The sequence below is a fragment of the Lissotriton helveticus genome, chromosome 6 (assembly GCF_964261635.1).
Source record: "Lissotriton helveticus chromosome 6, aLisHel1.1, whole genome shotgun sequence".
Taxonomy (NCBI): domain Eukaryota; kingdom Metazoa; phylum Chordata; class Amphibia; order Caudata; family Salamandridae; genus Lissotriton; species Lissotriton helveticus.
Genome location: NC_136067.1, coordinates 166,367,504 through 166,944,219, shown reverse-complemented (window position 1 = coordinate 166,944,219; position 576,716 = coordinate 166,367,504). Strand labels below are relative to the sequence as shown.

At 45.2% G+C, this 576,716-nt stretch overlaps 1 protein-coding gene across 1 annotated transcript; it reads left to right on the top strand.

Moving 5' to 3' along the window:
* The first annotated feature begins 95,980 nt into the window (after positions 1 to 95,980).
* LOC144762390 (XK-related protein 6) lies at positions 95,981 to 575,167 on the top strand. Its single transcript, XM_078647564.1, has 4 exons — positions 95,981 to 96,094; positions 172,785 to 173,001; positions 510,468 to 510,664; positions 572,831 to 575,167. The coding sequence occupies exons 3-4, from the start codon at positions 510,481 to 510,483 to the stop codon at positions 573,793 to 573,795; spliced, it is 1,149 nt and encodes a 382-aa protein (XP_078503690.1). The 5' UTR covers positions 95,981 to 96,094; positions 172,785 to 173,001; positions 510,468 to 510,480; the 3' UTR covers positions 573,796 to 575,167.
* Positions 575,168 to 576,716: the final 1,549 nt, after the last annotated feature.

Genomic DNA, 576,716 nt, shown 5'->3' with positions numbered 1-576,716 from the left:
CCCCGTATTACAAGTTCCATCGGATATAATGGAATTGTAATTTGGCACACAGGATATGGGAAACATCCTTTACTCCGAATGAGTTACAACGCAGGCCATTACCCCGCATTTTTTACTTCGCAAAAACTTTTACAATGCAGGGCTTTACACCGCAAACCATTACAACGCTTTCCCCATTACAATGCCCAGGTGGAGTTAGAATAATAAATTGTGTTGAAATGGACAATGCGTTGTAATGGATTGCGTTGTAAAGCCCTGCGTTGTACAAGTTTTTGCAGAGTTAAAAACGCACAGTAATGTCACGCATTGTGAATGTGTGTGGAGTAAAGTGTCCTATTCACGGGATATGCGTCATGTTTGTGACAGAACCCTGTCCACCAAGATATAACCAGGCCCTAAGACTGGCCCTGTAAAGGTGTGGTAACACCACACGGTGTCTGTGATACCAGCTGGGGTATTACTGCGCTTTACTTCCAGGCCACTGTAAATGATGTCTATCCATTCTGAAAGGCTTTCTCTTGTTAATCAATGCTTGCTGCCCCTCTTAAGCAGTGACTTAAAGCTCTCCTCAGCCTCTGTGAGGAGTTGCAGTGCTCTGCAAAAACTCCGCTCATGAAAGCAATAGAGTTTTACATCCAGGCTCTGATGGATGAAAGGACATCATATTAGCATAATTTTCTGGAGACAGATGCGCTTCCCAAAAACAACACCTGAGCCAGGCTTCACATTTATTTTTAATTGCCTAATCTCTTTCTCACACTTGATATGGAAAAATAATTAAAAAACCAAATAATTCTGAAGTTGAAGAATACACTCAAAGACTTTCTAATCAAAATAATAAACTGACGCTATCCATTTTTAGTGCTGAAAATTGCGCAGAGCGAAGTTTGCATCTATTAAATAAAATACCACAAATTCGGTTGGCAGCTTGCTGGTCCTTTTTTATGTTGGCATGCATACCACGTGCACTTATGTTTGCCACGGTGAGCAGTTATGAACATCTGTCCAAGTATAGCTGCAAGCAGCAGAGCACTGAGCACAGTGGGAGCCCAGAGATACCATTGACTACGTACAAAAATCTAGGGCCTCTCATTGCGGAGATTCCGCCCGGTTGCGTATACTCCCTCATGACTGCAGGCCTCCGCACTCGGGGCGTAGGCCCTTTGTGACTCAGACCCCTAGTATATTTGAGTGTGGTAAGTCATAATCAGGGGTGGTGTTATTAATAGCGCAGCGGGTGGAGTGGCACTGGGGCCCAAGGTCTGAGGGGCCCATGGCACTCCAATTATATCAGTTTTTTTGTGCCAAACTAGAAGATGGCAAGCTCATTTTAATTTCTTGCGTCGGAGTCCCTGGCACCCTTTCTACGCCATTGGTCACAATGCTTTGAGTTAGGTCTTCAGATCCTTTCTGAATTGCTGGATAGTAGCAGTAGCTCTAATGTTGATGGGATGGTATTCCATATTCTGGCCTGTTCTCTGGCTTTTGACTATTTAGCAGTTTTATGGTAACATTTTGGCGTTGTCCTGGCTTCTTATGTGACACTGTCCTCCTCAGGTGTTTATCTTCTCAGCCAGGGAGGCAAGTGTGCAGTTTCAGGTATCCTTATAACTGATACAGCAAGCCTTGGAGGTACTGCAGGCTGGGAAGGGGAGCCTATTTAGGGCTGTCCGTGTGGGGATTGAGGTCAGACCTCTTCAGGCCTTTGCTGAGACACGCTGCAGCATGCATGGTGTTGTCAAAGAGATCAAAGAGCAAGGAATTGCTCAGTGCTCAGGGGCTTAACTTCAGGGGAGTTGTTTGGGATGTTACATCCCCCAATGAATGTATTATTTAATAAACAGTTGGGTACAAGAACATTTCGTCGGGTACGGTAAGTTGTCTGTCGGATTTCAACTGGGATTTTTACATACTTTGTTTTCAAGGTCTTAAAACATGGTTATTTTTCAAAATACTGTGTTTTAAGTACTCCTTCCCAATCAGCACTCCTTACCCCTTTCACTGGCCTTTAAGCCCCCCTTATGCAGTGCTTGTCATATAATGATTAACATGATATGCCAGTGTGATTGTCGGAAATTCTGAAGGTCACACCCCAGAGTCTTACTGACCAAGCCATGTCCTTGGGATTGCTATCATTGTTATAGCTCCCCCACTGCCTGGGAATACCCCAAAAGGTCTAGCTATGTTCTACACATACACATTTGCACCCTTAAAGCCCACACCAGAAGGAGAGGCTAGTTTCTGTAAATATGATAAAGAAGTATTATGTTGTTGAATGTTAGCCGCGCGGAGTTTAGGTACCAAAAAAAACGTTTGCACAGAACCCTGTAAATAGTGCAAAATAACAAAATGGCTCAGGTTTTGGGGTTGGGGTAAATGACAATAACATATAGGGAGCAACTCAAGCCATCTGCCCTGTATCGAGAAAAGAAACTGAAAAGTACAAAGTGCTAAGTCTAACACGGGTAAGATAAAATCCATATTGAAAATTTGGATAGGAGTCAGATACAGTTATGAGACAGCAGCATGCCTGGGGGGGGGCGGGATGAGTGTGGGAGTTTCTTAGGGTGTTGGGGGGGAGGGGAGAGGGAGCGGAAGCAGGGCAAAGGGTGGCATTCACATGAGGGATCCTGCTGGGTTGTTCATTATGCGGAGGTGCTCTGTGATGTTTACATAAGTGCAGGCACGGGGAGGGGAGGTGGAACGGCGGGAGGGTGCTCCTGTTGTCCAACAGATGGGAGAAATTGATACTGAGTGAGGAGGGCAGACCTCATGACACTGAGCGGGGGTGTGGGGGGGAAGAGAGGGGGGTTAACGCACTGGACCTTAATTGCACCGTTTGACCATCACCTGGGCCCTCTGGGCTGTTTTTCTATGTCGTCACCTTGAAAAACCAATAAAAAAACTGTTTACAAAAAAAAAGAGTCAGATACAGTTCTGGCCCTATGGAGACACATAGGGCTGAGTGCGCCACGACAGTCTTTGGCGAATCTGCCTTTGAATTGTGCAACCTAGCCCTATATGTTAGGAATGTATTTTTTCATAATATCTTTGGGAACTGTATCTACGACCCGAGGTAACATAATACTGGGGACACCCACAAAAAAAAAAAGTATGTTTCAACTATAAAAAAACATGCCATTTGAAGTACATTAACATGGGCCAGGTAGTCGAACAAAAGAGCTTTTGAAAATTCTGAATCCGGTTGGTGCCAGATTTTATGCCACAATATAATAGGGACCAGCCCAATAAGGCCCCCCAGGTAATTCGTCCCTACTTCAGTGTGACAAATTATGTTTGATGTGGTCCTTGGTACTGCCAGGAGCTAAAGCGGTCTTGAATTCTTTGAATTAGAGGAGAGCTGATATCTCCCCAAACACTGGCTCCTTACAGGGCCACTACAGAACATTTTGCCATATAAATGTAAATAAATTCCTTCACAGGTCAATGGTGGAGTAGTGATGCAAAACTAAGGACCGCACCGACAGCTCTCTGAAATTGCAAAGACCTATCACTGAGCTAATGAGACCACTTTAGCTCTTCATCAAAGGGGATGCCCAAATAATTAAAATTTGTAACTCTATATATCAATCGCGCGTGTTTTGATCTTGGTTTCCTAGGACCTGAGACCAAGGTGTACGACTTGGTCATATTTACCGTTAAGTTAAGCAGATTCATAAAAGAGGCAAACCCATCCAGTAAAAAAGTAGCCCCTTAGCTGCTCTTGCAATAAGAATGGCAAAGTCAAACAGCCCCAGAGTAAATGTCCAAAAGAGTTTAATAATCTGACATTACTCCATTGTTGGTACACATATTCTATTTTCATTTTTTATACCTGTAATATGGTACACTTTATATAGCACACGTTTGCCATTTACATTGCTCTAGGCGCTGTTGTGCTGTGTCATTTAGCTGTGTTTCCACTGCTGGCTGGGGATTCCCTACACAGAGCCCTCAAACGGGGAGGAGGATTCTGTGTCTTGCGACCTTCCGTAAGCTCAGCTGTGTAGGCAATGTGTTCTGTGTTTCCAGTTGTCTTTATCCAGCACTGATGTGACTGTCTTTCCACAGTAGTGTCTGTATTGAATGTCAGAGAGGATGTCTGTGTCTGACCGGTGTCTGTCAGTGTTTTAGCAACCTTGTTTCTCGACTCCTATGCCGGGGTCTCCTGTCCCAGCGCCTAAGTCTCAGTGTTGGTGTTCCTGACTGCCTCTCCCAGTGTCTATGTCTCTGGGTTCCTCTGTCCTGGTGTTAGCGTCTCTTTCTCAGTGTCGTTGTTGCCTTGTATTAGTGTTCCTGACTGCCTCTCCCAGTGTATGTGTCTATGAATCATTGTCCGGTTTCCCTGTCCTGGTGTGCCTCTGTCTCAGTGTCTATGTCACCTCTCTGTGTTGGCGTCCTGTCTGCCTTTCCCTGCGTCTGTGTCTCTGCGCCTCAGTCATTGCCTGTGTTTCCCTGTCCTGGTGTATCTCTGTCTGGTTCACCTTCTCTCTGTGTTGGTGTTCCTGTCTGCCTTTCCCTGCGTCTGTGTCTCTGCGCCTCAGTCATTGCCTGTGTTTCCCTGTCATGGTGTATCTCTGTCTGGTTCACCTTCTCTCTGTGTTGGTGTTCCTGTCTGCCTTTCCCTGCGTCTGTGTCTCTGCGCCTCAGTCATTTCCTGTGTTTCCCTGTCCTGGTGTATCTCTGTCTCAGTGCCTGTGTCACCTTCTCTCCGTGTTAGTGTTCCTGTCTGCCTTTCCCTGTGTCTGTGTCTCTGCGCCTCAGTCATTGCCTGTGTTTCCCTGTCCTGGTGTATCTCTGTCTCAGTGTCTGTGTCACCTTCTCTCTGTGTTGGTGTTCCTGTCTGCCTTTCCCTGCGTCTGTGTCTCTGCTCCTCAGTCATTGCCTGTGTTTCCCTCTCCTGGTGTGCCTCTGTCTCAGTGTCTGTGTCACCTTCTCTCTGTGTTGGCGTCCTGTCTGCCTTTCCCTGCGTCTGTGACTCTGCGCCTCAGTCATTGCCTGTGTTTCCCTGTCATGGTGTATCTCTGTCTCAGTGTCTGTGTCACCTTCTCTCTGTGTTGGTGTTCCTACCTGCCTTTCCCTGTGTCTCTGCTCCTCAGTCATTGCCTGTGTTTCCCTGTCCTGGTGTATCTCTGTCTCAGTGTCTGTGTCACCTTCTCTCTGTGTTAGTGTTCCTGTCTGCCTTTCCCTGCGCCTGTGTCTCTGCGCCTCAGTCATTGCCTGTTTCCCTGTCATGGTGTTTTTCTGTCTCAGTGTCTGTGTCACCTTCTCTCTGTGTTAGTGTTCCTGTCTGCCTTTCCCTGTGTCTCTGCGTCTCATTCATTGCTTGTGTTTCCCTGTCCTGGTGTGCCTCTGTCTCAGTGTCTGTGTCACCTTCTCTCTGTGTTAGTGTTCCTGTCTGCCTTTCCCTGTTCTGTGTCTCTCCTCCTCAGTCATTTCCTGTGTTTCTCTGTCCTGGTGTGCCTCTGTCTCAGTGTCTGTGTCACCTTCTCTCTGTGTTGGTGTTCCTACCTGCCTTTCCCTGTGTCTCTGCGCCTCAGTCATTGCCTGTGTTTCCCTGTCATGGTGTATCTCTGTCTCAGAGTCTGTGTCGCCTTCTCTCTGTGTTGGTGTTCCTACCTGCCTTTCCCTGTGTCTCTGCTCCTCAGTCATTGCCTGTGTTTCCCTGTCCTGGTGTATCTCTGTCAGTGTCTGTGCCACCTTCTCTCTGTGTTAGTGTTCCTGTCTGCCTTTCCCTGCGCCTGTGTCTCTGCGCCTCAGTCATTGCCTGTTTCCCTGTCATGGTGTTTTTCTGTCTCAGTGTCTGTGTCACCTTCTCTCTGTGTTAGTGTTCCTGTCTGCCTTTCCCTGTGTCTCTGCGTCTCATTCATTGCCTGTGTTTCCCTGTCCTGGTGTGCCTCTGTCTCAGTGTCTGTGTCACCTTCTCTCTGTGTTGATGTTCCTGTCTGCCTTTCCCTGCGTCTGTGTCTCTGCGCCTCAGTCATTGCCTGTGTTTCCCTGTCCTGGTGTGCCTCTGTCTCAGTGTCTGTGTCACCTTCTCTCTGTGTTAGTGTTCCTGTCTGCCTTTCCCTGCGTCTGTGTCTCTGCGCCTCAGTCATTGCCTGTGTTTCCCTGTCCTGGTGTATCTCTGTCTCAGTGTCTGTGTCGCCTTCTCTCTGTGTTGGTGTTCCTGTTTGCCTTTCCCTGCGTCCGTGTCTCTGCTCCTCAGTCATTTCCTGTGCTTCCCTGTCCTGGTATGTCTCTGTCTCAGTGTCTGTTTCACCTTCTCTCTGTGTTGGCGTCCTGTCTGCCTTTCCCTGCGTCTGTGTCTCTGCGCCTCAGTCATTGCCTGTGTTTCCCTGTCATGGTGTATCTCTGTCTCAGTGTCTGTGTCACCTTCTCTCTGTGTTAGTGTTCCTGTCTGCCTTTCCCTGCGTCTGTGTCTCTGCGCCTCAGTCATTGCCTGTGTTTCCCTGTCCTGGTGTGCCTCTGTCTCAGTGTCTATGTCACCTTCTCTCTGTGTTGGTGTTACTGTCTGCCTTTCCCTGTTCTGTGTCTCTCCTCCTCAGTCATTTCTTGTGTTTCTCTGTCCTGGTGTGCCTCTGTCTCAGTGTCTGTGTCAGCATCTCTCTGTGTTGGTGTTCCTGTCTGCCTTTCCCTGTTCTGTGTCTCTCCTCCTCAGTCATTTCCTGTGTTTCTCTGTCCTGGTGTGCCTCTGTCTCAGTGTCTATGTCACCTTCTCTCTGTGTTGGTGTTCCTGTCTGCATTTCCCTGCGTCTGTGTCTCTGCCCCTCAGTCATTGTCTGGTTTCCCTGTCCTTGTTTTAGCGTCCCTGTCTCATTGTATGTGTAACTTAGTGTCAGTGTTAGGGCTTGGCTATTATTTGCCACTGCATTAAGCATAGATTATTTTCAACTCAACCAACAGATGTCATATGCTTTCTAATAAGACTTTATTTTATGTGCTGCACGATAATGGGAATTTAAACCTAGGGTTAGGTGATGCTGAAAGAACCGAGAGAAGTGATAGAGCATAGAATTGCACTGTTTTACGTATTGCTACCAGTAGGTATTAAGGACTTTGAAAGGTATTCTCTGTATGGGTCTGGGTTAAATCTATGACCAGTACACAGGAGATGGTGTCAGCTTTACCAGTGCATGAGAGAGGGTTTAATGAGACTATATCTTCATCAGTGCAGTGGCGTAGCAAGGTCAGGTGGTACCCGGTGTGGAATATTTCTTGTCACCCCCGGCTTGACAAAATGGCAAAAATATGTGTTTTAAACACTTATTTTTGCCATTTTGTCACCCCCCTCAGCGATGACACCCGGGGTGGCCCGCACCCCCCTTCCGACGCCACTGCATCAGTGGGAACCAAAACATGCATTGGGAAACCTTCTCCTTTGGTTGGGATGCCCTCCTGCGTTGCCCTATAGATTGCTGTTGTCCTTAGGTTCTTACAAGGGTATCTGTTCCTTGTAGATGTAGCCTGAGCACACCATGGTCTCGTGGATGGGTTGCACCCTTAGTCCTCCTGCGTGTCCCTATACGTTGCTGTTGTCCCGTGGGTCTTACAAGGGTATCAGTTCCTTGTAGATGTAGCCTGAGCACACCATGGTCCTTTGGATGGGAAGCACCCCTAGTCCTCCTGCGTGTTCCTATATGTTACTGGTGTCCTGTTGGTCTTACAAGGGTATCCTTTCCTCGTAGATGTACCATCGGTGTGTTAAGGCCTGACAAGTGCAGGTCCTATTGTCCAGTAAGGCATAGGACACTGAAACAGAGCTGGTTAATGCACCCTTTGACGTCTTCCTACATAGGACGGGCCAGGAAGTGAGGGGGAGGCATAAAAAGGAGTAGTCCAGAGTAGATTAACACAGTGTGAGATAGTGTTACACAGCGTAAGTAGACAAAGAGCTGTATCAGTGAGAAGTAAAGAGTAGGGTCAATAAGCAGGTGTCCCGGTTTTCCTGAAGATCCATCGAGACTAAAGAGTATGTTTAACCCACATCTTCAGCCTGTGAAGTTTTTAGAGACTGGTACATACAGTTCGGGTCCACGTCCCCCAAGCAATGGCTCAGAGGCCTGAAAGTCCACAGTGGGGCCATAATTAAACCTAGTATGCACTCCCTTGTGAGAGAAGGCATTTGACTCAGAGTAGCATGTCCAACTGCCCTTTCTAGTCGATTCCTGCTCCTTGCTGTCCTTGAGTGCTTATTTTATATAGTAAATTCAATTCAATTCAATTAAGAGCAATGAACTTGGTCTCAATGCACACAAACCCTAGGTACATGGATCATTCAATCTAGCTACATCAGTAAGTACGTACCATGTCATTGCTTGTAATGTACTGTAAGGTGGATTTGTAGAGCGCTGCTTGTCACCTGTGAGGGTATCCAGGTGCTGAGTTGTCAACTTGTAGGCGTGTGGTGAGGTTGGCTTTGAGTAAAGACAGCCTTGATGATCTCACAAGAACAGTAATTGAAAAGGCAGGTGGAACTTAAGAAGTGAGGAGGAGGCCCTAATGTGTTGGGGGAGGTCGTTCCAGGAAGGATTTGGGGGCTTGATAGGAGAATGATTGATCTACCAGTCTGCTTTTGTGGATTCTGGGGGGGTGCGAGTGATGCTGAACAAAGTTGTTTAGTGGCTTGGTGGAACTGAAGCCGGGGATTGAGGTAAGCGGGTCCCATGTTGTGTAATGACTTGAATGCATGTGTGGGAAGTTTGAACTGGCAGGGTTTCTGGATGGGGAGCCAGAGATCTCTGAGGAGTAGTGTGGTGTGGGTTCGGCGCAGGAGGTCAAGGGTGAGTCTGGTGGCAGCATTTTGGATGGTTTGAAGCCTGTGAAGAAGATGGGTTGGGATGCTGGTGTAGAGCTGTACCCAGTCTGCTTGTGATTAGGGCCTGCATGGCGGTACGTCTGGTGTTCAGTGGGAGCAACTTCAAGATTCTATTTAGCATGCTTTAGATGTGGAAGCATGAGGAGGTGACAGCATTGCCCTGAAGCTTCATGATGAGGTTGGTGTCCAGGGCGATGCCTAGGTTCCTAGCTTAGTCAGTTGGGGGTGGGTCCAAGTTCGGGGAGCCACCAGGTGAAGTCCCAAGGTGAGCTCTTCTTGAAGATCAATACTGCACTTTGGTCTGTGTTGAGCTTGAGGCAGTTTTGTTTCATTCAACTGGCCACACTGGTCATGCATTGGTTGAAGTTTGCCTTGGTGGTGATGGTGTCCTCGAGGCTGTAAAAAATTGGCTGGGTGTCATCATGGTAGGAGATGATGTTGAATTCAAGGGATCTGATGATGTTAGCCAGAGGAGTCATGTAATATTGAAAAGTGTGGGTCTGAGTGATGATCCTTGTGGGACTCCGCAGATTAGATCCTAGGGTTTTGATGTGTACGGTGTGAACCTGACTAGTTGAATTCTTCTTGAGAGGAAGAAAGCTATCCATTTGAGAGCTGGTCCTTGTATTCCTGCTGTGTGTAGTATGGTTTTGAGTGTGTGGTGGGAGATTGTGTAGAAGGCAGTGTAGAGATCACGGAGGATGAGGGTGGTGGTCTGTCAAAGGTCTAAGATGGTGCATATGTCATCTCTGGCAGCTATGAGGACTGTTTTGGTGCTGTGGTTGTCAGAATCCTGATTGCGAGTCACTCAGGGGTTTGTGATGTTCTAGGTGGTCAGAAAGTTACTTGAACTATGTATATCATCCTGACTCTTTTTTGCACCACAAATAGCAGTCATTAACAAATATCATTTTATGGCATCAATGGCTTGTTGGTTTGTGATAGTCCCCCTGTACTATGCCCACTCTTTGTCTGGTTGTGATAAGTAGTAGTTTAGCATATGTTTCAGGAGTTAGATTGCATCTACCATTGTTCAACAATTTTTTAACAGGTTGGACTGGATCTTAAATCCATTTTCTTTTGGCAAGCCTAAGTAGTATAGCTATACGTTTTCTAATGGGTTTTCGCCCATCGGTCACATATTCAAGTAGTGCTATTATTGGAGAGATTGGCACAGACCAGTGTATTTCTTCGAAACCACATCCATCACCTCTTCCCAAAACCTGAAGCTACGTAGACGATGCCAGGCCAGACGAATGAGACCTGCCTGTGGACAGTGACAGCTGCTGTATTCATCTGTTGTCCTACTATCTTGTGCAGCTTAGCACAAGCCTGTTAAAGAGTCTGAAATTAAGTATCTTGTGTCTGTAGTTCGTGATATGATGGCTGCACAGCTATACATCCATATGGCATAATACCATCCCTCACCCAGATATGAAGTCCACCTCTAATAGGCAGGAATGGGCACATCGACCCTATCAATGGCCATTTCAGTTAGCTTAGATACCCATTCATTACTGTATTCCGAGTTTATGATCTTGGTTAATATGGCCAATTCTGGGGGTTAATTTGGTAATTTGGTATAATGGGCTTTGACTGTTTGCCTGAGTCTGAAGTACTTAAAGATGTCACGAGACTTGGTGTCGCCCTTCTCTTTGATTCGATCTAGGTCGATAGGGCAATGTATCTTGGTTTAAGTGTCCAGTTTTGGTTATGTTTTTAAAGCAGCATTTTTTAACGCAGTCTTGACAGTTATGGGTATGGCAGGGTTATCAAACACCGGTACTTCTGAAAAGTATATTTTTGGGGTCCCTACTTATTTTCCAAGCGCATACCCTGAATGTTGGTTGAGGCTACACTGTGAGACTGTTGGTTCAACTAATTTATCTGCAGTGTGCCTGTAGTTATCAGATATGTCTCTCCTAATATATGTGGCACCAGTGGTGGAGGTAAGTACTAATACATTTTATAATATGTTTGGGGTACGGCAAAAACCTTCCTTTTCGAAGGTAGCATCATCAATTCCAATCTTAATCAGGCTTGTTGATTAGCCCAGACTAATCCTCAAAGCCGTGTTACGGAGTCACATGGAACTAAATTACCACATAGAATTGTGCTTAACCTCATTCAGACTCGATAGGGTTTTCAAGCCTTTTTTTTCCCGGGTATGGTTGAGCCATACACAATTTTACCGTCCAGTAATTCCGGCAGGAAAAATCGCATTAGGCTTTGTATGTAGCAGCAATCCAGCCTAATTCCTTTTTTTCTTTCTTTTAACAAGTGAGCATTTAATGCACTCCTCCAGAAAAAGTCTTCCTCTTCCTTCCCCTACTCACTCACCTCACTCACTTACTCCACATCCGACGTACAAGCCTCTGCATACATTTACCACCTCATCAGAGCAGGCCATTCAATCAATCAGTATTTGAGGAGCACACTAATCACCCCGAGAGGTATCCCGGTGGTAAACGTATGAGTTGAAACCCCATGTAATTGGGAATTCTGTGTCGTTTTACAACTCTAATAAATTGGGTCCCCCAGGTAAATCCAAATGTTAGGGGTTTATTTGTAGTTGCACAGTACTGATGCCAATTTACCACACTGTAAGAGTAAAATTACATAGGATTTTACTTTTAACCCAGTACAGTACAACTTGTAATAAGGCCTTGAGTAGTGTTAATAGTGTACTGAAAAAGGATTATGACAGCTTAGAAAGTATTGTAATTTTAATTAAGGTTGAGCCAACAGCTATAGATAATAGAAGGTGGAGAGTGCATCGTTTATCCATTCCTGGCCTATAGTAACCTCTGATCACAGTCTTTTTTAATGCCTGGGTATCTTACTGAATCAATACACAATGCAGGGGGTAATCTAACTCTATTGGCTATATGCTTTGTGTTACTAGAAATATTGCAGACTTATTCCAGTTTGTTTATCCCCAGAAATACATTATTCTCCTATTACTATTATTATAGTAGGACTTCATCAACACCATCAGGCTTCTAGTGGTCTAAGCTTGACCTCTGCATGAGTGGTGCTCCCTTAGTCTGCATGCTAATGTAATGGTTCCATTGCAATTGAAAACAGCAGTTGTGTCATGAGAAATCCCTATCTCATTCCCCTGATCAAGGCATTTGGTCACATTGCACTGGTAGTAATGAGTAACTGCAATGAGTGCAGTGCCCCTGCTGTGAGTGCAATCCATCCGCTACTAGTGCGGAGGCCCTTTGTGCACCGGGCCCAATGTCTCTTGATGGGACGGAGAAAAGCGACAACCTTACTTCAGTGGCTGAAAAAATGGAGGGAGGAAGACTGCGTGTCTGCCAGCATTTCCAACCCTATTCCCGGGGTGACTGATGTGACTATCTGAAAACCATACCACTACACTCGCCGACCACCCACACAACCACTGCCAAGTTCAGGGTAGATTGAATGACGAGTTCAAATCAACGAACAGGCCCAGCCGCCATATTGTTTTCTGTTTGTTGAGAATCTTTTACAAGCATATGCCAGGATCCGAGGGGAAGTCATTTGTCAAGGCAGAGGTTCAACCATGCCACACTTTGAAAGTCATGTTATGTATTTATGAAAAGATTCCTTCACCAGCATCTCTAATTTCTGCAGTGAAAGGCCAATTGTTTCCACCAACACACGGGTCTGGTTTGTAAACAAACACTTAAGTGGGTGTTTAGAGACTGAAAAGCAGATGGCTGCTGCAGCTGTCTCTCCCACTTTCCCTCTTTCACAGTTTATCAGGCTTCCTTTTCACAATCTATTTGAATGAACGTTGATTCATCGAAGAGGCTACTCCAACAGCGTCCATCTGATTTCACCTTAGGTGCATACAAAATAAGCTTGATTCACAGAGCTTTCCAGTCGCAACTGACACACACACAACTTAATGTTTCTAGTGCACGCCTTTTACAAATCATTTTGTCAAGTGACTGACGGCCCCATGCATTAACCCGAGTTGCAAATGGAAGAGGATGCACAGACAAATTAATAGAGCGAGCTGAGCGATGGGTCTGGCTGGCTGTATGGGTCCTTGGATAAGTTGAGCTATGAAAGTGTTTGGCATGTATATTGTGCAACAAACATAATGTAAAAAAATAGACACAAGCTCTTCAAAATCCCAAAAAGTGCATCCCTTTAATATGCGGAAGCATTTTGCCTTAGTACTTTTGATTATATCACTGCATAGTCAGACATTTATTAAAAGTGATAGCTTCTAGAAACATTCATGACTCGTCCGTCCACCAACAACAATGCCATTAGTAAACTAAGTGGCAGTCTGTGGTCATGTAAACCACAGATGAAGCAACATTACAGTGTATTAAATCAAACATATTAGGTTTTTGCACAGGGCACATCAAAAACTCAATTATTTAAAAGTATATGTTGTGATAATAAAGAAAAAAGAAAGCTCTGTGGAGTAAACTGTCTAGGATCACACAATTTGGACAAGCAGAGAGGCCGGTAATGTTTCCAGGTTATCAGGTCTCATATTTTAACATTCAGTCACCAGATTGGTATTTCTCTCTCTCTCTCTCTCTCTCTCTCTCTCTCTCTCTCGCTTTCCCATTTATATTAACCGTCATGTTTTGCCTTTCATAATTGACTCACAATGAAAAAACCGGCAGAGAGATAGCAGACCTGACTCAGGGTCCCCAGTCCCAACCACTAAACCAAGAATGTATTTCTTGCCACTAACTGCCGAAGGACTCCACAAAAAAAACACACTTAACATACTTTGCTTGAAGCAAAACTAGAGGACCATTAATATATCTAGTAGGGGTACTCCTACTTCGAAACACTGCACTCAAACAGCGGCCTTCTCAACACCCATATAATAAGATGTACTCTTGTGTACACTTGTGGAATAGAAGCTATGCATTTGATGGGCTTTAAGAGAAATTGTCAGCAGCTAGGTAGGGGCGTATGTCTTAGTTTACCTCTTGTTATACCATAAAACTAAAGAAGTTTCATATATTTATGATCGTGCTGTGTATAGATCTATATATAAATGCTTATATTGTGTGTGTGTGTGTGTATATATATCTATACTACTATAATAAAGTAAGAACTTTCAGGCTTTGAGGCGGGTAAACTCGGGAACCACAGCGCCAATCTACACACCCGATACACCGTTGAAATCGTCAGGGTGCGTAGATGGTTATAGGCTATATAAATTTAAAAAATAAACGTTATTTACAATATTTATATTTTTAAAAAAGTAGTCCCTCCAAAGTAGCACTGGCCGCGATGTGCGCGCTCACGTCAGGAGCACGTGGAGGAGCGGCGTGTATCCCTGCAGTCTCGAACTGAGGAGTAAGTCTCGAACTGAGGAGTAAAACGTATTAGAAAGGAGAGGCAGACTGGAGGTATGTTTGAAGGGCTGGTGGCGGGCCAAAGGTGGACTGGAGTTAGACTGGAAGCGGGAGGTGACTGAAGGTGGGCTACAGGCTGCTGTGGGCAAGGCTATTCGCCAGTGAACGCTGTCGGACACGCAGAAGTAAGCGCACTTGAGGAGAAAGACGATTCCTCTCATCAGCATGGTAACGAAGCAGGTCACGCTGAGGGGAAATAAACGGGCGCAAACCAGCGGTCGGCTTTACTAAAGCTGGAAAGGTATTTGAAAGTAGGTGCTGGGCAGAAAGGAATAGACCTCCGGGGGACAATGTCGGGGCAGGCAGGGGTCGGGGCAGGCGGGGGACGGGGCGGCCGGGGGCCCGGGCTGCTTGGCAATGTCGGGGCAGGCGGGGGTCGGGGAAGCCTGATTGCTCCCGGACAAGGTCGGGATGGGCTGCTAGTGTGTATATATATATATATATATATATATATATATATGCGTGTATATATATATATATAATATATGTATATATCGCACACAAAACAGTTCACCTTTGTGAGAACGCCTGCACACTTGGAAGAGTTCTCCTTCTTTGTTGCGGACTGCAGGGAAGTCATGCTCACACCTTCGGTAAAAGCGCCATACGCATTTCGGGTAACCTTAGCCCTTGATCACTGGCAATGCAACAAAAGTCCCGGCAGCCACGGTTAATTACCTCTTGGACCCGCCCCAGTGGGCTTTCAAATGTAAAAATTAAATTAGATGAATGAGAATTTTTTCCTGTTGTCCAAAGCAGATTCGCAAACCAACACTCTAGGGCAGAAGAGTCAAGTTTGAGCAGAAGGGTCAAGTTTGGGAACACCATGACTCCCCAGATGCTCAAAAGGATCCCGCTGGCCACAAAATTAAAAAACTAATTATTACAGTGTTCACAAACCACTTGTTGGTTTTCACAAACACAAAAGGTGACCCCATGTGTGGTTTTGAACCCAGAGTCAGATTTTGTAAACCCAATGAGTTATGGAAAGCTCAGATTTGAGAACCCAGACCCAGACTCTGTAAGGTATACGCAAACGTTCAGTGCATTTTAGGGTTTAGCAAAGGCCCTGCACCAAATTACCGTCCGCAAAGGCTCTGCACAGTAGGCTTTGGGAGTACAGGATGATGGGTGCACAGCCTAGTAGCAGGCCAGCCCCTACGGGCAATGTCCACTGTGCACAGATCCTAAAGACCAGATGCAGCAAATGTTATATGTAGGGTCTGACTGTAGGCCAGATCCAGAGGCCAACCCCTGCTGCAAGTGGTTGTAGGCGGTGCACAGCGGAGGTTGGGTTCCCACAGAGGGTTTAATGCCCCTGGAGGGTAGGCTGCTGACCAAAGACCAGGCTCTGCGACATACCCCACAGTGCTGAGGCTAAGGCCATGGACACCCAGGTTTGCTTTAATATAAGATCAAGGTAATCTATCTTTTGAAAAAAACTAAAAAAGACTGAAAAAACTTTGTTCAAAGGAAGTTATGGTTTCTTCTACTCATAACACATTAGCATATGTTTAAAAAATAATTCCCTCAAAAACCCCAGTTAAACTCCTCCTGACAGTGGCTAGTTGTGGGCAGCTGAGAAAGCAATAACTTGCACCTCAGGCATGCCGCCTATAAACTGCACCACAAATGCAACGTTCATGATTTCACAATATTTAAACCATTAAGGATCAGGCTTTACAACACATTATTAAATAACAACACATAAACAAAGAAATCATACTGTATCAATTGTGATGTCATTGCTAGGTAATTTCCCTAGTGACGTCATCAATACCATATGTGATGTATGCTGTTATCTGTCATAATTTTCTTTTTACCAAAGTGTTTTCAGCACATATATATATGTACTCTATATCAAAAGCACCTTTGTAACAGTGTATATTCAGATGCCCTCTGTATCAATAGGAATGGACACTCATGTGCCCCTACCTGGCTGTTTAGGTATAGAGAAAATAAAGGGCAACTAACTATTGACTAAACGGATATCTTGTTCTTAGTACGCTGGATTAATGTACTCAATAGAGAATGTGAAGGCTGACTCCAACCTTCTTCTTCCCTGTGAACTTCCATCAAGGTAATCGCTTAGAAATCACTCTGATTACACAATGGTAATCCATCCAGTTACATAAAACTCAGGTGCTGGTCTTGGCATTCACTCTACTTCCCTTGTGATCTTGAACAAGGACAGCATTATGAGAAAACTACTCTTACGCACAACCATGCTGTTTCCAGCTTGATAAACAGTTACATAGTGACCCTTTAGATCCAGAGTGGTAGTAGTAGATAACTTAATGATACTATTTTATCAATCTCAGATGAGTGAAAAGGTACTTCAGGGTCTTATTTAAAATTTGTGAGCGGGATATGGTATCACAAACTGGGCAGATGTCTCCTGTCTACCATATTACAAGTTTATTTATTTGTAGAGTATTATATAGCGCTAACTAGACCCGGAGGTATCAGTGTGCTTTACATAGATGTGGACATAATACTTACATTAGTTACATATGAGTAGATCGAAATAAATAGGAAAGGATGGCATACACAACAACAACAAACAGTTGGCCGGTGATGGATAATATATCAAAGAAAAATAGTAATGACGCGTTTACAGGAGAACAAAAAACAAAAAAAAAACAAATGCAGGAAAAGGTGAACAAAAAGGGTGGTGGGGATAGGGAATTTAGCCTGTCGCTGGAATTACCTGCATACCTGCTACTAAAAATTGTTAATATCAGGAGTCCCTTTCAAGACATGTAGACAGATCCTTAAACCGATTGGGGTCACAGCATCGCAGCAGGGGCCGACCTCACTCTCCGACCTGGAGTGATCTGGCTGCGGAGAGAGCCAGTAGAAGGGGACAAAATGGCTGTCACGCACTAAACCATCCCTACCGATAAGATGTCGGCGAGGTTCACCGATGGGGGAGTATGCCTTGAGGCGCAAATCAGGCTGCCGGATAGAGACAAAGACAGGCTGCATGCGGCGATCCCACACACGATCACCACAGCCGAGATGGAGGACTCCAGTCCCAGTCCCCTAGATCTCCACCATCGAATGAAGGCTTGCAGATCCTATGGAGCCCAGCCACTAATCGGGGAGAAAGCCAAACTCTGGATGCTGGTCACATGGAGGGGCAGTCACGAGAGGGAGAGGATGGTACACTGGAATTCGTCGCTCTCTCTCACCACACCAGGGAATCACTTGGGGATACAAGGACGCAGCAGCTCAGAGTTCTCTAGCTGCCTAGATTGTGGGAAGCGTCTCGAGGGCCAAGGGAGCTGCCACAGGAAGCATAGAGAGAGGCAGTCGCAGCGGTAAGCAGAGTAACCGTGGCTCAGCCCGGAAGGTAGGTGACGGCTATGGACTACATCGGAGGGGTGATCCCAAGCCAATCTCCTCTTAGCTGCTCCCAGCAGCTCAACCGTGCATTCGGCCATATTGCTAGGTTTCCATTGGAGACCGTCTCTCCCGATATTGATTGCAGCTGTAGCTGACTTCATCTCAGTCGGCGACAGCAACGGAGCGGCACTGGAAGATTGTGGGGTCGCAGCCCTCCGATCCCCGGGGGTGGTGGAGGCTAAACGGGGGCCTTTCTCCAGGATATTTCACCATAAGGTGATCCCTAGCGAGGGAGCTCGCAGCCAAAGATCCTTACCCGTTAGCCATCTTGAGCTGAGTGCATTGCAGCCTATGGCAGTTGAAATACAGCAGATGGGATATTTTAACGAAAACTTTAAATAAGGCTCCCAGTCTGGTGGGACCTGAACCTGTATCCAGATCTTTGCAGCAGATGCATATGCTAACTCTGTTATTCATTCCATTATAACCACTTTGATGTAATGATTTTAATAGCTAGCTCTTGGAAGCGTGCATAGAAGGCCTACCTGGCCGGCTCAACCTTGGAGTAGCTGAGCGATAAGACAGTTTAAGCTGAGTATATGGAATGCATGGAAAGTGTTGTTAGGTAGAACTGTGCATTGGGCTCAGGGATGGCAAAACGTTCTAGTAAATGAGTGGGCTGTTGTAGCCGTGTCATTAAAGGTCACTAGGGTTTGGGATGAGGCGCCCGGTGCAGCGGCCGACTCATTAAACAAAAGACATTGGTTATGTAACTGACAAAGAGAGGGAGAGACAAGTTAGCTGTGTCAGTCTGAAGAGATGGTGGAAATAGCCATAGTAAATGTGACAAAAGCCCCATAAAGGTTTCAAGGTCAAGCTCAATGCACAGAGGGTTGAAAAAAGCTAGCAAAAGGAATGGAGTGCTTCAGATCCTAAGCCCGGATAAAGCTGGATCTGAAAATGAGTTTGTACTCAATGACTGAAGTGTGCAGTGAACACAGCATAAAGTTTCATTGCAATAGTAGCTCAAGAATTGGTTTTCCAGGCTGACCATGAAAAGGTGAAGACCTCACCTAGGTCACAATACACAGCCTGACCCGCGCTTTGTTGTTCCTTCTGTGTCACTCTGGTCTGTGTGCCCTACTCTGACATGCCTGTACATCTTGGAACTCCCAAGAACAGCTTATGAGTATGAGCAGAGGTCTTATGGCGATTCACCAGCACTGTCAGTGCTGCCCAGCACCACCTTGGGGTTGTACGGGTGCCCTCTCTACTCCATGAATCCACCAGAGATAAAGACTGGATACTTAACAAACCAACTGCTGGGCGCCGGGACACCTGATTGTCCCTGCAGCACCTTGCCATAAAAAGACAGAAGGTTCCTCAGTGCCAGAGGGTAGTGTGTAGCTACCGTGTCGCCCCCATATACAAGTGAGTTCCAATTGTGGGGAACCAAGACCGCCCATGACCGATGGCACTGTAGTGACCATGCTGCCCATCCCCTTGCATTACCTTTTGTAATTTACCAGGAACATTAAGAGTCATTGTTTGTGCACTGCAACAATCTCTAAAAATATATTTAACAAAATGCTGGGATGTGATAGTCACCCAGCACAACATGAGAGTATCTAAGCAAATTGTTCAAGCCAGAATGACTTTTGCAAGCCAAATGACAAAAATAGTGAAAATGACAAAAGCTTATAAAACAGAAGTCTGATATTCAAATAAGAATAGAGGTCTAAATGGTATGGAGCAGGGCAGCGCCCCCGGGGCTCGCAAATGGCTAGTATTTTACCCAAGTGGCTGGTATTTGTCAACACGAGTAAAAATAATTGGTAAAAATCAGCAGAATGCAGTAGTTCCACCCTTGGAAATGTGAATTTAAGATAGAAACAAGAAAAATAAATCACCTGGAAAGTGCCTTACGGCTGCCCGCGTACTCCTAAATAATTATTAAAGCAAACAGACGCCAAATTTGGCAATTAAAGTAAAATACGGGTGGTTCTGCAAAAGTTCTCATTCAACTAACTAACTACATGCTGCTTCCGGGCTCTCAAAAAATGAACAGCCAAGTCTTTTTCTCCTCTAAAGACGCTCTAGCTAGGTGCTTGTCTCAATCGTTCGGGCCCTTGAACTGGCACGTAAACATCAAGGTGGAGAGGCATGGCGTCCATACCCGCCTGTCATTGCGCATACCGACCTCAAGGGCGTCAGTCACAAAATGGATGACGCAGGCGTCGCCGTCCATGTTGTTGGCGGAGGCAGGTGAGGCGCGAGGCGTCTGATTCCAGGAATGATTCATGCTCAGCAGCTCTGCCGTTCTCCAGGAAAAGGAGTGACGAGGAAGCTTTGCCACCGGAGCCAGATCTGATCCTGCGCGCGCGTGGCGGAGCTGCTAATGACGGAGACGCCGAAGGCTCATAAAACGACGTGTGGGGATGAGGTGGGCGGCAGGCAGACACAGAGAATGGAAGCCATATGAAACACATGTCAATAAAATGCGTCATCGTTTAGAAATAGGTGCAGATGAAGGCGTACTGGTTTATAGAGTGAAAAGGGGGGATGTAACCCTAAATTGAGTATGGCGTGGACCCAACCTTCTCCATCATCTAGGGTTAAAGCTCCTAGCTTCAGTGGCACATATAAGAAGAAAGGTCAGTACTTGAGAAAAGATCCAGCAGGCACACACGGCCGTTTGGAATTCAATGTCCTGCCTGTAGTAGTAGTTTAATTTGTGCCGGTGGTTGCAGGTGTAGGGCATATGGGGGACCTGGGACTTATTTTTCTTCATCACACTTTGACCCAAAGCACAAAAGAGAAAAGCAGAAAAAAAAGTCTAAATAAAGAAGAGAAAGATGGAAAGACAGTTACAAAAGTGAAAAGGGGGAGTGATAAATATCCTGCAGGAAGTGAGATAACAAGACAGGAAGTGTAGATGGTGAAGAAAGAAGCAGGGGGTGGAATCAAGACCAGTCAGCTTTGGCATTCGGCGCCTCCTAGTCCTAAGAAAAACTTTGGGACCCATCACCCATTTTTTTCTGCTTATTAAGCCCTGTTTTTCAGACCTTAGAGAGCTACACATTTACTGGAAATGCTGTCACACAGACATGTTCTATGACCATAAGGAGACCCTAGAGAGCTACACATTTACTGGAAATGCAGTCACACAGACATGTAGGGGGGGGGGACTTAAGCCGTTTGATTCTAATGGGTGTTGCGTGCCTGATTCTAATAGATTAAGACGTATGTCAGATAACCCTGCTGAGTATGAGAACGGGTCACCATAACATTCTTAGGAAAAACGACTCAAATTTGACTAAAAATAATATATTAATGTAATCTTAAAACATAAGAGACAAAACAGTTAAAATCAAACACATTTAAGACATCTTTTCACTGATTTATCTGGACATTTTGAAGATAGAATATACCATCAGTAGGTGAACGTATTGGGTGGAGCTCTACTAGGTATCTGTGACGCCTTCGGACCATCTTTTCTCATGGGGAGGGGGGTTGTGTGTCGTCAGAATCGCATACATTATTCACAGTTCTTCTCTTTTCTGGCTGAAACGAGTAATCCCTGCACTGCTGCCCAGGGACCTGTTTACATTCTGATTAATAAGAGGGGTGGAAGGGAGGCTTTTTGCGATTGAACGACCATCTGGGTGGGGGAAGACACAGGCTGTCACATACAGCAAACATATATACTACTTGTCGTACAAGGGAACCACAGTTAGGATGCACGTCTATGTATTTTAGTGTGCAAACAGCTTGTGCACCAAAGAGGGCTGGGGACCATCAGAAGTGTTATTAAATTGTGCACTGCCAGCCCCATGCAGAACCTATCAGCATAGCGCGAGACCGAAACGATTGTAGAGTTCTTCCCATGAGCAGAAACATAAAAAATCAGGCAAAACTCAGCATCTCACATTTAGGGCCTATCAGAACACATGAGCTTCCTTCAGATGAAATCTTGATGTTGACTGGGGTCAGTGGTCGAAGTGGGGGAAAAAAAAGTAGGGGAACTGTGGGTGGAGAATCAGGGGGCGGGAATAACCGAAGATTGGATCAGTGGGCGAAGTCAGGGGTGTGGCTAGAAGTAGCAAAACATTCCAATTTTTAGTACGTTTAGCATTTCACTGACCAGTTACAGCTTATAACGTTATTTAATTCAAACAATGGATAAACATGTTTATTTTAGGTTTAATTCAAGAAAAAGCAAACACTCATAGAGAATGCAGGTTTACGTAAAGCGTGCAACATATGCAAATCAGTCTTGATCCTGCGCCCAATGGGAACAGTCCAGTCCAAACTGCCAGGCCAGGTCCTCCCTGGACTGGAAACAAGTATCCTAGGACCGGTTTCAGGCTTTCAGCCCTCATCAGCCAGGATAGCTTGATTCTAGTGGCATGGAGAGCACGGGACCCACGTCTGGACATACCCGTCCCACTCGGGATGACAAAAGCAAAAAGAACAAGATGGACAGAATACAGAACAATGTCATACATTCACCCCAGTACAGAGATCTGGACCTAAATCCATTGGTTTTTGCTCACCATGCCATTCCAGTTTGGACCCAGCCATATGCAAATCAGTCTTGATCTTGCACCCAATGGGACCAGTCCAGCCCAAACTGCCAGGTCATATGTATTCAAGTGTCCTTTCATTCGAGAAGTGAACACAAAGCAGTACCCACTGAACTATGCACATAAAATATTGCTCTTTGATATGCATGGTACATGTTCTTTGCAGCAGGCATATTACCCCTCTGCGCTACCTTAGATGAGTAAAACAGCCACTAGACAAAACACGCTCCCATCTCTCTCCAGCAGGTACATTAATCACCAAAGTTATCTTGGCACTTGTATTGTTGACCAAAACCTGCTGAATATACAAAGAACTTTGCTGTGTTTTTAAAACTCCTGCACTTGTACAAAACCAGTCCCCCCAAACTAAACTGACCCCTACCCTTCCAGTAGCCTTGGGAAACGCCTGATGCCCGGAACAGCCAGTCCGGCATAGTTACCTTTTTCAATGCAATACTGCAGATATGTACACTTATTAGATATAAATGTCATGGATCACTGTTAGTGTAAGATACAGATTCTTCCTGAATTTCCTTTTAATTGGGTTCCTGCCTGAATGACACACATGAGCATGTTTGGTACACAAAGGAAGGTATCTGGGTAGACCTCTGAGGTAAGCACATTAATGTTATTCATAAGGACCCTCACACAGGGCCACTTACCCTTTTGATCTTCCTGTACAATTCCTGCCTGTGCTTAACTATGCATAATCTTTTGGCAGTTGTTTTAAAGTTTTCACCTTTAACATAATCTTTCTAACAAGCAATATAATGTTTTTTTAACTTCTAGCCAATTTTGTAAATTTTTTAGGGCCATGCCGAACAGAACAGAATTAAAGGCAGAATGTATTCATGGCATCTGCAGTCCTGTGACTTTGAGTTGAAGATAAGTTGTATTGTGCAGAGATGGGTTTGGGTCCAGGCCGGGGAAACTCCCAGCCGAACCCTTGCTGAGGCAGAGGTTCCTGTGTTGTGCCAGAGGCTAAGCTCTCCTCTTGCTGGTTCAGAGACACGCTTGCCATAAGTGGATTGGAAGCAGCGTGACCCAGACGGTGCTTTGTCAAGGCAGAGGATCACCCAGCTCTTTAGAATAGGAGCCGTGTGTTCTGCCTCTTCATGGCCTTTCTCCTAGTCCCAGATTTGGCGGCACTGTCTAATCCCAAGTCTCTTGTGTTATTCAATGTGTTTCCAGTTTAGGGCGCACAGGTACTCAGTTCAGTGTAGTCAGTTTGTTAAAATAAACTAGTTTGTGTGCCTGTAGATAGAAGGGAAGGGGGAAGAGGTTGTGGGCACTCCAGACTAGGGTGGCCAACTGGCATGGGTGCAAATTCAGGATGGTGAGTGTAAGAGTTCAGGACAAGGGGTCAACATTCAGGACAAAAAATTTGGGGTTACAGGTATGCTTTGCAGACACATCAGTAGATGTCATGCAATAGTATATAAATAAATAGGCAAGGAACATAAGTACAAGTCACTTCTCCTGCCCTGTCACTTTCTCCTGCCCGGTCACTTCTCCTACCCTGTCACCGCTCCTTCCCTGTCATTTCCCCTGCCCCGCCACTGCTCCTGCCCGTTCACTGCTCCTGCTCGTTCACTGCTCCCGCCCGTTCACTGCTCCTGCCCGTTCACCTCTCCTTTCCTGTCGCCTCTCCTGTCCCGTCACCGCTCCTGACCCGTCACTTCTCCTGACCCGTCACTTCTCCTGACCCGTCACTTCTCCTGCCCGGTCACCTCCCCTGCCCAGTCACCTCTCCTGCCCAGTCGCCTCTCCTGCCCAGTCGCTGACTGATATCAATGCCTGGCTAGCAGAAGATAACATATGTTTTCGGAGAGCTGCTTTCATCTCAGACTCCCAATTCACCTATTCCAGAGGAGTTGTAGGGAATGAAATACGATTCTTCTTGCTGACTGAAGCCTCTCCTCTGGAGTAGTATGTTTAGTGAAAAAAATAAATCAGGATTTTCAGGAACTGGTCTGTGATGCCTGTACACCTCCCTATCTACCTGTGAGCAGAAACAGGGTTTTGACCAAGTGCCTATCAAAAACATCCCCATCATCATCTCCCTCTTGGGGCACAGAATGAGAGCCAAAAAAGATAATTAAGCCTCTGCTGTTGTGTCCGCCTTGGCACATACACTGGTTCAGAGTCAAGCTGTATGAAGAGCTCTTTTGAAATCTTAAATTGTGACATCGGCTGAATCGAACTGGAATCAGTACAGTGTTTGACATCAGAAATAGCACCAGATTCTCTCCCGATGCTGGCCACAAAGGCACCAGAGTCGTTCATGATAGCCCGGTGCAGGTCTTGGAGAAGGATTTGATGTTTTTAATAAAGTTAGTACGTGGCTCGACGTGGCTCCCAAAATGTCAGTTGCTGCTGAAGACAAATCTGCTGACAGAAACCCAACTGGAGGCTCCTGGTGTTCCTTGGGGTCTGAATGCATACCAAACAGAGGGTGCTAAAAATCTGCAGCATAGCCTTCTTTAAGGCATCAATTTGTTGCGGCATTATCGATAGCCCAGAAAACTCGGGGCGCATCGGAATCAGCTGGGGAATCGGCTACATGACCAATTCCTTAAGGTAGACTGACTTGACATTGTGGCGCCCATGTGCCTTCTCTTTGAACAGTGGTGTGGTAGGGTTGAGTCCTACTTCGTAGATTGTTTTTGCATTTGGACTTTACATTTTTGACTTTCCGAAGGTAACCTTCTAGCAGGAACAGCCTTGGGAGCAGCACTGAGTCCATGCCGATAACTTAAGAGTTAGACATATGTGAGGGCTGCCACTTATGTTCGGCAACGTACAGATAATTTTTTAGGTCGAGGCTAGACAGCGCATGCGCTGTTGCAAGATCTGGAGTAAGCAGTATACTGGCGTGGAATCCCGCCTACCGCTTGCTGTTGGCTAACTCCTCCGATGCTCTTCTTTCTTGGCTCTGAATAGGTTGGCTGTTCCAATACATCACTTCCGTTGTATCGGAAGCAGCACCGACCAACTACGGTTTTGTTACGCAGTACAGTGTCTAGGTCTTTCGTTTGGGACTATTTATTCTGTTTTGTGCTTGCAGGATTTTATCACAACAGCGCCAAGCGCTGCACCCGGTTTCATGTTATTTTCTTTTTTTTTATCCATCAACATGTCCCCCCCTTCATGGGCCGCCATGCACATATCTAAAAAATGCACGGGCGCTGCACTTTATAGTTTAGGGCTAGCGCAGCGCCTGCTTTCATCATTATTATCGTCTGCTTCGCGTTTTTTACTTTCACAGGTATACTCTGGTTTTCCTCATGCAAATGATAAATGCGTATTAGCAGAATATTTTTTTTGCCTGTATATGTGTACCTTGAGCGTTTTTGACGAATGCAAATCGACATTATACCCACATTTAGTATTTTATTGCCATGGTCATGATGTGAGGGCATGAGAATGCTCCTAGTGTAAAAGGGAAAGCATATTACTGCAAAGAGGCATCATTGTGCTGGGAATGTATAAACAACTGAGAATAAAGGAGCGATATGCTCATAATGAAAACCAGAAATTGTCTGTCCTTCCTTGCCAAACAACGTGCCTTTTTTCTCCCCATCAATACAAAGTTATTTTTGGGAAAATTAAGTTCATTCATGCTGCGTGAAAGGGGCATTTAAGGTTGAGCCGTGCCCACACACAAAAGGGAAGGCAGTAGTGGAGCCCTGAGAGCAGAAGGAGCAAAAGTTGGTCGATGTTCATTACTCATAGCTTGATGCTGGTGAAGAGGAAGGTGGGGGCAGAAGGAGCCCCACATCATTTTGAACCGCTGTATAATGTGCTACGCACACACACAAATGCACACAATCCACACACACACACACAAAGCACAACATAAACAACGAAAATACACCCACAATAAAAACAAGAATGTGCACACATATAAACACAACACACGCAATCACGTTACACAAAATAAAAACACACACACATACAAAGGCACACAGACACACCAAGCACACACAGCATCAGCATACACACCACAGCACATATACACACAGCAGAAATTCCCAATATTTGTTCTTGGCTATGAGTTGATTTATTCCCCTTTTCACTCTCAATCTCTTGCCTGCTTACAGAGGCACTGGAAAACAGCCCTTGTTTTGGTTCCAATCAGTTGAGTGTACATTGGTATATTTGTTGCACAACGAGCCATGGCCTGCACCCAGATACCAGAGACACCTCATGCAGATCTCACTGGCATATGCTAACGGCAGGCAGCGGGGCGGGCGCATTGTCCTTCCAAAGGGGATAATCAGCCTCAATCGGAATGACAATGGGCCTGCCCTCAGTCTGTGCGAGCTCAGGGAGGGGCTGCTGCAGCCTCTGGAGTTCAACAGAGAAGTGCAAGCAGCCCCTGGAAGCTGAAAAAAAAGTTATTGTTTTAAGTAGGACTATTCTTGCCGTCCCGGGATTCTTTTTTGAAAGTAAGAAGTAGGGGAACGGACTGAAATAACTTCGGTCCCCACCCACTTCTACCGCTGACTGGGGTGGACAGTCAGTTCTCTGGGATCAAGTAGCCCACACACTCGGCCATAAATTGACAATCCCTTTCCAGGTTGGGCAATGACATCACGTGAAGCCATCACTATGCGGCCTACATTGGTGACAGCTGATGACGCTTATGAAAACCAGCCGACCATGAAGTCAGGCGCCTAGGCTGGTGGAGGAATGGGAAGGCATTTTCTAAGAAAGCCTGTATTCCGAAGCCTCCATGGTGCACAGCTTTTTGTAGGACAAGGTTCACAATATTCTCTGCAAACCACCTTGATTCATGTCCCTCGGCTTGCGTTCACTGTTACAGACGCCATTGCTTTCTAGCTTGTGGCTAGTACAAGTTCTTTCCCTACATGTATATTTTTGCAACAGAAACCGATGTTCAGCAGCCAGCTAGCAGCTGCTATTAACACCAGTGGATCCTGGTGGGTGGTTGGTTCCTTTAGCCACCCTGTGGAGAAGGTTGGTGGACACATGCAGCCATGCTTTTCTTTACTTACTCTTCTCATGCCCCCTTCAGCGTCAGTGGCGCATTTGGGTTGGAGAGGTTGCCTCCCTGGGTTCCAATATTTATATCCCAAAATCCTTTGTTTTCTGGTGGCAGAGAAGCTCTGTGTTTAGTCAAAACCAGTTCTGTCATCTCTGGTGCCGCTTCCTGGCAGGAGATGGAGACAGCATTGTCCTTGGCAGACCAGGCCCACTCAGACACTCTTTATATTTTGGTAAAACAAGAAGGGACTCACCTCAGAAACTGGAATGATGTTGATGCTTGGTGGCCATCTTGGAGTGGAATCTGTATTGTGTGGCCATCGTAGAATGAAATCTCACTGAAGGAATGCCGGGTTGTAGCTTCCTGCTTACAGCTGTGCCCATTGCTGGTCGAGAATCAGAACACAAACAACCAGAGCTTGTTTGTCAAGACATTAAAGAGAATAATTCATGTGAATCACACATATGAGACATGATTTCAATGGTTATTCTGTTGCCCAAACAACCTATGCACATTATTGCTAAACAAAAATGTTCGTTATATTAGAAAGCCTATATTTAGAAATTGTGCTTGCATATATACTTCGAAGCTTTTATAGCATAAACAACAATATTAAAATCCTATTATCACCCTAATCAAGGGGCTGGGCAAAGGTCGCTAAGTCTTTTCCAAATCTCCCTGCACTTAACAGAGAATCCAAGGGATAATGCAGAATAGAGGCAGGGGTCCACATCCTGGTACTGAACAAATGATTATTTTCCTGCATAATCAGAATACATTCACCTTACAGGATGAAGTCAGACAGTGAGAAGTAAATTGGACTGTCCAAGAAGGTGCAGCATCATATGATTACCTATATTATTTCAGTTCTGGAAAGGCCAAGGCAGCCCTGACAGCCATTTTGCATAGTGGCTGGGGATAGTAAAACACAAACACATCAGAAGGCCATACAAAATAAAGATTTAGCAACAATGGGTAGCCAAATAAATATTAAACTTGTTAATTTCCACGAAAGTTGCACAAAGCATATGGATGTATGTTTTAAATAATAAGAAGTTACATTCATACAATGGCCAGTTTGTGTCATGTGCTTGCCTGTGGTCTGTCTACAAGAGCCGAAACAGTCACAGAAAGCTGGCGAGATACACAATTCTCTCCAGTTCACTTTAAAAGCAACAGTGTTGGACCAGAACCTGCATCTTGCATATATCACTTACAGTTAACTTAGCTTAGTTTAGTTATGTCACCCGTAGGATGTGCACATGAGTGAAGGTGTAATCGTTCAGCCAGAAGTGTTTAAAGGCTGAGGCAGGTGTAAAGGACTCCCCGATTTCAGTACAATTCAAAATGATACAGAAAACAGAAATGCATATGGAGCCCCTGTGCCTCTCTGCAGGTTCCACTCCTTTCCCCAGCTCCTCTTTAAAATAATGGTTCCATCTTAGGCTTCTCCAACGAGTAGCTCGTGATCTATTGTTAGCTCTCCTACTACACCTAAGTAGCTCGTCTCTGTACAGCCAGCCTACTAAATTAGAAGATTTTTCTTGGTTGAATTAATATTTGTATACCAAAAGTGAAAAGTGTGTATATGAAAGGCAACTGTGTTTTTACCAGTACTCCTAAGTTAGTGTTTTGAGAAAAACAGTTGACTTTCCAAAATATATTTAAAGCTGGTATTTGAGTGATACATTATGAAGGTTTTTAGGAAACTTATTACTCATATTATTACTTTGGTGCCAGAGGCATTACAGATATGGCTGTTCTGTATTACCCTCGTAAAAGCATTCCAAATTGATAGAGCTTTTTTTTACATTAGTGCCGGTAATCCTGCCTGATCACTGCAGGTAATCGTGCATGTTGTGGCTACTAATGTAATCTTCTCTGATGTGGTCACTAATACAACGCTAATATCACTAGTAGCTCGGAATGCTTTTCATTGAACATAAGTAGCTCTTATTACAGAAAAGGTTGGAGACCCCTTTCATAAATCGTTTTATCTCTATTCCTGCCTGCATCGCCAGGCTAAAGTCCACTCTCATCCTTAACTAGCATCTGTAGTCATTCTTTTGCAGACAGCCCTAACAAAGGGGCCCTTCTGCTCCCTCCTTAGAGCTTTCTTTCAGGCTTTCCTGTTTTTCAGCGGTCTTTTACGTGCACCGCCCTAGTAGCCCACTGTCTTCCTTTTCTCTATCGTCCCCCTTCTACAAGCTTTTATCATTGCCGCTCCCTCCCTGCTCCCAGAGAGAACTGCCGCCTCCCTGCATAGGTCTGTCCTTGTCTCCTTACTTTGCAAGCCTTGGCCTTCTTTCAGTTGTCTTCCCTTGCTAAGGCCTGCAGCCATGTATCCATGCATGCCTGGACTCCAGGCTTCTGTCCTCATCACCGTGGCTCTGCTAGCCTGTTTCACCACCCTGCCTTTTTGCCGGTTTCTGCCCTCCCATCTGTTTCTCTATATGGCATTGTATTGTATTTGTATTTATATATTGCTTTATAATCTAGACTAAAGGTGGAATTGCTTACATGAACAGGTAACACGTTATTCTGTAGTGTGTGCTTGGTTAGAAGGATGGAAGATTGGAGCCTGGTCTGTGTTTTTGCTGCTGTACATGATTAGCAAGGTGGTATTATTGAATTGTATGTCACTGTGCTTGAGAGTGTAGTGAAGTGAGAAGGAGTGAAGGATAGAGGGAAGAGAAGTGAAGAATAGAGTGTAATGAAGTGAAGAGGAGTGATGGATAGAATGTAGTGGAGTGAAGATGAGTGGAGGATAGAATGTAGTGAGGTGAAGAGGAGTGAAGGATAGAGTGTAGTGGAGTGAAGAATGGAGAGTAGTGGAGTGAAGGATAGAGTGTAGTGGAGTGAAGAAAAGTGAAGGATGAATGTAGTGGACTGAAGAGGAGTGAATGATAGAATGGAGTGTAGTGGAGTGAAGGATAGAGTGTAGTGGAGTGAATAGGGCTGAAGGATAGAGTCTAGTGGAGTGAAGGATAGAGTGTAATGAAGTGAAGAGGAGTGAAGGATAGAGTGCAGTGTAGTGAATAGGGCTTAATGATAGAGTCTGGCAGAGTGAAGGATAGAGTGTAGTGTAGTGGAGTGAAGAGAAGTGAAGGATGGAATGTAGTGGACTGAAGAGGAGTGAATGATAGAATGGAGTGAAGGATAGAGTGCAGTGTAGTGAATAGGACTTAATGATAGAGTCTGGCGGAGTGAAGGATAGAGTGTAGTGGAGTGAAGAGGAGTGAAGGATAAGAGTGTAATGAAGTGAAGAGGAGTGAAGGATAGAGTGCAGTGGATAGTGGAGTGAAGGCTAGAGTGTAGTGGAGTGAAGGATAGAGTGTAGTGGAGTGAAGAGGGCTGAAGGATAGAGTGTAGTGGAGTGAAGGATAGAGTGTAGTGGAGTGAAGAGGAGTGATGGATAGAATGTAATGGAGTGAAGGATGGGGAGTAGTGGAGTGAAGGATAGAGGGTAGTGGAGTGAAGAGAAGTGAAGGATAGAATGTAGTGGAGTGAAGAGGAGTGAAGGATAAGAGGGTAATGAAGTGAAGAGGAGTGAAGGATAGAATGTAGTGGAGTGAAGGATAGAGTGTACTGAAGTGAAGAGGAGTGATGGATAGAATGTAGTGGAGTGAAAAGAATTGAAGGATACGGTGTAGTCGAGTGAAGAGGAGTGAAGGATAGAGTGTAGTCGAGTGAAGAGGAGTGAAGGTTAGAGTGTGGTGGAGTGAAGGATAGAATGTAGTGGACTGAAGAGTAGTGAAGGATAGAGTGCAATGGTGTGAAGAGGAGTGAAGAATAGAATGAAGTTGAGTGAAGGCTAGAGGGCAGTGGAGTGAAAGAGAATAGTGGAGTGAAGATGAGTGAAGGATAGAATATAGTGGAGTGATGAGGAGTGAAGGATAGAATGTAAAGGTGCGAAGGATAGAATGTAGTGGAGTGAAGATGAGTGGAGGATAGAATGTAGTGGAGTGATGAGGAGTGAAGGATAGAATGTAGTGGAGTGAAGGATGGAATGTAGTGGAGTGAAGAGGAGTGAAGGATAGAATGTAATGGTGTGAAGAGGAGTGAAGGATAGAATGTAGTGGAGTGAAGATGAGTGGAGGATAGAATGTAGTGGAGTGATGAGGAGTGAAGGATAGAATGTAGTGGAGTGAAGAGGAATGAAGGATAGAATGTAATGGAGTGAAGAATAGAATACTCAAGCTTTCCCGTATTGCTGCACCTGATTGGAACTGCTTAGGTTGCAAGTACTACGTTTGTGGGACGTGTTTTGCGGTTGTATGTGGTAAACATAGGAGCTTGCTTTCCTTACTTCACTTTGCATACCATCCTTGCAAGAAAGATATGCTTTGGGTTCCTGGTTGAGGGTGCTTATGGGAGATCTGCCATCCAATCCCCACCTTGGTTGTGAGATTGGTTATGGTTCCTGGTTAGCTTAATCCTTCATCATCTGTTGTGGAACAGGCAGGTCTTTGCTGTTTTTCGAAAATCCAGGGCATCGGATGTTCCCTTTGTTTGTCAAGAGGGAATTCATCAACTTAGCCACTTGTAAAGAGGAGGAGGGTTTCACCAATACCGTCCTTCTTGTAGGACGGGAAGGTCAGCGCTGCAGGGACCTCAGTCTGTGGAGAAGGGCCCTGTTTGGTGAGCACCTTGTAGGATCCTGGCCTTTAATGGCCCCATGGACCACACAGAGTGCCTTAAAGGAGCAGGGCCCGCCCTTGGGAAACCAATGTAGGCCTTTGTCCCTGTCTCCTCTCCTTGTAGGTTCCCCGTCAGCAGATCGCTACCCTACTCCGCCAGACTTCTGCACGGCCCAGACCCATCTTCACTCCTCTAGAAGCCAAAGCTCTCTGCCCTTGTCCTCTGGGGTTAGTTCATTCATGCCCCAGATTAGGCGACCCATCTCCCCCTGTGTCCTGCTGCAGGGACTGTCTCTAAACTCTCCACCGCTTTGTAGGCTCATGTGCCCCACCCCGCTGCAGAAAATGTTATAGAAATGTTCAGAAAGCTATCCTCGGATCTTCTGACATTTACGTGCACTTTTCATTTGTGTGTCTGTTCATATCACTAAGCTGCTACCTGCCTAAGCTGACTAAAATGTCGGTTACAAATTGCGTGTGGGTGGCATTGCTGAAGAAAAGGTTAAAGCAGTGTGGTGTGGAGTGCAAAAAAACGATGGATTTAGGCCCAGATCTTTGTACTGGGGTGAATGTATGACATTGTTCTACATTCTGTCCATCAACTGTGTTCTTTGCAATTTTCACCCCGAGTGGGCTGGGTATGCTCAGACGTGAGTCCCAGGCTCTCCACACCACTGGAGTCAAGCTATCCAGGCTGATGAAGGCTGATAGCCAGAAACCGGTCCTTGGATGCTTGATTCCGGTCTGGGAAAGACATGGCTTGGTAGTTCGGACTGGACTGTTCCCATGAGGCACAGGGTAAGAGCTGGTTTGCATATAGGCAGTGTCTAACCCAGGGTGGTGTGGAGTGCAAAAAAACGATGGATTTAGGCCCAGATCATTGGACTGGGGTGAATTTATGACATTGTTCTACATTCTGTCCATCAACTGTGTTTTTTGCAATTTTCACCCGAGTGGGCTGGGTATGCTCAGACGTGAGTCCCAGGCTCTCCACACCACTGGAGTCAAGCTATCCAGGCTGATGAAGGCTGATAGCCAGAAACCGGTCCTTGGATGCTTGATTCCGTTCTGGGAGAGACATGGCTTGGTAGTTCGGACTGGACTGTTCCCATGAGGCACAGGGTCAGAGCTGATTTGCATATAGCCAGTGTCTAACCCAGGGTGGTGTGGAGTGCAAAAAAAGATGGATTTAGGCCCAGATCTTTGTACTGGGGTGAATGTATGACATTGTTCTACATTCTGTCCATCAACTGTGTTTTTTGCAATTTTCACCCCGAGTGGGCTGGGTATGCTCAGACGCGAGTCCCAGGCTCTCCACACCACTGGAGTCAAGCTATCCAGGCTGATGAAGGCTGATAGCCAGAAACCGGTCCTTGGATGCTTGATTCCGGTCTGGGAAAGACATGGCTTGGTAGTTCGGACTGGACTGTCCCCATGAGGCACAGGGTCAGAGCTGATTTGCATATAGCCAGTGTCTAACCCAGGGTGGTGTGGAGTGCAAAAAAACGATGGATTTAGGCCCAGATCTTTGTACTGGGGTGAATGTATGACATTGTTCTACATTCTGTCCATAGACTGTGTTTTTTGCAATTTTCACCCCGAGTGGGCTGGGTATGCTCAGACGTGAGTCCCAGGCTCTCCACACCACTGGAGTCAAGCTATCCAGGCTGAAGAAGGCTGATAGCCAGAAACCGGTCCTTGGATGCTTGATTCCGGTCTGGGAAAGACATGGCTTGGTAGTTCGGACTGGACTGTTCCCATGAGGCACAGGGTCAGAGCTGATTTGCATGTAGCCAGTGTCTAACCCAGGGTGGTGTGGAGTGCAAAAAAACGATGGATTTAGGCCCAGATCTTTGTACTGGGGTGAATGTATGACATTGTTCTACATTCTGTCCATCAACTGTGTTTTTTGCAATTTTCACCCCGAGTGGGCTGGGTATGCTCAGACGTGAGTCCCAGGCTCTCCACACCACTGGAGTCAAGCTATCCAGGCTGGTGAAGGCTGATAGCCAGAAACCGGTCCTTGGATGCTTGATTCCGGTCTGGGAAAGACATGGCTTGGTAGTTCGGACTGGACTGTTCCCATGAGGCACAGGGTCAGAGCTGATTTGCATATAGCCATTGTCTAACCCAGGGTGGTGTGGAGTGCAAAAAAACGATGGATTTAGGCCCAGATCTTTGTACTGGGGTGAATGTATAACATTGTTCTACATTCTGTCCATCAACTGTGTTTTTTGCAATGTTCATATCACTAAGCTGCTACCTGCCTAAGCTGACTAAAATGTCGGTTACAAATTGCGTGTGGGTGGTACTGCTGAAGAAAAGGTTAATCTATTAGCAACAAAGAGTTGGCTCTAATCAGTTAGGCTGAGCACTTATATCTGAACGACAAAAGAAAGTGCCTAAACTGATGCAATTAGTCATGTATGATTTAAACTAAAGGAAGAAGTTATATTTCCACCCTAGATTTTGCTAGTTAATAGCTTTTTATTTATTATTTTTTAAGACAAAATTTTTGAAAAAAAGTTAATACATATTATGTACAATAGGACACTACACCGTTAAACTAAACAATATTATAACACTATGGATATTCATTCATACTAATCAGACATATCACAGTCGTTCAAAATTTCATACATCCATTCATACACAATCTGGAAAAAGAAAGAAAAAGAGAAAGAAACAGAAGTTGCTCAATAAATCAAAACGTCAGATGTGATACATTAATGCATATCAACCTGGAACAAAGTACACTTGGAGTTCAATATACAATCAATTATACAATGAAAAAGTATTTTATGTCAATGTGTACACAACTAAAGTGCAGTATTTGTCAACACTTCAGTTATTCAAAAACAGAGCAACATTTGATACAAGGGCCTACGCGTTTCGAATCCCAAATGAAATCAACGGGGGATTCTCCTCAGGGCCAATGGAATATCTAGAAGGAATGAATAAAGCATGAAAAATTGGTTTCTAAGTAAAAAATCCTATAACACTAAGAGAGTGAGCCACCACCAACTCAAACAGCTTACCCCACTGGTCTACAAGGCGACTTGGAAGGTGGAGTGGAGCAGAAGTTTCTGCAGAGAAGAAGGGATATTTGTATAAGATGATCGAAAGCATCAGCCAGCATGTGTGTGCAAGAGAAAGAAAGCGCTGTACCTGTCTGAAGCAGCTGGTAGTCAGTGGACAGTCAGTAATCATAGATTGAATTTTGGCAGGCGCAGACGGACGCTCTCACTGGAAAGTAAATTGAGATAAAATGGGGGATGGTAATGGCAGCCTGTGGGGGCCTGCGGTCATGACGGTTTTATGCTACGGTCTTACCGGGCTAAGTATCCAAGTGGTCCGTTGCGGGTGTACAAATTCGGAAAAAGTCGGGGACACAAAGGACCTCGTCTAATTTAATGATGAATCCTGCAAAACCAACAAACCGAACGGGTCATTACTTGTCTACCCCATCAGAATAGGGGAGGTAAGCAGAAATAGTCATATTGCGTGCGCCTCACAGTTGCGGAGAGGATTACCTTAATTCAAGCGGGCGTCTGGCCCAGTGCAGAAACGGGAATTTCGGCCACGCAAGTTAACATCACAGGGGAAGTCAATCCTAAATGTAATAAAGCAAAAGTATGTTTTAGTCGTTGAGCGACACTTGGGGACGAGGCAAGTAAGCTGAAGAGCTTACTAACAGATCTTACCTACATCACAGATTGTGGCGCGCCGCAAAGGAAAGCCGACTTGTCGTACACGGCGTCTAGGCAGAACTAATCACCCGCGCATGCGCAGGCCGGCCGTTGTCGGTCTTATAAATGAACGAGCTAGCGGGGGGAATACTACTCGCCCGCATTTGCGCAAAAACACAATAGAGTGCAAGTTGCCTATGACAAACTTATTAGCACACAAAGCAGCATGATTGATAAATAAAACCCTTCGCAATCATGAAGGCACTAAGCCAGACGCCCGCTTGAATTAAGGTAATCCTCTCCGCAACTGTGAGGCGCACGCAGTATGACTATTTCTGCTTACCTCCCCTATTCTGATGGGGTAGACAAGTAATGACCCGTTTGGTTTGTTGGTTTTGCAGGATTCATCATTAAATTAGACGAGGTCCTTTGTGTCCCCGACTTTTTCCGAATTTGTACACCCGCAACGGACCACTTGGATACTTAGCCCGGTAAGACCGTAGCATAAAACCGTCATGACCGCAGGCCCCCACAGGCTGCCATTACCATCCCCCATTTTATCTCAATTTACTTTCCAGTGAGAGCGTCCGTCTGCGCCTGCCAAAATTCAATCTATGATTACTGACTGTCCACTGACTACCAGCTGCTTCAGACAGGTACAGCGCTTTCTTTCTCTTGCACACACATGCTGGCTGATGCTTTCGATCATCTTATACAAATATCCCTTCTTCTCTGCAGAAACTTCTGCTCCACTCCACCTTCCAAGTCGCCTTGTAGACCAGTGGGGTAAGCTGTTTGAGTTGGTGGTGGCTCACTCTCTTAGTGTTATAGGATTTTTTACTTAGAAACCAATTTTTCATGCTTTATTCATTCCTTCTAGATATTCCATTGGCCCTGAGGAGAATCCCTCGTTGATTTCATTTGGGATTCGAAACGCGTAGGCCCTTGTATCAAATGTTGCTCTGTTTTTGAATAACTCAAGTGTTGACAAATACTGCACTTTAGTTGTGTACACATTGACATAAAAAACTTTTTCATTGTATAATTGATTGTATATTGAACTCCAAGTGTACTTTGTTCCAGGTTGATATGCATTAATGTATCACATCTGAGTTTTGATTTATTGAGCAACTTCTGTTTCTTTCTCTTTTTCTTTCTTTTTCCAGATTGTGTATGAATGGATGTATGAAATTTTGAACGACTGTGATATGTCTGATTAGTATGAATGAATATCCATAGTGTTATAATATTGTTTAGTTTAACGGTGTAGTGTCCTATTGTACATAATATGTATTAACTTTTTTTCAAAAATTTTGTCTAAAAAAATAATAAATAAAAAGCTATTAACTAGCAAAATCTAGGGTGGAAATATAACTTCTTCCTTTAGTTTAAATCATACATGACTAATTGCATCAGTTTAGGCACTTTCTTTTGTTGTTCAGAAGAAAAGGTTAAAGCAGTGTAACAGCGCGTGTTTTACACGTGATCCCTCGCGCCTGCCTCGCGCACATAGACACTGGAGCCTGCAGGAGTCGTTCTCTCGGGTTCCCCTGACTTCCTGGCCCTGCATCCCTCTGGGACCACAGCCCAGGCTTTGATGGCTTTGCAAATCCCCCTCTTCATGCCTTTCACACACCACACAGACAGGAACACACCATGCACTCCACAGTATCATATTGTCATTCAGCATTCAGAGCGGTGCATTACTACATCCGGGGTCTTGTATTATTAATGACCCAAAATCAATCCTAAAACCTCGGTCCAGCCCACTTTCTCTCAAAAAGAAAAGAAAACCTTGATTGCAGTCTCATTTCATTCTATAGAAGTGGGTGGATATACGAACCCCACTTATGCCTTACATATGAAGGGTTGCAATGCCCACTGTGAATGGTATAGTATGGTATTCCATGCACCTGCCGCTGGTGGGCATCTTAGCGCCTGTGACTGACTGCGTATTGTAGACTACATGGGGTTGGAAAGGCTTGTAGGTGGGTGTAGTGCTATGTGTGAAGGATTGTGTGTAGTGCGTAAGGCCAGAGATCTTCCTGAATCGTGCCGCCACGGTTTTGTCACTGAAGCTAGGCGTTCCATTATCACAGAGGTGGATTGCTGTGGGAAGGGCACCCTTTAGGCATACCTACTTAGTCTCCAAGAGGTCACAATTTAGACTGTAGGGTTCTCTTTATCATGTGCTTTTATTAAAGAAAGAGGGCCTGGTTCACAAAGGTTTACTTACACTCTACAGTCTTAAAGACCTACTTGTAAAATAACTTTATGATTAGCAAACAATCATAAATGTACACAAAAAGATTTATTGATAAATGAGCATAACAATAAAGACACTCCTTACATGTCAAATTAAGAATTTAAAGTATAGCACACATAAAAGATACATCAAAACAACTCATAAGGATAATCACGAGTATAAATAACTAAAAATTCTAAAACAGAATGCAGCTTAATAATTCGTAAACAATAGCAGCTGGCAGTATTCATACAAAGAAACTTGTGAATATCTAATACTTCCTGGACCTATATGACAGAAGTGCCCAGGGGGAGCAATGGGCGTTTGAGCCTGCTTTGTGAGCCCCCGGGGCACTTTGGTATTACAGAACGGGCCGCGGAAGCTTGGGCGGCCCCTTCTGTAATATAGATAGCACACTTTGGTATTACAGAAGGGGCCGCAGAGACTTCGGCGGCCCCTTCTGTAATACAGATAGCATTAGTGCTGGTGCAACATGTGCACCAGCGCTATCTATGGAGGGCGTTCCCTCATTTGAATGGAGGCATGGCCCCATGCAAATGAGTGAATCTCTTTATCTCTGCGCCTGTGCTGTATTATGGGTGCAGGCTCACAGGTAAAGAAGCTGTTAGGAGGCGCACTGTCAGTGCGTCCCCTGATGGCAGTCTGCTGGAGGGGGTCCTATAGGCCCCCTCAGACATCCCCTTGCAGGCGGGTGCAGTCCCTCAGTGCACCTGCCTATAAGTGCATCTCTCTCCCTTCTTTAAAGTGCCGGCGGATGCCGCTTGCACTGTGAAACACGGAGCAGCTTTGAAGCAGCAGCTCCGTATTTCACTTGAATGCCCTGTCCCCAGGGCAGTGCAAGTTTGTGGCTGTCCTGAGGGCAGTGGATTCAACTTAATAGGGCGCACTTTCTATGTTTCCTCAGAGTGCACCTGTTTGAAGGCGTACCTGTTTGATATCTGATTCTCCAGTGTAGCAGTCTGCTGTAAATAACACAAATTGTGTTTCTTTTAACGTGGGGATCTTGGAGGTTTCTTGGTGTTGTAGTTGACGGCATGTAATGCTAGTTTTCGGTCAACAGTCTTTCAGCCTGATTCATCAACGGGCCGTTTTGCGAGCCCCTAATAGCGAATCATAGCGACTCGCTATTAAGGACTCGCAAAACGGTATTCATGTAGGAATTGCTAAATAAATAGCGATTCCTACACATTCCTTATTTGCGAGTAGCAAATTGCTAATCGCAAATAAGGAATAACTCCCCATTCATTCCTATGGGCCAAAAGGCCCATAGGAATGAATGGGGAGTATTCCTTATTTGCGATTAGCAATTAGCTAATCGCAAATAAGATAGCGATTTAAAGGGTGCCAGGGGTGTCCAAAGGACACCCTGTAGCACCCCTTAAATGCAAATTGAAACAGGTGTTGCGCACACACATGTCCAAAGGACATGTGTGTGTGCAACATGCAACTTAGAAAAATGCTTTTAAAAGCATTTTTCTACGTTTTTGCTATTTACCGAGAGGTCTGACCTCTCGGTAAATAGCGGCCCAAAATTGCATTTTCGCAATTTTCAACTGCTTCATGAATTGCATTTAAGGAATCTCAAATAGAGATTCCTTAAATGTAATTCCTCGCAATTTAGCGAATTAGCAATTACCGATTTTTGCATTTGGGATGATGAATCCCAAATGCAAAAATTGCGCTCGCAAAGGGCCAGATTCTCAGAATCTGGCCCTTTGCGAGCGCAATTCGGCTTGATGAATCAGGCTGTTTGTCTTTACCATCGGTTTGAGCTATAATGTGGCCTGCACAGCAGAAGCTTTATCTCACTTAACTCAACATAAATTAAGCCTACACTACTAGTTAGGAGTGAGCTCCTGTTCCTCCCATCCTGTGTTTACACCACTGCAGATCTCTGATGTAAGTAAGAGGTAAGAAGTATAGTGTTTACCAAATTCTAAACAATCAAAAACAAATTAGTGCTTCTATTTACATATTTGGTTATTCAAGCCAGGCTTTGACCACTTGACCCATTTTACATAATTAAGCGGGACATCTTCAAAATTGGCAGTTACTTTTAAAATGGATGCACATGTAACATTTTGCAGCACAAGTAATTTTAGTGTGTAACGATGCTTTGTTTTCAAGTTTTTTAAGCGACCTATAAACTTGAATTTAATAATAATAATGAGAACACATTTACATGGACTAGTCCCGAATGGAAGTTCGGAGAGTTCCCCTTCACATGGAGCTGGACGGCTCGTAGCACACTGCCCTTTCATGGGGCGACACCACAATTCCCCCCGGTTTGCCATCATAAGTTGTAAAAGTGATTTAGGCCTTACTCTTCTCCTGTCAAAACCAAGTTGCCGGTCCAGTGGTTGAGCCTTGTAATTTTTATTAAGCATAGCAGTATTTTTTTGGGTGGATCATATGGCATCGATTATTGACACTACCCTATCACACCTCATTCGGCTGTATAATTGTGAAAATACATTTCAAAATGAACCACTACCGCCCCCACTGTCCCTCCCACTCTGCTGCAGGATATGTGGCCCATTTAGTCCATACACACTTCCGGAAGCAGTCCCAGTTCCATTTCCACATCTGCTTTGCTTTTAGTGAGCTGACGTTAAAGGCCAGCAGGCCCGCTCTGGTAATTCTTCCAGCATGACTACTTTTAAAGCGACATTAGGGGGGAGGGGTAAATGGCTTCACAAATCCTCACCGTACAATCAGTGCTTTACATGAGCCTGTACTGTCCGATACTGAGTACCTGCACCTATTTAATTTGAAAGGGAGAGTACCTACACTTCTCAGCACAGCTGCAATACTTTTAATGGGAGAGTACCTGCACTTCTCAGCACTGCTGCAATACATTTAATGGGAGAGTACCGGCACTTCTCAGACCTGCTGCAATACATTTAATGGGCGAGTACTTGCACTTCTCTGCACTGCTGCAATACATTTAATGGGAGAGTACCGGCACTTCTAAGCACTGATGCAATACATTTAATGGGAGAGTACCTGCACTTCTCAGCACTGCTGCAATACACTTAATGGGAGAGTACCTGCATGTCGCAGAAGCAAACAGGTACTCCAAATATTGAGTACCTCCACTTCTATAATTCCATTTTAAGCACTGTGTACACTGTAGTGTTTCCTGTCACAACCCTTCTGCAGGTCCCCTTAATGCATTGATCTTTCCTCCATGACACTGCTGATGGATGCGCGGGTGTCATGGCCGCCTCTACTTGCAAGACATTGCTTTGCTGGAGCACGTGACTAGCTGGGGCGCGCATCCACTAGACCATAACCCTGCCCAGTGAAGCGGCAATTAACAGAATTAAAAATGAATTACTCAGACCTTTTTATGTTTTATGTGAAGGGCTTCAAATCTATTGGGCTATTTCTGGAGCACGTAGCATCTGCTGTACAACAGCTTTTTTCCTGTAGAAAAAAAACGCACAGTAAAATCTCACCAGTTTAGAGTCTTAAATCATTTGATTATGCTCTCTATAAATTCCTCCCATCTTTCTTTTTTGTTTACCACTGCACAGGCGTGGCCTTAGACTTCCTGTCTTGGCCATCGATGCCCGGCTGACAGCCGGATCCATTGCACTGGTCTGGCGCTCTGCCCAAACGCATTTGTTTGTTCCTTTCCATGAATGAAGCAGGAGCCTTGGCCGGCTGCCCGGCCGAAGCAGAGGCTCCAAGCTTTTTTTTTTTTATCAATGAAATCAACAGTTCGTCGGATCAGCGATGAGTCACAATGATATCCCATTACGGCCTGTTGGTGCGCTGCCGCTCACTGTAGAGGTCGACTTGATCATCACTGCTGTTGCAAAGCTGCCAAGTGTCCCAGGTTCATGCATGAGCCAGTGGCGGCTGGTGATATTTGAAAGTGGCGAGGTGTAAAAGTTAGGAGTGACTTTTATGTAGAGAGCAAGCTTAATGGAGAAACATGGGATGCAGGGTGGGTTCCCCTGTCGAGAAGAAATTGAAAAAAGATTGACAAATGTCACATTTGAAAGCAAATTAATTTAGTGAGAAAGCAAGGTTTATAAAGCAATGGGAACATATAATCTTTAAATATTAAACATGTTAAAAACGACCCCAAATCTTACTGCATTAATATGTTCAACAGTTACTTTAATGTGCAAATTGTACAGTGAGACAACTTTAAGCCCTTTAAAGTCTGTGCTTGCCAAATGCATTGCACTCTGTGAACAGTCATTTAACACCATATAACTATTATTGTCTAGATGGAGAATCAAAGGTCACTTTTAGGTGGTGGGAATTTGGGTGTTTGCACGTTGTTGAACTTAGTGACATTTTTTGTGAGTTCTATGTTGTCTAGGCTCAAAACAACTGACTTGACCCTTCGTTCCAGAGCCATTGGGAAGCAATGAGAAAGGGAAGCCATATCATAACATAACTGATGCATTGTAACATTCTGCCTGGCTTCGTTAGTTCCACTGACATGCTAGACAGCCAAGAAAACAGAAACCTGCTGCCAGAGGCCTGCAGTATTGGACTCATAACATCTTTTAATGTAAACTCTTTAAAACTGTTTTTGGTGTTATCTCTGCCACAAAAGGGTCTGTGACCTTCTGTGAGTTTTCTGTGGTCTATTATTATCACTTCCCTACATTTACAATAGGGAAATAAAAAAGAAATCTTTTTTCAAAGATATAGTATCGACTAAAAGTTGAGTTTAGCACTCTCACAATGTTTCTGAGCTCCAAACCTACTACTGCCTCCTGGTGAAATCCATGAGTGCTCAACTTAACCAAGTGGAGATCAGTTGTACATGAGGCTCTGGAAAACAGACATACGTGATAGTACCTTCCACAGACACTGCGCAGTAGCCACTGACTGCCACACACCCCAGTGAAAAAGCCACACATGGCTTCCAGGCGCCAGACAACCCCCCAGAATTGTGCAAAATACTCCAGGTGGAACCTGAAGAAATGAACGCATCTCTGACCGTGGGGGATCCAGAAGTGAACACCGCATGTCCAATGTATTTTTCAGTAGTACATACAATACATCATGGTTGACCATGTTGGACCATGCCCTTTTTGCAGGGTTATTCTCAAACCTTCTGCCTTCCTCCTGTATTTTTTCCTGAACTGTTATTGTTGGCTTTAGGAATCTGCACACTTTAGCACTGTTGTTCAGTGCTAAAGTGCATGTGCTCTCTCCTTTAAACGTGGCTCACACCTGTTTGGTAAATTTAATTTACTTGTAAGTCCCTTGTGCAGTGGTTTCCGACATACCCAGGGCATGTAAATTAAATGCAACTAGTGGGCCTGCAGAGCTGCTTGCGCCACCCACAGAAGTAGCCGTTCAAACCTGTCTCAGGCCTCTGCAACTGCAGGGCCTACGTGCATAGTTTACTGCCACAGTCACTTGGCATTTAAATTTACTTGCCAAGTCTGAAACTCCCCTTTTACTGCATATAGGTCACCCCTAAGGTAAATCCCAGGTAGCCCTATGGGCAGGGTGCTGTATAGGTAAAAGGTAGGACATGTGCCTTTATTGTGTGGCATGTCCTGGTAGCGGCAAACACCCTATTTTGTTTTCACTACAGCGAGTGCTGCTTCTCTCATAGGTTAGCATTGGGAATTCCCTTATTTGTCTGTAAGTGATCATTTCTGATCTGAAAGGAGCCGCATTGCCATGTTTGGTATGTGTGGAATAGTGTTGATAAATCCTGCTTATTGGTGTAGGTGGATGTTTTATTACTATGGGAGAAATGGCACTTTTAGAAAGGGGACATTTATATGTGCTTGTGACAGTTTGTGCTTTGCAGCCTGACTCCAATCCAAGTCTAGGGCTGAGTGGCATCTACGCTTAATGCATACTTTCCAGACAGCCATCACACAGGGAGGTTTGGGTGTAACAGGGTTGCATCTGCATACTGAATGGTCTTCCTGGGCTGGAAGAGAGGGTTGCAGGGTGCACATACATTGTCTGTGTCCTGACCTCACACAAAGGGCTTGTTAACCCCCGTGTGGGGCTGGGTTGAAAGGGGGTGTTGTGCACTTCTAAGTTTCTTTTGAAGTTACCTCCACATCAAAGATATTTTGGGGATAAGTGCAGGGGCTCTGACCCCATAGTTTTAGACTGCATGGGACTTGTAACCAGACGCTGCTGTCTCTACATGCTGCACATTGCCAGGGAACTGCTGTGCTATCAAGAGAAACCCAAATTGGGACTAACTGCTTTGCTGTGTTGTCCTGCTGGGCTGCAGGAGGGACTACCAGCTAGCATCTGCCCCGTTTGTGTTGGCCTGCTTCCCTGCCCTTTGGTGCTCCTCAATGCTCTCCAGGCGCTTGCCCTTCCCCTTTCATTGTGAGGGGTTTTCGGGGGTTCAGGAGGACTCTGTTTGGACTGTCTGACAAACGGCAGTGGGACTTGTGAGTCAAGCCTACCACAGCTGTTAGACCCCCTCAGCGCATGGTGATCGCTTTATTATCCAGATCATTTTCAGCACATGTGAGAGCTTTGTCTCCAGCACCTAAGGGACATTTTGTTTGACTCATATCTGACGTTTGTGGTGAGAGCGTCCTTGTTTGTTCCAAGACCAAGGGAATGTTCAGTGTGTGGTGAGTACTGTTGGAGGATGCTTGTGTTTGCACCCCACTCGGCGCAGGGTTCTCTTATACTGCCATGGTAAGGCTCTGAAGGCTCGCACTCTTCAGAGGTGCCCTCCAACTTGGCAACCTCATCTGGGTCACATCTTCACTGCTTGCGAGGTGGGCACCTCAACCCCCATCCGCGGCACAAACCAAAATCGGCCTGTCTTACGTCTGCAGCAGCGGTGTTGGTAAGGAACCAGGCGGGGCTGTGGGCCGGGCTGATCCTCCAGCTCCACGCTGCTGCTTCCCCCGCCTGGTGGGGCTCCTCGTCTTCCGGTGATGGTGTTCTAAGCAGGCGAACCAGTCCGCCTTGATACGGAAGGCGCGCTCGTGGGCAGCCGCCTTATACTACGTTGCAAGCAGGGGACCAAGAGAGGTCTTCCCACCAAAATCAGCATTGTGTGGAATCCCAACACCCCTTTGACATACCTGAGGACACTTATCTGCGTTAGATGCAACTCTGGGGGGAAACCTCGATATGGTCCTCGGTTTTGTTGATCTTTGCTATCAAAATTACTGTATTGTCACTAGTAGGCCACAGGTGTTCTTGCAGCCTACAGTTCATATCTGCATTTGTCCCCAGAAGGACTCCGCTTTTACTGCATGTACCGCATAACATGTCATAGAAGAGCAGGTGCACTTTCTCTATGTGTTGATGATGGTAATTAGTGAGCTGTGTAATACTGGTGAAACTCGATAATGGTATTTGGTGGTCCATGCATTTATTGTGATATATGATGCTTTATGGGTTTTTCACAGTACTTGCACTAATGTGGTGATTCATGTTCTCTCCCTAACCTAACTGCTGCATTTCATGCCCTGATGTTATGAGATGTGTTGCTTTTACCTTGCATTGTCGGGATAACAAGTATTATTTTAGGATGTACATTGTATGCGCAGTGAGGATGTTTTAATGACGTGCAACCTAGGAACCTTTCTCTTGTTGCACTCATTGTGATGTTATGACAGTTGGGAGGTTGGCAAAGTTCATCATTGGATTAACTTTTCCCCTATGCTCCTGAGGAAGGACCACCCCTGGGCAAGACTTTTTTTCCCAATGTCATTAGAGAGCTTTATATGAGCCCTAGATGACACTACACAAGGTCAGATTTTTTATTTTTAGGCACGAAGAGACTTTGGGCCTGTTGTACAAAGAAATTGAAATTGCATCAAATAACGATTTGCAATTTGCGATTTCCACTAACAATGGATCTGGTAGAAGTTGGTGCAGTTTGCACAGCGCCTTCTACCGAATGTATTGCTATTTTGTGAACCAACCTATGCATTGATAGGTTGAATCACAAAATACTGAGTTGTAGTCGGGCACAATTCCATCTACCTCATCAATATACATGAGGTAGGTCACAAATTGAGACCCACTACGATTGGATAGAGTCACAGGCATGGTGGCCTCTTGTTGTCAGCAGACCACTAAGTCTGTGACTACTTTTAAAATAAAGATTTTTTTAAAATGCAGGCCATTTTCCAAAAGGAAAACAGGATGCGTTTAACAAAGAAAATGAATACTTTTACAAAGACTTTTTAGGAGTAGGCGGTGAAATGGCCCCCGGACCACTGACTGCTCCTAAAATATGTTTTTGTCCACAATCACAAAGAGGAAGGGGTCCCTAAGGGATCCCTTTCTGTTTACCAATGGATACCACCAGTTTGGATTTGGTGGCAAAATATGATTTTTTTTTAGACTGGATTTTTATCTCAAAACATTAATACATCAGTTAAGGAATCAGTATGTGGAAGGGATGCTCTTGACACGCCCCTTCCAAATACCGATTCTATATTTTGTGTGGAACCCTAGTTGTGATTCGCTATTGTGTTACTGAATCGCAATTTGGGTTTTGTAAATTTAAAGACCATTTTGCAGTCACAAAGGCTCAAATTTGACCTTTGTGTCCATAAAATTACTTAGTACATCTGGCCCTCGGTGATTTGCCCAAAATCACAGCATGTTGAACCAACACCAGGGGTCGAACCTGGTTTCCCAGTTCCAAAGTTGGCAGCTCTGAGACTGAACTAATTAGTAGTGCATGGACCTAGGAAACATGGCATGATGTGCGTGCTGGAATTTCACCCATTTTGTACCAACCCAGGTTACAGAAACCGACAGCCGTTTTCTGACCCTAACCAGTATTTTCCCAGAAACCACGGCCTGATACTGTCTCACAAAATGGCCAGCTCACAAAACATATGTGCAGTGTTTGTGATGTCCAAAATATGTGCAAGAGGGCTCGATTTATTCCACAGATCTAGGAAGTTCACACTTTTTTTGAGTGAAAAACCACATTTGGTATTCTCAAAATGAGTTTTTGCATTAGTAATAATAATTATCCACTCATACTTTTTCAGATTTTCTTCAGGGACGGTAAGTAAATAACCAGCATATGTAATTATTAGAGGGTAATAACAAACTTCATCACGACCCATTGTCACTCTGTCTAGGGCAGAAGAAAGCTTGCTTTCAGGGTGAGAATGGAAAGGGAACAGCTGCAAAATTGGTGAAGGTTTATTGGACGAAAGTGCATTTCCACATAATGGAGAAAAACACAAAAGCAAGTTTTAATTAGCAATTGTCCTAATGTGAGATTTTTTTCCCATGAATTCTGTACCCTATGTGCATTCAACACTGTACATTTACATAAGCAGAAATTGCATTGTAAATGGGAAAACACAAAGTTTTCAATGAGAACTATTGGAAACCTGGGACCATTGCTTTTATGAAATCCCCAAAAAGTTATATTTACTCCAAATGTAGGAGCAAACATACAAGGGGTATATTTTTGTTTTTTATGAACCAAGTCTAAGAATCAAATTGGACTATTATGCAGAGGAAATGGTTATCTTGAAATTTAGCAATAGATTGGGTTGTCCTGGACTTTTTTTGAAGACCCAGGGCTAGGGTGGGTATTATGTGCTATCGCAGTTTCTTCAGCACCCAAAAAAATGACCACCCGATGAAGGTACAATGATGTATAACTTTTCATGCACGTTTAAACGACAGGCCCTGAATGTTACGCATTGCTACTCTGGTTCGGTGTTTGCATGCGGTAACTCCCATAAATCACCTTCACCATCCATGGAATTGGCAGGCTATTGGTCAAGGGTTTGCCAGTAGGGCAATCCAAACAGGCCACTCGTGAGTCAGAAGTTGCTGTTTTCCTGATCTACACAGCGGTGCTTTGCCTGCCTTATACTTGGAGCCTGTGAAGCAGTTTTATCTGCTAACTCGTCGTTGGAATCTTGTTAACTCAACTTGTGGCCGCAGAGGAGCGAGAGGCGCCGGCCCCGGGACTGCGAGGACCAGCATTCAACACCTCCCAGCTGGTCCTCTTCCCGCGTGAGCCGCGCCCCCTCCCAGTGCCACACCCCCAGCCAGCCTGTTAACTTCTCGCGGCCCCCGCTTCGCGGGTGCCGCTCGTGAGTCAGAAGTTGCTGTTTTCCTGATCTACACTGCGGTGCTTTGCCTGCCTTATACTTGGAGCCTGTGAAGCAGTTTTATCTGCTAACTCGTCGTTGGAATCTTGTTAACTCAACTTGTGGCCGCAGAGGAGAGAGAGGCGCCGGCCCCGGGACTGCGAGGACCAGCATTCAACACCTCCCAGCTGGTCCTCTTCCTGCGTGAGCCGCGCCCCCTCCCAGTGCCACACCCCAACAATTAGTCACATCAATACCATTTAAACAAGTCTAGTTACGCGCATCGCGGGACGCGCGCGGGTCGAAGCCCGGGGCGAAGCCCGGGCAAAGGGCGGGCCGTCTGTGGCCGTCCGGGGACGGACGAGGGCGGGACGGGCCATTCTATTTACATCTATTGCCTAAATCCCAAAACCATCGAGACTTCACAACAGTTCGATCCTCTCCGGAAATCAAATAATCTCAGAAATCTGCATAAAATCGTTACCTCCACTAACGCGAGGTGCGATATAGGAGCGCCAGGAATCTACCTCCTTTAACAGAAAATTGAAACCCTGACGAAACTAGATACTAAGAGATAATATCAATCCGAAAAAGTCCTGAAATGGGTTTTAAAAAATTGCGTTCACGTACAGTTTACATGAAAAGAATGGGTACTGAGAACGCAGTGCGGAACTCTTCAGATAAAGCGATAAAACAAGGTCGGTTAACTTACACTCCGGCAATTAGCACATATTTCTCTGCCCTTACAAATAAAGAGGAACCTGAAACACAAATCTCGGAAAAGGAAATTATTCTCAATTTATCAGTAACTACTGGGGCAGTAGAAAATACCTTAACGAAACTCCAAGCTCAACTAGAATCACCCCTCCTAGACTCTGTGTTAAGCAAAAAACTAATCGGCACTCCAAAAGTCCTTCAATCCTCGGATCAAGAGGCAATTCATCTTAAAACCTCAACTCCTGTAAAATGCTGCAAGAGTTTATCGTTACTAGAGGAATTATGCACTAATAAATCAAATCTAACGAACCAAAAGTCAGAGCTTAGGTTAAGCAACAGTCCTTTAAAACAATCGTTTTTTCAAGCTCTTTCACTTGACTCCTCATTGGACCCTTTCAACTTCAAAAATGATAATAACATTAATACAGTTACACCAATGTCAAAGGCCCTTTTTTCGCTCCAAGAAATTTTGGAATCTGTTTTATCCTTTCTGGGAAACATCTTAGAAAATTCTGACCAAACCCTGGACGTTCAAATAGGCATATTAAAACATCTAGTTGAAGAAAAAAGGAAAAAAGAATTACCCGAAACAGAGAAAAGTAATTCGAAACCAAAAATCAAACATGCGCAACAGACTTCTTCAAATAGAAACAACAACGATAAGGAGGAATTAAAACGGGATTTTGGTACTCAGACGTCGGAAATCCAAACAAAACAAAAACAAAAATCGGACAAACAAAACGATTCAGTAATATATTCTATAAAAAATGTATTCAAAGAAAAACATCAACAAAAAAATCAATATCCAATTTTCTCAAAAAGAGGTTTAATAGATAAACAAAATAATGACTGTATCAGATGACCAGAATACATGCACCAATAATACATCAAATAATGAAAATGGAGAAATAATTGTGAATAAAAAAACAGAAAATGATCAAAATGGAGGAAAAAGAAAGAGGAAAAAAACAATCAGAAGGATTCAAAAAAAGAATACTCGCAAACTAAAATTCCAAAAACTTACTATCACCCATAAATCACAAGAGAAACAATCTGATGATAACATAAAGTCTCAACCTTCTGAAAAACAGGAAACCGGAAACAGAAATCATGAAGAATTGGATCCAAGAGCACAAGAGTACCTTCCACTTAGATCATCAATACAAACATGCCAAAGAAACATAAAACCAAGTGAAGAAATTATCAGGTACAGACAAAAGGGCGAAGAGTTACAATCTAAAACTCTACAATTCGAGGAACTTTTTCCCACCGACTCAGCTCCACTTAATAGAGGAAGGATTATTAATCTTCTACAACACATAAGGCCCTTACAATCTCTGACCAGCAATGAACTTGACTTAGTGATCTTTCCCAAAAAAGATAATATTAAATTAGTGACGGTAACATTCTGGTCATCAGTTATACCAGGGATCATACTTAACGAAAAGGAGATATTACACAAACATGGATATGACGTAGTTGAAAAAGAGGACCCACTAGTAAATAAAAATCCAATACGGTATAATGACCAAATACGATCAATCTCCGACTCTCACGTCAAAAAATTCCATAGAAATGGAAACATTACAGAAGATCTAGGTATACTACATTCAGGAACAACCTGTTTTGGGAAAGATATCCTAAAAATTCAGGTGGATAATGGAGAAAGGGCAGTATGGTGCTACGATTCAAAAGAAAACGAATATAAGAATAGTATAAAATCTTGGTCCTGGGTCTCGGAGACCTTAAATAGCCACAAAGTCACGACCATTCTACGACAACCTGTTTAGCACTGGATTAAACATCATATCCTGGAATATCGCTGGCAGAACTATGAATAAAATGTCTGAAGTTTCGATCAACCAGCCTGATATCTTGTTTTTACAAGAAACCTGGGCGACTGACCCCTTTTTCGAAAAAGGCTACTACGTCTATAACATTCCAGCAATACCCGCCAAACGTGGTCACGCAAAAGGTGGATTGGCTATTCTATTGAGGGAAGAATATTCGTGGATGCAGGAAATAGTGGACACAAAACTAGACAATTTACAGTGCATTAAAATCTCCCTAAAAATACATAGTACAGTCGCCGAAAAGGCAATCTTGCTCTTCAACGTATATGCCCCTCCAGGCAAAAAACTAGACATCTTATTTCTTAATATCATGGAAAATATTACGAAAATAATAGAAGACCAACATTATCTGCCTTACTTAATAGTGGGAGATTTCAATGGGAAAATATCCAATTCCGAAATCAACAGGTGGACAAAATTATACATAGAAGAATCAATGGAACTTACGGTCCCAAATTTTCCTAAAGGAAAGGAATATCAACTGACAAAAGAGGCAAATTGTTATTATCATCACTGCCAAATCTAAATGGGGTAATACTGAATGGCAATATGGAAGGAGACATCCCGGCAAATTACACCAGGCGGGGTAAGGGGACACTCTCCATTATCGACTACATCATTAGTAGTATGGATCTACTGGAAACAAGTACAAATCTTAATATCCAGTTTACTCTTGAGAGTGATCATGCTCAACTACACCTAACCACAGACTGGATACCCAAATCTATTCCAGCCTGTCATATCATCTATCATAAAAGTACTATAATGATAAAAAGTGAACAGAGACGTATATTCTGGAACTCTTCGACGCTGGATAAAATCTCTGCATTAATTGATCACTCTCAATTCCTAGCAAAAAGATACTCGGACAACCCAATAGAAAATTTTGACCTTATCATCAAGGATATCAAAATTTTTATTTTAAACGTGATACAACAGGGAACAACAGGAAAAAACGAGAGGAAAAATAAAATCAAAAATAATACTCAGAATTCAGGTTTAAAGAAAAAGCTCAACAAACTTATTCGAGCTCAATACTTGAACTCCTCTCTATCAACAAAGAAGGAAATAAATCAACTAAAAAATCAAGTGAGACGTGAGAATCAAAGTCATAAAAAAGCAACGCAGGACCAAAATTGGGTCAATCTTCAAATAGCAGCTAAAAAATGCAATCAGCGCAAATATTGGTCTTTAATTGCAAAAATAACAGGAACAAAAAAGATAATTCAATCCATACCGGTCCCACCTAATGATTGGGAAACTTACTTGACAGATCTTTATAAAGCAAATCTTTTAAAACCTGATGAAAAGAACGAAGAATACAACGAAGAAAAAGCTAATCGACCAATAATCAAAACTACAGCAATTTCTGTTGAAATTAACATCCGAAAAGCAAGAAGCACAGGCGCCTCTGGCCCTGATCAGATCCCGATCAAGGTGTTGCAAGCAGACCCAAAGGAGTGGAGTCAGCTGCTATGTCCCCTATTTAACCATATTTTTAATATCGGCCAAGTACCTAAATCATGGCAGGGGAGCATCATTATCCCCATACATAAAAAGGGGAGCAGGACCCAAGCAGGAAACTACAGACAAATAGCTCTTATGGATGCGGCAGGAAAAATATTTGCAGCAGAAGTATTATATCGCTTGAAAGAATGGGCTTTTTCGTTGGGTCTGATACCAATGTTTCAAGCGGGCTTCAGACCGAAACACTCTGTTACAGATAACATTGCGATTATTCAGGCCACTCTAGATAAATACGTAACTCGAAAAACCCAGGTTGTATATGCAGCATTTATCGATTATTCTACGGCGTTCGACCGTGTTGATCGCCCAACACTATGGAAAAAACTAAGGAAGTTTGGAATTCAAGAACAACTGTTGCAAACCATAGTAAACCTTCACACTAATACTTGGTGTCAAGTCCAAATGGGGGGAGAAAAAGGCCTAACAAAAATAATTAAAACTGATAACGGACTGAAACAAGGGTGCCTTTTAGCCCCGATGCTATTCTCCCTATATCTAAGTGACTTGCCACATCACCTGCAACAGGGCACCAGCTTGCCTCCAAAAATCGCTAAACAAAACATACATGCATTGCTTTATGCCGATGACATAGTGCTGTTAGACTTAACACCTTTCGGACTACAAAGATCCTTGGATATTTTGCACATATACTCCAAAGAAAATTTCTTAATTCCAAATATAAATAAAACAAAAGTTGTAGCTTTCTCGGGGAGGAAACATAGCGCGAAATACAGTTGGAGGCTTGGAGGAGAAAAGATCGAAGAGGTTAACGAATATCCTTATCTTGGCAGGATCCTTTCGAAGAATCTAACAAATACAATCCAGATAAAAAAACTTCAAAGAAAATCCGAAATACATGCCATAGCCCTCTCAAAACTCTACAGTGCCACCGGCAACAGGCATTTTTCCTCAATGCTAAAAATGTACAGAGTAAAAATACCGCCTGTATTATCTTATGCAACAGAGTATATCCAAATAAAGCAATGGGGCTTTATGGACCGCAAAGAAGGAAAAATCTTAAGAAGGATCATGAAGGTCTCAGTCTCTGTACCTGTTCAAGCACTGAGACTAGAATTATCCATCACAAGCGCTTACGCTACAGCTGTGGCCAACGTAATTAGGTGGGCTTACAACCTATTGCACGCTAAAGAGGATACTCTAAGATCATTGCTGAAAAAAGAGACCTTTGGGCTTGAAGCAAAAAAACAAACCTTTCAAGAGAATATGATTACTGCATTCCAAATGGCAAAAATCAGTTCAGATATTCTGCTCACCTGGTCACCAGCGCAAATGAAACTTTTCCTAAAATGTTTCACTCCAAAACTGAGCTATGATCTGGACATCGAACATTGTAAAAAACTATCTACTTACAAACCCTTTGCAGACTCACTGGAATACAAACAAATCCAGCCATACACTGGGTTTACCTTAACGCATGGCGCAAGGAGGGTGATCACTATGCTTCGATTGGGCATCCTACCTGTATTAGCATTTACATCGAGATGGCTACCTGGAGGATCGCCTAAATGTACACTGTGCGAAGGGGGTGTTCAGAATGTTGAGCACTTATTATTTGTATGTCCTAATCTTAAAGTAACCATAGCTCGCGCAAGATACATAGACCCTATCTATCGTTCATGTAGAATAACAACGGTGAGAGAACTTTTGATATTGTGTATGAATTTGTATGCTATAATTTTTATAAATTTTTAAAATCTTTTTTACCTCTATATTAAAATACGATCCTGAAATTTGTAAATATTGAATGTGCAAAAATGTATAATTTGTGGTCCTCTGTCGAGTACCAATACAAATAAACTTTTTGACTTTGACTTTGGAAGGCCTGTTGAAGGGGTCTTGTGTTTAGCAACCTCTTACTTTTTGATGTATACTGGACTGCTATCCGCGTTACAGCTGATGCAGTAAGTTGTTACCCTCTAGAATGCAGTGAATGATTGTACTGTGTACCTTGAAGCTGCTGGCAGCTCGAGACAGAGGCTGCACCACTGAAGATCAGCAGTCATGGCTAGCTACAAGCCAAGAGGCAAGAGCTTGAAGAAGGTCAACTGCATTTAGATTCCAATTGACTACAAGGGAAACTTCTGCACTCTTGTGATAATTAATTTCCCAGAGCTAGTAAGCCGAATGGTGCAGGGATCAGAGAAATAATGAATATTTGAATAGTTGTGATAGGCTGGATTTCACTATTGATTTCATGTAGATTTTCCCAAGTAGGCCTATTGATCTGACCTCGAGCAGGAGGTGCAGTCTGGGGCTCCAGGCAGATAGTGGATTGCAGCACAAGCATAATCTAAGATCTCTGGGGACTTGGACTCCATTTTATATCCGAAACAGAAGGCGGCTGGGTTAAAAATACCCACTGTGACATGCTATCACGGCCGTCTGTCTGCTCTCAGATGTCAAATGGTGGTACGATGAGCTATATGGCTGGAAGTGGCTGTGAGAGAACACATTCATAAATAAATTCAGGACAAAGGGCAGGGATTTTCCACCTATGAGGTTGAGGATTTAATGTGTCCTTCAGTTGCTTACACCGTTGTAGCCTTTATTAATTGCTAGCACAATAAGAAGGTGCATTAGCGGTGTGGCGAAGAGTGCTGTAGAGTTAGCGTAATGCGCAAAATGGCATCCATACATCATTGAGCCATCTTCCAATAGATGTCGGATTTCGTGTTAAAATACATTGCTTCCGCAGAGGATGCTGTGTAGGCTTTGCTACCCTGTGAGGTGTAGATCACATTGACCATCAGGGGAACGGTGACAGTGGATTCACCAAGCTTCTTCCATCCTGGGCTGAAAGATAGTCATTGCGAACGCCAGTCAAGAACTTTAAACATCCTTATTTGTTTATGGATTCTTTGAAGACCACTTTTGCTATGTAATGTATAATTCATGATTTTGCCCTAGTAGGGCGTCACTGCACCCACGAGGACACCCCTTTGCCCTTTGGAGTTTCGTTCAGTGCTCAGTTTCCACTGGAAAAGACCCATCCATGCATTTTGCAAGTTCAACTGGTGCAGCAAAAACCAAGCCAGCAGCACATTAGTGACTTTTTTTACCTGACTGCACACAACAGTCAGATCCGCGTGAAATGTGCCAGGTGTCAGGAGTGCCAAGAGCAGAGTGCGCTCCCAGCATCAGCACGTTCCTGAAAGGCTTTGCAGCCCCCTCTGCAGAGAATACCTGATGAACCGGAAGAAATTACATCTGTTGGAAGTAAATTGAGCAGAACAAAGCATGCCTGTTATAGCTCTGGAAACCATGTAACTACTGTAATGACAGCCAGCCCACCCGTCTTATATCTCTGCTGTACGTCCATCATGTTATATAAACGTGTGTGTGTCTGTCTGTGTCAAAAGCAACAGCCGATGTACAGTGGGATATATATATATATATATATATATATATATCTATCTATATATATATATAGATATATATATATCTATATATCTATATACATATATAGATAGATATATATCTATATATATATAGATATATATCTATCTATATATGTATATAGATATATAGATATATATATATCTATATATATGTAGATAGACAGACAGAGAGACAGATAGATAGATCGACCAAGAGTCACATCGAAAGAGTGACATATTCAGACCATATTTTTATGATCACCGGTGACTTGGAGCTATCACAGGGAGGAAGATAGACCTGTGAGTCTGTGAGTTACAGTGATCCGAAGGAAGATAGCTAGAAAGACAGAACACCTGTGAATATAAAGAATGCCAGAGCCAAGCTCAAGCATGGTTTATAATTGGGTACTAATTTGAAATCCAATGGATTTAAGTGGCATCAGATGGAAAGTCCGGCTTCCGGAATCGCATCTCAGAAGATTCTTCAGGCAAGGGGTGACACAGTGCAGGTCATGGTTAACGGTGATGTCTTGGCGATTTTGTCTTGTGCCACAGTCGGTGCCAATAGTGTTTGGGCTTTGGTGGCTACGATCGAAGCTGGGAAGCTTCCAACCTCTGTACTGAATCCAGGGATCACAGCAGGAAAGTACCACTTGGTAGTCCTCAGAGTGAGTAGATTGCTGTTAACACATTTTACTGAAGATATATTTTGGCCTCTGTCCACATAAGCTCCCTACATGACAGGAGTTTGTGTTGCACAGTGTAAACTATTCATTTGCTTGCCATGTAGTGGAGCCCCTGAGTATGTGACCCTAGCAACACAACAGATGTAGCATTATCTCCTCTACGATACTTTTTAAGAAAGAAGTAAAAGCTATCCTCATGGCGAAATACACTTGAACTACTAGTGGGGATGTTATTGACAGACGCTGCATCATTCAGTTTCACTGACCTGTTTTGCATTTTTGTATGGCTCGTTTTATGACCTGCCTGAGTGCTTACGCTATCAATTATTTGGACTTGTATTTGTACTTGTATCATCACTAATGTATCTGGTGGTCTATGCTCCCACATGTACCTTCCCCACCCCAATATTATTTGCTCACACGTTGTTCCTTTCGTCTGTAAAGCGCTCTGATATCTGCAAAGATCTTGTTCGTGCTATATAAAACTTTCAAAATAAATAAATAAATTGACAGGGCCAGGTAGGCCCGGGAGATCTCTAGCTAAGGGATTTTGCAGGAAGGGTTTTTACTCTCTCTGCCAACCTGAAGTGAGTATACTGTATGTTTGAACTAATCTGACCATGTCTAAGAGGTATGTAGGAAGTGTGTGACTCGCTCCCCAAAACGAAAGAATGTATACGGTCTGTTTGAACCAATTACGTTCTGGAAATCTCTCTTGGAAATTATACTAATTCAATACTAACCCTTCTTTGGTTCTGTAGTAGCGTGCTACTCGCCAAAAAAGCGCTTTGACGCCTCGTCAGGGGTAGTAAGCGCTATATAAATGCAATTACAATACAATACAATAATAGGAAAATTATTGCAGAGCCTTCAGTCTGTAGTTGAAGCCCGGTCTTTGGGGCAGGAATCTGCTGAAATGTACCTAGTGAAAAGACGTGAGGCCTAAACGTCACTGGTTTGATTGTGGACAGAGATGACTCAGTCTTCCATCATTCTGACGTTGATAAAACAAGCAGAATTGTGTTGAATAACTGAAAAATCCAATATTGAAAGTGACAATTCAGTTTAATCAATATACTTCACCTCTTCTTCCTGTGACTGCCATTTGTTCAGTGGCGTAGCAACATCAGGTGGTACCCGGTGCGAACAATTTCTTGTCACCCCCGGCTTGACAAGTGTCATCACTGACGGGGGGGGGGGGCAAAAAGGCAAAAATATGTGTTTAAAACACATATTTCTGTCATTTTGTAAGCCCCCCCAGTGATGACACCCAGTGCGGCCCGCACCCACCGCACCCCCCTTCCTACGCCACTGCATTTGATGAAACTTCGCTTTAGGCTGATTCGCCTGCTGCAGACATATGGGTGCAAACTCATTTCACTGCTACAAGTTTGGCCAGTGCTGACAAAGACTGCTATTTCTTTGAACATGGATACAATGAGTACCATCCAGTACTATAATGGACATCCGTTGGTGAAATACACCAAGCTACATGTTAGTTGATGACCAGGAATTCATATTTCTAGCCTGCAGGTAACGCAAAGATATTTGCATGATGATCAACCCAACAAGCTCTTCTTTAAATTTCCTATGTGGCTTAAAGTAAATCATAACAGCTTTTGAAAAGCAAAGTATCCAGGTGCAGAAATTGATAGGCATTTTGCAAACTCTGAATTTGACACACACTTTGCAGTGGAAGAAACTGATCCCACCTCTAATCAAGCCCAGGACTGGTGCCTATCTAGCTGACAAGCTACCCTGCCCCGGGGCTCTCAGCGCACCTCCGGTGAGATCGAGCGCCATCAGACTGGAATAAAAAATTGCACTGTCCTTTATTTTATCTCTACACCCAGGATCTGGAATCACATCCTGGTATCCCTCAGTTCTGTTCCAACCATGCGCCACTTTAGGACGCTCCTCTTTATAAGGCGATACATCATGGCGCAGTCAGGTCCACTTTCAGAAACCAGCTTGACTGTATCATTGCCCTTACCTACGTAGCACTCCACTGCCTTTGGCTTGGTGTATGCTATAGAAATATTGCATCCATACATAAATCCTGCTTTTGTCAAGTCAACCGATAAGCAGGGGCGGCTCCCCGTAATGGCGGAGGAGCATCTCCTCACAGCCGTTGCCAGCAGACAATAAATTAAATGATGACAAAAATATCGTTTTATTTATGCTGTCTGAGCCCCACAATACAATAAGCATAGGGCGGGCCAGGCATGGCAGGGAGGAAGAGCAGTGTGCACTCATAAGTGCGCATGTGTGTTTGGCCCGCCGTCCTAGGCTGGCCAAACACATGCGCACGTGTTTCTTCAACCCTGGCTGTGTGGAGAAAAGCCACAGGCTCCAATTTACTGTCTGAGCGGCAAACGAGGACGGACAGACCAATCTTGGTGCTGCGCTCATGTGAGAGCAGCATCTGGTTCGGGTGTGTAGCCTGTGCCCTGAGGGCCCTTACTCTTCCGGCCGATGAGAGGATCCATGAGATCGGAGCAGCAGGTTAGTCTTTATTTTTTTTCTTATATTTTTTCTTCCCCCCCGCAAACCCGCTGCCCTCTCCACAAGCGGCCGCCCTACCACTTTAGGTAGGCGGCAGCCGCTACTGCAGAGAAGTTAAACCAAAATTTCAAATCATTTCATGAAGACCAAGAAGGCTCAGATTGTACCTACATCGATTATGGCCAGGCCTGCCTACTTTTTTACTCCTCGGTTACCTAGATGGATGCGTGCCTTACAAACTCATTCTGATGTGAATGCTCAGTGTGCAACATCACTCTTAATGTGTTATTGCTATTTCTTGGAAATTGATGAACCTCCATTGGAAGGAGCTCTTCAAATGCCACACAAGGACTATCGGCAACCGCTGGCCCTTAAAAGTTGGGTTCAGAAAAGCTTTGGTATAGTAGGCATCTGAAAGACAAAACAATAGATAGATCAAAAACATTTGTTCTACGCACAGATGATCCAAACATCCTTTTTGAGCCGAAGCTGCAAGTTAGGATGTGTCAGTCCAAGCCATGCACAATTTCATGCTGGATTGACTTTTCTGTACTCAGTTATAAGCCTGAAAGAATGTCAGCTAATAATAGAAGTGACATTTAAACCTACAGCTTGGCAGCAGCTCTGCCCGGGGCCAGAAACATTAACTCTCCAGATCTCTGAACATTTCGTCAGCCGAGGGTATTACTTGTAAGATCCAAGCACCAGGGAGACCTTTTCCACTGACTCTTCATTGGAAGCCATTGCGTGATTTCATGAAGTGAAAGGATAGGGCTTGATACACAAAGATTCTGATGTGACTTACGCTTGTAGTTCTCCTGATTTTCAGGAGCATTCCTGCCTTACTCCTGGAATGTCCATTATGGACCATACAGTAAGAGTTGAAGAAGGCTGAATAATTTGCTTTGGCATGTGGTAAATGTTTGGCCATCCTATCTGCAGTCATTGGCGATTGGTGTAGCAACATGCCACAGTGGCAAGCTATAAAGCCCAATGAAGGTTCCGCAGCATGGATTTTGTAGCATGTTTGTTGTACTGGAATGACACTCGGAAGTATTTACTCAGGGTCCCTTTTGTAAACATCTGTTCTCTGAAGGACGAATCTCTGCTCTCATCTTGCTTTGTTGGCTCTATTCCAAATCTGATGGCATGGCGGCTGACCATAGGTGTGATTTCCTGCTTATATGCAAGCAGCCAGCCAAACTAATAATACGCACAGCACTTTCAACGTGGTGAACTTTGGGTGCAGTTGGTCACCTGAAAAACGTCATTTTCACAGCATATAAGGTATGGTGATCATATTGCTCAGGCAAATGCTATGGATCGCCAGATTTACTGTTTATATAACTGGGTGGAAATCGCAATATACTATAGAAATCTCCAATATTAACCCTCTGAAGCTAAGAGAAAGAAACATTGATCTGCGAGTCATTGGCGCCCTGATGATGTTTCCTAATGGTTACAGAGTACTATCCTGGCTAACTTAGGAGTCAGGGCTGACACTTGAGCCATCCATAGCTTCCTACCCCAAGACATGACAGTCCTAAACCACTGTTATCATATACAATACTCTCCACTGCTGTGAAATCATCCACAAGCCCTGTAAAGGAGTTACGCCAATTGCAGTGAAGACCCAAAAGAAGATTAATTGTTTAAACAACCTATCCAAAATGATCCAGCGTGATAGGGGCAGAAATTTAATTTCAGACCATATCAATCTGATACTTGATCCATGGGCCACAGGAGAGGGCAATCTGATCCCTCAGTACTCATCCATGACCACAAGAGATATGAGCCTCAATCTCCAGTCTATGAACCACAATAGATAACTTATTCCCTGATTGCTGACCCATGGGCTACAGGGGATGGTCTGACCCCTGATCGCTCTTCCACGAACAACATGGGATAATGTAATGCCTCAACTCTGGAGCAGCAAAGATAACTTGATGCTTGATCCACTGACCACAGGAGATAATCTTATCTGTGATCCATGGACCATTGGAGATCATTTAATCTGTGACTAGCAGGAGGCAGTGGTGTCCGGTGCTCGGCACCGGCCCTTCATTATTGACACCGGCACTTACTTATCAGCACCGGCACTTATGAGAGCTGCCACACGGTGGCCCTGTTTGTGTAATTCGGGGATAGTCAGAACAACAGTTGTTAATTATTCAATATATGTTAAAAACAATTAATACCTGCACCAAAGTCCTTCTTATAGCTTTGGGGGCCTCGAACAGTCTGAATTGTAACACATGTAGCAGTGTGATGGTTAGTAGTTGTGTTGGTACTGTAATTTGCAGTGCAACCAGGGGCATTAGGTGATCCACGCTGGGGTGGCCTCTTGTCGAGATCCCTGACACTTACTTTTTTTTAATGAATGAAGCATTTACAGGAGGTAATTTGCTACTAACAGCAGTGTGTATTTCATATCTGTCTCCAAAAACATACGGAGCATCACTGTTGCAGCCCCATTGATCAAAACATTTTAACTGATGCAACCTACTCATCTGAGATGTTGATCTATCTATCTATCTAGCTATCTATTATCTATCTATCTAATCTGCTTAAATATATATTTACATATTGTATTTAATTTTCAAAGAAAGTAACATGGAAAGCAAAGCATTAGTGGTATAATACTGGATGGGAGCATAGCACAAGACGTGTATACAGCAATCAAAAATCTCAGATATGTCTTTAAATGATATCATTCTGTTACCTCTCATGGAGCACCCTCCAGCTCACATCTACAATGCATATCAGTGCCTAATATACAAGCGTGGTTAGATCTCACATGTCGTTTTCATGTCCGAGTTTACAACAATCACAGGTATCAGCATTCCTCTTTAGCCCGTCCTCCTTCTCTAAGGTTCATCCTCTGCTCCTGGAGTTAGGTAATTGTTAAAGGGTCCCCAAATACCTTTATGACGAGATTGAGTAGGCATCAGGTCCCTGTGTACATCAAGTTGCTCTTGGCAAAATGCAATATCACGTATCCAGCCTTCCTCCAGAGGAGGAGGTTGAGGAGGAGGAGGAGGAGGAGGACCCTGGCCCCAATATATAGCTACTCTGCACTTTGCTAACAGGAGCATCTGGGCGGTGAGTCTCACCGCAGCCAGGGTGTCTTTTACATATTCCAGCAAGGCAGTAAACAGTAGTAGGCGGTGTGTTGATAGAATGGCCGGGCAGGGGGGATGGGATGGGGGAGTTCGGGTGACGGGGGAACAGATGAGAGAAATAAAAAAATAAATATTTAAAAGCCACTTACCCGTCGCATTGCCCCCTCTCTTTTGCAGGCACAGGCTCCCCGAGTGCACTGCAGACAATCCTGACGCTCCTTTCAGTGCTGGCGATTTGTGCTCCAATTTAGACTGGGAGCCTGTGCCTGCTCTCTCCAACCCGGCAACGCAGCTCGGGTTGGAGAGAGCTTCAGTGCGCATGGCGGTTTGGCTGGCCTGAGATGGCTCATGGGAACTGAACAGCTGTGCAACCAGTCCTCCACCAGGCTATCATCACACTGGCCCCAACCCCAAGCCTCGGCTCCAAGAGAAAAATAAAACGATAAAAAACTCTTGTTTATTATCATTTTCTTTTTTGGGGCTGCTGGCAGGTGGAGCGACGCTCCTCCCCCATAGTGGAGGAGCCGCCTCTGGCAGTAAGTGATGTTCCTTGAACCTGGAAGCTAGATACTTAATCTATTATATCAAACATTGAAGCATAATATTCAGCACCTTCAGACGCAAACACGCCAAATGCAAGAAGTCTGCATCCTGGGCACTTCACCAAGCGCAACATGAGTTCTCTGTAAGGCCCTTCGTATTTAGCGAGGCTGGGGTGTGATACATTTTGAGGAGCAAATTAATGCGTACTACTCGTAACCGGTAGGTAGTTGACAGCGTGGTAGGATCTAAATCAGGCAACCACCTAGCACATGCCCTTTGGATGCATACAGGAGTCTTAATGGTGGTGTATAATCGGGTAATTATTTTTTATGGGAGGGTGAACCTTAAAACGCGCATAACATATGAAGCAATAGAGGTGTCATCTGCAATGTAGTGTGTATGGCTCTTAAAGTGGCATGGAGTCTGTATTATTGGAATAAGTCAAGTGGTGTGCATTAGGATCTGTTCTTAATGGACTGTAGAGAAATGAGTAGCTGTTAGGGTACAGATCTCCCAATCTGACTAACTGCATGAGGTCCACCTGAAGGCACACATTTTGATCGGATATAAGAAGCAATGCTGGATTGCCAGCAAGGGGCATCTTGTGTATAGATGCAGTCTAGATGCGCCTGTCGGTAGAGACAGTCCCAGGCGCAAGTCATATATCCAACTGTGTGGATCTCAGCCCTAGGATGATATATTAGGAAGCAGAGAACAGCATTTATGGGCAGGGGCGGGCTACATTATCTGCCTCAATTGCAGTATATGGCTGGAAAGGCGTACAGTGATGCATATATTGTACATATTGGGTCTGTGTGCACATATCCCACACTGCACAGATTGCAAAGTAAGCACCTCCTACATCACTCTAAGTTGTCTACTAGCCAAATTCAGCACAATTAGATTGGACCTGATGTTATACTTAGCTTGGGTGACTTCCCTGCTGCTCAGCTGGTGTGGGTCTTGGAATGCCCGATGTCATCATAGAATCTGGGGTGCCTGGCTGGTGTGTGGAGTGGCAGTTGATGGCAGGCGGCTGAGTGGCAGGGAGGCCACTCCTGGTGGGGTTATTGTAATCTTATCTCTTTTACTTGAAACTGCAACTTGGAACTAAGCTTTATTAAATCCAGCTAGTTTAATACCTGGCTCTAGGACTTATTTAATTACAACATTTTTGGCGACGTTTGGAGAACCTACAGTCTACTGGAAACAACCAATAGGAAAAGAATCTACAGCGTGCCAGAAAGGAACCTACAGAAGAGAAGTCTGTGATTATAGTACCCATACAAGAAGGAATGAGTTTGGGTTTGTGAATAAAAGAACCTACAGCGTAAAGAAAAGAGAAAGAATTAAGGAAACTACAAAAGAGAAGTGACTGTCTATGTAAAACCATTGTATTACATCGAAACTAGACAAGTAAGTTATAACACCTGATCCTTTTAAAGAATTGTCTCCATCGTGGTAGTTGTATATTAACAAACTGAGACAGGAAATTAGGAAGGATTACCATTATGGCAATGGCTATTCTACCTGCCATGGACAGTGGCATTTTGGCCCACACAGGCACATGCTCCTACCACACAACTGCCCTGCCATAGTTCCCATGCCAGAGTACATCAATGTTCCTGCTAATCTAAATGCCAAGGTATTTAACCGCGGCTAACGACCACCTCAATAAATATATTTTAAGTTGAATTCACTTGTGTCTGGGGTTAAGGGAAACATAACCGATTTCGACCAATTCATAGTAACACCAGTGAGGTAACTGAATTTGATGAACTCTTTAAGCATAGGCAGTACATTAGATTTTGGTCCCCTATAGACAGTGTGACGTCATCTGCTTACAATGACACCACCAGAGCCTAGCCGTATACCTGAGACCTCTATCGGAATGGTGCCGACATTATCTGGCCACAATCGGCTCCATAACAATTGCAAACAATGTGGGGGATAAGGGGTTCCCCTATAGTGTACCTCTGGCTATATGGAAAAGGGGAGGCTATAGCACCTTAACCTTGTACCCGCGAAGTTGGTTGTTTTTTAACAGTTGTATCCACTGAATGAGTTGTCTGCTGCAACCAAAATGTTCCAGTAACATGAATAGATGTTTCCATTACAATGAGTCAAACACTTTAGTGGCATCTAAAAAATTGTCCTCGGCTTTCAACTGTGGATTTAATGAGTGCAATAATGCAAAAATGGTGCGTTTAGAAACTGCTTACATTTTTCAGGTATTCATCTCCTTTATTTTTAAACCTCTCAGCTATACTACATTGCTGGGTTTTCTCACAAGTGCGTAATGTATTTTTCCTTATCCGAGTTGTAAAGCACTTTGAGTAATTGATTGAAAATATTATAGAGTGTGGAAACACATATGAAGGTGTCCTGGTGCTAAAGACAGCTGAAAGCTATGGAGAGGCAAATGAGCAGAGGTGGCCACTAACTTGCGAACAGCAAAGTCGTGAGGAGTTTCCTCAATGTCATTAACTGATCAGACGGACTTATAAGGGGAAGTAGCTGATACCAATACTGAGTAGCAAAACTGACAAAGCCCTCCTAGCGGATCATGCGATACTTAGGAATGCTAACAGGCGATTGTTGCTGAATCTCAGCTATCCTATCGAGGAGGAGAATAGGGAATACATTTGCATCTTAAATAGATGGGATGCAGGGGGTGGTAAGCTTCAAAAGTAATGCAGATGTCTGTCTTAAAATGATTCTCTTGAAGATGGGCAACCAGTGCAACAGTTTCAAACAAGCCAATGCACAGGCAGTAAGTGGCACCAACCTGGCAGGAAAATTCTGAATTGTTTGAGAAAATAAAGAAGTGAACTAAGAAGCAACGTACTTTGGTAATCCAGGTGACTCAATAATTATGAGTAGCAACATGAATCAAGAGGTAAAAATAATAATAATTGTCCATACAACTTTTAGCTGAAAGCAGCAGGAAGAAGGCAGCGCCGGAACACCCCTTTGGGGTCTGTTTTGGCCTAAGAAGATTGTTACCCTGGTTTTGTCCGTGTTTCAGGCAGTTCTACCTCATCCAGTCAACCACAGCAATCATATAATCATGGAAGGCAGTACTGTGGTTCTGCAGCTGGTCACCAAAAGAGACAAGAAGTGTGTGTGCCCTCAGCATACCGCATCAGTGAGAGACCAGCTGAAGTTTAAGGAGAGGACAAACCCAGGTTATAAAGGGCCAGGGGGAGGGAGAACCCTTAAGGAACACTAAGAGCAAAATCCTTGAATTCAGATTGATACAGAGAGGTAAACTGCTTAAGAGGGTTTTGTGAGGTAGGACTTAATCCAGCCCAAAGTAGCATTATAAAATTAATGTCAGCTTCTAAAAGATACTTAATAAGAATATCTTGGTACACCCTATCAAAAGCAACAGACAAATCTAATAACACCAGAGCTGAAGAATTGCCCCCGTTTGCCAGCATGCACAGACCATCAAGTCCTGATATCAGTATGATCTCAGTGCTATGAAAAGACCTGAAGCCAGATTGGGCAATTAGATTCCAAAAAAGAAGAAGGTTGTTTCTTCACAGCTCTTTCTAGAATCTTGATGGGGAATGTAACAGTGAGATCGGACGAAAATTGCTCCAAACTGTCAGATCAGCAGAAGGTTTCTTAAAAAGTGGCAGTACTAAAGCCTCCCTCCAAGGTTGAGGAACCAAAAAAGTGACTAGTGGACTCACCCTCTTAGCGCAGGTACGAGGCTGGGGAACCTGAAATGTGCTGGCCATATGGGAGCTGCTAAGTCTTAGTTTCATTGGTAGACAAGGATCAAGGGGGAATATAGATGAAATATTGACAATCCCTTAATAAAGTCCAGCGACAGAGGTTCATAAGCAGACAGGGACGGCATAATGCCTGAAAAAGTATGGAGTACCTCCAAGGGAGCCATCTTGAGACATGGAGCACATGACTCTAATGAATTGCAAATAGAAATGCTGTGAGCAGTAACAGTTGTGTCTCTCTAGACTAAAGCTGCAAATTATAAGTGGTCATTTCTGAGAATTCCAGGTGGGGACTCTTTTTTTCACAGATGGATTTAAACTTCGTGACAGTCTAGTCGACCAACCGCAGTAAAATTCAGTCTATGTTTCAGAATGCCAATAGCTTAAACTCACATAAATGCGAGACCTATTGCATTGGAAATACTTGTTATGTGTTTCTGTTCAAGGCTACCAGCCTCGAAATGGGGTGGATAGTCTGATTGTACTACTAAATATCGACATGCAAGAATATTGTGGACAAAATATCAAAGGGAATTATAATACAGGAAGTATAGATTTACTATTCCTAACTCTGCGTCTACTTTCCTTGAAGATATATATACATTGTCATGGTACATGTATGTGGAGTTATGTATACAAAATCTACACTTAATCACCTTTCGATATTTTGGCTTTGATATTTTGTCCTTGATATTTATATACCTCTATAATCTAGCTTCAATATTCAGGAGGCTTTCTGGATGGTGTGAGATACTTAGGCCCAGACTCTCCAAGGTTTAGCCTCCGGTTAGCATTACTTTTTTTTAACTCTAATCGGATGCTAAACCCACTTTGAGATTCATAAAGTCACGCAAATTGGTATTGAAATTGGTTTGTATGGTAAAGTAACGCAAAACAGCGTGAAGCGCTGCTTTGAATTACTTTGCGTTAAGAGGGTGTTACAGAGGTGGTACATGGGCGTTCCCATGCAACCCCACATGCTTTTTTACGCTAAACCTTATTCACTTACATTAGTGGAAAAGGTTTAGGACCAAAAAGTAACGCCGCTAAAAAGCAGGCCTTAAATGGAGAACTATTTATATTCCTCCATGCTTTTCTGACTTTGCATGCGTGCTGCACTGTGCAGCACCCATACAAAGTAGAAAATGCTTTTGGACATGTCTAATGCAAAAAAACTATTGATGGACAGAATGTTGAACAATGTCAAACATTCACCCCAGTACAGAGATCTGGGCCTAAATCCATCATTTTTTTGCTCCTCGTGCCATTCCAGTTTGAACCCAGCCTTATGCAAATCAGTCTTGGTCCTGTTCCCCATGGGAACAGTCCAGCCCTAACTGCCGGGCCAGGTTCTCCCTGGACTAAAAACAAGCATCCTAGGACCGGTTTTGGTGTTTCACCCCTCATCTGCCAGGCCAGCTTGACTCCAGTGGCATGTACAGCACGGGGCCCACACCTGGACATACCTGTCCCACCCGAAGTGACAAATGCAAAAAGAACAATTGATGGACAGAAAGTTGAACAATGTCGAACATTCACCCCAGTACAGAGATCTGGGTCTAACGCCATCGTTTGTTTGCTCCCCATGCCATTCCAGTTTAAACCAAGCCATATGCAAACCAGGATTGACCCTGTTCCCCATGGGAACAGTCCAGCCCGAACTGCCGGGCCAGGTTCTCCCTGGACAGGAAACAAGCATCCTAGGACCGATGTCTAGATAAAGTATTTTGTACAGGATGGTGGCATGCACCCTTGTGCTACGGTACTAAGGTATGTGCCTGGCGCATGGCTGCTGAAATCAGCACTGGCACTAGAGAAAGTGGAGGAGAGTGCAATTTCTCTGTGGATGTGGCACTCTCCTGCTCACTCCTTGTCAAGCAATGCAGCATTGCGTGACAGAGTTCAGAATCTCGGCCTTAGACTGATGGCCCATCTCCAGCGGGACATCCATCTGAGATTTCTACTGGCAGAGTCAGCAGCGATACCACTAAAGCATACATATTTGAGTGCCCAGCGGACCGTCACGTTGGCATGCAGGTAACTTCACGACATCTGTGGCGGAGTGCCACATTCACTAAACTGTAAATAACTCCATTGTCCAGCCAAAACATCTCCCCAGAGCATTCTAGTGCTTTATAGCTACATTTGCAGTATACAAATTCACTTACATGTATAAACAATGACATGAGACAAAAGTAAGTGAATATCTGCCCATTTGTTCTATTGATGCCTGTCTGTCTGCCTTTCTACCTAACTACCTGGTCTATTTATAAAGATCAACATGTATCAAAGAACCCTTCACGGCTCATTGGTTGGCGTTTTCTCTATGTATCAGCCTGCAACAGCAAACAGTGCGAAGTGTGCCCACTCTGTTGTAGCAGGAATGGGCATGAATCCAGATGTGTGTGGCAGGCAGCAGCACACAAGTATTCAGAAGCAGCCTCTTGCATTTATACTGCTGGGGGTGCCTGCTTGCAGCAGCACACCTGGCTGGAGCCGTTGTCCCAGGGAATGGGTTATAAACTGGGCACAATAAGAATAAGAGAGGCAAAGTGATGTAAAGACTGGCAGAGAGAGCATGTGTTTGCACATGCGACAGAAGCAATTCCACCAGTTTACCGACATGAGCAGAAGAGGATGAGCAATCATCTGCATTGAAAGAACAGATCAACAGTGTGCGGGTGGTCGTCTGTCATGCGACAACTAGCGACAGACAGCCAATGAAAACCTGGCAGCCTGCGCTGCATCTTCTGCCATGAATCTCCAGACTCTTGGCACAAGAGTCTAGCAGCGCGGCAATAGCACAAACATGGGCCAAGCAACGCTAGACACAACTCGGCTGATTCGACCAACGCTGTTACTCGCGCAAACCCAACCATCGACTCAACTACAAAGATCACTAGAAGACTGAAGGCACTAAAATTTATAATTAATTCCCATCTTTCCGGAAGAGAACCCAAGTAAGATTTGTATTGATTTGGTACTAAAAGCATCTCTGCTATAAATTCGGTACTTTGATCAACAGTGCAATCAATGGGACTGAAAAGAATGAATTAAGATATGAACAGAGATGGGGAATCCTCCATTTATTCTGCCCCCCCTTTGGGCGTTGGGGGGGCCTCTTCCGCCTTGCCCCACCCTTTCCCTGATCCCCTCTAGCCTTTTGCCCCTCCCCTCCACCAGTGGCCGGTGCTTATCCCCAGTTCAATAAATGTCCTTAACCCACCCTCTAATACCCCTACCCTTGCTTTTGCTGGTTTCCATCCGAGCTGGGACCTACACACCAACTGATGACCTAACAAAGGAGTACCCCCACAACTGCCCAGTGAGAGCCCTGCTCAATGTTAGCGTATTTTATGTTGTTATGGCAAGCCGAGGGGTATGACGAGTCATGGTATGGGTGGACTTGTTTTAGTCACTGTTTGCATTTCTGATAAAATGCAATAAAAAGCATTTAAAAAAAAAAATATATATATATATGAGTAGAGATGGTGGGAAATGGAAGTAAGGAGACGTAAATGTGAAATTGACAGCAGCCTACCCTACAAATTTACAGGAAGGAAAGGAACCAGCAGATATTTAATAATAATAATAATAATAATAAATGAGTTTCTAAAGCGCATGGTTATACTACACAGTATGTCCCCGCGCTGCAGCTAGTTACCCATCCCGGACAGATTGCGCAGGATGCAAAAGTCGTCCCTTACAGAGGCATTATTTTTGGACGAGTTTTTAGTCTTTTTCGGAAGATCCCCTCCGATGGTTCAGACTTGAGTGACTGCGGAAGGTCATTCCAGAGTTTGGCGGCCAGCCATCTGAAAGATCTTCCCCCCATCCGCGCTCTTTTGATTACTGGTAGTTCTACCCTTCCTGTTCCCACATATCTCAGAGCCCTGGTAGGTATGTAAGGGATCAGTAGATTGTGGAGGTAGCTCGGGCCCTCTCCCTGCAGGATACGGTGACTAATGCATAATGTTTTGAACACAATTCTCTCCCTAACCGGGAGCCAGTGTAGCGTTGCAAGAGCGTTCTAGGATGGAGCTCTTCTGGGGAGCCTTAGAACAAGGCGAGCTGCTGCATTTTGAATGCCCTGCAGTCTTTGAACACACCTCCTATTTGCCCCCAGGTACAGCGCATTCCCATAGTCCAGGAGCGATGTCACCAGATCATGGACCAGCGTTTTTCTGGCGGCTGCAGGGAGCACATATAGTGTCTTCCGGAGGACCTTCATTATTCCGAAAATGTTTCCAGCAACCACACTGGTGTGGTGGTCGAAGGAAAGTTTCGGGTCCAACCATATCCCCAAGTTCTTAACCTGTTCTTTGGGAATGGGGGTGGAGCCCAGGGACTGGGGCCACCACCTTGAGGTCCATATAGACGGCGTCCTGCCAACTATTAGCACCTCCGTCTTGTTTCCATTCAATTTAAGGCAATTGCTACCCATCCAGAACTCTAGCTCCTTAAGCAAGTGGAGAAATTGATGGCTGCCTTGTCATGGGCTTGGGATAGGGTTACCACTAATTGCGTGTCATCCGCATATGACACGACACTGATGTCATAATTTGCAATTAGGTCTGCTAAGGGGGACATATATAAATTAAAAAGGGTGGGACTAAGGATGGACCCCTGGGGTACTCCTTGTGTCAGCCTAATGCTTTTCGAGTAGAGCGGTCTCTGCAACACTTGGAGGCTCCGACCTTGTAAGAAGGATCTCATCCATTCTAAGGTCCATTTGCCCAGCCCTCCCTTTTAAGGTGTTGCAGGAGCAAAGAATGGTTGACAATATCGAAAGCGGCACTGAGGTCAAGTAGCACCAGCGCCACCGTCTTGCTGTCATCTGCATGCCTTCATATTGTTTCCGTGGATATCAACCGAGCTGACTCTGTTGAATATTAGGCCCGAAAGCCTGACTGAGTGGGATGTAGTAGGTTGTGCTTATTCATATATGAGGTTAGTTGTATGTTAACCACCTTCTCTGCGATTTTGGCAAAGTATGGAACGAGCGAGACTGGTCGGTAATTATCCAACTGGCTTGCCTTCACCCCTGTTTTTTTCTTAATTGGGATGACGACCGCCTCCTTCCATTGCCTAGGGACCGCCCCTGATTCATAGGACAGTTTCAGGAGGTGACCAATATAGGGAGCCAAGATTTCCATACTCTCTCTTAGGGGCTTAGGTTTCATAGGGTCTTTGGGTGAACCAGACTTGATACTTAAGGCAATGTTTTTAAGCTCCTCCAATGATGGGGGGACAAATCTAGAGAGGCTCAGGGCCTTCTCTGTGCTGGGTTCCTCATCTCCCACCCCCCCTCCGCTCCTTGCCTCTTCCGGGAAGGTGGAATACATTTTTGCTACCAGACATTTACAAACACAATGCAGATTAGTACATAAATTACAAAGACAATGGACAGCAGTACTGGTTCACTAAGACAACAGAGGCCTGTACTTGTTTACAGAGACATTAGATAACTTTACCTATTTTTAAATCACTAGTCCTACAGAACCTAGTTCACCCAGTTACAGAATAGTCCCTCCTTGATTTTAGTGCCCAATGTGAATTGCCTTTTGGAAAATACAACAAAGAAGGAAACAAAATGAGGGTCGGATTGGCAACGAAAATGGAAAAATATACAAATATGTCGCTCACATAAGTGGAACAAAAACATTTTTGGGTCATAAATGTAAATAGGTCTCCGATCGGACTAATATAACCGGTAAATGAACATACATAAACTTTATATATTTATAGAGACAATCGTCAATGCCGAAACAATTTACACCAGACCATATTCTCAGAGTAGAGAAAATTATAATACAGAGCTAATAGACACAAGTAAACATTAAGAGACCAGTACATTTTTACAGAGGCAATAACAATAAGGACCGTTAATAGTTACAGAGACAAAAAAGACATTTGTATATGCCAGACATTTTACGCACAATAGATGGGGTCTACAGACCCGAATTCATATGAATCGCAACAAAATAATTTTCGAATCAATCATGTGAAATAACATTTCTGAATTTGGGAGCCATTTTAAAATTTAAAACAAAATGAAGCTTAAAAAATCTACATGTTGATTATACAAGTCTATGCTAGACTTTTAGGAATTGTGTTTGGATCATCGAACTTAACTCCGGTGCTGAGGAGACTGGGGGAGACTTCTGCGAAACAAAGTTTTGTGTGCTAGTATAACATTGTGGCTGTGATACATGATGTACAAGTATTGAAAAAAGGACCGCCTGAATGGACTGCTGGGCATAGAGACACCATATAATGATTAAATAAAGAAAAGATGGATGACTTTGGACACTGACTATTGTGCGAGGTCTTATTGTGGGTCTTTTTTGTAATGTAAATAAACGTAATGTACATTTTTTCATTAAATATTTAGAGATCTTGAATTGTATATTATATTGACTTATAACTGACACACATAAACATTCATTCTATGATTCACTAGTGTATAAAAATACCAACTGGTACCAGTAGCCATGTAATGTTTGGACTTTTTTCCACATACTATCTACGTAGGTTCCAGTCAATGCAGGGCAATTGAGTAGTCCCGCTCATGCCCTATTTTTTATTCTGTCCTATTTAGCTATATTTTAAACAGGTATATATTTAAACAGAAAATGCAACGAACACTGACATGGCAATAGTCACCAGTACATATTTACAAATACATTTAACCAGTATATATTTGAATGAATAATGATATTTATAGAGCGCAAAGTTCACTCCGGGGAGCATCTTGGCGCTATCGGAACAGCATATGCAGTGCATAAGTACCAGTGCAGCAGGTACCAGTAACATTTACAAAGCCAATACATAAGTGCATTAAAGAGAGACTCATGTACCTAGGGATCTTCCCACAATGCACCGAATCTCATGGGTTTGAACAAAACCTGCTTTGAGAGGGTGATTGAGGTGGCTAATCGGATCACTGACATAATATAGAATGACAAAATATAGACTTACCAAAATATAGTCACCAAAATATAGAATGCCAAAATATCGAATTCCTATCTACAAACAGGTAAGTACAAAAATATCGAATCCAAAATATAGTCTGTAAAAAATAGTCAGTCGAAATATCGATTTTTTTTAAATGTCTTAAAAGTAATTTAAAATTAATGAAATAATAAATATAATTAACTAAAACATACCTAAAAATACTCAAATAACCTTAAAATTAAGATATAATTAATTTAAGTTATTAATAAAAAATGTACAATATTTTACCGTAGGATAGCAGGAGGGTAACATTTAATATTACCACTCCAGTGAGTGCAACAGTAGGGAAAGGGTTGGATAGCGTAGGGGTAAAAAATACTATTCCCACTCCAGTGAGTGCAACAGTAGGGGAAGCGTTGGATAGCGTAAGGGTAAAAATTACTATTCCCACTCCAGAGAGTGCAACAGTAGGGAAAGCGTTGGATAGCGGGAGGGTAAAAAATACTATTCCCACTCCAGTGAGTGCAACAGTAGGGAAAGCGTTGGATAGCGTAGGGGTAAAAAATACTATTCCCACTCCAGAGAGTGCAACAGTAGGGAAAGCGTTGGATAGCGTAGGGGTAAAAATGACTATTCCCACTCCAGAGAGTGCAACAGTAGGGAAAGTGTTGGATAGCGTAGGGGTAAAAAATACTATTCCCACTCCAGTGAGTGCAACAGTAGGGAAAGCGTTGGATAGCATAAGGGTAAAAATTACTATTCCCACTCCAGAGAGTCCAACAGTAGGGAAAGCGTTGGATAGCGGCAGGGTAAAAATTACTATTCCAACTCCAGAGCGTGCAACAGTAGGGAAAGCGTTGGATAGCGTAGGGGTAAAAATTACTATTCCCACTCCAGAGAGTGCAACAGTAGGGAAAGCGTTGGATATTGTAAGGGTAAAAATTACTATTTCCACTCCAGAGAGTACGACAGTAGGGAAAGCATTGGATAGCGTAGGGGTAAAAATTACTATTCCCACTCCTGAGAGTGCAACAGTAGGGAAAGCGTTGGATAGCGTAGGGGTAAAAAATACTATTCCCACTCCAGAGAGTGCAACAGTAGGGAAAGCGTTGGATAGCGGGAGTGTGAAAATTACTATTCCCACTCCAGATAGTGCAACAGTAGGGAAAGCTTTGGATAGCGTAGGGGTAAAAATTACTGAGAGTGCAACAGTAGGGAAAGCGTTGGATAGCGTAGGGGTAAAAAATACTATTCCCACTCCAGAGAGTGCAACAGTAGGGAAAGCGTTGGATAGCGGGAGGGTGAAAATTACTATTCCCACTCCAGTGAGTTTAACAGTAGGGAAAGTAATGATTTAATATATTATTAAAAATAAATTAAATATCAATACCAATAAAACATTAATTGAAATGAATAACCAATTTAATATTATGTAATAATTAATTAGAAATACAACTACATATTAGTTATTAAAAATTAATAACCTATTCATAATTATTTAACAACTAATTAATTTTCAATAACAAAAACTAATAATAATAAAAATTAATACCAATTAAAAATTAACAGTAAATTAATTATCAATACACAAAAAGTATTTTTAATATGTAATTAATTACAATGCCATTACTTCCTACCCTATTCCCCTATAAACCCACAGCCCACTACAGAAAATACATTAATACAATTATCATAATTATCAAATATTTAATTAATACAAAATAATTACCAATTAATAAAAATTAATTACCAATTAAAAAATAACAATAAATTCAAAATGAATACCAATAAATAAATAAAAATATTTAATTAATTACAATTAAATTACTTCCCACCCTATTCCCCTATAAACCCACAACCCGCTACAGAACTAGAAAGCAAAATGTAATTAAAAATTATTAATAATTGCTAAAAATTAATATTTAATTTAATATAATTAAATTACTTCCCACCCTATTCCCCTATAAACCCACAACCCGCTACAGAATTAAATTACGCAAAAATTAAATAACATAAAATTCATTACTTAAAATACATTAAACATACATTACAAAAATTAATATACACTTTTCACACATATACTAACATACAAAACACTTAAAAAAAATTGATATTATTAAAAAATCAATATATTTAATGCCTATATTGTATACTTCGATATTTTGACTTCTATATTTTGAAAATCGATATTACTTACCTTAAATTCGATATTTTTAACCACTATATTGTGTCCATTCGATATTTTTCCATTCTATATTTTTACTTCGATATTGTGTCCATTCTATATTTTGGAATCGATATTATGACTGTTTACCGGCTAATCAAGTGGTGTGGAAGCATCAGCGATGTGAAATAGGCTGCAGTGGGGTTGTCTGCCGCCCCATTTTCGACCATCTGACTGGAATCAAAATGAGGGATTTTGCGCTGGTGGCATGTGATCTGTTTCCTTTAGCCCAAGGATAAGATTATCAGCATAATGTTGTGCCTGTTGAAGCATCCTTCTTGTACTGATTATATGAATGCATTGTATCATACATAAAAAAAATCTTGCTAGGAGTTTATGGAACATTCTCCTGGTTTGCATGGTTGGCCTCTCTAGAAAGCAGTGCTTCTATATATCCAGAGATTCATGGGCTATGCATTTGGTGCACCAATAGCAGATGGAGTATTCCACGTAGTTGGTGGAGTCACACCTTCACAGATGGGTCGAATGGAACCTAGAGTTGAACGTGCCACCAGAACTGCTAATCGACATGTTTAAAATTGGTGGGGGGCACTGGAACAGAGGGCAGGCAAGTAGAGCCATTGGCGGGTTGGGGGGGGGGGGTCACTGATGCTAAGTGACTTCCTCCCTTTTTAAAGCAGAGCTATTTGAGGCTCATAAATTGTTGGGCGTTTGTGAGGCACTCCACTAGCATTTGACAATTAGCCACTCTATCATGTGTTCGTTCCAGATACATGCTACTTTTACTACGAAAACTCTTGCACCTACTATGTTATGTATAAGTGGGAATGGTGAGCCTATTTCTTGATTGTTTGATGTGATATATTGTCAGCAGTTTCCAGGTGGCACCTTGTGTGATATATGAGGATTTGCTATAATTACTGTTGTCTTGTTACTGGTTGAGGGGGGTGAAATCCTACTAAAGCACCAACCATAATCCTTGCCAGGGTGAAGCCACAAGCAAAACCCAAATTAACCTGTGCTCATCCCTCTCGGAGCTTGGCACAGAGCAGTCAGGTTTAATTTAGAGGCAAATTGTAAAGTATTTGTGTAACACTTCAAACAGTAATAATGTGAAAAGACAACACATTAACAATCCCACACCAAATTAGAAACATAGAGTACATTTTAATAAATAAAACTAGACAAAAAATGGCAAACATCCAATCAGTATAATTAAAGATAAGCAATTTTAAAGATGTCTGTAAAAATAGCATCATAAAGTACTGTGGTTATCTGGCCACACTGGATCAGTACAAAGTCACAAGTTCAGGCCAATTGTGATAGATCATGGGCCGTCTACAGGGACCCAGTTAGGGCCACCTAAATACTGGTTGCAGAGCGATGCGAAGGCCTGCATTGAGTTGCACTGGCTGGCGTTGAGAAACCATCGACGTGGAGCTTGCGATGTGAGATCCTGTACTAAGATGCATCACGCAGCAAAGTCAGTGACCATCTACACAAGCTTACGAAGCATGGTACTGTGTCAACATTGAGAAAGCACCTGGGTCCTGCGAAGACTTGCGTAGCGATGTGCTGACTCTGGGATGCGTTGCATTGTGCTTGTGAAGCCTCTGGGCCCTGCAAGGACTTGCTTCGAGATGCGGCACGCTGCTTCGAACTGAACCAGTTGTGGGTGCCTAAATGCGTCGCACTGGGTCATGCTTGCAGAGCCACCGAGGAAATGTGTTCTTCTGCGTTAAAGATGCGGATGCTGGACTGGTTCTCTGCATCAATAAGTGTTGCGCTGGATCAGGGTTGCGGAGCTGTCAAGGCGATACACAGTCCGGTGTTGAAGATGTATGGGGCAGAGAAGCCTGTTGTGTCCCAGTGGCTTGAGAACAGGAGGTCAGCCGACTGGCCCTTGGAGCGCTTAGGAGTCCTGGGTAGGCTGCTTTCACGCGGGCAACTCAAAACATAATAGTCCTGGTGCAGCAACATCAGTTCTTAGAATCCACAGGTCAAAAGTGATCTGAAGAATTGGGGTTTGAGGCCCAATATCTATACCACTTTGAAGTAGGAAAAGCTTCTAGAGGTTTCCATCCATCAGAAGTGCTTGGAATTTCTTACCTCTTCGCCCTGTGATTGTCTGGGGTCACAACAGATTAGTGTCAAACCCCATTTGTGAGTGTGCTCAGGCAAGGCCTTTGTGATGAGCAAGTGTAGTAGGTGACAGCTCCTTTTGTTAACTGAAGAGGTGTCCATCCTGCCAACTCCTAGCTTTGTCTCACTGTATGGGAGCAATACAAAAAGACCAATTGCCAACTACACCTAGTCATGTGACCCAGTATAAAGGCAGCAAACACCAAAAGGCAGGGACAGGAAAATGGCAAGTTTCTAAAAGTGGTAGAGTAAAGGTTCGAAAGTTGCGACACCAACTGCTGCACTGCTGAAATTAGGATGACTATCCTTCACATTTAAACCATTTTTAACCTTTAACCAGAGTAATCCATAGTATTCACCATCTTTTTAACGTATTAAATAATCCATGTTTTCCATTTTTATGACATCACTGCGGAGACAGATGAGTTGAACTGGAATGCTTTATTCCTACATTTTCAAATGCCATATGCTGTTTATCCAAATTTAAACATAGACATGGATTATTTAATACGTTAAAAAGATGGTGAATACTATGGATTACTCTGGTTAAAGATTACAAATGGTTTAAATGTGAAGGATAGTCATCCTAATTTCAGCAGTGCAGCAGTTGGTGTCGCAACTTTCGCACCTTTTTTCTACCATCTTTCGATATGCTGTGTTGGGACGATCACAGCACTGTTATGCACGCACCTATTTGGCAGTCTAAGCAAAAACTAACGATTTAAAAGGGAAGGAGGGCATCTGCCATCATAACTCAAGTTTCTAAAAGTGGCATTTTTAGAATTGTGAATAAAAATACGACATAACCATTAAAGAGGGCTTTTAATTACAATTCCATTGACACCAACCTCAATATTTTTACCTTCTTCCAATTGAAAGTTATAACATATTACATTTAATAAACCTAATATTATCCATGGGGTGTGGAGGCAGGCAATGCAGTAGTGAAAAACAAATTTAAGAGTATTTCACTACCAGGACAGGTAAAACTTAAAGGTACATGTCCAAAGTTTTAAATACTCTACACCCTGTCCTCTGGGCTGTTCAGTGCATGCCCTAGGGGTACATTATATGTATTAACAAGCATTTACAATGCAACGGTCTCGCCTTTGCAAAAGTTAGAGCTATTGGCATTGTAAATGACACATTTTTTATTTATGTGTTGGTTTTGAAAACAGATAAATAAATGGCATTGTCATTTACAATGCCAATAGCTTAATCTCTCGCAAATGCGAGCCCTATTGCATTTGCACCCACACACACACACACACACACAGAGCCACATACACAGAGCCACACGCACACACACACATAGATGTGGTGGATGTGGGGGTGGTGGATCTGGTGGATGTGGTGGCTGTGGTTGTGGTAGTGGATGTGATGGATGTGGTGGTGGATATGGTGGTGGATTTGATGGTGGTAGATGTGGTCGTGGTGGTGGATGTGGTGGTGGATGTGGTGGTGGTGGGTGTGGTGGATGTGGTGGTGATGGTGGATGTGGTGGTGGATGTGGTGGTGGATGTGGAGGTGGATGTGGAGGTGGATGTGGAGTGGAGGTGGAGTGGAGGTGGATGTGGAGGTGGATGTGGTGGTGGATGTGGTGGTGGTGGATGTGGTGGTGGTGGATGTGGTGGTGGTGGTGGATGTGGTGGGGTAGTTTGTAAGCTACAGCATATAATGTTACGAATCCAGAACATCTGAAACATACAGAAAAAATGCAAAGTAAAGGCTTTGGTGAGCGCGGGGAAGTGACCTCCATTGTTTTAGTCGTAGATGATGCATTTTTTTTCAATATGCCAGTATAAGGGTGCCACTGAGACACGGCATCGTGTATTCAACGGCTTTACCAAGTGATGCAAACCACTGTTGTAAAGTCCGAACGCTTCCAAATTTACATAGGATCATATGAGCCTAACGGGTAAAAAAAGGACAAGCTGCCTTCAACGCCCCTTAAAAGAAATAAAGCTAGTACTAGAACAAATAACGACTTAACGATGTTTCATGTTTCTCCGACCTAACAAACCGAAACTATGCTTTATTATACTGACATCACTTAGGCCAACAAACTCGACATGCGACGGCTCTCACTCTATGCTAAAATCCATCAAGTGTCTGTCCTATGCTTTTTCTGGTTACATGGAAATGCATGTATAAAGAGAGCACGTCACTTCCGTTCATATGGTGCATCCTTGGTACTTGGTGTTCGTCCGGTTTTGTTAGTGTCAGCCATGTGCTGACCAATTGAGTGCCTCACAAAGAGGGGGTGGGCTGTTCCAAGACTTAACCTTATATTAAAAATACGAAATGCATTGTGAGGTATTGTACAGCGTTTTGCAATCTGTTTATGAAATGCATTTTACATTTCAAAAGATATTTCTACGTCAAAAATAACATAAGGCCCAAAACAGTAAGGAACTTCAAGAGCAAAACAATGACTGCCATCAGCACCTACGGATAGTGTGAGTGGGCGACCCGACCATATAAACACCTGCCCGACAACACCGAGGGCGAACTGTGGGACTAGCTCTGGGGCAAGCTGAGGCTCTCTGAACATCTGTCTGCGTCTGGACGTCCGAGGGGGCTCTGAAACGTGGAAGTATGTTAATGAATCTCACCATCAGAGTGGACATGTAACACGTTTTAAATCCCGTCATGGGGGTAGAGGGGGTGAGAGACAGTGGTGTACACCGCATATCTGTTTTTGTTATTGTATAAAAGCAAGGGTTCCAAACCTTTCTTCAGTGAATTATGCAGCAGCTCCAGTTATGTCCTCTTAGCAATCATGGGACATATAAAAATGCATAAACAGGTGGTACATTTTCGTGACATAGTACAACACAGGTTCTGGTAAGTTATCGCAACCATACCCCTGCACTATAGTTCATTATCATGTCAGGTGCACCTATGGCATTATAGAAACATTACACTTTCAAAATCACTTTCAAAATACTTTATTCGGTTTTTGAGTATAAAAACCATAAAAGCAACAGTACCACAGTTAATAATGCACAGTTAAAACTAATAATGCACAGTTAAAACATAGTCTACAGACATAAGCTCAGATCATTATAAAAAGAGCATTCCACTTAAAAAGATATAAAATATGGACAAACAACCATTGGGGGACAGCTACGATTATATCTGGGTACAATTCTGTTTTTTTTAAAAGGGGCTTTAAAAAAACCTCCGTGGTGCATCATAGAGGGAACAAACAAATATAAAGTGCACCAGATCCTGCGGAGACATATTGTCGCAGCCGCAGGATGGTAACACTTGACCTCTATGAGAGCCCCTCGGAACAGCTAATAAAAGGTGGAAATAGTCCAACCGGAACCTTGTTAACAAGAACCGCTCGTGTCCTGTTATGGGCCATGATAAATAAGGCTCCAGTGATAGTGTGGTTTTGAGCATCACGTAGTTGCGGACGCTGGGTTTTACCATTTCCACCCCCTCTCGATTAAGTTTATTCATTAGAGTAAAAGTTTTTTTCACAAACTCCACGTCAATATTAACAATCGCCCCAGTGCGAAAAAAACAGCCTTTTAAATATTTTAGCCATGGAATGTTGAGCATGTGGTCCGGGACAAAGCTTCTTTTAGTAACAGGTGGTTTAGGACCAGCTCTTTATTTAGCCAGCACTTTAGCCAAAATACCAAGGGCCGTAGTGCTATGATGTCACCAATAAAGGGTATACCGGTTTCCTCATGAACTATTAAGTTAGAGGTTCCTTTTGGTACCCCCAAGAGCTGTTTTAGAAAGTTGTTCTCAACCACCCCAATGCCCTCTGCTGCCACATACCCCCAAAGTTCGCTACCATAACTTCCTAGTGCAACACTTTTTGCCTGATAAATCTTAAGTAATGCAGCGATTGGGTGCTTACCCATTTTCTTTGCAAAGTTAAATATAGCGGCGTTCGCCCGGGTTACCTCCCCTCTTTTCCTTTGCAGCAATGGTCCCCATTTTAACTGGTCGTCAAATAGGACTCCCAGATCTGCGCGGCCACACCTGCATAATATAAGATTTTGTGTTGTTAATGGCTAAATTGCGAGCGGCCATGAAACTACAGAAAGCATTCAGTAAAGACTGTAGGCCTCTGGCAGTTCTAGCCAGGAGGACGGCGTTGTCTGCATATAGCAGAACAGGCAGCCCCCTGCACCCAACATAGGGGAAGTCAACTCCGGTTTTGACCAAGCACTCGTCCAGCTCATTGATGTATAAGTTGAAAAGAAAGGGGGCCAGAATACAGCCCTGCCTAACACCCCTATGGACATTAAAATTCCTAGATACCCTAAGGTCCTGCGAGAATCGAACATTAGCCTTTGTATCCCTGTGCAGGTCCCTCAGAAAGTTAACCAAGGTGGCCTCCACCCCCATGGCGTCCATGGCCTCCCACAATTTCCCCCGGTTGACACAGTCAAACGCGGAGGAAAGGTCCATGAATGCCATGTAGATGGTGCCCCGTCGGGCTATGGTGTATTTCCCGAGGACCATATACAAGTTAAGGCATTGTGCCAGAGTGGAATGACCTGGCCGAAACCCATATTGGATTTTAGAGATGACCCTGTTTTCATCGGCCCAAGATGTTAGTCTATTCAATATTACTCCCCCCACGGCCTTAACCACAGAGTCAATGAGGGAAATCGGCCTATAACAGGTGGTATTACGGTCTCCCTTCTTAAACACTGGCACAATTGTTGAGGTTCCCCATGACCCTGGGCAGCCAGATGCTGCCGCTGCATTAAGTACAGCTGTGAGAACCGGTGTCCATAAAGACACTTTTGATTTAAAAAGATCCGGGAGCATGCCATCTGGTCCCGGCGCTTTATTACTTGTCAACCCTAAAATGCTCTTCTCAACCTCTTTCATAGTGAAGTGAAGGGAGATTACGACTTGCCCGCCGCCATATAATTCTGGCTGCGGTGTGTTACTCTTAAAAATGGAGCTGAAGTGTGACACCCAGTCATCTTCAGTAATATTAGTACCTTCATGTTCCCCGTCCCCATCGAACAATGGTCTGTTTATAATACCCCAAAATCTCTCACTATTGCATAATGTATTGGGATCTAAAAGTTCTTGCCAAATCTTGTCTTTTAGGTCAACTTTACGTTTTACCAGAGTCTTTTTATAAGTCAGACGTAGGGACCGAATCAATAGAGAGTCTCTAGGACTAATTTTCAATGCAGCCTTTAACTCTCTTGCTGCTTTTGTGCAAGAATGGTCAAACCATTTCGGACCCCTGGATGGTGGACCAGAAATAGGAACGGTTAACATAGGCCCTACTTTTGTGACAATCCCCTCAAAGGCTTGAAGGATGTCCTGGGGGAGGGATGCGGGGGACACACACGATGTTAGTTCGGGGGCACATGGTTTATGTATATTATCATAAAGTGAATCCGAGTTCACCTTTGACCATTTAAGTCAACGCCTTCCGTCCGTGGGTATCAGAGCGCCCAGGGTTATCATCTTTTCCCATAGGTTCAGTAGATTACCACCCAGGTGAACACAGATTGGATTATGGTCACTGTAAATGCTTCCTGAATTTTAAAGCCTGATATGATGGATTGAAGACCATTAGAAAACAAAATGTGATCTATAAAGGACCCCCCGGTATGGCCTTTAAATGTGGGGACGAGCTGGTTACTACAAACGTCCACCACAGACAGGGCAGAGACCAATGAATTTGAAACATTACACTGTTATGTAGTCTCGTCCCATTCCATTAAGGATAAATGTTTTATATATTGCCAATAACATTTTACAGGTCGATACTTTTACAATTGCTAATATACCTCTTAGTATGTGGCATAGGCTCTGTATAGTGTGCATGTGGACGTCATTGAATTATTAAATGACCCCAGGGATTGTGGTGGATCTTGGTACATTCCCTATTGGTATTTGGTTGACATTGTATATTACACCATGCAATAACCTATAACTTTTATATTTCGATGGTGTTTGGTGAGACTATATTACACCCTGCTCTACCCTATAACTTTTATATTACATTGGTATTTGGTGGGCATTACACATTACACCATGCTCTACCCTATAACTTTTATATTAAAAATGTCAGCTCAAAATATTAAAATAGTTATTATCACAAAATAGCCACATCGGCTGCACTTCTGGGAGACGTTCACAATCCCTTTGTGCTGCCACATGGTGTTTTTGTTATAACATCTAAACGTAAATTGATGTCTGTGCACGAGCCACGTCACTCGAGCAGCCTTCGGTCTCTGCTAAATAGAGTCGAACAGACTGCCCAAGTTGCTCACATTCACGTATTTCCAAAGTGAATGGCCCATGGCCTAAAATATGAGCAGTGCATCTTGAGATGCAGACATTAAAGGTGGGAAGAGAATGAGGGACTCCGGAGTGTGGATGTAAGGGCCATTCTGCATACCCTGCATCATTAGTATCCAAGCAGACAGTGTATCCAGACCGACGCAGCAGCGATAGGCTCGGTGGAAGCGTTTCCACCGATTCATTCTCGTGTCAAGGGGAGCAATTTACACCCAACTGCAGCTGATACACACTGACCCGAAAATATACTGAAAAGCAGCTTTGGTTCCTTTCAATGAAAATAAATGTTATTCCGAAGAAACATTCCTCGGTGAACCAACGCTGCTCTGTATTAACTGTCAGGCTGCAGAAAAGGGCTCAAGTGTACTTATTCTGCGAAGTCACCTATGTGTTTACATGACAACACTGGTCTGCCAGACATTCCTGTGACGGGAGCTCTTATCTAGCCTCGAGGCAGGGCACCTTATTTACAAACATCCCGAAAACCACTCCTTAAAGTCAGCTACTTCTATCGAAACGTGGTTCCCACTGGACACTGTAGCAGCAAGCGAGCTCCGCCATGACCACGTTTCTCCGAGGCGAGGCAGATATGCCTCGGAGAAACACACAGTCATTTTGGGATTCGGGGGCGTGTTTTGCGTTCTCTCCTCTTCCCATTGGCTGGAAGGTAAAATTCCAGCCAATGGGAAGAGGAGAGAAAGAAAAGAGAAAGAAACGAAAAAATACCCCCCCTGAATCCGGCTTGAACGGAGTGACGCCCCTCTCCTCCAATGGCTGGCCTCCGTTTAGGAAGCCAGCCAATGGAGAAGAGGGGCGGGTTCAAGCCCCTACATTCTAAACATAAGATCTCCCCTGCGAGACTGCGCAAGCGCAGCCTACGCAGGTCTTGACCTAAAAAGGAAGTTTGAGACTTGTAAAATGTTCACTCTGCCAGGTCAAAATGACAGTTTAAAACTGTGCACACAGGCAGCAATGGCAGGTCTGAGACATGTTTTAAAGGGCTACTTAAGTAAATGGCACAATCGGTGATGCGGACCAACGGGTAGAATTTAATTTACAGGTTCTGGGCACATGTGGTACCACTTTGCTAGGGACTTCCAAGTAAACTAAATATATCAATTGGGTGTAAGCCAGTTCTACCATGTTTAAAGGAGAAAGCACTTTAGCGCTGTGAAACCCCATTTCTGGGGCAGCTATGTTATGTTATGTTATGTTATGTTATAGTGGCTTTTGTTGAGCGCACGGCTACTCAAAAAGAGTGTCCCGGCGCTTTTAATTAACGAGGCTGCAGTAAAACTAACATAACACATTAAAAAAAGAGAATTACAGATACAAAATAACGAAACAAAACACAGGGGGCCTACTGGGAAAATAACCACGTTTTAAGGTCCTTTCTGAAGGCTAATAAACTAGAGGCTCCTCGAAGTGACAGGGGCAAAGAGTTCCACAGTTGGGGCGCCAGCAAACCAAAGGAGCGGCCTCCCAGGCGTGCTCGCTTCACTCGTGGAACGGTCGCCAGAAGTAAGGATTCTGACCTCAGGGAGCGCGCCGGTTGGTAAAAGGTGATTCTCCTCTGGAGATACTTAGCCCCCGTCACATGAAGCGCTTTATAAGTCAGAGTCAAGGTCTTAAAGGCGATCCGCTTACGGATTGGCAGCCAGTGCAAGGTCTGAAGCAGAGCCGTGGCACTGGCACGTCTATTCAATCCGTAGATTGCTCGCGCCGCAGCGTTCTGCACAACTTGCAGCCGCTGTAAAAGGTACTCTGGCAGGCCCAGGTATAGAACGTTAGAATAATCCAACCTGGAGCCTATCAGGGCCTGCACAGTCAGCCTCCTGTGCTCCTCCGAAAGTAGGGGAAGAAACCTCCGGAGCATCTTCAGGAGGCCGAAACACATACCCGACACTCCGAGGATCTGGGCCTTCATTGTCAACCCCGTGTCCATCTTCACACCCAAGTTCTTAACCAGTTGGGATGAACACAGAGGGGGGGACATGTTAATGGGCCACCAGGCCTGCCACTCTGGTTCCACATCGCACCCGAAGAAGAGTACCTCAGACTTATCGGGATTGCACTTGAGGCTGTGTAGATGGAACCATTGAAACACAGCCCCAAGGCAATCCCGGATACTCTCCCCCTCAAAGTCCTCTCCTCTCTTACAGGAGAAGAGGAGCTGGGTATCGTCGGCGTACGATACGATCCGGGCCCCAAACGACTCCGCTAATGCCGCCAAAGGGGTCATAAAGATATTAAAGAGGGTCGGGCTCAAAATAGAGCCCTGAGGGACCCCGACTCCCAAAGGCGGCATCACGGCGGAGTCTGGAGCGGCCCAGACCGTTTGCCGGCGGCCAGCTAGAAAAGAAGAAAACCAGCTGAACACCGTTCCCCGAAGTCCTATCTCATGGAGTCTTGCGAGAAGACCATCATGGGGAACGGTGTCAAAAGCCGCCGACAAGTCCAACATCACCAGCATGGCTTTGCCCCCTGAATCCAAGGTCCCCTTGATTGTTTCGGAGACCTCGAGGAGCGCAGTCTCCGTACTAAGACCCGGGCGAAATCCTGACTGGGTGGCATGCAGAATCTCATTCGACTCTAGAAAGTTGGAGAGCACCGTCTGCACGTGCTTCTCAACAACCTTCGTCAGAGCCGGCAGCAGAGAGATAGGCCGATAGTTGACAGGGGCCTTAGGGTCCAGGCCAGGCTTCTTAAGCAGCGGGATGACCATCGCCTGCTTCCAAGCCTGCGGAACCACTCCCTGGCTCAACGAGAGATTTAGCAGCGGATTAGCCAGAGGATTGATAACCTCAGCCAGTTTCGCCAGAATCTTAGCAGGGCAGGGATCCAGGGGCGAGCCGGACTTCAAGTTGCTCAAAAGTGCTAAGGAGACGGGCGCCGAAATAGGTGGAAATGCGCCCAGTGTGGGGCCCGGCATCGCCGGGGGCGATCGAATGGCCTTACTGACAGTCCGCTCCTCGGGGATGGTCACCGGGAAAGAGGCCTGTATCAGTTGGATCTTGCTGGTAAAAAAATCAGCAAGATCTGCAGCCCACGCGTCAGAGGACCTCTCCTCAGCAGTGTTTATCCGGGGCGATGTAAACTCCCTCACTATAGAGAAGATCTCCTTGCAGGAGTTGGAGGCAGCATCAATCCTTCCTGCCAGGTAGATTTTCTTACCTAGGCGGATGTCTCGGTGATACTCCTTGACCAAGTTCTTAAAGGCCACCTTTGCCTCCACGTCGTATTTTAGCCGCCAAGTTCTTTCAGCAACCTTGCACTGCTGCCGCTTAGCCGACAGTGCAGCGGTAAACCAAGGGGCGGAGACTCGTTTGGGAGTCAGACGGGGGACTAGTTCCGGGGCCAGGTCATTAAGCCTATCAACCAACCACACCTGCAAGGACTCCACATCCTTCGTCAGATCACCGGAGAGAGGACAGGGATGGTCCAGAGCTGCCTGGGCCAACATCTCAGGGGTCACTCGATGGTACGCCCTATGGGGTAGGCCATGTCGCTGTGGGACGGCAGCAGCCAATTTAGCGGTGCCTTTGATCAAAAATTTAACCAGCGAGTGGTCTGACCATAGAACCGGGACAATCTCTAACACCTCTAAAAGAGAGGTCGAGAAAACCTGATCAAGAGTGTGCCCCTTATTATGCGTCGGCTCATGTAAGTAGGGAAGCAAACCCAATGGAGCCGTAGCCTCAAAGATTTTAATGGCGGCCGCGTCCAAAGGATCGTCCATCCGGAAGTTAAAATCCCCGGCCACAATGCAGTGTTCTGCTTTCAGGGCCAGTCTCAGTAAGGCGGAATCTAGATCTTCAAAAAACATTCCGGGAGGGCCAGGCGGTCTATAAACTAATAGCCCCTTCACAGATTGGCGCGGAGCCAGAGAAATAGTAAAAGCAAGGGCCTCCGAGCCACGAATATCCTCCACCGGCAGGATCGAACATACAATGTCCTTCCTCACCACAAGTGCCACTCCACCGCCCCTTCCCCCAACTCTGTCCTTCCTGAATACATTGTAGTCGGGTGGGATTGCCATAGCGACATCTGGATTCGACGCATCTCCCCACCATGTCTCAGTAAGCATGAGACACAGTGGCTTAGCCGTGTCCAGAAGCTCAAAGATATCTTGAGCATGTCTGCAAGCCGATCTAGTATTTAGTAGCATGCAGAGATATCGTACACTGGCGCCGGTATTGCCAGGAGGCAGTGACAGAGTAGGCGAGGGACGCCAACCGCAACCAGGGCAGATAGACTTACCGCGGTGACGCCCAGGGAAGACAGTGCAGCAACCACCGGTGACAGGGAGGAAAGCACGAAGCTCCCCAGCAGTGTAGCGCCGCACAGAGGAACCTACTCGGCACATAACGCAAAACCGAGCCTGCCCCGCCGCCCCGAGCGCCTCCGGGTCGCTGACGGGCGCAGACGGGCAGGACTCTGGCTTGACTCAGGCGCCGACCAGGCGCTACCGCTGCGCGTCACCGCTGCGCGATTCCCGCGAGCATTAAGTAGGGTCCAGCTGAAGATGGAAGAAAGCGCTAGAGCGCTCCACCAGTGACCCACTCGCCACAAGCCCCCCCCAAGATGGCGGCCTCGCGCCAGAAACGCTGGCACACAGATGACAAATCCGCTCAAAGAGCGGTGCGGGGCACTCTTTATATGCAGGTATGTGGGCGCTGCTGGTGCAATTAAAAACGTACTAAAATAAGGAGGTAAAAAAAATAAAACAAAGAAAAACGATATTTTTTAAAATATGAGCGCTGCAGCCTACAATACAGCAGCGACGCGCGCGTGCTGTCTTCCTTGTCCGGGGCGAGCCTAGGAAGTGCTCACCTTAAGTAGGGTCCAGCTGAAGATGGAAGAAAGCGCTAGAGCGCTCCACCAGTGACCCACTCGCCACAAGCCCCCCCCAAGAGGGCGGCCTCGCGCCAGAAACGCTGGCACACAGATGACAAATCCGCTCAAAGAGCGGTGCGGGGCACTCTTTATATGCAGGTATGTGGGCGCTGCTGGTGCAATTAAAAACGTACTAAAATAAGGAGGTAAAAAAAATAAAACAAAGAAAAACGATATTTTTTAAAATATGAGCGCTGCAGCCTACAATACAGCAGCGAAGCGCGCGTGCTGTCTTCCTTGCCCGGGCTATGGATTTTATAAGTCTATATAACATTACTTTAGCACTAGTTAGCAGTGGTAAAGTGAACAGACTTCTAAAGGCCAACAGAAACTGGTTCAGGAAAGAGGGTGAAGGTAAAAAGTTTAGGGATGAACCTGCAGAGAGGGCCAAGTCCAATATGGGCCAGTCCCAAGAACTCTATACTGGTGTAACCCGGTTTCTTTTCCTGGCTCCCGTCAGGCAGTTCACCTATGCATTTGTGAGGTGCTGCATATTATACAGCTTTTAGTTTGCCATGTTCAAGCATAAAGCATGCAATAAATCAATAGAGCTGTACAAAATCTCAATTCCACAAATGAAATTGAGCAAATGTAGCAAATTTGTGAAGTTGCATGGTTTGTTGACTTCAAACAACTTTGCCTGGGTGAAGTTTCCTGTTAAAAAAGTTTTTCAAAAGAGTTTCCATACTAAAACTTTTTGGTAGGAGATTTTACTCCTAATATGGCAGACTTTGCAAACTTTTATAAAACACCACTTTTGTGGAAATTTCCCCTTCCATTCGTTTTATAAATGTTTGCTATGTTTTTTGATGTTCACCACTTCGTGAAGTTTTTGAAAAACACAACAGGTGGTGGCAAAGTTGATCAATTCTATTCACCTCTAGAAATTGAGTTTGGATGACACAATGCCAATTGCTGTTGCTACTTTCTGGAGGAAAGAAGACTTACAATCTACTTTAATCTTTTTAGTTGATTGAAACCTTGTTTCACCAGTGCACTTAACTGTATATTTAAAATTAAATTTGATTCAATGTCAGAGGATTTAGAATGTAAAATAGTACACTATCCTGCCTGCACTGAGTGAACTTGCTTCCGTGTGCCCAGTGCAGGCAGTGACAGTGTGCTATACTGCATTAAAAATGTGCTGTCCCCAGTGCTGGTTTGAACTTGCACCTGTATGGGAAGTGGCACAGGTTTTAAAGGTTAAGCAGCAGATTGAAATAACTAATCCATCTGTCAATGGACAGGGACCAGAAGCATGCTAAGGAGGCGCCAGGGATTTTTCACAAGAGGTTGGTAAATGTGAGGCTGCACCTGCCATCAGTTCAAGCCGAGTGGGGCCCGAGGCCCCAATACTCCACACCCAAGGCTCGCCCACACAGGCGAACTTACTGTATACCACTCTACAGCTAACACATAGTCAGTGCACCACCCGATGGCCTGTGTCTGTTATGCGATGTAGAGGCAAAGTGTCTGTCGTTACTGTAAAGCGGGCATCCTGTGGAATTAATATACCACCTTAGCACAGGCATGAAATGAACACTGACACAATCCATATTACAGACAGAGGCGTAACAATAGCGATGCGGGGGGCGAGCTCCATGACACCCCCTCTGGCACGGTGCACAGGCGGTGGGCCGAGAGCTCCTGACTAGATCTTTTGCATGAGAGGCCCCCTTTGTGTACTTTGCAGGGAGGGGACTCTCAATTGTCGTTAATCCACTGATTACAGAAGGTGCTGAACATGCATTTGTGGCCACTTCTGTAAAATCAAACTGATCCAAGAGTACAAAACCTAATGCACAAATGCCTGTTTCACCTCAGGGCCATTTCCATAATATGGGTCCAGGGAGGCACCCAGATTTTGTACTTGGCTCTGGGAGGATGACGCCTCATGTCTACTAGCAGTCTTTTTACTAGTCTCCTGCATTTCTGTTTTGCGTGGATAAGACCAAAGTTTATTGAGAATCATTTGTTTTCTTTTTAGTTAATTTTTTTATTACTTTTAAAATATAACAAAAAGAGAATAACATCCATGCTAATATTATAAAGAGAGAGCACAAACCTTTGAGGCGGGTAATCTCAGTAACCACAGCACCAATCACAACACCCAATACAGCGTTGGAAAGGGCAGTTGCAGCAGAAGGACATAGGCTATGCAGACGGCCACCATTTTTTTTTGCAGAGTTTTATATAGCGCTAACTTGACCCGAACAGAATCCGGTATCAGAGCGCTTTACACAGCACCAGTTACGTTACATGAGGACACACATTCATTTTTGTTAGGCACGGGGAGATTACGTGATTTGCCCAGAATCACAGGATGTTTGGCGTTGTTAAAAAGACTCGAACCCAGATCTCAAGGTCCGAGGTCGAGCGCCTTAGCCGTTAGGCCAATTCCTCTATACATTTAAAAGGTAAAAGAACCGTGCCAGCAAAGTAGTCCCTTGTGGGCGTGTCTGCGTTGTGCTGTGGGCATGGGCTGGGGGCGTGACTAATGCTGGGGGCGTGTGGTACGGCCATCACATCGTTGGCTGTGGGCGTGTGCTGGGGGCGTGACAAACGCTGGGGGTGTGACAAACACTGGGGGCGTGTGTCCGCCCTTCATGCCATGTGAGTCGTACATACAAGCGCCAATTACGTTGCTGCGCAGCATCAAGGGGCACGCTGGGGGCGTGTGTCCGGCCTTCATGCCATGTGAACGCAATTGCGCCGCATCAAGGGGCACGCTGTGGGGCGTGAGAAACGCTGGGGGCGTGTGCTACGTTCCGCCCTTCTTGCCATGTGGGTCTACATTAATCAGAAGATCGTCTGCTGTGGCCGTGTGCTGGGGCGTGACAAACGCGTTCACCTGGAGGCCTGGTAAGGAACGTTACTGCAGTTACTGAACTCTCTCATTCAACGAAATTACACGCGCCTGCTACCATCAACCAGGGCTCTAGCCGGGCTCAGGCAGCAGATCAGTACACTAATTACACGCGCCTGATAACATCAACCAGGGCTGCAGCTGGGCCCCAAGCGGGGGAACACGCGCCTGCTAACATCAAACAGGCCTGCATCTGGGCCTCAAGTGGGGGAACACGCAAATGAGCATGTCTGCGGGGACAATTACTGCAGCCTCTCCTACTCGCTGTCACTCAACTCTCTCATTAAACGGATTTACCCGCAGCTGATAACTCTCTCATTCAACGACATTACACGCGCCTGCTAACATCAACCAGGGCTGTAGCCGGGCTCAGGCGGCGGACCACTCCACCAATTACACGCGCCTGCTAACATCAACCAGGCTGCAGCTGGGTCTTATCCATCCCTATTCTAATGAAACAAAAAATGTTGTCTACCGCGAGATTTTAAAATAAATTGCCCTTGCCAAATACACACATTACACACATTCTATTTCATACCCGGATAACGTCGGGATGTGCTGCTAGTCCCTTAATTTTTTTTGTTTGAATATGTTTTATTGGTTTTACAATGTATAAGCACAACACATTCCAACGCATCAAGCAATAAGTGTAACAAACCATTCCCGTAAATCATTATATCAATCATAAACAATGTTGGTACATCTTGGAACATTGGCCGTATATTACAATTTATAAGGCGAGTAGAGAAAAAAGAATTGAGTTTAACTCAGCATTCCCAAACGGTGCTATATAATTGAGGGTGTGTCTCATCTTTACTGGCCAGTGGGTTCGTTACGGGAAGGAGCAATGTAATAGGTACGTGAGAAAAAAAAAGAGGTGGTATCATGTTCCCGGCGTCCTGGTTTGTGTGTGCATAGGAAATACGTGTTGCGATAGGCAGTTGAAAGTGAACCGCTACATATGCGAGCTGTGAGGGTGGCATGTGGCCTTTGGTCGTGTTGCAGCATGGCAGTATCCGGTGGACTTGCTATTCCCACCGCCTTCGCTGGGTCTTAAGTAAGTGGCACGCCATCCTGGGTGGTCTCGCCTGTATACGTTGTGTGCGAAGTAAGATTAAGGATAAGAGTAATATATTCAACATATTATGTTCCAAACAGTCAAACAAATGTGTCCTTTGGCAAAGCCGTTTTGACACCTAAAACTAAGCCAACCTGGGGGGTGGGAGGGGGTAAACTTTGTGGGTGTGCAAACGAAAGAAAGGCTAATCTAACTATATAGGGGAAAAAGACAGCCGAGGGGAGAAATGATTGAAATAAAAGCAGGAGAGTACCAATTAATAGAAAAGAAAAAGGGTTAAAATTGCAAGCAGTATGTTTGTGTATGTCCATGAGTGTGCATCTCAGGTGTCATGAAAGAGTCAGTACTGGGGTGAGGGTGCATGTGGAGGCCCATCACAGCCATGATCTGTTAATGCCAGGTCTCTTATGTTGTAAGGGAAAAAGGAGGGTGGGTGACCGTCGCTTCGCAGGGCAACAGTGTTGTCATGTGCCGTGGGTACAGTATATTATGTATTGGCGAGAAGAAACCCCATCACATATGTGTGTCGCTCTCCATCGTATCTGTCGCCCAGGTCCAATCCGAGGGGGTGGGGGGGAGAGGATCTAAGTGACCCCCTGATCGAGACACGCCTGATGGAAAGATCTCAGAGTGTCGTCCCAAAGTTGCGCTATGGGGAGTTTCCTGAGCCCTGCTGTCTCTTCTCTATGAAGGGTGATGCTTTCTGCCCTTGCCCAGTTGTCGAATGAGGCGCGCCAGTGCTTGATATGTGGGGATTCGCTATGTTTCCAGCGTTTAGTGAGGAGTCTTTTGGCTGTAATAAGCCCAAGGTCCCAGAATCTGGAAATGACTTTATTGTGCTGCTAGTTCCTTAATAAAGAGCTCAATATAGCCTTTATTTATTCAGAGTAGATTTTTCTCTTCTGTGTCGAATGTGCACAGGAATCCTCATAGTTGTGTCATGAATGTCCAAAGGATTGTATCAAATTTAGCTGTGGGATAAGGCTAGCTTGCATGGGCGGGGGGAGGTAGGCTTTACATGCCATTGTTGGTAGATTTGAAACCAAGTGATACTCAAAATACGGCCCGGGGACCACGTGCCGCCCTCCTGACCTTTGCAAGCGGCCTCCTGATAAACAGCAACACTGGGCTACTGTTCACTCGAATCAGCACTACCATTAAAAAAGATGTTAAATCTACAGGTAAGCCTTCATTTAAAGGATAATTGAAGATAAGGTATGTACCTAGGTTGTCTTGCACCACTTAACTTTAGCTTTACTTTAATTTTCAAAACCATCTTGCAGCAAAAGTGGAAAAATATGACAAGGTCTCTTAAAAAAATTCCAAAAGTTTATTTCATTAACACACAGAACCATTTCATCTAAGTATATCAGATTATATTGGTGCATTGATAAAGATGTTTTAAGTGAGAGTTTTCATGTATATTCATGTTTACATTTAGAAACATTAATTTCGCCCCCACCCCTCTGACATTGAAAACAATGCCAATAGTGAACTAAGACACAAGTCAGTTGTTATATGCACTTTTAGGATGGCCTAGGTTTGTATTATTCATGAGCAACATTATAGTTTATTAAATCAAATACTGGAGAAGATTTTGTACAACGCACATTCTGAAGTCATGCATTATACGTGATGGTAAAAGAAAAAGGAGGGAAAGTAAAATAAAACAATTGCATAGGATCACACAATTTGGAAAAGTGGGGAAACTGGGACTAAACCCAGGTTTTCAGGTTTCACATTGTGCAATTCAGCCACTAGATGTATATGCTTTGCTTCCTTTATACCCACGTTACTGTCCCCCACCCTACCCCTTGATAGCCACCCTGCTGGCATCTATGCAGCCCTTGGTAACATCGAAGACCAAACTTTGTGGCCATTTGGAAAATGTTTGGGAGTACCCATTGTTTTAACCTGTTCTCTGGGAGATAGGAAAGACTCATTGGAATACTATTTAATTACAGAGACGGTTCGCGATCTGTCTTTTCAGAAAATGCTCACAGATCTGCAGAATCGCGGAGTTTCTCTTAACTTATTGCCACTTGTACTATAGCAACACAGAAAGACGTGTTTGCAGCTCAGGGAAAAAATGACAGGACTTATCACACCATCTCATGATGGCATGGTTTTTTCTGCAGCCGTTTCTGTTAATTTTCAATTAAAATTACGTGTGCATATTGTAATTTCAATGGAAGTCCTCTAGTATTTAACGTGCCTGCCCGTCGAGTGCATGTTTACATTTGGGGCAGCTCCGGTGAAAACCCGGTCTTCGAGAAACAGGGTCAGAGCTTTTTAGAAAGTTCCAGCACCAATCGTCACTACTATGTATGCCTATATTATTGAATTCTACCCTTGGTGCATTAGGTTTGGGATGTGACCCACATACACCCCACTTTGGTGGACAACATCCACAGTTACCAAATTCTAAACTGACCCAGCACCCGAGAAAACTGTGTTCTTATGTGTATGACTAATATAGTACAGATAGTTTTGGACAATAAAAACGAATTTCACAAACAGAAGCGACTTCCCAAACAAAATTATTAATTGGTCAGATGTCTTGATTGTAGTCAAATGAAATCCTTTATTGTACCGCAGTTATCCTCCTTATTCTTTTAGAAACACCACACAATTACTTTGCCGCCAACGCGTTTCATCCCTCATGGGACTAGTTGAGTGCCTTTTCTTATGTTGTTGACAAATATGGCTCCAAGCCAATTTTAACAGCAACGACAGTGCACAAGGTGTGTTTAAAAAAACGATCCCCGTTTTTTGTAAGTATTCCGTAGTCTAGACAAGTTGATCCAAATGTTACAGTCGTCTACAAAAAGTCGAATAAATGCCTATAATCGTTCTTCACATAGGTAAAGTGTCACTAAATATATTCGCCCAGTCCTTGCAAAAATTCAACTCTCATGAGGGATGAAACGCATTGGCGGCACTCATACACATAAGAACACCATTTTCTCGGGTGCTGGCCTGGGTCAGTTTAGATTCCGGTGACAGCCCTGTGCCCGCTTTGGAAAGCCCTTGAATAGCGAGATATATATAACCAGGGCAAGGCAATACTCGGCGCTATAAGCATTAGAGTGGGCCACACGCCCAGCAGAGAGAGCGGTGGCACGCCGCCTCACAGGGGCGCTGGAGCTTGGTTCATTCCAGACGCGCTGGGTGTCCTGGTTTCACTCCGTGTCCTTGTTTGACTCCAGTCCTCGCTGCCGTTGCGCAGCCCCTTCAGACGAGGCCGGGACGTGTCCGCGCGCCCATCCTTCCCAAACGCGCCGTTAACTGAGAGCTTTTGGGGCTGCTGAAGTGTGGAAGGAATGAGCGAGGGAGAGAGTGCCTGTGGCAGTGCAGGGCTAGCGAACATTCACCGTGCGGCCTCTCGCCACCAGGAATTAATCTAAATCGTGAAGAAATGAAAAGGGCGCGCGAGCGCATCTCACCTGTCCCCCTCGCGCGCCTTCGCCTGCCCTCAGCGCGCGCTGGTCTCTTTCGTCCCTACTGCGTGCCTGTCTCTTCCATTCTCGCGCACCTCGCCGCTCACCAGTTTCTCCCCTAACGTTCCGCTGCGCGCGACCCTCATACCCCGCCGTCAACTGACGGGTCCTCTCCCAGGGCGCTGCCCCAGAAACCGCCTGTGGGAAGCGCTGACAAAAAAACAAGTGTCCTGTGACTCAGCAGCCGCCCGGACGGTTCAGGGTCGCGCTTTAAGTACTGCCTGTGACAGATGGCCTGCATGACACCATGTGCAGGGAGCTGAAGTTGCCTGGGTAGGACCTATTTTTAATTTCCCTTTCTATGAAAATATGGAGGGGGGCTTAAGGCACAGAACAGCTATAAAAATACCTAAACGGGACCCCCAGTAAGGTGGGCAATTCACTGATATTGTTAGACTTCACCATTATATTTAACATTGAAGCCAGGCTTTACAATTTTGCCTAAAACATACATGTCAATCCAGTACTTAATTTGTAAAAAAAAAAAAAAAAATGCGTGCCAGGCCCCCATTAGGAGACCAGCACAGTTTGCACCACCCATTGCCCCTGTCAGCCCAGCCATCCCATTACCTACAGAACTACTAATCATCACACCCCAAAGCAATACGAATGGCTCGGGGTGCGTGTATTAGTTGTTTTTAACATATATTGAATTAATATAACCACTGTTGTTTTGCTTATCTGTAAATCACACAAACCATGTGCGGCCATATGCAGCTGTCATAAGTGCTGTTGTTGACAATTAAGTGCTGGTGTTGAGCACCAGAAACCACTGGCACAAATTAAGCACTGAAATAGACCCGATTCTGGTGGAGTACTCTTACATTTTTGAAGCTCAAATTGCCTATATTTCAGGTGCCTCTCGCTATAATTGTCAGAGTGTTCAATATAAACATATGGGGAAAATGCATTCCCTGGATTTTTTTAATTTTAATTTTTACAACATTTTCCACTTCCCAGTTTGAGAATGTTACACACATGTAAATATGGTGGAAATAAACCCTGAATTATACACTTGGGCAGAACACACAACCCAGTGACATTTTCATAGGAAGGGTAGGCCATTGATCTTGCTATTAGAATCATTGTCACCCCAGTCCAGTTATAGATGACTAGTTGGAAACTTTGGAACCAGAAGACATGTTTTTGAAAAGTGATTAATCAATTTTACCACTCACTTTATGCTAAAATGGCTAAAATTGTGTCCCAAAATTGTCAGTCACCCTTTTAAAGTATGACTACAATTTTTATGTAAAAAAATTATGAACATTTATAGTCAGTCTACAACCTCTTAGTAAAATTGTACAAAAAAAAGGATTGGATAGTTAATTATACAGTACCAAAGTCAGGATCTAGGCACCAAAACGTAATATGGTGAAAAGGTAATAGCTTTTGTAATAAATAGTACTGCTTTACAATCTTGAGTCACCAACTTTATCAAACTCTTTGATCTTTGGGAAATCAGACTCTATATCACCCTGTCTGTCCCCTGATCTGTCATTATTTGAAAGAACTTTAATGGAAGAAAAACGACAACATCTTATTTCAAATAAAGGCTACAAGCATGGTTTTCATTCAGACATTCAGGATGGTTTAACTGTAAGTGTCAGTATTCCCTGTTAGCATCTCTAAAGGCAAATTTATCCTAGAAGCTGCATTCTGCAGGGCTTATGCTTTGCTGCAGATTCTCACGCCCAGCCACAACCAGGCACCTCTGCCACAGTTCATATAGGGCTCAAATAGCAAGATGTGGACACCCTCCCAGGCATCTTGAGGTGTCCGGTCTGGCAGCTCATATCCTCCCTAACAGCTTTCTTTGTGTCCTCTGACCAGCAATAAAGCAGGACATTTGGCATACTGCACAAGTTGAGTGCAGGAAACGAGATCACCCCAATTCTGGACAAACTAGCAAACAAGGGGAAGGCTGGCCATCTGATTCCTTAGCCCATGCATGAGTAGCTCCTCAATATTTTTCTTGGCCTTCTGAGACTTCATTCCATTTAATGGATAAACGGCTATACATTTCAGAATGCAAAGAAAACTAGCACTGGCACTGCCAATGGGTCTCACATTGGCTGACAGGGTTTTTGCTTTTTTCATGGTCATTTAGTTTTTGTCATGACTGAAAAACTTTATTGTTGGGAAAGATTATGGGCACTCGTCAATAAAAAAAAAATATTGGCTAAGAGGAAAAAATCTTTTTGGTCTAAAAAAGCACACTTTATCATAAAAGTCCCTGTCACTGTGTGTAGACATGCTCTCTGTGAAAGGACAGAATGCCATCACTCACAATGAAGTTAGCCAGTGACTGATCCCATGCTATATTCTTCGGTTGTTAGAAGAACAATGTGAATGACGGAATAACAGACAAATGGATGAAGAAGGCTGTTTGATAGCCCCTATAAATGAATATATTACACATGTAATTATATGGACTGGAAATATTACTCACATTGAACTTGGACACTTTAGAGGCCTTCAACAGCCAGTCCTGGCTTTTCAGCCATCTTCACTTTGCTATGGTTAGGGTTTCACATTTTCCCTTATATAGCATATATAATCCGGAATGGACAAGGGGACATTGAGTACGTCAGTGTGATGTCCCTCGCACAGCCCTGCCACTGTGAACATGAGCTGTAGAGAGGTGTCTGTGACTCATCACTGTTAGAATATAATTTATGGAGGAGATGTAGCACAGTACGTGTCCTGCACAAAAACATATATAAACACATAGCTCCCATTTCTCTCCATCCATCTGTGATAGCACCAGCCAGCCTTGATTTGAGAGCCAACATCGGTTTTCATGCTGGGTCTTATTTTACTTTTCACATCATAAGTGTGGTATAAGTTATTCCAACATGCTAAGCATACCACTCAACTCATGTCCCATAGTTAGGTTCCTCTTTACCTTCTAAAGTAGCAATATGCTACCTATAAACGTCTGTAATATCACCTACCCTTCAAACCTTTATCACCCTCCAAAAATGTTTATTCGCAATTTGAGTTCAATGTGCTCACCCTCTTGTTGTGTTAAGGGGTATTTCTTAGTGCGATAGGCTAAAAGACAGATCTGGTCAAAGGCTTTATCCAGGATAGGATAGCACACATAGGAATATTTTGGAACTTGTAAGAGGGAGTAATACAAAATAAATTAGGGTAATTTAATTTCGCTATTAACTTGCATTGAACTGGAGGTCGTTTTAAGCAGGAGAAAGGTAAACTAAAGCAATTTTGGCTAACAAATAGCCAATATCCTTCTTAAATATGCATGTAGGTGTATTTAACAGATCCACTGTGCATATGACAGATAGAGGTTGTTAGAAATGGGGTTTCTGGTTGGCTAGGGTATACACCTAAGCCAGGCAGAACCCACCACTCTAGTCAGGGTAAGAGAGATACACACCCAAGATAACCCCTGCTCACCCCTTTTGGTAGCTTGGCAGAGCAGTCAGGCTTATTCCAGAGGCAATGTGTAAAGCGTTTGCGCAACACACACACACCAATGACACACTAGGCACACCACATAAGAGACTGTACACAAGGGTATATCAAAAATATCCTTTGTATTATATAAACATAACACACATTAGACCATAAATGACTGCATAGCATGTAAAACACATTAGACCACATAACATAAATCGCTGCGCCAATAGGCGCTTGTCATAAAGATGCAGATAAGGTCATAAATCACTTGGTAGTAGATCCAAAGACATTTGACCACAATTACACAGATTACTTGTGCCACTAGGCACTTGTCATAAGAATGCAGATCATAAACCATCATCAGTTTGATAATAAGTCACTTTGCCAACTAGGCACTTCTCAGGACAATCACAGGTATGGCAATAACATACATGCTGCCCTTGCTATAAGTAAATATATAGGGCACTTAAGTGATCAGCTTCGAGGGGGCCTATCACGAGAAACAACACCCTCATTGTGCACTCCTTCGACGCTTTAGGCCCCTTAATTACTGCGTGTCCGGCGCCCTCCAGACACCTAGGTGCTCTCCTCCCCCTAGGCGCAACCAGCAGCCGAAGGAGAGAACACCAAATAGTGGGCAAATGCAGGGAGACCAGTCTTCACCCGCAATCCAGGATTCAAAGCAGCTGCCCTCACTGGATAATGTTTCAGGGGCAGAACACATCACTCCCCAGGCGCTGAGCTGTAAAATAAAAGCACTCTACCCGCGCTTGCTTCTTTTTGCGCAGATAAAGGCACGAGGACAGTCCTTAAGGTAAAGCACCAGGACATTTAAAATACATAAGGCATCAGGAAGACTTTGATGTCCCTGAGTCTTCCAACAACAGGAGGCAAGCACACACAAGCCCTTGGAGATTTCTTTCCCAAGCAAGATACCACAACAGGGCAAAAGGAGTCAGTCCTTTTCCTCCACCATAGACAGAAGCAGCGACTGCAGGCCAACCCCACACAGCACACAGCAAAGGGGCAGTAGTCTTCCTTCCAGCTCTTCAGCTCTTCTTCTTGGCAGGGTCCTCTTGTTCCTGGAAGTAATCTAAAGTCTTTGGCTTTTAGGTATAATACGTATACCCCAAAATGTCTTTGTTCTCTTTATGGCAAGGGTATCTACCCCTGTGCAAACCAGTTCTGCCCTCACTGGTGCAGCATGACACAAGCCCTTGGAGCCCTTGGTGCAGCATGACCACAGGGGGTGGAGACAACATTGTGCAAAAGGAGACATAGCCTATTCAGGTGTAAGTACAACTCCTCCCAGCACTCTAAATTCAGGCCAGGTTTATTCAGGCCTGCGATGAGCCACCCAGGCAAGGCAGGGCAGACCTCATACCCCCCCCCCATTACTGTCTAGAGTAAATGCACATCTCAGCTCTTGTCACTCACATACCAGACACTGAATACACAAACAACCAGAGGCACACCGAGTGGTGGAGTAAGAAAATGCCCACTTTCTAAAAGTGACATTTTCAAACACAGGATTTAAAAACAAACTTCACCAAAAGGTGCGTTAATAAATTCTGAGTTCAGAGAGTCTAAACTTAATTTTCCTATCTTGTCCCTATTGCAAGTTATAAATGTAAAAATGTTACTGTGCAACTCAGTTGATAAGCCAATGGGACAGATAGCATTTCAACAGTAAAAAATGAATAATACAGTATTTCACTTTCAGGCCATGTGACACACGCTAGTACATGTCCTACCTTTCGCAAACACTGCACCCTGCCCATGGGTGTACCGTGGTCCTACCTTAGGGGTGCCTTACAAGTAAGGAAAGGGAAGGTTTGGGCCTGGCAAATGGGTGCACTTGTCAGGACAACATGGCAGTACAGAACTGCACACACAGAATATACAGTGATAGGTCTGAGATACATTTACAAGACTACTCTTGTGGGTGGCACACCCAGTGCTGCTAGCCCACTAGCAGCATTTGATTTACAGGCCCTGGTACACACTGTGCACTTTACTAGGGACTTACCAGTAAATCAAATATGCCAATCATGGATAAACAATCATTGTCACAATTTATATAGAGAGCATATGCACTTTAGTACTGGCCTGCAGTGGTCAAGTGCCCAGAATCTTATAGTCAACAAAAACAGGATCAGAAAAATAGGAGGCAAAAGGCAAAAAGTTTGGGGATACACCTTTCAAAAGGGCCAGGTCTAACACAGGTCCATTTCTCATAGCTGTCATAATTGTAACTGTAGGAGAGTAGGGTCTGCTTTCCTATGCTCACCCCACTTTTTGCTTTTTGCTTCACTGGTTTTCGACTTTAATGTGGCTGTGGGCCTGCTAATCAGACCCCCAGCCCAACTGTTCTCTCTCTAAATTCATACCATGTACTTTAGGTACATCACCAATTGGGAAATGGGTCACTCTTGTGAGTCCCTGTACAGTGTACCATAGGTACCCAGGGCATAGTTGCACCCAAGGCCTACCAGGGGCTGCAGCATATCTTTTGCCACCCCTGGCTGGCCATCCAAACTGACACAACTGGCTGATCACTCAGCTGGGGCAAGTCGTGTAATCACCCCTTGCTTAGGCGTAGTATTCCCATACCTACCATTATATATAGACACATATGCACCTATAAGTCACTCCTATGGCAAGCCTTAACAATCCTTAAGGCAGAGTGCTTGGTTTTATCTGAGATGGTGCTCTAGCATGAGCTGAGCCTGTCTGCAGCTTACTCTTGAGTGCATTATAATCCTCGCGGTTAAATGCTAACTTTGGTTTGGCTTTATCAAAGCATGTTGTGTAAGGTGTCATACGCTTTGGAATACTACCCCCTTGCCAGTTTTGGCGACGGGAGTAGCATTCCACCCTTCTAGAGGGAGAAGACATGTTGTTCCTGTTAATCCCGGTTAAAGTTAACCAGAGCCTCAGCATCACAAAATGGATGCTGCTGCCACAGACACAAGTCTGACCTCCTGCTGCTGGGAGTCCTTCCAGCGAGGGAGGCTTGGACAATAGGTTTCCTGTCTTAGGAGGTGCTAGCACCACCCCAGACAGGCCATAGTGTATTGGGGCAGGGAGGGCTGAATGAAATGAGACACTGCCTGGGGCACACAAGGTGTCCCATGCATAGTCTTGTTCAAACCGGTGCTGGGGCACTCCAGCCCCAGCTCTGGCGTGAAACTGGACAAAGGGAAAGGGGTGTAAGCACCCCCTTCCCTGGTCCCACCCATAGGAGGGACCTAGCAGGTAATCCATCCCACCAGATTAGTATATAGGTAGGAGCTGAGTCTAGAGACTTTAGATTTATCCTGAACTGAAACTTGAAACGAAACTCTGGACCTTCAACGTTCTACTTGAAGATAGAAGACTGAAGAATCTCCCTTGTGGTCAAGGAGTGACCACCCTGTGCAAACAGGCACCATCCAGCGATCAGCGGTTTACTTTGTCGACGCTCCTGCCGGAGCCCGAGCACAGAGTCCGACGAGAGCCAGACTTCCAGACTTCTCTGACCCCGATCCACAGTCCCTGCAAAGCTGAGACCCGTGAAGGCGACGAGAGACGTGGGACCGGCCATCTTGAAAAGCCTGCTCATTGCTACTTATGCAGCTTCTGAGGCGCCCTCGAAGTTGTGCATTGGGGATTGAGAAGCTCCAGCCTCGCGCACCAACTGCACCGAAGATCAGCCCTCCACACTACACGAGTTCTGCGTGGGGCCCTTCTGCATTTTCCTGCTCGACGCGTCTGTCCGGTCACTTGTCCGTTGGCTAGTGGCCTCTGTGACGACGAACCTTTGAATCTACACCACCTGCCTGGTTGCTCCAGGTGGGCCCTTGCTTCCCTGCAAAGGAGAAGCCCCATAGACCTTGCTGGTCTAAACCTAAGCGAATATTCGATTCCTGCGTGGGCTGCATTTGCCAAGGCCTGTTGACTCCAATCCGGAAGCCGACACCGCCAACAGCGAGATCCTTTGTGGGACAGTCCGTATCCAGCTCCTGGTTGTCGTCGACGCCTCCTGGTCCACGTGGCTGCAGAGTCAAGTTTCACAACATCACCTGATTGCTTCGCGACATCGCCTGGTTGCTTCCTGGTCCCTTCCTGGTCACTGGCTAGTGACCCAGACTCTGTCCCCTCTGCTTTCAGGTACTCTTCATCCTCGATCCGCCCTTGGATTCACCCGGACACTTCTCTCCTGGTCGCCTGCAGCATCTTTCTTCAAGGCTCCATAGGAATCAGTGACGAAACCTGACACACTTTGACACCTATGCACCCGCTTCCAGTGGGTGAGGTAACGCAAGTACTTCGGTGCTCCTGTGGGTATTGACTATCCTAGTGTCCTAGTTTCAAGTAGCTTTTCCCTAGTCCATCCGGAAGTGTCCTAAAAGAACTAGTTTCCAATTCTTTCGTTCCCATTCTAACTCTATGGTAACTCGCGTGTGTGTAAAGACACTGCACACGCATCCCGTGGGCATCCTGCTTCCTAACTCTCGTTAGTACAGCGTAGCCCCAGCGATTCCCTAGGCCCTAGGCCTATCCTTTGTTCGTGACGTGGTTCTTATACAACTATTTTAGTATATGGTTTTACGTGCCCCTAGGGCCCTACTGTATTTTGTGCAACTTATTGTATGATAATTGAGTATCTTGTTATGTGCTTATGCCTCTGACCTCATAAAGAGTTCAGAGGGTTGTGTTAGTAATAAATACATATATATTTTGATATATAACCTGTGTGGTGTCCTTTCATTTGGTATTAAAGGGGTTACATATGGTAAAACAGCTGGCTTTACATGCCCTCTTGAGTTTAGCCTAAGACTGCTTTGTCCATGCGACCACTAGGATAGCTGGTCTATAAGGTTGACTTTACAACCATCACCATAAGGGTTGTTTGGACTGATACAGGGTGCCCACTAGAATAGTGGACATCACATATCAGGCCAACTTCTTACAGTAACCTCCTGATTGCAGCTTTTAATCCTGGTAGGCCTGACCATTTTTCTAAAGATAGTAAAGTGCATTCAGTTGAGTGAGGTACTAACTACTTATATATATGCATCAAAAGACTATACAGTTTTGTGGCAATTGACTCCAAAATAAATGTGTAATGACATACATTTCTCTATTGAAATTTGAAATAGTTTGGCTTTACTCCATCAAGAACATTGAAATACGCAACCTGAATTTTGAAAGTAATGTTACACATGTTAACATAAGAACTTGCAAAATGAAAAGTAAGAACTGATGGAATTAATATTGTATTGATAAATTGAAAAAGTATATGTAATTGTTCTTTAGTTTAAAAGGTGTTATGTTTTTCTTTTTATGACTTTCAACCAATTTGTAACATTTATTGTTACAGTGGTTCATGCAATTTTGGCAATATTAGTGTTTTCCCCGGCTGTTGTCAACCTGGTGGGTTGAGTCTAGCAGGACTGGTATTACCCAAAACCCGTTGATTTTCGCATTTCTTTACATTTTTTGTTCGTTTATTTCTTCGTTTACTCTTTGCAAGATACATGCTTATGTTAAACTACAACATTGACAACAAGTACACAGGCTGTCTAACATTATTAATTTTTTGCGTTTGAGTAATCCATTTTTGTATATAACAAATGCTGGGAAATGTTCGTATATCTTCATGGAAGTTTCTTAGTATCATTAATGTACAGACTTGATACATGTGAATAGAGTTATGAAACCATCGTATATGAAAAAGAATAGATGACAGTTGTGTTTCATTTTTCTTAACAGAGAAGTAATGCCCCTGATGAAGGGCAGTATTGCCCGAAATGCATTGGGCCAAATATAAGTTTGATTTACGAATTATGTGAAAAATTAAGGATCACAATCAGATAAATCGAATGTTCAAATAAAACTTTATTTTGAAAGTATTAAGTTTACAAAGGAAATTTTTCTATACAGTGTGCATCTGGGGACGTCATTCCCGACTGGAATGACGCTATCATAAGTATTACTCCACCCTCCAAGACTCAGAAGGAGGTACTCAGGTAGCACCTAACCACCCTCAGTACTGTTTCACCCTAACAAACAACTTCGAGTGCGAGAAGGTTCAGCTTTCATTTACAGTTTACGTTCAATGCCACATACTTGAATCTATGAGTGTGGGTAGAGGGCTGCAGGGTGAATAAACTCTCCATAATGTTTCTAGATTTAAAAAGAATGATGGCAACATTATGCAGCAGACGGGGACGTTTTTGTTGGAACAATTATAAATGCCACTTGAAAGTGGAAGCTCTGACTAGGGTAAGTTGGGCAGGAACATTACAAACATTTTCAATGCTCCAGGCAAAATAGCATTTCCTGGAAGAGACCTATACTAAAAAAGACACATTTGGGGGGCACCAGGCAGTAGCCTTACTTTCTTTTACAGAAGCATTAGCTTTGGAGCCAGGCAAACGTCGGTGTCTGTTCTATTTATTTCTTTTTTGTAGAGCTCAGATCTGGGAGAATTATGGTGCTAAGATCAGGCAGGAAGGAAAAGGACAAAGAAAGAAGCTTAATAGAAGCAATATGTTTTTAGTCTTTTGCGAAACCATGAGCGAGAGGAGGTTTGCTAAAGCTAAAGCTAAAGTGAAAGGTTATTCCACAATCGGAGGTCCCTGGCACTAAAATATCTACCTCCTGTATGAGTGCAACAATAGCTGCCAAAGGAGCAAGAAACCTGATCTACGCTTTCTCGTAGGGCCCTAGTGTAGTAATTAGGACAGATAGCAGTTTAGGACAATGCATGTAATGGGGTGACCCTGTAACCCTCAGAACCTGGGTGGGTAATAAACAAAGTAATAATGGTTCTGTCGGACAGAAATACACACTGATTTAGTATTTCAACGTTTCCTTTCTTAAGTCTCGTACCTAACCAGGATATCACATTTTACTTGTTGTTTTTAGTATTACTCTAGCACAAAGTTTTCGTGCCATATATGTTTTAAATGTTCGTTAGGGACAGTTATTGAAGTAATTTGTTTTCACATGTGAAAGTATTTGAGTAAAATTTGCTTTCATTTTTCTTTATGGTCAGTGTGTTTTGTTTGTGAATGTATTAGTACACCTGTCTTGATATCCTGGTTAGGTACGAGACTTAAGAAAGGAAACGTTGAAATACTAAATCAGTGTGTATTTCTGTCCGACAGAACCATTATTAGATAGCAGTTTAGGAGCATTACAATATTATGAGCCTTGAACTGAATCATTTTCTTGGACGGCAGTCAGTGAAGCATGTAACATGCATTTGATACATGGTCAATTTCAGCAGCCAGTCTCTCGAACAATTTTCTTGAATTTTCTGCAATTTTGTAATCTGGAGTAGACGTTGTTCTCATAGTCTAGACAAGAAAGAATACTGGTAATGATCAAGATAGCCAAGTTGTTCCATGGTACAAATGGAATAATCTTCCTCAGAGTTATCAAGAGCAACTCAGGATGTGCACATTTTCTGGATCTGGACATTGAGGGCAAGCTGTTTCTCGAATCAGAAGTCCAGATTTTTAATCTGGGCTGGGCCAGAAAATATGGCCAAAGTCGCTGGCCAGAGTGAGTTATTCCAGAATAAGGGGTTGTTTAAAACAACAAGGATTTGATCTTGTCCCTGTTTCACTTACAAAAGTTATCGCCATCCGGTTTTTGGACCTCAAGAAGGTAGTACTTAAGAAGTAACACTGAGTTAATTGGCCAAGTTGTCAAATTTAAGAAGTATTTGAGAGACATCAAGGTATGAGAGCAACTAAAAGGCAATGCTTCAGATTAGCTCCCGAAGGCCCTGGACACATGTATTTTAAAAAGGACAGGAGAAAAGGCAGACCTTGAAGAACACCAAAGTTTAGTGGCCACTTTTGGACCGAAAGTGGGGACGAGAGAGTGATTGAGTCCAGTCTGAGAGAGAATGAAAACCAATCAAGCTTGTGACTAGTGAGTGAATTTAATATGGCCATACTTTGTTTTATTAAGCCACACAGTAAAACCAAAATCCTTGATGTTGCTACCTGGCCAGCGCACTGTTGCAGTGATGGTTAGATCTTCATTTACATTCACTGTATTTTAGGGGGTTGTATTTGGTGAGGGCTGCATTCAGAAAGATGACAAGTGACTATCACAAGAAATACACTAATGAATATGAGTTGTCAACTTAGTTTTTCCTGAATAGGCAGCTTTTTCTTCTTGGGGGTCTCGGATAAGGTTTTGCTCAAATTATAGTTCATCCAGAATGCAGCAGCTAGACTTATTATATGCCAAAAGAAATGCAAGTATATTTCTGCCACTCTTCCCAGAAAGCATTGGCTTCCTGTTAACAAAAGAGTATGCCCAAGTCTCTTAATATTGCTTACAAGGCAATTTTTGGTTCTTCCCCCTCCATTTCTGGCATCTAACTTCAGCTGTCACATCCCATCATGTGCGCTCAGATCCTATTTTCTTGAAATTCTACGTACCATGGCCTGGCCCTGGTCTTGTTGCCTACACATCATGGGTTAACAGAGCACCCACCCCGAAGTTAGCATTTGCACTGTTCTAATCCCCGACAGCAGATAGTTGTACACGAGCTGTTTATCTACTTTTCTTTAAAAATTCATGTTCTCTAGCTGAAGGTGTCTGTGGTGCCATATATGACAAGCATGTCTTATGTCATATGTGACACTTTCAGGCGGCCCTGTCTTTTCAGCAAATTATTTCACATATAGTTTCACTTTGACATTTTAATTATCAGCACTAAAACGCCTGGCAGTATCAGTAGTAAACATGGTGGTTCATCATTTCAACACGTATGTATATGAAACAGAAACCTAAAGGCCGTAGTGCTATGCATCGAAAATTTACAGCAAAGGAGAAGGGAAAAAAGACCAAGGGGACGCTGGAGTTCATCAGCACTGAGCGCATCCTGTTTATGGATGAACCCATATTTCTACAAAATATCAAAAATGATCGTAACTGAAGTGTTTTATACACATTAACACACCAATGAAATCAATCAATCAATGTAAGTATGTATTTACTGTTTTTAACTTCACCTCTACTTACCTCGCCTTACCTTGCGCGGCAGTGGTTCCTATGCACAAGACAACTTCAGTGGCAGATGCCACATACAAAAGGCAGTGGGACGCAAGAGGGGGAGTGCGGGCGGGGGGTAGGGAAATAAAAAAGAAAAGAAAAATTACCTTAAGTTGACGGCCGCGTGCCGGGTGCTTCCTCTTCCATGTCGCAGCTGGCAATGGGAGTGAGTGCATCAGACTCCCTGTTCAGTCCCCGCGCTGGGGATTGGCCTGAGCAGGCTAGAAATACACCCTGCTCAGACCAGGGAGTCTGTGGCGTTTCTGCAGCCGAGCTGCATGGGGATTGGCCTGAGCAGTCTATAAAGACGGCCTGCTCAGACCAGGGATTCTGTGGGGTTTCTCCAGCCCGGCTTCTCAATGCAACCGGGTTGGAGTAGTGTGCATGTGTGTTTTGGTCGGCCTGAGACAGCTGACCAAACACACATGTGCACTTAGAGAGTGCACATTGCACTCTTCCTCCCCCTCCCATGCTGAGCCAGCTGCTTAAAAATAAAACGATAATCAAATATAGTTTTATTTTTTATATGCTGGCTCTGCCATTGGAGCGACGCTCCTCTGCCATTGCGGAGGAGCCGCCCCTGGACAGCTTAATAAAATGCCGAGGGTGTTAATTTGCTGAATGATGGTGGGCCTGGCCCAACATTTGATACACTTGGTATTCCGGGCCATGAGGGGGACTTGTAGGAAGAGGCTTTGAGCAATTGGCTGATTTTGGGGGTTATGGGGTGGGTGCAGTTGGCACTGTTAGGGGCATCGTAGTATCTAGGTGACGATAGTGGTTTCTTCAGTTGCTTCTTTTTCTGTCCTTTGATATTTCAACCTTGAAAGTAGAGATTTACGAAACGCCATCCAGAATTAGGTGAAACGCAATAGGACCATTGTAGCCATGTTCTCCTATGGACGATTGTGTTTTACCACACAAACTTAATTAAATGTTGAATAAACTCGTTCCATAGATTATTTTAAAGAGATTCATAAAGGAGGCCGATATAAGAAGGGAACTCGCTGGGGTCTGTTGTGAATGCAGTGTGCTAGCAGCCTTTCTCTCTATCTTTATGGTGTGGGCGAACAAGGTGTATCAGTTGTGACTTAAATTAGGTAGTTTGTCATTGATTGACCTTTGCACCCAGCCTTGGAGACCGTGAGCAGTTACCGTCCACGAGGAGTAAAGTAAGGTTAAACTAAGTCCTTGGAAATGCAATGAAAAGAATGGTAGAGACTTACCACACACAATGGCGTAAAATATGAGTTTGGGTGCACTGCTTGGATTGGTATGTTAGTGTGATTATGGTTTTTCTCTTAATTAAGCAGGGTTTAATTGGCTTATATGAAAACAAATACTTTTAAAGAAATGAAAATAAGAAATGTATCATAGTAAATTGAAATGGGCAGAATAAAAAATATATTTTGGCTGCTTCCTGAAGATTTTAAACTTTACCGGCTTATTGTCACTACAGTCAACTGTCAGCTTTTAATGAGTTTAAAGTACATTTTCCAGCTTGAGCATTTCTGCTCTACATTTCTTAAAGCCAAATATAAGCAAAAATGTCTAATATCAATGTTTTGATGTACACCAGGTGTGAGTGTTCGCCATCTCCAGCTATTTTAAGCACTAATCATTCTGTACATTACACTCATTGGGCCAGTGGAGTAACAATAGCCCGCAGCCCCCTTGGTGCGAAGGGGCCCGAGCTCCAGGTAGCTCCCTCCGGCACTGTGCACAGGCAGCGGGTCAGAGTACCTGGCTGGATACAGAGTGTGGGGAGGGGGGCCCTCTATGTACTTCACAGGGGGGGCTCAAGTTTTGTCACACCACTGCATTAGGCAAGTCGTAACCTTGTCAGCTTCCACTACAGCTTATAAAAACCTACTAGATAAGGGACACTCGTTGATTGATGGTGCTCGAGGGTCAAATCCAGTCGGGCATTCAGCATTTTTGTAATTAGGATTTCCATGGTCAGAAACCTTAGACTCGTCCGCTACCACCATGACAAGCTTCTCAGGTCTCTTGCTCTTTTACAAGACTTTGTCACTATTTTGGGCCCATTGAGATAAGGGTAGGCACCAACCAACAGATTCTATCCTTGCCAGCTGAGTGCCTGGTTCTCCTACTTTCAGATATGTTGTCTAGACAATTATTGTATTAGCTGAAAGCGAGAATATTCCTTTTTTCTTCAGCATGGCTTGTCAGGCTAATACCCCCCAGAAGCCACTTTGCTTTGCACATGATGGAGTTTGGTGTCTACAGGAAGGGATCCCACACTGAAGGAAAAAGCACCTGTCACAAAGGCTTCCAGAAGTCTAAATGGTGATGCCCAAGCTTGGGGTCGTATGAGAAGGCAAAGGAAATCCAGGAAGCCCAGAAGGGCTGCAGAAAAATACTGCAAGAGAGGAAAAGTAAAAACAGGACCTATTGTGAAACACACTACTGCGTTGCAATGCTTGTCTTACCACTGTGCCTTTTATAGAGAAAAGAATGGAACATGTTGACGCACAAACAGGAATTATGGACGCCATATTGGATTATGAAGAAACAGTAAGGATACTTCAGTCTGCCATCTCGGATCGGGAGGCTGGAAGCAACAAAGTGAATTCCATGCCTGGGATGGAGCAGAGCTATGAAACAATTTTCCCAAATTATGATTGTCCTACGGGGCCTGTATAGGTGCCGCCATGCTGCCTGGAGAATGCCATGACCACTGTGAGCAGGGAGGTAAGGGCAACCAGAGATCTTTGCCCTGCAGCAAGGAGAATGCCCCTCTCTGCACTGGAAGCAAGGAAGAACACCACACACCTGAAAAGTCCTGAAAATGATGAGGTGAAATGTACCACTTTAAAAAAAAAAAGGTCACGTACTTATGTTGTATACAATTAATTTAAACGGGAGAGTTGCATGTTTATAGTGCAAATTATTGTACATTAGTTTTTATTTAATTAAGAAAAGATCAACAGAAAGCACGATGTGATTTACATTTTTTGGAAACCTAACCATATGTTGCAGCTCACCGTGGAAATCGAAGTTTTAATGGAAGTTAACACTGTCAGTAACTATTGCACGCAAGATACACTATACCTCTGTGGACTTCATACGGATAAGCCGTTCTGAATTTATATTATCAGACGCATCCTTTGGACCCCTTAAAGAATGTATGACAAGAACATCTGGCATAATGATAATATATATTACATACGGATAACATGTAAATGATAGTAACAGTAGAAACATTGTTTCTGAAAGGAATGTAAAGTCAGCATGTACTAGCTTAATTAAAAATGTATTTGTAATATTGGCAAACTTCCGTAAAAAAAGGGGAGGGAAACTCCTACTGAAACCAATAGCAATCATTGAAATATTAATGAATAGTTTTAAACATAGCTAAGTCACATAGTTTAGCTAATACACATGATAACATAAGATAACACAAATTGCAAACGCTAGATAGTTTGCAAAAAAATAATTTATATTCGATGGTTAATGAAGCAAGAACCTGTCATGTGACACAGTATGTTATGGATACTCCACTCTGGAAATAAGGTACCTAGAAAGAGGGGCGGGGTGAAATATGATATCCTACCCTGGAGCACTTAAGCAGAAGAGCAGGACAGCCTACTATGGATCTGGTAAAAATTACAGGGCATTCGTTGAGATCACACTTAAGGAAGACCTCTTGAGCCCCTGGTGATGGATTAACATTTGATAAATTCCTCTGTTACAATATGTTGCAAGTTCTGTATTCAGCCCTCAGTATATAAAAAAAAATGAGACATGGTGAAGTATGACTTTTTTTTTTTAAACAAACTTTATTGCCTTTTAAATGTTGTACAGAAGGTCCGCTGAGCGCAGCACAACTAGTTACAAAGCATGATCATTTGAATGCATCACATTTCAGACCCTGCTTGGTCTAATAGCCACGAGTCCTGATTTTATCCGTCGCATGTTTTGTCTGGTGAGACACGGTGAAGTATGACTTGCTGTACACATTGGAATAGGAAGCTATGGACCACAACTGTCCCAGCAAACTGATCACCTGTATTGAATACCAATGTTCATACATGTCTTCTTCTTTCAGCGAGAACTCATCTCTGCTGCCTGCAACCTTCTCTCTGCTGCTCTCTCTGTGTACTCCTCCTCCTGTGTGTTGATCATCCTCTTCTCTATGGCCTACACTCTTCTGGCCAGATCTGCTATGTACTGACCAACCCTGGATATTGGAACACTGCAGACCACCTGCCTATTTACTGACCACCTACTGTATGACCTCCACTCTGTTGATCACTCCTGTGTGGCCAACCTGTCTACTGACAAGCAAATCCTCTCTGGTCTGCTGGTTGATAGCACTGCTCTTGTCTCCTCCCATGTTTCCTGTCTTGTCTTCTTTCTCATGACCACTGCCCCTATCTCTTCCTTGCTGACAGCTGTATCCCACTGTCTGGTCTCTTGTCAGCTGAGAACTGTCTCCTCTCTTCTATGTTGACCACTTCCTATTGTCGCTGATTATTGGCCTTCTGAAGTGTCTTCATCTTTGATTGAATTCCCCTCTATGGTTACCTCTTTGTTGACGGTTTACTAACAAAATTAGCTTTTTACTAAAATATTATGTCCTTAATATTGTTTACAAAAATATTGCCCATAATTGACTCCTCTCTTGTCCCATCTATGCTGAAAACGATCTCTGGTCTCCCTAACACTGACCACTGGCTCCTCTTTAGTTTGTCCTGTGCTAACCACTTGCCCATCTCTAGTCTCCCAGCGCTGACCACTCAAGTCTAATCTTGGCTGACTGCTGGTACTTGTCTCTTCTGTTTGTTACTAACCACTGACTCCTCCCTGGTTTCCTCTCTACTGACCGGTGCCTCTTTGCTTGATATTTGCCATGTCTGCGTGCTGCCCACTGTACATTGACTCCCACCTCATGTCTCCTGTGCTGTGTGGGACTAGGAGTGTCATTAGATTCAATAGCTCAATACTACGCATCATATCTGTTCCTAACATCACTTTACTAAATTCTAGATCTCAATAGCAATGCGTATTTTATTCCAGACAGCTTGATATCTGTCTCAGTCTTAAATAATGTAATAGAAATAATAAACCAATTAATGGATCATTAAATGCTTCCAGAACTGCTCTGCATTCAATGTTAATTTGTAAACCTTTTTCCCTCCTCTATCCCTCCGCTATCCTTCTCAATCCAAATAACTGATTAATATCCACCACTCAAATTACTTTCATATTTCACTATACTAATTCACCACTAATCCTTATGGGTTCCGGAGTAGCGTGCTACTCACCAAGAAAGTGCTTTAACACCCCATTAGGGGTAACAAGCGCCATATAAATGCAAACCTTTTTTCCCCTCTTCTATCCCTCCGCTATCCTTATCAATCCAAATAACTGACTAATGTCCACCATTCAAATTATTTTTATATTTCACTATACTAATTCAATACTAATCCTTCTTTGGTTCCGGAGTAGCGTGCTACTCACCAAAAAAGCGATTCAGCGCCTCGTCAGGGGTAGTAAGTGCTATATAAATGCAATTACAATACCATACAATTACAATGTTCACGCTGTTCAAGTTAGCTCAGATGGCTTCTGAAATTCTCATGTGGAGATATTGGAGCCTTAACAATTAATGGCCATCTTTTATAGGGAATACAAACACAGATGACATAATAGAATGAGAGATAGTTGCATAAACAGCCATGTCTTCCTTACTTATGGGAAGTGGATACGTTCCAGTTTTTGTGTAGGAATGGGTTTGAGTACCGATATTCATACTTTTCTGGTGTAGGCACTTTTTTCTGTTTGGCAAGAGCCAGGTCTTTACTTGCCTGCAATAATGCAATCAAGCATTCAATTTACAAGAATATGAAATTGTCATTGACGTATTCCTCAGAAGAGCACCATTAAAAAAAAATAATAGACAAACGCCATCAGCACTTATGTATCTTCAGGTTGACTCGTGTATAAGGTTTGCATCTAAGGAAACACACACAGAGAATCCCAGTCCTCGCGTGAGCCCAGTTAAAAAAAATCTTAAGTGTCTGCTTCTAAACAAATACGATCTTCTTACAAATCACAGTGGTTTGGGAGGCTCCAGTTTTTGGGACAATTTGACAGACTGTAGGCTGGTTTGAGCTAAAGTTTATTCTGATTACCAAGGCTGAGGTATTGGTTGGCATTTGGCAAGCTAAGCAAAGAGTGCGCGTTCCTGGCGTTGGCCATTTGTCTGGCCTTGCCATTGTACTGTGGGTAAGCCGATCCATAATGGAGTTGAGCCTAGCTTTCAGGCCACTATTCCCTTTGCCTTCATGCTGCAGTTTTTTAACAATAGATGCAGCTTCCTACTAAACAAAGGATTACTGGGAATTGTGTTCTACATAGGTATAAATAAAAGCTGAGGGGATGCCTTTCTGCTGTGTTCAGCCAACCTGCCCTCCGCATCTGGGTTTTCTTCATAGTCTGTCACCTGAGAGTAACCACTTTAATTTGTTTATCTATTTTATTGTCTGCAGTGGGTTGATTGGTTTATCCTGATATAGTTTGGCAAGTCAGGTGAAGCAAACAATATCAACATGAAACAAGCATTAGCAATGCCTGTGGGTCTCGTATGTGCAAGCTCTATTGGCCTAGTCAATGTTGTTTTTAGACACTGTATAACAGTGAGATGCTGGGCAACGTGGCTTAAAGTCAAGGAGAGATAGCGCTATCATGCAGCCAGCTTTGACCGCGTCATGGCACTTTTTTAAAGCAGTGTTGCACTGCAGCCCGTGCTGTGGTGCAATATGTTAAAAAAAAGCGTGAGGGGCACACAAGGGAGGTGGGAGGGAGTGAGCAGCAACAATGGACGGTGGGGGAGGGGAGGGAGCAACATGAGGTAGACCCTGGGGAGGAGAGCAGGAGCAGCAACAACAGGAGGGGGAACTGCAATAGGAGGGAGGTACAGGGGAGGGGTATGGAGCAGCAGTAATGGACTTTGCCTTCTCCATAACTCTCTCCTCCTGATGTCCAAGTCCTGTCACAGGCGTGTCCTAAATAGGCCTCAGCCTTCAATTACACGTGACATTTTAGGTCTGTGTTGACTGCACAGCTGTGTGATTCCCATTGTTATCAGTTCTTAAGATACACCTACGTCCTTTTGCTCCACCCAGAGGAATATTTCTCTAACACCATAAAGTGCTTGCTTTCCATTGATCGAGGGGCTATTTTATATCTTAAAAGTACACTAAATCACCACACAATAAAGACGTTTTCTCATAAATGCATTTTATACATTAGGCAACATTGTTGCTTTCTTTTTTTCAGTGCAATAGGCTTTTAACATATTTTAATCAAGGTTCAAAATACAAACCAGATCTTTTTGTTTTTCTGTGGCCTATTGATTTATGTGCTCGGTTGATTTAAGTGTTCCAAATATTAATTAGCTGTGCTGTTCTTAGCTATTTTAATAGGAAATCATACTAACCGTTTACTAGAAAGACTTCTTAAATGGTGTCAGGATGATTAAATATATGCTGCATATATTTCGTTAGTGGGATTTATTAAAGTGACAGATACCACAAAGCATTGTTCATTGTGGTGCCTGTATTATCATTTAACGTACTAAACTGGAACTCTTACAAGTATTATAGAGGAAACCCGTTTTTTAATTTTAAAGAGTCTCATTATATTTTAATATGATAATTGCTTAATTTACACTTCAAATCTTTTGATGGCTTGGTTTATATTTTGGTTCTCATGGCTAAGCCAGACACCCCCTGTCTCGGCCTAGCCTCGGCTGTTCTAGGAATTGTTTGGCTTGCCCAACTCAAATTTGACTGTGCCAGTAAGGTCACTTGCACACATCTCAGATAATGGTGAGAAGATGTTCCGCCATCAGTATACACTTGGAAGAGCATATAAACTCCAGGTAGAGCGTCAGTTACGAAAACACCTCCGCTTAGTGCCGGAATCCTCTGGAGCTCGGCGACTGCTAAATATAGCCAGCTGGGTGAACTCCTCAAGCCCAGAGCGGGAAGCAAGAAATCGGAAAAATGACTGCGTTCAAAGCTGATAAATTATGAGAGAGCCTGGTGCATCTTTAATGGGCCCTAATCCATAAATGTATATACAGCACTTCACTTCAAGGAGTTAAATAAATGTTTCTGTTTCATGAGTTATCAATGCCTGTCAGCTGTGCGCTGGCTGAGAAGAAGCAGGGCCACGGGTAGGGGATTTTACTTTTCGTCAAGCGGCGGAGGGAACGGAGGTGAGGGATTCCATTTACTTCCTAAGTTCTTTTGTGAAATATGATGGCTGGGATGAGGGCTTTCTTAAGGTGTTGTAGGCGAAAAGCTGTAAGTAAGTAAACCATAAAGCTATTGTAGTAAAGAGTGCTAATTATCAGCTTTGTAAGGGGCATGAGCAATATCTCTGGCCATAACACCATCTCTGGCCTTAACACCTATACGCCTACAACTCACGGAATACCTTAAGCGAGGGTGTTAAGAGATCCATAGATTTTGTTCTGAACTCGAAGTATGTGGAGTGATTCTGTGGATGGTCCACGTGTGTTTGCTTACTGTTGTGCCCTATCTGTTGTGATAGCCATGTTGATCTGTGCATCGACTGGTATCTATAGATTTTGTACGGGACTCGAAGTATGTTGAGGGGTTCTTTGAATGTTTCATATGTGTGTCTGATTACAGTTGTACATTGTGTCTGGTGTTGTAGGAGTGTTGCTCGCTGCAGGGAATGGTATGAATGTAGTCCCTCAGATGTGAAAAGGACCTACATAGTTTGAGTATTGCTACGGTGTGCCCTGTTTGTTTGCTTGCTGTTGTGCCCTGACGTTAGTATTTTATGGGTGTTGCCTTGTTCGTAAGTTCGGTAAGATGGCCTGAATGGATAGGATATTCTTTCAGTGTGCTCTATGTCTATTAGGGTGACGAACTGGAATTGGTGCAAATGCAGGACACAGAGTAAAATTTCAGGTCAAAAAGTCAAAATTCAAGACAAAAGTTACGTTTTACAGACACATCAGTACCATTGTGAGATGTAAATCGGTATGCATAGGATGTAGCTAATTGGGACCTGCAGTGCTGGTCTAGAGTGCAGTCCAGCTCTATGTGTCAGATCGCTTCAGGTATTCCATTTCTGTTCAGCTGGTGATGATTTTCAAGGGGGCTGGTACAGATCTGAGTAATGGATAAGACCCATGGCGGACAGGTCTTGTGTGAGGGTAAGAGCATTAAGCAGAAAATTTAGTTATTAACCAGCCTGCATGAGGTATAATTAGCTGAACACTGCTGAGCGTTATGGTATTATTGTGGATCAAAGTGGTTACATTTAAGTTTACTTTACTTTATAATGCCCTGGCTAGCCTTATATCAGCCCTCCATATTTTACCTGCATATTGGAAATAGTATACTGCTTGGGCTGTTTCCTTTCTGTGAGCTGTAAACTATAGATTCCTAACTGATGCACAGAAGAGTGTTACAGACTATGAACTGTATACACTGTTAAGGCATAATTGTAGGGCAGAAGGATGCACCGTCTTTTACATACAGAACATTTTCTATTGAATGGAAGCAAAATGCCAACATACAGTTTTAATGATAAAACTATATAGCACACAAATACTAATGTGTGGAAATTTGGTTTAGGCAAATATGTATCATTTGAACATCACCAAGTAAAGTGTCTTGATTGTTTTGATCCTATTAAAACTCTGTTTCCAGGACACTTCTGAATTACAAACAAGTGGCCCATTTGTGGTTTCCTAACTCTGATATGATTTGAAACATTTGCACAGTTCATGTACAGATATTTAAAAGTTGTGTGTTACAAACAAACTGACAGCTTACAGCCATTGTTTTCGCACCCCCAAGACAATCTGGGAACACATGGTGCATTCTACAACACATTTGTCATTAAATATCAATTTTATTAGCTTCTAAAGCATAGTAAATGATGACTTCACTGTGCACCAGGATACGACAATCTTTGATGCGGCTCTTCAATGATTAATGCAAGAAAGTATGCAGTTCCTAACACTTAAAGAGGGACAAGACAACAGGACTGGGTGGTCTTCAGTCCCAAAAGTTATAGGAGGAATGAGGAATTCCTCCTATTGGAATTAGGGCCCTCATACACCCGGCAGGGTGTAATGCTTCATCATAGGGTGTGCTCCTCGTCAGGATGGCGCTGCAATACCTGCCGTGCTCTTTATGAGGGTCTCTTTGCCGGAGATCTTTTATTCCAAAGTGCCGTTGGATTGAGGGGCCTAGCTGTGTAGATGGATGTGGTAAGTGAGTGCTCAAAGTGAGTATTAAAACGGGGTATGGAAGTTGTCCAGAGAATTATTTCAATCAGCGTGACTTCCAACCAGATTAAAAACAGGGTGGCGCACTACTGAAATAATGTTTTAGGGATGGCGCAACATCAGGTGGTTAACTCTTCAATGATTCCCTCACTATCACCAACAGTGCCTCTCTCTCACATTTATTTAATTTGTTTTATAGTGCCTCTCATACTAGTGTAGGGTGCCAAAGCACTTTCTACAGAGACAATGAATCAATGTGAATGCATAAATCAGTATACAGAAAGTGTTATATGAGGCAACAGGGACTACAAGCTGTAGGATGCACTTAACCCATACTGGTAGGCATTTTGGAAGAGTGCTTGGTCTGAAGAAGCTCAACTCAGGATTCAGAACATAACACAGTAGTTAGCGTTGACTTTATTGATAAGAATTTATTACTACCCAAACAAACCTTTTTTAGCAACATCAGGATAAAGGAAAACTCGGAAGAAAACATAACTTTGTAACCTGTACTATGCAACTTGCATGCAGCTCATAGCTCATTGTGCTAGATTAAGTATGTAACTTATGACCTGCACAGTAACAAAAGAATCTCAGTGACAAAAGCAGTAACCCACTGAGCTCAGCACATAAAATACTTTTCTTTGATATGCATGGTACACATTCTTTGCAGCAGGCATATTAACCCCCTATGCTACCTAAGATGATTCAAACAGCCACTAACAAAACTCCCATCTCTCTCCAGCAGGTGCATTAGTCACCAGTGCTATCGTGAAACTTTTATTGTTGCCTGAAAACGGCTGGATATTCAAGGAACTTTGCAGTGCCAGCCCCAGTAACAAAACCGCACACCACCCTTTCAGCCTCTCAGGGAAACTCCCAATGAGTGTACGGGCAGTCCGGTCTTGCTACCATCCTCCAATAGTGCCCCTCATCTACACATAGATCCTCTCTCATGTATATTTAATTTCATTTATAGTGCTACTCATCCGAAGTATGTACGACAGGGTGTCGGAGTGAGTTACATCACACACATATTATATAGAGACAATCTATACTACTATTATAAAGAGAGAACTGTGTCCTTTGAGCCAGGTAAACTTGGAAAGTTCACCACCAATTGTAACACCCAATACAGCGTTGGAAAGGGGAGGTCCAGTAGATGGACATAGGCTATATAAAAAAAAATATATACGTTATTTAAAAAATTGACAATAAAAAAAAGTAGTCCCTTCGAAGTAGCGCCGGCCATGTGCGCTAACCACATACGTGCTGACATCATCATCGGAGGACGGGAGGGCGAGGAGGAGCGGCGGACAACAGCGCGGGGAGGAGCGGAGAACTTAGCCACACTGGAGCGGCCTGAGGTACGTGAACTGCGGGGAGGAGCGGTGAAGTAAGGAGGACTGGAGCGGGATGACAGGTAAACTTTAGCGCTGCAGCGGGTCGTGTATACTGGCTTTGTTAGTTTGCAGCGCCGGATGCGTGGCCACAGTGTTAGGGAGCAGGGCGTGTGCGGATGATTAGGGGCACTGAAGGTGGCGGTGAGCTTGGGCTGAGGAGGTGGTTGGGGTCCTGGGTTGCGGCGACTGGGAGCAAGCCTGATTGCCCCCGGATAACATGGGAATGGAAGTGAGCCTGGGGTTAAGCAGAGTTAAGAATAAGTACCAGCGCCCAAAACTCTGCTTAAAAGTACAGGACCAGTGCTTACATGTCGGCGGGTGGAATACCAGCAAGCCTGATTGCCCCCGGACAACGTCGGGGCGGGCTGCTAGTAACTCATAAATGTGAAAGTCAATGTATAGGAAATGTCACTTGAGACAATGGGGGCTACAAGGTGTAAGAGAGTCAGATGTCATCCATACTGGTAGGTAGTGGCATAGCGTGGGTTGAGCCATAGGGGCGGTTGCCCTGGATGCAATATTTTTAGGGGTGCAAAATTTTAAAAGAAAAAACATTTGTGGTGGAAGAGACTCGAGTCACATCGGTGCTGTTGTCTGCAAGTGCAAGTTATGTTGTCTTGCTCACCTTTCCCCGCAGAAGGGCTGCATGGAGCCATACCTCATGCCTCTCTCGTGGCAGGTGGAGGGCTGCTTGCCCTGTTTCCCGGTGGCATGGGAGTAGCGTCACCAAGCAGTACAACAGTGGAACGTCTCTTGTGGTACCACGGGACTGTACAAGGAATTAATTTCTGTTTTTTGATAGGCAGAAGGAGCATTTCAATCCCGAGTTCCAGGGTTGCTGCCTGAAGTCCTGTGTCGGTTTGGGATGGCTGTTTGAGTCACCCAGGGGTGTGGCATCCATTCATTCTTTCATCCATCATTCAGTCTTTCACCATTCATTCTGTCCTTCCATCTGTCTGACCATCTGTATCCAAACCTATTTAACCATTCCCAAACCTATCCATCATCTATCCTTCCATCCATCATTTCACTCATCCATCTCTCCATCCACCCTTTCCCCATCCATCCTTTCACTCACCCATCCACTCATCCATCCAAACATTTATCCTTTTACCCATCCAGCCATCCTTTCACTTACTCATCCATCCATCGAGTCATGCAGTCACTCATCCGTCCATTCATTCACCATTTCACTCATCCATTAATCCTTTCTTCTAGCTCTTCACTCTCGCCTTTGCTCATCTATGCATTATTTTGCTCATCCATCCTTACATCCTTCTTTTCACTCATCCATACACCCATTTGCCAATCCATCCTGTCAATCATCCATCCATCCTCTCTTTCTCGCTCCATCCCCCTTTCACTTAGCCATCCCTTTACTCATCCATCCACCCATCCACCCACCCACTTATGAATGTATCCATTGACCCTATCACTCATTCATCCTTTCACTCATCCATCCTTTTTCTCATCCATCCACCCTTTCAATCATCCATCTATCCTTTTGCCCATCTACCCTCTCTTTCACTCACTCATTCATGCTTACATCCACTCCTTTACTCACCCGTTCATCCATTCACCCTTTCACTTATCAATTCATCAATCCTTCCGTCATTTCACTCATCCATTCACCCGCCCATCATCCACCCTTTTACTCATCCATCCTTTCACTCATCCATCCAAGCTTTTACCCATCCATTCACCCTTTTACCCATACATCAACCATTCCACACATACACCCACCCTTCCAGCCATAAATCTATTTATTTACCCTTTCTCTCATCCATCCTTCCACTCACTCATCCATCCATCCTTTCTCTCATTATCCATCCATTCACACTTTCACTCATCCATTCATCCTTTCACTAACCCATCCTGCCATTCACCCATTCTTTCACTTACTTACTCACCCACCTTTTCACATTATTTATGAGCTTATCCTTTGTCTGCAGAGTTGCAGACAGAAGAGGCCCATCAAGAACTCCACCCTCGCTGTAGTTCCTAAAGATAGGGGTGGAGTGGGGGAAGGTTCACTATCCCCCTGCACATAGGCAATCTGACGACGTGGAAGTCATGAGGGAAGAGTTGTGGCGCAGCAGCCAGGGCCCTGACTACGGCTTTCGGGGGCTAACGGTTCGATCCCCATTGCTGGCGGCAGATCAGCCCAGCACCATGTGACTATGGGCAATAGCTCACTTAATCTTCCCAACGGCCCCCAGTGCCTTGACACCCTCGAACAATTATTTGCACTTTACAAATTCTGGACATTTACATTTACACAAGTCATGCTTGATGCTCAGTGCCAGGACATTCGGTGACTGTGACATGGTGTTGTTTTCAGGGCTTTAAGTGGATTGAAAAAACTTGGGGGTCTCTCCAAAGGGCATGTCTGATGTAATTAAGGGCGTGGCTTAAAACACATAAGCTAAAAATCTGTGTTTAGCATAGTGTGCTGCCCTACTGGTATTCTGCTACTTCTGTTATTGCATCCAGATATATAATATGGGGAGAGGGTGTGGCCTAATGGCTAGCGCGGCCAACCTTGAAGCAGGGGGAACCGGGTTCGAGTCTCGTCAGGGGCGCTCAACATACTGTGATTCTGGGCAAATCACTTAATCTTCCTGAACCTAACAAAAAAATGAATGTGTCTATCTGTAACGAAACGGGTGCTCATATAAAGCGCTCTGATACCCGATACCTTCGGGTCAAGTTCGCGCTATATAAAACTAAAAAAAATAAAAAATACATTACACCTACAACAATCCAGGACTATTTGCTTTGTCATTGGTTGTTAGTTGCATGAAATAAAAAAGCAGCAACTATGGCTTTGTTGTATAGTATATTGAAAATGCTTCAGTTCCAAAATGATGAGACTGTGAAAGAACTATAACCCCTTCTTTTTAACTTCTTTCGCTGGCTTCTTTTCATGAACTGGATTTTGTACATTTCTCCCATATGGTGAGGTGCAACATTTTTTTATGTACTGTTAAAACAGAATACCCTGCCCTAGACCGAGGCAGGAGGAGGTCATCAAATGCCTTAACATCCCCGACTGGCCCACTGTCATTCTGTATGTGACAATCAGATGGCATACAGAATCATAATGGGCGGTGTGGGGCTGCTCTTGTGCTCAGAGGATGAGTGCGAGGCGGCCGCAATCATGGAAGTGACGCTTCTTGCAGGGGAACAGCGCTGCTTCCTGCAATACCCATTTATCGTGAAATTACTTGGTAAACATCCCGCAAGCCAGAATCACTCTGACTGTCCTTGGTTCTAATTTGCAGTTATTTACTGTGTCATCACTCTCCTTACTAGTCACCACCGAAGTTAGACACACCTAATATGATAACATAGCTAATACTGAGAAAAATCACCCTAGCCAACCGCCAAGACCACTAGGCCCACGAACAAGGGGCAGGATGAAAATTCTAATATTTTGGGTAATTAATTAATCTAAAATAACTCATTTAAATTAAGTTTATCGAAGTTTGGCAACAGTCCTACAGTCCTGGTGTGAAGTTAGGTGCGTCTATACTCATTGATTTATTGCTTTATATTACAATTAAAGTTATTAAAGTGAATTAATTCAAGAAAAGAAAATTGCTCCATATGTGTTGAAAGGGGGAAAGCTGAATCTGATTACAGCAGATCGGTTGCCTAAGCCACCCCCAAATTGAAATGTTTAAAGAAGGGCAAAAATAGATATTATCACAAAAGGCTGAATCAACGTGCCCAGAATGCGCTATTGAGAGTGGCAAAAAAATGAATACTCCTTAACGAAGCCGGACTTCAATAACAAATAGGCACAAAGGGTCAACATATTTGTCTAATGGTGTATCCTGCGTAGTTACCTTGGGTCCTACAAGTGAACAGTCTATCTGCACCTCAGTGTAAAATCAAATGGGGAGTCTGATGTTACCAAAACGCAACAAACATGTTGTGCACTGATGTCTCTGCAGCACTGCATCGTCAGCTGCTGATAAATCAAACGCATATATTGTTGCTGCATTTAGTGAAGCCCTTGAGAGTATTTGCCTATTGACGTGAGGCAAGTTAGATTTTGAAAGGGAGAAATGGTGTCTATGTTTTAACAGAGGCAGTAGTATCCTTCATTTCATTCCCACTACGCTCGTCTATCAACGTGTTGTTGAATTATGTGTTATGGGCATTGATTTTGTGCCTGTTCTGTACAACCAAGTGTTGTTATAACAATGTCTAAGGGAGATAAAATTACTGATAGTTTGCATATGATCAGGCCTTATGAAACAATGACACATCTCACTAGGGTATCAAAATTACCTGATGAAATTGTAAGCTTAGTGAGAACATTAATTGTATCTTTAATGGCAGGAATGCAACAAATTCTATAGAAAACCCTAAATAAAAGTTGACAAGTTATATATGGAGCCAGCCAGTTTGGCCTTTGTGGCAACTATCCTGCATTCCACCTTGTCATAAAACCCGTAGGTTGGCACATCTAATGAAGTATTTCCCATCATGACCACACCCTCCGATCACTCCAGAAACCTCGGAATCATCATTGGCAACAAGCTCACCATGAAATCACAGATCAAGGCTGTCTCCTCTCCCTGCTTCCTTACTCTGCGCATGCTACGGTAAGATCTTCAAGTGGCTACCCCTGCTCACAAGACACACTGTGACATAAGCCGTCATCACCAGCCAGCTGGAGTGCGGCAATGCTTTTTACATAGGAATTGCCACACACCTCCTACAGAGACTTCAGATCATACAGGATGCTGCAGCCAGACTCATCCTCAGCCTCCCCGATGAACCATATTCTACCCCACCTCAGGCAACTCCACTGGCTACCCATACAGAAAAGAGGCCAGTTTAAGCAGCTGTCCCACACACACAATGATCTACACAACCAAGGACCCACCTACATTAACCACCGCCTGAACTTTTACCAACCTCCGAGAAGACTACGCTCTGCCTCTCTATCACTTGCCCAAACTCCCTGCTTCTACCGAAACAGAAGTGGAGGAAGATCCTCCCACATCGCAGCAAAGACCTGGAATAGCTTCCCCTCGCAGCTCCGGACCATCACCTCACTTCCGGAACTTTGAAAGGCCCTCAAAATATGGCTATTCGAATGAGCCTACGTTACCTGTAAGCTCCTGAATACCCTATCAGGTGATTACTTATGGTTTTTAAATCCTGATTGATTGAGTTAGAACTTGCCATGGCTAGCATAGTTAATAGAATCTTCAACAGTGAATATATTACTATGGTCCTGATTCCAAGTTAGTCAGAGGAGTAGGTGCTAATTTAGGGCACCTGATAAAATATGACTTCCTGGGGTTTGCAATTTATTGGGTGCAATAGATAGCTCCTATTTTGATTTTTTTGCTAATAACATGTAGATTTTTGAGCTTACCACACCAACATCTGCATGTCACTGTAAATACCTTAATGCATTCCTCTGCTAAATCCGGGCAAATATAACATGACAAAATGTAACTAACTGTGAGAAATGTAATGCACTCACTAGGTACCAGATGTGATAAATACAGTGTAACTTGGAAGTATGGCCCCTGCGCAAAATCAATCAATCAATCAATCAATGAGATTTGTCTCAAGGCGCTGGGGGTGGGGGAGTCACTGCTGCTCGAACAGCCAGGTCTTGAGTTGTTTCCTGAATGAGAGGTGGTCCTGGGTCAGCCGTAGGTGGGTGGGGAGGGAGTTCCATGTATTGGCCGCCAGGTAGGAGAAGGATCTTCCTTCAGTGGTGGCTTTGCGAATACGTGGGACGGAGGCGAGGGCGAGGCTGGCGGATCGGAGCTGGCGGGTGGGTGTGTAGAATTTGAGGCGGCTGTTGAGGTATAGGGGGCCCGTGTCGTGGAGAGCCTTGTGTGCGTGGGTGAGGAGTCTGAACGTGATCCTCTTGCTGACGGGTAGCCAGTGCAGGTCTTTCAGATGGGCAGAGATGTGGCTGTGACGGGGGATGTCCAGAATGAGTCGTGCCGAGGCGTTCTGTATGCGCTGGAGTCTTTTCTGGAGTTTGGCTGTGGTTCCAGCGTAGAGGGTGTTCCCGTAGTCCAGACGGCTGGTGACGAGGGCCTGAGTGACCGTCTTCCTGGTTTCGGTGGGGTTCCACCGGAAGATCTTTCGGAGCATGCGCAGGGTGTTGAAGCAGGATGACGAGACGGCGTTGACTTGCTTGGTCCTCATAAGGGAGGAGTCCAGGATGAAGCCCAGGTTGCGTGCGTGGTCCGTTGGCTTGGGGGGTGGTGCCCAGGGCCAGGGGCCACCAGAGTCGTCCCAGGATGAGGACTTCCGTCTTGTCTGAGTTCAGTTTCAGACGGCTGAGCTTCATCCATTCCGCGACGTCTTTCATTCCTTCCTGGAGGCTGGTTCTGGCGGTGGGGGGGTCGTTGGTGAGGGAGAGGATCAGCTGGGTATTATCTGCGTAGGATATGATGTTGAGGTTCTGTTGGCGTGCAATGGCTGCGAGGGGGCTCATGGAGATGTTGAAGAGGGTGGGGCTGAGCGAGGATCCTTGCGGAACGCTGCAGGTGACTTCGGTGGCCACGGAGCGGAATGGGGGGAGGCGGACTCTCTGGGTTCTTCCGGCGAGGAACGAGATGATCCACTCCAAGGCTGATCCTTGGATACTGGTGTTGCTGAGGCGCTGTATCAGGGTGCGGTGGCATACGGTGTCGAAGGCTGCTGAGAGGTCCAAGAGGATGAGGGCGGCTGTTTACCCGTTGTCGAGCAGGGACCTGATGTCGTCGGTAGCTGCGATGAGTGCGGTCTCGGTGCTGTGGTTTGCTCGGAAGCCGGACTGCGAGGAGTCGAGGGATCCGTTTGTCTCGAGGAAGGCGGAGAGTTGTTTGTTGACGGTCTTCTCGATGACTTTGGCAGGAAAAGGGAGGAGCGAGATGGGGCGGAAGTTCTTGAGGTCCGTGGGGTCCGCAGTGGGTTTCTTCAGGAGAGCGCTCATCTAGGCATGTTGCCAGCTCTCCGGGAAGATGGCGGATGTGAAGGTGCTGTCAATGATGTCCCGGAGTTGGGGTGCGATGATGGAGTCGGCTTTGTTAAAGATGTGGTGTGGACAGGGGTCGGTTGGAGAGCCGGAGTGGATGGTGTTCATCATGCGGGTGGTGTCTTTGGTGCTGACCAAGGTCCAGGCGCAGAGGGTGGTGGTGGGGGTCGTTGGTTCGGTGGTTGGGTGCGTGGTCTGTGCGCCGAAGCTGTTGTGTATGTCGGCGATCTTGCGGTGAAAGAATGAGGCGAGTGAGTCGCAGAGGTCTTGCGAGGGTGTGATGTTGTTGTTGCTGGGGTTGGAGAGCTCTTTAACGATGCTGAAGAGTTCTTTGCTGTTGTGGGTGTTGCTGTCCAGTCGTTCTCTGAATGTTATCCTTTTGGTGGTGCGGATCAGCTGGTGGTGTTTGCGGGTGGCGTCCTTGAGGGCTGTCATGTTTTCTGTTGTCTGGTTGTGGCGACAGGTTTTCTCGAGGGTGCGGCAGTTTTTCTTGGAGTATTTGAGGTCGTTGGTGAACCTCGAGGCTTTCTTGCTGCAGGGTCTGCTGGGAGGGTTCTTCAATGGTGCGAGGTCGTCGGCGCAGTTGGTGAGCCACTGTGTGAGGTTGGAGGCTGCTTCGTTGGGGTCCGTCGTGTTGGCGGGGGGGTTCTGGCTGAGGGAGGTGTTGAGTTGGTCAGCAGTGATCTTGCTCCAGCTTCTGCGGGGAACCTGTTGCGGGTGGTGGTGGTGGGTCGTGGTTCTCCTGAAGGTGAAGTGGACGCAGCTGTGATCTGTCCAGTGTAGTGCGGTGGAGTGGCTGAAGGAGATGTGCTCGCTGGAGAAGACGGGGTCAAGCGTGTGGCCGGCGTAGTGGGTGGGGGTGTTCACCCGTTGCTTGAGTCCGAGGTTGGCGAGGTTGTCCAGCAGGGTGGTGGTGTTGCTGTCATTGTTGTTCTCCAGGTGGAAGTTGAGGTCCCCTAGGAGGATGTAGACAAAAAGAGTTTTTATCTAGGGTTCGGAAAATACGACCAACTTGGAATCAGGGCCTTAACGTATAATTTTTACATACCACCATGGCTAATTATTTGATGTGTTTGAGGAGGCTATGCAACTCATTACAATCCTCACAATATCTGTTGCATAGTTGCATAACAATGAAGACTTTCAATTCCAGAAGCATTATTCATGGCCACTTCAAGTTGCAATGGGTTTCAACTTTGAATATAGATGTAGTAAATAGTCAAGCACCGTGTGATATACTGAGGAAAATAAAGTGGAGTAAGAGGCAAATTTGTTAGTCCTTTGATTATGTTATATGAAGGGCTCAACAGTGTCATTCAGTTCTAGAGTTGGCATTAAGTAACCACAAACATAGAGTGGTCACAATAGCCTTGTTTAATTCTAGGAACTCAATTGTAACACAGACCAAGGCTACTATAGTACAAACTGTTGTTAAATAGAACAGTAAAGTAACTTTGGAACTAACATCTTGGTTATTGACATTTTGTAGGAAATTTATGATGAGGAGATCAGCTGGTTGTTCTGTTCATCACATTTTCTCCATATTTGTGGAAATAATATAGGGGCCTCATGTACAAAGGGTTTTAGCATTCTCAAACCCTCTAAATCGGTAAATCCGAGAGCTTGGGGATGCTAGATCTCTTTTTCAAATGTACTAAACCTATTCAGCGATGTGGAACAGGTTTTTCGAAACGCTAAATGGGTTTAGAAATGGTTTCAGAATGGTTATTTGGAAGGGGCGTTTTTTGGGCTTCTCTTCAAAATATCTATTCTGAAACTAATGAATCAGTGTTTTACAAACATAATCTGGTCAAGTTGCGTAGGGGACTAATTCGTGAAGGACACCTTCCCCTTTGTGAACCTTGCAAAAAAGTTTTAGGGAGAGTTCCACTGGATCACTGCCAAACCCCACAATCACATACTGTGGTCTGCTGTCCCACACAGGCCATCATCTCAGTCATTATGGCCATTTGAAGGAGGTCACAAACTGTGATCTGCCTAATGATAATTAAAGAGGCAGGTCATTCTGTGACTCCCTGCAATTCACTTTTTTTGTGAACCGATATATTTGTACTTGCAGCCACTTTTTGTGAATGGAGTACATGAGGCCCATATTCAACAATCTTAGTGAGTACAGAGGCTGGGGTAAGACATCTAAGTGTGCATTAACCAGAGTTGAAACAAAAGAAACTTTAAAAAGCTCTCTCTTAGTGTATTTCTACACAAAGCCCTAATGAAATGAAACACGAAAAACTTGGTTTGGTTTGGACCAGTCAATGGGAAGTAAAATACCCAAGAAATCTAAAGTAACTGGGTAATGTAGCTGAGACGTGCATCTTGCTACATTACATAAAGTTTATGTGAGAAATCCAGAGCAAATCAGCTAAGACAGGACACATCTTAGTTTACCCTTTCAGTGGTCCAAGGCATAGAGACTTAAAGATCCAGTCCTATAGTTTTGAGAGTGTAGGGCCCAGGTTGGATCACAGTATACAAAAGTGCGGTTGACAGTTGGGCTAAAATTGTTTTAGTTGCATCTAATGCCTGTTTATCAGCATAAAATAAGTCTTCATCATAAGGAGAGGGGAGGGGAGGTCCTTGTTTTGCCAGCGTATAAGAAGTGGTCAAGTCATGTGACTGTGAATATCATCACTCTGTGGCTTTGCTAGACGTCTCTGGCAAGTTATTTTCTAAAGTAAGATTGAAGCATGTATAGGACTTGGCAGGAGGAACAATGAGCGTTTCAAGACTGTTTCATTAGCCGTAATGTTTTGGCTTTGGGATTAATAACTGAAACATATGTGAGCTGGAACAAACAGCAGGTTTTTGCCGTGTACGCTGACATTCGGTTTGCTTTCGACCATCCTCTAGTCAAAATGAGGCTGTGGGAACTCCATTGAGTTTTCTTTAATTATCGTTGAGTTACGCGCATATTATTTCAAAAGGATCCTCGTTGTATCAGTTAATGTACAGAAAAAACTATCAAAAATGGCCTTAAATTGGAGTGGGTATTGGCGCTTCTATTGTTTTCCAATTTCTAATTGTTTCCATTCACTGTCTCCCAAAATCTATAGTAAAAGTTCAGTCCTATCCTCCAACTTTGGAATGTACGTCTTTATCTATCATTATGTATGTACATGGCATTGTCCTGTTTGATTTAACACCATAACGCTCCAAAGACACCACAATTTACAGATGTATTACCAAATGACTAAAATAAAGCTAAAAGAGATTGTTAAAAAAATTCCTCTATTTCGGGATATTACTTACAGGAAACGTCTTGGTGAGCACACTCTCAAGTTGCAAAGGCAACCCTATTAGGGCTGGGACTGTCAAAACTTGTAATAGTGTTGTACGGTGTTGAGTGTCAAAATGTGGAGGTATTTCACATTGTGGCTATGACTGAAAGAAATCTTCGGAGGGCGTGTTTAGCTACCAGAAATTGTATATAAATTTTAGTTATTTAAATTTAGGGATGGTAGAAATGTCTAACAGTGGTTATTCTTAGTGTATATATTAATGGTTTAGAATAAAAAGCCCTTCAGAGATACTGAAACAAGCCTAATACGTTTAGAGATAATGAATTATGTAGATAGTTTGTATTGTTGACTAACTTTTTAAAGTATTTTATGTTGGGAATAACAGAGCAATTATGGAAATAAATATTATTACCAACTTTTCAATCTCAACAGCAATCAAGGAACTAAGTATTTAAACCTACATGTATATCACTGAGATTACAACAATTATGAAATTGGATGGCCTGTATGCAGTGAATGTTTGTTTTATGTATCTTAAATATAAAGACAGGTATGCGGTATCATGTGTACCTCCTTCCTTGCTTAGTGAGGTGGTGAATGGTATGTTTGTGGTGTAGTGAGGGCAATGTTCCAATCTCTCATGGTTCCACCAGTGACGTTTAGAGAAAAGTTGTCATGATGTATGAGCAATATGCATCTACCTGTAACTTCTAATTCATTTAAAAAATCTGAAGCAACCTGCTGTCTACGGGACTAATTCACAAAAAAGTAGTAAGTGTTCACCTGTAAAAGTACAGAAGCAGATTACCTGCCTATTGACATGCGCAAACAGTCGTCTGGACTATTCCAACAGTCTGTACTTGGGTCTTCCAGCGGGGCAGCTCAAGAGACTTCAACTGGTCCAAAACCAAGCGGCCAGGTTGATCTGCAAGATCCCTAAGTGGCAGTCCATTAGATCAGGACTGGCCAGTCTCCACTGGTTGCCAGTAGCGCAGAGAGCAGCTTTTAAAGCAGGATGCATTATCTTCAGGGCTCTACAAGGTAAGGGTCCCGGATTTATTAGCAGCCTGCTTGTTAGTTACACTCCCTCTCGCGCTCTCCGCTCAGGTCAAAAGAACCTGTTAGTGGTGCCGCGAATCAGGAAACAACGCCAAGGAGGTGGATCTTTCCATTTTTTGGCCCCCTCCCTGTGGAACTCTTTGCCATTGCCGTTAAGGCTCCATGAAGATCTGTTAGCCTTCAGACAGGCTTTTAAAACTTGGCTCTTCAAGCAAGCTTACCCTTAGTTAATCCCGTTTTCTTTTTTCTGTTACATGTTATGTTGTGCCAGTTTTCCACAGCGCCATGAAGCCTATGGGCGTACGTGCGCTTAATAAATTTAATTTAACATAACATAACATAACATAACAATAGTTCACGAGGCAAGCTGCATCAAGTGCAGGTTTCTAGGCAAACTACGGGGAATTTCATGTGACATGCTTCCTATGCCACCTGTGTGGACTGCTACATGGAGTTGACTTAAGCACAGGGGGACTAAAGCCGCTGTACAAATGTACATTTTTTCTCTATGGAAAAAATATTTTTCCTTGTGGACAAAGTTCTTCCCTTGCACCAAATGTGGATGTGATCTGTTCCCCTTATCACCCTGGAGAGTTGGAGTAAATCTCGGACCATTTTCTAGAGGGGAAAGGGACAGATCAGAGATTACAAATGTACAAGTTTGTGAGTGTCCCCTGACTTACAAGGTTAAGCATGCTTTGCAACACCCACTTCCCACCCTGCTGCTATACTGCTGCATGTTTCTTCACACTCATGCGGGGGAAAAACACACATTAGCAAACCGATTTGCATCTGTCAGGATTCCATTTGTGAATTCCTGGCAGGTATAAATGTAGGCATTTTCAGCTCTTAAGTGTAAGTACATTCGGCTGTATGTCCAAGGCCAAACATGTCTTTGTGAACTGACCTCCATGCGTCTCCCCTGTGCCACCTGGGTACCTTACTTTAAAACAAGGTTCTCTTGAATTTTCTAAGATCACAAGAAGTCCATGCCAGCTTTATGTTCTGTTCCTGTTAAAAAAAAAATCTGAAAGATATAAACCTTGCCATATTTTCTTGATATGTTTACAACATTATTAGGTAAGTACATGTTTCTGTTAACAATTAAGAAAAACCAGAATCCAAAAGGCAAACATGCAACAACGCAAATATGAAAGATGAAGCTGAAAACAACAAAATACAGTTAATAAGACACAATAGAAAAAATGGCCTCACTAGATATTTCGGACTTTGGCTCTCTCAACAAAACATCGCTAATAACCAGAGGAAGAGTACCACCAGGAATAAAAATACATGACTAATAAGAAAAAATATTAAGATATATGAACACAAAATGTGACCAGAGGGATAAATTAAGGGCCCTGAGGAAGGTCCTTCCATTGTAATTCTGCATCAAAGGACATCTCTTACCCCAATAAATATGCCTGCAACAATACATTTTACTTGTTGCCTACAACATTCCCTCGTGCTTGAGCTCTATGCCAATGCTTTCAGGTATCTGACTGAGAGGGGAAACATAAGCCAAGCTAAGATCTACGAGCACCACGAGACACCTGAAGATGAACAGTGATTGTCACGTGTATTACTCTGTCAGCCATATAATTTGTAGTACGTTGGTAGAATCACAAGTGGCATTTACTTGTAAATGAATAGGTGTACCTTTCGTAGGATGGTTAAGTGTAGTTCCAGGTATAATGCTGTTACAATGTCCACAATTGTAACAAGGGATGGTCCCCTTGTAGGTAGTCGTGTTTCTCAAGGTAGGTTGTTTTACCAATGATTGTAAGTTTCTGGAGCGTTGGTATGCAAAAATGGGCGGTTTCTCAAAAATGTTATTGAAATCTTTTTCAAGATTCAGCATTGGCCAGTGTTTGCGAATCACCTCTTTGATTTTCTTGGATTGTACAGAGAATTTAGATACAAAGACGGAACGATTCTCATCTTCAAGATTTGGAGTTTTAGCTTTCAGTAGATCTTCTCTGTTGAGGCACATAGCTCTTTCTTCAGCAGTTTTAATCCATTGATTAGGGTAACCTCGTTGTTGAAATTTTAACATGATTTTGTGACTGTCTTTGGAGTATAGTTCCTCAGTTGAAGCTATTCTTTTTGCACGTAATAGTTGGGAGTAGGGTAAGTGGCGTTTCAAGCTAGGTTGATGGAAACTACTAAAATGGAGATAATTGTTGCGATCAGTTTCTTTGGTGTGTATGGATGTGATGAACCGGTTATTGGCAAATTTTATGTGGACATCCAAAAATGATATTTCAGTTCTACTGAAAGTGTGAGTGAACTGAATTCGATCGTTAATACCATTGAGATTAGAGATTGCATCATTCAGTTGAGTTTCAGTGCCCTTCCAAATTAGAAAGATATCGTCAATGTAACGATAGTATGAACACAAGAATGGTTCCCAGTTATCATTCTTTAGGATATGTTGACTTTCAAAATCATACATAAACAAGTTCGCATATGCTGGAGCAGCACAGTTGCCCATGGCTACTCCAGACAATTGAAGATGGTGTTGGTTGTCAGAAGATTTAAAGTAGCTGTGGTGAAGAATGAATTGCATAAGTTCAAGAATGAAAATCTGTAGATCCGTGGGTTTATTGGTTTGAAGGAGAGCAGTTTCAATAGCCTCCAGGCCCATGTTGTGGGGAATGGAAGTATAAAGGGAACTCACATCAATGGTTGTTAAGATGATGGATTGGTCTGTGGGAATGTTGATTTCATGAAGTTTTCTTAAAAAATCTGAGGTGTCTTGAATGTATGTAGACATCGTTTTCACACTTGGTTGAAGATGTTTGTCAATGTACAGGCCGGTGGGTTCGTGAATTGAACCCCGGGTACTGACAATTGGTCTGAAAGGTGGTTTTGTCGGGTGTTTGTGAACTTTCGGTAATAGGTAGATATATGGCGTCTGTGGATAATCTTTGATAAGAAATCTTCTGTCTTTTTCCGTGATTGTATTGGCCCTCCCTACTATAAACCAAGTTCACACGAAACAACCCTTAAAATGTTATTCTATGTACTGTAATGCGCTTCGTACACCTGTACTATGTGTACTTCCTCACTAATTCCTGCACCTTAAGATGGCCTCCGCGTTTTCACACCATCACCTTAGGGTTTCCACTACTATAGTCCATTCTCGATGTTCATAGCCCGGCCGGCTCCCACCGCCGTAGTCCATCATCACTGTCTGCAGCTCGCGTGGTTTATAACAAACTAGCCCCCACGCGTTTTCAAACACCAGAACTCCACACCCGCCACTGCGCCACCGACTTCTGCATGTAAGTTACTAGCACGTTCCTTCTATTTCAGACTCACTATGCCCCACTGGCATATTGACTCCCTTGTTTTTCCCACCCAGATTGAGCTATTACGCTCGCTTCTCGATCCAGACGACAATTGTACGCTGGACACGGCATTACCGGTAACTATTTAAGCAGTAGCACGCCATGCCGTAACACTCCCCCCCGGTCGCCCTCGACCTTATTTAATGTCCACAATTTATCTTTCCAGATTCCTCCACTGTATTATTGTGTTCTGCCGCAAGATCCGCCGACTTGCCAGGTTTTATGCGTGTAGGTTTTTGTCTTTTACTCACTCCCAGCCGCATGCTCCGATAATGACCACCTGCACTACCAACGCTGTGCCTTTCACTATTTGAATGCCCAAAGTTACCCGAAAACACCGACCTTGATCGTATTCATAATGTACTTTCATTGCCCGTTATCCGTATTCACGTATTCCTGACCCTTCTCACTCCGGTCACTGTGTCTCCTTGAAATTACCGAACACTTGCCACCGGCACTGAGCCTGTCTTCACGATCCTAGACACCTTGCTCCACTTTGTGCCGTTTTTTCGCCATCACTGGCACTCAAATACACACCCCAATGTATGGAGGAGAAGACTTCGCGATCCTGAACACCTAGTTGCACAAATGCGCCGTTTTCTCCATCATTGGCACTTAAATACACCCCCCAGTATATGAAAGAGATGAGGATGCAAGTTTCTAATACAACATACCTAATTTCGTATACCTCTTCTCTCCCTTTTTTCCTTTTTTTCCTCCTTTTACCCCATGTAATGTATAATTGTAAAGAAATGCGTCAAAAGGCAGAGTGAAATTTGAAGACAACAATGATTATATTTTTGTCCTGATGATGATGCCCCTCATTTTACTTAGGCATCCAAACGTCGTCGACCAAAAAACCCCCGTATGCAATATGACATTTAAAATATTGTGAAAATGCAATGGTGTGGTGATAACAATCCTTGTCTGTAACACTGACTACAAATACACAGACTTATTTGTTTTGCTCCTTTTACCATTCTGTTTGTTGTTTTGTCTTGAATGTTGTGGGTCACGGCTGTGCCCACTTGTTATTAATGGGCTCATTTTGTTTTATCAAATAAATTGTTAAAATAAATTCCTTGTCCGGCTGGACAAAAGACATAACACTTATCAGGTGTATGATTATCAGTTCAGTATACTATTGTGTCCACGAGTAGGGACCATTGTTTTGTGTAATATAAAACTGTGTCCTGTCCTGTGTCTGTTGGTTTCCCTGGTCTTCCCCCTTCAAAGTCCCAATTCTGCCTTTCCTTCATTGGTGGTTCGCCGATTCCTAGCACCTGGTTGAATGCTTGCAAATGGATCTCTCCCTGCACCTCTGTTCCTCCCCTGAGTCTCCTGCTATTTCAGCCGTATAATGTGCAGAGTGCAGCGACTTGCAACTGACCTTGCTGCTGTGTTTCCTTACACTCTGTATATTCCTCAGGCTATATTCCAGACTCGCCTTTGATTTCAGTTTTCATTGTTGTTTTATTCTATGTTCATGTTCTGATAAGTTATTTGTCTCTGTTGCCTGTCTCTTGTTTATCCTGTCTCTTTGTTGTTTCCCTGTTTGCCTTGACCCTAGTTCAGCCTGTACACATTCAGACCTGCCATGTAAATGCAGATTCCTTGCATTGTATTCCTGTGGTCCTGGTCTGACTGCATAGTCCTGTCCTACTTAATGTGCAGATTCCCAGTATATCCAGTTCTTGTGTATTCCAGTCTTGTTCCTAATCTTGACCACACACATCTAGACCTGTCTTGTATATGTAGATTCCTTGTCTTGTATTCCTGTGTTCCCGTTCTTACTGCATATTCCTGTCCTGTCTTAGTGTGCAGATGGCCAGTATATCCAGTTATTGTGTATTCCAGTCCTGTTCCTGACCCTTATTCCAGTCCATATTTCCCAGAGCCCAGTTCCTGTTGCTGAATACCTTCCACTGTTCTCCTTGGATTCTTTTTATTGCTTCCAAGGGTGCTGCTTAGATTCCAAGGCTTGTACCTCTGGCACAGAGATCCACCCAGCACACCTCCATAGGAGCTGCTGTGTGTCTCCCTGAACTCAATGAGATTAATTTGCTCCTTGCCTTCTTGTAAGATCTTTTTCACCTCAGATTGATCACTTCAAAGGAGCAGACAAACTATCATTCTCCAGTGTTGGGGTATCTTTCATAGGTTCACATGCTTGAATCATTCCCCGTTGTCTGAGTGTGAGTCCCATGGCTTCATAATAAAGCAGTATGTACCAGTATCATAGGCTATAATGGCAATGTGAAAGTCTGATAAATAGCCTTTTTATGTCATTTTTAAGAAAGGGCCAAACATGAACTATGACCAATCAGGTGACAGCACCCTCAGAACACTCCCAATAGATGCATCTTCCCTCAGATTTTCAAGCACTAGTGGGAATAGTCACCACCTGCCAAGAAGGGGACCCTCTAAGGGAGGAGGGTGGGTTGCATGTTAATCTATGAAAGATACCAACACTGGAGAACAACAGTTACTGGTAAGTAACAAGTTCATTCGCCAGTATTGGGGTATCTTTTATAGATTCACATGCTAGAATCCGAATAGCAAGCAGTGTAATACATAAGAAATAGAATAAGACAAATATAACAGCGGATAGTGAGGTACAACATTATTAATTGTATGGTAACAGGCTCACCTTATTGGAAAAGATGCCAAAGTACTGCTTGACCCACGTCTGTGTCAGTGCTGTGTGCCGAATCCAGACAGTAGTGCTGGGTGAAAGTGCGCCTGCTATTTCAGGTTGCAGCATGGCATATACGTTTGACTGACACTCCAGCAAACAAGGCCACCGTTGTAGAGACTGCTCTTGTAGAATGTGCTTTAGTCTTTTGTCTTAAAGGTCGCCCAGCCTTGAAATGGCAGAACTGTATAGCTGTTGAAATCCACCTTGCTATGGTGGGTTTGGAAACTGGTCCACCCATTTTATTGTTTCTGTAGTCCACTGAAAGTGGATCTGTAGTACGGAAATTTTTTGTGTGATGTAAGTAAAACTTTAAGCACCTCTTGTCAACAAGAGAATAAATATCTCTGCTGGTGTTTGAGGATTGGGAAAGAAAGTCTTTAGCATAACTGGTTGATTAAGATGAAAATCGGTGGGAACCTTCAGTATGAATTTGGGATTAGTCCGAAGAATTACCATGCTATTTTTGAATTGTAAAAATAGACTGCTTCAAGGGGCTCAATTACCAGGGTGAAGAGAAACGCCGACAGGGGGCATTCTTGCTGCATACCTGACTGAATTGGGATCATAGCAGATATTGACCCATTGCTGTGCGCCCTTGCACTTGGTGAGTTGTATAGGGCCATTATTAGTTTCAGGAATCGGGGTCAGACGCTCATTCGCCTCAGGTTGTGAAGTAACAGGGGACAGTAGACCGTATTGAATGACTTTGTGTAATCAACCAGGCCTGCAGGGTCTTGCAGCCAATTGAGCTGCGTGAGTGCCACGTGGAGCCCGTGGATGCAGTGGTGCATTGCTTTGTCGGGCATGAAGCCATTTTGGTCCTTGTGGACCAGTGTAGTGAAAACTGCAGCTAGTCTAGTAGTCATTAATTTAGCCAGGAGTTTACCTTCCAAACTGGCTCCTTCTCTTCACACATTTCTTCTTTGATATACATAAGATTGTGATTGCAAGCCAGAGAGGAGTTTATGGGTTGAATCCATGTATAAGGTAATGGAACTCTGAGGTCACTTTCAGTTTCCTTTTAATGTACAACAGGGGTATTTTGTTCCTTATCGTAATTGGTCCTCAAAAAAAGCTCAAATTCTAGATCACTTGCTCCTTTGTATGAATGAATTAGATCTTCCTTATGACCAAATGCTTACCATAAGCTGTTGACTGAACTCCATCTTCTTCACCCCTCCTCCTATGCTACCACCTAGTCGTTTCTTATTTTTTCTATTAGCTATGACTCTGCTTTCTCCATCTAGCTCTATCAGAACAATTAAATGCAGCAAGCTCTTACTAGCTGAGATCTTTCATTTATTGTACACTTGTTTTTCTATTTGCCTATAACATCCTCAAAGTAACATTGTCTAACTCAGTAACTCTGCATTGACCCTGTTTTACTCCTATCTTACTGTTGTACCTATGCTTTGTTTATTGCTTATCGCTTTGTGTAGTAATCTTGCTTTTGTTTTGTTTACCAGTATGTACTTGTTAAGCGCTCCGATACCCTTGGGGCATGTTCAAACTATATAAAACTTTCAATAAATAAATAAATAAATTAATGAGTATGATTGCAAATATGCACAATGAATGCAGACTATATAGTGCATAATTAACACACTAACATACAGCCAGTAAACTGTAATAAAATATTACAAGATTTTTAGACCGGCTTTTTAGTCTCCATACATCACATAAGGGATAAAGTACCCTGTCATACATTATAAGGACATTGTAAGTCACCAAGGAGTTCGATGACCATTGAGATGAATAAGACAGACGGCCTCGTTCTTTTATAAGCTAGAGGCCGAGGTGATTTGCAATTTCCTTTTATACGGCAATAGGGTATTTTATTCTTTATCATCATAACCTGTTCCACAAACTGCTTAAAGTTTTTGGTGTCTTGCCCTTTCATATGAAAGATACCTTGTGTTTGCAGACTTTAAAAATAAAAGTAGATTCTCTGTAGTGTGCTAAATTGAGCGCACCAAAATGCAGATAGGAACTTGTTGCATAAAGATATTGGAATCACTTTAATGTAAGCCAGACTAAAACAAATATTGTAGCTCAGAAAGTGTAGAAACATACCGAGAAATTGTATTTTCTGTAATAATCTAAAGTGTGGCAAAAATAAACATGATACCATAAATATTAAACTGCATCTGTAAATATGCTGTGTGGCTTGCCTTTCACCTTGGCTGCTGGCAGCAGGCCTTATAAGTCACAACTCAACTGTAATAACTTACAGCAGCTGCATAATTTTTATTGCAGGTGACTAGATACATCACCACTCAACTAAAATAAGGAAATTACAGACAAGCTATTATACAGGGATTTCAGGCTCCTCATAAGGGGATCTAATCATAGTGGTCCAAATGTTTGCTCCAGATAATATTAAATGTTGACTCATCATCCCTCAGACGGTATGGCTCCCTATTCCGTGTTGCCTGGATACACTCATTGATCTAGTTTTTATTTTTTAGTAGTTAAGTGACAGATTTCCAAATTCTCAAACTATTTCTTTTTCCTATAACCAGCTAAAATATGTCCAAGGTCTTGACTAGGGACACACAAGTTCAGCATTGCACTAATTTGTTCTTTGATGTTGTGCAGTGATATATATGAATATATGTGTGTGTTTACTGAAATTTGATTTCTCCAAATGGAATCCTACTTGGATGTAGCCTAGGAAGAAGCCTAATCTAGCTACTTCCTTGACAAATATTGATTTTTCGGAGTGTCATACTTTATATGGCTGATGTGCAGCAACCTTCATGACTTCGAAAGGCTACATTGATAGCCTATCCACTTGATTACAAAGAACCAAGATTCAACCAAAGCACAGGAAGATCAGTACCTTTTCCCCCAAGGGGCACCATACCTCCAATTTCTTACAGTACGTTGGGAAGAAATAAGTCTCCCTGAGCTCTGCTCTGGTTTTCCTCAGAAAAGCCTTTTTTTTCAACAATTTTGACCATGTTTAATCTTTCAACAGACTACAACAAGAAGCTTCCCCACCTCTGGGTGAACTCTGCTGACCTGTATCATGGCATATAATACTAAACAAGCATTTGCAATGCAGTCGGTCTCGCCTTTGGGACCCTATAAGTGTTTAGCCATGCAACGTATTATCCTGGGTCATGTGCCGCTAGGGATTGAATAGCTATAAAATTACTACACACTGGTTCATTTAGTGTGAGTCAGGAATACATGCTTGCCTCTGCAGCGCGCAGGGGTGGGGAAATGGTGAACATAACCGAAAGTTGTAAGGGGTCTAGGGGGGGCCAAAGGCATGTGTTAGAACAAATGTCTGTGGATAAGTATGGTAACTGAGGCCTGCAGACAGATTTACTAGAAGCTGTGGATGTAAAGGATTATGGTCACAACTGCAAATGGAGACAGGAATTTACACCAAAGAATTAGTGTACCTGCCAATCTCATGGGCAGGTCTAGGTCACACTACTTAGAGCATTGTTAATTTTTGGTCATTGTCAGTAGTCCTATTGACTATATAGAAATTGTACCTGCAAGGATCTTGGTGCAAAACCTAGTCTTGTGCACCCCTGGCCTTGACATCTGTGCTGGGATCTTGAATAGGGCCCGAATGGCCATCAGCTTATCAGAGTAGCTGAATGACCAGAGGCAGGAAGTCTTAACAACAATTCTGCTAGGAGCAATCAACAGAAAAGGTGAGACAAGTTTCCTAATGATGCTTTCTGCCAGTGTCGTTCTTCAGGGGGTGGAACTTCTGGGTACAGAAAATGGAAGGATGAAAATGAACAGTTCTGGAAGGGGGACAGTGAAACCGGACAATAAGAGACAATGAAGAAGAGAACAGGGAAACACAGGAGGAGAATGAAAACAAATAGACAATAATGGAACAGGACTGAAAAGAGACAATAGAGATGAAGAGGCATTAATAATGTGGAAAAGTCAACAATTATCCCAATGTGGCAGGAAAAAAATAACAATGCCTACAAATAGATCAGCACATGTACAGCTGGTAGACAAAAAGGAATGCAAGCGTAAAACAGCTGGGACACAGACTCTGTAAAAATATACTTCTAAAGACCTTCGCAAAACCAGAAGGAGGAGCAGATACATACCAGTGATGACAAAAATAAGGCAAAATTGACACTCAATGAAAAACACAAACCGAGAAAAGGCATGCATTTTCACAGGTTGTGGGACGGTTATCTAAGTGTACTGGTACTGCGCGATATACAAGTGGTTCAACCTTTGAAAAAAGAGCGTAACATCTCCAAGAACATATCTAAAGCAGACCAACACGTATTCAAACCGGCAACAGTGTGTAGGACTGTTTCACGCTCAGACAGGCCATTTCTAGTGCCTCGTCCAGTGCCTAGACCATGTACACGGACACTACAGAGAGTTGCACAAAGCACTGGGAGAGCCTCCTCGGCTACAGCTGGTGCCTAGCAAGATGCAGCCTCACCGTATAATCCATTCATAGTGTAAGAAGTGCATATTTTGCTGGCACAGACCAGCATGTAGTGCTGGCATGCCGGTTAAATGCAAAGAGCAAGGACAATCCGTATAGGAGCACAAACATGAGAGGCCTGTACCCATATACAGATGAAACATACACTCTACATGACAGCACTTGAGTGGCAGTCTATCAAGGAACGCACTGCAGAGGCACATGCCTACTGCAAAAGAAATACCTGCACGTGTACTGTACACTGTATATATAACCTGTGCGTACGCAGTCTTGATACGTACAATCAGCCTGTATTTTAAGACCCACAGAATCAGCTCTAGCAGCATGTGAGCACAGAGTGTACATGTGCACGTAATCGAAGATGAGTTACCTGTAGGGGTTGCAGGTACAAAAGACACAGGAGAAGCTTTCACAAAATATCTGCTCATGATATCTACGTTTGTGCGCAGCCACACAGTCAATGCATGTGCACAAAGTATAAGTAGTTTGCACATATGCAGACTGAGACTAGGAGTGTATGAGCAGAGATAAAGTTATTTGTGCATGTTCAAGAGGAATTAGCAAGCTGTACATGTATAAACTGTCACAGTAGTCCATACTTGTGCATTGGATCAACCTTTCATTTACACACAAAGCATGAGCAATCTGTACGAAGAAACAGTAGACACAGTAGCCCAGTCAGTCCATGCATTACACATAGAGAAGTGACACCAGGTGCTTGTAAATAGGGAGCTTTAAGCCATCTGTACATGTCTATATATGTGCACATTGTAGTACCTGCACTCACATGCATGGCCTGTAGAATTAAGACACTCAGCTGTGGCTAGCACTCTATACTTTAATACATGGCCCTTTAGCAGTCCGTACACGTGCATTTTGTACATGTACTTTTCGATCAGTCTATGCACTGTTGGTGTGAGGCAATTCCAACTACACGTTAAAGGTACTGTAATGGACCGTAAAGGTCGGTCACGTTGTGACAGGGTTCAGTGTGCTTGCAGTTGAGGGGCCATGGTAATCAGTGCGAGATACACCATGCTTTGAACAGTGGCTACAGCCAGGAAGATACCAGAGAGCCACACAACGCAGCACAAGGACAAAGGCTGTGGCCCCGGGAAGTACAAAGAGAGTAGTGCTCCCTTCAGCTCTGAATTTGCCCAAAGTTCCTGCGAGTGCTGTAAGGTGACACCATGGGTGCGGGGAGATTCTTCCGCAGCTCTCCCTCAGACATCTCCCTGTTGTGCACCCACGTCTAAACATATCACCCCGTTCCCTGAGCCTTAAACCGTACTCACCACCAGTGTGCAGCAGCAGGCTGCAGCATTCCAGCAGCTGGAGGCACAGCTCCATGGCCGTCTCAGGCCGAGGGCTCCATCAGGCTCCGGCAGGCTCTGGGGCCTTTCTTAGCGCGGTTACGGGGACACGGGCCGGGTTGCTGTGGCAAGAGCGACCCGCCCCTGACACCAGGACATGCCCCCACTGCGAGAGCCACTCACAACATAAGAACCCTTTGCTAGTGCCATCTCACCTCTTCAGCGCTGCTACCGTGCTAACCACGCCCTTTAGGGTACACAGGTCCCTGAAACCGTACCTGCCCACCGTAACCTTCAAGAGAGACAGCATCTTTTTATTTATCCAGTTTGCTAGAGTGCAAACATGGGTCATGGGCATCACAGTGATTTTACAAGTAATCTAAGGTCAGACAAAAAGTACCAAAAGTGTGTAAACAAAAAAGTAAGGCTCGCTATGTCACTAGGCTTAGCCCTTTAAGACTACTGGGTACTGGCCCAGATGCTCAAACACAACCATTAAAAAAACACATGAAACCGGGTGCCATGCGAGGCTGTGAGGCTGCGCGGCGCTCAGACTCACCAATAAAAAAAGACATGAAACCGGCACCGGACAACAGGAGTGCGTGCGGGGGCTGTGGGGAGAAGCCATGGACAACTGGAGTGCGGGTGGGGGAGGGGATGAGAAGGCACAGACATTGGGTGGGGTAGAGAAGTTAGAAGGAGAACATCATTAAAGAAAATAGTGCTCACGGTCTAAATAACGCGGACTGTGTAACACTCGAAGTAAAGGGGCCAGTAGCCATGGGAGGATACAAATGATGACATGGCCGTAATAGGGAGGGACTAATACTCCTATAATCAAATCCATAGGTAGCATTTACGAAGGACAAAGACACAAGCCAATGAAAAATGTGGGCAGGGCTTCCCTCCCGTACTGAACTAGCACAGATCTTCACCAGAGCATCGCTTGCACGCTGACTCTATGCTCGACCTCAAAACTTGTCTTCAAGCGGGCTTGTTGATCCTGCGGGAAGCCAAAGCTATTTTCTGAAGAACCCCATAAGGAGTATATTTATTGCTTACACCCCTCCAACAACCCAAAAGAGTGCAAGATTTGTCACACATGTTCTTTTTCAATATACTTAAAGACAGGGAAGCTAGACTAGTCCTGTGGCTTTAAAAAATCAAAGCCAATGACATTCCCTCTTATAAAGAGAAATAGGATACTTCAAAAATGAAAAAAAAAACCCATTTAGAAGAATACTCTCGCAGGGCCTCTTTTCAAGGGGAACATTCTGGTGGGTTGGAGAGAAAAAGACACAGGAGCACTGAGGTGTCTTCTCCTAGACCTCAGACTTCTACATCGGAAGTTTAAAATTTCCACTAGAAAAAGGACTCGAGACTTCAGAGATCTCATTCAGAAACTTCAACTTCACCCCTAAAGGTAAAGTCAAGGGACAAATAGATGCTGTAACGTGATGCTGTAACACAAAACATTTATTTTTGTATCCTGGTTGCTCTATTTAGGCATGCACTTCCCCACCATTCTCATACCCAACAATTGGCTATACCGTTTGTAATGCTATCCTGTACTGGCGTCCACAATGTACTAGCATACACAGTGTTTGAAATATGTAATCAAATGTCCTACTCAGGTTTGTGCTCTGCTAATATAAAAGTCCTTCTTCTGTGTACACTTACACTATCATCTGGTCACCGTGTCAACGCATTTAACTGGAAGCATCTTGTGCATGCTAACCTTTTACCCTCAGCCTTTCTGAGCCATCTCAATCGTCCAACTGCAGGCACTTTCACTCAAAGGACCTGCAAGTGCACTGCATTCCCTTGAAAACATATCCCGGCAGGAGACGTAGCTTAAACGCACACTCCATGCATGTTCTGTCATACTAGTAAGGAAGATGTCCTTACATTTTTTAAATCATCTTTTTACTGGTAACTTTTTTTCTCCAAGTTGAAATTATAAAACAAGTATATGGCACTACTCCAAGGTACACATGAGTGGCAGCGCCCACCCACTATTGTTAAAGAAGGGATCACATTTTCCCAGACACAGTGCGATGGGGGCAGAAAAGTATTCATTTGATTGTCACTCGAATCATACCAGTTTCAGTGTGCACTCTTTATATTTGTACTGTGCCCCTACATGCGCTTTACCGTGGCCTCACTGAGTTTTACGGCCATTGGAGCCTTTGGGGACGAGTTTTTAAAGATATACGTCTGCCTCTGTTACTCTTTCCTGCTCCCCCTTTATTTTTTACAGCTGCAGGAGGAGTACGAGTAGAAAGAGGGAAAGAGAGAGAGAGAGAAAGAGAGAGAGAGAGAGAGAGAAAATAAAAGAGAATTATGTGACAGAGAGTGAGAGGGAAAAAGAGAAGGGATGATTTGAACATATTTTGACATGCCTGCTTTTATTCCTAGTCCGGCCCCGTTTCCAGATATAACTGAAATACCTCAAACTCATTTCCAGAACCCTCCAACACCATATCCTCTGCAAGGTGATTAATCATCTCTGCTCTATTTATCAGATCATTTTCCGCAAACAAAAATTTGTTGAACCTTAATTCACATCTATAATACGGCGGTCTATACTTTGACAGCAGAAAGTCCAGTTGGTCACTTTTTTCATTGTTCGGATAAGGCTCAGAAAACGCTTGGCTGAGGTGCAAGGAGGCTGTAGTTTGGTGAGATAGATGATCTACTCTCAAACATCCTCCCAGAATCGCACTGTCCCAGCACAGTGCCCAGGGTAGTACCAGTGGACAGATTTACATATGATCATAGAACAACAATGGCATTCTTGATTGAAAACTATTCCCTATCTGTAATCGTGATGGAGAAGTAGATACCCTAACGAGTCATTTTAATAGTATTAGCTTAAATGTAATGCTAGGAGAGTTGTTTTTATTAAATATACAACTTTTAGCCAACTGTGTATCTGAGGGTTCAAATCTCAGATCCAGATTCTATTTTACTTGGTGGCTACGCAGCACATTGATCTGAATGCTATCCAGTGCAATAAACGGTAGGCACTTTTTTAGGTCAAAGCCTACCAGACAGCGCAGCAGTGCCCATTGCTTACCACTGGCTTTGTGGTTTGTAACTCACATTTTCTGGCTTCCTGTTTGCTGGCTTTGTTTTAGGCAGTCCAGCGTGAGTTTGTCCCTACTTTTCACACAACCTCTCCTTGTAGTCTTTCACAAGAGCTCCTTTCTGTAAACATTATGGGGCCGATTATGATCGGGGACGGACTTTCATCCATCCGTCCGCGATCACTGAGGAGGAGGGAACGTCCGCATGGGCTGCGGCGTTCCCTCCTGTGCAAATAGGATGTGACCGCCACCCTGGCGGTCACATCCTCTATTACTAACATTGCGGCGGGTGCGGCTTCAAGCTGCACCCGCAGCAATGTCAAAAATGCAGGTGTTGCATTTGTATGCAGAAAGAGGCAGGCACCGCGCGGTGCCTGCCGCTTTCCGCATACAAATGCAGGGGGGTACCATAGGTACCCCCCATGTGCACCCCCCACCCCCCCTTCACCTAGGGGGCCCGCAACGGGCCCCCGCAGTGAAGTTACACATGCTTTTCCACGGCGGAAAAGCCACAGCGGAAAAGCATGTTTCACATCCCATCCTAATCTGGCTGACGGTGTCTGAGAGACACCGTCACCATATTAGAGCTTTTCCGCCGCGGTTGGTAAGCCAACCGCGGCGGAAAAGCAGAGGACGGAAACCAGGACCCACCAGCCATCCTAATGTGGCGGTGGGTCTTTGGTGGGTCCGCAGCGGATTTTCCCCATCCTCCGGGCCGGCGGTGGCTTCCGCCGGCCCAGAGGATGCGGAAAATCCGCTATCCTAATAAGCCCCTAAGTTCTTATCTTGTCACATTTGCTGTGCATTCAAAGACAGAGTCCAAACGTCAGACTCGGTCTTCCGAGGAAGCTTGCTGTTTACCTTTCTTTTTTTTACTTCAAGGTGAGAGAATGTATGTGATAATCTTGCTGGATACTGGGGGTAGGAAATGTTTTTTTTCTAGCACGCAGCAACATTTAAATGAACCGTGCAAGAAAATTTAGAATATATCAGAATAAGGAAAGCACACATGAAGCACTTTTTTTGTTTATTCTGAAGTGTGTTGGAAACAAATTCTTTAATTAGATAAAAAAAAATCAGTACACAAGGTGATGCCATTTCCACACATTGTCGTTTGTGCACTGTATAGTTTCATTAGTAAAACTCTATGTCTGTGCAAATGTATTGGCCATTTCAATCGAAAATGTGTTGTCTGTAATGGCAGTGTGCAGGGTGATAGTGGGGGACAAATCATTGCTTTTTAGTAATGCTGAGGCCACAAATAACCTGCTCATGGTTCTTTGACAGAAAGCAATCTCAAAGTCTACACTGGGATGATGTAAATACTTATTGGGTTGGATGTGGCTAACCTAATATCTTTTGACCCAGTGCACTTGGGGCTTCCACATTTGACTGATGCTTAAACTCAGTCCAGCACCATAGTAGAAAATTTTTCAATACGGTATCTTAATAACCAGCAAAATAAAATTACTTTTAGAAGTACATGTGATATGCTATTATTACTATGCACATAACTGATTTTAACAGTATGTTATTTTACTTTTTCCAGTGCTTCCCAAACTTTTTACAGCAATGACCCAATTTTTAGAAATACAAACTTTCGCGACACACCTAGCTTTAATGGACATGAGGCAGGGCGGATATTTTAATGTTATAGTAGACATCCTTTCAAAATGCTAGTAAATACCACAAGAACATATTCTGTACATGTTTTTGCATTTCTTTTGAACAGCAATTGTTTGTAAATGTCACGACCATGACCACACCCATTGATGTGTTTTTATCTGACTGTGGGCAAGATATTGAATTGCCCCTAAATGTGGCAGATGGTGGACCGCACTGAAGATAGGACACTTTTCAGAGCGGGGTGCTGGCCTGTGGCATCTGTTGAGTAATATCGCAAAGCTTCTGAAAATCTTGTTGATAGCAGTGATTTTAGCAAATTTGACGAAACCCTTTGCAGGAGAGTATGGGGTAAGACCTCATATCCATTTTGTGGTACAATGAGGAACAATGGTGCATTTTGGAATATATAACATATTTAATTGTTATATAGCATAAATACTGCCCAAGGGCATTGGAGTGCTTTACGTGAGCACTAGATTGTATTATATTGAGTCAGATTAATTTTATTTTAAGCATGGGTGATTAAGTGATTTGCCTAGAGCCAAAAACTGGATTTAAACCAGATTCCACAGACCCAAAGTTGGAAGCTCGGGCCATTAAGCCACATCCACATTAATCAAATTATGTGTGAAAATTATACACAGGTTGGATGATTGTGTATGATTACGTATAGGGAACACATTCTCTGTTGAAATGGCTTTGTAAAGTTAAAATAAAAAATGAACCAAAACTATGGTAATGTTCACCCTGTGTCTGACTTGGGAATACTTGCAAGGGTACGTTTTAAAACTTAAAACTGGACTTAGGGACATAGTCCAGCACCTTTGCACCATTGCTGCTGGAACAATTTTCAGAGTGGGTTGCTGACATCAATGTTACATCATGAAGTCATAGGGATTGTGAAAAAGCTTGGCTTCAAACAAAGTGTTGCAAATGTATTCAGCAGGAGAGTGATACATGTGCATTATGTAGCTGGTGAAGCATTTTGGAACACAGTTGCAAATATATTAATAAAGCATCGTACTGTATCACACTCCCATTTACAGATAGCACATTTTCCATTGAAATGGCCACTACATTTGCACAGACATACCGTTTTACTGATAAAACCATATGGCACAATAATGATAATTTGTAGATTTTTGGTTTCAGTGAATATTTGTCATGTGTGCATCACCAAGAAAAAGTGCCTTCATTTGTTTTGATCCCATAAAAATCTTTGTTTCCGTCACACTTCAAATTTACAATCTGCTTCATTTTTGCTTTCCTAACTGCTGACATATTCTGCAATATGTGTACAGTTCATTCACAGTTATTTTAATTGTGTTCACTTTAAAAACTTCTCTCACTCTGCAGTCAGTGAATGAAAAGTAAACACCAATCCCCATGTTAAAAGAATAAGCAGCAATTTGTCCGAAGATATAGCGTGACAATTGACCTCTGTCTTTGAAACACATCAAATGTGACAAGATAAATACAAAATGTAAACCATCTTTGTTTAGTGCTCGTTTGTGACCCCCCACAAATCATCTGGTGACACGTGGTTCGCAACCCACAGTTTGTGAAACACTGTTCTAATAAACTAAATGCCACTATTCAAGGCCACCCCCCATATCACCTTGCAATTCAGGGCTAAGGATTGTGAAAAGCAGACTATCAGTAATGATGGTATAAGGTTTACATGTACAGTGGAGCTTATCTGTGAGAAGGCGATACCCACATGCAGTGTACACGTACAGGGACTGCAGTGTCTTTCTGTCATTACCAAAAATGATCTTGACAAAAAGTTCTGTAGAAATTCTGGACTCAGGTTCCGTTTTTCATGATGTCATTCTTGTGAAGTTGGAGCACCGTCCACTTTAGGTTTTAAGCTTGCGGTTACCATCAAGGTTTACGTCTGGGAGTGGTTACAAAGGAAAACAGAGCTAGTAAAACCAGAATCGGCTATAGCACAGATCAGAAAAGAATTCACCATTTAAAACCATATGTTCCTGGCTTCAATTCGATTGTATGCCACCAATGAGGTCTTCCTGTCTTCGCAAGGGACATTTGTAGCAGGCAATTTCTCGAAGACACCATTTAGGACGAGTCTATTCAGGGCTGGAAATGAGGATGGGAGCAGGCAGGAGCCCACACATTTTAATTCATTTTTGAACTGGTGCAAGCCAAGTAATTCTGTTAGACAGTGCAGCCATTCCCTAATGTTTCCAAACAGGAGATGCCAGCATACACACATGATTACATTATTCGTTGTCAGACTCTGCAGTTGTTGAAGGAAATTAGTTGTCATGTAACAAAGAAGCATTGCAAATTATTGATGCTCCTCTTCCGTACTGTGTGTTTCATATTGTGCCAAAAGGCGGGATATTTCAGTTTGGTTTCTTTTTTTGTCTACCCACATTGCCTCTGGCAATGAGAAGGTCTCTTTTCACAGCCTAATGTTCAAATCAAGCAATTGTCTGTAGGAATGGAGAGATGGCAGAGCAAAGCTGAGAGCTCAGATTGATGCCAGGGTAAGAATGGCTTTGACTTGAACTGATTAAATATGTAGTAAGTTGATAGGTGAAATAAATGCTGTTATACAGGGAAATTATGGCAACAGGTAGTTGAGGTATCCACTTTCCTAGAGCTGTCTATTGTTTCCCTTTTCAACAGGATACCATTGAATGCATTTTCTAATGTTTTCCTGTGTAGTCGCTCTTCTTTTGTGTATAAGCTTTGAACCCTACACGTAATTTTCTTTTTGTGGCATATTTCTAGTTGCACTTATGTCATTGTAGCCTTTTAGTTTCTTTATCGTGTAATCATATTGTTGTTGGATAGTTGTTGCACACATACCACAAGCATTTTCTCTGTGGAGGAATTGATGACTGTGCCGAGTTACTAAGGGTGAGTCAGAGGTTCTATATTGAAGCCAATTTGTATAACAGGAGGCCGATGATTGTTTAGGCTTTGTTGGAACTTAAACACTTCTCAATGTGACTTCTCCTTCATTGCTGAACTCTTAATCCTTCATGTTGTTAAGCGTGTTGTGTGTGGAGCTAAAGGCCAGAACTTTGATGAAGGGTTCAATGTGCTGCTATTGAATAATTTTTTAATGTTAACTTGACGTGGTCATTGGGTTTTAGATTACATGAGCCAATGGAAATTATCAATAGTGACTTCAGTGAGTTCAATACAAAGAAAGCACTTGCATTGTCTAGCCTAGCATGGGTGGCACAAAGTAGGCCTAGTCAGCCAACTACATCAAATCGAGAGGTAAAGTCAATGAAACTGTGGTTGGTCACAAGTTCCAACATATTAATGGGCCAAAGAATCTAAAACAATGTATGGGTCAATGATAACATGTAGACCAGATGAAAATGTTTCTGTGTATTTTGAGCGAATTAAAATTGTATTGGAAATTCTTCTTATCTCAAAAGACTATTATTAGTCTAGCCAAGATCTTTTGATTTTAGTAAATTACTTGTATAATATATTCACTTGTAGGGGCATTCAGTCAGCCCTCTTCTTCCATTGTTCTGTTGTTGTGTCTTTCGCATTTTCTTCTGCCCATAGCAGCATATACCATGGTGCAGTTGGTGAGATCACTTTAGCCAATAGCTAACTGCACTGAGTGACGGCATTCTGCTCTTTCTCCAGAAACCTATGAGCACACTAAGTAGTTCCCTTTAGTGCTAGAGACTACTTTGACAATGTGTGATTCAGTCCATTTTATTCTTTAAGCCACTTTTTTTCTATATTGTCGAGGGCCCTGCAGCTTCCCAAACAATAAAGTGTTAATAAAAACATGGCAAGCAAAACAAACATTGACAAGCTGACAGACAGTGCTAAACATATTAGCTTGACCAATTTGTGTATTTAATATCTGCCTTCTGACAGATTCCCATGATTTTCTAGCACATTGTGCCATGACCAAAGGGGAAATGTGTGTATAGTGAAAGTCAAAAAAGGATCCCTGGACTACATCTGCTTTCCTTCACACTCTAGAATTTCATATACACCCACATATTCGGCACAGCAGACTTTCTATATATGTATCACTCCAACACAAAAATATGACGTTTACAATCTTATTCTTTTATTTGTAGTTGATTACTGTTGTTAAAATTCAGAACTATACTGAAGGACATTATTTGAAAACATACATTGTATTGTCACACATAAAAAACAATTGTTCACATTAAATTCATAAAACATATCAATGTTTAAAAAAAAATTTATAAAAACATTACAGATTTTTCGCATATAAAATTTCAAAACTCCAAGGTACACAATTAATCACAATCTACAACCCCTATTCACCTGTAGGATCAAAAATTCCTACTCCCTTGATTTACTGACCCAATAGCCTCATATATCTAAACCGAAATTACAGTATCCAAACTTTCGGTAAATCTGTTATTTCGTAGGGCTTTTATTGGATTCTACTTTTCCAAGCGTCGAAGCGTTTCGGTGTCACTTCATTGATATAGTAACACCTTCTTCAGGACAGCCACAATTTCATGGGGTCAATCTTTGTTATGTTATGTTATATTAACAAGTCATTTATTGAGCGCACTATCACCGATTGGTTTCTTGGCGCTGATATCAACAGAACATGGTCATGAGTGTAAGGAAGAGAGTTATTGATATGCTTGTCTGTACAGCCAGGTCTTCAAGGCTTTCCGAAATGGTAAGAGGTCCTGACAGGTCCGAATCTGAAGAGGGAAGGTGTTCCACAGACAAGGAGCCAGTGTTGCGAACCTACGACCGCCAGAGCGCTTAAGTTTAAAAAGGGGCGTCTGGAGGAGGCCAAGATGGGATGAACGTAGGTTGCGTGAAGGTACATATTTTGTGATAAGTTGATCAATAAATTTGGGACTTTTGCAATACAGGGATTTAAAGATCATACAACCTGTTTTAAAAGCACAACGTTGAGTGACTGGGAGCCAATGGAGTTTCATGAGTAAGGGAGTGGCTGCATGCCACCTGGGTTGGTTCAAAATCAGTCTGGCAGCATGTACCATCTGGAGGCGTTTGGACAAATAAAGGGGGAGACCTAAATAAATGGAGTTCGCATAGTCCAGATGTGACAGGATGGTGGCAATCACCACTTGGGTAATTGCTTCCAGGGTGAGAAGGCGTCTAACCTTCCAGATTTTTTTTAGCTGAAAAAAACATTTGGAGACCACCTGGCCCACTTGTGTTTTTAATGAGAGGTCACAGTCCACAGTGACCCCGAGCGTTTTTGCCGATGGTGAGGGGGTCGGGGCTACACCCAAATCCAACGGCCAATAGTGGGGTCCCCAATGCTTGGGGCTATCTCCGGTGAGAACCAACTCCGTTTTTCCTGGGTTTAATTTCAGCTGATTTTGGTCCATTCATGGTTGATTGAAAGTACGAGATGGACGATTCAGAATTGTCAATCGTAAACAGCAGCTGTAAGTCATCAGCATAGTTAAAAACCCTCACCTGTTTATCTCTAAGGGCTTGAATTAGTGGGAGAATATAGAGATTGAACAGGTGGGGTGACAGGGAGGAGCCTTGTGGAACTCCACATGTGATGGACTGATTGGATCCAACTAGATCTCCGAGGCGTACTGCTTGGGAGCGATTCTCCAGGAAGGACATCAGCCAGCAGGCCGCCGTGTCCCTGATGCCGGCCTGTCCAACACGGTCGACCAAGATGTTGTGATCGACCGTGTCGAACGCGGCCGACAGATCAAGGAGCACCAGAGCCTGGGGAGAACGCTTATCAGCACAGTCCCGGAGGGTATCCAGGACTGTGGTTACCACTGACTCTGTGGAGTGTGCCGGCCGGAACCCTGCTTGGTGGGGGTCGAAGCAGCCAGATTCCTCCAAAAAATTGGAGAGACATTTAGCTACATGAGCCTCCAGTATCTTAGCCAAATTGGGCAGTAAAGAGATGGGGCGATAATTTGCCTTACAAGATGGGTCCGCCCCAGGTTTTTGCAGGAGTGGAATAACGGTGGCTTTCTTGAAGGCTAAAGGAACTAGGCCGGAAGACAGGGAGTCATTCAAGAGTGTAAGGGCAGGGGCCGGTAGGGCAGAAAAACACTCTTTCAGGACATGAGGAGGGCAGATGTCCGGGGGGGCACCAGATTTGACTCTTGTTAATAGATCCTGAAATTGATCCTGGGTGATAGGTGGAAAACTACTAAGAGTGCAAGGGCTACTCTTGATTGTCATACCAATAGTTATTGGGATCGCAGGCTGGGGGATGCTGGCTTTAATGTCTACGATTTTCTCACTAAAATAAATATTAAGTGAGTTACAGAGGGACTGGGTAGGCATTATCCTGGGGCGGACATTATCCAAGTTCGTTAATTCATTAAGGATAGAAAAAATATCCTTGGATCTGTTTGAAGAGTTAGTGACTCGGAGTGAAAAATAAGCCACCTTCGCAGCGGAAATGGCATTGATGTATTCCTTCCTGGCCCTTAAATAGATAGTCTTTAACTCAGGGTCATAGTCACGGCGCCATTTGCGTTCTAGCTGTCGCAAGGCTAATTTCTTGAGTTTAAGATCGAAGGAAAACCATCTATGGGCGTCAGCACGCCGTGCCAGTCTGATTTTTTTGTAGGGGGCATGTGAGTCACTAGCGGCTTGTAGCCAGCCTGACAGATTGGCTTCTGAGGAATTAATATCAGGATGAGGGGTGGGAGTGGAGTTTGCTAGTGATAGAAAAAAAGCTGCTTTATCCATAGCGTTCCAATTCCTAGCTCTACCACCTGTAATCGGTGTGGTAGTCCTAGCGAGGTCGAAACATATATGGAATTTGAGAATGAGGTGATCAGAGCAAAGGCATGGCAAAGTTATTGGAGTTGTCACACAAGTAGTGTTGGTCCACACCTGATCTAAGATGTGGCCCTTGCAATGAGTCGGGGAAAGCACTAATTGTGAAAAGTTTAGGTTGGACATAAGTTCGGTCAATTCCACCGATTGAGAGCTTTCCATGGGATCATTAAACCAATAGTTTAGGTCACCTACTAAGAAAATCCTGGCCTGGTCCAGTGCCAAATTAGCAACTTGATCACTTAGAGCCATGGGAAATAAAGGCATCGAGTTGGGTGGTCTATACAAGAGAACACATGCAATCGTCATGTGGGAGAAGTCAATCTTTAACACTAGATTATCAGTGTTTAATAACATTAGACAGGTCAGAGAAGTGACTTCCAAGCTTGTGCGTATGATTGCCGCAACTCCCCCACCCACTTTCTCCGAGTCCCGGTCTGCATGAAAAATATAATAATTATGAAAAATATAATCGAGAAGGAAGTATCGAGGTAGACGCGCGCAAGGGAAAGAAATCTGAACATATCCGGTTCAAGGAAAATCAGAAACTAGACGTTATACCTCGATGAGAGAAGTTTAAAGCCAGAAAAGGGCATACGTACAAAAAAGAAAATACAGAAGAATAAAAACGAAATAGCACCTGGTAAACAGAAAATCGGCGGGGTACCCTGAAATACCGCTCGAAGGTTAATAAACTAAAAAACGAAGAATCTGAAGACAAGGGTGGTGCAGAAATTTGACCAGTACCACTAAATTTTCCATCGATCTTAGAAGATAAAGGGCGACACTTGTAATCACATCCTGATGCCCTGGGAAAAAGGAAGAAATCTTGTAAGGAATAGAATCTCTTCCTGGGTAGGAACAACAGCATCCACCAGTCTTTTCTGAAACTAAGAAACGTAGAAAGATTGACCCCATGAAATTGTGGCTGTCCTGAAGAAGGTGTTACTATATCAATGAAATGACACCGAAACGCGTCGACGCTTGGAAAAGTAGAATCCAATAAAAGCCCTACGAAATAACAGATTTACCGAAAGTTTGGATACTGTAATTTCGGTTTAGATATATGAGGCTTTTGGGTCAGTAAATCAAGGGAGTAGGAATTTTTGATCCTACAGGTGAATAGGGGTCGTAGATTGTGATTAATTGTGTACCTTGAAGTTTTGAAATTTTATATGCGAAAAATCTGTAATGTTTTTATAATTTGTTTTTTAAACATTGATATGTTTTATGAATTTAATGTGAACAATTGTTTTTTATGTGTGACAATACAATGTATGTTTTCAAATAATATCCTTCAGTATAGTTCTGAATTTTAACAACAGTAATCAACTACAAATAAAAGAATAAGATTGTAAACGTCATATTTTTGTGTTGGAGTGATACATATATAGAAAGTCTGCTGTGCCGAATATGTGGGTGTATATGAAATTCTAGAGTGTGAAGGAAAGCAGAAGTAGTCCAGGGATCCTTTTTTGACTTTCAGTGTCTACAGTACCCTGTTCCCTGGAACTTAGTGGGGTCTTCTCTCATGTGAAAACAGAAATGTGTGTATAGACCTGTCTTACAAGCTGTACACCATCTCTCCTCACCAGGGTGAGTGTGGTCCAACCTGCTAAACATATGTCCCTCTACATGGGATACCAACGACATTTCATAGGACACCATCAGAGCAGTAAAGCTCTATTGCTTCGGCTTCACAAGGAAGTAGTCAATTTTTAGACAGAACAATCCAACATATGGGGATTTAAAGGTTGAATTTTGAGGACCTGGCCACAAAAACATAACAAGCATTCGGTGACAGTCAGCTGGTAGTAGAATGAATGGCTCATCTATTGGATTTCCTGGAACCTGGGAGCAAGTTAATGTTACAATGAATAGAACTGTCAGGCTGTATAGGCTTTGCACCTTTAACACAACAACTAGAAAGATGGAGTCCTTGCAGTAATTATAATATTTATTTCACACATACATTAGTTGCAACATTCGTAACCTTGCAATGACAGGCTAGGTGACCTTGTTTGGGAAACAAGTTCACACCAGGTGGGTGTTATTTGACTGGTGTATCCATACATACATTGGTTACTGTCACAGATGGCTTTCAGTGGGAGGACTAGATTACTGAGTTAACCTTGGAAGAATCTAATTCAACAGTGCAGTGTTAATCTAATTATCTGGGATGTTAATCCAATTAGCTGAAACATTAATCTAATTAGCTAGTAAAGTTATTACATCTGCCCATTGGCTTTCTCTTGTGTAATTGGATTCAATGAACATAATGGATACAGCAGAATCTAACAAAGTCTATGGGATTCCACAGACACGTTTCAATAGCCTGATAATGAAAGATGTATCACTGGAAAATACTGTCCATCACTAGGATGCATTGCTGTTTTAAATTGAACACTCAAAAACTGAAAGAAAATACTCCCTTGTACACCAGATGAAGATAGCAGACAGTCCCACACTGTAAAACTGCTTTTGTTGCTGTAAAGTCTATAGCTTTTAACTAATGGATTTATAAATTGTGCTGTGAAATGATTTGTATCACCATATTATTTGAGTAATGCACATAGGACGAAAGCCATCCAAACCTGTTAGGAAAGGGGCGGGCTTACTCACTGAAAACTGAAAACTGCTTCTCCCTTGCAAGGTGAAGCTGGTCCAGGCCTGCCATGTATATACCATATTGAAAGTCCCATTGTACTAGAACCCATTTTATAATTTACTAAGAAGTTAATCCTATGCTTAAAATGGAGGCTAGCTCAACTCATCTAAGAAGAAAATAGATAAAAAACAGAACAAAAGGGAACTAGACTGGAAATGATCCATTGTGAGGTTAACCCTTATCTCCAAACATTTCCCACAAGAGTAAAGTGCGATTATCACTCTCGATAATGAATGGAAGTGCCTCCAACCCACAAAGAATAGTGTAGTATCCTGCATTTGGTAATGTTATGTATTTTACTACTCCTGCTCAGCCAATGCCTGTGCTATGTGCCCTATAGAATGTTGCTGTCATGATGTGCCTCAAAATGCAGGGACACTGAGAGCTGAAGTGACAGTTAGGCATGGGCTGAGCAGCAGACAGGCTGCTCCTGGTGGGGCTCTGATCTACAACATATCTACTTGATGTCCTGAAACTTACTACTTGTTATCTTCATGAAATAAATCTTACTGAATTACATACTTCCTGTGTGGACCTTCATCACTACATATTTTGGCGACGAGGATGACGAAGAACCTACAGCTACTAGCAGATCTTTGGTACCTGACATACAAGAGGACCTGGAGATGGCGCAGTTTTCAAGAAACTATGGTGGCTACTACCACAATGTACAAAAGCAGAGGTATCTACAGGATAGGAACATTTTCAAAAAGAAACATGTTCTACAATCAACATGAAGATTCAATACAAGTGAGAAACTACCATCAAAAAAAGAAAAGAAACGAAGACCACAAGAAACAAGTAAGATGAAGCACTACGCCGTTAAGCCCCACCAGTGTCCTCACCATCGGACAGCCCTTCCACAGGCGTGTTGTGCTCATCTACACTACGCATTTTGGACTCTACATCTACAGCGTGTGCCTTCATGCACATCAACTTTACAGGTTGAAAATTCTTCTCCATCACGCTGGTACACTCCCTGGCACACACTCTACGACCCTGATGCTTACAACTACAATGCGGCATGTACTGGAGTCATTCTGCTGCCTACGCTGTGTGACCTTGTGCACATCAACACTACCTTTTGTGGACTTTCTATCTTTCTACATGTGGTTCTGTCTGCGTAACCACCATCATTCTGCTGAACAACATTGTGCTTGGCAGTTCGGGCTGGACTGTTCCCATGGGGCACAGGCTCAAGACTGATTTGCGTATGCTTGGTTCAAACTGGAATGGCATGTCGAGCAAAAAAACGATGGATTTAGGCCCAGATCTCTGTACTGGGGTGAATGTATGACATTGTTCTGCATTCTGTCCATCAACTGTTGTTTTTGCATTTACAACTACAATGCGGCATGTACTGGAGTCATTCTGCTGCCTACGCTGTGTGACTTTGTGCAAATCAACACTACCTTTTGTGGACTTTCTATCTTTCTACATGTGGTTCTGTCTGCGTGACCACCATCATTCTGCTGAACAACATTGTGCATGTAAATGATGACTGCCTTCATTTTACAGTGAGCTCGCCATGAGTGTTTTTCTGGATCTGTCAGGGAACCTGGTGGCTGACACTGTGATTTATGCAGTCTACATTGCGTGATCCAGTACACACTCTGCCTGAATTTCCAAAGGTTTGGCACAAATAGTGGATGCAATGTTTTATTGTATCCTATTGTTTGTTTTTGCCGTGTCTCTGAGGTAAGGACAAATCTCTCCTCGTTATACCTTTAGCTTTGGATTTAGTGCTAAACGGTGTTTGGATTATACATGCAGCGAAGCGCAAGTACTGAGGTGGCGATGGTCTTTGGGGACAACATGATTTTTCTTTCAAATTGTTTATCGTAACTTTTTCCCTCATCAAGTATTTCTATTCAGGGTGGCATGTTTGTCAGTTTGGCAGTTGCGCTACAATTCAAAATGATGAGGTGATTGCGTGCTCCATACCTTACAGTTGGAGTCGCGCGGTGCTCCAGAGAGATCATCTGTGACGTTGTGATCTTCCTCATCATCTCTGACTCCATGACTCTATTTGGCACATATGCGCGCCGGGAGCCTCCCGGCGCTCACACATACTTCGTGCCGCCATGTTTTTTTTGTTGTATTCCTTCTGTATTTGTTATATCTTTGCCAATTTTAAAGAGAAGCAGTCATCGCAATCGTCGGGATACTGACGGAGAAGGCGCTGTGTGCTTTCCATATCTGTGGACTCCAACATCCCGTTCAGCAATGGCAGCAACCTGCCTGAGTCCACCGCCACCGATTCCATGAGGTGAGAGGAGGTGGAACTTCCTATTAGGAGCGCACACACGTACCCTCAGTGTGGCCTGTTTTTAGACATCCTTTCACATCAGCCACCACCTCCTATCCTCACCCTCATTTGCTTACTATGCACCGCGTGGTGCATGAAGAAGTCAGGCAGCCAGTGAAAGAAATGCCTAACATCATGCTTTGCATTGGCTGTAAAGCACAACACGTGCAACTGTAAGGAGTACTGTAATAATAAAGCTTGGCCAACACACAACATAGTGTTTTTCCACGATTATAGTGGCACGCACTCAATATACTATGAAATTCATCATCTTTGACTTCATATACGTTTTTGTTTCAATGCCAGATGTATGCATCGCTAAGTTTACTCCCTTTCTTTCACTATGGTGACTTTTTCACAATTAACGTTTATTGTCAGCATATGACATTTTATTGTGCTGTATTGTTACACTTGCTTATTCATGTGTGTTTTTAGTTTGTTGCTACTTTACATTAGGTAATGACCTTCCCCATCATTATCCTACAGGAGATTGCACGGTGGGTCTTACGTTCTTTGGCTCTGGGTACACACCCTTGTGGGTTTTATATGTGATTTTCACACGTGTACACCATACACTTTTCACTTTCCTACATAGGGAGGACTAAGGGTTTATTTTCCCTTACATTCAAACACTACATTACGTCCTTCCTTTAGGGATGGGAATGGGTACTGGGCCCATTTGCCCATATACACTTGCCTACATAGGCTGCTCTGGTTTCCACCCTTACACAGGGCATCGTTACATGCGTTTCAGTCCCATCTACGCTCACATCGCTATCCTCACACAGGGTGCATCTTATGGGTCTTTGTCCCATTCCTATTCTACATTATGGGTCACCGTCCCATTCACAGTGCTCCTCACACTCTTGCATAGGAGTAGAGGACGGTCAGGGGTTTTCATTCCTATTGGCTGATATTGTCTTTCTACATTCTGTTACTTTGCTGTTTTGTATAACGCAATATTACTCTAATATCGTATTGTTATTGTCTAATTGAAAATGGGGGGAAGTATTAGTTATACTGTATGTATCTTCTTTGCCTCTTTTCTGTTTTCTCTTATGTCCATCCTTCCTCGTGATGTTATACATAATTTCCATCCTTGGTTTCTGGATTTACATTGCTTGTTGTTGTCCTTGGTCTCCAGCCTTCCCTCTTTCGTATTTTCATTCTATTTCTTCCCTGTTCAGGAGGAGATCCGTTATTCCCACATCTTTATGTTTGGTAGGCTGGTGTCCAGTTTATGTCATGCCTTGTTCTTCCTTCCTTGCTTGCCTGCCTGGCCAGTGGGTGTGGTCGGGGGTAGTCCTTGGTGCGCCTATGTCTTGCTGTTCTCTTGGTGTGTTACTTCGCATTATTTTCTCCTTCCTTTCTCCTTCCCTGAGGGTATGCGTCTTTTCCTTTCGTGCATTTTCTCTCTTCACGTCTTTCATCTATCTTCTCGCTCTCTTCTGATTGGTCACTTCTTTGCTTCCTTTTTGTATTCGTTGTTGGAGAGTTTGGGTCCTTCTCATTTGTGTGCACTTGCTCTTTACTTCCCCCTTACCTTCTTCCACCTGTCTCTTTGCTCTGCTTTGCTTACTCTTTTCCTTGACGTTGTTTCTGTTCCTCTGTTGTTCTTCCTAGTTTATTCTTCCTTGGTTTTCCCTCTCGCTATTTGTTATTCACATATTGGATTTGTGCTTAGAACGAAAGGGGATATGTAGTATCCTGCATTTGGTAATGTTATGTATTTTACTCCTCCTGCTTAGCCTGTGCTGTGCTCTGTGCCCTATAGAATGGTGGTGTCATGATGTGCCTCGGAATGTTGGGACACGGAGAGCTGAAGTGACAGTTAGGCATGGGCTGAGCAGCAGACAGGCTGTTCCTGGTGGGGCTCTGATCTACAACATATCTACTTGATGTCCTGACCCTTACTACTTGTTATCTTCATGAAATAAATCTTACTGAATTACATCCTTCTTGTGTGGACCTTCATCACTACAAATAGCCCTGAAGGCTATTTCAGAAAATGCTCGGTAGGAGAAAAACCTGCTAACCCATATAAAGAAATATCTCTCTGAAGCAGTAGTGTTTAGTGTAGATCCAGGATGCAATGGAAGTGGGTAATATAAGCAGGCAGAGATGGGCGGGCACATACATTCTCACACCCTTGTATATGCACATTCAAAAGTGTGCACACGTAACCACACCAATTACAAGCACATACGCACGCACACACCCATTCACAGCACACATGCAGAAATACACATACACACATGCACCCAACATTAAAAAACACAACTTACAGGAAGCTTCAGTGGATCCTGGATGATTGGGACTGCCACCTGCTCTCATTTGCTGACCTTGTCATGGGTGAGCCAATGAGGAGTCAGTAGTACCTTACTAGTCACAGAGTGGGATGGGGTCAGTGAGACTGTTAAACCAACCGTACTCTGTGATGAGGCATCACTGATGGACAGTCGGCCCTGGAACTTCAGGGTTATGTGAATCAGCCAACGTCTTGCTCCAATAGGAACAGTCCAGCCCACTCGTTACATAACACGTGATCGGATGGTTAACAATTACTGCAATGTGGCCTCAATAATGTCAGAAAAGAACAAAACAATTACGGGACTATGTTTATAATATGGTGTGGTGTAGTGTTGTAGTTGTGTTCTGGTTATGTTGTATGTTTATATGATGTCTTAGTATTGGTAGCTTTAATAGTCTATATAGAGCTAGTATAAGTCCCCATAATAATTGGTCAATGTAATTTTCTGTCTTAGAATGCCTAGGTGTTTAGCTTTAGGTATATTGTCATTTGGAGAGGTATTCTGGGCTTTTGTACAGCAGTCCTTGTGATGTCTACCATGCTTCTATAAACTTCTTCATTGGCCATCTACAAGCCATTTGTATACGTCCTATACATTTCATATTTGGCAACTAGGAGTATTTACTCCCAACGTGGATTGTTCCTTTTTCAACTTAAAGCTATATTTTTGGGTCCAGGAGTTCCCTGTACCCGACTATGGGCACAAAGAAGAGAAGAAAAGAGAGAATCAACAACAATTGCCAAAAAGTGCACCATCTGACAGGTTTTGGTAAATTCTTATACTGCGCCCTGCTTGAGACCTGATCGCAGGCCGTATCCTGGCTCAGCGCTAATCATTGCTCTTCCGCGAGCATCACTAGCAGTGAAGCACTGGCAGCCCGCGAGCATCCGTCTCACAAGCGCCACTCGAGAGCAATCCTCGGCTGCATTCACATGCCCACTTTCATGCTCCCTTTGACCAGCGATCTTTTGGGAGCGCAGGTTCAACATGCTAATAATTTACTGACTGGCACAGACTCTTCCATTTTGCCCATGGAGTCACTGCAGCTGCTGTGTGCATCAGACTATTTAAACGATTAGCGGACGCCCCTACGGCAAGAGATATACAAGCTTCACGTGATCTCTTGGGTAACAAGGTTTATTGATCAGCACCACCTGCTGGCTGGAGGTCACATCGTAAACTTCATGCTGACAGCGATTAGCAATTTCTCATCATACTTTCAACTAAGTTTATTTACTACCGCTATCTGCTGGTTAATGCCATAGTCCAAGCTCCCTGCCGACAGCAATTAGCATGCTCACATATTAATGCGTTGAGCAATGATTCACTGTCTTTATTTTCCATTGTTTGCAGGCATGTTCAATAACTGAATTGGATACTTAATTACATTTTTTTTCACATTCTGGCACATGCATCAACATAGGCTTTTGCGATTCCTAAATAGCGATTTTTAAGGAATCGCTATTTAGGAATCGCAAAAGCGTATGCATGTAGGAATGGCTATAAAAATAGCGATTCCTAAACATTCCTTAATTGCTACTCGCAAATTGCTAGTCGCAATTAAGGAATGCTGTCCCATTCATTTCTATGGGCCTATAGGCCCATAGGAATAAAGTACAGATTGCATGAGCAATTTGCGAGTACCAGTAGGTACCCGCAAATTGCTCATGCAATTTCAAGGGTGCCAGGGTGTCAACATGACACCCTGTTACACCCCTGAAATTGATCTCTGCACATATGTTGCGCACACACACATGCCCTAAGGGCATGTGTGTGCGCAACATGAAACTTTGAAAAATGCACAAAAGTGCATTTTTCTAAGTTTTAGCAAATTACCATGAAGTTCAACTTCATGTTAATTTGCTACTCCTGTTAGCGAAATCGCTATTTTTTTAACTTTAATGCATTGCATTTAAGGAATCTCAATTTGGGATTCCTTAAATGCAATGCAATTTAAGGAATCGCAATTTAGAGATTCCTTAAATTGCGATTTTTGCATTTGGGATGATGCATCCCAAATGCAAAAATACCGGTGGCAAAGGGGCGGATTCTGAGAATCTGCCCGTTTGTGACCGGTATTTGGTTTGATGCATGGGGCCCATTGTTTATTATAGTGCTTGCAATTGCAGGCATGTTCTTTTTCAGATCTGTGTGTGTGGGTAATTCCAGTTGTGTAATTCCAGTTGACACATTACCTACTGAGTGTATTATTTGTCAGGCATGATGCAATCTGTTACGCCACCTGCATCATTCCTTCAAGAACCTGGAGAACCTCCACTCAAGTGGTGGCTCTGGATATTTAATGCTTATTTGGGAGCTATTGATGGGCAAAAATTTAGACATGATAGAAAAAGAAAGTTGTTATACTATTATTTAAGCATTGAGGTTCGTCATCTCCATATACTGTTAGTAACAATAGGCCTTGTTTGAACAATAGATCACAGGATAGGTATGGGTCACTTACTCACAATTCAGATTTTAAGAATTGTCCTGCAATATCTCAGGAATGTTGGAAGTGCAACAAACTCAGGCACTTTGGCAAGGTTTGCAGGGGTGGCAGACGCAGTACAACTGTAAGAGGTACTTCTGTCAGAACTTTTCAAAGTCAACGCAACAATGCAACTGTTGAAGATTTAGAGAACAAAATGGAAGAATTGGTACTTGCAACAGGTAGATAATATAGAAACAAACAGTGTCACTAACACCAAATGTAAATTCTGGGGCGAGAATCACCATAATCGACATCACCAAATTTAATGAGATTTGGACCGATCAGGCTTTATTGCCTCCAAATGTTATAACTACAGCTTTTTGAGGGGAGCAGGATTGACTTGTTAGGCTATTTCTGGGCAATGATTCAAATTTTTTAAAAGAAAAAGTTTACGTAGCAAAGAAGGGCATCAATGTACTAGGTTGGTGGCACCAAGCTGACTTTGGGATAGTAATCAGATCTGGAAAGGAATGTCCTGTGGTTAAAGAGGATGATCAGGGTATTGGGGGAATGTTGACTAGTGACCAAATACAACAGGTATTTGAATTTTAAAAAGTTTTTACTGAAGAAGTTGATGAAATAAAACAATTCTAAAGTGATTAAAGTAAAGGTGGGCTGTACACTGATTAAACAAAAGTTACACAACATATCTTTCAAAGTGAGGGATGGCCTACCCAGGATGTTAGACAAAATCAAAGCCACAGAGGAGGTACGAGAGGCGGTGAAGCAGGGAGGCGTAGCGATTCTGATTATGCTGCATTTGTCAGCGGCCTTCAACACGGTCCATTATGAAATTCTGATGGACCGTTTGTCGACGGCTGGGTTAAAGGGCAGGGCCTGGAAATTCCTGAAATCTTTCTTGAACGAGAGAACGCAAACTGTGGACCTGGGAAGGGATAGGCCGAAGCCTTTTTGCCTTCCTTGTGGGGTGCCACACGGGTCATCCCTTAGTCCTACGCTTTTTAACATATATGTCAGCCTGCTGGCAGCCCTGATAAGATCATTCGGGCTGCAAGTTACATCCTACGCGGACGACACACAAATTGTGTTGTCCTTACAGTGAGGCAAAGAAGCTGAAACGGCCTCAAGATGCCATGATTGTATGAAATCAATAACTGGGTGGATGGCCGCAAACTGCCTGAAACTCAATGCAGGCAAAACAGAGGTTATTGTATTTGGGAATAACCCTAACCTCTGGACACCAGACATGTGGCCCCTTGAAATGGGTAAGCCTCCTGGACCATTCTCGAACACCAAGAATTTGGGGGTGATTATGCACAGTTAACTCACCTTTGGCGACCTGGTCAGTGGGGTGGTTTCAACATGCTTCTTTCTCCTCAGAATCCTGAGAAAAATAAAATTCTTCCTTCCAGAGGACAGCTTTAGGACTGCAGTCTCAGCCATCATTTTGTCACGGCTGGATTATTGCAACAGTCTGTACTTGAACCTTCAAAAGAAGCACTTGTACAGACTCTAGCTGGTGCAAAATGCGGCAACCAGGCTGCTAACGGCTACGCCTAGGTTCATCTCAGTTAGAAACGGACTTCCTCACCTGCACTGGCTTCCAGTTAAGCAGCGCCCTCAATTTAAATTGCTTTGCACGTTTTTTTAAGTCCTTGATGGACACTGGCCCAGAATATCTGAGAAGTCCCATTAAATGGTATGTCCCTGGAAGAATGTTGCGTTCCTCGGTAGGAAAACAAGTGATCGTTCACCGAGCCAAAAGAGCGAACTGGGGCGGCAGCAGTTTCATAGTCGGTGCCACAAAAGCTTGGGACAACTTACCATTGCAGTTCAGGAATTCCACTGAGCTCCTTTCCTTCAGGAAGGGGTTAAAACGTGGCCGTTTTCTGACTAACCCTTCGTACCCATTGAAACCAGTTAGACAGTGCACAACGCCAGGACACCCTTGGGTATAAGTGCTCTTTAAAAGATTTTCCGAGAAGATCCCAAGTTTAAGGGAAGTTTCTGTGGAATTTCTATCACATGTTCGCGCCACTGGATGGTGTTGGGCGTTGAGACAGCAATAGAACACTCTAATGCTGAACTGAAGGAAATTGAAGAGTTGGAAAAGGAACTCTTAGGTGGAGACGGAGTATGTGAGGCTACATTACTGCTAGATAAGCTCAACGAATCCATTGAAGAGTTCAATTCTTATGAACTCAAGAAAAAAGTTTCGAAGGACATAAAAAACTTTAACAAAGAAAGGGCCTATCCCTATCTTTAAAGAAGACTACCACACCAGCTTCCCCAATCAGAACAGGCAGAATACCTGGGGAGATTTAAGAGAAACCAGCCAGTGACCTTCTCTGAATCTTCTTGAGGCTCAAGTGACTTAGAGACTCAAGCCGGTCCCAGTCGCTCCGATAATCACCAAGGGCAACCTTTTTTAGACAGGGGAGGGAGACCCAAAAGGAGAATTTGGCACCAATACCCGGGCGAAAGACAGACCAGGAACAAACATTATCAGTGGGGCCCACAACCATACTAGAACCCAACACTGACATTATGGAGACCATTCCCATCTTCAATTTATCCAAACATGTACTATCCTCCTCAGAAATATCATGACTGAGCAGGGGTCTCTCCTTCGTCATCACGGAGAGAGCAAATTTGTTCAATCTCAAGGCGGAACTTTTTCAATTTTTTAGGAAAATACGCCCAAGATTATTCTTAAAAGACAAAGACTATATCTCACATGAGTCAGTAACAGGGCTCAGACCACCATCCACCTTCTACCCCACAAATGGGGTGATGCCCCCTGAGCTGCTCACATTTGAGAAACTTATTCTAAATAGTGTAGATGTTCTGAAAAACACCAGACACTTTACACCTTACAACATCACGCTACAAGAACGTCAAGCTCTCAGCACCAAAAAGAATGACATGTCGATAATACTTAAACCGGCAGACAGATAAAGGGGGTGGCATTGTCATTCAGGAACGTGCAGACTAAGACGCCGAAATATCGAAACAAATCTCTGAGGAGCGGCATTACAAAAAGCTCTATCATATTCCATTATCTGAGATCCGAAATGAAATAATGCAAAGAACAACAGAAGGCGTGGAGCAGGGCTTTCTAACTAAGAAAGAATTTGAATTTCTCAATGCTGACAACCCTAGGACTCCAGTTCTTTACACTTTGCCCAAAGTGCAGAAAAGCATCACACACCCACCAGGCAGACCCATCCTATCTGGATGTGGGTCCATTTTGGAACCTATTGGGAGATATATCGACTTCTTTATAAAGGATTTTGTCCCCATTCAGGATAGCTATGTTCGTGACACAATGCACATGTTTAACCTGGTTGATGGTTTACCCTACAATCTGGCAACTGACTGGCTAGCCACGTTAGACATATCTTCTTTATACACAAACATCCCTCAAAATGAAAGCATCCTGGTAATAGAGCAACTGTTAGATACCAGACCCAGGCCCTTCTGTGTCCCTACTTCATTCATAATCTCACTGCTACGGGTCGCACTACAGACCAACTACTTTATATCGGGAGGACATTACTATCAGCAATGCTACGGTACCAGCATGGGAGCAGTTTTCGCTCCTAATCTGGCAAATATATATATGAACCATGTAGAACACACCTATGCACTCAGTAGCCTCAATCCAAGCGGACCCACATTAAATGCTGGCACAGCTACATAGACGATATTTTTCTTATTTGGAGTGGTAATGAAAAGAATTTCCATGATTTCGTGGAATACCTCAATCAAATTCAGACACACTTGACCTTCACTGCAACACTACATAAATCCACCATAGCATTTCTGGATCTCAACATCCAACATACAGATGGTACACTATATACGTCGCTTCACAGAAAGCCTACAGAAAGGAACACTTTACTATCCTACAAAAGCCACCATCCCGAGCCCTCAGGGATGGCTTACCATTTGGTCAGTTCTTGCGAGTATGCAGGAACTGCGCTCGCAAGGAAGATTACATGAAAGAAGCAGATATACTCAAAACCAAATTATTAGCCAGAGGCTATCCCAACAATATTGTGAAAAGGTCACTTAAACGGGCATGGCACTGTCCCAGGGAAGAACTGCTCAGCACCAGACCCAAAACACAGATGAACAAAATGGTTTGTGTCACCACATTTGGTGTACATACTAACTAAATCCGCAGTCTTATCACCAAACATTGGAACATCATCAAGAGCATAGACCCCTCTATGGAAGTTTCCATGTTTGCCTACAAAAGGGCAAAAAACATAAAAGAACATCTGGTCAGATCATCCACAGAGACTACTAAAAAGAAAGGGTGCACCCTGGAATCCACCTGGGGTCTTCCACCGGTTAAAGGTCATCACAAATGTGGCAACTGCGTCATCTGTCCCTACATGGAAAATACCACCTCTTTCAAACATGGCAATTGTGACCATACACTAGATTTTTTCTCCAATTGTAACACACACAACGTCGTGTATTGCCTCTGTTGTCCTTGTGGCTTACCATATATCGGACAGACACAACAGCCCATTAAAGCAAGGATAGGACAACACCGCAGTCGTATTAGACGCTCAGTTACCACTGCCCCTTTGGTCTCCCATTTCATTGAAAAAAATCACACAGCTGATTAAATCAGGTGGTAGGTAATTGACATTGCCAAAATCCCAGAGAGAGGAGGTGACATCACACAAATACTTCAACGACATGAATGTCATTGGATTGAGAGAATTGACTCCATTAATAATGTCATGTCAAAGGTTCTTATGTCATGTCAAAGGTTCTTATATAGCGCCTTATCACCGCACGATCTCAAGGCGCTTGCTTTGGGAACCCGTCCTGGCTTTTCCCTGTGAGATAACCCCTAATGGGCATCCCCAAGGTGAAAGCCAGGCATCCCGCCGCGGGGGGGGGGGCGTAATGGAGATTAAGCAAGCTATTGCCCAGAGTTGCAGAGTGTGAACCTGTGATTTGAGTAGGCACCGAAGCGAGAATTATCGAGTCAGTGGACATTTGGGCTCAAGACCCTGCCGCGTCGGGAATTGAACCCTGGTCCCAGGTCTGACCTCTGCTTCAGGGTCTGCCTCCTCTAACCAGTGAGCCACACTTCTCCACATAATGGACTTAATTCCGCAGAGGAATGGCGTGGGTTTGTAGCTACCCTTAACTGAACCTCCAGCACCCAGGATCATCTTCCTGTAGGTCGCTAAAACCACTATGTCCTCCACCACCGCCTACTAGACGTGGCCCTTCCGCCTACAATGTCACTTGACACCTGCACACACTTATACCTGTGTCCCCTCGGCGGTCAAGCCCAATTCAGTACACATATGTACTGTGCGCATGATATTGTATATTGTGTTTGACTTGTGTATCTTAATGAGTATTGCTCTAGCGATTATGGCACTACCCCATGTGGGAGTCTCTAACTTGATTATGCCCTCCTTCACCACCTGCTACACGGGGCTCTTCCACCCACAATATCACCTGACACCTGCACACATCAATACCTGTGTACCCTTGGCAGTCATGCCCTATTCAGCACATATGTACACTCCACGCATGCTATTGTATACTATGTTTGATTTAGTGTATCTTCATGATTAATGCTCAAGCGATTATGGCAATACCACCTGTGCGAGTCTGTTACTTGCCTATATTATATGTAGAATTAAAGACTATTATGTTTGTACTCTACTGCAAAGAAATGTATGTATGTCTACACAGCATGTATACAGCAGGCTCTGCTAACTGTTATCCGGGACTCATGTGCTACTTTATGTAGTGCCCTTTGACACACCTTATTTTAGCCGTCTCTCTGTTCGGGCATGCCTCCATGCATTCCTTCGAATTCACCAACCCTGCAGCTGAGTCTTTCATGCTGTATCCATTACCTTCTCGACCCCACTCCATACGTTTAATCCAGTACCCTGCTCGTTCTCACCATCAGTGCCATCTGTTCTCCTCCCCTCGCACTATAGACGGATCGTTGTTGCAGCAATCCATTTTTTGCCTGCGCACGTATTAGTGGGTGCACGGTACTTCACTAGCGCACGCCGACCGGAGCGCAAACCTCCACAGTAGACGGACCGTGGCGGACTGCTGTATGCGATCGTAGCTCATGCACAAGGTAAGCCCCAATGCCCCTTTCGGCCACCATGCCCCTTGCCCCTGGACTGCTCATTAAGCGGCATTTTTATTAGAGACATTGTTTCTCCCCGGGCATTTCCCTTGGCTTAAAATGAAGAGGAGCGCCTCATCTCTTGCGTTTTACCTCGTGGATCTCTGATTGACTCATATCCAATCTCCGCTGCTCACTCGCCACCACCAGTGGTAAATGGTTCACGTCCCTCCTTGCTGTACTGCCATTAATTTATTGTTCCTCAGCTCATTCTTTCCTCCTTTTTCCTCCGGTTTTTCATCCCCATGTACAGAACCCGGCTGGGTTTACTGTGAGTATTTTTACTCTCTCTTCACACACGGTTGGCACACCTCACCCCTCACAAGAGTAGAGCATCGTGACACTCAGGTACTTACCTACTTTGGCCTTCTTTTACCAATCCTGGACTCTTACTTGGCCCCGTTCTTCCCCCTGTTTTGCTCTTCTTCTTTAGATGTCCCCAATACCTTAGGTCCTGATGTGACCCAACAATTCAAGTGAGTCGAAACGCCGTCGACGATTAATGGAAGCCAACCATTCATACAGCGCTTATCATTGAATATAGTTGCTATAATATATCCTATGACCCTCATTCACAACGGTCGCTTTCCTTGAGAATATTGTTTTGAAACCTTGTAAATATTTTCACCTTATGTCACTCAACTGTTTCTTTTGGTTCTTACAATACACTTGGGACACTCCGCACTGCTGGAAATTATTTGTGTACAATGTATGGTACATTCTTGTGATTAATACAAATTTATATATCAAACAACCCTTGGTGTTTTGAGCGCTCTCTCTCTTTAACCCCTTCGGGGCGGATGACGAGCTCAGCTCATCATGGGCGTAACCTGCGCTACGTGGATGACGAGCTGAGCTCGTCACGTAACGCGGGTTTTTTTTAAATTGCAGCGCGCAGCGGGAAAACCGTTAGCGGGCATGCGGTTAACATCCCTCCAAACCCTTACTTAATATCGCTATTATGCTTTGCTATGACTAATGCATTTGAAAGTATTGCTCCACTGGAACCTCTGTTTTTTATATAAATTAAAAGCTTTAGTAACATAACAAAATGCAACAGGATGTAATTATTGAGCCTGTGGATGCCACTCTGGTTGTCACTTGTGGTTCTGGCCAAAAAGAAATCACATGAACTACGCTTCTGTGCTGACTTGAGGAGTTTAAATAACCCCATCCGGGTGGAATATGTCCCCATTCCCTGTATTGAGGATCTTCTGTGGGTTAGGCCAAATGGAACACAAAATCAGATCTCAAGGCTGCATACAATCAGATTGTCTTGGAAGAAGAGTTGTCACTTGACCGCCTTTGTAACTCCATATGGCACATTTCAGTTTTGTAGAATACCATTTGGCCCGGCCTCTGCGGCCTTGGTGTTCCAAAAGGCTATGACAAGGGTTTTGCACGGTAATACAAATGTGTTGGTTTCCAAAGATGACATTTTAGTATTTGCAGACACATTGGAAGACCATAATGCAGTTTTGAAACAAATCTTAAATGTATTATTAAACAATGGCATTACTCTTAGGAAGGACAAGTGTCTTTTTGCTGTCAATGAAGTGGAATACTTAGTCCATGTGTTATTCTCTAAAAGGTTTTGACCAATGCCTATTTTGGTGGATGGATTTGTAAAAGCTCCCCATTCTAATACCAATGACCAACTAAGGTCTTTCTTGGGCATGTGTTTTATTCATTCGAAATTCATAAAAATTTACTCCACTATGACGGAGTGTTTCAGGGACCTTCTTAAGAAGAATTCAAGTTTTAATTGGTCACCTTTGTGTCAACAGAATTTCAATCTTATCAAACAAAGTATTGTTTCTGCACCTGCATTGCAGCCATATTCAGAAGGTTGAAAAACATTTGTCGCTGTTGATGCCAGTGTGAATGGTGTGAGGGCTGTGCTTTCACAAATGGATGGTTCCAAGGAGGTCACTATTGGGTTTGCATCAGGGAGATAGACTGATGTTGAGACCAGGTATTCTGTCATTGAGAAATAAATGCTTGTGTGTCCTTGGGGAATTGAGAAATTCAACCCATACTTATGGGGTAGAATGTTTTGGCTGAGAACAGATCATAGACCATTAGAGGACATTCTTGAAGGTGCTAAGATAAAAAGTCAACAGCAAGATTGGTAAGGTTGTCTGTGAAGTTGTTGGAATTTAATTTTGAAATATCTTACATAGCTGGAGCCAGGACCTGCAAAGACCACTGTCTGCCCAGATTGTTTGTGGATCATCAGTCAGATTCATTTGGAAGAAGAGGTAGAAGAGTGCATGATTACAAGAGTAGAAGACTGAGAGAACCCAGAAGAATGGTGTAAGGAGATTTTTCAATGATATTGACCTACAAGAGGTTATGGAGTTTGTCTTGAAAGGTTGGCCCACAGAGACAAGTCTAAAGGTAAGTTTGCAACCTTACCTCTTTGGAAAATTGCTGATGAATTGTGCTTGGAGTGTTGATTATAGGTGATAAATTAGTTCCTCCCACATGCTACAGATGAAGTATTGTTGAGACAGTGCTTTCATGACATCTAGGTATGACTACCACCAAACGGCAGGTGTGTGGTACATATTGGTGGCCGGGCATGGATCGAGATGTGGGAGATTTAGTCTGTCACTGCTCCCAGTGCTGTTATAGTGATAAGCATTTTGTCCCTTCAATTCCAGAACCCAGGGTATCATTTTGTCCAGTGAACATTTGGCAGAAAGTATCTTATTCATCTTTTGGGTTTCTTCCATGGGTTGCCGCTTCACATGAGGTATCTACTTGTAATGATTGACCATCTTTCGAGGTGGGTGGAGGTGAAGGGTGTGGCTGAACCCAATACTGACAATGTTGGTAAATTTTTTAGGAGGTGTTTTCTAGAGAAGGAATACCTGCTGATGTGTTGTCAGATAATGGTGTGCGAATCACGTCTGCCATCGTGCAAGACTTTTTTTTTTTTTAAAGAAAATGGTTGTTAAAGAGACTTGCACCCCATTAAATTTTCCGCAATTCAATGTCAGAGTGGAGAGCTTTAACAAAGTACTGGTGGAATGTGTCCAGAGTGATCTGAGATCTGGTGTTGATTGTGCTGATGCTATCAGGGATACCATTTGGGCATCTCACACTACTCTTCACTCCATTACTGGACAGCTTCGTTTTGAGTTGATAAGATGGAGAAGTGTAAGGTCATGTTTGTCTCCCCTATGGATGACGGATGTTCTTGAGCCCTGTGTTGATGTCCGGGTGATTGCCAGTAAGGCGAAAGTTGCTAGGGATGAGGTTGAATGCATGAATATATAACAGCGCAAAAACGTTGGAGCTATATGCAGACTGGGTCCACATTAAAGATCCCTTGTTATTGAGAAAAGGTTTATCGAAATTTAGGGTTCTTATTTGAGTGATGAAAGTATGTGGCAATGCTGTCCAGGTGTCCAATGGGCAGTGGTGAAATGTTCCTTGTGTGGCCAAAGTGTGGAAATCCACTGTATCGGGAAATCCCAATTATATGAACGGTGTTCGATTGAAATCTAACATGATGGATAATCCCAGAGATATGAATGGTGAAGACAGTCACTGAGAACATGATGGTGATAAGCCAGATTCAGGTTTTCCAGTTCATGGGAACCAGTTGCACAGGAGTTTACGTACTAAAAGAGTGCCAAAAAGATTTGTTGATTAATTTTCTTGTGTGTTTGTTTTCTTTATTTGTGCGTGTGTTGTCGGATTCTTTAGTTTGTGTGAAGGGGTGAAGGGGGGCGGTGTAGTTATATAGTTGTAGTTGTGTCCTTTTATATGTTGTGTATTTATAAGCTGCCTTGGTATTGGTAAGTGCCATCTTCATTGGTCAATGTAATTTTCTGTGTTAGAATGCCCAGGTATTTAGGTTTAAGTATATTGTTATTTGGAGAGCTCTTCTGGGCTTTTGTACAGCAATACTTGTGATATCTCCCATGCTTCAATAAACTTCTTCAATGGCCCTCTACAAGACATTTGTGGACGTCCTATACACTTCACGTGGTCATTGCATGGCATTTGTTTCGGCAAGAACACCTTTTTGGTTGACTTTTCGTGCTCTCCAGTAAACTAAAATAAACGTTTTTTTTTATTCTAGTTTAAAATTACTCCACAAACATGTTAGAACTGGCTTTAGACAGCTTTCTGTGCATGTACGAAGAATATGTCAATGTTAATGTTAATATTACTTGTAAACCGCAACATTCATCCCAACAGGGATATCATGGTGCTAAGATTGAAAGTGTGTACAATGAACTGGTGCGTGTCACTCAAAAGATTTAATCCGTTTTAGGGAACAGTAGGGTTTTCAATTTCCTTCTAAAGGTGACGTAGCAATCCGTAAGCCTTAGATCCATTGGTAGATCATTCCAGATATTTGCAACCAGATGGGAAAAAGCACGTCCACCCATCCTAGATTTCCTTATTCGAGTGGTGGCGGCTCTTGCAGTGAATTGAGAGCGGAGATTCCTGGTTGGCGCGTAAAATTGAATCCTGTTTTTTAGGATATTAGGGCCTGTCTTATGCAGTGCCCTATGGGCCATGCATAACATTTTAAAGGAAGCTCTTTGCCTCATTGGAAGCCAATGCAAAGCTCTCAGGCAGTTCTTGGCCGAGAAAAAACTATTTTTGTTACAGACTGCTTTTGCTGCAGCATTCTGGACAAGCTGCAGCTTTGTGAACAGAAGAGTTGTGCTGGGGCTTGAAGATTTAAATGTTACTTCTTTTGAGTAATTCCAATCAATCGTGTTAATTTGTGCAAAGCGTATTTATTGACACATCAAGTGAACAGCCAACACGTGTTTCACCCCTGATTGGCCAGCAGGCCTGGGGCTTCTTCAGGGCTGTATTTTTTAGTGACTGAGTAAAAAAAGTGTTGCAACAGTGTAATAAAACTGGAGAATTGAAAAAGTTAAGGAAGAAAAGAAGAGAGAAAGAAGAAAAGGAAGAAGGAGAAAAAAAAGGGAAGGAGAATAAGAAGAAACAAAAAAGAAAAAGGAAAGAAAAAGAAAGAAAGGGGAAAGGAGCTTTTGTGAACAGGTAGTCTGCCATTCCCATTAACAGCAGTGACTGAACTAGTATCTTTCTACATTCCATGGGGATCCAAGGAAAGACACGTCTCAACATTTTTAACAGAGCGAAACCCTTACCACAAATTGTTATGGCATGCTTTTTCATTGACAGAGTCCTGTCAATCTGCACTCCCAGGTTTCTTGCAAACTCAGTTGGATTGGGGGGTATGACCAGAGTGATAGGCCACCAGGTGTTATCCCATAACTGTTGGGCTCCCCCAAAAAGAAGAATTTCCGACTTGTCGGCGTTTAATTTGAAGCAATGATTGTACATCCAGTTCGCTAGTTCCGTGAGGCAGCTAAGCAGCCTGTTTTTGGTATCTTCTTCACCGTTTAGGGTGACCATTAGCTGCGTATCATCTGCGTATGAGCAGATATTGATGCCCCATTTCCTGGCTATTGTTGCAAGGGATGATACGTATACATTGAATAGTGTTGGACTCAATGACGCCCCCTGCGGTACTCCGTACTTGATCTTCCGAGGGGTGGAGAGGAAATTACCTAGGCGAACAGTTTGTGATCTATCTGATAGGAAAGATTCCAACCAGCTCAGTGCTTTTGCCTGTATGCCTTTTGCGGCTAGCATTTTCTTTTTTTTTTAAACTTTGTTTATTGGTAGTTTTGCATCAAAACAAGAGAAACACAGAACAGACATAAGAAAAAGGGAAGACAGTATAGTGGTTGGGTCATAAAGTAAAGGAAGTAGCAGTCAAAAACATACATCAGGTATAGCATGGCATATCAATTCAAGTTGTACATAGGATTAGTGGAGCGGTGCAGCAGGGAATCTGTACAGTGATCAACGGCAAGGCAGCAGTAACAATACATTTGATCCATCCAGAGCGCTAATGCATACCATAAAGAAATACATTGTGCCATGTCGAATACGAGAGAACAGGGCAACAGAGAACAAAAGTGGATCGGTAGGGAAGAAGATGGCAACAGTCACTTGTAATGCACAGAAGTAGAATCGACAGCATAACCAAGGCAAGATCATCGGGGAACGGGGATACATCATAATTGGATATCATTATCATCCCGGTTGTTGTCCCCCTCCAAACCATCATCTCGGGCCATCTGGGCGTGTAGATAGGCAACCAAGGGGCCCCAAATGTCTCGCGGCTTGCTAGATAGTGGGAGTAATTCAGTGAAAACTGTGTGTTGATCTTGGCTATATGTCATATCAGCAAGCCAGTCCTTGAATTTCGGGGCCCTGCCACGGCCCCACCTACAAGCGACGTGCCGTTTTGCTAGGAGAAGCGCAATGTCTACGAATTTCCTGCATGTCGAGGGGATGTGTGGTGTGTGTCCTAACAGCATCAGGACTGGATCTGGCGGTATAGATGTCCCAGTCATGGATTCAAGGGCGCTATGTACCTGCTGCCAATAGGCCTGTACAGAGGGGCACTCCCAGGCGAGGTGCAGGAAGTCAGCATGTTCAGCGCGGCAGCGTTCGCAACGGTCAGAGGCAGACAATTGAAATCTGTATTTCTTCATTGGGGTATAATATAAGCGCTGTAAGTATTTGTAATGTATGATTTTGAGTCTGCAGCTAGCCGTTATACGGGCTGTGAGAGCGCAACAGTATGACCATTGGGCGTCAGTGAGGTCTACAGCAAGTTCAGTAGACCAATGTCTTCTCGCAGAGGCCTCCGGTGGTAGGCCGCATACCCTCATGTGGCGATACATGCCCGACACCAGGTGAGAGCCATCTTGTGAGCTTAGAAGGAAGTGACGCGGAGGCGTGAGTTCAGGCTCCGCAGGGAAGTCAGGAAGGATAGCGCGCATACCTTGGCGCAGTCGCAGATAATAAAAAACGTCAAGCAGGGTGCGATTATGCGTCGCAAAAAATGCGTCCGCAGTTTTAAAGCGGCTCGCGGTGAAGAGGTCGCCCCAGCACCTGATTCGCAGAGTCTCACAAAGTGTTCGGAACCCGCGCTCTTGCAGGAGCTCTAGTTCAGGGTGGTATGCCAGTGGCATCCGGGGAGAGTAAAGTAATCCGCAGTGCAGCTTCTTAGCCAATCGGCGCCACGCGTCAATAGTGCACGTAACAGATGTATATGGCGTCGTAATGACCGAGGGTGGACAGTGAAGGAGGCCATTCAAAGGCAGGGGATTAGCAGTCCTCCACCGCCAACTGGGGCATATAGGGGGTGGGGCGAAGCCAATGATAGGCGTAGTGTGCCTGTGCGCACAGATAATAGACCTCGAAATCGGGGAGGTCAAAACCCCCTTTCTCGTATGGCTGTATCAGCATGGACCATTTTAGTCTCCGACCCTTGCCCCCCCCAGAAAAGACGACAGAGCTCCGACTTCAGAGTCTTGAAGAAGCAGGCACCCGGGTAATCGGGTATATTGAGAAAAAGATAAAGGAAGCGCGGGAGCACCACCATTTTGATAAGGGACGCCCTTCCCGCCATGGAGATGGGAAGGGAGATCCATCGGTCCTCCAGCGCGGTGAGTTTGGTCACTGCAACGCCGTAGTTGGATCGAATCGTCTCATCTTTGTCGCGGGAAACCTGGATACCCAGGTAGCGAAGTTCAGTCCGACACCATTCTAAGGGGTAGTCCAGGGGAAAGTCTGGTACCGCATCTGTGAGTGGGAAAAACAGGGATTTCGCCCAATTGATCTGTACACCAGACATTCTGCCAAAAACGACAAATTCCCTGAGCAGGGGGTTCAAGTTATGTATCGGGTCCCTGACAAACAGCGTCATATCATCTGCGTATAATGATATGTCTATTTGGCGTTGGAGGCACCGAATCGCACCTTCTCTATGGAGCTGTCGGAGTCGACAAGCTAGGGGCTCAACCGCAATCGCAAACAACAGGGGAGAAAGTGGGCATCCCTGCCGGGTGCCCCTAGAGATTGTGAGCGGCATGGAGAGACGACCGTTTATCAAGACTCTCGCAGTGGGTTGCGTATACAGCAATTGGACCCAGGAGATGAATAATTTGGGAAACCCCATACGGGCCAGAACTGTGAACAAGTAAGGCCATTCTACAGAGTCGAATGCCTTAGTGGCATCCAAAAAAGCCGCTGCAACAGGGAGGTCAGGGTGGACCGTGTGGAGTAAGGAAAACAGAGTGCGCAGGTTATGGGAGGTGGATCGACTTGGGACGAAACCAGACTGATCAGGTAATACAATACGAGTCATGAGTAGAGATAGTCTAGTGGCCAACACCTTGGCCAGTATTTTGACATCGCAATTCAAGAGCGAAAGGGGACGGTACGAGTCACAGGCTTTGGGTTTTTTGCCAGGTTTCAGTAGTGAGGTTGCGGCTAGCATTTTTAGTAGTAGTTTATGGGACACGGTATCAAATGCCGCCGATAAGTCCAACAATATTAGAGCGACTGTTTTACCTTGATCCACCTGTATTCTAATGTCATCTAGTTCGGCCAAAAGTGTTGTTTCCGTACTGTTGTTTATCCTAAAACCCGTCTGCGATATGTCCAGCAGATTGTTGGTCTCCAAAAAGCTGGACAGCTGCCTATTTACCAGTTTTTCCAAACCTTTTGGTAAATAAGGCTGCTCTGAGATGGGCCGGTAGTTAGCAGGGTCGTTTATATCCTCACCTGCTTTCTTCAACAGAGGGGTGACAACTGCGTTTTTCCAGGTGGATGGAAATTCGGCACGTTCCAGCGATCGATTTAGTACTTGTGTTACTGCCGAACAGATTACAGGCGTGAGCTGTGTAAAGATATGATGTGGACAAGGGTCCTAGGAGGATCCCGATTTAATTTCTAACATAACCTTGTTTACTTCCTCTTCGGAAAAAGGGCCAAAGGTAGGACAGTTAACAGACAGAATGGAGTTTAAGTGGTCCTCGATTTCTTCTTGGTTATTATCGGTAAAGGAGGTATAGATTTTATCTATTTTCTCACAGAAGAACTTGCTTATTTTATTACACCCCTCTTGTGAGGGAGTCAAGTTTGAAGTAAGGCTGGACGGACTACTGAGTTCCTTAACTATTTTAAAGAGTTCTTTAGACGAATTTCTGTTTTCCGATATCCGCCGCAAAAAATATTCTTTTTTTGTTTTCCTTATGGCTGCATTATAGGCTTTCAATTCCCTTTTGTAAACTAGTCTATCGTCCGTAGCTTTACTTAACCTCCATTTATGCTCTAATGTGGTACATTTCCTTTTGAGAGTTTTTAGGTCTGGGCCATACCATTTTTCAGACAGCATTCGTCTGGGTTTATGGTTGGAGCAAAGTGTTGAGCAATGTTCAAGTGCCTTCCCAATGCCTTTATACAAGAAATGTAGTTCCTGCTCACTGGAGGATCCGGGGTCATTATTGTAGTGAAAATGCTGTTGGAATTTCTCCATGGAGAAATTCTTCCAGCTTCTAGCTTTAGCTGAGGTCTGGGCAGTTGGTCTCGAGTTCTTCATGGGTACATTAATGGTAAACTCAATCATATAATGGTCAGTCCAAATCAGTGGCTTTATATCATTAACAGTGGTGTTTATGATATTAGTAAAAATGAGATCCAACATGTGTCCTGCTCTGTGAGTAGATTGCTCAACTTTCTGTGATAGTTGAACAATGTCCATGTCGTCGGTCAACTGTCTAGTAAGTGGATTATTACTCAAGTCATAGTGAATATTAAAATCACCTAACACAAGAAAGTTTTTATATTTGAGGCAGCCCGGAAGAATTTGAGAAAGGAGCTGAGTACTGAATTCCGCCGTACAGCCCGGGGGTTATAAATGACCGCGCCCCCCAACACTGCCTGGGTATTTAGGAAAACAGAGAAGCTCAAAAGTTCATGTTTGCCTATTAATGTGAGTACTTCCTCCTGGATGCATGTGAAGGTTTCTTTGAACAATAGGGCCACTCCTCCTCCCCTCTTATTTAATCTATTCAGGTTCAATATTTTGTACCCTAGGGGGAGTGCAGCTGCTATATCCGGAGCGCTATGATCATCTAACCAAGTCTCAGTGAGAAAGGCCAGATCCGGTTTGTTTTCATATAGAAGCCAAACCTACTGGCTTTGTCAGTAGTTGTATCAAGCTGGTTATGCTGCTGCATCTTGTAGTCTCTCACTCAGACTCTCTGTGGTGGGGTCCTTGCTAAAACACCACGCAGCAACTCTCCAAGAAGTTAAGGTATTTAATAGTAAAAAGAAATACACCAGCCAGTAAATAACGACTGCTCACCCTGACTCCTTAAGCACTCATCCCAGTTCCTCTTCCCACATGCTAGAATTCAGCCCAGTGACCCAGTTCAGCCCACAAATTCTTCCATGTAGAAAATCTCAAGCCTGAGTGACCATCCCAGTTTAATGGGGGGTCAGGTGGGGGGAGGCTACAGCGTCTTTGAACTACAATAACAGAAGACGATTAACAACAAGAAAGGAAGCCGGTTGAGGTGAGACCTGCAATTGTGTTCAAGGCTGCATTATTGCTGGGACTTCTTGGCAAGTTCCTAAAACCTGGAGGATATTTTAAGGGAGATTAGGCTCTACTAAACCCCGACACTGGAAAAAAACCAGCCAAAAATTGTCCAGAAGAGTTCTTGGACATTATTAAATTGCTTATCATGAAACAGCACTCGGATGTATGTCTTAGCTCTCTAAATCTTCAAGGGTCATTGTACTCAGGGGTGCAGTTCGGGGGTTTAGCGACATATAAATAGATCAGGTTAGACTCAAACGCAACAAACAAGTTACAGTTGACTTTCCTTGTGAAATCAATAAACAGGAGGGGGCAGATGTAATGCCAAAGCAAAATTTATGTGTGAAGTGTGAAAGAAAAGCAATTGTGTTTATAGAAGGAACAGGTGCAGGAGGCCCATAAAAACACTGATACCGTCCATGTTCTTCAAACGAGGCAAGTCATGACCACAGAAAAAGCTTGGCAAGTGCAGTAGGCACTGATATAGAGAACAACTTTATGATTTCTCGTGCTAGTGGCCTTTCTAATTAGATATAGTTTGTGTTTTATTTTACTATCAGAAATTTCCTCTTGTCTTTTATTCACAGTGCTTAATTTTTAACAGAAAAAAGTGCTGTGGCCTATGTTTTTCCCATGTTTTGCCTTTCTCATTTGCTCTGGGTCAAAACAAGTCCCGTTCTCAAAAATGAGTGACCGTGCTCAGCAACTGTAACCCAGGCAAAGGTTGCACATTGACAGTGGACACCTCATCCTACAGAGAGTGGCTCATATTGGAGCCAGTGTTCTTGTAGGGCTATTTTTAACTGGATTCGGGAAATATTTAGACTATCTTATCTGACTGGGACAAAGTTTAGTTTTGCGTCAGTCATTTGGTGCCAATGGTATTTTTGTACTGATCGTCACTGCAAATGTTGCTGCCATATTTCCTGGTATTAGTGTAAAAGTGCTTGACATCTAAGGAAAATTGCCCAGACCCAATTCAAACTTGCTCTACACCAGTGTATGTTAGGTTATCTGGATTTATGCCCAATACACATTATTGTTTGTGCGCTGTATACGTTTATTAGTAAAACTGCATGTCTGTGCAAATGTAATAATCATTTCTATAAAAAATGTGTTGTTTGTAATGGCAGTGCTCTACCACACCATGCATACTCCACTCTGCTCCACTCCACTCTATGCCCCTGCACTCTATGCCTCTCCACTCTATGCCCCTCTATTCCACTCTAACATACTCCACTCCATTCTATGACACTCCACCCCACCCCACTCCACCTCACTCCACTCCACTCTGACAGGCCACTCCCCTCTGCGCCCCTCCAATCTAAGACACTCTACGACACGTCATGCTACTGTAGTCTACAACACACCACTCCACTCTACACCACTCCACTCTGTGATACGCCACTCCTCTCCACCCCTTGCCACTCCACACTACAGCACTTTATGATACCCCCTTCCACTCTGCGACACAGCACTTTACAACACTTTACTCCACTCTCTGCCACCCCACTCCACTCTACTCTACTCCACTTTACTCCACTCTATGACACTTTACTAAACTCTACGATACTCCACTCTATGCCAATCCACTCTACTCCATTCTGACACTCTACTCCACTCGACCCTCTACTTCACTCTATCCCGCTCCACAACACTCTACGCCACTGCGCTCTATGCCACTCCACTCTACATAGCTCTACTCCACTCTATGCAATTCAACTCTACTCTAAGTTACTCTACTCTATGACACTCCCCTCAGCAACACTCTACCTCATTTGATGAATCTCCACTCTACAATATTCCACCCTGTGCCACTCCACCGTACGACACTCTACTCGATGGCCCTCTACTCCATGACAATCTACTGCACTCTACGACACTCTGCTCCACTTTAAGTAATTCGCTCTACACCATGCCGCTCTTCTATACTCGACTTCACGACACTCCACTCTGATTTTCTACACCCTCCACAACACTCTATACCACTCCATTCTATGACACTCTACTCCACTCTCGGACAATCTTTTCCACTCTTACCCACATCACTACTCCACTCCTCTTTACGACACACTACTTCACACTACGACACACTATGCCATTTTACTCTACATTCATCTCCACAACACTTTACACCACTCTGACACTCCACTCTACTCTACGCCCCTGTAGTCTACTCCACTTTATGCCAATGCGCAACACTCTACGCCACCCAGCGCCACTCCACAACACTGCGCCACTCAACGACACTCTGTACCTTTCCACGCCACTCCACTCATCTTCATGCCACTCTCCTCTATGCCACTAACTTTTACCCATGCTGAAAAGCAGCCACTAGCTCTTGCATAGGCGAGACCTATTGGCTTGCTAATGCTTGTTTATTATTCTGCCTTCCTTTGAATGTTTACATTGCAATATATACAGGAGAATTTTAGATCGCAAAATTCTCCACTGAATCATCAGGCAATACATTATTTTTCTCTGAGATGCACTCTGTAGATCGCAATCTTTGTGTTTTTTCTCTGCTAAACCGTTTTTTAAATGTTTCAATCAGGACTCCAAATATAAACCGGACCTACGTGTCCTTGCATATGCTTTTCATTCCTGTTTCCTCTCTTTTTCACTCTTTTTCCATCTTTCTCTTTTGCCTTCATTTTACTTTTTTGCCTTTCTATCTCCAGCTCTGATTGAAAGTGTGACGTTCAAAAATAAATTGGACCCCAATACGAGTGGTGGTACCCACCGCTTGCAACCACCTGCATACATTCAGTACTTCTGGTGAAGTTTCAAACAGCACCCAAGTTGAAACCTTAGACAGCACTTTTTAGGTCTCGCCCTGCGATTGCAGGCCAAAGGCCTGCTGTCGCAGAGCGAGACTATTGTTATCATTCCGGCTTTCAAGGACTCAAAGGGAGCCGGAGAGGACAACAGACTGTCACGCGCACGCAGCAGCAGCAGCAGCAGCCTGCCGGGATCAGGTCGCGCGCATCAACAGGCTCTTCACAACACATGCACAACACACATACAGCCCCCCCACGCATACACACACACATACATACATACATACAGAACCCCCCCGCATACACACACGCACGCACGCACACACATACACAGAGAACCCCCGGCGCTTACACACACATCCCCTACCTCGTCTCGGCGTCTTCGCGCTCCCTTGCCCCCGCTCCTCTGGTGCGCGCGCACCACTAGTTTCGATTCCCGCGTCGGCTCCTCTACAGCCAATCAGGAGGCAGAACTCCTTTTAGAGATGCTCCCTCTCTGGTCCGCTACCATTTTTTTCTTTTTTAAACAGAAATCAATTAAAATATTAAGTATACATTTTCCCCAGTGATGCAAGTGAGTGCGGGCACCTAAATAACGCCACTGTGAAGTCACCCGACACAATGCAGTGGCGGTAAGGTGTGCAGAGGTGTGTAGTGCGGTGAAAGGAAGAGGCGTGACGTGAAATCCAGACAAGGCGTCATGACATTCGGCAGCCCCGAAGGCGGACCCCAGGGAAAAACGTTGAACACCTGCACTTATTTATTTGTTTACTTGTTTATTAATTCATCCATTTTTACACATTCAGGTAAAACAAAAGGGTTGTTCAGTGATTAGCCCAGACCTCAGTGTTCACCGTAACTTGTTTATAGCGCGAACTCGACCGAAGGTATCGGAGCGCTTTACATATGGAGCACCAGCGGGGCTACAGACGGACACATTCGGGGAGAGAAGTGATTTATTTTACCAGGACCACGGGATGTTTGAGCCGGTCCCTGCTCCGGTCTTTAGCGCCTCCTGCAGCGCTGCCATCAGTTCTCTTGGGCTCGAGGCGCCCTCGAGGGTCTGTCCTTGGTGCAAGCTTGAAATTAAAATCTGTTTATTTGTTTATCTTCTCGGTGGTGGCAGAAGGAAAGAAAGACACAGGCCTCTTAAAAGAAAGAAAACAGACTGCGTCGAGCCCTGGGCCTCTTTTCATCTGGGTAACCCGACCCCCTATCTTTAAGAGCAATGCCACCTGGGCCTGGGAGAGAAAGGGCGGGCCACAGCCCCCAACATTCAGGAGTTAAACAGAGGAAGCGGGGGGGGGGGCGGTGTTCAGAATCCGGGCAGCCCCGGCCTCCCCCATTACATGTCAGGGTGGGCTGCGCTCTGGTTCCCGGTGCCTCGTGCTCCCTCATGTGTGGCACCTTGAGCCAGCCGTAACTTTAGCCGACAAAGCTGTTTTTTAAGCCAGTAAGTTCACCGGAACTACAGGTACCAGAATGCACCGTGCGTGCTTCACAGAGCATGGGCTGGCTGAAGACCACTCGCCAGGCTCGCACATGAAGCCTGGCTCGCCTCGAAGTGCTGTTGTAACAGCGAAATCATACAGAGCCGAGCTTTCATGTGGCGTCTGCCTTCCTCAACCCGCGGTTTGGTGTTGTGGCGTTGTGGCCTGAGCTGCCAGGTTCGAATCTTAGCGTCCGCTCAACATCGTGTGATTCTAGGCATTCATCTCCCCATGGCTGTAAGCAATGCATGGATACTAGTTGTGTAATGAACTGATACCCACGTAAAGCGCTCAATATCTGGGGTCCAGGTTTTGCTGTATTTTTTAAATGCAGAAGAATGCACTGAGGTTAAAAAAAACAGAACCCTACTTACTGGCTGTCTGTACAGAGTGAAACCAGAAAACCTCCTGGACAGACACCTGCTTCCTTGCTTAAGTTGTGTAATTCTAGGCATTTTTTTTTGTTTTTTACCAAATCCCTTTTTTGTTCGTTCTCACGCATGAAAGCCCCTGCGAATACGTGAGTTCAGACTAGCATTTGTAGAAAACTATTACTTTTAATAAGTGCTTCTCAGAGCAGCCCTATAACGGGCCCTGTTGATGTCAGATCGTCCACGCGTTACAGAAATACATTTTGTGAACTCTGAAGACTCGTCATCATATTTGACGTGGTTTGTTGTATTTGTACTCGTGGTTTATGGTGGGGTGTACATATGTTCAGGGCTCGGCTCGTGCACGGCTCTAAGATCCGAGCCCGACCCTCGGCTCGGCTCGCCCTGTTCATTTGTTGGCTTGCCCACCTCTATTCCGCACACACATTGTTTCAGAAAGAGGCACAGCGCCTCTTCAGCGGCAGTCTCTCAGACCCCCCCCTCCCCCAAAGAGTGAGTGGAGTGGGAGGGACAGACATGATTGTTGAGAGGCAGGAGCAAGTGACCCTCGACTGTCAGATGTTTGAGCCTGGGCCATCTCCTTCCTGCCCCCCCACACCCTTGTCATCTCCTCTCTATATCAGTTCATCATCACCTCCTGCCCTCCTCCTCACTGGCACACTCGCGTATCTTTACCCCTGTCCTCTCTTACCACCCCCGCTTCTTTACCCATGTCTCTCCCCTGTGGTTGGAGTGTCTGCCTCTTTGGAGTATTTTCCATGTACTGGTGTTCGGTGCCCTTTTGTAACATGCACACACCACTCTGCCCTTGCAACACACGGCTGCTACCTCTCACTTGTCTTTACCTATGATACTTGCACAAGTGCCACCTTGCCCACGTAACGCTTGTTCCTGAGCCTGAGTGTCTAGCACTTATTGCAGGACTATACATCTAATTATACTCTGTTTTCTCTTATAACTGTACACTTGTCACTTTTCCTCTTGTGCACTTTTAACTACATGTATTTTTGGTTGCTCACAATTTTGACTACCTCATGTATTTTGTTTGCTCACAATGTCACTATTACCTTAGGTAAGTAACGTATGTTTTTGCAATCTGTTCTTTTGTAATGTTTCTCATTATGTTTCATTTCTGTTCCTATTGTGAAGCGCTCTGACGCCTTCAGGTAAAGTCCGCGCTATATAAAAGCGTGCTCTCGCTGAGAGCCTATAGCTGTCGGCCGACAAGGACTGGAGACAGGAGATGGCCACGCGCATTAAGACGGTAAAAGCTCACGCGCGCGACTCAATCCCAAGGCGCATGGCAGAGTTGGATTCCGACGCGCGTGACCCAATCCCAAACCGCGCGTCGGAATCCGACTCTGCCATGCGCCTTGGGATTGAGTCGCGCGCGTGAGCTACCGTAGACCGCTCACGTCACGGGCCTCGTATGTTTCAGTTTCGTTTTACGTGTGGCCGGTGGAGAGGAGCCAAGCGTCGGCGGCCGCAGAGGCATTGCTAAGTGCAGTGGGGAGACAGTGTCCCGGATACCAGCACGTCGGAGCCCAGGTAAAGTCCGCGCTATATAAAAGACTGGCCCGTTGCTCATTCGGTTCATGTTTGTTTTTGAAAAGGAAAGCTAGAAGCTGGTTTTGCCCCTCAGTAGAGACGACGACAGGCCAGGCACCTGAGTACTGTGTGCGTTTCTCCCCTGTGCCAGATTCCAACTTGTAATAGAGAGCCCTGGCATCGCCTGACCTTTGTGTGAAGCACGAGGGTAAAAACAATAAGTGTGGGAACTCACCCCTGATTGGTTGATTGAGGTTTTAACGAGGTCTGCTGAGAAGATTGTTCACAAATCAAGAAATGTTTAGTGAGTGAGCCATTTAGTGATACGTGAGCGAATCATTTCTACTCTCTTGCTACTAGCAAACCCTGCCAACATTTTTTTTGTACCCCTCTGACTGAAGTATCTGACAGCTGACTTGAGTATGTGCTTTGGTGGATGATTGTTCATGTTTTCATTGTGATTATGCAATTGCTCCGGCATCAACTTTGAAAACAAGCATTTGCAATGCAATAGGTCTCGCATTTACGTGAGTTTACACTATTAGCATTGTAAATTACAATGCCTTTTATTTATGTTTTAAAAACAAAAACAAAAATAAAAGGTATTGTCATTTACAATGTCAATAGCTCAAACTCGTGTAAATGCGAGACCTATTGCATTGTAAATGCTTGTTGTATTTGTTTTCTTTTATGTTTCCTTTCCCTTGTTTTTATATAGGAGTGCCCCCTTACTCCATATAATTGTTAATCACCGCCGTTTTAGCGGGTCCGGGCTCCGGGGCGGTTGGGCTCAGCAGCGCTCCGACTCTGGGCGCCATTTTGGGATGGTCAGCGGCGCTCTGGCAGCGCCATCTTTAGCGTCCTTGTGGGGCAGGTGAGACCTCATCAGGAGGACCTATTTAAACCGCTCCTCTCAGCGCAGCGGGATCGCGCAGCGGGGTTGCCCTCGCTTGTGCCTGAGTCTTGCCAGAGTCCTGCCCATCTGCGCCCGTCAGCGTCTCGGAGGCGGTGGGAGGGCCTGGCCCTACAGGGCTCCCCGTGCGGGGAAGATGGTCTGTTACACTTCGAGGGAACTTCGTTCTTTGCAAAATATTTCTTGCGCTTGTCGATCTGTTTTTCCGGGTCGCCATAAGGGAACAAGCATTTACAATGCAACGGTTTTGCCTTTGTAAAAGTTAGAGCTATTGGCATTGTAAATGACAAATTTTTTATTTATGTGTTCGTTTTGAAAACAGATAAATAAATGGCATTGTCATGTACAATGGCAATAGCCTAATCTCTCGCAAATGCCACACACACACACCCACAGAGAGCCCCCCCACACAGAGCCCCTCCACACACTCCTCCAAAATCCCAAACCATCCCTCTCATACTGAGTGGGCGTGGCTCATTCGTGTTCTAAGTGTGATTCTTGGATTGTTCACGATCATTTCAGTGATGTAACATTGACGGCTGCTCCCCACGCTCTGAAAATTGCCTACAGTTTGCACACCACTGGTCCTTTTTCAACAAATGTGACATTTGCAGCAAAACAAAGCACAGGACGCAACAGGTTGATAGGCTGGGACATGCCATGTGACATCAAGGCGCCTAGAGTCTGATTCGAGCGCCGTGCAACCACACCTGTGCACCTACTGCACATACCAGGGTGACACCCAGGGGCCCACTACATGCCACCGGCTCCGCGGCACCCCGCACTAACACGTGGACGTCATGGATGGCGCTCGTGCGCCACTCCTGGCTACTACAGCCTTCGAGGCACCTTACATTCGGGGCCACTGTAATGACGTGTGTGATTGTGAGTGCAGTACGTTTCCTGCATAGTTACATTTGCATTCGCTTGCAGCATATGTCATCATATGTGGAATAATGAATAGAGTTCAACCAAAAAGTTTCAAAATGTAATATAACAAATATTACAAAACCGAGCATTGGGAAAGCCAACGGGTCTGGCTTTCCGTCCATGTCTGCCCACGATAGAGAGAGAGAAAACAAGAGAGAAAGATGGAGGGAGAGCGCAGGAGGAAAGAGAGGAAAAGGACGAGAAAGACAGAGAGAGCCAGAGAGGGAGGGAAAGGAGAAATGAGAGAGAGAAGGGACCGACAGACAGGGGGTGATAGGTTAGATAGAGATGCCGCGAAAGTTACAGAGCATGTGACAGACAGAGGAGAGAGAGAGGGGCGTGTCAGTATGACAGAGGGCAGCGAATGAGAGAGACGAACAGCCTGCCAGAGAGAGGGTGTTAGTGGGGATGGAGTAACAGATGGCGAGAGAGAGAGAGAGAGAGAGAGGAGAAAGATGGAGGGAAAGGAGAAATGAGAGAGCAAAGAACAGAGGAAACCGCCTCCTTCCAAGCACCAAACCTGACCCCTCAAGGCTGCTGGGTACTTCGAAAAGCTATTTTCTGCGAGCGCACAACAAATGTTCTGTACGTCTTTGACTTGAGGATGAGGTGGACTTCTAAGTGCTTGAACAGAAGCAGCCACAGAAAGGGAGAGGCCAGGACGTGCGGGCAGAGTTGTTTTATGGGGAAGGGGCTCTGATCGAGATGACCGGACATGGAGAGAAAGAAGGCAAGCACCGCAGATATACACACCCTCAAATCACAAGGATGCACATACAAACCCAAGCACCCCAGATAAACATAAATTACACATGCGATCCCAAATTGCAAATGCATGCAAAGCAGGAACCCGCAAATCCCCGAAGCAATTGTGCGCAGAAGAAACTACCGGCGGACCTATATTCACATGTCCATTAAAACAAGAGTAAGATCGACTTCCGCCAACCATGATTGAGGGGGTGGTGTGTTTAATGTTGAAGCCTGGTGGTGATTCTGTGGCTCCCTGCGCATACAGTCCCTTAACTATGCTCAAAACAGAACTAAAAGTTCTATGCAAGATACTTGCACCACGACTGGGTGAGCTTACGCGGGACCTGGTCCACGAGGATAAATGCGGCGGCATGCAGGCTCGCAATACTCAGCGCACACTTCGCAGGTTGATGATGCCCTGGAGAGAATCGCGATAATGTACCAACAACGGAGGGGGGTGGGGGGGTGGCGGGAAAGGAACGGCCAGCGGGAGGGGCGGGAAAGGAACCGACAGCGGGAGGGGGGACAGGAAAGGAAAGAAACCACTCACCTGGACTTCCTCGGCCGGCGGTCGGCCGCCAAATGGCATAAACAAACCTTGACGAGCCCAAAAAAAAGCCCCGCCCACCGCCGCATGACGTGGCCAAAAGGGAAAAATTCTCGGGAACGCCCCCGAATCTGGTCCGGCCTTGACGGACAGATCCGGCTCCCAATGGCTAGCCTCCATTTATGGAGCTAGCCAATGGGAGCAGGGGGCGAGTAGGGGGCGAGTCCCTGTTCCCCACTGTAAGACATAAGATTTTGCTAGCGCATGCGTACTTCGTACGCATTGCCAAGCAAAACCTAAAAAGGCACTGTCCTGGGTGGTCGCCTGGCTATGCCCCCGCCGCCTCATTGCGGAGAGGAGAGGATAGGGTGAAACACCCTTGCTTATTGCTTAACACGAGATCTGAAAGCAGACATGCCCTGGAGATCTTTGACCTCCTAGTTAGGGAAAAACCATTATGTCTTATGCTGACGGAATAAACCTTTTATAGCCGCTATACCTAATTGGGTGTAGCTGTCCCCCTGGGCACCGATTTGTGCTGTGTGCCAGCTCTGAGTTTCAATCAAATTTCAACTTCAAGTGATTAAAACATGATGCTTTTTCCAAAATAAATTGATTACTCCGTTATTTCATTTATGTTTCATTTATTCCTCATGAACTCCAATGCATTTCGGCAGTGCTTGCTGCCTTCATCAGGGAAATAATTGATCTACAAATAATCAAAGAAAACATGCATCACATTAACCTTCGTTCTGTCTATAAATTCATATCACATATACTTGTGTTACTTCTTAACATGGTTATCTTACACTTCGTAACATTGCTCTCATATATTCACTTAAATTCACATAAACCTTGTTAAGAATTCTAATGAAGTAATTCTATAGCGTTATTTTTAACGGTTTCTACTCTAAGGTGGGGCTCGGCATGGCTATCAAAAGCAGTGGTTGGTTGTGGCGTCTTCCGTTTAGCAAGCGGCGTGGCTTAATTAGTGAAACTCGCCTGAAGCGCTGACTAAATTCTGTGGAGCTTAGTTCCTTCTAAAAAAGGAACGGTACTTAAAAAGAACAAAGGCGGTGCACGATCCTACACCCATAGAATTATGCTGACGGAAACCTGGCTGGGGGAGTCGTCTAATCCTGACATCATGGCGGCCAATCCACCGGATTATAACATCTTTCGTCAAGACAGATCCAAGGGAAGGGGAGGCGGGGTGGCTTTGGTGGTGAAGAAGCTAGCCTTGTGCTCCATTCTCCCTGTGGAGACAATCGCAGGTTCCGATTCCCTCGCCTTCACTATCATGCTGGCCCCTCAACAAGCTTTAAAAGGGCTGCTGGTATACAGACCTCCTGGTCCAGTGGGCTCTTTTTTCGATGACCTTCAGACTGGTATTGCCGGGCTAGCTCTGAGTGCTCAGCACTGTTTGCTGGCGGGAGATTTTAATTTTCACATGGATGTGGGGGGAGGATCTGGAGGCCAATAAATTGTTCGATATCACAGCCCCCCTTGGCCTCGTCCCTTTTCTTGCTGGCCCCACACACGATAAGGGACATACCCTGGATCAGGTTTTTTCTCGGTCCCTTTAGTGGATATCGAACTTCTCCCGGTGCTCTGGACCGACCATAGTCTGGACAGGTTCTCTGTTCTGGGCAGGGGAAATTACCCAGTAGCGCCCCTAGACAGTATGGATCTGCCTCGAGGGCATTTCATCGGGTGACTCCTGAGCTGTTAGCTCAGGCTCTTGTGGACCATCCGTGCCCCTTTTCAGGTGACCTAGAGCAGGACGTAGAGTCCATGCAGGAGTGGCTGATGGGCAGGTTGAATAACCTTGCCCCGGCAACGGCCCCTCGGGCCACGGTAAAGCGGGTGTCTGCACCATGGTTCACTGAGGCTCTGTGTGCCACTCGCCGCCAGTGCAAGGTGGCTGAGAGGGCGTGGCGCCTTCAATATGATCTGGAGGCTAGATTTGCTTATAGGACGGCGGTCAAAGCCTATCACCGCGATATCCTTCGTGAGAAAAAGGATTATCTTGCCAGGAGGATAGAGGCAGCTACCAATTCTTGTAAAGAGATCTTTTCTGTGGTGAGGGAGTTTACAGCCCCTAGATCCAATTTGCCTCAAAGGGTGCCATCCGAGTCGTGGGTCTGTGACCTTGCCAAGTTTTTTACAGACAAGATTAAATCGATCCAGGACTCCTTTACAGAAAGGCCTGCCGAGGCGCTTTTTAACACGGTGGTGGGATTAGCTCCTTTGATCACTCGGGATGCTGTCCTGACAGAGTTTCCTGCCATCTCCACCGATGCTTCTCTGGCACTTCTGGCCAATCTTAAATCGGGGTCGCCATTAGACCCCTGTCCGGCCAAATTTTTGGCCAAGATGGCGGTTGTGGTTAACCCACTGGTCAACCCCCTCCTGAACCTTTCTTTGAGGGAGGGGAGGGTCCCGCAGGCCTGGAAAAGGGCAATGGTCATTCCCCTTCTTAAGAAGCCTGGTTTAGACCCGGAGGTTTTGGCCAATTACAGGCCCATCTCCCTCCTACCGGCACTGGCTAAAATCACGGAGAAGCATGTGCATGGCACATTGTCGAGCTTCTTAGAGTCCAATGTCCTGCTACACCCCACGCAATCCGGTTTCTGCCCTAATTTAAGTACGGAGACGGCACTCTTGGAGGTGTCAGAGGTCATCAGGGAGACATTGGACTCGGGAGGCAAGGCCATGCTTGTCATGCTTGATCTGTCGGCGGCCTTTGACACCGTCCCCCATGAGGCGCTCCTCGCCAGACTTTATGACATCGGCCTGAGGGGGACGGTGTTCAACTGGTTTTCATCTTTTCTTGAGGGTTGCCGACAAACGGTCTGGGCCTCCCCGAGCTCCGCCGAGATGCCGCCACTGGGAGTCGGAGTTCCGCAGGGTTCTGTGTTGAGCCCGACTCTTTTTAAACATCTTTATGACCCCTTTGGCGGCACTGGTGGAGTCTTTCGGGGCCCAGATCGTTTCCTACGCTGATGATACCCAGCTGCTTTTTACATGTAGGAAAGATCAGGATTTTGATGGAAAGAGCATTCGGGGTTGCTTAGGGATGGTCTTCAACTGGTTTCAGCAGAACAGCCTCAAAGCTAACTCTAATAAATCGGAGCTGCAGTCCCTTTGGCTGTTCCTTAGACCCTGACTGGCGGGCTTGGTGGCCAGTGGATATGTGCCCCCCTGTTCAGGCTTCCCAGGTGGCCAAAAATCTGGGAGTCAAGTTTGACAACAACCTGACGCTGAGACCTCACATCCTAGGTCTGACGGGCACTTTGCTCGGCATTCTTAAGATGCTCCGGAAGTTTTTACCTCTGCTCACAGAAGAGCATAGAAAGATCACTGTGCAAGCCTTAATTGGCTCCAGATTGGACTATGCCAACGTCCTTTATTTAGGTCTTCCGGACTATCTTGTGCAGCGGCTGCAGGTGGTGCAGAACTCTGCGGCTCGCGCCATCTTCGGCCTTCATAGGCGTGCAAGAGCCTCCGGTTTGGTGCAGTCGCTTCATTGGCTGCCCATCCGGAAGCGGATTTTGTTCAAAACATTGACCCTTGCTCACAAAGCGCTTTTTGGCTTTGGAGCAAAGTATCTGCAGCGCAGGATTGTCTTTTATCGCCCGCTCCGATCTTTGCGGTCGGAATCTTTGTCCCTGGCCGTGGATCCCCGAGTGTTGAAGGCTCGTATCGGGGGCCGCTCCTTCAGTTTGAGACCCCCACAGCTTTGGAACACTCTGCCTTTGGCTCTGCGACGCACATCTAATTTGCTCTTGTTCAGGAAGGGCCTTAAGACCTGGCTTTTTAACCTTTAGTCTGTCTCCGGTTTGTGTTTGTTTTTATGGTGTTCTGTTTTTGTTTCCCTGAGCCGCCCAAACAAAGCGCCGGGACACTCTCTGTGAGTAGCCGTGCGCTATAGAAATAAAATTTAACATAACATGCAATGCAAAACCACACAGAAAAGCGCCACTAAAGCCAGTAATACTTTAAATACATTTATTGAATTCAAAACAAGTAGTTGTATAAGCAATAGGTTGCACGCAGGAAAGAGGGAAGGTTTAAGGGTAGTGGTAGTGCTGGGTAGTGAAAGGGTAAATCATGGAGATTTGTGAGTTATGACCTGCAGATGACAGCATGTTTCAGCTCGCGCTTCTTGTTTAAGCAGCGCATCATCAAACGTGCTGCGCTGCGCACTGGAGAAAACACAGCAGAGAGGGCGGTTACTAAAAAACACCAGACTTCTGCTGGCTGTAGTGTAAACAAGGCTTTCGTGTGCAACTCTAAACTGCACACCACCACGGTGTACAGCGGAGAATTATTATATCGGATTTGATATTTGTAGAAATCGCCTACGTCGAAAGTTCGTGGCGCTGAGAGACACTAGATAAAAGAGACAAAACTATGCACTGGATATGTGCTGAGCTCTCTAACCCACACGGAAAGCACAATTTTTTAAAGAAATGAACACATTTCCCCTTGTTTGCGCCTGCTTGAAGTTGGTGTTAGCTTTTAACACAAAGCTCGGTCTATCGTAAAAAAGTTCCAGCTGTGCGTCACTTCTGGGTTTTCATGCTGATTTCTAAAATGCGAGCCTCACTCTACACTGTGTTGAACGCTACTGAAATAGTTTTTAACTGGCTCAGAGCCGCCGCTACAATACTCTGCTCATGGTTTACCTCCTAACCCATTAGCTTTTAAAACCAACGGTGTACTTGTTTTTAAACTCACCATTACAGATCAGAAAAACAATATAACTTTCCCTCCTATAAACTCCTTTAGTCATGGAACTAGATTTACATGACATGTGAGTTTTAATCTTCTATAAACGTGTGGGGAAACAATGTTTAATTTTTTATTTTTAACAATGATGACATTTACATCGGCTTGTAATTGCTGTGCATGAGAAGTCATGATTCAAGAGTCCACCGGGGTGAGATTTGAGATTTAAACCAAAGGTTAATGTTTTAACACCTAAAAGTTGTTTACCTCCCGTGAAACTCCATCAAAGTCAACGGAGCGGAGCCACAGGAAAAGTGCCTACAAGGTTTTTTTTGCTGATCGCAGAGGTACAGAGGAACGGGATTCCATTAGCTTTAGCACCCAGTTCACCTTGTATACATCGTATGAATTATCTGCCAATGTTTTTGATTTACTCCTCACCGTTCCTTGTATTTCCATCGGTTTGCTCTCCCTGCCTCTTTTTACTACACTGCATTCGTCTGCCTTACTCTTTCCCATCCTGATGTATCGTGCTCAGATGGCTTTCTGCCAATATTATACTCTATATGCAGACGGCAAATATAACATACAATAATTGTGATTTGATTCTGGAGGAATAAATTGCCATCTTAAAAATAAGTATGAATAAACGTTCAGTGCCTATTATTGTAAATAAATCACAATCAACCATTATTCACAATAAACCCATTGCTTTAATGTAATTTTAGGAGGTCGCCCCATTTAAGACGGTCCCACTTTACCACTAGAACAGCCTATTTGCACCATATTGACACATTGGCTGCTCAAAAGAAGGGGCCATAAAGAAGCCTGGTGGGGTGAGCCAAATACTTCACTGCAAGAGAGAAGGGCCTGTACCCCTCTATGAGTGAGAGTCTTAGGAGCCCCAAAGTGCCCTGCAGCACTGTCTGCATAGTGTGGCAGGTTCTCAGAGGTTTCTTTGCAGCTTTACTCTACGCGTGTTCTGCTACAAAACTGAGCACGAGCAAATATTATGGCCAGAGGAAATTCTACATCGATAGAGGTGTGTGCACGAAGACCAAAGTCATTGCTACGACCAGGGGTGAGCATCAACTTGTTTAGGTGGTGAGCGTTGTGATTGGAAATGAGGAAGAACAGCTGTAAGAATGTTGCAACAAAGCTGCAAGTTCCCCCACGTCTCAAACACCACAATTCTGGAACAGCCTTCACAATTGGTACTGGCTTGCCTTGTCTGGTTCTCCACAGACATTGTAGATGACCATTGTAAACAAATCTGCGGGGATAGTCCAAGGACACTGGCCCCCTCCCTCCATGGACTGTGCGGTGCACATCATTTCGAGTGGTGCAGCCTGTAGTAAACTTCTCAGAGACTTCCAGTGTGGTTGAGCAGATTTATTGTATGAGGAAAACAGCAAGCATCTTCATTTCAAGCTGGCCAGGCACAAACTGTCTCAGCCTAGAACTCTAGGAAGAGTCAGAGCCATCCACATTCCAGAATGTATGACCAGGTAAGATACAGAGGAAACCATAGGAATAATAGTAGCATAAATATACAACACATCTCCTTTCGTTGAAATAAAACAACTTTAGAGCCAAGGAAAACTTTATCAATGAAAGGAAACTTAAAGAAAATTAAACTAAAATGTTTTATGTTAAAGCAAAAGAAAACTTAATTAAAATATCGAAGCAATGAAGGGGACACACGTCACCCCTTTAAACAAAACTAATCACAACAGAAATCATTCAGATACACTGAAGGTCTACAGCATCTTTGAGGCCTGGAAACAGACAGGGAAGTGCTGGAACCGGTAAGTTGAACGGACTGATCAGAGTGTCTGTGTCCAAGCTGGGAATCAGGAGCATCACCTCCTCCATTATTTCTTCCTAATGTAGGCACAGGAACAGGTGCAGTAGAAGTATGAGAAGAGATAAACATGTAACCTGAACAGTCATTCTCACAAGAACTCTGACCTTGGGGAAAAACAGAAGGAGAAGACGGAGGACCAGACACAGAACTAGCTTTCTGATAAAGAGCCACCCTCCTTAAGTTCCATTTCTCCCCATTGGAAAGAACAACGTACTGAGGATAAACCATTTTTACAATAAAGGGACCACGAAATTTCGACAAGCCACCAGAAACTCTGCCAGACTTCACTTTCACCAGATCACCCTTAGCAAGCTTGCTAGGAACCATTTTCAACACCTGCCCTACAGAACCCTTATTAGATGAGCTAGGAGCAGAAACAGGCATACAAGCACTTTTGGTCAGATCAGATTGAAGTACCAGTCCTTTAAGCCAAGAAGGAATCAACTTAGTGCTTGGAACCCTACCCCTCATGAGCTCAAAGGGAGACTTTAGCTGGGTACCATGAAGAGTAGTACAATAAGCATAGACCATTTCACGTACAAGAGTACCAACAGAAGAGCCTTTGGAAAGAGCCATCTGAATTGTACCTTTCACCAACCTATTTAAGCGCTCACATAAACCATTCCCTTGGGGATTGTAGAGAGAGGTTCTGTGATGGGAAATACCGCAATCAGTCAAAAAGGTTTGCATATCACGTGAAACTAACTGCGTGCCATTGTCGGTAATAATGACATTAGGAAAACCTTCCAAAAAAAATAAGGATTTAAATGTTTGATAGTGGTATCAGTAGTGATATCTTTTAGAAACCCGACAGACAACCATTTAGAATAACAATCTACAATAACAACAGCAAACCTCTGAGACAGAGGTAGTTCCACCATAGGGCCAATAAAATCCAGACAGATGGTATGCCACGGACCTTTAGGAAATTGCAACGCACCAATCTCAGACCCAACAGAAATCTTCAATCTTTTCTCTCCTACTTTACACATATGGCAATCTTCAACCCAAGAAGAAACCATAGAATTCATTCCAGGCCACCAGAAATTCAGCTTGAGCCTTTGTTGCGTTAAAGTCTGGCCAAGATGACCCTAATGTGCTATGGAAATAAGTTTTGACCTCAAATCAGCAGGAGGCACAAACCTATCTCCACGCATCACGACACTGTCTTCACAGACTGACAGATCATCAATGACTCTTAAGAAAGGACGAACAGAAACGTGCACACAACTCTCCCTACGCGAACCCAATTTGATCAACTGTATAACCTCTTGCATAACACTGTCTCTAGACATGGCTTCGAGCCAGTCAACACGAGAAAAGGAACTCTCACCCAGAGACAGTACATCATCAATCCAAGCAATATTTTCTTCCACACCCTCCAAACTAAAACCTACATTAGTCATCACTAGACGGGACAGCCAGTCTAGACAAGCAATCTGCCTGAAAATTCCTCCAGCCAGAAATGTGAGATATGTCAAAATGATATTCTTGAAGCTTGGAAGCTAACCTCGCTAATCTTGGAGAGCTACAAGCTGCACCCCCTGTGAAAGAATTCGGATAAGAGGTTTGTGATCAGTTTTTAAGTTAAAGCGTGTACCCCACAAATAAGGTCGAAAATGGTGAGCACCCCACGCAGCCGCCAAGGCCTCTTTCTCAATGACAGAATAATTCTGTTCACATTGAGAAAGAGTGCGCGAGGCAAATGCAATTGGTCTCTCACCATCCTTATGCATTTGTAACAGGACAGCACCGATTACACATGCACTGGCATCTACCAACAAAGTGGAGACTTTGTTTGTATCAAAAGGTGCAAGAACTTTTGCCTTACAAATAGCCTCTTTGATATTGTTAAAACACATTTCAAGTTCATGTCCCCAAATAAATTTGCAACCTTTTTTTAACAGAGCTCTCAAAAGCAAGGTTTTTTCAGAAAATGTCTCCACAAATTTTGAATAATATTCAATCAACCCCATGAATGACCGCAATTGGTCCTTATCACGGGACAAGGGGCAGAACGTATTGCGTCAAGGAGATCTCTCTTTGGTTTAACTCGGTTAACCGAAATTTCATGTCCCAAGTATTCAATGTCTTGGACAAGAAAGGAGCACTTCTCGTTACGCAAAGTAAGATCAGTGTCCCAAATTCTATGTAACACATTCTTAAGGACATGATTGTGATCGGCCACCGAATCTCCAAAAACCAAGAGGTCATCTTGAAAGAACACTACGTTCTTTAACCCCTTAAAAATTTTACTGACCAACCTTTGGAACACACTCGCTGCCGATATTAAACCAAAAGGAAGGCGAGTGAATTGGAAAATTCCCTCCGGAGTGATAAAGGCAGTGAGGTGTTTTGAAGATTCATGGAGTTTGACCTGATGATACGCACTCTTCAGGTCAAGCTTAGAAAAATATTTTGCGCCCTGAAGAGTAGATACCATCTCAGCAATATTGGGTAAGGGAAATGTGTCCGCGACAACACACTTATTTAGGGTCCTGAGGTCAACACAGAATCTTAATTTTCCGTCTGCTTTTTTAGAAATGACCACAGGGGAAACCCATGCTGATGCTTCTGTTGGTTCTATCACCCCAGATTGAAGCATTTCTTCAATTAGGAGCTTTACTTCTTTACGAATAGAAATGGGAATTCTCCTTACACGATGCTGTACAGGTAAACTATTCTTCTTTAGTTTTATGAGGTGAGCATAACCTCGCAGTTCACCCAGCTCCTCTCTGAATACAGACCCAAATTCATTTAGAATACATTCAATTGAATCATCTTCTACAACCATAATTTGATTCTTTGCCCTAGGATTGATGACTATATAGAGATCATATTGATGTACCCAACCTAGGATGGGAGGGCCATCAATAAAGACGTACACTTTACCAAAAGTAGATCTTTTCTCAAATTCAATTTCAGATTCAAAGAAGCCAAGAATCTCTATCTTCAGACCGTTAAAACCCTTAGGAGAGATATCACTCTCCACCAAGTTTAACCCCTCCCAGAACATGTCAAATATGGACTTAGGTATAATGGTATGACGTGGTCCCGTGTCTACCATTAATGACACTTCATGGGAATCAATCTTGAAGATAGCTCTTGGTCTGTTTTGTCTTGGATCATCACTAATGACATCAACTTCATCAACGACCAAAAGTCTCTCTGCTTCTGTCACGATGTCATTACCATAGTCATCTACAGTAGCTACTCTTTGCTTGGATTTAGTCTTACACATTTTTGAGAAGTGTCCAATTTTACCACACTTTAGACACTCCTTGTTGGAAGCGAAGCAAAATCTTGCGTCAGATGAATGGCTATTGCTCCCACATCTATTGCAAAATTTATTTATCGTGAAATTCTTTTTTTTTAGGTCTCGGCTAAAGACGCGCGGAAGCGCGTCCCCGCCGAGATCTTATGTTAGGGAGTGTGCTCCCCAGGAGACAGTTTGGGGCGCGCGCATCCCTGGAGCCGATTTGAAACGGGAACGCGCGCTGTGGCCAGGCGCTGTCTCCTGGGAAGCGCAAGCACCACACACGCATGCGCATACACACACAAGCACCCATGCACGCACGCACATACATACATACATACAGAGACACACCCCCCCTGACACATACGCGCGCACACACACAAGTGCACCGAGGCCCCCCCTCCCCCGCCGTCACCGTCGCCGTCGCATACACACACGAGCATACACGCACACACACACACACAAGTGCACCAAGCCCCCCCAGCCTTTTGAAACTTACCTGGGCAATGTCGGGGACTCTTCTCTCAGCACGCGGCGCCCAACCTCCTGCTAGCGCGGCCCCGGGTCTCCACACCGCTCACAGGAGCCCCGGGCCGCGAGACGCATCGACTCCGCCTGCCTCCTCTTCCGGTCTGGACGTGGCCCCGCCCCCGTCACAGGCGACCGTGCCTGACTTCCGGGGCGGCCTCCGTGTATTCCGTCCGTGGATTCTTTCCGTCTTCTGTTTTTCTTGTTTATTGTCTAACGGGAAGCCATTGCACACGAGACGTCCCCAATTCGGTGGCAACAGTAACATCCTCGACCCAGCTGTGTGGACGCGGCAACCATTTTGAAACAATATGGCTCTCTGTCAGTGTTATTATCACACAAAGAGATATTTAGGCAATATATGTTTTAATCGTGTTATCCTTTCTTATGTGGCATCGTTTTACACCCCTAGGACAAGAGCAAAGGTAGCAGCCACGTTTTAAGGGAACATTTACGCTACCCAAGAAAGGGGTAACTGCTTCGAGCCCGGCAAGCAGAGATGCGAGCAGATATCGGGAGTGCGTGAGACAGCATCACCCCTCCGCCCTCTGGTCCCGCCGGCTCTCGCGTGCTCCGGTACATAAGTTTAAATTTTGAGAGCCTTTGCCTGGAAATGCATGGAGACCGTCACCCTCTCTGCTGCCCTATCTAGTGCCTCCGTTCATAGAGCGACTGCAAGCAGGTTGCTTCAGGTTTGGCAGCGCGCACCCCCCCCCCTATTTTCCCCCGATCGGCTCCGCTGAGCCAGCTTGTTGTCTACACTGGGATCACCGGGCAGATGCAATTGCATTTTCGCTGCAAAGCTGAAAATCTCCACGCTCTTTCTAGCAGTTGCTCCTAAGCGATAACTGCGCGCACCAAGAGCACTGAAGTCTCCTGCCACGGCGCCTTCAAAAAAAGTGGTTAATTGAGTCTAAGTGCATGCTGTGGTGGTTTATGAGTGTTTTTGTAATACTGTGTGAGTGGATTGCGCATGAAGCAGCGGGGTGTAATGTTTTTGTGAGCATATGTGTTGGATGCAAAAGTGTTTTTGGAGTAGTCAGGAGCAGGTTGGGGCGTGCGTGTGTGTGTGGATAGGTGTATGCGTGCATCGCGTGTCTGAGGCGGGTGTAAGTTTGCCCTTGTGTGCGCTTTTGCTCATGTGTGTTTTTGCAATGTGGCCAGTCCTGGACTCAAGTGGGTGTTTTGACAGTGAGATGATTGGTTAGCATGTGTGCTTTTGTGTGTGTGTGGGTGGGAGTGCGTTGTATTCCTTGCACTAGGAGGGCAGATGACGTCGCTGTGTGTGCATGGGACTGCTTTCTCTGGCCGCGTTGTTCAGGCAGAGGCTCGGTTTCTTTCATTCACGTGAGGCTGACGCTGGAATAACACAGATAATGGGTTTAGCTCTTTCATCTCGCAAAGCAGATGTGCGGGTCCCTGCACCTGCTGACGGGGTTGAAGTCTCTGCTTTGTCCTGCTGCTCACACACACACTCTTGTCCCCCGCCTCGGGAGACAGCCCATCTGGTGGGGACTGCCGGCTCTCTTTTGGGGTGTGCAGCCGGAGAGTGCCACCCCCAACCAGCATTGTCTGCCTCCACTCCTCGTGCTCCACGTGGGACCCACGTCCTCGAGCATGGATTAAAGGGACGGCGTCGCATTTAACTTGCTGCTCTAAAGGTAAAAAGATATTGGAGAGGAACAGCAGGAAACACTGGTTTTCAGGCTCAATGCACTGCTGTTCTGGCAGATAAGTGAAGCATTGCGCAGGGTGGGGATGTGCTGCCCAGGAGCGCACAAGTTTTAGTCGAGGCTGCCGAGATTAGAAGACAGGTCTGCTTGTTCCTACGTCAGCAACAAAGTCACTCAAGAGAGGCACGGAGTGCATGTCTAGGTGAATACGTGCTCTTGTGCCTACGGGCCGGATGTACTTTATTTTTTATTTTTTACAGTTTTATATAGCGCGAACTTGAGCCAAAGGTTTCAGAGCGCTTTACATGAGCACCAGTTGCGTGACAGTCGGACACATTAACTTCTAGGCCGGGGACGGGGAGATGAAGTGATTTGCCCAGAATCACAGGATGCTTGAGTCTCCCATCAGCCTTGAGCCTGGGCCCCAGCTTCAAAGTCGTCTGTTCTAGCTGTTAAGCCACATCCTTTCCCCTCCGAATATCCTGTCACAAAAATTGCGGAGCACTATAGTTGGAGGCTATCACAGGGATGGTGGCCTGGTCGGAAAAGCAGAACACCATGTCTGTTATTGACTTGCAGTAGAGTAGACTTGTTTTACTGCAGTCTGATGTACTTAAAAGAAAGAGGACTGCGTTTAAAATGAAAAGTTTACTTTTTGTTTGTTTCTTTAGTAGTTTTGTGGACCACTGCCTACCCTTTAATAGTTTTTTATAGCCCCCCTCCCCTTGCTGCCTCCCTCACCTACTCTTAAAAAAGCTTTTGCACGTTATTATTATTTTATTTACTTACCTATCCAACTTGGAGCGCTAAATAAGACAAAAGGTGCCGGCATAATTTACAGGACCATGCGTGTGTGGTGCACATGCCTACAAAACCACGTTTCAGTTGCATCATAGGCTATTTTGTATTCCTTTTTTTTGCCATGCTGCACAGCATGGCCAAAACCATTCACAATCCAAGAAGTCCCAGAGTTAAGATCTAGTGGCTTGGCCGCCAATGCTTCTTTCATCTCGTTATAGATAGAGACATAGCCATTTCACTAGCGCGGTACATTTTATCTTCATAAACCTGCTTTTGAAGGTCAATTGCCATATTCTTTGTACTCTAAATTATAGACTGTGTATTTTGGAAGGAATGAAAACTGATAATCATTGTCTAATGCAGATTTTTACTTATAAAGCCACAAAACAATTTAAGAAGAAGAAGGAAACAGCTTGCAAATGAAAAATATTAAATTATACATGCTGTCATTTTTTTTCCTTAGGAGATCAGGCAGTTGATTCTGTTAGCGCTTGATATATTCATGTTATGTATTTGTTTCCATTATTTAGTTAAATATTATTTTCTCCTTTTACATTTCAAACAATGTTCTTAAAATTCAAGGTGATTTGAAGACCAATTACATTTTAAATCAAGCATTGGCAAACTCAATCGGTCTGGCCCTGGAAACTGGTGTGATTTTTTTAAAATCTTTAATTTTTATTGCAAGCATACATAACTTAAAAAGAACAACAAACAAGCATTTGCTATGCAATAGGTCTCGCATTTACGCAAGTTTAAACTATTGGCATTGTAAATGACAATGCCTTTTATTTATGTTTTAAAAACGAAAACGTAAATAAAAGGCATTGTTATTTGCAATGTCTCGCATTTGCGAGAGTTTAACCTTTTGGCATTGTAATTGACAATGCCTTTTATTTACGTTTTAAAACCCAAAACATAAATAAAAGGCAGTGCCATTTACAATGCCACTGGCTCAAACTCTAACAACTGCGAGACCTATTGCATTGCAAATGCTTGTACTGGAGGTCTGAATTTGTTTTTTACAACAGCGATATTATCTCCACCACCATGTTCACACTCCGCCAAATTCCTCTTTTCAGAAACAACAGAGACGTCTTGTTGAGGGCATGACTTGTGAGAATCTAGAACCTTCATGCATTTGCTAGATTCTTCGATAACTTTTGCTAAGTCAATGGCATCTTTTAATGAAGGATTCTTGGCTGCCCAGAGTCTCTCCTGTATCTTCTTATTGGAGCATTGGACAATTAGTTGATCTCTTATAAGCTCGTCATTCATAGCACCGAACTTACATTTAACAGATAATTCTCTGAGTCGGGCCACAAAGTCATCTATGGTTTCTGAGTCTTTTTGGCGCTGGGTATAAAATTTGTATCGGTTCATAAACAAATTCTCCTCCTTTGAAAATCTTATCTCGAGTCTAGCAACAGCCTCCTTAAATTCATCAGGCATTTCTTGACCATTAGCTCTCAAAACTATCGGTAAAAATCTGAACACTCTCTGTCCCTCTTTGCCCAGAGTGCTCAAAAGGATAGCCTTTTTCCTTTTTACAGAGAATTCTTGTCCATCTAGTGCCTCGAGATAATTGTCGAACATTATGTACCAGTCCTCCCAAGGTATCTCTGGGATGCCGGGTTCAGGTAAAAATTGTGGAGGTAAGGTAACCACAATCTGTTGTGTCATGTTAACAATTGACAGTTACATTTTTTTATTATAATTACGAGGATTTGAAGTTATTGCATGAGCAAACCTCTATTCCGTTTAAATTTGAGTGAATTTCTCTTCTTGATATGCAGGCACCGTGACACTCACAAAAAACGAAGATCGTAGTTAGTTTAGTGTATCTTTCGCGTTGATTGTATTTAAAATGGCCGCCACAGTAATATCATTGAAAACGAGGCTTGGAACACGTCGCTTTGAGAGCTAAGATGGCCGCCACAAAAGAAAAACCAAAACGAGGCTTGGAACTTATATTATTGAGGCTTGGAACGCAGTCTGCGATTATTTGTCTCTAAGGTGATTTCGGTAATTGAGAGTGTGACGTAGGAGCTAGCGTAGGAGAGGCAATGTTCGCTGTAACTGATGCTCTTGCAATGCGCTCGCACTAGGGTGAAGTTACTCACGATTCCGATGAATTTGGCATCTTTTGGCAGAACAAAATTTCTTCAGGAGAACAAAAGATGACATAACCTGCACGCAATGGATTCTTTCCTTTGTTGAAGATCTTAAGCTGTATACTGCTTCACACGAAAACGATGTCTGGAACAAATCATCAGGAATCGTTGAAAGTCTTCATAAGGCTCGCTGACCAGCTTCAAAACGTCGCCAAAATTGTAGTAAACTTCTCAGAGACTTCCAGTGTGGTTGAGCAGATTTATTGTATGAGGAAAACAGCAAGCATCTTCATTTCAAGCTGGCCAGGCACAAACTGTCTCAGCCTAGAAGTCTAGGAAGAGTCAGAGCCATCCACATTCCAGAATGTATGACCAGGTAAGATACAGAGGAAACCATAGGAATAATAGTAGCATAAATATACAACACAGCCCCTAGAAAGCAACGAAGATAGCAGGTGCTGTCTGCACTACCAAAAGATAACAAGCATTGGCATAGCCAATATGTCTCACCTTTGGGACCTTATAAGTGTTTAGCCACGCAACAGTTGATGTTGTTGCACCAAGGATAGTATGCTGGATAACTAAACACTTATAAGGTCCCAAAGGCGAGACCTATTGGCTATGCCAATGCTTGTTCTGAAATGTCTGCAGTTATATTTTTGTGCACACCTCAAGACATGTCTTGCTATTTAATATACCTTGTATACAGGGTAACGGACCAACAACTGTGCTTTGGACATCAAGTTGTTCTGTGTGATGTATGTGAATTCATGGAAGAAAAAACACTGAGAAACCACATTGGAGAAAAGCAAATCATGAAAAACCAATTTTAAGGAAAGACAATTTAAATGACATGCAAATAAATCTAAAGTTAAAGGAAACATGTCAAAGGAAAGATACTTTTAAGGAAACATACAAAATCACACCCTTGGATCAATCAATCAATCACCCGCTAGGGTCTCAAGGCGCTGGGGGGGGGGGGGGATGCTGCTACTGCTGAAAGAGCCAGGTCTTGAGTTGCTTCCTGAAGGAGAGATGGTCCTGGGTCAGCCGAAGGTGTGCGGGGAGAGGGTTCCATGTCTTGGCCGCTAGGTAGGAGAAGGATCTTCCCCCGGTGGTGGTTCTGCAAATCCGTGGGACAGTGGCGAGGGCGAGGCTGGCGGAGCGGAGCTGGCGGGTGGGAGTGTAGAACATGAGGCGGTTGTTGAGGTATGTGGGGCCCGTGTCGTGGAGGGTTTTGTGTGCGTGGGTGAGGAGCCTGAACGTGATCCTCTTGTTGACCGGGAGCCAGTGTAGGTCTCTCAGGTGGGCGGAGATGTGGCTGAGGCGGGGGATGTCCAGGATGAGTCGTGCAGAGGCGTTTTGTATGCGCTGGAGTCTGTTCTGTAGTTTGGCTGTGGTTCCAGCGTAGAGGGCGTTCCCGTAGTCCAGCCGGCTGGTGACGAGGGCCTGGGTGACTGTTTTTCTGGTTCCGGTCGGAATCCACCGGAAGATCTTTCGGAGCATGCGCAGGTTGTTAAAGCAAGATGATGAGACGGCGTTGACTTGCTTGGTCATCGTGAGGGAGGAGTCTAGGATGAAGCCCAGGTTACGTGCGTGGTCTGTGGGCGGTACCCAGTGCAGGGGGCCACCAGGAGTCGTCCCAGGCGGAGGGGGATGGTCCGAAGATGAGGACTTCCGTCTTGTCTGAGTTCAGTTTCAGACGGCTGAGCTTCATCCATTCCGCGACGTCTTTCATTCCTTCCTGGAGGCTGGCTCTGGTGGTGGCGGGGTCGTTGGTGAGGGAGAGGATCAGCTGGGTGTCGTCAGCATAGGAGATGATGTTGTGTTGGTGTGCGAGGGGGCTCATGTAGACGTTGAAGAGGGTGGGACTGAGCGAGGAGCCTTGAGGCACGCCGCAGATGATTTTGGTGGCTGCTGAGCGGAAGGGAGGCAGGCGGACTCTCTGGGTTCTGTCGGTGAGGAAGGAGGTGACCCATTCCAGGGCCTTTCCTTGGATACCGGCGTGGTGGAGGCGCGAAGTTAGGGTGCGGTGGCAGACGGTGTCGAATGCGGCCGAGAGGTCGAGGAGGATGAGGGCAGCCGTTTCCCCGTTGTCGAGCATGGACCTGATGTCGTCGGTAGCTGCAATGAGGGCGGTCTCGGTGCTGTGGTTGGCTCGGAATCCTGACTGTGATGGGTCGAGGGAGTCGTTTGTCTCGAGGAAGGCGGTCAATTGTTTGTTGACGATCTTCTCGATGACTGTGGCGGGGAAAGGGAGGAGCGAGATGGGGCGGAAGTTCTTGAGGTCCTTGGGGTCCGCGGTGGGTTTCTTCAGGAGGGCGCTGATCTCCGCATGTTTCCAGCTCTCCGGGAAAGTGGCAGATGCGAAGGAGGAGTTAATGATGTTCCGGAGTTGGGGTGCGATGATGGTGTCGGCTTTGTTGAAGATGTGGTGTGGACAGGGGTCGGCTGGGGAGCCGGAGTGAATGGTGTTCATCACGTGGGTGGTGTCTTCAGTGCTGACGGGGGTTGAGGTGCAGAGGGTGGTGGTGAGGGGCATAGGTTCGGTGGTGTGGTGTGGGCGCCGAAGCTGTTGTGTATGTCGGCGATCTTGTGGTGGAAGAACGAGGCAGGTGAGTCGCAGAGGTCTTGCGAGGGCGTGATGTCATTGTTGCTGGCGTTTGGGTTGGAGAACTCTTTGACGATGCTGAAGAGTTCTTTGCTGTTGTGGGCGTTGTTATCCAGTCGTTCCTTAAACGCTGTCTTTTTTGTGGTCCGGATCAGCTGGTGGTGTTTGAGGGTGGAGTTCTTGAGGGCTGTCATGTTTTCTGTTGATTGGTTGTTGCGCCAGGCTTTTTTGAGGGTCCGGCAGGATTTCTTGGAAATTTTGAGGTCGTTGGTGAAACACGAGGCTTTGTTGCTGCCTGGTCTGCCGGGGGCATTCTTCATTGATGCAAGGGCGTCGGCGCAGTTGGTGAGCCACTGTGTGAGGTTGCGGGCTGCTTCATTGGAGTCCGTAGTGTTGCTGAGGGATTCTGGCTCAGGGAGGTGGTGAGCTGGTCGGTGGTGATCTTGCCCCAGCATCTTCGGTGAGCCTGTTGCGGGTGGTGGTGGGTCGTGGTTTTCCTGAAGCTGAAGTGGACGCAGCTGTGGTCTGTCCAAGGTAGTCCGGTTGTGTGGCTGAAGGAGATGTGGTCGCTGGAGGAGAAGATGGGGTCTAGCGTGTGGCCGGCGTAGTGGGTGGGGGTGTTCACCAGTTGCTTGAGTCCGAGGTTGGCAAGGTTGTCCAGCAGGGTGGTGGTGTTGTTGTCATTGTTGTTTTCAAGGTGGAAGTTGAGGTCCCCTAGGAGGATGTAGTTGGAGGATGTGAGGGCGTGCGGGCTGATGAAGTCTGCGATGGCTTCGCTGAATTGTGTGCGTGGTCCCGGGGGTCTGTATATGAGGGTGCCTCTGAGGGTGGTCTTGTGGTCGATGTGTATCTGGAAGTGAAGGTGTTCGGCGGCGGTGAGGGTATTGTCGGAGTTGGTCGTGATGCGGATGGTGTTTTTGTGGATGATGGCGATGCCTCCTCCGGTTTGGTTGGTGCGGTCCCTTCTAGTGATCTTGTAGCCCTCTGGGATGGCTGTGGCGATGTCGGGGGCTGAGGAGGTGTTAATCCAGGTTTCTGTGAGGAAGGCGACGTCCGGCGCTGTTGTATCGAGGATGTTCCAGAGTTCGACGGCGTGCCTGTGGACGGAGCGGATGTTGAGGAGGATGCACTTGAGGTGGTTGTTGTTGATGCTTGGTCCGGCGTGCGGGGTGGAGGTGCGGAGGCAGGTGAATTTGCAGGCTTGGCAGGTGAAGGGTCCGTGGGTGCGTTTCGGGGTGGCTCGGTGGCAGGCGGGTGTCCGGCTGGTGTTGAGTGCGTGGAGGATGGCGTCTTCGTAGATCCGTCTGGTGAGCTGTCCTCGACGGGGGCCAGGGGTCCTGGCGCTGGGCGTGGTCCAGGCGCGGACGGGCGCAGACGGGCTTGCCTTAGGTGCGCCTTCGGCGCGTCCGCTGCGCGCGGCCGCGCAGCTGCCTGCATTATGAAGGGGTCGAGGGAGGGAGGAGCAGCTGGGAGGGGGAGCAGGGACCAGTCGGGGGCGGGGCCGCGGGGGACGCAGCGGCGGGAACGAGGGGGAGCAAGTGGCACAGAAATGTGGAGGGAAACAAACAACGTGAACAGAACGCAAAGGGGCACAAAAGAAAAAAACGCTAAGGGAGTACAGGCAACACAGTACAGTCAATGGGGCACAGAACGTGAATCAAAAAGAAAAGGGTAACACAGTGGAGACAGTACAATCGGTAGCAGAATAAAGGCAATAAAGAGCAGAATAGAGAGCAAGCTTACGCCCACTGGACCACCAGGGATCGAACCGGCGGCAGCAGCGGGGCACAGGGTAGACACAGCACTAGCACGGCGAGCTAACGCGTCGGGGGAGCGACCTGGCCTGAACCCAGGGTCAAGGGTCGGGTGGATGAAGATTAGAGATAGAGTTTTGTGGGTTTAGGGATGGGTGATGTTTGGGTGTGAGAAGGGTTTTTTAGACATATAGGTGGCTGGAGTTTAGGGGTGGTGAGGGTTTTTTAGGTATCCGGCATGGGTGGAGTTTAGGGTGTTAGGGATTTTAAGGTTTCACAAATGAATGGAGTTTAGGGGTTGAGACGCATTTTTAGGGTTCACGGATGAGTGGTGTGTAGGAGAGTTGAGCTTTTCTAGGTTTTACAGATCAGTGGAGTTTAGGGCTGGTGAGTGTTTTTAAGGTTCAGTGATAGGTTGAGTTTTGGGGTGCTGAATAGTTTTTAGTGCTCGGAAATGAGTGGAGGTTAGGGTGGTGTGGGATTCTAAGGGATCAGGGATAGGTGGAGTTTATACATGGTTTTTTAGGCTTATGGGATGTGGGAGTTTAGGTTTGGGGAGTTTTTTTGGCTTGTGAATGGGTGGTTTTCAGGGGTTGTTGAGGATTTATTAGGGTTCCGGGATAAATAGAGTTTCGGGGTGGTGTGGGATTTTAAGAGGTCAGGGATGGTTGGGGATACGGCATTAAATTGTTTTTCCAAGAAATCACATACGACCCATTAACTGTTTTGTGACCATAGAAAGGTAAGAGGATGCAGGACTTATGCGGTTGCTCACCATCTGCATCCTTCATTCACGTAAACACTACAATAACATATATCTTTAACTCTAGGATTTAGGTACAAAAGTGTATGGGCCGGGGTATAATGTATTTTCCAAAATGCGAACATTTGGCTTAAGATTGCATTTCATTTGAAATTCAAAACACCACTCCCCACCATGGAGCCATGACAAAATGCGATTCTGTGTTACAAGTATTAATCAATGTGAAAAAAAGAACAGTGACAAAAACTAATTGATTTCTAATTAAAAACATACTATGTTTAGAAAACAAATCAATTTGTGAAAACACCTAGAATTAGTAAAACAAGAAAATAAAAAAAATTGTCAGTACACAAATATTAACTGGTTGAAAAAAAATCGCTCTGTAGCAAAATCATGCATTTCTAAATGTTTAAGCTCATTAACAGTTAGTTTCAAGCCCACTGCCTGTAGCTTTTAAATCACTGCTTTTGAAACCAGTTGTAATCCTAACTTTTAGCTTGCTTCCTGCTGTGATCCACTGCTCATCACTGCTATCATCTGTGCCACATTTCCCTAATTTGTAAGAACTGGGGCAACCTAGAAATAGTTTAAGCTTATTTAGTTAGTGGACATGAAAGACGCGTTTGCAAAACCAATCAATCTAGTGCAGCGCAAGCATTAGTAAAGCAAATAACAATAAGTGATCATCTCGGAATTACATTTTTTGTATTGCTTATTAGAGTTATACCTGTCTCAGGTGGCTGCCACATTGCCTGTGGTGGCCGTCTTAGAACAATCTAACTGTAATAAACAGTAGACAAATAGAATTCCAAGATGGCCACCATATTGCTTGTAGACAAAATATGACAGCCATCATACGGTTCTGTTATTTTTCTTTTATGTATTATGGAATTCCAATAGGGGTGCCACTTTACATTTATAAACAACGTGACACAACAAGGCGGCCATCTTGGAAGTCCTTTTTTCTATGGACTTTTGCACTTTTACTGTATATGGCCACAACATGAAAGCCATTTTGGAATGGTGTAACTAAAAAAGACAAAATAAATTCTAAGAAGGCCTTCCAGTGGTATTGGATTTATAAAATATGATTGGCTTTATAGAACCAATACGTCTAGTGGCAGCAGCCATGTTTGTTGTGTCCAGGCTCTTAGTAGGACCGAGAATATTTTATCAAGAGTGGGAGCAGTGGTTGGCAACCTTGAAGCAGAGCTTGAGGAAAATTGTTCCCTGATGTCAGGTGTGGAAAGATACAACTCTACCAATCAAAAACTATAGAAAACCAAAATGCTCCAGGGGCAGGACAAACAAGAGAATAGGGAGAAAAGTCTTTGAATCAGAAGCAGGCAATTGAAATGAACAAATAAGCCATTCAGTCATGTGCAAGGGGAAGACTGAAAGGCCACTCTAAGTATATGTTAAAGCATAAGTTACAGTGCAGTCTGCGACAATCATAGTGTGGTTAATTTAACAGTTGTTCCAGCCATTAGATCAATTTAATTCCATCCTTTTGAGAAAGCACTCCGCAAACAATCCACACACATGATGCACAAGACTGACTGGCCAAAGTATGACCAGCAGGGGGATGCAATTCATAATGTGCCACCGATTGCATCAAACCTGAAAACTTTTCCTGTTCCGGGAAATTTACATTTTCCAATCTGTTCCCTGCTTCCATCGGTGATCCACTGATGTCAGTCTCTTACAGATTTTTTTGGTGAACATAGTGTTGAAGATACCAATTCACTCTTGGAGTATCCACTCCTTGTTAATTAGTGCTGTAGATGTGACAACACCATAACGTAAAAAGTATGTTTTGTCATTTGGTTTCTGTTTATTCTTCAAAAACCATTCTTTGCAGCAACTCACACCCTCACTCAATACTTCTGTTAATAGATCATTCTACAATCCCCAAAAAAGGAGTCTAAGATTCCAATGCAACTCAGCGTTTTGCAACCCCATCAGTGGTATGAAGTGCTATATTAAGTGCTACAAAACAATATCTTGCTATTAATCATTTATGGTTGATTCACTAAGAGCCTGACTGTAAAGGTAATAATCTGCACTTGTAAGCTTATGTCAATGATTTGAATAAGTATCTCAAATTCCTGTAATTCACAAAAGGTTACAGGATTACTCCTGCAATCCTGTAACTGTCATAGAGTCCAAAAAGTCCTTATATGCATAAACAGGAAGCATGCAGAATTTAGATTAAAAAGTACATTTGCACTGTATATTTTTGTTTTCTTCACTGGGAATTGTGTCCTCCGTTGGAGAAACCTTTTTGCCTGGAACCATCCAATTTTGGAGTTGTTCCCTCCAAATACTCCCTCTGGATATGGGCAGGGGCAGTCCTCCTTATCTTTCTAGGGTGAGAATAAGCCTGAAAAAGTTTTTGAATATCTATAACCTTATGAAGATTAGATGTTGACTTGCTTTGGTGTGTCAAGCTTGCTAGGAAAGCCGGTAACTGGCTCATTTGTGTCTACTTACTCACATGGAAAATTCTTATGGAATTGTAAATGCATGTAAATTAATTTATGAGTACAAATTCATGTGTTTTGAACCACTTATGTGAAGTTTTTGTGCAACCGAGTCTTACTTAGGTGTGAAAATACCTTTGTGAATCAGGCCTTAAGTACAGGTTTTGCATACAGACTGTTGCAGACAAAAAGAAAAAAAACAGGCAAAAAAAAAGATTCAGAGGTTAGCTGCGTTGCAAAGTCAGTAACTCACTGCTAGATTTGCCCCTCTTCATCACTGTGGTCCTTACTTGAGGTTAGCCCATATTAGGAAGAAATTTAACATAAAACTGTGGACCCTTATGTGGCCTGAGGACTCTTCTACTTGACCTTTCAACTGGAGCTTTCTGTTCAACAGTTTTCAAAAGATTTAGAAACTTTGCGAATATCCCTAGATTTCATCATCTTCTTTCTGTAAGAAATTGGATTATTATTGGGGATGGGTGACTAACCACCTCAAGGAATAACCACAAACCTTGTCAGGGTGAACCCTCAAAGTTACTAAATTAACATGTGCTCAACCCCCATATAGCTATGGCACAGAGCTGACAAGCTTAACTTAGGTCAATGTATAAAATCAGTAATAAAGTCAAAATGCAAAACAAAATGTATCCCAAACTGAAATAGAAAAATTGAGTACCAATCAAATGGCAAAAATCTAAAAATATGAGTATTTAAAGTTTTAATTAGAAATAGCCCCAAAAAGCTGACAGTGCCACTGAAAGTCAATAGTCGCTGAACACTAGGATCTAGGCTCAATTTGAGGCTGGCAGTGATGGAGAGTGGTTCTGATATACCAACCAAATTCCTCCTGGTCTCACATTTTACCTTCTGGCTTAGGGCCTGATTTAGACTCCATCACGAATGTGTCCTGTCAACTGTATTACTAGTGCCATTTGATATAATGCAATTGTAATACAGTTAATGGCATATCTGTCACCTTTGTGATGGAGTGACGTGTCCACTAAACTCTAAATCAGGCTCTTAGTCTTTTAACTCCCAGTCCACAACAGAAGTACACTTCCAAAGTCCCCCAGGACCTTAGGGGAGGCATTTAGAGACTCACGGGTGTCAGGCACAAAGCCAATAGCAGAGTCCAGTCCAGGTCCAGTTGCTACTTACCACTTGCTGCGTACTTTCAGGAAAAGTCCCCTTGGAGTTTGTTGTCTCCCTTGTGGATACAAGAGGGAGCAGGCCCAGTCCTTCAGGCCTCCTCTTAGGTCAGAGACAGCAGGTCCAGTCCTCTTCTGATCTGTTGCAGGTCCAGAATGTGTTTTGAAGTGCCTGGAAATGCCTGGTGCTAGCTAGTGGGTGGGAACGATTCCTGGGCACACCCTAACCAATGGGGTAATAGTTCTCAAGGGTAACCTACTCACTTTTGCAGCAGTTCTTATTTGCCTTACTGCAAACAGGCTCCATGCCATGTTTCAAGGCATTTTCAAGTTGGCAATAGTCTTTCACTACACTAAACTTGGGCTGTGAGGGCTGGGGGATGCAATCGGAATATACTATGGTAATCCCAGTATCCTCCCATATCGAACACTAAAATCCACGTTGAGGAAGCACTGTACTGTACTTACTGTACTGTAAGAGAAGAGGTGTGGCGCAGCGGACAGGGCGCCGGACTCCGGACCACAGGGTTCACGGTTCGAACCCCGGTGCCGGCGGCAGTTTAGTCCAGCACCATGTGACTCTGGGCAATAGCTCGCTTAATCTTCCCGACGACCCCCAGCGCCTTGACACCCTCGGTGCACTTTACAAATACTGGATTTCTTTTCATTTCATTTACCCACAACAAACCCAGAGACAATAGTCTAGTACAATAAAAGCCAGGTCCTCCAGCAACCACGCAGTGGGTATACAAGAATTATCTTGGCATCCTGTTCTCCCCCTCTCAAGTGTGTTTCAAGTGTTATATGTGGCTCAACAGACCTGTCAAGCAGTGTAAAAAAGGATGCCCACAGCCACCACCCTCTATAATCTGTAGAGTTCAGAGCAGTCATCTCTGCCTATTCAGATCAGCCTATTATTTGCATTTCAAACCTTCGTTCACACCTATTACAGGCGAAAAGCTGGAAGACATTTATTGTATTGTAATTGCATTTATATAGCGCTTACTGCCTCAGATGAGGCGTCAAAGCTCTTTTTCGGCGAGTAGCAATCTACTCCGGAACCCATAAAAGATTAGTGGTGAATTAGTATAGTCAAATATGAAAGTAATTTGAGTATTGGATATGTTGGTCAGTTAATTGCATTGAGAAGGATAGTGGAAGGATAGAAGAGGGAAAACGTTTGCATTTATATAGCGCTTGCTACCCCTGAGGTGTTGAAGCATTTTTCGCACAGTAGCAAGCTACTCCAAAAAAAATTAGTATGAATTAATATAGGGAAATATGTAATTAATTTGAGTAGTGGACATGTTAGTTAGCTATGAGGATTGAAAAGTAATATTGGAGGGATAGAAGAGGAAAGGGTCTAGAATTTATTTTTTGTGGGGAGTTTGTAGGAGGTGGTTTGGGACGAGTAAAGTGGAGCTGGAGGGGGGAAGAGTCCGAGGTAAGGGTTTAGAAAGGCTTGTTTGGGAGATCTGAATAGTAAATGGGGTATGAGATGATGCAAAGAGGTGTAGAGGTGAGAAGAGTCTAGAAAGGGTGATTTTGGGGATCATAGTAGTGGTATGGGGTTTGGGATGAATGAGAGAGTGGAGGTAGAGGGTATATTGATAGAGGAATCTGGTGAGAAATAGGGTAGTGCACTGAAAAGAGTAGAATAATGAGGTTTGAGATGAGTCTGAGAGTTGAGGTAGCGGATATATTGAGAGCAGTATAGGGTGAGAAATTGGGTAGTGCCATGGATACGCTGAATTAGAAGAAAATCAATAATTATATAGATACATAAGTACATGGAAGGTGTGTGTGTATATATATATATATATATGCACGGGATGAATACATCTCCCAGCATGCAACATGAACGAAAACGAACTGAGAACCAATGAGAAGCATGCTTGTAAATAAGTGCAAAATAAAAATGAGCCTCTGAGGTGCACGTACCGAGCCGCCTATGATTAAGAGGCAACCAGCCCCGAAACGCGTCAGGCACTACAATTTACCTGTGAGGAAGTGGGGATAAGTATCCAGACAGGCCGGATGGCAGGCCGAACACGAGTGCGTCCTGGAAAGCTCTAGGGCGTTTGTGGTTCATATATATATATATATATATATGTGAACATTTGCACTTGTTGCCCGAAACGCGTCATCGATGTGAGGAGTGCGAATGAGTAAACATCTTGCCTAAACTATCATCTGGGTGTCCGTTACTCTCTCTTTGCCGAGAGTAGGTTGTGAGAGTGTGGAGGACTTTGATATATATATATATATATATGTATATATATATATATATATATATATATATATATATCACATTACACTCCAAAAGTGCTTCACAGGCAACCACGGAGAAACGACAACTTTGATGCACTGAAGAATTGCAGGTAATTATTATTATTTTTTTCAAGTGAATTGCATCGTGCAAGGAGAAAAGACGCGTTTCGGCGATCCCAGTCGCCTTGTTCACAAAAACGCTAGTGCATTGATACCAACAGTAATTTAAACACACCCAGACTATCATGTGATAGGCTGTCACCTGACTAGTGATGAACATAGTAAACAGACTCAGGATGTCAAACTGGTTCACCACTGGGCACTGGCAAAGTATAACACAACGAATTAACATGTTTAAAACGGCCAATTAACAGAAAGTTTAAAAAACATTTTGTAACTGCACAAATACATTTACATTAACCTAATCATGTAATCAATTATTATAAACAATTTTTTTGAAAGATTGTAGGTTAAAGTATTGTTATTCAGTCACTTTCAAACAATGGAAAAAGCCTAATCATGCCCCTGATATATAAATATATATATATATATATATATTCACTGAAAAAAACCATAGGTTTCACACCAGTTATAGTTAGGAATTAGCATTTAAAAAACCTATTAAATTCACTGATAAAACCATAGGTTTGACACCAGTTATAGTTAGCTGGAAATTTTACTGACATAAAACCATTGAAATTCCCACGTTATAGTTAGTTGGACTCACTATAACTTGCGCGCCTGCAATGCACTGCTGATGACGTCACATATTACATCACTCATGACATGGTCAATGACATCACTCATGACATCACTGATGACACCATCCAGTGAATGTGTGTCTTTCTGAAAAATAAATATGTTCTATATATGTATATGTAAAGGTCGATAGATGAATAAATGTTTAAATAAGTGTCTTAATGGATGTTTTTTTTTTTTAATTGATTGGTTAACTGGCTTATTAAGTGTATCTTAGTGAATACATATATTAGCGAGTATTGTTTAAATATTTAAATGTTTGTATCAGTGTTTCACTTTGTGTATAAGTGGCTGCATGGGTTGGTGAGTAGCTACAAGTGTGTGTATATGGGTTATTAGATGTTTTTTTTAGTATCAGTATGAGTGTCTGTATGGTTTGGTGGGGGTGTTACTTAGCACATAGATGCATCAATGACTGACTCACTGTTTGTATGTGTTTTGAAGACAGCATATGTGCAGGACTGTATGGGTGGATGAGTGTGTATATGTGTGTGTTAGTGAGTGAATGACGGTCTCACTAGTGTCTTTATCAGTAACTACATATGTTTTAATCTAGTATATGTGAGTATTGATGTCTATAAGTGAGTATATGTGAGAGTGAGAGATTGAAAGAGTTCTTGTTTAAATAAGTATGTGTTTCTATAAGTGATTGTTTAAGAGAGTAAGTATGTGTAAGTTTCCTTAGAAGTAAGGTGGTAGTGTGTGTATAGCTGTATATGCAAATAAATGGATGTTCAATAGTTTATTTGCATATGTGATTATGTGTGTGAGTAACTTTTGGATGACTGTCGGTGTGTAACAGGATGTATAGGTGTTTCACTACATATGATGAGTGAATATATGTATGAGTGACTATATAGAACTGTTGGTGAATGAGTGGATGTGTATATAGATGGTGGTATTACTGAATTGGCTGTTGTAACTGGTATGGGTATCTCTATTTTTTTGAAAATGTTAGTTTCTATTTTTGAATATGTGTTTCAAGGGTTACATTACACTGAAAGGAGGTCTGTCACTCTGTCACAAGGATGGTGTCATCAGTGATGTCATCAGTGATGTCACTGACCATGTCATGAGTGATGTAATATGTGACGTCATCAGCAGTGCATTGCAGGCGCGCAAGTTATAGTGAGTCCAACTAACTATAACGTGGGAATTTCAATGGTTTTATGTCAGTAAAATTTCCAGCTAACTATAACTGGTCTCAAACCTATGGTTTTTTCAGGGAATTTAATAGGTTTTTTAAATGCTAATTCCTAACTATAACTGGTGTGAAACCTATGTTTTTTTCAGTGAATTTCAAAGGTTTTTTAAATGCTAATTCCTAACTATATAAGGCCTGAAACCTATGTTTTTTTCAGTGAATTTCAAAGTTTTTTTTAATGCTAATTCCTAACTATATAAGACCTGAAAGCCCACCAGGAATCTCCAGTATGCGCCAGGGGACTGCATTGCAGAGAGGTGTAATGAAGCCACGCCCCTTTTTTACACCTCTCTGCAACGCAGCCCCCGTGCATGTTTGAAGAGGGAGAACTAATTCCCCTTGCATACTGGGGGCCCCTGGGGGCCAACTAGCCCACCTGGAACCTCCAGTATGCGCCAGGGGGCTGCATTGCAGAGGTGTAATGAGGCTTTGCCCCTTGTTACACCTCTCTGCAACACAGCCCCCTGCCGCGTTTGCAGAGGGGGAACTAATTCCCCTTGCATACTGGGGGTCCCTGGGGGCCAACTAGCCCACCAGGAGCCTCAAGTATGCGCCAGGGGGCTGCATTGCAGAGAGGTGTAATGAGGCCACACCCTTTTTTTACACCTCTCTGCAACGCAGCCCCCGTGCATGTTTGAAGAGGGGGAACTGATTCCCCTTGCATACTAGGGGTCCCTGGGGGCCAACTAGCCCACCTGGAACCTCCAGTATGCGCCAGGGAGCTGCATTGCACAGAGGTGTAATGAGGCTATGCCCCTTTTTACACCTCTCTGCAACGCAGGCCACTGGCGCGTTTGCAGAGGGGGGACTAATTCCCCTTGCATACTGGGGGTCCCTGGGTCATATTTGCCCAAACACCGATATTCCGAACGATTGAAAATGACTTTTCTTGAGAAACATTTGGATTTGGATTATCATGTCCTATACTTTGGAATTTTTGAAAGACTGACTTTGAGGATGCTATAAATTACTCAAGTCTGCCCGAATTGTGTGGGTAAAATTGATACCTAGTCACTTTGAATAAGAATGTACATACGTCTCGTCTAACATTTGGAAGAAATATCTAGTTATATGACAACAGGATACCGACATAACTTGAAGGAAATAAGAACGCCCTGAAGAAGTTCTGTTGTACAGAACGAAGCGTTTCGGCTGTCTGTGGTACATAAACTTAAGGAAAATAAAAGCATTTGAATATACACCAAGATTCAGCGCTTCAATAAGGATTCTAAGTGATATGATTTGATTGGACTTATTGTGCAAGTGGTGCTGTACCAAACTTTGGAATATTCTCCACTACTCTCTACTACTTACTCTCTCCTACTCCACTACTCTCAAATACTCACTCTCTACTACTCATTCTCTACTACTCTACTACTCTCTACTACTCTCTCTCTACTACTCACTATCTACTACTCTCTACTACTCACTCTCTACTACTCTCTCTCTACTACTCACTCTTTACTACTCACTCTCTACTACTCTCTACTACTCACTCTCCACTTCTCACTCTCTACTACTCACTCTCTACTACACTCTCTAATACTCACTCTCTACTACTCACTCTACTACTCACTCTCTACTACTCTCTCTCTACTACTCTCTCTCTACTACTCTCTCTCTACTAGTCTCTACTACTCACTCTACTACTCACTCTCTACTACTCTCTACTATTCTCTCTCTCACTCTCTACTACTCTCTACTACTCACTCTCTACTACTCACTCTCTACTTCTCACTCTCTACTACTCACTCTCTACTACACTCTCTAATACTCACTCTCTACTACTCACTACTCACAGGTTGAGAAACAAGACCCTTTGGGGACCCCTTCCCGTTTGCAAATGGCTTATCACCTACTTGAAGTAGGTGATAAACTGCGAGTGTTTTGCAGCTGCTAATGCGGTTGCAAAACAATGGTACATTCTTTGGTGACTCGTTATTAGAAAGGGACGGCCCTTCCTAATAGTAAGAGTTTTGTACATGCCAGGACCCTTTTCTGCGGTCGCAAACGGGCCGATTTCCCATTTGCAACCGCAACAAGCATTGGCATAGCCAATAGGTCTTGCTTTTGGGACCTTATCAGTATTTAGTTATGCAGCACAATATCGTTGGTGCAACAACATCAACTGTTGCATGGATAAACACTTATAAGGTCCCAGAGACCTATTGGCTATGCCAGTGCTTGTTCCTTCTGTTGCTTTCTATGTACTAATAGGTGATGTATGTTAGCACTCCACTTAAGGGAAAAAAGGAGCTCATTCCATTGTTTTGTGATAATAGTCTTGGTAGTACTGGAGGCAAAGGGGGGATCGTCTGTCTGACTCATGTTTGGTTACAGTTTCTAATAAGGCCTCTTTGTTATTGTTCTTGCCCAATTTCCTAGCCTTTTTAGTGATCCTGTGTGGATAATTCTGTGCCTCCAGTCTCCTGGTGAGATTGGATGCCTGCTTATAATACATGTTAATATCTTTGCAGTTGAAGCTAACTCCTTTAAAATTGTCCAAAGGAGAGATTTTCTCTCAAGGAGGAGACTGTTCTTATTAATAAGTTTATTATATATCTTAGTCTCAAAATTATTGTCTCTGATAATGATTGTCAACTGCACAGATGTTAACATGTGTGATGAGGAGTCATCCAATCTCACCAGGTGAATGGAAGCACAGATGAAGAGGGCTATAAGTAAATTGTAATATATATCTAATTTTATTACAATCGAAAGGACATGGTAACTCCAGAGTTAATCTTTTTTGTAAAATCGAAAGGTTTTGGCTAACGACAGACATAAAACCAAGATTCTGACACAGAAGTGAACAAATACAACTGCAATGAGGAAGACAATAGTAGTGACACACCACATACTCAACCACTGGGACCCCACAGAAGGCAGGTTTGCTAATTTTCAGCACCAAAAATATTTTTTCAAAGGAAGATTTTGCAAAACGAACAGCACACAGCATTCTCGCTATAAATGGAAGAGCATATGTTGCAGTTCACAATATGTTCTACGCCACCTTGAAACACTGCCTTGAGTTCGGATTGGGGAGGCCAGGCACAAGCATGTAGCATCGCAGAGTGAAGTAAATGACAGACCTCGTCCGACACTTTCAGCGTCTGCCTCACAACAGCTTCCCGGGAAACACTTCCCATTAGAAAAGTAGGTCAACGTGCCAGCGTCAAAATCAGCCCTGCCTCAGAACGCGTCCCGCTGCTGCAGCATTACAGTAAATCACACAAAGCGGCAACAGGCACCTGATTAACCCCGGCTCTAGCCCTCTTGTTTACATCTGTCAACAGGAAGCGTCAACGCCGGCTGCACTCCTTTCAGCACTTTTCAATATCACGGGACGGTTTTACATTGCTGCTGCGGTAAATGAAATGTGCTTGCATGTGTTTGCATCAAAAGAAACATGAAGTGATGGGGATGCGAGATTCCAACGCATATGTGGACATTTTGAAAATTAAAATAACTATTTTATACGTTTTATAGATTAAAAGATGAAGTATGTCAATATAGAGTTCATTTATCATTTACTCCTTTTTGTTTGATGTTTTTGTTTATCGCATTTTGAAACAGCTGAAGTTTAAGAGTGTGGATTGTGGATAGCGGGCCGAGGGACAGCCAATTTGCATAATCCGATCCATAGCCCGAGATCGCCGTGACATAAGCTCTTTTTCCATCCTCAGGCTGGAAAGGCAGCAGTTTCCTCTGGACTAAAAGGTGAAACAAGCATGGGTGTTATGTGCGCGCGTGCGCTGAAAGCAAAAAAAAAAGAACGCGAGTGGTGCGCACATGCACGCACCAGCAAAAGTGAAAAAAACAAGCAATGGCCGCGCTTCCGTGAAACTGACACGGCCGCGCGGCGTGAAAGTCAGAAGGCAGCAGTGAACGTAGCGCGCACTTGTGCGTGTGACACCAAGCTGGTGGCCGGCAAAATTAGCACTCTTAAAAGCCAGCTACTAATTGTCTTGCCAGAGCAGCGCATGCGCTGGCTCAGGCGAGACCTACAAAAACAGTTGTATTTCTGGCCCTAGGTTCTCTATGTCCTGCTTAAGCTGGGAGGACATGGCCCCGCTGTTGTAAAAGGTGGCCTCACTGCGGTCCAGTTTAGAATCCCATACCAAGTTGAAATCCCCGCATACTATGTTGCCTCCCGCCACCCTCCTAATTGTTCCTAGAAAATGTGTCTATGGTAAGCATCTTGTGAGGTATTAGGTGCTTATATATTGAGTAGAGTGAGCTTTTGCTGCCCCTGCAGGAGATGCAAAGTCAGATACCGATCATTTCTATCTCGGACTACCTTGGCATCGGAGGTATAGAAACTTGCTTTGCTAAGAATTCCCACCCCATGTGTTCTAGTGTTCATGTATGCCCAGTGGCGCTTGGGATGTGTCATGCAGTGGCAGTCAGCCCCCTTGAGGTGGGTCTCCTCTAGGAAGATGACACTGGGGTCATGTTATAGTATGTAGCACCAAATTAGCCGCCATTTGTTTGGGGAGTTTAAGCCGCCTACATTCAACTACATCAATTTAGTGCCTCCCAGTGTAGACATGTTGCCAGATAGTATGTGGGAGCTGCTCTACCAATTGGTTGGAAAAAGCCTGAGGAGGGGCTTTACAACGGTAAGGGGGGGTCACCATTACCCAGTCCAACTCCAGAAGGGGGCAGCCAGAGGGACGCCCCAACTAAGGCCATAACGCTAGGGAGGAATAACAAACGAGAAGGCTATCTAGTAGGCGTCAATAACCCTCCCACTACCCCCGCCCCACCCACTACCCCGGATGTATGAAATAATCATGGTCACTTGTACCTGGACTCCCATGCAGTGCTAAACGACCTGAAAAGGAAAACAAAATACAACCAGCAAGAACAACAGGCCAACAGGGTCCAGCAGCAACTTCTATGTCTGTGTGATAAGAGCTGAGGATGCGGGCCCTGGGTCAGGGGTCGTGGGTGGGGGTAGAGCATCAGGATACACAGAAAGGCTTTAGTCCACAGCGATATTACTGGGTTCGCTTTCACAGATTTGGAGTTTGACATGCTGACACAGTGCGCCGGAACCCGCAGGAGGAAAGCAAGTTTTCAGAAGCCCTCCTGACTCTCCTGCCTCAAGCTATGGTGGTGAGAACTAGTCTGACACACTTGAATCTGAAGTAAAGAGTGTGATGATGAAGAGTAGGGGTAGTAAATAATTGGAGCATTATTCAGACCTGAAGGTCTAAACTGGTCTTCACTTCGTGGAGAAAGTGGTTTATCATATGGTGTGGTTGTGCAAACTCATTGTGAAACAAACACAATACCTGTACTGTATCCAGTTGGGTTTGTTTGAAAAAGCTTAGCTCAACCTTCGGTAGCTGTGGCTATGAGCAGTCAGGTTTCATAAATGGAACAAGTGTACAGCATTAAGAATTACCAAAACAGTTGAATAAGCAGAAAACACAAGATAATAAAAATCTAACACCAATCATAAAAATAGGTTGTGTTTTTAATTTTCAATGGACACCTCAACAACATAAATCCACAAGAGGGTTCCAGAGATACTAATCTTTAAAATAACCAATAAATCCGTTTTTTTGCCTGCAATAGTGGCAAACTTTCAGAACCTTTACAAAGTTGCAAAATACTACTTCAGCACTCTGGGGGCGATCAACTCCGGCAGGGAACTAGTCACATTGGCCAATAAAATCCAGCCTGATAGTTACCTCGCAGTCAAATTAGTCTCCAGTCCAATCCCAGGCTGTATGGTTGAATAGACATAGACCTTAATGGAGTGGCCCTCATGCAAGGGATACAGGATGCTGAAGATGCTTAGGATACTGAGCGGGTGAAGGGTCGTTTTCCTGGGGCAACCCATCACTCTACAAACACGACGAGGTGGCTGGCCACAGAGAGTGAATATCCCTTGAAGTCGGGGTGAAGCCCAGCCAAAAACCAGTCGTCATTGGTCTACTGGTCTCTGGTTACAGCAAAACCAGTGGGCCCTTTAACTGGTGGTAATTTCCTTGCTGGGCAACCAAATTACACTCTGTTGACTCTCATGGGGCCCGCACTCTTGGGTGCAACTTCTGAGGGTAAGGTCTCCCTCGCTGCACTTTGGTGGTCAGCAGTGGATAGGCGTTCTTGACTCCTAACTCACTAAACACAAGGAGATGATGACGGAGCACTGAAACTTTTCAGACACTCACCATCAGTCACAGATCTGGGTTGAATCCATCATCATTCTTTAGCTCACTTCGCCACCTCAGTTCAGACCCAGCTATATGCAAATAAGTTTTGACCCTGTGCCTCGTAGAAACAGTCCAGCCCGAACTGCCAAGGCAGGTCTTTCCTGAACCAGAAACAAGCATCCTGGGACCGGTTTCTGGGTAACACCCTTCATCAGCCAGGCTGGCTTGTAACAAGTGGCACAGTGAGCAAGGGACCCACGTCTGGGCATACCCTGCCTACTTAGGGCGAACAAAGCAAACACAAGGAGATGATGGATAGAGCGCTGAAACTTTTCTGACACTCACCCCCAGTCACAGAACTGGGTTAAATCCATCATCCTTCTTTAGCTCACTTTGCCACCTCAGTTCAGACCCAGCTATATGCAAATCAGTCTTGTCCCTGTGCCTCATGGGAACAGCACAGCCCGAACTTCCAAGCCAGGTCTTCCCTGAACTGGAAACAAGCATCCTGGGACCGGTTTCTGGGTAACACCCTTCATCAGCCAGGGTAGCTTGAATCCAGTGTCGAAGTGAGCAAGGAGCCACGTCTGGGCATACCCTGCCACCTTAGGGCGATGAAAGCAAACACAAGGAGATGATGAATGGAGCGTTGAAACTTTTCTGACATTCACCCCCAGTCGCAGAACTGGGTTGAATCCATCATCATTCTTTAGCTCACTTTGCCACCTCAGTTCAGACCCAGCTATATGCTAATCAGTATTAACCATGTGCCTCATGGGAACAGTACAGCCTGAACTGCCAAGCCAGGTCTTCCCTGAACTGGAAACAAGCATCCTGGGACCGGTTTCTGGGTAACACCCTTCATCAGCCAGGCTAACTTGAATCCAGTGGCAAAGTGAGCAAGGGACCCACATCTGGGCATACCCTGTCAACTTAGGGCGAACAAAGCAAACACAAGGAGATGATGGACGGAGCCCTGAAAATTTTCAGACACTCACCCCCAGTCACAGAACTGGGTTGAATCCATCATCATTGTTTAGCTCACTTTGCCACCTCAGTTCAGACCCAGCTATATGCAAATCAGTCTTGACTCTGTGCCTCATGGGAACAGTCTAGCCCGAACTGCTAAACCAGGTCTTCCCTGAACCGGAAACAAGCATCCTGGGACCAGTTTCTGGGTAACACCCTTCATCAGCCAGGGTAGCTTGAACCCAGTGGCAAACTGTCAACTGTTTTAAGATTCCCTTTTATGATGCCTGTAGGAGAGTAGGGTCTGCTATCATATGGTCACCCCAATTTTTGCTTTTTGCTTCACTGGTGTTCGACTTAATGTGGCTGTGGGCCTGCTAATCAGACCCACAGCCTGCTGTTCTCTCTCTAAATTCACAGACTTGTACTATAGGTACATCACCAATTTGGTACTGGACACCTTGTCAGCCCCTGTAACATGCACTATAGGTGCTCAGGGCATAGGTGCATCCAAGGCCTACCAGGGGCTGCAGCATATCTTTTGCCACCCCTGGCTGGTACTTAAATCGTCACAACTGGCTGTTCACACAGCTGGGGCAAGGTGGGGTACTCACCCCTTGCTTAGATATAGTATACCTATGTCTAAACCTATATCTGGACACATATGCACCTATAAGTCACTCCTATGGCAGGCCTTTACAATCCTGGAGGCAGAGTGCTTGGTTTTATGTGAGATGGTGCTCTAGCATGAGCTGAGCCTGTCTGCAGTGTTCGGAACCATTTCCTTAGTACTGTTCCAGTGATACTGCCGTACCATATACTCTTAAGTGCATTATAATCCTCGCGGTTAATGCTAACTTTGGTTTGGCTTTATCAAAACACGTCGTGTTTGGTGTCATACACTTTGGAATACTACCCCCTCGCCAGTTCTGGCGACGGGGGTAGCATTCCACCCTTCTAGAGGGAGAAGACATGTTACTTTACTTTAAACACGGTTAATCCTAACCAGAGCCTCAGCATCACAAAAAAGATGCTGCTGCCCCGACACAAGTCTGACCTCCTACTGCTGACCGAAACTTGGCAGGGGAGGCCTGGACAAAGGGTTTCCTGTCACAGGGAGGTGCTACACCACCCCAGACAGGATATAGTGGATTGGAGCAGGGAGGGTTGAAAGAAACTAGACACTGCCTGGGGCACACAAGGTGTCCCATACAAAATCCAGTCAAACCGGTTCTGGGGCACTCCAGCCCCAGCTCTGGCGCGAAACTGGACAAAGGGAAAGGGGTGTAACCACCCCCTTCCTGGGTCCCACCCATAGGAGGGACCTAGCAGGTAATCCAGCCCCTTGACTTGGAATAAAGGTAGGAGCTGTGCAGATGCACATCAGATTATCCTGACTGAAACTTATGAAACGAAACTCTGGACCCTTCGACATCCCACTCGACGTGGAAGACTGAAGAATCTCCCTTGTGGTCAAGGAGTGACCACCCTGTGCAAACAGGCACCATCCAGCACCTCACCATTTGCTTTGTTGCAGTTCCCGCCAGAACTCGAGTGACAGAGATCGACAAGACCCAGCGTGCCTGTCTTCTAACAGCCCGATCCACAGTCCCTGCAAAGCTGAGACCCGTGGAGGCGACCTGAAGCGTGGGGCCGGCCATCTTGGAAAAACTACGAAGCGCTGACCGTGCAGCATCCAAGGCTCCCTCGAAGCTGTGCATTGGTGTTTGAGAAGCTCCAGCCCCGAGCAGCTTTTGCACCGAAGCTCACCCCTCCACACTCATCGAGTGCTGCGTGGGGCCCTTTTGCATTTTTCTGCTTGACGCGTTGGTCCGGTCGCTTGCCCGTTGGCTAGTGGCCCCAGTACCGATGAACCTTTGAATTTGCTCTGCTAGTCTGGTTGCTCCAGACTGGCCCTCGCTCCCCTGAAAAGGAGCACCCGCTCTGACCTTGCTGGTCCGAGTAAGAAGCGATCTTCGAATCCTGCGTGGGTTGCCTTTGCCAAGGCCTGTTGACTCCGATCCGACAGCCGACACCGCCGACAGCGAGAGCCTTCGTGGGACAGCTCGTGATTCACTCCAGGACATCCTCGGTGCCCCAGAGTCCACGTGGCAGCGGAGACCAGCTTCACGACAACCACCTGATTGCGCCCGACATTGCCTGGTTCCTTCCTGGTTCCTTCCTGGTCACTGGCTAGTGACCCAGTCTCTGTCCCCTCTGCTTTCAGATACTCTACATCTTCAATCCACCCTTGGATCACACCGGACACTTCTCTTCTGGACGCCTGCAGCATCTTCATCTCCAGGCACCATAGATCTTCGTGACGAAACCCGACACATCTTTGAACCTGTGCACCTGCTTCCTGTGGGTGAGGTAACTCTTGAACGCCAGTGCTCCTGTAGTGGTTTACACCTCTAGTGTCTAAGTCTAAAGTTTTGTCCTTCTAGTCTAGTCGGAAGACTCTTAAAACTGTAACTCGATAACTTTTACGCACCATTGACTTTGCATTGGTGCATGCGTGTGCTTTTAGCGCTGCACCCGAATCCCGCGGGCTACTCCCGTCCTAACTGCTGTTAGTCCAGTGTAGTCCCAGCAATTCCCAAGGCCCTAGGCCTTACCACTGATCGAATAGTGATACTTATACCACTTTTTTGATATATGGTTTGAGTGGCCACCGGCCTCCACCATAATCGTGCAACTTTCATATGTTAAATTGTGCTTTTGTTTAAACGCTTGTGCTTCTATACTCATAAAGAGTACAGGGGATTATTCTGGGAATAAATACATATATTTTTATAATATATAACTTGTGTGGTGTCCTTTCTTTTGATATTACAGGATTGCATATGGTAAAACAGCTGGCTTCACATGTCCTCTTGAGTTAAGCCTTTAGGCTGCTTAGTCCATGCTACCTCTAGGATAGCTTGTCTTTATGGTTGACTTACAACCACCACCATAAGGGATTGTTTGGACTGATATAAGGTGCCCCCAGAATTGGAAACATCATACATCAGGCCAACTTCTCACAATGCCCAATAATATTACGTGTTGTTTTCAGCCGAGTGTCTTGAGGAGGTTAGATCTGCACTGCAAATTGTAGTCAGTCGTCATTCATGTACTAGGACTTACTTCCAAAGTGTTGAACACAGTGCTACGTGTATATGCATATTGGCTTTGTGTAAGATGCTACAGCTTATGCAAGGCGCTGTTTGTGCTCTGATGTGCTGAATTTTCTATGTTTTCAGTATACCAGATAACTGCATAATCTAAATGCTGTTCAATATGCAAATTAGTCCTCCTCTGAGTTTAAGATTAAGTTTACGATATTGAATGGTCTGATATTGCTTGCACTAAACTGAATTCCAAATGATGCGAACACAAAATGATTGTAGTTCCTAAGGAGGACAAGAGTGACTAATGTGAAAGACTGGCTGATGTACAGTAGCCCAGAAAGGAGGAAGGGGAATTCCTCCTTTCGGATGTAATGCCCTCACACACCCAGCCCGCTAGGTGTCATGCTTCATAATTGGGCATGCTTCTCATCGGGACGGCGGTGCAATTCCCGACGGGCACCCTCAATGGGGGCTCTTTGGCGGAGATCTTTTATCCTTGCCGTTTGGTGAGTGCGTGTGTGGGGGTCCTAATAGGTGGAAGTAAAGTGTGTGAGCTTGTGATAGGTTAAAACAGGGAAAGGTGGTTAGGGCCACTACTTTAATAATCCTGCCTCCTACTCTGGTTAAAAAAGTGGTGGCAACTAACCACTATGATGTGATGGGTAGTTGCACTTATGTGGTCAACATGTTTCTTGCCTAATAGTCCCAAGGAGTGGGATCCAGCGGCAATTCTTCAGGACCATAAGAGATTAAAAACAAGGTGTTGTGAACTACACTAGTAACTGATTATCAGGTGTATTAACCTAATAATTACCAGTTCTGCAACACCAAGAGCTGTCAACGTCCCCCTGTGCCTGAAACAATCTAAAAGGGTTTCACTATTTGCAGCATCGGTCAACTGGCAACAAAAGAGCACGGAGGACCTACCCAGTGTTGCCGGTTCCGGAACCGGCAACACGGTGTAGGTCCTCCGCCTACTGAGCGCGAGATCCTGTAACAACACATTACTTCAAAGTGCTCTTTTGTTGCCAGTTGACCGATGCTTCAAATAGTGAAACCCTTTTAGACCTCCGTTCCTTGAAGCTATATCATGCCATTTAGCCTGCACCCAAATATCACTCCCCGATTTGGGAGTATGAGCGACGCCCATACATTCTCCCCCGGATCGCCTCCGTGCTCCAGGTGCGGAGCTGTGCCGTCTGGAAGTTTGGGGCCTGGTCTGGCGAGAAGCCGTGACCTCGCGTGACGGTGAGGCCGCCCGCCAGTTGAACAACATCGGGGGCCGAGGGCCAGAATAAGTCGGTCCGGCCCGAGATTAAACTTTGGTGCCCCGAGGTTGTTGCTGTGTCCCGCCACCTCCGCAAGGACGATCGCGGTGAGTGAGGAGAAGTACGGGTGATTTTGACCTTCTGCCCGGCTCCGGTAATAAACTGCGGAGCTGTGGGGCGCTGCGGCCGCCTCGGACCACGCACGGCAGAGAACAGTGCGGCTGGACTCCCCGTCCCCCGAATAAAAACGGAACTCTTGAATGTTTAGCCCCCGGAAGTCTGGTAATTCCGCCCTGAGGGTCGCAATGCTGTATGAGGGCCAAAGGAATATCGGCTTTGAATGATAGCCTGCATCGCCCCGAGATCCTCCGAGCTGCTGGTGGTCTGTGCTCGGTGAAGGGACTTTCGGGTGGGTGCCGATGGGAGATGCGAAGCGCATTGATGGCCTGATGGATGCTGGCCCCGCTTGGGCTAACTGGAGGGAGCTTCTCTGTGTGCTGTGTGCTGCCGGCGCCTGAACCTGGGAGTGTCTGCCGGGTACCCACTGGGGACTTGCTGGTTTTCCGCTTTGGGAAGGTGGAAGACTCGCCACGGATGAACCGTGAACCCATATTTGTGGTGCACTATCCGACTAGACGAAGAAATACAGGAGGAATTGCTGAGGGGTGTTGGATTCCACTAGCCCAAACACTGCAGGAACGTAGTATGGCCCAATCCACTACCCTGACTCAAATGTCACTCATGAAGTATATAACCATGAGATAACACCGGAGCCTAGGACAGGGGATGGGAAAACAAAACAAGGGAAGGAGACGTCAGAAGGCTTCACCCCAACCTGGACTGCAGACCAACACTCGCCACCACCTCCACGCTTCTGTACCTAAAGAGTAATACACACAATTACTGCACAATCCCCACTACTTACTTAACAGCCTCCCTCCTTTTCTATAACCACACTCTGCCATATATATGACACGACCTCCTTACTTGTGTGCAATACAGGATCGGCTTCGGGAGGTCCTGGTAGCAGGGAGAACAAAGTGCCTGCTAATGTCTGCTACAGTGCTTCTTAGTCCAGGGGAGTTTCCAGAAAAACGCTCTCTACCCAGGGACTTACAAAACAAAACGAACTTCTAGGGGGAAAAAGCCTTACTAAGGGCATAAAAACCCCCCTAGAGACAATACTTTTGTGGAATATAGGGGCCAGGGACGAAGTGGACACAAACAGAACCAAAACACCGCTTCCGGCGCCAAAGGCGCTCGTCTGTATCGTCTGTGTCTTCAGCGTCTTCAGCGCGTCTGAAAACGCCCAAACTTCCCACAACGACGAGGACTGGCTGACTACACGCGGAAGTCAAGCGCGCTGCTCGGTCTCCAGGCGGCGTCTTCCGTGGCAATCCTGCTGTGTCTCCGGAGACGTCCAACGGCAACACGCTTCTTCTTTCGGTAAGCGTCCGAGGGGGCTGGAGCCCCAGCAGTCCCTCGACGATACACAACACACAACAAACCAGGTTCCAAGGACAAGGTCCAATGCAAGGAGGGAAGATGCAAAAAATACGAAAAGGGCAGGGATTGGAGATAGGCACCAGGGACTAGAAACCAAACAAAAAGGGAAGGAAGGGAAGGAAACTAGCAAGGGAACACGAGCCCGTGAACCCTACCAAACGGGATTCAAATGCAACAGCCCAGAACCTGGAACCCAAAACTGCAAGATACCAAGCACTGGGTCATGGGCAGGGCCAAACTTAAATATCCAACAGGGAGGTCATGTGATGGCAAAGCATGGCCATAGAAAGCGGACTAGACCAGTTCCTAACAAGGGGCATGGCCCAGATATAATACTGCTCTGGGGAAGGTGAGCGGGACATCAGATGTGCAACGGGAGACGGAGGTGGTGTGTAGTGGAGTGCTCAGTCCTCATTAAAATCCCTTTATGTTGTAATTGATTTGAACAGTTTGATGTAGGAGTATACCCCTCGCATTCCTGTTTACTACTCGGGAGCTGCGAGAACTGTTGGGAGCGCGCTGGACCGGGTTATCAGATATGGCCTAAGTGAAGCTTGGAGGGGACATATTCGCATGTTACCTGCCAAAGAACATCAGAGAAGACGAAGTGATCGTTGACCCTGACATCAGGTGTGAGCTCACTCTGATCTGGTCCAGTGAAAGCGAGCGACACAATGGCGGCAAGACCGGAATCGGACAAGCCCCTGTCGCGGTCCTCCAAGGGATCCAAGACTATCCAATCAAACAGACTAGATCGATATACCTTACCTAAGGGGTCCCCGGTTGAATCAAAGAAGACGCTGTCGGTGGGTGAAGAGGTAGTATCTGCCCCATTGAACCAAAATTAACGGATCTTATTGCGGCTATTAACGGGGTGCAAGCGGCACTGGAGCGGAAGATGGAAGCCCTAGACACCAAACTAGACACTGTTGCAATCAAGATGGGGCTAATCCGGACAGACCTAGCGAAGACCAACGAAAAGGTCAAATCACTTGAGCTTAAGACTAAAAGCCTAATTGACGATGTGAGTCAGTTGCAGCAAGAGGTACAGGACCTTAAGGCCTCGAGAGCTCTCACGGATCGCACGCTGGACGAATATGAAGGAAGGGTCAGACGTAATAACATCCGTATTCTTGGGTTAGCCGAGAAAACAGAAGGCCAAACACCGGATTTGTTTGTCGAAACTCTTGTTCTTAACCATCTCAAGCCTAAAGGCCTTAGTAACTTGTTCACAGTTGAACGTGTACATAGAGTCCCGGGGGGTAGGCTGAGGCCGGGAGCGCCCCCTCGTCCCTTGATCGCAAGGCTCCTGAATTTTCGAGACAGGGATGCGATTTTACAAGCTGCACGAAATGGACCCCCCTTGAAGTATGAAAACGCGACCCTCTCCTTTTTCCCAGACTTTACCCAGATGGTTCAGAAACAGCGTCAGAACTTCCTATCAGTGAAGAAGAAACTGAAAGACAAAGGACTAAAATATGCTATGATGTTTCCGGCCCGTCTCCGAGTAGAACTAAATGGGAAGGCCTGGTTTTTTGACAATCCTGAGGTGGCGGCGGATTGGCTGGACAGTTGATTGCGACGGAGAAGGAGGGCCAAAACCGTGACGAGACGGAAGAACAATAATGATGTGAATTGTTGTCAGTGGGGTTAAATGGTAATATGTTATGTCAAGGGATGGAATGGGTACGTAATGTTCTCCCTTGCTTCGCTACGTCTGCAAAGGCGTTGCAATATATTGACCTGAAATGAGGTAGCTGCGATGGAGCAGGGAAGAGGGTGGGGTGGTGGGCAAGTGTAGGCCCTCCCTCTATTTTCTACCTTTAGTTAGTTGTAGATTAGTATTGGGGTGAAAAGGGGCGACAGGCACACTGCTAGTTGTGGATGGGCGTAAGCGATATGCAGGGGTGCAGGGTGGGGGTTGCGGGGATTGTCGTATTATTGTATGTCACCTTATTGGCATTCTGTTAAAATTTTCTTATGTTTTGTATTACCGACGGCATTAGTATATCGAATTTGATTAGCATGCAGCAGACACCAGAGGAACACTTCCTTTTTTCCTATGACGATGGGGGGTAGTGAACTCAAGGTTTTAAGTTGGAATGTGAATGGGTTGGGGACAAAATAAAGCGCAGTGTGGTTCTTCAATATCTCAGGCGCCATGCACCGGATGTAGTCTTGCTCCAAGAAACGCATTTAGTTGGAAATTCATGCATGGCGATGCATAGAATGGGGTACAAGTTGGTTGTACTAAAGTTAGGTAATGAGGTGCACACCCTGAATTATCAAATGTTTTAATCACATTAATCAAATTGCACATTTATCTGTTTGGGGTGCTGCATTACATGCGTGTGTTGGCTAACGCCGTAAGTGAAAGGAAAGGGAAGATGCAGACGAAGTCTGCAAGTAATGCGCACTGTTCCCGAGGACAGAAAACTATTTCCACAATGTTAACAAAATTCTTGGTTTCAAACAATATTTGCATTTATTAATACAGTAAACTTCATGAATCCTACTATTGTGTCATAATACCATAAGTAATTCGTTTATACATTATGTACTACAATTTATTTTCATTGTTACATTTGATTTTTCTATTTTCTGTGCTATAGCCTCTCATAGCAGATAAAATTATTTAAACAAAGGGCCTATTTACAAAGAATTAATCAAGAGAAGAAATCCTTTCTTCCTGTAGCTGTTGTTCTTCATTACTTGCGGTCCAATGCCCAATGCATTTCGGGAAGCCGTTTCCTTCTTCAGGGGCAATATCCTATGAATACCAGTACAAAGCATTTTGAGTATCTATTGCATATGGCTTAACGCAAATCCAAATTCACAGCAGGGAGTGCCATGTTGTGTTGAAATAAGAGACCTTATACCTCAGGAGTCACAGAGACCAACTCGATAATGCACCATCAGAGTGGGTGTGCATGTCATGCTTCAACATGAAGTGTACTCAAAAACTCGAGTTAAAGGAGAACGTGAATGTGCTCATTATTCAAGTGCATGTGTGTGTACCGTGCGATGATCTGGTGAGTAAATAGTCTCACTGTATCATTGCTCCAGCAGTCTAGTGAAACCAAATGTAGGTACCTGAGTCAAGCGGTGCTGAGGAAGTTGTTCTTCAAGTGGTCAGAATCCCAATATGTTGATCACGTCTGAAAGGAGTCCCTAAAGCAAGGTTCAGACGGGTATATGAATGAGTAAAGGCGTGTGCCTCCTGCTGTCTATGGCTGTAACTCTGCCCATTGTCTAAAATACTATTGGTTAATATTGCATCGTCTAGACGTGTAAATATGTCATACACGTAATCTATATTTAAATGAAAGACTGATCAATGTTCTATACTAGTTATAACGATGCAAGTATGCCAAGTATACCTAATGTTGCCCATGATATTCACATACTCTGATAACTGAGCCGTTATCAATCGTAGTACTGGGAAAAATGAATGTCACATACCTCACTGAAACTTGGCCAAATCCCGGGGGACACACGCTGTATACTCGGTGCTCTTACATTCCAATCTCCTAGCAGCCCTAAGAAAATGCAGCAAATGGTGACTTTTACTCTCAAACTCTGAGGAAAAGCATGTGCATCTGCAATAACGAGACTGATGCCGAATGTGGGACAAAACCCTTACCTAAATCGTGAGAATTCCGACTCAAAAAGTCCACCCAAAGCCTCCACGAAATGAAGTAGAATTTCTTCCTGCGAGCTAACGCGTTAGGCTACAATACGATTCTAAAGTAGTTCCAGTGCTGAAAATAAAGGAAGGACGGTAACATAAATCGTCTAATGTTATTCAATAATGGGGAAACCAATTCATTGAAATCGTGTGTGTGTGGTACAAGCTGGTTGCCCATGCAGGCTTCACATCTGGGTCCAGGGGGGCAGGTATCCTGATTCGAAAGGCTCTCCCCTTGGTGATAGATTCCACGTGGGCGGATGACAGGGGAAGATACGTTGGGATCTCGGGTCGTTGGGAGGGACATGTTCTTACCCTCTTGTCAGCTAATGTCCCCCCGGGTCTGCAGTCTACCTCATTCTTTGATTTGGGAAAACTATTACTCGAACTACCGGTGGGACTTTTGAATGCTTTCAATGCTGTAGTTTCAGGAGTCTTGGATAGACACCCCCCATGAGATACGGGGCGTGCCCAGATGTGGTTTCCCGATTTTTTGGATGCAATGGGTTTGGTGGACAGTTGGAGACTGTTCCACCCAGACAAGAAGCAATACACATTCCACTCGGCTGTACATGGTAACCTCTCACGGCTAGATTATTGTCTGGTCCCGGCGGCTCAAGCATGTTATATCATCGAAGCGGTTCACCTTGCCAGGGGCATCTCAGACCACTCCCCACTTTGGCTCGGGTTTTGTATCGCTTCGAAATCAGCAGGTAGGGTTACCCCTATTAACCCATGGTATATGCGAAATCCTAAAATTCGTAAGGACCTCATAAAGGCTCTAGTCGATTATTTCATAGATAATGAAGGGTCGGTGTCCTCTTTGGTGTCTCTTTGGGAGGCATTTAAAACGGTCATCAGGGGTCAAGCTTTACCATTAATAGCTGGAGCCAAAAAGGAAAGGAGTAAAGAGATTGTTGAGGCGGAGACTGAAATAGGTAGGCTGGAGGAGGAATTGGAGCGAGGGGTGACACAAGCTACCTTACATATTCTGAGCCTAAAACAACATGATTATAAATCTTTGGTCACTGATAGAGCCAGAGCCCTCGACAGGGAACAGAAGGGAAGAATTTACGATCTCGGAGATAAGGCAGGGAAACTAATCGCTTGGTTGGACAAAAAAGATAGGGCCGGGCGTGTGGTCCCAGAACTTGTTACAGATGAAGGGGATTTGCTTAATGACCCCCAGAGTATTGTCAATAGCTTTGCGGCATATTTTCAAACTGTCTGTGCCTCGGTCTCGGATCGACCGGAGGAGGACTCCCATTTACTGCTTCGTGATATATGGCTCCCTTGTTTGTCCAAGGAGGATAGTGATTTTATGGATAGTCCCCTGACAGTTGATGAAATAGCTCAAGCCATTCGTTCGTTAAACTCGGGCAAGGCACTGGGACCTAACGGGCTCCCAATCGAGCTGTATAAGCTCAGACCAGATAGGCTAACTCATTACCTTAAAGGTATGTTTGTTGAGGCCAGGAGAGGGGAATCCTGCCTAGGGACTAGAGAGTGGCGTCTGTGGTGGTAATTCATAAGGAAGGTAAGCCAAAGACTAAATGTGCTTCGTATAAATTGTAAATTGTAAATTGATACTTGTATAGCGCACTACTCACCCGCAAGGGTCTCAAGGCGCTTGGACGAATACCGCTGTGGAACCCATCCTGGCGTTCCCAGTGAGGTGTCCACTCCTGGGCACCCCCAAGGTGGAGGCCAGGCATCCTTAGCGTTGTGGGGTCTGTTGTGGAGATTAAGCAAGCTATTGCCCAGAGTTGCAGAGTGGGACTCCATGATTGGAATAGGCACCGAGGCGAGAATTATCAGGACTGTGGAATTTTGAGCCCAAGACCCGCCGAGGCGGGGAATTGAACCCTGGTCCCGGGCTAGACCTCTGCATCAGGGTCTGCCGCTCTAACCATTGAGACACACTTCTCCTAGACCTGTTTCTTTATTAAATGCGGAGCCCAAAATATTGGCCAAGGTTTTATCTACTAGACTGATAAAAGTGATTGGTGATTTGATCCACCGGGACCAATCAGGCTTTATTTCCCACAGAAATACGGCCTTGAACCTACGCAGGTTGCATGGCGTGATAGCCAGAGCTCATACTCTGCAGGAACCAGCCGCGATTGCTTCCCTTGATGCAACCATGGCCTTTGATACCGTAGAATGGTCCTATTTATGGGCAGTCCTGGCTAAATTTGGATTTGGACCCGATTATATTGGCTGGGTGCGTCTATTATATGCTGTGCCGCTCGCCCAGATAGTGGTTAATGGCCGGGTTTCGGCACCCTTTCATTTAGGTCGGGGCACTCGACACGGCTGCCCTCTCTCCCCTCTCCTTTTCTCACTGGCTTTGGAACCCCTGGCGGCTTGGGAAACATCAATCCATGGAATACGATGGTCCTCTGAATGGGAAGATTGGATCTCCTTATATGCGGATGATATTCTGCTTTACTTGACCTCCCCTCGAAAGTCCCTCATGGTGGTATGCGATGTTCTAGCCTCTTTTGGTAAAAACTCCGGACTCTCCATTAATTGGGGGAAATCTTTGTTATATGTCCTTAGGGGGGAGGCCCCTGTTCCTCCTGGAAAATGTCCCATCCAGAATAATATGAGTGGATTCAAATACCTGGGTTTCTTTGTCTCTCTGGACCCGACAGCTAGATATGTTGAAAATCTTCTTCCCCCGTTGCAAAGGCTTAGGAGTGACTCCACTCATTGGCGAAGGCTTCCAATCTCTTTGTTGGGCCGAGCAGCCCTTTTCAAGATGATGTCTCTGCCTCGCTTCCTTTATGCCCTTCAGAATACTTTAGACGTAGTGCCCGCTAGTTATTTCCGGGAGTGAGAGGGACTACAACGTAGTCTGTTATGGGAAGGGAGGCCCCGTATTGCTCTAGCCAAGCAGACGCTCCCATGGTATGACAGAGGTATCGCCCTCCCGGATATCAAGCGTTATTACTGGGCCTCCCAGCTGGCTGCGATTAACCATGGAACATATGGGCCCATAGCTGATCCCGGATAGGCTATGGACAAGTGGCTCCTCCCGAGGGGTGGTTATAGCAGGGCACTGAATTCTAAGCCGGCAAAGCTTGGTTTGACAGGACCAACTAAACATGCTGTAAAAATCTGGCATGATGCCACAAGTTCTTTGGGGTGGAGGGACAGGCTGACACTAGCAACCCCACTTTTTGACTCGGAACGATTGGGTAAGCTGTGGAACACAAAGGGATTTGATAAATGGGAGCTGATAGGGATTTCAACTATAAAGGACATGTGGGGTAAGGGGCGGATTAAATCATTTGAAGAAATGCAGGTAGAATTTGAACTTTCTGGTTCTGAATATTTTCACTATGTGCAAATTCGACATTCATTAATGGGTATGGAGGTGGATATACCGGAAGCCTCGCCCCTTGAGGATAGAATCCTAGATGGTCATCTCCCTGAAAAAAAGATCTCCCTGATCTATAAGAAACTAATTAATAATAGGGCCGATCTACTTAAGGAACTGAGGGATAAGTGGACACGAGACAGAATAGAATTAGATGATGAAGACTGGCAATCAGCTGTGTCCTCCCCAAAAGTGGACGCTATTCCTGCAAGATTGCGGCTGGTACAGTTAAAAATACTACACAGGGTCTATGTCACTGGCCCCCGCCCTGTACAGATGGGGGTGTTGGAAGTTGGACTGTGTAGACGTAAGTGTGGGCTAGTGGGTACATTCTCCCATATCATCTGGGAGTGCCGATACATAGCCGAGTATTGGGGTAAGATTCATAACACTATTCAGGAGGTCACAGGTGTTTCCTTGTTACCGGAAGCGGGAAGATGCCTTCTTAATATACGGGAACCCACTGATCTTAACTCTGCACAGACACAGTGGACCACACTGGGCTATATGATTGCGAAAATAAATATTGCCCAACAGTGGGGTGCCGAGTTGCCTCCCACCCTTTTTTGTTTGATGCCTTGATTCAATAAAAAGAATTTAAAAAAAAAGAAGTATCACTCGTCCAAATAAGGCTGAAAGGATGATTATCGGGTCAAGTAACCACATGACCCAGTCTTTAAATGAAATTTCAAGCTATTATACCTCAGTCATAGAGTGATCTACCAAAGAAATTCCGATAAACTTACACCTAAGCTGCGGAGATGCAAGCTTGGCAAAGTTCATTTGACCGTGCTAAGTTAGCTCTCTAGGGATAAAACACAAGTTTAAGCCACACTATAAAGTGGCTACAGATAGTCTATGAATATCCAAATAAAAATCGACTCCACAGAAATGCTACTTGCTATCTCCTCAGAGATCTTGTTCCGTGGCCGTGGCATCCTACATTTTCTGTCATTGATCACTGTTTGAAATCCTCAGGGTCCCAGACAGGGCCGGCATATATGTTACTTGGTCCTGTGATTCTTTGCCCTTATTAACCTTATTGCCCTTATTAACCTTTTCGAACCAACCAGGATCGCCACCCCTTTTCGGTACTGAAACCTGATGAGATCAACGACTCTTACCTCGCTTTGAGACAGAATACTGCCCCTTTCATCATCCCTGTTATTGTTGGCACTAACAGAATCCCTTAAACGGTCCACTCGCCTAGATCTCCTGCTCAATACACCTCTATCCACACAGCTCCCCCCATCATCGAGGCTCCCCGCCCTCTCTCTTGCATGCTCCTACACTGCAGGTCAGCAGTACAACACGCCACAGACATTGCTGAAGCTCTACTCACTGAAGAAATAGACATCGCTTTCCTCACAGAATCCTGGCTCAATGTCCACTCCACCCCCATTCTTGACATTCTCACCCCTCCAGGGTACAACATCATCAGACAAGACAGGCCGATCAAAACTGGTGGGGAACTAGCCATCATCCACAAAGCTGGAATACAGATGACCAAACTTAAACCTGCAGAGTACCTATCGTTTGAATACCTGGGTGTCGAACTCACTGACAAGGGCACCTCACCTATTAAATTTCACACCATCTACCATCCTCCTGGAGAGCGTGCCCTCTTCACCGAAGAACTAACAGACCTAATAACACGTTTCTTCATGACAGACACAAAAGACGTGTTCCTGGGTAACCTCAATATCCACTGGAACGACCCAGAAGCCTCCACTGTCCAGAGCCTATCCAATCTACTTGAAATATACAACCTCAAACAACTCTGCAATGAACCAACTCACATCAAAGGTGCAACGCTGGATGCGATCATAACCAAAAATGAACTGGTCTCTCTGAGAGCGATTTCTCCCATTGACTGGTCCGACCACCACCTCATTCTGTTCAAGTTTGACGCACTTGTCAGACACCAAGCTATTTGTGATGACAAGCCTAAGCACTGGACCAGAACATCAAAGAAGTCCCTTTGACCGAACTTGAATCCAGGATTCATGCCCATCTACAACTCCAAACCTCCACCTGGACTGCCGATAACCTCACTACACCCTTTAATTCAACAATGACAGAAGTTTTAGACCAAGTAGCTCCACTCAAACTCAAACAAATGAGGCGAATCAAATCTAAACCCTGGTTCAACGTGGATCTTAATAACGAAAGGCGTCAACTCAGACAAACAGAAAGGTCTTGGAGACTAAACCCTTTGACCTTGCACCTAGCTCAACTTAGTTCTGCCCGGCTGGCATACAAAAAACACATTTTTAGAGAAAAAGCGTCTTTCTTCCGCAGCCAACTAGATCTGGCGAAAAACAGACTGAGAGAACTCTTCAACATAGTCAAAAGCCAAACAAACTGCACTCCCTCTCACGAAATCAAAGCCACCAAAGAGCGATGTGAAGAAATTGCCACCTTCTTTTCTAATAAAGTCTCAAAAATTGATCAATCCTTCATTCAAACCTCAAACCCTCCTTCCCTCCTAACCTGGCCCCCTTTAATCACCCTTGACCAATCAGAAAGAGTTCTTACCAAGGACAATCAGATCTGCCTCCAGCTAAAAAACAATGTGCATTGGTCCGACTTCGAGCTAATGTCGGAAAACGAGGTCTTCAGTATAATTGCAAGCCTAAAACCTTCTTCCCACACTATGGACCCCCTCCCATCCACAATTATAAAAGAACTCAACCACACCATTTCACCTTTCTGGACAAAAGTCATCAACTTCTCTCTCATTTCAGGCTGTATCCCAGACTCCCTTCAACTAGGATAAATCACACCCATACTCAAGAAACCAGCAGCTGACCCTAACGATCTCAACAACCTCAGACCTAACTCCAACCTCCCGTTCCTTGCAAAAACATTGGAGAAATGTGTTCTCCACCAACTCAACAAACATATTGATGAGTTCAACCTCCTCGACATCTTTCAATCAGGATTCAGGAAAGGCTGTATTACTGAAACCGCTATGCTCAACATCTCTGATGATATTCACAGGGCTTTAGATGAGGGTGATGCCTGCCTATTCATCCTTATTGACCTATCTGCGGCATTCGACACAGTAAAACCTCCAGCTCTTTTGGAGACCTTGAGGAAGAGCTCCTGCAATAATGGCACAGTACTAAAATGGTTCACTTCCTTCCTTCAACACCGCTCGCAACAAATTAAAATCAACACCTGTCTCTCGAAGCCAACAAACGTCACACTTGAGGTCCCGCAAGGCTCGATCCTCTCCCCTCTCCCCTTCCCTCTCCAATCTCTTCATGGAGCCCCTCTCAATCATCTTGAAAAAAGCAGGAGTGAATTACCACCTTTATGCAGATGACACCCAAATCTATTACAAAATCAAACCACCCAGCGACATCCGACACCTCAACGTCACTCTAACCGAGATCCAAACTTGATTCAACGCAAAGCACTTAAAGCTCAACCCAGATAAAACTGAATTAATTCTATTCTCTCCAAAAAGTTACCACCGTCTAATCCAAGAGTGGCTCAAGAATCTGGATGCCCTAAACTGCCCCCTCGTCCTATCTGACTCAGTTAAGTCTCTAGGCATTACCCTCAGCAAGAACTTATCAATGTAGGCCCACATCAAAAACTCTGCAAAAGGTGTGCTTTTCTCACTAAAACACCCAGCGGCGTAGTTAGGGGGGTGGGGGGTCCGCCCCAGGCGGCACTATTCTGGAGGCGGCAGCCGCGTGGCACTGGCGGCCCGTTGTGGCGGCCTTTATAATTTATTTGGGGACACTCACTGACACTACTGTCAGTCATGATTACAGTAGTGTCTGTGTCCCCAAATAAATTAGAACGGCCGCCGCAACGGGCCCCACGGGCCCTCAGTGCGGTGCGCGCGGAACCAATTTCCGTTTGAAGCGCCCTGCCCTCCTTGCAACTAGTCTGCTTCCTGAATCTTGCAGCGCACGCACCACCACGTAGCGTAGTGGTGGTGGTGTGTAGCGCGACTGGACCGGCGGAATGGCAGAAGAGGGAAAGGACTCCAATGAGCTCTGTCAGCTCAGGGTCGGATCCAGCTGTGGACGAGCCCTCCCCTTTGCAAGTTCGCAGGGTGCACCAACGGCAGATGAAAATGTTTTCTCTGGCCCATGCCAGAGAACAGGTAAAATTATCTAGCTCATTTCTGCCATAGTGTGATTGCCTCTGGGGGTGCAGTGGATGAGGTTGCCTGCTTGTCTGACATACATTGCACTGCTACACAGGACTGATGCTCACTACTGGTAGGAGGCTGGTGATAAGAGACAAGTTGTTGCCCATTGTTGTTTCGTGTGTTATTGCCAGAGGAGTGTGAGAAGCAGTACATGATGTGGTGTGCATCTTCATGTTGTTGTACGGAATGAGACTGAATGTATAATGTTTAGGTATTTATTCCCTCATGTAATGCCGTAGTAGAGAATGATGAAGTAATTTACTAATTATCTGTAATCTGCATTACTATAGTTCTCCCTTCACATTCCAGTGGTTGCATTCATCTCGCCGTGCAGGCAATCAAACGGAGACTCCGCGCGTAAAGGGTCTGTATTGGTATAGCACCAGCAGAATTTGAATTTATTACCTTTGCTTACATGCATTGCAGGCCCTGCACTTATAAAATCCCGGCTTCATGACATCCACTTGGGCTTCTCCTTAGGCAAGTCACTCCTAACCAGATAGTCTCGCACTGACTTAGCTTCACAGAAAGTGATGATTGGGTTCTCAGGTGCATCCTGTCTTATTACTGGGTCATTTTTAATGAGGTGCCAATATTTTCTCATTCTGTTACCAACACCTAGATGTTCATTATTGTATGTTGTTACTAACCTAGGTGTCTGACCTTTCTGACTGATTTCGACCCTTTTTCTTCCCAATAGAATGCACTCCCTCCTTCTGTTATCAGCTCTGTGATGCCCTATTGATCGTGCTCTTGCTATATCCTCTAGCTTTCAATCTGCCAATCATGTCTCCACTGACCTCCCGGTGCAATTTGCTTTGGCTGGTAAATGTTTCCTGTTACTCTAATTATTTTTTTTTAGTTCAAATCATATTTTTATTGAAAAATAACATAAATGGTAGCAGAAGTGATAGTTACCGTCATGTTACAAAGAGACCGCAATCAGACATGGATTATACATAAAACAATACGTGTACATAAACGAAAAATAAAGTACCAACATTGCATACTCACATTTGTATATAGTTCCATAAAGCCCTCCGTCTAAATCAAGTCATATAGTATATTTACACTTCATTGTTCCTGTTTTATGGTTATAGGATTGTCAAGTCTATGAGCACAAGGTACAATCATTACAGTTCATGTAGCGTGCACCCTAAAGTTTACTGAGAAAAGACCTCATCATTTAGACCTTCATGGTGGGTCAAAGGTGAAGGAGGCCTGGTCTAAAGAAGACCATAGTTTTTTGTTGGTGACCTGCCATGGTGATGAGTGTAAAGCGGGATTGTCAGTGCCCCTAATGCAGGACAACCACTCCTTCCATGCATTGAAGGAGACCTCACCTGTTGATTTCCAATTGCATAGGAACACCTTACATGCTAATGTAAGTAGAAGGTCCAAGAGCTGGCGGTCATGGTCCCCCTTAAGTGATGGATCTAAGGCTCCTAGGAGAATATAGATGAATTCCCTTGTGGGATGTATATCAAACGTGTGTCCAATGTAGTCAAAGATTTTTGTCCAAAAGGTGTGAAGCATGGGGCAATCGAACAACATGTGTGAAAGGTCACCAATCCCAGAGGAGCAGTTCCAGCACTTCGGTGTGTCCCGCAGGCCAACCTTAAATAGCCTCTGTGGGGTCCAAAACGCCCTGTTAATAATCATATATTTGGTCTGTGATAGTATCGGTGACACCTTGTGTGTGAGTGCTGATGCATGTATCCTGACCCAGTCTATACTTATTCCAGTGTTGTTTGTTTCTGATTCCCATTTTACCTCATTTCGCCTCATAGACTTGTTGGCCGTTGGTGCGAGTAGTTTATATATTTTTGAGACAAAATGTCCAGAGGATTGATAGTGTGGTAGTATAGCTTTTAGCCAAGGCGTCACTAGTTTGAATGCCCTAGTGGATAAGGCTGATTTTAGCTTTAGGAAGGCATAAAAGTCAATCGGTAGCAGGGAGTGTCTAGCCTGTAGAGTCGAGAATGGCAGCGGCATATTATTTTCGTATAGGTCAGAGACCACGTTAATACCTTTATCAGACCAATGGTCCCATATGATGGGTGATCCGCCAATTTTAAAAGACGGGTTATGCCATAAAGACGCAGAGGAGGAGTTGTGGATTTGTTGACCAGAGGCATGAACGCGATCTATCCGCAGAAGTGCTCTCTTGGTATTGAGCATGATGTATTTAGAGTTCGTGAGGTGTGTGAGGTCCATTGTTAGGACAGCGTAGAGCGGGGCTTTGCCTATTAAGGATTTTTCAATATTGACCCATAAGGGCGTGTAGACAGGGTCTTCGATAAACCAGGAGGCTCCCTGTTTGCAGAGAAAGGCGGACTGGTAGTTTCTGAAATTTGGTAATCCTAATCCCCCTTTAAGCTTTGGGAGTTGCAGTTTTTTCATGGCAATTCTCGGTTTCTTCCCTTTCCACAGGAAACCCGAGATCAATTTCTCAATTTTATGTAAAAAGTCTTCCGTGAAGGTCATGGGGAGCATACATGCCATGTAGTTAACCATAGGACTGATCATCATCTTTAGTGTTTCTGCCCTACCCCACCACGAAAGGAATTTAGGAGACCAGCCGTCTAATAGCTTTTGTATTTTTTTATAGAGCAGCTCTTCGTTAATCTTTAAGGTGGATATCAAGTCCTTTTCAAATTCCAGTCCTAAATATTTAAAACTCTTCGACTGCCAGGTAAGCCCGGAGTCGCCCAGGATTGTTTTATCACATAGGTTATTCAAAGACTTCACCTCAGTTTTATCCTTGTTCAAGGAGTATCCAGAGACAACTGAGAATTCATCTATTGTGGACATTAGCGCTGGGATAGCTTTGTCAGCTTGTTCACTCATGACCAGCACGTCATCTGCATAAGCCGTGAGTTTGATGGTACAATCAGCGAACGGGATTCCAGCGATGTCAGAATTTTCCCTTATGTAGTATAGAAAAGGCTCAATAGCCAGGAGGAATAAGGACGGGGATAGCGGACATCCCTGTCTAGTGCCCTGTTCTAGACCAAATGGGGAGGAAAAAGCGCCGCCAGCTCGTACTCTAGCAGAGGGGCAGGCATATAGGGACATGACTAATTTGGTAAATACGGGGCCCAGGTCAAATTTATGTAGTACAGCATTTAAGTAAGCCCAGTCTACTTTGTCAAACGCTTTTTCAGCGTCTAGCGTAATGGCGACGGTAGGTGTGGATAATAGTTTCGCTTTTTCAATGACATGAGCCAGGATTCTCGTGTTATCGCTCGAGAGCCTGTTCTTCAGAAAACCCGCTTGCGAGGGATGTATTAGAGACGGCAGGACTTTTTGAAAGCGATTTGCTAAAATTGAAGCTAGGAGCTTGCAATCTAAATTTATCAATGAGATAGGCCTGTAGTTTTTGGGTAGTTTGTGGTCTTTACCTTCTTTGGGTATTACCGCAATTACAGCCTCTGCCATAGTCCCCGTAACTTTACCTGTATTGCTAATTTCGTGGAAGACCTCTAGGAGAGGGGTTGAAAGAATATGGGCAAAGGTTTTATAAAATTGGGCTGTATAACCGTCAGGTCCAGGGGCTTTTCCCTTTTTGAGGGATTTGATCGCGCTAATAACCTCCGACTCAGAGATCGGCTCATTCAAGGAGTCTCTTTCTGCGGCCGTAGGCGTTGGGAGTGTGCATTTGGAGAGGTATTTCTTCATTTTTTCGTTGTCCACTTGCATGTTCTTAGCATAGAGTTTCTCGTAAAAGTCCTTGAAGATATTCGCAATCTTAGTGGGATCAGAGTTAGGATTCCCCTTTTCATCGAGCAATGATGCTATGGTATTTTTTTGAATTTTAAATTTAAGATAAGCCGCTAGTCCTTTCCCCGCTTTGTTCGAGTCACAAATTTTGAAACGCTTCCTCCTGTCTAGCCAAACTCCCGCCTTTTCGCTAATAAGTTTATTATAGGTGTATTTCTGATTGGACAGTTCAGTTAGGACTTCAGGGTTTCTACTCCTCAAGTATGTGCGTTGGAGTTTTGAAATGTCTTCCTCCAGTTTCAATAGGGCTGCAGTGCGGTTCTTATTAATTGCAGACGATATTTTTATAATAAGTCCCCTTATGGTGGATTTCAGTGCCTCCCAACGGGTGGTGTCTGAAGTGTCTCCCCTCTTATTTAATAATAAAAAGTCTTTAATGGCAGTGTCAAGGGTTTCTTTGTGTTTTGTGTCATTAATAATGGTGTCATTGAATCGCCACATAGATTGACGGGTGGTCGGTTTAATATTAGACAACGTAAGTGAGATGCAGGAGTGATCAGAGACTAATCTGGGGGCAATGTCCGCGTCCTCAACTCTTGCCACCGCGTTGTTGGAAATGAGTATGTAGTCGATTCTCGAAAACGAGTCATGTGGTGGGGAATAGAATGAGTAGTCTCTGTCATCAGGATGCATCAAACGCCACGTGTCCACCATGTGAAATCTATTGCATAGTTTCATGAACGCCTTATGGGCTCTTCCCGGGCGGAAGACGCATTTAGAGTCTCTATCCAGTATTGGGTCGTATGGGAGATTGAAGTCGCCCGCCAGAATATGGACAGCCGTGTCGGGGATGGAGTTTATCTGTTTCGTTAGGCCTACCCAGAAGGACGGATCATGTGTATTCGGGGCATAGATATTTGTGACAAAGAATTCAGTGTCATCCTTGAGTAGTCTCGCTGAGACCCATCTGCCTTTCGTATCTGTTGCACTAGAGACTATTTCCACATTTGCATTCTTGGCCACTAGTATCACCACACCATTCTTCTTTGAGACTGCCTCAGAGCCCACCACTTCAGTATAGTACTTATTACGTAGTGTGTGAAATTGCTTTGCTTCTAATTTTGTTTCCTGCAGTAGGGCTATATCACCACGCTGTCTTCGTAAATAGTCAAGTGTCTTTTGGCGTTTAACCGGCTGGTTAAGCCCTTTCACGTTCAGTGATAGTATTCTAAGGTTAGCTATAGTTGTCGTCCCTATAGGAGTATCTATAACAGGAGCCATCAATTATGCAGCCAGCAATATCGTGTCACAGTACATGTGTATGCATAAGTATTAGGTCGTGGAAGCAGTCTCAAACCCCTTAACAAGTCAGCAGCATCTTTTAACACGTACAATGTGCGGCCAGCATAGTATTCAGGAAACAGAAGGACAGAGTGTAAGCTTCGGAACGTAATGTGGTACATTGGATGCAAGCTAGTATGCAAGATGGACATAACTAAACAAAACCATAAGCAAAATATCAAAACAACCCCCCCCATCACCCCTGCCAACCGCCCTCCTCCCTCCTCCCTCACCCACAGCCCACCCCTCCCTCCCCAATAGTAGAAACAACAGAACATGGCGACTTGGGAGTGACGACCAAGCGGCCGCCTCCAAGCAACTTACTCCTAACTAGCAATTATATGGGCTGCAACCCAATTCTAAGAGAAAAACACAGCCCAATTGTGTAGGCAACAATAAACAATAACCAAACTATGGTTTTCAGAGCGTTAAACACCGGAAAGTCACTGCAATGGCTTCAGTATCGTGGTCAGATATATCAGTACCTGCAACGGAAACATCGTAAGCGCATTCGATAACAGGTAGGAGTACTACATGTCAACATGTCAACAGTGCAGCATAGCGTCAACATAGCATCAACAGTATAGTAGGACAGAACAGTACAGCATAGCGCCTATCCGAGGTCCATGAGGGACGCGAGCTATATAGCATGGCAGTATGACATCATCATATCATAGTGATGTAGGTATGGTATCGTGTGTATCGTGGGTATCGTGGGTATCGTGGGTATGGTATCATGGATAGCATCATAATGATGTGGGTTTTAATGAAAGAGCATTCAAGTTCAACATTCAAGTTAAGGATTCAAGTTAAGGATTCATGCGATCGTTCAGGGGATCGTTCAAGGGATCGTTCCAATATAGGTCCGGAATCAGTTGATTCACTAGCCCAAGGGTACAGAGAACATTATCATGTCATTATCGGCCACAACCCAGTTGCGTTCACCAACTAGGTAACAAGTCTAAGGAGGAGACCCTCCTAGCAGATCCAGTCCGGCTAGGCACTGTTACAAGGATCCTGGATTCTGAGAGTGGCAGTACAAGATCTCCAACTCATAGTTTATCCTAGGCCAGAACCAGAAGCAGAGGCTCCTTGTTGAGCTGGAGAGGAGACTTCCATATTGCCATCTCCATGGTCAAACAGGAGCTGCCGCAGTTTTCGCGGGTCTGAGAACACATGAGACACGCCTTGTATAGTTACTCTAAACTTTGTTGGACCAATAAAGCCATACAGGTGACCAAGTGATTTTAGTTGGGGTCTCAATGCAAGGAAGGCTTTCCTGATCTCCATTGTTTCCTTACTGAAGTCCTGTGAGATGAAGATCTTCTGGCCCTTCCATAGCACGTGGTTGTTTTTGCGAGCGAAGGTGAGTATCTGCTCTGTATGTTGGTACCTCAGTGGCTTGCACACAATTGCTCTTGGGCCTTTTTGGTCTTTTGAGATTCGTCCTGGCACTCTGTGTGCTCTGTCAAACTCCAGGGGTTGAGTGAAGGTTAGATTTGTGGCCTGTGTGAACCACTCCTCAAGGAAGGGTATGCATGAGTCATGTTTTTCCTCCGACTTCTCCGGCATACCAAAAATTCTTAGATTCCCCCTCCTGTTTCTGTCCTCCAACTCCGCAACCTTCCTCACTAGATGGTCAGAGCATAAGGAAAGATTCTTGATAGCTCCACATGTCTTATTTTCAAAGTCTTCCAGTTTGCTTATCCTGGTTTCAGTCTCCGCTAATCTTGAGTTGATGTCTTTGATATCCTGGCGCACAGCAACAACCTCGTCTTTGGTGGACTTGGCCAAGTCCCTGACTTCTTCTAGCCTGCTCAAGATTGTTTCAATCGCTTCCTCCATTTTTTTGCTCCCTTTGTTCCCTTTGATCGGTGTCGGTGGGTTAGATTTCAGGCGTTTAGAAGCTGTACCATTTTCTTTGTCTCCCATACTTTAGATTTGTGAGGCGATGGGTTGTGTAGGTGCCTTGATGTTTCCCAGGCATGTAGCGCCAGAAAGCTGAAAAGCAATCTCTGTTTGATCATGCAAGGCAGGCAGATTATACAGATTATACACTTCTCCCGTTTTTGAAGTTGATTTTACAGTAGAGAGCTATGCATGCATTACCAACTTATGTGCTGCTTTCCCTTTTAACGCACTCGGTTTGCGTCACTAATTTGTATAATTGGAAATATCACTCCTTGTAAATATCCTTGTAAATATCAATTTGTGAGGGTAATTGCAGCAGTAGCAAACTCCCCCCCTCTAGTTGTCATGTAGTCTTGCACTCTATTCAATGCTGCACGGAGCTTTCACTTCACTGTCACTTCACTTATTTGCAGGCATGTAGAATTTTCAGGCGTTTTACACTACTTCATATGACCAAACCATATATACAGCCTCAAAACACTGAGCAGATCAACATATGAAGCCAGTAGCAGGATGACCTAGCTGCAATATCAGCGCAACGACAGACGCGCCGGGGAAACCACCATTTCAGGCTGCCTACATAAAGCTATAAATTCTGTACTTCCGTTTTTAGACAGTTCGTCAGTTTGCCTTAACGTGGGGAGGAGACCGTGTAGATTCACAGTATTCACAGTATTCACACGTGCGCTGTGTTTTATGTGCGCTGTGTTTTATGAGTGAAAATAGACATTATGAGGGCAATCTCCTGTGTTGCTGCACGTTAAACCAGATACAGTACTCTGCCCGCCGCCATTTTGTTGAAGCGCTTGTTGTTCACGGATCTTTAGAGACATTAGCACAGTTTACCCCAACAGTTAGTATAGTTGCCCACAAACTGCGCAGATTGTAATAATGGGGTCGCTGGGTTTTTTTCAGGTCGCAGTCGCAGTCGGGTGTTTGATCAGACCGCCATTAAGCTGCCATTAAGCCGCCAGTGTATTGCGCCGGTGTTTCGCGCCTTTACCTCCCTTCCGTGTTGGTCGGCTAAGATGCGGCCAAAAGCACTCTTTCTACTCACGGTTCCGGGGGCTGGGCATGCCGCTGGTCATACCGCTGGTTAGGGGTCCATTTCATTTAGATTCCTGTCGCTGACTGCGGCGAGCGGACCAGGTGCCCCGGAGTGCCGCGCTGCTGTATCCGGCATCAGTCTCCGTCCCGCTTTACAGTCTACAGCGGCCAGAGCGGGCGGTTCTGCTGCTTCAGCATTCCGTGCACTAAATTAGTTCAAAATTCAGGGCATGTTGTAGAAAGACCCCGTGAATTGATTCCTTCGCTTTCCAGAAGCTGGGGGGTCAGATAGCAGCCCTCTGTGACCGTTAAAGGAGCAGTCGCCTGGAGGAGGTCAGAGCTACGCCGCCATTCTCTCCGGCGTCCAAGCCACGCCCCCCTGTTACTCTAATTATAATTGCTGCCCCAACGTACCGCGTTTATTGTAGTTGCTTGTGGGTCCGTCCCAGGGCCGTCAATCTTGTTGCGCACCAGCGCTACCAATGACGGCCCTGGGCATCATTTTGGCCAGCCCTCGCGCTAAGAACGTAGCAGTGACGCGTCACGCGCTTCACCACTACGCTCTCTCGTGAGGAGTGGAGTCTGGGACAGTGGCAGTGCTGGGCGATTTGCTGCTGCAGCAGAAGGGAACTAACCCCTGCCATAGAGACCTTGTCTCTGGCTGCCACCACTGTGGAGTGCTTCTGGAGGCTGAGTGAGGTGAGAGCTAAATGGTTTTCAGAGGGAAGGAACATAACTGCAAAGGTTACAGATTGCTATGTGTGACATTTTCATATTTTCTTTTATTTATGAGTGATACTTCAACAATTATGAGTGAAACTTTCACTCAAACAAAATGAATATGAGGTAAACATATAAATATCAGAATGTACACTCATTTGAGCAATGAAAAACTGTAGGAAGATATTGAAAGTGCTGTAAAGCATGAGAGACGGAAGTGCCTTAGTAACCTAATCGTATCGTAAAACAAATATCTAGCCATGATAATGATATTAAAACTTAAACTCCGACCTTAGGAGGAACATTTATAATGTCAGCACTCAGCAGCTTTCATTTTGTACACTTACCAAGTCTGTGAGTCACAGTGCGGCAGCTAGGGATATAAAGACAGAGACTGCTGGCTTTGGGTCCCTGTAGTCTCTTGGAGTGTCACCCTCCTTGGCTGTAGACAGCTGCTGGCAATCACGTAGAGACTGATGATGGTGAGACAAGCTGTAAAGTGGCGCCGCTGTCTTGAGAGCCGTGCCCTGTGTTTATAAATACACTCAGCACCTGCTCTCAGACTCACACCGACCGGAAAGAACCCACCATGATAGAGCCTGCGCATGCAGCAAGTGTCGAGGGTCTGAAGGTGACAGGCCGAACACGGGCCTCCTCCCTTAATTATTTAACTCCGCACAGGAGGTGAAATTAACTCAAGGGCCCGATGAGCTGGAAATTGAAATTTAAAACATAAGTGTGTCATAGGAGCTAAATACCTTGAAGCTAATGTACAGGACGGAGCGAGCTGGAGCACCACCACTGTATGGGCCAGTTCTGAGCCACATGGCTGCTCCCGCAGCGGCTGCTGTCTGGTAAGGATTTGTGCCACATTCTCAATTGGTATAACTGCAGGCATTCTCTCACGCATCATTTCTCACCGGTGTTTTCAACTGTGTAGCCTTTGACCATGTCATGTATGTGCATGTAACTTGCATGATCGGGTTAAACTATTAGTGGCGATACTACGTGTGTCTCGGACCTCTTTCAAGTGCTTCCTCTCCTTTTTCCCCAGCACCCCTCCCCCAGGGGCGGCAATCCGAGGGATAGCCCCGGGCGTCATAAGCTCTAGCTACGCCCCTGAAAACACCTCAAGAAATTGAAACCTTTTCTTCCCCCATAATGACCTCAAGACAATAGATCAATCCCTAGTTCTCCCTAAAATCTACTACGGGAACACCATCCTAACAGGGACTCCAAAAGCTCACCTAGCCCCACTAAGGGCAGTGCTGAACATGGCCGCTCGATTCATATCTGGGGTAAAAAGATTTGAACACATCACACCAGCTCTCAACTCCCTCAACTGGCTTCCCATAGAAGGAAGGTATATTTACAAGCTGCCCTGCATCACACACAAAACCCTTAACTCTCCATCCCCCAACTACCTAAACATCAAACTGGTAAAAGCAGGAAAATCCAGAACTCTGAGAAGCTCCAACTCACTCCTTCTTATCCCTCCGAAACTGAAAAAGAAAGCCACTCAATACGGATCATTTTCTGGCAACGCTCCCAGGATGTGGAACGCTCTCCCTAGAGTCCTCAGATACAACCCCTTCTTTCCCTGTTTCAAAAGGGACCTGAAACTCCACCTCCTCAACATATACTTCCCCGTCCAACGCCAACGAACCTAGACATCAATATCCGAGTTGACTCCTCTCTCTCTTGATATTCAAGGATAGTTGGTGACCGGACTGTGTTAGCCATTTTCCTTTGTTTTCTTTCCCTCCCATGCACTGTTTACCTATTTTTCATGTTGTATTTTTTATCTCTTTGCTTCCTTACCGCCTTCTTACTATGTAATGCAATGTTCTTCTGTCTGTACTGTGTGTATGTAAAGCACTCTGATACCCAGGGGTCTAGCTAGCGCTATATAAAACTTTTAAAATAAAATAAACCTAACCTCCCATAATAGTGTGCCTTTTTGGATTTTTCTTGCACTGCGGAGCAGGCCTAGAGTATGGGGTCTGAGCATACATACATGTATAAGCAGCAGATGAGGGTAGGCAGAACCATTTAGACTGCTCAATATCCTGCCTGCAACTGCACCATGGACTCTAGAACAGCTTGCATGTCCATGTAGCCTCAGAGCAGATCCTAGGATAGTTCAGTGGACTAATGCATCCATGCTAGACATCTGTTTGACCTGAAGGCCAGGGTTTTAAGTGGGCCGGGTCTGTCCGGGTCTGAGCACCGGCAGTTATTTTTAGGGTGCCTCAAGAGGGGTCTCTATCGGGCTCTATTTTCGGCCCTCACAGAGGCAGACCGTTATCTTTTTTTTTTCTTGGACTACAGTGAGTAGAACTGGAAGGTTTACAGCTGTGTTGGAAGATAGGAAGCGATGGAACGTAAGTAATGTGGTAAATCTGAGAAAAAGTGGCGAGTGCGTCTGGACGCGAGCTTAGTACGGAAAGAATCTTCTTGTGATGTACAATATGCTGATTTAGAACAGCAGGCACCGTTGGCTGGTAAGCAGGTCTGTACAGGAATTTATATATGTAAATGTACAGGAATTTATATAGCGCAAATCACAGAGCGGTTTCTAAGCGCTTGCTTAGGGAACCCGTCCTGGTATTCCCCTGTGAGATAACCCTGGCAGGGTATCCGCAAGGTGAAAGCCAGGCATCCCGCCGCGAGGGGCCGTTGTGGAGATTAAGCAAGCTATTGCCCAGAGTCGCAGAGTGTGAACCCGTGAATTGAGTAGGCACCGGAGCAAGAATTGTCGAGTCCATGGACATTTTAGGACTCAAGACCCCGCCGAGCCGGGAATTGAACCCTGTTCCCGGGCTGACTTCTGCTTCCAGGTCTGCCTCCTCTAACCAGTGAGCCACACTTCTCCACCGAAGTCTGAATGACAGAACGAGTGGATCTGGGAAGGAGTGCACATCACCGGAAGATACCATCAAGGTTGAGCGATTACGCGTGAGGGTATGTTTGTGGTCCTGTGTTGTTTCCAATGGGCATTAAGTAATAGGTAGCTTTAGTTGCATTATTTTTACGCTTAAACATGAATATATTTGCATTCATTGTTTTATTTCCTATGGGTATCATTCAGTATATAGTCTCATTCTGTATTATTATTCTTAAAGACCGATGTGTTTTATTTTATGTCACCATTCTAGAATAGAGAATCCGAATGTATGAACGAAAATGTTTCCCTCCTCAGCAATTGAAGTTAGGAGCTTGCTCAGGTTGCTGGCAGAGGTGCAACTAGTGCCAGTGAAAGTCAGAGTGGAGTGGATGCAGGGGCTCTAAGAAGGGTCGCGAAGAACAACAAAGCCTCTGTTAGTAAGTAAATGGTATTTTAAAGACCCGTGAAGGACTCGCTCGGGTACATCTGCGTGTGTGCCCGGGAAGCTGATCATCATGTGCTGACACTCACGATGGGGCGGGGGGTGGGGGGGGGAGGGTAAAGCTGGTGCGTTTATTACTTTTATAAGCAAGTTCATTTTTACAGCATCGCTTGGAATACATTTAACAAGTGACGTTTTACACAGGAGCCACTTTCCTGTGCTAGAATTAGTGCCCACTTCGCCCTTACTTGAGCCTCTGCCTTGACATTAATCAGTCCAGTCATAACCCAGCCCATAGCCACTCACCTGCTATCAACCAAAGAAGAGATGGCATTAGCGACTCTATCAGCTTTTTTTGCTTAACGGCAACCAACATGTGCATGGCAATTTGCAATGCTTGTGGGGGATCAGAGGAAATTAGTAACATATATTATCATTTAACTGATATGCATGCACTCGGCAGGGCTATGAATGGCTGCGCTCCGAACTACCCCCGATCTCACGAACAAGTCGAATCTATTCGCGACTGCTAGGTTGATGCCTCCTATTTATGTGTTTTTATAAAGCGCGTACTTTACCCACAGGTGTCAGAGTGCTTTAAAATAGAGTGAAGTAAATTACATAAGGAGTTCGGAGTAACATGGTAGTAGATGGCACTACTAAGGGCTTTAATTGGCCCGGGTCTGTCTGAGCACTGGCAGTTATTTTTAGGGTGCCTAGAATCAGGCTCTATTTTCGGGCCTCTCAGAGGTAGTCAGTTATCCTTTTTTTTTTTTTTGGACTGCAGTGAGAGCATGCACATCGATGTGCGCATGCTCATTTTGCTCACTACTGAGTAGTGGAGATCAAGGCATGATGTCATGCCAGGTGAGCCACGTTGTACGAGGACTCTGTGGCATGTTTTGACAGGGGTGGTGGCTTTGTTAAAACTCACCCCTGTGAAGCCGCGTTGCCTTCTGGGAGCAGTGCTTCTAGTACACTCAGCCTCACGTGAAGCCACCCTATACAGGAGGTGTCTGTCTGGGCATTTCCCAGGATGACAGCACAGGTCTTGGGGTACTGGGGAGGGTGTATGGCGTTATCCATACATAGCCTTGCTGTAATAAGGAGGGGAGATAGCGAGCCTGAGCGGGTAATTCCAAATCTGATGACACTGAGGAGTCCTAGAGCTGACGGTTTGTCAGAGCAGGGGGTACTGCTACACTAGTTATATTTATTTAGACCACACCCCTACTTAGATAGGCCACACCCCTTTGAGGTTTGCCCCGCCCCTCCTAGAGCACCCCCAGTTTTTTTTGACCATTTAAAGCCCTGCTGAAGGCGACAGGTTTCCTTACCGGTGGTTTATCTCGGTTATCCAAGGGCATTCAGATGAGTAACGTTGAGTTAAGTGATACCACCTAACACCTGCCATCAGCGCCTAGTGACCAGTGGTAGAGCCGCGCCGTGTATACGCATAGTAAATATTGATTTATCAAGCGAATATGTAAAGGGATTGCAGCAAGCAAACTGGGGATTTGGGGGGGTGGCCGACCAACGGGAGGCTCGCCCCCCCGGGGAAGTTTGGGGCACTGGGGGAGGGGGGGGGGAAGCTTGGCACAAGGGTCTCGCCGTAGCGGCGATTTTGGGCTGGTTGGGCGGTTTGGGCTTCTTTTGGGCTCCTTCTGGGCTGGGGAATATAAAACCGGCCATTTTGTGTCACCGCGCACTGTTTGTGGTGCGGTGACACAGCAGCCAGGCATAGAAAATTTTGGCCCACCCTCCCTCCCTTTAGTAAGGTTTCCAAATTTCAGGGTCCCGGGGTTTTTTCCCTTTGTGCGGGGGGGGGGTCGGGGACATGGTCCCGAGGGGCTTTGTTGGTTGATGGTGCACTGGTTAGGGTTGCGGTTGTGTTTTTTGTCGCTGGAACAGGTGCGTTGTGGGGGCGCTGTCCTAAGGAAATAGGGTGGTGTGGCTGGAGGCCTGGGACTGCATGGTAGCGGGGGTTGGGGTCATGGAGGTCATTAGGGGCATTTAGTAGAGGGGCAGGTTGATGAGCGTATGTTGTTGTATTACTGTTGCAATGTTCGGGCTTACATTTAGGGGTGGGGGTGGGGGGCTGTTAGGCAGTTTGTTATTTAGTGAGCAGTAGTTTTGTGCGGCACAGGCCAAGGGGGATATGTTATACGTGCACCTGATTCCAATAAAGCGGCCTTTTTCACACACTTCTGGTTGTCAGTGTCTCTGCTTCCCCCCCCTCACCTACTGGTGTGCCCCAAAGTATTGTTGCTGCCACTTCTCTTGTTGGTTCCTTTTCTAGCCTTTTTTCTATCCACTGGTGCGCTCCCGTCCCTCCCCCTCGAGTAGGGTCCGCGCTGCCTCAGCCGCGGCGGCAATGGTAGGGCCCTGATTAAGATGGATAGATTTGTAAGGCGCGCTCCGTGTGACTGGAATGAGAAGCGCGGCAGCCTCTCGCAGGCTGCAGGGCACGGAGCCAGAACCAGCCTCGCGCAGGAGATGATTACTTTTCAGGCTCGAGCTGTGTATGCCTTAAAATAGCAGCAGCCCTTCCATTCACTTGACATTATTCTGCATCTCTCCCCACTTTGAAACGTGCGCTCCCCCCTGCCCCTTGGATCACACTGGGGCCAGCAATGCAGGGACTTTCCACCACACACACTACAACGGACCACTGCCAAGATGGCGCCGCAGAGGCTCTCCTGCAGCCCGCCCGCCGACTCTAATGCACGCAGGGCTCAGAGGACTCCTCGTCACTGGGAGCAAAACGCTTTAGTCGCATGAAAGAGAACGAACTGATCTGTGAAATGCAGGCCGGCCTGCAGGATTCTCTTCTTCACAACATCCTGTCGCGACCAAATGTGCCTGGCACTGCCAATGTGTATCAAGGAGCCAGTGGCCCGAATACAAGCAGTGGAAATAGGTTATCCTGCAGTAGTGGTCAAGGGCTGGATCAGGGCTTTAAGTGGACCGGGTCTCACCGGTGCTGCACCGGCAGTTATTTAAGGAGGACCTCGAAACGGCTCTCTATCGGGCTCTGTCTTGTGCCCTGCCACAGGTGGTCCGTTTTTCCCGACTGCAGTGACAACAGGCACATCATGTGCGCAGCGTGCGCTGCTCACTTCTCACTAGGGGAGAAGTTAGGGCATGGGCATGACATTGCCAGGTGAGTGTTGTAGCAGGGCAAGGGAAATCATTTAAAGAGAGTAATTTTCTCTCTTGATTTCCCTTCTCTTTTTGAAACTCAGGAGCAGCAACATTGTCGTGGTGTCACCAGGGCTCTAAGTGGAAGCTTTTTCAATATTATATACAAGCCATAGTTGCTGCTTATTTATCTTATGCAACTAAAAACCATTGATGAACCATTGATAAAGCCAATAGTCCTGACTTGTTGTAAGTATGATCTTACTTGTTGTATAATATATCTGGATGCAATGACAGAAACAGCAAAATACAAGTCGAGGCGGCACAGTATGCTAAGCACTGATATTTAGCATATGTGTTTTTAAGCCACACCCTTAATAACATTGGCCAAGCCCCTTGTAAAGACCCACCATTTTTTTCATCCCACTTAAAGCCCTGGGCTGGGTTCAGCGAGCCACTCATACTCCTGCGCACCAGCCGCGCTAATGATAAATGTTAAGAATTTGTACTTTTCCACCAGAATTGAGACCTTCTGTATGTATGTAGTATTTGTTTAGCAGAAAACTAGCGTAAAGGCACGGGAGCGCTGTACAGGAGCAAAAGCAAAACATTTATGAGTGAAAGTAGAGGTAACTGGGCTGTGGGAGGAGAAGTCTACGGTTCCTCATTGTGAAGTATTGTTCTTTAGAGAGGTGCATCTACAACTTTTTCTCAAATTGGGGCAGCGTTGTGACTATACTGATGGATACGTGGATGTTGTTCTTCATTTTGGCTGCATAGATGGAAAATGGCTGCTACGCTTTGTTTTTCATTTGTACACTTCTTAGTCTCTAGTCTGAGGATGCCTTAGCTGTGGATGTATGACATTACAACGCATGCTTTTACCACGCATGCCTTTACAACGCTGTTTTTACAACACTTGCCTTAACAACGCATAGTGCTTTGGCGTGCTGGATAGTGAATAGTTTAATTTACTATTCCAACTCCAGTCCCCGTGGATAGTAGGGAAGGTGTTGGATAGTAAATTAAACCTATTCCCTATCCTAGAGCGCCCCCAGTGCAATGCGTTGTAATGGTTTGCGTTGTAAAAGTTGCGTCGCAAAGGCACTGCGTGGTAAAAGTTGCGTTGTAAAGGATGTTTCCCCTTAGCTGTGGGTCTGTCAAGAGTATGAAAGGTGGTGACTTTACCTGCAAGACTATACACATGTGCATTTACCTGCTGTTGGAAAGTAGGTTATTGCGGTAGAGGAAAGTATGCACCTACCACTAGTAATAAGGCCACCAAGACGGTAAAGGGTCCAGTGAAGGTCTCAGTAAATTAGCCCCTTGCTCAACCCTTTGTAGCTGACAACGAGCAGTCAGGCCTAACTTAGGAGACAGGAGTATAAAGCATTAAAAACACCAGTACATCAAATAACCAATCTATAAAAATAGGAATTATTTTTATGAACAAATAAGACACCAAAACGACAAAAATCCAATGTAGGGAACCGGAGATATGCATTTTTGAAGATCAACTACTTTATAGTCCTTAAAAACATACAGCCCCACTCTGGTACATCTGCCCATGCTTGACCGGTACAAAGGCAAAGTTTGAAGCTGAACGCAATGGAGTCCTGGTCGGATACACTAAGAGGGAGGCCCAAGTAAAACTTTTACCCTCACACTTTTAAACTTTTCAGGAGCTTTTTCTACCGACTTCACTCGATCCTCTACAGCAGGCCGGATTCGATTAGGGATTGCCGGCATGACTTTCTGGGAGGCCCTGGTCAAATCCTGTAATCTGGAGCTCTGGAGCTTTCCTCGGGACGCACCTAAAATCCAGGTCTCAGGTGAAGATAGTCAGTTTGACTCTCAACATCGAGTTGGTCACCTCACAGAGCATTTTCGCAAAAGTTTTCCAAACTTCAGGAGGTGCTTCCTGAAGGTATCCCTGTAGGTTCCAAGTGCACAAAACACCAATGCAAAGGTCTGGAATCTCCTAGATGATCTCTGGGATGTCTGGACTACAATTCCCACAATGCACCTGGCCAAATCCTTAAACGTCCACAGGACACCCTCTGGGATGGGGACTCTTGGTGGAGATGATGCTGGTGAGCTCTGTTAATCTGCAACTTGCAGGGAGTCCACTCCTTAATCCTTCTTAAAGCAAAATACAGTCCCCAGATAGTGCAGCAGGCACAGTCCATCAGAGTGGGAGCCTTTGGGTACAAATCTGGATTCCAGTAGGGCAGTCCTTCTCCTAGTAGTTTCAGGCAGCAGATGTGAGAGACTATGCAGCTCACACATTTATTCAGTGTTCGGAGGCGACAAGGAGGGCACCTCTGTCCAAGGAGATGCTGGGTACCACCCAAAAGCTTGACTACTTCCTCCAAAGTTTGACATCTTATTGTCCCACAAAGCACTGCACTTGCAAAATCAAACATGGATGGTTTGTTTCTAGAGGAGTACAAGCTGGCTAAACCAACCCACAGTGTGGATCATTACCATTAGCTCTCCTCCCTCTGACCTCTACAAATTCCTGTCCTACGCCTGCCATCTGGCTGGGGCACAGGATGTGGGGGCAGGTACGCCTGGCATTCCTAATTGACAGATTGATTTATCCAGCCTCCTCTCTATGACCCACGCTCCGCAGCTTCAGAGCTCTCACCATCAGATGACCTCTACTCCGACCAGGCTACTTATCACAAAATCAAAGCAACCTTGTAAGCTTGTTAAGGCTTACAAATCAGCAGAGGCGACTAGAAGGCTGGATTTTGCTTACAGAAAATAACGTTCTATAGCTTCTCTTCTGTACTAGTTATGATAAATTCTACGGTGACAAGTTTTTGAATTTATCTATACCAATCTTTTAGGTGTTTGAATGATATTTCCTACCTTTCCTAGCAATAGTTATACCTCAATAAAATACTGCAAAGTTAGCCTATGGAGCTAGGTATCTACAATAGAGAGAAATGAAATGGGCAGATTTTCCCTCACCAGGGAAAATATAAAATATCTTTTGTAAGGTCTCTGCTTTTATAGATGGGCTGCAAGGCAGGGCTGCCTTTAAAAGAACAGGAGGCACACAGCAGCTCACACATGCAATTGCAGGAAAATGCTGGGCCTCTAAACCTCCAGGCCCCATTACATATTTGGATCTTATAGGTAGATTGCACCCCCCGGCCCCATTATCTACTGTCATTGCCAATTGTAAGTGTACCCTATTACATGTTCCTTTGTAAACATAGCACTAGCCCTGGGACTGGTTAGCAGAGTCCAGGTTACAGTCAGAGTCAGAAACCACCAGTAGCATTCAACCAATCAATCAGTCATTTGTTAAGCGCACTACATACCCGCAAGGCGCTGAGGGGGGGGCGGAGGGGGGGGGGGAGGTGGGGGCCGATACTGATCATTCTCAAAAAGTAGCAGTGAACAGGGCAAAATGATTACTTTCTCACTCCAGAGTTACCCTGCCACATGTCCCATGCAGTCAAATTGTTATGAGCCCCAATTTACCCCAATATAGGCCTAGGTAGTTACTCGACCTTTTACCTACATTTGTCCAACCTTGCTATACATAATGGTTCTGCGCAGACCTTTTACCTAGTTACATGCTGAATTAATGTCGATCAGTTTTCTCTGAAACTATTGTCATTTATTATGCATGAGGATTCCTAGTATCATATCTTACACTCCTGCCCGGGATGTACACAGCAGGATTACCATCTTTTGTGTAATATCTCTGTACAAAAGCCACCGCCAACGTCATCCTTGTACAAGAGGTCCACTATACATAATGGCAAGCCATTTCATATCTAGGTAGAACCCATGAGGGTATTTTGCGGGTATAAAAGAACCACAGCTTCGCTGGGGAACCAGAGGAGCTTTCATGCTGACACTAGACGCTGAGGTCAGGGCCTGCAGAAGCTCCAGCATGCAGTGGTCTGACATCCCTTGCGGGGTGTCCAACTCGAGACCAAGACGGGGTCCTTCGTTCTCTCCCATCAGGTAATGGGGTTTGCTCTTTCCTGGGGGGATTCTTGGCTTTACATCCTAAGTACACTTAGATAGGGTTTGCATCTTAGGAGTACGCTTGATTACTGCCATTTATTGATATACCTGCATATATTTACTGTTTTAGCACCATGGTAGGATTCTACCTTTTATTTACTCTGTCGTTGCTTGGTATCTAATATATCTGTTTCTGTCTAATGATTGTCACAGCAAACATGTTTTATACTCGAATGATGCATGTTCAAAAAATGCTTATTGAAAACATCCCCATCGTTTATTCTGTGTATCTCTCTGAGACCAAATAAGCACAAGTGACTGAGCAAAAAGTACTGTACTGTTTTCCACGTTCCCTGAAGGATCAAGGGTTGTTCGATTGTTGCCAGACTCTATTCGCTCCTTGATAAGGTTATGGGGCTTATGGTGGCACTGTGAGCTAGCTGGTCTAAATGCTAATGTATAATTGGGGGTTTCTAGAATCAGTCTGTACACCAATCCCTTAGTTTATATTGTCTAAACGTGCAGATCCTATGTATTATTAGGAACTACACCACAAAGCCTAACCAGATCTTCTGGTGTCCCAGCAGCTGGTTTAGTATTAGAATGCAATGACTATGTGATGTAGAATCTCACATTTAAAGTCCTTTTTCAGTTATTAGAAACTCAAAAAATAATTTTAACATGCAAGTAGTAGCAACACTTAATTAGCTGGTCTTTAAAATAGACAGGTAGTATTCACATGCAACATTTTCGGGCCTGTAACAGTCTACATTTAACAGTATGATGATAAACCCAAACTGGAAGTTAGGGCAGATTTTGACTAATTGGACTTAACAGAAGGCTTGGATAGAAGTTGCCTCTTTCAAGCAGAGTAAGCTGGTTTTGAGGAGACCATTCTGAAGTTAGAGACACGCAAAACGACTTCCAATCTTGTCATAATTGACTTTCTGTTGTATAGGACACTGTTGCTTTATAATTAGGTTTGCTCCACATAAGTAAGCAACATAAATACCCCTGCTTGCATTCATTCATAATATAGCAGCTATCTGGACTTGAAGAATACCGAGTGATGTCAAGTATTACAAACACAATCTCAATGTAAACGTTGCTATAGGTAAAATCAATACAAATATTTACCCCCCCCCAAAAAGTACTACCAACACAAGAGGGGAGAGTGGTCCTTACGACCTACTCGTCTGTTTCCCTCACTTACTAAACACATAGTAAATAAGAATCTGTAAATACCGATTTGGGACAGACACTCTGTTGAAAATTGCAAGGCCCTTACTCACACAATCATGGCATGCTTCATCATAAAAACACACAAGATGATGGACGGAATGTTGCACAATGGCAAAACATTCACCCCCAGTCACAGATCTGAGTTTATTTCATTGTTATTTTGCTCACCAAGCCACCCCAGATCAGACATGGCCATATTCAAATCAGTCTTGACCCTGTGCCTCAAGGGAACAGTCCAGCCCGAACTGCCAAGCCACATCTTCCCTGGACCGGAATCAAGCATCCTAGGACCGGTTTCTGGCTATCAGCCGTCTACAGCCAGGATAGCTTGACTCCAGTGGCGTAGTGAGCACGGGACCCATGTCTGGGCATACCCCTCCCACATAGGGTGAACAGCAAAACACACAAGATGATGGACAGAATGTTGCACAATGACAAAACATTCACTCCCAGTCACAGATCTGGGTTTAATCCATCGTTATTTTGCTCACCAAGCCATCCCAGTTCAGACATAGCCATATGCAAATCAGTCTTGACCCTGTGCCTCAATGGGAACAGTCCAGCCTGAGCTGCCAAGCCACTTCTTCCCTGGACCGGAATCAAGCAGTCTAGGACCGGTTTCTGGCTATGAGCCGTCTTCAGCCAGGATGTGTAACATTCCGTCCATCATCTTGTGTGTTATTAGAAACCACCGCAATGGAGCGCACACCGCTAGCCCCTCCTCCGGATCGCCCCTCGGGACTCTGGTACTTGTAGTTCAATAGTGGATCACCCAGGTGGGTGCAAGTCGGTACTTGTTGGACTGATGAATCTCTAGCCATTGACGGTTGTTTGGCGGCCTTCTCCTCCACCCCTAACCATTTCTCTACTGATGAGGGAAGTTATCCCGAAACCCGAGCCATGTCTCGGGCGATACCCAAAAACCCGGGACATGTATCGGGTCTAGAGATTCATCAGTCCAACAAGTACCAACTTGCACCCACCTGGGTGATCCACTATTGAACTACAAGTGCCAGAGTCCCGAGGGGCGATCCGGAGGAGGGGCTAGCGGTGTGCGCTCCATTGCGGTGGTTTTTATCTTGTGTGTTATGCTTCATCATAAGGCATTCCCACACTTGAACTCACATGGGCTCAAATGGGCTACAACCAATAATTTGGGAGGGAGGATTTTTCGTGTTGTTTTAGAAGAAGGGGCATCTCCCAGTGCCAGAGAAAGGAAAAGTTAAAACAGTCTTTGGTACACCTACATTTAATTTAATTTATGGGTACCATGACTGGATTAAAAAGGTTACTAGAGATGGTCTGGAGCTATTAGTACCCTATCATCTAGCTAGGTCTATATGTTTCAGCTGTCTACTCAGAACCCACTGGGTCTGAGACTTACTTCAGGACTGATTCTTTTAAAATGACTCTGGCAAATATTAGGAAATACCTACGTGTAAATCCTGCACGCCAAAATGTGCATCAATGGGAATACTGATACTAACCCATACTAATGTCGCTTTCACATCAGATTCTGTCTATAAATGAGAGGTAGAGAAAATCTCACTGTAGAACAATTGTACTAAAATCAACAGTCATTGTAAGGTACGAGCAACACAAGTGGGCACCGAACATAGGGGTGACTTACATAAACACACTGTGTCCAGTGAAGTTAGACGTGTTTTTTAAAAACCAATGTGCTTAAAATGTCTTGCATTCAACGGGCAATCTTACCAACAGTTTAGACTACTTGTACTAAACCAGGGACAGCCAGAGACCTGCTCTCTCCCTCTGCAGCTCTGCTGCTGTGCTGTGCCGCTGCCCTATGCAGGGCTTAGTGCAGGTCGGGGTTCAAACCTCGGTTTCAGACTGTATTGTCCCGTTTTTCACCTTTACTCTGTTGTCTTACTGTGCCCCTTAACTCTTGACTGTTGCCTCTCTGCTTGCCTTTTTCCTTATTGTGACACTGTTGTTATTGTACCCTGCCTTGCCTTATTGTGCCTGTTTTTTAATTTTACTCTGCTGTCTTACTGTGCCCCTTAGTTCTTGACTGCAGCCTCTCTGTTTGCCTTTTTCCTTTTTGTGCCACGGTCGTTGTTGTGCCACTGTTGGTATTGTGCCTTTCTTGTTCACGCTCTCTGCCTGTTTTTTCCCCGCTTCCCCTCCCACCGCTGCTGCCCCCGTGGCCCCTCTCCCCTGCCGATTCCCACCTCTCAGCTGTGCCTTCCCCCTCCCCTATTTAATGGCGGCTGCGTGAAGCTGGCACGCCAAAGGCAAGCCCGTCTGCGCCCATCCGCAACCCGCCCGTGACCTGCGCCAGGGACCCTGGACCTCTAACCATCCCCTGCTATGACTCAGCTGCCCTCCTGGCCCCGTAAGGAACAATAACTGCCATCTGTCCACGCCCACCACCACCCACGGCTAGTCCTTCTGCCGCCACTGCTGGCAGACCTTCACCACCGTCCCCGTCCCCGATGCCCTGAGGAGCATCCTCCTAAATGTGCGCTTCCTGCACAGACACGCCATAGCGATCTGGAACCTCCTCGACACTCTCTCACCAGACGTCGCCTTCTTTACAGAAACCTAGACCAACGCCTCTTTTGCCCCTGACCTCGTCATCACCATCACCATCCCGGACGAATACAAGTTCCAGAGGAAGGACCGCCCCACCCACCCAGGAGGAGGAGTCACCATCACACACAAAAGCTCCCTCCGACTCTCCACCTCGAGTGACTCCTTCTCCACCTCCGAACACCTTCACTTCCAAGTCCAGACCAGCCCTTGAACCACACTTTGAGGCACCGTCGCCTACAGACCCTCTGGCCCCGTTCTCCGTTCGCCACCACCATCACCGACCTCATCGCACCCCATGCCATCACCTCCATGGACTACATACTCATCGGAGACCTGAACTTCCACCTCGACAACCCCAGCGACCCCAACTCCACCACCCTCCTGGACAACCTCGCCAAAATCGGATTGAAATAGCATGTCACCACGCCTACCCACAGGGCAGGACACACCCTCGACCCCATCTTCGCAGCAGGAAACAACATCCACTTGAGCCACACCATGCTGAAAGACTACCACTGCGTATACTTCCACGTCAACAGACCCAAGCCGCCCAAACCTGCAAATCGCACCCCGCAAAGGAACTGTAGCTATGTCAGGGGGGGGCAGCTCAACTCCACCCTTAACCCTGTTCACTCCCACCACCACAACCGACGCCAATCTCGCAGCCAAGGAATTACACAAATGGATCTCAACTGCGCAGACAAGCCCGCATCCATACACAACCCCGACAGTCAGTAGTCCAGGAAGGCCACCTGGTTCTCCGCCAACCTCCAAGTAGACACATGCTCCTGCAGATATCTCGAGAAGAACTGGAGAAACAGCAAAGAAGACCGCACCACCTACAAAAACGCCATGACGGAATACCACCAACACATCAGAACCACCAAAAGGACCTTCATTCAAAACAAAATCCTTGCAAACTCCAGCAACTTCAAGAAGCCCCTCAGCGAAACCACGGACATCACCCCTTCCGAGGACCTCTGGAACAAGCTCGGATCTTACTTCCATCTAAAAATCAAGAGCCTCTACGACAATTTCAACAAGCTGACACCTGACTCCGCAACCACTCCCTTCTCTAGCAACTCCAGCCAGCCCACCATCTCCTCCTGGACACTGGTCACGACCGAATAGACCACTTCAACTATGAAAGGCATCCACTCGAGGACCCCCACAGACCTCTGCCCACCGTACATCTACCACTGAGCTGCCATCGCTCCAGAACTACGATGCAACATCAATGCCACCTTCATGACCGGTACCTTTCCAGATGACTGGAAACAAGCAGAAGTCAGACCCCTGCTCAAGAAGCCCTCAACAGATCCCACGAACCTTAAGAACTACTAGCCCATCTCCATCCTCCCCTTCGCGGGAAAAGTTACTGAGAAGACCGTCGACGCACAACTAACAAGGTTCATCGAAGAAAACTCCATCATCGACCCCTCCCAATCCGTATTTCGCAGCAATCACAGCACAGAGACCACCCTACTCGCCACCACAGACAACATCCGCACCCTCCTCGACCAAGGACACACTGCGGCCCTCATCCTACACGACCTCTCAGCAGCGTTAGGCACAGTCTCCCAATGCCGACTTGACGCTAGACTCCACAACGCCGGCATTCAAGGAACTGCCCTCGACTGGATCCTCTCGTTCCTCACCTTAGTTACCCTGTCCGCTACCTTCCGTAGATCACAGCGTAGTAGGTTGACGTCAATGCCCACTGCATCTATTCTGTGCACCATGTCCTCACATGTTGACTGAATTGCTTGTAGTACATCTAGCAATTGAGGGGGTTCCATGTCCTTCCGAGGGCCTCCATTGTCGCTCCCCGACAAGCTATCCGCCCGAGTCTCTGGACCTTGTGGGAGGGGCAAGGTGTAGTTAATTATTTTTTTTTTTTTTATTTTTTTTTTTTTAAAACCTTTATTGAACAATGAAAGCTCACAAATACTGGCCCACAACCCCACGGGCTGGCCAGAACAGAATGGTCAAATAATCAGCATACAAAAAGAAGATCTGCACAGGATATAACATCAGGAGCACTTGTGAAGCAATAAAAACCATCGAGCGTTCAGCAAGAGCAGGATAATAAAGGTTAATTTTCTAGCACGGGGAGGGAACCAAAGGAATAACGGGCCGTATATGAGAGTACAAGGGAGGGACCGTGGCAAGCCGCCATTTTATAGACACAACGTAAGAAAATGAAACCATATAATCAAATCTAGCAAAGTACAGAAACAGAATCAGGCCATCAAATAGCGACAGCGGCAACAGTCAATCGAGCTCACTCACCTCCGCCCCTACCCGAACAAAGAAGACGTGGTCAAAAAGCCCCATCACAAAGACTACGCAATACGTACCCCAACGGAGAGAGGGAACCTCCATAAAGGAGGAAGGGAAAGAGGGAGAAAAAGACAACAAAAGGAACACCCGCCAGACCATGCACCCCCAGGGGGAAAAACAGGACAATAAGACCGGCATGCGATGTAACAGAAACACGATACCAGAATAGGCAGCGAACCACAATCAGCCACACACCGGAAGAAGGACAGAAAACCCCCGGGGGAAACACGAGGTGACAGAGTCCCGAAAAAGTGAATACACAAGAGCCATAGAACAAAAAAGGGGAAAATAAGGGGGGAAAAAGACCCCCTGACACAAACAGACCCCCCCCACCCACCCTTAAGCCCACCCTGCACCCCTGCAGAAGGCTACGGCCTACCCCCCCCGCAGCGTGCCTGTCGCCCTAAGTAGAACCCGAAATATAGTGGAGCAAGAAAAGTTGGAATTAAAAGACAAAAAAAGGGGGGGGGGAAGGAAGGGAAGGAAAAAGGGGAGTAAAGACATACAAACATACACACGGGGGAGGGCCAAAGACAGGAGTAAACGCACCCATCCACCCGCCCGGGTTAAAGGTCCAAGTCCTCGGGAAGCCAAAGAGTATCAGGCCAAAGTCCAGGAGCACTAACCAGTTACACCGAACCATATCAGGACACAGAGATCATCCAAGCCGTTCATGAGCTGCCGCATATAAGAGTCAGTGTTCATCAGCCCTGACCCTTTTTATCCAAAGCAATAAGGGTCCGATCCAACGAGGACCCTGCCAGAAAGAACAGAAGGCAGGCAGCAGGAGAGTCCAACGGCAGTCCAAAAAAGTCACAGGAAGAAAAGCACGGAAGATCCAGGAAAATCACAGAATGTAGCAAACGATGCAGGCACAGTCCCAAGGATATATCCATAAAAACCGACCCATCCGGGCCGGCACAGGAGACGTCATCGGGCAGTGGTGATTGAGAGGGACCAGGAGAATAATGAAAGTCCGGCAAAACAAAATCCAGCTCCTGGGCCAAGGGCAGAGGAGGCAGCACAGGAGGAGAAGACGCCATCAGGTAACGCACCTCCGGGGCGGCAGCCGGGGCCGAGTCCGCCAGGAGAGTACCAGCCACACCCCGCGATATCAATGCCTCATCCGGTCGTGGGGGCCCGGGAGGCCCGCAGTGAGGAACCATCTCTAGAGCCAGGAGTGGCGCGGCCACCGAGAGCCGCCAGGATAGCAAGATGCGTAAGATCCCCTTAAGTGCAGGAAAACCTTCACAGTATCCGACACCCGGGCCTTGCGGCGGGCCCCCAGTGCTCGTCCGGGCCCGGCCCAAACAAATGGGGTTGGTCGCCATCTTGAGAGCCCGAACAGGCCGTGCGGCCAACAACCTCCGCCGGGGCGGCAGTCAAGCAGATGAAGTCCCGCCGACAGGCAGAAGAACACCCCGGACAGGAAGGGGGGCCACCAGAAGAAGGGGATTCGCCGGCCCCCCAATGTCGCCAGTCCCGATCTCCGAGTCCGGGCGGCAAAGAACAAAATGGCCGGACCGGAGAAGAAAGGGGGAGGAAGTTAAACACACGAGGAACCCCAATAATGAAGGGCAGCGTCACCATCCAAGGCTGCCGCCACACAGGAGTCTCTCAGCCAGGAACCTCCGGCTCACACGAACAGCGGCCCTCCAATCACCTCCAGTGCGCCCCGAAGGGCAAGCCCGCAGGCAGCACCCGGCCCAGGAGCCGGGACGAAGAATCAGGCCAGTCCGCTCTCGAGTACCGGGAATGGTCGGGGGCACTGCACCGGACCCACCGCAGCCAGGACAACCGGAACAAGTGGTAAGTGCCTGCAGTGCGTCGTAGTAGTACCACACAGCAAGGAGGGCTTCCCGGGGCAGGATAAATGCAGGATAAATGTGAAAAACACAGGCGGGCGAACGGAGCCGAGCTAAAGCGCGGCCATCTCGGTCGCGAGCTAGGCTCCTCGTTAATTATTTTATTAGCTTGCTACTTTGCGCCCTTATCTTTCACCATGGTTAATGCGTGTTAAGGTCTTATGTAGTGGCGTCAGGTTCCCGTCGTTGGCTGTGAGTGTCCGGGATGATCTAATGCAGCTCCCACTTAGCTGTTCCACAGGGTAACTTTCTGAATACTTTTCCTGCGTGTTTAAGATTCCCTTGTGTGAAGCTCTTGTTGGATTCCTGTAGTAATGGGTATCTTTTCCTCTGCTTGTGGCCCTCTATGTGTGGTATAGCGCTTCTAGCCTTTGGGCCTCAATGCCTTATCAATTGTGCTCAGTGTTCCTGCCCCTGGTGTGAATCTGACTTCCATTACCTCTCCCTACCAATGGAGGGATGATGCATGGCTTCAGCTTTTTTTCCTGTGGCTTTCGGACAATGCTAGACTGTTAGTCTGTTAGCAATTCCTGCCTCTGTGACCAGCCGCCGGGCCGTCTCTCAGCACCATATTTGGCAGCTGCGCAGATCTCCTCTCTCTCGGTTTCGCAGCGGGTTCCGCACCGGCTTCTCTGACTTAATGCACCCTCTCTGGAGCACAACAATGCGTCGGTCGGGAGCAGCTCTTCATCATTCTGTCTGCCCGGCTCAGCGACCTTCTGTGCCTCTGTTGGTAGGCCCTGACCTGTTGTTTCTCCAGTTGCTTCCAGGCCTCATAAGCGAGGCCCAGGTGCCCAGATGTCTGCCAGCTCAACTGCCACACTACAGTCACTCGGGTCAGTTGACTCCGCTTCACCGACTGTCCCTTGTTGTTGGCCAGATATTTCCTTGTTATTCTCTTCACTGGTCGAGCAGGACAGGGACAGCAGGCCACGGCCGAGTGCAGGATTCAGCGTCTCGGCCCTTCACTCTCCTGGGTGTTAAGGTGGCTTTCTATGTGTTTTAAATAACTCCCGACACTTGCGGTGGGTTTAGATTTACTTTATTCCTTTCCGAGCGCCGGGGAAAAGTCCGGCCGACTCGTAATCGCGGCTCCTACAAAATGGCCGCACTTCCGTTTCCTGTTCACGGTGCCCACCCTGTAGAACAACTAGAGCGTCACCACATATCTCCCCCCTTTAACACCCTCACAGTAGACCCACCATGAACATGATTACACTTCTCAGTCCCATTGGATAAGCATGTGGACAGGGATAGTGAAAGGAATAGTCTTAGTTGGTCTCCATGCTGAAGTCCTCAAATTTCTTGGGGGCCTTGATCAGTCTACCCGACCTTGTTCTCACTGGCTCCGGGCTGGAGTTTTCGCCTTGACTTCTGACTGTGTTTCCATCCCCTTTATATGTTTTCGTTATCAGTCTTCTGTCTAGTACTTCGCGTCCTTGACTCCGTGGCGTTGGTGGGTTGGTCTTTCCCTCTTCTTCGCCTTCCTCCTGAGGGTGCAGGTCTTCATTGTACCCATGATGAGGTTGGTTTCTGGACATGTCCGTCTCCGTTATGTTATGTTATGTTAATATGTATTTATTAAGCGCTCGTACGCCGGGGGGCTTCATGGCGCTATAGAAGAGAACACAACACAACAGTTAAAAGGTGGCAGTAATAAACCTCAGCAGTAGGCCTGTGAGAAGAGCCAGGTTTTGAGGGAATGTCTAAAATTAAGAAGGTTACCGCTCAGTTTCAATTGTAAAGGAAGCAAATTCCAAAAGGTGGCTGCAAGATGGTCAAAGCAGCTGCCACCAAGGCGCTTCCTTTTGTAAGATGGAACAATCAGTAAAGATTTTTGAGCAGAGCGGAGATTTAGGGATGGATTATATCTGAGAAACAGATCTTTTATGAATTTTGGGCCTGAGTCTTGTAAAGATTTAAACAGGATGCACCCTGTTTTAAATGCGATTCGCTGCGCAACAGGCAACCAATGTAGATGTTTCAAGCCAGGTCTGATAGATTGCCTTTTTGGAAGTCCCAGAATCAGTCTGGCGGCCTGATTCTGGACCAGCTGAAGACGTTTTAACTCTCCCAATTGGAGCCCCAAGTAATGACTATTGGAGAAATCCAATCGAGATAGGACCAGGGCAATTATGACCTGGATGAGGGCGGCCTGTGAAAAAAAACAGGCTATTTTCCTTATTTGTTTTAATTGAAAGAAGCTGGAGGACACTATCGCGCCTACCTGTCTTTTCAGAGAGAGATCCTCACTAATTAATATTCCCAAGCTTTTAACTGAGGACGATCTGGAAGGTGGTGCCCCCATGCTAGATGGCCAAAAGCATGGGCTCCAGCTAAGAACACTCTGCCCAGGCAAGACCAATTCCGTCTTGCCTGGGTTGAGTTTCAGATGGTTACAGCTCATCCAACCCTGAATGTGTGACATGGTGTTTTGAAATTCCTCCACCGCGTCCTTGGTGTTCAAAGGGAAGATGAGTTGCAGATCGTCTGCATAGTTAAAGATGGTAACTTTCGAATTTCTTAGGGAGTACAATAGCGGGCGCAGGTACAAATTAAAAAGTAAAGGTGACAGGGATGAGCCCTGAGGTACTCCACATGTGGTAGAAATAGTGGGAGCTGTAAAAGGGCCCAGTCTTACTGATTGGGTGCGGTCAGTAATAAATGAACGGATCCAACTCAACGCGGGCCCCCTAAGGCCAGCTTGTTCGACACGGTTGACCAAGATGGTGTAGTCAACCGTGTCGAAAGCTGCCGAGAGATCGAGTAAAACCAAGGCCTGGTGAATTCCATTGTCCGCATTCCGCCTCAAGGTATTTTGTACCGCCAAAATGACTGCTTCCGTTGAATGGCACGAACGGAAGCCAGCCTGGTTGGATTCAAGGTATTCTGTTTCTTCTATGAATTTAGACACGTTTGCGCAAACGTGAGCCTCCAGTAACTTAGAACTATAAGGCAGCAATGATATAGGCCTATAATTTAACAAGTCAAGCGGATCTGCTCCAGCTTTCTTAATCAGAGGGATAAGTAGGGCCTTTTTAAGGTTGTTGGGAACTTTACCCTGTAGAAGTGATCCGTTTAACAAAGGAAGCACGCCCTCAGGGATAGCTGTTCCCACCTCTCTCAGGATATGCGGGGGACAAATATCATCAGGTGAGCCCGATTTAACCCTTGTAAAGAGCTTAGACAAAATGTCACCATCGATAAGTGGAAAAAATTCCAACGTAAAAGGGTTATAGTACGCATCATCCAGAAAGGGGGGGGATAGAGCAGTAGAGATGCTCTGTTTTATGGTGCAAATTTTATTAAAGAAAAAAGAGTTCAAAGAATTGCAGAGGTCCTGAGTAGGAGTGACCAATGGAGTGGTTCTGGCACTACCACTGAGGCCGTCTACAATATTGAACAGATCTTTTGATTTATTATGAGAATTCAAAATTTTCTCTGAAAAATAGTCGGTTTTATGTTTTAGGACAAGTTTCTGATAGTCTTTACGAGCCTTACAATAGTTGGCTTTATCTTGTGCCAAATAACCAGTTCGCCATTTCCGCTCTTTTTGACGGACTTCCAATTTTTGGGACTTCAAGTGTGGAGTGAACCACTTGTGTGCGTCATTAGGGCGGGAACGGGGAATATTTGTACAAGGGGCATGAGCGTCAGCTGCCTGACGTAGCCAGCTGGAGTAGGCTTCTTCGATGCCATCAATGTCCTGGGCCATAGGGGGAAGAGACAACGCCAACGTATCCAGAAAAACTGAGGTATCAATATTCTTCCATATTCTAACTTTCCCACCAGTCTGGAAAGACTGCTTTTTACTCTTCTCAATGGTAAGTGAAAGTGTATCAGAAAATGATCCGTCCAAATGCAAGGAGTAATAGAAAGAATAACAAGGGGGATATTCTGGGACCATATTTGATCAAGGCTGTGCCCTTTTTCGTGAGTTGGCAAGTAAATCTGTTGAGTTAAATTCAGGTCTAAAAGTACATCCTTCAGTTCAGCTGCCTGGGTGTCTAAGTCAATAGCGTCAAACCAAAGGTTAAGGTCACCCAACAACACAATTTTTTTTATAGTTAATTGTAAGGGGAGTTAATTGTTCTGCCAATAATGCAGCAAACGTAGGCATAGGTTGAGGGGGGCGATAAATGAGGATCATTAACAATGATCCACTGTCAGTGTCCATTTTAAAAACAATATTCTCTGACCCTGTAAGGTCGAGGGATGATAATAATGAAAACTTATAAATATTACGGATAATGGCTGCAACTCCTCCACCCCTTTTGTCGGCAGATCTATTAACATTTAAAATGTAGTAATCAGAAGGAACGGCCGCCAAAATATATGGTAGTGAGTCTGCGTTGAGCCAAGTCTCCGTGAGGAGCAAAATGTCAGGTTGCTCAGTTCGCAGCAAGAAAAATATATCCATATGGTGTTTGGCCATTGACCTAGTATTCAAATAGTAGCATTTAAGCTTGGTCTCTAGTTCTAGTAAGGGTTGAGGAGAAATACGGGGGCTGGGATGCTTAACTTTACCGACTATAAAATTAGGTTTTAGAATGCCATGAGTGGCAGCGCGGTTTAGTACATACGGTAGTAATGGTGGGCATAAGTTATCTGGAGGTCTTAACAATATCAGGTCCTGGGATGAGTAGGTGTAAGTTTGACCAGGGGTTCTAGCCCCAGGCCCCAGTCGGCCGCGGACGGGCGCAGACGGGCTTGACTTGAGCGCGACTTCGGCGCGCATTCGTCGCGCCCGCTGTGCCCGTCCGCTGCGCTCCCGGATACACATTTAGTTTTATGCCCTGCCTCCCGGAAGAACTAGACCGCTAGCTCCGGTCCAGCCCCACCCAAGATGGCGCCTCGCCTCGCCCTCCACACAAACAGCACCAGCCGCGGTGGAACGGGGCGGGGTACAGATGTAATAAACAACACAGTATGTAAGTTTCAGTGAGTGCTATTAATTTTTAAATTAAAATTTCATGCATAAAAAATACACAGCGCTGACAACTCAATCATGCCAGTACTGCAGCAATCACAACCATTAACTGTGCGTAAAGTTGTACGAGCAATCGGTTCCCAGAGAGTAAAGTTGCTGCCACCAACCTTTCGTTGCTTCTGCTGGTCCCGGTTCTTCGCCATCCTAAATAGAGAATGGACTCATCTCGTCAGGAACTTCCCACTTTAGGATTTTGCTGCACTTCGGCATCCTGTCTTGCGACCATACTTTCCCATCAGAGCTGATCTGACATACGGCTCTACCACTTGTAAAGGCGGTGTGAACTTGCTGTCACCTTTCTTCAACACTGCCCACTCGCCCTTTTCTAGAGCCACCTCTTTGACGTTTTTCGTCATTTGTTGTAGTGTTCAGTGTACAAGGCCTGTGCCTTCTCAATGTTCCGACGTACCACAGCCGGTGACCACTTGCTTTGGACTATTAGATGTTTCCATGCCAGATTGTTCTTCATAAAAGGGTCTTGCCCTCGCAGTATTCGGAAGGGGCTATATCCTGTGCTGGCAGGGGTAATGCGGTACGCCCATAACATCCTCTGGAGCTCCTTCTCCCAATCTTGTCCTGCACTTATCGCTGCTTGCACTGACCCCATTATAACTCTATTGAACTTTTCTGCCAATCCGTTCCCCGCTGGGTTTTACCTCTATTCCGTTGCGGACCATGAAGGCATCCCATTTTACAGACACGAACTGAGGTCCATTGTCACAGGTGATCGCTTTCTGGATCCCTTCCCTCAAGAACGTGGAGGTTAGAAGGAAAGCACGGCTTCCGTGTCCACTACTTCACACACCTCCACTTCCGGCCATTTGGAATACCGGTCCACCAATACTATGGCATATTTCGGCACCCCGTTGGTATTCAGGATGGGTCCTAGAATATCCACCGATAGCAGCTCCCACGGGCTAGAAGGAACTGCGAATTTTCCCAGGGGTGGCCTCAGTAAGACCTGTGTTTTGTCTGCCCTGCTGCATGGTTTGTACATTCGGACATGTCTTTCCACTTGGCAGTCCATGGCAGGCCACCAGTAGGCCTGCTTTGCCCTGGCTTTGGTCTTCATTATGCCGAGGTGTCCCTCGTGGTCTGTGTGGGGACCACCTTGTCACCTCTTAGCAAGAACACTGGATTGTCCCCAATCGACAGTTCTTCTTGCACTTCTCAGAATTTCTTCAGCTGGCTGTCTAGGTGTTTCTTGTCCGGCCACCCGTGTGTCACGTAGGCTTTCACTACCTCCAAAGTCTTTTCTTGCATGTATGCCTCCTCCCATTCTCTTGCACTGATCACCGGTTCATGATCTAGTGTTAACGCCACCATGTAGCCTTCCCATCCTGAGGGCTCTTGGTCTGCCGCCTGCTCCATAGCCACCGCTCTACTTAAAAAATCAGCCACCTTGTTTCTATTTCCTGGAATGTATTCCACTTCGTATACATAATCCAGTAACCTCAGGGTCATCTTTGCTATGCGTGGTGTCGCGTGTGCGTGCCGGCTGGAGGTGAGGACCTTTACTAGTGGTTTGTGGTCCGTGCGGAGCAAGAAGCTGGTACCCCATAAGAACTGTCTGAACCGCTCCATGGCCCATATCGTAGCCATCATCTCCTTTTCTATCACGCTGAACTTTTTGTCGTTGGGCGCTAACGACCTTGAGGCGAAGCTGACCGTGCTGACTTCTCCTTCCTGTGATCTCTGCATCAACACTGCCCCCAATACCTTGTCGCTAGCGTCAGTGGTCAGTATGGACAAGGCGGCTTGGTCGAATCCCTTGAGGGGTACGGCATTGCAGATGTCTTGTTTCAGTGCGTCAAACTGCGCTTGCTCCTTGCTGGACCATTTAAACGTGTTCCTGTGCTTCAAGAGTTGTCTTAGATGATGGGTGTTGGACGCAAAATGCGGGATGAGTTTACTGTAAAATTCTGCCATGCCTAAAAATGAGCGAACGTCCTCCTTCCTCATTGGTGTGGGTGCGTCCTTGATAGCTGACACGTTCGCTCTCTTCGGTTCTATTCCCTTCTCACTGATCTCATGACCCAGGTACGTCACAGATCTTATGCCGAACTTGCATTTTGCCCATTCCGCTGTGAGCCCGTTTTGCTCCAGTATGGATAACACGGAGTGTAGCTTTGTGTCGTGGTCGCTTTTTGACTTTCCCATTATGAGGATATTGTCTTGGAAGTATTGTACTCCTTCTACTTTTTGGAACAGTCTATGCATGAGTTTTTGAAACACCGCTGCAGCTGATGCTAGTCCAAACAGCATTCTAAGGAATTTATAACATCCGAACGGTGTTATGAAAGATGTTAGATGACTGCACGAAGGATGTAAAGCAATTTGATGGTACGCGGATGAGAGATCCACGGTGAAGAACCACTTCATCCACTTCGTCTTAGATAGCATCTCGTTGATCCGGGGTAGCGAGAATTGTCCACCCATATGTTCTTGTTCAATTCCCTTAGGTCTACACACAGACGTACTTTCCCATTGGGTTTCTGCGCGACGACGAGAGGCGCGAGCCACTCGGCACTCTCGATTGCATCAATGATTCCGCTCGTTTCCAGGCATAGTAGTTCTTCCTGCACCGCCTTCCTGCTTCGGAATGGTATGTCGCCGACCTTGTGACTTACCAGTCGTGTTCCGTCCTTTAAGCGTATTTTGTGTGTGAGTTTGGTCATCCGACCTATGGTTCCCTTGAAGACCTCCGGGTATTCTCTCTTCCACTTGTCCTCCTTGTATTCTTGTTCTGTGCCCATCATTAGGACCTGGTTGACTCCTTCGGGGTTGAGTTGAATTCCTAGGGCGCCTTGATCAATCCATCCCAGGACCGAAGGACCCTTCTCTGCAACGTACAGCTTGCCGTCCGCTGTCCGCCCTTTGAATTTGAACGTGAGAGGACAATACCCTACCATGGGTATGGGTTCGCCTGTGTATGTGACTGGGCATATGTCCGGTGCACTTAAGCTTGCCTTTGTCTTGTGTTGGAAGTCTCTTTCCCACACTGCTCGTTGAATTATCGTGTATGGGGAACCTGAGTCCGCCACTATATCGATTTCTACTCCACCGATCATCATTTGTAGTACTGGCTTCTTGGATCATGCAGTTTATTCCGAGTACCTGGTCGTCTATGCACATGACATCCTCTTCTTTTTCTTCTTCTTCTCCTGGTATTTCTTCTTCCTCTTCGCCGTCTTGGGCTACGTACTTCACCTCCGTCTTCCTTGGTCGGCACCTGCACACCTTTTCGTAGTGTCCCATAATGCCACAGTACGAGCATTTGGCCCTGAAGGCTGGGCAGACTTTGTCGTTGCCGGCATGTATTTGGCTTCCACACCTGTAACAATTTTCCTTGTTGTTCCATTGCGGTTTTTGCGTTCCTGCTGCTCTCTGAGGGTATCTCTTCTGGAACCGTGCGTTGGGTGGTCCCGCTTGTTGGGTCTTTGCTGGTCTGTTCCCTTCTGATACCTTGCATACCGCCGTTTTGCTGATTGTCTCCTTCCTCGCTGCTTCTGCGCACCTCTTCGACAGTTCCGCCTTCTTTACGAGTACCACTACTTCTTTGAGAGGAGCATCACCGTTAACCCACAACTTCTCTTGGATGGATGTGTTGTAAGTATGCATTATGATCTGGTCCCTGATCAGGTCGTCATGCAGCGTTCCAAATTTGCACGTCACCACTAGTTTCTGCAGCGCTGTTACATACTTGTCAATCGATTCCCCCCCGCTTTGTTTCCTCTGGAAAAAGTTGCATCTGTCTATGGCTATGAATACTACCGGTCGGTAGTGCGCGTCTATATCCTCGATCGCATGTTGAAACTCATCTGTGTCCGTAGGAAGTCTGGTTTTCTTCACTAGGTTGTCGTATACTCTGATTCCTTCTGGGCCTAGGTTGTGGAGAAGTATTTTCTTCCTCCTGGAACTTGAGTACGCCCCTTTGCTTTCTTCTTGTAGGGCAGATAGGTAGTTCAGGAAGTACCGCTTCCAGTCTTCCCATGGCATTGCTGGTTCACCCCTCTTAGGTAAGAATGGAACTAAGTTGGTGAGGGAGGATGATTGCGCGCACATTCTCTCTGCGTTGCGTTGGACCGGGTTCTGCTGTGCGATGACGCCTGGTGGGCTTCCAGGGGCTTGCCTCTCTTCCAGTCTGCCTTCTTGTGCAGGGACAGGACTTCCTTCCTCTCTTCGGGAGGCACCTTGGGAGTCCAGGGCTGCACTGTGGGGCGTTGAAGGCTGATCTTTTGGGTCCTCCCTCCACTCTTATACAGGCATGTAGTGGAGATCTTCCGGGAACAGGCTGCACCCCTGCGATCTTGCTCTGCCTTCTAATCTTGCTCCGTCTCCTGCCACCACCACCACGTGAACCCCTTGTTTGGGCAGTCTTGTCCCTCCACGGATGGATTCCCCCTGTGTCAGCAGTGGTCCTACTGCTTTCAGGTCCCCCGTGGCTCACACGTGTAGCTATGCTTGGCACTTCAGTCCTGGAGTGAGGCGGCTGGCACTTACCAGCAGTGGCTGGGAGGCTTGAATGCTTTCTCCTGCATGGGGTCCTGCGCACGTGTGCTGCGCTTGTCGGTTGGAGAAGGATGCCTCTTGCCTCACGGGGCACCTCTTGCCTCACAGGGCTCTTCGCCTCCCCCCTGCCGCGCTCAGAACTTCGTGGGCCGTCCAGCGACACGCGCGCTGCTCAGAAAGCAGCCGCGGCATCTCACGTCTTCGTCGCCATTGTTAAGGTGGCTTTCTATGTGTTTTAAATAACTCCCGACAATTGCAGTGGGTTTAGATTTAATTTATTCCTTTCCGAGCGCCGGGGAAAAGTCTGGCCGACTCTTAATCGCGGCTCTTACAAAATGGCCGCACTTCCGTTTCCTGTTCACAGTGCTCGCCCTGTAAAACAACTAGAGCGTCACCACACTGGGGCTCGCCTTCTCTCAGTGTCTGGTCCTCGGGGAACTTCTCGTCGCCATGGCTTCTCCGGAGCTCCGTCTCCAGGAGCCCCTTCCGCAGGGTCAGCACTGTCTCGTCGGCCTGTTAGGAGTTTCTCACATACAGGAGTTCCAGAGCCCCTGGGCAGTTTCCTTCTCGAATGCGGCCTAGCATTGACGGGCTCGTCATTCAGGCCGCCTCTCTCATCGGAGCGCCCCTCGGATCAGGGGCTATCGCCACCCTTTAGATTCCTCGGGTGGGTAGTAATGTTATTTTTGGGTTTTGTGTGTTGTATGGTCAGGATTATAGGAGGATTTTAGCAAAATGTTCTGCTGTCACGGGTAGCTACCACAGAAACATCTACTGGGCATTCCGGCAGACCACGCCCCCCAGGTGAGTATACTGTTCTCTGTAGTACTTTTGATGCCTTTAACTGCAGAGCCTACTTGTTCTGTGCTGTATATTTCAAAGTACATGGTGATATCTGTTCTATTCAGTGCTATTGGTGAAACCTATTGGCTTTGCCGCTGAACTCCGACAGGCACCGTCTAAAGATTTTTCAGATTTCGTTTTAATAGTAGGGCGATGAGAGTAATCAAGTTCTTAATAGTGAGGAAGGCTGAAAGCCCTAGACATACAAAAAACACTTGAATATACGCCTAAACAGAACTGGAATAGAATAGCACTTCTATTTGTTTTCAACAGCACACCAACCATCTTAGAGTAATGCCAGAAAGCGTACTAATTGAGCTAAAATGGTGTACTACATATGAGCTTATATGTCCCTTTTGTTTTTTTATTGATTACCAACAGGGGCAACCTGAATTCCATAAAAAACATATGACAACAATTATACATGTTAAACTGTATTGGTGTACAATTATTTTACTATACAGACTATTATTATGCACCTTGTCCCTCTTAGCAACATGTCTAAAAAATATTGACAGGCAATTAATCTCAGATAGGTAAAACCTTTTGGCTTTGCCAATGCTTGTTCAAAGAGGTAGCCCATTTTTTCCTATTTCTTCTGCTTTCAACCTACTTCCAATTTGTATTAGAAATCAGTGTAAAACCCATGGGTGATCGAGGAAAGCTATACATTTCTGAAAAGTAGGTAGACTTCCGAATTCAGCGAGTGGTCATATGTGTTGATCCCCAAAAGTTTTCCCAACAAAACTTACTGTTGAAATAAGAAATATTGAAAATTAGTAGGAAAAAAACAGCCATTTGTGACAATGTATTCATCTGTTACTTTTTGTTGTTCTGCCCGATTTCCAAAAGCAATGCACCATTACGTTCTCTAGACTCTTTTGGTTGCGGGCACATATATTGGGTTGTAGGTTCTCCCAGGTACCCAGAGCCAACAACTGAGTTGCACCGTACAATGGTTTCTCATTGTGTACGGAGTATAGACCAATTAACTTTTTTTAAAAATGTTTTTATTGATTTTGCAGTGTAGACATAGCACATCATAAGCAACAATCCTTATAATCTTCAGTACATGCTGACGACAGTCATTTCAATAGGGAGAAAAAACTTCTATCATTACAACACATTCCTAACCTCCTCAGTACAGGAAGCAGTCTACCCCTCGCAGCACACAGACTTATTTGTCCTCCTTCACGGAGTATAGACCAATTCATATAGTGATATGTAGAGTGCAAATTGGGTAGCAAATAAACCTATTTATTTCTGAAATGGGCACGAGATAAGGAGTTTAAGAGCAGTGGTCACTCTATTTGCGAGTACAAATGCGAACATATGATTTCGAGGGTGTTTTTCAAAATGTCTTCTTTCTTACATAGTGACTTAGATTCTGGATGCTGAAATACACTGAAATCCAATGGATGATCACAAATATTCCATGATTCTATGCTCCTACGTCTTCCAATAAAAATGGTACCTCACTTGTGTGGGTAGGCCTAGTGCCTGCAACAGGAAACAACGCAACATTGACACATCAAATTTTTCCAATGAACCATGGCCCTATTTTTGCAAAGCAAGTAGCTGAGAATTTTGAGCCTAGCTCATTTTTGAAAACTAAACACATGGGGGAATCTAGAAAAGAGTGACCTGCCCTGCATGCCTATTGTCAGGTTTTTTTTTTTTACCAAGAATCCCTTGCAAACCTCAAACTTTGTCTGAAAAATATTCATTTAAATCACATTTCTGTGATTGAAAATTCTGCAATCTGCAAGGAGCCACAAACTTCCTTCCAGCCAGTATTCCCCTAAGTCTTCCGATAAAAATGGTATCTCACTCGTATAGCTAGGCCTAATTTCTGTGACAGAAAATGGCCCCGAACACAACCTTGATACATCAAATTTATCCACCCAAAACTGACCATTTTTTTGCAAAGTGGATAGCTGTGGATTTTGGCCCTAACTCAGGCGGCACCTAGGGAAACCTAGCACACCTGCACATCTTTAAAAAGAAGACATCTGGGGGCGTGGCCGAGATGGCGTCTAGGTGTGATGTACTTTTCATCTCTCCGCTCTCGCCCGGGTAGCCTTGATCAATAGCTGCGGGAAGTTGGGGCCATTGGAGATGGTGATCCTCAGCTACCCCCGCTAAGTGCTGGAGAAGCTGGGGGAGCAGCCCCGGCTGCCTCAACAATCGGGACTGTGAGAGCTGGGCGAGACTGCCCGGGAGTGTAATTGAGGTCAGACAGTGAGAGAGTGAGGGTGGCACTCCGGGGACTCATCGGTGCTACAGAAGACACTACTCAAGGTAAGGGCCTGGGCCGACTTAGAGCAGAGCAGAGGCTGGCAGATCGAGAGTGCCACATCGGAGAGCATGTGTGCACTGCCATAGGCAATGAGAGAAGCGGAGGCCCCGCACAGCGGGCCGCTGCCTATCCCTGAGAAAACTGCAGGGGCCCTGGGGATCCAGATACAGCTGACGGGGGTCCACTGTGGAGCCCCCTCCTATTTTTTCCAACAGGCAGCGAGAAGCCAGGGAGGTGAGGAATGACCGCAGCGGGGGAGGCCCACAGAGCTGGGCTGCACTACAGAGAGGGACCGGTGACACCCTGGACGGGCGGCAGGGATCAATGTGAGACACTCACTCCACTCAAAATAAGCTGGAGGCTGAGCAAGTCCCCCATTGCTTCCCTCCCCCCACATCTTACTTTCTGCAAAGGCTGTGGGAACTCTTCTCTTTTGTCCTGGGCGTCTCGTGCGTCGCCAACCCGTCTTAGCAGTGTTTCCTCAAATGTTTCTCTTTCAGCGTGTTCTCCTCTTTCCCCGTTCCACCTTCCGGCTCCTTCCTCACACCCCTCCAAGTCTTCCGGGTCCATCTTTTCTCCTCCTCCCTGCGCCCCTGATTGGTTCTCCTCCTGTTAGCCACTTCCTTCTTCCTGAAGGGGAGAGGTCGGCAGCAACGGGTTAACCCTTGCTATCCACTGATGTTCCCCGAATTGTGGTGCTTCTATTTCCATCCCTGGTAGGTAATGGGGGTTAGGGGCAGCGGTCTCAAGTCCTTCTTCGCATGCACTTAGTATGGGATTCCCCCACCCTTACATCATTCTGGGAAAGGGTCCTTGACAACATAGACAAACACTTTGACACAAAGTTACCACATTTCCTGGCGTATGTCGTTTTAGGCCTGCCCAATGCGCTCACGTTCCCTCTCAAATCACGCACGGGCAGATAAATGGGTATAGCCTTGGGCGCAGCCTTGTAAAACATACTTTCTCACTGGGCCACATACCTGATTCCTACCTATCAGGGGTAGTTACACAATTTATGGCATGTAGTGGGCATTGAGCGTACATCCCTTTCACTTCAAGGAGAAGCCTTCTCGGAACTCTGGCCCCCATTCCTCTCCCTACTCAGCAAGGAATTGCGGGAACAATTACGTGCGCCTCTTACGGCTCACAGCTTCCCCACATGACAGCGCTTAACCCACATTACCAGGTAGAACAACTGAGGAACTCCAACTTTGCTCTGTAAGATCTGCATCAAGCTTTCCCTGGGGGGATTGGGATGGGGGCTGATTTTGGGGGGGCTGACTTTGGGGGGGAGGACTCGGAGGGGAACCGGTAGAGAGGGGGAGGGGGAGGGGAGTGGGGAGTTGAATTGGGATTATTTTGTTGTGTGCCTTGTTGTATATGTATGATCCACATGGCTTATTACCAGAGGCACTGTTTGATGTATAAACCAAATTGATAGCCCACTTCCCTATATTTAAAAACATTTCCTGGCATCTAGTGGGCGTTCTGCCCCCACCTAGAGGGCATTTCAGGGGATATTACCCCATCTGCCCACAGATAGGGCAGAAATACTGTTGCCCAATTTATTTGTGGTGGGCCATGGCCATGCTGGGCATCCCCCCATCCCCCAACCCTATATATATATATTTCTAACCTGGTGTCTAGTTGGCTTTCTCCCCCCTCCCGCCCCCCCCGGGGGCACATTCGGTAATTGGCCCCATCTTCTCCACAGGGGGGACAGCAAGACTGAAATAGCCAAGGGTGAGCATTTCGTTGTGCGCTGCATTGCATTAGGCGATGCAGGGCACACAGGAAAATTCGTTTTATTGATTGAAATGTCTACTTACCTGCATTCACATCCGTATATCCGTATTCCGGTGTTTACTACCACCCACCCTGCCCCTCCCCCACACTACGTCCCCGCTCGGCAGCACGCACTATATGGGCCGCTACTGCTTGAATGACAAAAAACTGTTGTAAATATTGAGTATTTCCAGCACTACACAAGGCCAACCACTGGTACTGCAACACCCTTCCATAGAAAATAATGAAGCTAGGGACCTAAAATAAACCCAATAGGGACTCCTGTTTAAATATAATAAATTGCCTCTAAAACATAATTCTTTTATTTTAAAACACTTTATTAACTTTTTTTAATTGTAAAAATTAATATAACATTAATATTTATTAAAAAGAACTAAAATACATGTAATTACGTTTATACATCACTTCTAATATTTTGTAATAAATAATAAAAAATATAATTATTTTACTTTAGTTGTTTTTTTAAAAACTGTCCTACATTTAACATGTATGAAATTCATATATGTAGTGTAGTGTGGAGGGGCAGTGAAGAAGATGCTATGGGATTTATTCATGACATCAATCAAAATGATCTTAATTTGAAATTCACTGCTACACTCAGTCAGAGTTCAGTTACATTCTTGGATACTGAGCTATACATAAGAAATGGACGATTGGAAACCAAGATTTACCCCAAAGCGACCGCAGGAAACAGCATTTTACATGCGGCCAGTGCACACCCTACACACCTCATTTTCAGTATCCCTTATGGGGAGATGCTGCGCATGAGACGTGTGTGCAGCAATCCCATTGATCTAGAGAGGGCTCAACTTGAAAGTAAAGCTCGTTTCCTTGAAAGGGGTTACACAGAACAGTCAATTGAGAGGGCCAGAATTAAATCCTTGACCAGAACTAGAGAGGATCTCCTTACCAAGAATAGCAACAGAGATCAGTCTGCGGAAGAGCCAGTTGAAAGTATTTGGAAGACTGAGGAATCAAACAGCTTCAGAATAATCACTGGCTATAGTAAGCAACATAGAGAGATCTACAAGAATGCAAATAGAAATTGGCCCATTGTGACGAGTGACCCAATCATTGGGGCCACTTTACCCAAGAGGGTGTCGTTAACATACAGCAGGGCGCCCTCCCTCAAAGACCAATTAGTAGATACTATTTCAGAGCCGATCGAGAAAACCACGTGGTAGCAGAATAACAAGGGATTCTTCAGGTGTAAAACCTGTAAGGCGTGCAACCATGGTGTTAATGTTAAAACTTACTCAGATGGGTTTAGTGGCCTACAACATTCCATAACTCAGGTTTTAACGTGTAAAACCGAGTTTGCTATATATGTATTGCAATGCCCCTGCCCGCTAAAATATGTGGGAAGTACCAAGCTACCGGTACATAAACGTATCCTCCAGCATTTGAGGGCTATCACAAATGGAGACAATACGTATCCGGTAGCGAGGCACTTCCGTGACTGTCATCAAAGTGTGAACACCATATTAAAATATTTTGTCATCGATGCAGTCAAGGCCAGCAGGCGTGGCGGGGACAGAGAGGCCAAATTGAGGAGGTTGGAAACCCGTTACATCCTCCTACTCGACACCAAGGCCCCAGGGGGGCTCAATGTAACTGAAGACATGTACACGTGCCTTCCATAAAAAGCCCCACCTTAAATCTGGTCATCAATACTGTTTTTCACTGATCCTGATTAGGGTATGAGTAGTATGAGCATCTCACCTTTTGGTTTTACCCGGCTGGGAAAACCACGATATTTGATACAGTTTGGGGATGTAGCAATATATTGAACAACTATATGCTATTTACACTATGAGAATTTATGAAGTAGATCTTTAATGTGTCTTAGCTGCTGCTGTTTACATGAGTAATGTCTATTGAAAGAAGGGCATACATCATCTTTTAGACTATGAGGGTCCTTAATCCCCATTAGTCGTAAGTTTAAGATGATTGAGTTATACATTTTTTTTTCACACTCTATAATTTTTCACTTAATGGACAATTGTTTGTAAAGACATCTTATTGGATTTTAAAAATATGGGCTTTTCTAATTAAGAACTGTGATATTAATATGAGAGGAATTTTTTACGAGGTTTTATCAATATTAAGATAAAACATTACAGCAGTTTTAATGTTCTTTTATCCACTAGAAATGTTATTTGTACATAACTAGCAATAAGTGAAACCGGCAAATTTTGCACAGATTTATTACTATATGCACTATTGACTGTTAATACAAGCAGGACAAGCTATTTGCACAGTTGCGTATTTTGCACAAGATTCCAAGGAAATGTATTGTCTGAGGATTAAGTATTTGCACTGTTACGTAATTTGCACCTGTTCTGAGATGTAGCACTTTAGTTTCACTGAACTGCTATCTAGTAGGATATTTTTCTATTTGAATAGAACGTTTTTACAGCACTGTACTAACCATATTGATTGGTGCAGCTAACATGAGGTATTTTACCGTGATTCTTTCTTGTAGTTTGCCCTTAAATGTTTTTGAGCCACGATATATTGTTTTTTATGGCAGAGACATTGATCACAGTATTTGACTGCAATTGTTTTACATTATGCTTTTTATCGTAAAAATGTCGATACTAACTTGTGTAATGTCTCGGCTGAGTCATTTTGACTCTAGTATTTTGTCCATGTTTATTTCCAGCCCTCACACGTGACGCTGTTACAATTAATTACTGGCACTTTAAATGAGCGTTTTTGCACTGAGAACGGTGTCATGTGAGCAAGGCTCCTCGGAGCCGAAACGTCATGCGGCTGAATTTGCACTAATAAATTATCAGCACTTACTTGGTCCGTGTCCGTGCTATCTCTTCCTTTGTGAAGTTCTACACGCTGGGTGGAGACGCGTTTTTTTGGATATATATATATATATATATATATATATATATATATGTATATATATATATATATATATATATATACACACATATTTTTTAATAAACGTCTAAAGTTTCCCTTTAGTGCATCATAGGGAGATTTCCGCCCCAATCCCAGGGGTCTCCACCATGTGTGCAGGACGTTACCTGTAGCTGGCCTTGCCTGCAGACACACATTGCATATACATTGCAGACTACCTGAATTAAACTCTTTTAACCTCCTGGTATACCATTTGTCAATCACGATGTGACTCCTTTGTGAAGTGTATGCTTTCTGCTTATTGAGTTGCTCTTGTTGTACTTGAAAAGCTAAAAAAAAAAGTTTGCAGAATGTAAGCTATGGTCATAAAGTCACTTCTACTAGTAACCTCACAGTCATATTTAATGCTTCGACTGACTCCACCCTTTATTTCATAGGTTGTCGGCATATCTGCACTTTTAAGTAACTTTACATTTGTAAATGGTGAATAACCAAAAGCTGCAAAGTTACTCAAAAGTGTAAAAGTTAATTTACTTGGAGTAAATCTACAAATGTAGATTTACCTTTGTTGCTAGGCCCCTTAGTGTTATTGGATTTTCAATAGTTTGTCAATGACTCAGCGATGATAACTACGGGCATACCTATGGCTGCTCAGAGTTGCTCAGAATTAACTTAGAGGGGGAGTCAATCAATCAATCAAATTAGCTTTATTCGATTTTAGGTAGTAAAAATCATAAAAGCATTACATATAAAAACAGTTCATCTAAAATACATCTATATACATCAGTCTACTTTATCACAATAACAGTTTCAGACATTACTTCTCATCTTATGGATCAAGCTAACAAACACCCAGTTCACAAAATTAAATGATTATTTACTTTCCTATTTTTCATCACGTTCTTTAAAAACCCTGCCATAGAGCTGATACAATAAAAACTATCCAACATCTGCAGGTAGATGAAGGCAGGCCGACATTGTCTCCATCCTCCCCTTTTTAGTAATGGCTTTAACCATCTTTGTCTCTCTGTGTAATAATATTTACAAAATAGTACCACATGAATCGTGCTTTGTTGCGATGCATTATCACACGGACAGTGGCATAAATGTCTGGACCAATCGTTTATGTTTGGTTATGAGACCAGGTGATCAAGTGTTCCAAATCTGAATCTAGTCAGCAAATGTCTTTCGTATCTGCTCAATACATGTTGCAGATAAGGTTGGATACTGCATGTAATTATGATCTGCTGGTGACTAATCACAGTTGGTTTGTTCAAGGCGATGGCTAATCTATTTTCATCTAAGTGTGCCATAATGATCCCTTTAAAATCTTTGCGTGTGATAGCCTGTAGGGAATCCGGCGTAGAAAAATAATCAGGGTGGCCAATATCATTCATGAAATCTTCCACATATTTTAGCCATGGGATTTTACGGGTCTTATCTAGCTTCATGGCATCCCTCATTACTTCCCTATTTAGGGGAGTCAAAGAGTTTGAAAAGTGATATTGCCTGCTGTGCCAGCTGATTCCTGTCATCAGTAGATGTGGATGGTGTAGTTTTGGTGCATCCCCAGTACACCACAGGAGCACCACATCAACTACCAACAGCAACTGTTTTTACATCACTCTTCGTACCACGCCGTTTCTAAATCAGGAGTCTCCAATATTTCCTGTATTGAGAGCTACTTCTGTTTAGTGAAAATTAACAGGAACTACTGAAGGCCAAGCAACTCACGTATTGTTGCCAGACACCCCACGCCCAGTTTCATTGACTTTAAGCCTAATGTCCAAAGATCCAGATACTATGGTTTGAACAGAATACTTTGAACAGGGGCCCAGTTAATTCACTTTAAGGATGTCTCTCTATGGAAAGTTTCAGTTCAATGGGGAGACTGTGTAATTGAGAAATATCATTCAATTTGAGGAGTTCGGTAAATAGGAAGATGCCACTCAAATGGAGGGTGGTAGCCCCCAATCAGTGGGGTGAGGGTTTCAGGTAATGTACGGGCTACAGGGTCCCAACTATTGTGGCTGAGGTAGTTTACCACTGACGTCCTGATGACCATCTACTGTAGCTTTGGAAATTGGCCAAAGTACAATCCTTTCCGCACTTGACTCTCAGGGCAATGAGGACGAGCAGTTTAAGGCTTCTTATGGAGGTAGCGTGGGGGACAAGATCTCCTGACTCAGCCATGAACCAACAGTCCCAATAATGTATTGTCTAGCCAATGGCTTATCTTATCGTTTTTTAAAATAAAGAACTTTCATCTCGCAGCGAAATGATATACTACATAATTCAATAACTATCTCAATTATAGGCTTGTAATCTCTCTTGTGATCTTCAGTAAGGGTCTACACCCCCATCTCAGTATTCTGTCCCCCAGGAAGATACAGACATTTGCATTAATTAGCCACAGGTGCAGATCACATCTGTTTACCCCACTGGTTAGATGCCCAACTCAGTTCAACAGCTCTCACCTCACACATTCCCTCAGGCAATAAATATGAAGTCCCTAATTTCATTTGCAGGCTAAGCCTCCCTTCACTTGCTTCATAGTTGTTGCAGATCAAGAGGTGTAGTGAGTGCAGTTTGTGTCCAGATCTTTGCAGCAACAACTTCTCAATGCAAGGGCCACAGCGGTGTCCTCTCTTTTAAACAGGGATCGCTGATCAGAGTCAGCATGGCAGCTCCTGTTCAGCAGCATAATGTCTTCTACAGGTGCAGCCTTCTGGCCGATTTGTCAGTAGTGATGAGTCTTCAGCAATTGTAGCCTTTCGATGGAGCTCCTACTTCAGCGGAAATCTTGCACCATTTCTCAGACCCACGGTGGGCTGCAAGATGAAACAGTGTTGCTTGGACTTCTTAAGTCTTGTTGCAGTTCACAATGAGATTGCTCAAAGAGTCTGGGGGACCACCTCGTTGCTTTGCTTTCTCTTGGCTTCACCCTCTAGGTCAGACAGCCTTCTCTGAGTGTACCTCATGCCAGGAGGATGCTGATGTTTTCCTCTTGAACAGGCCCACCCTCTGCATGCACAGGCAATCTTCTTCCCTGTCATTGCAGGCAGACAGCCTTCTAGATGGGCTTTCAGCTTCTCCAGCAGAAAACGCAGACTTCAGGTAGGGTTCCCTCACCTCTGGGAGCCTGGCTGTTGTACAGAAACCAGCTGTGATCACACCTTCGTTGGTCATGGAGAACTTGGAAATAGAAATGGATTCAAGTGGGGTGGTTTGGATTACACTTTTATACCCATTTCCAGACAGAGATGGGTATCCACTGTCTCAGTATTCAGAATTGGAGTGCAAGGTGATGTCGCTCATGTTATGAAAGGTCAATAAGTTATGTGTATTGGTAAAGTGCACGATCGCCCACAAGGGTATCCTGGTGCTGAGCAGGTATGTGTGCCTAGCCCTGCTGAAAAACCATGTCTTCAGCTTCTTGTGGAATTCAAGAAGAGAGAGGGAGTCTCTGATGTGGAGTGGGAGGCCTATCCATTACTTAGGAACCATTTAATAGATTGCCTGCCTTCCTGATCTGGTTCTGTGTATGCCTGGGATGTGTGCGAGTAGGAGTCTTGTGGAGCAGAGGTGTCTGGGTGGTTTATGGAAGGAGATGCATCTGTTCAGGTTGGTGAGGCCTAGGTTGTGTAGTGCTGTGTGTGTGAAGAGTTTTAAATGAGCACATTTGTGTATCAGGTGCCAATAGAGTTCCCTAAGGTGTGGTGTGATGGGAGTTCTGTGTGGGAGGTTGAGGATGAGTCTGGTTGCTGAGTTCTAGATGGTTTGTAGTCTTCTAGTGAGTTGCTTGTTGATCCCAGCTTAGAGGTCTAGATGTTCATGTAGTCCAACTTGCTGGTGATTAGGGTGTGAGTCACAGTTTGCTAGCATTGTTTGGGAGTCATTTGAAGATCTTCCTCAGCATCCTCAGGGTGTGGAAGCAGAATGTAGTGACAGTGTTTACTTGTGCGGTCATGTCCAATTTGCTGTCAATGAGTATTCCAAGGTTCCTTCCATGGATGCTGGGTGCAGGTACGAGTTCAGCTGGCCACCATTTGGAATCCCGTGGTGGGGTGTTCTTGATGAAAATCACTACTTCTGTCTTGTTGGTGTTGAGCTTGAGACAGTTGGCTTTCATCCACTTAGCGACTTCAGTCATGCAGGCACTGAACTTGTTTTCTGTGCTGGCAGTCTTGTCCAAGAGGTAGAGTATGAGTTGTGTGTTATCAGCATAGGAGAGGCTATTGATGCCGTGGGCTTGGATGACATTCAATCAATCAAAAATCAGGGTATTTGTAACGCGTGACTAATCGCCCATTAGGGTCTCAAGGCAGGGAGAAGGCTCTGCAATTCAGTCAAAGAGCCAGGTCTTGAGGACCTTCCTGAATTCAGGCAGTGATGGTGATGGCCTGAAATACAGAGAAAATGAGTTCCAGGTCTTTGCTGCGAGGTCTTGTGGATCCATGGGGCAGTGGCCAGTGTCAGTTGGGCGGAGCGGAGATTTCTGGTGGGTCGTAGAAGGAGAGGTGATAGTTGAGGTTTGCAGGTTCGTAGTTGTGGAGGGATTTGTAGGCATGTGTGAGGAGCTTGTAGGTGGTCCTTTTGTTGATCTGGAGCCAGTGAAGGTCTCTCAGGTGAACAGAGATGTGGCTGCAGAGGGGGATTTGCGGGATAAGTCTGGCGAAGGTGTTCTGGATGCGCTGCAGTTTCTTTTGGAATTCTTGAGTCATGCTGGCGTAGAGTGCGTTGACGTGGTCGAGCTTGCTGGTGACAAGTGCCTGGGTGACCGTTGTCCTGGATTCAGTGGGGATCCTCTTGAAGATCTTCCGAAGCATGCAGAGCTTCTGGAAGCTGGAGGATGAGACAGCGTTGATTTGGTGGTTCATTGAGAGCAAGGAGTCGAGGATGATGGAGAGGTTACTTGCTTGGTCGGAGGGTGTTGGTGGGGTTCAGAGCGCTGCTGGCCGCCAGGAGGAGGGGGTCGTGCACAGGATGAGGAGTTCGGTTTTGTTGGGTTGAGTTTGAGGCAGCTCTCCTTCATCCAGGTGGCTACTGCCTTCATCCTGTTGTGAAATTTGCACTTAGCAGCTGTAGGTTCGTCAGTGAGAAAGAGAATCAGCTGGATGTCCTCCGCGTAGGAGACGATGTTGAGTCCGTGGTTTTGGACAATGGCTGCAAGCAGGGCCATGTAGATGTTGAAGATGGTGAGGCTCAGTGAGGAGCCCTGGGGATTTCCGCAGCTTCTCTCTATAGGTTCTGAGGAGACCGGTGGGGAGCTTGACTCTGAGTTTGGCTGGTGAGGAAGAAGTGGACCCACTCTAATGCGTTGTGAAGTTTTGTGCAAAAGGTGTGGTAGGAGATGGTGTAGAAGTCGGCTGAGAGGTGCAGGAGGACTTCTGCGATTTGGTCTTGGTCGAGAGTGCAGATGCCATCAGTTGCGGAGTGCAGTCTCGGTGCTGTGGTTGCTTCTGAAGCCTGATTGGGAGGGGTCCATGGTGTGGTTTGTTTAGATGAATTCGGTGAGTTGGGGGTTGATGGCCTGCTCGATAACTTTGGCTGGGAAGGGAAGCAGATAGAAGGGTCAGTAATTCTTGAGGTCTGTCGGCAGAGTGTTTCTTCAGCAGGGGATTGACCTCTGTGTGTTTCCAGTCTTCAAGGAAAGTGGCGGGCTCAATGGAGCAGTTGATGGTGTGGCAAAGTTCAGGTCGTTGGTGGTGCCGGCTCTGTTGAAGATGTTGTGGAGGCAGGGGTCCGAGGGGGCTCCAGAGTGGATTGTTTTCATAATCCTTTGGTTGTCGTCGGCGGTGAGGGTGGTCAAGTTGAGCAGGGTCGGCTGAGATCTGGAACATTTGGGTATGGTGGTTGCGGGTGGGATCTGGGTTGCAAAGCTGTCATACACATCTATGATCTTGCGGTGGAAGAATGTGGCAAGGAGTCACCAAGGTTTTGGGAGGATGGGGGCTGTCTGTGGCCTCTGTGCTGGGTTTGGGAATCCTTTGATCACAGTGAAGAGTTCTTTGCTGTTGTGTGCATTGGCATTGATATGTTCCTGTATGGCAGTTTTCTTAGTGGTTTTGATGAGGTGGTGCTGGAGGTGATATTGGCCAGAGGTTTTATGTATGCATTTAAGAGGGTCTGCTGAGCAATGATCTTTAGGTACTCTGCAGATTAGTTTGCAGTCTTCCGAGGAGTAAGGTGCTAGACTGGCAGCTTGTGTTCTATCTGTTCAGAAGGAGCTAATCCAGCAGAGATCAGCTCCTTGGATATCAAACTTCTACAGGAGCCTGATGAGGATAGGGTGTGAGACAGGCTCAAAAGCTGCCGAGAGGTCCAGGAGAATGAGGGCTGCCTTATCTCCTCAGTCAACGATCATGCAGATGTATGTAATGGCGATGAGTACTGTTTCTGTCCTTTGGTGGCTGTTGTGGTGGTCGGTGAAGTGTTGGTTGACTAGCTTCTCTAAGTCCTTTTCCGGTTATGATAGGAGGGGGCTGGTTCTTTGCTGATTGTCCTAGAAGTCCTTTGATGAAGGCATGGTTTGGTCAAGGGTTAGATGAAGCCCCTGAGTAGATGGTCTCCATGGTAGCAGTGATTTCAAGGGTGGCCATGGCTAGCCAAGGTCAAGGTTTCTTCTTCAGCCGTGATGGGATTTTAAGTTGCGATAGTGAGGGTGACCTGTTGAGGGTCGAAGTTGCCGTGTATAGAGGTGCTTTTGTTACAGAAGAATTCTGAGAACTTGCTGCAAAGGTCTTTTGAAGAGTGATGTTGCTGGAGGCGCAGGGGAGTAGGAAAATCCTTGATGATGGTGAAGGTTTCCTATCTGCTGTTAGTGCCCGCCTTGAGTGACGTGCAAGTGCTGGGCCCTTGGTGTTCCATACCCGCTGGTGGTAGCGTCATAGAGCTAGTTTGAAGATCTCTTTATCTGTGGTGTCTTGACTTGTTCTCCATTTGCAGTCTAGTTGCCTGCAATGGTGTTGCATCACCCTAATTTCTTCTGTGTACCAGCTGGCCTGTGGTCGGGCTTTTGTCATTGGATTTTGTACGAGGGTAGCCAGGGTGTTGGTGCATGCGGTGTATCACCTTTTTAGCAAATAGCAATGAGGCTGGCCCCAAGCAGGAGTATCCAGAACAAGGGCACTCAGGAGTGTGCACCTGTCTGTTATCAGCCTTACTTGAAGAAGTAATCAGCGACAGAGAAAAGGATGGGCTCTACCTAGGAAAATCCATACCCAGAACAACAGAAACTGTATTTCCCACCTCTCATCCCTAGCATCTACCAAACAGAAGTGCTCAAGATGAACTAATCTGCAGACCTTTGCTAACAAAGTCCATATTGATTTGTAAAGGTAGCCCTCTCTCCATCATCCTTACTTCAGGGTCCGGATCTCAACCATGCAGCCACAGGACTGCATGCACTACATTTCCACTGTCTGCTTCGTAAATGAATCTCACTGGCCCTCGTAGTCAGACTCTCACAGCAGAGCTAACATATGTGTACTACACATTCACTACACTTGACATGCATACAAAATGTCATCACAAGGCTTTCTGGAAGACTCGGTGGAGCATTTTGTGAACTATGCAGGCCGATTTTGAAACATATCGGGCACCAATGGGGAGCCACAGTAGGGAGTGACACAATTATAACTTCTTGCCCCTCACAAGTTCTCAGTATTATTTCATTAATGACATGTTAGAGTTGTCTGGTTGTGACAACTTGTGTAAATCGTGACTAAGAGAGGGCATTATCTTGTACATTGCTGATCTTTGAACAACACTGGCGTGTCCCAAAACTGGCAATTTTTACCTGTAATTTGGTGGTTCGAATAATGCTGTTCAGGCCGATTGCTGTAAAGGGCCCACGGTGGGATCCACTTGTGTCTTCAGTCCTCCTCCCACAGAAATGGATCGCTGTTGCTGGCGCCTTGAGAGACGATACTACGTTACCGAGATAGTGCTTATAAACATAGCACTCTACAATCATTCAATCTGTACTCAGACAGAATTTTACAGAATAAATAAATATAGGATATTAATTTCCCCATACCACAGCTATCGCTTCTACAGCAGTAATTGCAGACCTTGTATCTGATATCAAGCAGCTGCACACCTCTATTAGAATGAGATATTTTTGTCAGCTACAATCCTTTCGTCCTGAAGATGGTCTGAGAGACTACCGCTGAACAGACCGAAACGTTAACATTTTTTGATCTATTTCCAAGAAAAATTGTTACTCTGAAGCAATTTATATTCTCATCAAGAGATCTGTTGCTTATAATAGATTTGGAATAGATGTACAGTCATGTATTGTTTGGACAATTAGATTTTTGCTCCTTTCCATGACCATAAGCTGAATGTCTTTTATCTATTTGTACTCCTTTTTTCAATCAAATATATAAAATAAGATATTTTCTCAAACTACTAGGTTCCCTGTGTTTCTTATATCCAGATTGTTTTTGTGTTTATTGTTGTCTGTTGACACATTGGCGTTTGTTCCATTAGGACCTACTCCCTGATTTATCTTTTGAATAACTTGAGATTCTTGAAAAATCAAATCCCTTGCAGGCCCCTCTTTTACCTTTCTTTAGGGAGTGGCAGTCACAGAATGGAAGTAGGACTCCGAAAGCCCTTTTGTATTCCTAATATTTCAACATATTGCCCTTCCCCTCCCCCTCACCAGCAAATAGGAGGCTGTGTGATGTCACTTTCGCTACCATAGGTTTTTTGTGAATTGACGGACACGGCTACAAACATTTGCATGGCAAGGCAGACTCAATGCTTAACGAACATTTAAAGTATTTTTCTTCCTATTTTATAGTTAGTGTGAACCTGAGCAGAGTGAAGTGATAACTGTCAGCTCCCTGAAGTAGCACTGTACTTTATGTCCGTTCCCTGCCTCGCAAAGTAATGGACCAGACTCTGTTTTGTACTCGCTCTAGTGCTCTTCCTCCATTCATGCCCTGCAATTTAGCCGATTTCAATGCAAAGTTATTGGCCCTCTAGCAACATAAAATGGCATCATTTGCCCTGGCACAATACTAGGTACCCACAGTCTAATGATTTCAATTCACCTGCGAACTAACCAAAAGGCCTCCTAGAGCATCCATTAGTCAGTAAAAGATACAACAAGACCCAGTAAGATCCTCTAGGTATCAATCCAAGGATCAACCTTTCACAAAGCGACTCACACCCATAGCCCTATACATAAACCCGAAGACCCCAAATAGATCACAACAGAAATGTTCCGTCAATTCATTCAGTCAATCAATCAGGGGTTTATAAAACGCACTACTCACCTGCGAGGGTCTCAAGGCACTAGTGGGTGGGGGCAGCCGGATCAGTCGAAGAGCCAGGTCTTGAGGTCCTTTCTGAACATGTGCAGAGTAAGGGAGCGTCAGATGTTAACAGGGAGCTTGTTCCAGGTCTTGGCTGCGATGAAGGAGAAGGCTCTCCCGCCTGTTCTGTTTCTGTGTATACGGGGGACTTCTGCCAGGGCGAGGTCGGCAGAGCGGAGGTTCCTCTTGGGTATGTGGAAGGATACTCTCTTGTTGAGGTATGTGGGTCAGATGTTGAGGGATTTGCAGGCGTGGGTGAGGAGTTTGAAGGTGACCCTCTTCTCGTTGGGGACCCAGTGGAGGTCTCTTAGGTGTTGGGTCATGTGTTTTTGACGAGGCGTTCCGAGGACGAGTCTGGCAGCGGCGTTCTGGATGCTCTGGAGTCTGTGTAGTAGGGCTCTGTTGATTCTGGCATAGAGGGCGTTGCCGTAATTAAGTCTGCTGGTAATGAGCGCTTGGGTGACGGTCTTTCTGCAGTCAGGGGATCCATTTGAAGGTCTTGGGAGGATGCTCATGCAGTTGAAGCTGGTGGAGGTGACGGCATTGATCTGGCGGTTCATGGAGAGGGAGGAGTCGAGGATGATGCCGAGGTTTTGTGCATGGTCCGTAGGCGTGGGTGGATTCGCGAGGGCGGGGGGCCACCCGGTGTTGTGACAGGCGGAGGTGCTGGGTCCAAGGATGAGGACCCCTGTCTTCTCTGAGTTGAGCTTCAAGAAGCTGTCTTTCATCCAGGATGCCACGTTCTTCATTCCTTCCTGGAAGGAGTCTGGTGTCTTCGGGGGTTCTTCGTGAGTGAGAGGATGAGTTGGGTGTCATCGGCGTAGGATACAATGCTGAGCTCCTGTGTCTCACGATGGCGGGGAGGGGGGCCATGTAAATCTTGAAGAGCGTGGAGCTGAGCGATGATCCTTGGGGTACTCCGCAGTTGATGTTGGTGGATTCGGAGAGGAAGGGGGGGAGTCTGATCCTCTGGTTTCTGCTGGAGAGAAAGGAGCAGATCTAGTCAAGGGCTGTTCCCTGTATCCCTGCGTCGTGCAGTCTGGCTGCGAGAGTGCGGTGAGAGACGTTGTCGAAGGCTGCGGAGAGGTCTAGAAGGATGAGGGCCGCGGTGTGTCCCTGGTCGGGTAGCATGCGGATGTCGTCGGTGGTGGTGAGAAGGGCTGTCTCGCTGCTGTGGTTGTTGCGGAATCCAGACTGGGAGGCATCTAGGATGGAGTTCTCTTTGATGAAGGTGGTCAGTTGGGCGTTCACGAGTCTCTCGGTGACTTTGGCTGCGAAAGGGAGGAGAGAGATGGGCCGGTAGTTCTTAAGGTCGGTTGGGTCGGCCCTGGGTTTCTGAGGAAGGGTTTAACCTCAGCCCGCTTCCAGTCGTCAGGGAAGATGCCGGACATGAAGGAGGCATTGATGGTCAGTCCAAGTTTCGGTGCGACGGGAGCGGTGGCTCTGTGGAATATATGCAGTGGGCAGGGGTCCGTTAGGGCTCCCGAGTGGGTTTTCTTCATGGTAGCGGTGATATGTTCTACGGTGGCGGGATCCCAGGTCATGATGGTTGGTTTGTCGGCGGCGTTGGGGGGCGGGGGTGGTGTCCTGTGTCCGTTCACTGAAATTGTCGTAGAGGGTCTTGATTTTCAGATGGAAGTATGAGCTGAGTTTATCGCAGAGTTACTGGGAAGGTGTGAAGTTCGTGACTTCTCTGGGGAGTTTAGTTAACTGCTGTATGACGTTGAACAGTTCCTTAGCGTTGGTCGTGTTGGCCTGTACCTTGTCCCTTATGAAGGTCTTTTTATTGTCTCTTATGCACCGGTGGTATTCCTTTAGGGTGCTCCTGTGGTTGTTCTGTGCTTCCGTGGTATTCTGGTTTCGCCAGGTTTTCTCTCGGCGTTTGCAAGCGGGTCTGGCTTCATGCAGTTCGGTGGTGAACCAGGCGGCCTTCAGATGGTGTTGTTTGGCAGAGTGGCGGGGGGGTGCGAGTTTGTCAGCACCACGGGAGGTCCAGCAGTGGAGTTCTGTGGCTGCGGAGTTGTTATCGGTTGAGGCGCTGGGGAGTCTTGGAGGAGGGTGGTGATGAGGAGTTCCTCTGTGACCTTGCTCCAGCTCCTTTGTGGTGGTCGCTGGACGGACTTGGTTGTGGTGGTGGTGTTGACTGTGAAGTGGACGCAGTAGTGGTCCATCCAGAGGGGCTGGGTGGTGTGGCTGAAATGGATGTTTGTTCCTCCCGCGAAGATAGGGTCAAGGGTGTGTCCGGCTCTGTGTGTGGGTGTGTTGACCAGCTGCTTCAGTCTGAGGTTGTCGAGGTTGGCGAGGAGTGTGATGGAGTTGAGGTCGTTGTGGTTGTCGAGGTGGAAGTTTAGGTCCCCAAGCAGAATGTAGTCCATGGAGGTGATTGCGTGGGGTGCCGTGAGCTCGGCGATGGTGGTTGCGGACTGTGTATGAGGTCCCGGCGGTCTATAAATGAGGGTGCCGCGTAGCGTGGTCCTGGGACGGGTCTGGATCTGGAAGTGGAGGTGTTCTGTGTCTGAGTGGGGGTCACTCGTGCTGGAAGTGGAGAGCCGTAGAGGGGTCTTGTGTGTGATGGTGAGTCCTCCTGGGTGGTGGGGTTGGCCCTTTCTCTGGATCTTGTAGCCGTCGGGGATGGCCGTGGCGATGTCGGAGGTGGCGTTGATCTAGGTTTCCGTGAAGAATGCGTCGTCGGGCGAGAAGGTGATGATCAGGTCCCAGATCTCTACACATGTCTGTGCAGGGAGCGCACGTTGATGAGGATGCATGTCAGGGTGTTAGTGGTGCGTGCGGCAGGCGGGCCTTTGGCGGTTGTGAGGGTATTGTCGGTGGTGAAGGATCTGGGGCAGGGTCTAAACAAGAATTGTCCATGGGTGGTGATCAGCGAGGATCTGACGCAGTCGGAGTGTCTTCCGGGATTGAGTGCGTGGAGGGTGGCAGAGTCGTAGCAGTGGGGCCTGGGAGAGCCAGGGTTCCTCACAGAAGGGCGCAAACGGGCTTGTCTTAGGCACGACCGCGCAGTGGCTGCCATTAAGTAGGGGAGAGGGGGCAGGAATTGGAGGAGGGGAGGCTATAAACCCCCAAAATTCAGCCAATGTATTGCCCAAGTGGGTTGGAAGGGCGGTTGCTTACTGCAGACGCTGCAGCACTAAGGAGCAGCGAAGGCCGTTTGGGGTGACATGAACTATGCAGCGTCTGCAGTAAGCAACCGCCCTTCCAACCCACTTGGGCAATACATTGGCTGAATTTTGGGGGTTTATAGCGGCCCTTACTGAAAGAATACACTGGGTGAACTACAAGCACCAACATGCTTTCTTGCATACGCCCACAAGGGCGGTACTTGGAACGATTATCAGATGTTCCCCAGTTGGTCTGCTAACACTTGCTGCCTGCCTGTGAACAAGAACACGCCTGTGTTTGAAACGCGTTAGGCTTCCTGATACTTGGATTGGGACCTTGCAACTGCATGATGTTGGTCCTCCATTAAAGGCTTTTAACTTCACTGCGAGTCGGCGTCTTCATAAGTGGCAAACTTACGTGTTGATGTTAAGCGGCCAGCCCGGTCGCGAAGACGCCCCCCTGTGATTCTACAGTGCCGGTGTTCGGGACTCTCTGAGCACTAAGGAGCAGCGAAGGCCGTGTGGGGTGACATGAACTATGCAGCGTCTGCAGTAAGCAACCGCCCTTCCAACCCACTTGGGCAATACATTGGCTGAATTTTGGGGGTTTATAGCGGCCCTTACTGAAAGAATACACTGGGTGAACTACAAGCACCAACATGCTTTCTTGCATACGCCCACAAGGGCGGTACTTGGAACGATTATCAGATGTTCCCCAGTTGGTCTGCTAACACTTGCTGCCTGCCTGTGAACAAGAACACGCCTGTGTTTGAAACGCGTTAGGCTTCCTGATACTTGGATTGGGACCTTGCAACTGCATGATGTTGGTCCTCCATTAAAGGCTTTTAACTTCACTGCGAGTCGGCGTCTTCATAAGTGGCAAACTTACGTGTTGATGTTAAGCGGCCAGCCCGGTCGCGAAGACGCCCCCCTGTGATTCTACAGTGCCGGTGTTCGGGACTCTCTGAGCACTAAGGAGCAGCGAAGGCCGTGTGGGGTGACATGAACTATGCAGCGTCTGCAGTAAGCAACCGCCCTTCCAACCCACTTGGGCAATACATTGGCTGAATTTTGGGGGTTTATAGCGGCCCTTACTGAAAGAATACACTGGGTGAACTACAAGCACCAACATGCTTTCTTGCATACGCCCACAAGGGCGGTACTTGGAACGATTATCAGATGTTCCCCAGTTGGTCTGCTAACACTTGCTGCCTGCCTGTGAACAAGAACACGCCTGTGTTTGAAACGCGTTAGGCTTCCTGATACTTGGATTGGGACCTTGCAACTGCATGATGTTGGTCCTCCATTAAAGGCTTTTAACTTCACTGCGAGTCGGCGTCTTCATAAGTGGCAAACTTACGTGTTGATATATATATATATATATATATATATATATATCAAAACAGAACCCTTTAAGGCATAGAGTGACGCATAAATTATGCAAAAAAGAAGGAGAGAACTCTGGGTAGGTCTCAGTTTAGGTGGAAAGCAGCTCCTGTTAGAGCACTCTCAACACCAGCGACACTCTAGATCTGCTCACCTCAAATGTCTGTTTTTCTATCAAAGTTTTTAAGCATAGGATTAGACAGTGCTATCCATGCCGAGATAGAAAATGACAAAGTCTTTCGCCATTTAAACAGCAAAGTCTTTAAGCATAGGACTAGTACAGTGCAGTCCTTGCCGAGCTGTTAAATAACAAAAGCCATTTATCACTCCAGGCACAATATTACAGCTTTGAATTGGTAAAATACCAACTCAAGCCAACCTGAAATGATTAAAAGCAACCCCTGACACAGTGTTTCGCTCTAATTAGAGCTCTTCAGAGAGGTATAGCTTTGTCCAGACACAAGGGAGCACCCAGTATTAAGTCAAAACAGAACCCTTTCAGGCATAGAGTGACGCATAAATTATGCAAAAAAGAAGGAGAGAACTCTGGGTAGGTCTCAGTTTAGGTGGAAAGCAGCTCCTGTTAGAGCACTCTCAACACCAGCGACACTCTAGATCTGCTCACCTCAAATGTCTGTTTTTCTATCAAAGTTTTTAAGCATAGGATTAGACAGTGCTATCCATGCCGAGATAGAAAATGACAAAGTCTTTCGCCATTTAAACAGCAAAGTCTTTAAGCATAGGACTAGTACAGTGCAGTCCTTGCCGAGCTGTTAAATAACAAAAGCCATTTATCACTCCAGGCACTGTTATTTAACAGCTCGGCAAGGACTGCACTGTACTAGTCCTATGCTTAAAGACTTTGCTGTTTAAATGGCGAAAGACTTTGTCATTTTCTATCTCGGCATGGATAGCACTGTCTAATCCTATGCTTAAAAACTTTGATAGAAAAACAGACATTTGAGGTGAGCAGATCTAGAGTGTCGCTGGTGTTGAGAGTGCTCTAACAGGAGCTGCTTTCCACCTAAACTGAGACCTACCCAGAGTTCTCTCCTTCTTTTTTGCATATATATATATATACATATATATATATATATATATATATATATATATATATATATATATATATATATATATATATATATATATATACATATATATATCTCTTAGTTCACCATTTTCTCACAACAACTCTGTTTGGTTAAAGCAGGCCCGGACCACAAGTAAGTGCTTCAGTTCCTTTTAATTTGTCAGCCATAACGCGTTTCGGTCCAGCAGGACCTTGATCACATGACAACGCTGATATTTTTTACCACCCCTTTTTAAAGTGACGAGTGCATACTGTGATTGGTACTTGGCAATTGACATGGAAGACATACTGTTTGCTGATAATCTTGCGAGCTACAGTACAGATGTCTCGTGCTTTAATTAACGCCATTTTCAATATCATTTATAGTGTACCTTTCAGAACAAATGTTCATTTACCCAAATGAATATAGAGATAAATAAATAATGATAAATTAAGAATTTTAACAGTACTAATGATAAAAACATTGAACATGTCTCACATCATTGAATAAATAGATAAATACATAAATAAATATTCATTATTTAAAATTCTGAAAGTACAATAAAATATTGTAAAAGCAGTTTCTCATCAAGTATATGGGTTGTGTGTGAAACATCTCTGCTTAATGCAATTTTTTTCATCTGTACTGTTGACACACTTATACCTGCTCCAGGTTTGGAGTGCCCGTTATTAGTACTCCCCCACATTTTGTCTATTCCTACTGTCTAACTCCTGTACTTTTAAAGTGCTCGTGCAAATTTAATCAGTGCTCCACTGGTCTTCAACCTGTGGCGACCGGTGCATATGTGCTTAAATAAATTTAAGGTTAAAAAACCACTTCGTGGTTCAGGTCAGTTTGGCAGCCTTCTTCCTTCATGGTAAAATACCAGTGCAAATTGATCCACAATTGGCCTCATCTGCTCTTCCTACTAAGACCTGTGCTGAAAAAAAGAAAATTGGTTCTTGATGGAATCAGTTAAATTTATAAGGATATCTCTGTAAACTTCTACTGGAGGCAAGTGTACAAATCCTCCGTAGTGTTTAAATCTCCTGGGGCCTTACTGTCAAAATGGAAGATGTATCTTGTTTCTAGTTTCCTAAGTTGCCCTTCTTTATCACCTCCCCTTCTATTGATAGGTATTGTCACATTGAGGTAACATGAGACATGTTTAAGGTTACTATCATGCACCTCCCAAAAGTGCCTTGCCACTGGGTAAGTTGGATCATAGTTGTTAATTGCCCTGATATGTTGTAGGATTCTTTTGTTAGCTGGGAATTTTGTGCTTCCCACATACTTCAGTTTACAGGAACATTCCCAAACATATATGGCATAGTCAGTTTTACAGTGACGTGTTTTACTGATTTTAATTTCTTTTTCACTGAATGCAGTTTTGTATGTTTACTTATTTATACCATACTGGCATGCCTTGCAACTTTTGCATTTTGCAAACCCATTCCGTTGTACCAACCATTTTTGTTGATCAATGGTTTCTGGGCTGCTAGTGACTAGACTATTGTGCATTGATGGCGATCTTCTATATGTGATCTCCAAGTTTTGTGGTAATTTTGCCCCTATAACCGGGTCGCTCCGTACAATAGGCCAGTTGCGCTGCATGATCTTTCTAATCGTTTTTTCCTGTGCATTATAAGCTAGAATCAATCTAAGTTCCATGGGATCTTGTTTTTGGCTAGTATCTTTCTCCTTAGTTTTCAGCAAGATAAATGTATCTTGACCCTGAGTTTTATTGATCGCAGCCTCTTGTTTTTCTGGAGTACCCTCGGGATAAGAATCTCCTTTTACTTTTTTGTTGTGCTTTAGCTAAGTCACTGGGGTTGGTGCAGACTCTTTGGAGTCGCAACATTTCCCCATAGGGGATGCTTTCAACAAGGTGTCTCGGGTGGAAGCTCGAAGAATGAAGTACCGAGTTTCCAGCTATTTCCTTCCTATACACTCTAGTCTCTAGTTTGTTGTTCTCTAGGTATACAACATCAAGGAAGTGAATCTTTTTATCGCTAATGGCAGCAGTCAAATTCAAATTCATATTATTATTAATGGCTGTAACAAATTCGGTTGCTTCCACCTTAGGGCCCTCGCACACAATAAACAAATCATCAATGAAACGTAAAAAAATTCAAATTTTTGTCCATATATTGTTCTGTGTGATGCTTAGGACCAGCTCCTATAATCAAAAACAAGGGAACCTCCCCTAGAACATAGTATACATTTAGGTACTAACTCCAATTCTTTTCAAACATCATTGTCCCAAACAGAAAATTTTATTTGAAAAGCATATGTCTATTTATTATTTTTTTGTCATTAATAAATCCAAAGACAGTAAAGACATCAATATATATACATTCTATTTACATCTCAAAACATGCAACACAGCCCTCTCATAACCTCAATACATCCAACACTCTCACACCCATCCAGACCATCATCAGTCAAACCACTAGACAATTTACAAAAAGATAACAATAACAGATAATTACAAATAATTGCCGATCATATATATACATAAAAACAAGCAAACAAGAAAAAAGAAGCGCCGATGCGCGTTTTGGAACAGGACCGATATCCACCAATCCTTCGTCAGGGCGCAATAAATGTATACAATTTCTTCAGTATCTTCTCCAACATCAGAAGTTTACCAATAAATTCAATTTGAGAAATTTCATACAGCGTAAGTCAATATAGAGTCAGGGCTGTATCTTCAAATCCATACATTGAGTACTTATATAGTATCCCTAGATCAATACAGGAGACATACTCAGCCGTTCGAATACTGATACAAATGTTCATAGATGCATAGGAATGAGATCGTGAGTAAAATATCACGGAGAATGCACACAAATAAAGGCGATAGTTCTACCAGCGATATAGATTTGAGGCCCAATATCCTGAAATATCTCCAGACGGTGTATGTCCCTCATAGGGGTCCGTGGCGCGTAAAGATGACGCGTCTTCCTTAAAATATCGCGACGTGGATCCAGCGATCACAGTACAATGGGCCAGCTCCTCCCACCAGCCCATATGTAAACAGGCATAGCTGGGGGAGAAGTTTTATCAAACATAAACACATTGTTGTTCAAACAAAAACTGGCCATATTGATTAACATCATGCTGAGTGTCGAAAAAGCTGTCTTGTTCTTTCCAAAATAGTGTTCAAGGGCACGTATCCCAAACTTATGGTTATACTAGTGTATAAAGACACTACATCGAGGGTCATCAATAGATAGTCATTTTTCCACCCAAAGTCTTACAATTTTGAAATATATATATATATATGTATATATATAAACACAGTTCAGGAGCACAAAAGCGAGAGGGGCCACAGGAAAGTTTCTTGAAGTTTATTTTTCAAAGTCGATGTCTTGCCAGCAAACACTGCTTCCAAGTACAGGCATCAATACAAATACAAGCGCCAGACGCGTTTCAGGAATAGTTCTCCTTTCTTCAGTGGCATGTGGATAAGTAATGAGCAAGCGCGCTTCAATGTCGCATATTAAAGAGTTCAGACACCCCGCCCGGTAGGCGCGGCTGCACCTCAGGCTGCTGGATGTTGTAGTCCCATAAATTATTACCCATGTGGGTTTGCTTCTCAATACCGTTTTTTAATCCAATAAAACCCAGGTGGGAAGATGCTCTGCACTCGTGCTTTGTTTACCCCGCTTTGCAGATTCCGACTCAAACTTCATGCAGGTTTGAGCCCTGGTACTCTCGCCGTGCATTCTTTCCTCCTGATAGAACCAGCTCCTTATGGAGCCAGAACAGACCTGCTGCAGCAGTGAGCCTCTCTCCACGGCCGTGCAAAGCCGTGTAAATATAAACACAGTTCAGGAGCACAAAAGCGAGAGGGGCCACAGGAAAGTTTCTTGAAGTTTATTTTTCAAAGTCGATGTCTTGCCAGCAAACACTGCTTCCAAGTACAGGCATCAATACAAATACAAGCGCCAGACGCGTTTCAGGAATAGTTCTCCTTTCTTCAGTGGCATGTGGATAAGTAATGAGCAAGCGCGCTTCAATGTCGCATATTAAAGAGTTCAGACACCCCGCCCGGTAGGCGCGGCTGCACCTCAGGCTGCTGGATGTTGTAGTCCCATAAATTATTACCCATGTGGGTTTGCTTCTCAATACCGTTTTTTAATCCAATAAAACCCAGGTGGGAAGATGCTCTGCACTCGTGCTTTGTTTACCCCGCTTTGCAGATTCCGACTCAAACTTATCCACATGCCACTGAAGAAAGGAGAACTATTCCTGAAACGCGTCTGGCGCTTGTATTTGTATTGATGCCTGTACTTGGAAGCAGTGTTTGCTGGCAAGACATCGACTTTGAAAAATAAACTTCAAGAAACTTTCCTGTGGCCCCTCTCGCTTTTGTGCTCCTGAACTGTGTTTATATGTATATATATATATATATATATAGATATATAGATAACACGAACACACACATTTTTTAATGTTAAAGCACACATTGCACCAGTAGTCCCTTTTACTTAACAGACCATTTATTGTGTGGATATGCGCACATTGTGCAAGAGCATAACGCCTACACTCTCACTCAGGTAAACTAATGGCTGAAGTGGGATAGATAGATAGATAGATAGATAGATAGATAGATAGATAGATAGATAGATAGATAGATAGATAGATAGATAGATAGATAGATAGATAGATGGATAGGTTGAGTATTAAAAGCAAAAGCTCTTTGCTAGTGCCAGACCTAGAAAAAATGCATTGTATATTCAGACAAATCAGCCATAATTTGCCTGTGAAAACAGGACTTGAAAGCAAATTGAGAATCTTGCTAGAGAAGGTGGCACAGAGAAGAAAGCGAATGATCATTATCTTGCAATGATGCAATCTGCATCGACGTTCCTAATAGACCATCTGCCAAATGCAGCTACTGTAGAGCTAAAAATAGCCCTCTCGTTAGAACTCCTTCCCAGGGGAGCGCCGCCAGCCCCATCACCGGAAGCAGACGCGGCGTGTATGGCTTCTGTTCTTTACAGGGGGGACATTTTCGGCTCTTAACTACATTAACGGAGACTGAAAGTTGGATATGTGTGACTCGTATGGCAGGCTTTGCCGAATCAGGTGGACCTGGTACTGCTATATATATTAGTTTATGGAGTATTGTACCTCGGAGGGGTCATGCATGATGCGATGCAACAGTAGAGTACAGTATTACATCCTATGTGTGGGTTTGTGTTCTTGAAACTCAGAGACAACTGGTAATTCTTACAAGTATTGCTAGTAGGTCAAGTATTGTTGTGTAATCGCTGAAATGCCACAAACCTTCTCATCAGGCTTTGACTTTTGGGCGTAGTGAGGACGAGCAGGCAAGACTTACCCTGGAGAGGGGTAAAGGCCTATTTTTTTTATATAGTACGAACTCGACCCGGAGGTATTGGAGCTCTTACATGAGCACCAGTTACATTACACAAGGCTCCTTTTTTAGGCATAGGGAAATTAAGTGATTTTCCCAAATTCTGAGGATGTTGAGAGACAGCCGAGATTCAGTTCCAAAGTCAGCAGTTCTGAAAGACACGAACAACACATGAATTGGACCCAATAATGTAAACTTTGGATCAGTGTTATGAGTTTATGAAAAGTATAAGACTTTAAATCACTTTAAGATGGAAAAGCATAGTGAAATAATGTAGCGATACAGGGTTACTTTTCTCCCCAATTACTTATTTGAGGACAATATGACTCCGTTAGGATTGCAGAAGGCCCACTTATGCACACTAAGCCTGGTTTCTGATGGATACATCTGCCTGTGGATTTTTCACCTTATGAATATCCCCTGCGCCAGCATTCTGTGGAAATTTTTTCATAGCGTCATGGCTCCGCACGCGACTCCGCATGACGTCACCGGAGCCATAAGAAGACCACGTCGACGTGATGATGGCAGTTCCTTTTTTCCTCACTGTCGACGCTAACGGATTTTCTGGGACTCTCCTATCTTTCTACCTGATTCTTTGTTTTGAGTGTTTCTTTGTTTCTGATTTTACCATGTCTGTTCAGAGGAAGTCGGGATTCAAGCCCTGTGAGGAAGGCAGAGGTCATATGTCGATCACTGACCCACATGATGACTGTCTTTGGAGTCTTTCATCAGATCACGACATCGAAGGTTGTTGTTCCTGCAGGAAAATGAACCCAAAAGCATTGAAGGAAAGAGAAGCGAAACTTTATATGTTAAAGTAAGAAAGGTGAAAAGGGGTCGAAAGCGGTCGAAGTCGAGATCGTCTACTTCGCATGGTTCAAAGAGAAGACACAAGAAGAAGAGGCATGGGTCTTGATGTCGTTCGTCGAAGCCTCGAGCTTCGAAGTCACCTTATCTGGCTCCTCGGCGTCAATTTAAGTACTTTGTCTCACCTTCACCATCGGAGTCTCCGCAGGTGACTCCGGACCGTTCTCCTTATATGGGTAGTCCGGCGCAGTCTCTGGCGTCGGGAGACTCTCCGGCTCCGGATGGTACATGGAATCCGGTTGATGATGAGACTCCTGCTGCTCCTGTGGCTCCACCTGTGAACCCAGTGGATCCGACTCCAGAGGTTCCTTTTACGGAGGTCGAACTGGCGCAGTATCCTTTGTTCCCGACTCCGGGTTCAGATCTGTCGCAGTTTTTGAACGCAATGTATTTGCCAGAGCCTCATTCCCTCTGGTGCACTTTCGGGTCCCATGGGTCCATTGGCGTTTAATTTTGGTGTGCCTCAACATTATCCTCCAGCCCCCTCTATGCCATATATGCCGATGGCGCTGTCATGGCAGATTGCGACGCCGCGAATGGCGCCACCTACGCCACAACCGAAGTGCTCTAGGAGAGAAGCGCAGAGGTTGATGAAAAGAGCAATACCAGGCTGGTGACATGGAGGAAGGTGAAATTTATGAGTATGAGGACTTGTGTGAAGACTTGAGTGAGGCTAGTGGACTAGACGCTTCTCCGGAAGGGGATTTTGTATCACAGAAAGCTTCTCCTTCAAAGGATGTCACACCTTATCATGTTGTTTTTAAAAAGGCAGCTGAACTTCTGGATTTACAGCTCCCTATGGCTGAATATGAGCCTAATCCGTTTACAGAGGTGCTTCATTCTCCTTCCTCTGTGGTTGAGCCTCTCTTGCCTTTCAATGATGCCCTGACGGAACCGATACTTGAGGTTTGGCGTAATCCTCTTTCTGGTCCTTCAGTTTCTAGATCTGTCTCTAGTAGGTATGGGCCAGCCCCAGGGGACCCTGAGTTTCTTTCTTCTCATCCTTCACCTCAGAGTTTGGTGGTGCAGGCTTCATGTTCAAAGCAGTCTGTGGGTTCCTTTCCTCAAGCACCGGCTGACAGAGATTCTAAGAAGTTTGAGCAGTCTGCAAAGAAAGTCTTTTCGTCAGCTAGTATGGCTTTGAAATCCATAAATGCAACCTGTTTGTTGGGCAGATACATTCACTCCCTTATGGACTCTGCCAATCAGATTTTTCCTAAATTATCCGAAGAAGACGGGTTAATTTAAGTGAAGTTTTGGCGGACTCTCTGGCTGCTGCTCGCCAAGTTTTCCAGTTGGGCTTGGGCACTGCGGATTCAGTGGCAAGGGTAATGGGTTCATCTGTTGCTACTAGTAGACATGCATGGTTGAGTTCTTCTGTTTTTTCACCGGATGTGCAAGCTGCTCCTTTGGATCTTCCCTTTGACAGCTCTAAGCTTTTTGGGGAAAAGGCTGACTTGCTTTGCAGAGATTTAAGGACCATAAGGCCACGGCGGAATCCTTAGGATTGCAGTCTCAGGCAAGAGGCTATGGTTTCAGAAGGTACCGTGGTTTTGGGAAATCTTCCTTTCGTTCCCGTCAGCCGCAGCAGCAACAGCAACAACAGAACCCTTTGCATAAATCCTACAGAGGTAAAGGCAGAGGTCGCCTTCGTGGAGCTGGACGGCAGCCCCCTTCCTCCTCCTCCTCTACCTCCCCTACCCCTCCCGGCAATGCAGGAAAGCAGCCCAAAATCCGCCATCCTGGATCAAGTGGGTCCTGTGGGAGGCCGGCTTACCCATTTTCGACAAGACTGGAGATTAATCACTTCGGACCTTTGGGTTTTAGATCTTGTAGAAAATGGGTACGCTCTTCCCTTCAGGGAATTTCCTCCTCCTTACCCTCCTTGTCAGGGGTTTTGCACGGAGGATCATTTACTTCTCCTTCAGAAGGAGTTTCCTACCCTGTTACAGAAAGGTGCGATAGAGGTGGTTCCAAAGCAGGAAAGAGGTCAGGGATACAACTCCCGGTATTTCCTGATCCCCAAGAAGGATGGCAGGTTACGTCCTATCCTGGACCTCAGAATCTTGAATCTGTTTCTCAAGCAGGAGGGATTCAAGATGCTCACCCTAGCGCAGGTTCTTCAGGCGCTGCAGCAATAGGACTGTATGGTGTCCTTCGACTTGCAGGATGCATATTTCCACATCCCAATCCTCAAGTCGCACAGGAAGTATCTGCGTTTTACGGTTGGGTTGCAACACTACCAGTTTGCGGTCCTTCCGTTTGGTCTTACTATCGCACCTCGAGTCTTCACCAAGGGGATGGCAGTAGTGGCGGCCCATCTCAGGAGGTCAGGATCCCTGTTTTCCTCTACCTGGACGACTGGCTACTGAAAGCAGAGTCGCCAGAGATGGGGCATCATCATCTGCAGGTTACAACCCAGCTGTTGTACAATTTGGGTTTTTAGATAAATGTACTCAAGTCTCACCTGGTGCCCTCACAGCGCAACCTGTTTATAGGGGCGGTACTGGATACCACTGTGTGTCGAGCTTTCCCACCTACACAAAGGATTCTCGACATTCAGGAAATGTTTCCCTTGTTTTACAATGGAGCGGTTGTACCAGTTCTGAAGGTCCTTCTCCTGCTCGGTCTGTTCGCTTCCTGCATCCTGCTGGTCAACCATGCACGCTGGCACATGAGGGCACTCCAGTGGCGTCTGCGCAGGCAGTGGTATCAGCACAATGGAGATCTCAGGGAGTCAGTCAGGATCTCCAAAGAAGCTGCAGCAGATCTGTCTTGGTGGAACGTGAAGGGCAATCTGTCTCAAGGAAAGTCCTTTCATCTTCCTCCATCAGTGGCCACTGTGATAACGGATGCCTCTACCCAAGGGTGGGGTGCACATCTGAGGGATCTGGAGATCAAGGGTCTTTGGTCGCCAGAGGAACGGTTGTTTCACATCAACCTTCTGGAAATGCGAGCGATACGTTTGGCACTCAAGGCCTTTCCCCCTTCCCTTCGCAGTCAGGCTGTTCAAGTCCTGACGGACAACACTGCTGCAATGTGGTATGTCAACAAGCAGGGAGGAGTAGGGTTGTACCTTCTCTGCAGAGAGGCGTTGCAGCTCTGGTGCTGGGCTCAGGACCAACAGATTTGCTTGATGGCAAATCATCTGGCCGGAGTACTGAATGTGCGTGCGGACAGTTTCAGTCGACAGTTCTCTGTCGACCACGAGTGAAGGCTTCATCCAGAGGTAGTTCGGCACATCTTCCAGACGTGAGGATCTCCTCAGTCAGACCTGTTTGCCACTCTCGAACGCGCAGTGCCCTTCATTTTGCAGTCTCTAGTTTCCGAGGCAGCGAGCGTTGCGGGAAGCGTTTCAGTTGAGTTGGAGCTTCCAACTCCTTTACATGTTTTCTCCCATACCCTTGATTCCTTGGATTCTGAGGAAGATTTCCAAGACCGGGCCCAAGTCCTATTGATCGCTCCGGACTGGCCAAGAAGGGTGTGGTACACAGACCTGCTTCACCTCTCGCCGCACCCTCCGCTCCATCTCCCTCTCAGGGCAGACCTCCTCTCTCAGATGGAGGGGCAAGTTCTACACCCCCACCTCCAGAGCCTGCACCTTCATGTCTGGAGATTGAACGGGGCAACTTGAATTCTTATTCTCGCCTGCCTGACGTGGTGGACGTTATACTATCGGTCAGGTGACACTCCACCAAGTCTGTCTACTCTTACAGGTGGTCTAAATTTGTTAAATGGTACGGAGAGAAATCTATTGATCCCTTAAAAGCTCATCTTTCTGATGTTCTTTGTTTTTCTCTTTATTTGGCTCAGCAGGGTTGTGGTGTGGCCACTGTTAAAGGATATTTGTTGGCATTGTCGGCATTTTTGTGTTTGTCTGATCAGCCTTCTCTATTTAAGTCTCCAATAGTCTTAAGATTCATTAAAGGGCTGACAAACATGTTTCCTCCCTCTCCTTTTATTATGCCCCAATGGGATTTGAATCTCGTGTTAACTTTTTTGATGGGTTCTGTGTTATGTTATTCTATGTTATGTTATGTCAAAAATATTTCTTAAGCGCACGTTCACCTACGGTTACTTGGCGCTGAGCAGAGATGAGTGCAAAAGACACAGAGGGTTCTTCAATTGTAAGCTGGGCAAAAAGCCATGTTTTGAGGGATTTCCTGAAATAGGGATAGGAGGTAGCTAGGCGCAGATCCAGAGGAAGGGAGTTCCAAAATTGTGGCGCGAGAGCCGAAAATCTAAGACCGCCGTGTTTTTTCCATTTAAATGGGCAGGGAGTCAGTAGGTTCATGTTAGATGAGCGTAGCTCGCGGGTGGGGACATATCGCTGTATCTTGGTGGAGATAAAAGCTGGTCCATGGTCCAAAAGGGCCTTGTAAGTCATTCAACCAAGTTTAAATAGGCAGCGTTGAGTCACGGAGAGCCAATGAAGGCTCTTAAGCAATGGTTTCACATGGTGAGATTTTGGCTGGCCATAGACAACCTTTGCGGCTTGGTTCTGCACCAGTTGAAGCTTGCGTGATTGGTAAGCTGGAATGCCAGCGTACAGAGAGTTGGCATAGTCAATACGCGACATTACCAGGGCCAGAATAACTTGGATCCACTGAGTTTATCTTGGCCTTCATGGTGAGATCATTGATAATAATGATACCTAGGCTTTTAACTGAGCTGGCTGGGGAAGGGGGCCAACCCAGTGCTTGAGGCCAAAAGTTGGAGTGCCAAGGGTTGGCCAGGTCCCCAGTAAGGACCAGCTTGGTTTTGTCGGGGTTACGTTTGAGCTGATTTGAATTCTTCCAGTTACTGACGAAAGTCATGGTAGATTGAAAATTCTCCATAGAGGAGGGCGATGAGTCAATGTTAAAAACTAGCTGGAGGTCGTCAGCATTGTTGAAGGTGACGACCTCCCTCTTGCGTGAGGCCAGGATCAAAGGAAAGATATACAAATTGAAAACGTTCAAACCTATGCATAGTTGTCCATTGAGACTTTTTACATTTAAAACGGTCTTTCTGGTGGCTATCACTTTGGCTAGGAGGGTGAGTGAGCTCCAGGCTTTGAGTTCGAAGCCTCCTTTTCTGACCATACATGCTGAAAGGATGGTACCTAGGACCAGGGCTACTTTTCTGCCTAAGGTGGTGACTCCCTTCCACCTAGTATTACCCTTCCTACTTTCTATCCTCCCCCTCACCCATCCAAAGAGGAGGAGAGACTTCATTGTTTAGATCCGTCAAGATGACCAGCTCTCTGTTGGATATGCGGGTCATATGAAGGGCAAGGCAGTGCACAAGCCCACTTTATCCAGGTGGATCATCTTGTGCATCAAGATATGCTGGCTGGTAAGGAGCCTCCTGTAGGCATTAGAACCCATTCCACCGGGGCTACTTCTGCATTGTCTAGAGGTGTTCCTGTTTTGGACATATGTAAAGCTGCAACTTGGGCTTCTCTCCACACTTTCGCGGAGCATTACTACTTAGATTCCGAGGTGAGGAGGGATGGCCATCTGCGCGCTCTGTTTTACAGGACTTTTTGGTATAGAAGGGTGGACATCCTCCTCCTGGTGAGGTACTGCTGTGGGATTCTATTCATAAGGTGAGGAGTCCACAGGCAGATGTATCCATCAGAAGAACAAGTTACCTTCTGTAACGCTTTTTCTGGTGTATACAGTATCTGCCTGTGGATTCCTTACTGACCCACCCACGTCGCTGTTGTCCACCCTTTTATACCTTAAAAGATGAGGTGTTTGTTATTTGATGTATTTTTGTGTACTCAAGACTTTATTACCTCTATTTGTTTATAGTTACCTTGTTTAATATGTAAGCTTTCTTATCTCATTATGCGCTGAGTGTATTTGTATGAATTCTGTCTACTATGTATACTTGGTCTCTATGGTCGGTACGCCCGTTTTGCCTCGGTGGCACGGAAAAAATGGGTGGATCTGACGTCATCACGCCGACGTGGTCTTCTTATGGCTCCGGTGATGTCATGCGGAGTCGCCTACGGAGCCATGGCGATATGACGACATATGACGACCTTGGCGCGGAGAGCTAGGATAAAATTTCTGCGGAATGCTGGCGCAGGGGGATATTCATAAGGTCATAAGGTGAGGAATCCACAGGCAGATACTGTATCCACCAGAAAACGCGTTACCGAAGGTAAGAAACTTGTTAGTTTGGTTTGGTGTTCGCAGGTAGGTTAAGAAATTGCTACATAGGATTTAAGTGTTTGGTAGTCTTTCTGTTTCAGATATGCATGTCATAGCGAGCGGGTCTCGCAAAACAGTCAACCTGCTCTCTGGTGACAAGGAGTCTTTATTGGCTCAGCTACGCCACATTAGCTCAAGTGTCTCCGTTCATTGGAAAACATTTGACCACTGTAATTTTTTGGAACTCTAAACTGTCAATTTCGTGTTTTTTTTTACCCTTTACTGCACTTCAAATTTTTAACTCGAGGATTGTACTGTTCCCCAGTCTTGTTCTTGCAAAGCGGTGCTCAGCAGATTATCATTGATTACTGTCTTCTACTATCGGACTCTTTTTGTGATCTTTTGTGCAATACGACAATTAGGTCCCATGGAAATACTATATTGTAAAATACTAAGGGCCATATGTATGAAGCAAATTCGCATTCGCAAACGCCGAAATTTCGGCGTTTGCGAATTTGCAAAATGGTATGTATAAAGGAAAATATGGTGCAAAATAAGGAATCGTAAAAAAATTGCGATTCCTTATTTTGCAATTGCATTTAAGGAATCGCAAATTTTGCGATTCCTTAAATGCAATGTATGAAGCAAAAAAAAATTGCAAATTGTCCCTAAGGAATCGCAAATTACCACCAACTTCAAGTTGGTGGTAATTTGCAAATTCCTTGAAAAATGCCCATTTTTGAATTTTTCAAAGTGCCGTGTGACACACATACATGCCCTTAGGGCATGTATGTGCACCACATGTGCACCCATGCTTATTTCAGGGGTGCAATAGGGTGTCCTTTGGACAACCCTGCACCCTTGAAATTATTCTCAATTTGCGATTTTCAAATTGCGAACGGCAAAATTGAGAATACCTTCTCATTCATTCCTATGGGCCTCCTGGCCCATAGAAATGAATGGGAAAGTATTCCTTAATTGCGATTCGCAATTTGCTAATCGCAATTAAGGAATAATAAGAATTCGCAAAAAAAATGCGACTTTGTACATACATACCAATTTCCGATTCTGAAATAGCGATTTCTTAAAAATCGCTATTTCTGAATCGCAAATGGGTACCTTGATACATATGGCCCTAGATTATTAGTTGGGGGGCGGAGGGGGTTAAGTACCAACTTAAGTAATAATCACAATCCTTGTCAGGGAGAACACTAGTGAATTGTTAAACCTGAGTTCCACCCCTGGTGACTATGACATAGAGCAGAAAACCTTAACTTAGAAGCAATGAGTAAAGTATTTATGCGGTACTAAAAGATAACATAGTCAAAATGCAAAATAATAAAAAACCTTCAATGAAATAGAACAATAGAGTGCAAAGTAATAAACAAAATTACACCAAATTGACAAATATCCAATAAGGTAAAATGGAGATACGAATTTTAAAAGATTTTAAGTAGAAACCATGTCAGAAGCACAAAATGTCAATGATAGTCAATGGTTGGGGTAGAACAGGACCTAGGTGTAATTTGACGCTGACCACATTGAGGTGCTGGTCGGATACACTAACCAGGTGCATCCTGGACAAAGATTAGTATTTTAAAAATCCCAATCCACAATAGGAATACACTTCTGAAGCCCCCAGGGGTGGGACAGGGTAGCAGGCAGAATCCAGTCCAAGTCCAATTCCCACTGATCAGCTGGGCAGTTGCAGTAAAGGCCTCTTATTGGTTGTAGGTCCCTGTAGTCTGAAGAGGAGGTCTGCCTTATGACCCTTAGAATCCACTTCTTTATCCTGGGTACAAGAGAGAGCAGGTCCAGTCCTCCATGGCTCTTCTCATGTTGCAAACTACAGGTTCAGTCCTCTTCTGATCTTCCACAGGTCCAAGAGCACTATATAGTGGGAGAGAATGACCTCTGGGAATGCCCTAGACAATGGGATACAGGTTACCAGGGCTCACCCTACCCACTTAGGGAATTTTCAAAACGGCTGAAGTCTTAAGCCACACTAAGCATGGGCTCTGAGGGCTGGAGGGATATGTGGAGTGTACTATTGTAATCCCAGTGTCACGCCACATTAAACATCCAAAGTCTAGTATGATACAGTTTCTAAACCCGCAGCAACCTCAGAGACAGACGTCAGGTAAAATAAAGATGGATCCTTCAGCAAACGGATAGTGGATACATACAAAGTGTTCTGACATTCTGGTTCCCTCTTTTGAGGTGTGCCTCAAATGTTATATGTAAACCCAGCAGACCTATCAAACAGGCTGTGACACTGTAATATCGAAGAGAGTCCCACTATGATTGGGGTGTGACTGGCTAGCGTGACAAAAAAAAGGTTGTGCCTCATTGAAATGTGCCCCACGCACCAGACCCATCAGATTTGTCAAGCAGGATGTAACATTAAAAAATTATTTAACACTTTAATGTCAGAGGATCCTTCCAGCCTCCCCTTCATTATCTTTCAGGTTCAGAGGGGTCCTCTCTGCCCATTCAGGTCAGCCTTTTGCTTTGGTCCTAGTAGCAAGTTCATATCTTATTCACTCCTATTTAAATATTAATTACAAGTTGGCTGAAGTGGGAATACTAAATGCCGATTTTGCTTTCAGGGGCTTCAGACAGATAAAGACAACTTTTTAAAAGCTACCATTCCGTAATATTTAGAACAGATCAATCTTTACCAGGTACCAGGGAATTGGATTTTTATAACGATTAAAGATAGTTGTTTCATTATTTTTCTAGCTAGTCCCATTCCTGAGATACAGGATTACCATATGGAACGGTCAAATTTACTACTGTGAAAGAAGATTCAAGAGAATTTTCACTACAAGGGTTTTTAAAATGCAACTTTTATATGCCCTACTTTTAAATACCATCTACCTTGCCTTTAAAGGCAATAGGGCCTACTCAAGGGTGACTTATAAATATTTAAAAGGAAGGTTTTAGGCCTGTCAAATGGAGCTATTTTGACTGATCAAATATACAGTTAAAATCCGCAGCTAGGCTACCGGTAGTAGGCCTTCAGTCATGTTTACTTTGTCAATGTAGTGGGTGGCACAATGGGTACCGTAATTTACTTGTGACATTTAAGTTACAGGCACTGGGTAGTCTTGGTACCATATACTAGGGACTTATAGGCAAATTAAATATGCCAATCAGGAGTATACCAATTCTACCCTGCTCAAAGGAGGAGCAAAAGCACCTTACTACTGGTTAGAAGGCGTGAAGTGCAAAGAGTTCTATAACCTGCAAAAATAGGGTTCGGCAAAAAGGCAAAAAATTCAGAATGACCCTGCAGGAAGATTACATTTCTATTGTGCATCATCTGAGCAAATGATGTGCACTACCAGAAGGTTGGCTGAGGACACTTTGCTAAATATTCTCTTTCTTGCACTCACATGCCAACTGATATGGCTCCAGCTTGACTATCACAAGATATAAAACATGATTGGGCTCTTGCATATAAATATGGTTGACACTTTCCGATGTGGACTACCTGCGGATTAAATGGATCTCCCATTGCCCTGCCAGTGGTCTGCTTGACTTTACCATGTATAATACGGAAGACAGGGTTTTTTCAGTACGTTATGGATGTGTGAGAGGAGGGGCAGGCAGAATCCCAGGAGAAACGCCTTTTTTTTAAACAGACTTTATTGCACACCATTGAACAGTACACCGGCAATATGAAATATATCATGGTATGTTCATTTTGTTTTTGTTTAAACATCTCCATTATACATATTCTATCATAAATGGTTATACAATGGAGTGCGATTCATAAATCAACAGGATATAGGTTGGTCATATGTCCGGCCAATATCATTTGCATGAATACTACGTAGGTTTTGCCTATGACAATTACTAGTGACATGCAATTAAAACTATTACTTTTCCAGAACAACCCCGTATTATACCCATACCTTAGGTTTAAAATAGTCTCATTCAGATTCAAAAAGGTGTACTCATTTTGTAACCTAAGTGCAAGCAATTATATGCTTTTTAACTTGGCCAGCGCGCACCATTTATATCACTGATTGTGGCCCTTTATTTCACTCAAGAAAAGCAAAGCGAAGGTCCACAATGAGTCTGGCCTTTGAACTGATGGCATCCTCAAATTTTACTGAAGGTGATGGTGTGAAGTGTCCTCCTTTATCCATATATAGACACATGTATGATGCAAGCAACAGCCAGTTAAGGTATCACACTGTGAGCGTAAAAGGGGTTTGCACATTACTTGATATTTGGATGTCCTGATTCCAAACCTGTTGACAGGGCTGGGTGAAGGTGTGAAAGGAGCCTTTAAAAGTTTATGGACCAGTCCTGATTGCATGTAATGATCAGGCAATATGGAACAGAGGAAGGCTATCCACCCGTGAAAAACCGTTTATAAAGTGATCAAACAATTAATTTTACAGAATAAAATCGACTTATATATTCTCTAAAAGACATCGGTTCTACAGACAAGTGTAAATAGGAACTAATACAATATTTTAATAATTCTCGGCCCGGCACAATAAGTAGGAGCATTATTTCTCCACTGCAGCAAATGATGAATGTTTCTGTTAGACAAGTGTATGCTACATACTCGAGAGAATGAACTGAGGGTCTGAATTAAATTCTCAATATCCCACTCTCCAACCTCCATTACTGATTGTTTGTTTTCCTATGTTTCCTTATGGCCTGTCCAGCCCTGACCGAGATTTCTGCAATGTGGAAGACCTCAATGACGTAGAAGATGCTCATAATATTTGAAAGCCGCCTCCAGGATCCAAAGATAAAGGTTTTCATAAGTTATGTCAACTGACTAAAAGGGTTACTACACTATGAAAATCTCATAAACGTCTTTCTTTTCGCCTGTAGAGGGCCTGCACCAAATGTCTCTGACTTAGCAAGCATTTATTTTGTGCCATCATAGCTTTAAGGTGTTGGCTAATCCAAACAAGCATTGGCAAAGCCAGTAGGTCTTTCTTATGAATACACTGTCAAGCAGACCTGAAAATCCATGGCTGCCCGCATCCCATCCTTGCTGCTGCCAAAGAAAAACGCCATAAATTATCTAGTTATCTAAGACACCTTAATAGCATTACAATGGCATGTATGTACCCCTGAAAGTTCAAATTCAGGCAGCTGTATAAACAAGCATTTGCACTACAATAGGTCTCGCATTCGTAAAAGTTTGATCTATTGGTGTTGCAAATGTTAATGTTTGTTAGATTTAAATTTGTTAAAAACTATACCAGCAATATTATAAGTCATAAAATAGAAAAACCAAGGAAAGGGTGCATTACCACGGGCTGTTACTAGGTGTCCCTGTGGAGTTGTCAAGGGACTTCTATTAGCCACATAAGGTACTGCACCCTTTTTAAATTGCATTACGGCTATGTGGCTAATAGAGGTCCCTTTGTGAGGAAGGATTAAAAGGTGGGAAGGACTGACCTGGTGCAGTGACCCGGGTGTGATGGGGGACACTGTGTGAGTCAGGGGAAGTGTGGCCAGTGGCATAGGAAGGATGACAGCAATAAGCAGCGGAGGCGCTAAAGGTAAAATGTAAATGCAGAGGCACTGGCCAATTGGAGGAGTGTGATGAGAGGACACCATGGCAGTTTAACCCCTTGACCGCGGCGAAAATTCCGCCGCAGTGCTGGGTTTTTAATGAGTGGGCGAGGTTCGGACGGCAGGGGGCTGTCCTCCGCACACTCCCACTGTGACGTGTGATGGCTCCCTGCCGTCACGCGCACGAAGGGGTTAAAGGACGGTATTGTTATTGTGAAAGCACGGCATGGAGTGCTTATAAAAGAAACACTTGTATGTTTTCCAATGTGAATACGGCGAACACTGCATTCAGAAACAAAAAGGCGCGTGGGCCCCATTGTTTAAGAGAAACTGCGGCATGGGGCGCTTCAAAAAATAAAGAATTTGTTTTTAAATTGTAAAGTAAAATAACAGCGCTGTCACTATATTAAAAGATAAAGCATGACATCCAAAGCAGCTGTAGCCAAGAAGGGAGAGCGGTTAGCAAATATAAAGAGCAGCTGTTCATAATTATGAGGAAAATAACGAGGAGAGGCAGCAAGCATGAGCGCAAGTGAGTTCCTGAGCCTAAAAAAGCCTAAACATCAAAAAAAGAGTGCTCAGGCAGTAACAAAATAACATGACGAGTAACACGACATATAAAAGGGGCAGTCCTCATGGGAGGTTACAAAAAAAAAGACAAAAGGAGGGACCAGTGACCATATTAACCAATGATAATCAGCCATTTACAAAGGACAGTAAAAGGAGCCAATTAGAAAGATGAGTGTTGGGGCGTGGCCACAACTTCCACCAAAATGGCCACATTCTTGAGAGGCTCCGGCAGCTCTTCTTCGGCGGTAACCACCGCAAAAACACCTGCAGACAACAATGAGCAGCTAGTGGCAATTGCAAGGGACCTGGTGGACCTGTAAACCCATCGAGCCGTGAGATAACGACTTGCTTCTCGGAGGAGTGAGGGTGGCAAACCAGTGCAGCCAACGCAGCCTCAGATTCCCGGTGGCAACTGGGGCCGCTGGCGAGCCTGATACCGGGATTGCCCAATCCCGTCTTCTGTGAGCCCCTCCTCCCTCACACTATATTCAAAACATGAAACCTCTGACACCATAAATCCCAAAATTATTTTCTACCAGGTTGATTTATTATTTATCCCTGGTGTGTAGTTAAATGCATTTAACTGCACACCAGGGATAAATAATAAATCAACCTGGTAGAAAATAATTTTTGGATTTATGATGTCAGAGGTTTCATGTTTTGAATATAGTACTAGGATTCCCACCTCTGTACCCCTTAACAGAATCATTCCCCTGTGTTTTACTGGCCTCCTCCCTCACACAACACTGAAGCAGAGGCTTGGCCCCTTCGAGTGAGTGAATAACGTGCTGATCGCTGGGCATGAGCGACCAATGGCCAGCAATGTTTTAGGAGGCTTGTGGCTCGGGTGCTGCAGAAGCCCACACCGGGTCTGGACGTTGCAGAGTGTCTGGCCATGCTGCGGCTGGAGTGGGGACCATCTCGACATTCCCAGCCTTGCAGTTGGAGGAGGCGTGCCCGCGACTAGAGGCTAATAGCTGGATTTGCGCTGAGGCGGTGAGTGTTGACCCCACGCAAGTCCCTGTCCCGGGCCCTGGCACCGGGCCTTCTGCTTCACATACCTGCCTACCCTGCGCCATTGGGTGTGTGGTTTGTCCCGAGGTCATCTGCTCCTGCCTCCTCATCAATAGAGGGCATTTGTAGCCCTGCGAACGACCTGCTGGACTGCCAGGTGACATCTCTTGGAGGCTCCCCTACCGCTGAACTATCACGTGGCACTGTCTATTGTACAACCTGCACCACCATAACTGTGCATCATTCTCCTCCTCCCCTGGGGTCTGTGAGTCCTAGTACACTGGCTGGTAGATCTGTTATTCAGGCTGCGGCATGCCCCTGGGCTGCCGAATTTTAGGACTGTGGTAGTCTGACTGGTCGTGCCCTTCCCAGGCAGGCCAGCTCCCGCTGTGCCCCAGGATAAGCCACCGCTGCTGAGCTCACAACCCACTAAGACTGTGGCACGGTCCATTCGGAACCCCACAAATGAACACTCATGTTCGACCACACTGGCCCAGTGGATAGATAGGAACCAATTGGCCATGGCCCTGGTGAAGCTGCTTCATGTAGTGCTGCAACCATAAGGACTGAGCTCAAGGCAGGCATTGGCACCATGGAGGCGTGATTCAACACCCTTGCAGGCCACATAGACAAGCTGGGGGAGTGGCTGGACAGCCACAGGACCAGGATTGAAGGTGCGGAGGAAAGGACCTCTGTACTAGAGGGCACCACTACTTCAATGCAGAGGCGCCTCGATAAACTGGAGGTGGCCATTAAGAATGAGGACCTCAAGCACGGTCCGGCAGGAATAACATCTGGATTTCTGGAATTGCGGAGACCACTAATATGGACCAGCCGTAAGTCTTTGTGGAGCAACTTCTGACGGCCCTGTTTGAATGCTCCAGCTTCTCTGCCACCTTCACAGTTGATCGGGCACATCGCTCTCTGGGTCCACTTCCTCTGGAGGGAGCTCCACCGCGATAAATCATAGTTCGCCTCCCCAACCATAGGGACAGAGATGTCGTCTTCCCTTGGCCCGCGAGAAAAAGTCCCCTGCAGCACCAAGGCGCGAATATCTCAATGTTCCCAGACTTTACTCCAACGGTGCAAGAGGCTAGACAAAAATGCAAAGATGTTAAAAATGCTCTCCGCAAGCTGGGAATGCGCTATTCCATGCTCTACCCAGCTAGCTTGTGAGTGGAACACAATAGAAGCGCTAAGATCTTGGATACTCCTGCGGACATGGAAGCCTTCTGTAAAAGTGTCCACGCATGATCCTCCACACCTAGTTGATCTTCGCTCGTTCACCATGGGCTGGGGGACCTGGGTGGTCGCCCCCGACTCCCCATGATGATTCCACCTGAAGATGCCTGCTTCGATGCTGGGGGGCCCTGCAATGATGGGGCCGAGCCCCCTCCTGCCAGACATTAATATTCACAGTATCATATTTAGTTTGTCACTGCTTTTTATAGTAGTGGTTACACCTCACCAGTTCCTCATAACTGTTCTTTACTGGGCCGCCGGGAGCAGAGTTGTTGTCACGCCCTTATGGTGATCACCAACCTTCATATATTGGGGTTTCTTTTCTTTCCTACTTGTTTGCTTATTTATTGGATGTCTTCTAATCTTGTGTGGGTGGGGAGAAGTGGGTTGGTGGGGTTGTTTTTTGTTGTAGTTGATTTTGTCTATAGATTTTGCATACCGCACTACACTTAATCATGTGCACGACACCACATATCACTTGTGTTTCAGTATTACACCTTCTTCACACACCAATAGTCTGCACTATGGCTAGAGTAGTTGTCCTATCCGCCGTCTTGTGAAACATACGTGACATTAACAACCTGCGTAAAGGAAAGCAGGCACTCTCCTACCTAAATAGGCATTCCATCAAGCACGCTTTCCTCCAGGAGACACATTTCCCCTACGCACTGACCATCGTTTTGCCAAGAGCTGGGGCTAGCACCGTTATTTTTCGTGTGATAGCTTATATTCTCATTGCACTTGTATTCTGATCCATAGAGCTGGTCCATTTCTCTGTCGTTCATCTCCTCTTACATGGGACCCTCGTAGACAAAAATGTACTACTATTGAACGTGTCTGGCCCAAACATAGACAACCCTGACTTATTCCACGACTTATACTCTCGCCTAGACGGTTTCGAAGCAGAGCACCTCATACTGGGTGGAGATCTTTGTTGGAGTTGGCCCTTTTTGCAGGGTCATCCCTAAACATTTTGTCTTCTGCCTGTTTTTTTTTTTCTGACCTGGTGTTGGTGGTTTTAGGACTCTGGGCATTTTATCACTGCTGTCCAGTGTAAAGTGCATGTGCTCTCTATGGTAAAACATGGTACAATTGGTCTACACCTGTTTGGCTTATTTAACTTACCTATCAGCACCCTTGTAAAGTGGTATCTCAGATACCCAGGGCCAGTAAATTAAATGCTACTGGTGGGCTTGCAGCGCTGCTTGCGCCACCCACCAAAGTAGCCTTTCAAACCTGTCTCAGGCCTTTGCCATTGCAGGGACTACGTGCGCAGTTTACTGCCGCTGTGACATGGCACATAAAGTGGTTGGCACGTCTGTGACTCCCCTTTTACTACATATCAGTCACCCCTCCGGTAGGCCCTAGTTAGCCCTATGGGCAGGGTGCGCCGTAGGAAAAAGGTAGGACATGTGCCTTAACTGTGTGGCATGTCCTGGTAGTGACAAAAAGCCATTTTGGTTTCTCACTACTGTGACGCTGCCCTCTCATAGGAATGCATTGGGGATTCCCTGGTATGTGTTTCAGCGGTAATTCCTTACATGAGAGGAGTAGCTTGGTCAAGTTTGGTATGTTTGGAATAAGGGTAATAAATGCTGCGTAATGGTGTGCACATATTTATTATCACTATTTTAGAAATGCCTCTTTTAGAAGTGGGCATTTCTGTGTGCTATGTGTCTTTGTGCCTGTCTGATGTGTATTGCATGTCTGCTCTGCAGTGAGAGAAACTGGGGAGGAGCAGTGGCTCCAGAGGGGCTGGGTGAGTCAGGGCTAGGCTAAATGGGCATGATCTGCATTTGGAGTAGTGGGAGGAGTAGCCCCTGACCCTGAATAGGTCTGTGCCTACCTTGTACAATACTGGCTGCGCCCCCCTGTGGTGTGTCTGGGGCCAGAGCCTCCACTAACAATGAGGGTGTTTTGTGCACTGAAAGGATGTTCCTAAGTGCCCCCCGGAACTGGTTTGGACCGGGCACAGAGCCCTGTGTCAGGGGTAGAACAAAGACTGACATGGGTATAAGTATTGGGGCTGTGACCCAATGAAAGTGTCTACCTACTTGGAGCTGAAGGACTGGGCTGGGCGTCAGGAGGAACCGCCGTGGGACCCTGCTGCTGTCTCCTGGGGTCCCTACCTGCTTGCCTGCCTGTGTCCAGCTCTGCGCCAGGGAATGTTAGACTTAGTGCCTCGTGAGCGCTCCATCTTCATTGCCTGAGCCCAAAGAGAGGGACTCCAACCTTGCCTGTGTAGGAGCGCTACTGTGTGAGGTAGGGCAGGTGGACTACCCAGTGCAGGGTAGTGTGGGCCTGAGGTTTGAACCCAAGGAGTGGGCTCTGTCTGCCACAGCGCGACTGGCGCCGTGGCTCAAAAATGGGAAATCAACAGACTTTTCGCTCCGTAAAATCACGCCGTCCAGGAAGCCAGGCGGGGCCGCGCCATGCATGGCGAACAAATAGGAGCAAACATGGCCGCCGGAAGTCAGGCAAGATTGTGCCTGGAGGAGGGCAGGGCTCCTGTGTGGCGGTGAGAGCCCCGCGTGTTGCCAGAGAAAGAGACAGGGTCGACGGAGACTTCGCTCCATACTGAGGCGACCCCTGCGAAGCAACAGGAGGAGACGGAGCCTCGCAGGCTCCCTGCGGAAGCCTGGCCTGTAGCCTGGTTGCCGGCAGAGGAGAAAGGCAGGAATTCAGGCGTATGGGTGCCTGACGGTGGGTGGGTGGGTGGGTGGGGTGGGGCCCACCCTGCTGAGAAGGAGAGCCCTGTGTGCCTACTATTGGAGACGGAGCCTTGCAGGCTCACCGGACCCCGGGAGAAGAGCTCCACGGTTGACCGAATCCATCCTGGTGTGCATATTGGCCACCATGAGAAGCCCCGGTGAGTGGGACTTGGAGGGCACACTGTTGGTGCCTATTTTTCTTGCTATACAGCTGCCCTGCCGGATTGCGGGCAGCTGCAACGTGGGGGAGGCATCTTGATGTCCATAATGGGACACAGTGAGTTGCAACCTTGCCCACTTTGTGTATTGGCCCATTCGGGCCAGTACTCTGCTGCATCGGCAGCCTGGTGGCGGGATACAAGGCCACAGACTAGGAGAGCCCTGACTTTGAGACAGAGGGCATTACGGGGAAGCCCAAGACGGGCCCCCGAATGGCAGGGCAGTTGGCCTGGGGATCGCCTTGTGTTCTGATGGGGCGTAAGGCCCTGTGGTGATGTGTGCACCTCCTGAGTGTTACTGTGGTGCACTGGTAATTTAGGATGTCTGCCTAATATGTGATGCATAATGTGGTTATGCTACCTGCAATGTTCCCAGTAGTTACTGGTTGTGATTTTCTCTATTTGTGAGTTCTAAAGGCGATGACAGTGGCCCAATTGGCCCTGTCATGTATATAACCCTCTGTAAAGTAATACCTAGCGCCAGGTGGCACAGTGTACATATGGGATTAAGCTCTGATGTGTTTTATGGATAATACAAAGGCTATTTTTATATAACCTTGTGTGGAGTTTCCTTTGTGATGTGCCTAGTGTGTTGCTACTGTGTGAGTGTGTTGCGCTTTTATACATTTCCTCTGGGATGTGCCTGACTGCTCGTGCCAAGCTCGAAAGGGGTGAGCAGGGGTGATCTTCAGTGTGTAACTCCCTTGCCCTGACTAGAGTGGTGGTTTCTGCCTGGCTTAGGCGCACGCCATAGCCAACCAGAAATCCCATTTCTAACACTCTTAACATACTAACCTGTTTGCAACTGGATTCCACTAGCGTGCAGCCAACCTTGTGCTTGGCAAAAATGAACCCATATCACTGACACATATTCACTGCTCGATGCGTGACTGACTCACCGTCCATCCACTCATGGTTTTACATTCTAATCGGCGTCACTCTCTGTCTGGACACAGCTGGACAATTGGTTTCTCTCAGCCACTGTCCGCTTGTGGATCTCTGAAGTTGCTGTTCTCCCCCTGATTTTCTCAGATCATAGTCTTATCCAATTAATCCGTAAGGTTCCGAATTTCTGCTGCTTAGAACGTTGCATGCAATTTTACAGCAATGCGCTCCATGACCAAATGTTTCGCAGCAAACTACAAGGCTCCATTATCGAGTATTTCACATTAAATACCGGAACAGTCTCTACGCAGGCCACCCTGTGGGAGGCTAGGCTTTCAAAGCATACGTCAGGGGGGGTGCATCTCCAAGCATGTGGGCATCCTTCACAACATCCAGACCCAAATACAGCGGGTCGAGGGTGAATTATGGGATTTGGAGGCAGGTAGAGATGCCCAATTAAATTGCCGATCTGTACTATTAGCGGAATTATAGAAACTTGCGGAAAGGGAGATTGCTTATATGGGTAAGGACACAAAGGCCTGCTGCTATGGAGAGTGACTGTTATGGGTGGGGAGCGCATCCTGGCTGAATTTTGGAACAAATTCCAGGAGCTTAATGCCTCTCATGTCTATGATACCTCTTGTGTCATATCCTCCTATCTTTAAGACATCATGATGGTATGACTTACAGATGACCAGCAACGGTTCCTGAGTGAACCGTTAACCCTTGGGGAAGTAACGCAAGCCAGCGATGCCCTGGGTGGTGTAAGGCCCCAGGCCTAGACAGTTTAACTGGGGCTTTCTACAAAGCCTTTAAACAGCAGCTCATCCCGCACCTCCCGGCACTGTATAATGAATCAATGGCCACCACCTACACTTTGTGAAGTGGTTCTGACCCTTTGGTTAAAACCCAGCAAAGATCCCAGCTGTTGCGCTGCATACCGCCCTTTGTCGCTGCTAAACTTAGATAATAAAATCTTGGCCAAAATACTTGCCACTAGGTTGGCTCTATTGATAGAACAGATTATCTCCCCAGCCAATCTGGCTTTGTTCCACATTGCTCGACCTTATTAAACCTTTGAACTATTTTTGCTGTTCTTAATACAATCCCCTCATCCACACTGGCAGCTGTAGCCCTGCTAGATGCAGAAAAGGCCTTCCACTCTCTCTCGTGGGCTTTCCTCAAATCTGTTCTTGGTAAACGTGGTATTCCCTTCCTGTTCCTTACATTGATCATGCTTCTATACACTAACCCCACGGCCCAGCTACGTGTGAACAGCGCCCTTACTGATGCCTTCCCTGTCCTGCGTAGTACTCGGCAGGGCTGCCTGTTTTCCCACTCCTATTTATAATTGCAATGGACCCGCTGGTCCATATACTACAAGATCGCCACGAACTGCAGCTTACTCACGGGCCTCTATCACTCTTCCTTTACGCAGATGACATGCTGCTCTTTATCAGGAATCCACACTTCAATCTCCCCCCACTTAAGCAGGAGACTGCGTGGTGTGGGAGTCTTTCGGGGCTTCGCATAAACTGGACCAAATCGGAGCACTTCCCACTGATGGATATAACCCCACCACTGCATGTGGAATTTCTCCCCAAATGGGCTACTGATAGCATAAAATATTTATGCATTTATCTCCACAGAGACAAAGACCAGGTCCTGCAATGCAACTTCGGCTCAGCGATGGCAGACCTCAACACAGGTGGACCGATGGGTGCGGTTGCCCCTCTCCATGGCGGGACGCATGGCCATTCTTAAGATAGTTGTACTCCCCAGCTTCTTATATCTTTTCTCCAACATCACCATTCGCATGCCACAACCCTTCTTCCACACCTCAGCGGAGTCCTCCGGTGACTAGTTTGGGACGGTGCGCCCCCTCGTGTCTGATCGGGCACGCTTACGCTCACTTATGAGCGCAGATGTCTAGGGGTCCCCGATCTTTGCCTATAGAATTTAGCTGCCCAGTGTCATTACAGACATCGCTGGTATCACCCTGATGTCCCCATCCCATATCTGTGCCCAGAATTAGCTTTATTGGCTGGACTCCTACACTCAAAGATATTGCCTAATGGTGAGCCACTAGACACTTAAGACATTCAGATAATGTCCACAACATTTATTCCTTGGCGACTCCGGAACACGCTGCTGTAGCTTATGCCTTCTAACCTCTACCCCTAAGACTTTCCGCCCCTTACGCTGTAGACCGCATGACTTCTCGACTGTACCAAGCATGTATTGCCTTGAAACTAGACACCACTACACGGGTGCAGGAGACTGGGGATAACAATCACGGATAAGATATGGACATATTGTTGCACACAAATTCAACATGTCTCCATTAACCATTGGCATTATCTCTTGCATTTTAAATGTATACATCACTGATACCTTTCACCACTCGACAGTGCCACATTTGACTACACCAGATCTGATAGATGCGTGCGGTGCCATGCCCCAGGGGCAGACTTTGCACACCTAACCTGGACATGTCCAGTGGTGACTATATTCTGGTTAGCAGTGTTTGAGCACATCTCTGCCATGATTGGCACTAAACTATCCCCTGATCCGCTAGTCGCTAACATCCTTGGCATTATTGTTGGGTAAGTGGGACATTGCATTACAGTGGGGAAGCACCAGATCGCCCACTCCTTTGGAATGGCTTGGAAGCATGAGCCACTGTGAGAATGTGGGTGAAGACTATTCCTGCCTTCAACCCCTTACTTCCCATCCGAAGGTCATTTGGCTGCATTTACGCACGTACCTTCACTCTATTGACCGTGATAACACAGAGTGACATCCCTCTCTGTTCATACATAACCGATAACTTCTACATGTCCTGCGCCGTGTCAGCCTATGTTCCTGAGTCTTGGAGTTACGATAATTGATACGTACCTGTGATGGCTAAACAATACGGTAATAGTTTTTACTTAACATGCCTTGAGGATGTACACCTCTTTCTTTTTCCTTTTTTGATGATATGCAACTGTCTTTTCCTTGTTGTTAATCAGAAAATTTAATAAAGACAATTTAAAAAAAAAAAGAAAGATGGGTGGTGCTTAATGCCCATATCCCAAACACAGCAAACAATCTTATTTTCCTGTGCAATACCATTGTACATTGAAAAGCTTCACAAACACTTGCAGAGACAAAGACTGCAACTTTTCATGCTTGGAGTAGTTTGATTACAGTATAAATTATTTCGCCCTGAGATTAAACAATCTTGTAAAATACATAAAAAACCTGCGAAGGCAACAATGCAGCGTAAAGCTTCAGAAACTTCATGAAGGGCGAAAATTGGTAACTTAGCAATACTTAGCCACTTAAAAAAATATAACGTTGAAACACTACTAATAAAACCCCACAAATCTTACGTGTTTAGAACACTTCCTCACAGCAGCAAAGCTCTCTTTTCCCCTCATTCTGTAGGTTTAACATTGGTGAAGGTAATTCTGAGCGCCGGAAATAGCCACAGGCAGAGGAAGAAAACTGACTCAGAGAGAAGCCTAAGGCAAGAAACAGGCAGAAGCCCATAGAGAGAAGCCTTCTCTACAGAGAGAAGGATGCTACATCCACGCTCAAACAGAAGTAGGACCTGTAAAGTAAGTGCTTCTCATTTGTAATCTACATTTGTACACGGAATTCCCTTGTACGCCCCTGTGCCTCCCCCGCCCATCGCCTGCACAGGATTCCATTCCATAGCACTTAAGATGCTGAATAATTGATCATTGGGCCTCCCATGGCTTCATGAATAAGTAAGGACTCTGCCCAAGCTCCCTCCATCCTTGAACCTTCCATTCACACCGTAAGTGCTGCGCAAGCACTTCGTGAGGAGAATCCCAATGTGTGAGTCAGGGATTAATATAGCATCTTAAACAAGAGCGGGAAAGAGCTCAGCTCCTGGCCTGCAGATATGAAACCCATGACAGGATATGGCGAATTCACTTCAGTAATCTGGCTATAGCTTCCAATCCTTGCGGCCCAACTCCGACTTTCATCCTTCGGACGTTGATCGGAATGAGAACCGTTGAGCTAGGAGACCACACTATATCTGTTATTAGTGCCAAGAAGGCCCTTATATGAGCATGGGCAAGGTATGGTGTAGCCCGTTTATATTTCTGTTGTGGTTTCTTCCCCCAGCCAGGCCTCTTGTTTCCCTTAGTGGTGGGTTCAGGGCTGGCTATAGGGCAGGTCTACTGGTGCATCCGCACTGGGTGCTGACCTGGGGAGGGGGCGCTGACCTCAAGGGTGATGGGGGGGGGGGGGAGGGGTGTTTAGCAATAATTTACGATTTAAAAACTCCTTCAGCAGAGTTTCTTGCGAGTCCAGTTTTCAGTCAGCATTACAAATGTCAAGTTAACTCTTTTGATTAATGTTCCTGCTTGAGCGAGAGATCAGAGTTTCACTCGTGGCAGTTCTGACTCACCAACAACTCTAAAGCCGACCCTGGGTGGGTTATTCCTGTGGTAGATGGGTCTTTTCACAACAGAGAGGGCAGTGCAGGAGACCGGTCTTCAGTATCTGGGGTGAAAAAAAGAATATGCCACCAAGTCACATGAAATAATCCACCGATTCAAAATAGCCCCCATGAAATAATGCTATTTGCATGTACATATGTTCTTGAACAGGCCAGTCATTCATTATATACGTTCTTTTTCTTGCATTGTATATTCACACGCATCTACACTTTATATCTGCAAAACAATTCCCCTCTTTATAACCAGTGCTCTAAATGGGCTGGTAATGTCTGGTACTGAGTACCGGCACTTTCCTATTTTGAGAGGAAGAGTACCTGCACTTCTCAAGAGTGATGAAATACTTTTTATCGACGAGTACCTTCACATCTCAGAAACAAGCAGGTACTCTGGTACAGGGTACCCACACTTCTATATTTCCATTTAAAGCACTGTTTATAACACCAATTTAGAGAACATCTCACACAAAACCATTATAATTTACATCTATGCACCTTGTCTAGCTGCGATCGGAATGCACACGTCTTCCCGGACTGAGATGTTTTTCTTTGCGCGTTTGCATGATAAAAAACACGCATCTCTTTCAAATAGACGTCTCTAAATTGGCAGGTACATGGCTTGTTATGGCTCTCAAAGCGATATGCACTGATATAACAGCACTTCTGCTGAGTTGATACTTACTTTGGCATCTGACTTCCCCTGCACAGAAGGTTCTGGTATTGGCAGTTTTTCCTTCCTAAGACTTGGCATTCATAAAGCTGAGTCCTTAGTACGATAACGCAAACAGGTTAGTTCATCGCATGAAATTCGTTCGGTTTTTCAAGTTCGCCTAATTTAGAAGATTAAGGCAGGCCTGTTTTTTTGTGCAGCCCCAAACCAAAAGATATTTTTCTGTCACTGAGTTGCTAAACAAATAATAACTTATCCTTTACACAATTAGGTACCTCATGTATTTAAGTTATTTATTCTGTGTTGCTCATTTACGAATTTGAGGTAAACTTCCCACCTTTATTGCTGGAACTCCGAGCCAAGGCAGGGAGGTTAGAAACGTATTAACTGTACAATTTAGTAATCAATCTAAATCTCCTGGCTGGTTCAATGAAAAATGCACTAGGGCATATGCCAATTTAAAAAAGGTATTGCACACACAACCCAGATTACCACTTAATATCCTTAAAATCAGATTAGATTATAGAAGGGTGCTAAAAGAAAGAAAACAAACCCTCCGAGACAACGCTTGGGATTCTTTACATAGCGCCGCCCAGCAGAAAGATAGCACTGCATTCTGGAAGGTCCAGAGAACCCCCTTCTTAGCACCAAGTAATGGCCCCTCTGTGGAAATAGCAATTACAGAAGAAACATGGATTAGCCATTTTTCTAAGCTATATAATGAGCCGGGGAATCCAGGGTGGCAGCCGGATGATTGCAACACAAACATTAGTGAACAGATTGACCTAGAAATTACCCTGGAAGAGGTAACCAGGGCACTGGCGCAAAGTGTGGGTGGCAAAGCCCCAGGGCCGATGGGGTACCGGTTGATATGTTCAAATATAATGTTCCCCTGTGGGGGACTATTTTGACCCAGGCTTTTAATGCTAGCATAAAATCCACCCTCCCTCAGACCTGGGCACAATCAATAATAATTCCAATTTTCAAAAAGGGCAATTGTGAAGATCTGGGGTGCTACAGACCTATTTCCCTCTTGGACTCAATGGTTAAAGTGCTAGGGAGGGTCTTACTGGAGCACCTTTCAGACAGGGCAGAGGATAGCCAGATACTATCCGACTTGCAGTACGGATTCCGTGATGGTCTTAGTACTATTGAACAGTCCTTAAATCTTTCAATCTTGATAGGCAAGTATACAAGAGCAAAAAAAGGCAGCCTATACTTGGCCTTTGTTGACCTCATCGTGGCCTTTGATTCAGTTAAGCATAACAGGCTGTGGGAGGTCCTTGAAAGGGTAGGGGTTGACCCACAAATGATTACGCTCCTATGGCGGCTGTATAGCAGCGCGTCTGCAAGCATCCGGTTTGGCCAGAAGGGAGAATGAACGGAAGCCTTCACAATCAGGAGAGGGGTCAGACAAGGTTATGTTCTGGCCCCTTCCTTTTTAATCTTTACATAAATGGACTTGAAGATGCATTGCTTCTCTAGGGTAAAGACTTTCCTCAAGCAGGTGACCACCCTATTCCCGCACTTCGCTTTGCGGATGATGCCGTCTTGATGACCTGCACCCAAAATGGCCTTCAGAGAGCCTTGGATAGTTTTAGTACATTCATGAGGGACCTCGGTCTTGAAACCAACATAACTAAGACGTATGTTATGAGGTGTTAGCAAGGGACTCAGAAGACCCGTGAAATGTTTATAGACGGGAAGAAGCTAGCATCCACAAAAATGTTTTCCTACCTAGGTGTACTTTTTAATCAGCACGACTCGTGGGCCGCTACTATATCTGCCAAAAAACAGGCATTTACTAGATCTACCGTGGCACTAGTAACTTTGCTAATAAATTAGGTAGGAAACCGCCCACAGAACTGTTACAAATATAGAAAGCAAAGTGTGTCACTATGGCAACTTACTTGGCGGGCGTGTGGGGTTTTGTAGACACTAACCCGCTACAAACAATTGAAAATGTATTTATAAGGTATATCCGCTCTGTACCCCCCAACACTTACACATTTATTTGCCACGAGGAGTTAGCTCTCCATCACATAGCAGATCTGGTAAAACTCAAGCCTATTCTTCTGTGGTATAGAGTCTGGTGTAATGACCAGACAAGACTAAACAGGGAGATTTTAAAAGACACCTTGAGATTAGACGGGGCCTTCGCAATCCCTTGGATTAAATTTGTACGTGATTTTATGAATGACCTGGGCCACCCAGAATACTTTTTAACTCCAACATCAATGACAGAGATCACGAGAAAGGCCTTAAAGAAAGAGGGTCTCCACTTTCTGAAAGCAAATGGAATGCTAGGGGAAATATCAGCAAAAACCACCTTGAGGCGCCATCAGTTGTTATATACCACCCTGGGGATGGAGCCTTATTTATCATTCATTCCAGGAACTTTTGATAGATTCCTCCTAACTAGGCTCAGATTGGGTAACATCCATAGACTGGTGTCATTCCCGAAACTGAATGACTGGTCACGCACCCTAATACCGTGTCCATGTGATAACATCTCTGACCAGTCCACCATGCACCTAGTCCTGTTTTGCAAATGTTATCTAGAGCCAAGGAAAGCTTGGATTATTCCATTTTTTTAAAATCTAGGGCTTAGGCAGTGCCGCCAAGCCATGCTTCTACTCCAAACTATTAGAGAACGAGCACATATCATGGAGGGTAACTCAGTTTTTAAAAGTTGCGCTTTATATAAGGAACATAATTTTATTGGAATAGTAATGCTTGCACTATGTTTTTAACTGTAAATTAACTGTACTTTTTATTGTGTTGTAAATAACATGAAACATAATGTTGTACTTTGTTCTTTTTTTGTGCTTTTATGACTGTTTTAAATAGCAGCCGAATAAAGCTTTCCTTGACTTGAGTGCCACTCAAACTATAAAGCAAATGTCTACCTTTTACCCCGTTGTTAGAACTTCAAATAGGTTTAATTTACTATCCAACACCTTCCCTACTATCCACGGGGACTGGAGTTGGAATAGTAAATTAAACTATTCACTATCCAGCGCCCCAAAGCTCTATGCGTTGTAAAAGCATGCATTGTAAAAACAGCGTTGTAAAGGCATGCGTTGTAATATCATACATCCGTGCGAAATTCACATAGTTAGTTAGCTGCTGCGTAATTACTTTAATATTCAGAAAATGTCTGTTTGTGTATGTTAACCACCTTTTACATGTGTTTGCACACTGTAACGTCCATAACCCGCATTGTGTTATACAGTTGGACATACAAGGGCACCAAACTGGTTAAATTTTTTACGTCAGTAAATCCTTTTAAGAGTAAAAAAAACAACAGGTTTTAAGGATTCACACATTTAGTTTGCACTCACATTGTTTCATGTAAGTGTGCAAATAGCTTTGTGAATCTGTCCTTCATGTGTTTCAGGCACCTGTTGTTATCACTGGACCGCAAGTAATAGTTTGAGGAGAAGCTGTCAAGGGGTTCCATTGGTGGTGGTGATTGCTTTGATGTTTAGCCATATGTCAGTGTAGCACCATCAGCCAGTCCTGTTTGTTGGACAACAGCACCCTGCATACTGGAGCACCAAGGCCAAGACTCAAAATTATAAAGTCTCAGAAAATAAAGTGTTTGTTGGCAAAATATCCACCACCAGCTGTATGTTCTCTTGAGCCCATGTGGCCAATTGGGAACCGGTAATGGGCATCTCCTATTCCGTATAATGCTTTCATATCCTGTATTCATTTCTCCGAAGTCCCTCCCTTTGTTCCCTGAACTACCTTCAGTACATAATACATTTGCGAGAGGTGGGTACCAACACTCATTTGTGTACACCAGGATTGTTGTTTTCATCAGACTTTGACTCAGACCGAGAAAGCAGAAAAGAAAGAAAGAAGGATGAAGAGAAAGATAGGAAAACAGTGGCAAAGAGAGAAAGCTGGGGTGAAAAACGACCTGCAAGCATGAGATAAAGAGACCGGAGTTGTGAGGTGATGGAAGAAAGAGTATGCGGTGGATTCAAGACTACCGACTTGGGCCCCTCTGCTATTGTTGTGCAGATTAAGGACTGACTATGAATCACCAGGTTGGCAGGTCCTCACGTAACGTAGCTTTCCTACGGAATTTACCTCTAATGCTGATTAGAGATCACAGTTCCTCTATATTAACGCACAATATTTCATTAACAATATTGATCCCTCCCGAGCGACTGCAAATTTGACTTGGGTCATAGCCTGATTTCACGAATGAAATTTGCTTTCTCTGCCATCTAATGGCCCCTTGTATTTTTTTCTACACAGTTCGACTGGTTTACCACTTCACAACGTAGTTTCCAGGGAGAGCTGCAGATTTTGATGCGTGCAGGTTCGTTTACCACTTTTTCTGTTGTTTTTTTACTCCAAATGCTTGTTGAGGCTGCACTGGGATGCCTCCGGGTCGTCATGCGCTCTATAAGTGATGAAAATAGAAGGCGTGCTGAGAATCTGCTGAGTCATGTTTCTTGCTGCTCTTGAGAGGAGAATATTCCTTCTATTAGATGGTGCTTGAATTTTGCTTACATGCTGCAATTGTGAAATAGCAAACAAGAATGATGCATGTGCCTGACCAAGGAAAGGCAAACCATGAAACACCTGTCATGAGATTTACAGGATGACTGACCAAGTATCTGACTGTAAAATCACTGAAATGTGATTGAGCTGAACTACATACTCACCAATGCGTCCAAACATTTTTTTATGTTGGGGGTAACAGGTGGAGTCCTAGGGCACCCACAGCCCTGGCCATCTCCCCTGGCAGGACACGGCTTTATCTAAAATTGTTGGTGTGTGCCACGGTGCCCACCAGGGGCACCCACTATCTTGGCCTTGTTGGGGGCGAATGGGGGCTCTAAGGCACTGGTGGGCCCATTTTTCACTGCTCCGGCTGGGGGGGAGCAAAGGTTTGTTTTCTGCCGGGAGAGTGTGGGCAGAGTATGCCTGCACTCTCCTAGGCAGTAAACAGCAATGTTCTGGGGATCGGGGTCCCTGGGACACTGCAGCTGTATCAAGCCTTGGGGGAATGGGATCCCTGGGGCCTGTGCCAAGGCTCAGGGAGGAGGCCGCGCGCCCACCTCTCCAATTTACTTACATATCAATCCCCGGGGGCAGGTTCGCCTGCAGCATGTCAAATGCTATGGGAAGGGGGTCCTCATGCCCCCTCCCCTTAATAATAATTTATCAGCCCCGGGTAATTGGTCCGGGGACCCCATTGCCTAAGGTCCTAAAATGTTCCCATCACATCTTTGTTGATGTGGTGGCAATTAATGAAATCTCATCTTGAAATCTGTTGTCTCCACGGATCCTCCGCAGCGTGAAATATCTGTATTTGTTTTACCTCAATTTCTTGAAAACAGCTGAACGGATTTTACAAAAAGAATGCTTTCTGGATCAAGATCTTGGCACTGCCAAATTTGGTGTAATTTCATTCAGCCGTTTTGGCTATAGCTGTGTCTAATTTCCCTATGGAAAAATAAATGGGTAAAACGTGTTTTGAGACCGTGTTTCAGGAAGGAGCTAAGGTGGATGAGATTTTTGGGGGAAGGTTTCTTGAAGATTCGTCAAATCGTGCCAAAGTTATAGGCAAATCAATAAATGCTTTTCCTGTGGCAACATAGTCCTAACTATAACTACCCAAACTACGTGTCCCAGAATGCCAGATAGGGGCATGTTGGGACAGCAGTATGATTAAGGACATGCTAGCCCTAAACAAGACCTTTTAGTTGAAACGCATTAGCGTTTGTGAATCTTTTTGTAACGTGGAATAAAATACCAAATGTATAATAGAAAGTGCCCCGGGGGTGCAAAGATTATACGCACTTTGGTATTACAGAAGGGGCCGCAGACGCTTGTGGGGCCCCTTCTTTAATACTAATGGCGCTGGCACACATTTAGTGCTAGCGTTATCATGAGTTGGCGTTACCTCCCTTTGCATAGGGCATGATGAGGTAAGCATTTTAGCTCTGCGCCCGCACTGTATTATAGATGTGGATGCAGAGACAAACATACCTTTAGGAGGTGCACAAAATGTTGGCACACTTTCAACTCGTCTTCTTAATGCAGCTCTCCGGAGGGGAGACGGTGGTCCCATGGACCACTGAGACTTCCTCATGCGTGTGGGTGCAGTCACTCTTTGCACCCACATGCAAGAGAAACCTCCAGTCCCTCTTGAAAGTGCAGGCTGGTGTTACCTGCTCAGTGAAACATGGAGCAGCTGTGAAGCAGCCACTTTGTATTTTACTTAAATGTGCTGCCCTGGAGGAAGCATCAGTTTGCCGCTGCCATGGTGTCAGTGCATTATTTCTAATATGGCACGCTGTCCCTGTTCGCACCCGGCACAACTTTTGAAAGGTGAGCCATGGCACAAACAGTGAAAGTGCGCTGTATACCTAATACGGCCGTTGGAGAGTTACGCCTCTTTGTTATTTCCTACATGTGAAAGGTGACGGCCTGTCTCGAACTGGCACCAGCTGAAAGAGAGCACCACTATTGAAGACTGCATTGTGTCTCATATATACATATATATATATATGCTTTTAGTCAATACTTATTTTCATGCAATGAGTGCCTCCATACAAAAACAAGATATATATATATATATATATATATATCTTTCAAAGTTCGTCCAAAAACGAAAGCGCACTCCGACAACAGATCACTTTCTAGTGCTTTAATGTTTGCAGGAGCAAAGCTGGGCATTAGTGTCAGGATAATTTCTTTGCCTTACGTGTTTCAAGCCTCCTGGCTCTTGTTCACAGGCATCACAGGTAACGGAAGCACCAACAAAAACAACGGCGATATGTTTCCCTCCAGTGGGATTCTCTCAGGTGAGTTCACTTTCACGTCGCGCTGATTCTGATTATTATATATATATATATATATATATATATTTTAAATTTTTTTTCCGTACAAATGGAGCACCTCCATGTGCATTTAGAGTGACTATAACAGTACCAGCTGTGAAATCAACCAAGATGAGTAGGGTACTATACCCACCAATAATTGATATTGATGTGGAACCATTCTAAATACTGACTTTAATTTAAATTGCCCATGTGACTTAACATGAATAAGAAATGTAAATAATAAGATCACACCAGTCTTTCTTTTAAAAAATGTGTATATACTGTTTTCATACTACATATCCCATAATGCTCCATAATGACTAACATGGGCTAGTATAAAGTAGGAAATAGTAGAAGGACCAACTGACCGTGAGCAAAGCCTTGTGTGGCTGAAACGCGTTGGTGGGGTGAAGCACTGATTAAAGGCTTCTAAAACTCTCTGTTTGTGCCGCTCCATTTGTACGAAAAAGTAATTGTTTGGGTCTGGATCCGACCCCTGAGCTGAGCACACACTGTTGAGCGCTCTCATAGCCTGCTGGATCACTTTGTGACAGATGTATATATATATATATATACACACACACACACACACACACACTCGTGTTGTTTCCCCATACAAGAAAAAACAGCAGGATGTCTGCACTATTTCAGTGATTCTTTTGATTTTATTTTTGAAATCACACAGCAAAACATTGACGCATTTTGGTCCTTCAGGACCTTGATCAAAGGCTAAATATATGTATATGTGTGTATTTTTTGTCAATCCTTCTTCTCCGCTCTTTTATTCATTTTGTTCTTCTCCTAGTTCCATGATGGTGCAGTAAATGAGCACGTAATACACATGATAATTTTATTAAACAAGTGTAATTTTTCATTTGATAGCGTAGTGATATCCATTTCTACTCTTCTTTGGCAAGCTACTCTATCCTCAATCCTTTTGGTTTAATTTGTTTGGCATTTGGGACTACATTAACTCAGATTTATTTAGTAGTGGAGCAATTTTACAGAGAATATTTTTATTAGAACAGGAGCAGCTCAAAGAAGACTGTAGTTCAGCTTAGACCCAAGTCTCCCCTCACTGATATTGTACTTGATGGGACATGCCAACCTTATGCTTCTTAACTGTTCATCTCACTGAGATGGGACATGATGTAACACATCAACCTGGAACGGTCCTAGTCCCACCTTACCAAAATTTGACCTGCAACACAGAGTAACATCATGTAAAGCAATGTAGCTTTTGCCGGCTCCCTTGTCCCCATGATTAAAGACACAACATGATGAAGTGGGATTAGCTTGTCTGCAACCTTATTTTACTACTACCAAACAGATATATGAGTCAATTTATTCAACACTAATAATACATTAATTCCCATCCATGACCAGGCCTTAGTCCTTGCAAAGAAAGTGATTATCGCATGCTTGGTTTTACAAGCTGAAAGCAGGTACGTGTCTTGCTCCCTAGTTGCGACTAACATTACTGGCACATGTTGTGATAAAGCTGACCATGGCCACCATTGCCTATCTTGACAGGAGTTTTGTCTCCAATCTTTCACCATCTGCAACCCACCTAGTGTCTTCTAGGTTATAGTCCTGGCATTGGGAGGCTGGCATTCTGGGACTTGAAGTCTTGAGACACTTCAGTTGTACCCATAGGACAAGGTAACAGATTTCTGTGGTTTGAAAAATTAAAGAACAACCACGGCTGGAACTCTTTATTAGTGACAGAGAGTTCTCAAATAACTATAGTTAGAGGCAAATGTGGTATAGGACTTAACCTGTAGGAAATTGGGTTACTGGTTGAGGGAGGACGAAACCCTACTCCGCAGTAACCACAATTCCTGTAAGGGTTAAGTCACAAACAAACTCCAAATTAACTTGCGCCTAATCCTGTGGTAGCTTGGCACAAAAGTAGTCAGACTTAACTTGCAGGCATTGTAAAAAGTATTTATGCATCACTTCACACAGTAATATTGTGAAAATATAACAAAAGGAAAACCCCAAAACCAATTTAGAAAAATAGAGAAAATCTAAAAAAAAATGTGAGACCAAAAAGACAAAAATCCAATCACTAGAATCAGAGCTATGCAAATTTACGTGAAGATAGTGCCAAAAAGTATACAGTGCCAACTGCTGTTATCTGTTAGCGTCAGACCGGGACAAAGTCACAAGTCCAGACCAACCGTGATGGTGTGTGAGCCGGGATACAGGGACCAAGTTAGGACCCTGAAAAAAGTACCTTAAATCCTGCTTGCGGAGCGTTGCAAGATCCCACGTTGAGGATGTGTCGTGCAGCGGCAGTTCTGAGGGGCTGCAGGTTGCGATGCCTTGTGTCGGAGATGCATCGTGCAGCGATGGTTCCGATGAGGCTGCATCACCGTTGAGGATCTCATTTACGAGGGTTTGCAATGCCAAGTCCTGCATCAGGGATGTGTCCTGCAGCGGTGGTTCCAAGAAGCTGAAGGCTGCGATGTGAGGCCCTGTGCCAAAGTTGTGTCAGGCACTGGCCCCTCCGCGGGTATTTAAGGAGATGCTTTGCGCTGCATCGGTTCTGCCCAAAAGACCACAGCTGAGCTTTGCGGAGAACCTTCAGGCCCACTTACAAGGGTCCAAGACTAGGGTGGCAGCACTTCGAGAGACAGGGCTCACAACACGCAGAGTCCTGGTGCCGGGTTCAGGGTGGTTGGGGTATTTTCTGTCCCTGAGGCTCTGATCAGGAGGCTAACCAATTAGCCTTTGGAGTCATTCTGGTGGTCCTGGGTTCAAGATGCAGTTTCAAGAAGGCAGCAGTGTAGCATTTCTTGCTGAGCAGCACAGCAGGCCTTCTGATTCTTCCACGGTTCAGAGGTGTACTAAAGTGTTGGGTCTGAGGATACCATGTACAATTAATGCCAGCTTTGAAGTAGGAGAAGGCTCTGGAGGTTTCCACCCCCAGAGATATTTGGAATTTCCTGACACCCTGCCCTGGCACCAGCTTGTCTGGGGACACAAAAGACAAGTGTCACATGCCTTTGTGAGTGTGCTGATGGCAGTGGCTTTGTGATGTGTAAGTGTGGTAGGTGACAGAATTGGCCCACTTTCAAGTCAGAGAAGGCCCATCCTGCCAAAAACCTATTCTCCATTTGTCTCATTTGTCTCACTGTCTAGCTATCCCTAGTCATGTGACCCAGAAAACAGGCTACAGATATCTAATGGCTGGGTCAAGAAAATCCCAGCTTTCTGATTTATAATCAGACTTTACCATTAAAGAGGGTTTTAAATTAATATTCTTTAGATGCCAAGCTCGATATTCCCATCTGCCGCCAATTTAAAGTTAGTGCTTATTAAATGTAGTAAGGTCACCCACTGTTATCCTAGGGAATAGGTAGGCCTTGAGTAATGATAAACAAATGTGACGTTTGTTTACTTCCAGAAAATGTTAAAGTAAAAAAGTGCATGCAAAGATTTTAAATACACTGCACCCTGCCTTTGTGCTATTTAGGGCCTACCCTACGGGTGACTTATATGTATTAAAAAAGGATGGTTTAAGCCTGGCAAAAGGTTTATTTTGCTAGGTCGAAATGGCAATGTGAACTGCAAGCATAAGCTGCAGTGGCAGGCCTGAGAAATGGTCAAAGGCTAAAGGGGTTAAATTCAGAATTCTGAAAATTGCACTTTTAGAAAGTTGGCATTTTGTTGCTATATACTTCCATTTGTGCCTTCTGCAAGTGCCCTGGGTCACAGGATTGTGAATAGCTCTGCTATTGGGGTTTGTGTATTCCTCCCAGACAGTCACACAAAGAGGACTAGTGTTGGCAGGATAGGGCATCCTGCCAGAATGGCTAGGGGCAGAGCTGTGCCCTGCTCTACTTCAAAGGGCTTTCCTCCTGCATGCACAAAGAAACCTGACACCAATCTTTTATCACCCCACACTTCTTGGAGTCTTGACAAGAGAAGGAAAGAGCTTTCCAGAACCAGATGTTGGGGTGGGGCTGGGGGTTCCCCCACACACAAATGCTGGCACCAGTCATACATTGTGGACCCTCAGAACAACTCTTCAGAGCACTCCTGGACCTTGAGGACATAACAGAAGAAGGACTGCCCTTCTGCTGAAGTCTGTTTTGCGGTCTGAGAAGAAAGACTGGACCTGCTTGCCTTCATCCCAGGCTAACCTGAGTGGCTTCAGGGTCAGTTGGCTGGCCTCCTGTTGAAGCTACGGGGATATAACAAGCACCAGAGACCTCCTTGCAACTGCCCAGCTAACCTGCTGCAACTGGACCTGCAAATTGACCTGCCTATTGCAAACCTAGCCAAGAGGCAGTGAAGGGCTGCACAGTGTCAAAGACAAGCATAAAGTCAACGAGTGATCGGAGAGGTAGCTGTTTTTGACTGGTAATGCATTGTGATGTAGTGTTCTTGAAAGAGGTGTGATTTCAACTCTTTCCTAAATTGGGGCTGTGTTGGGGCAGTCCTACTGGTTATGGGGATGTTGTTCCAGATCCTGGGCGCATAGATGGAAAATCTCTGCTGCCTTGTTCTTTCTTTTTCACATTTCTTGGTCTGAAGGCTGATGGTGTCCTGGCTCCTAGTGTGCCTAAAAAATAATCGATGGTGAGCTTGTCTGCAAGATAAGCAGGGATGCTGATTGTAATGGCTTTGTAAATGATGCAGCTGGTTTGATGATGGTGCGTGCCAGCAAGTGGAGCAAATGGGGTTCCATTAGGATGGGGGTGCTGCGGCATGTAAGATGACTATAAGGAATGCAAGTATGGAGTACGTAAGGCTGTGGAACAGGGTGTTACCACCATCCAAATGCAAGAATATATGGGTTTGAGCAGCCGTTTTGTATTCTCTTTCTGGAAGAAACTGTTTCACTTTTTTGGGGGAAGAGAGAGCTGGAAGAAGCTCATTGTTCTGTTTTTTGGCAGTTTTTCTTTGAGGATGTAATTGATGTCCAGGGTGATTCCAAGTGACTTGGAATTTGCTGAAACTAGGGGTTCAAACCTGTCAAATTTATTGTTATGGAGCCAGGTGTGTACTGTTTATTTGTCGTTCTTTGCAAATAACACACACAATATGTTGATTGTGTTGAGCTTAGGTAGGCGAAAGACATCCAGGTCTGGATTCTGTATAAGCAATGGTTGAGGATTTGGATGTCTGAAGGAGACTTTCAAATGGAGTTGTGCATCATTTGGCATATTGGGGAATATAGATGCTGTTATCTGTGAGTAGAGCACCAAGATGACAGGGAACAATATCGAACCCTGAGAACGCCACAGGCGATAGCAATGTTTTGAGACCCGGGGGTGTCCATATGAACAAACTGATGTCTGTTGGAAAGATAGAAGGTGAACCAGTGACGTACATTGCTGGTAAATCCCATTAGAGACTCCAGCATGCATATGAGGGTGGTGGGATGTTAAAGGCAGCTAAGATGTACAACATAATCAGGAGACAGGGATTATCTTGATGTGTGGTCAAGAGGGCATCATCTGCGATGTGCAAGGTAACGGTTTCCTTGCTGCAATGTGAGCTGAAGCCAGACTGATAATCACACAGAAGATGGGGAGCACTAATACGGTTTTGGGCAACAACTGCTTTTTCAATGAACTAGCAGATGAATGGTAGGTGAAAGATAGACTGTTTTTTTTTACAAGATCATCAGGTACTAGAGTAGATTTCTTTAGGAGTGAGAGGATCTGGCCTATCTTGAGAACTTCTGGAAAAATACCTTGAGGGAGAGAGGCATTGTCAATGGTGAGTAAGGAGTAGAGATCTGTGAAGTTTCGATGTTGAGAAAGATGGCAGGAACAAGGGTAATCTAGAAAGGGTTTCCAGTTTTTTCCTTGTGGAGAAACTCCTGCCACCTTATTGTGCTCTTCAAGCTCCCCAACAACTGGCCCTGCGCTTTCCCCTTTCATCCAAAACATTCCTTGTCAGAATCCCTAGGGAAAGAATGTAGGTAAGGATTCCGCAGCAAGGAGGGAACACAAGCCGTGTACTGATACCCAAAGAGCATCTATAGAGAGCTTTGATGAAAGATGTGGGTAATATAAGAAATGGCTTTGAGGGAGTTTAGTATTTCGGTCTGGATCTGCAAGAGCATGGGTTTTGAAGGCTGACCTTTGCAGAATTCTATGGGAAAGGATGTGTGTGAGAGATGAAGCAGGCTTGGTGCGGCTGTGTGCTGTCAGGTATTCTGTGTTTTTCCACTGAAGAAGAGGTTGGTAGTATTGCACTTCACGAGGGAGTGAGGAATAGAGGGGTCGAGCATGGGTTAATGCAGTGCATGATTGTTTTGAAAGGTGTTCAGATTCTGTTGGTGGCTTCATTGATGGTGTTGGTATAGACCTTTTCTCTGGATGATGTAAAGAGCTCATGAGGTCATCAGAAGGTCTCTTTTTCTTCCATTTTCTTTCCTAACTGTGGCAGGATCATGTAGTGTCAGCAAGGCCTTTAGAGTACCAGAGTTCTGAAGGCTTTGGCTTGCACTTGCATATATCGTGGATGTTAACATAGTTTTCTAAAACAAAAGTTGTGCATTCTTTTAGAAAGGTGTTAGCATTGGATCTGAAGTTGAAAGGGGGGGGAGATTATTTCAAGCTTTAGGTTGTCTATGGAGAAGTCTTTGAAGGATCTGAAGGTTTGGTCTTCTCTTTTATGTTGACCTTGGAATGATGAGAGGATGCTCAGCAGAGAGATAGAAATGGCAAATTGATTGGTCCTGTCCAGGGGTATGGGTTGTTTGCATTGGACTGTTGATGATTTTGAGAAGAGAAGGTAGATGACGAGTGTGCTGATGGTGTGACATGTTGTACAACATCGAATGTGTTGATGAGGTTCTCTTGTGTTTTATTTAAGCTAATGTTGTCTGGGAGGTTGAAGTAACCTAAGAGGGGGTGTGGGCATGTCAGATGGATGAGGTGGCTAGGAGATCTGAGAATTCATCAGTGAAGTCCTTGTTCTGCCCTGGAGGCATGCGAATGGAATGAAAGGAGGTGGTCTGAGTTGCAAAGAGTGGAAAGTGACATATCAGCAGCTCCATGGAGTTGACTGTTACTTGATGGCCTAGGGTGCAGGACTTGGAAGAATTACGATTGACCACATTGTCCCCACCCTACTTATGTGCCATGGCCACACAGTGGATCCTGTAGTCTGTGGGAAGAAGATTGTCTATGATGGGTGAAGATCTGGGTGTGAACCATGTTTCTGTGTTGAAGTGGGAATCACACTTGTGATAGATGATGAGGTCTGCGATGTTGGTTGTGTGGACTACCTCAGAGTGAGTGTTAATGTGAATGAGTTGAAATATGTGTTCTATAGGTTGAGGCTGTGTGGGAGTTAGTGGGATGTTTACAAGGTTTTGTCTATGTGTTGTGTGAATGCTTTGTTTGGGCCATCTAGATGGGTGTATTTCTGGGGATTGGCAGCATGGCATGTTCGATAAAGCACATGAGTTTATCTTACCTCTGCGATTTTGGTTCTGATCCAAGGCAGTTCCTGGTCCTAACAGACAAAAACAAGTGACACCCATGTCTGCATCTGCCTTTAACAGGCCAAAACAGTTAATACCCTTGTCTGCCCATTGCTGAGGACGCCTGGGCGATGGATTGCATTGAAGATAGTTAATTTCAGGCCTTATCAAAATGTGTGGTTTATGGAAAATGTGTGAGTAGTTTGCAGAGTCTGTGCACATATAAAAATCTACATTTGTAGAAGCATGAGCGTTTCACTTTTGGACTGTTTTCAGCACAGAACTTGCTGTAGGCAAGTTACACATGAGAGATAAGTTCCTGAATGATGTTCTCTTGAATTAAAAAAGATAGGCCTTAATATCCGCCATAACACTATGATTCGATGCATTCAACAATGCTACTGCATGAAAACCTCATGCCCCCCCTTGTTGCTCCTGTAGTAGAGGTGACTATTTCTCACTCATTTGACTTGAAGTATAGGCAGCATTGTGGGACGTGTGTGTCCAGGGAGAGTTCCTCCACCTGTGAATGGGGAGTATGTCAGAGGGAGCACAACCGAGACAGAATAACATGTGCTATTGCAGGAAAAGTGCCAAAAAATAAATCAACTAGGGGAAACAACCTTTACAACACAGTCATTACATCGCACTACGTTTACATAGCAGTCATTACATTGCAACATCCTTTACATCACATGTCATTACAACGTATCCATTACATCGCATGTCACTACAACGCATGTCATGATAACGCATGTCACTACAATGCAGGCATTACATTGCAAGTCATTACAACGCATACCATTACAACTCATAGTACCCTTACACTATCCAACACTTACCCTACTGTTGCAGTCATTGGAGTTAGAATAGTAATTTTTACCCCTACACTATCCAACACTTACCCTACTGTTTCCCTCACTGGAGGTAGAATAGTAACTATCCAATACTTACCCTACTGTTGCACTCACTGGAGTTAAAATAGCAATTATTACCCCTATACTATCCAACACTTACTTTAAGTGCGATGTAATGGTATGCATTGTAATGGTATGCGTTGTAAAGGTATAATACAATGTAATGGAATGCGGTGTAAAGGTAGTTTCTGAAAATGCGATGTAATGGCATCCGATGTAAAAGAATGCGTTGTAGAGGATGTTGCGATGTAAAGGCATGCGTTGTAACGTCATACATTCATCAACTAGTGATACTTAGCCTTCAGTACTTGGAAGTGCTGTAACTGTTGCCTGGCAGTTTAAAATATAGGCATCAGTACCAGCTAGAAGTGGAACTAGCTGTTGCTACCCCTGGATTGCTCTTTCGTAGCTCTGGCACTTTCATTGCCACGTGCTGTAGCTCCCACTTCTTGCATTTACTCTTACGTCTTAGCCACAGGTAGAAGGCTGCTGAAGGTCTGAAGGTAGGCCATGGGGGAGGTCGGAGCAATGGTATTATGTCTTTGTGGGCAAAGGTTATGTGACGTGACTTCTGCTGCGCCTCGCGTTTTGGTGAAACAATGTCCATGACTAAAAGGTTAAACATTTATGTAATCCACTCATAATACGAAGCGTTTCATTGATATATATTAGGCGTAATAATTGCTCACCATAATGGTACTCATTTAATCAATTTCAAAATAATGAGTGCAACTATTTGAAAGTATAACCTACATGTTGCACACAAAATTCACTAGCAGGTACTTAACCCACGTAGCTATCTTACTGATTAGCTATTTGGCAATATGCACCGACGTACACATAGGTACTTCTGCAGAGACACGTTCTTCCCAGTGATACTTATAAGAACACAAGAAATGGAAAAAAAATACATCTTTTCCAACACTTATAACCGTTGAAAATGTTAAATTATTAAACCCCTCCTAACTACACACAGTCAGTTGTACCATTCATTTCCATAAAACTGGAGCATGTAATATAACCAATTTCTACAAATAGGACGTAACTAGTACAGTTCCTTTGTGGTAGTCATGCCTGCTTACGAAAAGCTTCATTAAGCTGATTCATCTGCCAACAAATTCCAAGTGTGGTTAGAAGCCAATCCTCCGCGCTTTTTATTGTAAAGACGCTTGGGTAGGTTGAATCATTTATTAGTGATTCAGTTACCCTCCGCTCATATCCTTTTGGTCCTCATACACCTCTGGTATAATGTCCTCAGGCAGCTCAGGCTTTGATGAGTAAGAGCCCCATTCTCTCGGGCTAATTGACATCACACTTTGTGTCCCTTTCAATTACTCCTCATTAGAGTTGGCCTATTCACAGTGATCAACATACTTAATTTAGTTTGACTGTTTAAATATATTTATACACAATGCCCACATGCCTGATGGCTATGTCCACAAACAGCGATGACAGTGGAAATACGTATAATCACTTCTGACTGCTTTTCAACCTATGTATGAAACCTATAGGGTTTTCACAGCACATCAATTAACATAAATGTGCAGAGCATACGTTCAAACATCATAGAATAACACTTAAATTCACAAACTCTATTCTTGATTATGATTTATCTAGTTAATAGTTACTATGGCTTATTTTTCTTAATCGACAATGTACATCGCTTTATATAATGTGGTTAGATGTGTCCGTTTTTGCAGACCAAGAGTCCAATTATATGGAAAATGGCGCTTTCACACTCCTAGAAGATTGTCTACAAACAGCTGTTTGCACGATTCCAGGGGAGAAAGGCCTTTTTATAGACACCAGTGTGTTCACGACCGAAAATGACTGGATGTATGTCTGCTAAGTCTTTACAAAAAGGTTCCTGACAGGTTTCAACCTATTGACTCCACTCACTTAGAACTGGGGGATTTTGGAAATTTACACGCTGTATCACTGTGCTTTGGGAAAGTCAGCATCTCTGTCAATACACATTTTTAGGTTTTGCCTAGCCAATGCGTACAAAGTACGCATGCGCTAGCAAAATCTTATGTTTTTCTCTGTGGGGTCGGGTATCCGCCCCCTCCTCCCATTGGCTAGCTCCATAAATGGAGGCTAGCCATTGGGAGAAGGCTCTGTCCGTCAATCCCGGACCAGATTCGGGGGCGTTCCCGCGATTTTTTCCCCTCTGCAATGTCATGCGGCCGTGGGTGGGGTTGCCGAAATGCCCCCTTCGTGCTGGGCCTCCGTTGTTCCCCAGGTGAGTGCTTGTTTATTTAGTTCTTTAGTTTGGTAAACGGATTTCTAAAAACACTATCCGATTACTCCTTTTTAACACTGCAATGTTTGCATTTTAATTGTGTTCAGTTTTTCATTATGTGCCTTTTGAAGAGTTTCTCAAACGCAGCTTTGAAAAAAAACACCCCTTCCACCCCCCCCCCCCCCGTTTTATTGATAGGTCCATGGACGAAAAGAACACGTGGAATGCACGCAGCGTCTCCCGTGCGTAGGGCCGTGGGGAGTGGGCCATGTGGAGTGCTGGGTGCAGCGTTCACTCGGAGGGTTTGTGGTGTCCTCCAGTGCTTGGCCCGCTCTGCTCGGGTTGCTGTTTGTGTTACATTTAGAAATGGCACCAGTGCTGATCAGGGGGAGAGCTTGCCTTTCTTTTCTCTGGAAGCTGGGCCAGAGTCTCACACTTCTGCTCCCAGAGCTACCGGAGAAAAAAAGCGCCGTACACAGGAGCCAGACCGACAAGAGGGGGTGGGGGGGTCTTCCAGGCATCCCTGGGCTCCGGGCTTCCTTCGGGTCAGACCAGGCTGGAAGAGCTGGGGCAGAGTCTCACAAGTGTTCTCCCAGAGCTACAGGAGAAGCAAAGCGCCTTACACAGGAGCCAGACCGACAGGTTGTGGGGGGGGGGGGGGCGGTGGAGGAACTTCCAGGCGTCCCTGAGCTCCGGGCATCCCTCAGGTCAGACCAGGCTAGAAGAGCTGGGGCAGAGTCTCGCACGTGTCCTCCCACACCTACAGGAGAAGCAAAGCGCCTTACACAGGAGCCAGACCGACGGGGGGGTAATCAAGGAATTACAACTCAAGTGTTCAACCCCTTGACGTCCATGGGGCCCTCAGCTGGGCTTCTCTGAGAACTGCTGGACAGAAGGACACACAGAGTGGGGGCGAGCCAAACACGAACAATCCGTGGGTGGAGTGGGAGGAACAAGGGGGCGAGAGAGCGAGTGAAGGAGATTCATCTTAGGAGACCGAGGAGAGCGCATGAGTCAGTGCTTAATTTGGGCCAGGGTTGCACGGGGGCCCAGCACTTCTAGAACGACCCGTGCTGTGTCTATGAAAGTAAAGTTAGTAACAGTCGAAAATCTCAAAGTATTTTGCGTGTTCCTGGAAGTAGAACGCAGTCTACTGACAATGATTTTGTACAAATCGTAGTGATAATGTTACAGTTCCTAATAGTAAGGTAACACCTGATTCTGGATTAAATTCTGCATCACGTGTCAAACACAGTGGAAAGGCTCGAATGCATTCTATTGGATTGAAAGATTTTGTAAGTTGCTCAAGTTTGGGTTCTTTCCAGGTCGGTTTAGTAAATGTAGGCAATGATTCTAAATGGAATTTTCTGTTATTATTCACGCCCCCTTTACCATAGAATTTCCCTATTTTTCCTATTAATACCAAAGAAGCGCAGAGCCACGGGATGACGCGCAGGGTCACGGGGTGGAGCGCAGTGTCAGGGGGTAAAGATCTCCGTCTCTTGAGTCGAAGTTGGAGTCCCGAGGACGAATTGTGACGGGCGTGAAAGATGGGCCGGTTCTGGGGGTGATGGGCGGGCTGGGCACGGACCGGGTAGAGTGGCCGCAGTGGGCCAAGATAACGTGTCTGCACGGGGTGAGTGGGGTGGTTGTCCCAGTGCAGACACAATTGTGAATCAGGTGTGAGCCGTCTCAGCATTTCATCCTTACTTGGTTGCTTTTCTGACCGAATACTTTGCCCGGCAATCAGAATGATGCTACATAGTCAGAGCCTGTGTTAACTACTCCGTCCGTATGCTGGTGAGACACACGTCAGTCTTGACATAACCTCTCCTGAGAAGTTATGAAGAACTTCTTCATAAACCTGCAGCAATTGCAAGACTGTCCGACCTGCCACCTCTTGAAACACAATCCTTCAAAATGAGTTTCTCCTCATCGAGCCCTCTCGCCTCGACCTCACCTGTACAATATTGGCCTGAATCCAATGGCGAACTGGATTGCTAACAGGCAGTCATTGTCAGGGTTTCATCCCGGACAAAAGACCTCATGTGCAGTTTCTACTGAATGATTTCTAAAAAATCTGCACTTTTAGGTAAGATTTCTTTGGAGGCTTCGTTGATATATTCCCTTACAGGCCCTCCAAATCCTTGTCCAATCTCTTGCTTTCAAGATGATTACAATGTGAATTATCCGCTGACTGCTCTTCCCAAAAAATATCTAGCCCCCATAAGGCATTTTTAACTTGTAGTGGTTTTCTTCCGCAAACGGACCAAACCAATGTGCATTAATTGCAAGTCCGAAATTACTCCCACAACTCCCCCTCCATCTTCTTTCCCCAAACAATGTCCATACTCTTAACTAAATGTAGCTTATGAGCTCAGTCGGTTCGCAGCACGGGGACTGTGGCACAGTCCTTTTCTGGAGTGGAGACAGAATTTGGAAATCTCTCTCTCCTATCATTTGCACCTCTTCCCCGATAGGCACCTTTGAGAAGGAGCGGAAACTACCCTTCCAAAGAGACCCCCAAACTGGACCGGATATATCTTTTTCTCTGACTTTACCTCCCCCTGCATTCCATTCCACCCTTTTCCTCCCCATTCCTTCCTCAGTTCCTTCATCCATCAGCTACCTTCATGTGACATCTATGAAACTATCTTTTCCCCTTGATTTTACCTTCTCTGATTCTTTCCACACTCGTGATGAATGTAGTCCGTCTAATTAGCAGTTTGACGAACAAGCGATATTTGTCGTTGTAATTTATATCCGTAACTGCCTGTGTCGTTGTGTAACTTTTGCATTCGTCATTATGCAGCACTCTGATTCCTACCCACCATGTTAGCAAATAGGTCTTACATTTCAGGTTGGGCGGGCTCAATGGAGGCACCAGCTTCTTGGACCACCATATTCTAACGTATAATAGAAGTATGCTACCATGCTTACCCATCACTCATTGAGACCATTTAAACTCAGTTCCTCCTGCATCGTCCTGTATATGAGGTCATGTTGAGTGCTCCTTAATTGTGTTTGCTGACAGCAGAGATGTTACACCCTGAAGCCTTTTCATGCTGATTAAGACTGTTCCTTAATCTCATTTATGAGTTTGAAACGCGTCGATGCACTCATAATTGGCACACCTACGGATTTGTCTCAAGTTTATGTAAAGAATGTGCACGGATATATTAAAATGCACGGTTTCTGTCTTGCCACTATCCTCACACAGTATTAGTCAGACTTCCTTAATCTGCTTGTGTCATAAGTAAATACTTTCTTGATGCATATGCAATCATATTTGTGTGACAACTGCATCAATCCTCTTTTGCCTTAGTGCTAAATAATGGAAGGACAGTAAAACAACTGTACACATTTCTTTTTACGACTAGGTGGTATTTGGTGAAGTGCTATTGTAAAGGTATCGCTTGCACTTTTTCGTGATTTGTGCCGTTCTGCCCTCCGTTAGAATCACCCCCCCTCGTTTTTGTGTCCTTCTTCCCTCTGTCTGCCTAGTTTTTTGTGCCAATCTGCCCTCAGTTATAATTGTTTCCCCTCGTTTTTGTGTCCTTCTGCCCTCTGTCTGCCTGGTGTTTTGTGCCGTTCCTCCACCTGAACTGAGCCTTTTAAAATAAGGCCATGCTCCAAAAAGTACCGCAGCCCCCTGCCCTGAACCATAAAAAACTGCCCCCTACCTCCGTGAAGTACTCGGACTCTGCTCCCTACCCTCCCTTGGCGCCTAAAACTGTCCCCTCTCGGTGTGCTTCGAGGCCGTAAAATGTAAGCCTAGGCACAAATGTAAGCCTAGGCACAAATGGATGGTTGGATTTGTGGGGTAAAGTTTTATTTAATGTGATTTTATGTAGCGCGAACTTTACCCGAAGGTGTCAGAGCGCTTTACATAAGAATGAGTTGCCAAACCTAAGGACTTTGATTTACATGCGTTAAGTAAAAGATACAAACAGGAAAAGAATTGAAATGTACTAGATGTAGTCACACAAAGAAGAGACTGTTGATTCTCGTTATATTTCTATATACATATGGAAGGGATATGAATAGATGTACTGCAAGAGTCACTTAGGAATGTTAGAGTAGAAAGGTCTACTTCATATACTAGTGAATACAGTCATCTCTATATACAGAAAAAATGAGTTATATTTAGAGGGGTCGGAGTGGGATGCAGTGGGTGGATGGATGCATGATGGATGGATGTATGGGTGGATGCATGGATGGGTTGGTGGATTGCGTAAATTGTTGAGGGATTGGCTGTATATATGCATCTATCCATACACCCATCCATGCATGATCCATGCATTCACCAACTCATCCATGCAAGCATTACAACAGCCCGCAGCTCTCCTTCGTCTCTCCTCGCCCCCCTTCCCTGAGCCCGCAGCTCTCCTTCGTCTCTCCTCGCCCCCCCTTCCCTGAGCCCGCAGCTCTCCTTAGTCTCTCCTCGCCCCCCTTCCCTGTGCCCTGCTATTGTAAATGTCAATGCCATTTATTTATGTTAAAAAAAAACATAAATAAAAATAATGTCAAGAGCAATGCCAATAGCTCTAACTTTAACAAAGGCAAAACCATTGCATTGTAAATGCTTGTTTTTCATGGAGACTTGTTTTGTAGCTGTGGGAAAAAAGCTGCACGATGATTTGGGCTTTTCTGTTTCCATATCCATCCTGGAGAGGTTTCTTCAAAAGCAAATCTTCAAACAATTCCAGAGCGGGAAAAGGTCGGAGGGCAGTTTGTGAATGGTAACAAACGTATGTGTTTGTGGGTGTTTTAAACAAGCACTGGCGTTGCCAATAGGTTTCGCGTTTGGAAAGTTGGAGCTATTGGTTTTGTAAATGACATTTTATATTTATATATCGTTATTGGCATTGTCAATAACAATATATAAATATAAAATGTCATTTACAAAACCAATAGCTCCAACTTTCCAAATGCGAAACCTATTGGCAACGCCAGTGCTTGTTTACTTGGGTACTTTCAGTCCAGGAGTCTACCTACCCGGTGCTTTTCGATGTCATGTCACTTACACCCTTCACAACCAATGGCAGGTCGGCACGCTGCTGTGGACACGCGGGGAAAGCAAGCGTTAGGGAAAGCATTGTTCATTCGTTGCTTGGCCTCTGTGCTGGAAGCCTGCATACTGGGTGTGTCTTTAAGTGCTCGCTTGGAATGGGTGGAGGGCCGGGGCTGTCTGAGGGGCAGGCAGGGGATTCACACTGGGTAATGTTTCTTTTCTTTTATATGGCGCACGTGTAGTCCGACAGTAGACACTGTCAACTATGTGCATTTAGATTCGAAATAATCGAATCAGGACGCTTCATCAGGGGTAATAAGCGCTATATAAATAAATAAATTGCCTTGCACTCGTGTCTTCGTCACAGAAGTGCTCTATGGATGAAGGAAGGTTGTGAGTGAAGTGTTTGGTGACCCGCAGAGCAAGAGCGGCATGGCCGGGAGAGGCGCGAGATGTAAAAACAAGAGCCTGTGGGTTGTGTCGCTACATTTTCTGAGATACCTGATGTGTGTCAGCCTATGTATCTCGCATGCATTACCCAAAGGTTACAACACGGGTGTTAATTCTGTGACCGATACAAACTCCCAATGTGGGCAGCATTTGCCCAGGTGCTGAGTTCACAAGTTTCCGATTCCGCGCTATTGGCTCTTGTGTTTTTGACGGAGAAAAACAACTGAGAATCTTTATTGTCAAATAGCTAAATTTTTTGATTGAGTCCTCTAAATGCACATGGACATTCCAGAACCTGCAAATTGGAGCACCCCTCTGATTTCCAGATCACACAAATCGTGATGTTGTGGTTATTACTGAACCAGATTCTTAGCAAGTTGGACCTGCCAGAAAACATCAGGCAAACAACTGCAAGTTGCGATTTGCCAAAGGCATATGTGAAATCAGCTCGTGGGCAAATACCACCGGATTTGAAACTTTGCGCCGGAAACAGAACACCAAAGGGGAAGATTTGCAAGCCCCGTGCGCCACTTTTGCGTCACTTTTAACTTGGGAAAAGTGACGCAAAAGTGGCGCAAGGGTTTTTAAATCTGCCCCCAAGATTGTAATCCGGGTCTAAGTGCAGATTGCTGTGTGGCTTTAAAGGACCTGAGAACCAGCCCTAAAAGGTGCCGTGGTCGTTTCCTGTTCTCTCGTCCGAAGGTAAAGGATTTGTTGCACGCACATGTGCACTTGGTTATGCAGGATATGTTCTAATTGGATTAAACACACATGTAACCGAGAAACAGACAGACACAACAGGAATTAGGAGCACTGTAGGATACACACAACAGAGAACTAGAAATATGGCGTTGTACTCATAAAAAACACAGGACCGTGGTAGTAGACACACAACAAAGTAACAAGACACATAGACAGGAGTAAAACGTATACAGAGAAGGGAAACACATGTACAAAAACACGGGGTTCATTATGCACACACATGTGCTATGTAGACACTGCAGAGGCAACTGAAAAAGCACCCATTAAATTAAAAGGAGGGACACGCGAAAATAAAATTATTCAGAAAAGAAACAGACCCAGGTGCGAGTTGATACAAATCAGATGTACTGAAACACACAGGACTAGACACACACTTATGTTATGAATAAATGCACAGCTATCAGCCCGCCGAGAACTGTGCATACAACAGAGAAATAGACATACACATAGTTGGATACGCACACAACTAACGTGTAGTGACTGCACACAGAGCAGAATAAACACTGATAAAAGTGCCCCGACATATACACGCAAATGATTTAGTCCCTCATGCAACAGAGGAGATGGACACGCTGTCAAATGTGTATAACACAAAACACGTGTCCGCCATATTTCAATGTAAACAAGAGAACATTACAAGCAAACACATTTCAAAAGCAAACGTTACATTATATGAGGCAAAAGTGGCAATCGTGAGCAAACAAAATACAAGAGGAGCAAACGGTGCAATACAGTAGGAACAAGAAACACCGACAACAAGCAGAAGTGGCATAAACAAAGCAATTAGACATGATATTTGAGCCGAGACAATGCAAATGCAGAGGAACCCGGTACATGGAAACAAGGATAATACTGCAATGAATGGTAAACATTCCAACAACAAGAAATAACGCACTGGGAAGGCACTTCCATAGTCAGGGGAAGGCACCTCCACGGGCAGGGGGTTGTTGGGAGGGGGGAGGGGAGGGTGCCTACAGGAGAGACCTTGGTAGCATGCAGGGGCCTTTCATCATCCGGAGGTATTTTGGGTTGGGGGCAGGGAGGCGGGCACTGTGAGAACAGGGAGGGGGTCGGCGAGGTCTGTTCCAAGAGGGGACAAAAAAAACAAGTAGCCCAGTGCAAAGTGCATGACACGCTGATCTGCTAAGCCAGTTCGACTGCAACAACACAGAAAAAACAGAAAGATAATGGAAGTTCGGGTTTCCGAGCATGTTATCAGATTAATGTGAAGCGTTTTAAGGCTGAGATTGGGAATAGGCACTTTTAGAAGTTGGCTTCCATAGTACCGCTCCTTCCAGTGGACGAGTGACCCGTGCTAGCCAGGTCCTCGGCATGTGGAATTCACGGTGAAAGCATGTCAGAACTGAAGTTAGTGCCACTTCGAATACAGCTTTGTTAGGGACGGCATCTCTCAAAGATGCTCAGCCAGATGCGTGGAGGGAAGCCGGATGGGGGCGGGAGAGCCTGGGGGAGGGGGGGGGGGAATGCAGGCGGATTGCGCTGTGTGCGAGCTTGAAGAAAAGAAACGCACGGCAGACCCAGCAGGGTGGCTGTTTTCACCGAGGTGTTTCAGTGACATTAAAGGCACTGAGAGCCAAGCCGCAGCCGTCTCTGATGCCGACTGTGTCCCGAGGTGGCAAACATCCCCCTTGTTGACAGCTACCAATCGCCATTGTAAGTGTGGCAGGCAGATGCGCGGAGGGAAGCCGGTTGGGGGCGGGAGAGCCTGGTGGGGGGGGGCGGGAATGCAGGCGGATTAGGGAGATGCGCGTGCTTGTGTGGTCACGTGACCCGCTTTTGTGGTCACGTGACTCACATGCACTTGGAAGAAACCGCAGTGGTTTCCCTCGTCGATTGAGCCCTTGAATTTTCGCCTATTACATTCGCAAGCGAATGATAATAGGCGAAACCTAACAGACAAGCATGGTCTTTAGTTCAGGGAAATTCGTTATTTACTCACAATGATAAGCTGATATTTGAAAGCAAAATAAGTGCTTATTGAGCAAATGTCAAGCTGCCGAAAAGTGGGGTTATTTAGCAAACATAAAAGGCTGTAATTTGAGACCAAACGCGCATAAATATAATCATTAAGTAACAGTGTAAACGGAATTGAGGATTTTGGTAGAAGAAGGCTTTTCGTGTTAGGAATTTTATTTCATGTATGTATTTCGTACTTGCGTATTGTGAACCGAGCCAAAAGGCTTGGAACGTTGTACTGTGTCCTGCAGAAATTGAATCATGACATATACTTGTATGATTGTTTTACATTATTTATCATCATTCTGCTCTGAAAGTCTCTGAAACCTGGGTGGAATCCCTAGTGTCTATGCGTGTGAGCTCTCTCTAACCTGGGGATTGCTCTGCTGTCTGTAGTCTAGGATCTGTGTAACATTTCATTTCGAAACGAAAATCCCGAGCTGCTGGGGACGTGGGTGGTGGTGAGATCCGTCAGCGTATGCCTTCACCTGCTACCTCTGAGTCATGGCTCATGGGGACTCGCCTCCCACACATTATTAATCAAGAGCTAGGAGAAACTGGAAGGTAAAATAGCAGCCAAAAGGATGAATATTACTCTGCATTGGCTGGGTAACAATGCTAGGGAAAGCTTTCTTGAAGTAAAACCTATGAAATATACAGCTACCATGTCGGCACGTGCCATGTGTGGCAAACCGACCCAGTCTAGACTTTAAACACAACAGTGTTTTGCATTTTGGGGCCTGTAGTTTCAGATTTTTCATTCTCGTTATAGGCCCCAAAGCCTCAAAATGAAAATTCCTGTTAGCTTAAAAACATGAGCACAATGCGGAAAATGCTGCATAAAGCGCTTATCCAAGGTGATCTACCACACTGATGTACAAAGGGCTTCTCAACTGCTCAGACTAGTGCCCTCCTCGCAGATTTTAAATGCATGTGATGCTGAATTGAAGAAGTGCCTTAGTTGTGGAAAAACACATAGGGGCCGATTATGTTGGTGGACGGACCTGAGTCCGTCCGACACCCCAGAGTAGGAGGGACCATCCGCAGGGGCAGCGGCGGTCCCTCCGTGCAAATTAGGATGTGACCGCCACCCTGGCGGTCACATCCTGTATATTTAACATTACGGCGGGTGCTGCTTGAAGCAGCACCCTCCGCAATGTTAAAAATGAAAGTTGTGCATTTGCATGCACAAAGCAGCAGGCACCGCGCGGTGCCTGCCGCTTTGTGCACGCAAATGCAGGGGGGTACCATAGGTACCCCCCATGTGCACCCCCCTTCACCCCTGGGGGCCCGCAACGGGCCCCCAAACAAAAATCCATATGCCTTTGCACGGCGGAAATGCCGCCGTGTAAAGGCATAGTACTCCAGACATCCTAATATGGCTGGCGGTGTCTGATAGACACCGCCAGCCATGTTAGTGCTTTTCCGCCGCGGACGGGTGGCGACCGCTGCGGAAAAGCGGCGGACGGAAAAAAGATCCCCCAGCCATCCTAATCTGGCGGGGGGTCTTTTTTCAGTCCGCAGCGGTTTTCCGGCATCCTCCGGGCCGGCGGTGGCTTCCGCCGGCCCGGAGGATGCGGGAAAACAGATATCATAATCTGCCCCATAGTTAGTGATAAGGTGTGAGAGCTGCTGTGCCATATACCAGAATGCGTAGGTCTACCGTAAAATACCAAATCACCTTTTTCCTTTTCATTCACATGGCTGATTTGTAGCACACACAATGCTTATAGATTATGGTGGGAAAACCAGCAGACTCCTAGCGAGAACTGAACAACATCCAAGCCAGGGGACTGGCATGGCCCTAGCATGATCCTAGCCAGGCATGTAAACATAGGTGTAAGACTCTGTATTGGGTGATTTATGGAAAGTGGCAGTTTCCCAAGGTGGACTTGGACGCATTTAGGAATTCCACAAGTACCTTTCAGTGGTCAGATGACGTTACCTTGAGTGATGCGACACTAATCAGTTTGTTATGTGCATTGTTCTCATTGCCAATACTATTAGCAGGTCTGTCACTAAAGCCAAGTAAATGGGTCAAACTACATTATATTGTATATGCAAATTATATTTTCAATAAAAATACTTTGAATTAAAAAAAAAGCGTACATGAGTGAAGTTTTTGTTGTGTCCTGAACAGAACATATTCAAGACACTCTACAATGTAACTGTTTAGGAAAATGTGAAGATGCATACATTGCCTAAAATCACACAACCTGGTCGAGTGAGGATGCAAGGAGTGTGGCATGGGTTTCCTAGTCACACATTCTGCAATGCAACCTCTCACTATGTATTTCATTGACTTTGAAGTTTACCACCAAAACGCAACGTCTAATTGCAGTGCAGAATAGTATACTGCCTTTAGGAAAGTGATCTTGAAAAATACATGTACTACATGTTAAATCAGCACGACACTATGTAAGACTAGCAAGCTAGAATGATATGGACATTAAATGGAAAATATTAGAAAAGGGAATGGGTGTTTGGACCATATGATAAAGTTAGCAAATTACATCGGTTGTGTATCAGAAACTCACGTTAGCGTTTGGAATAAATACCATGTTCTAAATATCGTATTCAAAAATACCATCGTTTGGATAAAGCTTTCTATTTTTACTTCCTGTTGGACAATGATGACATTCCTGCACCGTACCATTACATGGATTAAAATACGTTCGAGACTTTCTCCGTAGTACAAAGTTAAGTATAAAGGAAGGCAGGACATGATATTTCCCTACTAAATTCACTAGCTTCCTCTTACTTAAAAACATGCTATTACAGGGTAGAGTTGCACCTAATAGGAAGGCATTGTTTTTTTTTAGTTGCAGTTCTTCATTTGGACTCATGTTGGAAGTGCAGATTAGCTTCAGGCAGTAGACATACGTTCACTGTCTGTACTGGTGGCGGACCCCACCTATGCTGTGGGTGGGAGGAAGGGGGTGGGCACGCTAAAGCAGCTGATACACACATTCAAACACTATAAAACCATTTGTCCTCATAAGCAAAAAAAAGCCTGCAATTGATTATTCCGTTTGCTAATAAACACCTCTCTGCCATATTTGCTGATTTTAAAACAAAACATGATAAGACTTTTCTTCATAGTTTTTACATAACATGCCCAACAAAACATTTTGCATACTCAACTTTTGACAAAAAATCTACACATTTTATCTCCTAGACAGCAGTTCTTTTGAATCCTGATTGACCACATAGCCAGCCCTTACAGCATCAGTAATTCACATGAACCCTTCAGTCCCCAGATGTGTCTTCTTACAGGATAAATTCACTCGCTCCTTCCTACCAAGGGTTCTGGGGTCAGAATGTAAGCTGAGCTGCTAACCAACCACGCCAGTGTCAACCCAAAGGCGGGATACCCCAGGCACCCTTCAGGTGATGCGCCTGGGAAACAGAGCCATAACCTGGTCCCTTAGTGCAAGCACCAACTCCCCAGCATCCCCAGGGCAGTACGTTATGTGAGGGTCTAAGGCCAATTGATGTAGCTCATATCTCCTGCCCCACCTTGGACACCGTAGTACCAGTGCCCTTGCTTAGAGTAAGATTTAAACCCAAATCAATACAGAATTTGCCAGACTTTTTGATGCTCCATACAAAGGTGCCTACCTGCTTTGTGGCCAACCACGAGTCTACCCCACCAAAATATAACAGAACAAATGACATGGGAGCACAAATTCAAGAAAGTTGCAAAAAACGCAATAAAGAAATTACGACAATGCAAAAAAGAATTGAACAGAGCAAAATAATGTTTATCCTACTTTACTTGAATTGGGGATAGGTGGGCTGGGAAAAATAGCGGACCATGGCTAGTGGGAAGCAGAGAGCACATAGAGGGGTTGCAGAGGCACAAAGCAGTACAATCTATTATAAATGTTGGTTTCTTTGGGCCCCTGCAGTCCCCCAGGCAACCCCACCACAACGGCAACCAATGAGGGCAGGCGGTACATTCTCATGCTTTATTCACATTTGCAAAACACTTCTGCAAGGAAAAGGGACAATGGCAGAGGCTGCTGGATGTTCCCCCTCCCCTAGATGTGGCCCCACCAAAAACGCCAAAGACCTCGATGATGGCAGCCTCCTTTGTCCATTTCAATTCCAGCTTTAAAAAGTTCAGGTACCAAACCCCCTTTCAAATGTTATTTATGCTCATATATGTCATAATTGCAAGCTGTCCGTTGATTACCAGAAAGTAGTATTTTTTGTCTTTCGAAAAATTCACTGGGTTGAAAAGGCAAGATGGGTTAAGATGCTGAACTCAGCTTTGTTATGGCTCACCACTCTCAGGAAACAAAGGCCAGGCCTCAGCCAGACATTTGGCATGTGCCTTGCTTGACTCGCCAACTCATAATCGGGGATAGCAGATTGACTTAAGATTTGGTTTGCACAATTGACCAGAACTCACATACTAACAATCCTATCTCGTTAAACACATTGAGCTCCTCTAGTGACCGCCAGCAGACGATTTGCTGAGTGTGTTTAAAGTGAGACTATTCTAAGGGTTTCTGAGTCTTGTGGTAATGTGAGGTGCCCAGTGGGCACGTCATGCCACCCAGGGTCCCAAATCAGATGCCGAAAAGGGATCTAGGAGCAGAAGAAGGGAGTGTTCTTCTAAAGGTCCCAGTATGGGAAGGATTTCTATAGAAGCTGCACAGGTAATCCAAAGACTGGTGGGCCAGCAGTTAGATGAATCGACTGTCACGAATGGAGTTATTATTACCAACTTAATAAATCCAATCTGGTTTGGTCAAAATGCAGTTCTGAGAAAATCTCTATTCAACCCCCAGAAACTATGGCACTATCATCAGGTAGCCCCTGCACTTTTGTGCTTGTTGAGGTCAAACAGTGCCTACAATCTATAAAGTCAGCAAAACTAGACAATCAAAGTTCCAATCCACTTAAAAAAGATATAAAAAAAGATAATGAGAAAAAAAACCTTCACGATCAATAAAATAGGCTGGATATGAACTTTTAAGTTTTAAGGCAAATATTAGCTTAAAAAGTAAGCAATGTAAAAAAAAACACAGTTCACGGTTGACCTAGACCAAGGCGCAATTTCAGGGCTACCATGATGAAGCAGAGGTTTGATACTCCAAACAGATTGTAATGGTCAAAGATTTTTCCTTTGGTCTTAGCTGCCAACTGCTGGAGAAGTTCCTTCTGGTAAGTCCTGCAGTTCTGTGCAGACACCTGAGCACCAGGTCTCTGTCCAGTCATGTACCCTGCAAGGTCCAAGACTCAGTGATCAGATGAGCCCTCATGGACTAAGGAGTCCTTCTGCTTTTTATGTCCCCGAAGCAGGCAAACAGAAGGCCAACTGCTTGATCTTTAGAGACCTGTTCCAGTCCCTGGGTGCCAACAGGAATCAGGGGTCTATCAGTTCTTGATTAAGTGGTTTTCTTCCAGCAAGAATCAGGGATTTTCTTTCTTTTCGCAGGGCCTTCTTTTGTCAGGTAGAGTCTTCCCAGTTTCTGAAGAGGTAGTAATTGAGGTATGAGATTTATCCTGTGCACTAACTAGCCAGTAATCCGAAACTTTCTGCCGCGAAATTCGAACTATTTTTGCGCAATCTCCTACCTTCTTTTGCAGCATTCCCTCTTTACCTTACTGTAACATTACTCAGCACTGCCTGTTACTCCAGTATTGGAACTTTAATAGATTCACATACCTGAATCATTTTCCCGTCGTCGAGACGGGAGTCTCCGGTACATAAAAAAGCAATGATTAGCAGTATAGCTAACTGTAAAAATGGCCTAGGCCCATTTTTCTTTTGCAACCCATAACCTTCGTTCTGTAAAGAAGGACCAAACTTTTCTCTTAGCCAATCAGAGGCACTCACCCGCTAGAACCCTCCTGAGAGAACCTCTTGCCCCTCAGATTTTCTACCGGCACGTTGTGCTAGGGAGTCTCCTTTGAGCTCTGCTCAAACTCTGGATTTCCAACTTTGTAGAAGCTTCATAATCAGGCTATTTCTTCTGGATTTGAGAAGTTTATAATCTATTTCTCATCTACATTCCTGAAAATGGCTGGAAAGGAGAAAAAGGGTCTGTTTAGAGCCTGTGCCACCTGCTCTAAAAAGAGACTCTACACAGATGACCCACATGAAGACTGTATATATATATATATATATACTGTCTTTACCCGGACCACCAAGCAAAGGATTGCAAGGTATGTCGCACTTCTAATTTGGCTTCAGAAGATCAAGGCCAGAAAGGAGGTGGTTTCTAGTGATAGTGACCAGGAATCCTCTTCTTCTTCCAGGAGATCTCAAAAAAGATCAAGATCTCCTCAGGCTCATTCCTCAGGGGACCGTCCTGAGAAGGCCCTAAAAAAGACCAATCAAGGGTCTTCAGGGCGTAGTCCTTCAAAATCGCCTCAGAAAAAATCAAAGGAGAGTAAAGGACTCACTTTAAAAGAAAAAGAATCCAAAAGAACCTCTTCTGAGCCTTGAAATACACCACCATTGGCTCCAGCATCATTCAAGAAGCCATCCTCTAGTATTCCTGAGGAGAAGGTGAAAAAATCCACATCGTCGACGGAAGCGTTGACGAGACCGTCGACGAAGAAATCATCGACTACGGCGACGACTAAGGTACAAGAGCTACCATTAGAAGTATTGGAACCAGCGTCGACGGGGGCGTCGACGACGAGAGCATCGACGACGGAGGCGTCGACGGGGAAGGCGCTGACGGGAGCGTCGACGACGACAGTGTCGACGCCGGTAACTTCAATGACATCGTCGACGACGGTGAGGATGACGACGGCAGTGTCGACGACGGGATCGTCGTCGACAGTGATGACAATGAGGTCGTAGACGGGAACGTCGACGACGATTACTATGTCGCCGGCGAGGAAAGGATCTACGGCACTGACAACAGCTTCGTCGACGGTGGTATTGACAACGATCTTGTCGACGGGCTCGTCGACGAGATAAACCACGGAAAAGAGCAGGAAGAAGATGACGCCAGCAGTAACTTCTCCAAGTAAAATTACTCCATTGGTCTCGTTGCACCTTTTGGAGGAAGAAGAGTCAGATGATGAGGAGGATGATGGGCCCTTTGGGTATGCCACAAGCCCATCGGAGCTCAATGTAAAATGTCAAGATGATGATGATGAGGAAGGATATGAAGAATACCACAGTGTCACATACCACAGCTACCAACAAGAACCTCAGGAACAGATGGTAGCAATGCCATCATCCATGTTGACGGATTTGCAATCAATGTTGGCGGATTATAAACTGAGGTTTTCCTACGTCAGGAGTTTCTCAGGACATTCCACCTTCACGTCCTCGTTCAATTCCGGCCACTCCAGTCCGCAGTAGAGAAAACCTGCTGGACACTGCTCCGCTGACACCTCAGCTCCAACAGCAGCAGGATCCTGTGACAACAGATGATGATGACCGCGAAGAAGGGGAGCTACCAGAACCCCACAGAGAATGTGATGATTTTCTTATTCCATCTCCGCCTTCGCCCACCCAAGTCCCGGCAGATTCTCCAACGGTGGATATTGGTGGATTCCACAACTTAATGGAGAAGGCGGCGAAAAGATTCCAGCTGCCACTGAAAACAACCCAAGCAGAATGTTTTCTGTATGACTTTAAAGAGCCATATCAAAAGTCAATCAGGTCTATACCAATTATTGACCACATATGGAAGGAAGGATTGCAGGTCATGACAACTCCAGCAACGGTTACACCGGTACTGGCGAGGCTGGATAAAAAATATAAGGCACCTGCGGACGCTCCGGCGTGTATACTGGGCCATCCTAAACCGGACTCAACCATCTCGCAAGCAGCGTCAAGTCAAAAAATCCAGCAGCACCTATTTCGGCACCTCCGGATAGGGAGGGACGGCGTTTAGATAACGCAGGAAAACGATTCTCCTCCATGTCAGCGCTCCTGGTCAGAGCTGCTAATGCCCTTGCCATCCTGGGCAGATATGACAAACAGCTGTGGTGCGATGTAACACCCTATATCGACCTCCTCCCGGAAGACTCTAAGCAGGAGGCGAAGAAAATTCTACAGGAAGGAGAGAGAACTTCGGCTGAAGTTATTGATTGCGCTATGCATATAGCTACCACAGCGTTTTTGTTCCCTCGGAGGAGCAGCAGTTTTGAGGCGCCAAGGTTGGCTGAGGGTCACTTCCTTTAGACCAGAGGTCCAAAATAAGATTCTGGACCTACCCTTTGATGGGGAGGGATCTCTTTGGGCGCCTGGTGGATGACACCCTTCAAAATATTAAAAAAGATATACATCCTACCCTTCCTCTTCGCATCCCTATCGGCAGCAATATGGGCAGAAACAATCGGGAGGCTACTCTAAGTCCACTCCCAGAGGACGAGGAGGTCGTTCTGGAAGAGATAATAATAAAAGACAATGACAACCTACAGATTGCAGGTCCTTCTCCTCCTATCCTGTCAAATCTTCCCCTGGGTGGAAGAGTGACTCATTATTTACCACAGTGGCGGAAGATAACATCGGACAAATGGGTTCTCCACGCAATACAATTCAGACATACATTAGAATTCCTCCATTTCCCTCCTCCCACGCCACCTACATATCAAGAAGCAAAACACCTATCCCAGATGCGTCAGGAGATTCGGTCAATGCTCCGAAAGGGAGCAATAGAACCGGTGCCGAACTCCCAAAGAGGACAAGGATTTTATTCCCGTTTCTTCTTGATCAGAAAAGATGCTCTCGGGTGGCGTCCGATCTTGGACTTAAGGTCCCTAAATGCCTACCTCAAGAAATTGTCATTCAGAATGGTGACCCTGCAGGATATTCTGCTGCTCTTAAACCCAGGGGATCAGATGACCTCCCTCGATTTACAAGATGCATATTTCCATATCCCCATCAATCAGTCCCACAGAAAGTTCCTTCATTTTACAGTGGCGAAAGACCATTACCAATTCAAGGTGCTACCGAGAATATTTACAAAATGTCTGGCACCGATGGTGGCCTATCTAAGAAGACAAAAGCACCAGATATTTCCATACCTGGACGACTGGTTGATAAAGGCACCATCGCAGGAGGCAGCTCACGCTTGCACCGTAGCATGCATGGAGCTGTTTGCGGATCTGGGCCTGACCTTAAATGTAGAAAAATCATCTCTACAGCCATCCAGGACGATCAAGTTTCTAGGTGCAATTATGGATACATCACAAAACAAAGCATTCCCATCAGTAGAGAGACAGTTGGGAAATCTAGCCAAGGAATTTGGCAAAAGAAAGTCTCTTTCAGTCAGAAGATACAAGTCGCTTCTGGGAACAATGTCCTCATGCATACCACTCATTCCCCTATGTCACTTACGAATGCGACTGTTACAAGAAGAACTGGATCTTCAGTGGTGCCAAGTAAAGGGATCCTTCGAGGACAAGATAAAAATCACGCTTCAAATGTTACAGGCAGTAAAGTGGTGGACTCGCAGGAACAATATCTCTGTGGGTCTCTCCTACCTGACCGAACCAGCTCCGTTGGTAGACACCACGGATGCCTCTCTCGAGGGATGGGGAGCCGTCCTGCAGGAGTTACAGGTCAGCGGCTGATGGCGCAGACAAGAACAACACCTTCACATAAACCAATTGGAGTTAAGGACTATAGGATTAGCGTTGTTGGCCTTCCTGCCAAGAATAGAAGGAAGATCAGTGTTAGTGCGGACAGACAACACAACTGCAATGCACTACATAAACAAACAGGGAGGAACAAGATCTCTGTCTCTCTGTCAAAAGAAGCTCAGAAAATATGGAAATGGGCGATAGATTACGGTGTGACTCTGAAGACCATACATCTTCCAGGGGATCAGAATACAACAGCGGACACCCTCAGCAGGCGGAAGACGACCTGTCACGAATGGGAGCTAGATCAGGACACGCTGATGACCATCTTTGCCAAATGGGGAATACCATCGGTGGACCTGTTTGCCACAGCCCAGAACAAGAAATGCTGATTCTTTGCAAGTTGGCGTCACCAAAGGGGATCATGGGGGGATGCGTTTTTGATGGCATTTCCGCCGATTCCCCTCCTGCCACGAGTACTCACGAAGATGAAGAAAGAACCGTGCAGGATAATACTGATAGGCCCTTGATGGCCCAGGCAGCATTGGTTCACAGAGCTGCTCCTTTTATCGGAGACCGAGCCAATACGTCTTCGACCAATACCAACACTACTGACTATGGAGAAGGGACAAGTGCGGCATCCAAACCCGACATCATTGCAATTAGCTGCCTGACTCCTGACTACAGAGAATTTCAGCACTTGAACATTCCAGCAGAATGCAGAGAAATCCTGGTAAAGGCAAGAGCGGAAAGCACTGATAGAACATACAGGATGAAATGGAAGAGATTCTGCTTATGGTGTCAGGAGAATGCCTACATCCTCTGCGGGCAGAGGCGCATCAGATTATCCTATATTTGCTAAAACTAGCGAAATAGGGATTAGCCCATGCATCTATTAAGGTGCATTTGGCAGCAATTTCATGATACAGGAGAAACTCAGCATGTCCTTCTCTGTGGTCGGAAAGAATTGTGAAGCAATTCATGAAGGGGTTATTTCGAGTTTACCCACCCATTAGGCCTCCACCACCTGTGTGGCAACTGAACATTGTCTTGTCACAACTTATGAAACCACCATTTGAGCCAATACACAAAGCTGATCTGAAATTCCTCTCCTGGAAGGTGGCTCTTTTAATAGCGCTAACATCAGCCAGAAGGGTGGGGGAAATACAAGCCCTTCCAACGCAAGAGCCATTTCTCCAATTCAGAGAAGACAGATTAGTACTCAGAACGAATCCAAGATTCATTCCGAAAGTACCAACAGCTTTCCATTTAAATGAGCCCTTAATCTTGAAAAGATGTTTTCCTCAGCCATCGACGGCGGGGGAAAGGACTCTCCACACTCTGGATGTCCAGCGTTGCCTGAAGTTCTATTTGCAAACGACAAAACCGTTTAGAAAGTCTACACAATTGTTTGTGGCGTTTAGTGCCCCCAGGAAGGGTTTCCCGTTGCCAAAACGGGGAATCTCACGATGGATCTCAAGTGCCATTCAGTTCTGTCATCAAGCAGCAGGAAAGCCATTGACTGCACGGGTTTGTGCTTTCCACAAGAGCGGTATCAACCTCAACTGCTCTATTTTCTGGTGTCTCCATACAGGATACAGCAGAGCAGCCACCTGGAGGAGTACGCATACCTTCACCAGGCATTACTGCCTAGATGCTCATGCAAGAAGCGATGTAGCAGTGGGACAAGCAGTGCTGCAGAACCTTTTTCAATAACGGTGAGCCTCTTTCTCATCCCTCCTTCCTTTCTTTGGTAAGGAAAGCACACTTTATTGTTGATTGATATTGGATATGTCCTTGAGAAGCAATATGTCTATATATATTGATATGGTTACTACTATGTGCAAGTATCACGTGTTGCCTGTTGATGAAAACAAGGTGACAAAACCAAAATGTGCTATAATTTACTGCTCGCTATTCTGATTCAGGTATGTGAATCTATGAAAGTTCCAATACTGGAGTAAGAAAACAAGTTACTTACCTGTAACTGTAGTTCTCCAGTATTAGGGGTGTCTTTCATAGATTCACATGCTTGAATATTCCCCGTCGTCGAAGTGGGAGTCCCACGGTACATAAAAATAGCAATATTGCTAATATAACATAAATGATAATATCATAGAGTAATAAAAATAGAGATAATACACTGTAAAACCTCTAAATGGTAACTTCCATAGGAAGACATTACAAGAGAAAAAACTCATTTGTAACATATCAGTGTCATTATGTTGGTCCAAACTGCAGCCAATCAGGCTCAAGCACCCTCTAGAACCTTCTCCTCAGAAGCTCAAGCCCTCAGATTTTCTACCGCACGTCGTGTGAAGGGAGTCTCCCTGAGCTCTGCTCAGTTTTCTTCAGAGTTTGTCTCTTCAACTTATTTTTTCCAGAATGTCAAGTAAGAAGTCTTTGTTTCGAGCTTGCTCTTCATGTGGGAAGCTACGGTTGTTTGAGAAGGACCCCCACCAAAAGTGTATTTACTGCCTGTACCCTGACCACAAGGTGGATGAATGTAAATTCTGTAGAGCTCTTCCTTCTAAGACTCTCAGAGACAGGGAAGGTCGTCTTCTTATATGGTTGAAGCGCCTCCAAGATAAAGAAGATGTTCTGTCAGACGCAGTAAGTCTTCAGTCAGGCTGTTCCACTGTCCCTTCCAAGCGTGGGAGTGTTCAAGACTTGCCTTCTCCTTTTCTTCAGAAAAAGAAAAAGCTGGCTTTGCCTGTGGCACAATCTTCAAGTTCTATGCCTTCTGTGTCAACGCCCACGAGACCTGGCTCTCAGGCGTCTTGTCCAGGCTCTATCAGTATTCTGACAGTCTTGACTCCCAGGTCGTCGACGGGCTCGTCGACGACCGTTCCGTCCACAAGATTGGCTTTGCTGTCTTCGTCGACGACCTCTGTGACGACGACGTCTGCTTCCTCGTCGTCGACGACGGTGATGTCGACGTCCTCGGCGTCGACGAGAGCTACTACAATCCCGTCGACGATCCCTATTGTCTCGTCGGCGACGAAGTTGCCGTCGACGAAGAAAACCTCTTCGACGTCGAAGGATTCATCGTCGACGAAGGTCCCGTCGACGTCAGCCTCTCCGTCGACCACCTCGTCGACGTCGACATCGTCGACGAAGAAGGCAACGATGGTTTCGACGACGAGAGCCCCGTCGACGTCGAGTGCTCCGTCGACCAGCTCCACGACGACGGCGTCGTCGTCGAAGAAAGCGACACCGGTTCCATCGACGAAGGTACCGTCGACGAAGGTACCGTCGACGACGATGCCGTCGACGAAAGTATCGTCGACGAAGATACCGTCGACGAAGACACCGTCGACGAGGCTGCCGTCTCCTCAGATCCCAGCAAAGAAGACTCCGTCGACGCACGTTTCGTCGACGACGATACCGTCGACGACGAATCCCTCAGTGGGCCCTACCTCGTCGACGATTTCCTCAGCGGCATGTTCAGGATCCTCGTCAGGATTGGGTTCTTTTGCCACCATGCCTCTGGTACCACTGCCTTCCTTGACCTCTGGCAGGGATTCTTCTCTGCAGTTGCCACCTCCTGATCTCCAATTACCCTCACCTTTGATGGCAACTGATCACGAGACTGGATCTATGGGGGACGATGATGACGATGAAGCTCACAGTCCATCGGAGTTAATCATAAAATGTCAAGACTCCAGTTCTGACCAGGAGGAGGTGGAGGAAGTGGTCCAACCGGATGACCAATTGGTCCAGTTTCCTATGGCATCTTTCCCAGTTTCTTTGTTTTCAAACCTCCAGCATATGCTGGATGACTACAACCGAAGGTTTCCGCCTACCCCTCAGGGTACTCCAAGCCACGCTCCTGCGGAGGACTCCGGCCCTGCCACCCATCCGCAGTCTTTGGAGCAGCCTGCTTTGCCAGAGCTTCCCCGCCCTCACCCCCCTCTTATTCCGCAACCTGGTGCGCACGGGGTGGATGAGTCGGACAGTGAAGAAGGAGAATTACACCAGGATACTGACGATGAGCAGGATCCAGATATGGTGGATTACGACGACTATCGGATACAGACACCTTCTCCGCAACAGCCAGAGGCAGGTGATTCGCCTTCCATTGATACAGCAAGCTTCCATGTGCTGATGAATAAAGCGGCGGACCGCTTTAAATTGCCAAGAGAACAGCGGCAAGAAGATTGCTTTCTCTACGATTTCAAAAACAAACCATACAAACAAATTCACACCATACCAATCATAGAATTTGTATGGAAAGAAGGGATGAGGATTATGAATTCTCCAAACTCCTTGCCGGCACAAGTCCCTCGCCTGGAAAGGAAGTACAAGGCTCCTGCAGGTTCTCCTGCTTGTTTGCTGTCGCATCCCAAACCAGACTCGGTTGTCACACAGGCGGCACAGCGACGATCCCGTAATCCGGCGACTCCTCTCACTACTCCACCGGATAGAGAGGGTCGACGTTTGGACGCCATTGGGAAGAAATTTTCCACCATGTCCTCTACGTCTGTACGCGCTGGAAATGCATTGGCCATTCTAGGTCGTTTCGACAGGCAAATGTGGTCTGACATTTCCGCATTCGTTTCACTAATTCCAGAAGCGTCCAGAGCGGAAGCCCAGCAAGTTCTCCAGGATGGCATGAGGGCGTCAGAGGAAATGATTGACTGTGCGATTGATGTGGCGAGTACGGGATTTCGCATCCTCGCCAGTGCTGCGGCTCTCCGCCGCCAGGGCTGGCTTAAATCCACTTCTTTCCGACAAGAAGTCCAGTCGAAGATACTCGACATGCCCTATGACGGTGTATCTCTTTTTGGCGCTCACATTGACGAGGCGCTTGAGTCAATTAAAAAGGACACCGATACAGCAAAATCGCTAGTCTCTTTACAATTTAAGAAGCAGCCCTTTCGTGGCGCCCGTGGAAGAGGTTCGTCTTCCACAACTTTTCGAGGAGGACACACTCAGTACCGCCAATTCAACCAAGGCAATCAACGTTACTCCTCCCAGCAGTCTACTCGCCAAAATCAGTCAAGACCCTATAAAGGAAAACCTACTTATAGGGGTGCCAACAACAAACGCCAGTGACTCTCATGTCACACAAGGAGTTGGAGGGAGAATCTCGCAGTTTTATTCCCAATGGTCTCTGATAACATCGGACCAATGGGTATTGGACATTGTTCGCAAGGGTCATGCCTTGGAGTTCACAGAGATTCCTCCTCATTCTCCGCCATCAGGCCCGCCACCTCCCCATTTGCTAGAATTGCAACATCAAGTTCGTCTTCTCATACTAAAAGGTGCAGTCGAAGTGGTTCCTATATCACAACAAGGGACAGGTTTCTACTCACGTTTTTTCCTCATTGCCAAGAAGACGGGAGAGTGGCGGCCTATACTGGATTTGAGGGCGCTCAATTTCTTTCTAAAACAGCAGTCTTTCCGCATGCTCACATTGTCAGAAGTCTTGCGGCTTCTCTGCAGCGGAGATTTTCTGTCCACGATAGATCTGCAAGACGCCTATTTTCATGTGCCGATTCTGCAACAACATCGCCAATTCCTGAGGTTCAAGGTGGGCACTGTCCATTACCAATTCAAGGTGCTGCCTTTCGGCCTGCGTTCAGTGCCTCGTGTTTTCACGAAGGTCCTGGCCCCAGTCATGGCTTATCTACGTCTTCAAGGAGTGCAGATTTTTCCTTATCTGGACGATTGCCTCCTGAAATCTCCGTCTCCTCTTCAGCTGGCTCACGACACAAGTCTCTGCCTGCGGACTTTCGAGTCACTGGGGTTGACCATCAACGTGGACAAGTCACACTTAACACCATCACAAAGGAGGAACTTCCTGGGTGCCATTCTCGACACGGAATTATCAAAAGCCTTCGTTTCCCAAGAACGACAGGTGAAAATAGTACGTCTGGTCACCCTCATCCGTTCAAAACAGTCAGTTTCTGTGCGCATGTTGAAGTCCTTTCTGGGGATGGCGTCGTCCTGCATCGCTCTACTCCCGAATTGCAGGCTCCGCACTCGCCCTATTCAGGAGGAACTAGACCTGCAATGGCGCCAAGTGTCAGGATCCTTCAACGATCTAGTGAGAGTCTCGTCTCGCATGAAAGACAGTCTCCTTTGGTGGAGAGAACCATCCAACCTAAACGAAGGAGTTTCCTTTCTGGCCCTTCCTCCGGATCTAACACTGACCACAGATGCATCCATGGAGGGTTGGGGAGCTCATCTCCTAGACCTTTCAATCAAAGGAAAGTGGACTCCGTCACAACGAACATGGCATATCAACAGATTGGAGCTGCTGGCGATCTTCCTTGCTCTCAGATCTTTTCTGCCAGTAGTGCAAGGAGAGTCCGTGCTGGTTCAAACGGACAACACAACCAGCATGCACTACATGAACAAACAGGGCGGCACAAGATCTCAGCCCTTGTCTCGGCTAGCTCAGAAGATCTGGAACTGGGCTCTTCGCCATCGAATCTCCCTGACGGCGGTCCATCTGCCGGGGGTTTCAAACATACTAGCGGATTCGTTGAGCAGGTCCACATCATCGACCCACGAGTGGGAGCTTCATCAAGAGACTCTGGACATGGTGTTCCGCCGATGGGGTCGTCCCCTGATGGACCTTTTTGCCACTCCACTGAATCGGAAGTGCCCCGCCTTTGCGAGCTGGCATCCTCATCCGGGGTCCAGCGGCAACGCCCTTCTCATGGACTGGAGCGGCCTGTTCGCCTATGCATTTCCTCCCATACCATTGGTGCCGAGGACGTTGTGGAAGATGCGCAGGCAACCCTGCCACTTGATACTGATCGCACCTCGTTGGCCCAGACAGGCTTGGTTCTCAGAACTTCTTCTGTTGTCCCAATGCACGCCCATTCGTCTACATCCACGTCCAGACCTTCTGTCCATGGACGAGGGCCAAGTCTGCCATCCAGACCCGACCACTCTTCAGTTATGGGCATTGAACCTGAATACCTCGAATTCGCGAACTTACAGATGCCCCAAGAATGCAGAGAGATTCTAGCTTCTGCTAGAGCTTCCTCAACTGTTCAAACGTACAAACTAAAGTGGAAACGGTTTTGCCATTGGTGCGCAGAAGCAAATGTCCATCCACTCACTTCTGCCCCGGAACAGCTGTTGCCTTTCTTTCTAAGCCTTGCTCAGTCTGGCCTCTCTCATGCCACCTTGAGGGTCTTTCTGGCAGCTATTTCACGTTTCAGGCATGATGGCTCAACCTCTCTCTGCTCATCCAGAATTATCAGACAATTCTTTAAAGGTCTCTTCAGGAAGTTTCCTCCTATCAGACGCCCGCCTCCGGCATGGCAACTCAACGTGGTATTGTCACAGCTCATGAAGCCTCCTTTTGAGCCAATCCACAGAGCAGACAACAAATTTCTTACCTGGAAGGTCGTTTTGCTTTTGGCCCTAACATCTTCTCGCCGTGTGAGCGATCTTCATGCTTTCACAATCAAGCCTCCTTATTTGCAATTCAAAACCGATGGAGTATCTCTTCGTACCAATCCCTCTTTTTTGCCAAAAGTGCCTACAGATTTCCATCTGAACGAACCTGTCTTCTTGAAGACTTTCTTCCCGAATCCACAGTCACCGGCAGAACAACGCCTTCATTCCTTAGACATCAGCCGTTGTCTAAAGTTTTACATTTCAAGAACTGCCCCTTTCCGCAAATCAGATCAACTTTTTGTAGCATATGGAAGAATGCGAAGGGGACATTCAGTGACAAAACAAACACTTGCAAGATGGCTCTCAGCAGCCATATCCTACTGTCACCAACAAGCTGGCAAGCCTTTACAGTGTCCTGTGAAGGCACATTCGACGAGAGCGATGGCGTCTTCCACCGCCTTGTTTGCCGGAGTGCCTCTACACCAGATTTGCCGGGCGGCAACGTGGTCGAATAGGCACACCTTTACCAGACATTACTGTTTGGATTCCATCAATGAGGCGGATACCGCAGTGGGGCAAGCAGTGCTTCGCCATCTCTTTAAATAAGGTGAGCCTCTGTTCCCTCCTCCTTTTTCTTCTGTGATTGCTATATGCTTTTAAGCTATGTGTTTACTTCTTGTGAAGATGCTTGCAATCCCAGTGCTAAGGAGTTACTGCTATCTATTCTATTCAAGCATGTGAATCTATGAAAGACACCCCTAATACTGGAGAAGAACTATCGTTACTTACCTGTAAACAGGTGGTTCTCCAGTATTGGTGTCTTTCATAGATTCACATGCGACCCACCCTTCCTCCCCTCAGAGGCTCTCTTCTCCTCATACGCTATTATTACTAGTGCTACGAAAATCTGAGGGCTTGAGCTTCTGAGGAGAAGGTTCTAGAGGGTGCTTGAGCCTGATTGGCTGCAGTTTGGACCAACATAATGACACTGATATGTTACAAATGAGTTTTTTCTCTTGTAATGTCTTCCTATGGAAGTTACCATTTAGAGGTTTTACAGTGTATTATCTCTATTTTTATTACTCTATGATATTATCATTTATGTTATATTAGCAATATTGCTATTTTTATGTACCGTGGGACTCCCACTTCGACGACGGGGAATATTCAAGCATGTGAATCTATGAAAGACACCAATACTGGAGAACCACCTGTTTACAGGTAAGTAACGATAGTTCTTCTCCAGTATTGGAAGCTTTCATAGATTCACATACGCCCACCCTCCTCCCCTGAGAGGCTCACCTCAGATTGGGTACGGAAAGTATTATAGCACAAGTGCCCGAAAATCAGAGGGGCAAGAGGTTCTCTCAGGAGGGTTCTAGAGGGTGACTGCCTCTGATTGGCTAAGAGAAAAGTTTGGTCCTTTTTTACATAACGAAGGTTATGGGTTGCAAAAGAAAAATGGGCCTAGGCCTTTTTTACAGTTAGCTATACTGCTAACCATTGCTTTTTTATGTACCGGAGACTCCTGTCTCGACGACGGGGAAATGATTCGGGTATGTGAATCTATGAAAGCTTCCAATACTGGAGAACTACAGTTACAGGTAAGTAACTTGTTTTCTTTCAGTATGGCGAACCCTTCGGCAACCAGGCTTGCCTGTCTTCAGATCCTTAGCAATTCCACTATGAAGATAAGTTCTCCTCCCACCTGACAGAGCCTCCCCTACTGTGACTCGAGACAGTTTGTCTAGCAGGTCTTAGGAATGAGTAGAAGAAGTCCTCATTGGCATCGCCAAGTCAAAAGAGGTTGTGCCGAAGCTGCCCTTTCCTTTGCCAACTCTTTCTGTCCACTATCAAATAGCTAATTCCTGCTAAGTGGTAAGCAGTTAACAACCACCTGCTCTACCTGGCTCAGTGGCAGGCTACTGTCCTCTGAGCCAGAGTTGTTAACTCTCCGTAGCCAAGGATATATATTCCATCACAAAAGGGAAGAAGGAGGGGCTGAGAGACAAAACCGGATTGAGAGCAGTTTTGGGTCAGGCAGCACAACATACATTTTCTCAAAGTCACTATCCCACTTTCATTATTAAACATCTGATTTCAGTATTAAATACATTTTTGAAAATGAAGTACCAAATAACTTTCAAGCAATTTCGTAGTATTTTTCCAAATGGAGATTGGAAATAAAGATTTTAATTCCATCTAGGTTTATTCACGAAAAAGTCTAGCAAAGCTTACACTGTGAAATAGCTCTTGGGGTTTATTTCATCGTAAACATATACTAACCCTAATAAGTAATGAGCCATAGTAAGTAATGCCCCCGTTGGCTTGTGAGGCACACTTTAGGAGTGACTTATGCGTACATAAAAACAGGCTTTTCCAACATGATGAAGGCATTTTATTTGCCATGTGTTAGTGCAGTTCATTTAAACTTCAGCCCAGCCAAAGCACAGTGTTGATCCTGGCAGATGTATACTTTTGTCATAGATGTGGTTGGTATAAATGAGCATTGCAGCCTATATCTTTACACCATTGGTGCATATTCTATGCCATCTAAAATGGTTTTAGAGGACAGTTAATCTTATGGGTGAAACAATTACCATTCTAGAGCTATATAGCACACACTGTGGCACTAATCAGTAGTAACATGGCACACAATCCGATTACCAGAAAAAGGCAAAAAATCTGGGATGACCTTTCAGAAAAGGCAAATTTGGTACATCAACTCACCGGCATAAGATTGACTGGATCCATTCTGGTCTATGGTCATCCCTGCAGCTGAAGGTATGGCTATAGATAGCAGGGAACTGCCACTAGCCTGGACTCATTAAACCAATCACTAGCCAAGCCATAAGTGAGCAACTTATGGCAGGTTCTCAGTTGGAGCAGTCAGTCACCTTTTGGTTATTTTTGCGGTCATGTCCTATGTGCTTCAATCAAGACCCCTCTTCAGTGCAGATACCACTTAAAATGAAATCTAAATTATTCAGTTTCAGATGTTTCCTTAACTACTTGTGAGCAGGTTCTGCTCCCAAGTTTAGTTTAAAGGCATTCCAAAATCTGCAGCCTTGTATACTGAAGTTCAACCTCCATGTATCAACTCCTGAAGATTTCTTATTGGTGATTACAAAATAATTTGTCTCAAAACCTGTGCTTTACAGAGCTTTGACTTCCAAAGTAGGTGTATTGATTTCCAGTTTCTACACAGAAAAGGCATCCTCGCTAGCCACAGGAATATATCGAAATTAGAATTATATGAAGGTCATTGATGTATAAAATGCCGGACTTCAGTTTGTAAAATCTAGGCATTTTATTCCCACAGATGTTAAGAAGTAAGTCACTGACCTGCAAGATGGTTTTTATTGTTTTCCAAGTTGGATTCAGGGGATGTTGCAGTGAAGTCAAAATGTACAGTGTGTTCGTTGATGGAAAACGCTATTAGATTGCCTTCTAGAAATCAAATACTGTGGCCAGTTAGTGCCCTTTACCAGGATATGAAGTGCGTATGTGCAGTTGGTTCAGCAGTACTTCTTGTCATAGATGTTGAACTTCAGCAACTGCACCTTTGACCAATCCTGTTGTGCTACTCTTTCATGAATGCGTGCTTTAAGTAATCAATGTTATCCTAGTATTTGTCACTCTCCAGTATCACTATTCACAAGGGAGCAATTCTGTGCAGCATCTGTTGGACATGTGCCTACAAAATACTGGTTCTGTGTGCTTCTACCAGAGTGGTTTAGACCCTTCCCATCTGTCTGGCTTCAGACAATGTTTTTACCACCTAACTCTTTTTAACTCAGGTCTCATGGCTGCTTGCTGTCTCCAAGCTTATTTAATACTCAAGCCGAACATTTTGCCATACCACAGGCAAACATGGAACTTACTTTTACGTGTACTCTGATATCCAGGAACTATAGTATATATAATGTCCTGATGGTGCAAAATGTGTTTGTTCCCCCATTTTCTTTCGGGGCACCTTGTGGTATTACAGAGCGGACAGGAGATACTTGCATGGACCCTTCTGTAATACAACTTGCACCAGAGGAGATGATGTGGTCTGTCGGCTAGACTGCCGACTTTGGTGCTGAAAACCAGGGTTCGAGCCTTGGGGTCGGCTCCAATACCTTCGGGTCGAGTTCGCGCTATATAAATATGCAAAACAAAAAGAACAAACTGTGTGTTACTTGATCAAAAGATTTGTTTGCACATTTGTATGGCATTGTGGATTTGTGCACATTTGGGAATGCATTTGCACCCATGCCATATTACAGATGCCTAAACAAGGGCAAAGAAGCCATAGGGAAGCACCTCAGATGTGGCGCATAGGGAGACACACAGATGTGTGCGCCACATCTGAGGTGCTTCCTGTTAATTCCCTTAATGGGTGCACTCCCCCGTTCTCTGCTTGACACACCCAGTGAAGGGTGCATCATGCTGCACCCAACGTGAAATTAGATGCCAGATCTGGATGACGATCTGCAGAGGCTGCTAAGAAACTTCCTGCAATGTATGCGAGAGGTGTGGTATTGGATGACAAGCTGCTGCTTTGATATACATTCAGTTAAGTCCAGAGAGAGCAGTAAGTCCATCTGAGATGGACCTTCTGACCCCAAGAGATTGGTGTACTGATGATTCCTGTTAAACTCTGGAAATAGTGGATTCAGAATAGATCCTGAGCTTTTAATAGCTCCTCAAATGTTGTTAATAACATTGAGTTGGTTTTTACAGCTCACACTACTCTATAATTCTACCCAAGATTACTGCATCGGGCAGAGGTTCTGCTTCAGCAATAGGGCTTGGATCTGATCTAGATTATGATAATTCAGTATACTTGAGAATCCCATGTGGTCTTTTGGGAAACCTATAGTTCATTCCGAGTACTGTGGCCTACTTCTTCAAAGGAGGTGGGTGGTGTGAGTCTGTTCGCTTCACTGGTTGACGTTCTCAGCACACATTTTGCTTACAACTCTTTGAATTTTACACTGTCTACTGTGTGGGCAAGACATATGTTTATGAACAACTTCTTCAAAGTTTCTCTTCGATCTGTGAACCATGTTCTTCTTGGGGGTCCTTGGCTTCTAGTTACAGCAGGAATTGCCTTTAGTGTATTCTGTGGATACCTATGATCAGTTCAAGTGTAGGAAGCTTCTAAATCCATGGTTTCATGATTTCAGTTGCTCTTAATTATATCTTGCACGAGTACCAGTTAAGTTTGCTGATTAAGGCTAAAAACAAAAACACATAGCAGGGAACAATCACTTTCGAAATGCTCTAGTATTCATCTGAAATAACACAGGGTAAAATAAATTAGATTAATATTAAATTACATTCAGGGCTTTGATAGTTGACACTTGGAAGAATTTTACCCTCTGCCCAGCAAAGGCTATACAGGTCCAGCGGCATCTACCACAGACGAAGAAACTCAGTACAGAAGTATTTGGCCTACCTGAAGTTTAAATGAATCTCATTTGTACTTTGGCCCTGTTCGTTTTAAGACTAACCAATTAAAGAGAGAATTATGCATTATTAATTGGAAATTCATCAGCATTTCAGTAGAGGTGAACCTAAGGGGTATCAAGGAATGGAAATGGATATATTAAATCAGCAAACTCAACTGATTTGAAGAAAAATTATTTTGTGAAGTACAGTGGGCTGGCAGGAGAACTTACCTGGATCTTCTAAAATGGAATATCTAAAGCAGTACCACTGAGAAAACAATTGATTGATGAAAAGCTTTCTTAAAAACCATTTTCAATCCCATAAATGTGACAATAGAACAGAAGCTTCAGCTGCTATCAGAATAACCTGCTCCACTAATGTCTTCATGATGCCCCAAGCCAGAAACTGTTTTCTACAAGATGAAACTCTTCAAAGTGTAGAACCATTTATGACGTTAAGACGACTAAGATGTTACCATAGGCAGTTTTTTGTTGTACGTGGTGAATTGAGTTTCTTCCTATATATTGTGCACCCACTGTTTTTAAGCTGTGATCGTCCTTAAAGATATATGTTATTTCATTCAGCCCCACTAGAGAATATTCCATTACTGCCTGTACTTTTATCTTATTCCCCTTGCCCCGGGGTAAGGAACACACTACGTAACATGCTGAATTGTGTGAATGATTGCCTCCTACAACTCCATGATCCAGCGTCCCACCCAATTCAGCTTCAATGATGAAATTTTAATGGTGGTAAAATAAGTCGCTACGAGGATCTAGAGTCCATGAGCAGTTCCACAGCCATAGATTGATGACCTCACACATGGGGGATTTCCTCAGTGAGAAGCACCTGTTGACTCTAATAGGCCTCATTGTTGGAAAATGGCAGTTTTCAGCCAAACATTGACTTTGATGACGTCCAAGCACTACCGGAATCTGCTGTCTACCTTTCTCTTTATGATCATGTCTGAAACCTATGTATCAAAAAGAGAGGGGGGGACTAAGGAGCTTATAAAGGTCCAGTGTCCGTGCTCCGAAAATCAATATTTAAACAACAAGGAGGACAAAGTTCCTATGTCAGGGTGCAAAAAGTCACCCATGCATCGTGGTGCAAAAAGTCACCCATACTTAAAAAATTGGAAGAAAAAGAAAGGAAAAAGAGAAAGGGGGATTCCTAGGTGTAAAAGACCCAAAATTATGAGAGGGAAAAACATTGTGTTTCCTCTGTTGCCCTCACACACCCCGAAGAGTGTCATGCTTCATCATCGGGCGTTTGCTCCTCGTAGGGCCGGCGCTGCAATTCCCTACGGGTCCCCCGAAGGGTCACTTTATCGGAGATCTTTTAGAGGAATGCCGGATGATGCATGCGGGTGTGCGGGTAATGAGTCAAGAGGAGGGTAAAGAAAAATCGTGCCAGTGTGATAGATTGAAATTAAAACAAGGGTAAACATGCAGCGATATGTTTAGAAGTATACCCTTGGCAGTCAATACTGCTAAAAATTATTGACCCAAGAGGCCTATTATGCCTAGGTGTCAATTGTCAAGGTCAACATGTTTCGCGCTTCCGTTGCCCATAGGTCGTTAGCGCTTCGTCAGGACCATAAAGAATAAGTAAAGTGCACGTGATTTAGTGAGTATAAAAATTACCCTCTTATCTCAATCAGGGTGGAGTAGAACCTGTGTACCCTTATCATGGTCACAGCTAATAGGTGGAGGCCACTCCTGAATGAAGCCTAGGAAATTGAAAAAGAACAAAACAAAGTAATAAGACAGCATCGATGACAACTTGATGCCGCAAAATGTACCACATGTGTGTACATCAATTACACTTAAACAATAAAGTAGAAAGGCACATAGGACAGGTTAATCTTAACTGGTCAAAAAGAGGGGGGGGGGCTTTGTTTAATGTGGTTTTGGCCCCTACCCTGCATAGCATAAATATTGAAAAAAGGCGGGGAGGAGTTTAAGTGGTCCTCAACCTAGTAAAGTTTAAAACATATGCTCCATACAACAAAGCAATCTGTCCTGGTTTGTTTACTTAAACCGAGCGTACAAACTGTAAAGTTATAAGTGCTCAAAGAATATGCTCACCAAGCACTGCGTGTAGTAATCCTACGTGGTCAGAAATATGGGCGCCCGCAAGTAACCGGGCTGTAAAAACAAACACAGAGACAGCAGCATACAGGCACATTAGCCAATCATCTGAAGTGCTGGGCCGTGTGCTCACAGTGCAGGATATTACATCTTTGAAGTACTTACAAATGAGTGCGGGTGCTGCCTTCTTGCAACCTACCCAAGACCACGCTTCTGCCGAAAGGAGACTCACATCGGCAAAACCGCCAGTTTAAATGCACAGGCCGGGTCAGGTGTGAGGTGGTATCCTTTTCCGGAGAGGTAAGGAATCCTAGTGAGAAGCAACTAAATGAGTATGTGTGAGCACCGGAGATAAACGCGCATGAGCTTTAATCGGGCACACTACTCCCCTGCTCATGCGCAATGGCTCACTACATGATCAAGAAACGGGAATTGTCGAAAAAATTGCCCAGAAACGTACAGGCAATTTACAACATGAAATAATTTACGTACAATGCCCTCCATCGCCACATAATTTACCATAACGGGTTATCTTAATGTCATATCTGGACCGCACTTCATCCTGCAAGTAATATAGCCCTGTGATACTGCTACCTAATCGTGAACACTCAAATGGACTCCAGCACTTTCTTAAAATACAATTTGTTAAATTGCTATCTTATGTCTGAAACCTGCCTGTTGGAGAATGACAATATGTATGAACCTTAAGGATACATGTCACCTGAAGCACTACCGTCATCTCCGATACCAGGTTATCTTTGTGTGCTGTCGGGCAACATGTATTGAAAACAGTCAAGCATCTTTTTTTGTGTGCTCCGTGTAACTAGAACTATCAGAATGTCTTTAGTGAAATGTAATTGTTGAAATGTCTATTGATAAAAATGTTTTAATTTAAACTTTTTTGATTACAAATATTCCCTGTGCTTAATTTAATAGTATTGCTTGCATGTTTGCTCGAAAACATTTAATTTGAAAAGCAAATAATCTTTCCCCAACAATAATCTGTGCAGATAAATTACTATTCTTCCTCCAAACCTAGAGTATTTTCGGAAGGGTTCTTTTTGGAAATCCTACCCCACGTTCTCTTCGCAATATTGTGATGTGTTAAAATGCATTATGATAATAATGTGTTGAATTTATTATTGTCTGGTTAGATATATTGCAACTCTAAGTCCATTCCTGGGATATTTGGGCACGGTGCTTCTCACAGATCCAAGGCTTAGTAGCTTTTATTCGACTGTAATATTTAATACCATATTATGTTTACTTTTTAACCATGGAGTTGATTTTATATAATTGCACTGGAGGGTGTTTTCTCAAAAAATCCTAAAAGCAAATCGTTTTTTAGGTAAATGTTTCAATCAGTTTGTGTTTTTTCCAATAGTATTTTACCAAAAACCCTACAAATCCCAGAATCCTAACTACAGATAACCTTAGCTGCAAGAATATATTACGTGCAGCCATTTTCTCATTTTAATGCATATATAACAATTACGAAAATGACTAACATTCTGAGCTGCTCCCCACAGCTCCTTTTTCACAATCCACAGATCAACTCAGTTGATAATGTTATAATTTTAAGGCCTGGATCAATGTAAGGTTCATTGGTTTAACCTGTACCATATTAAAGGTGATGAGGAAGAACTTACTCTAATGCCCCCTTCTGTTGGCCAGAAAATCTCCACTGCGTGGAGCATAATTGGTATCTATATTTGGAGCAGATTTCAACGAAGAGAACCGGCATCTATCGGAGCATAAAAAAACACAGATTAGAAGATCCAAAATAAACCTAAAAAAAAGCTACAAAATGATAGGAAATGCCAAATATCGAACAAAGCACAGACCGCGTATACGGGGAGAGTAAGGTACTGGCTGAAAGTATATGATGAGCTCAATGAAGATGAGACCCACAAAGCAATTGTGACACACCAAAATTGAATTTATTCACCTTTAAATATGTCTCCATTGCTGACCTGCCCCAGCTGACCCTGAAGTAGTAAGCCTCCACCTTGGATTGATCTTTTAGCGAATACTCTATAGTGACACTGTGTTGTCTAGGGCTGTAGAACGTGAAGTCGCTCAAGCTTTATAACCATATAAGGACACAAAGTGTCAACCTTATAGTAATAAAATGTTCAAAACGTTTGAAAGCTATACAGAATCTGAGAGCTATGAGTACAATACACTTCAGGAATGGTGTATCTAAATAGCTATTCACTGTGGATGTTGACAGAAGCCAGAGGAAACCAAGCAGGTCTTGTCAGCTGACACACCTGCTTCAGCAAGTAGGCTATACACTAAATATAGTTTCAAACTTTGGACTTTCAAGCCATGATTTGTGCTTCTTGAGCATTATTTAAAAAATACAATGACGAAGAGCGACATGGCCACTGTATCGTTGAGTGTAAAATACAGGAGGTAACGCTAAGTTTAACAGAACAGTTCTGAGCGAAGGAAGCTTCTTGCATCATATATTTTGTCATTTTACTCAGCACTTTTGGGTTAGTTGCTAGATTTTGCAGGCGTTGTTGGCTTTGCCAATATCTTTAGCCATGTTGTAGATCAACGTGGCTGCCAGGAAACATGGCTAAGAGTTAGAAAAAAGCACTATGATACAGCCAACACTGACCGCATCATAGTGCCTTTTTATCTAATGGCGGGTGGGAAACACAGACAAGGGGATGGAGAGTGGGAGGGAACATGCAACCTGGGTAACAGAAGGGTTGGTGAAAGGGAACGTCATAGCTTTTTTGTTCTTATGGTAGGTGGGGAGCCACAAAGACAACAAAGTCAACAGGGGGGTGGGAGGGAAGAAGCAACAGAGACAAGGGTGGAGGTGAGAGGGAAATCAGAAACAAAGACAAGGGGAGTGGGAGGTGAAGAAGCAATATGAACAGGTGAGGGTGGGTGGGGAAGAAGCAACTCTGACAAGGGACCTGGGAGGGTAAGAAGCAACACGGACAACAAAAGGTGGGAGGGAGAAGAAGCAATACAGGACAAAGAAAGCAAGTGAGGAAGAAATAAAAGTAGTACCTCAATCACAGTGCGAGCAGCAGAAGGGCACTAATCAATATGAAGAAATTAGTACTTGGTCCCTGCTCTACACAAAAGAAGAAGAATTGATGCCGGCATGCACTAGCCAATTAGGAGACAGCAGATAAGAGTGACAATAAAACAAACGAATGGTAAGCAATGGGTGGGCTCCAAGTCCCTTCTAGGAAACAATATCTCTTGCATGCAGCAGCGCATGCACGCTGACTTAGGTGAGGCCTAAAAACAGCTGTGACTTCATTAGTGGAGTTGCTTAATGTCTCAAATACTGTCTGTGTTACATCTGTTTTTCAGCAGCTGAATATGCAGGCATTGCATTATAGCACACTTTGGAGCACACGGATGCACAACGTTTCATACCCTCCATACACATAATAATATCATTTTACATTTGTAGCAGGTGCTACTGCAGTTTTTGTGAAAAACAAGGGTACCCCAATTTATCGAACATAAACTCTTTAAATGCTGCATTAGCCTGTCGGAACTCGAACTTTGAACCTGCATGTTACACACAGATGTCAGTAGTGTATGCTTAACTCACTGAGCCAACTAATCTACTTTAAAGCTACACAGTGCAAAATAAATGTTGATAGCCTTTTTATTTAGCCAACATAACAGGCATGTGAATTCCTGGCTTGATTAAAAACATTTAATAGAATTAGAGAAGGTAAACGGCAGACTAGCTTGTGATATAGCATGCCAACCTTGTGATAAAACCTTCTAACCTGTGAGACTATAATGTATGAAGCTGAGACTAACAGATGCACTGAACTACCTGTAGTAGCTACAGGGGAGTAGATATGTTTGGGTAAGAAGTATATGTGCTGTCCCTTGGCACAGAAGAAAGGAATTGAAGGTACGTTGTGATCATCAGGAAACCTATGTTGTGAGGTTCCGAGTGTCAAAAAGTGGAGTCACAGTAAGATACATTTAGGGAGGAGATGCTACTGCATTTGTGTTTGTGGTGGGGAATGTGGGGCGGTGTTGTGAAAGCGGGGCGTCGTGGATACAGGTGTGAAGGGATGTCATTGTATACAGTAGGGCGTGGTGGTAAGATGTGGTTATAGTGAGATGTAGTGGTTTGTTACTAGATTGGCATGTATCAAATGTTAAGGGCGGGTAGTAGAGGTTGGTTATGAAGAAGCACTACAATATCTATCCCAGTAATAAAATGGGTAACTGATGTTGCTGGAAGTATTGCTAAACAATATGAGAAGAAAGAGCCTTCTAGACTCTAGTCCACTCCTTCGGACCAGTCTTCTTGAAGTCACTGCAGGAGCAGCTTCATTTGAGCAGTTTAGTAAGATGAGATCATGATATTCAGCCCTCACTGGACCAAAGTTGAGCCTTGGATAGATCCTTTTTGCGACTAATACTGTGCCTAATAGACCAATGAGACACTAACAAGTCGTGGTCTGCTGTAGAACCCATTGACAGAGCCACGAATCTGAACTCGTTTTCATATTATATTCCTTTAAAAGGAAGCACTGGGCAGGGGAAGAGAGATCACTGAGAAGCCCTGGTGGATGGCAATTGCTCTGCACTGGTGCACAGCCAACCACTAGGATCACTGCACAAATACCGGAGCAGCAATGGCTGCTGATGGGGTCTCACTACTACTGATGCGGAGCAGCAAGAGGAAGAGGCACTGTACCCTTATTCAGCCAGGGGAGCTAAAGGGCAAGAATATGTTGGCACCGAGGGCATGCAGAATTGACTTTTTGCTCCCCATCTGTCCTGACTACCTGAAAGCCTACTCCAAGACCCCCAATGTTAGGGGAAAAGAGGTGGGGCAGAAGGGAGCATTCAAGTTGTCTAAAAAGAGCAGAGGCAGGTTGGTGCACAATGATGCACACTTCCTTACACCATGATGGTGCCTGAAGCATTAATCTAAATTCTAATGCGCAATGTACAGTGTCTCCTACGCGTCATATCATTTCCAAACCGTCTCTGCCCAGGCTCCTCCCTAGAGATGCACTCTGTGACACAACGAACAACATCGATAGTTTTAATGCTGGCCCTTTATCGATTAAGCAGTACTACTGAGGCAAGGTCAAGCAGCTGTAGAAACTCAACAGTCTCACAGTGACGCATGCGCGCTGGAACTGAATGGGTGGGTGTGCATCGGGGGAATATAAGGGAAGAGCTGGGCAGGGCCATTGGGCCAGCATACGGGAACCCCGAAAGCCTCTCTGATGGCCGCCATGAATAGACACAGATCACATTTATTAGGCCAGGGCGGTCTCCTGCTTGTCAGAGCTTACTGCAACGAAGATGGCTGATTGAAAGTAACACACTGTATCAATTTACACAATCTCCTCAAATTTCGGGTCCTCTAATTCCAAATTCTGTATCCTAAACGGCGCTACCCAGCTGTTACCTATTCTGGGCATGCAGTCAATGGGACAAGACAAGCTAGGCGTGCAAAGGGGCATATTCTTCCAGGCAATAGCGGGAATAAAACACACTTGGAGCGAGTGAGACAGGTGCACCTTTGCACTGCTCCCCACACTTTTCATTTCCTCACATTTTCTTTCCTTCAGTTCCAGTGTATGTGACTCACCCGCCATGGGCCTCTTGGCAAGCCAGGGGTTGCAGCTGCGACTCCTGGCTTGCTCCCTACCACCCCGGCACTTCTTTTGCGACCCCTGCCCTTCAAAGTGGCAATATCTGCTCCAGGAAGGTAGAGGCAGCTTCGCCCTCCCTCTTTAAAGCTCATTTGTTTTATTTATTTACGTTAACAGTGAGTAATTGTATTATTATTCACTAATAGTGTAATAAAAACTGGAGCATCAGGTAAGTAAAAATATTTTAAATGTATGTTGTGTGCATACTTGGGGGTGAGAGTGTGATTGTCAGAGAGAGATTGTTTGTGTCAGTGTTTGTGTATGTAAGCATGTGTCTGAATGACAGTGACAGTGAGAGGAGTGGCAATAAATGAGGCTAAATAACAGTAAGGGAGTTTGAGTGATTCAGGGTGAGTAAGAACTATGGAACGAGAGTAAGAGTGATTTCATGTCAGTTTGAGTGAGTAGGTGTGAGTTCATCCATGTAAAAGTTAGTGACAATGTGAGAGTGGGTGTAAGTTTGAGGACAAGAGAGTGAGAATGAATGAGTGCACATGAGAAAGAATGATTGAGTAAGAGTGAATAGGTGGGAATGAGTGTGAGTTAGTCAATATAAAGTAGCAGGAGTGAGAATGTGGTGTGATCAGCTGCAGTCCGTGCAAGTAACAGCGGTGGGGACTTGGGGACGGGCAAAGGGAAAATAAATAAATAATTTATTTTTCCCTCTGCAATGTCCCTCGTAACCTCCCCTTACTAAGCCACACCGCCACACCGCTGTTACCTGCACGGACCGCGGCTGGGTGTGATATTTGCAAGTCTTCGTTTGGCTGCGGCAAAGTACTGGTGTTGGCACACTGGAGGCAATTATTAACAGACAGGGACCTGGATACTAGAGATAATATTTGATATATGGCACATCCATGGCAAAATACTGGCACTAGCACATTGGAGGTGATTCTTGGCATAAAAGCCAGCCTTGCTATATAGGACCGGGGCAGACATGACAATATGCTAGCCCTATAATACTAGAGGTAAATGTTAACATAAAGGTTGCCCTTAGTACATGAATAACATTAATAGCAAATTTCCGGGTGTAGGAAGGGGGAGTCTCTAGTTGGCGCAGTGCAGCACTGGCGACAAGCAGGGACTCTCTCTTCCCCGTCAGGGCTGAGGGTTACCTTCAAGACAACCTCTGCTTACCCTCTAGGTAGTGTGGCTTAAGCAGTCTTTGGCTAATCTCTGGGGCACATAGGGTTAAACATTTGCAATATTACACCGTCACAACCAACCCACCACACAATGACACCAAACTGTATTTGTAAAAATATATTCTCTTTATATAAATTTCAAGCAGGCTTGTAAATACAGTCTTGGTTACTCCAAATGCAGGTTCCAGTTACTCTTTAGGTTAAGTTGCCACAGTTCTTTCTTAGCAATAAGCAATCGTTGTTTAGTGTTATTCCCAAACAGTTCTTTAAGTTCCTTTCACACAAAAAGGGGGGGTCAGGCTCTTCAAGGTATCGTGGTGGTTCTGCAGGCGCTGTTCCTTGTCAGCCAGGGTCACCCCGGGCTGTCCGTGGACCTCTCTGCGCCCCTCGGCTCCTCCGCGCTGGAAAAGCGGGCCCGGTCTACCCACCCTCACGCTTCTGGCGGGGGCGGCGGCCGGGGAATCAAAGTCCGCCTCTCTCTGCGCGCTGCACGGCTGTGCGCGGCTGGCGGGGGAGAGAGCGGGGGCCCTGGGAGCGCTCAGCACGCGGCTCCTGGGGCGAGGCGAGGCAGCGGGCGGTGCGAGCGAAGCAAGACAGATGCTCGCACCGCGGGGCAGGACACAGTACCTTTTCTTGTTGAAGCAGCCTGGGCACAGTTCAGCGCGGTGATCCGCGTCGCGGTGTCTTCCTTCCGACGTTGGAGCGAGCGGCGGCTCGGCTCTGGCTCGGGGGTTGGCGTTGCGGCGCGGGCCGGGCTGAGGAAGCGCCTCAAGATTTCCTGGCACAGGGGGCACACGAAAAAGGGGTAGCGATCGGCAAAGCACGCCTCTCTCGATCCAGGCGACGTTCAGGCACCCCACGCAACAGCTGTTTCTCGGACAGCGGCGGCGCGTTCAGGGGCACCAGACACGGCGGGTGCAAGCAGGCAACGGGCACCACCTCCTCTTTGCGTTGCGAGCTGCGGCTCGGGGTCAGTCACGATGTTTGGGTCAGCTGGGCTGACCTTCACGGTGCTTCTGGGCCAGGCAGGCAGCAGTCACGGTGCTCGGAGAGATAGCAACACCCAGAGCGTTGCTGAAGAGCGCGATGGTCACAGCGCGCTCCGCTTTTCCTGGTGAGGCGGGCAGAGGGAAAGCAACTCCCCACAGCGGTTCCTCTGTCAGGGGGTAGCGCTCACTGTTCCTGGAGCGCTGGTCAGGGGGCAAGTTCAACAGCAAGCCCTTGGAGATCTTTCAGCAGAGTTTGGCACAAAGTTCAAAATAAAAGCAAAAGTCTCTTGTAGTCTTTTCTCTTCCTCTCCTTTGGCAGCAAGGCACCAGACACAGGCCAGAGTCAGCACTCCTCCTTGTAGTCCTTCCAGGTCCTTCTCTTCGGGCAGAGTTTCTCTTGTAGCACAAACAGGATCTAATTTACAAGGAGCAGGGCTCCTACTTTTATACCCAGTTTCTTTTGTTCTAGCAAGCCAGGGGCCTCTGCATAACTGCTCCAGTCTCTGAGCACTTGTTGTGGGTACTTCTGGCTTCTGCATTCAGTGTGAGGGCAGGCACATCAGCCGCTCCCCAGGGGGGCGGAGCCGGCATTGTGAGGACAGGAGTGGCCTGAGCACTTTGTTGACAAGCTTCGGTCCTTCCTGGGCCAGGTGCAGGCTGAGTCATCAGTCGCTCCCCAGGAGGGCGGAGCCAGCATTGTGGAGGCAGGGGCACAGCCTGATGCATCGTTCAGGGGAAACTCCCACCACCCACTAAGGGGTCCTCCTGCTAATCACTACCTGTCAACTCCCAGCCCTGTCACTCACACACACCAGACAGTCAGATCCACATCCAAGCAGAGGCGGGCTGAAATGGTTAGGCAAGCAAATGCTAACTTTCTAAAAGTAGCATTTGCAAACACAGGATATTAAAATAAACTTTACTAAAAGAAGTATTTTATTATTCTGAGTTCAGGCATACTAAACATTAATTTCTACCATGTTCCCTGAGCCTGCTGGGATTATAGAGTGTAATAATTCCAGCAGCCCATCTGGCCTAGAAGGGAACTGGTAGCCTTACAATAGTGAAAAACGAATTTGGCAGTAATTCACTATTAGAACATGCCACACACATCAGGGCATGTTCTACCTTACACTACAATGCACCCTGCCCTCAGGCCTACCATAGGGGTGACTAATATGAAGTTAAGGGAAGGTTCAGGGGCTGGCAAGTGTGTGCACTTGCCCAGCTAGCATGACAGTACCAGACTGCACGCAGGTTCTGCAATGGCAGACCCTAGACACATTTTAAGGCTGCTTCTGTGGGTGGCGCAACCAGCGCTGCAGGCCCACTAGCAGTGTTGGCATTCACAAGCCCTGGCACTCCTGGTGCACTTTACTAGGGACTAACAGTAAATCCAATGAACCAATCATGGACATCAATCACATGTATACTTTACAGTAGGGAGCACTTGCACTGCGGCACGGGTTGGCCGTGGCGCAGTGCCCTGAGTAGCAGACACCAGCAAAACATTTGAGGCACAACAGCAAAAAGTGGAAGGGAAACTCACGCCAAGGTGCCAGGTCTAACACGTGTCCCCTCCAGCTGAAATGTGGGGGGAACTACCCTTCCCCAGGGAGTTCCTCATCACTAAGGCGGAAAAATCTGGACAGACCATCAGCGTTGGCGTGATCTGTGCCAGGGCGGTGTTCCACCGTGAAGTCCATACCCTGTAGGGAGATGGACCACCTCAACAGTTTTGGGTTCTCACCCCTCATTTGCATCAACCATCTGAGGGGCCTGTGGTCTGTCTGAACCCGGAAGTGAGACCCAAACAAGTAGGGTCTTAGCTTCTTCAGCGCCCAGACCACAGCAAATGCTTCTCGCTCTATTGCACTCCACCTACTTTCCCGTGGAAGTAACCTCCTACTGATGAAGGCTACGGGTTGGTCCCAGCCCTCCTCAGTCATCTGTGAGAGAACAGCCCCTACACCATGCTCTGAAGCGTCTGTTTGCACTATGAATTCCTTGGAGAAATCAGGAGCCAGGAGCACGGGCGCCGTGCACATGGCAGTCTTCAGGGTGTCAAAAGCCTTCTGACAGGTGTCAGTCCAAATCACATTCCTGGGCTGCTTCTTAGAAGTCAGCTCTGTCAAGGGGGTCACAATAGTGCCATAGCCCTTGACAAACCTCCTGTAATACCCAGTGAGCCCCAGGAAGGCTCTCACTGCAGTCTGGGTCTTGGGGGGTTCCCAAGCCAGGATGGTTGCAATTTTGGGTTGCAAGGGTGCCACCTTGCCACTCCCAACTTGGTGTCCCAAGTACACCACTGAACCCTGCCCAATCTGGCACTTGCTTGCCTTGATTGTGAGGCCTGCCTTGCGCAGCGCCATCAACACTTCCCAGAGGTGCCGCAGGTGTTCTGGCCAGGTGCCACTGAACACTGCGATGTCATCCAGGTAGGCGGCACTGAACTCATCCAGCCCAACCAACACCTGGTTGACCAACCTCTGAAAGGTGGCAGGGGCATTCTTCATCCCAAATGGCATAACCCGGAACTGGAAATGACCATCTGGTGTGGAGAATGCTGACCTCTCCTTTGCCCCATCGGTCAAGGCGATCTGCCAGTACCCAGACGTTAAATCAAACGTGCTGAGGAACCGGGCAGCCCCTAGCCGATCAATGAGCTCATCAGCTCTGGGGATAGGGTGCGCGTCAGTCTTGGTGACTGAATTGAGTCCTCTGTAGTCCACACAGAACCGGAGTTCAGGTGTGGCTCCCGGCGCAGCAGCATTTGGGACCAAGACCACGGGGCTGGACCAAGGACTGCTGGAAGACTCAACCACCCTAAGAGCAAGCATCTTGGAGACCTCCTCCTTGATGCAGGCCCTGACCCTGTCAGTTACCCTGTAAGCCTTATGCTTCACAGGTAAGCTGTCTCCTGTGTCCACATCATGGACGCACCAATCTGTGACACTAGGAACCAGGGAGAACAGATCTGGAAACTGCCCCAGCAATTGGCGGCAGTCTTCCTGTTGCTCAGGGGTCAGGGTGGGTGAGAGGTTAACTCCATCCACTGACCCATCTTTCTCACAGGCCACTAAGAGGTCAGGAAGAGGCTCAGACTCTTCTTCCATTCCATCATCAGTGGCCAACAACATGCCCACTTCGGACCTTTTCAAGTGGGGCTTGAGGCGGTTAACATGGAGGACCCGTAAAGGGTTCCTGGGCGTCTTCATGTCCGCCAAGTATGTCACTGAGCTCTTGCGCTCCACAACCTCAAATGGGCCTGTCCACTTATCCTGAAGTGCACAGGGTTCCACTGGGGCCAAGACATACACCTCCTGTCCAGGCTGAAGCTCTACCAGAGTGGCATTCTGGTCGTACCACCGCTTCATCTCCTCCTGGCTAGCTTCCAGATTTGCCTCAGCAAGTTGTCTGAAGCGCCTGGTTTGGTTTCTGAAGGCCAGCATGTAGCTATATACATTCTGGGGAGGTTTCCTGGGAGATTGCTCCCAGCCTTCCTTTACCAAACTCAGTGGTCCTCTCACGGGGTGACCATACAGCAGTTCAAAGGGGCTGAACCCTAGAGACTTCTGTGGCACCTCGCGGTATGCAAAGAGCAGGCATGGTAAGAGGACGTCCCACTTACGCCTCATTGGACCTTCCAGGCCCATGATCATGCCCTTCAGGGTTCGGTTGAATCTTTCAACCAACCCATTTCCTTGGGGATGGTAAGGTGTGGTGAACTTGTAGGTTACACCACACTCTTGCCAAAGGGACTTCATATACTTGGATATGAAGTTGGTCCCCCTGCCACTCACCACCTCTAGAGGGAATCCCACTCTGGAGAAAATTCCCATCAGTGCACGCCCCACCACGGGGGCCGTCACTGTCCTCAGAGGGATGGCTTCAGGGTACCGGGTGGCATGATCCACCAAGACCAGGATAAACCTGTTGCCCATGGCTGTCTTGGGGTCCAGAGGCCCAACAATGTCAATACCCACCCGTTGGAATGGCGTACTGACCACAGGGAAGGGTTGGAGGGGAGCCTTGTTCTTCCCTCCGCTCTTCCCACTTGCCTGGCAAGTTGGACAGGTCCTACAATGAGCGTCTGAGCTCTTGTGCATTTGGGGCCAGTAGAAGTGGGTGACAAGCCTGTCATAGGTCTTGTCCATCCCCAAATGTCCTGCTAAAGGCACATCATGAGCCAGTCCCAGTAGGAAGGCTCTGAACTTCTGGGGTACCACCAGCACACGGGCTGACCCAGGTTCAGCAGCCTTAGGCTCTAAATACAGGAGGTCATTCTCCCAGTACACATAATGTGTTTTGGCCTGAACACCATTGGCCTGGTCTGCAGCCTGCTGCCGCATACCCACGAGAGAAGGGCATTCTTTCTGCTCCCTGCAGAATTCCTCCCTGGAGGGGCCTCCTTCTTGCTGCCAATGGGTCAGCTCAGGCAGGTCCCCCAGTTCGGCAATCTGTTCCCCAGTAGGCTCCAGGGCATCCCCCTCAAGGTCTGCTTCCTCCTGGACCGTGGGAACTTCAGGGGCCGGTTTCCCGCGCACCCTGCGCCTTCTCCCTAAGGCCGGTTCCTGGGCCTCTCCATCAGGCCCCAGGACCTCTTGATCACCCCTACTGGCTGCCATTGACCGGGTGGTCACGCACGCCCAGTCAGGTAGACCCACCATCTTCAGGTGAGTCGTTTTCTCCACCTTTTCCCAAGGGGAGTCCTCCAAGTCGTTCCCTAGCAAACAGTCAACAGGCATGGCTTTCCTCACACAGACCTGCAGAGTACCAGAGACCCCCCCCCCACTCGAAGGGAACTTGAGCCATTGGACATTGGCTCTCAGAGTTGTCAGCATTGACAACCCTACAATAGGCATGGGGCACAACCTGCTCTTGAGACACCAGGTGATGCCTCACTGCAGTCACACTGGCTCCTGTGTCTCTAAGAGCCTCAGCTTTCCTACCATTGATGGTAACCACCTGCCCATATTTTTTAGTGTTAGAGGGCAGGTAGTTTGTAGGGACCATCTCACTGTCTCCTAGCGAGACTAGGGTCATCTGAACAGGGTCTCCACCCCCCGGGACCATCACTTCTTCTCCTAAGTGAACACTGGTCACTTGTCGGGGCGGAGCACCAGTGGGTGCTGGTTTTCCAAACAGGCGACACTTGGGGTCACTGGCTATGTGCCCCGGGTCACCACATTTGAAACAATTGAAGGGCCCCTTTGGAACAGGTCTACCTGTCGGGGCCCCATTCTGCTTTGGGAGTGGGGGAGGCTGAGAACCTTTCTGCTGGTCCCCTTGGGGATTACTTTGGGGGCCTTTTTGGAACCCTTTCTGTTTTCCCTTGTCCCCCCCACTCTTCTGCTGGGGACCCTGCCCACCCTTGGCGGAGTCTCCCACTGGACCCTTGTGGACCCTGGTGCTGAGCCAGCGGTCCGCCTCCTCAGCAAGCTTCCTCGGGTTGGACAGCTTGCTATCAATCAGGTGCTGGCGTAACTCAGGAAAACATTGATCAGACAAGTGCTCCCATGCAATTAAATCAAAGAGACCTTGAAAATCATTCACTTTGTTACCCTTCACCCAACCATCCAGTGCTCTGCAAAAAAAAGTCACAAACTCCACATACGTATTCCCAGGCCGCTTATTACACCCCCTAAACTTCTGCCTATACATTTCAGGGGTAAGCCCATACCTGGTCATTAAAGCTTCTTTCATATGGGGATAGGATCTCTGGTCTTCAGTGGGCAAATCTAGCAGGGTGTCCCGCCCTTCGCTAAGGAACCTTCCCCATAACCCCGCTCCCCAATCCTTCTCAGGGACCCGGTGGGAAAACATGGCTACCTCATATGCCCTAAACCACTGTCCTATGTCATCCCCCTTAAAGAACTCTTTAACTACATCTTTGGGGATGTGCACTCTTGACTCTACCTGCACCGGCGTTGCGCTGCCACCAGAGGGAGGATGATCCAAGGTTTTCTCTTTTAGACTCATCTCCCTCATTTTCACATCATACTCCAATTGGAGTTTTCGCTCTTCCAGAGCCATTCTTTTGCTTTCAAGCTCCATTTGGCCCTTTAAATTCAATTCTGCCAGTTTTATCTCATGATCCCTGGTTGCCTGTCTGTCTGCCAGCTCCTCTGGCGACAGGCCTCTGCCAAAGCTAATGACGCTGTTTGGTTTCTCCAGACTCACAGGATCCACAGGTGCACCCTGATCCTCAGGTGCCTTCCTAGATTCCATCCAGGCCTTCAGGGCTTTGTAGAACTCAGGTTTGTTTTTGCACCCTGCGTGTGGAACCTTGAGTTTCCTGCAAAAAAAACTCAGTTGCTTCTTTGTGTAGTCATCCAGCTTTGATGCATCCCATTCTAGCTCCTGCGCACCAGAGGCTATGGACTCTCCTCCATCAATGCTGTTTGTGCCTGTCATGCTTTCAACACTAGGGATCTTCTTCTTTTAGCAAAATTAAAAATCAAAAAGTCTGTGGCTAAGTTACTGGACTGTAATCACTATGCAATGGTCAGTAGCTAAGGTAAAACACTGCAAATGTAAATTCGTAAATCCCACCGCTGCCACCAATGTAGGAAGGGGGAGTCTCTAGTTGGCGCAGTGCAGCACTGGCGACAAGCAGGGACTCTCTCTTCCCCGTCAGGGCTGAGGGTTACCTTCAAGACAACCTCTGCTTACCCTCTAGGTAGTGTGGCTTAAGCAGTCTTTGGCTAATCTCTGGGGCACATAGGGTTAAACATTTGCAATATTACACCGTCACAACCAACCCACCACACAATGACACCAAACTGTATTTGTAAAAATATATTCTCTTTATATAAATTTCAAGCAGGCTTGTAAATACAGTCTTGGTTACTCCAAATGCAGGTTCCAGTTACTCTTTAGGTTAAGTTGCCACAGTTCTTTCTTAGCAATAAGCAATCGTTGTTTAGTGTTATTCCCAAACAGTTCTTTAAGTTCCTTTCACACAAAAAGGGGGGGTCAGGCTCTTCAAGGTATCGTGGTGGTTCTGCAGGCGCTGTTCCTTGTCAGCCAGGGTCACCCCGGGCTGTCCGTGGACCTCTCTGCGCCCCTCGGCTCCTCCGCGCTGGAAAAGCGGGCCCGGTCTACCCACCCTCACGCTTCTGGCGGGGGCGGCGGCCGGGGAATCAAAGTCCGCCTCTCTCTGCGCGCTGCACGGCTGTGCGCGGCTGGCGGGGGAGAGAGCGGGGGCCCTGGGAGCGCTCAGCACGCGGCTCCTGGGGCGAGGCGAGGCAGCGGGCGGTGCGAGCGAAGCAAGACAGATGCTCGCACCGCGGGGCAGGACACAGTACCTTTTCTTGTTGAAGCAGCCTGGGCAGGGTTCAGCGCGGTGATCCGCGTCGCGGTGTCTTCCTTCCGACGTTGGAGCGAGCGGCGGCTCGGCTCTGGCTCGGGGTTGGCGTTGCGGCGCGGGCCGGGCTGAGGAAGCGCCTCAAGATTTCCTGCCACAGGGGGCACACGAAAAAGGGGTAGCGATCGGCAAAGCACGCCTCTCTCGATCCAGGCGACGTTCAGGCACCCCACGCAACAGCTGTTTCTCGGACAGCGGCGGCGCGTTCAGGGGCACCAGACACGGCGGGTGCAAGCAGGCAACGGGCACCACCTCCTCTTTGCGTTGCGAGCTGCGGCTCGGGGTCAGTCACGATGTTTGGGTCAGCTGGGCTGACCTTCACGGTGCTTCTGGGCCAGGCAGGCAGCAGTCACGGTGCTCGGAGAGATAGCAACACCCAGAGCGTTGCTGAAGAGCGCGATGGTCAAGGCGCGCTCCGCTTTTCCTGGTGAGGCGGGCAGAGGGAAAGCAACTCCCCACAGCGGTTCCTCTGTCAGGGGGTAGCGCTCACTGTTCCTGGATCGCTGGTCAGGGGGCAAGTTCAACAGCAAGCCCTTGGAGATCTTTCAGCAGAGTTTGGCACAAAGTTCAAAATAAAAGCAAAAGTCTCTTGTAGTCTTTTCTCTTCCTCTCCTTTGGCAGCAAGGCACCAGACACAGGCCAGAGTCAGCACTCCTCCTTGTAGTCCTTCCAGGTCCTTCTCTTCGGGCAGAGTTTCTCTTGTAGCACAAACAGGATCTAATTTACAAGGAGCAGGGCTCCTACTTTTATACCCAGTTTCTTTTGTTCTAGCAAGCCAGGGGGGCCTCTGCATAACTGCTCCAGTCTCTGAGCACTTGTTGTGGGTACTTCTGGCTTCTGCATTCAGTGTGAGGGCAGGCACATCAGCCGCTCCCCAGGGGGGCGGAGCCGGCATTGTGAGGACAGGAGTGGCCTGAGCACTTTGTTGACAAGCTTCGGTCCTTCCTGGGCCAGGTGCAGGCTGAGTCATCAGTCGCTCCCCAGGAGGGCGGAGCCAGCATTGTGGAGGCAGGGGCACAGCCTGATGCATCGTTCAGGGGAAACTCCCACCACCCACTAAGGGGTCCTCCTGCTAATCACTACCTGTCAACTCCCAGCCCTGTCACTCACACACACCAGACAGTCAGATCCACATCCAAGCAGAGGGGGCTGAAATGGTTAGGCAAGCAAATGCTAACTTTCTAAAAGTAGCATTTGCAAACACAGGATATTAAAATAAACTTTACTAAAAGAAGTATTTTATTATTCTGAGTTCAGGCATACTAAACATTAATTTCTACCATGTTCCCTGAGCCTGCTGGGATTATAGAGTGTAATAATTCCAGCAGCCCATCTGGCCTAGAAGGGAACTGGTAGCCTTACAATAGTGAAAAACGAATTTGGCAGTAATTCACTATTAGAACATGCCACACACATCAGGGCATGTTCTACCTTACACTACAATGCACCCTGCCCTCAGGCCTACCATAGGGGTGACTAATATGAAGTTAAGGGAAGGTTCAGGGGCTGGCAAGTGTGTGCACTTGCCCAGCTAGCATGACAGTACCAGACTGCACGCAGGTTCTGCAATGGCAGACCCTAGACACATTTTAAGGCTGCTTCTGTGGGTGGCGCAACCAGCGCTGCAGGCCCACTAGCAGTGTTGGCATTCACAAGCCCTGGCACTCCTGGTGCACTTTACTAGGGACTAACAGTAAATCCAATGAACCAATCATGGACATCAATCACATGTATACTTTACAGTAGGGAGCACTTGCACTGCGGCACGGGTTGGCCGTGGCGCAGTGCCCTGAGTAGCAGACACCAGCAAAACATTTGAGGCACAACAGCAAAAAGTGGAAGGGAAACTCACGCCAAGGTGCCAGGTCTAACACCGGGCCTGGCATATAATATGTAATTGTTGGCATACAGGGGGCACCGGTAGCAAAATGCTTGCCCTGGCACAATAGAGGTAATGTTTGGCATATGGGGCACGTATGACACATTTTGAAAAAAAAGGTAAACTCCTGTGAAATGTCAGGTTTCATTGGCTTGGCATTTCATGAAAGGATTTGTATATGTAATGGGTGCCCTTTCTTAGCCCATTAATTTTAAGGAGATTTATGTGAAAAACGTTCTTTAAAATGTACTGTTTGACCCATTATCAACCCCTTAGCCCTGTGCTCATTCAAAGGAGCTCTGGTTCATTTGCTTTGCTCAGTACAATTTCGGGCAATTATTATGTTACACCCCACCATTTTCAGAGATTATGTCAGCACCCTAATATAGATGTATCCAAACACATTCGAGTTGCATTTTTATGCCAATAATACAATTATAATGTGATTCAGTGATGACAGGTATTCTGATATCATCCAGGTTAAGGTAAAGTAACATCACTTTTTGGGAAGATTCATGGTCAAAGGTAGTATGATGTCTCTTCCTTTGATGCCAATAGGGTCAAAGGTTGTGTGATATCACTTTGCTCCCCTTGGCATTTTGGTGAATTGACATCTATGTCTCCCGCCACTGTGACCGCTGCTCTTTTTCTAGTCTCAACCACTAGCTGACTTGTAATGTGCTTGAAATGTGGTTTCACCGCAGGAGATGTCAAGGGTTATTTATGGTTCATGGCGATAAGCAAATGTTTAATTGTTAGTCTACCCCATTGCTGGGTACTGAAGCCCTCGTTGCCAGGCGCTCGTGAGCCCTCGTAAACTAGCTTAGAATGGCCTGCACTGGAGAGACGTGTTCTCTGATTTATAAGACACAGTGCTGGGTTAATATGCAAAGTCAACAGAGGTCAAACGTGCCTCATAAATTGTGAATGTTATTAGCCCTTCAGTCAGTCTCTTTTCCTGGGATGAACCACTTTCGCTTTTATAGCACCAGTGAGCCTTATCTGAAGTCAACAAAATGGGCCACTCTATGTCACTGCACTCTACACCACTCCACTCTACTCTGCACCACTACCATATGCCTGCACTCTACAACACTGCACACTACTCTGTGCCATTCTACTCTGTGCCACTGCAGGCCACACCACTACACTCTACGCCATTCTGTTCTACTCTACACCACTCCACTCTATGACATTGCACTCTTTGACACTGCACTCTACATCCCTGCACCATACTCTGCACCACTGCACTGTATGACACTAGACTCTATGCCACTCTACTCTACTCTCTGGACTGTTCCCATGAGGTACAGGGTCAGACTGATTTGCATATGGCCAGGTCTGACCTGGGGTGGCGGAGTGAGCTAAATAATGATGATGGATTAAACCCAGATCAGTTGTTTGGGGGTGAGTGCTTGGAATGTTCAACACTCCATCCATTATCCCATTTGGTTTTGCTTTGTTTGCCCTAAGTTGGCAGGGTATGCCCAGACGTGGGTCCCTTGCTCACTTCGCCACTGGATTCAAGCTAGCCTGGCTGATTAGCCAGAAACCGGTCCCAGGATGCTTGTTTCCGGTCCAGGGAAGACATGGCTTGGCAGTTTGGGCTGGACTGTTCCCATGAGGCACAGGGTCAGACTGATTTGCATATGGCCATGTCTGAACTGGGGTGGTGGAGTGAGCTAAAGAATGATGATGGATTAAACCCAGATCATTTGACTGGGGGTGAGTGCTTGCAATGTTCAACACTCCGCCCATCATCCCCTTTGGTTTTACTCTACTCTACAGCACTCTCGACCACTTCTCTGCACCCACTTTACGCCACTGCACTCTAGACCACTACACTTTTCGCCAATCTTTTCTACTCTGTACCAATGCACTCCATGCCACTGCACTCTACGCCACTCTAATGTACGCTACTCCACTCTACTCTATGCCACTGCACTCTACGTCACTGCACTCTGCTCCACTCTACCCTATGCCATTACATTCTACGCCTTGGCACTCTATAGCACTGTACTCTTTGCCACTGCACTCTACTCTACTACACACCACTCCACTCTATGGCTCTGCACTTTACGCCACAGTAGTCTACTCTGCACCACTCTACTGTACACCACTGCACTCTGTGCCACTCTACTCTGTGTAACTGCACCCTACACCACTCTACACTACTGTACACTGCACCAGTCTACTCTACACCACTGCCCTCACTGCCACTGCACTCTACAACACATCATGCTACTCTGCACTACTCTCTGCCACTGCACTCTATGCTACTCTTCACAACTCACTCTACGCCACTGCACTCTATGCCACTCTACTCTACTCCGCACCACTGCACTCAACACCACTGCACTCTACGCCACTCTACTCTGCACCACTCTACTCTACACAACTCTACACAACTTCACTCTACGTCACAGCACTCTATGGCACTACACTCTATGCCACTCTACTCAACACCACTATATTCTTCGTCACCGCACTCTACACCACTACTCTACTCTTCTCTGCACTACTCTACACCACTGCATTCTATGGCACTCTACCCAACTTTGCCCCACTCTCCTCTATGCACTGCACTCTACAGCCCTCTACTCCATGCCATTGCAGTCTATGCCACTGCACACTACAGTATACATCACTCTACTCCTCACCACTCTAATCTACTACATTCTGTACCACTGCACTTTATGCTACTCTACTCTGCACCACTCTGTGCCACTACATCACTCTACACCCCTCTACTCTATGCCACTGCCCTCCAAGCCACAGCACTCTACGCTGCTGTACTCTATGCCACTGCACTCTGCACCACTCTGCACCATTCTGATCTATGCTACTGCACTCTGCCATTCTCCTCTGTACCACTCTACTCTACTGCACTCTACATCACTGCACTTTATGCCAATTTACTCTGCACTACTCTACTCACCTCTGCAGTTTATGCCACTGCACTCTACACCACTCTACTCCATCCCATTGCAGTCTATGCCACTGCACACTACAGTATACATCACTCTACACCACTCTACTCTACTACACTCTGCACCACAGCCCTTTATGTTACTCTACTCTGCACCACTCTATGCCACTACACTCTACACCACTCTACACCCCTCTACTCTATGCCACTGCACTCCAAGCCACTGCACACTACGCTGCTGTACTCCATGCCACTGCACTCTGCACCACTCTGCACCATTCTAATCTATGCTACTGCACTCTGCTATTCTCCTCTGTACCACTCTACTCTACTGCACTCTACATCACTGCACTTAATGCCAATTTACTCTGCACTACTCTACGCCACTCTACTCACCTCTGCACTTTATGCCACTGCACTCTACGGCACTCTACTCCATCTCATTGCAGTCTATGCCACTGCACACTACAGTATACATCACTCTACACCATTCTACTCTACTACACCCTGCACCACTGCACTTTGTTACTCTACTCTGCACCACTCTATGCCACTACACTCTACACCACCTTACACCCCTCTACTCTATGCCACTGCACTCCAAGCCACTGCACTCTACGCCGCTGTACTCTATGCCACTGCACTCTGCACCGTTATAATCTATGCTACTGCACTCTATGCCACTGTACTCTGTACCACTCTACTGCACTCTACATCACTGCACTTTATGCCAATATAATCTGCACTACTCTACACCACTACACTGTACGCCGCTCTACTCACCTCTGCACGTTATGCCACTGCACTCTATGCCGCTGCACTCTTCAGTCTATTTCACTACTTTCTATGCCACTCCAATGTATACCACTCTGTGCCACACCACTCCAATCCACACAGTGCCACTCTGCCCCAATCCACACAATACCACTCTATTCTATGCCACTTCATTTTAAGACCCTTCACTCTACCCTATTTCACTATATGCCACTCTAATCTACACCACTCAAAGCCACTGTACTCCACTTTACCCTGTGCCATTCTACTCTGCTCCATTCAACTCTACACCTCTCCACTTTGCTCTACTCTAGTTTACCCCACTCTAGTCTACGCAGCTCTACTTTATGCCACTCCATTCTACACCACTCTACTCTATGACACTCCACTCTACTCCACTCTACACCACTCTACTCCACCGTACACCACTCCACTCTATGCCACTACAGGCCATTCTACTCTACTCCACTCTACACCAAACCACACCACTTTACGCCATGCCACTCCACCATAGTCTACTCCACTCCACCCTCCTGTACAACATGGCTAAAAGACTTGACAAAGCCAGTAGCTCTCTTGTAGGCAAAACCTTTTGACTTTGCCAATGCTTATTTAATTACTGGTTTCTTCAGCATCCCAAAGAAAGCAAAAACAACATTTTATTTCATTCAACAGCAGATTCACATTGACAAGACCAATAGCTCGGGCATTGCTGATATCCATTGGCTTTGCTAATGCTTGTTTGGTGTTGACGGGTTCTTGCTGAACAAATGTGGAAATAATAGTGAAAAACAGTTAAGGAGGTAAATCGATGATGTGATGTAACGGCCAGAGCTGCCGACGAGAACTGGGGAACCAGGTTCTAATCTCGGGTTCGGCTGAACAATTTGTGATTCTGGCAAAATCACTTAGACTTCCCCCTGCCTACGACAATGAATGTGTCATTATGTGATGTAACTGATGAGCACTTAAAGCGATACAGTACCATTGGCTGGTGTTAGCACTATGGCAAGTTGGAGGATGGAACAAGCGCTCCAATACGATTGGATCGTGCAAAAAAAAAACGGCAGTGAAAAGGGAAGTATTGGGGGACGGGTCAAGTAGGGAAGCTGTAGGGGATGAGGAGATAGGCAAGCAAAAACGTGGAAAAGATCTTTAATTGAAGTAGGATCCGCGACAAAAATTAATGTGTCACTGTGTAATGTAACTGGTGAGCACTTTAAGCACTCCTGTACCAACGGCTTGTGTTCACGCTATGGTAAGACGGACGGACGACGCAACAAGCGTTCCAGTGCCCTCAAATTGTGCACAAAAAAAAGTGCAGTTCATCTTTTAACAGCTTTTTTAAGACATGCGTCATTTAAGTGGGATGTGTATATATGCACAAGGGAGACGGCCTGTAATCATGAGTACTCTTATGGCTTGAAAACAAATTAAAAAAATAGTTCAACAAACCGGGAGCAGTGTAAGGAGACATACACTTTGTCCTTGCACTATGGGAGGGCCAAACACAAGAAGAGGGCATGATGCCGACATGCCATGATGAATGGCAGCAAAGATAATGAGAGCGATACTCCTAAGTCGGGCTCCCTTGGATGCTTGGCGGGGATTTTAATATGGTACTAGATGTTCGGCTGGACAGGTTTTTCCCCCCCTTTGTGCTGCAGCGGTAGCGTCCAATGTGCAGGCATTCAGGGACTGGCTTTCACACTGGGCCCTGCAGGACCTGTGGCACACACTGCACCCAACTGATAGAATTTATTCTTATTATTCAGCAGTCCATGACTTGCATGTCCGGTTGGACAGGATAGTGGGTTCTGCTTCCGCTTATTGTACAATCTGAGTACCTGGGGAGGTCGCACTCTGATCATAATCCCTTGTGGTTGCAGATCAGCTGGGAGGCGGATCGCCCGCCTGTCCCCACGTGGCGGCTACAGCCTAGTGCGCTAGAGGATTCAGAGTTTCGCTCGTCCCTGGGCACGGCTGTCCTAACGTATTTTAACATCAACGAAGGGATGACGAGCAATGCCCAGGTAGAGTGGGACGCCCACAAGGTGGCCGTTCGGGGGCATTGCTTCGGGGCCACGTGGAACATACGCCGGATTCTAGCAGCCTCTCTTGCCCGCCTAGAAGCTGAGCTATTGCGTCATGAGCGGGAAGGAGAGGGGGGGGCAGGCATTCACACAGGCTGTTGGACCTTTGTACCCAACATGCGGGGCTTCTGGAGCGGTTGAGATGCCACAACTATGCGGCGCACACGGCCAGAACGCACGCCAAAGCAGATAGGGCGGGCCATCTGCTGGCTTGGTTGATAAGGCAAGAGGGGCGCGGTGCCCCGATAGGAGCTCTCCGCACAACAGGTGGAATGCTGGTGTACACGCAATGCAAAATCCATCGTGCCCTAACATACCACTATACACAGCTATACAGGGCCTAAGGTATTGGCCCCAGGCACATTCTAGAGGGGTTCTTGGACTCTATCCATCTGCCCACGGCCTCCGAGGAGCAGAAGGAGAAGCTTAACTCGCCTCTTTCGTTGGAGGAAATCGGGGAGGCGATACAGTCAATGGCATCCGGGAAGACCCCAGGGCCGGACGGCTTGCCCGCCGAATACTACAAAGCTTACAGGGAAACCCTGGCGCCACTACTTCACAAGCTGTATAGTTCAGCGGTGGAGGAAGGATCACTGCCCCCTTCCTTGATGGAGGCGTTTTTGGTCTCCCTGCCTAAGCCGGACAGGGACCCCACGGCTCTGGGCTCATACAGGCCCCTGGCGATGCTTAACGTGGACTATAAGATCTTCGCGAATGTGCCGGCAGAAAGGTTGGCGCCAGTGGTCCCCCACTTAATCCATACTGACCAGAATGGGTTTGTCCCTGCGAGATCCACATCTTTGAACCTCAGGAGGTATTTCAGGGTGGCAGCTGAGGCCACGCGGGAGTGGCCCAGGGCAGGAGGCCTGATCCTGGATCTGGAGAAGGCGTTTGATTGCCTAGAATGGGGCTATTTGTCAGCGGTGTTGCTGCGCTACGAGCTTGACATGGAGTTCTTCCACATGGTCGACCTACTATACAAAAATCCCACAGTCCGGGTGCAGCTAGGCCCCTACATCTCTGAGGCGGTAGCGGTGGGTCGAGGCACCCGACAGGGGTGACCTCTGTCCCCGTTGCTGTTTGCGCTGGCAATCGAGCCCCTGGCCGTAGTTATGCGGGCGACCCTCGGTGATGGTATACCGATGGGGGACGCAGTCCATCAGGTATCACTCTTTGCTGACGACCTAGTGGTGTTTGTGAGGGGCGTGGGGTACATACCCGAGCATCTGGCCCACCTGCTGCACACCTTTGCTGCCATTTCGGGGCTCCGAGTGAATGCGGGTAAATCCTGCCTTTACGCTTTAAGTGCAGGGACTGCAGACCCGGGATATCACCTCGGGGGTACACGAGTCCAGTGGAAAGAGGATACCTTTAGATACCTGGGGATACAGATCTACCGCCACCCAGCTGACCTGTTCGATGGGAACCTTAGGAGGGTGGTTGCAGGGCTTAGATCGCAGATACGCTTCTGGAGCACGCTTCCACTGAAAATCGCGGGTAGAGTGGCGCTTGCTAAAATGGTCATGCTTTCCCGCCTCCTGTACTACTTTGTCAATTTACCGTTATTCATTCTGGCCTCCTTTTTTAATATGTTCAATAAGTTGCTGCGGGACTTTACCCGGGGCGCCCTCCAGACATAGGCTGGCGCTAGCGAAGGTATACCTGCCGACGGACCAGGGAGGCCTGGCTGCTCCTTGTTTTGAACACTACTATCTAGCCGCTCAGTTACAATGGATTGCTCGCTGGTTGGCGGATAGAGGAAGAGATGACACAGCCACAGCATTGCCGCCTTACTCACTAGAGCGTATAACCAGACTTTTCCACCCCATAGCTGCGATTGAGCGCCCAACACCGCTCCTCCTGGCAGTGGCACACAAGTGCTACCAGAGGGCTTTATACCTCATCCGTAATACGGTTCCTTATGCGCCACCTATACCCCTGGAGGCCTCGCCTGGTGGTGGAGAGGTGCTTATGGCTTCTATGCTCACGGAGTGGCGGGAGGCCGACATCCATACGCTTGGAGTCCTATACAGGGATGGGGAACTCATGACATATGAGACACTGGTAACAGAGGAGGGGCTTCCACCCTGGGGGTTCTTGATGCACCGCTCATTGATAGTGAAGCTGACTGCCAGGTGGGGAGACGTAACAACGGAGCCCAGGCAGCATTTAACCATGCAGTATCTGCACGTTATGGGGAGGGGCAGGCATCTGGTTTGCGGCATCATTAAGGGAACATGTCGCAGTTAGTTTAGGCCCACTTTGATGCAAATGGGAGCTGGACCTGGGACGGGCACTAGCGGACAAAGAATGGAAAAGGGTACTTAAAAGTCCGGTGCGCATCCCTAAAACATGCGATTCCGCCAAATTCAGGTCTTTATTGTCCACAGGGCATACCTCACGCTTGAGTTGATTAATAAGTACTTTTACCGTGACGATGCGCTCTGCCCTAGTTGTTGCGAGTTGGGGGTGAGGTTCCTGCATATGCTGTGGAGCTGTCCTGGGCTGGGCACTTACAGGCGCGCAATTAGTGAGCTGCTACAGGGTTGCACAGGTCGCGCCATACCCTTTGACTGGCCCGAGTACATCCTGAATCACTTCAAGAGGTCTCCCAAGGATAAGGTGTCATCCTGTTTTCTGGACCTGGGGCTAGCGGTAGCAAAACGCCTCCTTACAAGGAGATGGAAGGCACATGACCTGCCATGTACGCGGGCATGGAGTTCCTCATTTCAGGCATGGGCTAGGGCATAGTGGGCCACCATTCGCAGGGAGGAAACACTAGGGCTCCGGAAGGAACCCATAGTGGCCAATTGGGAGCGGATGCTTGGTGCGTTACAACAGTCGGACAGAGAGGGGCGCACGAGTCACACGGAGAGTGTGGGAGGTGTACACGTGGATGGGTGCATACCACAGGTCGTTCTCCTGCCGGGATAATCTGGTGACGCTTTACTCCTGCCCCACCAGGAAATGAAGGCAACCATGTCAGCACGGCCACAGATGAGGAGCGTGTGCACAATCCGGGAAGGGGTGGAGGGTTGGGACTAGGGGGGGAAAGAGAGGGAGTTAAATTCACATGCGGTTTCTGCTGCCACTGTTATTGTTCCTTGTTTCATATATACACTATCTGTTTGTATGCCCAAGATAGAGGGTCAGCCCTGGACCGCACAGACCACTGGGAGGTTAGCACACTGGTCCTCATGGGTAGCCTTAGAGTCTGCATCAGGACTGGCGAAAAGTAGTTTAGTTAACCCCTGGGTGAGCATCTTTTGTTCTATTCATAGTAAAGCTCAAATGCATGTAACATATCATGACATTGTGCTAATGTATTGATGAATGACCTGTATATGACTGCGAGCTTTTATAAGTGATGCTTGTGCTGTAAAGTGTAACCTTAAAACAATAAAAAAAGATTTGACGAAAAAAAAGATAATGAGAGCGATGCTGAAGTTTACCAATGGTAGAAGATGGGCGGCCTGTAAGCCCACTGATAGAACACAGCGTTATATAAGGGGGTGGTGATGGACGGAGCATCTGAACCAATCAAACACTCACACCCAGTCAACAGATCTGGGTTTAATCCATCACCGTTCTTTAGCCTACTCTGCCACCCCAGTTCAGATATGGCCATATGCAAATCCGTCTGACCCTGTGCCTCATGGGAACAGTCCAGCCCAAACTGGAAAGGTGAGCAGGTAACTTTTGGAAAGGGTGAGTGAGCGCATGTGACATTTAAGTACATTTTGATTTTTTTGTGGTAGAAGCATTTTTTTAATCTGCATATTGTCAGCAGATGGGGGATTATGTGGCTAGAGTGGTGAACCTAATTCTGCCGAGAACTCCGCTGCCAGAAATTTGCTAAGTTCTCCACTGGCACTGCAACACTGCAACATACCTAAAGTCAAACTTCAGAAGGGAAATCCATGAAGTAGTGGTACGTTCTGGTGAATCCATGTTAATTATAACTAACTGATTCCAATGCTTCTCAGATTGTATTTGAATGTAAACTTAATGTTCCTTAATTTGCGGTTTCTGGTTAGGATTGACACCATTCAAAACAAGGAAAGCTGTTTTTGCCAAGCATTGCCTTCCCTGGACCGGAAATAAGCTTCTTAGGACCGGTTTCTGGCATTCCAGCCGTCTTCAGCCAGGCTTGCTTGAATCCAGTGGCAAAGTGAGCAAGGGACTCACGTCTGAGCATACCCTGCCAACTTATGGCGAACAAAGCAGTACAAAAGGGGGTGGTGATGGACGGAGCATCTGAACCAATCAAACACTCACACCCAGTCAACAGATCTGGGTTTAATCCATCACCGTTCTTTAGCCCACTCTGCCACCCCAGTTCAGACATGGCCATATGCAAATCAGTCTGACCCTGTGCCTCATGGGAACAGTCCAGCCCAAACTGGAAAGGTGAGCAGGTAACTTTTGGAAAGGGTGAGTGAGCGCATGTGACATTTAAGTACATTTTGATTTTTTTGTGGTAGAAGCATTTTTTTAATCTGCATATTGTCAGCAGATGGGGGATTATGTGGCTAGAGTGGTGAACCTAATTCTGCCGAGAACTCCGCTGCCAGAAATTTGCTAAGTTCTCCACTGGCACTGCAACACTGCAACATACCTAAAGTCAAACTTCAGAAGGGAAATCCATGAAGTAGTGGTACGTTCTGGTGAATCCATGTTAATTATAACTAACTGATTCCAATGCTTCTCAGATTTTATTTGAATGTAAACTTAATGTTCCTTAATTTGCGGTTTCTGGTTAGGATTGACACCATTCAAAACAAGGAAAGCTGTTTTTGCTTTGCTACTAACTGTCCCACCTTTACAACTTTGCACCAAACTACGCACACATGTTAGGGGGTCACTCCCAAATGTGGTGCCGATTCAATAAAAGAGAGAAGTTATAAAAGGTGTCACAAAAGAAATATTTCAGAATTATGCTGGGAATTTCCATAAGGAACCTAACCAGGAAAAAACCTCTAAAATAGTTGAACGCAAATCCGCCAAATATGGGTGGGCATTAGGGCATGGCGCTATTCAGTATCTTGTCCAAGTTTTGGGAACTTTAGAAGAGCTATTTATTTAGAAAAAAAATGTGTTGGCCAAAAAGTATATGTGATTTATAGATAAATCAGCTAGTCAATTTTAGACCAACTACAAACCCAAAGTAGCCTTATAGCTGCATTTTCCGAATAATAGCTAATATCTGATTAAGAAGCATCCCCTTTCAGAGGGCAGCTATCTTATTTCCATCACATTTGTTCACAGAACAAAGGAGACAAAACAAAGGTGAATGGTTGTTTAATCTTCAAATTAGCATGCTACAGCAGACAAAATGATGTATGTGTTGTTTAAATTAGGAAACAAAACACTAAGTTTCACAACATTCTGATTACGAACATTTTGAGTCAGTGCCAAAGCTGCATTATGCATAAATAGTTGTGCATTAGACCTCATACAGATGTCTCCATGCCTCTCGGATCATTCGGGAGAGATTAATAAGAAAATGGCCTTCACCTCAGCCCTCATGGGCAGGAATAATGGAGGGTGGGGAGATAAAAAAGCAACTTGGCCTACACAAAGGTAGGCCTAAACATAGGAGACCAGTAAGCTCCTAAAGTAAATCTCCTATCAGCTAGGCCTGTTGGCCGGGAAGGGGAGACGTGGCCTTACCAAATCTATTAGCCCCAGCCTAGCCAAAGGGTTGGAGGCTTGCATTTACCCCAGACCTTTTTGAAATTCTACAGCCGGTGCTGAAGGGGTAAGTAGGCAGTAGCAGCTGCTACCAGGGAATAGTGGTGGGCGGGGAGGAGGAGTGCTTAAAAAAAATGGTGGGGAATAAAGAAAGAGAAAAACACACTTTCCTTCCCGACAGCTGGCTCTCCTCTGTCCTCTATGTCCACAAGTCGCGCAGGAACAGGAAGCAACCTGGCTCCCTCAGCCAATCTCAACACTGCCTTACAGCAGCGTTGTGATTTGTCTGAGGGCCGAGGTTCGGTGCTCAGATGGAGTGTAAACTTGGGCATGTTTCCCCACTAGGTTGTGTAATGCAGCCTGGTGGGGAACATGCAAAGTATTCATGTTTGTTTGGATGCTCCCCCGCCCACAATTTTACAGCGGTAGAGAAAAGTCAACATTGTTATTATAACTGTATTTTTCTTGTGAGGTGACGCTCCTGTAAGTAGGTAATCATGCCACTACTTAATATTCCACACCTTGCCCAATGTCTGGGAAGGGTTGCCCTAGTCTGTGCTCCTCCCTCCCACTTACAATTCCGCCAAACTCAGACTCTGAGGTTTCACTGCCGTCATGAGGTCTCCTCACCTTGCCACGGTCCTTTGTTTGCTAACCAGGACTTCTTTGTCTTGCATCATTTTATGTGACTGGGAGGACATCTAAGGACCATAAAAAATCTCCCAACCTGCCCTTGCAGACCTTCTCTGCCTCCTAGATACACTCCTTTCAACACTGCCCACTATCTCATTAGGTAGACTCAGGTTTTATTTCTGGATAATTACCCTTCTTTAGCTAGACTAACAATACGTAAAGTTTGATAACTGATAAAGATCTCTAGACCTAGTCAGTCTCAGAGATTTCGTCTACCGTTTCTCTATTTATTTGATTGAGGTGTCCTCATTTTCCGCTAAAATTCCAAGTTTAACCATTTTCTAACCCATGCATTCAATTATTACATAACCGAGTTGTTTATAAATGACTGTTCCTTAACCATCTGTTAACACGATTGAGGTTTGAACCACCACGTTTTAGAAACCATGTAGTATATTTTCACATTTCATCACACTGTTGTGTCACTACATGTATCAGAAGCTGGGATAACCTTATAATGAATGGGATTCTGCAATCGCTGTATAAATGCCCATCTAAATTATTTGACTTGACTTGAATATTATCTGTAGTTTCTTTATAAGTGGCAAGTTGTGATGCACCCAGTCACTGATTATAAAGAAAAGACTTCAGAACTCAACTGAAATAAATTATTGTAGTCGACTTCTGACATCACAGTGCCTGCTGCGAGAGCCAGCAGCCAATGTGAAAGGCAGGTCACATCACGAGCAGAATTAAAACAGCTGTTTAAAACAACAAAAACTTAACTTAAATTTTCTTTCTTTTTCTCTGTTTTTCTAGCTTACAGTGACAAGCAGAAAGAACATGTTTATTGTTTGCACTTCTAGATAATAATTGAAATGTTTGACTCTTTCTGCATGTTCCTACACATTCCAAACTATTGCAGCTTTTTTTTAATTTAAACTGCCTTTTATTGAACTGTTTCTAATTCCTTTTTGCTACAAACATCCAACAGGTTTTTGATGTGTTTAATTTTGGTTAGAGGTTTTATTTTTATGCTTCGTGTGTGCATACATACTTTCTTTCATATTATAGAGCTACACACCAAGGTTTCAAAGGCTTGTGGGAAAGATGATGGTATAACAAAGTACTATATGGGATAAAGTACCGCCTGCTGTTCATGATAAGAATATTGCAAGCCACCTCAGAGTTCCAAAATCTTATAAAGGAACTCAGCCTTCAGCCTCGTTCCTCTATATGGTTATGGAACTCCTCAGTGACTTGCAATACCTTATAATATATGGCAGGGTGTACCTAATCCCTTATATGATGCGTGGGAGTCTGCAATCCTTGTATAAAAGGTTTCTCTGATTTCCAAATTACAGTTGAAACGTGATGACTATGTCGCATGTAATATTGAAATGATGTAGCTGCTCAACTATTATAACTCACTATAATTTTGCTGTGATGTCATAATGCCTTCTGCCAGAGCCAACAGCCAGGGTGAAAGGCAGGTTACAGAGCATAATTACAGTTGTAGTTTAAATAAGGAAAACAAGAACTGGCTTTTTATTCTTCTCATCTGTTTTTCTCAAATAAACAGTGACCAGCAGAAATCAGATATTTACTGAAAAATGTTTATTCTTTGGATGCTATTGTTAATTTCAGGAAAGATAGACTCTCACAGCATGTTTTTACACATTCTAAACTACAACATTTTTTTAATCTAACACATTAAACTGATTTTAATATATTTTTCCAACAAATTATTTTGGTGTGTTACATTTTGCACCATAGTTCTGCTTTTATTTTTCATGTCTGCAACCATACTTAAAGGAGCAAGGCACCAAGTATTTAAGCGGTTTGTGGGAAGGGTGATGGTGTGATCATACCTTATAAGCAAGAAAATACTCCCTGCTGTAGGTTAAAAGGATGTTGCAAGTCCCCTCAGAGTTCCATGACATTATAAAGGACCTCCGCTTTTGGCCTCGTTCCTGTATCTGGTCACAAGTTTTCTGTGACTTGCAATATCCTTATAAATTACGTTAGGGGGTACTTTATCCATTTGATCTCCAGAGAAATACCAACATTTCTGATTATATGTATAATGGATAAGTGAGAGAGAATGTGTGTACCTAGTATCAGACAGCAGGCAGACATACACAGGAAACACATGTATACTCCAACACACATACACACATGGATACACAAGTAGATATGCATCAACAAACCCACACACACATATACAGAATAAATTGACCCAGACAACACACACTTCCACATGGATACATACACAGCCAGGCACCCTGGGAAACTGATACTGGGATACTCGCACAAACATACACAGACAGATATGCGCATACATAGACGTGCACAGGCATGTGAGTGGAGACACATAACCAATGGACTAACACAAGCATATAGAAACACACAGACACAGACAAACGCACACATACGCAGGCACAGCCATACATAAACATGCTACAGACTCACATAGAGGGAAACACAGGCATGCACAAACAACCGGACACACAAAAAGAGAAATGCAAAGGTCTCCACAAAGACACGCACTCAGTGAACAAACAAAGGGACACAACACCCCCAGGCACAACAAACACACAGACACATCCACATCCACAAAAAGATAGACAAATTCACACAGACAGTCAAACTCATAGATACACAGGCATGCAGAAACACACACCCATACTCATACATCTGCACAGACAAAAACACCCGTATAGATGCTTACAATCGCAAAGACACACACACACACACACACACACACACACACACACACACAGAAATAAACTCACCCGAACATGTATATTTTTCAAGACTTCTAGCCCCTGTCAGCTGAGATGTCGGTGGCTTCAAACGCTGCACTACACTCTACATGTCTGGTTGCGCGCATGTTCTTCCTGTACAAACAAATGTTATTTATGCACCATAAATTACATTCTCCTCGTGGCAGCAGATAGTTTTTTCAGTTTAATTATGTAGTCTTCGTTTTGAATATCCCCCAGCTTCCCTTGCTGCTGCCGTTTCTGCATCGATCAATAACCCGGAAGAGTGGATGGAGCATGTGTCAGCACTTGTGTCAGACTATGTTTTGAGCGCCCCTGTACCACATGTGCATGATTTGTAAAAAACACGCTGGCTGTCACTGGTGGACAGCTTTATTTCAACTGGCCTTGTCACTGTGCCTGCGCTGCGAGTGACAGTCGGTGCTTGCTCCATTATTTATCTGTCTTACATCCAGGTCCATGGTGTAGCAACCTCAGCCTCGTGAGCACCCGCACACTATAGAGGTACCTTGGCAAGGATTGGAGATGGCATGCGTGCTGTGCAGTAAATAAATGACCATTTGTATCCCATGTCATACCAGCCCCCTTGTGCATCAGCAAACCTGCCAACTTTTTAACCCTGTGAGAAGAGGGGTCGGTTTTTGTGACCAGCACTGCCCGTGAGTTACGTCTACCCTTCCTCTCTCCTCTTTCCCCCACCTCCAAAAAACACAAAAACGTCTTAGTCTGCCACCAGTGGCCCGAGGAGCTGTAAAAAGGCCATAATGGACTTAAACTGTGCACAGTCTTAAAACGCAAGCTGGAAACCTATCTTTTGTGGGGATTTCTAGCTCACATAGTGTTCCACGGTGTGATATCAATTCTTCACCAGGTGATCATATGAAGGGGTCGATATTATGTGACACACAGTTAAACCGAGTGTGTTGGCAATCTGTATCAGTCTTCTTCATAATAGCAGTGTGAGGACTGCAAGCTGCAACCCAGACCTACACAGCTGTACCTAGCGCATGATGGTAGTACATCAGCGTGTGATACTTACAGACATTTTAACCTATGCTAGGAAATATAAGGCAGTATCTGTCCCTGTGGGGAGGTAGTGCATTAGAGTAAAAATTTAAAAGTAGCACTAGTGGACAAAATGAGTGTGCTTTCAGAAATGGCAAACTGATGGTTTTGGACAAAATTTGTCAAAGTACTGAAAATACCAAGCTGACATTTCTGGTTTGGGAACACAACTATATATTCAGAAAATAATTTTGTGTGTGGTTGTGTGTGCATGTGCGCACAGCATACATGAGGTGCTACAACAACAGTGCAAAAAAGGATGTGTGTGGCTGAACGCTTATAAGTGTGTCTTTGTTGGGTCAGATTACATGTATGAGTATGATTCAGGGCACTTCTGTGCTTTGGTCCTACTGCAAAGAAAGGCAAACACAACTTCCTTCTATAACCAAGCTATATTTTTCCTTTAGTCTGCGGTTGCTTGTATTCGTGTCAGGAGGAGACTTGGCCTGGCGGTTCGGGCTAGACTGTCCCTGGTAGAGCAGAACCAAGAGCGATTTGCATTTGGTTATTTCAATTGGCTGAAAAACTGTGATCCTGAATGCAGCCAGAGCGAATAGCATTTCACCAGTGTTATTGAGCCACATTAGTGTGCAGCCAAATGAAACAACACAAGCCTCATTTCTATGACACACTGAGCCATATGTACACTGAGATAGGAAGGCTTGTCTGCTTTGAAAGTGGGGGATTCTGCAGGATAACCACCAGCCCCTGGCAGAGAGAGTCACGACCTCGGAGCACACTATGGCTGAAATATCCCCGGAAGTAGAGGCCTTGAGGGGGCGCCTGGAAGAAGTGGAGGGAAGGATCAAAACTCTGAAATATTGGGCTGAAGATGCTGAAAACAGAGCCCGAATAAACAATATCCGGGTGATAGGACTGCCAGAGCGGACTGAGGGGACCAATATGCTGGAGTGCTTGAAAACTGTATAAAGAAAGAGGTGGTGCATGAGATTCTTTCCCCCTTTTTTGCACTAGAAAGGGCATATTGGGTGCCAATGTGACCCATGCCGCCAGATGCTGCCTGTGCACGGTGATGGCCTAATTGCTCTATTATAAAGATTAGGATCACATTCTGCACCAGGCCTGGCTGGGACGGGATCTGCAGATTGATATCCAGACGTTCATGGTGTTCCCAGACTGTACTAGAGACGTCCAGAAGCAGCAGGCAACATTGCTGGAAGCTAAAAAGCACCTCCGCTAGATGGCTTTTCACTATGCAATGCCCTTCCTGGGCAAATTGCAGATGGCCACAGAGGATGACGTGCAGTTTTGTACCTCACCGCAGGAAGCTTGGGAATGGATCAATGGTCGCCTGCTGCGGCGACTTTCCCCAGGGCCATGGGACATAGAACCTTCCAGAGATCATCTAGGAGGAGGGGGCGCAGTTGTAGCCAGGCAATACATTCTAAAACACAGGCACAGCATGAACAATTGAAAGCAGTGGAATTGGCGGCAATCATGAGTGTGGCTGAGACAAGCCTTACCTTGCCAGTGGGTGATAATGGGACTAGAGACACTTAATACGACTAGATCTTGATATCCACAGTGGGCTCCGATGCTGCATTGCCCCGAGTGATGCCCAGCACAGTAGACGATCTTCTTCGAATTCTGCTGAAGGTCCAAAAATGGGGGTTGTTGTTCATGGGGAACTACGGGGGGCCAGTGACTTCTGTGTCTTCAATAACCCGTAAGTGGGCCAGGCCCTCTTGGCCATGAGGATGTTTGAAAAGGATGTACATGGGTGGAGAGGTGTGAGGTTGGGAGGCGCACACACAGTTGTTTGTCCTTTTATCTGGATCTTGTGCGTTGACTGCACATGTGGTAGAAATTGAGATGATGGTTTGGATGGGGGACGTTACCTTCTTGCCCTGGGTTTGAGGGGTTGGGACTGTTTTATTTTTTGTTTGGTTGATTCATGCCTCTGGTGGGGTATCTACCTGACCAAAAGCCTGACAGGGGCTGGTGGGGGTAGAGGTGTGGCCGCTGCCTGGCGGTTAAAAGTTCTCATGACAATGTGCCATGACTGACTCCCTAACGTATTCATTTATGTCCTGGATTGTGGGGGGGATCAATAATATGTCCAAGCGTTAAAAAGTATATTCCTACCTCCAGGGGTGGGGGGCACATGTGGCCTTGTTACAGGAGACCTACCTCTGGGTTGCTGAAGGGTTAGAACTCCACAGGCGCTGTCAGTGCCAAACTTACTATACTTCTATCTTTGCACACAGAATACTTATCTGGGTATGTCCTGGGGTCTCGTTACAAAAAACTGGAGAAGTGGTGGACCCGACTGGATGATACATGGTGGAAATGGGGAGGTTGGGAGGTCGAGACATGTCAATGGTTAGTATCTATGCCCCTAATGTGGACCAGGGAAGCTTTTTGGAGGAGTTGTCCCGGGTACTGGTGCCCTGTCTGGTGCACTCTATTCTCCATGGTGACAGTTTTAATTGTTTTGAAGACGCTAAATAGATAGATCCCATCCACCCTTGAGCGACGCCCAGGTTGTCAGGCTGGCGAGAAGACTTGCAGGATGGCACGAACATTGGGGGCTTATTGATTCCGGGAGACGCACCCACCCACTAGACAGTTCACAAATTATTCTTCTCAGGAGTACACCAGTTGCAGGTCACCTAGACCCGTTCCTTTGCTCTCCTGGGGTGCAGGTAACAGGGAGAGAGGTAGAATATTTGGCCAGGACAAACTCGGACAATAATCTAGTTCTGCTATCCCTGCACTGGGAATTGGGAAATCCCTATATCCCCAGCTTAAAGGTAGAAGCGCTGGATGTCCCAGTTTTCCAACATGCGATTTGCTGAGGGAATCAGGCAGTTCTTTGAGATCAATATGACTACTGCGTCTACTACGCCGGTTGAATGGGATGCTTTTTAATTGGTGCTTTGAGGTCAACTTATTGCAGAGGAAGTATATGTAAGTGGCACATGCTGTTGCAGGAAGTTGAGACCCAGGAGGTAGGGCTGCGAGCAGTAGAGAAGCTAAGACCCAGGAATCTAAATCTACAGCTTTGAGGTCATGGCTAGCAGGTCAGGTGTAGAAGGTCAGATGCTTCGACTATCAAGAATATATGGTCCAGGCACACGCTAAGCGGGACAAATCTGGGGCGCTATTGGCTTGGTTGGCTAATCCGACTAAGCGGGGATCTGATCCTGGAGCTTGAATCAGCACAGGGCGAGAATCTGTAGGTAAGATGCTATAAATGACGGCTTTCGGTAGTACTATGCATCCCTCTATGAGAGCATGGCTGACCAGGCGATACCCAGGATAGCTGCTTTTCTGGACTCACTCGCACTCCCGATTCTTACAATAGAGGAGGTTATGGAACCGGGTGGAGATATTGAGTTATCTGCCGGGCACTGATAGACTTTCATTTGAATTCCACCCCACATATATTGAGACGCTTACCCCTAAGCTGGTGGAGGTTTAGAAGGCAGCATGTGCCTCCGTCTGCCTACCGGCCTCTACTTGTTAGGCACTAGTGATTCTTTTATTGAAACCAGGCGGGCAGCCAGGCTCCCAGGATGAGAAGGCTTATCGGCCTTTATCAATGCTTAATGTTGATTATAAAATATTGAGCCAAATATTGGTGACACGATTGTTGGCCTGCATTCCTTGACTGGTGCATGCGGACAAGGCGGGGTACATACTGGGCTGGAATACTAAGTTTCATATCTGCAGACTCATGGCATTGATGGCTGATGACACTTATAATAAATGAGTGGTGGCAGTCATGGCGGTGGATATAGATAAGGCTTTCTATAGCCTTGAATGGGAGTTTCTTTATAGAATGTTGGAAAGGAGGGTCTGAGAGGCGGAATTGTGAGTTGGATTAGACTTTTGTACTCCACCACCAACAACCAGAGTGATAACTAACAGGGTGATCTCAGAGGAATACGCAGTGGGTTGAGATCCCGATAGGGCTGTCCACTATGTTCACGCAGGTGAACATAGATGCAGCAGGCCATACGGTGCTGCCAAACAAAATATTTTTTAGCGCTGGGATGCATACTTCATTAATACAAAAAATTGACTTTATTGATCTCAAAACATCCGCTTTGATAATTGTGGCGACTTCCCAAATCTCAGGGTAAACATGAAACAGCGAGTAGTGACTATATTGGAACCTTGTTAGGACTCGCGCTATGCAACTACAGCCTTATCTGAACATTGTGAATTCTGAAAGCCCTGAAGTAGCCCTTGTCTAGGGCGAACTGTTTTGCTTGCATCTTTCTGTAACAAACACATGATGGGAAAAAAAGTAATAAAAAAATGTATTTAAAGATATTTGTCCATAATCACAGAATTTTTCTTGAACCTGATGTTGCATGTGTTATGCTAATCTGCCTCTCAATCTCAGTATACACTGTCCACTATCTCCATTTGTTTTCGTGTTACTGGTTGAAACATTGGCCTGCTGTGTGAGGTCAATGGCCACCTAGGAAGGCGTAGAGGTGTGGAGCTCAACACATTATATAGCTTCATACGCAGATGATGTGCTACAGTTTCTTAAAGATGCAGTTGCAGATGTGGTTGGACCGTTTTGGAGCAGTCTCATGCCTGAGGGTCAACTGGCAAAAGTCTAGCATATTACCCTGTGTGCTGGAGTGCAACCGGCACCGACTCTGAGAGGGTTTAAATGGGAGTCCATATGATTGCAAAATGTGGGAGTCAAAATATATCATGACCAGCTGGGAATTCTGGAGGGCAACATGGGGGCAGCTATTCGGGCCCTGCGATCCAGTGTAGACTTTTGGAAGACATTGTCGTCTCGATGTCACTAAGATGATAGCGCTTCCCCAGCTGCTTTGTTTGTTTGCCATGCTTCCCATAGTGGTACCTTGTGGAATGTTTTGAGAAATCGAGTCCCTAATGATTGTGTCTGTGTCATATCCGTCTTGGGAAGGGTGGCGATGACTACCCTACAGTACCTGGTCACAGATGGCGGCTTAGTGGCCGTGTTTTTTAGGCTTGATCTTTGGTAGGACAGATTTAGTGGTTAACTCAGTAGGTGGTTGGTAGACAGACAAATGGGGGGGGCCTTGGTCCCCTCATCGTGGACACTGTTTCACCTTCTCCTGAACCCCCGACTGGTGCCTAAGGGCGGCCTAAAAGAGCTCCAAGGTATGTCTTGTGGGAGGACGGGAGTCCATTTTCTACAGCATTGGAGGTCTTTTACTACAGATCTCTGGGTGTTGAACATAATAGAGAATGGGTATGCCCTACCCTTCCAGGAATTACCCCCTCCATTCCCTCCCCAACAGGACTTGTGCTCAGAAGAGCACCTTCTGCTTCTCCAGCAAAAAGTGCAATTGAGGTGGTCCCGGAGCACGAAAGGGGTCAAGGATGCCGCTTCCGGTGCTTACTGATTCCCAAAAAAAGACGGTTGATTGAAGCCAATCCTCGACCTCAGGGTTTTGAATTTTTACCTGAAACAGAAGAAATTCAAAATGTTGACCCTGGCTTAGGTTCTTCTTGCACTGCAGAAGGAAGACTGAATGGTGTTGATCGATTTCCAGGATGCGTATTTTCACATTCCCATCCTGATGTCACATCGAAAGTATCTCAGTTTTATGGTGGGGTCTCAACAGTACCAGTAAGGCGGTCCATCCGTTCAGCCTTATTCACGCACCTCAGGTCTTTACAAACTGATGGCGGTGGTAGCAGCACATCTCAGAAGGTTGGGGATTTCTGTTTTCCCCTATCTGGATAACTGGCTGCTTAAAGCAAAGTCTCCAGAGATGGTGTTACATCATTTGCAAGTAACAACACAACTGTTGTTCGACTTGGGTTTTTCAATAAACAACCCAAATCTCACCGGGTGCCCTCTCAGCGCGACCTGTTCATAGGGGCAGTACTGGAGACTACTGTAAGTTGTGCCTTCCCGCCTCTACAGAGGATTCAATACATCCAGGCTATGATTCCACTGTTTTCAGAATGGAGTGGCTGTTCTAGTCCTGAAGGTCTTGCGCCTGCTTCGTCTGTTAGCTTCCTACATACTATTGCTCAACCATGCACGCTGGCATATGAGGGCCCTCTAGTGGTGACTCTGCAGACAGTGGTTTCAACACAATGGAGATATTGAGGAAGTGGTCAGAATCTCCAGAGACACTCCAGCGGAGCTGATATGGTGGAGTGTTCCAGGCAACCTCTATCAAGGGATGCCATTTCAACCTCCTTTTCCGGTGGCCACAGTGATAACGGATGCCTCAACTCTAGGTTTGGGGAGCCCGTCTGGGAGATCTGGAGGTCAAAGGCCTTTGGTCTCCAGAAGAAAGATTGTTTCACATCAATCTTCTGGAATTGTGGGTGAGACATTTGTCTTTCAAGGCCTTCCTTCCCTCCCTTCACCGTCAGTTGGTTCAGGTCCTAACAGACAACACTCCCGCAATGTGAGACATCAACAAACAGGGAGGAGTAGGGTTGTATCTTCTTTGCAAGGAAGCTCTGCGACTCTGGTCCTTGGCTCAGGACCAACAGATTTGCGTAATCGCAAATCATCTAGCCGGAGAACTGAAAGTGCATGCGAACAGTCTCAGTCGGCAGTATTCGGCCGATCATGCATGGCGTCTCCATCCGGAGATGGTCCTTCACATTTTCAGGATGTGGGGGTTTCCTCAGTTGGACCTGTTTGCAACTCATGAGAATATGCACTGCCCGGCGTTCTGCAACCTCCAGTATCTGATGCGGGGAGCGGTGGGGGGTGCGTTTCAATTAGATTGGGGCTCACAGCTTCTTTACATGTTTTCTCCCATACCGTTAATTCATCGAGATCTGAGAGAGATTTGCCAAGACTGGTCCCAAGTCATATTGATCGCCCCGGATTGGTTGTGAAGGGTGTGGTACACAGACCTCCTTTCAGACCTCCTCTCGCAGTCGCAGGGGCTAGTTCTACAGCCCCACCTCCAGAGCCTGCACCTTCATGCCTGGAGATTGAACGTGTAAACCTGAGTTATATTTTGGGCCAGAATACACTCTGCCAAATCTGCCTATTCTGGTAGGTGGGCCAGATTTGTTAAATGGTGTGGAGAGAGATCGATTGATACTTTGCAGGCCCATTTATCTGATGTTCTAAGTTTCTCTCTTTCTTTAGCACAGCACGGTTGTACAGTAGCTACTGTTAATGGCTACTTGCCTACCTTGTCGGCTTTTCTCTGTTTACCGGATCAACCCTTGTTGTTTAAATCTCTCATAGTTATGAGATTCATTAAGGGTCTCACAAATAGGTTTCCTTCCACTCTTTTTATCATGCCTCAGTGGGATTTGAATTTGGTTATCACTTTCTTGATGGGCTCGCCCTTTGAACCATTACATAGTAGTCCCTTAAGGTTTCTAGCGTTTAAAACTATATTTTTGGTTGCAATCACTTCCGCTAGAAGGGTGAGTGAGTTGCAGGCTCCTAGCTCTAAGCCTCCTTTTACATCATTCCATGTGGATAAGATGGTTCTTAGGACCAGAGCTGCTTTCCTGCCTAAGGTGGTCACTCCTCTCCACTTGAGGCAGTCCATCACTTTACCCACTCTTTGTCCTACCTCTCACCCTTCTAAGGACAAGGAGAGACTTCATAGCCTGACTCCCAAAAGGGCAGACAGCTTCTACTTGAACAGAACGAAGGACTTCAGGTTGGACGATCAACTTTTCATTGGTTATGTGGGAAAGACGAAGGGCAGGCTGTCCACAAAAGAATGCTCTCCAGGTGGATCATTCTCTGTATCTAGATCGGCTATGCCTTGGCCACGAAGGAGCCTCCTGAAGGTATTCGAGCTCATTCTACCAGAGCTAAGTCTTCTTCGGTTTTAGCTAGAAGTGTCCCTGTGGTAGACATCTGCGAGGCGGCAACTTTGGCCTACCTCCACACCCCTTTGCGAAGCACTATTGCTTGGATTTGAAGGTGATGAGGGACGTGCTGCAGGATTTTTTGGTGTAGGCAGGCAGGCACCCTCTGCCGGGAGCGGGACAGCTTAGGGATTCAGTTAAATAAGGGAGGAATCCCCAGGCAGATGTATCCATCAGAAGAACAAGTTACTTACCTTCTGTAACACTTTTTCTGGTAGATACAGTAACTGCCTGTGGATTCCTAACAGACCCACCCACCTGTCTTCTTATACCGAAAAGTAATCAATGTATATCTTATGTGATTTATTGTTGGAATCATATGATGCTTGGCACTAGGAAATGTCTATGATGGAGAATTTCCAGTTTTGGCTGTGTTTGTATACTGTGTATACTTGTGAAAATGTTGTTGGTTCACCCGTTCGCCTCGAAGACATGAAAAAATGGGTGGAACTGACGTCAGCAAGCCGACGAGGTCTTCTTATGGCTCCTATGACGTCACGCAGAGTTATGTGCAGAGCCGTTCCATTGTGACATCCTCTTCGACGAGGGAGAGTTGAGGAGATACGTTTCTGTGGAATGCTACGCATTGGGATAATTCAAAAAGTGAGGAATCCACAGGCAGATATTGTATCCACCAGAAAAAGCGCTACCGAAGGCAAATAACTTGTTCTTCTAAGGCAAATCTAGGTGTCTTTCAACCGGCTGGCATCATACCGGCCAACCAAATGCCTGGTGCCAGCCACTCGACATGATGCTAACATTTCGGGGTTGAATGCTCTGTGAACAAGGGTCCTTCCTCTGGAACACACTCCCTTTTCATCCATCCCTCAAATCTGACTTTCCACAATTTAGCAAAGTCCGGAAAACGCTTTTGTTCTGATAGGTCTATTTACTTGAAAAAAAATAGCTCCTTCCCCCTAGTACTATAAAAACACTGTACATAAAATAAACAGACTCTTAAAAATATCTGCATAGATCGCAATGCGGATGTTGAATGGCCAGGTAAGCACATTCAGGGTCAAATGGCCAAATGGGAAGTGAAGCCACCAGCAATGTCTTACTAGGATAATTTTAAAACTATGGAAATCAACCATTAAGTGTCTAAACAATGGAACTGTGAGGGCCTTATAATCTCAGTGACTGTGTGTGACAAAACAAGGGGAACCTCCATTTGAAACACCTAGATGATCAGGCATACTATGTCTCTAAATCAGATAACAACTGAGTTGAGGCCGTCTGATTTTCCAGTCCAACTTAGAGAATACTGTGCAAAATGATAAATACCCGGTGCAAAAAGTGTATTGCGCCCATTTTGTCTGGTTGTTGTGGTCTGGTTTACTGCCATCTGGTGCTCAATGGGACTGAGCTCACCTCACCATAGATGCAGTGCAAATACAGGGTGGAAAGCTTCCACAGACATTTTTATCACTGTACAGAATTCTAAATAAGGCCCTTAGAGCCTACTTTATAGACGATTAAGTTAGCTCATCAATGACTGGCATCAGTGGGCTGAAAAGAGGACTAATTGATGAGTTTGCCATTCCAAACTGCTAGTAACAACATCATTGAAATTGATACAAAATGACGAGCGGAGCGATTGCATATACATTATTTTATGTTACGTTGTTTCATTTAATCACAAAGTCATCTGTATACGGACTCTTGAAATCGTTTTGTGAGAGAGGTGTTTGTCGAAGATGTTGGGCAGAGGGAGGAGGAGCTAATGTTCCAAGAAGCCAATGACATAGGGGGCCGAAACTGACCAGAGAATTAACATAGCTGAAAGGCTAGCCTACATTTTGTATGGGTGCACAGCAGTGCACCTTAAAGACATTAGCCCAGAAACATAAGGGGTGGCCAGCAACAAGGATGTGGACAAAAGCTGGCAAGAAGCCTGACAGGAGGAGAGTGTTGCAGTAAAGGCGGCATTAAGGAGTGAAAACTAAATTCTTCCATTTCCTGATGTCGTTAAAAGGGTCCAATCAGGGCTAACAAATCAAGGTTCAATTGGACCGAATTGATTACAAAGTACAAAGGACTAAGGAATCGCGATGGAAAAAAGGGGAAAACAGCCATGATAAACAAGTTAACGTTGGCGGTAATCAAATGGTCATTATACGTTTATAATGCCCGGATCGTAAGGATGACCAGAAGTAGCGGCCTTCCACATGGCAAGCCTTGGGATGACAAAAGATATGGTCAGCCAGAAAGGAAAGTAAAGGAAGGAGATACCACATATGCAGGGCCACCTGAAATATATGATTCTGATGCATAATCTGCAGATTTTAACAACAAAAATGTGTGTCGAACTCAAATGGATCAGAAGTGTCTAAAAAAGTGGCAACATGCAGTTTCCATGCAGTTGAAGGCCCTTCGCAAAGGTTAACTGGTCATCTTTCAGTTGATTAGTGCTGTATTTGGTTTTTTAACTAGTACTAATGAGGTGCACTCTTCACCCAGACAGTGTTACCATGTGTAAAAATGACAAAATATTAGAGTAATACTATCACAAAATATGCCACAATGCGCCACATAATTTGCTATTTCCTTCGGTTTAATTTAGTCAACCCTGCTGCATAGTTTGGCCCACCCCTGCGCTTAATCCCAGTGGTCCTGTCTATATGATAGATGCAGCACTTGCAGCCCACACTTTGCAGGAGGACAGATGAGACAATCAGTAGCGACTTAAGCATAGAAAACGAGTAGAGGGGGCTCCTCCAGATATGGGCTGAAGTTTGTAAGGCATAGAAATGATCATATGATAACTAGAGCTGGGTAAGCCAACAAGTTAACAAGGAGAGCCAAGCCAGAACCCAGCAATGGGTCAGCTCTGGCTCAGAGAGCTCATACACAAATCAAAAACTGAAAATACTAGCTGCCATGTAACTCATGCAACAAACATGTTAGAGTATCAAACGTTATCTTCAGAATTCCAAAAAGCTCAGCTCGTCATGAGGCACAGTGGCGCTGTGTTCATGACGAGCTCAGCTCGTCATGACCGCCGCAGCGCTCCCACGTGGGGAAAATTCCCCCACTGTGCTGAGCGTTCTATTAAACCGGGCGCGGTCATGACAAGCTCATCTCGTCATGAGCACAGCGCCACCGTGCTGCATGACGAGCCGAGCTCGTCATAAGCACTGCAGCGCCGCACGCGGCCCCCCTATCCCCTGCAGTGGGAGGGTTTAAATGTGAATAGAGAAACATTTCTGCTTCCTCTTTGAGCTAAAATGCAAGTCAGTTCTCATGTATGCAGGTAGTATAGTAGTCAGTCTAGATCATGGGTACTCGCAAACATTTTCCCAGGGACCACTAAGTTTAGTCTGTGATGTGACCCAGGGCTGAATTGATACCAGCAGGTTTCTCGACTGAGACAATTTCTGTGATCCTAGTCAATAGCTTTATTTCACCGTCCCTCTTTTATCTACATTATCACATAAGAGGACTTCAAAATACATGACTTGAGAATTATGCTGTACAAAACCTTCATCCATAAACTATAATTCTGTTCACGTATAAGAGAAATCAGAGAGCACATAACTGCCTCCTTGTTCACTACTGACATTGCTGTCAGGGTGGGGTGAAGAATGAATGTTTCTAAATTTGTCATTGAAAAATGTATCACTGTTAAAAAAATTATTCTGCATGCCCTAATATCTGATGTAGTTTGGTGAAACAGTTCTGCATGTGGATGAAATACTTTTTTTCAACTTTGAACAGACTTTATCATACTTTTTTACACTTTTGGTGGGAGATGTATTTAAAAATTGAAGGTAATTCTAAAGTTACTTCCTTTCTGTAAATTAAATTCAATTAACCTTTAAATAAATGTGTCTCTGTTTATTTAACATATTTTAATGTTACTGCTGAGTCGAGGAACAGCAGCTCAGTGCTGCTGCTGTTGTGGGGGCCTCATGTAAAGGTCAGGGCCACATGCGGACCCCGGACCGTACTTTGAGTATCATCACTGCTCTAGATTCTTTTTTTAAATAGAGCAACTTTACAGGCTATTAAATCAAATACAAGACAGTTTTTTTGTACAGCAGGCATCCTGAAATCAGTTATTTGAAGCTGCAATTGTATGCGATAATGAGAAAAACGGATGTCTCCTGAAATAAAGTATTTGCCTAGGATCACACAATTTGTCAAGCGAGGACGCTGGGGCTGATCTATATTTTCCAGTTTCACACCAGGCAATTCAGACAATAGACTGATATATTTCTGCCATCAAATGTTAAAGGATATTGTTTTGTGCTTAATTATTGGAAGTTGAGATTAAAGTTTGGGTGACAGGCAAAATCCACATTTAATTATGCCAGATTTACACAGCAGGAACCATGCCGTAGTCTCAACAGCGTTTTACTGCAGACACAGACTTCTGTTTTTCAGCACAGGGAGATTTCCCGGAATTCACAGGGTGCAGAACTGACGCTGGGATTCGAACCTGCTCCCACTCATATTTAGGCTGCTGTAGCCGCCATGCCGTATCGCCTGTTGTGAAAGCGTGGCTAGTATTGGCATTGAGGTTTCCAGAGAACGTCGAACTGAGCCAGAGCTAGACATTTTTTTGCAGTGTCTCGCCCACCTCTAACAAGAACTGCTTAAAGTTAATCACAAAGGTTTTGCATAAATGTCTGAAAATCTTGGATTGTTTTAACTATCCTCATTTTGCCCTCCTCAGAACCGAACATGTCATGTTTTTTAAAGAAAGAAAATGCAGCCATTAAGCTCCAAAATATGCTCCTGCTGTAAAGCGCTATGATCAGGGCTCGAGTCGAGGTACCACGCGGGTGGACGGCGTCCCTCCACTTATTTTACAGGGTGGACGCCGTCCCCCCTGCCAAACAGCTGGACTTCACCTTTTTGACCTCTTTGGGACGAGATCGGAGCCACCTTTCGTGACGTCACTTCCTGTTGTGACTTCACGTTCGGTAACAGCATCCCCCCACTTGTTTTTTAGCACTTGTGCCCTGGCCATGTCCGAGCTATATAAAATTGCAAAAATAAAAATGAATAATTTCAAATTGGAGCTATGGGTTAAACTCAGTGACCCGAGTGCGTGGGGTAAATAGATGTGCAGCCCTGCCAAGTGTCACACATCCTGTGTGACACTAACGCATTTTTAGTTACATTACCGCATTACCGCATGTGACATGATTGTCACGGAAATCAGCGTACTTAAAAGCTGACTGTATAACCGATATTTGTGGTTCGTAGAGTCTAATATTTTATTAGGTTACAGAAACACAAAGCAGACGGGGTACAGCAGCCTATGCGAGTTCTGCTATAACGTTTTGATGGTTCATCCTGATTGAATGGTGTTTTGCTTGTATTACCATAGGCTCACCTGCCAACCTCCCCCGGCACTAATTGATCCTTATAGCAAGCACGTGCGTGCAGCCGTACAATGGTATATTACCCGCTCAGCGTGGGATTATTCCTGATAGATGACGTTGGTGAGAGCGGCATCACTCTTGCACGAGTGGTTGTGGGGGGAAGGCTGCACAGCACTAGTAATGTCAGTGCACATCTCTGAGGTCAATAATTTAATTGAAATAAAATAAAAAGGCAGATCCCCGCCGCCGCGTCCGACCGAACCCCACAGACTGCAGTGGCCGCTGCCTGGAACCCGAATCTACTGCTCAGACTCGGTCTGAATCATGCCCGGGCGGCTGGCTTTGGATGCGGGAGTCGTTGCGGCCACGAGGCGGACGAAATCGGATTGCAGCTCCACTTGCAAAAAATGTAAGTCCGTGTGCTTAATCCTTGGATAAGAGTGTAAATTTGATAAAATGAGGGGAAGCGGGGCCTTCAGATGGACGCCAAGGAGCAGGGATCGCAGAGAGGGGCACTTGACCCCCGCTGTATGCACATAGAGGGACGGGCACTGGCATACAGATGGTGCATCAGTCGTCGTAGGGCGGCATCTCTACACACACTTCATAATTTCACGGCAATGCAGAGAAGAAGGCACATAAGCACTTGCTTTCGATCAATGCCATTTGCACGAGGGTCACAACAGGGAGCAGAGTGACAAGGAGCATTTACACACAGGCTCGAAAACCCACTGCACCTTCCTTTCACAAAGAGCAAAGACACGTGGACCCTACCGCTACGAATATAAAGACTAATGCCAAGAGAAGCACCATTCATAGGGGTATCAAAGGTCAGGCTGCGTAGCCTTTGCAGCCCTCCAGTCTTGCAAGTCCAATGCAATAAATCAATATAACCGGGTTCTGGTCTGAAGAAAGGCCAACATGATTTCATGACTGGAAAGTGAGCCCTGAAATTAAGAGATTCGGGAGGGCTGTTATGAAAAGATGACAGATATTTTATTTTTCCACTAATAGTATTCCTTTGTAGGAGTCAGGGAGACGCTTGGCTGTAATAAGTATTAATTAATCTATGAGAAGCTTGAGAGATGCTGAGCAGCATTAAAAACTGTCACTAAGATTAGAAGTGTGTGGAGAGCAGCAGTTAAGTGAAAGGAAGATGGAGGGTATTGAAGGTGTGAGACCCAACAGTATACTCCCATATGGAAGTCACCCATAGCCTCTCTGACTTCAGATGGGATCCAAGGAGCGCTGACATTGGTAGAAGGATGCAGACTCCCTTATAGGGCTACAGATCCAAAGGGGTTCAGCGCAGCAAGAAATGCACTTCAGTGCACAGGGTCGAGTCATTTAAACAAACCTGCCCCCAGTCCAAATTACACAAATGGAGCAATGTTTGGTAAAGACAAGTTTACGCACCTACGTTGTCACATGATCGGTGTGCACAGCTGTTCTATGATCACCTGAATGCCCCTTTTGAGGTGACCAGTTACCACATGGTATTGCAGACTCATTCCCACAGGCCACCCAGGCCTTCTCCCGGATCGGTGGTAATGTACCCATCTCCTTTTGCACATTTACTGGCCTTAGTGACGATCACTGAACTCGTGTCACCTAATATCCCACGCCCGTCGATGTGTCTGGCACATTCCAATGGCACCAGACAGGTTTCCTGCCCCCAGCAAGTTTTAGGCAACAATACAAAATTTCAAGAGAACTCTGGTGACTAACGGACGTGCTGGGGATCGATTGAGTTTTCTCTAGTGGACGTTTTGACCTAAAAGTAGCGCAGAGGGTTAATATACCTGCTGCAAAGCATGTGCACCATGCAGATCACAGAAATGCATATAATGTAAATAGTTCAGTGGATTACTGCTTTTGTCTGAGAGATCCATTTATTAGTTGCAATTTATAAATTAAAATCTTAGATTGAACAGTGAACTATTAACCCTCATCAGAGAGCTGTGTGGAAACACCAAGGTATAGGTTAGATTTGATTTCTCTCACAGTTTTTCTTTATCCTAATAATGCAAAAATGGTTCATTTGAGTAGAAATCAATTCTTATTAGTAAAGACAACCCCAGCCACAATGGTACATTTCATTTTAAATTCTGAGTTTGCGCTTCTCCCAATCAAGCACTCAAACTATACCCAGTATGAATACCCTATGACTCCTTTCCTACACCTCTTATGTAACATTTGCTATACACTGATTTATTCACTTGGGATTCATTGTTTCTGTGTGATGTAAAGTGCTCTGACACACTACAATGGTTAGAGTAGCGCTATAAAACAAAACAAAGCAGGTAAGAGAGTGGCAATGGAGACTTGAAGGTCACTGTTAAAGGGTGGTAAATCGCACTCGTTTAAATTGCTTGATTTTGCTCGCAAGAAAGTGTCACTCATAGTTGTTGAAATGTCACTCATAATTACACCGAAATTATGAAATGTCACACATAGCAATCTGAAACCTTGTCAGCTATGGATGTGTTCACTAGAGAAAGTAGTTGTAAAAAAAAGAAAAGTATCTCGAGCAGCGAGAAGAAGATCTGATGTGCGCGCCTTTAAGTCAGGAGGCAGTGGCAGTCCTCGCTGTAATTCCCCAGCCTGCCGAGTGGAAGCAGATTCAGAGGGGAAACGAGGACACGGGAAGAGCCTGCCAGCTAACGATAATAATGAGGGGAGCGTTCGCCAGCTCGCAGTGCTTCACGAGCGCAGCCATGAAAGCCTCAGAACGGGGAGTTCACTCGATGAAAGCGCCTCAGAGAGGCGTCGACGAGGGAGGCGAGACCCACTGGGCCGCCAGTCCCGCTCGCAGTCCTGGGCCTTTCAAGGCAGCTGAACCCCGCCAAACGAGTAGGTGTTTCTTTGACACCGAGACCTCTCGCTTCCCCGCGGGCGCATTGATACTGGTTCTGCGCGGCCAGCGGAAGAGTTCCATAATTCGATGCACAAAGAGGAAAAAAAGCAGTCCGCGTGCTGAACTGAAGCGTCGCACAGCTGCCTCACCGCGCGCCGTCGCTGAACAGGTGAGGCATGAAGGGAAGAAGACGTGCTTCGGCTGCAGTCCACATGTGAAGGCGAAACCGCTAGAGGATGGCGGCGCTGGTCAAGTGCCACCTGGTGCTGCGCCGTCTGCCCTCTGCGCTGCACCGTTAATATCGGGGAGCAAGCACCGGCGTCGAGGGAAACGGCGTCGACGCCTCTGTTACTGCCTTCTGATACATCACATCCAAGAGCCCTCTCTTTACAGCAATTATTCCCTGTAGGGTTTGCACAACAAGCCAGTCACTGTCCGCTCTTCCTTTTGGAGATTTCCCTCAAACTAAACTCGAACACATTGGGGTCTTTATCTACGTTAGGTGCGACCACCAATTAGCCTTTCTAACCTTTCTATAGCTATAGAATTGAAAAGGAGTCTCTAAAACCTAGAAATATATCGAGTTTGCCTATGTCATCTATCTTCTTTCAGTGAGAACGGTATTTTTAGTACACGTACCAGAATTTTCAAACCATGGGATAAGGGTGAGGTGGTCTGACATTGCAAGTACATACTGTTTTTCACTAGTGTGGGCTCAGGTGAATCCCTAAAATGAAACCCCCCCAAAATATTACCTCAACATCCTTCCCATGGGTTGATGAACCGGAGACAGTGATAAACTTCAGGCACTGGAATGGATCACCTCCTTCCTCGACGGAAGAACACAGAGAGTCCGCCTACCACCGTACAAGTCAGAGGCCACCGAAGTCATCTGCGGCGTCCCTCAAGGATCCTCGTTGAGTCCCACCCTCTTCAACGTCTACATGAGCCCCCTCGCGGCCATCGCACGCCAACACAACCTCAACATAATCTCCTACGCCGACGACACCCAGCTGACCTCTCCCTGACCAACGACCCCGCCGCCGCCAGAGCCAACCTGCACGAAGGGATGAGAGATGTAGCCGAGTGGATGACGACCAGCCGCCTGAAACTGAACTCGGACAAGACGGAGGTCCTCATCCTGGGCTCCTCGCCCTCCGCCTGGGACGACTCCTGGTGGCCCCCCGCCCTGGGCAACGCACCCAAACCGACGGACCACGCACGCAACCTGGGCTTCATCCTGGACTCCTCCCTCTCCATGACCAGACAAGTCAACGTCGTCTCCTCGTCATGCTTCAACATCCTACGCATGCTACGGAAGATCTTCTGGTGGATCCCCACCGAGACCAGGAAGACTGTCACCCAGGCCCTCGTCACCAGCCGACTGGACTACGGCAACGCCCTCTACGCCGGAACCACCGCCAAGCTCCAGAATAGACTCCAGCGGATCCAGAACGCCTCAGCCAGACTCATCCTCGACATCCCACGAAACAGCCACATCTCCGGACATCTGAAAGACCTGCACTGGCTCCCCGTCAACAAAAGAATCACCTTCTGTCTCCTCACCCACGCACACAAAGCCCTACACGACCAAGGCCCGAGCTACATCAACAACCGAATCAACTTCTACGCTCCCAAGCGCCACCTCAGATTAACCAGCCACGCCCTCGCCGCCGTCCCCCGCATCCGAAGAGCGACAACAGGAGGAAGGTCCTTCTCCTACCTGGCCGCCAAGACCTGGAACTCCCTCCCGACCGACCTGCGCCTGACCCAAGACCACCTTTCCTTCAGGAAGAAGCTCAAGACCTGGCTGTTCGAGCAGTAGCGGCACCCCCCCCCCCCCCAGCGCCTTGAGACCCTACGGGTGAGTAGTGCGCTCTATAAATGTCTTGATTGATTGATTGATATAGAATATGCAAATCAGGAAAATTCCAAGTCCCAAGTGAGCAGCAAAATCAATAGAGAATCGGAACGCATCCCTAGTAGCATCGGAAAGTCTTCTGCCTCACCCACAAAATCAGAAGTTTATATACCTTTTTCTTTCATAGAAAATCATTAGTTCTGTAGAATCATCATGGTGTGAGTAAAATTGCATTCTCAGCAAAACAGAGCACTGTTTTATTTAAGTTCATATCGCCTTAACATCTAAGTACTATCCCAGTGCATGAATATTGATTTTGCCCACTTTAGTCTAATGTCATCCAGAGCAGGCACAAGAAACTAGTTTCACGAATGACAGCAAACTATTATGAAAGAGTAGGGCATAGTGAGGTAGTGGAAGGTCCTTGGAAAAAGAAACATTTCTGTGTACGTGATGGAAAGTTTTCATCAAGAACAGGAGGGACAATATCGATGGAAATAAACATAACTCTGCTTGACTGAGTGCTGCAGAACTGTGTACATGCAGGAGGAGAGATCCATTTTGAACAAGATGGCCTCTAGGCCTAAAGTGAGACTTTGTTAGCAAGAGCCCGTATAAGAAATTGGGTTTCTGGTTGACTAAGGTATACACCCAAGCCAGGCAGAATCCAGCACTCTAGTCAGGGTAAGCTAGATGCAAACATGAGATAACTTCTGCTCAGCCTCTGAAAGCTTTGCACAGAGCAGGCAGGCTTTTCTACAGAGGCAAGTGTAAAGACGATTATCTGCCTCAGTGTCTCTGAAGGTTTCACACTGACTACCAGTACCTTAGAAGGTGCTATTTAAAATTATTTTGTTGATATTAGAACCTACAAATCCACGCAACCGAGATATCTATCGGTCAGATTTACTCACTACACTACTAACAGTACCCTGAGATCTTCCTATGCAAACCTGCTCAAGCCTGTCCCTTTTAGACTCAGTACCTAGGTGGTAAATCCTTCTCAGCCCTGGGCACTAAAGCCTGGAATTAATTTCCCAGTCTTTTAAGATTCATAGATTCTGAAGCATCTTTCAAAAATCAGTTAAAGACTTGGCTTTTTGCAGACCCCTACACAATCTGTTACTCTCTTATCCTTTAAGTTAGTAGCTTCTTATGTCTGGTCTCGCATGTGTGAGTAGCTAATCTTCCGCATAGCGCCAGGATGCTCCTTGGGAGTGTCACTGTGCTTTACAAGAACTCAATTAAAATTCAGTATTTGTGCAACACCCACCCACAGTAACAGAATGAATACGCCACAAAAAGACTCCACACAGGTTTATGAAAAATAGCGTTTGTATTATCTATAAATCAAGACCAAAACGATAAAAAGTACTTTTTAAGTTATACTGGTTCAAAGTATCACCTTAAATAAAAAAATTCCAATCAGTCAAGTCAATACTGTGCTAGCAGCACTTTCGATCAAGTGGTGACTAGTGTGTACTATTTCCTCGCTGTGGCAGGAAAAGCAGTGCTCAACGCAGCACTCGGGATATGATTTTGAACAGGGAGTCCAACAAACCTGGGCCACCTGTGCAGGCACAGGGCGGTGTCTGAGGACCTCGGTGGCCTGACTCCCACCTACAGTACTTTTCCGGTCGGAGTAACAGGAGACAGGCGGGCTGTGCGTGACTGTCCTCCCTTGGTTTCAGGCAGTCGTAGTGGTGGTCCACCGGATTCACAGGGATGGGCAGAGTAGGAAGTACCGGGTGCTTAGACGGTTGACGATCCTTGCACCTCTGGCCCCACCTCTAGTCACAAGGGCAATGTGTCACACTGAAGCCACTCTGGAAGGTGCTGCAGCCATGACAGGGGTTGAAATCTACATATGCAGCTGCTGGAAGTTGCAGAGCGAGCCGGACTGACGGGCGGTGATTCTGGGTAAGATAACAATGGCCTCATCTGCACCCAAGCAGGGAGCTAGTTGATGAATACAGTGAGCAAGCTACCCAGCATACTCTGCTTCTTCTCAGAGCTCGGCCCCCAGACTCATGGCGACACTGAACTCTTTGATGATCCTAAGACTTCGATGAACAGGGGACAAGCAAACTAGTCCTTGCAGAACACTGGAATTAAGTTACAAGTCAGAGGTAGCAGGCAGGAGGCCAGCACAGCAAGGCAAACTGCAAAGTGGCAGTCCCTCCTGCAGTTCTACAAGCAGCACGCCAACACAGCAGAGCAGTTAGCAAAGTGGCTGTCCTTCTACCAATGTGCGAGTGTATCGCCAGTGATGTCTGGTTGCAAGTCCAAAAGTGTCTGATTAGATGGGGTCAGAGGCCCAGTATTTATTCCTAAAAGTGCCTCTGAACTCTCAGAAGTGCACAGGTCTCCTTTCAGCCCAGTCCTGTCTGCCAGCCTAGCTATGGGGGGTAAATCAGCCCTTTGGGGACAGGACACTACCTATTCAAGTAAAGTGTTACCTCCTCTCCTCCTCCTTGTCCAGGATAACCCATCAGTATACAGATGCAGTTGAGTGCCCTGTGTTGTGGTTGTCTAGAGAGAATGCACAAATGTAGCTGTCACCCAGCCCAGATGTGTTTTGGAGACAGGCTGTAAGGCACACTGAGCAGTAAGCCCAGAGAAATGCTCACTTTCTAAAAGTGGCATTTCTAAAATAGTAAAGTTAAATCCAACCTCCTCAGTAAGTAGGATTTATCAATACCATTCCAAAAATATGAACCATCAAAAAGCTACTCCTCTCTGATCAGGAATTGCCACTTAAAAAAGGTATAAGGGAAATCCCAGTGCTAACCTATGATAGTGGTAAGCCTGACAGTAGTAAAAAACGAAATAGGTTGTTTGTCTTATGCAACCCACAACAGTGCATGTCCTACCTTTTACTTACGTAGCACCCTGCCCTTAGGGCTACCTAGGGCCTACGAGCTTAACGCTTGGAAAGTAGTTTTAAATGTAAAGTTGAAATGGCAGTAAACTGCACACATACACTGCAGTGGCAGGCCTGAGACAGGTTTGAAAGGCTACTTCTGTGGGTGGCACCATCAGTGCTGCAGCCTACTAGTAGCATTTCACTACAGGCCTTGGGTATATGGTATACCACTTTACAAGGGACTTACAAGTAAATAGGTAAATCAGGTATACTCCAATTACACACATGTTTAGGGATGAAGCACGTGCACTTTAGCAATGATTAGCAGTGGCAAAGTGCTCAGCGTCCTGAGGCCAACAAAAATATACAAAAAAATGGTGGAAATAAAAAGCAAAACGTTTGAGGAAAGACTACCCTAAGGTCTAACAGCTAGGAAAACACATTTCTAAATGTTATAGGAAATGTGTTTGAAGTGCAGTAGTACCATGTCAGTGTGCGCATATAAATTCAAAAGTAAATCTGCTTTCTGCGCATTGTTAGTAATGCACAAAAATATGAAATGCACAAAATGCCCTTATACTATTCAAAATCTCTCTCATGAATGGGGTAGGAGCTTTAAACCATATTAAAGGCACAGAGGCAACGAATATGACTTATTTATATACATTTTTCTAATAGCAAAAACAATAAACCAAACATTACAACAGAGAAGAAAAATGTTCCAAAGTAAAACACCATAAATATATTTTAGTGCTTCTTTTATCATGATGTCACAGTCCATCAATCCTGATGCAGCTTATCCTCGATCAAAACCATTCAGTCTCCTCTTTGAAGACTATGCTGCAGAGCACAGTCAAACACTTTGAATGAAAACGAGAAAGGCTGAACTCCAATTAGAATATTGGAATGTTGAAGACTCCACTGAAGTCAATGGGGTGGCTCCCGGCTTATAATAGCTGGTGTAAGCCCTGAGTTCCAATATTCCAATGTTTGTCTTCATGTTTCTCCCTTTTCAATTCTGGACCTTCTACCCTTGGTGGGTGGAATGTTCTAATAGCCTCAACTAGAGGGTGGGTTGATATCTTTTCACTATGTGTCCTTAAGAGAATCTAAATCTGCTGTCACACTTTTGAGAGATATTGTATTTTATGGCTAGACAGAATGCTCAATTATGACAGGTTTAAAGTAATCACATTAACAATACATGAGCTGCAAACTTGTAATACATTCTAAAAGACCATTTTTAAGACCAGTCTGCGGCATTGATCATGTTCTCTCCAAACTACCAGAATACAGAAAGGAACATTTCTGGGGAGAAAAGTCTGTCATCAAAACCTAATGCTCTTGCATCCTAAACCCTTTGAAAGGAGATGTGAGAGAAAAGTATAGTTAACTTGGCAGACAGCTGCAGAAAAGACAAATATTCACTATCGAGCCACTGTACAAAGAAGGGGAACGCTATTCTAATATCCCATAAAACAAGCTACTTTTATCACAGTGGAATCGTCATAATACAAATGGAATGCAGGGCCAGTCTAACTAGGTAATGCTGCCCCACTGGCTCACTCTTTACTAAAATATGACCAGCCAAAATATCAAATATGTAACATAAAAAATATGCCAGGCTCTATCGTAAAAAAATGACACAAACACATTTGCCACCTTTACAAGAGTGGTACAAAAGGGGGTGGTGATGGACGGAGCATCTGAACCAATCAAACACTCACACCCAGTCAAAAGATCTGGGTTTAAACCATCACCGTTCTTTAGCCCACTCTGCCACCCCAGTTCGGACATGGCTATATGCAAATCAGTCTTACCCTGTGCCTCATGGGAACAGTTCAGCCCGAACTGCCAAGCCATGCCTTCCCTGGACCGGAAACAAGCTTCCGGAGACCGGTTTCTGCCATTACAGCCGTCTTCAGCCCGGCTTGCTTGAATCCAGTGGCAAAGTGAGCAAGGGACTCACGTCTGAGCATACCCCGCCACACTTATGGCGGCCAAAAGCGGTACAAAAGGGGGTGGTGATGGACGGAGCATCTGAACCAATCAAACACTCACACCCAGTCAAAAGATCTGGGTTTAAACCATCACCGTTCTTTAGCCCACTCTGCCACCCCTGTTCAGACATGGCTATATGCAAATCAGTCTGACCCTGTGCCTCATGGAAACAGTTCAGCCCGAACCATCACCACCCCCTTTTGTACCTTTACAAGAGTAGCAACAATGGGATTATTATTATGCTGTTCCAAACTCCAGCTAATCCACACTGCCCCACCATATTTGTAAGTTCCTGGACCCCATGCATTTTTGATGACTGACAATGATTTCTCCAAAAGATCTGCAACATCTAAGGAACTCCAAAAATCTTACAAACCATCGAATGAAGATGACCTTTAAGTACCAAATACTGAGGAGATCCCACTGGATCAATCTGAAATAGGACGAGTTCATCTGTGAAAGTCTACTGACAACTACAGAAGTGGAGTACATCACACACGAGCAGGCCAGAAAGGAATCACTAGGACAATACACCAACACAGCTTTGTACATTCTACCACAGGATATGTGGATCATGAAAAAGAGAGAAAGCATACACCCAGAGAATCACCAAAGGTTAAGGAAAAGCATCCTGAGCTTTTGCATCCGGACACCAACTAAAAAACTTATTTTCCAAATGAGATGTGAGGCAAACTGGTCTTGCAGACTGTTGAGAGGTCAGAAAACCTTTTCATCTACAGACAAATCACGTATGTACGGAAAAACCCATAACTCTCAGCCTGCTACCTCATTGGATAACCCTAGGAGATATTCCAATATATTGTTTTATAGGCAGATATGGCACACATTTTTCACTAAATCCACAAAACCCATGGAACAAGCACCACCTAGATCGTTGGTGTGTCTAACTGCTGACAGTGTGTCCATTTAAAGAAGTAAACAACAATTGGCCCTGCCTTGAACTAGACTTTCTAGTGCAAGGGAACCGGCAATACATTTCTCTTTTCCTCTAGGGTCCACATTCATCCTGGTATTATTTCTCCACATCTCAGCCAACAACTCACATTGCTGGCATATTCGCAGCAATGTACTTTCAAAAATAGAGTTTCAGTTCCAGGCTTCTATCTGGGAGAACCACAAACCTAAACTTTCCCTTGCGTACTGAGAAAGTAAAATGAATGATAAATATAGATAGCCTTTTCTCAAACAAACGGCTTTCAACCTTTAAAGAGTTTTATAATACATGCAGGCTGGGAATACAGTCTGAATTGACAACCACTTGACCCACAATCTTGGCTAATCTCCTAAGGAATATATAATATCCACACATAACACTCACAAAATATTTCTTTTTTTATGTACTTGATATTTGAATTAGGTGGAGACAGAGAAGCATACACTGAATCGACTAGAATCTCCAAGAACTAGCTTGTTCCAGTTGACGTTAAACTTGAAGAAATTTCTTCTGCAAACCCTAACTGCTGCCGGTCCACAATTGCCTCTTGAAAATGATTCTTTACAACCAACTTGTCCTTGGACATGAGCAATTTGTTATCCAGGTGTACAGTCAACCGTTACCCTTTTTGATCTCAACAAATCTATCATCAGTTTACGGAGCTTGGTGATATATTAAGCAGCTGATTAAAGGTTGAATAGGAGAAACTTGAACCAGAAGCTCCTTTCTATAATATATTTAATTGGATTTTGTGCTGCAAGGCATCAGTGCATATATCAGTGCATAGCACAACGTACCAATGACGTGACCAAAGTTCAAGAAAACCCCCCCATGAAAACCCAAGACGCATAGTCCCATAACCCGCACCCATTCTTACCCGCCCACCTCCAAATCGTCATCTCTCTCTCCTGAAACAAATTCCAACAGCTAGCAGTTTGCGCAGGTATTCCTCGTAGGGTTGTATTTCCATCGCCGGTGTTGCTGCACTAGTTATCAACCAGAAGCTCTTTCAACAACAAAACGAGGAAATGGGTGTTGCAGAGAGAAGACTGGTGCCAGAAACTAAGAACCCTTCAAGTCCAACTTGACTATCCGAAAGGCCTACAACAGGGAATCCCTTAGGCACTCAATACCTTCCATCTTTGTGTCTTTGAAGCACAAAACCATTGAGCAACCGGAAATTTGACCCAACAGAATCTTTCATTGCCTTTGTGCAGCAGAAAAAAAATGCTAACAGGTAATGGGGCAAAAATAGAAACATTCTCCATTACCCAACTCTGTAATAATTGATAGATATGCTCCTGCACCCAAGTTTGATTCAGCTGTGAGAATTCATGAGAGCTGGCAGGAATCAACTCCACTGGATGGGAATTAAATTATTTTCTGTAACCTTATACCTCCTGAAAAACACATGGTTTGAACATTATTAACTTTCACTGATGGAGAAAGAGGGTAAGTTTGTCTCCCAACTTTCTTTAGGAATACATTTTTAATGGACCATGACCTACCATTAGACTATGGTGCTCTTCCTTGACTTCGCCGATTAATGCCGGTCAGCTGGCAGCCTCACTGACTTTCACTGTACCCAAACATAGGTATTCCTCTTGTGCAGTATTATGAGGATTTAAGATGCCTCTGTTGCAGAAAAAAGATCACAAAGAGAGCTAGGCTTCCATAGCATAAGAAAAAAACAAGAGTGTGCAATCTTTGTTTAGGTCATGCTGCATTGTCCAAGGAGCTAAATGTCTGGACATAAGTTGAAATATTCTTGATAAATTTGTGGGGCGTGGGAGGAACATGGCAGCCGCCAGCTAAATGGCCGCGGTCGCGCTCACCTCTACGATGGTAGAATGACGATCTGAGGACCGACGTGGTGGATTTTTGTTTCCCCCTGATGTGATGCGACTCATTCCCTCTTTCTGCTCACGGTTTCGTGCCTTTCTAAGTTCGGAAGACTTTGCGGGAGTTCGCTGAAGGTTTTGGCGCCGTTAGGGAGCTAGTTTGACCCGGCGAGTGCAGTGACTGGAGGTGGGAGGAGGCAGCGCGGCTCCAGAGACGCCAGGACGCCGCTTGCTTCTGGTTTCGATTCGCCATAGGAACAGGAAGCTCAGGAGCCATGTTCGTGTATGCCAAGGCTGTTTTGAGGCAAGGTTGCCGAGGTTGAATAACGCGCTAGAGGGAACCTCGGGAAAGAGGCAAGCGGTGCCAGAGGTCAGTGTGTCCATTTCTGAGCGGGTGAGCTTGCCGGCGGAGATTTCAGCTGCTGTTTTCTTCATCTGAGGGGGCCCTAGAGGAGTGATCCTCCCTGCATATGGGAGCTGGGAGGCAGGCAACTTTCCTGGCAACTTTCCTTCCTGCTGTATGGAGATGTGGGGAGGGGAGCCTGAAGAGCAGAGGGTGGTTGAGGAGATAAAAGGGTGTCTTTCTCCTCCTAAACTAGGCCGCTACACCCTTAGGGCCAGGGCAGCTCACTCTGTACAGAACTCCGATATTATTCAACCCATAGTGACCCCCAAAAAATCTCCCCCATCTTGGAGACCAACCTTAGGGGTCAACAGAAGAAGCACAGCGCTACGACTGGGGAAGTGGAGATACAAGTAAGGGAGCCCCCAAAAAGCAGAGGAAAAGGTAGGGGGAAGAAAAGTATTGTTTTAAAAGCTAAATTTACTCCCTCTCTAAAAACTTACCAAAGAGTCATGTCCTCCACAGCAAGCCTGAGTAATTCGGCTGAAATAAACATTCAAGAAGAGCGAGAAGGAGGGATTCCTACATCTAAGATTAAATCTAAATCTAAGACACCAGATGGCGACAGTGAACCCCCTCCTCTTTTGACTCCGTTCCAGCAATGCAAGCAGAGGGGGACTAAACAACCTAGCGTAAATCAACTTCTGAATCCCAACCTCACCCAGAGGTTACGTTGCCTAATAGATTCAAGGCCTTAGAAGTTCAGGACTCGCATATCCAGCATAAACCCCCTTTTGACTCTCATGGCCCACAAGAAAGGGTAAATGAAACATCAATCCCTGGGGGAACTTCTTCTGATAGTAAAACTATGACCACTGAAACTGGGGAAGCTGAGCCGGAGAATCCCGGAAACACTGGATCAGGGGCGTATTCTTTGTCTGACATCCTGATTGCAATGAAGGGGGAAATGATAAGTGGCTCTAAGGTGTCAGAGATGAATCAGGCAGAACTGACGAGTAGATTTTCCTTCTCTGAAGCAAACCAGGCGGCAATTAAATCCTCCTGCGACGTGCTGGCCCAGAAACTGGAGGAGGTGGCAGCTAGAACGGTTCAAATTGAGGCAGAGATCCCAGTAATCTGCCGCAACAGACATGGCAAAGTTGGCAAAGTTGGCAATTCAGAATAAGGCATTAAGAGATGATCTAGAAAGGCTGGAGAATCACTCTCGGAAAAATAACTTGAGACTTCTGAACATTCCAGAGAATCTTGAAGGGAAGGATCTCAAGGGATTTATTATTCTGCTGTTACAGGGGACAGTCCTTAAAAGTTTTCCGGATATAAATCTGGTACAGGAGATCCAAAGGGCCCACCGAGATCCGTTTAGGAAGAAGCCCGGCCAACATAAGCCCAGGATGATCTTGGTAAATTTTCTCGCCTACGCTGTCAAAGAGCAAATATTGTCTGCAGGCCTTAAGGAAGGCTTAGTCTCCTTTTCACTCACAGGGCAAGAGGGAAAGAGCCAATTGCCTTTCAGATAAGATCTGATATATCTCACACAACAGCTACCAGGCAATGGGAGCTGGGGAGTAGGTTAGAGGAGTTAAAAAGTTTGGGAGTTAAGGCTCAGCTGGTTTCCAGCTCAGTTACGAGCTATGTTTAACAACCAAATGCATCACTTTCGCACAACCGAAGAGGTAGATGAGTTCATGGCGAAAATCAGAGGAGGAAAATCTGAGAAATGATTATGAGAAGGTGTTATTATGGGGGTATGACAATAGCATAAATAGCTTTTCATCACAGAGGCTAAGATCGTTAATTCATCTCTTTTTTATGTAATTTTTTTTTTTTTTCTATTTTGAGGTGGGCGTGACTAAATAGGCTTCGCCTATTTGGAAGGTAGGGTTCCTCATGGGAGTGAAGGGGCATAGGAGGGTGGGTGGGTGTGTAGGGGGGCACGGGGTGGGGTGCAAAGGGATAAAATAAAAAAGTACTCATCTCACTTTAGGAATTCAGCATATGGGCCGACGGCTTTGGGTCAGAGATCTTTAATTGGATGGCAGGAGTAGTAGCTCAACGTAGTAAGATTAGCTTTAACTCCTGGAATGTTAACGGACTGAGATGCCAAAATAGACAGAGATTGATAATGAAATATCTAGAGCTCTCTGAGGCACAAGTATGCATCTTACAAGAAACACATTTAACTGCTGACGAATCTAAAAAATTGTTTTCCAAAACACCCTGGGTTGAGAGTTTTTGTTCCTCTAGTCAAACAGTAAATAACCGTGGAGTTGCAATTTTGATAAAGCGGGGGTTAGCGTGTTCTATAAAATCAACTCAGACAGACCAAACTGGGAGATGGATCGTCGTGCATTTGGACCTTGAGGGCACGGATCTAATCAGTGCTTCTTTTTATGGCCCAAATGTGTACGACTCGACATATATTTCTAAACTCTATTCAAAGCTAATTTTGGAGAATCCTCCAATGATCGTGGGGGGGGGACTTCAATGTCCTCCTAGATCCCCTCAAGGATAGGGCAAATCAAGGCCATTATATAGGGGAACCCCGCATTCGGCGTGCAATGAAGAATCTGATACACGACCTAGACTTGGTAGATGTTTGGAGGGGCAAGATGGGAGAGGTGGCTGGGTTTACGTTTTATAGTAAAAGATACCATCATTTTTCCAGGATTGATTATATATTAGTGAGTAGAGAACTCCTGACTAAAACGTCTGCTGTTTCAATTCTCCCAAGCCACCTTTCCGACCATGCCCCGTCTTGTTCTCATACAAAAGAATAACAAATCCCACTCAAACTAGATGGACACTCAACAGGGGAAAGTTGACCGACCCAGATATCATTCAGGGCATCAAAGCATCCTCCCTAGAGTTTTTTGAGATCAACATAGGCTCAACAACTATGGAAGTTGTCTGGGACGCCTTTCAGGCTAAACTTAGGGGTCGGCTCCATGGCCTTATATGCTCTAAGAATCAAGCTGAAGGCCAGGAGTTAAGATGGAGAGAGGATAAAATCAAGAAGTTAGAACCTGAACTTCTCTTGTCAATAGAAGGGCCACCTGAAGGGATGGGTAAAGTACAGGAGGATCTCGAGCTAGCTAGGCAAGATTTCAGAGGGAAGCTAGACGAGAAATGTAAGGCTCAATGGCTAAATAAGAATATGGAGAACTATGAGTACGGTGAGAAGGCCTGTGCCTTGCTAGCATGGAAAGCTAGAACTGACCGCTCTAAAAACAACATTAGCGAGTTAGTTATAAACAACAGTGGTGATAAATCCACGGATATAGAGGACATACAGAACTGCCTCCTCTCCCTTTTCACAGCTCTCTATTAGGAGAACCTGAGCCCCATAAAACATCAAATACGGGCATGGCTGAGTACTAAATCTCTATCTTCCCTAATGCAGCTGGTAAAGACCTCCTGGACTCTCCGAACGTAGTAAGATTAGCTTTAACTCCTGGAATGTTAACGGACTGAGATGCCAAAATAGACAGAGATTGATAATGAAATATCTAGAGCTCTCTGAGGCACAAGTATGCATCTTACAAGAAACACATTTAACTGCTGACGAATCTAAAAAAATTTTTCCAAAACACCCTGGGTTGAGAGTTTTTGTTCCTCTAGTCAAACAGTAAATAACCGTGGAGTTGCAATTTTGATAAAGCGGGGGTTAGCGTGTTCTATAAAATCAACTCAGACAGACCAAACTGGGAGATGGATCGTCGTGCATTTGGACCTTGAGGGCACGGATCTAATCAGTGCTTCTTTTTATGGCCCAAATGTGTACGACTCGACATATATTTCTAAACTCTATTCAAAGCTAATTTTGGAGAATCCTCCAATGATCGTGGGGGGGGGGACTTCAATGTCCTCCTAGATCCCCTCAAGGATAGGGCAAATCAAGGCCATTATATAGGGGAACCCCGCATTCGGCGTGCAATGAAGAATCTGATACACGACCTAGACTTGGTAGATGTTTGGAGGGGCAAGATGGGAGAGGTGGCTGGGTTTACGTTTTATAGTAAAAGATACCATCATTTTTCCAGGATTGATTATATATTAGTGAGTAGAGAACTCCTGACTAAAACGTCTGCTGTTTCAATTCTCCCAAGCCACCTTTCCGACCATGCCCCGTCTTGTTCTCATACAAAAGAATAACAAATCCCACTCAAACTAGATGGACACTCAACAGGGGAAAGTTGACCGACCCAGATATCATTCAGGGCATCAAAGCATCCTCCCTAGAGTTTTTTGAGATCAACATAGGCTCAACAACTATGGAAGTTGTCTGGGACGCCTTTCAGGCTAAACTTAGGGGTCGGCTCCATGGCCTTATATGCTCTAAGAATCAAGCTGAAGGCCAGGAGTTAAGATGGAGAGAGGATAAAATCAAGAAGTTAGAACCTGAACTTCTCTTGTCAATAGAAGGGCCACCTGAAGGGATGGGTAAAGTACAGGAGGATCTCGAGCTAGCTAGGCAAGATTTCAGAGGGAAGCTAGACGAGAAATGTAAGGCTCAATGGCTAAATAAGAATATGGAGAACTATGAGTACGGTGAGAAGGCCTGTGCCTTGCTAGCATGGAAAGCTAGAACTGACCGCTCTAAAAACAACATTAGCGAGTTAGTTATAAACAACAGTGGTGATAAATCCACGGATATAGAGGACATACAGAACTGCCTCCTCTCCCTTTTCACAGCTCTCTATAAGGAGAACCTGAGCCCCATAAAACATCAAATACGGGCATGGCTGAGTACTAAATCTCTATCTTCCCTAATGCAGCTGGTAAAGACCTCCTGGACTCTCCGATCTCGTTGGAGGAGATAAAAACTCAAATAAGGTTATCTAAAAATAAGAAAGCATCTGGTTTGGACGCCCTCCCAAACGAGGTCTATAAACTTTTGACGGACAACGTAACTCTTCTCAGTGATTTGACTTATCAGACCTGTTTGTCTGAAGTCTTAGAGAAATATATTGCTATTAACATTATTGCTCCTTTCCATATAATACGGGATTGCATGAAGACTGTTATGGGGACTCTACTCTCACATGCACGATTTCTAGAGACATTACAAATAAGACTTATAGACTGAGAACTTCATTTCAAATACTAAAAACTGATTATGCCCTTTCCTTTGCAAACCAAAGTATACCAGTAGTCTCTGAAAAATATATAACTATCTTGTCACTGCTAAGAATCGTATCGAAAACATGTATGGAACAAGGCTGGCCATAGAACCTGATGTAATTCTTAAAACATTTTGAGAGCATTTAAAATATGGGAAGAATCTTAGCCCTGAGAATAAGGGATGAAACTATCAACAACCACGTATTAGCCATCAGGGTCGCCAGGGCAAGATAGTTCAGGAACAAGGCAACATCATTTCTACATTTCGGGAGTATTAGACGCATTTATATCAGGCTGAATAGATGCCATCACAATTCCAGGTTTTCAACTATATCCGAGAATCTTATGCTTGATGAGTCACACCCACGCAAGGTTTTAGTTTGGAAACATCCATAACAAAACAGGAGTTAGACAAACCAATGAAAGATTTCCCCTCAGGTAAAGTCTCTTGCCAGTATTCTATTCCTAGAGTTCCACTAGGTTTCTATCGATACACTGTCCCCGCTTTTATTTTTTCTTTTATTTTCCTTTGATAATAACTGCAAGCGTTTAGACTAACATTCTCCATTATGGGAAATCTTAATGGATAGGATAATGGGTCAACCTTATGCAATATGGTTTTGTCCCTCAGAGGGACACCACGTGCATCCAATCTGTCTGTCTCCATATTCCATATTACGTTGGTTCAAGGTTGCATGGCTGGGATGGCCTGTTGGATGCTGAAAAAGCATTCACCAGGATATCCAGCATTTTCTTGACATGATCTGAGCAACATCAGCTTTGGCTCTAGAATTATCAGGAGGAAGTAAGCCCTATATGAAGATTGTACAGCTAAGGTAGTTTGCATTAACTTGCAATCACAACCTTTCGCAGTTGTGAGAGGTATCCATCAGGGCTGTCCCCTCTCGTCTCAATTGTACGTCTTATACCTTAGAACCATAGATACAACATTTAAATAAGTGCCCAGTGATTCCACTGTTAAGCCTGAACACCACCTTTTGTGAACTTATTACCTGTGCCAACAACGTAGTGGTATTTACAGTGAATCATATAATTGCACTCCCATTCATTGAACACAAAGCAAAAAGGTTCAGCGCTATATCAGGATATTTTCTAAGTGCAAATAAAACTAAATTCTTTACAATCGGCAATTACCCAGTTTAGCTATCATTACGACTCATCCACCCGACGTACCTAGGAGTAAATATTACACCTAATATCAAAGAAGCCTATCAACATAACATTGAAACTCTTTTGTGTAATGTACATTTCTAGGATAAACAACCATCATGTCCTTCAGGAATACTTATTGTTCTTTTCAGAAAAACATAGTCTGCTAGATCCTGTAGCAACATGATGTGACTGATACAAGCAAAATAAAAATAATTGTTAAGTGGTAGCTCTTTCGAGGAACTCTTAAAGCCAGTGAAAAGTAAATCTCCAAACATGATTTGCAATTTTATTTTTTACAGTTTGTAGTTACTTACATCCTATCAATCATACTGTTTTTATTATATTTTCCTGGTTACGTTATTTAAATTTTAGTTATAGTTCATAACATTATTTCACATGTCCAATTAAATGACATTGTATTTTTAGCTGATCACCATCTCTTCTTAAGAGAATCTCCACAAATTGAGCAACTTGGTTAACTTTGAAGAAGTCTCAGGTTTGTCTGGACCTATTAATGTCTGACTTCAACTTGATTTTTAACTTAAGGCGACATTTGTTCCCTCTGCTCCTCTAGTCCTGTGGATATAAAGTAAAATCATCAAACTGCTGCTTGGTAAACTCCCTAAACATAATCATAGACAAACTCACAAATGGTGCCTAAGCTTACACATAAAGTATGTCTGTGCATGTATGCATTCATGTTTTGTTTGATCTGTTTAATAAAGTTTTATACATAAATGAAAAACAGTATACATGTGTAGGTATTATCACACGGAGCCAGTAGATAGTTTGCTAGTCCCAAATTGCAATTTAGCATCTCAACATCATGGATACATCATCATCATTAGTTACAACTGATATCGACAAATGACATACCCCATCGATCTCTAAACCTCCTCCCTCCTATAACATGGCTGTTCTTATCTCGTTGTGGTACATATAACTCTACTACTCATGTGCCATTCAATGACATATGTACGGCTCCTATGGCTTCACTCCACCATATCACATCAAACTACTTATACAATCAAACAGTCTTATTAATAACAACTAATGAAAAAACACCCCTTAAGGGGGGAGGCAGGAGCCTTATAAAGGTAGATAAAGAAACATGAATGTCCAAGGCTACAAGACAGAACCTTGTCAACGATCATGACTGCTTAGAGAACAGGCATCACAGTTGGGGGTATAAAGGACTTTCCCTTCAAACCAGTGTATGGTTCGGTTCGGGTCATACGTCAATGCATAACTAACATACTATCAATCAGGAATAGGAATAACTGGCAGGTCATCCGGCGCCAGCAACCCTTGAAGCGTACACAGCATTGCATTCCATGCAGCGGAACTGGGGAATTTACGAAGGCGTAGCGTATCCTCGCGTATTAAGGAGACCGCCTCAGCCTTTACCCAATTTAGTATTAAATGAAACCAAGCCTTCATCAGCGGGAGCCCCTCCGCCTTCCACAGGCGTGTAATTAATCATTTGGCCACAATGAAACCCAGATCCAAAAATCGAGAGGATGCTTTGTGTGTTTTGCTCCTTGGAAAATCGCCTGTAATGCATACCTACCATGTCTGCGGTACCTCCCTGTCGGTGCTAGTGGCTAACGCCCCAATCACCCGATCCCAGTATAACTGCAGACCTGGACTGGACCACAGCATGTGTAAAAGGTCTGCATCTGTCAACTTACAGCGCGGGCAGCACGCATCCTGTCTGTGGTAATACCTATTTAACTTGTTTGGGGAAAGATATGCCCTGTGAACTATGTAAAATTGAATTAACCTAAAACAAACGTTTCTGGGGATCTGTTTAGAGCTCTCCAAGACAGCGGACCACTCCCTCTCAGAAATGGGCCTCCCCCGGTCTGCCTCCCTTTTAGCTCTCAACGGTGTTAAGTCCACCATAGTGTGCTCTCAGATCGACTCAGCAAACCACTTTACAAGGTGGTGCCCCGTACCCATGACATGCACATATTGGAGGAGATGCGTCAGAGGCTCCTGCGCAATGTAACCCCACCAGCGTCTCAACTTGGCCGTCCAGGAGGCGTGATTCAGGAATTGGCCCGGGGCAACCCGCCCTTATCCGTGACGGTGAGAAATGGCCGTAATGTGCCCTCATCGTATAAGTCCACTAGGGTAGTTATACATGCCCCTATCCAGTTAGTAAGGTCCGTGCTCAATACAACATTTACGCGCAATCTGAACCAGTAATGGAAGAGGTTAATTCGATCTATTGCAAGGATAGAATAAGGAGAGCATCCTGTCCAGAGGGTACCGGGGGTCACACTCCGCCGAGTCCGACAAATGTAATTACTCCACCCATCTGGCCACCCATAGTATTTAAGAAGCAAGGAAATAATGCTCCAAGTTGGTTAGAGCTAGCCTACCCCTTGACCGTGGTAAGTATAACTTCGTCAGGGCTACCCTGCACTGCAAGCTACACCAAATGAAATCCCTGACAATCCCCTCCATTGAGTGAAAGAAAGACACGGGTAAGTAAAGCGGTGGGTTGGAAAAATAATAAAGGAGCCATGTCAGCATTACCATTTTGACTAATTCCACTCTACATATAACCGAGAGGTTCAGTGTCTTCCAAAACTCAATCTAAGACTTGAGCACTGTAACCGTTCTAGTGCCTAAGATCCATAAGATCCCGATTGTTACGATAAATGCGTATGCCCCGATACCTGAACGCCACCGGTTGCCAATGCACTACTATCTTCCCGTCCACCTCCCAACCCGGATCTTCCGTACCAGGATTAAGGGGTATCAGCAAGACTTACCCCAATGCACGCCCAGCTCAGACAGAGACACAAAGAGTCTCAACGTGTCAGGTATGACACGTGGGATCGCTAGAAGATCTGTCACGTACAGCAAAATGTCGTCCACGTAAAGCGAGACCGCGTGCAGGCCATCTCCAAGATGTATCCCCTATTCCGGTGCCGAGCTCCACAACACCATTGCTAGTGGTTCTATTTCCAGACCAAAAATCAATGGGGAGAAGGGGCACCCCTGGCGAGTCCCCTGCTCTATCAATATAGAGTCAGAGAAGAGAGTCCCTAGCCGCATTCTGACCGTGGGAGCCCTGTATAGTAATTTAATAAGGCTTACGATGTATGGCCCAAATCCAAATCAATGGAGCACCGCGAACATGAAGGGCCACTCAACCGTGTCGAAGGCTTTCTCCAAGTTCAACACAACACAGCCGGCCGATGGCCAATCAGCTGAAGCATAGTGCATCACCTGAAACAACCGTTGTATGTTGAGCGACGTACTACAGGCCGGTACAAACAGATTTTGGTCTGGGTGGACCAATTGAGGAATCCTAGAAGGCAACGCCCTCATTGTGCCTTGAACTCCGTCTAACATGAGCTGGGCATCTAGCTCCCCCTGCTGTTCCAGCGACAGAGCCAGGAGAGGGAGTCCGTCTAGGAACCCCTGTATCGCCTCCTCCGAGGCCTTCTGACCAGACCTGTAAAGCCAGGTAAAATGTGCGGACAGCTCACCGTGTTTTTCTAACTGTGTGTATTTAAGTTTCCCATCCGAAGACCAAAGCGCAGTAATCGGCCCAGCTAACCAGGCGAGGAGAGGCACAGAGCGATCCTCCTTGGCATGCAGAGACACTGAGTGCGCTGCAAAGTTGAGACAGCGCTGCCGTTCGAGTATCTCCGCGTGTTTCTTGCTGTGCATGTTTGCTTTTATATAGCGATAATCTAGCAAGGGGTTAAGATTATGATTCATGGTTGTTTATAGTGTAGATGGGTAAAGGGCTAATGTAGACTGTAAATCAGAGGCAATTTCTAAGGTGTTGAACTGTAGAGTTATTTGAAGAGGTAGGTCTTCAGCTTTTTCCTAAATCAGAGGAAGGTTGAGCTATTCTGCTGGTTACAGGGATGTTGTTCCAGATCCCGACTGTATACACTGAAAAAAACTGTTTATTCTTTCTAAAAATGTCTTTATCTCCAGGCTGGCATTGTTTTGGCTGCAGGTATATCGAGTTCTGCCAGAGATGGTTAGTTTATCAGCCAAATAGGCCATGGTGTCCTTCATGGTGGCCTTGTAGATGATGCAGCTGATCTTGAAGATGATGCAGCCATGGAAGAAGAAGAGACATTGGAGTTCCATCAGGCTAGGGTTTAGGAGGTCAGATTTCTTAGGGACCTTGATAAAGCATGCCACAGGATGTATAATGCATTTCAGAGGTGCCACAGAGCTGAGATGTTGCATATGCCTTAATAGATATGCACCAGACCACTCTTTTTGTAGGATCACAGTGTTACCTTTATGTTAGGGTGTGTATGTTAAGCAGTGACCCTTAATCAAGTTGGTGTTGTCTGACTAAAGACTGGTAGAATAATCCCAACGGTTTAAAGACTGATCACAACAGGATTTATAGGAGTAGCAATGAGCACAAGAAGGGTGTTGGACATATGGTGAGAGAAACTTAGAAAGTTGCTCCATATCATGACAAGAAGAAGCCCTCTCACCATTGATGTATTTCATCAGAGGTTTTAGTTTCCAGAGAAGTAGTGCCATGGATGATCATACCCCACCTAGAAAAACGTATTTGTTATATCACCAGAAAGAATGTGCCAAAGGTGCACACTAATGTTTATTTGTTTGTTGGTGTTGTAAAGTGTTTGTACTGCAGTCAGACACAGGATTCCAGCAGGCTGAAAAAACACAAAATGCTGGAAACTTTTTGACTAGAGAGTTTCCAATGAGTATCGTACCCAATACATTAGGACTTGCGCAGTACTACCGTTGGCCGACGGGCGCAACGAAGGGGTTGAACAAGGTATTCACTCAGAGCATAATTTCTTCCAAAAACCCTCACCTGAAAGAGAAATTATCTCACACAATTCCAGCCTTCGATATTATTGGACATTGATTACTTCACGGCAAAAAATATTTTGTCAATCACAATCTTTCTTTTTTCTGGAAATTCCTGGGTAAGTCATACCTACGCCTAGAATAAAACACAAACACTCAGAAAATGTATTGTAAATCATGATTGGATAAGCAGAAGTGATTTGCACCAAACATACAACTGCTCATAGACTAAGGTTTGTGAATGTGGTTTCTGTAATATATTCATACTTTGAAATTTCATCACTCTCCTTTTCTGAAATGGTGCGGAAGCAGCTGATCTGGGCCAGCTGTTCTCTTGGGTAAATATCACATTACTTGCACAGTAGTAGTTTCCCTATTCTGTAGCATGCATGCATGAACGCTATGATGTGACACAAATAATTCATAGGAACACTTGTCTCTTTAATGTCAAGCTACATGGAGAAAATGAAGTGGGACACATGATTCGAAATCCCCAGTGGTTTCCGTGCACATACTCTTGCAGTACATTAAATGCGTACGTTCCCTTAGAGACAAAATGATTTTCCGGATGCCTACATTATGCTACTCATTTGTGCTGAAAAGGTTTTTGTCGTATCAGTTTTGCGACCAACATGACACACCATGTGATTGATTTTTTTTCTCTCTGTTTGTTTTTCTTTTGGTTATCGAAGTGTCATGGGCGGGAAATATGGGGTTTCCTAGCTGTATTAAGCTGCTGCTCAGTTTACCTTCAAATATATTTTGATAAAACACAATTTTTACATTTTAATGCATGTGTTAAGTTAATAAGGGAATATATATTTTTTGCCACTCGCAAAGTCAAGTGTATTCTTTTTACGCTCAGTTCCCTAACGATTTGCATGTACTGAAAAACATTAGAGCTCAGTGCAAGTAAGAAACTTGTCTCAGGACTTAACTGCCTGTCATCAAAGGTGGATAGTTTTCCAAAAGCGGGAGAATCTGAAAACGTGACAATTGAACCATGCCATTTTCACTGCAGAAATTGTGTTTTTAATTTGAAATTTTGGTGATATAGATAAATTCTTTTTTCCAAGGCGGATTAATGCTATAGTGGTACATGTAATTATCAAGAATGAATCCCGACAACAATTATCGCAATATTTATCAATAATGACAATGTGCTAGCTATCATTCCCCTCTGCTCCAGCCTCATTTCCTACTCTTCCCCACTGCGTGGTTCTACTAATCCTACTGTTGCTCAGCCTGTGTCATGTGATGCCAGTGCATCAGGACGGCCCAATTCTAGTCCAGGCGGCATCCTGCATGTCCTCTTTCTATTTCAGCTCCTCAAAATAGAAAGTGGACAGGCAGCACACTCCCAGGCTCCAGACTGGGAAGTGTATGCAATGGAATCAGGTGCCTGATCTAGTGAGAAAATGATGACTGGCAGTCCCGCTTCAATAAAAGACTCTTGCTCAGGTGTCAAGGAATAGGAACGGAAAATGCCTGCTTATTTTCCTTCTTGATATAATCAATGAAGGGGTAACTCCTCGCAGGAGCCATTGTGCCACTCTGCACTTAAATATAAATGTGAACGCTGTCAAGTGTTATCTTAAGAGAGTCAAGGTTTTTAGGAAAGTTAGGCGCCAACCTTTCTCTACCTGACAGCAAGGAAGAGGAAAGTGGCAAGAAAAAAATCCAGAAATAAATCCAAATGAAAATGCAGTGGCAGGGAGCAAAAGTCAATTACAAAAAGAGTAGCAAGTGGGTGATGAAAGCAACTCAACTCTCATGAATTACGGACGTGGATGTCCACACTCCCTTCCAAGAGTCCCACCACTCTCAATACTTTGGAGGATCCATGCTGAACTCCCAGTGGGGAAACTAGTATTGGATGAGAAAGAGAAATACTGATGGGAACCACGTTAGCCAGATCAGGATGGAAGATGCCCTCCATTAATATACTACTGGTATACCCCTTAGAAGTGAAACAGATAATACAGTCATTGAGACGGTTGGAAGACATTGGACTATCTTCAATGTTGTCTTGCTATACTATCAGAATATTAACACCTCCACTCATGCAGTTCGACTCTCAGTATACCTTTCTCTAGGAGTTCAGTCTTCAGTGTATTCTAAAGTTCACCTAGAACGTGCAACATTATGATTACAGACAAATTTACAAACACCCTAGTACCCTGTACCCTAGTGTATGTAGGTGTTTTAACTGTATTCTAATGCGTCTCTTTCAGCATAGTACTTGCCCATGGCCTGGTCAGGCAGAGCCTAGGGTCAGTCACAGTCAGTTACCACCAGCATCAGTCAGCAAAAAGTTGGAGGGTGCCAAGGGCACAGCATGACTTTGCAACACAGCCCCCACCCAAACGAAAGGTGATGGGTTACTAACCTACACCCTGGTAGTCCTCATCAGCTAATTGGAAAAACCTGGAAAGGCCATCTGCATTTGCATGGGCAACCCCAAGTCTGTGTTCCACTGTAAAGTCCATTCCCTGGAGGGAAATGGACCACCTTAACAACTTGGGATTCTTCCCTCTCATCTGCATGAGCCATCTGAGAAGCCTCTGGTCAGTTTGACCACGAAAGTGAGTCCCAAACAAATATGGTCTCAACTTTTTCAGGGACCACATCACAGCAAAAGCCTCCCTCTCAATGGCACTCCACCTCTGCTCTCTGGGAAGAAGCCTCCTACTAATAAAGGCAACTGGCTGATCAAGGCCCTCTTCATTTAGCTGTGACAATACCGCCCCAATCCCTTGCTCTGAAGCATCTGTCTGAACCACAAATTCCTTTGTGTAGTCAGGGGCTAGTAGCACTGGTGCTGAACATATTGCAGCGTTCAGAGTGCCAAAAGCCTTCTGATACTCTGGGGTTCAAATCACCTTCTTGGGCCTCTTTTTAGAAGTGAGTCCTGTTAGGGGCCCCACAATGGTCCCATAATTTTGAATAAACAATCTATTGTACCATGTCAGTCCAAGGAATGCCCTGCTCTGAGTCTGGGTAACAGGAGCTGTCCAGTCCAAAATAGTTTGGATTTTCGCTTGGAGAGTCTGTACATGGCCCCCACTTACCAGGTGGCCCAGGTACACCACAGAACACTGCCCTATTTGGCACTTGCTTGCCTTAATAGTCAGGCCTGCCTGCTGCATGGCCTGAAGCACCTCCCTTAGGGGGCTTAAGTGATCCCCCCAGGTTGAACTGTATACAGCTATATCATCCAGGTAAGCTGCACTGAACTGTTCCAACCCAGACAGGACCCTGTTCACCAACCCTTGGAAGGTGACAGGTGCATTCTTTAAGCCAAAGGGCAATACCTTGAACTGATAATGTACCCCTGGTGTGGAGAATGCTGACCTCTCCTTTGCTCCATCAGTGAGGGCAATCTGCCAGTAATCTGAAGACAAATCAAATGTACTCAGGTATTTAGCAGCCCCTAACCTATCAATGAGCCCCTCAGCTCTAGGTATAGGGTGAGCATCAGTCTTTGGGACTGTATTCAAATCCTCAGTAGTCCACACATAACCTTATCTCCTTGGGTCCCCCCTGAGGATTAGGTTTAGGTACCAGCACCACTGGACTGGCCCATGTACTCTTAGACGGTTCAATTAACCCCAGTTCCTGCATCTTAGCAACCTCAGATTTAATGCTGGCTCTGACATGGTCAGACAGCCTGTACAGTTTATTTGTGACAGGTAGGCTGTCACCAGTGTCAATGTGGTGCACACACCACTCAGGGATGCCTGGGGTCAAAGAGAACAGGCCAGCAAACTATACTGCTCCAGCACTTCCTTACAGTCTCTGTGCTGCTGGTCTGTCAATTTGGGAGAGAGCACAACTCCCTCCACTGACCCATCTTGCACATTAGTGGAGAGGAGGTCGGGCACAGGCTCAGTTTCCTCCTCCACACCCTCATCAGTGACCAGTAACATGGTCATGTCTGCCCTGTCATGGTGGGGTTTCAATCTATTCACATGCAGGACTCTGAGGGTTCTGGGGGTGCCGAGGTCAACCAAATAGGTCATCTCACCCTTCTTTTCTAAGATTGGATAGGGCCCACTCCACGTGTCATGGAGGGCCCTGGGAGCCACAGGCTGCAACACCCACACCAATTGTACTGGAGTATACTCAGGCAAGTAGCCTTTTGATCATACCAGTGCTTCATGAGCTCTTGGCTGGCCTCCAGTTTCCTGTTTGCCTTGTGCATGTACTCCGCCAGTCTAGATCTCAGGCCTAGCACATAGTCAATCACATTTTCCTTACCTTCTTTAACAGGCTTCTCTAAAGACTCTCTCAGCAGGCTCAATGGCCCCCTCACAGGGGGTTCAAACACCAACTCAAAGGGACTGAACCCAATCCTTTTCTGTGGCACTTCCCTGTAGGCAAACAGTAAGCATGGGAGGAGCACATCCCATCTCCTGAGTTTCTCTGACAACCCATTTATCATGCTCTTCAGGGTTTTGTTGAATCTCTCAACAAGACCATTTGCTTGTGGGTGATAGGGGGTGGTGAACTTGTAGTTAACACCACACTCATCCCACATAGCAGTCAGATAGCTGGACAGGAATTGTGTGCCCCTATCTGACACCACCTCTTTTGGAAAACATACCCTGGTGAAAACACCAAGCAGTGCTCTAGCCACTGCAGGAGTATCAATGGTTCTAAGAGGGATTGGTTCAGGGTATCTAGTGGCATGGTCCACTATCACTAAGATATACCTATTCCCTGATGCAGTAGGTGGGTCCAGGGGACCAACAATGTCCATCCCCACCTTTTCAAAAGGAACCCCAACCACTGGCAGTGGTATTATGGGAGCCTTTGTCTTGCCCCCTGCCTTGCCACTGGCCTGAAAGGCGACACAGGAGCTGCCAAACTCCTTTACCTTTTCAGACATATGGAGCCAGTAGAAATGGTTCACCTACCGGTTCCATGTCTTTGTCTGTCCCAAATGTCCTGCTAAGGGGATATCATGACCTAAAGTCAAGATGAACTCTCTGCACTTTTGGGGTACCACCAACCTCCTGGTGCCCCCCTCCTCTTGCTTAGAAGCAATCTGCCTCAAGCTCTCAAGGGTAGGACAGTTTTACTGTCCCTTACTGAACTCCTCTCTGGAGGGTCCACCTGCTCCTGTCAGTCTGCCAAATCAAACAGCTTTGGCAGGGATGGAGTCCCTCCCTCAGAGTTCAGATCCTCCCCATCAGGGTTAGATGCTTCCTGCACCTCTGGAGTTCCCTGTGCTGGCTCACCAGGCCTAGTTCCCTTGTCCTTGGATGCTTGGCCCTCTGTTCCAGGGTTCAAGTGTCCAGCCCCTACCTTCTGGCTAGTCTGTGACCTAGTCACAGCACATACCCACTGGGGGACCTCCAATATTTTCATATGGAGTACTCTCTCCACCTCTGACCACACAGAGGCTTCAAGATCATTGCCCAGTAAACACTGGACCTGGAGCACCTTTGACACAGCTACCTCCATAGGGCCTGTCACACCTCCCCATTCCAAATCCATCACAGCCATAGGATGGAGTTTGGTAGTGCTGTCTGCATAAATCACGTTGTGAAACTCACCAGGTAACAACCTCTCTGGAGGCACCAGCTCATCTGGGACCCTAGTTACACTAGCCCCAGTGTCTCTGGTAGCCTCAACCTCAGTCCCATGCACTTTAGGCCTCTGCCTGTACTTGTCCATGTTTGGAAATGAGGCAACAAGAGTGGCAATATTCACCCCACCCAGGGACACCAAGGTTGCTTCCACCACCTGACTACCCCTCTCTGGGGCACCACTCTCCACCCCTAGACTGTCAATGGCAATCCCTGTGGATGGCCCCTTAGGGGGGAGCTCCTTGGTGCAGACAGCACCTCCCTGCTTATGCCCTGGCTGGTTACAGTCAAAGCACTTACCCACCTTTGAGGGATCGAAGAACCTACCAGGCATTTCCTGAAACCCCCTCCCTTTGAATTTGGGTTAGCTCAGGGCCCCCCTTCTTGTGCAGTTTTTTGTGGGTCTTTGGAGGACTCCTTAGGTTTTTGACCTTCATTTCCCTGGGCTTTTGCTTGGGAAGGGACCTGTCCTCCTTTCTTCTGGTCACCCCCCTGGTGCCGAATGGAAACCCGGGTTCTCACCCACTCATCAGCTGATTCCCCCAACTATCTGGGGTCTGTCAGCTTAGAGTCCACTTGATACTGGCATACCTTCTCTTCTGCAGAATGAATCAAAATATGTTCCTTCAAAAACAAATTATATAATCCCTCATATGTGTCAACTTTGTTACCAACAATCCAGCCTTGCAATGCCTTCACTGAAACGTCCACAAAGTCTACCCAAGACTTTGAACTCAATTTCTGGGAGCCTCTAAACTTCACCCTGTACTGTTCTGGAGTCAGACCAAATCTCTTGAATAAGCATGCCTTCATCTGCTGGTATGATTCTGCATCCTCTCCCTTCAAGGTCAGGAGCCTATCCCTTCCAGCTACTGGAATCAACTCCCACAGGATTGCCCCCCAATACCTAGAGTGGACCCTACTCATTTTAAGGGCCCTCTCAAAAGCTGCTAGCCACCTGTCAATGCCATCCCCCGTTGTGTACTTGGGCACTATACCCTTGGGAAGTTAAGGATCAAATTCACCACCCGTGGACATTTCAAAATCTTCTTCATTTTCACTGCCACCATTTCTTCTCAACTCCTTCCTCTCCCACCTCCTCTTAGCCAATTCCAATTTCTCCTGCTCTAAAGCTATCAAAGCTAATAGAGCCTTAAGCTGTCTCTCTCCAAGGGACGGTAGTGGTTCCTGAGTAAGGGACCGTTCCCCACTACCACCTTCTGGAATCACCTGGCTAACACTAGTAATGATGGGAAAGGTCTCATCCTCACCCTCCTCTTGGGTGAGGTTGGGGGGACCGTCCTCCAACCCCCCTGGGTTCTCCCCGGCTACCCCGGCACAGGCCTGTAGGGACTAAAGCAACCCTGCCTTCCTCATCTTCTTGGCATCAGGCAGCCCCCTAAGCCTACACTGTTCCCTAAGCTCAGCAAGCTTGAACAGGGACAGTTTAGCCAGGTCGAGCTCCATGGTTCCCTAGTTTTGGGTCACAAAAAACGAGGCACAACAGAATTGGAACAATTTGGAAAAATCAAAACAATGTATTAAAAACAGTTTTAATTCCAAAAATCAAACTCAAAAGTTTTGTTCTAAGGCAATTTAGAGGATTTTTATAATCTTAATTCACTTTACTGAAAGGTGTCCTTTTTAAACACAAGTCCTCATCCACACCGCTGAGCACCAAATGTTGGAACGTGGGTTATTGGTAGGGGCAAATGTAGGTCTGCCACTGGCAATAAGGCCACTAACACATGGTAGGACTCAGCATAGGTCTTAAAAAATTATTGCTATGCTTAACCCTTGGTAACGTGGCTGCGAGCAGACAGGCTTAACTTCAAAGACAGGTATGTAAAGCATTTAAAAACACCAATTTAGTAAATATTTAGGATACAACACATATAAAAAATAGGAAATATTTTCATCTTTAAAATGACACCAAAACAACAAAAATCCAATGTAGGGAACCCGAGATATGAATTTTCAAAGATTTCATAAAATATAGCACTTAGAAGTTTATAGCACCATATTGTGATACCTGCTCGTGATAGACCGGGCTAAAGTCAAAGGTTCAGGCCGGGCGCAATGGAGCCCAGAGCGGCTACAGCCTGCGGCAGGTCCCGGTCTCAGTTTCTACCTTCACGCGTAAAAACTTTTCTGGAGCTGTTCTTCCCGACGTCCCTGAACGCTCCAAGCGAGTCCGTATTCAGTGAGGGTTCGCCGGCTTGCCTTTCGACGAGCTCCCGATCAACTTCCCTGGAGTGGACTTAGAAAAATGTTCTCTATCGCTTCAGGGGGGCAATCCAGGAATCCAGGCCGGCACGTGATGGAAGGCAGGTGGCTTGACGTTCGCGGTTGCTCCCGTTCACCTTTTCTATGAGCGGACTTAGGAACTTTTCTGGAGCTTTTTCTCATGAGGTCTCTCGATGCTTTCCATGGAACTGGATCCGGTGAGGGTTCGCCGGCTTCAGATTTCTTCTAGTCCTGGTCAAACTCTGGAAGTTGGAGCGATGGAGCTTTTAGTGGGACACACCTGGTTGGCTTGGCTGGCTCATGCTTGAAAGCAGGCGGTCTGGCTGGCCAGGTTGAGTCTGTCCCTCTATGGAGCTTTTTTCCAAAGTTCTCCTAACTTCTTGAACTTCTTCCTGAAGTTCCTCAAGGGGCCCAAGGTGTCTCAAGCTCACTCCAACGGTCCGGAAGTGCCAAGATGGTCCTTGAAAGTTGAGGACTTTAGTTCCCACTATCCACTGGTACAAAACCCTTACAAATCCACTGGTAGGTCTCCAATGTGTAGATTTAGTTGGTGATGTTCCAGATGAGCTCTTTTAGCCTGTAGCTTTCAGGGAGTCCACTCTTTAGTTCTTTTTCAGCAAGATAATCCACAGGGCTGTAGGGTCAGATGGTGCAGTCTTCAGAGGTCAGGCCTTGGAAATCTTTGCACAGCAAAACATCTCAACAGGGCTCTTCTTGCTTCGGTAAGTTTCAAGCAGCAGATCTGGAGGGCTCTGCCCCTTTCAGATACTTATTCCAAGTACTTTGGGTCAAGCAGGAGGTCACTTCTCACCAAAGGGAGCACGGTAACTCCTCCAAGATATAACCACATCATGTAAAGTGTGGCATTATTTTGTTCCAGAGTGCATCAAATCTTCCAAATCCATAATGGCTGATTTTCCTGCAAGGTAGGAAGAGCTGGCTAAACCCACCCCTAGAATGGCTAATTTACTTAGACTCTCCCCCCTGCATCTGCTCATACCTTCTTTAATCCTACCATCTGCTAAGGTGGGAAGTTCAGAGATGTAAATGACACTGTTCTCTGCTCTCCTCTTGAAGAACATAGTTTATGACTCCTACCCCTGGCCTGGCATTCATATGGAAAAGCACAATGCCCTGCCAGCAGAGCTGGCGACCCCCAGGGGCTCTTTATCACATCCACAAGGCAGCCTGGCTAATCCACTTAACTCTGACCAATTAGGGCAGACCACTGGAAGGCTGAATTTGGACTTACAAACAGGAAAGTCTTAACTTCTTGTATGTACACTTTAGGAGAAATTCAACAATATGACATTGTTGGATTTATCAATACCATTCTGGGAAGTCTTTGAATGGCATTTCTAGTCCTCTCCTACCAGGAGTTATTAATCAATAACTCCCTACCATGTTAACCTATGTAACAGGATTTGCAATGGGAAAAATGACTTGGGCCATTTTCCCAGCACCTGGACTTACAAAAACATATTTTATAAGTACCTGTCTTATACCTACAGGAATCCCACCCCATGTGCAACTAGGGGAGCCTTTAGGGGTTCTGAATCTGTAGAAATATTGCAGATCCTCCCTCCACAGTGCTCCTAGCATCAAAGTCAAATTTGAGCAGCACTTTACCACAATGTGGGGAGTGGAATGTGAAATGTCACTTTACCCAGGCATATAGAAACTCATTTTATAAGGGTGTACCTTATAAATACCTGACCCACCCCACCCCTGGGGGTCCCTAACATGCCAAAACATTGTAGGCTATCCATTTTAAGTGCCCCAAACCCCAAAGTCGAGTTTGGGCACAATTACCTTTTTTAAAGTAGTCCTGGCACCCAGGGCTGTTTTTAAACCGACCTCAGGCTTCAGCAGTGTACCCATGTAAGTGCAAAAAGAGCTGCTGGCCTCTACACTGCCATGCCCTAGGGTACTAGGGGCTTCTAGGTAGTTTCAACCCCCCTGCCCTATTATATACTAGGGGCCTATAGGGTAGGTCATGCCAATCACAGGGGTACCCCACCATGCCAAAGTGTACCCTAGTGTATGTAGGTGTTTTAACTGTATTCTAATGTGTCTCTTTCAGCATAGCACTGGCCCTGGGCCTGGTCAGGCAGAGTCCAGGGTCAGTCAGAGTCAGTTACCACCACCATCAGCAGCAAAATGTTGGTGGTTGCCCATGGCACGGGATGACTTTGCAACAGTAATACAACTAATCCAGGTGTTTTGAAGAGTCCAGTAAGATACCTCTATTTTATCCAGAACACTGCTAGTAGAATTCTCTTAAAGCTGAAATGCTGGGGCATCTGTGTATTATTAGTCTCCATCCATTGACCACTGGTGGGCACGAAGATAAAGGTAAAGCCTCTGTTTCAGAAACAAATTCCCAAAGCTGAAGTTGTTGATGAAATACAAAAGAATTATGTTGCACGTGGGAGACCACTGATGATTTGTCTTGCTTGGAGCTTCCACATGAGGCATAGGCATTTCAACCTCAAACCAGCTGCTCCTGTATACCTCATTGGATCCACGTATGAGCTAGTAACCCCTGTTGATTTTTTAGGTTTAAAATTAACAAAGAAACTGCATTTTTGTTTATAAAGAACTCCTAATTGTAACCAGGATGATGGTTACAAATATAGCTCATCTGCATGTATATAAACCATCCCTTAACTGCTTTTCTGTTTGTGACACTGGTTTGGCATGATCGTTTTTTTTACTGAACCTAGTTCAGGTATAAGCATTACCCACAAAGGGCTGCCCTCATTTCCTCCCTTCTACTTAACTGAGAAATAAAAAATTTCAGGTGCCAACTGGGGGTCTAGAAATTCTCATTTTCTTCTTCTTAAGCCTCCCATCTTCAATCAAGAGTGCTTAATTTGAGCCGGTGGTTGATGATGGGGCCACCAGCACTCATTTTTGGGGGATCGGCACATATTTTTCTGCATTAGTCATTTACTGGGTGCAAGAGAGGAAAAAACACACAAAATAGAAAGACTTAGGAAGAGAAAGACGGTTTAAACCGTCACACAGGCATAAAGCAGGAAGCTGCAAGTGTTCGATGTGTATGTTGTGCAGGAAGTGTATGGTAGCGACTTAAAGATTTGAGGTGAATTGACTACTACACAGCCTTGATATTTGCCACCCCTGAAGATCGAGTCCAAATAGCCAGCCTAAGATCTGCTTATAAGAAAGCTATTTTGGAGAGGAAAAAAGAATTGAAAGATGAGGCCTGGTCTCAACTACTTGCCCCTGACATTCTTAAAAATAGTGGGCAGTTTTGGAAAATTGTAAACCAACCATTATTCTCAGGCGTGGAGAATTCGTCACTTGAGGCTAATATTCCAGATGAGGGCTGGATAACACACTTTGGTAAAATATATTCTAATCCAGACCCTGAAACTCAAATTGGCGATATCCTTCTTGGACCTGTGGGCCCAAATGTAATCTTTGAATACAAAGAAGTTGAAAGAGCGCTTGAACTTTCCCCAAAAAAATAAGGCTCCAGGGCCTGACGGGGTCCCCGTAGATGTATTTAAATGCGCACCGAAATTTTGGTCAAAGATTTTGTGTAATGTTTTTAATGTTTTAAATTTAAATAACATCCCGGCCTCCTGGAAAAAATACATTATCATTCCAGTGTTCAAGAAGGGAGACAGGCAGGACCCCTCTTGTTACAGACCCATTTCCCTTATAGACTCGTCTGTTAAGATTCTGGGAAGGGTCATTCTGTTTAAATTAAATGAATGGGTGTGTGACAGGGATCCTATCCAACGTGCAATATGGTTTTAGACCGAAAAGGAGCACGCTGGACCAATACCTCAATTTACATTTGATACTGGATAAATACACTAGGGTCAAGGAGGGGTCCATGTATCTGGGATTCATGGACCTCTCCTCGGCTTTTGACCTTGTAAATCGGTCTAAGCTGTGGAAAATGTTACTTGACTTGGGTCTCGATAGGGCCTTAGTTAACCTTTTGGCGGATTTGCACTCAGGTTTAGTAGCTTCGGTCAGGGTTAACACAGAGGGGCGTTGCTCTAGCCATTTTAAGTCAGAAAGGGGAGTCAGGCAAGGGTGTATCCTGGCTCCCCTTCTTTTTACGATTTACATTAACGCCCTAGAACCTGCTCTAAAGGAGGCCACCCTTGACATTCTGCGTATGGGGGAACTTGGTATTCCTGTTCTCCTATACGCGGATGACGCTGTCCTTCTTTCACGGACCGGAGTGGGCTTACAGCGTCTGTTAGATGTCTTTGGGAATTTTATGGGCTCCCTGGACCTTAAAATAAATGCTAAGAAGTCCCAGATCATGATCATGGGGAGAAGCTCCAGGAGGAAGCATTCTAAAACCTTTTTTTGTGGCAAAGAGGAACTTTGCAGAGTCCCAACATTCCCCTATTTGGGGGTTACTTTTGATGATAGAGGGAATTGGGGCCCGCAATTAAAAAATAGAAACATTTCCCTCGCTAGGACTAGTTCTGCACTCCAAGTTTTTACAAAAAAACTGGGGGCTAGGCCTATAACAGCATTAATGAAGATCTACAAAGCAAAATGCATTGCAGTGGCCACATATGGTAGCCCAATATGGGGCTATATTGCCCCGGATTGTCTACAGACTACAGAAAATAAATATTTGATATCCGTTCTTTCAGTGCCACAGTCTTCTCCCTCTTACACCATTCACTCTGAACTTGGGGTGGGGTACATTCCAGACTCTATAAGAATGGCTCCTATAATATGTTGGTTGAAGACCTGGTTAAATCAGGAAATTCCCTTGAATCATATTATATTGAAAGATTGTCTCCAACTGGATAATAATATCAAGATTCAATGGCTGACATACGTTAAAAACAGCCTTTTTAAATTAGGGAGACCGGAGCTTTTTTCAACTCCAGAGTCAATAACCTCAAAGGACATTGCTCTAATAAAGGGCGCAATGGGCCAAATGGTAAGTCTGGAGAGAGAAGAACTGGAACTAAAAAAAAACACTGTTAGGGCTAATCTTATAATTTCTTGCCCACAAGGTCCTGAATTCTATCTTAACCTGGTGAATCGCCCATATCATAGGTTTCTTTTAACACGCTTTAGTTTTAATATGATTCATCTGAATCTTGGTTACTTTCCTAACTGGAGTACCCCCGATAATGCTATGCCGTGTTCATGTGACAATTTTTCCATCCAGAACACCATGCATTTCTTGATGTTCTGTGGTCACTACACGGAATTAAGGATGAAATACTTGGTTCCAGTTTTAAAGGAGGCAGGATTTTTGCAGGTTAAGCCTGCCCTCCTGTACCTGCAATTACTAGAGACCCCAAGGACTGTCTTCCATGTTGCCAGCTTTTTGGTGGGTGCTGTTAGGTTAAGAAATAGGAAAATAAATGATTGTTTGAATATAGATGAATTTGGATGTAATTCAGTATAATGTTTGTATAGCGAAAACTGGCAGCAGGGGAAATCAAATTGATTGATGATTTTATATTTTAGTTTTAAATCATGATTTTATTAGAAGATCTTTAATGGAACTTTTTAAATGCCCACAACTCGGTACTTATTGCATGAAATAAATGTATTTTATTCTGTTTTTATCATGTATAAAGATTGTATTTTATGTATGTTGTGTATAGTACGATTGTCTTTTTATGATATTAATTTATCGAAATAAAGTATTTTGACCGCCTGACTGACTGGCATGCTGACATTTTATAGCGCCAGCCACGGGGTTCTGAGCAGAGCTTTGGGTACAAGCACTTATTCTTTTACAAATTAGGCACTGTGAGCGATATATGAGTCATTCTTCAGAAGAGCAAAGAGAATTTGGAACTCCGTTCCTTCGCATAACCGCTTGCCATACCACCTTCAGAAAACATCTCAAAGCATTCTCTTCAATAGATACTTCGGTTGATTCCTCCTGCTCCTGTGTTCACTCTTTAATTTACGCTCTAATATGTATGAGGTTGTCAATGGTATTCACAGTGCGATTGTTTTATTTTGGCCCAACTGTAATTGGTATTCATGATGTGATTTGTTTTTGTTTTTGGCCCAATTGTAAAGCTCTCTGATGCCCACGGGCCATGTCCGTGCTATATAAAATTACAAAATATATAAATAAACAGTGGCGGCTCCTCTGCTAAGGCATAGGAGTGTCGCCCCACTGATTTTCAGCAGTGTAAGTAAAGGAAAAATAAAATGATAACTTGTTGTTATATCATTTTATTTTTTCCTGCTTCTGCAGCTTTGTTGGGCGCAGTGGGGCGGGGCTGTTCTGATGTCAGATCAGGGGGAGGAGTGGCGGGCACTCTGTAAGTGCACATGAATGTTTGGCTGGCCGTCTTGGCTGGCCAAACTGTCATGTGTACTTTGCATGTTCTCCACCCAGGCTGTGGTGGAGAAACATGCCCAGGCTCCCAGTCCCATTGTGAGAGCACCAAACCAAGGTGCTCGGATCAATGCAGCATTGTGATTGGCTCAGAGGAGCATGGGTGCTTCTTGTTCCGGCTGATAGAGATGCACAGGACATTTTATCTTATTTTATTTAATGCATTAGAACCGACGAGTAGGTAACTTTATTTTTTTTCTTTACATCCGCCCTCAACCCTGCCACCCCATATCCGTGCCACCCGCCACTGTAAATAAATAGTTTTCAGTAACATTTCCACTGTATAGAATACAGTTAGCCTCTCTTTTTTCCCTCAGCCAGCTAGACCACAGAACCCTTATAGCCATGTGGATAAAGGGTTCCGTGTTGTTTTCCACTCTTTTTGTGTTTTTTCACGCGCTTCCTAGTCGGCGCCATCGAAGTATTAATGTAATTATATCTGTGGTAAGAAATTCCTCTAGCAGGAAAGCCCTTCCCTTCGATGTACAAGAAGTTATCCCGGAGCGCCCTCTCGTGCGAAGTCTCGGTACTACGTGCTTTCTCTTCTGTTTCCCCCATTTTGCGGCTGCTTGCTTTTTCTTCTGCTTAATTACAAAGTGAAGGCGGGGGAAGGACTGGATAGTGATTGCAAGAGGAGAGCCATTTAAACAGATGTTCTCATTTGTTTCTTTTATTATTCAGTCTGACGCTTTGACTCGCTGTGTTTTAATGGGGTTTGGCAGGATGTATATATTCACTGCTAAGCTGCCATGTGTGGACAGTTCTTATCTTAGCTAGATCTTGAGCTCTCGTCCTCTACTGGAACGATTTTTATTAGAGTGGGGGCGCTGGCCATTGGTGTCATCTCACTAAGAGTTTTTAAAAATCCCTCTGCTAATTAACAAAATAGTGTCGCTAACAAACCCAACTTTTTTCCAGCCTGGTAGAGTGGGGGGCACCCCAAGGGCTTTATTTTTAATTTTTATATAAGTAGAGCAATTTTATGCGCATATTATTTTTTATACTGGTAAATATGGTATGATTGTTTTTGTTCATTTATAGATAGCACACTCCTCCGCATAGAAATGATACTTGGCTCTAGTAAATCACAAGAAACAACCACTACAGACCCACCTTAGAGAGTTACTTGTGTAAGAGCCACATCTTCATTCTTCACAGGCTGGTCTGAGAGTGACCCTTTGCATTCATCTAATAGCTCAAAATTTTCAACAGTGTCCACATGAAGTAGACATCCCTAACTCCGGAAAGCTTTAATATGTACATCACTTAAATGATGCACCCAATTAGCACCACAAAAATATCTTAGTTTGACAGTCAAAGTCAAAACCATCTTTATTCGGCTTCCATAATTCGTAGAAAACTGTAAAAGCACAGATAAAAACATTTTTTTTAAAAGAAACAATTATAAAATTATCATATTTCGATATATACATAGTGCCAACAGTTAGTTAAGGTTAAGATTGCCATGGTGATTGACACAAAATTTCAAAAAGCAAGCTACAGATTTGGCATGTATTTCATTATCCAAAAATTGAAGTGCTAGAAAAGCAGGACGGCACATTCGGAGTCTCATAGATCTTAATATGGGAACAATCCAACGTTTACGTGGAGCTTCGTAGTATTTACAGAACAACAATGCATGAATTGAAGATTGTGGAGCAATGGTATCACATGGACAGAGTACTAAATTCCTTGTCCAATCATTTTGCTGTGGAAAGGAGATCAAACGATGGAAGCTATCTAATCTAAATCTTGTTAAAAGAAACTTTTCATATGGGTTCAGGTTAAACGTCAAATAAGGCTGCATGGAAAAGGTAGTTTGTACAGCTAGCAGATGCTGTACTGAGGGTTTTCCTATTTCCTGGGAGTGTCGTAGCTCACCTAAGTGGGAGAGACACAGTTTTTTTAAGTCCTTCCTTGACACTTCAGAAATAGTAGGTGGATCTGTAAAATATCCCTGAAGACCTAAGTCCTCCAAGAAAGACCTTACATATTTTAACCATCCTATCTTGTCCATATCATCCAGTAACATACATTCCAGAATAAGACTTTGTGTCAGTTCGCACTGCTGTGTGGTCGAAATACGCCTCCATAGCATAATCGGTTGAATCTTTAAAATGTCGGAGATATAGTCCAACCCTAATTCTAAGTGGCAGCCATATGTCGTGGTAGTTTGTGGGACTGCGTGTAGACAGCGCAAAAAAGAGATTTCTTCTCTGTATAGCATCCGTATTTGTGTATCCCCACAGCCCTGCACCATAGCTAGCAACACTAGTGCACTTTGCCTGATAGATTTTTAGCATTTCCAGTGGTGGCCTCTTTCCTAGCTTCTGTGCAAATGCCACCAGCGCGGCAGTGGCCCTTAGGAACAGTAATTTCCTAGCCTGGACAGCCGCTGTCCATTTAAGCTTATGATCTATTAAAATCCCTAAATAGGGGTATGTTGTCGTGCACTCTAGACTGCTGTTATTGACAAAAATATCTCTCGTTTTTTTTGGTCTATGGCCAGCGTGCATGGCATAAGTCTTTTTTATATTTACTTTAAGATTCAGTGAGTTCATAAAGTTACAATATTTATTCAATGACCTCTGGAGCTGCACAGGGGTTCTCCCCAAAATTACGGTGTCGTCGGCGTAAAGTAACGCCGGAATTGGCCGACGACTAATTGTTGGCAGATCCTGACTTCCTTTCACCATCTCACTTCCAACCTGTTGGTGTATAATGTGAATAGGAAGGGGGCCAAGACACAACCTTGTCTGACCCCCCTCTCTATCCTGAATGGCTCAGTGAGTTCCACCCCTGTTCCATACCTCACTCTTGCGGTTGCCTCTGAGTAGAGCTCCCTCAAGAAGTTCACCAGCGGAAGGTCCCCTCCCATAGCCAGTAAAATTGCCCACAATTTGGAATGACTGACGCAGTCGAATGCTGCTGTCAGGTCGACATAAACCATGTACAGAAACCCTTTTTTTGCTGAAACGTACTTCCCCATGAGAAGTGAAAGGTTTAGTGCCTGGTCCACTGTGCCTAGACCCTCTCGGAACCCGTATTGGAGGTCAGATATTATACTATTATCGCTTGCCCAGTCCTGAAGACGGTCTAATAGAATTCGTCCAGCGATTTTACAGAGAGAGTCTAGTAACGATATGGGTCGATAACAGGTGGGACTATGGCGATCGCCTTTTTTAAAAATCGGCACCAAAATCGATGTAGACCAGGAGTCGACCAGACCAACCTTTCTAGCTGCTTCCAAGACTCTTAATAAAATTGGGGACCATAGATCTAATTTATATTTAAAAAAGTCTACGGGAACCCCATCGGGGCCTGGGGCTTTTCTCAATTTTTATGTTTTTAGGGCATTAATTACCTCCTTATGGTCAAAAGTTAGCTGTATAGGATAGCTTATTTGGGGTATAGTCTCCACTAAGCCCGGAATGACGTCCTCTACTTGTTTAAAAATTTCCGTAAAATGGTGTATCCAAGTATCGGCATCTACTGCTATGTCCAATTTTAGAGAATCGTTATCCTCAAGTAAAAATGGAGATTTAACTACTCTCCAAAAAGTGGTCATGTCCTTCATTTGGCAGCTTTCATGCAATTGATTCCACAAACTATTTTTAATCTGGGACTTACGGTTTTTTAGGGCAGCATTATAAAATTTCCTCAGTATAACAATTTCATTTCTGTCCCTTACTTCCTTGCTCAATGCCAACTTTGATTCCTTGTAAGATTTTTTGCACTCGGAATTGAACCATCCCTTCCTGGGGGTCCATTTCAGTTTCCTTTCGTGAGTTAGTTCTTCTTTGATGATTTTGGTGATGGTCATATAACTAAGGAGTATTTGTTCAGGAGTGGCATTAGGATCTAGACAGACATCAAAGGAAGACAGGCCTCTCTTTACTATGTTGGCCGTGACTAACTCTCGGTCTACTTTGCCCCACTTTAGGGAAAGGCCGTTAAGTCTGTCGATGTTTAGGGATCGTTGATCCAATAGACTCCAAAAATCAACATCTGCCGAAAGAGAGGTATTACTTATAGTAACGCTAGTAGGAAAGCGGTCACTTACGGCACTGATAGTTGTGTCAAAGTTTGTTAATATTGGTGAGATACAGTGCGAGACGATTATAAAGTCGATTGTACTTGTAAGTCCTCTCCCACTAAAAGTAGGGGCAAAAGGAACTGGGGGGTTGACTGATTCGTTAGCAAACCCTAAATCCAAGGAGATCATTATTTCATTCATTCGATCTCCTGCTCTCGTATGTACAAAGTGCGTTTTGTTGTTTCCACCCTCGTCCTGAATTCCAGAGGGGTTAGTATTGCTTTTCTTGCATAATGACAGGTTAAAATCACCGCCCCATACCATTGCTAATGATTTATCACTTTGCTTCAAACTTAACCCTTGTATTAAAAAGGAAACCTTATTTAAAATATCAATTAAATCAATTGAATTTACATTGTTATAAAAATTTACCATAAAGTAAATGGACACCTTATTGACAAACATCAGAAGTATCTGATAATTGCTTTCTAATGCCACAACTTCAATTTTATCCACGGACAAAATGTTTGATATATACAGTATTAAGCACCCTTTTGGCCTTCCAGCAGTAGATGGAATAGCCGCCGAAAAGTAGGTTTTATATCCCACTAAATGAACGGGGGTACGGAGCCATGTTTCTTGCAATCCTATAATGTTGTACTTCGTCACTAATGACAGCCAGTTTTCATTTGCAATGTTGGGAAGCAGACCGGCTACGTTCCAGAAAGCGATCTCCAATTTTGAGACCTGTGTTTTAGGGGATGAGGGCCTTTTTTGCGTGGGAGGTTCACTATGTAGAGTTGGTACTGGAATTGGCATATCTGTTTTAGGTTTACAAGTCAAATCACCTAAGTCATTAAATGCTGTTTTCAAATCCCCACCATTTATGCGTTGAATGGTAATAATATCTGATGTTAGAACAGCATGTGTGGGCCCGCCGCCAAATCCAGTCACTCGTTGTCATCCAAACCTGATAGGGCGCTGAATCTATTATTGGTAGGAATCGGCTGTAGGAACCACTGAGCGGTGTAGAGATTTCACATATGTAAAGAAGGAAAATCCATGCTATTCGGAGGGTAAAAAAAGACCAGTGGCAGAATATTAATCCCTATAGAATCAGCTATGTGATTCCGCCCTTTGTATAGGACTTCCTTAACCAGTTGGGGGGAGACAAATGTCAATACTATACAGTCCCCCGTTAGAACCTTCTCCCTTGCCCCTACCCATTTGACTCGCCTAACCATCTTAAAATCTCGAAAAAGGTGGGTGTGTAGTCCAACCCTACTGCTCAACCAATGGAGCGACTTGTTCTTAAGGGCTGACCATGTTTGCTCGTTAGAGGACTGGTTAGGGGGAACATTACCTAAGATGATAACATAGGGGGTGGCTTCTGGAGGGAGATCTAAATGAGGGTCTGCAGCCCTATGTTCAGTCTGGAGAGAAGTAGTGGGGTAATTTTGGCTTGGATGCTGAAGGGAAGAAGGGACTTGTGCACGAGATGTTGTTACCTGTGGAGGCGGATTAGTGAGTGTACTAATGTGCCGTAATGTTGTGTGCAGAGCCCCTCTTCCAGCCTGAGTGGTATATATCTTCTCTGTCAGAGGGGGCCGGAGGAGGTGCCTTTTTTGTTCTTAACCCTTCATTTTCACAAGTATTTTGAATCCCTGACTGGATGTTTGAAGTCGTATTTGAACCTGGATCGGTGCTTATGCGTTGGGTCGCTAAGCTAGATTTAGTCAGTAAGATATTTTCTACATTGGTCACTCTGGTGGATATCTGATCTAACCTGACTCTTATATATGAATCTAGTCTTTCCACTAAAGCTGTTAATTTCTGTATCTCAGGATAAGACTGGGTAGTCACAGTGCCGGGGGCGGTTGGCTCTCTTCTGTGATTGCATTTTAAGCTGGCCTACAGGTCTCCTTTTAGATGTAACTATTTTCCGTTGGTTGGGCGTGCTAGGGGGAAGATGGATAATTACTGGACCCGTTTCGTTATGAATATTGTTAGTGCTAACTGCTGTTCGTCTTGGTTTATTTTTGGACTTTTTTGGGGGGGGTTGGGTGGGGGACTCACTACCAATAGACTGAATATCGTCGGTGTGTAATTGAATGCACCCGTTTTCTATGCTTGGTACCTTGCTCCCTGAGTGTGGAGAAGATAATTCTTCACTAGGCGGTTGCTCCTGGCTTAGTGCAGAAGATGACCCCGCTATAGACGCTTCTACTGAATGAATCTGTTTGTCTAGCACATCAACCGCTCCTGTTAGATAGCTCAGAAGGGTCTGCTGTGTGTCAGTGTTACGCCTAATTCCCCTGGGACTCGGTAGTTTCCTTTTACCCATTATTCAGTATTAGTTACCCACAATACCAATACTTAAAGGATTAATCAGGGAAAGGGTAATAAAAGGGGGAAAATAAGCGAAACACAGTGTGGGCCAAGAATGCAAACCAAGGGAGTGGGCCCAGCCCAGCCTCTTCCGGCCGATGACGGCCAAGGACGGGCCCGCCCTTGGCCCGGGCTTCGCCCGCGCGCGTCCCGCGACGCGGGGGCCCGCGCTTAATTTAAAGGTCCCGGGGGGCGGGGCAACTGCTGAGCACCTCTCGCGAGACCGCGCTGCCCTCTGAATCTTGTAGTTGGGCAGCGCGCGGTCCGCGGATGTCAGGAGGCGCGTCCAGCAGGCAGGCACAGGCACGAAGGGACAGTCTGACCCCCAGCAGTCTCAAAGGGAGGTGAGCTGCGGTGCAGGTACTGGCGGTATCACAGGTTCGTTTTTCAATTTTCTGCAAAGGTGTCCCACAACGTGTAAAGCTGCCCTCAATTTAAAGGACCCGGGGGGCGGGGCAACTGCTGAGCACCTCTCGCGAGACCGCGCTGCCGTCTGGATCTTGTAGTTGGGCAGTGCGCGGTCCGCGGATGTCAGGAGGCGCGTCAAGCAGGCAGGCACAGGCACGAAGGGACAGTCTGATCCCCAGCAGTCTCAAAGGGAGGTGAGCTGCGGCGCAGGTGCTGGCGGTATCACAGGTTCGTTTTTCAATTTTCTGCAAAGGTGTCCCACAACATGTAAAGCTGCCCTCAATTTAAAGGTCCCGGGGGGCGGGGCAACTGCTGAGCACCTCTCGCGAGACCGCGCTGCCGTCTGGATCTTGTAGTTGGGCAGTGCGCAGTCCGCGGATGTCAGGAGGCGCGTCCAGCAGGCAGGCACAGGCACGAAGGGACAGTCTGACCCCCAGCAGTCTCAAAGGGAGGTGAGCTGCGGCGCAGGTACTGGCGGTATCACAGGTTCGTTTTTCAATTTTCTGCAAAGGTGTCCCACAACGTGTAAAGCTGCCCTCAATTTAAAGGTCCCGGGGGGCGGGGCAACTGCTGAGCACCTCTCGCGAGACCGCGCTGCCGTCTGGATCTTGTAGTTGGGCAGTGCGCGGTCCGCGGATGTCAGGAGGCGCGTCCAGCAGGCAGGCAGAGGCACGAAGGGACAGTCTGACCCCCAGCAGTCTCAAAGGGAGGTGAGCTGCGGCGCAGGTACTGGCGGTATCACAGGTTCGTTTTTCAATTTTCTGCAAAGGTGTCCCACAACGTGTAAAGCTGCCCTCAATTTAAAGGTCCCGGGGGGCGGGGCAACTGCTGAGCACCTCTCGCGAGACCGCGCTGCCGTCTGGATCTTGTAGTTGGGCAGTGCGCGGTCCGCGGATGTCAGGAGGCGCGTCAAGCAGGCAGGCACAGGCACGAAGGGACAGTCTGATCCCCAGCAGTTTCAAAGGGAGGTGAGCTGCGGCGCAGGTACTGGCGGTATCACAGGTTCGTTTTTCAATTTTCTGCAAAGGTGTCCCACAACGTGTAAAGCTGCCCTCAATTTAAAGGTCCCGGGGGGCGGGGCAACTGCTGAGCACCTCTCGCGAGACCGCGCTGCCGTCTGGATCTTGTAGTTGGGCAGTGCGCGGTCCGCTGATGTCAGGAGGCGCGTCCAGCAGGCAGGCACAGGCACGAAGGGACAGTCTTGTGGAAAAGTAAATTTTGCCATGTTCTGTGTCCCTACGCCTCATCCATCATATGTTATGTGTGCATGACCAATATGCATATGTTATTCCCCATGTCCGATTAAAGGCGCAATTCCAGTTGTGTCCACCTCTGGTATGTCATTTTCCAGTCCTCGTGAATACTACGAATATCAGGCCTATGTAAAGTAATGTTGCCACGTTTCTCAGTGTGCACGTTATTCCATTATAAAGTCCCCGTTTCCAGGCCTCAAAAGGGCCCGGACCACAGATTCAGCTCCTGTCTCCTGAAAGCCTCGCTGAGGAGCGATACAGCCCCCACCTGTATCCTCGACCCTTCACTTACTTCCTGCCTCGCAGTGCCCGGTGTAGCTTGGCTCTGCCTCTGAGTCTGCCAAAAGTATGTTATAGTTCCAGTTATCAGTTCAGTCCTCCTTCTGCATTCCTGAGCTACTGAACTGCATCAATAGTTTCCGTCATTGTCTAGCCTTCTCGGCTCCACGTTAGAGAAATACTGTATTAATGGTCATTTAATATTCTTCATCACGCACTACATGTAGAATAATGCATGGTCCAGTCTTAGAATCAAGTTAGCTTTTCCCCTCATGACTTCTAGTTTATATCAACATGTTCCCTAAACATTAGATACCAGATAGGGTTTAGGTACATGTCGCTCCGACCCTCCCGACTCTAGTCTCTGCTCCTAGCACAGAGTTCGTAGCCCCCAGCTTCTCCTAGTAACACGTCATTGCCAGTTTTCGCGCACCATTAGGTTAGAGGTCCCGGCTCCTTAGGTAGCCCCCTCCTATGTTTCCGCCCCATTCATGACATATTCTGTTACGTTTGCATCACATGTCTAAGTATACTCTCAGTTACACCCATTTTTACTGTTATCTTTCGCGACTGCTACGCGTCACGCTTTCTGCTCCACCCACTGCTACGCCTACTGCAATGTAATGCTATGTGTTCGCGCTATGTATATATGCCTGTGTTTTGTTATTGAATGTTAGCGCGCTCATCCCAGACCTAGCCCCAGCAGCTGCTGGGCCTCTTTTCCCCTGTTGGGCCCCAGTTGTCCTGCTGGGCCCTGTCATTCTGTTCCTATGCAGGTTGTCCTGATCCTGTCCTTATGCTGTAATAAACCTGCAGAAACTCCCACTACCTCGAATCTTGACTCTTATTTTATTGAGCTATCTGTTATGCTATAAGTCTAGTCAAAAATAGGGTATTATTTATTTATTTACCACATAATGGCGCCCGAATAGGGACTTGCCCTTTCCCCACGCGTCGGTGAAGCCACGCCGACCCCCTGACCCTCTGCAGTCGTGACGGAACTCTTCTGCGCAGTGGCAGATATTTCTGCTCAAGTATCCCTCAGGCCCACGGAGGAGACGGAGGAGGCGGTCCAGCATCCGAACGAGACGGTGGAGGAACGCGGCGAGTCCCGACCAGAGCCCAAGCCGAGAGTCCAAGGTCCGAGGTATCCGGAGGCCCACCCGTAACTGAAGTCCGAAGTTCGTCGTCCGTCGTCCAGTCCCGTTCGAGGCCTTCCGTTCCGTGCTGCCCGGTGAGTACCATTGCTGGGGTAGTATCTAGACAGGACCAATCTAAATTGACTCCTGGTCCGTGGGTTGGTGGTGCCCAGACTCACAAACGAAGTGTTCACCTAGGTGGATACGGGTCTTGATGTGTCCCTTTATGGGACCGGTATGTTCCGTACTGTTACAGCAGTGCATCCAGTAATTCTAGTCTGTTCCGTTCTCGAGAAATTCTGTTCTGTTTCTGTTTTCAGTATTCCAGGTAATATTCTGTTCGAACTGTTATTTATAATGTTCTTCATGTAATTTACTGTTGTGGTATGAGTGCGATGTGATTTCGTGTTTTTATTGTGTATTGTATTGTGTCCAGATTACAGTTCAGTCATGCCTATATTTTCCAAGTTACGTCAGTTAAAAACTAGAAAAGGTCTATTAGAGGAAGCGGTTCCTGTCCCGCCTAGGGACAGTCCAGGTCATTTTATGTATCAGAAACATGGCATAAGCGCCATATTGTATCTAGATTTATGGGTAGAGTATACCAAACAGTTAGAAGAAAAGTATAGATGGCCCGTATCGGGTACATGGGATGCCGAATGTATCATGCGAGTAGAAGAAGCATTATGGAAAAAGAAAGCCAGACAGTCACAGAAAGATGCCATCGAGTTATGGCGTAAAGAGGCGCATAGAAGAACGGAAAAGGAAGTCAGAAAGTCAGAGTTAAGTAGAGAATCCCAAGAACGAGCCCAAGAAAGAGAGTTAATCGAGATAGGTGAACAAGTCAAAGCCGAACAGTCAGACAGACAGAGGCATGCCCTCATTAAGGGTATGTATCCTCTCCTTGCCGAAGGTTTGCCAAAAGCGACCCCAGAGGCATCCAGTAATTTCCCGCCACCATTAGTTCCGACCAAGCTACGTCACAAACCGACCGCAGCTGATATTTTTATTTCGTCCTATCTGGACGACACAGTCCCAGAATATGCAAATCCTGTTCGCGCTCCGCCAGTCCTTGCAAATCAGGCACCTCCCGCTCCTCCAGACACCGGAGTACCTGTTACGGTACCCCCGGTCCAGCCTATAGTTCCACTTCCCATTCTGCCAGGACGTAGAGCCTCAGTAGACGACTCCAGTTTAGGGGCCGCAGGAGGAGCTACTCCTCAAACCCCGCCGCCACACAAGCGTTTATCAGCACTCGAATTACATGCTCAAGCATCACAGCGTACTCCTAAAAGTAATAAGTCTGTCACAGAAATCAGGCAAGCCCTTAACGAATGTGTCTATGATCCAGTCCCAGGCGAATATACTATGGTTTTATATTCCTTACGTGTAAGGAGAGTGACCGAGTATCTAGTCACCTTACCGAATATGAAAGAAGATCTAGACAGAATATATCGTTTCATCCGTACAGGGGATGATCCAGAAAGTATTGGCGAGATTATGTCTCAAAGGAAAGCCGAGATTCAGCTCATGATATTAAAGTTCCTGATCAATTGTCTAATAAGAGAACAAGATTACCCGTCTAAAGATTCCGCCGAAATGAGAATCCTGACAAGGTGGAGTGATAATATAGCCGAGGGTAAGCACAAGACCGTCGGTGCTATGGAGAGTATGTACAAGAAAATTCGTAAAGAAATAATAAGGTTACACGACCAGCGTAAAGCAGCACAAGTAAGCGAGAAAGAAAGTATCTCTGATCCTGAAGAGGAAGAGAACGAGAATCCCGCCAGAATAGCGTATGTAGGAAAATCCAGATTTCCAGATCGCCATTTACGTCTAGAACCCAAGTCTATTTTTCATCTAGCACCAGAACAAGGTTCTCTAGAACAAGTATTTCAAGCTACCGATCACATTCTGAAATCACGAGTCGGTTACAGTGAATTAAGTACTATGCATGAACAAGAACTAGCCCGATCAGCAGTCCGATGGATTACTGATTCTACCACTTTTCCAGACGAAATAGTGGCACAAATGTTTCTGAAACTGCCCCCAGCCGAGCAACGACTGGTGGGTATGTATATGATCCAGCACCTCATTACTTTGTATGAGGGTCAACATTCTGATCCAGGTCCGTTGCACGATATCCTGAACGAGTTACTCCAGTATAGATGGAGAGGTCTAGGTACTGATTTAATTAGTGTCATTCTAGAACAGCGCCACAAATATAGAACGTTTCTGAACCCGCATTTTGTTCATGTCTCACCTCCAGAAAGTAAATCGTTTTACATAGACAGACAGAATCCGTTACGAGAAGTCCACCCAGTCCAAGGGGCGGGTGGCGTAATGCAACGAGTGTTTGTATACACTCCGATTTCAAAGATGGAACTTCTTGAAATGAAGAAATTAATTCCCTGTCATGACAAAGATCCAGCAGGGTTCCATAGAGAATTAAAAGACATGCTCCGTATGGGAGAATACACTTACCCAGATATTATTAAAATGTTAAAGGTCCTGTTACCCGCAGGGGTGTATGAAAAGTTAAAGGAAAAAGAATGGGAGGTGGGAGAGAAAAAGATCGATTGGGCAGCTCTAGAAGCTGAAGACAAGGCACGAGTACCAGGTACCGGTCTTGGAGATAAATGTAAAGAATTACCAGAATTACTGATTCAAGTTTTACCCAGATTATTGACAACTAGGAAAGAAGACTGGGATGCAATCTCAGCCTGTAAACAGAAACAAGATGAAGATATTAGTGATTTTTATTCTAGATTTGAAAAATGTTTTAGTATTAATAGTGGTCTCAAGACAAGTAGTGAGTCATACCCTCATCTTTTCGTCACCAAATTAGTCGAGAATTCAAGTCCACAAATTAAAAACCGAGTTTTAAAAGTCGAAAGCACCTGGCAAGCAAATACTCCGTCCCAGATGCTCCAGATGCTCCAGTACCACCAGAATAGAATCAGAGAAGAGCAAGAACACGAGAGAAAACGTATGAAAGACACGAAAATGAAAGTGCTAGTTGCACAATCTGTTCCTCAAGACAGTCAGAAGAGGGGTCCGAATCAAGCCAGTCATCCTGCAGCTCCCGTTAAAGGGAACTGCAATTATTGTAAACAGCCAGGTCATTTTATAAACGAGTGTGCAGTTCTGAAACATAACATAGCTACTGGTAAGACTAAAGAAAGACCACGTCCGCCTAGACAAGAACAAGTTTCACAGATTCCTCAGTCACAGAATGCACCACAGACAGTTTCCGCACCGCAGCCTATTGCTGCAACACAACACGTTACATCACAGATGTATCAGTATGCACGGTCCGAGTATCCAGAGTATCAGTCATATTCATGAAACAGCCTAGAGAGGGAGGTAGGCTTGCCTCTCATCGAGATACCTGTAGACCAAGAAGGTCCCTATGTTCACAGTCAAGTATTAGGGAAAGACAGAAAGTTTTTGATCGATACAGGGGCAAGTAGGACCACAATTAGTCATGCCGAAGTTCCAGGGGCTCCGCTCTCAGGCTCAAGAAATGTTTCCCTTGGATTTTCAGGAAAGCCAATAGTTAATGAGATATCAAAGCCAGTTACTCTAGAAGTAGGTCCATTGTCCCGTACTACTGATCTATTACTTACTAAGTCATGTCCAGAAAACCTATTAGGTATTAAGACACTGAAAGAATTAGGTGCAGTTATTTGTTGTTCCCCAGAGGGAATACGTCTGTTCCTACGTGACTTTAAGGGTCACTATGTATTACGAGATTTTGATTCAAGATTGTCTAATGTTCCACAGCATTTATGGGCGCAAGGTCCAACTGATGTAGGTTACATGCAAATCACACCCCATCGTGTGACTCTCAAGCCAGGTGTAGTGTTACCACGAATCAGGCAGTACAGATTGCCACCCGAGGCTGTAGCAGCCTTATCCAAAATTATTGACGAGCTCATGGCTCAAGGAGTAGTTGTAGAAACTGACTCCAATGTATGCAATTCTCCGATCATTCCAGTCATGAAACGTACTGATCCAAATGCACCCCCAGTATATCGATTAGTGATTGATTTACGAGAGCTTAATAAATGTATTATTCCTCAGTACCCAGTTGTCCCAGATATTTCTTCCCTGTTAACAGCCATCGATTCCGAAGCCATGTTTTTCACTGTCATTGACCTCAAGAATGCATTTTTCAGTGTTCCAATTCATCCAGACAGCCAGTTTCTTTTCGGTTTTTGTTTAAATGGAAGGAGCTATATGTTTACACGCGCTCCTCAAGGTTTCACAGAAAGTCCTAGTATTTACAGTCAAGCACTCAAGAGACAACTAGACAATATTCACATGCCAACTGACACTGCCCTGCTCCAGTATGTCGATGATCTACTGATCACTGCCCGTTCTGAATGTGCCTGTGAGCGAGCATCACTTACAGTTCTGTATTTTCTAGCCGAGATGGGGCACAAGGTGTCACCTTCGAAGCTTCAATTCTGTGTCCAGCAAGTGGTATACTTAGGACACTTGCTGTCCAAGAGGGGTAGGCAGTTGACACCAGACCGTATCCAGTTAATAGCGAGTCTTCCCCAGCCCAGAACCCAGAAGGAGGTACGTGCTTTTATCGGCCTTACTTCTTATTGTAGACAATGGATTCCCCAGTATGCATTTCTAGCCAAGCCACTGATACAGTTAACGACACAGGAGGCAGCCGTATCGACTGTCCTCCCTTGGACATCTGACCATACACTTAGTTTCAACGAGTTAAAGAAAGCCCTATGTCAAGCTCCAGTTCTAGCTACACCGAACTACAGTAAGCCTTTTACACTTTTCGTTACTGAACGGGAAGGTACAGCATTGTCTGTTCTCACACAAGATCAAGCAGGACAATACAAGCCCTGTGCTTATTTTTCGAGCACATTAGATCCAGTCGCCCAGGCGTTGCCTGCGTGCCTCAAGTCAGTTGCAGCCACAGCACTAGCTATCAGACAAAGTGATTCTATAGTTTTAGGACATTCCCTGACAGTACAAGTCCCACATTCCGTAGAAGTTCTTTTAAACCGAACACAAACTCAGCACTTGACAATTGCACGTTTAACAGGTTATGAATTGACACTGTTCCAGCCACACATAGAAATCAGACGCTGCAACGTTCTGAATCCCGCTACACTGTTACCATCAGTTAATTCAAATCCAGACCCACATGATTGTGTGGAAGTAGTTAACATTACGACAAAGCCAAGACAAGACCTGACAGATATTCCGTTACCAGATCCTGACCTGACACTTTATGTGGATGGTTCATGTATGAGAACTAGTACAGGAGAACTAGTCGCCGCGTATGCAGTGACTACTGACACTGAAGTTATTGAAACACACCGTATTGACACCCTGTCCGCTCAAGCAGCAGAGCTAGTCGCTCTGACACAAGCCTGTATACACGCCAAGAACCTGAAGGTTAATGTTTACACAGATTCACGTTACGCATTCGGAGTTGTACACGACTTCGGAGTGCTCTGGCAGGAGAGAGGTTTCATGACTTCTCATGGAACCAAGATTCAGCATGGTCTCCTTATTCAAGCCCTGTTAGATGCCATACATTTACCGACATCTATTGCTATCATGAAGTGCAAAGCACATACGAAAGTCACCGACATTATTTCCCAAGGTAATGATCTAGCAGACCGCACAGCCAAGCTTACAGCACATACTCCAGACATTCCAGTTAACATGACACATACTCCAGATCCGATTACATGCATGACAGTTAAGGACCCTACACAAGATGTCATAGATATCCAGTTACATGCTACTCCCGATGAAATCAAGAAATGGTCTGAACAAGGAGGGGTCCAGACAGATCAAGGATGGTTAACGAAGGGTAGAGCCACATGGTTTCTCCCCGATTCTATGGTTCAAGTCATTATCAATACCGCACATAGTCCAGCCCATTTAGGAGAAAAAGCTATGTTAGACAGTATCCAGAACATTTGGTTCAATAAGCATTTACGAGCTGCAGCCAAGCAGAAAGTCCGTACCTGTATGATATGTTGTCAGTTTAACCCAGGTAAAAGTGTCCCGGTGGAACAAGGTGGTTTCCAGCCCCCTGACCACCCTTTTGAGGTCCTCCAGATGGATTATATTCAAATGGAGCGATGTCGAGGTTTCAAGTATGTCCTTGTAGTTGTATGCGCTTTGTCCAGGTGGACAGAAGCATATCCAGTCCCAGATTACACAGCCGCGACCACTGCCAAGCAGTTGGTTCGTGAATTTTTCCCTAGATACGGACTCCCTAGAGTCGTATATTCTGATAACGGTCAGCCATTCTCCTCAGAGTTAATGAAGCACGTTTCCCTTTTGTTAGGGTACCAGTGGAAGTTCCATTGTGTACGCCATCCTGAAGCAGCCGGTCTCGTAGAGAGACATAATCAGACTCTGAAAATCCGCATTGCAAAAGTCTGTAAAGACAAAGGTGTGGACTGGTTAATAGCTCTGCCAGTCGCTTTGTTTTATATGCGCATGGTCGCACATTCCAGATCAGGTCTGTCCCCGTACGAGGTCGTATTCGGCCGCCCCCCTAACATGTGGGGTACTCCTAGACCCCGAAGTATTACCGATGTTTCATGTAATATGCTGACAGATTACCTAGCTTCCTTGATGTCTGCCCTCAACTCATGTCGTTCACAGGTTGCCGCTGCATTTCCAGACAATACCGAAGTGGCACTGCACGAGATCGTTCCGGGCTCCCTTGTGATGATCAGAAATTTTGACAGATCAAGTCCGCTGGAACCACGTTGGAAGGAGCCACGTCAGGTCCTCTTGACCACCCGTACTGCCGTCAAGTTGGAAGGCAGGAAGGGGTGGGTCCACCTTTCTCATGTAAAACTTTTCAAAGGATTGAAATCAGCCTCCAAGAACATTTCCAAGGATTTCCAGGATTCGAAAGATTGCCAGAACATTGTTTTAAAGGACTGTCCCGCACAAGACATTATTACAACCCCTCCCTTGTTAGAGAAAACCCCGCAACAGGAGTATAAGTTAAAGCTCAGGTCTAGTAAAATAAGTCAGTCAGTTTGATTGTATAAGTCCTCCCCTAGGTGAAACGGTTAGATTGTTTCTGACATGTATAAAATAGACCCCCATAGTGAGAGAGTCAGTCGAAGTTCACTTCAATGTATCGTTTTTCTGAGTTTCATATTGTTTCTCAGCATAATGATTTCCTGCACTAGTTACGCATTTTTCCTGTATTTACCAGTTCCTCATGTAAATATGTCTACTAATGCTACAGTAGAGCACACGTTTAGTGATCTGCCTCCTCACGAATATTCATACCGCCTCGCTATGCGTAATAACACATTTATCCGTATGTTACATTACTCACACCAGACCAGCAATGCCACTAATTGTTGGGTGTGTGGTCGACTCCCCCCTTTCCAGACACCGAAGGGAGTTCTGCCACTCTTTCCTTATCCATTCTCACACAATGGTTCGTGTGGAGCATGGTCCACGTTAACGTCATCCTCAACAGATATGTCTTTTCTTAACAGTACATGTTTTCCAGACAAGCAAGGTCTCCCCCACAGAACAGGTTTAGATCTAGAAAATGAAGTTTATAATTTAGGTAATTATTCGTCGAATTTCATGGTCCTGAATGTTCAGTCTGATACTACTCCAGACTTACCTGCTATTTCAGTACTACCTGTCAAAGGCGAATTATGTGTCCGTAGTTATGGTTCTGTACATATAGGTCATAGTGTATGTACTACTGTTATCAAGTATAGTGACAGTGGGAAATCTGTTTTCAAAGCTTCACGTCACTCTTATTTTATTTGTGGTCAAACTGCATATGTCCGTCTGCCCCTCGATTGGGAGGGAACCTGTTACATTGCCTTCCTACTGCCACCTGTTTTTCTAGCCCCATCTGATTATCACAGAAACACACATCTAGTACACATTAGACATAGAAGGGAGTCCCCAATTGTCGATTATACTGAAACTACCCTAGAACAGTATACAGATTTCAATAAAGGTTTCTTCTTCTTTGTAGGACCTGTCCAGAATAGTAAACTGATCCGTAGGTTAACAAGAACCCTTGAAGCTGTAGTTAATGAGACTGCCTCTGCTCTAGGTAACCTAACCGAGGAACAATCTGCTATGAGATTTGTTGTTTTGCAAAATCGTCTCGTCCTTGACGTCATACTGGCCGATAGGGGCGGGGCCTGTAGAGTCATCGGATCTAGTTGCTGCATTTTCATTCCAAATAACGCGCCGTCTGTTTATTCAGCTATAACCAGACTCCATAAAATTGCCCATCTGTTACATCAAGATCCAGGCACCTGGACATGGTCCGGTTGGTTCTGGAATATAATTTCCGCCTGGGGATGGAAAGTCCTGTCCTTTCTAGGTATTGCAGTAGCGATCATATTTAGCTGCTGCCTCTGTATACAATGTGGCCCTGCGATTTGCAGAATGTGTGCTACCTCTTGTATTCCTAGTCCCAAGCCCCGTTCTAAATCCCGTTCCAAGACAATTCGAGACGAGCAAATGGTACTGTATGAAATGATAGATGGTATCATGAAAATTGATGTTTCCTGATGGAAACGTAGTGACAAGGAGGGAATGTGGAAAAGTAAATTTTGCCATGTTCTGTGTCCCTACGCCTCATCCATCATATGTTATGTGTGCATGACCAATATGCATATGTTATTCCCCATGTCCGATTAAAGGCGCAATTCCAGTTGTGTCCACCTCTGGTATGTCATTTTCCAGTCCTCGTGAATACTACGAATATCAGGCCTATGTAAAGTAATGTTGCCACGTTTCTCAGTGTGCACGTTATTCCATTATAAAGTCCCCGTTTCCAGGCCTCAAAAGGGCCCGGACCACAGATTCAGCTCCTGTCTCCTGAAAGCCTCGCTGAGGAGCGATACAGCCCCCACCTGTATCCTCGACCCTTCACTTACTTCCTGCCTCGCAGTGCCCGGTGTAGCTTGGCTCTGCCTCTGAGTCTGCCAAAAGTATGTTATAGTTCCAGTTATCAGTTCAGTCCTCCTTCTGCATTCCTGAGCTACTGAACTGCATCAATAGTTTCCGTCATTGTCTAGCCTTCTCGGCTCCACGTTAGAGAAATACTGTATTAATGGTCATTTAATATTCTTCATCACGCACTACATGTAGAATAATGCATGGTCCAGTCTTAGAATCAAGTTAGCTTTTCCCCTCATGACTTCTAGTTTATATCAACATGTTCCCTAAACATTAGATACCAGATAGGGTTTAGGTACATGTCGCTCCGACCCTCCCGACTCTAGTCTCTGCTCCTAGCACAGAGTTCGTAGCCCCCAGCTTCTCCTAGTAACACGTCATTGCCAGTTTTCGCGCACCATTAGGTTAGAGGTCCCGGCTCCTTAGGTAGCCCCCTCCTATGTTTCCGCCCCATTCATGACATATTCTGTTACGTTTGCATCACATGTCTAAGTATACTCTCAGTTACACCCATTTTTACTGTTATCTTTCGCGACTGCTACGCGTCACGCTTTCTGCTCCACCCACTGCTACGCCTACTGCAATGTAATGCTATGTGTTCGCGCTATGTATATATGCCTGTGTTTTGTTATTGAATGTTAGCGCGCTCATCCCAGACCTAGCCCCAGCAGCTGCTGGGCCTCTTTTCCCCTGTTGGGCCCCAGTTGTCCTGCTGGGCCCTGTCATTCTGTTCCTATGCAGGTTGTCCTGATCCTGTCCTTATGCTGTAATAAACCTGCAGAAACTCCCACTACCTCGAATCTTGACTCTTATTTTATTGAGCTATCTGTTATGCTATAAGTCTAGTCAAAAATAGGGTATTATTTATTTATTTACCACAGTCTGACCCCCAGCAGTCTCAAAGGGAGGTGAGCTGCGGCGCAGGTACTGGCGGTATCACAGGTTTGTTTTTCAATTTTATGGCGACCGTGCGACGCAGGTGAGTGTGACCCACTTGTGGGACACCCCCGCGCCGCACGGCCACCAGCTGCTGCGTGTGCCCCCAGTGCCTGCCTCTGTCTCAGCGCCGGCCTCGCTGCCGCCCTGAGCGATCTCCTTGGTGTTTCCCCCGTTTTTGCCTGAAATTGTGCTTGTTTTTGCCTGAAATTGTGCTTGTTTTTTCTCTTCCCCAGATCGTGTGTCACTGTCTTTTTCACCCGTTCTTTTGCCTGAATTTGTGCTTGTTTTTATTCCCAGATCGTGTGTCGCTGTCTTTTTTCCCTGTTTTTACTTTGATTTGTGCTTGTTCTTTGCCGTTTCTCGTCGTGCTTGCCCCCGCTTCCCGCCACCGCCTTGAGCCCCGCCCCTTTTCTCTTCTGTTTCCCTCCCCGCTCCCGCCTCCCAGCTGCTCCGCCCACCCGCGCACTTGGCCTTAAATGGCGACCGTGCGACGCAGGTGAGTATGACCCACTTGTGGGACACCCCCGCGCCGCACGGCCACCAGCTGCTGCGTGTGCCCCCAGTGCCTGCCTCTGTCTCAGCGCCGGCCTCGCTGCCGCCCTGAGCGATCTCCTTGGTGTTTCCCCCGTTTTTGCCTGAAATTGTGCTTGTTTTTGCCTGAAATTGTGCTTGTTTTTTCTCTTCCCCAGATCGTGTGTCACTGTCTTTTTCACCCGTTCTTTTGCCTGAATTTGTGCTTGTTTTTATTCCCAGATCGTGTGTCGCTGTCTTTTTTCCCTGTTTTTACTTTGATTTGTGCTTGTTCTTTGCCGTTTCTCGTCGTGCTTGCCCCCGCTTCCCGCCACCGCCTTGAGCCCCGCCCCTTTTCTCTTCTGTTTCCCTCCCCGCTCCCGCCTCCCAGCTGCTCCGCCCACCCGCGCACTTGGCCTTAAATGGCGACCGTGCGAACGCGCAGCGGTCACGCGCAGCGGGCGCGCCGATTGTGCGCCGAAGGCGCGCCAAAGGTAAGCCCGTCTGCGCCCGTCCGCGACCGGATCGCGACCAGCGCCAGGACCCCTGGCCCCCACCGACGGAAGCCGACCCGACGAACCTACAGCGCCGCCGACCTCATCGCACTCAACACCGGCCACATCCCAGGATGTCACCGAGCCGCCCCGAAGCACACCCACGGACCCTTCAGCTGCCTCGCCTGCAAGTTCACCTGCATCCGGACCTTCCCTGCACCCGCCAAGCCGAACTCCAGCAGCACCCACCTCAAGTGCATCCTGCTCAACACCCGCTCCGTCCACAGACACGCCGTAGAACTCTGGAACCTGCTCGACACCACCGCCCCCGACGTTGCCTTCATCACCGAGACCTGGATGAACGCCTCCTCAGCCCCAGACATCGCCATCGCCATCCCAGAGGGCTACAAGATCACCCGGAGGGACCGCGACAACCAGACCGGAGGAGGCATCGCCATCATCCACAGAGACACCATCCGCATCACTACCAACACCGATGACACCCTCACCACCGCTGAACACCTGCACTTCCAGATCCACACCAACCCGAAGACCACCCTCAGAGGCACCCTGATCTACCGACCCCCGGGACCACGCACACGATTCAGCGAGGACATCGCCGACTTCGTCAGCCCGCACGCTCTCCCCTCCGCCGACTACATCCTCCTGGGGGACCTCAACTTCCACCTGGAGAACAACAACGACCGCAACACCATCACCCTGCTCGACAACCTCGACAACCTCGGACTCAAGCAACTGGTGACCACCCCCACCCACCTCGCCGGACACACACTCGACGCCGTCTTCTCATCCAGCAAAGACGTCACCTTCAGCCACGCAACAGGACTCCACTGGACGGACCACAGCTGCGTCCACTTCACCTTCAGAAGAACGACGATCCACCACCTCCAGCAACAGGTTGCTCGAAGAAGCTGGAACAAGATCACAGCCGACCAGCTCACCGCCTCCCTGAGCCAGCACCCACCCGCCAACTCAGCGAACCCCAGCCAGGCCGCCGACAACCTCACGAAATGGATCAACGACTGCGCGGACGAACTCGCCCCTCTGAGAACCCCACCCAGCAGATCCTGCAGCAGAAAAACACCATGGTTCACCGACGAACTCAAGTGCTCCAAGAAGAACTGTCGAGCCCTCGAGAAAGCCTGGAGAAGGGAACCAACGACGGACAACATGACCACCCTCAAGCTCGCCACCCGGAAACACCACCAACTGATCCGCGCCACCAAGAAAAATGCATACAAGGACCGGCTGGACAACAACGCACACAACTGCAAGGAACTCTTCAACATCGTGAAAGAGCTCTCCAACCCCAACGCCGGAAACAACGACATCACCCCGTCGCAAGACCTCTGCAACTCCCTCGCGTCCTACTTCCACAACAAGATCACGGACATACACAACAGCTTCAACAACCAACCAACGCAAGCCACTACCGCAACGACGCCACCCACCACCACCCTCCGCACCTGGACCCCGATCAGCACCGAAGACACCATCCGCACCATGAACTCCATCCATTCCGGATCTCCGACTGACCCCTGCCCTCACCACGTCTTCAACAAAGCCGACGCTGTCCTCGCACCCCACCTGCGGGACATCATCAACACCTCCTTCGACTCCGCCACCTTCCCTGAGAGCTGGAAGCACGCCGAACTCAGCGCTCTCCTCAAGAAACCCACAGCAGACCCCACCGACCTCAAGAACTACCGTCCCATCTCGCTCCTCCCGTTCCCGGCCAAAGTCATCGAGAAGACCGTCAACAAACAGCTGGCCGCCTTCCTCGAGACGAATGGATCCCTCGACCCCTCACAGTCCGGCTTCCGAGCGAACCACAGCACCGAGACCGCCCTCATCGCAGCCACCGATGACATCCGAGCCCTGATGGACAACGGAGAAACAGCGGCCCTCATCCTCCTAGACCTCTCCGCGGCTTTCGACACTGTCTGCCATCGCACCCTGGTGCAGCGCCTCAGCAACGTCGGAATCCAGGAGAAAGCACTGGAATGGATCATCTCCTTCCTCGACGGAAGAACACAGAGAGTCCGCCTACCACCGTACAAGTCAGAGGCCACCAAAGTCATCTGCGGCGTCCCTCAAGGATCCTCACTGAGCCCCACCCTCTTCAACGTCTACATGAGCCCCCTCGCGACCATCGCACGCCAACACAACCTCAACATCATCTCCTACGCTGACGACACCCAGCTGATCCTCTCCCTGACCAACGACCCCGCCACCGCCAGAGCCAACCTGCACGAAGGGATGAGAGACGTAGCCGAATGGATGACGACCAGCCGCCTGAAACTGAACTCAGACAAGACGGAGGTCCTCATCCTGGGCTCCACGCCCTCCGCCTGGGACGACTCCTGGTGGCCCCCCGCCCTGGGCACCGCACCCAAACCGACGGACCACGCACGCAACCTGGGCTTCATCCTGGACTCCTCCCTCTCCATGACCAGACAAGTCAACGCCGTCTCCTCCTCATGCTTCAACATCCTGCGCATGCTACGTAAGATCTTCCGGTGGATCCCCACCGAGACGAGGAAGACGGTCACCCAAGCCCTCGTCACCAGCCGACTGGACTACGGCAACGCCCTCTACGCCGGAACCACTGCCAAACTCCAGAAGAGACTCCAGCGGATCCAGAACGCCTCGGCGAGACTCATCCTCGACATCCCCCGACGCAGCCACATCTCCGGACACCTGAGAGATCTGCACTGGCTCCCGGTCAACAAGAGAATCACCTTCCGGCTCCTCACCCACGCGCACAAAGCCCTACACGACCAAGGCCCGAGCTACCTCAACAACCGGATCAACTTCTACACTCCCAAGCGCCTCCTCAGATCAACCAACCACGCCCTCGCCGCCGTCCCCCGCATCCGAAGAGCGACAACAGGAGGAAGATCCTTCTCCTACCTGGCCGCCAAGACCTGGAACTCACTTCCGACCAATCTGCGCCTGACCCAAGACCACCTCTCCTTCAGGAAGAAGCTCAAGACCTGGCTGTTCGAGCAGTAGCGGCACCCCCCCCCTCCCAGCGCCTTGAGACCCTACGGGTGAGTAGTGCGCTCTACAAATGACCTGATTGATTGATTGATTTTCTGCAAAGGTGTCCCACAACGTGTAAAGCTGCCCTCAATTTAAAGGTCCCGGGGGCGGGGCAACTGCTGAGCACCTCTCGCGAGACCGCGCTGCCGTCTGGATCTTGTAGTTGGGCAGTGCGCGGTCCGCGGATGTCAGGAGGCGCGTCAAGCAGGCAGGCACAGGCACGAAGGGACAGTCTGATCCCCAGCAGTTTCAAAGGGAGGTGAGCTGCGGCGCAGGTACTGGCGGTATCACAGGTTCGTTTTTCAATTTTCTGCAAAGGTGTCCCACAACGTGTAAAGCTGCCCTCAATTTAAAGGTCCCGGGGGGCGGGGCAACTGCTGAGCACCTCTCGCGAGACCGCACTGCCGTCTGGATCTTGTAGTTGGGCAGTGCGCGGTCCGCGGATGTCAGGAGGCGCGTCCAGCAGGCAGGCACAGGCACGAAGGGACAGTCTGACCCCCAGCTGTCTCAAAGGGAGGTGAGCTGCGGCGCAGGTACTGGCGGTATCACAGGTTCGTTTTTCAATTTTCTGCAAAGGTGTCCCACAACGTGTAAAGCTGCCCTCAATTTAAAGGTCCCGGGGGGCGGGGCAACTGCTGAGCACCTCTCGCGAGACCGCGCTGCCGTCTGGATCTTGTAGTTGGGCAGTGCGCGGTCCGCGGATGTCAGGAGGCGCGTCAAGCAGGCAGGCACAGGCACGAAGGGACAGTCTGATCCCCAGCAGTTTCAAAGGGAGGTGAGCTGCGGCGCAGGTACTGGCGGTATCACAGGTTCGTTTTTCAATTTTCTGCAAAGGTGTCCCACAACGTGTAAAGCTGCCCTCAATTTAAAGGTCCCGGGGGGCGGGGCAACTGCTGAGTGCCTCTCGCGAGACCGCGCTGCCGTCTGGATCTTGTAGTTGGGCAGTGCGCGGTCCGCGGATGTCAGGAGGCGCGTCCAGCAGGCAGGCACAGGCACGAAGGGACAGTCTGACCCCCAACAGTCTCAAAGGGAGGTGAGCTGCGGCGCAGGTACTGGCGGTATCACAGGTTCGTTTTTTAATTTTCTGCAAAGGTGTCCCACAACGTGTAAAGCTGCCCTCAATTTAAAGGTCCCGGGGGGCGGGGCAACTGCTGAGCACCTCTCGCGAGACCGCGCTGCCGTCTGGATCTTGTAGTTGGGCAGTGCGTGGTCCGCGGATGTCAGGAGGCGCGTCAATCAGGCAGGCACAGGCACGACGGGACAGTCTGATCCCCAGCAGTTTCAAAGGGAGGTGAGCTGCGGCGCAGGTACTGGCGGTATCACAGGTTTGTTTTTCAATTTTCTGCAAAGGTGTCCCACAACGTGTAAAGCTGCCCTCAATTTAAAGGTCCCGGGGGGCGGGGCAACTGCTGAGCACCTCTCGCGAGACCGCGCTGCCGTCTGAATCTTGTAGTTGGGCAGTGCGCGGTCCGCGGATGTCAGGAGGCGCGTCCAGCAGGCAGGCACAGGCACGAAGGGACAGTCTGACCCCCAGCAGTTTCAAAGGGAGGTGAGCTGTGGCGCAGGTACTGGCGGTATCACAGGTTTGTTTTTCAATTTTCTGCAAAGGTGTCCCACAACGTGTAAAGCTGCCCTCAATTTAAAGGTCCCGGGGGGCGGGGCAACTGCTGAGCACCTCTCGCGAGACCGCGCTGCCGTCTGGATCTTGTAGTTGGGCAGTGCGCGGTCCGCGGATGTCAGGAGGCGCGTCAAGCAGGCAGGCACAGGCACGAAGGGACAGTCTGATCCCCAGCAGTTTCAAAGGGAGGTGAGCTGCGGCGCAGGTACTGGCGGTATCACAGGTTTGTTTTTCAATTTTCTGCAAAGGTGTCCCACGACGTATAAAGCTGCCCTCAATTTAAAGGTCCCGGGGGGCGGGGCAACTGCTGTAGTCAAACTGTGTTATTTAGAAACATCAAGTCGTAGCTAAACTACGCTTTCCACAAACACAGTGCTATCTAAATATAATGGCCATCAGCCTTAACATGTAACTGTTTAAAAGCACCATAAGGAACACTGTACTAGTACTACTTGTGTTCAAGGAGTGATATTAAAATAGTACAGACTGATAGAAAATGTCCATCAGAGTTTTGTGACATTGCACAATGCTCCTCAAAATATGGTATTCAGTTCTTGCCCACAGATTACTTGGCTACAGAATCTGGCTTCACAAAATGGTGGGGTACGTTTAGTCCCTTTTCATAACTATATACTGAAATACATAATTTAGAGTCATTGCTAAGACTGGCGTATCCTGTGAAGAAGTTAAACAACGGTTTCTTTATTCTGCATATTCGTTTAGTTGTGTAAGCAATGGTGAACCAATAGAAGACTAGAAGCCATATATCCCATGAAGAAGACGTGAACCCACTCTGACCCTTTTCAGCCAAGAATGCCTACACAATCCCACTGAGCTGAAATAAATGCATTCTAATTGTAATATGCCGTTTTGCATGAAGTGCCTTCTTCTGAGCTCTTTTTGTTTATTATTTAAGTATTTATCTCAAGTGCAATTTCTGACCAAGCAATTTCTTAAGCAGTACGTGTTAAAAGGTGTGTCTCGGTTTTTCCTAACCACATTTTAAAGTAATTGGTTTGGCTTTTTGTAGCTCTAAAAATGTGTTGCACATTGTGAATAGCTGTTTTCCTGATACCTCCAATATCAACTCACACTGTCTAAAAATGTAAAGAGGCCTTTTTAGGGAGCTAGCTTTGAAAATACACTGTTAGTGAGAGGAGGAGGAGTGATCTCCGAACCAGGCAGTTAATGCTATGGCAATTACATGGCTTAATTTAGCTGTTACATAGATCCCACAAAAATAAACTTAAGGGAAATAACAATATCACTGATTCCCTAAATTATTTGATCTTCTACTTTGCTGTATTATTGTAGCGCCTAAAAAACGTGTGGAGTTGGGTTAACACTAAGGGGCTTATTACGATGCTGATCGTAGTTGCCTCTGACCGACACCGTCTTTGTCTCGGGACTGACCAACCTCCGGTTCCACCCACCTGATTACGAAGATTCTCACTTTTCTCTATGGGAGCTTGTGTTACCCCTATATACCACCCGTAATACAGGCTCCTATAGATAAATGGGGATGTGGTGCCTGCCACACAGTGCAGTGTTTTACAGGGGGGTACCCTATGTACCCCTTCGACCAACAACCATAGGCTGCAGAGGCAAGGGGGCCTTGCTAGAGGCTCTCAAAGTTGCTTTCCGACAGCCTTTTTGTGTCAGACCAGCCGGCACGGAAAGGCTGTGGGAAACTGACATCGTAATCCCGACGGCAGAAACACAGTCCATAGGGGATTACAGTGCGGTTTCGACCAGCAAGAAGACTCCGTGAGCCGGTCGGAATGGAGCGGGAATGACCGCCGACATCGTAATCGGGCGGTCCAACCACAAACCGACAGCGTCGGTCAGAAAGCCTCCAACCACGGTCGGAAAGCTTCTGACTAGTGGTCAGAGGTTTTCTGACCAACATCGTAATCGCCCCCTGAGCCTTTATTCTTCAAGTACAGGCATGACCAACAGGACAAAGGCTCAGGAAGAAAATACCTAAACGTTCTTTCAAGCCGTTCACATTATTAATTGCTTTTTCTCATGCCCATAAGATCCCCTATGTCTCCCCCTTAAATATAACACCTATAGCATGAGACACACAAAATTACTCCACCAAACATAACAGGAAAGCAACGAGTACATCTTTTTAGTACAGCTCCTCCACCCAACACTTCACATGACAAAGTCATGGACCCTCTTTGGGGCATTCTTTATAAGTTGCGAAACACAATCACATGCAGTATTGTCGGACGTCTTCACACACCTATCACCTCTCTCATTCACCCACACATCCCTTTGCCATTTGGACAAGTATATCACTACAGATACCTTATTGTTATTCCACAAATTACTATCCTCCAATTGCACAACACAATTCTTCCCCACAATCGCCCATTTTGTATCAGAGAACGTGAAAGAAGCTTTTGGTACTATCCCTGACATAATTACCCACAAACACCTTCAGACTCCTCTTCTACCTGTCAACATATTTGGACTGAGCTTGAAGTCTTTTCATAAAGATCTCCCTCATTTTTAGGTTGAGCCTGGACAGCTCTTGTGTTGTTAGGTGAACTGTTGTCTGTACTTTCTGGGGTTTGACTCCTCCCACGCTTTGGATTGACTTTTGTGTGTGCCATTTAAAAATCGTAGCCTGCTAATGGTGGGTTCATGTCCCACCTTTTCTGAGAAGTTCGCTCCCATGGAGTATTGCTGTGGGTGTGAGCAGTGATGCGCACCCAGTCCCTATATGCTGTCTAGTGCATTATAACTTCTGCTGCTGCATTTGTTGCTTTTTGCGTAAATTTCCTTTATTTACACTGTGATACACCATGTTTAAGTTATCACAGCTGCCGCAAGTATGCTTATGTTTAAAAAGAAAAAACAGGCTTTTTGCAATTGTATGTTTTCAGTGGCCTCATGCTTCTTTATTTACTTATATTTGTTGTTTTATGCATACATTGCATTGCTTTATGCATGCCTTTGTTTACTGTTTTAAAAGGAATACATGGCACATTTCTGCTTATATTAAAAAGAATACCACACCGGGCTTCCTACTTTTTAGTGGCCTCATACTTCTTTATTTATATCTGAAGCGCCGTAGCGCTGCATGCCTTAGAAAGGAGTTCTTTATAATGAATCGTTTTTAATAACAGGCTGTGCTGCTGGCTTTCTAAAGAAGAATGTGCACTCTCAAAGTACCACAATGTTGTTTACAGCACAGTCCATATTGTGGGACACTGAGTTGTGCATAAAGGTAGTGAATTTGAAATCGTGATGGAGCGACTTGACTGTGTGTTGTTGGTTTTCCAGGGGTGCAGTTTGACGTACAGATATGCCATTTAAATCACAGCACTGATGCGGTAAACTTAAGCGCTGTCAGATGTTTTCAGAACACGTGTGAAAAAGCATGTATTTGTGCTTGCTGTAGGCTACTTGAACAGAGAAATGAACAGTGAAAACCAGGAGACAAGACCATAAATAGTCTCATACACATCCAGAAAGCCTAATAAGTTCACCTACACAACCACCTACAAACGTGCCCACCACTTACTCAGCCATCTACCTACCTACTCATCCACCCATTCACACATGCATTTATTGATCCATTTACACATTTTCATATACACTATTAATCCAACAGCTCGCCCATCCACGCCCCCACACACTCATACGTTCTTTGATTCATTTTCTCACCCACCTATCCATACATTCGTCCATCAGTCAACCAAGGAGTGACCCATTCTTCAACTCAGCCATCCATCTACTTTCATTCGATCTATCCATTCATCCCATAGTTGACCTGGACTTCTTTATGTTCTTTCGGCACGCAGTATCAGAATTATGGTGGCTGTTTTGACATTCTTATAATCGCAAAGTCAATTTGAGGTCTTCTTGAGTTCCTTGACTCGTGCTGGTCAAGTTCAGACTAGGGCGTGCGGTTAAAAAACACAGAACGTGAAAAACACCACAAAAAGCATGTTTTTCTAGGCAAAAACTAAAAAAATATTTTTTGCATGAAAAGTTTACCCCAAAAATGGTAGTTGGCGAATTCTCCTCCAAAATTGTTTCTGCGAGCAAGCGTTACGCGCAGTTAAAATTTCGTAAAGGTTAATATACTTAGCAATTTTGAGAAGTTGCAATGTTACTGAGCTTCACACAAACTCAAATCATTTTTTATTTTTTAAATGCGTTTCCATCCGATTTTTTTTGCATTGTGCTTTTGATAAATACTTCATCGGAAAGTAACACACTTTACTCCTTGACGAAGTTGCTTGGGTGCTGACTACAACTCCTTCATTGCTTTGAGTCCATTCCGGTTTCCTTTTTGTCTCCCAGGAATTCCAAACTGTTTTCAAACACTTTGTGAAGTTTTGTTGCTGTCTATGCCCCAGGCCTACCAGCTCATTAGGCTTACTTCTCACTGCTACATGAAATTACTGGTATTTTTACATATTTGTTATTAGCATTTGTATATTGCACTTTGATTCTTTTAATGTTAAGCAGCAAAAAGCATTACGTTAAGTCGCGCAACTAATTTAAACTTTCTTTCCTGCTTTTATATTTGTGTAACTCGCTGAGCTATCTTACTACTCGCTTATGTCTGTGAATTTCCACGCACTGCCCATATTAAAATAAACATATTTGTAATGTGCATATATTGTTCATAACTACTGGAAAACAAAAGTTTTTATTACATTTTGGTAAACGCATCTACTAGTTTTTAAAATCTATTAATTTAATTTTCTAGAGCACATACACGCTTAATGAAGCCTTCTAAAAATGTTTGTTATTTTAGTTTTAATGTTGAGTATGTGTATGTGTCCAGTCTTTCGGTTGAACCTTTTTTGGTTGTTTCTGTCTTGTTTTAAGAGAGGAAGTGCTTAAACCTTTCTTTTTAGCACTGTTGACTGGGACTCTCACCCTTATGAGGTTAAACAACAAAAGCTATTGAATGTATCAGGTGCGGTTCTTATTAAAAGCTTATTGGCACGTCTATATTTGTGTACCTTGCTCAGCCATCTTACCCAGTAATCTTTTCCCACCTCCCATATTGCATGTCTGTGCTTGTTTGTTCTGGAATCAGGTACTCTCTCATCCAAGATCTTAACAACTTAGACAAAGGTACCCTACTTCTTGGAAGGATGAACGGCGATATTTCTGTGTCTTCACTGGGTGTGGTTCTTATGGCCCACATAAGTTTCCTCACTTCTTGTATGCCATTCAACTCATTGGTCCTGGATAATCCCAAATTATCTTTGATGACCCTTTTGCATCTCTCAGCAAGACCATTACTTCTAGGATGATGCAACAATATCTTGGTATGCCTCACCGATAGGTGTTCCAGGAGCTCTTTAAACTGTAAGGACGTTATTTGTGTCATATCGATCTTTCCATTTGACTATTAACTGTTCACACAGAAATTAGATCGAGGGAATCACTATCTTCTCTACTAATGTACTCCATAGGCAGGCACGATAGGCAATGTGTCTTTTTGGCCTCAGGAATGTATTCTACTTTTTAATCCTACTCCTTTAATCTGTATTGCCACTTGGCAATTCTTGGGATGGCCTTGCCAATCCGGGGCTATGATTAGGTCTATTAGTGAACTTGCTACCCCACAAGAAAGTCTTGAAATAAGCTATGCCTCATCAACAGGTCAGTGCTTCATGTTCCAAAACTGAGTATGACAGTTCAGCTCCTTTCAAACTCCACAAATCAAAGGGAAGCACTTCCCTTTGACACCGTGCCAATCTGTTTTCGGAGCTAAACAGCTTCCAAACCTCATTCTCTTGTGTCAGGTATGGCAATATTTTTTTTATTTAATAAAGTTTGATATAGCGCGAACCAGATCCCAAGGGATATCAGAGCGCTTTACAAAATGATGAAGGTAGAGTACTACTCCAGTATCGATAACAAAAAGAATGCCAAACAGTTGTTGTCACCGAAAATCACATACAGGTGATACATAACGAGAAGAGAAGGAGAATACAGCTTCAGTAACGATATCAGATAAGGATACAAAACAGGTATAGTCACATTAATCACAGACAGGTGGTACACAGCGAGTAATGCAATAAACAGGTCAATACCAGGCTGCTACGGGGGCAAACCTTACATCCGAGAGGAGCAGAGAGCAAAAATACAGGATGATAAGAAGGATGTAGAGTTAATCAAATCGGCCAAGTTAAGGTAAGAATTTGTTCATTAGGAATCTTTTGACTTCAAGTTTGAAAGCAATTATTGATGATATTCTGCGCAAATCCGGTGGAAGAGAGTTCCAGATCTTTGGTGCAGCACCTGAGAAGGCTCGACGACAAGTGCTCTTTTTATTCGTGATACGTGGTTTCAAGAGGAAGTTGTTAGCGCTTCCTGAAAGTTTCTCGCCACATGATAATTCAAGCATTTGTGCTAGATACCTGGGGGTGTTGTCGTGTTAGAACGATAATCTTTAACTGGATTCGAGCTTCGTAGGGCAACCATTTAAGAGACTTTAGGACTGGGGAAATGTTCTCATTTCATTTGGTACCAGTAACTAGTCTGGCCGCAACGTGGCATCACACATGTCAAAAGGTTTTTACAGAATGGCTTGAGCAACTCCTCTGTTCATCATATCAAACTGTTGTACTCAAAAGTTCATCCCAGACAAATTTTCCACTTTTCTTTAATAATTTACACATATTATCAGTCTTCTTTGCACACCTTGCTATGAACCTGGCATAGAACTTCAGCATTCCCATGAAGGATCGCAACTGATCTTTATTCTCTGGAGTGGCAAATTCCTCAATCAATTTGATCAGACTTCCCTTTGGTTCCACACCCTTAGCAGGCAACTTATATCCTAGTAGCCCACATCCAAAACACCAACTTTGCATTACTCAACTTTAACGGTGACCCATTTATCTCTCAAAATTCTGAAAATTTGTTGCACAATAGTATCGTCCACATTTCTGATTGGAACCAATATCAAAATATCATCCTGAAATGTCACGACCACTGTTATTCCCTTAAACATGTTTTCCACCAGTCTTTGAAAAACCGCTAAGGCAGAAGTCAAACCAAAAGGCATTCATTTAAAGTGGTACAACTCTTTGTGAATGATGAAAGAAGTGAGATGTCTTAAGATTCAGTGAAGATCAATTTGGTGATAAGCAGATGTTACATCTAATAATGTGAAGAACTTTGCTCCTTTCAAGGTAGCCTACATTTCTGTTTTGTTCGGGAGTGTGTGCCTGTCAATCCAAATTTGTGAATTTAAATAACACAAATCAACATACATGTGTAAAGATCCATTTCCTTTGCAAGCAAACACTATGAGAGTCAACCATTCAGAATTTTCAGCTGGTTCTATACCTTCTTTGACACAAAGTTTTTCCAATTTGTTCTTTAGCTCACTCCTCAAAGACAAGGGCACCCTCCGAAGTTTAAGTGCCACTGACTGTGCATCAATTTTCAAATACACTTTTGCACGAAACACTTAAGCCTCCCTTGTTTATCTTTGAAGGCATCAGGAAAATGTCTGATTGAAATGGAATCGCTCACAGGGCACACATTCGAAAAATCATCCCTCAACAGTACTTGTTCTGAATTATTAGGGTCTAACACTATGACAAGATTTCTTTGATCCAACCATCCCAACAAACAAGATTCATCCTTCGTTACATAAATTACTCCATTCGTCGCATTGTGTTTGAGGTTTAGGGAGGCACCAAACTCTCCTAATACATCGACTGGTTTTCTTCTATACCAGACTAGCCAAACAAAAGATTGTTCCAAAGAGACCCCTTAAAAATATTTTTCAATGTTTTTCCACAATCCAAGTAAATGGAAAACAAGATCGGCCATGGCTTTGCTTTGCACACCCATGATGTCAATCATACAAAATGGGCGTTTGATAAGATTCAATAAAACCCCCATCACTAACTCTCAATAGATATATCTTGTTCAGTGGCACAATCATCCTCAATAGGAAGTAGGACATTGTTGTAGCTGGAGGTAGGATCTTCATCATGTGTGTGAGGTATATTAAACTATATTTACATTTGTTGACTTGTACATTTGATGAAGATTTGCCTTCTTAAGCAAAATGCCCTTTGTTCTTACAGTTTGCTTACTTTTGACCCATTGCGGGATGGTCTTGGATGTTTCCCAGGAGTGTTGCACTTCCACATTTATAACATTCTACAATCTTGTTTTTCCTCCCAAAATCACTTTTTTCTGACTTTCTTTGAAAGTTACTATCAGGTAAAACATTTTGCACGTGCTGACAGTGTCTGAAATAATCATTTGTTCCATGAATGATGTGGTACTTTCTATGCTACTTGGAAAATATATTGCTTTGTCCAAGGTTAAATTAATAGTTGAGTGCAATGCTTCTTTGATTTCCCTACTGCTCTTTTTACCACCTATTTGTCTCTTTTCATTTCCTCTTTAAAGGACTTGTAGTCACATGAAACAACTTGGATTCTGACTGCTCCCACAAAACGTACAAGAGACTTTCCAGGAATTTCACATCTCTTGAAGAATTTGTCTCTTCTTAGTTATGTTTGTATGTGCTTTAAACCTTATATCTAGAGATTTGAGGGCTGATGTTTATTCATTCTTTGCATCACCATCTCCTAGTACAGTTCTCTTGAGTTAGTGAATTAAAATCTTTCGGCGTTCAGAACCTAAGCAATGTCTTAAAATGGCACATTTCTTTTTCTGAGTGAACATATTATTATTATTAAATGACATTTATAGAGCGCACTGACACCATGAGTTTCCTGGCGCTGTAGGACAGAGGTGAGGTGCAGCAGGGAGATTGCAGGGATTAGGGGGATGGGGGAAAGAGGAAGGTTTTGAGCTGTTTCCTAAAATGGAGGAGGGAGCTGCTAGATTTGATGGTCAGAGGGACATATCACTGTTGATGGCATATAGGTACACCTCAAAGCCCTCCTTCCATTATTCACAGTCTCCATCAGGTACGGTTGCCATGGGTGCTAATACTGGAGGAGGAATCACAATGTGTTGCGTAGTGAATTTTTTATGTGTTTCTTAATGTTTTACATTTTTTCTCAGCCATTTATGGTGGTATTGGCTGTGCTCAAAGATGGAAGGAATATGTAGTGGAACAGTTTCCAAAGGTGTGCATATTATCGTGAACACACCGATTTTTTGTCCACTTCAAAAGGCACATCATGTATTACCATGCTTGCATGAATATTTATGTTACAATTATCACAAGTGCACATCAAAAGACTAAATTCATTATAGGGTATGTTCGTCACCAAGTACACACAGGTTTCTTGCTTTGTTAAAGATGGCGGCTGTGCGAGGTGCATGTAATGTCAATTGGCGCTAGTGCTCATCAAATGACTAATGTTGTTTTACGATGTGTGTGTCAAAGAGTACACACAGGTTCCTTGCTTTGGTAAATATCGTTGCTGCGCTGGGGCAGGTCAGATCAACACCGATTAGCATTGTGTTTTTTGTTCCATGATGATATTTGCCCAATCCAAGATGGTGCTGATACAGCATACATATGCTGGTGAAACTCATGCTAATGGTGTTGTTATTGTGTTTGTGGAATGTTTATGCACTCCACTGAAGTTGAGAAGAACGGAAGAAAGATAGTACTTTAAACAATCTTGTGTATTTCACTTGGGTGTTTGAATACAACATGCGCCTTAGTGTCCGTATTTCCCTTCACAGTGGCGTAGATAGGCCTTTTGCTGCCTGTGGCGGTCCCAGCACTTGCTCGGCAGCCATAAGAGCGCGTGGGTACTGGCGATCGATTCCTTGGTTTGCAGCCCGGCAACGGCTGCAGGTAAGAGCGGGGGTAGACAGCCGCCCCCAAAACTCGTGCCACCCTTGGTGCACCACACCGCACTCCCCTTGCTACGCCACTGTCCATTCAGGATGCAGTCTGGTTCCTGCTCTGATCACTGGTGTGCAATGAGAATTAAAATATCAGAGGTGTTCTTCCAGCAAAACTCCAAAAAGAAACTTGCACGCTGTCTGGCTGATTGCTTGTTGCCAAAGAATAGATGAGCCTTATCAGTGTCATCCTTTGAATTCTGAATCTTCAAATACAGACATGACCAACAGATTAAAGGGCCAGGAGGAAAATGCCCTACCGTCATTTCAAACCAGTAACATTCGTAACAGGTTTTACTCGCTTTCATTCTACGTTCTGTATTCTACATAAACTCAACAGTGCCTGCTTAAAAGTTGTTCCCAAAAACATCCTGTTCGTTTTCCCTCCCACATTTACCTTTGTTGGGATTTTGGTAATTTCAGGGGAGTAATAAAACACGCAGCCCAAGTTTTTGGGGTGTAATGTTTAAATCTGGGTTTCCGTGCAGAATCACTCATGTTTTCCTGTGGTGTTTCACACATAAATTTCAGATACTTTCAGTGGTCCCAATTTTCATAACACTACAACTTGTAATTCCTACAACAGGTAATTCCCATGATCAGCCCCATCAAGATTACTGGGGCGCTCATAATGAGGCCGTATGTGCATAATTCACAAATAATTGTAAATCATAGCAGCAGCAGCCTGATTCCATAAGAGTTCAGGCTTACTCCATTCCTCGTTACACTTTTATTAACTTTTATATGCCTGTTCGCATTATGAACATTTTGTTGTTGAACAGTTAGGGTGTGTTGGAATTTACACTTTCTGGGTGGCTAAGCAATGCCCCAGCCAGGCAGAACCTACCACTCCCAGCCAGGAGCGGGTGATTACACACTCTGTATAACCTGCGCTCACACTTGAGTAGCTTCGCACTGAGCAGTCAAGCTTACCACAAAGGCAATGTGTAAAGCATTGGCACAGCACTCACTCACAATAAATATATTGAGCGTCACAAAAGAGACTTCACACAGGATGTATATAAATAACATTTGTATTCAGCACACACAATAATCAACATGAACATCATGTATTGCAAGACATAAATTACACTTGGAAATATTACTAGCAGTACTAGGCCCAACTGTGTTGAAATTACATCAATAATATGCACACTTGGGTAAGATCCTCTTCTAACCCCCACATCCCGCGCAGCCTTATGTGGTGCGACACGTGTTCCACCCCAGGCCCACCCTAGCAGTTCTCATAATTCAACACCACACAATAAGAGGGTGCACCCCGGGTCACAACAATATCAGAAATATGTACATATAACAAATGATAATACTTTTTAGCATTACCACGGGCTAGGGCCGCACGGCTATAACCAATGTCAACCGTAGTGTTCTTCTGGCAAGAAGTCAACGTGCAAAGCAACACTGCCGGCCAGTGTCATGAATCACAGGTGGTCCACAGACTGTCACTCCCACACACACACTCACAGTCTGCACCGATAGACAGTGCAACTGATATCAGCTGGGTCCGTATGAAAGGTACTCTCACATATACGCACTCCCCACCCTAATGCAGTGCACTGATACCCTTCAGGACAATTGATAGCACACTGCAGACCCCGTAGCCCAAGCCTCCCTATTGCTTGCACCTACTATCCTACGCCCACAGAGGCAAGGTAACCAGCCCTCCCCTGGATACTAGGCCGCACGTGGCTGAAGTCACACTAGGCAGGGTCCCAGGGAAGAAGGTGGGGTAGGTAGCAGGACTAGGAGGCAGTCGTCAAATTGGGGCTTGGCAGCCTCTCGGGAAGTTCACCCACAGGATGTGGAGCAGAAGCGGGCTGAGGACAATAATCAGTTACTCAAAACGGCTCCGATCACTCTCAGAAGCGTTCCTTCAACCCAGTCAGTCACACTCACTACCCAAGCCCGAGCTGGGCAATACTAACTGGCAACACAAAGTCATCGGGGGCTAGTGAGAAGAGGGCAGTTGTTCCACCGCACTGAGGACCTAACAGGGAACAATCGATGAATGTGGAATGAAGCTGGGGAGCCTATCAGTATGAGGCGGCACCACATCAGGTACATGTTGATCAGAGTCGCACCCAGACAATCCAGGCGCAACATCTGGTGGGCATTAGTCTTTAGTGGGGCAATGATCTGGCTGTCAGAGGCCAAGTATTACAACCTCTTCCTCCAATCTATCCAGCTAAGCCCTCAAATGACAGAGGTCTGTTGTTTCAGTTACATGCCCAAGGTTTTAGCTGTCGCTGGGGAATTCACAGATGTGCTCCCCATCCTCCAGTGTAGATTGGAGCCAAGCAAAAAGGCACACAAAGGGATTTATGGCAGAAAAATGCCCACTTACTAGAAGTTTATTTTTAATTTTTTAAATAGAATCTGATCACCTTAATTTATTTCCTGCTATTTATTTCAGCAGAGTAAGAACCAATGTAAACCTATATGTATTGGTCCTGGCTATTTTTTGCCATGTATTTAACATTCAAAAACACATTTTTTCTGATTTATTCAACGTTTGCCTGAACATAAAACGATACATATAATGGTTTTTACAAAGAAACATAATGTGTACAAATTCATAAAACAATACAACTTTTCACTGTTGGTAAAATTTGGCAATAAGTGCATTCATCACAAACAGTTACTTAATGTTACACCAGTGGTTTGTCAGACCAATAATCACAAGGAACTCCTTGGAAAAACTATTCCTCTTTCTTTTTCTGAGTTCCTTTTTCCATGGGTTTAAGCTCTGAGCATTAGGGGATTTAAAGTTGAATTGGTCTCCCTATCATGCCAATTGGGCTATATTAGTCACCCTCGTGGAGTAACTTGAAAAGTGCTGACGCGTTTCAAATTCCTAGATTTATCGGGGGATTTTCTTCAGGGCAAATGGTGCGGTGTAATCTGAAAAATGTAAACATGCAAATTATAATTGGGCCCTTCTCAGGAATTTACACAATTTTTTAGCTCGACTTAGCATTTGGTTAGGGTACCTGTATTGTTATAGTTGTAACTCAGGGTTTCAACAATTTGCTTTTTGAATCCTGAAAGAAAAAAAATGACATTTTTTTAGAATTTACTGAGAAATGATTATGAGCTGCATAAAATGCGCACATTGCTAAAAGGAAAGTGCTTACTCGTAAGTTACTGGAGCCTCATTCGCACATTGTTTGTGGATTCGCATGTTAGCTCATTTCATTTATTTCTAGCAGCATTTAGCATTTATTTCTGGCTATAAAGAAAAAAGTTGAAAGAGCTACTTGGCTGCCTCTTTGATTATACATGAAGTTGTCGATCTTAACATTGTATTCCAACACTGACTGAAAAAAAATTCTGATCTGCGCCAAGCTTGTCTGAAGCGATATTCTGTTTTATTTTATGATCTGGAGCTAAAAGGAGACATTTGTTAAAGCGGACTTATCTCTTTGGTTTTGTGAATGTTTTGTGCTTCACACACATTTAGGTAGTCAGTATTAAGTTAAAAAATCGACTGAGCCACTTACTTTAGTTCACTTACTAGAAGTGGCATTTCTCAGCTACTAATTACAAAACCACCTTTGCCACAGGAGAAGGTTTGTCATTGCAAATCCAATGATAGAAAACATTATTATGAGGCTGCTGCACTGCAATCCACTATTGTAGCCTGAAGTAATTTCAACCATTACCTCATGATAGCCTATGAGAAGAGCAAACATCATAGGTAGTGAAAACACACATGGGTATTCCTCACTACCTAGGCAGGGAACACACCTGTGTACCGTACCGGCCTTTCACCTACCGCTCGCTTCACCCCTTAAGACATACTCCAGAGGTGCTCTAGTGGTAGTGAAAGCTCCTCTCAGGTTTGGCCAGTGATTGGAAATGCCAAATTGAGCATAAGTGCACTTGTGCATACACAGGCCTGTAATGGCAGGCTGGACACATGTTTAAAAACACCGTAGGTGCAAGTGCGCACACCAGCCTGCAATGACAGGCTGGACACATGTCTAAGCACATCTTTGGTTTAAGTGTGCACACACAGGCCTCCAATGGCCAATTGTGAGATGTGTTAAAAACATCAGGTAAACACCACTTCCTACCATGTGTAAGAATGGCACGCGCACTGTCACACTGCATTTACAGTGGGAAAGTGCCCAGAACCTGAAGGCCACAACAAGAGAATCAGCAAAACCCAGGAGGTGTCCCATGGGAAGAGCCCACCCACATGGGGCCACTTCCCTACCCCTGGCATAAAACATGCATGTGTCCCTACCTGGCCACTCTCTTACCACATGTTGCACCCGTCAAGACTTACCCTAGATGTGCTCTGGTGATAGTGAAAGGCTCACTCAGGGTTGGCTAATGAGTGAAACAGGCCAACCCGAGGACAAGACATGTTTGACAAGCTTTTCTGGTGGGTGGCACTATCATTGCTGTGTCCCACTACTAGCCAGTGCACTACCTGCCCCGGGTATGCGGTCTACCCTTTTACAGTGCACTCACAGGTACACCACGTAAACTAATCAAGTAAGCACCCCTTCCTGGCATGTGTAGGAAGGGCACGCACACTTTCCCACTGCAGTACAGTGGGAAGGTGCCCAGATTCCTAAGGCCACAAACAGACAATCAGCAAAAACCAGGAGGACAAAAAGCAAAAAAAAAAGTAGGGAAATGGCCTAAGAAGGGCCATGTCCAACAGGGTGAATGTGAAATCCACAACTATCTTTTTCTATTTCTTTCCTTAACATAGAAATACTTTTTATATGTGAAGGTTTCCATTCTTCTACACTTTCTTGAAACATAGGTGTTCTTTGTGTAGCTTCCTATACTTCCCTACCTGTGTTACCTTACACCTGGTGGTGTAGTAAATGTGAAGTGCCCCTTCATCCTCCTTCTTAAGAGCATCATTTATGAAAGAAATACTTTTTTTTAAAACATATTTTATTTGTCAAAAGCACATAGAGCGGAGCTCTGTAACCCAGAGGCATCAAGATACAATATCATGACTTTGACACTTTTCTCACATATGAAAAAAATATTGAAAGGACTTGCAATTAAAGCAAAACAAAAAATAAACAAAGACCATACAATACCCCCCACCCCACACCCCATCGCACTATCAACCAAACAAAATCAGCATATACAGTCAAAGCAATAGTCCTACACTCCCCACTGTATATTTCTAAGAAGGCGCTATACCATCCAGTGTATGTAGAGTAAAGACCCCCACAGTAAGGGGAAGGGAGAAGATTAAAGCCGGTCCGAGCCCTGTGCTGGAACAGGCTCCAATTCCAGTCCCCGATAGTCTGCCCAGAGCTTCCAGATGTTGTAGTGTTTACTTGGGCACCCCCTCACTACAAAGATGGGAGCCTCCAAACCCAAGCAGAAATCCAGACGTCTTCCAAACCGAGACAGAAGGCGCAGCTGTCGCCTTCCAGGCTCTAGCAATATCGCGTTTGGCAAGGGTAAAGGCCAGGAGCATAAGGTGATGTTTGTAAACATTGCCCCCGACATCGTCCATGACATGTAGGAAAACTAGCTTAGGTGAGCGAGGGAGGTCCCAACCCAAAACCTCTGATAGGCATGTCATTACATCCTGTCAAAACCTTGCCAGCGCGGAACGATCCCATATGGTATGCAGCAGGGTACCCTCCTCATGCATGCAGCGAAGACACACCGGGGAAGCCCCCAAACCCGCCCTGTACAGCCTGACTCTAGTGAAATATAACCTATGGAGGTATCTAAACTGGATAAGCCGAAGGCTCATAGCAATGGCCGCCCTACGAGGGGAGGCGAGAGCCTCTGTCCAGTCCTCCTCTTCGAGCGAGCCCACATCGCTCTCCCATGCCTCATGGACATTCTGCAGGGATGAGGAGCTATGCGTGACCAGGGATTGGTAAATTTTAGATATCTTATGGTCCCGCAAATCACCCATGAAAACTTTCGCCTCCGCCGGGCTGAAGTCGGCCAGTTCCTCCAAACCCGCCAAGCTAGGGAAAAGAGCATGACAAAATTGCAAATATTTAAGAAAGACAGACTTTTAAAGAAAAATCATTTTCCTTATTTGAGGGGAAACAAGAGGCTTGTTTTAATATTTCTAATGTCCTCTTCCTAAAGCAATGAGAGAAAAAGTTGAAGAAACCTAGAAGATATATGCTACTTACACACATCCCCACTGACTTTGGGTGATTTTAGGGATAATTCCCACCGATACTACATCACTTACTAATTGTTTCAAATTAGATGGACTGATAAGTGTGGTGGAATCACTGAAGATGTTTGTCAATAACCTTACATTTGTGACTTTATGGGTGTTCATTACAGTTGCAAGTACTACCGCCTAGCCCCCCCACACACACCCTCCTGAGAACACTTACTGGGTGGCACTTATGAAGATTGAAATTCCAATCAATTGGGGAAATACCTCAATTAGAACTGACATCACTGTTCCTTAAATTCAGCAGTTCCTGATTTATATACATCAAGAATTTACTAATGTGTATTCTAATAATAAAGTACATAGCACTTAATTTGTAAACTCAGAATGTTTCGTGAATTGAGGTCTTATATACCTGAAAGGCACCTTAGACCAATTTAGTCTGTCTCGACATTGTAATTTCACCTTTTGGTGCACAGTATGCTATATAAATGTACTTAGCTCTACACCAGAAGCAGATTCATACCAGAAGCTGAAATGTACCTAATCATACAGATGCAGAATTTGCTTGTACATAAAAAGCAGATTCTTAGGCCCTGATTATGGGTACCTCCGAAGGACAGGTGTTATTTACCACCCCTGATAAATTCTGACTCCTGGGGATTCAGAATTTATTCGGTGCGATTAATTGCACCTATTCTGAGGTTTTGGGGACAACATGCGGAATTTGGCCCTTACGGTAAATAGAAAAGTCATTTAAAAACAGACAGTACTTCTTTGGGTTGTGAAATTCCGGCAGGTTTGACCTGCCGAAATTTAACAAAGGTGTGGACTTTATTGCAACCATCAGTTACCGTGTGTAGTAAACTCTGCATAGTTCGGCTTTCCAGCACAGGGGTCTGAAACCTCTGGCCCACTCACAATCACGGTCTTAGATTACAGCTGAGTGCCTATTTATTTTTTAACATCGTTGTGTGCTCATGCACCTATAAGGCCGGCCTATGAATACCTCCAACTAAATCGAAGATCAATATTACAGATTAAAGTCTGCTAACAGCATTTCATTGTCTTCTATGTGCATATATTGTTATGAGATATGCAGCTTTATCGAGCTGCTATAGTGTGACTTCCAGTTGGCTAAAGCTATTTTTAAAAACAGAGCAATTACTGTTTTCAGTCCTGTGTACATCAGAGAAAGTAAAATGTGTGTGCCGTTTGTTTTTGATCATGCTTAAAATGTTAGTTCCCATCATACACCAGTATTAAGAACCAATGAATCATATGTACTCATATTTTGAAATATGTGAAAAGTAACTAGCTAGTATTTCTTTTACATCTGCACACTTTAGGAAACCTTTCTCATAAGCATTTTGCTTTCACTTACTCCTGTTTCCCAGCATGTCACCAAACGTTAGTTTATAAAGGCCCTCACTTTGTAGCCAAAAGCATCCTAACACTGTTATTCGTGCAAAAATGAATAAGCAAAACTTTGTAAAGGTCAATATTTCCTGGGCTTAGTATTACCGAAGCAATACAAAAAGTGTGCAGTTCCTGGGGATGGAAGGAGGGAAGGATCTAGGCAGTGGTTGAAATGGAAAAATAGAAGTGCATGTACTCTGTACCAGAGTACCTGCTTGTTTCTGAGAAGTGCCGGTACTCTCCAATTAAAAGTATTACGGCACTCTTGAGACGTGCCGGTAGTCTCCCTCTCAAAATAAAAAAGTGCTGGTACTCCGTACCGGACAGTACCGGCCCATTTAAAGCACTAGATCTAGGTCACGGAAACTGAGACAACAGATCTGGGGATCTGATTATTCAGAAGCAAGAGCCCTCACACACTTGTGTAGGAGTTATGCTTCCTCATCGAGCAGCTCCTTGTTGGGCCAGCGCTGCAGTGCCCAATGGGTCCCTCAAGGGGACGCTTTGCCGGAGGTCTTTTGAGCAAGAGATGCCGGTGTGAGATGTAGGATAGAGGTGCTCTTGGTATAGATTGGTGCAGTGTGAATTAGTAGTTAAAAATATCTAAGAGATACCCAATTAAATGTAATAGTGAATTCTCTTGTTATGATTAAAAGGCAATGGGTGGCTGACTGTAGTAATGTTCCAGCTCATAAAAGAGAGAGAGAGAGAGAGTTAGTTACCTTGTGGGGTATCGCCCACTTTTTGAAAAATATGTTAGCTGAGCTTAATTAGGCTAAAAAACACCTTAATATGTTCTCTAGCAAAATCAGGGAACACAGTAGTTTGTGGCATTTTGCGCACTTCATTTGGTTTATGTGGTTCATGGAGAACCACGTGAACTACACTCTTGCAAGTTACTGGCTGACTTTTGCCTTGTTTTTTTAATCAGTGGCAAGAGGAAGGAAATAAACAACTTTTTTGTGAACTTGTACCACTATCTGCTTCTTGCAAAATGAAAAATAAATTTCACCTAGCCTTAGCATGAAGTGACAGATTATATATTATTGGACAAGTTGGATCTTCAGTTCATTTACTGAATGGTAGGAGCGATAGAGCAAGTCTGATGTTCAAAGAGATGTTTTTCCACATGTGAGGTGGCTTGCCTGCTGATCTTTACTTTGTTGCATATCATTAGTTTTGTATTTCACGACACATATGGTATAGCAATCATGAGGTAGGATTGCTTTGAATTCAGTGACATGCTGGCATGGCACATGTTGACACATTTGCAATGTGTGTTAAGCACATCTTGGTTCCTGAGAATGTTGATAAATATGGTGCCTTGGAGTACTAATGCTGGGGTTGACTCTTGATCAGCAAAGTCATTTTAATTGACAATAATGAGTGGGTAACAACATTTTGTAAATTACTTTGCCATTTGCAGCTAGTGTTTTGTACCTTTTTAAAGGAATTGATCCCACAGGGGAGACGTTTACTTTTGTCCAGATCCCTCCTTTATGCGTTAACGTACTTCTTTAAACCTAGGTATTTCATTAACTTCAGATTTCTTTCTTAGCTCATGACCAGTTCTTAGAAATGTTAATGTAGAAAGAGCCTGGTATCAAATGCAAGTGCCACAATTAATTGTTAGATTGTCAGTGAGATCATAAATTTAACAAAAACGTTTGCGTTCCCTTTACAGGTATATAAGGACGATGTACCTGGGCATTCAGAGTCAGCGGCAGAAAGAACACCAGCGTCGTTTTTACTGGGCTATGATGTACGAATATGCAGATGTCAACATGCTGCGCCTCCTAGAGACCTTCTTGGAGAGCGCCCCACAACTGGTGCTACAACTCTGCATAATGATCCACAAGAACCGTGCAGAGACTCTCCCGTGTAAGTTTCATCAACACTCCGCACCACGCCCTCTTTATCAGTGCCCATCCCACTGATGGTAGGATTCCCATGGTCCTCATCGGTTGACACACCTAATGGCATCTCCGAAATTTCCATCTAGTATGGAATTCCATGCTTCCCATCCAACCCTGTTTGACCCTCCATCTATAAATTTCACATACATTTTTCCATCAGTTGTGTTGTACAGTGTAACCGCAGGGCCTGGTGCAATCTGTTGCTCTCCCAATTTTAGGAGAATGTGTTGTGCTTGTTGATGGATTGATTGTTCAACACTTTTTGGCAGTGAGGCATTCTGAGTATTTCTTCTTCAGACAACTGAAAAAATATGAATGTTGGTATCTCTTGTTTTATTCAAGAAGTAAAGCTGTGGTTAAAATATATAGCAGAGTTATATGGCTAAAATAGCTTTACTTAAAATTGTATTTATTAGAAGATTTCCAGGTCATTAAATGACTCCCTAAAATATCTTTAGAGATCAATTGAGAGGTGACATTTGTCCTCGAATAAGTCACAGGTTCTCACCAGTTGTGGCCAGTATCCATGCCTAAGAAGTCAAAATATATCTTTTTACATGTGTTCTCAATTCACCCCAATAATCGAGATAGATAGATAGATAGATAGATAAATAAATACATGGTCAAATGCTATTCCATCATGCAGGGATACCAAGGTCATAATTAACACTTTGGAAAACCATTCTATATACTGAGGCTAGAACATTATCTGGAACCAAAACGTTTCACTACATATCACCTGTAATGAAAGAAATTCACTGTCTTTCTCCAGAAATCATTATTCAATTTAAATTGGTATGCATCACATACAAGGCCATTCATACTTGATATCTGGACTATATGACAGTCTTTCTTAAAAACCCTGGTGGTATCCAGAATTTGAGGCATATCAATAAGCTTAGTTTGGAAACCAAAAACAAACAGCTCCTACAAAGCTACCATACAGTTCTTCTCAGCGCAGCGCCCACCATCTGGAACTCCCTAACAGTTGATGTGAGATGCTCCAAAGACCTCCTCTAGTTATGCAAAGGACTAAAATATGTATGCTTAAGATAAACCTGAGTTGAATGTATTCATTGATCTCCAGCTTCTCTTTTCCTTTCTTGGTCTCTCTTTTAAAGTGCCTCACATCAAACCTGCCTGTCTTCCCACTCTACTGCCCTTTATCTTCATGTAATCTCCTAGCCCCTTTTGTACTTGAAACCTATACTCAAATGCATCCATTCACTGTCCTCCTGCCTATTACCTTTTTACCTCAGTCTTCATGTACCACTCTTAATCCTCCCCTTGAATTCCACAACCCCAGCATCTGCCCTTTTTTCTCTCCGTCTTCATATCCTATGTCACATTTTCACCTAAACTGTTCCCACCCTTCACTTCAACTTGTGGTCCCCTAGCACAAGTTATCCCCAGTCCCGATGTACCAAACCTTTTTACCTTTTCATTCTCATTTCCTAACCTCCCTAACCCTATGTCTTCTTCATTTTCTCCTCTTAGTTCCCCATGATATTCAGCTCATTGGGTTCTTTTTCTTTAGTGTAGGGATTGCATTATGTCCATTATGGACCCCCATTTAGTTTGCTTCTGGTGCCTAGGGTCAGGCAATGTCTCCTACGTGTGTTCTTCTTGCCTCAGTATGCACCCTAAGGCCATCAAAGAGTGAGAGGCCAAGCTCTTCAGAGCCAGTGCTAAAGAGGCCCACATTGCCACAAATGTTTGAGGCACCGCTCCAGATGTCTATCATCCTCTTCGACTTGCAAGAAAAAGAAAAAACGCAAACCGGCAAAACACTCAAGAGGTAACTCTCCCTGTCGCCTTATAACTCTCAAAGGAAATTCGTCCTCAGAACTGGAATTAGTTAACTTATTCCCAGCAGAGCCTCCTCCGCACACCCCTTCTCAACTACTCGACAAAGCTCCAAAGTTACCTGGAGCCTTTGGTGCCTGTAGCTCTACCGCATTAGGCTCCGGCATCGGTACCAGCCTTTCTCTTCCAGGGGATTCTCATCAATAGTCATAAGCACTAAATATTCCCGCCCATTTATGGGGACCCTGGAATCTATAAAAAAATATATATATAAAAACATATATATAGCTCTCTATACAAATATATATATAATTTTTTCACCAAACGATGCAGCCTCATTATCAAAAACCAAAAGCTAATAAATGTACTGAAACTCTGCTTTTGCACCCCTACATCGTAGAAAATAGAAAACAGAATCACTTGAACTCTCTTTATTGAGTAAAAGAGACTCAATCTGTAAAACAGCAGGCATTGTTAGCTCATAGGCTGCTTTGAAAAGCCAATAGCATAGAAAATGAAAGTAACTGTTAGAACAAAACAAAAAGACTGGCACTGTGCCTTTAAGGCAGCCATGACCCCTGCTTACCATCATGTCTCAGGGGTGAAAGTTAGGTCAATTGTTCTTTCCGGCTCGTTCAGTCAGGACCCTGTAGTTTCCGCTCTGACTAGTTTTTGTCAAAAATCTCATCTTTACTTGACTGGTTTACCTTTCACTTGACGTTTTTCATCTTGTAGAGTAAGGAACTACCTTTTTTTCTGCTAGAAACTGGTTATTTTTCTGTCACAACATGCCTTCTCTTTTTGACTCTCGTCCCTCCTGTGGCAAGAAGCAGGACAAAACTGACACACAATATTCCTCCTCGGAGGCTTGCCAACATTGTAAAAAGCTCTCTAGGCGTACTCAAGGAGAGAGAGAGAATTTGTCTCTATGGACTATCAGAAAAACAAAAATCTACTTCAAGAGGAAGATCTCCAGTAAGGCATAAGAAGAAGAGGTCCAGATCGACTTTGAGAAGTAAGGTCCCGCTCTGTTCTCCTTCGGCGTAGGGCTTGACATCGAAAATGCTTACAACAACGAAGAAACAAGTGTCCCCGTCGGCGAGACCTCCGCCGTCGGCAGCATCGGAGCACCACGCGGAGCTGATGACTACACCGAAAACGGCAAGTTCAATGTCAATTCATCATCGGCAATTGTAAGATCAGCCTCCCACGTTGATGTCAACTCAGCGGCGTGCAACGTCGAGGAGTCGGGCGCCATTGGCGTTGATTCAACGTTCACTGTCGAAGCACAGGTCTCCGTTGGTGTCAACTCATAGACGTTCGACATCGAGGTGAACCCCTCCGTCGTCGTCAACCCAGTAACTATCAACGTCGAGGAGTCGGTCTCCGTTGGCATTGTCTCAACGTCAAGGCACAGGTCTCTGTCGGCGTCAGCTCATAGATGCTCGGCGTCAACTCAGCAATGATCATCTTCGAGGCCCGATTTAACACCCTCTCGACGTTGGTCAGTTTTCAGAAAAAGTTCACCGTCGTCGACTCGCCACACGACGTCGAGGCACCGGTCTCTATCGGTGGCTTCATGACCGACGTCGAGGCATTCGCAGTCTAGATCGATGTTGAGGGCTAAAATATAGCTGGATCACTTCTCTTCGTCTGTGTCATCTCTCCCGACGTCGAGAGTTCAATCACCCACTGTGGTCCAAGAGGCAGTGACTCCTTGTTCGATGTCAAGGCGTTCTCCCCAGTTGACGTTGACTCATCACTCTAACCGATCAAGGTCAAGATGCACGGCGTCGTCGACTTCGAGGTCGCTGGAGGTTATTGTACCAAGGTCGGGCGGCTCAGCTTCATCTCCTGAGCATTCTCACCCTCAGGTGACACAGCCTCCTGTGCAAAAAGAGACAAGGGGTCAATAATCACCCTCTGTGCATCTGTCTCCTAGATGGATGATGCCACGCCATTATTGGCAGAAGTCTACAGCGGGGCAGGTACGAGAACCACAAGACTACTCTAGCCCCCTACACAGCTCACCACTGGCTTGGTTTGTGCAAACAGTAGATCTCCCTCCAACCACTCCCTCAAGGGGTCAAGATCTTGCTCACATAGCGACAACTTCCACAAGAAGAAGGTCCGCAACACGTGGTCATCGGAGAAGATACAGATCGCCTACATGGTCATCTTCCTCCACTTAGTCTTCAAAAGGGACTATTCACCTACCCTGACTGACAGTCCACCTTCGAGGGTTTCTCCAGTGGATGTTGTCGGTACCTTCCAAGATGTACTTTTCAGAGGGGCTACAAAATTGAGCATTGATATGCCTGCCCCACAAACCTCATCCTCTGTGATTTTTTAAACATTACACCAAAGATCAGAAAGCTAGACCTTTATTACCTTTGGTACCGGGGCTTCTACAGCCTGTCATGGAGGTGTTTCTCACACCTGCAACACTCAAGACCCCACTAGCAAGAATACTGAAAAAGGACAGGCCTCCAGAAGAAAATCCGCTTTTCCTTAGAGCCGATCCTACTCTGGATTCCGTAATCGTTGCGGCGGCTAAAAAGACGCACACAGTGCCCTCATCCTCAACTTTGTCCCCAGATAAGGAAAGCAGGGCACAGGACTCTTGGGGTAGAAAAGTATGTGGTACTTCAGCTTCTATTCTGAACGTTTCCAGCGCCTCAGCTCTCTTAGGGCGCTATAATAGGGCCCTGTGGGACTTTTTGGAGAAATTTAATGACAAGCTTCCCAAGGAGGATCACAGGGATTTTGAGGAGGTGTTGCAAGAAGGAGGTTTTGTAGCTAATCAAATCATTAGCGCTGCACCTGATGGAAGAATCCTGTCTGCTCATTCTTATGCACATGGGATCTGTGCCTGACGTTCATCCTGGCTTCGGCTTACTGCGCTAAAGCCCGAAGCGCAGCAGCGAATCCTGAACCTCCCATTCTCAGGAACTTCCTTATTCGGTACACACACGGATGACGAAATGGCCAGAATGAAGACAGAGCTAGACACACTGAAGACGGTAGGCCTTCAGAAGAAAAAGGAGTATCCCCGCAGATACAGGCCAGAGGCACCAACAGAAGCAGCATCAATCCAGAACAACCTATCAGGGACGTCGCACCCCAAGAGAGAGAGCAGCCACACGCCAGTCTACCACCCCAGCAAAACAATGATCACTCACTTCCCCCATCGCTGTTTTCCACTCCAGTGGGGGGAAGCATAGTCAACCTCCTGGAAGAGTGGCGCAAAATCACAAAAGATCAATGGGTGTTCAGTAAGATGTAGAATGGGTATACTCTATGTACCCCGGCGATCACTTCAGTGAAAGCTGCGTGCTACCAGCTACAGGTACTACATCAGGAAGTATCCACTCTCCTATGAAAATCAGCCATCGAGGAAGTTCCTTTCTCTCCACGAGGGCAAGGAGTATACTCAAGATATTTTCTAGTGAGAAAGAGAGGTCAAAAGGCGGATTTCAGACTTATTGTGGATCTGCGCATTCTCAACAGACTCATCCGGAAAGAAAGGTTTTGCGTGTTAGTTCTCCATCTAATATAGCCTCATCTCCAGCAAGGGCACTGGATGTGCTCGATAGATCTGCAAGATGCATACTTTCACGTCCCAGTCAACCGGCATCACCAGAAGTTCCTCCGTTTTTATGGTAGGATGCAAGCATTACCAATTAAAAGGTCTTCCCTTCGGGTTGGAGTCAGCTCCCCCGTGTGTTTACCAAATGCATGGCAGTAGTACCGGCTGCTCTACGGTGCCAGGGAATGTTTGTTTATCCTTACCTCGACCACTGGCTTCTAAAGGGTCTATCTCCCCAGTGTGTGAGGACCCACTACCAACGATGTCTAGCCTTCTGTCAATGGCTGGGCCTTCATGTCAATTTTGAGAAGTCAGTTTAACATCCTACTAAAAAAATTCACTATCTGGGGGCAACAATAGACTCAGCAATAGGAAAAGTGTTTCCTTTGGAGGAGAGACTGTCATCTATCATTCTGAAGTGCAAGCAGATCCTACGCACTACCTGTCCCTCAGTCCGACAGGTTGCCTCTCTCCTAGGGTCAATGGCATCCTGCATCTTTCTCGTCCCCAACGCCTGGCTGAGGATGCGTCCTTTACAGCAGGATCTGGAGGACAAGTGGGATCAACGAACTGATCAATGGGAAGACAAGATTCATCTGGCGCAAGCGGGCAAATCATCTATTCCATGGGGGACACGACAGAAAAACCTCTTGGTGGGAGTTCCATTCCATCAGTCTCCTCTGACACAATCCTTAATCACAGATGCGTCTCTCCAGGGTTGGGGAGTGCTCATGGGGTCCCGCCAAACTCAAGGTCGGTGGTCGGCCAAAAAACAGACGAATCACATCAACTTGCTAGAGCTAAGGGTGGGCATGCATCTAGCCCTCAGGGCTTTTCTTCCATCTATTTAAACCAGCTCCAGACGGACAATACGACCACCATGTACTATCGATTACAGCAATACACCTGCCAGGGGAGCAGAACACTTAAGCAGACGCCCTCAGTCATCACTTCAGTGATCAACAAGACTCGTTTCTACATGACATAGTGGGGGAAGAAATGTTTCGAGAATGGGGTCGTCCAAACATCGATCTCTTCGCAGACAATACAAACAAAAGTTGCTGCAACTTTGCATCAAGGTTTTACCAACAAACGTCTAGAGGGAGTGCCCTTTTGATCAAAAGGTCAGGGGGTTTTGTGTACGCTTTTTCTCCTCTCCCTCGCATCCCGAAGGTCATAACCAAGTTCTCCCTCTCCAAAGCGAGAATGATTCTGATCGCACTGGACTTGCCATAACAGTGGTGGTGACCGGGCCTGCTGCATATATCAGGGTGCCCACACAGGAGATTGTCGTGCAGGCTGGACATGCTATCCAAGATGAACGGTAGAGTTCATCACCCCAACCTTCTTTCGCTGAACTTGGAGCATGGCTCCTGAGATCCTCCAATAGTGGCACTTAGGTCTTCCACAGGACTGCATGATTATTTTGAAAGAATCTAGAAGGCCTTCTACAAGACACTCTTATGCATTTAAATGGAAACGTTTCTATTTGTGGTGTTTACAGAATGGGTTTGTTCCTACCTAAGGGCAAAAGGGGGTAATTCTACCTTATCTCCTCCACTTAGCCCTCTATGTACCAAGTCAGGTCTAAAGTTCACTTCCATAGGGGTACACTTTGCAGCCCTCACAGCATACAGTCGGTCACCTTCTCAACCTTCTTTCTTTCAACCTCAGGTGGTCAAAAATTTCCTGCAAGGACGAAAAAAGGTTTACCCTCCAATCCAACCTCCTTCGCCTCCCTTGGAGCATCCCTCCAACACCTTACTTGGAAGACCGCTTTTTTTAATAGTGATTACTTCCGCTTGCAGAGTGAGCGAGATCCAAGCGTTCTGTTCTAGTGAACCATACACGGTTTTTCACCACAACAGAGTTGTCCTAAGAACCCACCCCTCCTTCCTTCCAACGGTGGTGTCGGACTTCCATGTAAACCAAACCATCTCACTGCCTACCTTTTTTCCTAACCCCTCTACACCAGCTGAGAGGTCTCTACATTCTCTAGACCTGAAAAAGGTCTTAAAATTCTACTAAGAAAGTCTAAAGCTATCAGGAAATCTGATCAATTGTTTTAAATTATGGTTCCATCAGAACAGGTTTCCAAGCCTCTAAGCGTTCCATCTCCAGATGGATAGTGTCATGTATCAAGCTGTCTTATTAGTTAGCAAATAAGCCACTTTTTTTCTACTCCCAAGGCTCATTCCACTAAAGGGAAGGCAGCTACAGTGGCTTTTCTGCACAATGTACCGATTGCAGAGATCTGCTAGACAGCTAATTGGAAATCAATACATACTATTGTCTCGACTTGGATACTAGAGCAGATACTCAAGTGGGCCCTGGCCTACTTGAGAAATTTGTTTCAATGCTGAAATCAGCTATGATGGTTCTCTCTGATTCTCATTTGTCTGCAGGTGGAGGATGGGCTTGCTAATCGATTCAGTGCTTATCACTATTGATGGGAATGACCTGGTAGAGAAGGATAAGTTACATACCTGTAATCCTAGTTCTCTTCCAGGAGTATCCTCATTAAAAGTCATAAGCAACCCACCCGCCTCCCCGGGCAAATGAGACATTTTAGTTCCTATCTTTGTGCCCTGACCTTTGGGTCTCTGCAAAGAACAACTGACTTAACTGTCACCCTGAGACATGATGGGAAGCTGGGGGTCATGGCGGCCTTAAAGACACAGAGATTTTTTTATTTTTGTTCTAACAGTTACTTTCATTTTCTATGCCATTGGGTTTTCAATGCAGCCTATGAGCTAACAATGCCCGCTGTTTTGCAGATTGAGTCTCTTTTACTCATTAAAGAGAGTTCAAGTGATTCTTGTTCTCCTGTTTTCTATTTTCTACAATCTAGGGTTGCCACAGCAGAGTTTCAGTACATTGATTAGTCTTTTGTTTTTGATAATGAGGCTGCATTGTTTGGTGAAAAATATGTATATGTATATATATATATATATATATATATATATATATATATATATATATATATATATATATATATATATATTAGAGCTGTATATATATGTATGTATATATATGTTTTCATATATAATTTTTTTTTATAGATTCCGGGGTACCCACATATGGGCGGGAATATTCAGTGCTTATGAGTTTGATGAGGTGACCCCTGGAAGAGAACTAGGATTACAGGTAAGTAACTTATCCTCACTGAGTTCCCAACCTACCTTTCCCCTACCTTCCCCCCCCCCGCGCCTTGAGACCCTCACGGGTGAGTAGCTCGCTTCACCAACCCCTGATTGATTGATTGAACCCTGGGATCAGATCTGGTTGTGTTCCTTAACACAATATATTCTATCTTTGCGAAGGCCTCAACGCTCAGTGGTGCAACTTTGGGACCAGCAGCCTAATTTTGGGAGATAGCTGTTTTGCACTGAGCGCGCGGGACACACCCTTTGGGAGGTAGCTGTTTTGCGCTTTATAAATGGCCGTATTATTATTATTATTATTTTCATTTTCACTTCTATTGTTTATGCCTTTACACCCGATGCCCTTCAGCGCAACTCCGTCAGATCCGGTATCAATGCCAAACTTCTTTGATCCGGCACAGAGGTACACGCCATCTCGGTTAGCAACACCGTGGATGGCCCCTCTCCTGCCAAACCCCTCTGGTGCCTGAGACAGTGCCATTGGCCCTGCAGCCTGATGCCACCTCCCAGCACAGGCCTTTCAAGGAGGTCCACCATCTTTTAGAGGAGAAAGCATACAGGACCCGTCTTCTTGACATTTTTTAGACGGACCGTGATCCTTTTGAGTTTATGGTCTATGAAGATCCTAATCAAGATCCTCTTAATTCTAGGGGCTTTCCTCCGCTAGCAGCATAGCCACTTCCCCTGAATTTGATATGGATTTCCTCACGGGTCCACCAACGCCTGAGTAGTGTCTCTACATAAAGTGATTCTAAAAACTGCTAAGGTCTTAGATTTCCAACTGCCTACCATAGAAACTAAGACCAATGGTTTGACCAACGTCCTCTTGCCTTCTACCGCAACTTCATACCTGCCTCTCCCCTTTAACAAGACCTTTTAGAGCATGTTTTGTGGCAAGAGAGAAATCCTCTTCCAGTACAGCAGTCAACTGTCTCATAGGTCGCCATTATTGCCCACCTCCTCATGAACCTGAGTTCCTTTCAGCCCATCCATTGCTGGAGAGCCTCGTCATGCTCTGGAACACATTCTGGAAGTGCCTTACCGACAGCTCCCTATTATCTGCCAAAGGTAGTCCAGGAAATCTTCTCCCAATGGGACACTCCTCAAAGAACATATTCGCCTCTTATGTAAATGCTCAATGGCAGCAGTTCTGCCCTCTCCAGTATCCGTTGAGGGGAGCCTTGAGGGGTGCTTTTCAGTTGCGGTGGAACGTTGAGCTGGAATACATGTTTCAATCCATACTCTTGATTCCTCGAATTCTCAGTAAGATTCACCAAGACCGGCTCCAAATCATTCTCATTGCTCGGGACTGGCCGATAAGGTTTCAGTATGCAGGCCTTCAGTGCTTCTCCACATGTTCCCCGCTCTACCTCCCATACAGGCCGGACCTCCTCTGGCAGTCAGAGACCAGGTTGCTACTCCCCAATATCTGAGACCTTCACATTCATGCTTGGAAAATGAGCAAGGGGCAACTGAGATCCTTTCAGCTACCACCAAGGTGATCGAAGTAATCTTGTCAGCACGTCACCCCTCCGCTAAGTCAGTTTACTATGGCAGATGGGGCAACTTTGTTGCGTGGTGTGCAGACGAGGATGTGGACCCTTTGCAGGCCAAGTTGTCACAGGTCTTAAAGTTTGTGTTTTCCCTTGCTCAGAGGGCTTGCGCTATAGGCATTGGGAAAGGATATTTGACTACCTTGTCTTCATTCATCTATCTGTTAGATCAGCCATCCCTTTTTAAGTTCCCGGATGTTATGCACTTCCTCAAATGTTTGACAAATATGTTCCCTACAACTTCCTTTGTAGTTCCCCAGTGGGATTTGAATTTAGTTCTCACCTTTCTGATGGGGACTCCGTTTGAGCCCCTTCAGAGTTGTACTTTATGGATGTTAGCCCTCAAAATTGTGTTTTTGGTCGCTATAATGTCTGCAAGTCCTTAGCTGTCACACCTCTTTCTTCCCAGATCAGTTGGTGTTGTGAACCAGGGCAGCTTTGCTTCCTAAGGTGGTTATCATCCTTCCAACTTTCTATCCTCCCCATACCCCGAAAAAGGAGGAACAGTGACATTGGTTGGATTCTAGGCAGGCAGTGAATTACTACCTGAACCACACCAAGGAATTCCAATTGGACGACTAGCTCTTTGTCTGATGCTGTAGTGCCAAAAAAGAGAAGGCGGTACAAAAGGGGGTGGTGATGGACGGAGCATCTGAACCAATCAAACACTCACACCCAGTCAAAATATCTGGGTTTAATCGGACACTTTCATGTTAGATCATCTTCTGCATCAAGATCTGCTATGCCTTAGCAAAGAAAAGCCTCCTGAAGAAACCAGAGCCCATTTCACCAGAGCTAAGTCAACCATTTCTGCACTTCCCAGAGGAGTCCAAATTGCAAAAATCTGTAAAGCAGCAATATGGGCTTCCGTGCACACTTTCACAAAGCACTATGGCCTGGATTCGGAGGTGGTCAGGGACAGGCACATTGCCTGGTCCGTTCTGCAAGATTTCCTCATCTAGCCACCTTGAGCAGGGTATTTCTATGCAATCTGTTCTACAAGTGAGGAATCTGGCAGTAGAAGTATTTATCAGAAAAACTGACCAACCGTAACATTCTTTCTGGTAGATATTCTAACTACCTGCAGACTTCTCACTAACCTGCCTCCCTCCCCGTTTGAAGAATGGGTTATAGGGACAGTTAATAAGATCACAATATGTACACATTTTTTGGTACTGCAATCCTGCATCAATCTCAATCTGCCACCTCGCCTCAAAGGCATAGAAAAACAACTGACGTTGGTGCAGGTGCTTTATCGCCTTGGTGGCACAGTTTTATGTCACTTCAAACATCAACCAAGTCCGGCACCCTCTACTGGTGACTTGAGAGCTTTGAAATTTTCCGAATCCAGTCTGATGCCTGGGGTTGTTCTATAGGTGAGGAATCTGCAGGTAGATACAGTATTCACCAGAAAGATTGTTATCACAGGTAAGTAACTTTATCAACCTCTTCCACTTGTTGTTCTGTTGTATAGTGCACTGACACCTCGGTTGAGTTGCACTGTATATGTATGTGTAGGTGTATGCATATATATTACCTACTGGCAGTTGCCAATAAGTAGTTATAGTTAGGACCTAGTTTTCACAGGATAAGCATTTTGTTGTTTTGCCAATATCTGTCATGCCATTTGATGGATTTTCACAAAATGTTCTAAATTAATTCGGCACTCACTTCAGCTGCTGTCCGGAACATTTGGGGGTAATCCCTCAAGTGGGGGCAGAGCAAAAAGAGGGTCCCAAAACCTATTTTCACCACGTTAATTTCCATAGGGACTTTAGACACGACAACAGCCCGGACTACTGTACTCAATTACACCAAATTTGGCAGAAAGGTAGATGTTGGTCCAGAGTAGTGCCTTTTGGTAGTTTGGTGTAAACCTGTTTAGTAGTTTTAGAGATATTAACCGAAATTCAAATTTGTATATCTAGGGACGCGGTTCTCCACGGATCCAACAGTCCCTGTGCTGTAATCTAATTGGCTGAGAACACTTTAACCAGGAAGTGTTGGCAGCCATCTTGGGACTCTGCTTTAACTGAGTCCAACAAAAGACTTAAAAAATATAGAAAAGGGGGAAGAGTAGAAATACCCTGACCCCCTAGATGTGATGGTGGGGTCGGAGAAGGACTCCGCTGGGGTTTTAAAACATTTTTTTTTCTATTTTGCTGAGAATTTATGGGCGGATTCTCAAATTCAGGGCAAAATTGAAAGAAAAACAACCCAAGTGTGTTCACCCGTGCGTGTGTTTAATAAAGCCCCTAAGTGGCCAGGTCCCAAGGCATTTCCTTAAAAAAAATGAGTGGAGCACAAGGGGGCCCCCTCCTTAGACTCCTGGAGCCTCATTCTATAAAAAGAGCCCTAAACGGAACAGAAGGGAACAAGAACCAAACACAAAATAATATATTTCCCCACTGATTAGAGCCCGAGAATTAATTTGTGATCTTTAATCCCAAGATAGGTAGTGCCGCCTAACAATGATGCTTGTAGATCAGCCCTAGCGCCATAACAAAACTTGCCAAAATCAGCGGAGTACTGCATAAAAAAACCACTGATTTCCAATTAAAATGGATTCACTGTGCTGCCCAAATACAGGAAATACCTCCCAAAAATTAGGGGTAGGCAGTGATCTCCATTCTGCTGGTGGAGTTAGCAGGGCTTTCGGTACATCACGCTCTGCTTGTAGCACGGAGTTTAGCAAAAACTGAGCTGACCGCCGCATAGCGGAGTTTACCGGTTCCCGGCCACCCTTGGCAAAGTGAACCATTACTAACCTGACTCTTTTCAGCCACATTGAGTGGAGCCATTTGTTAACAAGTTCTCAAGAAAGTGTTATCAGTCTAGTTCCCCTATTGGAAATTGATTTTGGCTGTGTGACTACTGGCTGTTGCCTCTGCGAGAGGCGGAGTAGCTCATTTCAGGAGCACAGCACTGTCTGTGATAGGCTGATGGCAGGGCTTTGCAGTGGACTTGGGATGGAGACTCTGATCAAGGAGGTGGGGTCTCTACAGAACATTAAGAATCTATTTTTGATCAATCATGTGAGGATCATCCTCTTTTTTGCCGGTCTTCCTTTTAGGAGCTTGCCCAGATGTTCTAAGTCTCGGCCCTCATATACAACTTTTTCCATTCAGTGACCAGGCCACTTTGTAGCATTGTATAATTGTCTCATTATCCTGTTATATATTATATACTGATTTACGCTTGGCACAGGCACCTTTGCACTAACAACAGAGCACCTTTATTACAGCTATATTAAATAATATTGGTGACAATTTCTTTTTTCATAAATTATGCTTTTTTATTTTCCTTTCCATTGTCTTTTTATATGTAGTAAATAGTTAACTTACTTTTGCATGTATACAAAGTGAAAACAACATAGCCAATTTTTGTGTGGTATTGAAGATGGAGGTTCGCACAATATTTCAATGGGGTTTAAGATGTGGGGGTGAAGCCTAGGCTAATAGTTTCATGTTGGCTTTGTTTAGTTGTGTCATTGGCATATTCAACTGACATGAAATGCATACAAATGTATGCTTCATTGGCTTATGAGTCAAAGGATTGGTTGAAGTCCCTCTGTAGGTCCATGATATTCTGATATTCTGATGCAGATACTGAACATATGAGGGAAAAGTGACTCTGCATGTGGCTGAGTTAGAGGGACTTTATTCGTAACAAGGTAACCCAACCAGTTAGCTGTGGACCGTGGGTAGATACTATTATTCAAGAACAGGGGTCCTTAGCATTTTAGATAAAACAAAAAAGATAAGATATAGGCCATAATTGGAGACTATATTTTGTCACTGTCCAGCCGGACAGTACGTTTTATTTTTCAACAATGTAACTCTTGTGAAAAGGATAACAAGGCACAATCCTGTACCACAAAAAAGAACACAAGGAACTGAAGAATTAAAGAAAATAGAATAAAAGAGAACAGGCAAAAGAAAGAGCAAATGTTGGCCACTTTTCAAATCAGTGTTACATTCAAGGTATGCCAACCAACTGCCAAAACACAACAAAATTTAACACAATGGTTTAGGTTGTGAAGGCAATCTACATAGTCGACGTTTCGATCCCTAGTGCTCAATTAATTGGGACCATCATCAGGACTGACAAATTTACATTATTTGCCTGTCAGTATATATTGTTTAACGCCCTGGGTCGGCGGGGGTAGCGACCCTGTTCGTGGTGGTTAGGGAAGGAGTTGTGGGTCATCGACCTTAAGGACTCGTGTGGTCCAACCTCCGTCTGGGGTATCCAAGTGCTCATGGGTTGAGCACGTTCCCTGAGGGCGTGTAGTATTCAGGCTATGTCTCGATCGACATAGTGGAGCAGCGGGCGGGCAGTCAATGTCCTGTACAGCGCTGTACAGGACATTGACTGCCCGCCCGCTGCTCCACTATGTCGATTGGCAGTTGGTTGGCATACCTTGAATGTAACACTGATTTGAAAAGTGGCCAACATTTGCTCTTTCTTTTGCCTGTTCTCTTTTATTCTATTTTCTTTAATTCTTCAGTTCCTTGTGTTCTTTTTTGTGGTACAGGATTGTGCCTTGTTATCCTTTTCACAAGAGTTACATTGTTGAAAAATAAAACGTACTGTCCGGCTGGACAGTGACAAAATATAGTCTCCAATTATGGCCTATATCTTATCTTTTTTGTTTTATCTAAAATGCTAAGGACCCCTGTTCTTGAATAAGAGTTAGAGGGAGAGAGCAGGTTCAGAGTGTGACCAGGACTACGGCTCTCTAGTAAGAATGCGACCCATTTGGTTGCCTGGTTTGACACAATTGCTACTTTCTTGACATAATTAGTGTTTCGGTCCACTACTTCAAATGCTGCAGAGAAATACATTTGTCACCCCGAGTGGGACGGGTAAGCCCAGACGTGGGTCCCGTGCTCTCCATGCCACTGGAGTCAAGCTATCCTGGCTGATGAGGGCTGAAAGCCCGAAACCGGTCCTAGGATGCTTGTTTCCAGTCCAGGGAGGACCTGGCCTGTCAGTTCAAGCTGGACTGTTCCCATGAGGTACAGGGTCAAGACTGATTTGCATGTGGCTGGGTCCAAACTGGAATGGCGTGGTGAGCAAAAAAACGATGGATTTAGGCCCAGATCTCTGTACTGGGGTGGATGTATGACATTGTTCTACATTCTGTCCATCTATTATTCTTTTTGCATTTGTCACCCGAGTGGGATGGGTATGCCCAGACATGGGTCCTGTGCTCTCCATACCACTGGAGTCAAGCTATCCTGGCTGATGAGGGCTGAAAGCCCGAAACCGGTTCTAGGATGCTTGTTTCCAGTCCAGGGAGGACCTGGCCTAGTAGTTCGGGCTGGACTGTTCCCATGGGGCACAGGGACATGACTGATTTGCATATGGCTGGGTCTAAAACGGAATGGCATGGTGAGCAAAAATACGATGGATTAAGGCCCAGATCTCTGTACTGGGGTGAATGTATGACATTTCTCTAAATTCTGTACATCAATTGTTCTTTTTGCATGTTAACCTATGTAGCAGGGGATTTGCAATGGGAAAAATGACTTGGGCCATTGTTCCAATACCAGGGCTTATAAAAACACCTTTTATAAGAACCCTGTTTATATCTATAGAACCCCACCCCTGGAACACCTAGGAGAGACTTTAGGGTTCCTGAATATGTAAAAATATTGCAGATCCTCCCTCCACAGTGCTCCTAGCACAAAATTCGATTTTGTGAAGCACTTTACCACAATGTGGGGAGTGAAATGTGCAATTTCACTTAACTCAGGGCATCTAAAACTCATTTTGTAAGGTTCCTCCTTCTAAATACCTGACCACCAACCCTTGAGACACCTAGGGGAGACCCTGGGGGTACCTAATATGCCCAAACATTGTAGTTTATTAATTTGTAAGTGCACCAAACACTAAATTGAGTTTGGGCACAATTTGCATTTTAAAAGCAGTTCTGCAATACAGAACAGCTTTTAAACGGAGCTCTGGCTCTAACAGTGCACACATGTAAGTGCAGAAAAGGCTGCTGACCTCTAAACTGCCCGGCCCTCTTCTATACTAGGGACTTAAAGGTTGTTTCAATCCCCCTACCCTATTATGTACTAGGGCCTTATAGTGGAGGTCATGCCAATCACAGGGGTACCCTAACCCATAGTGTACCCTAGTGTTATGAATGTGTTTTCACCATATTCTAAGTGTTTCTTTCCGCATAGCACTGGGCCAGGTAAGGCACAGCCCAGAGTCGGTCAGAGTCAGTCACCACCAGTATCTCTCAGCAAAACGTCGGGGGATGCCCCTAGGCCTCCTGATATGGTGAACCAAGGGTACTGCTCCTTTTCGGAACAAGGGCCCTCCTCACACACCCTGAGGGGTGTCGTGCTTAATCATCGGGCAGCTCCTCGTTGGGACGGCACTGCAGTGCCCAACGGGCCCCTCGATGGGGCTCTTTGCCGGAGTTCTTTTCCTTTTTAGCCAATGTGAGGTGTGAATTTGGATGACTAGGTGTGAGTAGAATAGGAAAAAGGTTAGTGTATTAAAAAAGACCAATGGGAACCAAAGGCTAATTTAACTATTGGGTCCCTTTGTCATGGTTAAAAATGTGGACTGAGCAGACAATATATATATAATGGTCTATCTTAGCTACAGTTAGTGTGAGTCGAGGGTTAACATGTTTCATGCCTGTTATTGTCCAGGAGAGTCATGGCATTTCGTCAGGACCAATAAATCTTTTTTTACTCAAACAGGGATGGACAGGTAAATTATGTGCAAACCATGCCCTGTATACGTTACATAGATATGCAGTATATCTCCTGGGGACAGACCTAGGTTAGGGAGAGGCAAGAGGGTACAAAGAACAACATTACAAATATATATTCATGTTGACAGTTTTGCAAAAAGTTGAGGAAAACCACCTGTGCCATGGTGACAATACTCACAATCTGTGTAAGTGCATGCTCATGATGTGGATCACAGATAATAGAACAGGCAGGTGGTGAGTGCATGCAATTACATGTGTTGCAAATAAAGTGGTTTGTCATAACCTGGTGTGTTCACCTTCAACATAGCCAGCACCATTATCTTGACCTACTGAGGACTGTTATTATTAATGTGTCTGTTAAAACCACAGAGCGGTTCGGCTATCACCGTAAAGCAAACAGGCGCGGTTGGCCACACCCGGACGTGGATACAACAAAGGGTCCAGTGGTATTAAGTCCTAAGAAACTCGTCCAAAGATTGTAAAATGTGGGGCCCCAATCTGACCAGCCAGGGCGGACGCTATTGTGCGTGCCAACGGTCCTATAATAGAGAGGTAAGAAGAGGTCGGACAATCTGCAATACTTTGTACTGTTGTCTCAGGATATCTCATATCTCTGTGGTGTGTCTCATTGTGGCGCAGGGCTACGACGGGTTGCTCATAGCTTCTTTCTCTCCCGGCGGGGTTTGGTGGGGGGAGGGTTGGGTGGGAAAACGGGAAGAGTTGGTACGAGGGTTTAGCGGTGAGGGCAGGTAATAATCACAGTAGTCGGTGCACAATTCGGGCTTCCGACCTACCCCTTGCTCTGCCGGTTCGGAAACTGAGTTGCCGTCAGTGTGGCTTCTTTTCTATTTCCGGTTCTACGTCTGAAGGCTGGAGCGTAAGTGCGCGTTTTGAGTGCAACGTGTACTTTGTGCCATCTTGGGTGTGATACTAGTCCTGATTTGTCAGTGGAATGGAAAGTGCCATTGGAAGTATAGCAGATATGCCGGGTCTCCTTTGAAAGGCCCCAGGTTAGCAGTTTAATGGCAATGAATTTTTTTCTGAAAATTAAAGGTACCTTAAATCAATATGTTTGATTTCAAATCTTTTGATGAGTGCTGGTCTCCTTTCAGCTACCCCAGGGGCCCATCCATGTCTCTGTGTTGTGGGCATTGAGTGTACTGGTATTGATGGTACGGTCCTGAGGGAATTGGTCACCCAGATAGGTTGTGTCACTGCCATCTCTGGGAGTATGGCGCTAACGGGGAGAATGGAGTTGGGGGAAGAGGGGGCGGGGTGACAGGTGCAGGAGAAGGATGATGGCACAATGGTGAACCAGTCTAGCTTGCAGGGGACATACAGTCCTGTCTGCGACAAGATGGTTGGCCAATGGTATATTCAGTGGTTATTGATCAATGTGGGTGAGTCCCATGTAGGGTGCAAGATAATCTTGGGGAGGGGGGGGAGTTGGGTTGGGGTTTGTTGGTTTGTATGTGGGGTTATATGTGATCACAGTGTCAGGGACCTAACCCGGTCCACTGATGGGGAGCACGCGTCATTCAATCCCCAGCAATGCCTGACGCTCTGCAATGATTCTGACCCACAGAGTGTATGGTTTTGTAAGTATAGACCCTATAATGTTACTTCACCCCACGGTATTTTGTCATTGAGCCCAGTGACATGTGTAGAAAGGCGGAAAATCCATTGTTGTTCCCTGCGGAATAAATCGTCACTACGCATGTGTGTATGCGCCTCAATGACTGTCCAGCGCAGGTAATCAGGGCTATGTCCACTTTCAATGTAATGGGTGCTCATTTTAGTGGTTAGTCCCTTGCATCTCACGTTGCTCTGTGTTCCGTGAGTCTTGTTTTTACTCCCCTTGTCATCATGCCTATATAGTGTTTCGTGCATGGACAAGTAATCATATAAATGCAATTTCTGGTATTGCAGTTAGTGTGGGATCTCTGAATCCATGGGTTCGTGGTGTTGAAGTGGCTTTCTTTTGAGGGTTGTGTGAGTATGCAGACACTGCACGATCCACAAGGGAAGTGGCCTGTCACCGTGGGTGACCCCAGAGTGTTTGTTGTCTGTCTGTTCGTTTTTGGCCTTGTGTGTACAATGGTATATTTCAGACTAATGGTGCATTTGAAGGCAAAGTGTGGTTGGACCAGTGTCAAAGATCCAGCATTTAGAATTGGCCAATGCTTTCTGATAATCTTCTGTATTTGGTTAGAGTGTGGGGGGAATGATGTTACACAGGTTAGTACCTCGCTTTTTGGTTGTTCATGTTGTTCAAACAGTACTCCCCTATTGTTGTTCCTTGCTCTTTTGTAGGCTGTTTTGACTACATGTGGGGGATATTTGCATGCTATCAAGTTTGTAGTTAAGATTTCTGCTTGGTCTTCATAGTCTCTTACTGAGCTGCAATTGCGACATAGTCGCAGGAATTTACCAAAGGGCAAATTGTCTCTGAGGTGCTTAGGGTAATGACAATCGTATCTTAGCACGCTGTTTCAATCAGTAGTTTTTTTGTATCTAGTTGTGTGTAGCTTTCCTTCTCTGAGAATTATCAATAAGTCAGGGAATGGTAAGTGCATCGCCGAGATGTGTGTTTGGTGAACCTCAGGTACGAGTTCCAAGTGTTGACTCATTTTCAGAATCTTTCACATGTGTCTAACATGCCTTGGCACAGAATTAGTATATCGTCAATAAATCGACGCCAGATCAGGATGTTGTTGGAGAAGGAGTTTGTCTCCCCCCGATGTGTTGTTGTTCAAGGTCTGCAGACTTGGGGCGAAAGTGCTGCCCATGGAGGTCCCTTGCGTTTGATGGTTTATAATTGATCTTGGAATTGGAAGAAATTCTCTTTCAGTATGAGGGTGGCACATTCCGATGAAGCTCACTGGTGTTGGAGATGACCACTCTTCTGATAGAAGGGTGTTTTCTATCACCGCCAGGGTATGTTATGTTAGTGTACCATGCCTCGACTTTCAATTAGACTTGTAAATTAATGTGGTTGTCATCATCGATGGCACCCAGTAGATACACTCAACTATCACATAATTTAGATCTGCTGTGTATATACCATGTAGCAAGTAACTGCACTACGCCAACATGTCTTTAATGTAAAAATACTATCTGTGAAAGTGCCAGTATTCCTTGAAGCAAAGGATTTCTACAGACCGCTTATCCAGTCTCTTGTCACTATTTGTGCATATCACCAGTGTAATGTTTTGGCTAGTCTACAGACTGCTTCTCTTGAAGTACAGAAACGCTGGTGGTAAAACTTGTCAATGTGCATTGCTGTGTTTTGGAGACTCTATTCCTGTGAAGTCATACTGCTACAAGCGGTACTTTGCTCAAGCATACCAGTAATTCTTTCACCATTGTGAGAGCAGAAAAGAGGCTGTGAACTGCCTCCTTCGGTTCAGAAAACTAAGTGGCTCAACTGCTGCCTGGATCATAGATGAACATCTCTACTCCAGAGTAAACCAGCATTACTTCCTCTAGCCCCTCATTGCACGACATCAGGATTAACTAGAGCCTCCCTGCCGCCATAGGCCCTCCAGCTGTTTGCTAGCTTCGAGGGCCAAGCCCAGAGTTATCATTTGCTGTTGTTTTATAGTCTCAGTGGCCTAACTCATGTTGCTTGTCCAGAAGCTTAAAAGGTGCCTGCAACTGCATTGGGATGACTGTCACTGCATCACCTCCAGCTCAAAAACCGTGAGCCCACTAGATTCCTCAAATAGTGTATGCCACTGTACCTGCAAGCAGTTACAGCTCGCCCGCGCTTCAGCAGGGTTGAACAAGAGGAAACTTTCTTGTCCGTTAAGAGACAAACTGTCAGCCCTTAGAGAGATCCATGTTGACAAGAGACTGCAGAAATGCCCAAAGCATTATTTGTAGAATAGCTCCTTTTCAAACTGCTTGCTACAGCTTTCCTCTATTTATATCTCTTGCCACCAGTCTCCAAGACTGCTGCCTCTCGGGGCAAGGGCATTTTTTTAAAGCACTGGAAATCCATTTCTCATTTTATCTGCAACTGCAGGGGTGTTAAGTGCTACAACCTTCCTGAGCCTTAGGGCAGCACTTCTTTCTTCGAGGTTCCCAACTGGGCACACACAGGTTGGAGTGCTTTCCTACATACAATTGTAAGCTAAGGGCATAGTGTACACAACTATTGTTCTTTTATATGCCTCATCTATTGCTTTCATCCAAAGTGTAATAAATTAAGAGTTTGGTTATATTCCATGGTTACTCTTGTTAATGCGGTACAAGATTTCTGTTCGTGATAATGTGTACTACCAGGATTGTGCCATTGCTACTATTGCAGGTACCATACCATGTGAGACACACTCCTGCATAAATTACCAAAGTGGGGAACCCTGCGCTAACTACCCAAAAGCACATACCATCACCACTGTTCCTTCCAGATTCCTGACTCAGGCCACCCATTCCTTGCTAGATCAGTCACTTCCATTGAGGAAAGGGGTGGGACCCCCTGCCTCCCATCTGATTCCCCGCCAATCATAAAAACTTCACTTCACAGAAAAAACTAGAGTTGAGCTCTGCTATGCCCTAGTCTAGATGTGTATAATAAACCAGTTCCTCCATTTCCAGAGGTCTGAAAAGCTAGCAACACTTCAAAATTATAACTGGCGGAGCTCTGTAGACATGCAGGGCACATGTTTTCATGTGCTTCTCTGTACAGATCACAGCAGGAATTCCTTCCAATTCACCATAGGGGAGCAACACTACAAGGACAAAACATTGCAAAATGGACACTGCTACTGCAACCGGGCTGACTGTCTGGTAAAGAAGGGAGGTGGTTGAGTTAAATGTGGATCCAACCCTCAAGAGTCTCTTCAATGTGGGTTCTTTTCCACATCCCTCTCTGAGACTCAAAACTTGTCTCTTTAACTGACTTTCTCTCCTTTCTTGCTGAGTATTTCCTCTGCTCTTACTCTCGCGCCGGGACACTCTTTGAGTAGCTGTACGCGCTACGAACCTCAATAACATAACATAAGATAACATGCCTCAAGATTTAGTTACTACATGCACTTTGGACAAGGGGCTGCCAAGAGCCTTTCCTCGGCTAAAAGGATGTAAATCCATCAAGGAGATCACTGACCTCGTCCCAGAGTGCAGCTCTTGACAGCCTTGTGGTTCCTGTGACTTCTGTGAATAGCAGCCTCCTGCACAACGGTATTCATCAAAGTCAACTTGCATATGAAGGCTCCGCAGCTTTACCTAATGAAACACTGGATTCAGTTTCTGGGAAACAAGTTCAAGTGTGTCCCAGAACACCTCTCTCAGTTGCCATCTCTGAAGAGATAGAACCATGATCTAATCCCATCACCCCAGTATCTCTTCTGATTACCAATTCCGCTGGTGTCAGTCATGACAGCCTCATCCATCAAGTGTGGATGGGAGAAGCACTGTAGAAACAGTTTCAAAAGTAATTTATGAGATATATCTTTCAAAAACAATTTATTGCCATTGAAGACACCTCCTTGTCTTTAAAAGTACAAGAGGGTACCCACAGGTTGGGAATGGGAAAAAGCCCATGGGATTGGAGCTACAGATTGTTATTATAAGGCAGCTTTATCCTACTACTACCATACCAGAAGAAGATGCCCTACCTGCAGATTCTCCTTAGCGAATTTGCATTGATTTCTTTAGGGTCCTTTGGATTCATGTCCATTCTGTATTCTCATTGTAAAGACATTCATTTTAAGCCTCTCGTTTGTTTGTAGTGAGCAGTGAACAAAAATATTTCCCATTATTTACTTATATTTGTTTCTTTCATCAGCTACAAACATGAACACACTGTAATAACCCAGTGCTACCAGTCCTGAAACTGTCAGGAACAAGCTTATTTTTCATTGTTGGATAGAACCATCTGCTGTCATGACCTGTAAGTAGAATACAAAAACATCTGCTTTAAGGTGCTTTGGTTTTTAGCCGCAGTTCTTGCCGTTTCCGTTTGATGGGAGGTTTCAATTGTCTCGTGCTTGCATTTGTTCATCCCTTGAATAGATGATTCACTCTTAGTATCACTTCACATTGGCATAGATTTGTAGATTATGTTGGCAACAACAGCCATGCAGCTCATACTCGGGCAGCCAGCTGTTTTCTTTAGGGAACCTGTAGGAGGCTGGCTTTGTATATGGTGCATACTTTTAAGTGAAGGACACTGCACAAATCCAGACAACTCTTATGGTGATGTTAGAGGTCTTGGAAATTCGTAGATAGCTCTCTAAGTGGTAGCTGTGGAACGCAGCCTTCAGGCTTAGTCCAGGAGTGTTTAGCAGCTTGTTTCACCAGTACCAATCATTTAGTGTATGTTAAGTGAAAAAGAACCACACAATGTAGTTATAAAAATAGTTTTTTATTATAAACACTCACTAACATATTGGTATATCTCATACCCGGAGATATAATCACAATGCTCACAATACTTCAATAGTAGAACAGGTAAGTAGCACAAATACACAGTGGTCTCCAAGGGGAGACCAAACCATATACTAATAAAGTGGAATGCGAACAGTGACCAAAGTCGAGTCTTGACGGAGAAGACTTAGAAGTATCAGGGACCCGAGGAACCACCCAAAGTAAGTACCCAGGAACCCCACGGAGGCCGTGTGCAGAGTGGAAACCCAGCTGCGTACTCAATGCAAGTCAATGAGGAAGTCTTTGTTGCAGTTTTCAAGAAGAAGGACCGTTCCCAGAGGACCCTGAAGAAACCCTGTGGAAGATAGAAGGTTGGAGAGTCACCCCACCCGTGGATGCCCCAGGAACCAGGATACCTACTCCAGGGAAGCCGGGTATATAGGTGCCGTAGACCACAATGGAGGACTACAGTGAAGATGACGCTGGCGAAGAAGGTGAAAGAGTGTGGTGGGATCCAAGTGTGGATTCTTGAAGAGGAGTACTTGCAAGCAGAGTGGACAGAGTCTATGCCACTCAGGAGTGACCTGGAGGCACAGAAGACCAATGACCACCGATGACAGAAGATGCAGGAGAGTTGACGGTGACCTTTTTGCTGCAGCTGTGGGGACGAGGCAACGCTGTGGAAGACCAGGAGCCATTCATGAGGTGACCCATATCGGAAGTCGTGAACCAGGGGGACGTGTCCAGCGGGAGCACCAACAAGCCTTGGCAGCAGCATATATTGAGAATGCCTCCCCCCTGGCGTTCTGTTAAGTGGAGCTGTAGTATGAAGTATCTTAATTTTTACCACTTCCATACGCCCTTCCTAGTTCTATGCCACCACCTCTATATTTACAAACGCCCATATGCAAGACACCTGTGTATGGGGGAGGAGGGTTCCTTCACAGAATACTCCAATGCACAACTCTATCTGCAAATGTCCTACTTTATCGTAAGCCTGGATATGGAGGTGGCAACACACTCATCCAACTCCCACGCCTACTCTGTTCAGTCTCTAGGTCTTGAACCACCTCATTTTGACCCATCACCAATTTTTGCAACACAATCCAGCCCCTCATGTCTTCAATCATGTTCTTCTACGACGAAGACATTTTTGATTTTATCCTCCAGTCAAATTTTTACAGCCCCATCACCATTGCTCATCGACAGTATTTCCCTCTTGACAACGGGGACTCAGTAACATTTGCTGTCAAGCTTTTAGTAAAGAGTTTGGGGTGAATATTTTTCTTTTTTCTCTCACCACGACGACTCCTCCCAGGCAGGCCTTTTAAATCACAATCCCTTAGGTTTCCTCAACAATTATTTGCCTTCATCATCTGGGGTAGTGCTTAATTTGAGCCATTAGATCCGGGGCTCGGCACAGGCACTAAATTGGTTTCAGGTGAATGGCACCAGCACCTATTTGGCAACACTGCACTTAGCACAGTCTTCCACCTGTTAGTGTCGCTCTTCTACTTTAGAGATGAGCAGAGGAGCGGTTGTTTAAGAATACAATATGCATTAAAAGTTACTAATACCTGCGTCCCCAGCCATTCCTTCAGCTTTGGAGATCTGGAATAATCTGAACTGTCGTGCTTGAGGCAAGAGATGGTTAGTAATTGATTTGGTCCCATCGTTGGCAGCGATGAGAGGGGCAATTAGCCACGGCCCATGCAGGTAAGATCGGTGGGGCCGGGATGGGTGGGATTTCGACGGACAATGATGAGGGACAATTAAATAAATAATGATTTTTCCCTTGTGGTCGGCTGTCGTGCTATCACTCTTCAGCACCGCCCTATACATGCTTAAAGGCCTGTCATTGAGAACTTCGTCCAAGATGAGTCCCATGAGTGTTACAGGCCCCAACTACTTGAATTGCATCTCAACAGTTTTCAATATATTCTGTAAGGCTCCAGCAAGGTGAGCTTCCTCTCATCTGTTTTCAGTCACTTCTGTAGGTTTTCTCTTAGCATTGCCCTAGATTTCCTAAATTCAAGGTGAGCCTAGTTCATTGTCTAATAACTTCCATATACGTTTTTACATTGTATCTCTCCCGGAATCTAATTCTACAATACCACAAGACTGCCTTCTGAAAATCTTTATTTGAGAACTTCACACTTCGTATAGCCAGAGGTCAAACAAGAATGTCCTACACAAAAAAGGGCCCGATTCGCAAAGGACCTCCACACTCGTGGCAAAGACAACGCAGTTGTGGTGAGGGCCACGCACTTGTGGTAGAGGCCCTGCACTCATGGTAGGGGGCCCACGCTTGTGGCAGAGGACCCTGCACTCATGCTAGGGTGCCTGCACTTGCGGCAGAGCCCCTGCACTTATGGTAGGGGGCCCGCACCTGTGGCAGAGGCCCTGCACTCATGGTGGAAGGCCCGCACTCATGGCATTGGCTCTGCACTCATGGTAGTGGGCCCATACTCCGGCGGACACCTTGTAGTTGTGGTGGAGACCCAGCAGTCGTGGCAGAGGGCCCGCACTCGTGGCAGAGAGCCTGCAGGGTCCCGCACTCATGGCAGAGACCCGGCACTTGTGGCGTGGGGCCAGCACTTGTAGCAGAGACCTTGCACCCATGGGAAGGGGCCTGCACCTGTGGCAGAGACCCTGCACTCATGGTAGTGGGCCCATACTCGGGGGTAGACCTTGTAGTCGCGGAAGATGGCCCGCACTCGTGACACAGAGCCTGCGGTGTCCCGCACTCATGGCAGAGACCCGGCACTTGTAGCGGGGGGCCAGCACTTGTGGTGGGACCTCTGCATTGCAGTTTCACATTCTGGAGGTCTCACCACGAATGCGGGACCTCCGCCACGAGTGCGGAGGCCCTTGATGAATCTGGCCTAATGTCAGGTACTTTCTAGGTTACAGAAAACATGTCCATGAAGCAGTATCAGATCGCAAGGTCCCCAGCCTCCTTTGAATGTAGGGCCTCGGGAGGAATGGCAGTGTAAATTGTTGTTGCTGCCACGTCATTTGACGGGCACTTTTGAAAGTAAGGATATACAGGAGCGAGCACTGGCAGCACCAGCACAGCAAAGCATACAACTGAAAAGCCATAAAAGAAGGGAGACGTCAACTCCTGCATACGTAGAAGATATCTGTTGCAGAAAACTCACTGTGAATAACACTGATCTGCTTTGGATGGTTGGGCGTTGTTAATAGCCGTCAAAATGTAGATTAAGTATAGATTCTGCAGCAAAGAAAATCAGCAGTTGTATTCCACAACAGTTAAATCCCTAAACAGAACAAATATTGTATTTTGCATAGTTAGCAAAGAAACAAGACTGATTCAATTTGGCCTCTATATCAGCAGTACTATTTCTGCCCTAGTACTGGTTGTGGTACTGGAAAATCAATGATCAGTATTTCCTTTTTGTCTCCAGTTTGTGATCAGTAGCAGCCCCTGCTACAGTATTCATGGTCGAACCTTGTAAGGCTGTGCTAGGGGCTGTTTTACTAGTAAACATAGCATTATTTACTAAAAGCTTAGTGTACAAATGTTGTGACAAACTCTCTAAGAAACATTATCCAGTATTGGGGTATCTTTCATAGATTCACATGCCTTAATCAGTCCCCGTTGTCGATGCGGGAGTCCCACGGTAAATAAAAAAGTAGTGCCAAAGGTAGATAACAGTAGCAGGCCCAAAAGAAAAAGGCCCGAGGCCTAGATCTTAGTAGCCTATCTACATCATTATGCTAAAAGAACCAATATTTGGTCCCAACCAATCAGCCATCAGCACCCACTAGAACACTCACTGCAGAGCCAGTTCAACTCAGATTTTCACCGCACGTCTTGTGGAAGGGAGTCTCCCTGAGGGCCACTCAGTTTTCTTCAAGATGTCTGACAAGAAGACCTTGTTCAAGCCCTGCAGAACCTGCAACAAGAAAAGAGTCCATGTTGATGATCAACATAAGGACTGTATCTACTGCTTCTACCCCAAACATGAGGCAAAAGATTGTAAAATCTGCTGCACCTTCCCGTCTAAAACTCTTAGGGATAGGGAGGCAAGAGTCCTGTTGTGGCTTAAATCCTCTTCGGCTGAAGAGTATAATAAAGCCTCAACTTCCAGCAAGAGAGCCAGATCACAGGACAGTTCTTCTAGTGAGGGGAGAAAACACCTAAAATCCTCCCACTCTACTTCTGGCCCTTCTCTGAGGTCTCCTTCTACAACCCTGGGCCTTCAAAGTCTCCACAGACTTCTGCTCTCAAGGACTCTCAGAAACAATCTTCTAAAACAGTGAGTAAAAGCCTCTCAAAATCTCTGGCTTTCCCTCTTTTGTTGACAGTTTCTGTCACTTCTTCTGTTCCTTCGTCAACGGAGACTATCTCTACTTCGTCAATCACATCTCCTATACTGTCGACGAGGATTACTATGAGTTCTATGAAGACCGTTGACGAAGAATCGTCGCTGAAAGCCTCATCGACGAAGTCATCATCGAAGCATACGTCGACGAAAGCTCCGTCGACGAAGCCTACATCATCGACGAGGGACGTATCGTCGACGAAGATACAGGTACCTATTACGCCGTCGACGACTGTCCCGTCGACGAAGACCTCTAGCCCGTCGACGATTACTCCATCGACGTCGGGCCCGTCGGCGATGATTCCGTCGACGTCGAGCCCGTCGATGGCGAGCCCGTCGACGACGATTTCATCGACAACTATAGCAAAGAGCCTGTCGACGACAAGTCCATCGACGGAGATCCCGTCGATGACCATGCCATCTACAGGGGTTTTACCTGCTACAACTAAGGCTTTAGTTGCAGCTCCAACTTACTCAACGTCTGTTCCATCTAGGAGTTTTCAGCTGAAAAATTTCAAAGGCATGAATATTGTAATATTTCACCTCTTACTCTGTCGCATCTTCTGGAAAAAAATGCGCAAGAAGAGGATGATGATTATGAAGACGAGGACAAAGAAGGACCATTTGGAATAGCACATCATCCTTCTGAACTGCATATAAAATGTCAAGACAAGGAAGATGAGGAAAAGGAGTACAGCGAGCAATATTACCAGGAGGACATTGTCGTTCCTCACCATAAGGTGTATCATAGACAAGTTTGTCAGTCTGACACCAGCCATCTACCTCCAAATCTTATCCAGGATTTACAAGCCATGCTTGCAGATTATAGGCAGCGATTTCCACCACCTCCTCCTGTGGCAGTTCCAGATCCTTTACCTCCACCTGAGGCTCCAATCCCGATACCTCCGAGTACCGAGCCTCCTCAGGAACAACAACCTTCGCAACCTCCTCAGGAAGCTGAAAAAGGTGAAGTACAAGAAAACCCTCATGTTGATCCATGGGATTCATATATTATCCCTATGCCTTCACCACCGATTCCCCTACCATCTGATTTGCCACCAGAGGATATAGGGGGATTTCACAACATCATACAGCGGGCTGCTGCCATATTTCAGCTCCCTGTTACCGTGGAGCTCACTGAATGTTTTCTTCATGATTTTAAAGAAGAATCCAGGAAGGTTACAAGGGCCGTCCCTATAATTGATTATATATGGAACGAGGGTGTTAAGATCATGAAAAACCCTGCATCCGTGCCTGCGGTGCTTCCACGGATAGATAAGAAATATCGTGCTCCAGCCAATAGCCCATCTTGCCTAATTGGACACCCTAGACCAGATTCTGTCATCTCCCAGGCTGTCCAACAAAGATCTAAGAACCCGGCAACACCTATTACTACAAGGAGGGACGTCGATTAGATCTCATTGGGAAAACGTTTTTAACTATGGCAGCTGCTTCCATCAGGGCAGCTAACTCCTGGGCCATCATAGGGCATTATGACTGCCAAATGTGGTCAGATATGGCTGGGTTGATTGACCTCATTCCTGAAGATAGAAGGCAGGAGGCACGGAAGATCTTGCTTGAGGGTGAACGTGCTGCATCGGAAACAATAGATTGCGCACTGGACATCGTAAATACAAACTTTAGACAGCTAGCTAGAGCTGCAGTCCTCAGGCGCCAGGGTTGGCTTAAAGCCACCACCTTCAGACCAGAAGTCCAGACAAAGATATTGGACATGGCCTAGGATGGCAAATCGTTGCTTGGCAAGCACATCGATGAGGCCCTCCAAGCAATAAAGACCGATACGGACACAGCAAGATCTTTGGGTTACTTACAATATAAACGTGGAACATTCAGAGGCGCTAAGGGGCGTGGTTATTCCTCTAGAGGAGGTTACCAACAACAGAACAGGCAGTACCAGCCCCAATATAGGCAAAACTATCAATCATCGTATCGCCTAACCAATACGGCTGGTTTCTCTCGCCAGGGGTCGAAAGCGATCCCAGAACCAAGGGCGATACTCTAGCAGAAAGCGGTGATCTCAGCAGGGCGCCATTCACATCTCTTGTGGGCGCGAAACTTTCAACATTTGTGGACAGGTGGAGAGAAATTACCTCCAACCAATGGGTTCTAGACCTGGTGAAAAACTTGCTCCTCAAGAATGCTATAGAGAAGGTCCCAGTACATCAGAGATGGACAGGTTTTTATTCTCGTTTTTTCCGGATCAAAAAGAAATCAGGGGAATGGCGACTGATCCTGGACCTTCGCAACCTGAACAGATTCCTCAAAAAACAAGGATTTTGCATGGTCACCCTCTCAGAGATTCTAGGTTGCCTAAACGAGGGAGATTTTATGGCTTCTCCAGACATGGAAGACGCTTACTTCCACATCCCAATCCATCCCAAAAATCGCAAGTATCTCTCCTTCACTGTGGCTGGCGCCCATTATCAGTTCAAAGTGCTCCTGTTTGGACTAAAATCTGCTCCAAGGATCTTCACAAAGTGCCTAGCTCCTGTGACAGCAGCATTACGATCCTGGGGAATCAAAGTGTTCCTGTACTTGGACGATTGGTTAATCAAAGGTCCTTCGGAGCAAGAGGTCAGGGCTGCCATTGCAACGTGTCTACATCTCTTCAACTCTCTGGGGCTAACCGTGAACAAAATCAAATCCCAGTTACGTCCGATGCAAGTCCTTCCTTTCCTTGGAGCTTGTCTGGACACCGTTCAGTGCAAGGCATTCTTATCTCAAGAAAGACAGCTTTGTCTTCAGAAGCTAGCACTTCAGGTTTCAAAAAGAAAGTCAGTTTTGGTTCGCATGTTCACCTCACTCCTGGAGATGTGCTCTTTAGCCATTAACCTCATCCCCTTGGCACGTCTCAGAATGAGACCTCTAAAGGAGGAACTGCACCTTGAGTGGCAGCAAGCTGTAGGTTCCTTCAGCGACATCATCAAAGTCACACCACGCATGGTAGACGCGATGGTCACAGATAGCAAATTTGGCACAAGGACTCACGTTCATACAAGAGGTTCTGGATTTTGTTCTGACCACAGATGCCTCCATGGAAGGATGGGGAGGCCATCTCCAAGATTTGCAAATACAAGGCAAATGGTCTCAACAGTACAAACAACAGCACATCAACAGCCTAGAACTGCGAGCAATTTTTCCATCCCTGCAAGCTTTCCTTCCAAGGATTTTGGGCTCATCAGTGCTGGTTCGGACAGACAATACCACCAGCATGTTTTATGTCAACAAGCAAGGAGGAACAAGAGCAGCAACTCTGTCAAGAGAGGCTCAAGAGTTGTAGGAATGGGTGACATTACACAACATACCCCTCAAGGTGGAGCATGTCAGAGGCCTCAACAATACCCTAGCGGACACGCTCAGCAGGTCCCTCTCAGACTGTCACGAGTGGGAACTAGAACACATTCAAGTGAGCAGAATATTCCAGACTTGGGGCAAGCCGACGTTGGACTTGTTCGCAACGAAACACAACAAGAAATGCCGATATTATGCCAGCAGATATCCGCAACAGGGGTCAAGGGGGAATGCCCCGTCCCTGCGATGGTCAGGAATTTGTGCCTATGCTTTTCCCCCAATACCTCTAATCCCGAGGGCGTTACACAAGATGAAATCGTAGAGCTGCCGTCTCATCCTGATTGCACCCCGGTGGCCACATCAGTACTGGTTCCAAGAGCTTCTATTACTGTGCCAGGACCAGCCGATCCGTCTTCTTCCAACACCCACAATGCTCTTGAGGAACAAGGGACAAGTGGTTCACCCAGATCCTCAGTCCTTATATTTACACGCATGGCTCCTGATTTCCTAGAATTCAAGGACCTTGACATTCCTCAGGATTGTCGTGACGTCTTAGCTAAATCACGAGCTCAAAGCAGAATTAAGACTTATCGTCCTAAATGGAAAAGATTTTGCTATTGGCGTGAGAATAACAAGGTTCACCCGACAGAAGCCCCTGCGGAACACATTCTTCCCTATCTAATGCATCTAGCGAGATCTGGACTCACTTTTTCATCAGTTAAAGTCCATCTAGCGGCACTATCCAGATTCAGAAAAAGTGCTAGGCGGCCTTCCTTATGTTCATCTTCATTAATTAAACAATACATGAGAGGTCTTTTCCGAGCATTTCCTCCGGTATGACCCCCTCCACCGGAGTGGGAACTCAACACAGTCCTCACACAGTTGATGAAACATCCGTTCTAGCCCATCCACAAGGCCGAGCTCAAATTTCTCACATGGAAGGTCTCTTTACTTCTAGCTCTAACATCTGCCAGAAGGGTGAGTGAAATTCAAACTTTCACAATAAAGGAACCATTTTTACATTTCTCTCAGGATTATGTGACCCTACGGACTAATCCTACATTTATACCTAAAGTGCCGTCACAGTTTCACCTCAATGAGCCGGTTAAGTTAGAGACTTTCTTTCCAAATCCATCTACACCAGCAGAAAGAGCATTACATTCTCTTGACATCAAAATATGTTTAAAATTCTATTTACAAAGAACAAACACCTTTAGAAAATCTGACCAATTGTTTGTGGCCTACGGGCAAGCTACCCTGGGAACTGCAGTCACAAAGGCCACGATTGCCAGATGGATAGCGTCTACAATACATTTCTGTCATGACAAGGCAAGCAGGCAATTGTGAAGGAAGGTCAAGGCCCACTCCACAAGAACTGTGGCAGCGTCAACAGCGTTGTTTGCTGGCGTGACTCTAGAAAATATCTGTCGTGCTGCGACATGGAAAAATGTCCACACTTTCACCAGACATTACTGTCTTCATTCTACATGTCAAGAGGATTCAGCAGTTGGACAGGCTGTCCTGCGCCACCTTTTTCTGTGACACCACTTTCAGGTATCCTTCGGTTTTTTAATTATTTTCTATGCTTCTCTTAGCTCATATGTATATATAATATGTGCTTAAGGCTTACATGTTCATGTATTGACATGACTATGCATGTCTCTTTATTTCTGGAAAATTATGTTTTAACTTAGAAGGTTTGTTTTTTCATGGCTCTATTAAGAGATGATGGATGCAACTGGGAGTTTATCAGCACAAGTCTCCCACCATCCGCAACCGACTGTATACGTTGTATATTGCTTGCTACTCTGATTCAGGCATGTGAATCCATGAAAGATACCCCAACACTGGATAAGAAAGCAAGTTACTTACCTGTAACTACAGTTATCCAGTATTGGAATCTTTCATAGATTCACATGCACCAACCCTCCTCTCCGGAGAGTCAGTTCTCTATGTCTGGGATACTTATTTCCCACTTGTGCTAACGAAAATCTGAGGAGAACTGGCTCTGCAGAGAGTGTTCTAGAGGGTGCTGATGGCTGATTGGTTGGGACCAAAGTTTGGTTCTTTTAGCATAATGATGTAGATAGGCTACTAAGATCTATGCCTCAGGCCTTTTTCTTTTGGGCCTACTGTTAGTTCGACCCATCCAACTTCGCCCGATACTGCAGAGGCGATGAAAAACCATATCCCCTGCCCGGACTCTGGACGAGTGCACCGCAAATGTGAACAGGGCACTAGCAACCAGAGCGCAGGAAGAGGGAGGGGAAAAAATAGGGAAAGATAAGTGCACTGGACTTAAAAGATCCCGTCAGCTGGAGGTGTTTACCTGAAGCGGGAAACAAAAGAAAGAACACAAGGTTCACTTAATTAGAATTCTGCTGGTACAAGCTTTTCTAATAGTTCGTTCTGTGACCATGTACAACATACACACCCTTATACACATGCTCCTCTAACCAAGAGATAAGATCCTCGTAGCTGTGTGTCTATAACCGCTGCTTACCCAACAGTAGCATCAAACGGCAAGTCAGGAAATGCAGCATCCGCAAAAAGCGGAAAAAACATCCACGTAAATGCTGATCCGGGATCCCAATTCAGGCACTTCCAAGGGGAAAAAGTCTTTTGACATAAAAAACCCCTTCGCACAGTAATTGAGGTTGAAATGGATAACCCACCAAATGTCCAGAAATAACAAAACCCCCCACCTACTCTGTCTAACTAAATAAAGTAAAACAGGTCTCCAAAACGACGTCCGTGATATGGCCCGAACAGGGCACAACGAGAGTGAGCGGCTGCAAACAATCCCAGAAGACGCCGCTCACGGACCAACACGCAGCCGCGTACTGGTCCGACTCCCAATGAAAGCCTTCAGCGGGACTCCAAGGTCCGTAAAAATACAGTGTTTGTCCAGGGAGGGAAAATCCAAGGGAAGTAAAAACGGCACCCACAACAGATGCCCGAAAGGGAATCAGGGAAAAGAACGAACTGCCAAGGGGAGGCAGGGACGAACCAGCATCCGCTGATTCACGTAGCACAAGACACAGAATTCCTCGTGACCAACAGGAAACAACAAGGGTCCAATCCGAAGCCAGGTCCAGTAACAAGAAAACAAAACCAAGCAGCGAGTCACAGGTAGGAAGCCCTTATGAAGTGGAACGCCACTCCCACTACCCATCAGGTGATTAGCTTGCACGTGGCCACAGAAAGAAGATTACCTGTGTGATCGAATCCTAACACCTACTACTGTTATCTACCTTTGGCACTACTTTTTTATTTACCGTGGGACTCCCGCCTCGGCGACGGGGAATTATTCAGGCATGTGAATCTATGAAAGATACCAATACAGGTAAGTAACTTGTTTTCTTCTAGTGAGGCGAATTTTAACGAGTTGGCGGCTTTGCCCAAGCCTGGTTTTTTGAAGTTGCTGAATGTAAGGAGGCATAAGATTTGCCATTTGCAATGAGTGTTTGGACAGCCAGAGTGTGCGCTACAAAGGGCTATGGACCGTGCTGGCTTACCCATCACCCAGTGCATTCAGTTGCCCATCTAAGTCTCTCATTAATGCAAGACTTTCATTGCTCTTGAAGGCCTTTGAACTGTCTTCTTGAACCTTTTAGAAAGCATCATATCCACTGAACTGTCACGTTCACACAGTGCACTGATGTATGTCATTGACTTCCTTTTCATACCAAGGCCAATCGCATTCTACACATGTGGCACCCAGTGGCGTAAATTTAAATTCATTCAACTGTGGGTAAAGTGGGAGGCATCAGACTTCCATTGGACTAAGACTAAAAGTCTAACTTTTGGAATGTAAAGGCTAGGATGCATTGTCTAATATTGATGGTCATCTTGCTGGAGTAGCTGAGGGTGAGTGTTGAAGAGTGAGGGGTAATGTAGAGTGAAGTGCAGGTCCCAGTAGTAATGATGCATGATAAGGTGCCAGAGTTAAGGAACAATGGGACATATTATCAACGGCCAGCGATAATTATCGCTGGCCGTGCTTAGCGATAATTTTATTATCGCAGGCTATCTCTGAAATGTATCGCCCTGGTAGCGCGTTATTAACAACGCGTTTCTCCAGGGCAATAACATTTCCAGAGATAACGAGGTTATCGCTGTTTTGCAGGGAACATCACTGGTTTTCCAGCAATGTTCCCTGCAAAACGGCGGTAACCTTGCTGATACGATCCACCGGGTCGTATCAGCATAATCCACCCCAATGTTGGGGATTGGTAAGTCTGCATTTTAGCAGATGTTAGTTTTTGGAGAAAACAGCGGTTTTCTCCAAAAACTAACATGCTAAAATGCTGGGGCAGCCTTGTAAATATCACAATGTGAACATCAGCGATATTTGCATGGTTGTCCATCCGGGGTATGCCCAGTGACGCCCACTTTGCATCTCATTAGAGATGCAAAGGGAGGCGTTGGGAAAAAGGATGCTAACATTCGATTATGCATGTTAGCACCCTCTTATAAATAGGGTGATAGTTTTATCTCCGCTTTTTTCGCTTTTTAAGCCAAAAAAGCGGAGATAAAGCCCTTGTAAATATGCCCCGACATTCTTTTGTAGCAGTGCGCTCGTTGCTTTACTCATGCAGGAGTTTAGCTGCAGGTGCTTCATGTAATGATACAGGTGCATATGCAGAGCAGTCTGGGGTCCGGTACAGAGATATTAGGGTATGTATTACTTTCCCCTCGTTATTTCCTCCGGAAGATTATGCCTACTTGCAGCAGTAGCTGAGGGTGAGTGTTGAAGAGTGAGGGGTAATGTAGAGTGAAGTGCAGGTCCAAGTAGTAATGATGCATGACAGGGTGCCAGAGTTAAGGAACAATGGGACATATTATCAACGGCCAGCGATATTTATCGCTGGCCGTGCTTAGCGATAATTTTATTATCGCAGGCTATCTCTGGAATGTATCGCCCTGGTAGCGCGTTATTAACAACGCGTTTCTCCAGGGCAATAACATTTCCAGAGATAACGAGGTTATCGCTGTTTTGCAGGGAACATCACTGGTTTTCCAGCAATGTTCCCTGCAAAACGGCGGTAACCTTGCTGATACGATCCACCGTGTCGTATCAGCATAATCCACCCCAATGTTGGGGATTGGTAAGTCTGCATTTTAGCAGATGTTAGTTTTTGGAGAAAACAGCGGGTTTCTCCAAAAACTAGCATGCTAAAATGCTGGGGCAGCCTTGTAAATATCACGATGTGAACATCAGCGATATTTGCATGGTTGTCCATCCGGGGTACGCCCAGGGACGCCCACTTTGCATCTCATTAGAGATGCAAAGGGAGGCGTTGGGAAAAAGGATGCTAACATGCGATTATGCATGTTAGCACCCTCTTATAAATAGGGTGATAGTTTTATCTCCGCTTTTTAAGCCAAAAAAGCAGAGATAAAGCCCTTGTAAATATGCCCCGACATTCTTTCGTAGCAGTGCGCTCGTTGCTTTACTCATGCAGGAGTTTAGCTGCAGGTGCTTCATGTAATGATACAGGTGCATATGCAGAGCAGTCTGGGGTCCGGTACAGAGATATTAGGGTATGTATTACTTTCCCCTCGTTATTTCCTCCGTTAGATTATGCCTACTTGCAGCAGGTGAAATATCGAGGGGGAAAACACTGGGTCCTCAATACATTTGCAAACCCTATAATTCCAAGTGGAGTGCTAAGGGGTTTCACAAACCCATTGAAATGAAAGGCTCACTTCTACTGGGGAACAATACGAGTTTTCTTATGAAGATTTTGCTAAATCTTGATAATTCTTGGAGAGGCGTGGTTTGTGCACAAGAGAGCTGGCCGCCTGAAGTCGCTGCTCTTCGCGATCATGTGCTCTGCAGACATTGAATGCAGTCAGATGCTCACGTTTGGACTGCCAAGAAGTAATTCTGGATCTGATGACATCACAGCACCAGATGTGACAATTTGCCGTCTCCTAGAGACGTATTTATCCTCTCCGAACCCAACGCAGCAAAACAAGGTCAGGCAACCAGTATGGCCGCCATCATCTGCACAAAGCTTTTCTCAGGCTTTTCTTGATTGTAGAAACCTGTGGCTCAAAGGATAAACTTACATACAATTGAATAAAATTCTCTTTGTGGATCCCTAGAACTATTGGGTGATCTTTTAAGATGGAAGCACACAGAAAGTAGAACAAAATGGCCACCGCTTTGAGGTACCTCAGACACTATGTCGGATTCCAGCGCTTTTAACTTGTATAGAGTTTTATCTGACACAAATTTTGCTTTGCCCTTATTAATGTATACTGTTTCTGATTTTGTGCTCCAGTCTACAGCTGCACGAACCACTGATTGAAGCATCTGTCTATTATGTTTCACAGTTATCATACTCTGCTTGGGCTGTATACATAGGAGGATCTGACCTGCCTTTCGTGAGCCAGAGACTTTTATGCATTTCGGTTGGGCATGCACAGGCTGTCCTCTGCACATCTAACATGAAACCAGACCCTCCGTACTGTCTCCTGAGGGCTCCTGTCTGAACATGAATTCTTCATGTTTTACTACATATTTGACCTTGACGTGTGGTTGTGCAGTGACAGACTTAGGTATAGTAGACGCCTTTGCCCTTACTGATTGCATTGTAGCAGAATCATTTCTTGCAGAATGGTGAAGGGCAGAGATAAGGAAATTAAAGAGTCCAAGGACGTGAAAGCGGGACAAAAGAGACCCAAGCCTACTTTTCTGCTACCATATTCACCACCAAATACTAAATCGGCTCAATCACTAGCAAAGAGCTTATACTACAGAGGCTATCTTCCCAGCATGTTCTGGCCAAAAGCAAAAAAAAAAATGCAGAACTTATAGAAGTGAATATCCAGAGATTAAGGAAATACTTTAAAGACTTAGCCGGAAGGAGCACTGCAGTGGAATCCCGCATCAGCTGCCTTGGAGACTAAAGATTAAAATCATAAAAACTTTCCAAATCTCTCAGCTCAAAAAATTGCTTTCCTCTGTTTGGATGTCACAGACTTGGAAAATCGGAATCACAGAAGCAATCTAAGAATATTTGGTCTTCTGGAAGGAGTGGCGAATGCTGCAAACTCTTTTGCAGATTTCCTCGAATCTTGGATGCTTCATACACTAAACATATTGTTCAGTAAACACTTTGAAATCGAGAGAGCACACAGAGTCCCTTCAGGTAAAGCTTCCACAGATTCACTTAAATCCACGAAACACCCAAGAGACATAATCTTCAGACATCCGAGATATAAACATACTGTAGGAATTCTTCAGTACTTGAGAAAACACCCATCCTTCAGGCTTCTTGGTGCCAGGGGTTCTCCACAAGCAGACAGCTCACCAATAGCAAGCAGAATTGTGTGATAGAGATGCAGTAGCTAAATGAAACTTGAGGGGGCCTCCCTGCAAAGTATGTGGAGGGCCCCCCCTCCAGACTCACTCAGGAACTCTCATGCCAGGGTACTTTTCTGAGGGGGGTGGGGCCTGGAGCTCGTCCCCCCAGCACTGAGGGTGTTGCAGGGGGCTTTGTTACGCCATTGTAGAGATGGTTATTTTCTTCTCATGCTCAAGTAGACCGACTCAGTCAGGGGAGGCTGCTTGTGGAAATGAACACGTTTCTGCTTCTTGGTCTAAGGAGTTAGGAATGTTTCTACAGTATCAGCCACTACTCAGAGTTTGAGCACACCCTGGCCCAAAGGCTTCATGGCAGGATTGGGAAACATCCTTTACAACGAAACTTTTACAACGCAGGGCTATTACAACGCAGGTTTTACAACGAAAACCATTACAATTCATTGCGCTGGGGGGAGCTCTAGGATAGGGAATAGATTTAATTTACTATCCAACACCTTCCCTACTATCCACGGGGACTGGAGTTGGAATAGTAAATTAAACTATTCACTATCCAGCACCCCAAAGCGCTATGCGTTGTAACAGCATGCGTTGTAAAAACTGCATTGTAACAGCATGCGTGGTAAAAGCATGCATCCGGCAGGATTATAGCCTTCTCCTGAACTGGCCAAAGCTCTTATAGTAGGATACACCAAGTTCCAAATTCCCCAGGGTTTAATTAGTGCTTTCAAAGTAACGTAATTTAGTTCTTTCTACTTCCAAGATGACTTATATGTTCATATGATGTTAAGACCTTTGGGTCCTATTTACAAGAAATTGGCATATTGCCGCTCTGCATGGCTTTTTGCTGCGCTGCCATACGCCAATTCGAAAGGGCAGGAATGCACAGTATTTACAAGAAACTGTGCATTCCTGTCCTTTCTGCCTGTGCCGGTGCACATGTTTCAGCCGTGTGCCAACACAGGCACCCTGCACCATGGTGCAAGGGGTCTGATTTGTTGGCAGGATTGTTTTTGTGAAGGAAGGGGCACCTTCCTGCACAAACGTAATCCCAAGGGGTGTTTTCCTATTTCTATGTGTGCTTCAGAATTCAGCACACATCAAAAGAGGATATAAAAACGAGGAGAAATGTAAACATTTCTCCTCATTATTCCTGCTCTGCGGAGACGCACGTTTTTTACGCATTCACAGATTATAAATCTAGGAATGTGTCAAAAACCCATGGACTTGGCTGTTGAACACCCACCACAACGCCCATGGTATACCTCTTTGGCTTAGAGTAAGGCAAGGCAGCAACTTGTGCTGTTTTGCCTACGAGGTCATATCTACGAGGCCAAGAAAAGCCACGCAAAGTGATGCTCAGTGGCACAAATGTGCAACAATGGGCTTGTAAATAAGCCCCTTAGTTCCCTTGCTCTGCTACTTCAGAGGTAGAGCTGGCTGTTAGCGAGAGGCAGAGAAGGGTCGACCCACTGATTGCTCTATATAAAGGCGACCATCACTAGTTGGGTACAGCAGTTCGGCCATATGGGTTCTGGTCAGGTTAAGTAGCACTTAGATACTTGTCCCAAGTGTGGAGAACACCACGCTGATTTTGCCCACATGACTTAGAATTGTGTAAAGATAGGGTGCTATTGGAGGGCCATCTTCACACTCTTATCTAGTATGATACTGCTAACGCGGGATTTCTGGTCTATTGCTGTTAATCCAGATCCCAATTCAGGTCGACTAAATCGTTGGTACCTGTCATTGAGTAAAAGGCAATCTACTACTGGGTTAATCAAGAAAGAACTTACGCCACTCTAAAGAACCACTTACCACTGGAAAAGGTTTAAAAGTTTATTATAAAGCCAAAGCTATCTGGAGATACAAGCACCTCAGAATGAGGTTCAAAAGATATACAGGAATCAATACAAACAAGAATTCTCTATATGCTCTTAGTCGGCAGAAAGATATCACTAAAACAAATTCAAAAAGCATTAAAGTTGCCAACATGGACACAAGCTGTAGCTTGTGCGTCATTTACAGAAAGGAAAAGTTCAGGTTAGACTGTCCCTACACTAGACTAAGTGACATCCCTACTTAACAAGATCTTTTCCTAAAAAGGTGTCAGCCGTGGTGACTTCCAAAGAAGATCACACACTTCCCTTAGTCTTTGTCTCAAAGTTGAAGTCTTGCAGTTCCCTATCTGCCTACCCATCCGCTCTCTTAGGTTCCTCAGATCATCTGCTCTCCTCGCCCCGGGGTGCTGTCCCTAATACAAAATCACATTTCCAATAGGAACGCCCCTGGAGATGCCTCTCACGTGGTGTAGATTCTGGCGGCAAATTCCATGCTGGTACTCCTCGGGACCCTTCGTTAAAGTTGACCTTGCTTCCCAGGCTTCTCTCCGGCAAGACGGTACCCCCTAGAAATTCCTGAAGACTCCTACAGGCCTGTGCCAGGCGTCTCTGAACAAAAGTCTATTCATCATTTTCTGATTAAGCCCCCTCGCACCTGCAAAAGACACTTTTTCTCTGTGGGCCCCAAATTCCGGCCTCCACCATATCTTAGGGTCGTAAAACATTTGAACAGGCTTTACATTCGTGCTCTGTGCGACCTCTCCTTAACGAGCACATGCAGATCAAAGAAGCAACTTTATCTATTCAGGCCTGCTAAAATTACATGAAACGGGCCTCTGCACTATGCACATTTAATTTTCTTTGTTTTAACAGTATTCTAACTAACACACATTACTATAATGTAACACATCTATTTAAAACATTTCAATTCTATGATTAATAATACTTTGCAGTAAAATGACATTAGAATCCAAGTTACTTAAAAGTGTAGCAGCATCTTTCGTATCTTGTGAAATGCCATGTGGCCTACACATTTCCATGGTTTGCAGAATTACATTTCTTTTTCACACAGCCCCATAACGTGAGACTCCAACATCATTCTAACATTTCTACAAATCTCTACATTAGTTTTCCACACTGATATATGTATCCCTACTCTAATTAAACACTCATGAATATATTTTCACTCTATAAGTTTGACACTCTTGTATGTTCTATACTAAACTAATATAACGTGCTTGTAAATATGGTGCACTTCTACATTTTTCAGATTTGTGCTCTCTCAATCCCCCTTTGATGACTTACAGTAGTCATCATCATCACAACACCCTCTCTAAAGTATAGAGTATCAAACTGAAGTCGTTGCAACCTTCCCTCGTTTCATCTCCTCTAGAGCCCTCAGACTCCTGTACTGATTCTCCTGCATCGCAGCTAATCTCCTTCCCTGCCCTCGCATGGATCTCTGCAACCTATTTGCTCTATACCATTTGTACAGCTTCACCAACCCCCACAAAGCGATTACACAAATCACTATTATGATGATAGGTTTCAATATGTACCAAATGATATTCTTTCCCAGGTTGGCAAACCAACCTCCAACTTTACCCATTCCTTGACCTACTTTTTCCCATACTGTTACCTTCGTCAAATCCTCTATTTCATTGTGTATTTCAGTAATGTTTCGAATGTACTTTTCTAGAGGTTTTGAATTGTCTGGAATGTAAGTGCAACACTCCTGGACCTTCAAAGCCTTACAGACTCCGCCCTCTTTGGCTAACAGAACGTCTAGAGCAAGTCGGTTCTGAAGAACCATTGCCCTTATCGATTGCATCTCTCCCTCCACCAGCATTAAAGATCTAGCAGTACTGGCGGATAGTCTATCTACAACTGTTGCCAATCTTCTTATCTTAACATCATTTAGTGCTATCCCTAATATAGGAAACATAGCACCAAATACATCTCCAACTACCTCCTCAGCGCTTACATCCCTTCTTCTTCTAGTTTGTTTTCCTCTGTTTTTGGTTTCTAAGTCCTCAGCATGGTATATTTTGGGGAAGATAATTGCTAAGTAACATGATCCATACCAATTATCTGGTAGTTTCACGTATGCATTTCTTCCACAAACAAAATACACATTCGGGATCACCTGCATTTCCTTTAGGAAATCTTTGGAGTAATACTCCAATTGGAAAGCATGTTCACAACTGACTTCTCCCACAAACACATTCTCATAATATGTCTGACTTCTGTGTATACACAGCTTTCCCCTTTTCTCTCGGTCTAAAGCTATTGGACCATTGCTACCTTTTCTTTGGTGTTCTCTTTCTTCCTGGGTCCAATCTGTTTTCCATTGTCCTGAAGCTTTCAGGATCTTTTGTCTTCTATATCGATCATCCACCTGCCCTATAAACTTTTTCTCAATTTCGGACACTTTACAAGTCAAATTATTTCTTCGGGCATGTGAAGTATCTAATGTCCTCCATGGAAGGAAACATTTCTGTAACCTGTCCTCACTCTTGTAATAATCCCATTTATTGAGGTGTTTATAATTTGGCACCTCTGGCAATATCGAGTCAAAGTTCGAGAAGTAATACTCAAACCCCTCACGTTCATAAAATATGCTCAGCAACAAACTACATGAAATTCCATAGGTCAATGGAAGATGATGATACCTGATGCCTTCATCTACAGAGGCTGGCAACTGCATGCAGACATAGCAGTTCTTCGCCTCCATGACATCAATGTATTCATAAAGCAATTTGGCATAAGCATTTGTTTTAAAATTCCCCTGCGATTCATCTGCATGTAATATTTTTATTTCAGCATCTAACAAAGCTTTCTCCTTCGCTGTGTTTTCCCCCTGTTTGCCAGCCGTAGGAGGCTTCTGTGTTGATGCACTTTTTGCTTCCTTTTCTGCTTTCACATCATTTTCATGTCCCACTACATATGATACAGTAACAACTAAAACTATAAGAGAAATCACTACCACTAAAAGTGTGCCTACTATGCATTTTGCCCTGCGGTTCGGGTTGCCAGCCTCCATGATCTCAAGACAGTGTAGCTCTGGTTCTCTTTCACAGTACAAAGTCTCTTTTCTTTGCTTCTCCAATCTTTCGAACCACACCTGGAAGCTGAAAATCCCCTCCGCCAGAACAGTCTCTGAGTTCTGTAGCAATAGACAACCTTAGTCCTTCTCCATCCTCTAACTTGAAATCCATAATTTCGTCGTCTTCTTCTTGATGCTAGGTTATCTCTCAATCTGTATTTACAAAGTTCTTTGCAAAGTCTTTAGTAATCCGAAATTATGCGTGTTCCAAGAACTCCCACCACTTGCTCGAATATTTCCAAACAAAGAAGGATTCCCTCAAGTATTGGACACCTGGAACAGCAACACGGAAATTCAACTGTCTCTAGGATCAATTTTCTTATTCCGCTCAGAAGAGGAGGATAAACGATGTTGAGTGTCAGCAGCCCTTCGACCTTCACTCCTGGTATCAGCAACTCTACTTCCACTGTTATGATGGGGTCAGTTCTGGTCAGGATCACTTTCCTCAGCCTCCCAGTTCTGCGTCCCTCGGACATCGGTAGCGAGGTAGGTCCACTCAGGAGTAGCGTATCTTCTGCAAGGCACCCGCACCCTCCTTGATCTCCTCGGACCTTCCTGTTCTTGTCCTTGTGCACTTTCTTCTGGATCTGAGTCTTCGGATATAGGAGCAAGAGTTTCCTCTCGAGCTGGCTTCAAGCTTGGCCTCCTTTTTCTTTCAGGCCAGGTAGCTGCTCCACGCCTTGTTCTCCTATTTCTTGTCCGTTCACTCAGTTCTGGATCACTCTGAACTTGTTCTGTGTCTGAGTTGTTTTCACAGCAGCTTTCTCCTTCAGTGGCAACGTCAGTTTCACTGCCGTTTTGTCTTTCTTCTTCTTCTGGATCTGTGACACTCCCAACTTCTTCAGACACCCCCACAGCTTGACTGATCCCCTCCTGTGATTCTTCTTCCACAACTGGATTTTTGTCTGTGAGAGGAGCTGTTTCTTCCAGGGGTGCTGGAACTCTTCGAGTATGGGAAGCGTGGATCCAATTTGGCAGTCCTCCGCACTTCACGGCAGTGTTCGTCGTTAAGATGATCTGGTAGGGTCCTTTCCAGCGCACGTCTAAGCAGTTCTTCCGGACGTGCTTCTTCACCACTATCCAGTCACCTGGACACAGGTCGTGGCATTGATTTCTTGAAGATGGAACTTCTGCGGCCTGTACCTGAAGAGACACAGAATGAATGGCGTCAGACAACCCCTTGCAATAATCCAGGATCAGGTCATCTGTAATGTTCAGTAATGCAGTTGTTGGGACAGTTGGAAGTCTCATTGCCCTCCCCATCAACACCTCGTGTGGAGAGAGACCTGTCCTCCTGTCGGGTGTGCTACGCATGCTCATAAGGACCAAAGGAAGAGCATCAGGCCAACTTAAGGAAGTTGATGAACAAACTTTAGCAATTCGACATTTCAGCGTCCCATTTATCTGCTCCACGATACCTGAAGCTTCTGGTCGATAGCTACAATGCAATTTCTGATCAATGTTCAATGCAGAGCAAAGCATCTTCACAACTTCGCTGTTAAAATGTGTTCCTCTGTCCGATTCCAAAGAGGCAGGCACCCCGAAGCGCAGTATCAACTCTCTAAGCAACAACTTTGCTACTGTGAGTGTATCGCACCTGCGTGTAGGGTATGCTTCAACCCATCTGGAAAATATGCATACTACCACCAGAACATACCTAAGGCGGTTGACTTTTGGCATTTCAATAAAATCCAATTGCATTCTGTTGAAGGGCCCCCCAGACCTCCCAATGTGACTCAGTGTAACTGGTGTTCTTTTCCCTATATTCAACTGCTGGCAAGTAACGCATCGCTTACACACTGCTTCTGCTGCAATCCTAAATTTTGGGCAATACCAAGTCTGCCTGAACACCCTCAACATGGCATCTCTTCCCAAATGCACTGGACCATGTATCTGTCGTGCCATTGGACTCGCTAACTCCTCGGGTAACAATGCCCTTCCATCTGCTGAAACCCAAAAGTCCATTTCACTTCTCACACACCCTGCTGTTTCCCATGCCTGCTTCTCAGATTCGGGTGCATTGTCTTGCATTTGTTTCAAATGTTCCCAAGTATCAACAGTTTCTAACATCATGCTTAGTTCTGTCCTTTCCTGAGCCCCACCTACTTCCACCTCCGTGAAAGAATAACCATGCTCAGCACAATAGCGGGCAACTTCATCTGCATATCTATTTCCTTGTGACACAAAATCTGTATTTTTCGTATGAGCTACACATTTCACAACCGCAATTGCGGCTGGACCCTGTAATGCTTCTAACAGCAGTCGTACAAATTCTCCGTTTCTGATTGGCGAACCAGAGGAGGTCATGTAACCCCTCTGAGACCACAATTGCCCGAAATCATGAACTACACCGAAACCATATTGGCTATCAGTATATATGGTGACCCTAATTTTATTACCTGCGGTACAGGCACGGGTCAATGCAATGATCTCTGCTACCTGAGCGGAGTGTACTCCTTCCAGGCAAGCGGCTTCTACAACTCCAGTAATGGTACAAACAGCATAAGCTGCTCTCAACCGACCAGTATCATCTCTTAAACATGAACCATCGACAAAGTAAATTTCATCGGGGTTGATCAATGGTTCATCCACGATATCTGGTCTTGGCTTCGTACATAGTTCAGTCACATCAAGGCAATCGTGATCTTCACAGTCTTCGCTTTCTATGTCATTAGGAAGTGGCATCAGTGTAGCAGGATTCAAGACAGAACACCTCTTAAGGGTCACGTTCTCTGCAGCAAGAATAACTTGCTCATAGCGCGTGAGCCTACTGTTAGTCAAGTGCTGGGTCTTGGTCCTGGTCATTAACAGTTCCACAGAATGAGGTACATACACCACTAACTGGTGTCCCATCACAATGCTTTCACAACGCTCAATGCTGACACCTGTTGCAGCAACGGATTTGAGACATCCGGGCAACGCTGCGGCTACTGGGTCTAAGGTAGCCGAAAAGTATGCAACTGGTCTACGGGCATTTCCATGGACTTGCACTAAAACTGACAAAGCACAGCCCTCCCTTTCGCAGCAATAGAGGGAAAATGGCTTCTCATAGTCCGGCATCCCCAGAGCACGACACAAGTCATCTCTCAGCTGTAGGAACGCCATCAAGCACTCATTGTCCCATGGTACCGGATCGCTCACCTCCTTGTGCGTCAGTTTCTGTAAGGGTTTTGCTTTCAGTGAAAAGTTAGCTATCCACTGTCGGCAATAACCAACCATTCCTAGAAACATCCTGACTTCTCTCTGTGTTGTAGGCGAGTTCATCTTCATGATTGCTTCTATTCTATCTGGTGACACCTTGCGCTTTCCTTTTTCTATCCGGTGACCCAAGTACTGTACTTCCGTCAGACAGTACTGCAATTTGCTCGGGGACACCTTGTGTCCATTTTCAGCTAAATGGTTCAGCAAGGCGATGGTGTCTTCCTTGCAAGCCTCTTCTGTTCCTGACGCAACAAGTAGGTCGTCTATGTACTGGACCAGAACTGAATTCTGAGGCAGTACCAGACTTTCAAGGTTCTTTTTCAACAGCTGATTGAAAATTGAAGGGCTATCTGTGAATCCTTGTGGGATTCTACACCATGTTGAGACACGACTCTCCATTTTAAACGCAAAAAGGTACTGGCTTTCTTCGTCTAATGGGATTGAAAAGAAAGCCTGACAAAGATCTATCACTGTGAACCACTCTGCTTGGAATGGTATCTGAAACAGTATTACTGATGGATTCGGTACCACTGGACAACATGAAACAACAATGTTATAAATTTTTCGAAGATCCTGTACTATTCTAAATTTCCCACTAGGTTTCTGCAAACCCATAATCGGGGAGTTGCATGGACTTCCCACGATTTCCTTCAGTATTCCCTGTTTAATCATAGAGTTGATCACGGGTTTTATTCCTGCAATCGTCTCTTGGGACAGCTTGTATTGTGGCGTTCTTGGATAATCGACATTTGGTTTCACTATGATCTTCACTGGCTCTACCCCTTTGACCAATCCTATCTCTTCTCCTGTAAAATCCCATACTTCTGATGATACTGCCTCGCGTAAGTCCCAAGGAAGGTCCTCCACAGTCAGAGTAGGATACAGTTCTATGCATGTTCTTGAATTCACAATTTTGAATGTAGCGTCATCATCTGTCGTCTCTACCTCTACTCCCTGAGGTGTGCAGTATATGGTACAGTTCAACTTGCACAATAAGTCCCTTCCTAACAGACACAGAGGACTAGAATCACACACCACAAACTGATGTTCATTCATGTAGTTTCCGATTTTCACTGACACGGGTTCCGTCAAAGGGCTAGTCATTCTCTTGTTTGCGACTCCTACCACCTGAATTGTTTCCCCCGACATTGGTAGATCCGGAACCACTGCTGATCTCAAAGTCGATCGAGTAGCTCCGGTATCCACCAAGAATGTTGTGGGACATCCTGCCACTTCAGCCTCAACAAATGGTCCTCCTTGATCCACTTCCAGAACTGCCCCGAGGGTACAGTCCTCTTCTTTGCTTACACGTTGTCCCGTCAAGGGATCAACGTAGTAACACTCTTCTTTACCTGTGAACAAAGGCATTTGTCTATAGACCTTCGCTCCAGTCGTAATCTTTGGTGGCTGAGGGAACTGAGCTCGTGGAGCCGAAGTCCCCCCTTTGGCCACCTTGATTCTCGGCACTGGCACCCCTTGAACTGGAACCTCTGGAACCTCCTCCTCTACTTCTAATTCTCCGTTTTCAGGGTTATAGGGACACTCGCGTCTCCAATGTCCCACCTGATGACACTGGTGGCACTTTGTCGTTTTCTTCGACGCGGCAAGGTCTATACTAGGTCTCGGGTTTTCCTCGCTGTCTCTATTCTGTCCGTTTGGTTTTCGTCCCATTGTCCCTGTTCCCTGTTGGCGCTGTCCACCCTTTCCAGCTGACTGCATCTGTACTACCATCAGCTTCTCTTTTAGCTTCTTTGCTTTGGAATCTATTTCGTCACTGCAGTACCTTGCATACCTCAAAATCTCATCTAATGGTCTGTTTTGCCAACAAATCAAATGTTGCTGAATCATCAAACAAATATCAGGTCTCAACCCCAAAACAAACTTTGACACAAACTGCCCTATGTCCTTGGGGTCCATTACATCGAGTCCACTGTATTGTTTGAATGTTTTCAGCAATCTCTCATAGAACTCATGAACTGTCTCCTTGAGTTCCTGTCTTGTTCGGTCTATTTTTACCCAATCTATGTCTTGTGGTGGGACCTTATCCTTCAGCCAAGTTATTACTCTTTCATATTTCAACATTACAATTTCAGACGGTCCATTTGTAGCAGCATTCCTTTCTGGTTCTACCGTTGGCCACTCGACACTAGTCTTGCATGCTGTCCACAAATCTCCTGGCACCACAATGTCAAACAAGGTGTTCAAATCAATCCACAATACCTTCGAGATCTTCACAAACCTTTCTACCTGCTTGTACCACTCAACCGGATTGTCCCTTAACTTTGGAAATGAGTTGGTAAATGCAGCCAAATCTCCTCTACTCCAGGGCACATGTACATAGTTCCCATTCGATATTTCTCTCAAAGGATATGCCTCCATCTGCATTACCCTTCCTTCCGGAGACATCACACTCGTGCTCCGTCTGACAGTACCCCTTTTGGACCACCTCTCTTCCCATTTGTCCAGATCTCTCCACGCTCTTATTCCTGTTATCAGCTCCCTTATGTGTGTCTTTAATCCTGTAGTTCTCTTCTCATCTAAGTCTTGGTCTGAATACTGCAACCTATGGTTACTCTGTAATGTCTTTGTTCTGGACAAATCCACCATATACTTCTCTGCCAGTTCGGACAGTTTCTCATGAATTGCTCTTGCCTTTCGGGTAATATCCTTTGCTATAAACAGTAACTCATCTTGTTCGTATAGGTCAATCCTTTCTAAGGCTAACGTCCCATCTATTATCTCGTCCAGATCATGTTTTAAACTAGTGACGTCAAGTCTTCTGGCCTTTACTGCAGCTTTCAGTATGCTAGCTCTAGGGGGTCCATTCACATCTCTCCCATCCCAGCTCCGAGTCCTACGTCTAGGCTCAGGCGAGTTATGGGGAGTCCTCCCATGTTCCCATCTCTCCAGGTCCCATGCAGTTCCATCCTCTCTGGGTATATGGTGAAACACTTTCCCATTTCTCATAACCCCACAAGTCCCATCCTGCATGGTTTCCCTAGATACATGGTAAGACATTCCGTTATTCCCCCTTTCTTCGTCATTTGCCGGTGGTCTCTGATCTCTCGACCCATGGCAAGATCCTTCACTGTTCCCCATGCTCCCACGACTCCAGTGCTGTACATTATCATTAGGTGCATGGTGAGTACATCTAAACCTATCTCTGTATTCTTGTGTCCTTCGGTCTCCCTCACTTGTTATGAGACGGGACGTCTCTCCACATCCTGTACTTCTCTCACGTCTCTCTTGCTAATTCCCACCATCAGTATGACGTATAACTCCTCTACTCTCCGGACTGTTACCATCCCACTCCTGACTGCTTGCGCTAGCCCCGCAGTGAGACAAAGGTCCGTTGCCTCGACTCCCCCACTCAGCCCCTGTTCTCGACCTGTGGGCTGGTGCTTCTGTGGACCCATCCCATTCTCTCAAGTCAGCTCTCAGCTCCTTAAAGGATTTCGGCCGTGGTCCCCTCAGGTCCATCGGTCCTCTCTGACCCCCCTGTTCTTCTGCGGGACCCACTGCTGAATCAAATGGGGTGCTCCACGTCACTGGTCCTGGTAATTGCCTCCAGGCATTTGTCATGTTATTTCTCCTTTCCATTTCAACTCTTTCTCTGTCTAGCCGCATCTGTTCTTCCTCTCTGTCTCTCTCGGGGTTGTAAATCGATACTATAGGACCTATGATAACGGGTACTCGTAGAGCGTCTGGCAACCCATAAGACTCAACCCTCTCAGTTTCCGGTACCTTCTGCACCACAAACCTTCCGACTACACTCTGTACTGTACTAGGTTGAGGGTTTCCTCACCTTTGGTAGGTGTCCACTCCGATATAGGGAGTGGTACATACCCCTCTATGGCAGCCCCATCTTCTCTTGCGAGTCCCCTACTTTCTATTCCCCCAACGTTCGGAGGCGGTCTATCTATTAGCAATCTATTTATCAAGTTGTCCTCCGACTCGCTCTCCTCATCCTCTTCCATGAGCCTCTTTTCTCCTGCCACCTCTCTCACTGGGTACAACTTGTCCACCTCAGTAGCCTGTACCCTCCATCTCTTGGCGTCTGCATCCCATTGGGCATCTCGCACTGCCCTTACTGATCGCTTCAACCTTTCTTGGCGCCTGTTCAGATTTCTGTTGTGTGCCGCCCTAAGCCACGCATTAAGGGCCTCAAATTGTGTTGGTCTAGGCGGAGGATTCAATGAGGACATCATTGCTTTCAGCCGATGTAAAGCCTCTAACCTAAACGTTCCATACTTAGGAAACGTCAGTTCCTCATTCCCTTCTGAAATCTTGCTCCATTCACTAATCCACAGTATAGTATGCAAGCCAACATTCGCTGCCATATAGTAAGCTGGTGTACCCTCTGGCGGTGCCTCTTCCCCGTAATAAGAGTCCCTTCTTTTTCTCTTAAAAATCCCTCTCAAACATTTAAAACACTTCATGTTCAAAACCTACAGAATTTCTATTTTCTCCGCGTTTGTTTACTTCCTAATGACAATCCACCAATCTCAGCACGGTTCTCGCTAACTGCCCTATCACAACGCGGCTTTTCACTGACGTCACACCAACCGCCCTATCACAACACGGCTTCTCACTAACCGGCCTATCTCAGCGCGGCTCTCGCTGACGTCACTCGTCCCCCTTCGCAGCAGTTCCCCTCCTTACTCAGCTCGTCTCCGCGGTCATGCATGCGTCCCATTCATACTCCGAAAAATGATTACTTCCGTCCAAGCGATCACTTTTCTTTGACTGTACGCCCACAGTCTATCTGTAATTGTCACCTTAACTGACGAAATGTCTTTCCGTTTACGTCCAGACAATCGCCTTCTCTGATAGGTTACTTACACACAGTAACTTTCGACCAGCGTCCGTTACTCACACACTCACTCTTACACTCCCCTTATCTTGGTCCTGCGGCGGTCAATGGTACCTCATGACCTCCTTACTCTGGTCGACAATTACTCTGGATGTTCGATACACCCGAACCACTTAAGCTCTACCCCGAACTTAAGATTTTACCAGGTTGCGCGCGCTCACAACCTTCTCACAATCACACTACAGGCATTCAACTCCGCATGACATTACAATACAAATACAACACAAAACACCGCAATCTGTCCACGCATGACCCTTTTTATACTCACTCTCGTCCGATACTGCTGCTTTTCACTCTCCGTCCGCACCTTCTTCGGCAGGCCACCTCGATCTCTAGGGACCTTGGGGTAAACTAACCTAGTCTAGATCACCTTCCTCAAGAAGGAAACCTTCCTCACTCTGCTACCAACTGCTAACGCGGGATTTCTGGTCTATTGCTGTTAATCCAGATCCCAATTCAGGTCGACTAAATCGTTGGTACCTGTCATTGAGTAAAAGGCAATCTACTACTGGGTTAATCAAGAAAGAACTTACGCCACTCTAAAGAACCACTTACCACTGGAAAAGTTTTAAAAGTTTATTATAAAGCCAAAGCTATCTGGAGATACAAGCACCTCAGAATGAGGTTCAAAAGATATACAGGAATCAATACAAACAAGAATTCTCTATATGCTCTTAGTCGGCAGAAAGATATCACTAAAACAAATTCAAAAAGCATTAAAGTTGCCAACATGGACACAAGCTGTAGCTTGTGCGTCATTTACAGAAAGGAAAAGTTCAGGTTAGACTGTCCCTACACTAGACTAAGTGACATCCCTACTTAACAAGATCTTTTCCTAAAAAGGTGTCAGCCGTGGTGACTTCCAAAGAAGATCACACACTTCCCTTAGTCTTTGTCTCAAAGTTGAAGTCTTGCAGTTCCCTATCTGCCTACCATCCGCTCTCTTAGGTTCCTCAGATCATCTGCTCTCCTCTCCCCGGGGTGCTGTCCCTAATACAAAATCACATTTCCAATAGGAACGCCCCTGGAGACGCCTCTCACGTGGTGTAGATTCTGGCGGCAAATTCCATGCTGGTACTCCTCGGGACCCTTCGTTAAAGTTGACCTTGCTTCCCAGGCTTCTCTCTGGCAAGACGGTACCCCCTAGAAATTCCTGAAGACTCCTACAGGCCTGTGCCAGGCGTCTCTGAACAAAAGTCTATTCATCATTTTCTGATTAAGCCCCCTCGCACCTGCAAAATACAATTTTTCTCTGTGGGCCCCAAATTCCGGCCTCCACCATATCTTAGGGTCGTAAAACATTTGAACAGGCTTTACATTCGTGCTCTGTGCGACCTCTCCTTAACGAGCACATGCAGATCAAAGAAGCAACTTTATCTATTCAGGCCTGCTAAAATTACATGAAACGGGCCTCTGCACTATGCACATTTAATTTTCTTTGTTTAAACAGTATTCTAACTAACACACATTACTATAATGTAACACATCTATTTAAAACATTTCAATTCTATGATTAATAATACTTTGCTGTAAAATGACATTAGAATCCAAGTTACTTAAAAGTGTAGCAACATCTTTCGTTTCTTGTGAAATGCCATGTGGCCTACACATTTCCATGGTTTGCAGAATTACATTTCTTTTTCACACAGCCCCATAACGTGAGACTCCAACATCATTCTAACATTTCTACAAATCTCTACATTAGTTTTCCACACTGATATATGTATCCCTACTCTAATTAAACACTCATGAATATATTTTCACTCTATAAGTTTGACACTCTTGTATGTTCTATACTAAACTAATATAACGTGCTTGTAAATATGGTGCACTTCTACATTTTTCAGATTTGTGCTCTCTCAATACTACTCACTATATATAACCCCTGCACCTCAAATGGCTCTGTTGGGGAACGTGCGCAAGATCCCTAAGCAAATGCGCTGTTATTGGTAAAAAGAGAGATAGTGCTACATTGGGGAAGCAAAGCCATCCCTACCACAAAAGGTTGGCTCAGCAGTCTAGTTACTGTAATACGAATAGCGAACTGTTCGCTATGACCCAAGCATCCTGGCCACGGGACATCTGGAGCCCACTCATGAGTAATTTGCTTGAAATTGACTCTGCCCTTATTTCACAGCAGCCTGCAGGAATAGAACCTGCCTGGGTGAGTTAGAAGTCCACTGCTGACTCTGACACGAGTGCGCACCTCTTGAAGGCAGGAGGGGGACAATGAGCCTTGGCATAAAGGGACGTTTACAAGTTGACTAATTGTTAAGTGCAAAAAATGTGTATGTTGCCACGGACTACATCGCGTGTTATGTACTAGACCATTTTTCAAAACAATGTACTTTGTACTGTTGCAATAAGTAATCAAATGCCGTTTTCTGTTGTATATCACTGTGAAAATGGAAAATTAAGTTAGAAAAAAATGTAGCATTTAGATGGTCATACAACAATTTCTCAAAGAATTAAATGGCATGTATACATTTTAAATAAGAATGTATATGTACTCTTTGTAATCTACATGCATGTAAGTACTGCTAACAGGGGAGTTTAAAGTCTGAAGAGCCTAGAGCATTCATGGTTTGCAAGTTGCCCTTTTTCAGAATTCACAGTTATTACGGAGCACCTCTTATGTTCTGTTCATTTTTCGTAATTGTACGATGCAGGTCAGCACCAGTGTTAATCCTTTTTTTTAGCATGGCCCTCCTTTCAACAAAGATTTTGAATATTGTACATCTGGCCCGATGTGTACGAGAAGAGGAGAGCAGAGGAATTGGATTCAGTGAGTGACAGGCCACAGAGAACAGGAGTAAAGAAAATAAATTATTTGTGGACTGATTGAGTGTGGGAAGCGCAATGCCAGAGGAGCTGAGGGAAACAGAAAGCAGTTGTGGATGATTTTGGATTCAGAGGCGTGCAAGAAAACTGATGAGAGTGAGAAGGGGGACAGGTCCTGCAAGCAGAAAAACTTAGTACATACATCCATCGAGGTGGAGATCTGCATGTTGACTTGATGAAAAGAAAACTGGGCAAGCCAATTGTACTAAAAAAACAAGCATTGGAAATGCAATAGGTCTCGCATTAGAAAAGTTGGAGCTATTGGTTTTGTAAATGACCATTTTTTTTAATGTGTTGGTCTTGAAAATAGCACAATTAATAGCTTTGTTATTTACAATGCCAATACTTTAAACTTTTTCAAATGTGACTCCTATAGCATTTGTCCGGGTAAGGCAAATTAGTCAAAACTGAGGCAGCTGAAATACATTATTCAAGCTGTAATGAAAGACAAGCTCTTGGCATTGCTGTGGGGAGGGGGTAGGGGGGAGGAGAAACAAGAGACACGGCCTGGCGGCCGTGAAAGTGAGAGTACGGCCGGCCGGCCGTGAATAATAGGGGAGGAGAAATGCCTGAGGCAGAGCTCACAGCTTCAGATGCCTGTGGGAGGAGGACAAGCTCTTGGCATTGCTGTGGGGAGGGGGGGAAGGGGGAGGAGAAACGAGAGACACGGCCTGGCGGCCGTGAAAGTGACATGCCGGTTGTCAGAGCTTTAGTACAACGCTAAAACAAAAAGGAAAGAAAAGTTCCAGTTTGAGCAGTTGCTTTATTAAAAAAAGTTCGAGTTGGAGCAGTTGCTTTATTAAAAAAAGAAAACAATTACACAGCGTGTGGAGTGCCTATTTCTATCTGTCAAGAATCAACTGCCCACACCTCAAGATTCAGGAGAAGTCACGTGGTAACTGCACGGAAATAAACTGCAATGAAATTGGGTGTATTAGTACCTGAGGCATCAGTAGACACACCCCTCGTATTATTTGGGTAGGGAACTTACACGTACTTCTATTAGGGGCATCGATGGACACAGCGCGTAAGAATAAAAATAAAGCTGGCGACGCAGCCATTGATAACCTGACTGTCAAAAAGTCAGTTGCCAAGCAGAGACACTTGGACAAATTTATGGCAGAGCATGCGCAGGGTTAGGAACTCCCATATTACAAGTTCTGGAGGCCTATTAGAACACAGCGCGTATTTAGTAGTGCTAGCTGCTAAGATCTAAAATATGTTAAAAGACTATCACAAAGTGGTTACTTACACAAAGGGCATGTTCTGGCTGGATGCTTTCTCTCACCTCTCCGTCAGTACCCCGGACTTCACACATGCTGCAACCGGAGGTAACTGCCCGAGGGGAGGCGTGTCTTTTAATACTGTCGAAGCATGCTGATTGCCAGCAGGTGTGTTGAATTAATCCTCCTCATCGTGGCATACTATTTGCGTCATGTTGTGGAAAACTACACTGTAAACCCAGGAAACATGGGAAGTGTAGTATGTTGTAAGATGATGCGAACAGATGACAGGATACTTCGTGTTGGTTACAATTAGGTTTAATGCAGGACACAGCTGAGCACAAGCCTCGCCAGCTGACCAGACTACCAACTGACACTAGTGGAATTCTCCAGGTAGAAGTCAGAACATACATAGGCATTGTGGTAGAGAGAGAACAAGAAAACACAAAGAAAGGACTAAGACAAAAGACAACCATATTACATGAAGAATCAATGTACAACACATCTCCCTCCTTTATAGAAAAGAAAAGAAATAAAGGAAACGAAGATTACAATACAAAAGACTGCAACAACAACCACAAAGACAAAAGAGTATTCAGAGACACAGAATGAAACGTAACTCTCAGATGAAACAAAACACTCAAACAACACCTACCCTATGTTGTACAATAACAAAATAAATCCAAATCCGATATATCAATACACTCCATCCCCCTCCCTTAGAGATTGGGAGAAACACAACATACCCTAAGAAAGTGAAAGAAACCAAAAGTTCCCTTTTTCGGACACACAGACAGTGTAAACATGACCCCTCAAAATAAGGAACAACATAGGAACCAAGCCTGGTAAATAACACAACTTTCCTTTAACAGGGTACACCTCAGGATAGACAACCAGGGAACTGACATGGGCAATGACCAATAAGAGCAGCACTAACCCTACAACCCATTTCAGAAAAACTAAATCAGACAACTGTAGAACTAATATAAGTATTGATTACTCACCAACTCTACACCCTCCAAAGTAGACTACACCACACGACAGCACAGGATGGTTAACCTGGAGATTGACTAACTTCCAACACTATTTCTCCAAAGAAGGGCACAACACAGAGTACAAACCCTGAAACTAAACCTACAGCATGCTATGGGTACCAACAGGCCCCACACTCTCCCCAAAGAAGAGTACATCAATGGGTAAAAACACCACCATAGGAAAGTACAACAACAACAACTCACACAGGTTGCACAGGGTTCACACCCTGGAACTTATATACCAACATGCCCTACATAAGGTATACCATGGGTAACAACTGGCCCCACACCCTCCCCATAGAAGGGTACACCATTGGGTAAAAGACACTGCCATAGGAAAGTAGAGCTACAACAGCTCTCAAAACACTTTCCACACTGACCCCCAAAACATTCAAAAAGTTAAACACACCAGGAAAAACACATAAGCCCTCCTAGATAGAGTACATCGGAGGAAATGGCCCTTCAGACTAGAATGAGACACCAAATGTCAGTGCAACCTCATAATAAAGAATACAAAAGGAGAAGAGACCCATGAAACCGTCATCACACACCTGGTGTTGACCTCTCACAATAATGTAACATTTACTAACAAACTCGGTGACTTAACCACTAACAACACAACAAAACAGGGTGACAACAAACGTTGCACAAGGTTCATACCTTGGAATTTATACTCTAGCACGCCCTACATAGAGTACACCATGGGTACCGACTGGTCCCACTCTCTCCCCAAAGAAGGGTACACCATTGGGTAAAAGACACCGCCATGGGAAAGAACAGCCACACACTTTCCACAATGACCCCCAAAACACAAGCTACAGCAAACGTTGCACAAGGTTCACACCTTGGAATTTATACTCCAACACACCCTACATAGAGTATACCATGGGTACCGACTGGCCCCACACCCTCCCCAAAGAAGGGTACACTATTGGGTAAAAGACATCGCCATGGGAAAGAACAGCCACACACTTTCCACATTGACCCCCAAAATACAAGCTACAACAAACGTTGCACAAGGCTCACACCTTGGAATTTATACTCTAACACACCCTACATAGAGTATACCATGGGTACCAACTGACCCCACCCCCTCCCCAAAGAAGGGTACTCCATTGGGTAAAAGACACCACCGTGGGAAAGAACAACTACACACTTTCCACATTGACCCCCAAAATACAAGTTAATGAGCTGCCTAACAACAAGACACATCAGCTCGTAGTCCTGGTTCTTCTCAGAACCTCTCTGTAACAATTCGCTGTCACAAATCCTTAGACTTGGAAAAATCTTGAAACTCTTCAGTCTCAAATTTATCTCTTGGATTCGTTCCGACACAGAATCCTCACCTTGCTTCAGTGACATGGTCCAGGACTCACAGTCCCAATTCAGATTTAATTTAGTTTTGAAGTCACCATCAGTACAATTTCAGTTCCGGACACTTGACGGTAAACTTTGTCCTCTCACAGCTAGACACTGAAATCCATGTCTCTTTCCGGTCCCGAAACACATATCAACCTTTCACTGTAATTAACTTGGATTCTTCATCAACGTTGTGTACTTACAGTCCAGAGACTCACTTACAATTTGCTGACCAGAGTCTCCAGAGACTCACTTACAATTTGCTGACCAGAGTCTCTTCTTCGTCAACATTGTGGACCTACAGTCCAGAGACTCACTTACAACTTGCTGACCAGAGTCTCTCATTTGGGACCTTTGTCCTCCGTTATGGACTCACCAACCAGAGACTCACTTGGGACATACCATCCCGAGTTTCCCCAGGAACTTTTCCCCGTTGCGGACTTACTGTCCAGAGGCTAACCTTGGACATACAGTCCAGAGACATATCTTTGTTTTTTTTTTGACCACCATTGAGGACTTACTGTCCAGAGGCTCACCTGGGACCTACAATCCTGAGCCTCTTCAGAGACCTTAGCCCCCCGTTGTGGACTTACTGTCCAAAGACTCACCAGGAACTTTCTGTCCAGAGACTGACCTGGGACCATTATCCCCTGTTGCAGTCCTACCATCCAGAGACTCTCCTTTGACTTGCAGACCAGAGTCTCACCAGAGACCTTTGTCTCCGCTGTGAACTTACTGTCCAGAGTCTCGCCTGGGACCTTCGTCCCTCTTTTAGATTTTCTGTTGGTTTTTTTTTTTTTTTTTTTTACGCTCTTTGACCAGCTTCTAATTGTGTGGAACTTTATTTCTGTTCTAGATCCTCTGAACAGCCGCTACTCCTTATCTGATTCGACTTTTGTCCCGGTTGTGAACATTTTGTTCATCTTGCAAACTTGACTCTACTTGCAGGACCATTGTCCATGCTCTGTTTCCATACTTTTTTTTCTTCTACTTCTATCTCCTCGCTTCTTTGACTTATTTATGGACTAATTTCGCTCTGCTCTTTGACTTTCCAAGGATTCCATGTACCGATAGTTATTGGACATTTGTCCATAGATTCTCTGTCAAGCCAAAGTCTCCTTTATGCTTCTTTGCTATTCCTAAGTATAAATTACACTTTTGTAAGGCACTCGTTGATATTGTAAGGGACATGACATGTAGATCATCAAAATAGAATTGTTGCTTTCTCAAAGTAAAGTTCAATTTACTTTGTACCATCCACTTCGACTCGTTTCCAGATTATTCACAGATCTCTGTTACAATAATGGAAAAATCCACTAGGTGGCACTGTTACCCCTTCTTAGTACTAGTCACTTTGTCCTTTCACAAATCAGCTTTATACAACAGGATGACGTATTGCTTCATCTTCAGACAGCATGTAACTAACAATGCTGAATTTCGATCATAAGAAAACATAATGCAGTCCAACAAGTAAGTGAATACCGGAACACAAGTATCTAAAGAAAAACACACGCAAATAAAGAAGACACCTTCCACTTCTCTCACCGTCTGATTATTAGCCTGTGTGTGACAGTTCTTTCTGGTTGACGTCACGTTGAGAGCAGGCTAGACACCGAGAGCCTCATTGTTTGTTGAGTTGATGCACGTGAAGCTCCAAAATGGCCGCTTGACGTCGCAAAGTGACGTTACACGTTGCGCACCATACGTGATGATGCACCCAGCTTGGAACCGAGGAATGAAGTTTCCCTACTGTGAGAAGACGCTGGGCACACCACGTCACAATGGAGCAAGCAGCCCCTGCGCTGAGATGAACGGAGATACAAACACGTCATCATTTCAAAATGGGCTATGGAGAAGTGTAGATCAAACACGGAGGGAGAATAACGGTATTACTCACGGTAGATGAACTTGAACTTGTATCTTCATTTCCTTCCTCCGTTTCCAGTCTCTAATTCACTCGTTTTATTAATTATTTTGTCTAGCATGTGTTCATTCGATTCACTCGTTTTTCTAGAAGCTGTGCCTTGTATGTTGAAAGTACTTAGTTTAAATCCGTGCTGTTTCTCGTGTCCGACGCTTAATTTGTAGCATTACAGGAAGGAGAGAAGAAATTGTTTGGACAGTTTTTTGCAGTTCCTGATTCCTTTCGATTTTGATAAGGGTTTCACAACATTGTCAGTTACATTTGTTAGAGGTTCTAACTGCAGCTATTTGAGATGTAGTTTAGTTCTACTTTAGTTTAGTTTAGTTGCCACTTTAGACAGGTTCATTAAAATTTCTAGACGCTACAAATACTTGCGGCAGGTTTCTTCCTTTTTCACAGCACTTCAAAAATTTCTGGTTATATCACCGCTTTATTTATTTATTTATTTATTATTTTTTTTACTTTACTTCTTGCCACAGTTAAGTTTGCGCAGTACTGCCAGAGATGAGTAATGTACTCACAGTTCTTTTCTTGCTTTAATTTCCTTTGAGTTTTACTTCATTCATCTGGTTTCAAGTTTCCTCTGACAATGTTACTGGCAGCAGATAGGTGGACCGCAGTGGGTTCTTTTCGCGAGGTGTAGCTCAGGCTGTGTTAGATGGTTTCTTCTCTGGTCTGGTCAGCAGAAAACGTCGCCAAAATGTTGTATGATGATGCGAACAGATGACAGGATACTTCGTGTTGGTTACAATTAGGTTTAATGCAGGACACAGCTGAGCACAAGCCTCGCCAGCTGACCAGACTACCAACTGACACTAGTGGAATTCTCCAGGTAGAAGTCAGAACATACATAGGCATCGTGGTAGAGAGAGAACAAGAAAACACAAAGAAAGGACTAAGACAAAAGACAACCATATTACATGAAGAATCAATGTACAACATAGTACAAGCAGGACATATCAGCCTAATAGCACCCAAGAACTACCAAAGTCCCACGTGAGCCTGGGAAATGTAGTTCATGCTGGGCGTGCATCTAAAAACGCTCTGTTAGCTATGTATGATGACGATCAAGACTGTACTATGCCCTGTCGGTTCCTAGTGATAAACCGTATTGTCACTAAAGTACAGTTTCCACTCTATGTGATTTCTATATACTAACTCAGAAATATGAAATCAGAAAAAAATTCAATTAACACCAGGCGCGCTACAAGAACTACCAAAGTCCCACGTGAGCCTGGGAAATGTAGTTCATGCAGGCGCGCTACCGTTTAACGCGTAATGCAGAGCCCATAGAAAAGCAACATGTGTATAAAGGTGTTGCCTACAGGTGGAGAGCAACTCGCCCTTATCAAGATTAAGTGTTATGTACAAAGATAAAGGTAATACGCAGGTGATCATCACACCAGTCTGTACCAATGTCAAGCTCGTATCGGGACCTGTTTGTTATCTCAACAGTTCATTGACCCTCCAGTATCGATGTACCAATACATAAACTTGTATATGTTGTTGTGTTGACCTAGGCACGTTCTCTTAAGATACAGTGAGAACGATGTAACCATACAAAACACCCACGTAATGAAAGACAAGCTCTTGGCATTGCTGTGGGGAGGGGGGAAGGGGGGAGGAGAAACGAGAGACACGGCCTGGCGGCCGTGAAAGTGAAAGTACGGTTGTCCGGCCGTGAATAATTAGGGGAGGAGAAATGCCTGAGGCAGAGCGCACGCTGGGGGATGCCTGTGGGAGGGAGGCAGATGGCTTTGATGTGCACGCGCTTTTCACGGGCACTGCATAGAATTGTCCCGATGGTTAAGCTCTGGTTAAGCCCCTATATTCTCGCAAGCTCAATGCGCAAGCGCATTGACAGGCGAGACCTAAAAAGGCAGCACTTTTGTTTTATGTAAAAGATCCTCTCAACAACATTCTCCTCAGCCTCTTTCTTATTTTTTAACATTTCCTTCTCATTTCTGGTGTTTGCACTTGTTTCTATTATGGGAGAGTTCTTGCATATATGGGTGACTGATATCAGTATCATGGTTATTTCACCATCTGAACATAATAGTAAGGGAGAGTTGAAACATATAGTGACAAATGGTGTTCTGGCCGATAGCAAATGAATGGCCTTTGTAAGCTTATGGTGGCCAGCTAACGTCCAATAAGCAGAGTCAATAGCAATTAGTAAACGATGACAGCTGCTCTCTTTGTCCCATTGCGTTACCCAAACTGCTTACCTTAATAGCACCTCAGTTCACTTTCTATAAGCCTTTGGCGGAATGTAACTGGCAGCAATTGACACCCATAGCCTTGCAGGCGAATAGTTTAATGGCCCTCAATAACATTCTCTTCTGTCTCTACCCATCAAACATCACTTGGTGCACTGAAGTGTCATTCTCCATTTTCCTTCCTCTTTGCTTCCTTTTGACCACCATAAAGTATTCCATGTCTTCTCCATACAGTATGGTCATGATGTAATCAATCTCTGCCTGTTGTTTGACTGTCTTCTGCACAGGTGTCTCCTCTGTGGCCTCCCTGATGTCCCTGGCTTGGGTGCTAGCTTCCTATCACAAGCTCCTGCGGGACTCCAGGGACGACAAGAAAAGCATGAGCTACCGAGGTGCTCTCATCCATCTCTTCTGGCGACTCTTCACCATCTCTTCGCGGGTGATCTCCTTCGCCCTCTTTGCTTCCATCTTCCAGCTCTACTTTGGGATCTTCGTAGTGGTCCACTGGTGCGCCATGGCCTTCTGGATCATCCACGGTGGGACGGACTTCTGCATGTCCAAGTGGGAGGAGATCCTCTTCAACATGGTGGTAGGGATTGTGTATATCTTCTGCTGGTTCAACGTCAAGGAAGGGCGGACCCGATACCGAATGTTTGCTTACTATGCCGTGATCTTGACCGAGAACACCGCCTTGACGTTCCTTTGGTATTTCTACCGAGATCCAGACACTACTGACTCTTATGCCGTGCCAGCACTGTGTTGTGTTTTTTTTAGCTTTGCTGCTGGGGTGGCCTTCATGTTTCTGTACTATGGAGTGCTGCATCCCATGGGGCCTCGAGCGAAAATCTTTGCCAGCTCCTGTTGTGCCGAGCTGCTGTGGGGTATCCCTCTGCCCCCTGACGTGGAGCCCATGGCACCTCACACCCCCGGGTACCGGGGGGCGCCAGTCACACCCACCAGGGGGCTCAGCGAGCAGCCAGATGATCTCACAGCTGACACCTGCCTGCCAGTTTTCCAAGTGAGACCAACGGCGCCGCCAACACCCTATGGGCGCCCCTACTACCCGGAAGGGCCCCTCATCAAGATTGACATGCCAAGGAAGAGGTACCCCGCCTGGGATGCCCACTTTGTAGACAGAAGATTGAGAAGGACTATCAACATTCTTCAGTACGTCACCCCCACGGCTGTCGGCATTAGGTATAGAGACGGACCGCTCTTGTATGAGTTACTACAGTATGAGTCTTCACTCTAAACCCCCCGCAGCTAACAGAAAGGGGGTCTTATTTTTGTTTACGGTAAACACAGCTCATGAAAAAAAATGAAACAGAAAGAAGAAACACCGAAAGGAACACGAAAGCTTCCGATCGATCAGTTTTCTTTCTCGTTGCTATATCTATACAAAGATATTCTCTATGTTTTGTAAGTAAAAACAAAAAGAAAATGTATTTCTTTTGTTTTTATACACACTTAGAAACAGTATTCAACCTTCCATGCTATGATCCAGGGTGGAGAGACGTAGTCTCCGCTTGGCCTTTTTTACCTTACACACCAAGTGTAGAGCATTCACGGGATTGGTGCTGATTAAAAACAAAACGACCTATAACTGCCTTATGCCCTTGGGTGCTGAGTTTCATTAACTACTGTCACTTTGTCACAAACAAAACCTCTGGCTGGTTTTACTTCAGGCACAACTACAAGCGCCTCCGATCCCAAGGCGAGCTGAAATAAAAACAAGTGAAGGAAAGATTAAAGCATGCATTTAACCCTAAAAGGAGTCCCGGGATGGCGAAGCAGCAGTACTACCAAATTACATACGCCACAAAAGCCCCTGAAGGTGCAAGGTGCAAGGTGCTAGGTGCAAGGTCTGTGCTTCAGCGGGCACTAGTCACATGACCACAGCATAGACACCTATTAAACCAAAAGGTCAGTCATCGAGGAAGCAGGACACGAGCCTGAGCATGATACTGACTGCTAGTACTGCTGCTATGAAATCCCGCTTTAGTGCTGTGTGGCTGTCAGCCCTGTGCACTTGGCATTGAATTCACAAAGCAATACGCCAGGGTCTCTTACTTCTGGGTGGGAGGGGAAACATGCAGTTCAACTGTGACCTTTGACATTATATACCAAAAAAAACAGCCATTTTTGTTTTGGTTTTATGCTTGGAGTATACAGTATACATTCAGTATTAATAAAACTCAGCATAGTAGCAAAAAGACGCAAATTTAATGGCACAAAATGTGATCTTTGAGTGGCGAAAAAGATTTGACCTATCGTTTTACGGCTGAGTGCGATGGGTATACAGCACACGTGCAGTGTGTAATAATTCTAGGACCCTGTTAATGTCATTCAAGCTGAGCCTTAAGACATAACACGTTTTTTAATAAAAACACACAATTGGGCCGGATCACTCACTGCCTCCGTGCTCCACACAGTTCATGCAGTTGGTGCTGTGTTCTACGCTTTTGGGGTTGTGATGGCTTAAGAACCTCTCACTTCACTTGGTGCATCGTAGGACTGCCGTGAACATATTTTTGTAAGCTTGTCTAAGCACATACCAGGAACACCGCAGTAAACCCAATTCCAAGTGCTGCCGCTGCTTGTTGATGGTGCACCACGGCACAGATCAAAGTTCCACTTCCGCTTAAGTAAAGCTCTAAGTTCATGATGTGTGTGTAAAAGGTTCCGGGCTCTGTGTGTGCATGTGTAATAAGTGAAGGCCAGACCCGTGCCCTCTCCCCACGCCCTCTTTTTGTTTTGAAAATGTCTCTGTAAAGAGTTGGTGCTTTGAACTCCTTGACTTGCCTTGTTCTGGAAAATGAAGTCACAAAATGAACCACATCACTTTTCGTTTAGGAGTATTTTATCATTTGAGAGTCAAAGACGGATATCATCGGCATTCTTTTGATCACATCACCCCTCTCAATGGCAACAAAATTAACTATAAAGCCAAAAGAAAATAATGTAACGGGTGAATTGCCAATTGTTGCTTGTAGCTGACCATTTTCACTTGTTTGTCTTGTTATGCAAATTCATTTTGATTATAGAGGCCAATTTTCAACTTCAAAAGCTACCAAAAAGCTTGCACAATGTTTTCTTTAAGGAGCGAGGTGGTCGTTTTCTTTGTTTTGAAGCATGCTAATTGGCAAACACATTCTTTGGTAGGGCTACAGTTTTCCGAGACCAGGTGGGAGTAGTTTATCCAGTCCTGCTTTTTAAAAAATTTTATTCTGATACTTATGCAGGATTTGCTTTTGAAAACTGCAAATATCAGAAAGAGTTGAAAAATATAGGAACGCTAATGACTGAAAGGAGCTTCCCCCGAAATCCACTCTTAATACTTCTTTTTGTTATTGTTTTGAGATTTGATGACATGTCTCTTACAAAAACGGGCAAAGATCTTCTGGTGCTTTAGGATCCGACAGTAAACTCTTATTAACAGTTCCTAGAACTAAAACCGTATCCTTTTGCAATCAACTCATTTCTATGGCAGCCCCCAGAATGTGAAACCCTCCACCCTGGGCTCTCCGTTCTGAATCTTTACTACTTTGTTTTAGGAAATTGTAAAAAAATGTCCTATTCGCCTGCTAGATTTTCTCGCCCCTTATGACTATATTGGTTATTCCAGCAAAAGGAAACCAAACTGTTTGTGTGCTTTACAAGTAACTCGTAGCATAATATAACATATATTCATTGTCCATGTCCAATGGGGATTGGTCTTCCCCAGCCTAACCCTTCACACATACATACAAACGCCTGTGCCCTCACATTGAAAGCACAGCCGAGAGTATATTTACAAAATAAAACTAAATTGTCTTTTCTAAAGATCAGAGGTGTTCGACACAAGTCAAAACTTCATCATACAAAAATAAGAAATTTTAGGTGAGTTGTAGATTGCAATCAACCACTCTGATGGGGAGTAACATATTCCTGAATATCTTGAGTTTTGCAGTTAGAGTCAGATGATTTCCGAATGTGTATAGTCAGATGATTTCCGAATGTGTGTTCAACTTTCATTTGTGGGAAGATTCCACATGTTAGTCATAAGCAGTCTTCCATTTTTACCCACATTGTACTACAAGCAGTTTGTTTTCTGTGCTTCATTTCCTTTCTTTGAGGGTTTACTGGTGATTTGAACTGACTTCTCTCCAGTATTTCAGAGTATTCGTCCACTCA

Excerpts from the sequence above, each read along its gene's own strand:
- LOC144762390 (XM_078647564.1), top strand. The coding sequence starts at position 510,481 with ATGTACCTGGGCATTCAGAGTCAGCGGCAGAAAGAACACCAGCGTCGT. Across the intron at positions 510,665-572,830 it reads CCGTGCAGAGACTCTCCCGT|GTGTCTCCTCTGTGGCCTCC; the intron begins GTAAGTTTCATC and ends TCTTCTGCACAG.